The sequence below is a fragment of the Desmodus rotundus genome, chromosome 5, assembly GCF_022682495.2.
Source record: "Desmodus rotundus isolate HL8 chromosome 5, HLdesRot8A.1, whole genome shotgun sequence".
Taxonomy (NCBI): Eukaryota; Metazoa; Chordata; class Mammalia; order Chiroptera; family Phyllostomidae; genus Desmodus; species Desmodus rotundus.
Window position 1 is genome coordinate 122517454 of NC_071391.1, and position 576716 is coordinate 123094169.

A 576716-nucleotide genomic window follows, 5' to 3' on the forward strand; every position below is an offset into this window, starting at 1 on the left:
AGACGTGCAGAGCCTGTTGGGGCCGGGGGAGCCCCTGACTGGGACCAGGCCTCTGCAGATCCAGGGCCTGGGAGAAGGGGGGGTTGTGCAAGGGTCATGCACCTTCCAGCTGACAAACGTCAGCAGGCGGGGGTGGGGGGGGTGGGGGGGAGACTGCCCCGCAGGCCCTTGAACTGTCTCAGCTGCAGCCCAGCTTTCAACTTCCTCCAGGGCTCAGGGTGCACTCAGCTCCTCCTCTCTGCTGTTTAGGGTGAGGGCCATCCACTCTCAAGCTCTAGTCACTGTGTTTCCTGCTCAGCTCACTGAGAGAGGTGGGCACAAAGTTCATTCCAGCCCACCCTGGCCAACAAGTCTTCCTCCAGGCCTGCTGTGGGTCTGGATTCCTAGGCCCTGCTGGGAGCCCCAGAACCCAAGGGTGCTGGGTGCCAGCAGGGCCTGCCAGGTGCAGGGTGCACAAGGTAGCGAGAGCCAGCCTGGACTGGCGGCTGTGGCCACACACTCATGGATGCATTACCTCACTGGTTGTGAATCCATGATGTGGGAGTTTGATCCCCTTTCATTCTTGAGGAAACCAAGGCTCCAAGAAGTAGAAGTGGTGGGAGCTCAGGCAGCCAGGTTGACAGACATTCTTCCTGCAGGCGATGACCTCAGAAGAGCCTTGCAAGGCAGAGGGGACCTGGAGAGGTAGAAAGAAGAGGGAGGGTGCAGGTAGGTAGACCAGACTGAGGCTGGGAGGGTGTACCTGGCTGCAGGTGGCTGCAGGCCAAGGTGTGAGTTCCCCCTCCTGCCACCCACCTGCTGCCTTAGAGCCTTAGAATCCCCAGGGTGGCCTGGCTCTCTGAGACTCCAACAGGCTCCCAGGTGGTCTGAAAGCTGCAGCTTCAGCCTGGGAGGCCAGAGCTGGACTGCAAGCCCTGACGGAGACCATTTCTCAGGCCTCTCCTGGCTCCGAGGCAGGAAACAATACGAGGGACATTTATTGAGCATTTTTTATTATTGAAAACAGCTAAGTTGTTTATTGACAACTTCCCTGCACAGAAGCTGCTGTGCTAAGCACTTTGTATATAGGAACCTATTTAATCCCCACAAAACTGGGGCACAGAGAGGTTAAATGACTTGGTTAAGGTCATACGGAGCTGACATTCAACCCAAGATGCCTAGTCCCAGAAGCTACACTCATTTCCATCCCTAAAGTGGGGATTCCTGGTACAAGGTGCTGGGCCTGGGCTTTGGGCCGGACCTCTCAGGGGCAGAGGAGCTCCACCCTACTAAGGGCTGAATGCCAGACCCCTCCCTCCCATGGGGATGTGGTTTTGACAGGAGAAGGCAAAAGAGGGCAAGCTTCCCCCGAAGGAGGGAAGCAAGGCTGTGTGGCCGTGCTCTGGGGGTGAAGCAGTAAAGGTGTGAGCTCAGGTGCAGGGAAGGGAGCCTGCAGCCACTTCCTTGGCTCCTTCTCTCTGCCCGCAGCGCAGCCTGGTACGGGTGGGTGCACAGCTCTCACTCCTGAGGCCTCAGAACAGCCAGCCCGTTGCCCACCTGTCTGTGTGCACATGCACACATGCGCCTGCGCAGATAGAAGGTGAAGAGAAGGGACCTCTGCGTGTGTTTGTTTGCAGGGGGACTGTCCTCCACCCACCCCCTGCTGTAGCCGCAGAGAACAGGACGCCCTGGCTCTAATCTGCACCTTTGGGGCCTGGAAACCACAGCCACGTCAGCGGCGAGCGCACAAGGGCTGGGTGGGAGGTGGGGCCACGGAGGCAGGGTGTGCAGGTGTGCGCCAACATGCATATGCAGAGCCAGCACGAGGGTGTGGCTCCCGCCCCAGCCACCCCCAGGGAAAGAGGGAAGAGGGGGCAGAAGGGAGCTGGACTTCCCCCAGGGCAGAAGGGCACACTCCAGACCCTAGTTCCTCTCCATGCCTATGATGCTGGTTTCTCTGTATTCTGGGGGCAACATTCTTGGTTGTTAGTGACAGGAAGTTCACGGAGCTTCCCGGGCCGGCTGGAGAGCTGGGTTCAGGAATCAGAGTCCAGCCCCTCTGACCTGGATGTCCTGCTGCCTCCAGGTCCTGCAACTGCCCCCCACCCCTCAGAGAAGCAGCCAATCTTTTCTCAACAACAATCCCAAGGACAACCAAAACAAATGCCTGAGGAGCATCTAAATGGCCCCACACAGTTCCAGGCACTTGCGAAATCTCCATGAAAAAAAACACCCCAGCCCTCAGGTGGCCAGCGTTCTTAGGGGAGATGTAGTAGGCAGCATAAGTGCCGTCTGCAGTCTGTAAGTAGGAGAGGGGTGCCACGGGAAACCAGCGTACACAGAGCGGGCCAGGAGGGAGAGTGCTAGGTGGGCAAGAGTTTGTGGGAGCTGACATTCTCGGAGATAGATCTCCTCTGGGCCAGCCGGACCACCACCAAAGGATGGGGTCAAGCCCAGAGTGTGGTCCTGATAGACTGGCCGTGGGTGGTTAGGGAAGAGAGGAGGTGGCCTTGACAGGGGCTCCTTGGAATGGGAGCAGATCTGAATGGGTAGCGAGAAGAGGGACTCCTCTGTTTGCTCACACTTGCACGCTTACACTCATAGACATGGTTGGTTCCTCTGGGCCTGGGGGGAGATAGAGCTGTGTCTGCAAAGCACTAGGCAGGGGTGTCCAACCTGCGGCCCATAGGCTGCACATGGCCCAGGATGGCTGCAAACACGGCCCAACACAAAACCATAAATTTCCTTAAAACGGTATGAGTTTTTTTGTGATTATACGTCACAATGTATTTAATGTGTGACCCAAGACAACGCCTTCCAGTGTGGCACAGTGACGCCAAATGGTTGGACTCCCCTGCCTAGAGGATGGGAGGTGGCAGTGGGGACAGAGGAATATGGAGTGACAAATAAGGAGACCCAGAGAAAGACCCATTACAGACACCCAATGCAGGCCGCACACGCGTCCCTTGCTAGTCAGTCTCAGCTAGACCACTGGACCACAGCCTTCCTTCCTGATGAGGGACAGCACTTAGCAATCATATGACCTTGTGGGGACACCACTTAGCAACCCTATGACATTGTGCATGTCCCTCCGCCTCTCCAAGGTTGGACTTTCTCTCCATAAAATGAGAATTTGATAGCCCCTTCCTTTCATGACGAATTGATTCACTGTGAGTTGACAGATAAATCCTTTCTGCTCCACCTCCAAAAAACTGTTCAGAATCTGGTCACTTCTCCCACCTCCACCATGGCCATGCTGGCCTCCCTGCCCCTCTCCTGCTCCCCACTGCAGTCTCTGGGCCACCCCGCAGCCACTGCCCGCTCCTCCAAACCTGCAGTAAAAGGCAAAGTCCTGACCGCAGCCCATGGGGCACTGCCCTCCCCAGCTCCCTCTGCCCTCTTCTCGCTCTCAATTCCAGCTCCCTGGGCCCCTCACTGTTCCGCAAACACCCCAGATATCTCCTCTCAGAGCCTTTTCGCTGCCCTGGCTTTCCCTCTGCCTCGAATACCCTCCTGGCTTGGCCTTCGGGAACCGCACAAATGACATCCTCCATGACGCCTTCCTGGCTCCGCTAGCTAACACCGCAGCCCCACCTCGCACTGCCACCTCCCTCCCCTGCGTTTTTCTTCTTCCTAGCATCATCTTCCACCACCAACATACTACACATGATTTTTTATTTACCTCTTTTTTTCTGTCTCTCTTACCAACACGTAAACCCCATGCAGGTAGGCACGTTTGCCTGTTTTATCTTCTGCTATGATTCCCAGCTCCTAGAGCAGTGCCTGGGCCGGAGGACTCAATAAATATTAAATGAATAAATGATTGGAAAGAAAGGAATGATATGAGATAGCAAATAGCAAAATTAAAGAAGGGAAGGAACCAATCCTGAGTGAGCCATTGCGTTGGTTCATGAATCCACAATATTCTTATTCTCAAACAGCCTTGGGAAGTAAGTAGAATTAGTCCCATTTTACAGATAAAATGGGACTTAGAGAGGCCTAAGGAACAAAAAGGTTATGACCTATAGTTGCTGTATTTTGTCCCCAAAGATAGCACGGACAATTCCTTCCATCTCTGACTGAATGCTGCTCCCCTTTAAGACTTGGAGTCCTTCTCCCTCCTCCCACACCCTTGACTTTGGACTGGGCTTGTGACTTGTTTTGACCAATAGAATGCGGTTCTGGGTCCGTTTTGGCCTAGGCCTTAAGAGACCTGGCCCCTGGACCAGCTACATAATTTGCAGAGTCCAAAGACATGAAAAGGAGGGCAGGGTGGGGGGGAAGCTTGTTCAAAAAGCAAGAAAAAAATGTCATCAGAGGTACTAACATACAAAACTCTCCTTTCTTCCATAGCCTCTCTCACGTCATGGTGATATTTTTTTCTTTGCTACTTAACGTTCTAAGTAAAGAAAAAATTAAAAATTTTAAATAGGATGAATTTTACTGTTCAACTTTATATTATGCAATGCCAGTTTTAAATGCAAAAATAAGAGCATTTAACTCATATATGGAATCACCAAAATTATACAATTCATACTTTGTAGCTTATGTATGGATATATATTTCATTCTTACCAGGACAGTTGAAATACTGCACAAAATACTGCACAAAACTAACTCATTTTTAATTTTTCTGGGTTTTTTTTTTTGCTTTTATTTTTACTTGCATTTATTTTATACTGAACTTATTCCTGGCTATAAGTTTTTTGTTTTTTCTGGAATACCTTTTTCTTCTGTGAAAGCTCCCCTTCTGGCTTCTTCTCTTTTTCAGAAAGGGCATCTCAATGCAGCAGGGAGAGCTCATTGTGGGGGAATCCGCCCACAAGCTTTCTAAGCTGTGCGTTGCATCCTGGGAGCTTTGTTCACCTGGATGTGCTCGATGACCACAGAATCTACATGAAACCCTTCAGGTCAGCATCACTCTGCACTCTATAGCGTGTGTAGCAAAAATTCAGCTCTCTTTCTGGGCCACTGACCCCCTGTTTGGTCGGGGCACACCCAACCAGCGCCACCATTGTAACGATGGAATGGTGCGCATCGCTTCTGTAAAGTGACATCTGTCAACCCCTTGGTGGGTTTCAGAAATGCATACCCTCGATGGCCTGGGCCGTTTCTTGGATGTTCTTAAAGTAAACATGAAGATTTGGATCTCTTGATTTGCATGATTTTGTGGGGGTTCCTAGGTCAAGTGAATACTGAACCATTTTCAAAAATCATCTCAGGCCACTTGTGGGAAGAGCTTCTCTTGACACAGACACGCTCTACCAACACTCCTGCCTCCAGCTTGCTGATGAGTCAGGAAGGTCTGAAGGAAAAAAGAACTAGCTCTTTAGGGATAGGAAGCAAGGAGCAGGGTGGGCACACGCTGTGCATGTCTCCTCTGCTTCTGCACATACCCCGTGGCCCCACGGACTTCACTTACGAGGCCCAATGCCGTGGGGAGACAAATGAGCCACCCCGCCAAGCCCTGCTCAAGCTTTAGAACCGTCAGCAAATACAGAGTCACTGCTGAGCCCCCGAGTTGTGTCGGGGCTCGTCACACAGCAGTTGCTGACGGGTACGATGGTTGGGATCACGAGGCTAGCATGAGAGCAGGCTGTGGTTGAACCCACATCGGTCTGCTTCTCAAGTCCACAGCCCTCTCTGCCCCTCCCGGGCTTCCTCACCACCGTCTCGTAGGGCAACTCCTGTGCTTCTCTTTGGAGAGTTGGTGGGTTTAGAGTTGAGCTGGGGGGAAAAGGTGACTTCACCACCACAAATCAAAATTCTTATTAGGGCTTGGAAGAAGCCACATCTGGATTCAATGTGAGGAACAGGGGCTGGTGGGCAGGTCAGGGCTGAGAACAGGCCCAGCCTCTGTCCAGGGTGAGGCCGGGCCCAGCATGGTGCTTACACATCTGTTTTCCATCCTGATTCAGTAAATAAAGCTACTTTCCTCTGCTGACCCTACAGGAAATGAGTGTCAGAAGTTCGGCTGACCAGGAGCGGACCTCTGTTCTGATAGGAGCCCTCCCGCACGCCTGGACAAGATGCAGAGTGCGGGGCCTCTGGCTGCTGTGCTTCCCCCTCCGAACCAGCTGAGAAAGGAATTCTTAGGGCCTCCTTTGGTCAAGGCACCAGGTGTTCCTCATTTAACCAATGGCAGTTGTCCTTGCTGTCAGCTATTAGTGTATCGAACTACGTTATTCTTTTGATACCACGGCTCATACTTCAGTAAAAATGTTTGCAGTGGCCAGAAGCAGAACTTCTATTCAACTGGCTTAGACAATAAGCAAAATGTTTGATCTCACAGAATGAGAAGTCCGGATGAAGGGTAGCTTCAGCAAAGGTTAATCCTGCAACTCAACCTCATCCTCAGGGACCCAGATTATTTCTTCTTTTCCTTCCTCTCTGCCATTTTCTCAGTGTGTTGCCTTGTCCTTGGCTAGCTTGCTTCATGTTCTCAATAAGGCTGCTGGCCCTGGCCTGCATGGCTCAGTTGGTTGGGTGTCGTCCCACAAAGCGAAAGGTCACTGGTTCAGTTCCCGGTCGGAGCACATGCCTGGGTTGCGGGCCAGGTCCCCAGCTGGGGCGTGTGCAAGAGGTAACCGATCGATGTTCCTCTCTCACATCGATGTTTCTCTCCCTCTTTTTCCCTCCCTTCCCCTCTCTCTAAAAATAAATAAATAAGATCTTTAAAAAAACAATAAGACTGCCACCACCCCAGTGGCGGCACTGTCACACAACTGTGTCCATAGCAGCAGAATGAAAAACAAAACAAAACAAAAAACACAGGAACAACTCGTCCTCATGTCCAGTTTTAAGATCAAGGAAAATTTTTTACAGAAGTCCCCAGGAGACTGTCCCTTACTGTTCGGTGGCCAGCAGTGAGCCACATCCCAAGCCTGACTCTACCCCAAGCAAGGGCACTGCTGCCACAGCACTACCGGCGGCGGCAGAAGGAGAAGGACGAACACCTGGAACAAACCCGGGCTGGGCGGCTGCGGAGGGGAGGGCAGGGGAGGCAGGAGGGCCACTGGCTAGGCAGCCGGCCCTGTGTGCTGCGGTTCCTTCGTTTGGACTGGCTATTATACAGGTGGGGGCGGAGGAGGGGAGGCTTGGTGTTTTCAGAGGGAGCCAGGCCCCAGAATCCATTACTCAACTAAACCACCCCACGGAGGACTTGAGGGAGCACGCTTACTTAAAGTGCTCACAAGAAGTAGACGAAAACTCAGGGACTGAGGCAGCGATGTTGGGCCCTCACCTGAGCGTCCGTTTCGGTTCTTGAGAACATCGACGTTGGAGCGAGAACCAGGTTTACATTCTGGCCCGGGGCCTGTCTCCTCTTCTGATCTTGTGGAAGTTATACCACCTCTCCATATCATCCTTTCCTCACATGGGTAAGGAGGGTGACAGTGTCCATCGCCGACTCTTTTATTAACCAGTATACTACCTGACAGACAGAAAAGGGTCAAAAAATATTTTGGGCTGATGGAATGACGCCACCCAGCTTGGCTGCCTCCTCCTGCAAAGCCACCCCCATCCCAGTCCTTTTTTGGGGCTCCTGTCCCTCCTCCCTATCCTCAGGCTCCAGGCTCTCTCCTCTCACATCCCTCCTTCCCCCCCACCCCAGCACATCTTGTCTGGACTACTCCACCTAGCACTTAGACAGGGTGTCCCATCCACACTCCAGATGAGAACTCTAGATTCCTCTGTGGCTGCCCACCCCACAGAATCACCGCTCATCAGGTCCTGCTGTGCCCACACTCCAGCCCCAGGGTCCCCTTTTTTCCCATGACACTGGTTTCATTGTGTTAATGGGCAGGGCTCTTGGTTGCAAGCAACAGAAAGCTCATGGACTACTCAGCTGGCTGCAGAGCTGGGCTCAGGAACCAGAGAGGACCGAACGACAGCCAGAACCCCAGCCCAAATCACACCTCTGGGCTAGACCAGGGAGGACAAGGGTGCAACTGGCCCTGAGCCCCCTGAAAACCCTTCCTGCGGCTGCTCCTGCAGCAGTTCCGTCCAATGCATCCCAACTCTGCTTCTTTGTGTCACCTGCATAAGGTTCATGGCTCCTGGCCCATATCTGATTGACTAAGGCCTGTCACATGCCTGCACTGCAGCTGCAGAGGAGGCCAGGAAAGTGAGGTCTGGCTTCTAGGGTGGGAGGAGGGCTCTGCCTCCTCGCAAGACTCACGAGGTAGGGGATGCCCCAAACACTGGAGAGAGACGGGAAGGATAAAGGTGCACTCCGCTGGGGGACAAGCCGTTTGCTCCCAGAGGTAGGGCCTATGGCTACCTAGCCCATGCCCCATGCCCAGCATCAGGAGCAGCTGTGCTCTCAAACATGCTTCCCGAAAGTCTCTGGTGACCTGAGTCTCCTGGAATCAGAGAACATTGGTGCCAGGGGGACCACATCTGGGGATCCCTGCAAAGGACGTTTAAGGACTAACAATGGATCTCCCACCTTTTATTTTGCCATGTAACGAAATATCAAAACCAAATAACAAATAAACCACTTTCTAATCTCACCATCATTTCGTTAAAAGGAGGCATTTGAAACACTAGTAAAATAAAAACCACAGGGGGGAACATGATTTAGAATTAAGCACAATCCTTAAAGCTAAAGACATGTTGGCTTTAAGAAAAACTCTCCATTGTTTGTATTTTTCTACTTTTGCCGGAAACCTATGAAAATGTCACGACGCAACCGACTTTGAACATGGACTGTGGACTAGATAATAGTGTTGTGTCAACGCTAAGTTTCCTGATTTTGTCAACTGCGGGGTTATGTAAGTCCGACATTGTAAGAGAATGCCCCTGTTCTTAGGAAATCCACCCTGAAGCACTGAGAGGTAAAAGGGCATGTGTCTGCCACTTACCCTCAAAGAGTTAGGGGAGAGACTGCACACACACACACTCACACACTCACGACACAGAGAGAGAGAAGTGAAGCAAAAAATGGCAAAACGTAAACAACTGACAGATCTGAGTAAAATCTATACCAGAGTCTTTGTGGCACTCCTGTAACTTTTTAGTAAATTTGAAATTACATCAGAATTTAAAGGTATAAAAAAAATTAACAGTGAGTTAGCAGAGCTGGGTTTCACTTAATACATCAGCTATGTTGCTACTGTTTGCATTTCCATGAGAATATGTGATGTTTGTAATAAGAAAGAATAAGACAAAAATCATAGGAATCAAAGAGAAAGGAAAAGGCCATTGCAGACTCAGCCTAGGACTGGACACCGGCTGACCTGGCCCAAGCGCCCGCTCTTCAAAGGAGAGACCTGGGCCCGGGCAGGGGCCCTTGCTTGCTCCACAGCGCACAGCGGGTATCATCAGAGTCAGGACTCGCCAAGGGCTCCGGCTCCTGGCACAGGCTCCTTCCATTCCAGGTGCTGCCCCTCCTTTGAAGTGGGGGCCTGAGTGCACAGAAGGCCTGGCCAGACTGGGTGGGATGTGGGGATTTGTCCCTTCTGAGAATGCCGCATCCAGTCTGGATTCATTCCTTCAACCTTTGTCTCCATAAGGTCCCTTCAAGCCAAGGAGAATCATCAAGAATTGCTCTGTATACATTTACTTATGTCTTTGATGCAGACACTGAGACCCAGAGAGGTTCTGGGTCTTGCCAAGGTCATACTGCAAGTTCCAGACTCTGTGGTTGAGGGACAGAATAATTGGTCAGGTTTGGCTAAGCCACCTCAAGGCCAAGTTAGAAAGGAACAAAGGAAGGGTGGGGCCTTAGGAATTGGAGGGAAAAGCAGGGGAAACCTGCAATGTCCGGACTAGGAGATCCCTCCCCTTACCCCTCTCCCTCTCAGCGTGGCTCCAGCTCCCCTGAGCCTGAAAGAAGAGGAAATAGTGTTTTGCAGGTGCACCCTGTCCTACGACTTCAGGGGGCATCACTCACACGCAGTCTGGGAAAATGGCGCCCCCAGGGGTGGTGCAGTGGACTGCCTGCTCAGCTGCACATGCAGCCCTGGGAGTCATTTGTTGTTGTTGTTGGGTAGCGAGGCGATGTTTGGGGATGGGACAGGAGTGACGAACACTGTGGCCTGGCTTAACTAGTGACTGATTCCATCCATTCAGTCAACAACTATTTATTGCCACAGATTATATGCCAGGCATCACGCTAGGGGCTGGAACTTCCCGGGCCCGAAATAGATGTACCCTCTAGGGAAGGTCTGGAGGCAGCGGGAGGTGTGGAGAAGAAGGATGCAAACCCACAGTCTTTCCCCTACCTCTCCTTTCCCTCTGCCCAGCTTCCTCCATTCTTCAGGCCCTCCTGAAGGGGCTTCCAGCATCCTCCCCTCCCCTTCTCCCACGGTCAGCTAGGCTGACGGTGGTGGGGGCCACGGGGACTTCAGGCTGCAGTGCAATTTATTCCTCCATGTGGCACTTAGAATTCACTCACTCATTCATTCATTCATTCATTCATTCGTTTTACTGCTTTTATTCCAAGGGCATCTGTTTTAACTGATTTTTTAAAATTAAGTGCAGCAAAAGCAAAAAGTCATTCTGCCTCCATCTTCCCAGTTTCTTTTTCAGAGAGAACTATTCTTTCCAGTTTCTAGGTCTCCTTCCAACTGTTTCTAGGTATTTCCTGGTGTATATCATGTCTATTACTTTCCTTTTTCTCAGAAGATATAATGCAGTACACACTGTTCTACACCTTGATTTTTTTCACTTAACACGGCATCAAGGTATTTGGTCCATATCCACACTTGTTTCTCCCACGGCCACGTGCTGTTCCCATGCGGGGGCATCCCAGCGTGTTTATGCCACTCCTCTATCGGCCAACATCTAATCTGTTTCCAGTTTTTCATGGCCGTGGAGGTCTTTCTCCGTGCATCTCCGTGCGTTTCTGGGAGTCTAGATCCCTTGAGGTGTACTTGCTGGGGAAAAGGGAATGTGCCCTTTGCCTTGTGATGGATATCATCTAACAGCTCTCCAAGGCGTCACACCAAGTTACCCCCAAACCCCCTTTCGCGTCTGTCAGTCTGAAAGACGACAAGCTGTCTCGTTTTCATTGGCAGTCCTTGTCATGAGGTATGTTAGCAGCGTTTTCACGTTTCCAACCATTGTATTTCCCTCTCGCTCACCTGTCTCTTCAACAGTGTTTAGGAACCACTGCGCTCCAGGCTGTTCATGCTTCCAGTCACACAGGCAAAGGGTCTGGGGCCTAGGAAATGTTCAAGGTCCTGCAAAAAACGTTTGAGGCCCGGGGTGTTGAGGGGTGGGGGATGTACTAGCTTTAAAATACTTTTAAAAGACTAGAAAATTGAACCTAAAGCGATGTAACTTAATGTCAATCAAGCATAATCTTATGGCAAGTTCATTAACTGGAAAATCTGGAACTCGTGAACATTTCGTTACATGTGAAAGCAATTTGTTGGTTTAGATGTTCTCATTCTGCAGAAGTCCCAAATATGCATGCTGCTTTTAAAGAAATTAGAGTCAATTTTAAGTTAAATGCATTAATTGCACTTGGATAATCTCACAATCATAATTATTGAAAACTTTTTTAATTTACTAGAAAATGACATTACATTTAATGTGGGATCAGAGTGTGTTTTCATATGAGTACGTTTCATGTAATTTGGGGGAGGTGGTCTTCAAAAGTAAGCGGGTCACGGGCCAGTGGTGGTTTTTATTTCAAAAGCCTGCAAACCTCTGAATCAGAAAGACAAGGTCTCTGCCCTCACGGAGCTTTTGGTCCAAGAACAAGGTGAGCTTCTCAGCAAAAGGCAGAGACAGTGAAAGGGGTCGGATCTGAATCTGGGGCTAGCTGAGGACCCCTGGCTTCCTCCCAACCCCCTGACTCTCAGAGAGAAACCCTCTCGTGTGTCACCTCCACCTCGTGGCTCAGGGCTGGACACTGGGATTTTGGAAAGTCAGTGGGGTAATAGGTCCATGCAGGGAAGGATGGGGTGGAAGGGGTGTTATCTGTGGTCTCGGGAAACAGCCTGGGGTGGGGGTGGGGAGAGGGGGGCAGAGATAGGGAGGAAAGGGGACAAATTGTTCCCAAATGACATCGTGAGACAGCAGAACAAAATGTGTTTTTTTTCTTTCCTACTCTCCCCTCTTTTAAAGGGAAATAGAGATCATTCCTTGAAAGGGACCATCTGGGGGTCTGAGTCACAAGTGTGAAGGTTTAAGACTGGGAGGTGAGCAATTCAGCACCTCCCCCTCCTCCCTGTCTGCCTTCCCTCCCATCCAATATTGAGCAGGGAAACGGCAGAAGTGGTGTTAGGAGTATACACCCTGATGCACATCTTCCAACACATCTTCCACGGCCACTACCTAGTCCCTAAATGTGTCTGTCCTGCCGTCCTCCTTCTGCGCACCCTTTCCACAGCCCAGAGAGGGGTTCCTGGGCTGCAGCTCGGCTCCCGCCAAGACCACACCTGGGAGGATTGAGCCAAGGACAACGCACAGCTAAGGGCTTGCCTGAACGTGGGCTGAGCCCTTACTCTGGGCCCTCCTCCCTGGGCGATCTGGACCACTCCGCACCGCAGCTTTCCCCCTGCAGCGGCAGAGCAGCAGTGGCCCACAGGGTTGTTCCGGGTGTTAAATGAGATCACAGAGATAACGCACTCAGCAAGTGCCCACCGTGGGTTGGAGCTCAGGGCACATTGTCGTTAACCTTCTTTGGAAAGATGACGAAGGGGGAGAGAGAGGGAAGATGAGATCGACAGGACACAAAGGGGAGAGGATGAGGAGGATCAGGGGCAGGGTGGGCAGCACACTAGGCAGCCCCGCTTCTGCCTCTCTGGGGGCAGTCCACCTGCAGCCAGGAAGGAAGCCCCTTGGAAGGAGGAGCTGGCGGAGGGGTCCAGCCATTTGGTAAGAGAGGAGGTCGTTTCTGACCCACCTCTCCTCCCCTCTGCAGCCCCACCTGGCCCACCTGTCAGGGTGACCAGACCAGACATAGTGGGCCAGCAGCATCCTGGGCCTCCTGCAAAGGGAGGGGAGTGGGGCATTCCTGGGAGAGAGGAGTTAGGACCGCAGGTGTGAGTATGGGAGCTGGGATTCCCCGTCAATGGCTCGTGGGGGCCCCAGGCACAGCCCACCCTGCGTAACTGGAGGCCGGAGGCTGCTCTGTTCGAAGTGTGGGACTGTGTAACAGAGAGCGGGTGGCACTAGCTGAGACAGGTTCACTCCTCCCGCGGGCCGGCTGAGTCCGCCTCAGCACCTGAGCAGGTGTGTTGGGGGATCTACAGGCTGTCACTTCTAAAAATAGAGCCCCACAGCCTGGGAGTCTGCCAGGTGTGGCAGCCACACAGACTCCCACACTGGCTGATACGCACACACACATCAGTTCTGGGCCCGCACAGTCGCACTCCCACTGCCTAGTGCAGACCCCAGGGGACCCATGGACACCCAAGAAGACACACACTTACGTTTATGTGCACACATCTTTGTTTAGGCCCAACCCCGGTCTAGGCCCCCAACCCACACATTCCCTCTCATCACACGCACACCCCCCAGTCCACACTGGCACACACACAGCAGCTCCTGGGCCTCCTCACCTAGAACATCGGCCCCCCGAGGGCAGCGCCCCAGCTGGTTTTGTCTGCTGTTTGCTGTTCCCTCCATGCCTGTAGCGGTGTCTGGCGCAGAGCTGGTGCTCAGAAATGTTTGTTCTATAAGTGAATGCCTGAGCACACTCGCATGTGCACACAAACACACACCCATTCTGTTCTATAGGCCCTGGAAAGGGCTGAACCAGGAGGCTGGCTTCCTCGGGCCTGGCTGATCTCCTACACCAAGTCCAAGCCCGGAAGAGGGCCTGGGGCGGGGGGGTGGGGGGGTTCCAGAGGAGCAGCAGAGTGAAGCCACTATTTGAGAGGGAGGAGGAATCTCTCTTTCTTCCGGAACACCTTCCTGGGGGAGCCACAGGGCTGTGCTGGGGCTCCGAGTCGGGGAAGGTCTGGCTGGGCCATGTCCCAGGAAATCCCCTGATTTCGGGCCCTGCTCTGAGTTTTAGGCAAGCCTCCCTATCTAGGAGCACTGGGCTTTGCTTCCACGGGGCCTGGGGTGGGCCTCCCACAGCCTGCAGGCAGCTGCCCAAGTGAGCCTGAGGAGGCAGAAGCAGAGCAGGGCAGGCAGGCAGGTGGACAGGATCCTTGTGCAGTGAGAGCCGGGGGGACTTCTTGGCAAGAGGGCTGGAAAGGGCATCTGAGCCTCTTTGACTCCAGGACTGTGAGGGAGCGCCATGTCTGTGCTAGGACCTGCAGACACACAGTAAGGCCTAACCAGTGTTTGTAGACTGACTTAATCAACTGAGGAGCTGGATGGAGAGAAGTGGAGGCCAACTGGGCCTGACCACCAGTAATGAGGAAGGTGTACTCTGACCCAGGAAATACCGAGGGTCAAGGCCAGGCCCACAATCACAGCTCAAATCAGAGGACACAAGAATGAGGTGTCTGAGGGGGGCAGGCTGATGGAGGGTAGGACCAGGGACAGACAGGTAGCAAGTGGATGAACAAATGGGTAGACTAGAGGATGGACTGGAAGACACAGGAGAGTGCATGGGCAAGTAGGAAGACAGAAATAGGTAGGTGGCCCCTGAGCAGTTCCCCCTCAGTCATTCTCTGAAGCCCCACAAGGGCCTGAGGACCTAGCTACTCCCACACCTGGAGGTGGGGGATGCCAGCACCTGCTTGGTCGGATGCCCAGAGATGCACCTTCCACCCAGGTACAAGCCCAGATGTGGAATCACCCCCAGCTGTTCTCACTTGAGCAGGTGTGCATAGGATGGGGTGGGAGTAGGGGCCCTATCTATGGGCTAACACCTCTAAAAATAGCCCTCCCAAAGTGGCTGGGGGGAGCCTGAATTATGACAGACACACACCCCCTTCCATTGGCCGAATCACAGCGCTACACTCACTGACACACACACAGATGGTCACTCATATTTGACACCTGGACACCAGACCTCCAGATGCCACAGGGCCACCACGTTGCACAACTCTAGAATGAGCCAATTGTGTGGTCTGCAATGTTTGGGGCAACCTGGCCCCTCAGATATACTCCCACACTACACTGTCGCTAACCTGCAAATGTACGTTGAACAGCCATGGGCCCCAGCCTTACCGCTGTCAGGAACACCTCCCCACCCATGGGGTATTTGAAGTCACACCTTCAATGGCTCCTTCCAAAGAAAGCCGCAGCCTGAGTCATAGGACCCTTCCTGATGTCACCTTCCAACCCTGTCTCCTGCCCTGTGAGAAGTTTGCTCGTCCCTCCAGCCACATTTCACGCCTTAGGTAGGCTCTCCCTTTCCAGGACACCTTGGTCCACACTATTCCCACAGCCAGGACCCCCTTTCTTATCTCAATCCCAGACCTCACGTACTGGTTCTATCATTCAAGACAGAGGCCTCTGTGTACCTCAAGTTAAAGAGTGTGACATACAGGAAGGCCGGATACGTGTTTGTTGACTGATTTAACCAACTGAGTAGCTGGATGAAATCATTAGAAAAATAAGTCAGCTAAAAATCAGTGCCAGATGGGCTGGTGGGGACTAGTTGCTATGGGGTTCTGGTCAGAGGGGGCTACAGCCCCTGGACCAGAGGATGTAGAACCTCCGCAAGCACACACTCGTCACTATAGGCCCACGGCGTGCGTCCCGTACCCTCTGACCCTCCACTTTCCATGGAAAAGATGCACAACTGACTAGTCAGCCCAGCCCAGCCCTGCAACAGCAGGGGAGGCCAGCAGGCCATGGAAGGAACATACCACCAAGGCTAGGGTCTCCCAGTCCCCTGTTCCCTGGGAGACACCCATGGATACCTGGGAAAGCCCAAACACTTTTCTAGGGCTTTCTTCAGGACTGGGGAGTGCCAAGGCAGGCCTTCTGCCAACACAACAGGTCCAGGGACTTTGGATGTTCTGACGTTGGTGGCCTTGCCACACCCCATGTGGGTTCAGCATTGGCCTGGGCCTGAGCCTGGCATTGACGGATTGATTGCCCATGGAGTTCATTCTTTCAGGACCAATCACACCTGCGTAGTGTTCGCTCTGTGTAGGGCCCATTTCTAAGCACTTCATCTACTCCTGGCAGTGACCCTGTGAGGTCAGTTCTATTCTGATGCCCATTTTATGGTGAGGGGCACTGAGACATGGAGATGGAAGGAGCACTTTACCAGAGGTCACGGCATCTAGGAGCGGGTCGAGTAGTCTGGATTCAATCCCAGGCTGCCTGGCTCTAGAGCCCGCATTTTAAACCACTACATTATTTAAACGTATATTTTTAAACAAGAAAAAGCGAGACTTCTTGGTCCAAGCTGCATTAGGAGCACAGACAAGTGACACTTCAGGTCGTTCTCAGCCCCATGTCTGTCTGTCTGTCCGCACCCCCCCCCCCCAGCCTGTTTCGTCCTCATGCCACCAGGCACACTACACCCTCCTGGTTCCTGCACCGCCAGGCATCAGCCCCTGGGAACTCTGCACTCTTGTGTTTGGGTCCAAGTCCTCTGGAATGCACCATCCCCAAGCCCACCCCCTCCCCTGCCACCAGTGGGCTCTACCCAGGCCGGCATTCCTGGAGAGCTCAAAGGCGGCTTATTTCAGGGGACATTTTCCCCATGGGGCCCCACCCACAGTCTCACAGATGCTGCATCTCAGGGCCACAAAGCCAGAAGTGGCTCAGCGACATCAGGGCTGACTCTATTCTCGGTGACTAGGGCCTTGGCAGGCAGGACACCCACACAGTGCCCCTCCCCATCCTGGTGTGTCTATAGAGCTTCTTCTGGGTTCTCAGAGGGGTTCAATACTTTTTTCCCACCAGCTTCTCTCAGTCCCATCGCATCCCCAGAGACTGTGTCCTGGGGTGTCCAGCCCTGTGGGGGGCGCTGCAGGGCCTGCCCCCAATGGCTCACCCCGCCAGATGAGTGGCACAGCCTTCCCAGGAGCTGGCAGTGACACTGAGGCAGCAAATCCCCAAAGACCTTCTGGGCCTGTCTGTGCTCAGCCATCTCTCTGCCTTGAATATTCACCTCAGGTACACTTGCAGGCTGCTGAGGGGCCCAAGAGCATGTCCTAGCCTGCTGTCCCCAGGCCCCAGCTCTCAATAAGTTCGGACAGCCCCAGCAATGCCCGCCTGGGGTTAAGTGTGGGGCCCGCCGCTCCACAGAGACTGCATGGGCCCCTCCCTGGCCCCGGCACTTCTAGTTCCCCCTCCTGGCCCATCCTGAGTCAGAGGCCTGTCCGCTCCCACCGCCTTCAAGGCCCAGCGGTCTGGGTAGGAAGGAGCAGCCTGAGTGCCAGAGCCTGTGGAGGTAGGCCAGGCCCTTGCTCCTTGCTGACCTTTAGCAGGACCTGAGCATTCTCTGATCTAGAATTGCCACATGTACACACACACACACACACACTCCCATTCACACTCAGACACACACTGACCAGAGATGGAACTGTCCAGGTGTGGGTCTGAGGCAGGCCAGGGAGCCGTGCTGGGCTGAGCCAGTACGAGGTGTGGCCTCTTGGCCTCTCCTTGTGGAGGTTCCAGCACCTCCTGGTACTGGAGGGCAGAGCCGGCCCAGCCTGGGAAAGAGGCTCCCACTCAGAACTGCCACAAATTCTGGCTACTTGGAGGCCCTGCTACAATTCTCTCTCTCTCTCTCTCTCTCTCTCTCTCTCTTTACACACACACACACACACACACACACACTGTACTCACCCCAGGCTCCTCCTCTGCAACCCCTCTAGGTCTCCTCCCCACCCCCACTCTAGGCCTCATAGAAAGAGTATCAGAGACCCACAGAACCTTGGGCCCCTGGCTCAGCCCCTGGAAGATGAGATTAGCCCTGGTGGCCCAGTTTCAGGGACTTTCCCAATAGGGTCTTCTCTAATGGGCCCCACTGTCCCCCAGCTGCACTTGGTGATTGCTGAGTGGCCCCTGCACACCTGCCCTGCGCCTGCACCTGCCCCTGAACTCGTCGTGGCTCCTACTACTTCCCAGGATCTGCAGACTGCTCAGATCAGGGTCAAAGTATTTTGTTTTCTTTTCTTTTTTGTGTGTTTTGGGGGTTTTGCCCCCACGTACATGCAGTTGATGGCTCTGCCCGAAATGCCCTCCCTCCTTACGCTCCTGACCATAAAGCCAGCAGTCAACACATCGACACTTACGCATTACTGCTGGCCAAGCCCTGGACTAAGAGCTTTACATCCCCCACCCTTTAACCCTCACAGGAAGCCTATGAGAAAGTGCCAGTTAATTGTACCCATTGTTCAGATGAGGGAACTGAAGCTGAGAGAGGTTAAGGAATGATGCATTTCCGCCCACCATCCTGGGACTCCCCCTCCTCCTCCTCACTGCGAGCCTGCCCCCTGCTCCCCCCAGGAAAAACCACTCCAGCCTAGAGCCACTGCCCCTTGCAGTGACTTCAGTCCCCAAGCATTGACGTTAGCCCTTGTCCTCTGTCTGGAGCTCTGTGACAGCTGGTGGGCGGGCCTGGGTCTGAGTCACCACCTTGCAGCCCCACGAGTGGGCGGTGCAGGTAACTCCTTGCTGCCTGGAGAAGTGAGCCACAGCAAGGATGGTCACGGCCCTGCTTCTCTCTGGCTCACCCATTCCCCAGCCACTTTCCTCCCCTCTCCTCACCCTGGCACCCATCCCTGACCAACCCTTTTCTTGCCTTTCCTACCGTTCCCAGGAGAAGTGGCAGCTTCTGCCTGCTCTCGGCTGGGCACTGCTAATGGGAAGCAGAATCTGTGCTGGGCTGAACCTGGGAGAAGTGCGAGGCGCCCCCCGCAGCCACTCCCCCAGCCTAGACTTGAACCCTGGCCCAGGCACAGCACCCTGGTCACCTCTGACTGGCCACTTCAGTGTGTGTGAACACTTGGAGGGATGGAGGTGCAGGAGCCGGCGGGGAAATGAACCATCGAGCCAAGGCCACGTCTATTTAAGGGGCGCTGAGTTAAAAATAGACCCTGAGTGCCCTAGGGCAGGCAGCAAGCACAGTGACCTCTGGCTCAGACAGGGAGACGGATTCCAGGGGCCCTGAGGACTATCTGCGCCCTGGAGCCCTCCCCACAGCCTCCCTCCCTGGCAGGCACACATGACTCTGTCGAGTGCCACACACAGCCCAGCGTTGCTGGGTGGAACCAGCAATGTTTTGTGTGCTTTGCAGATTGCCGTGTTTTGTAGTGAAGAGCGTGAACTTTAGACCTAGCAGGACCCCAGCGGGGGGTTACTGTATAACTTCCCCATTTCCACCCCCCCATTTTGCAGAGCAGAGGACTGAGGTCCAAAAGAAATGACTGGTTCAAGGTCTTGCCCAGCGAGGCTAGAATCAGGCCTCCTGGCCCCCAGCTCAGGACCCTCCCACGGTTACATCCTGCTAACCCTGTCAGATTGCACAACGTCTGACTGTATTTTGTTCTTTGGTGTTCTGTTAGGTAATGTCATGTAGACAGGGGTATAGGCTGAACGTGGAGGTGGGGAAGTTATTGGAAGGAGAAGGTGACAAAAAGGCCATAAGGCTCAGGTACAAGCAATGAGCCCATATCCTCCCCCGCCCAGATTGAGCCCTACTCCCCCACCTGAGACTTCTCCCCAGGTCAGGTGTCATGGGTGTGGCTCAGCACCCAGTACCCTAATTAGTGAGTGCTGACAGTTTCTGGTTTATGTGTTATCGCCTTGGGTCCACTTATCTTTATCAGGGCCAAAGGTTGATGGTAACATTCTTGCCCCGTCTCAAAGCCACTCCATGAGGATTCCATGGAGCGTTTATGACCCCTGTGAATAACAGCCCAGTTTCCTCTACACAGCAGCCTGGCTTGTCTGAGAGCTGCCCCGTGGAGCCTTGGGTTCAGTCCCCACCCTGCCCACCAAGAAGACAGCACAGAGTTCTCCCCTCGGCCAGGCAAGGAAAGTGGTGTCCAGGCAAAGCCAGCTGGGCGTGGACCCAGGCCCCCTGCCCTCCAGCCTCAGGCACCCCACAGGGATGCCCTGGGTGCCTGAAGCTGCCAGGACCCCGACCAGGGGCCTCAGCCCCTGCTCCTCCAGCTGGACTAAGGGTCTTGGGCCTTATCAGCCCAAAAGATAAAATTATAATCTGGCCCTCTGTGCCCCAGCTCTGCCCCTCACAGCCAGCCTCCCTACTCCCCATTAGGACAGAGAGAGAGGGCCGTGAAGGGACCTGGGGGAGCTGGGCAAGGCCCTTTCTCTGGTCTGATGGCAACATTAGCCTCAGAACCGGGCCCTCGGGTCCTTCCTTGATCCCCTCACAGCCTCAGGAGAGATGGCTTCTCTGAGAAGTGATGTAAACCCTTCCTGATCCTGCCATTCCCACCTGGACACCCTTGGTCCAGCGACATCAGAGAGGACCTGGGTCCAACTCCTAGCTCAGCCGCTGTCCTCTTCCTCAGGACCCCGGGCAAGTCACTTCATACATCCAGACTTCAACGGTGTCACCTGTAAAATGGGACTGGACCTTTCTCTATCCCAGAATACCCTCCTTCCTGCTGAGACTGGTACCTGAGTTTAGGTGACTGCCCCTCCGCCTCCGCCCGGACCCACCTGGAGCAGGACCCCGGGGCCTGAGGGTAGCTCTTGTGTGTCTCACATCTACTGGGCCCCCTTTACTGCTGCCCAGACCCCCTTAGTTCCTGGGCCAAGGCTCTAGGAACCTCCTAGGGGAGTTAAAGACACCTGGCGAGGATGTTCTCAGAGACCTCAAGGGGCTACAGGCCCCTGCCCAGCAGGTGTGTGTGTGTCCACCCGCCCTCCGGGGCATTGTCTGGAGGGGGGATTGTCCGGGGGCCTGGCGGTTGCTTTTATGGCCAGGCATAAAAGGTAATCATTGACCACATCAATACCGACCTGTGCATCCGTGCCCGCCCAGGCTCGACCCTGCCAGGCCCTGGATTATTTTACAGTCACATAAAAAGAGCCTCCAGACTGGCCCCTGGGGACTTTGGCCCTCAAGGGGGGAGTGGGAGGGAGCCGTTCCCTAGAGACGCCCTTTGCTTATAGTAATATTTACTTGGCCAGAGAAGAGCCCCAGCCTTTTATCAAATACCGCTGGGATTGCCTCCGCCTAGCCTGCCAAGGCCACAGAGTCCCCGTGAGTAGGGGCCATCCCTTGGACCCCACCTCTGTGCCTCTTCTGTCAGGACCCCCTAGCAGCCCAGACCCACCCAGCAGAGCCCCTCCTCAGGCTGGGACTCAGGACACACCTTGGAGGTGTTCCCTTCGCAGGTTCTACCTCAGTGAGCCCTTGCTAATGCCATGGAATCGGAACCGAGATCACTCCCATTTACACACAGGAAGGCTCGGGCTCGGCGGGGCCGGGTAACCTGCTGAAGTCACCCAATCAGTGCATGGCAGACCTCAGCCATGTCCCTACAGGGCAGCAGCCTCCAGATTTGTTTGTCTGTGTGCTGCTATCAGTAGGAACAGCTCTGAGCACACACCTTTGATCTACTGATACAGATCCATAAATCATGCACATGTATGACTGAAAGCCTCTCTATTAAATATTAGCAGATGTCTGCACGTCCTGTCACTCAAGGCAGATTAAATCAAATGCTTGAGCAAAACCCAACAGGCAGAACGTGGTAGGAGGAAATGCTCACGCTCAGACACGAACCCCGGGAATGTGAGTGAGTGCAGCAGAGACAGTTCTGGAAAGGTCGGGAGGGACCCAGCGTAGCCAGCCAGACTGCCAGGTCTCATCCAGGACGCAGTGGGGCGCCACACCAGGTCCATGCACAGGGGCGGGACTCTATGAGAGCTGTGTTTTGGAAACTGCCCTCAGGCCACGCTGTGGAGCAGGGATGCATTCTCAGACTGATGTCTCGAGTGTGAGGCGGCCCTTCCAGAGGCACCAGGCCGAAGGCCAGTTAGGAGTTGCCACACCTGTGCATGTTCACACACCCTCTGCCATTTCTCAGCTGGCCAACCTTGGGAGAGTGCAGCAACCTCACCGTCCTTGCTTTCTCCCATCTGTGGAATGGGAGAACAGCAGGACACACGCCACAGATATTGTCGTTCTGGCAGGCGGGGAGAGCTGGCCAAAGGGTCCGATTCAGGGTCTGGTCAGAGCACACGCTGTGTGAACGGCAGCCGCTCTCGCTGCTAGAACGCACCTTCTCTTGCTCTGCCTGAAGAAATCAAACCGACTCCCCAGGAACCTAGTTCAGACTTCAGCTTCAAGGACCCCAGTGGACTCACTACTCCCTCCCCTGGCTGACCCTGCTCGGGACTCACCCAACTAATGGAGCACTTCGCACATCATGGGACAGTTACTTACATATGTATCTGTCACCCAGACCATCTCTGTGCTCCTCTACCGGGCACTTAATGGGCCTGGGTACATTTTTGTGACTTGGTTCAAGGTTGCCTACCAAGTGGAACAACGTTAGAGGAGGAGAGGGAGGAGGAAGGGAGCGGCACGGTGGGAGGCACTCTGTTCAGCTCTGCACGTGCATTATTTTACGAATCCTTTCATTCACCTTATAAGGTGGGTGTACCAGGCAGAATGTGCCATGGTAACAAACATCCCAACATGTCAGTGGTTCAAACCGTATTTACTTCTCTTGGTGCCAAACAAGGAGTGCAGGTCCCCCAGAGGACTCTGAACCATGTTGTCCTCACTCAGGGACCCAGGCTGAAGGAAGCGCCTATCGACGTGGTTGTTCACCGTCACCACGGCAGCAGAAAGAATATGACCGCTGACACATTAGCTAATCTCCGTTGCTACCTGGAAATGGCATGTGTCATTCTACTCAGATTTCATCGGCCAAAGCAAGTCACTCGACCACACTGACTTCAAGGGGGTAATGAAGTACAATCCTGCCAGGCCTGTGCTCCCAACTCTGTGTCACGAAGGCCACACAACGTGGGTCAGGTCCGTCCCCAGCTACGCTAACCACTCCTAACTGGGTCACCCAAAGCCCTCTTGTGGCAAAGAGTAGAGCCCCCACTTCCAAAGACTATTCATCTCCTCCCCTCCCCCGGAAACCATCCCTCCGTAACATCAAAACGCAAGAACCTCGGGCAGTCTTTATCTTCCAGGGAAACTGAACTCATCGAGGAATCAGCCTTCACTTTGGTTAGGCAGGAAAATCACTACCATATTTCACATCCAATGCCGAGACATTGCGGGTCTGGCAAGGAGCACAGGAAAGAGGGGGGAAAAGCCAGGGGCAGCTGGCTGGGGTTTGGAATGTGATTTATTACCAAATAATTACATGCTATCTGCAGGCTGGGATCACACACTTGAGTCTGTGCCACAGGAGAGTCTGCCCCGTGCACTTCCCAGCGCCCGCTGCTCTTTTTTCCATCACCATTTGCACCAGGAATTGTGTAGGCTGGGAGGGCAGGTCTGCCGTGTGTGTGTGTGTGTGTGTGTGTGTGTGTGTGTGTTGGTGTGCTTGTGCCCGACAAGGAGTCAGAATGAGAGTGACAAGCAGATGAGGAACACCTCTTGCATGTGCAGTCCCTGGTGGTGCTGCAGAGGGGAAAGGATGGGTCTCTGTCTAGCTTCTCATCCCAGATTTAAGAAAAGACTTCCACGTGCCAGAGTGTGGGCTAAACCTGGCTCCCTATGAGAAATAGAACCGTCCTCAACCCCAGACAAATTTCACTCTGCTCCAGGGGCAAGTTAGAGGGGAGGCAGTCAGACAGAGGGGTGGGGGCTTGAGGGAAGGACAGGGGCAAAAATAGGCAGAGTATCAGGCAGATAAAACAGAGCAAGTGTTCAAGGTCACAGACCAGCAAGATACAGAGGGCAAACTGGGGACAGAGGCAGGGACTGCTGAGGGACAAGGGCAGTGGGGGTAAGACAGGGTCATTCAGGGAGCTCAGGCTCCGGGGTGTGCTGCTCACCAGCTGGGTGACCTGGGCAGTTCACCAGCCTCTTGAAGCCTGAGTTTCCTCAACTGTAAACTGAGGCTGGGAGCCCCCACGTCCTAGGGCTATTGTGGGATAAGCAAGCTCACAGGCCTGGCTCCAAGATGTACAGTAGACAGGGCCCTGTCCTGCTCTCTGGGTCCTCATGGTGGGGGCAGGGGGGACCTAGTGAGAAATCCTCCCTCATTGACCCAGCCTGTATGAGCTGCAGAATGGGGAGGGCCCCCATCCGGGAGATTCTAGTCCAGAGGGAAACCAGTTACTTAGTGGGCAGACACCCAAGAAGAGCTCCCCTGGCCTTTTTCATTCTTTTAGTCCTTTGCCGGCCATCCCTCAAGACCTCGCTAGTTCCAGGGCCCTGCTGGCAGGGGTTGCAATGTGGGAGTTGGGAGTTCTGGAGGCATAAGAAGAAATTTCACAACCTGCCCCTTTAGGAACTCATAGTGCAACAGGGAGGCTCACCACCCAGAAACTAAGGAATGGAAACCATTGTGTGGGGCTTGAAGAGTTCAGGGCCAGGAGACAAGTGTCCGGGGAGAAGCTGGAACCTGGAAGATGGAGAGGACCAGTCCGGGGAAGTGGAGGGGCACTGCAGGCAGGGAGCACAGCTGGAGCTCACCTGGAGGGGCTTGCAGTGAGCTGTTGGTGGCAAATAGAGGACCCTAGAAACCCGAGTGATAGGCTGTGGGGATCAGTCCTCTGGGGATGTCAGACCTCAGGATTGTGGGCAGGATAAACAAGGGCTCCAGGGCTCTGTTTGGTCAGGAGTGAGGAGTGCAGCCAAGGGACCCAGAGATAGGTCCCCGAGGTCCGGATACAGGTGTTGGGAAGGTGGGGTGCTGAGTTCTCTCTCTCTCTCTCTCTCTCTCTCTCTCTCTCTCTCTCTCTCTCACACACACACACACACACACACACACACACACACACACACACACACACACGGTGCAGACGAGGGAAGGGCAACTGTGTCTGGAGGGAGTCCCCTCCTCCTGCTCTGATAGGCCTGGGGACAGGACCTCACTTACCATCCCACAGCCAGGTCCCAGCTGTGTTGACAAGCAGGCCTTTCCCCCTGGCTGGGGAGCTGCGATGTGGCATTGTTAAACTGGAAGTGAGTCACAGAGCTTTTCCTTCCTTCTCTTCCTCTCCACTTTGCTTGTCTGCATATTTTCAAGTTTCTCTCTCTAGCCCTCTCTCACACACACCCCTTTCAAAATCCATGAACTGTAAATAAGTGGTCTCTCAGCACACACACCTTGCTGCAGCACAGGGGAGAGGAGGGGCTTGGCTCAGGGTTCTGGTGCGAGTGTGGGACTGTGCGCCTGCGCACGCAGGTGTGGTGGAGTCTCTGACACTCTGGGTGTCTCTGAGTTTTTGAGCTCCTCAGTGTGGTTGAGTTCAGGAGGGTGTATCCGTGAAGCGAGCGGTCGCATATACAGGTCTGGGAGGTTGTGGTTGGAGAAAAGTTTCCATGGGGTGGCAGGTGCTCTGCATTCACCAGCTTTGGGGACAGGCATAGGTGTCCTCGACATCCGGGTGGCAGGATGGCAGGAGTGTGTTGTGCCGGAGATGTGTCCACATGGACATCCGCGTTGTGGAGGAGGGGGGCTGGGTGTGGAGGAAGTGTTTCTGCCTGTGTTTGTGAGGGCGCTGGTTGCGGGGGTTGCTATGCCTGGGCAGCCAGCCTGGCCCCTGACTGCAGATTGTGAAAGGGTTTGGGTTTGTGACTGAGGCCAGTGGCACACCCTCTGGTTACGTTTCCTTCAGCCTGGCTGTCAGCTGGGAGACGGCCCGAGTCACCATTGGTGGCTGTGGTCAGGAACAGTGTCACGTTCGCAGGGGCTCTCCAGGGGGTAGGGAAGCTCATCAGGCTGAGCACCCGTCCTAGAAAAGGAGTGAAGACAGGGCCTTGTCCCCTTCTGCCCCCCACCCCCACCCAGGCCCACCCAGCACCCAGAGCCCATCACAGTGAATGCGCACCAGGAGCATGGGGCCCACCAGCTACCACCAGGCCAGACTCGGCTCAGTCACCCCAGATGCCCCTCCACCAAGCAGGTGGGTCTGTTTCACACTTAGGAGCCTTCCCGGCTAGACTGCAAACCGCAGAAGGCAGGGCCTCTGTCTCCCCATCACCCATGTACAAAAGGAGGACAGGATGTCTACAGAAAGGGGTCACTGCACCCGGGGTGAGCCAGCAGTCTTGGCCATAGGGAATAGCGCTCAGCGTTCGTGCTCCCTTCCTTCTCCCCTCTCCCAGGAAAGAAACAATCCAGTCTGAGCCTCCCTTTGGGGGAGGGGGAGGGGATGCAGGTCCTTGGGCCATCTCTAGGGGGCGCCCACAGGCAGCCAGCATGTGCTTGTACCTGTCATGTGTTAAATGGGCAAAAGACAAGGTGGGCCAGGGGCAGGGGGAGAGGGGCTTGAGGATCTGCATGACGGGGGGACCTGCTGGGAGGGTTTGTCTGAGAGCTGTGTGACTTCTGTCACCCACTGGCCCTAGGAGGAGCACCAGGGACCCCTCTGAGAATTCAGTCCCAGGCTCACAGGGACTGGGCACCCTGGAGGGGATGGTTGGGATGGTCAGGCTGTCTGTCCCTGGATGTCTGAAGGCTCCACGCCTCCATCGATGGTGGAGGAAGGGCAATGCGGAATCATTGGAGTCTGGCTTTCTCTCTCCTCTGCAGTCCCCAAGGCGACTTCTCCCCACAGAGCCCCTGAAGGAGTTGAAAATCCCCTACTTCAGCCCCAGGAGGTGGCGGCAGACAAGGTGAGGGAACCATCCCCCAGCATGGGCCCTGGAGGGAAGGGTCACTTGAGGGACGCTTCCAAACCTGGCTGCCTTCTCCTGAGATGTACCCAATGAGTAGGGGCCCCTCCTCCCCATGTGACCAGGCTGCCTGTAAGCCTACATTGCCAGGAGGAAGGAGGCTCCAAGTTCAATTCTGAATTCAGGGGCGGCCTGGGTCCAAGGAGGAGCTGCCTTCCTCCAGCACTGCCCATTCATAAAGGGCATCTGTGCCCAGGCAACACCGCCCACCTGGGGCTGGGGGGCAGGGGCTGCTTCGAACACAGGGCCACAGTGAGAGCGGGACAATGCGTCTGTGTGCGCCCTGGCCGAGGTGCCGGAGGAAGCACGGTCGGCCGGAGTGTTAATGGGCCTCCTTCCTGCCCTGCCCACACCAGCTCCTCGGTGCTCATCCCCTCTCCCCGAAATGCCCTCTTCCGCTCAGGTCCCAGCACACACCCTCCATGGCCCTGGCCACAGATCTGTCCTGCTTTGACAAACATCCCTCTCAGCCTTCGGGTTTATGGCCTTTCCGTGTGCCTCCTTCATGTGGTTGGGAACCAACACATTGCTGCCCGGAGCAGAGGCGGGCCTGGGGTGGGGGAGGCCGGAGCTAGGCATGGGGGCGTGGCCTGGCCAAGCAGCCTGGAGTGGGGAGGAGGCCCAGGAGGGAACACAGAGAAGGGGCGAGCTCCGAGGGGTGAGCTCTGTCCTGAGGGAGGCCCAGGCAGCTGCTGCAGCCAGTAAGGGTCCCAGGAGAAGACAAGGAGACCATTCCTGAAGCAGAGGTCATTGCAGCCCATGTGATAGCAAGCAGCAACTCCAAGAATGCAAGCGGGGGAACTTGTGGGCTTGTTTATATTTTTTGGTTTTAAATGGAACATTTATTAAGCACCAGCAGTGACCTGTGCTAAGTGAAGTCCCATGAATTCATTATCTCGTTTAATTCTCACAACTCACCATTACCATCACCCCCATTTCACAGATTACCAAACAGGGGCCCAGAGAGGCTAAGTCACGTGTGCCCGAGTCCCAGAGCTGGTTAGTGGCGGAGCAAGGATCCAAGGCCAGGCAGGGCCCTTGTTGAAGGGAAGCCACTACACTATTTGCATTGTTGTCAGTCACCGTCCGGCTTTTATGTCCAGGCCCGGGACTGCCCAGTGGACAGGTTTCCCCCGCTGCACACAGCTGGGCCAAAGGGATAGACACAAGCACATCAGTGGAAGGAAGCAAAGGAAGGACATTTCTGGAACATATACTGTATGCCTGACACTGTGTTTTTACAGGTATTTTTTTGTTTTTAATCTCAACAATCCAATAAAGCAGACACTGCCCATTTTTTACAGGTGCACCTCAGCGAGGTTCGAAGTTATTAAGAGGCAGAGCCAGCACGTACACGTGACGCCAGACCACCAGCCTGATCTGCGTTCTGGGGGTCCAACCTGCGGGAAGGAAGGCGGAGAGGAAGAGGGAGGTGAGGCCCAGCCCCCACAGCCCCAGCCCCAGCGAACATCCTCTCTGCCTGCCTTTGTTCCTAAAACCGAAAAAGTGATGATGGTTTTCCTTCCTCTCTTTAAGAAAACAACAGAATCAAAACAAACAGAGAAGGGGAACTCCCCTCCTGTAGCTTTGCCAGAAATAAAAGGAAGATAGAGTCTCAGCCATGCCCTGGACCTCCCCACTGCTGGAACACGGGGTCCGAGAGGAAGGGAGAGCACCCCTCATGAAAACCCAAAGCTCCAGCACCCACCCACCCCTCGCCCCCTGCCCTGGTCCTGACTTGAGATTGGCCTGGCCCCTAGTCACCTCCCCTCCCACGATCCCAGACACCGATGCAGCCGAAAGTTTGCAGAGGGCTTTAGTAACTTCTAAGAAAGGGCCCAGAGGAAATAGAAACGTGGAGGTCCCAGAAATAAAAACAGCCCCCAACACGCACACCCTGACCCCCCACGGCAGCTCCCACTCAGGGCTCCCAGGCCCTGCTGCATTTCTCGCTCCTGAGCGCTCTGCACTGCAGCCCTCAGGAAGAGCTCCCCGAGTCCCTTCCTTCCTCCAGTCGGGCTGGTCTGTAGCTTAGTGGCTGCAGCGATCAGAGTCCAGAGTAGCCTCAGCCCCGTGGTATGTCATGCGGGACACCCACCCGAGGGCTGGTCAGGGCCCTCCCATTTATCACAGACATGAGCTTGTAGTTCCAAGATGTCTTGTGCAGATTGGTTCTTTTGGGATGACTGACAGCCGCAGAGATCTGCCCCCTGCATACAGGTTGGTGGCCTTAAAGGCTCAGCAGTGTCATCCTCATGGAGCCTGCCCTCACAGAACCCACCCATCAGTCAGCTTCACTCTTTGACAGGGACTCAAGGGCCAGCAGCACCTCTTGTAAACCGCCTGGGTAGGTTAAGGAATTTGCAGTCTGCACTCAAGTTCAGTCTGCAGAATAGTTTTCCCCCATTGAATTAGTCTCAGCAAATACTAAATGAGGACCTAGTTATGTATTCAGAACCGTACCTGGTTTGGGGGGACATGTGAGAAGACAGAGGGGTCTCCCAGGGACCTGGGAGAGATGACGGTGAGAGAGGGGGGTAGAGAAGGGTCTAAACTTCTCTCCTGTGGGAGCTGTGGGAAGTTGGAGGGGGAAAGTGTGCGGGTGCTGGCGCTAACAGTTTAAGGATGGCCACAGCACAGGACCCTGAGCTCCCAGAGGACAGGGGCTGTCTGTCTGTCTTGTATTCCAGGGCTGACAGGTCCTGCACTTACTAAGTGCTCAGTTGGTGTCTGCTGGACAAATGGCCACTGTTTGGGCTTCCCTGGCAGCTGAGAGTCACAGGTCAAAGAAAGACTAGTCTGAGGGCGGAGCTGAGGCCCTGTCTTCTACTCCTCCGAGCAGTCCCTTCGCCTCAGCACCCCTGTGCCTCGCTTCATCCTCTCTCCTCTCAAGTCATCCTCCATCCAAGTGACCTCTGGAGTTATGGTGCCAAACCACAGGTCACCACGCACTGCCCTCCCTCAAAAGCCTTTGCTGTCTCCCCATTGCCCACCAAAGAACGCCTAGGACAGCTGCCTCCTGCCCCACAGCTTAAGTAAGAACTGTGGTTGGGAGCCCAGGCTCCACACTCAGGCCCTGGATTGAGTTTCTGGATCTACCCCTTACCAGGTGGTGACCCAGGACAAGTCACCAATACTTCCCCGCCCTCTGTTTCCTGTCTGTAAAACGGGGGCGCTAAGAGTGTTCTTTCACAGAGGTTTGGTGTCGAATGAGGTACATCCTGCATAGGGATACACAGTGGGTTTTCTCAGGACCATAGTTTTGTCTCCCTGCGGTGCAGGAAGCTTCTTGAGGGCAGGCACCACGTGACAATTGCCCTGCGTTCTCTCCCAGGTCCCAGCTCCCTGTTGCACCGTGCTGGGAGCTCAGTAATGCCTGCGGACCAGGGGTCAGAGCCCAGAAAGGGGGCTCAGAGCTGGTGGATTGGATTCCTCCCCAGTCCAGGCACACTCCTCCTCAATTGTTAAGACCCTGCTCTGTCTGCTTCCTCCAGGAAGCCTTCCCTGATGCTCAGGTTGGCTCAGGCCCCTCGTGTCTCCACTGCACTCTTGGCAGATAAGTCTTGATCAATGCACTATTATAGAGCAGTTCTCAGTTTAGGCAGCTGACTTGAAGGGGCCTGTGCCCCCCTCTCATTCCTCTGAGGGGTCTGGCTCAGCCGCAGCCCAATGAGGTTTTGATGAACAAATTGATGAATTTGCTCTGTGACCTTGAGCAAGTTCCCTCTGTCCTGTTCTAACAAGGGGAAAGCACTATATTTCTCTGAGAGAGAGCGAGGAAGGGCCCTGAAGGTGGAGGGGATAAGGACAGGAAAGGAATGGAGAGCTCTGTGACACCTGCTATGGCCACAGTGACTCACCCAGGGAGAGCCAGGGTAGGGAATTGCTTTATCCCTGATGTGCCCCTGGTTGTGAGCTGTCCCACATGAGATGGAGGTGTCTGTTTCCAGGCTCTTCCAGCCAGTAACCTGGTCCCCAAGGCCTTCCCACTGGCCCTGCCCCACCTTCCTGGCCAGCAGCACCGGTGACCTTGACCCAGTCACCATTCGTTTCTGGATCTCCATGTTCTCCTCTCTACTGACCAGGGCTTAAGGTACCATCATGGGCTGCTGCCAGGGATGGAGTCCTGGCTGGCTGACCCTCCTCCCACCCGCTGGGATGTTGGTCCAGGCAGGCTGGTTTCAGGTTTCAGCTTTCGGAGTGTTTTCCTGTCTAGGGCACTTTCTATTTTTTAATACTTTTCCTATTGCAGCCAAACAACAAAAAAGGAAATTGGTGAGCCTTCTACTGGCCAGAAGGGCGGGGGTGGGGGGTGAGCAGAACCCACCCAGGGAAAAGCCAGAGGCAGGGCTGGAGGGGAAGAGGCCCCTCTAACCCTTCCCCAACCTCCCACTCCCCTCCCCACCAGGCTGACTCATTGTTTTGCAACAAACAGCAGGCAGCCAGGCAGCCTCTCCAAGTCCGACTCAAAGCAGGCTCGGTTCAGTCCTGGTCCTCCCAACAGCCCAGCCAGGCCCAGAACGATTGGGTTATCTCTGCATCCCCTTTGTTTGGGGCGGTCACTTGCTTCACCCATTGTAAATAAACTCTGGGCATGTGAGGAAAGAAGGAACCCCATTATCTGTTATCTTCAGGGTCCCCCTGTGGATGGATGGGGCAGGACATTCAGAAATCCCTCTCCCCCAAAGAGGCTTTGCCAGCGGAGAGGAGGGATTTCAGACCACAGCATCCAGAGATTGGTGCCTGAGTTCAAATCCCAGCTTTGCCACTTACTACTGGTGACTTTGGGCAAGTCACTGACCCTGTCTGCTCCCTACCTGCAAAATGCCTGGGTCATAGTACCAACCTCATAGAGTTGTTCTGAGCATTAATGAGTTCATATTGACAAAAAGCTATATAAATGATTTTTTTAAAAGAGCTATATATAAATGTTATTAAATGGGGGAGATAGGGGTGGCTATAAATAAAAAATAAAATAAAAGCACTGGCCAAGGCCAGGCTGGGAGGGGATTTTCTGGTCCTCGATCTCCCCACCCCCTCTCTTCACAGCAGGCAGGGTTTCCTCACTCACTCTGCATCCCTGAGCTAAGGCCATTGATGGGCCTCAGCAGGACAGGCCACTCAGGCCCCAAGCTCCTTTTCAAATGGAAGTGGTGCAGGGGAAATCCTCCGGGGAGGTAGGCGCCAGCCTGGGAGGGTCTGGCCACCTGACCAGTTGCCCGGAGAGGCTTTTTGGCTTCCTGCCAGAGCTTTTGGAATTTCAAAAAGATATCACCATGGACAGCCCGCAGGGGTGAAGTGGTGGAGGGAGAGGGTTAGTGCTGCAAACTTTCCCTGAAGTCCCATCATGGAACCTGTCCTGCTATTTCGTCCGGACTGATGTCCCCAAATAGCTGGTTTCTTCGTCTCAAGTTCCAGATTCAGATTCTGGTTATGTCACTGAACAGCCGCAAGCCTTTGGGCAGGTAGCGCTCTCTCTCTCTGAAGCTCCATTTCCTTGTCTGTAACAGGAGATCAAGAGCCCGCCTTGCACGGCCAGCAGGGGATTAAATGAGGCAACACAGGCACAGCTCTGGCAGCAGCTCCTGGGTGCCAACTCCTTACCCCCAGCTTGACTCCATTTGACAGTATACTGGTTCCCACGCCCTCCCCACCCCCCACTCCCTTGCTTCCTGCATCCTTTCTGATGAGTCTGAGCACCTGAGAGCAGCTTCTCAGTGTCTTCCTTCCTGGTTCCCCCCAAAGTGCCAACATTGCACAGAAGTTAACAGTGCACATCAGAGCCCCAGGGATGAGGGTTGATATCCAAGCTCTTCCATCACTAGCTGTGTGACCCTTGTGGTCCTGGGTCCTCTCCAAGCCTCTTTCCTCATTCATTCATTCAGCAAATATTGCTGAGTGCCCACTCTGTGCCTGACACTGCAGGGTGCTGTAGGTACGGTGATGAATGAAACATTGCCCTCAGAGAGTTACAGTCCAGCAAGGGAGGCAAATATTAAATGCACATCCAAACCCATAATTATTGAGTGCTACAGAGAGTGAAGGGTGCTGTGGGATAAGAATCTTTCCTGGAGGGCTTAAGAGAAGGTCTCCTGAGCTTCATGCCAGGACCTGAAGGATACCTACGACTGATAAGAGCTGAAGGAATGATAAGAAGCAGAGGCAGAAAACACTGCACAGGCCGCAGAAATACTGTGCACAAAGGCCCTGAGGTCAGAAGGGTTTGGAACTCAAACTGAGAGGGGTCCACAGAGAGTGAGCAAAAGAGGCTCAAGATGAGGGTGGAGAGTAGAAATGGCCAGATCTGGTGAGACCAGAAAGACCTTGGGGAAGACTTTGGACTAGAACCATTGAATAGCTTTAAGGGTTGGAGGCATGTGGTTAGAGCTCTTTCAAGAATGTCTCCAGAGCTGAATGGATAATGGCTTGGCATGGATTCCAGGAGATGTGGCTGGACTAGGAAGAGACCGTGGAGCCGGAGAGATGGGAGCAGAGCCAAGGCATGCTTAGGGAGTGAGTACAATAGGAACTGGTGACAGGGTAGTTATGCAGGTGAAGGAGAAGGTATCAAACACAACTCTTGGGTTTCTGATGTGGGAAACAGGGGTGGAGTGTAGGGCCGGTTATTGAAAGAGGAAGCCTCAGGGTAAAGGCAGCTTCACTGGGAAGAGGGATAGGAGGAGTTTAGTTTTAGAGATGTATGTTTAAAATATGTATATCAAGTAGGCAGCTGGATACATCGGCCTAGAGTTTACAAGGGAGGTCTAGATTGAAAATTGGAAATTGTAGAAATGGAATCAACATGGGAATGGCCAATATTGCCTGGGAGAGAATAATTAATGCTAATCAAAGAGGACCAGGCCCTGGGCCTGAGGAGCACCCCATTTAAGTGTCAGGCGAAAGTGGAGCCTCCGTTTTTATCATCTGTGAAATGGAGATGACAGTACGCTTAGCTCACAGCAGAAGTGAGGGTTATAGTATTAAGTAATGGGTGGGAGGAATGTACCCAGGGTCTAGCACACAGCAATTGCCAAGTAATGCGGTAGGATGGGTAGGAAAGCTGTGATGATGCATTTAGTCAGCAATGTTCTTCATTTGCAAGTGATAAGAACACAAACTAGCTTTAGAAAAAGAGGAGTTTACGTGAAGGCTTTGGGATATCTCCTACAATCAGAGGAAAAAACTGAATCACCAAACCAGGCACAAAGGGCAGGAACGTGGTCCTTCAAGAGACGCTCACTAAGCCTCTCATCTCTGCTTCCTGTTGGGATTGGCTGCTTTTTCTCACTACTTCTGACTCACCCTGCGTGACAGGGGCCACGGCTGCTGGCTGGGCCTGCATCTCACACCTCAGTGTTTGGTGGACCAGACTGCTCCGGTATTCATGCTCTTGCTGACACTAAGCTAACGAAGTCTCAGGGCAGGATTCTGAGTGGCTCAGCTCCGTGCAGAGCCCACCCTTGCACCACTCTGTGTGGGGAGCAAAGGGGCTGCTGCCTAAATAACACGGCAAGGCCATGTCAGGGGAGGGGGAGGGCTGCTAGGTTAGTAAAACTATTGGTGGCCCCTCAAATTATGAACCTGGAAATGTGCTTGCAATCAAGAAAGGGAACTAATTTGGTACCTACAGTTGACTAACAACAAAGCCCAACACCTGGCTCTGTTGCCATCTATGGATGCCTGACACTCCCTTAATAACCCTCCTGGCCCTCCCCCACCCCCCAGCGCGCCATCGCCTGGCCTCACCAATAACCTCACCTCGTCTCCTGGCCCCATGGCGTTACCACCCTCCCTCCAGCTCGTCCTTGCAGATGGACCTCCTTTTGGCCCCACTCTGAAAGGTCCCTTTTTCAGAGCATTAAATGGCTATCCTAGGATTGAGGCCATTTTCCTTGGACTGACCTCTCAAACTTTCCCCTTCCTCAGTCACCTCCCCTCTCATATCAGTCAGGCTCAGCTTACCCCACACCTCCTCCGGAGACAGCCCCCTCCCACTGGCCTCCTGCTAAACTGGCGAGGCGGGGGGCAGGGTGGGTACCCACCGCTGGCCATGCAGGGAAGCTAGGGGGCCCTTCTGTCCACGTCCTTCACCTCTCTCACCCACTCACTGAGTGGCTGAATGACACCGATACGCCCATCTGACAGAGAAGGAACAGACTCAGTAGCTGACCAGGACTTGAATCCAGACTGATGACCGCCCCCAAACCTTCCCTGTAAACCGGCGCAAGCACCGTGTGGCCCCACGGGCCAAAATTTGCCCGCAGTCAACTCCAGTGCAGCGCAAGAGCCAAGATGGTTCTTACACGGTGGGGAAAACGTCAAAAGAAGCATAAAGTTTTGGCACATGTGAACATCCCATAAAATTACAATCTCAGTGTGCTTAAATAAAGTTTTATTGGAACACAGTCACGGCCCTTTGTTTAGATGTTGTCTCTGGCGCTTTCGCCGCCCTACAACGGCAGAGCTGAGCAGCTGTGACGGGACCGATCGGGCTGAAATGTGAACAGTGGCCCTTCACAGAAGTTTGCCGGCCATTGCTGTCACAGGCTTGACCACTGGCCTGCTTTACCCAAGGCCCCAAGGAGTTTAAACACCCCGCCTACCCGTGGAGTGCTGAGCCTGCTGTGGAACCTTGGAGGGAAAGAGCTTTCTGAGAACTTCCAGAAAGTGCTTCTGAACCAACCCCTACTGGGGTCCCCCTGGCTGAACTAGGCTGTCCTTCCCGGGGTCAGCTGTGGGAGACCCTCACCCCAACAGGCCCTGACCCATCTGGAGTGCGTCTGGGACTTGTTTGGTTTTCCAGGAGCCAGTGGCAAGAAGAGAAGCAGAAGGAATGAATGGGTCCCCTCCAGAAGAAGGGGTCTGAGCTTTGTCCTGGAGACTAAGCGGGGTCAGGAAAGAAAGCACTAGGCTTGAAGGCTGGCATGTAGTAGGGGCCTGATGACCGGCAGCTTTGGGGAGAAGGAGGCGGGCAATGAGAAATCCTGGAAGCTCCTGCCTTTTGCTTGCCAGCAAGGGGCTCTGTGTGAACTAGAAAAAAGGCGCCTCCCCGGCCAGCACACACAGCCCTGCCCACACCGGGACGCCTGCGGAGAGTGGGGTGGGAGCCGAGCTGCAGCCCCCATGCCCAGCCTCAAACCAGGCACCTGAGTGCACTGAACACACACTTCACAGCTGGGCAGCCCTGCCGGACCCGAGAGAGAGGCCCTGGGTGGGGTGCCCTGATTTTCCCCCATCTTCGCTGCTAACTCCCGGCCAGTCCACAAACCCTCCTGGGCTTCCGTTTCTTCTTCTGTAAAATGGGGATGCTGGGCCTGTCTTCCTCCAGCAGTTCTGAGGATGAAATGAGGGAGCAGATGTGGAAATCAGGGGAGCAAGGTTTGGGTGTTAGTCCAATGACTGAATGGAAGCCTGCTGTTTGGGGTCCCCCACAAGCTGCTAGTTCACAGGAAGGGCTTTGTTGTTGAAGTTTTTCGACACTAGATGTTGCAGAGAGTTTGGAAAGCAGAAGGCTGTATTGCCTATAGTCTACCATAGCTAATATCACCCTACATTTTATCCTGCTTTTTGGGGCGGGGGGCAGGTAGAAGCTCCAGGGAGGGGAAGACCCTAGAGCAGTACTTCTCAGACTTCACTTTGGGGTCTTTTAGAAACCGGACGCTGACGCAGCAGGTGTGCTGTGTGGCCCGAGGGTCCACACTGCTAACAGGGTCCCAGATGATGGCCATCTAAGGGCCGCGCTCTGTCACAAGGACCCCGAAGACCCTAGAACAGCCTGAGGACCATGGGGCCAGGGTTTGTTTGCCCTAAGGGGGCAGTGGGAGCAGGGGAAGCTTCTGGCATCCCTGCAGTGGGGCTTCAAGAAGTAGGGGCAGGGGCAGGCTCCCCGACGCCTGGGAGTAGCCCTGCCACACCGCCAGATCTGGAAACCCTGGGAGGGAAAGCCTTCGAAAAGGCCCAGGACCCTGGGTAGGGGCGGGGAGGGGGCACCGAAGCTGGGGATGTGGGGAAGGGGTGGTTTCCCAGATCAAAGCGGGGTTCCCAGCCTTTGATTCAAAAACAAGCACCCTCTCTGGAGGCTGACCGGAGTTTGGGGCTGGCTGGCCTTGGGGCCTGGGGTGTGAGTGGTCAGAGACCCCGGCTGGTGGTCTTTTTGCATAACAGCTTGGCTGCCTAACAAAAGGGCGGTCCTTGAAAGACTGTATGGGGCTGTTAAAAGCTTCCGGCAATGGCTTAATTGGGGGCGATTACAGTGTCCTCCCCAGGAAGACCAGCCCTTCAAAGGCCAACCAGGCCTGGCTCCACTGCCCTCAGCACCTTTCCCCAGGGCCACGCCCCACATGGTGGCCCTGCCCCCAGCCTCTCCCCTCCCCCGACTTGACCCCCTTCCCTGCAGCTCCCTGCAGACCCAGGAAGTGGGCGATGGGACCCTTTGGCCAGCCTGTCTGGGGGGATTCCGTCCTGGCCCCTGGACCATCAGCACCATTTGTTCACACAGTTTGGTCTCGTGGCTGAGTCTGGGGTGCGAGGGCAGGGAGGCTGAGCTAGAGACACAAACAGCCCCAGAATCAGCGCACCTGGAACGGTGTTGCTGCCTGTCCCCCAGGACACCTAGACTGCCTCTGAGCACCCCCTTGAGGTCCCTTACCAGCCCCTCTCCCCAGGGTCCCTGCCTGTTGGGAACCTCACAGGTGGGTCACAGGTGGGTCCCATGGCCTACCACACATTCTTCTCCCAGACATCTGCTGAGCACACTACCTGGGAGGCAGTGCTGGTTCACAGGTGACCAGACAGGGACCATGGCTGGGAGGAGTGAATAGGCAGAATTATTAGGGCGTGATCCAAGGTGAAATGACGTGAGCTATATAAACAGACCCCCACCTTGGGTGGAACTAGGGGAACAGAGGGGCAGGGGAGAATTTCTGGAAGCAACAGAGCTCAGAGTTAGAACGCAGTCGGCTCAGTTTAGCCCATTTGCCAACCCTGATGTTAATAGCAAGACCGCAGCTGGCTTTGCTAACAGACCTTGCCCACCCAACCAACTGGGGGATCCTTTGGGAGGGGAAGTGGTAGAAATAGTTGCTCATGGGCCTTGGTTCAGATGCTTCCCCAGAGCCCAGTACAGTCTCCAAATACTTTCACTGGCTAAGCCAACCTATGGGGAGCCGCCTTAAAGGACACTTTGGGTGCTGTTCCCTCTCTTGTCCCTTTAGGCCTGTCCCCAAACAGAGGCCCTCTTTCCTCTTCCAGGCCTTCAGGTGGCTGTTTCCTCCCCTCTCTCTGCCCTCACCCCCACCATCGGGTTGGTTGACTCGCCAGTCCTGCTCTGAGGTCAGGAATGCTGGAGCCAAGGGCCTCTGGGATTTCCACATCCCAGGAAAGGAAAGTCCATCCTTTTTCCAAGGTGAAGCTGGAACGCAGGGAGGCTTAGGCCTGAACTGCAGGCTACAGAAAGCCTCCATTTGACATCCCCAGCCTGTTCTGAGTCCTCTCTAGGGGGGTGTCCTTGACTACCTGCTTTGTCCACCTGACAACTTCCCTGTCATGTCCCCAGAACCTTCTCTGGCCCTCAGAGGCCCCTCCAGGGGAGGGCCAAGTCAGCAGAGGCCCTGACGGAGGGCTGGGGACAGAGGCTCCGAGCAGAGCCTTCTGACTGTACCCCCAGCACCAGGCAGGTGCCCTGCCTTTGATTTTCAGCAATCGCTTATCTCAGGGACCTGGCTGCTGGTTCTATCTGTGGCATTGTATCTGAAGGCTCCTGGGGGCGGAGCTGCCCGCAGATATCGCCGTCAGGCAATTCTGCAGCCAGCCAGCCTCCGCCTGGCAAAGAAGCCATCCAGACTGCCAGATTTGTCCACTCAAGATAAAACCTGAGTGGCCCTGCACAGGGCGTGCAGTGAGGACGAGTAGACATGGCTAAGAAGCAGGGATATGCAGACTAGGAAAGGAGCTGTCTCTTACCCCCATCCTGCACCCCCAGACTCACTCCTTTACTCCTAGAGTGACCAACTGCCCAATTTGCCTAGGACTGAGTGGGTTCCCAGGATGGGACTTTTCCCAGGAAGTTTTAAATTGAAAACCTGGACATACCCGGGCCAACTACCCTGATTCACTCAGGATGGAGGGGTTTCCTAGGACGGGCTTTCAGTGTTAAAACTGGAACAAGTTGGTCAACCCCCTCTCCCTTGTAGCCTGGCCTCTGCCCCCACTAGTCCCCTGAGACAGTACACAAAGGCCCCTGCCAACCTTCCAGCACCAGTTCCTGCTGCCTCTTCTCCCTACTCCAGGCCCCTGGGTGGAGGGCCTGGTGGAAGGCCTGGTGCAGTGGGGGTGGGGCAAGAGGTTGGGGAAGTGAGGCCTTGCTCGTCGTCCCACCCTCTGTAAGCCAGTTTCTGGGCCTGTGCCCTTTATCACCCCCTCACACTATCTGACCGTTGAAGGAGTATCTCCTCACCCACCCCAGCCTTGCCCTGACTCAGATAAGCTGAGAGGCCACCCCAGGAAAACAGAGGTGAAGCTGCGGCCTGGGTCCTTCCCTGCCCTCAACCTCCCTGCCTGGCCCTTGGCCTGACCTTGGCCAGAGAAGCAGCAGGGCCTCCTCTAGGGGCTTACACAGCCCGGGTGGACAGGAATTCCTATGCTCACTGACAGATGACAAAACCAAGGCAGGAGAATCGATGTGGGATGTGGCCTGCCCGAGGTTGCTGGGCCCAACCCACAGAATGTGGGGGCTGGAAGGGGCCTCAGAGCACACCCACAGACCACTGTAAGGGTGTCTCCTGGAGGGTGTCTATTGGGTCCAGCCAGGGAGAAAGACCCACAGATGAAGATTCAGCACTTCTGGCTCCCAGCTGGTCTTGGGCCTGCCTCCCAGACCAACCCAGCCCAGGGCCCCCAGGTCCCCTGTAGGTTTCTCCCCGCAACAAGGCCTGTTCTTTGTGCCAAAGCTCTGCCACGCACAAGTCCCCCTGGGTTCCCATTGCTCTAGGACTGCTGGACATTCCCGACCTTCCCTAGACCCCACTCTAGACCCCAAACACCAGGGGCCTACTTCCATCCTCCGGGTGGTAGCTGTGGCCGCACAGAATTCCTCGTGGTCCTCTAACGTGCCAAGTCCTTTCTGCTTCTGCTCACCCTGTGTTCCCCCACCCCACAGGGAAGGGACATCCTTCCTTCCCCTGGATCTGTGGAAACCCTATTGGTCCTTTGAGGTCCTGCTCGCGTGTCTCCTCCGACAGGAAGCTTCCTCGAACATGTGAGGCAGCAACATGCTCTTCCCCAAATGGCTCGTCATGTGCCAGACACTGTGCTGAGCCCTGGGTCTCATTTAACCCTCACACGAGAAACTGAGGCCCAGAGAGGGGAAGTCACAGGCCCCAGGTCACAGGATCCAAACAGACAGAGGCAGGGTCAGGCTCTGGCAGTTTGGATCCAGAGCCTGAATATGCCTTCTGCTCCTCTGCTAGGGCCCCTCACACACCGCAGGGCATGTGAGCCTTTTACATCCTACCTTGGTCTAGAATCTCCTTAGGGCAGGGACCAGATACCTGGAGTGGTTTCCTAAGGAGCCTTAGCATTTGCTTAGAGAGCTCAGAGAAGGACCTTTAATTCAGGCCCCTACATGGCCCTAGAGGAAAGTACAGAATTATTATTACTGCTCACACCAATTTCTGAGGAGTCCCTGCCTGGCTTCTTTTTGGCTCTGGGGGCCTGGTCCCAGCTAGAGTGTGGGATGTGGGTGGGGCAGCCAGAGAGGGGCTGGGAACTTGGTGCCTGGGGGGCTCCAGGAGCCTCCCCCAACTGCCCTCTCTCTGCCCCTCTAATCCCTCCCTCCTGAAGGCCAGCTGCACACCCACCTCTTCTAAGCAGATGTGCCTGCTGTCCCAGGCCTGCCTTAGTCTGGTGCCCCCCACCCCTCCCCCTGCCTGTCCCATCTGAAGGATGTGTCTGGATCCCCATGCTGACTTTCAAGTTCTGCCTGCTGCACCTGCAAACTCACACGGGTCTCTGGCTGTCAGTCCTCTAAAGGAGTGGACAAAGGAAAAGGAGCTCTGCTTTGGGACAGACCCCATGGCTTCCTGACGCAGCCCGCAGACTTCAGTCCTCTGGTGGGTGGCGGCCAGGTCAGAAACGCTGGGCTGGGAGAGGAGGTGCATATGTGCCCAAGGGTGAGCCTGTGTGTGTTTGTGTGTGTCCGTGTGCCCATGTGTGACTGTGTGTGTTCATGTGTGAGTGTGTATGTGGGGGGGTAATTCACATCCACCCTGGTACTATCTGCCTACGTGCTGGAATGCCTGGGTGTGTGCCAGCACGCACGCAGCAGCCCTCCCTCCCCCTCCCCCACCAGTTCCTTACTCATCCCTCAGGATGCTCCCCTGCCGGCCTCACCCCGAGGCCTGCTCCGACCCTCCCCTCCCGCTCCCCCTGTTAACCCTGATCCCTGACCTGCTGACCTACGTCACAAACACTGGCCAAACACTACGTCTTCTTCTGGCTCCAGCCTGGAGTTTCATCACCCTTGCTTCCTGAGGGCAAGGCTGACTCCTTTTCAGATCACCCCCAAAGCCCAGTTTAGGGCTGGGGTCATGGCCTTGCCGATACACACTCAGTGGCCTGAATTAAAACCTACTGCATTGAAAGGTACTGCGTTCAAGTGAACAGCAGCAGAGCATACTAGCTTTCCTCTTTCATCTTTGAAATCTTTTCCTCTCTGTATCTTTCCATCTGTACTTTCTCTAACTTGTTGGCTGCCTCCGTCGCCAGCTTACAGAAGACTTCCGTGTGCACCGTATCTCACTCAGATCTCCTGACAATCCTTCCAGATAGCAATGCTTATCCTCATTGCACAGATGAGAAAACTGAGGCTCCGGGAGGCTGCGTGACTCACCCAAGGTCACGTGGCCAGGAAGCAGGGCCTGAAAGCAGGGCCTGGAATCCTCACTCCTGAATGGACACCACCTCCAGCCCTCCGTAAAGTGCCTCCTGGGTTAGAGGTGATCATGACCTCATCCCCTGTCTATGTCCTGAGGTCACCATGGGAAGGAGTTGAGCCGGGGTCCCCCAGGCCAGGGCTGACCCCACCCAGCCAACACTCCCAGCTACAGGAGAGGCAGTGAGATCTGTGGACATTGTTCCAGACCTATGGTTACTGATTTGACAACAGTTCCATTCCTCTTCAGACAGCCAGGGAGTTAATGATTAAGGAAGGGATTAAATATTAACCACCTGTCCGGCCATGGCCTCTAAGGTCTGTCTGCACCTGAGCCTACTTAAAAATACCTCCCACCTGCTGTGGGCCAGCTCCATAGGGCCTCAAAGCCCCTTGCTTTTGGCTACCACCTCCCTGTGCACCTACCCTGGCCTGCCTTAGCCCACCTTCTTCCTACCCATACCCACCCCATCCTGCTGGTGCGTACCCCAGCGGGGACCCAACAAGTTTCCCTCTAGCTTGGCGGCTGCAAGCCACACTGCTGGAAGCAGTCCTGGTGGGGTTTCTGGAGGAGGAGGGTTTTCCTGGAGCTAATTGCTATGTGTTCCTGGGGCCTAGAGGCAGCCCTGGTCAGTAGGTTACATTCCCGTGTGTGATCTAGTTCATCAGTATTCTTATCTGCTCTCTCAGGTCCTTCCTCCACCTAAAGACAGCTCCGACTCCACATGTACCAGGCCCCAACTCCCGGGACTACCTCGATTTGTTTCACTAAGGAATCACAGAGGAGTGGTACCCTTCCCAACCAGACCTTTCCTTTCTCTCTTCTACAGTGAGGACCTGGGGACCACCTCCAGGAAGCCTCACCCACTAACCTGAACCTAAGTGCTCCTGGGCCTTGCTCCGCCCGCCTCCCTCAGCCCGGGGTGATTCAGGCTGGCGTGGGCTGTTGCACAGCTGCAGGAAACTGGCTGCATCTGTTAGAACCGTCCTTTGAAGTTCAACCGTGCAGTGCATGGGACCTTCCGAAGGCTGGGGGTGGAGACAGTGCTATCACACCCAAGCCCCAGGCCTGCCCTCCAGTGAGCGAGTAAGCCATGGTCAGTCTGCCCGCTTCAGGAACCACAGACAGTATGACACAGGGCTCGCTCAGTCTTTCTCTAGAAAAAAATGAACTCTTCACTCAAGAAACAATGCTATGGAAGAGCCCTCAGTCTCTGCTCACGGAAGTCCTGGTTTTGCGGGCACGGCACCCGCATGGGCTGGTACTTCGCTCGCTATGCTTCCTGTGGAACTGCATGCCCACTGCAAGCCTGGTGATAGGCGTTATCGTCCCTACTTTACAGATGGGGAAACTGAGGCTGGGTGTGATAGAAGGACTTGGCCAGGTTCCAACAGCCAGAAAGTGGCAGAGGCTGGCTGGCCAGACCCAAAAGCCATACGAAATGTTGAAGAACCTAGGACTGTGCTTCCCATAGCTGACTCACCCCCAGCGCAGCTCTTCTCCAAACCAGTTACAGACGGACTGTCTTTCTTTTTCCCTCTTACCTTCTCGCATCTATGTTGATACTTGTACTCTGCCTCCTGTAGGGCACCCCTGCATGGGACTCTTCCAAGCAAAGGTGCTCCTTGTCTCCTAAGTACTAGGAGACACAACGTGGAGACTCAGGCACTCTGGACAGGGATTGCTAAGTCCCTCCTATAACAGGGCTCATCACTTCGAGATGTTGTGTTAAGCTTCCTACAGAGACTTCTAGAAGGGCCCACCGCCTTCTTTCCTCCTGCAGGTGGGCAATCTTCCCAGACTGGCCTGCCTAGAATCAGCATTGCACAGTGGTTTCCTCACACCGTCACCTGGCTGGCTGGATGGCTCCCATGTGAGTGTTTCAAGGAAGCAAATGCAGTGGCACCAATGGGGGCTTCCAGGCTAACACCTGGGAGGTTGCCTTGGGGGCTACGGCCTGTGTCTCAGATTCAGAGCAGGACACCCATGCCCCCAGCTCACCCTGACAGCCTCATCCTGCTCCCCTCTGCATGGCACCCCTCCCTAGGCCACAGCACCCCCAGGGCTGGCCTGTCCCCTTCTCTGACACTCCACCCCGCCTCCCCCGGGAGGGCACTTGGAAGCCCAGAAAAATTACTTCTTAGCCATAACCAATGTTTCCATCTCCCACCCCTAATACACTCATCCTTTGATTCAGGCCTTCCTGTGGGAAGAGGAGTGAAGCCCATATCTCCACCCATGGCCCCCAGCTGGCCCCTCACCCCCGTCCCTCCCTCTGCATTTCTGTTTCTGACTTTGACACACACATACCAGTTACCGACACACTCACAAATTAAGATGAATCTGGGCTGAGCAGGGAGAAGGCAAGCAGGACCCAATGCCCAGACTGGTTTTAAATGAAGGACTCTCAAATTTTTTATTTGCATTCTTTTGCATGTATTTGCATGGGCTGCTTGGGGAGAGCTCAATTTTCCCAAAGAACACAGAGAGGTAACGGATTTGTAGGCCCCAGGAGGCACTGAGGCCTCCCTGGTGAGATTTCCTAATGCCTTGGGTGGGTCTCAGGATCCAAGTCCCAAAGTGCAGGAGGGAATAGAGAGGGGGGCCTTTGCATCCCTCTGTTGGAACAGTGGCAGGAGGCCATGTGGGCTGCTTCTGGCCCTGGAGAAGCAGAAGCTGGATTCCCCCTCTGCCCCTACCCCCCATCCTGCAGAGCTCTTACTCCAAAAGGAGCTCTGTTCATTTCCAAAAAGAAGCCCCTCACATCCCCCCTCACACTCTCTGCACACTCCACTGAGGGAGCGGCTCAGGCAATGCCTTTCCTGTTTGCACACAGCCACACAGAGTGGGATGGCTATACCCCTCCTCCAGCTACAGCCCCGCAGCCTCTTTCCTGGCAGGGTCCTGGATGGGGGTTCGGGGGGAACCGTCCTCCCTGCTCCTCTGACCCCCCAGCTCTGAAGGTACATGGTCTGGCCTCCCCAGGGCCTTGTGAGTCAGGCCTCACCCCTGTCTTATGGTTCCAAGGTAGGGCAATGGCCTGAGCTTGGCTCACCTGGTGAGCCTAATTGTTACTTATTCAAGGGGCAGAGCCAGGCCTATAGGGAATGGGATCCCCAGGGCAATGGAGGGTTTGGGCCAATTCTAGGCCCAAAGGATTCGGGTGGTGGGGGCGGGGGTGGGCAGTGAGTGGGTCAGACAGTCCCAGTCACCTCCGCCTCCTCCCCACCACCGTCTTTAACCACCGTCCTGCCCACACACCCTACCTGCCGGGCTCTGAGCCTCTAATAATGGAACACCTTCCCTCTTCTGTTGCCCGGATAACCCCATTCATCCTTGGACGTCTGATGAGAGTTTGTCCGGGACGCCTTCCCTGAACCTCAGGTTGTTTAAGTGCCCCCCTGGCCTTTCGCAGTGCTGCTGCCTGACAACGTGCTTGCCTAGGTGCGCCCCTAGTCTGATCAGCCTGGGGCCCCCTGAGGGCAGGGCTGTGTCTTCCGCTCCCTGTGACCCCTGGCAGGTCTGCAGCCGGGGTCAAGCTTGAGCACGTGGCACGGCCGCCAGGCTGGGGCAGAAGGTGAGGAGGGGCAGGGGGCAGGGGGCATGAGGACGGTTTCTTCCCTTCCAGCACGTGTGAGGTGTGGGTCCCATCTGCCGTGAGGATAGTGCTGCCACTTGTGAGCCCACGCACCCACAGAGTGGCTGTTCTCAGGTGACAACACCAGCTCATCTGGGTACAGCAGCCTGCTCACACCACACAGGCCAGCGAGAAGGCCTGCCCGCACAGGCTGTGCTGGGCCTGAGTGACAATGTTCGAGACCTCGGCTGCCTGGCCCAGAATGGAGGCGGCAGGTTGGACTAACTGACCTCTCAGGGGCCTCCAGGTCAGGATTTGAGCATCCAGGTGACCACAGGTTGAGGCTCCAAACGACTTGAAGTCTCCCCCCACCCCACCCCCACCCCTCAGCTCCCCAGCAAGGCAAGTGTTCTCCCTCCCAGCAGCCCAACCAGTTCCTAGTTCAGCTGCAGAAACGGCCAAACGACTCTCTGGAAGCCAAACAGGAAGCCAGGGAGAGGGGGGCCAACTGCCAGCCCAGGATCGCTGAGGCTCCTCCAGGAGCTGTGGGGAGGTGGGAGGGGCCAGGAGCCCACCCCAGGCCCTGAGCCTGCCCACCCCACCTCCCTGCCGGCAGGGACCCCAGAGGGCCTGGGGAACCAGTGTCCTCTTACTGGAGACACTGTAGAGAGAGTCTCTGGAGCTCTGACACCTGAGTCACTTGTTTTGTTTTGTCTTGTCATAGACTTTATTTATTTATTTATTTATTGAGTAATTTTATGTTCGAAGCAAAACTGAGCAGAAAGTATAGATATTTCCCACTATGTCCTGGGCTGCCCATCACCGACAGCCTCCCTCCTCACCAACCCCCAGCACTGGGGCGGTGCTTTTGTCCCCGCTGGTGAACCTGCGCTGACACATCATCACCCCCCCCCCCCCCACCCGAGTCCATAGTTCACAGGAGGGCTCCCTCTGGGTGTCGTGCGCTCTGTGGGTTTGGGCAAATGGACCGGGACGTGGACCCACTGCTGTAGTATCCCACAGAGCAGTTTCACTGCGCCCCGGATTCTGTATCTCTGTGTACTCCCCCATTTCTCCTCCTTAACCCCAGCACCCACTATTTTTTTTACTGTCCATAGTTGTGCCTAATCCAGAAAGTCACGTAGTTGGAATCCTACAGCAGGCAGCCTTTTCAGATTGGCATCTTCACTTAGTGACATGCATTTAAGTTTCCTCCGTGTCTTTTCATGGCTCAACGGTTCGTTTCCTTTGAGTGCGGCGTCGTAGTCCAGTGTCTGGATGGGCCGCAGTCTGTTTATCCGTTGGCCTGCGGAAGGACATCTTGGCTGCATGCAAGTTGCGGCAATTAGGAGTAAAGCAGCGACAGACATCTGTGTGCGGGTTTTTGTGTGGGCATCAGTGTTCAACCAGCTTGGGTACGCACCAAGGAGCACACTGCTCGATCACAAATAGTACGTTTAGTTTTGTAAAAGCCTGCCAAATTGCCTTCCAAACGGGCTGTACCATTTTGCATCCCGCCAGCAGTGAATGAGAGCTACTGCTTCCCCACACCCTCTCTAGCATTTGGTGGTGTCCATATTTTGGATTTTTACCATTCTATCTATCTTTTTTTTTTTTTTTTAATTTTCACCATTCTAAAAGGTATGTGGTGGTATCTTGTTTTGATTTATAATTCCATAATGACAAATGAGGTTGAGCTGGCTCACTTTTAAGGAAGGTTTGTCTTTAAATAATTCTGAGGTCCTATAGTAACTTCATTTCTTAGCAGCCCGCCCGTAAGGTTGAACCCCCAGGATAGAGAAATGCCTGCACCTCAGGCTCTGGCCGTCACTGGCTCACTGTTCGGTGCGGGACTTCTGCAAGTCCCCCGCCGACCTGGACCTCAGAGTCCCAGCCTGTGAAATGGAGCTCACGCTGCTCATCTCACCGGAGGGCTGTGTGGCCGTGTCTCTGACCACTCGGGTGTGAGTCATGCTCAGCATGGAGGTCAACGGTGAGTAAAGCCAGGACCGCAGGCCGCCTCACCTGGGGCTGGGCTAGCAGGAGTGGCAGTGAGGGACCCCCACAGGCCAGGGCTAAGGCAAGTTGGAGCATCACCCTCCAACAACCCTACCCGCCCAGCAGACCCCAGGCCCTCCAGACTGGCCAGGGAGGTGTTCTATCTGTCTGCTCATCTGCCCCAGGGATGTAGGAGGTAAAAAGACAGGAGGGCAGGACTGGGCCACAGAGCACGTTCTGCCAGCTTCCCTGGGAAAACTGGGACCACGGGCTCAGAAAGCGGGACAGGCAGTAGTGGGACCTGCAAACTGCAGGCAGACAGACAGAGGTCCCGGTCCTTGTCCCTGCAGCACTGGAACCCGTGCTCTGGGAGGGGCCCGCTCAAACGGGAGGCAGGGCCCCAAAACTGCGGGGCTGGCCCCGGGCGACTCGAAGGCCTCCTGAGCCAGCTGGGGTTGGGGGGAGGAAGAATCAGCAGGTCAAGACCACCCCTCATCCCCTCTGTGGGGTCCAGGTGCCCTGCAGCCTCTCCTCCCAGCCGGGCTCTGCCATCCACAGCAAGACCCAGCAAAAAGCCAGCCCCCTCTCCCACCAACCATCGTCACATCCTTCTTTTTTTGACGTGTCAGAAAGAGCAGAGTGGCTCATAATCCCAAGTGCTCACGCAACATCTGCTGCCATTAAAAATAAAAAATAATAATATGTGCACGTGGCAGGAACGTCAAACAAAAGAGAGAGTTTTAAATAAAAGTAAAACTCCTCCTCTACCCCCTTCACCCTTTCCCAGCCTCTGTCTGTAACCAGTTAACAGTGTTCTGGGCGGCCCGCCAGGAAGACGCATCATGCCCACCGAACTCCTGGCTGCGTGCAGGCCCCTGCCAGAGAGGGCACAGGAAGGAGGGTGTGCTGCAGCGCACAGACTTCCCCTCGCTCTTTCACCTGCACCCCACACCGCAGACATCCCTCTGATCGGCACAGGCAGGCCCAGCCCCTCCTTGGGCTCCGGGGACTCTGCCATTTCACAGACCCGCTGAGGTGGGGCTGGTCCCCTGCAAACAGGCCTTTGCGTGGGGCCCAGTCTTCAGTTAGAGCCCTTAGAATGTTCACTCACCTCTTTTCTAATCGGCCCTGGTCACCGCTGGGCTGGAGTCTCTTTGGCCCTTCTCAAAGCCCAGAAACCAGAGTTGTAATTAACCCAGTGCAGGCAGAGAGAGGGCCTGAAGGCCGGGGGTGGGCGTGAGGGGGCTGGTGGCCTTGGTCAAGGCATGCACTTTCTCTGAACCTCAGCTTTCTGCCTCTGCAACATGGGTGACCCTCTCTTAAGGTGGAGGTAGAGATTTTTAGAAGGCAGTGTGTTCTAATAAATGGGCTTCCTCGACCCTTCTGGAAGTTGGAAGCCATTTGATAAAACAGAACCTCCACTTGGACCTTTAGGAGACAGAACATAATAGGTGAGGAAACGGAGGCACAGAGAGGTTGAGCAACTTACCCAAGGTCACACAGCTGGTAAGTGGGAAAACTGGGACAGAACCAGTCAGTCTGGTTCTGGGTCTGTGCTCTGGAATACCAGGTGGACAGCGACTGCTGTGGAAAGGCATGGCCACGTGGAGTGTCCAGGGGCTGGGGGCTAGAGGAAGCTGCGTGGAGAAGCAGGAGTGAAAAGGGGCCAAGGGAGGCAAAGGGACCTTCCAGGCTGCACAAGGGGTGTGAGCTCACCCACCCGCCACCCAGGACAGGATGAGTGGGTCTTAAGCTCCTCTGCACCCTTCTGCCTCTGTGGGGCCCAGTGCCAGAGTCCCCTGGGGACTCTGACTAGAAGGACGGCTTACAGGGACGGTGCCAGAATGGGGGAGAGAGGGAGGCCCTGACATTCTGTAGTGTCATCGTGTGTCAGATATGGCGTAATTTATATCACTTAATTCTTGTAGTGTCGATAATCTGGCTGCCGAGGGAAGCCAGCCATCGCAGTCCATGGGCCATCCCCATCCCTCCAGGGTGGGTGACAGTGTGGGCTCAGAGCTCCAAGGGCACAGAGGGAAGATGAGGGTGATACCCTGGGGACCTCACCGGCCAGGGTGAGCAGGCCGGCAGGCAGGACGCTTCCTCTGGGGGAGGGATGACCACAGAGCCAGCTGTGGGCCACCTCTCCCCCTCCCCTGGACTCACCCTTCCTCCCTCCTGCCCTGCCCTGTCTCTGACTTCAGCCAGGACCACAGCTGTCTCCTGAGTCATCTTTGCTTTCTAGCTTTCTGGGTTTTACTCACCTGTCTCCTGGTTTGGGTTTCTACCTTGGTAAAAGAATTTTCTCTCCCTCCCTTCCTCCTTCCCTCCTAAACACTCATACACACACGCACACAGGCTGCTTGGTGACAACATCTGCAAAGGACTCTCAGGAAAAACCCCAAGGTCAAGGGAACCTCCCTGGGCCTCCCAGCCCGCTGGAAGCCCCCAGGCGAGCCTCTGTTGCGGGGTCCCTGGCTTTCTGGGGGCTGAGCAGCCCACTCCCCCTGCTTCAGCAGTGTGCTTGTCTGCCACAGGTCTAGGTCAGCTGAACTTGGAGCAAAAGGCCCTGCTGGGCAAAAGAGGAAAAGATAGCTCTCATCTCTTGCTGCTGGGCAAACCAACAGGTATCAGGAGCCCCCATCTCTCAAGCCCTGGACCACCTTCCCCTGCTCCCTACATAGGCCCTGGTGGCTGGCCTGCTCCCCCACCTTCCTCCTCTGAAATCAACCTGCGCTAAGACAAGGGGAGAGCAACTTGGTTGGGCACCACCTTCAGCGTGATGAGGTTGGAGAGGGGAGGCTGTGCAGTGGGCAGGCCTATGTAGCCCTGGAAGCCTTTCTGTAAGAGGTGGCATGATACAGCCAGACAAAGGCATTGGGAGGGCACTGCTGGGAGGGACATAACTGTGCAGGAGTAAAGACACCTGGTGTGAATGTGCAGTTGGCAGCAGGGTAGAGATATGAATCATTTCTTCAAGTATTTGTTAAGCACCTACTCTAGCTTAGGCTCTGTTCTAACCACTGGGAACACAGTAAAAAAGACCAAAAAAAAAAAAAAAGAAGAAATCCTGGAACTGACATTTTAGTGGGAAGGTCATCCTGAGGTGGTAGCATTAGCATTACCTAATAGTCTAAAGCTCAAGTGAATGAGGATGGGAGGAAGGACTCATCCCCTGGTCCCGCCCCCTGTGAGAGCCAGGCCTATGGCCCATTTTTACCATCGGAGGGAAACTCGGCACAGATGGGGCGCGTGGAGGTCCAGGCGAACCCACCTCCAAGTAATTGCAGCTTGTGTCACGGTGTCTTCCTTCTACAAGGGTCGGGGTTGCCCTGATACCTGCCTCCTCCTGGAAGCCCTCCCTGATTAACTCCTCCTCTCACCGGCACGGGAAGATGTAGGTGCCCATCTGCCTTAGAGGAGACTATCCTCAATTTGATCAGAGACTTTGTTAAAGTTTAGAAAGGTATCTTCCCTCAGTTCCCCCACCAGCTCTGTGCACACTGTCCTGGATGAAAAGCGCTGGCCTGTCTTCGTAAGAGGCTGAGGAATCAGTCATCTGCAGCTGCAATGAAGACCCTGCAAGATCTCAGGAAAGGCGTTTCTCTGGGCCTCAGTTTCCTCACCTGTAAAACAGGGAAAGAGGCTTGTCCAGAAACACCCCTGCAGGGGCAGCAGGGGGAGGGGCAGCAGCAGTGTTTACTGACCACCAAATGCGCACCCGGCACTGCGCCGCGCCTATCACAAACAGTGCTATATATGATCCTCTCAGTAATCTGGTGAGGAGGACACGAGGGCCGGTCCCATCTTGCAGATGAGGAAACTGAGGCTCAGAGGGATTCATGAGTTGCCTGCGATGATCCGGTTGTGCGACCCCAATATCCTGCTCTTAGCATATCACTCACTCTTCTGAGTAAAAGATTCCATTCCATTCTGCTCAACCAGTTACCCAGTCAACTAGCAGTTACAAGGTACCAACTGTATGCCAGCTACTACCTTTATCTGAGCATCTAGCAGGCGCCCAGCTGGCTCCACGTCAGCGGAGGCGGGACATGGAAGAGGCTCCTGCCCTCACAAGAGCCTAGAGATGTGGGGAGACGGAGCTCAGCTAGGGGAGGTTATGAACACAGGTTCTGCCATCAGAGTCTTCTAGGGGTAGCTGTAACCATGGATCATTCACTCAGTCTCCCTCTGCTTGGGTTCTTGGCTATGTAATGGTGGTAGGAACGCTACCTTCTTGGGTTGGTGGGAGGATGGCATGTGCTAATGAGGGCACCTCGAGGGACCAGGTTTGGCCAAGAATGTACTGCATAAATTGTGGCCATTATCACCAAAGTGAACAACTGGAGAACAAGGGACGATTGTACATGACCAGATGTCAGGCTGTGTGTCCAGAGGTGCTGCAGGAGTTCAGCACAGAAAGGACTGGCCTGGAGCAGGCAGGGGAGGCTTCCTGGAAGAGAGAGCCTCAGGCTCAGTGCTGAAGGGCTGGGCAGCTGGGCACTGGCTGGAAGGCATTCGGCTGGCCTGGATGTGAGGTGTGGGGAGCAGGGAGGAGGTGCACCTTTGCACCCTGAGGCCACCCAAGGATGGGAGCAGGTAAGCAGCCGGTCCACGCTGGTTGCCTGCAGGGTGCTGGGCTCTGATGCCAGGCAGCTTCTGGGACAAAGGGAGCCCTGGAAGGCACTTAAGAGACTAGGACAGCTCTGGGGGTGAGAAAGCCAGCATGCCTCATTTGTGGGGGTGCACAGCCTATGGCAGACCCAGGAAAACCCAGAGGGACCTCGCTGGGCTCTTCTCTTGGTCTTGTCCCTTGGCCTCGGTCTCCATTATCACTCCCTTCCAGGCCAGCCCACAGGGCTTAAGGTGCTGGGAATGGAGAACCGGAATTGCTGCCCTGTGCAGGGCCTGCTTGTGGTGGGCCAGGGAAAGGCCCAGAATGTGTTTACATTTTCCCTCCTTTCCTTCTGGTGCCCCAGCCGGCCGGTGGTTACACCACTGCGGTTTGTTGGCCCCAGGGAGTGCCTCCGTTACATAACGCCCAACACAACCGCCCCTAAGACATGTGCGCACAGTAGCACACACTCACACTCCTGCACATGACACACTCACCCTCACGCTCTCACAGAGACACACCTACATCATCTACACCCTCCCCTGGAAACACTATTGTCTTGGGAGGATTCCCACTGCCCCCGACAATAGCCACAATTTTAGTGGCAGAATCTTCCCACTTCCTGGCCCTTAAGCCCCAGGTGCCCTGAGCCTGGTCGGACTGACCCACCTGCCTGGGGCTCCAGGGGACAGCCTCAGTCTTTGACACCAACCTGAACGGTAGATGGCCATGAGTTGCCCCCCAAGAGCCTGGAGGTGGGGGGAGATGGGATTTAGCCACCAGAGGACTGGGGAACAGGACAGGAGACAGAGGAAGGCCAGACCCCCAGGGCAGCCCCTGTTATGCGGACTCCAGAAGTTCAGAGCAGCCAAACAGGGAGTGAACTGGGGCAGCAGTGGTCTCTGAAGCAATGAGAAAGGGGGCGGGGAGAGGCATGTAGTGCACCATTTTTGGAGGGTTACTAGGACGGCAGGTTTCAAGGGTTTAAATACATGTTATCTCCACAGAAACACGGGAGCCGCCCCACATCTTAGCAATGCTGCCTCTGGGGATTCTCCTGATGGAAACGCACACCCAAGGGTCTGTGTGTAAGGACGTGCATGGAAGGGAAACAAGGCAGAGCCTCGGTGGCCATCCCTGGGCCTGATGCACGGACACCCGTGGCCGGTGGAAGCAGGTGCTGGCGCGCGGGCTGAGGACAGGAGGTACCGCACGGCCCCCTTCAGAGAACTGAAACCACATATGAATGTGTGTGTGTGTAAATATCTGTAGATAGAGCTGTGCAGTCGAATTGCTGGAACTCCTCACACAAGGCAGTTGCCAAGTGGCCGGCTCTACTGAGTGGGACTGAGGAGCAAGGTTAGGAGGGACTTTGCCATTTGTACGTAGCGGTGTCAAGGTGCAGGTCCCAGGCTGCTGGGTGGGGCTGTGAGGTGCCACCATGCGGTGGGTAGTCCCTTCATGTCCCCCCCACCGGCACACACAGTCTCCTGGACAGAGCTGTCATTTGGGGATATACTGCAGTCTCTGGGCTTGTGAGGGGAGGGGGAGTTCAAAGGCATCATGGTTGTGTCCTGGGACTTGCTTTGGGAAAGGACAACTTTTCAAGGGTCGGGTGACAGAGGCTTCCTTCCTTACAGTTGTGTTTTAACAGAACATCGTAGAGCAGCAGTGCTGTGCACCAGAACGTTCTGCGGTGATGGGTGTAGTCCCTGCTGTTCAGTGCGGTGGTCCCGCATTCGTGCGGCTACTGACCCCCTGAAATGTGGACAGCGAGGCTGAGGAAGTGAGTTTGACATTAAATAGCCCCATGTGGCTAGTGCCCACCCCATGGGACAGTGCAGCTCTACTAGACTTGCCGAAGGAAAGCAGTCTCCACTGTCATCTTACAGCCCAGGTGGCTGGGAGAGTTTGGTGGGGACAGAGAAGGGGACCTTGCTGATGCCCCTCGGATTGAGTGCCTATTGATTAGGGCTAAGCTTAGAGTCTAAGAAGGAAGGAATATGAATATATATGGTTTTTATATGTAAAAGCATTTAAAATATGTCATAGGAGCCCTGGTAGGCTAGCTCAGTTGGTTAGAGCTTCATCTCGATTTGCCAAGCTTGTGGGTTCAATTCCTGGTTAAGGCACATATAAGAAACAACCAATGAGTGCATAAATAAGTGGAACAACAAAGTAATGTTTCTCTCTCTCTCTGAAATCAATAAATAAAAAATTAAAAAATATGTCAGAGGATGACAAATGCTAGGGAAAATAAAGCAGGACGAGAGAGAAGAAATGCCAGGTGGGGCTGTTGTTTTAGAGAGGGTGGTCTGGGTGGCCCCTGAAAAGGTGACACTTCGCAGAAAACTGAAGGAAATAGGCCGTGTAGAAGAGCATGGCAGAGGGGACAGCAGGTGCAAAGGCCCCGAGACAGAGAGGAGGCCCAGCATGGTTCAGGACAGCAAGGGGGCCTGCGTGGTGGAGCAGGGTGATGGATGGGCAGTCGGGTCAGAGAGGAAAGGGCCATGGGCGCGGGTCACGCCGCACAGATCACGTAGGACTTTGTAGGCCTTGCTAAGATCGTACATTTTGTTCTCAGTGAGGATTTTGAGTGCAGGATGACTTGAACTAATTGTGTTTTCAAAGCATAGATGTGGAAATCTGCATTTATAGGTAGTGTGGGAGTAAGGCAGGGGGAGAGGAGTCAGAGAGGCAGCTTGGGGCCATTTGAAGGAGACACAGGTTAGATTCCTTTGCTTTCTGCTTCAGCCTTTTCCCAGCTGCCTGGCCTCAGGCATACAACTTCTCCAAGCTGTTTTCTTATCTTTGAAATAGGGGCAGTAACAGTCCCGCAGTCTTGGGTGGCTATACCGCCTGCTGTTAACACACAGGGAGCTTTAGCACATAATAGTCGTTCCATAAAGGGTCACTATCAGGGTCTTTAAGGCATCCCAACCAGGAGACCTGTGGCAAGAGCTTGGGGAGAAAGGGAAGAGGAAGATGATGAAGCTTAATGGTAATAACAATAGCCAGCTAATTCTTACTGAATACTTATCACCTCTAGGCACTGGGCAAAGCACTTGGCAAACATTATCTCACTTAATCTTCATAACAAAAGCAAGGACAACAGTAGGTTAACCCATTTTTTTTTTTCAAATGAAGAAACTGAGGCTCAAAGAGATGGTGAACTGTGCTCAAGGCCACATAGTGGGTAACTGGCAGCAACTGGGACCCATTCCCCACCTCTGACTCCAGAGTCCCAGTGCTTTCCACTGGTGATAATCCACTGAGCTCTGGGGTGAGAGGTCCCAGTGACTTCTCTGTAGACATCTTTACAATAAGGTGCTCTACTGCAGGAACTGGAGGGGCACAGAGGGCAGGCTAGTAGTCTCTTGAACCCTGAGCCCACTGCCCCAGCCCCATCCTGGGCTACTTTGCTCAGTTCTCCACCCCCAGGTGCCGTATGCATCTTTGCTTTCCTCTCTGGAACCGTGCTCCCTCTAACCACAGGGCCTTGGCACTAGCTACTCTGTTTCTAAAAGAAATTATAGTTGACATACAGTTTCATATTAGTTTCAGGTGTACAACATAGTGATTTGACATCTATATACCTTCCAAAGTGGTCACCACAACAATTCTTGCAAACTAAAAATATGGAACACTTCACAAATTTGTACGTCATCCTTGCGCAGGGGCCGCGCTAATCTCTATCGTCCCAGTGTTAGTCTATGGGCTGCTGAAGCGAGCGCCTCGCTGCTCCTTTTACTTGGGAAACTCTTTCACTGGCCCTTTGCCTTACTGTTGCTTGCCCTATGCCCTTCCTACTTCTTTGGAAGTTTCCCAGGCCCTAAGTGAGGCCAGTGTTCCTGACAGAGGCTCTCTCAGTCCCTGCCCTTCCCGTTCACACCCCAGATTTCAGTGTGCAAGTATATTTTTTAAAATGCTTAAACATTAAAAAAATTTTTACAAGATTTTATTTATTATTTTTTAGAGAGAGGGGAAGGAAGGGAGAAAGAGAAGGAGAGAAACCTTGATCGGTTGTCCCCCGTACGCGCCCCGACCAGGGACAGAACCCACAACCCAGCCATGTGCCCTCACTGGTAATTGTACTGGCGACCCTCTGCTTTGCAGGACGACGCCCAACCAACTGAGCCATACTGGTCAGGGTAGTACACTCAGAAAAAACATTAAGCTATAATTCACATACAATAAAATTCAGATTAAAGTACACAAATTACAGATTTTAATACATTCACAAGGTTGTGCAATCCTCACCACTATCCAATTCTGGAATGCTTTCATCAACCCAAACAGAAACACTGCTCTGCCCGCAGCCATTGCCCTCGTCCTCTAGCCCCAGCCAACCCCAATCTCCTTGTTGTCTCCATGAAGTTGCCTCTGCTGGACATTTCATGAAGTGGAATCATGTCATAGGTAGTTTTTTGTGTCTGGATTCTTTCAATATAACATTGTATTTGTACTGCGCATTCATGTTATATCTTGAATCGATACTTCCTTCCTTTTTATGACTAAATCCTATTCCACTGAATGGACGTACCCATTTTATCTATTTATCCATCTGTTGGCGGACATTTGGGTTGTTTCCACTTTTTGGCTATTGTGAACAAGTGTACACATTTTCTTTCTTTTTTTAAAAAAAGATTTTTATTTATTTATTTTTAGAGAAAGGGAAAGGGAGAGAGAAAGGGAAGGAGAGAAACATCAATGTGTGGTTGCCTCTTACACACCCACCCTGGGGACCTGGCCCGCAACCCAGGCATGTGCCCTGACTGGGAATTGAACCCTCAACCTTTTGGTTCACAGGCCGGCACTCAACCCACTGAGCCACACCAGCCAAAGCATACATGTTTTCTTATGTGGACATCATAGAACATGCATCAGGCTGAGTAGGGGAAACACTAATCAGTTACAAAAACCAATGTATCACTTTGGAAAACAGTATGGCAATCCTCAAAAAGTTAAACTGCGGAGTGACCTGGCAATTCCAGGGATGTAACCGAAAGAACTGAAAACATGCTCACACAAAAGCTACGTGTGTGGATGTTCGCAGCAGCAGCATCACTCAACAATAGCCAAAAGGTGAAAACAACTCCAATGTCTTTCAACTGAGGTGCAAATACACATGTGGTATACTTATACAATGGAGTGTGATGCAGCTGCGTGAAGGGATGAAGCCTGATTCAAGCCACATCACGCATGAACCTTGAACACATTGTGTACACTCCATGAAGGCAGGGATGGCATCTGCCAGCTCATCTGTTACCCCTGGGCGTCACTTACTGGACCATCAGAGCTATCTGTGGGATGAGTGAAGGGCCCAGCCAGCAGTCCCAGTATCCCGCATGTGGGATATCTGGACTGAATGCCAGCGCAGTGAGGGGGACCTGCCCGCAACTCAGACTCACACCACCTCTGGCCTCAGCAGTGCACGCCTCCTGCCGGCAGCATCTCTGATTTCCGCCTTCACCATGTGTTGCCTTGGGAGTCTGGGCATCCAGTGGGTGCTCAATAAAGCCCCGGCACATTGGCCGGACTGGACTTGAGTCTCCAACGGTAGCCAGGCCGGAGAGCGCAGCATCGCCACGTGCACCCCTTCTTTGCTCAGGGTTGCAGGGAAAGAAACAGCAGGTTGTCAGTGGCCCACAGCCCCTGGTCAGGTGGCGCAGGGCTCGGAGACTGCCCGGCCAGCAGCCTCTCACCGCGGCCACCACAGGAGCGGTGGGGTTTGGTAAGACAAGGCGTTGGCGTGCATTTCAAAGGCTTCCCTCCGTCTGGTAGAACCAGCACCGGCCGGGTGGAGGGGGTCACAGGCCACCCCACAGAGCCTGCCAGAAGTCCTGCAGTGGGGGTAGGGGGGTCACTCCCTCCCCCATTCTGTGTTTCATCAAATATTGCTGGGCCAAGGAGTTTTATTTGAAAATAATTTTAATTAGCCGGAAACTAGGAGTTTAATAAATGGAAAACAGAGAACTTTCCAAGGCCACAGCTGGGAAACACTTGCTTTTTAAAAAATTCCGCCTGGCTTCCCAGGCCAGCTAAGCACCCCAACACAAGGGCCCAATTGCCAGAGGAATCCACAAGGAAAACAAAGCTTATTTTTAGAGAAATATTTTAAACTTGGTTTCAGCGAGTTTAGGAGTTTTCTTGTCTGCCTAGTCTTTAATATCTTTCCTTCTATTTCAGAGTTGCCTCTCACCCAGAGGGCACAAGAACTCCTATCTGACAAGAGCTATTTCTGCACAGATGAAAATAAATGGGCCCCTTCCTCCTCCAACCAAGAATTAATTGTTTCTAAATATGTCCCTATAGTCAGGCCCGGAGGCCTGTCCTTGGCAGGCGTGCCCCGCAATAAGGTGGGTCTGGGGTCCCCGCGGGCCTCGAGGCCTGTGTGCGCAGCCCTCCCACTCAGCCCGGCTCTGCCCACCACCCTGCAGGAAGCGGATGACAGCCTGGCCATCATTTCCGGGTTTTGAAAGCAGTTTTTAACTTGAAAGAGGCCTGCTAAAAAGGGCTGCTTTTCCTCTGTAGGTGTTAACACCGCACCCCACACAGACACACTCCCACACATGCACACACACACACAGCCCCAAACATACAGCAGCACCGCCAGGTCCTCCCTCACACCCCACAGACCCACGCACCTACCCCCACGGCGTCGGCCTTGCAGACACAGCCACCCACGGCAACAGGCACACCCGAACCCACACCCCCTCCCGGGCCCACACACACACCTACACACAGAGAGCAAGAGACACCCTTAAACCCATACCCCCCAAACAGAGCAGCAGATACACCAAGCCCACATCCACACTCCCACAGGCACACACACAGCAACACACGCCCAAATCCACAGATTTCCACACACACCCAGACTCCCAACTGCACACACATACCAATAGCCACACAGATCCACATCAACAGACAGCCCCATATCCCAGGACTGTCGCCCGGGAGCACCACAGACGGCCCTCTGAGCACCTGCGCGCACACAGCGACACCCACAAACATGCGCACACTTGGCTAGACAGACAAGGACACAGGTACATACACATACACACCCTCCGTATGGACATACCCCGCAGACCCCCTCCACACACACACACCCTTCCCAGGTCTAGCACAAACTGTCAGGAGAGGGTGGAAGAACCCACCTAGGCAGGTGTGGGCCCTGGAGGTGATGTGGCTTCCTGCAGATCAGGCCCCTACCCGCCTCCTCTCGCAGGGCTCCTCCTGGGCAGGCCTGTCCAGCTGCCAGGCCTTGGCTCCTCCCTGGCCCTCCCTCTTTCCTCCCTCCCGCCTTGGCCTTGCCAGCAGCATGGAACTGGACCTGCCCTGGATGGCCACAGGTCTGCATGTCTCCTGGAGTGCCAACAAGAAAAAATAAACACCAATGAGGTAACAACAATGGAAAGTGCCTACAGGCCTCTGATGGAAGGTAAGCCTGGCCTTGGCTTAGCCTCTAGGGGCTGCATAGGCTCCCACTAACTCACAAGGCCAAGGAAGGCACAGAGACCCAACTTCCGCTTTCAAAACAGTCACATCTGCCCTCACTCTTGTCACCACAAGCAACACTGAAGAAGAGCGAGTGCCTGGGGACGGTTTCCTTCCAGGTTCAAAGGCTCTCTAGCGGGGTTCCTTGCTGCACACATTCAGCTTAGGGCGGGGGGGGTCTTCTGAGACACCCCCCAACCCGGAGGCAGAATTTAAAAACTGAGCATTCCTAGGGCTGGGCCAGACCTGCAGCCGGGAGCTATGCCTGTTAGCCCTAACTGCATTGGGCCCTCCCAGGCCTGGCCCTTTCATCCGGGTCCCTGAGCTGCTGCAGAGCTCACAATCCTCCATCTATTCCCATGGGCGGGTGCGGAGCTTTGGCCTTCTCAATAGTTTTTTTGTGTGTGTGTTTTTTTTCCTTTTATGCCCTCAGCAGTAGATTCAGACAGAATGAGTGGTGGAAAATATGTCCACGCATGCATCCCTTCTCTGAAATAATTTAGAAGGTGGTGCACACTAATTGGGTTGTTTAAAAAACACCTTAGTTTTTCAAACAGTCTGTGGAAATGCCGCACTGTTAGGACATCCTAAACCATCACATTCTGGGCGCATTTTCACAACTGACTACAGAATTTTATCTTGAGTGTAACCGAGTTTTAGAGCCAAGAGTCAGTTTTAGTTCCTCTCCCCAGCCTGTGATAGACCTGGCTTGTCTTTACTTGCCATGTGTTACTTCTCCTTCCTTTAACTTCTGTGAAAACTTTCCTGAGGGTGATCAAATAATAGCTGAGAGTTTTGTTCGCTGTGAATTCCAGCCGCTGTGGAGACGATGACCCACATACCCTCCACTGATCTGCGGCAAGAGGAAACTTCTGAATGACTCCCCCCAGCTTTCCACGCTCCACTGGGTCTAAAATACAAAAACATCAGATCGTAGCAGTTGGGCTTGCAAACAAACCAATTTGGACAAATAAGTGTGGCTTACCCCCAAAAGAAGTCTGACATTCCAGCTGATCAAAAGTGCTTGTTTAAGAAAAGTAAGTTTTGGAGTGAAGTGGAAACAAGGCCTTTGAAACGCAGCCTGGCCTACATAGCACCACATTTTTTAGACTCTTCCCCCTCATCGCACATTCTTCACGGTGAGGAGACCTGGGAGCCCGCAGGGTCCTCGCCAGCGAGCCCTCGCTGGCCTCGGGCTCCCTTCCCCCGCCGCTGAGGCCCTCCGCCAAGGGCCGGGCATCTGGGAGAACTTTGAAACTGTTCCCCATCCCCTTTGGCAGCGTGCGCCAAGCACCAAAATGCTCCAGCTAACACCAGCGCAATCATCGTTAACGTGAAACAGCTGCCTGAAGCCGGTGGGGCTGGCAGACTGCTCCCCACCCCTACCAGCTCAGCTGTGAGGAGCAGGGAGAGGGGCTGCGAGTATTGGTTGATAGAGCCCAGCTGCTGTAGATAAAACAAACTTGCTAAATCTCTTACCTACTTTGGAAAAAGTGTCTGAACTGTGAGTGGGTGGGTGGGTAGAGGGAGGATGAAGAAAAAACATGAATTGATTTATGAACCTGCTTTTTACATTTTTAAAGTGACTGTAGGAAAAAAACGTACTAAGGTTTTGTTCAACTATGTTGGGAATCAGCAAACTGCTAGTTTTTTTTTTCCCTTTTTTCTGGAGACCTGGGTTGCATTTGCTTTCTGGCCTCTGTCCTCACAGACGCTAGGTCTTTTGCATAAATAACATGTGCGCTCTCACTCCCAGAGGAAGCTGTCCGCATAAACAAACGTTACCCAGATGTAAGTTTAACCTGCTTAATCTTCTGTCCCTTTCCCCTCCTCTCTTGACAAGGACACAACCAGGCTTTCCAAAGTCCAGGCAAATCCCAGGCCTAACCAGTCCTTCTGCCCTCACCTCCAGTGTAGGGCTTTAAGGACCTGCAGCCCACAGCCAGGCAAGACCTCCTCCCTTCCCCACCCCAGCAGTTCTGTTCTCCAGGCGTCCCAGCAAAAAAAAAAAAAAATCAAAAAAAAAAAAAATCGGACCTTCAGCTGCCACTGCAGACACGTGATCCACTTGGTGACTCACAGGCGAGCCACACCCCTTCAGGCCTCTCAGCCAGGCCTTGCCACCAGCCAACACAGAGATGCATCTTATTACCAAGGGGAACAGCTAACTAATGCCCTTGACAGTCCAAATAATTACTTTTCAGCTGAAGAGCTTACTATAAAACATGGAGGGGCAGGCTCTGCCAGCTCTCTAAATCATAGCCCCCAACCCGAGACCTGGGCCAGGTCTGACAAAATGGGAAGCTCCATACTTCCTTAAAAATAAAAAACACTGTCTGACACATGCATCATTTTTTGCCCAAAATTTTTATTGGGGGAAACTACAAAACATTTACAGTACAATGTTTACAGTCACAATTTGTAGTGAACTGATTCCCCAAAATATATTACAACTCAAGTTGACTTATCCTGTTACATTCAAATACCTACTTCCGTTAAAGTAGTCCAGAGTACATACATAGTGCTCCAAGTGTACCCAGGTACATACGAACTACAGCTACTACTCATTCACCCGCCGTTCAGGGAAGCTTCCTGCCTTTCTACACGGGGGAAAAAAAATGTGTACAAGTTTTGGAATTTTTTGTAATTAAACAAGGCATATTCATGTAATACATACTATTATTTTAGCACTAAGAGGTGACCTCTTCACTTTTATCTATAAAAAAAAAAGTGGTAAAAATCTTCTCCTTTTGTGCAGTTGAACCCATCCTACATTCAAATTCTCTCAAGCACTAATAGACAAAATACTTATTTGGTTGAGGAAGTTTTAAGGCTAGTTCTGGCCCTTCCAAGGCACTGGTGAGACTACCCCCCATTATTGCTACATGTTTGTATAAGCAGAGTATGTCACAGTAGATCTGGTAGAATAAGCAAACAAAAACACTTTTTGCTAATTTATAAAGTTGGAATGAGAAAAGCATGCCACATTTAAGCCTGACTGCAAGGAATGTGGTCGCCTTTTCTTTAAAGTTGGATGGGCTGCAACCATTATACATTCTAAGAAAACTCGAGATATTCCCTTAAACTACTTCCACAGCATGAAGATAGATTTCTGTAAAGAAATCAGGCAATCTTTCAAAATTTACGTAAACAAGGAAAGAAATTAATGAAATAAATATTACAATCTCTTAAATTAAGATTTTTTTACTCATTTACAATAAAATAACCATGTGAAGTTACAAAAGGCATATATTACTGTGAAAAGAACATACACTCCACATTTTGCCGATTAATAATGGCAATCATAATTTAACATAATAAAAGAATATATATCTATTGCTTTTCATCATACTTGATAAATACAGTATGAACAAAATTTTCAATGTATACTTTTCACAAGATAATAAATAAGTTAAATAGTTTTCATATTGAGTTGTGGTGCAGTGGTGCGAATCAACTCAAAACAGCTAAAAATTCAGCAGTTTTCACCAACAATTACAAACTAAGGTCTGCCCAAGGCTTCCAGAGAGAGCAGACATGGTTCTAAATTAAACACCCACTAAGTGGGGGCAACGAAACCAGTAACCCGGTAGGAAACTTTGGAATGCAAGGTTTTTCCAGACACATGGAACTCAGGGGAAAAAAAACCCCAAAACAACAAACCTATAGAACCTACTATCAAGGCATATTCTTGGCAGAATACTTAATTTTAAAAGCTGCTAGGGTTCAGCAAGGTGGTGGTTTGGCTGGTGTGTTTACACTGGTTTGAGACAAATGACAATAAGGAACTTCTTCCAAGACAAGAGTTCCCACATCTGGACTGTAACTAATGCTTTTCAAGTGAATATATGGAATGGTGGTCGGTAGCTGCTGGTGCTGGGCTGATTTTTCCTAAAGTCCCAAACTCAGGAGACCTAAAGAAGTTTAGAAAGTTTGTGTTGTTTTTTTTTTTGTTCCATTCGCATCACAACTGCCCAGTTGTGAATATTTTGTTCATCAATACAAAAAGTTCGTTGGCTTTTTTTGCTCAACAAGAATCAAACTTCGTAATAATAATAAAAATAATAAAAAACAAAACAAGAGGAAACCGAAAAGGGAGGGGCGGGACCCCTCCTGGCACACAAGTTCGAGTCCAAGTGCTCGGTCCAGCCTGCAGTCTGCTTGCGGCCTTTATCACCTCCCCAACTCCCTAGTAGCACGGGCGAGATGGCAGGGGCACCCTCCAACACCCCCCAGAATCGGTCTTCCCTTCCTCCTCCTCACTGGCGCCCTCTTGCCTCAGTCGTCGGAGATGGAGAGGCGGCTGAAGATAGGTAGACGGCGGCTGGGGTCGAGGCTGGGGGACTCCGAGCCGCTGAGGCTGCCCGAGCTCAGGGAGCCGCTCAAGTAGCTGTCACGGTCAGAGAGCGAGTCAGGAGGGCTAGGGGGCGCATCAAACACGGGTGACTCGGACAAGCGGCATGGCAGCTGGTAGTTGAAGGGTGGTGAGGGTGGCCCAGCGGCACTGGCAGGGAGGGGCGCGCTGGGTGGCGCCGTGGGCTGTGCGGGGGGCACCAGGCCCTGCTGCTGCTGGTTGCGGTAGTAGGCAGCAGCAGCCACCGCAGTGAAGTTGTGGGTCTGGATGGCAAGTGGCGTGATGAGGCTGCTCAGCTCTGGACCGAAGGCGAAGGCGTTGTTGGCACACGAGGCGGACGAGCAGGTACTGCATGGAGCACCAGGTGCCAGCAGGTCTTCTGTGCCCCCTGTGCCATACAGGATGGCGGCCGCTGCTGCTGCTGCAGCCGCAGCCGAGGCACAACACGTCGGGGCGCCAGAGGGCGTGGAGGCCGCTGAGGCAGATGAGCAGGATGAAGCTGATGAGGAGCAGGACGAGGCCGAGGAGCAGGAGGGTGGTGGTGGCGTTCGCGATGTGGGGCTGTCGAGGAGGAGCGGCGACTCCAGGCCCCCAGGAGGCTGGTGGTGGCCCGACGGGAAGCCTGAGAAGCTGAGGCTATGGTGCAGCTTGGGCCGTGGCTCCCGAGGGAAGCCCAGGTGCAGCGCATCACGTGCACTAAAAGTGCGCAGGTCCCCGGAGGCGCCCCCCGACGGGGAGGGCCTGCGCTCATCCGCGTTGTGGATGAAGTGGCAGCGGGGCCCATAGGGGCAGAAGCCGATGGTGTGGAAGGTGCGGCACAGCTCTGTCTTGTACTTGGGGTGGCGGGTCAGACTGCGCAGCTCGTGGAAGCCGTGTGCGAACTGGCACTTCTCGCCGTACTTGCACGTGCCACTCTCCTCGAAGGGCCGGCACAGCTCAGTTTTGTAGCGAGTCGAGTTGATCTGAGAGCCGCCGCCCCCCTTCTGCTGCTGCTGCTGCTGCAGGTGCAGGAGGTGCTGGCTGCGCTCGCTGTTCTCGCTGAAAGAGCGGTCCCGGAATTTGTTCTCCTTGTTCAGCAGGGCCGTACCGCCGCCCCCCGACGGCTCCTTGAGGGTGCCGTAGGAGGCCGGGCTACCGGCCGCTCCGTTGCCGCAGCTGCTGCCGTTAGGCACGCCCGGGAACTTGGGCGAGCAGCTGCCAGGGCTAGGCGCAGGGTGGGCGAGCGCATGCAAGTTGCTGGACGAGTGCCGTCGGAGGAAGCCCGGGGTAAAGCCCGAGCTTGGGGCGGCGGCCACGGGCGTCCCCACTGCCTTCTTGTCCAGCATGTTGTTCAGATTGAGATTGGCCAGGGATTTCTCCGTCTGCTAAAAGGAGAGGGGCGGGGAAAGGATGAAAAAGAGTAAAGGAGGGAAAAATTGGGGCGAATTGCAGAGTAACAGCCAGTCTTCTGATTCGTTTTCCTTTTTTGCGGATTTCGACTCGCTCCCCCCACCTCGCCCATACACGCGAAAAAAGAAAATCAAGTTCGCGTTGGTAGGAGCCGGACTCCCACTCCGGGCCGCGCTGAGTTTCGACACGTGATCCTTAGCCCGTGGGCCGCCGGCTTGGGCGGCGCAAACTCGGTCCGGGAAGCCCCAGGTAGCGTGGCCGCGGTCCGCCGGTTAGAAACTAAACAGCTACAGCCGCTCCCTCCAGCCCTTCCTCCCTCCCTGCTTCTCCCCGCCCACAAGGCACCAGCAACAACCTCTACAAACTCGGGGATTTTTTCCCCACCCCGAAAGTCAAGGTGGAGAAGGGTCTCCTAAAAGTTGAGGGCAGAAAGCAAAGTCTGAAAACTCCACGGGCTTCCTGCTTGCCCGCCTTCTCTCTCCTTGCTCCCCCGCGTACCTTGCACAAGAAGTCGATATCGTAGAAGGCGGACAGAAGTGTGGTCGACATGTTTCTGGATTCTGTAATGCTCGCAGTTGCAGGCAGGGAGGTCCGAAGGAACCCTCGGGGTGGCGCGGCCGAGCTCGAGCCACGACGAATAACGGGAGAGGGGCGGGGGAAGGACCAAAAGTTGGCTGGGGACGAGAAAAGCGGGAGAGGGAAGCAGAGCGGACTGGTTTGAGGGGTGCCCAAGAGTACGGCGTGGGGAAAAGGAAAGAGAAGCAAAGAGCGCTTCTCCGCGCCTCGGGGTGCCCGGCCCGCCCCCCCGCGCGGAGCCGAAGGCAGATCACAAACTGCTGGAACTCGCTGGCCCGCGAGCTCGCGCACTATATAGAGCCCCGCAGCTCGGCAGCGGCTGGGGCGTGCCGGGGGAGGGGACAGAGCTCTTACCCCGCCGAGGTCTCCAGGCAACGCCGCCCGCCAGCTCGCGGCTAGCGGACGTCAGACACCTCCCTGGCTTCCTATTGGCCGCCGCCAATTTTTTCCTCTGCGGGAGGGGGCGAAGAGGCCTCTGGGCGGGGCAGGCTACCGCAGTGCCCCGGGCGTCTCGGAGAGCTTGGCCTAGATGGGTGCTGCTGGGTGGCGGCGGGAAGATAAAGCTCCCGTTCTCTCGGGCTAGCTAAACTGTTGGAAATCCCCAGCACGTTTAACGTGGCCGGGGTTTTGCAGCCCTGGACGTGTCTTTCCCCGCACGATCCTGCTAGGCGAAATTGCGGACCTTTTATCTCCCACCCTGGGTTTTATACTGGGCGCGGGAATTGCAAAATGCAACCGTCCGCGCGGCCTCACTGGTTTGCAAAGGGTTCTTAGGCTGTAGGGCGGGTTGGGGTAGGGGCTCTGGGCTTGAGTATCGTGGGTGGAGGCTCCATCCCGACTGCACGTGGAGACACGGTGGGGGTGGGGGCGGCGATGCGCGCGGCTGCCGCGGCACTCGTCGGGAGGAGCTCGGGCTGGTTTCTCCGCCCCGCTCCCCGCCCAGGCTGCAGTAAACAGGGTCTGAACTCCCGGGCCTGCGGGTAAGGGCTGAGAGTCTGAGGACAAGGCGCTGGCTTGGCTAATCACGTCACAAGACCTTGAGCCAGGGCCAAAGGCGCGGAGCGGCGCGGGGCGGCCTGCTGGGAGGACGGGAGGAAAGGACGGCAGCGCCGCACAGGCATGGAGGCGACTTCCCGCCACACCGTCCGTCTGCTGGTCAGTCTGGCCTTCCCCAGCCCTCGCGGGGGTTGGGGTGCAGCTGCCAGCCAGATTCCCCGCCCGCCTCAGCTTTGGCCTGGTGTGCCTTCCAAGCCCTTTCCCTCCCCGCCTTTGCTCACTGTGGGCCGCAGGCTCTGGCTGAAGCTGACCCGCAGCCAGGCAGGGCTGGGCACTGAGGACTCGGATGATGAGCTCGCCACCACCCTCCATCCCGTCCCCGTTTCCTTTTGCCAGCCCCAAACCCCAGAATCTTGTGCTGGGAAATGATCTGCCACCGGCACCCTTCGGTTATGGGGCAGACACACCCCCTAGCGCCCAGTGAAGCTAAAGCTGTTGACAGTCCCACTCGGGCAGATAAAAAGTCTGGTGCAGGACACTTGTCACCCCCATCTGTAAGTACGCTGTCAAAAAGCTGGAGCCCTGCCCATGATTTTGCACATCTGGCAGCCTAGGCTGTAGCTGGGCCTAAGTTGGAAGATCCTGTAGTGTCGGTCAGGGAAGGAAGCTGCAGGACCCACGCCCCCTTCCCAAATTGACCTGATTTTTTATGTTGCATTGCCCTCATTTCCAGTAGGAGCTCATTTCCTCTGTTAACCTGGAAGGGAATGCGCTAGGCCTGGCAATCAAGGAACTGGACCCCTTAGAGTTCAGCTTGAATGCAGTACCCACTGCTGTACTCCCTCCACACCTGCCCAGGGAGCTGGAGTCAGGGAAGGGCTACAAGGACTTTAGGGCCAGAAATTTAGGGCTTGGAGTTGAGACTCTGCTCTTGTAAGCCATGTGATTTTAGGCAAATCACCTAATTTTTGTGTACCAAGTATGGTACACAATAATGGTTTTCTGGTAAAACTAAGACAATTCCTGATTTACTCCTCACCTTTGTCAAGGTGCAAATGGGTTCTTAAAGGTGTTTAAAAGATAAACAAGGGTCATCCATCTTATCTATTAAAACAGATTTACAAAGCATAAAAAACTGAGGAAGCCAGGCCTCTGGACTATGGCCAGATGGGTAGGGGTCTGCAGAATCATGAGTGCAGAGCTAGGGGCACCAAATCTTGGACTCCTGGGAAGTGACCTCTTAGGACTGACCCAGCCTACTCTGGGCCCTAGACAGGGCTGGACTTCGGTGGCTGACACTCCCAGAATCCTGACTGTTCTGTTTGTTCTTTGTTGAAATACCTCCAAACAACAATTTGAGGGTGGCCTTGACAGGAGGTGTTCCACAACTTCTCTGGGAATCAGGAAAAGTGTGAGAGCCATTTCCCTAGCCACTGCTACTGGAGGTCAGCAACAAAAGTTCAGATACAGAGCCATGGTACATCTGTCCCTGCTGCCCTCCCAGAGAAGTTGTGGAGTACGGGTGAAAACCTGGGGTAATTCCTCCTATGAGATGAGCTATGAGAGCACTCACTTTGCAGGCTTGGTGGGATTCTGGAGGTGGCATATAAACATGCTTTGGTGCAGAGCACCTGCTGGTGTAAAATATTTTTTATTATGTAACTGCTTTTAGTTCACTTTAAATGGAGAAAAAAGGGAATGCTGGGCTTTGCTGGGGTCAGTGTCATGATATTCTACCGTGGCGCTCAGCACATTATGCCAACAATTCCCTGACTTCTCACCAGCCAAGTCTTCGCAGAGCAAAAGAAATGTTAGGCTGACAACTTTCTATCAAATGTGCACGGGCTACACAGATGCCTAACCAGGAAGTTAATTCAGGATCACAAACCACCACCACCACCACCACCCAAAAGCAAAACACATTTTGACCTGAATGGTGCAAAACCACCCAGGGAATTTCCTGTTCTTTTTACGACAAAACTTTGGACACAAAGTTAACTTTTCTCCAGGCCTCTTCCTATAGAGTCCTTCGTTTATACTTCCAATATGGCTATGTATTTAGTGCTAGGTGATTTTCTTTCAAAGAGAGACATTATATCTGAAATATAACCCTTTCTGCGTAGGAAATGATCATACCAAACTCTCTTTCCTGTAAACTGCCCCTTCAGACCCTCAAACATCAATAATATAATTATAAGTGACTGCTTACCTGAGTATATAACAATATTTACAGATCCTAAAAGCTGGACCAAGTTTATATAGTATTGCTGAAATGGCTTATTCAGATGACCAGGAAGAAAAATTAATGTGGCCCTGACTGGTGTGGCTCAGTGGGTTGGACGTCATCCCGCAAACCGAAAGGTGGCCGTTTGGATTCCCAGTAGGCATGTGCCTGGGTTGCCAGCCAGGTCCCAGGTCAGGGGGTTGTGTGAGAGGCAACCCTCCGACGCTTCTCTTGTGCATCAATGTTTTTCCCCCTCTCTTTCTCCCTCCCTTTCCCTCCCTAAAAATAAGAAAATATAATCTTTTAAAAAATGAATGTGGATAAGGCTATGACCCATCCAAGCTATGAATTTCAAGATAACTGCGTATGGGTTACACTTACTCTGAAATTACAATTTAAAAATGGCAAGTCAATGGAAAAAACAGGACCAGCAGCAAAATGTGTGCAAGAGTGACACCTGCTGGGTGTCTGAGGAAGAGGGCTAGGCTCGAAAAGGCAGAAAGCCCTGCAGTTTCTAGATTCAGTTACTGAAATGTGTAAGTGTGTTTCCTGGCATCTTAAGTGAGAAACGTCTTGTTATTGCCACTAAGAAAATGATAGTGAACAGTGTAGGCATCAAAAAATACATCATTCATTCTGGCTCTCCTTTCCCCAGGCTCCTTCTTACAGCCAAGGCTCTATGCTTTCACTGGGCGGCAAAATTAGGTCTAGCATTAGCACAAACATTTTCTTGGGGGTAGGAGCTCTCAATAGCTCTTTTAATAATTAGGATGGCATGTGTAGGTCACTCAGGACTCACGTGCGGGCAATAAAAACAAAACTATTTGTACGAAGTTTATCCTTAACACTCTCAGGATCCCACATTTGGAACGTATTTCTGCTTTAGCTAAAATGGAATAAAATTTGGAATTCTGACCAAATGGGCTGTTTGCCAACAAATCCAGCTCCTACATCGAGCCAAAAAAAAAAAAAAAAAGTTGGGGAGGTTGGAAATCGGGTGTCAAAACCCAATTCTGTGCAGTCAATTCATAGAAAATGCAGGCTGGCTGCGGCTGGACGGTGGAGGTCCTGGGGGACCGATGAGAAAGGCTAATTCAGACCCACAGGTGGCCCGCACCTGGAAACAGAGTGAATATTCAGCGTGGTAGCCTCACTTCCTACAGTAGCTGCAGTAAACCAGCCTACCTAGACTCAGTGAACTGAAGAAAAACCCCTCTGTAAGAAAACTAGCCTCACAGAAGTCAGGGAGGTATGAAGGGAAAAAAATATCTGAATTTATGTTCAACACATTTCCTGCAGGTTTATGGAGACTAATCCACCCTCACCCCCATCCCCCACACGTCTTTTTTATTCAACAAGCCGTTTCTGTTCCTGGAAGAGTTAACTGATTTGCTTCTGCTGGAGAGTCCAAAGCACTGAGAACTAGGGTGTCTTCCCCTTCTTTTCCGTCCAGAAAGGCCAGCAGCCTCAGGCAAGCCAAAGTCCTTTCCTCCTGAATTCGCAATCTCGTGAACTCCACTGTCTTCAAAAACTCAGCAGTTGGTGGCAGCCCTTCCAAGAGCTGGGAAAGGAGGTGGCACTGCTCTGCCGCTGCCCTTTGAAGATGATGGAGCCCGTCAGGGCTGAGGGCATGCGAGCTAGACTTGGAAAGGAGACGATAGAGGTGCTTGTAGAGGTATTTTACAAAGATCAGGGTCTCGGCCCAAAAGTTGACTTCTACTTTTTCAAACAAGTAGTCGTCTTCCACCTAAATCAAATGAAAAGGCCGAAAGTCAACCTTGCAGAGCATGTTCGCAAGCCCCAGTCCAGATCAGAGTCCTGCCAGACGCAGAAGAGGTGTGCCCCTCCCCCACCAGAGAGAGGGCCCACTCTTGCCTGTCAACACTAGCAGATGCAAAGCACTTGCGGCCTTGAAGGTCACCTTCTATTTTCACTTGTTGTACTTCTCTACTGGAGAGGAATTTTTTTTCTCTAGACTTAACATGACCTTTGATAAAGATGTATTTGTGGTTCCAAGTCAAGATATTTTGGGGGTCTGGTGCAGAAAAGGGGACCTCAACATGGGAGTGGGCCCTAGACCTAAAAGGTACATCTAGAAATCAGCAAGGAGGGAGGAAGGGAACTCTTAGCAGCAGAGCAGAACAAACGGCAAATTACCAAACTCGAGACACTAACTAGTCTCTGAGTATGAAATCAAAATTCTATAACGTTGGATATTTGGAAGGTCATTTTATCACAGACACTTCATCTTGTTTCTGAATTTCCCATAAACAAGCTGCTTTTTGAACTCTCAGCCTGCTGGTGATGCCAAGAAGGCCATCTGAGTCAGACACTGGTGGATATGAATTTAAGTTCTCGAGATGCCTTTGCTGCTTGTCTTAGTCCTCGGTTTTCTTCAAGCAGCAAATACCCTGGAAGGGCCCTGATTCTCTGGAAATGTTTCACTTTCAGACATAACCATGGGGAGCCCCTGGCTCCTCCAATGTTGACTAGGAAGGGTTCTCCGTAATTCACCTCTCAACTTCCAAGGAGCCTCTTTCAAAGTCCTCTCTCCACATAGCCCAGAACCCCAAAAGCCAGCATGAGAGCTGTCCCAGCAGCACCCAGCAGGCTGCCATGGCCATTTGGACAGTTCCCTAACCGGCTATTGCTCTGAGCATCCAGAAGCACTGTTTCTGCAGGCACATCAGGCCCGAGGAAGCCTGTCTCTGCATCCAGTGTGTTTAGGACACTCCAACCTCGCCTCCACTGCCCTGAGACCCTAGGACTACCTGATGCTCGCTCTCCACACAGACTGGGAGGTCATCACCCTCTTCCAACAGCCACCCCAGCAGGACTGGGAGCCCAGGGGCCAGCTGGTCCCACTGCTGGAGCAGGTCACACAGCACAACGAGGGCCAGATCCAGGGCGATGGAGGCATCCACCTGGCAGAAGGCAAATTCTGTGGAAATGAGAGAGAGATGAGAGATGAACGTGCTGCTCAGGGCCAACCCAGGGAGGCTCTGCAGGACTCTAGGAAGATGCAGGGCCTCCGGTAAAACCACTGCCACCAGCCTGGCAGGGAAGCTGGTGGGACGGGTACACTAAAAGTTATTAATCCACTTCTAATCCACTTGAGTCCTGCTGTCTACACAGCAAGAGTCATAGGCCGGAAGCCACCATTGCCATGCTGCCTGTCACAGTGGACAGAAGCAGCCCCACCCGTCGGACTGGACATTTAGCCTGTCTAGTGTAGTTGGAAGGCTATCAGGAAAGCTTCCCACCCAGCGTCTCCTCTGTAGCCCTGCCACCATGCCCAAACTCCATTGGTTTGTCCCTTCCTCCAACTGCAGGTCCCGTTGGGCACATAACACATAGAATCTCTAACACCTTAGAGCAGGGCATCAGCAAACTTGTTCTTAAAGGGCCAGAGGATAAATAATTTAGACTGTCACAACTACTTGGCTCTGTTGCAATTAGCCATAGACAATAGGTAAACAAATGGTTGTGGCTGTGTTTCAATAAAACTTTATTTATGTCCCAATAAAATTAGAATTTCACATAATTTTCATATCACAAAATATCCTTCTTTCGATTTTTTCCCGTCTAAAAAGGTAAAAACCTTGTGCTGTAGTTCACATGCTGTGCGACAGGCGGTGGGCTGCAACTGGCTCCGATTTCGTTGCCCTCTGCTTAGAGTGAATTGGCCCTTCAGACCCTCATCTTCCTGACTGGCTGGGTGAAGGGTGCTGAGAGAGGAAGTGGGTGCCTTGGGGAAACCAGTACTTACTTCACTATTTTGCCTGAGACAGTCCTAAATATGGGTTTGATGGGAGGTGCAGGGTGTTGACACTTCCGCAAACCCCCCACCCCCGGCCCCTCCCACCCCAGCCTGGAGGAGGTCTGAAACAGGGGCCTGGAATCCCACCACCCAGACAACGAACCTTTGTCAATCCATCGTGCACCAGTGCTCGTCTTTCAATAACCCACCTTGTCTTTTCCAAATCTACATTTCCAACGCCAGCCCGCAGACCTGTCCCTGACCACTGGGCCCGAAAGAGGCATGCTCAGCACACAGGGACAAGGCTCAGCGTCTAGAACGGAAGGCCGCGTTCCCCATGGTGATGAACCAGGCTTAGGCTTATTATGAAGGCCTGTTATGAGCTAGGCCCCAACCAAGTACTTTCTCTCCAGTCCTTCAGCATCCTATGGGTTGGGTTCGACCATCCTTACTTCACAGATGAGGAATCTAGGGCTCACACAGGTTAACCCACTGTGCAGTCGCAGAGGGTTAAGTGCTATAAAGAAACTGAAATCAGCAGGCTTCAAGGTGCATGTAGAGCAGGATTTGGAGAATTAGCACAGCATCCCCGAGATCTCGCTGTCCTTATGAGGAGGTAAGCAGGGCTGGTGGCTTCTAGCAGAACCAGGATGACAGGGAGTCATCCCAAGAGGGCAGCGCCTGGACTTGGGAAGCAGCCAAAGGACCAATGTTACCACGTTCATAGCCCCACATTAACCCCCAGGACACATGCCCCTTAGTGCCCCTGTTCTCCATATTGCTGTCTCTGCAGTCTGGAGCCAAGATTTAACTGGGAAACCAAAAGGAGTGCTTCTTTTTCTTTCTTTCTTTAGAGAGAGAGAAGAAGGGAGGGTTAGGGAGAGGGAGAGAAACATCGACTGGTGGCCTCTTGTACACACCCTGACTGGGGACTGAACCCACAACCTGTCGTGACTGGGAATCGAACCCACAACCCTTTGGTTTACAGGACGACGCTCCAACTGAGTCATACCAGCCAGGGTTAAAGGTGCATTTTGGCTGTAGGTCTGAGCCAGGTGTTGGTCTAGCCTTTATCTGTAGTACAGTCCCTGTTTTTATTTCTATGTGACTTCTCTGTAATTCTCAACTGGTTTAGAATCTGTAATGGGGAGGAGGTAGAATTAACTGGCTTCTTTCAAACCTCGAAGAATTAAACATAAACATGAAGACCAGTATAGGATTAAACACATAGCAGATGCTCACATCATTCCAGTTTATGGCTCTGGAGATCAAGAAATCTTTCCTTTACCCCACTTAATTTAGTTTGAACACTAACATAGGGATTGCTACAAAGAAAGCATTCAATAAATGGTTAACTAGCATTACTGTTGATAATAAACACTTTCCTTCGATTGAGCCCTAATTGCTCCCACCACCGGGAGGGAAGTATCGCTATTAAACAAATGCGGAAGCTATGCTCATAGAGGTTGGGTAAACAGGTCCAAGTTCACACAGTCAGTAGTGGTGGCATTGGGCCAAGCTGACCTCAGTGCATAGGCTGTCCCTACCCTGCAGAGAGGCAATGGAGAAACACTCCCAGCACCCCATGGAGATGAAGAAGTCTGACTTGGTTTTATCACTTCTAGTCATTAAAAAAGCTCCCAGCTGAGGCCATATTTTGAAGAAAGGTAAAAGCTCTAAGTCCTTAGTATTGTGGCACCAGCAGCAGGTCTGCTTATCTTGAAACCTTTGTAAACGATCTGCCCTCTGATTCACCCCCTTCTCCCCACCCTTCAGTTTTATTGTCTCCTTAAAGCAAGGACTGAAAGCTCCACAGGGAAGAAAATAACTTTCCTGTGCCAGCAAATTCAGTGCCTGCAGCTCAGGTAACATTCCTACTGGGTCCATCAAAGGTACATGGTGCTGACCAGAGATGCCACTGGGAAGGCCAGACTGCCACATGCTTGGGAAGTGGAAGGAGAGTGTTGGGAACAACAGAGGCACAAGACAAGCAGTAGTGTGCTGGCCACAAGTGGATCCAGGTAGGTTTACAACCGCCCAAACACTGATCCCGTGAGATGAGGGGGAAAGAGGGAGGACGGCTGGGCTGGGGTGGGAGCACGTTGAATTGAATTTAGATCTCCTGCTTGAGGGGCCAGATGCACCCCCCACATTCCTTCTTTTACTGCCTTGTCCTGGGCTCAGACAGTGCAGCCAGAACAGTATGCGTCTCTACTGGCCAGGTGCCTTGTGAAGGGGAGGCTGATGCATAGGAAGAGGGAATTTTTACCTAATGACCAAGGCTGGCCAGACTTTCATAGGCTCGCTGGTCCATCAAGGAGTAAGACCGCAAGTGACCAAGCAATAAGTGTGTCTGAAGAACGTGGTGTGTGCCTGAACATCTAAACTATTTGGAAAAATGTAACAAAACTGGAGGACTCACACGTGCTGACTTCAAACCTTACAACAAAACTTAACAAGGTATCAATACAGTGTGGCAGGGGTGTAAGGACAGAGACACACAGACGGCGGAATGACCTGGGTGTCTGGGAACAAACCCTCACACTGAGAGCCAAGGAGCTCTTGACCAGGGTGCCAAAACCATTAATCGGGGGTGGGGCTGGTAAAGAACAGCCCTTCCAACCAGCGGGACTGGGACAACTGGGTGTCCACAGGTGAAATAATGAAATTGGACTCCTGCCTCACGACATATACAAAAATTAACTCAAAATGTATCAAAGACTGAAATTTAAGAGCTGAAACAATAAAGGTCGTAGAAGAAAACAGGAATAAAGCTTTGTGATTTTGTATTAGGCAATGGTTTCTTAAAATGACATCAAAAGTACACATAACAAAATTAGACTTCATCAAAATGGAAAACTTTTGTATTTCAAAGAATACCATTAAGAAAGTGAAAAGACAACTCACAGAATTGGAGGAAATATTTGCAAATCCTGTATTTGACAAGGGACTTGGATCTAGAGTACATAAAGAACTCTTAAAGTCCAGTAATAAAAAGGAAACCAAATTAAAACATGTGCAAGAGATCATGATAGCTGTTTCTCCAGAGAAGATATACAAATGAACACGAAAAGATGCTTAGTTAGCATCAGTAACCAACAGGAAAATGCAAATCAAAACCACGGTGAAATACTAAATCCACTGGTGACTATAATAAAAAAGACAGGTAATAAGTTTTGCTGAAGATGTGGAGAAACTGGAACTCTCACGCACTGCGGGCAGGAATGTAAAGTGGAAAACAGTCTCAAAGTTTCCCCCACTCAGGCATACGGCTAAGACATATGTCCACGCAAAAACTTGTACACGGGTGCTCGGGGCGGCATTGTTCATCACAGCCAGTAAGTGGAAACACCAAAAACGCCCATTAACCAATAAATGGATAATTAAGATGTGGTATAGCCATACAATGGAATATTATTCGGACATAAAGGAATGAAGTATTAGTACCTGCAACAGCACAAATGAGCCTTGAAAACATTCTGCTAAGTGAAAGAAAGAAGCCAGATTCCAGAGACCACATATCGTGTAATTCCACTTACATGAAGTGTCCAGAATAGGCAAATCAGAGACAAAAGGTAGCTTAATGGTTGCCGGGGGTGGGAGAATGGGGAAGAGGAGGAATGACTGCTGACAGACACCAGGTTTCATTGGAGGTTGATGAAAATGCTCTGGAATCATCAGATAGTGGTGATGGTTACACAACCTTACAAATATACTAAAATTTGCATGTCTGTGTACTCGAATGTGGTATATTTTATGGTATGTGAACTAGATCTGGGCTGGGCATGGGGTATATAGAAAGCTGAGGAAATGGCCTCCTAAAGATTCCATGTCAAGTCCCTGGAGCCTACAGAGGTCACCTTACTTGGGAAAAAGGCTCTTTGCAGGAGTGAATAAACCAAGTTTGTGGCGGATTGTTACAGCGGCTGCAGGAAACTAACAGAGGTGAAATGAAGGGTAAAGGGCGCGGGATTTCTTTTCAGAGTGATGGAAACATCCTAAAACTGTGTTGATGGTTGCATAACTCTATGAATATGCTAAAAACCACTGAATTGTACTCTTTAAATGGGTGACTTGCACAGTACGTACATGATGTATCTCAGTACAGCTATTAAAATTTTTAAAAACCCACTATGTGCCCAGGTTAGTTCCAGTCTCTGGGAGGAAGCCTGACCACAGTGCCTGCCTTGAAAGAGCTTGAAGTCTGCTTGAGGAGCCTGGGTGAACGCCTTAAGCCCTTAGGTTTGCTTATGGGGCCCAGGCCTCTGGTGTTGGAGGGCTCTGTGGGGCACACAGGCCGTCAGGAGGTGGAGAGAGGACCCAGAAAGCTTCCTGGAGGAGCTGCGACTGCCTGGCCTTGCCCCAGATAGTCGGGTAGTAGGTGCTGATGGCCTTCTGTGTGGCCAGCTCTGTGCTAAGGCTCGTGGGAACGAAAGATGAGTAGCTGACACATCCTGTTCTCAGCAAGCTGGTGGCCTAGGTGGGAAGGAAGGCGTACACTTGGGCAACAGCAAGGCCACCAAGTGCTCAATGGAATGGTACAGAGCCCAAGCTGCAGGAGCCAGTGGTGGAAAAGGTCAGTGCGGAGAAGTAAATCATCTTGGGGACTGTACCTCCTACTGGCTACCCAGCTAAAGCTAGAGTGGAAATGTGCTAGGCCCCTCTGGGGGCGCTTCAAATGGGTACGGTCTGTGGGTAGGTCTATGGTAGGCCTACATAGGGGCATTAACATTCAGTCATTTGGAAGCAAGTTGGAAAGCCAACAAATGAGCATTTAGAACTGATTAAGCCTGTGCCTTCCACCCTGGTGAATGGGTAAGTCACTCGGATTGGACAGGAGGGGAGCAGACAAAAGGCTTCAGTGCTGCTGCGGGGCAGACTTCCTCTTGCTGCTGCCCCGGCCACGCCAGGGCTCGCCTGTTAGGGCAGGTGCCGGGCCAGCAGATACTCTCCCTTGCTCCCCTGCACCTCTTCTTTCCTGCCTGCATGACACGGCCCACCGTGGGGCTGGGGGCTGAAGACCCAGGCTTCACTACAAGTCCCAGCCTCTGTCCCCCCACTAATAGAGATGGCCACTCATTTCTAAGCAAGTAGACAGGCAAGTCACAGGCTCTGAAGTCATTTTCAACTATACTGATGAAAATGTAAATGCTAACATTGATTTTTTTGTCCATGTTGCCAACTTTGAAAACCAATGCACAGAATGGATCAGCAGTCCACAGTCTGATTCTCAAGTATCACGGGGGAGATACCTTCTAGGCTAAGGCCATTGGTCAAGTCTCCTTCCTAGTCCCTCCCCAGAGAGTCAAGTCAGCAAGGTGAAAGCTGAGTAAGTGGCGGCTGGCCGACTTATCCTGCCCTGAGCTCAGGAGAATTAGGCACCTGTGGAAAGTCCCTCAAACCTGCCACCTGCCCAACTCTCCATCCACCTGCCCACCCATTGACCCAGCAAATCACGTTTTCTCTTCCCATTGGTATTTATCGGTCCACAGGAGGAAAATCCCAGCCCCTTTCTTCAGGGTGCAGATAGTTGCGGCAGAGGCAAGCTGACACACACAGAGAGTCAGGGATCAGTCCGAGATGGCATCTGCAGGGACTAACTATTGCACCACCGGCAGTAATGGAAGGACAGGAAAGGGGAAAAGATGTGGAGAGTGGGAGGAGGAAGCGCTTCATGGAGGGGAACTCGGGCCGTCAGGGAGAGTCGGAGGCCACACACAGCTGGGACCAAAGGGAGGTGACATTAGCCCCGACCGTTGAAGAGGGTGTTTGGAGGGGAACTAGAGGGGAGATGGAGGGGCAGATGGGCTGGAGCAGGCTTGGGGAGGCAAAGGCAGTATGTGATTGTGCTGCCTTCTTAGTAAGTGAAAATATTTACAGGTTTCACTATGCTTTCCAGAAAATGCCATCACTTCCAGTCTTCTCCACAGACTTCCTCGCTTCCGTCAGCTGGGCAAGAGCCTGTGTTTTAATTAGACACGAGAAACGGGTGTGGAACTGAAGCTTGGTTCAGCTGCTGACTTTGCCCTCAACTCCCCAGGAAGCTGCCAGAGCTTCTCTGCACCACCCCCAACCCCCGCCTCTCCTGACCCTCCACCTCCAGAGCCCAGGGCTCTCTGCTCTTCCGGGCCATCCGTCCTAGCCAGGGCCCAGAGGTGAAGTTCCAGGTGTGGCAATCCGGGAGAGCACTTCGAGGCTATACCATCAGAGCTCATCATCTCAGCCTTTACCACTCCATGGCGCTCCAGGTGACCTTTCCCTGTGACCAGTGACCCAGACAAAGGTCAGCGTCCCAGTGAATGGAAAGGGGTGGCACCTACAGCTTTGAAGAACCAGCAGGAAGTATGCGTGGGGGACCATGGTTATTTGTGGTATTAGTCTTTCTTCTTCATCTGAATATTCAAACGATTTTATCAAAGGAGAACCAAATGTGCCAGTCAGTGCTCCCAAGGGCACAGCAGCCGCAGCATGCACTGCGCTAAGTGCTGGCACTGTGCCCACTCACTGAGCCTGCTGCCCACCCACTCACTGCTCTAGGTCGCTGTCCTTGGACTTCAGCCAGCCCTTCCCCCGACTCCCATCCTGGCCATGCTATTAAGTCTGGAGGGGATTCAAACCTCACGTGGCCCAGGTGGATCTCTTTCCCCCTGCTTCTTTCTGTTCCAAAGACAGCACACGTGGAGGCAGCACCCTACCGACACACACAGCTCCGGGGCTCTAAGGCCCCCAGGGACCCACCAGAAGCAGCTGGACAGAGGTGCAAAACAACTGTTCAGTCTTCACTCAGGTTTGCAACAGCTCACATGGTTTTATGAAAAATCAGGAGATTTCTTGTAAAACTCCAAATCTCTAGTATCTTTTGAACATTCAGAAAATTAGAACCTGGTGTCTCTGGGTCTGCATTTTAATGTGCTACCAGGTGCCCTGCGAAGACCAGTGGTCACGCCCTACCAGAGGAGCCTGTGCACATCTCATTGGGGACTGCCCTTCTGCCTCCCACCTCACCCCTGCAGGCATGTGAGTCTGTGACCCCACACGAGGGTACTGAGGAAGACCCCTGTGCTAGCGCCCTAAGCCGGCCCCTTACCTTTACTAACCAGTCACTGAGGCTCTTGGCCAAAGCTCTCCTCCCATCAGTCTCCTCCACCGCTCTCGGGGCCTTCTCTTACAGCTTTGATTTACTCACCACTCCCCCTGACCTTCTTCCTCACCTAGACTTAGCCAGACCTACTTGTCCCTCAGGACCCGACCCAGGTCCTGTGGTTGGGATTTCTCCAGCCCACTGGGACCTTTCTCTGCTCACAGCTGCACGGCACTCGCTACTGTGTTTACAGATGGAGAGGGAGGGCATTCTGTGGCGTCCCAGCATCATCACACCATCGCACTGGGCACACAGTAGATACCACCCACCGGGCCCTTGCTTACTGCCTGATGCTAAGCAATTTACTCAGGACTCATGTTTCCCCAAAGGGAAAACTCCAAGATGACAAGAATCAAGTCACATAAGTATATAGAATGATTGTTGCCATTTTACATTCAAGGTTACTGAGGTATAGAGAAGCAACTCATTCATGAGCACTCACACAGGTTGTTAAGGGGTGGGGCCAGATACAAACCCATACCGGCCGCGAGGCTTCAGGTTCACGTGTTCCTTCATCCCAGCAACTGAGCTCCTTTTTCACTCAATTCTCCCCCCGCCTTAGTCCAGTACTTTCCAGTGGCCCCAAATCCTCTCGGCACCTATCCTTTCCCCATCCCCACCAAGACTGCCTTTCTTCTGACTACCAGCATCTCCTGGTTCCTCAGTTTTTATTCCCTTGGCTTCTTTCCAGATCTAGCAGAATGAGATCAACGTGTCTCGGAGAGTGGGGATGGGGTGGTATCTACCTACTATTCCTGGTCAGAGCAGACCCAGGAGAATGTCCAGCAAGGAAAGATCTTTAGTTCCTCAAAAAGTCAAACACAGAACTACCGTATGATGCAGCAACTCCACTCCTAGGTATATGAAGCCATGTCCTCAAAGAAAAGCTTGTACATGAGTGTTCACAGCAGCACTACCCGTAACAGCCAAGAGGCCGGTCAGTGGATGCCTGCGTGACAAAATGGGCTGTGTCTGCACAACAGAGATACTCGGGCAGAAAAAGAAACGAAGTGCCGAAGCGAGCTACAGGGAGGAACCATGTAAAATTATACCTAGTAAAAAGCCAGGCACGAATGTCATCTACTATGTGATTCACTTACATGAACTCTCCAGAACAGGAAAATTCATGGCGGCAGACAGCAGACCGGTGGCTGCCAGGGGCTGGGAGGGGACGGGAGGAGAGGGAGTTCACGGGGGCTGTGTGTGTGTGTGTGTGTGTGTGTGTGTGTGGTGCCAAAAATGCTCTGAAGCCAGATTGTAATGGTTGCATAATATTACAAATGTACCAAATGCTCCCAAATTGTATACTTTAAAATGGTAGGTGAATTTTACCTTGCTACAAATAAAAATACAGAAAAGAAAGGACCTCCTTGGGGTGGAGTCAGAGAGTGTGCCAAGAACAGAGGATGATGGGAAATTTAATTCTGTGGCTCTGAGGCTTTAAAGAAAAGGAGGTGGGTAAGAAAGTGACTCTTCAGAAAGTATGGCTCTCCAGGACACAACTCCCAAAGACTAACTTTGAGCAGGCGTGGAGAGAGGAAGGTGTGCATGGGGCTAGCCCTTTGTCCCCTCTGCTGGGACTGGGCTCACACAAGGACAAGAAGTTTAGGACTTGAAGGACTAGAAAGGCTACAAGCTTTAGGAGGGCGGTCTTAACCACCACTGAGGAGGGAACCCTTGCTTTCCTGTACCTCGTCACATTCAGTAATAAAACAAGACATTTTACATCTAAAAGCACCTGCATGGTAAGACTCATATGTAAGTGGATCCCGGGAAATAGAATTTTATGCAAAGAGTGGAGATCAGATCACAAAGCTGCAAGGAGAAATCTCTTTACCCAAATTACACAGACCCACTCGTCTGGTTTCTATTTCATTGCCTGAGTCTGTTTTATAGTTGTGCTTTTTCATGAAAGCTTTTAAGGGAGGCTATTCCCTGACGTCATGCAAAAAAAATGTCTGAACACAATTACATTACAGAGCAGTGCTTTGGGAAGAGAACGCAGCCAGGAAGCTTGCTGGTATCCTGTTTCCTTTCCTTTAAAGCCATTCATCTGCTCTCTAAAAGCAGAAGCCCCCAATCCTAGCTCTCCCGATCCCTCTATCTGGGAAATGCATGCAGAACTGGCCCCCTCCTGCAAGAGCAGAGAGGTAGGGGGGGCCGTCGGGGAGTGGCATCCAGCTGGGGCATGCCCAGCACTGGTGCACAGTCCTGAGCCAGCTTGTCTAACGCTGCACATCTTACAATCAAGGTGCGGAAACAGAGCGTCCTTCTACTGGCTTTCTCAGGAATCTGCTCTCAAATCCCCTCTCCACTTCCTCCCCTACCCTCATGCCTTATTCAGACTGCCCCCCCCCCCCCCCCCCGCAACCGCCGCCAGCTTCGGGGGGGGGGGGGGGGGATGTTTTTTCTTAAAAGCTATTATGAAGAACAGCTCTTTTCAGTCAAAATCCGTTCTATTGTGAGCAAATTCTCCAAATTTTCCCCATTTCTTTCTTCTCCTGGCAGAACCTGCCGTACTCCTAAATCTTCAGTAGAGGCGGTTCCTTCTTTCCTTCCTTCAGTCTCAGCCCCGCCCCCCCACTGCCATTTGTAGACAACCCTCTCCCCCTTCTCACTCCATAATGTCCCTTTTTTCGAAATCCATACTAACCACCTTACCATTTCCATGAACCTTAACTAGAGACCTGGCCTTTCTCACTGACACAGACTCACTGCCACCCCACTGGTGACTTCAACATCCATGAAGATGTCCCTTCCAGCATTTGCTTTCACCACTCTTCAACCTCCAATACTTTCCATTTCCAATTTCACTCTACCCACAATACCCATGATGGGATCTGAGAATCTGTCATTACTTAGAATTACTTCAAGTTCAAGATCTCAAATTCTAAGATTTTTCATCACTTTTAAATGAACATCATCATCGTCACCATTTATTAAGCACTTATGTGCAAGCACTGTTGTAAGTTCTTAATATGTACCAATTACATATGTATTATTAGAATGACTTTTTAAGGTTCTATGAGCCCCATGTTGTAACTGAGGTAAACAGAGACAGGTTAGGGTATGGGATTTAAACCACATAGTCTATACACTATGGCTCCTATACCATATGACCTCTCTACTATCCCTAATATAACATTTTCACTTTCTAGTTATTCCACTGAAACTATCCAGTCGTTCTAATCCTGATCACGTCCTTGACCCTGATCCTTACCACGGCCATCGCTTGCCTCTCTCTACATATCCTGGACTCCCTGGACCAGTGATATTCTTCCTAGCTCCCAACCCCCTGGTCAACTTGACCTGCTACCAGGCTCATCAGTGCTCCATGACCACCTCCCCCTAAACCTCATCTTCTGTCCACTGTCAGCTACAGGTTCCCACTGAAGAGAGGCAGTATGCTGATTAGGCCCTCTATAAATTCATGCTATTTAATCTTGGCTGGCTTCTCAATGCCCCTTGATGATTCTTTTGTTCATTTTTGTGGTGACTCCTAACTGAACCTCTGTATAAGCTGATCCAGCTTTCTCCATGTTCCTAGATCCCACTCCCTAACCACCCATTCTTACAGATAATCTTGTCTTCTACAAAGGACATTCAACATGAACTCAAACTTCTGTCCTCCCCACCTGCAGAATTTCTCTATTCGTTCTTCTAAAACATTAGCTTGAAGGCAGAGCAGGGTCTAGGAAATGGTTTTAGGGTAAAGGAGTAATGTCAATATTTACAAGAGACAGCTCTGGGATGGAGAATGAGACCCTAAAGACAGATGGGAGAAAAGGGCATGGTAGTGGATCAAGTTCATGGAGACGGCATAAGGTGCTGCGTGAAGAATGTGTAGAGGCGAAGGAGCACATTTTTGCTGCTTTTTAAGTGGGGGTGGGTGAGAAGACAGATGAGGTTACAAAGTGACCCACACTTGGGACCTTTATTTGCCTGTCTCCCCCTTACTTCTAAACTCTTTGAAGTTGGCTTCTCACTTCCCACTACTGAACTCTCTTATGACATTTTCTCAATCCTTATCCCCCTTGACCTGACCTTTAGACAAGGTATGGCATGGCTGACCAACCTCATCCACTCGATAGTTTTTCTTTATTTGAGTTTCATGACAAAGGAACCTCTTGGTTTTCTTGATGGGTCTTCATTACTTCCTTTGCTAGCTTCCCTCCCAAACTATCACAATGGCCTCCTAAGAATGCTCCCTACCTTTAATTTCATCCTCTCCCTAATCCATCCATTTATCTCTCTCATTCAATACATATTTATTAAGCCCTTCGCATGTGCCAAGCACATGGCAGCTATTAAACTGTGGCAGAATTAATCGTAATGTATAGCTCTGATCACATTACTTATTTGTTCAAAACCTTTACTGGTTCTCTGGTGCAAATGGTATCCAGATTCTTTGGCCTAGCACTCCAGAGTTTAGTGACATCTGTTGCTTTTGTGGCCTAGCTTCCATTCACATTTTTGGTTTTTTTTTTTTAGATTTTATTTACTTATTTTTAGAGAGAGGGGAAGGGAGGGAGTGAGGGAGAGGGAGAGAAAGATTGATGTACAAGAGAAACATCAATTGGTTGCCTCTCACACATCCCCAACTGGGGACCTGGCCCACAACCCAGGCATGTGCTCTGACTGGGAGTCAAACCAGTGATCTTTTGGTTTGTGGGTCAGTGCTCAATCGACTGAGCCACACCAGCCAGGGCCCATTCACCTTTTTTGGGTAGCACTATCTCCATATCCCCCTGGAGAGCCAGCCCCTCCATACCTTTTAGTCTATGTCGCTTGGGTGGGATTCACTCTGTCCCCTGCTCCAAGCATGGACACCTGCCCCAGGTGTAAGCCAATCAGGGATCATGTTCTCCACATCAGAGATTAGTTCTGGGATGGGCCTGGGACCAAACTAGAGCTGTTGAAAAAGCACTAAGACTTTAGTGACACATATAAAAGCTGGAACTGCTATAGCTGTCTTCCAACTCCAAAGGAAACGAGAGCCTATCAGAAAACAGAACCAAGCTAAGAGCCGGGGGTGGGACTGGGAAGAAATGGCAAGAAATTAGGTCCCTGGGACACTGTTTGAGCCCTGGAATTACACCACATCTGAAGCCAGCCTTCGCCCCAGAATTCTTACATGACCCAATACACCCCTCTCTGTGCTAAAGCGGGTTGGGTTGGCCTTCCCATCTTTTTCATGTTAGGGAGCCCTACTTGATCCAAAGGTCCTCCCCTGCATTCCAAGTTCATCTCACCCCACCCTCGAGGCTTGTACCATACTAATTCATTCCTTTCCTGAACAGGCCTCGCACTTGGCCACCCGTCTTTCTGGAATGCTCCCCATCTTTCCTCACTGAAATTATGCCCATTCTTTAAGGTTCAGTTCCAATGAACTTTCCTCCTGGCAGCCATTCTTCTCCAATTTCCCCTGGTGACAAATCTTTGTCCAATAAACGACTAAGTGAACAAACAATGACACAGAAATAGGGTCCATGTGGGGCGGTTTCCAAACCGATGTACAGACTTGGGTCCAGGGGATCATGCTCGCCACGGGCTTGTTTGAGGCTTGGGACTTGTTTTCTCTCTCTTCCCCCTGGTACAAATCCCTGATCCCTACCCCCTTTGGCCATCATTTCCTTGAGACACTGGCTTTTGAGAATGTTAGTAGATACTTAAAACAAAAACTCCAAACTCTAAAGCCAACCAAAAGGGTAAGAAAGATTTGGCTACTAAATAAGTTTGGAAAATTCTGGGTTAAACAAAGTTGTGTGTGTGTGTGTGTGTGTTTAAGTGGAAGGAGGTGGGGATGGGGGCAGGATATGCGGTCTTTCCCCAACTTACTCATAAAACAGGTACCAGTGCAGAGGGAAGTGCCACATTCTTCCCTGCAGACATGCTTCAGTTTAAGGTAGTGTGTGTTATTTTATACACACATATAAATACCCTACCCTTTGTTCAAGGTGCCCATTTGCTCTGCACGGTGACTATTATGAACACAGAAAACTGTTCATTGTTAAATATGGCATGCTAAGTGGTTTTGCTTTCTGGCAAGTCTCCAAACCATAATTACGAAGGGACAGGAGCTGCTGAGGAATTCTTGGGTTACAGGAGGCTTTGATCCTGCTGTTGCTTTCTTCCCCTGACATGAATTTCCATGGGTGTGGCTGACTTTCATTGTTTCTCTCTGCTGTGGGGTTGCTCGGAAGGGGAGGCCTGAACATAACTCAAGGTGACCATGGGCCTGGGCCCCTCAGTGACTGCTGAGACAAGGCTCTGGCTGAATCTCTGTGCCTTTTGGAGCCCCAAGTGGCTGTAACCAAGGGAATGCACAAGCTCCGTCCAAGTATCGGAGTCGGAATGCTGTGGCCTCTAATGCTCAGTTTCCCACACATTCTGGGAAGCTCAGATTCTTAAGCCTCACTCATTATGGGGTTTCCAGCTGGGGTAAAGCCTCTGCACTGAACGGCTGACATGACTTTGCTCAGCAAAAGGCAACAGACTCTGGGTGGGTGAGGCTTTGTTATTTTATTCCCATCAAAGTTGAGAGATCGGATCCAAAATTCTTTGGGTAGCTACAGTCATTTGGCAAGTGTTGAACTCCAACTCATGTGGCTGCCTCCTCTGCAGAGTAAAGAAGATACCTCGGTCACAAACTGCTAGGTCAAACTTTGGAAAGAGCCAAAGTCCTTTCTATTGAAACATGTGACAAAGTGTCAAGGGAGACGCACCTATTCCCTCAGCCTCTTTTAAATTTTCCCCTGCCTGAAAGAGAGACCGGAAAGAACACCTATGTGTTCATGAATCATAGAAACAATAAAAAGGTACCTTCACAATAAAGTGGTAAGTTTCTCTCTTTGGTAAATAAAAATGATTCTATAACAAATAGCAAATTTCTCAGTTTCCAGCACTAAAAACAGTATCATTTAGCATGTGGATTGAGGATGGGAACTTGTTCACTTTTTGACATTCATTTTTTATGCATATTTTCATATGGCTATTCTGTGAGATATGTGATTACCCCCATTTTAAAGATGTGGAAACTCAGGCCAAGAGAGTAGAACCAATTAGTTCAGAATAGAGGTGGCTCTGCTCCCCAGACCACTACTGTCTCTCCAATATGGCACTGCCCTTCGGAGGTCTTTCTTCCAGATGGGAAAGCACCTCCTTGGCTATGGGCAGAGGTCCCTCTGTTGGTGGGTGGAGAGTGGGGACAGAGAAACTAAGGCAGGGAGAGTCCCTCAGCGGCAAGAAACTGGAGTTTCTATTGTAGCAGCAGCTCAGAAAACTGCCCAGACCCCACTTGTCTGGGGGAGGGAGCCTGAATACAGAGGCTTTCAAGTGTCAGTTTCCACTGGGAAAGGCAAAGACTAGAAGTAGAAGGCCATTGGGGTCCCAGTCATTAGCCCTGAAGCGTGTTCTTCACTGTTTATTAGGTGCTGCCTTCTCAGTAGGAAGTAGTCAGGCGGTCAGTCACACAAGAACACAGAAGTATGCCCCACTTTGGGCAGCTGGGCCCAATTCCAAAAAGCTAGGCTTTGGGGCAGTACAGGGAGCTTCTGAGCCTCTTCCTCCCCTGAAGGGGTCAACTTAGTAGGATCCCCCATTGTCCTCCCACTCAATCTTTTCCACTCTTACCTTCCCCTTTGTCATCTGTCTTAGGAATGCATATGAGGTCATTCTGGAAATGTGGGACCCTTCTGCTCAAGGTGAAGGTCAATGATTCACATAGCTAAAAATGAACTTAAGGCCACTATCAATGAAAGGAAAATGAAACACATGTACAAAGTTAAATTCCCCTGCTGTTTAAATTACAGAAAGGAACACAAAACCTTATTTAGTAATTATAACTAACACTCAAAATATGTCAACTTTAATTACATGTTACGGACCAGTGACAGCAAAATGGGGAAAAAGAAGGAGAGGTGAGTGTAGGGGAAAGCCAGCAACTAAGAGAGAGAAAGCCCAGGGGCAAGCACCAGGCCCAGGCTCAGAAGCAGGGGAGCAAGTGAGAGGACAGAGGAGGCATGAAGGGGGGGCGTTCAGTGGGGCTGGGGTGAGGTGACCCTTAACAGCAAGGCTTGTTTGTGGGTAACTCTTACGTACAACTTCTACTAATCTTTACCCTTAAACTTTCAGATGGCCCCCCTCTTGGGATGGGGGAGCCACATGAGCCCACCAGAGAATTGCTGGATGAAACAGAGGATGCTAAACTAAATTTGAATTTTGGGTAAACAATGAATAACTTTTTAGTATAAGTATGTCCCAAATTTGCATAGGGCATATACTTGTACAAGGAAATTATTTGTGCTTTATAAATTCAAATTTAACTGGATGTCCTGTATTTTTATTTGCAAAATGTGGCAACCCTACACCAGAGGCCAAACCATTCTTTGGACTGGAGCCTCAATGACCAGGCCAATGTCTACACTGAGGGTCATGGGGGAGATCAAATTGAAGGTCACCTTTGGAAATGAGGAGTGAAGCAGCACAGAGACTTTGCTAAGCAGAATAGAAATCAGCAACTGGGGGATATCAATTCTCAAGTGTTCCCCTCCTTGAGCTGTTTGTTTCCTGCTGTCCTCCTCCAGGACAGCTGAGACTGTGTTGGCCCCTCTCCCTGCAGAGGGTTACAGAGACTGAAAAGAGTAACTCTATACAGGGCAATGCTGGGATTGAGGGTAACCTGGCCCGTGTGGGACTTCCTGAAAATACTGGAAGAGTCTGGAGGTTCTGAGTAGAGAGTGACCTTGCAGAACATGAAGGGACACGTAAAGCCAAAACAAAACACTGTCCATAAATTGCTGGATGCTAAAAAACACCTTACTCAATTTCAGTCACTATGACTTTTTGAGTGACTTGAATGAGCCCACACGCTCAGGGGAGAGGGACAATGAAACTGCCCTCAATGGGAAGCTCCAGGCTCACCTAGCACTTGTTGAAAAGGACCTGAAGCGATGCTGACAGGGGTCACTGCCCTTGCCAAGGGGCCAAGAAGCCATCTTGGGGCTGAAATAGAAAGAGTTGCTGCTCGCAGGACCCCAGGGGAGGGTCGTGGCAAAGTTACACATCGCAACACCTGGCTACGGCTGAGTTGGCAAGTCCCCCTCTATTCCTCTCTGCCCCCACTATTTCCTCGGATTGCACACCCAGCCAGTTCATGCATTTATGCTCCTGGCCCAGGTACCAGTAGGTACTGGCCTTCTGGACTTTAAAAAATTATGTATTTATATATAATAATAGGTACTATGATTATAGCCTAAAATGGGTTCATTGCATACATTCTGTTCCACTATTTGTTTTTCTTTTCAGGCAAGGGCACATGGACACCTTTGCAAGTCAGTTCTTAGAGGTTTACTCCGTTACTTATAACTGCCACATGGTATGTGGATGTTATCAAAGTTTGTTTAATCCTTTGATGGACATTTAGCTTGCTCCTTTTCCTGGTACGAGCAACGCTGAAAGGAATAACCTTGTATGTCCATCTTCACACATGTGCACATCCTTCTACAGGGTACATTCCTAGAAGTGGAACTACTGGATCAAATGGTGCATACAGTCAACATTCTGTGGATACCATCAAGTTCCCTCCAATAACGCACCAATTCACAGTCCCACCAGCTATGAACACTCCTGTTCCTGCACAGCCTTAGTGATTCTGGGTAAGAGCAAGTCTCTTGATTCATTGCCAGTAAGACAGGGGAAAAACAACAGGGCATTGTTCTAGTTGGCGTTTATGAGTCATTGAGTTGAGCATTTTTTTTCATATGTGTACTGTTCGTGGCTTTCTTCTACACAGTGCTTGGTTTTTATCTTTTGCCTCTTCTTCTTCATTTATTGATTTTTTAGAAAGTTTTTTTTTTTTCAAGAGATGGGGAGGGAGGAAGGAAGAGGGACATCGATTGGCTGCCTCTCACATGCCCCAGCTGGGGACCTGGCCCAAAACCCAGGCATGTACCCTGACCGGGGATTGAACCTGCAAACTTTCAGTTTACAGGATGATGCCCAACCCACTGAGCCACACTAGTCAGGTCTGAACATGGTCTCCTGATCAGCTGCATCAACATAACCCGGGAGTTTATAGGAAATGTACAATCCCGTGCCCCCTCTAGGTCTACCGAATCAGAAACTGCTGTTCACAGGAGCCTCAGGTGATCTGTACACGCACTGAAGTATGGAAAGCTCTGCTTTAGAGGTCACTACCGTCCCTCCCTCCCCTCTTCTAGGTAATGTGAAATGATCTCCTCAGCTTCCTACTTAGAACTTGGAAAGGTTCCCGTAGACAGCCAAGGGATCCGCAGGGCATTCTTGCCCTTTGAAGAATTGGCCCTCACCTCTCTACTGCTAGTTTTCTCCCTTCCCCTAGCCCACTCACATTGTCCACTCCTCATGTTGGACTAACACTTCCCTGCATGTGTTATGGCACTCCCTGGTACATGCTAAGTCCTCGCCTAGTAGCCCAACAGCCATCCCCCTTCCTTGCGAACAGATGTCCAGTCCTGCTCTGGGAGGTGATAGGTCCAGCAGCAGGTGCTGTGTCGGGTGCATCTCACCCCTCTTCGCATGGCTCCCCTCTCTCGGACTACCCTGGTAGCCACAACGGCCATGGACCCCGACTTGGCCAGAAATACAGAAATACATAGAGGAATATCTGCTGGGGGCTTTGGGGACATTTTTTTCTTCCTGGATAAAAAGAGCTTTGAGGTAAGATTATTGTAAGTTCTTGCTCTTTCCTTCCTACTTAGTATATTGGGGCGATACCTGAAGGTGCAAGAGCCATCTTGTAACCATGAGAATAAGGATGAAGTCAAAGCCAAAATGCTGGGGATGACAAAGCAGAAGGTCACAAAGAGCCAGACAGGGCCTTGACTGGGGATCTGTTTCTCTGCTCTAGCCCCACCCCTTCCCTCCTTTCTCTTCCCATCTGCTCCAAATTCACTTTCCCTCTATCTTTCCTCAAGCTGGTATCACATGGAATTGAAGTGCACTCTAGCCATTAGCTATATTATACTATATTCCTTGTTTTTAATTTATGTAACAGTAAGTTAAGCCTTTCATTATAAATATCATCCGTCTCCCCAGGTCTTCCTACCCACCAAATCCACCATTCTAAAATGAGAACAATGTTTAGTTCTCTGAGACTGAGATTATGTTCCCCTGGGCATTAGAGCCAGCCAGCTCCAATCTAGGCAAACACACCCTCACTCTCCCCTATTCTCCCCGACCCTCCTCCCCCCTTTCTCAGGTGGCTGGCTCTGGTTCTAGCAGGCTATGTCACAGGGCACTTCGCCTCTTGAGACTGATTTTTAAAAGTTTCTGTGGTTTCTGGGAGTGGATATTGTAAAATAGAGTGAAAAGAAATTGAAGTTTGAAATTTGGTGAACTTTTCCCTGCCCTTTACATGTGAGTAATGACTTGCTGATAGAAGTGGCTTTTTCAAAGATGAAAAACAATCTAAGATTTATGGACAAGTCTGTTCAAAAAGACCCAGCACTGCTTATAACCAAGGGGGAAACAACGTCAGAAGATTACTAGATCTACTCTGGTTGGAGGAAGAGAAGGGCAGGGAGGAGTCTGGGGAAAAAGGCAAGAGGGTGGGGGGTCGGTGGTTGGAATTGGCTGGAGAACAAGGGAAGGACAACACTTGGGAAGATTTCTTATGCCCATTTTCTGATTTATACAGTGACACAAACGTGACAAACAGCAAATGGTGGGGAATGAAAGAAACATTCATTGTTTTTACTTAAACACCATGCCGCACACACCTTCTGCTAGATGGTGAGGGAAGATGGGGGGCGGGGCGGCAGGAGAATTGTACATATGGAGATGAATGAACCTTTTATCCGAAACCTGGAATTCTGCTTCTAAGCGTTCTGACTCCTCACTGTATGCCTGGGAAGCCACCAGAAAAATATCCCTGCCAACTTCTCAGAGTCAAATCTAAAATATTTGGCCAAGATTCTGCTCTTAGTTCAACCAGTCCCTTCCAGCCACTGCTGTCCCTCTGTCCCTCCCGGCCCTCCTGGAAAGGCCAGGGGTGGGGACAGGAGCACAGCTGGGAGCAGCCCTGACGCTGCATCTGGACAGTCTCCTGGGTCTCGTGGGTGCACAGCCAACATTTCTGAGTGTATATTTTATAACCACGGCCTTGAGTACAAAAATAGAATATGAAAAAGAAAAACAGCACTCACAATCAGAGCCTCAATCTTCCTGCTGGTCAGAGGTCAGAGGAATAACAAAATGAGAGGAACCGGAGTGCGAACTGGAAGAGTGCTCGCTTGCCTTGGCACGGACAGTCCCAGAGCCAGGCCTGTGCACGGCCTTTCCCGAGTGCTTGAGGCGGCCCCGCTCCCACTTAAAATGTCTGTTATCACTCCTGGCTCCCCCAGGGAGTTGTTTATGAAGGAAGGTTTCTCGGTCAGCCTGCCAAGTGAGGCATCTTTAACAGGGATCGGCCCAGGCAGGAGGAGCTGAAGGAAAAGCCCACAAGGCTGTGGGTTGGGGTGCTGCTCACTTCTGCTTCTTTAAACACGCCTAAGCAGTAACTCAACCCCTGAAAACAACCCGAATCCTTTTCCAAACACAAACCGAACCCTTTATGTCAGGTTCCATATATTTTCCTAACTCCATTTCCCCGCCCCAGCCCCATGCCACAGCAGAAACCAATTTTCTTAACAGAGTAGGTTCTGGGGAGGTTTCCTCTGCAAAGCTCTCATTTGGAACGGATTAAGTGCGAGAGGGCAGAAAACTGATTTTTTTCTTTAACTTTTGAAAAAAATTAACACGCAACTCTGAAGCAGAACCACTCTGTTCTATGACTGGCTTTTAAAAGAAAAGGAGCATTTCATTTTCTGGTGTAAGGAAAATGGACTGCTTGGGGAGCCCCTGCTCACCCCAATCTAGCCTGACCCTGAAGACTTGGTGCTGGCTCACTGGGGACCCCTGGGCTCATTGTGAGGCTGGGCAGGGACCCCAACCCAAGTGGAGCTGCCCACCTTAAACCCCAAACCCACACTCACCATCAAAAAAGGCCCCACCATGCTTGAGGAGCAGTATGCCAGCTTGACGTGCCCTAGTCAAGAATTCAGACTGCCGGGTTGTGCTGTGAGGGCGGCTTCTGCCCTTAACAAGCTTACAGTGTGGGTGGGATCATAACCAAGAAACAATACAAAGGCTAACCAGGGTCTCACAGAAAGAAAGAGAATACAAAGGCCTGGAAGGTTATGTGGAAAGAGGTCTGGTGTGGGTGGGGACCGTGGGACCAGTACCACCAACGCCAGTGGATGGGGACAGCGCAGGCACAAGACCGGTGTGGGCAACAGCATGGAGGAGGGACAGGGCAGCTGTACATGAAGAGATGACCTCCGGACTCCTCTCATGTCCCCATTCTTGGGTCTCTTCAAAGTGTGGCCCCCCCACCCCCCAGCTTCCTGCTAAAGAGATACCTTTCTAGTAACTTCTAACTATGGGCAATGCAATCGTAAGCTTTGCAGTCTTATTTCCCGATAAAGTTGGGTTTTGCTTGTTTGTTTTTTGTTTGCATTTTGGGTGAGGCGTGTGGTCCTAAGAAATGCAATGGAGATAAGCAATTAAACAAGTTAGTGAAAAAATTTAGATAAAAATTCTTATTGTTGATTACCAATTACTTTTTCCTTATAAAATGCGAGTTGCTAAAAAAATAATTTGGATGCAAATAAAAGGAAACCTTTTATATGTACTTTCTCAGGCAGCAGCTATGTCGTGACAGTGCAGAGTTGACAATCATTTGAATGTTGGGGCCAGAGGAAGAATATTGTTGACCTTAGTTGGAATAACATCTGAGAGGGTAGATTCCCAACAGTTTAAGGCCAGAAGCTCTATCTTATTTATCTCTGTGCCTGCAGCTCTGAGCAGGCAGCTAGAACTTTCCAGGAACTCAGTAATTAGTACCTCTGTGAAAACTAGAAGATTGAAGATGGTGAGAAGCAAAGGTCCTATGTCCCCAAATCCATCTTTCCTCCTTACACGAGGTAGACTTTTTAGCTGTGCTTGTGAGCCTCATTTACTGAGCTCTGCGGCGCATGACTGGTCCTGCCTGATGAGAGACACCGCCGGAAGTGACTGTGTACCGTGGAGGTGGGCCCTTCCCTGCCCGCCTTCCTGCCCACTGGATTGCGGGTGTGGCAGTGGGAGCTGGAACTGCCCCCTTGCGCCAAGAGAGGGACGGTGCTACTGAAATGGCAGAGCACCAGGAAAGGAGGTGTGGGGCCCTGATGATTGCGAGCCTTTCACATGGGGAGGCAGAAGTAAGTTGCTGCCTTGTTTAAGCTCCTTTGAACTTGTGTCTCTCTGTGACAGGTACCAAATCTGTACTCTGACCAAACACCAGCTGTCTCATGCTTGAATCCTCAGGAAAGTACTTTGAAAGTCCATTTCAAGATATGTCCCAAACCAAGATCCTTGGTTGTCCTCCAGTAACTTGAGTACTTCAGCTGGAGGTGGGGCAGAGATCAACAGGAAGAAAGAGACAGAGAGAGAGAGAAGGGGAGAGAGAGAGAGAAAGAGACAGAGAGACAGGCCGATCTTCGTCTCTGATTCTCACCTGATGCCCCCTGCTTTTCCTCCTGCAGACCAGCCTCACAAGAAATCACTTTTGAAAGCTGAATGACTGAAGCACAGTGAGGATTTCCTGCTCATTTAGGTAGGAGGAGGGGGGGTATTTCTCTTGCTAATCATGGTGCAGCACTGAGATGGCCAGAGCGTGTCTCCTAAAACCCCACTCTCCTCGTGATGCCCATGTATGTGTTCCCATCCAGACTGCTTCCATGAACTCCTTATGAAGGCCATCCTGAGAGGCACACACTTGTCAGACACCAACCTCCACGTCGATCCAAATGCACGCGCGTACGCACACGTGTGCGCGCGCACACACACACGCCACCTCCCCTTCTGTCCCTCTGCCTGTGAGGGTTCCTGCAGTGTGGATCCTTGTCGTTCAAAAAGAGAGGCAGGACAAGGAAGCTCAGGCTGTTACTATGAGACTTGAGTGCTGGGAGGGTTTTGTGGGCATGATGGGGGCTCCTAACGTTTTTGACTTCACCTTTTGCACCTCTTGGGGTAACAGCAGCATGCTGAAGAATGAGGGGCGACGAGAGTGGCCATATGTACTTTCTCAGGCAGCAGCTATGTCGTGACACTGCAGAGTTGACAATCATTTGAATGTTGGGGCCAGAGGAAGAAGATTGGTCCTTTGAACAACGTGGATGGGGAAAGGTCAGGGGTCAGGGCTAATGCAAGATGGGGACAGCGTGCTTGGGAAGGGCCAGCAGGACTCCTTAGTCATTCTAACCAGCCCAGGTCCATCTGGTCACCCCTGACTGAGAGGTGACCCTGCCCCTTGACACTGGCTTAGGTTCACAAAGGGAGACTGCTGCAATGGTGAAAAGAGGGACCCTGCCTCCTGAGGGAGCCTTCCTGAAAGGGGAGGCTCCTGAGGTCAGACAAGGGAAGCGCACGAGAGGAGAGTTGTGCCCACGAGCAGGAGACTGAGGATCACTGGGTACTGGGTTTGCCCTGACTAAGAGGGAGAAAAACTCTGCCAGCAACATCAGAACCAGAAGGCCTCAGCCCCAGACTGTGGGCTCAGTGTCGCCCACAGGGGTCAGTCACCTTGGGCCCAGAGAGCTTGGCTTTCAGGAACAAGAGTGGAGGCAAAGTGATACAAAAATGACCCTCATTTCCTCGAGAGGAGCCTGTTGTTGTCTCTCTTGGGCTTAGTCACTGGGAGGCCGTGGAAAAAATGCCATCACCCTAGCAACCAGGCCCAGCCAGGTACTCAGTGGCAGTGGCAACCTGCTCCCAGATTTAAGGCAAGAGCATTAGTTTGCATCTGTTTTCGCACTTCAGGGAGCCAGTTGCCAGTGATGCATCCACTGAGACACAGGTGAATGTCAGGGGCCCGGGCTTTCTGGGGCAGCAACTGATGGGAAAGACAATGTAGTACCTAGTTAATGGGCTCTGCAGAGAGGGCCACTGAAGCTAGAGGAGGGGGGGAGGTGGAGCACTGGCTCCTGCCTGGATCAAGCACCTTCATTTTAAAGGAATAAATGGGAAAAGAGAGAATTAGTTTCTGTGTAGCTATCTTCCTTCAATAGCCATCCCTTCTCAGTTCGTCTGGGCAATGCCAGAGGTTGGCTGTCTCAAGGGAGTTTAGGTCAGGCCTGGAGACAGGTGTGAGGGTGCTCCCTAGTGTAGCTGTCACTCTCCTCCAGGAAAACATACTTGGCACACACAGAAAAAGACTATACTTGCTGGGCATAAAGGCCATGCTCTCGTACCACTGAACAGAAAAGACACTTTGGAGACAGTGTGTCTGAGTAGATTAGAAAAAAGACTCTTGGAGACCACATTCAGAGAGCCCCTTTTTTCTAGGACCTGACCCTGTGAACTTGCATGAATTGGAAAAAAGCATAGGGCCTCCCACTGCGCAGGAGGCTGGGTGGGCAGCTCAAGAGGTTCCAGGGGTGGAACCGTCTGTGACTCAGCACAAAGCCCCACGGTCCCCGGGCTTTGCTGACTAGGTCACCGTGGGGCCAGTGTAATGTCACAGTGACCTGGCCTCCCTGGCTGCTTGCTTAAGGGTCAGAGCACGTGAGGTGTGTACGTGCCCTCATGCTGGCTCTGTAGTCTGTGTGGGTGATGGCGGTGCACGTGCGTACGCATGTGTGCGAGGGGAAAGGGTGTGGAGGAGGAATGCATTTGGGGGGAATCTGAGCAGAGTTGGGTCTTTTTTCCTCCACCTTGCCCTGGGCTATATGGCTGTTTCAATTTGGCCCCACAATGCCACTTGCCTTCTGCCCCGTTCTCCAACCTCTAAATCTCAATTTTTCTACATCCTGCTCTTATTTCTGCCCTCCCACCTTCCTGCCAAGCTCCATTGTTATTCTAGAGCCTCTCTGGGTCCCCATGCCAAGCACAGAGGCTGCGGTGGTGTCTCTCAGTAAACCCTGGGCCATGGCCCCTGCAGCCCCTGGCTGGCTCTCTGGCCCTGCAGCCTGAAACTCAGACGTGACAGGTAAGAGTAAGGAATGTACAAATACCACAGGGCTGTCAGCTCTTAGCCTACAAGACACAGAGAGTGAGTCCCTCAGAATTTGCAGGCAGTGATGAAAACCACTGTGCCTTGAGCTGGTTCTAGCAGGGTCAGTGTGCCTGTTCTGGAGCCCGCCCTCCCTCCCTTTCTTCCTTCCAAGATTTTATTTTTAGAGATAGGGGAAGGGAGGGAGAGAGAGAAGGAGAGAAACATAAATGTGCAAAAGAAACATCAATTGGTGGCCTCTTGCATGTGCCCCAACTGGGCCTGCCATTCAGGCATGTGCCCCAAGCAGGAATCCAACCAGCAACCTTTAGCTTGGTGGAACAGCACCCAACCAGCTGAGCCACACAGGCCGGGGCCAGAGCTCTTTCTTGTTCCACAGGGCACCCTGATCTCCTTAGAGAACTAGCGACTGACCAAGACAATTCCTGTTTGGCAGCCTACTGTGGTGAAAGGTCAGTTCATCAACACAAACTGACTGCCCATGTGTACCTCATAGAAGGCAGAGTCTCAGCCCATGGGCAAGTTGGGAAGACAATACTAAATAAAACACATGAAAGAGAAAATAATAAACACGTAGAGAATTGAGGGCTATTTGGGCTGATACAACCACCAACTGCCGCGGGGTCCAGAGGACAGGGAGATCCTGGAGGGCTGGGTGTTGGTGAGAAGGTGGGACTTAATGTTTCACCACTAAACGTTTCTATCTGGCAGAATCAGCAGAAGTTTTACATGATATTTTGTGGGTAAGGGGCCTGGTGGGAGAGAGGGATAGGAACTTCTCAGAGCCAGAACTCCGAGGAAGAGAACCACCAGCCACGCACACGCGTGTGGGATGAGGGCTTGCTTCTCCTTCCCTCCCACCCTCCCTTGTACATTTTAAACAATTTTTATTTTTAGTTTGTACATTTTTTATAAGAAAGTTTGTATCTCATATGTCAATTATATCTCAATTAAAAAGTTACTACCAAGAAGTTCTCTTTCTGGAACCTAAACTGACAATGGGTTTGAGGTTTGGAGCCCCTTGAAATACTTGTTAACATTCTTATCTTTCATCAACTAAAGTGAGGGTTGTTTATCAGGAGCCTTTCCCTGAAACTCACAAAGGGCCAGGAAAGGGAGGCTGCATCTGAATTAGGCAGTGGAAGGAGACCCCATGCTGGGGAGGGCAGGGAGTCTCAGGAGGGGGCTCAGAGAGCCACACCCTGCCTGCCCTGCCCTGGGTCCTCTAGCCCACATAACTGCCCACCTCTGCACGGGGCCTCCAGAGCTAGCCATCCTGTGGGACACCTCAGGTCTGTGCCACCTGTCTTCCGGTCCAGGAGTGTGCACATCTGACTCTGCAGCACAGCACATTAAACCCACCAAAAACCTGCGTTGGAGACCAGGGGCTCTCTAAAAGTGAAGGCTCAAACACCCCTGCTGGCGGGGAAGGCAAGGGAATAAACCCCAAATTGCTGGATTCTGGCCATTTTCTAGCTCTCTAGAGATTTTTTTAAGTGTTTGTTTAAATCCTCTCTTCGTCTAAAAGCAGCGTGCTGCTTTGCCCCAGAACTCGGTCTGCCTAACTTGAGAATCATTCAAATTTGGTGATTAAAATTTAAACGTTGTCCAGGTTGTTTTCCCTCACATGGAAGTCCTGTTCAAACGAAACCTGACGTGAAACCCTGAGGGTAAGACAGGCATGAGTGAGCTACTTTCAGTGGAAGGTGGGGGGAGCCCTGGGAAGTGGGGCCCACAGAGCCAATGGCCTCAACCGTCTCCTGTTCTTGAAACTAGAGCTCTTTCCAGAGTACTTCCAGGCTTGAAGTGAAGTCAGAGCAGGGGAAGGAGAAAGATGGGGCCTCTCCTGGAATGCTGCCCAAACACTTGGTTACCTAGCTGCAAATTTCAATGCCCTACTCTTGAGTCCCAGAAATGCCATTTCTTCTGTTCCTCTTAGTGGTGCGGGCACAGGGGAGGGAGCAGGGAAGGAGTGCAGAGGGTTCCTCTGCCGCAGCTTCCTTAAGTTCTCCTTCCAAAGTGAAGGGAGCCTCAGGTGGTGCTCTGAATGTTACTAATAGGCTGTGAGTTTCACCTTCCAGGTGACCATGTGGACAGCAGGAGAAAACAGCAGGCAAAAAGAGTGAACCACAAGCCCTGACTGGTGTGGCTTGGTAGGTTGGGCGTTGTCCCACATACCAGAAGGTCTCCAGTTTGATTCCCTACTGGGCACATGCCTGAGTTGCAGGCCAGGTCCCCAACTGGGGATGTGCAGGAGGCAACTGATCAATGTTTCTCTAGCACATTGATGTTTCTCTCCCTCCCTTCCCCTCTCTCTAGAAATAAAATTTTTAAAAAGTGAACAACAGCCAGGATGTGGCTTAGTGGACTGAGCACTGGCTGCGAACCAAAGGGTCGCCAGTTCAATTCCCAGTCAGGGCACATGCCTGGGTTGTGGGGCCAGTTATGGGGTATGCGAGAGGCAACCACACATTGTTTCTCTCCTTCTCTTTCTCCTTCCCTTCCCCTCTCTCTAAAAAGAAATAAATAAATCTTAAAAAAAAAAGTGAACAACTAATCCAGCCTCCCAAAGGCTATGTAAACATGGAGTTATTTCCTCTGGGCCTTCCAGAATCATTGACCAATTCACTCCACAAATCTATCCCTAAAGCCAACTGTGTTCAAGGTGCCATGCTAGAGTGATGAACACTGGGTTGAGATTTGCCTCTTCTTCAATAGTTTCTTCCCAGTGCCCCAGGGACCAGTAACTGCACTGGGCCCCCAGGATAACTGTGCTGTGTGCTGGGAGGGCAGGACAAGGCCAGACAGTTTATTCTGTTCCTACAGCAGACAAAGGTGCCCCTGTGCTCTCTCAGTTTCCACAGCTGATCTCTCTGAGGCCTGAGGAATAGTCTGTCCCAGATCACAGTGACTTGCGGCCTCTAAGTGCCTCTCTCGATTCCAGCTAGTTTCACTTCCTGGAGTGCCACAGCCCAACTGCTCCATCAGTGCAGAGGCACGGCTTGGTATTTTCCCATGGTTATCTTGCAGGTGCGCAACCTTGAAGGCATCTTTGCTTCCTCTTGTTGCCAACCTCCCACAAGCGCCAGCCCCCAAATCCTATTGAGTCCACCCCTCATCACCACAGATGGCAGCTCATGCCTTGAAATTTCCCTCACTCACCAGCCCTGATCCATCTCAAACACACGTTTCTGGCAATATTACTCCCATTTAAAACCCTCTCCAGCCTTGCTTCACCCAGAGGAGATCCTTGGCTTGGCACCAAAAATCATCCCAGGTGTGGGTGCCCCTGCCTTTCTGGCCTTATTTCCTTCTCTACTCCCCTGGCCTCAGCCGTGTTCTGGCCACACCAGTGCACAGGCTGCTGTCCCATCAGCTCCCAAGTTCCCCCCAACTCCAAGTTTTGGCTCCGGCTTTTCCTTCTGTGCCGAATGCTCTCATCTGTGTCCCATTTATCCCTTCCTTGGGCCAGCTCTACTCTCAGGAGCCTCCGAGAGCCCACATGCGCCTGGCACTTCCCTATACCCGCACAGAGCTCCTCCTGTCCTCACCCAGCTCTCGTTCACGGGATGAGATCTTAGAGGAAAGGAATCCTCATGTTTTATTTTCTTCTTCCCAGGAAAAGTAAGCATTAATTTAATTTATTTCAAACAATACTTAGCCTTCTCAAAGAAGACATTAAATATTAACATAACTTAATATTATCTTACTGTGACATTTATTAAACCACTGATTTGGGGACAAAATTAATGACATGTATTTCCAAGGAATTCAAGATTTAATAGTGGTGACTAACTTGGAACCCAAAGAGCAAACCATCAGTACTGTGTCCTACAAAGTCCCTGAAGGAATGTGAAAAGTTGCTATCCCTGCTGAGGCCCTTGAGAGATGTCAAAATACAACAATACTGTTCTGATAAATCAGCTGGCTAAACTTCTGACTAAGGTGAAAAATGGGGCGTGACCCTCAGTCCTCGGCTACTTCTCGGTCTAAGCAAACACGTCTATTTTGGAGGTTCTAAGCGCTGCTGACAGGCAGCACGGAACACACCAGGGGAGCACTGGGTGTGCCCCCAAAGGGATGTTCTGTTGCTGAGATCTCTGAATTGGAAGAATCTGGCTTGAGTTTGATTTTTTTGGATGGAAAGATTCATTCAAAATGTGTTTTAAAAAAGAGAGGGGGACAATGTTTTTATACAGTTTAGGGGGCAATTACGGAAGTCACACTGGGGACTGCACTGCTGATACAGTCAGATGATCGACCAACATGTAACGTGTTGGTTGTTTCTAGTTGTGGACTTAAAAATTTTGTTGTGGAATTACTTCATGCATACAGAAAAGATACAAGTATGGAAATCCCATGTCTGTGTTTACTGCTTATATGCACACATAGTTTTATTTCTTCTGAACCATTTGAGAGTAAGTCCTGCTGTAGCGCCTGTTTACCCCCCACCATTTCAGTTGTGGATTTCCTAAGAACAGTAACATTCTCTTACAAAACCACAGTACAGTCCTCAAATTCAGAAAATGTGACACTGATTTTAATCTGCAGATAATATTTCAATGTCATCAGTTATTCCTGTAACTTCCTATACGGCTTTTTACCCCTCCAGCACAGGGTCTGGCCCGGGTAACGCACAATACCATGTTTAGTTGTTACAGATTTCTGGTCTTTTCACACCTCAAATCCCTCCTTGCAGACCAACATAAAGAACAGAAAAATAGACAACTAGCCTTTTACATTTATTATTCCTTTGGAGATTTTCACATATGGAATTTCACATGCAAAAGGCACTGAATTTATAATTACTGATTTCTATTTCTTGAGAAAAAAATCAAATTAGGAGGGAGAACATAATATAGTTTTACTATAAATAAGTTTGGAAAAAATTCTGAAAGAAGTAATAGTAGCAGGGTGAAGACTATAAAGATCAGGAGGGAAGATGTCCACCTAAGAATTCTACCATGAGATGATCTTTCCCAGCTTTGGTGGAAAGGGTCCTAGATAAACCTAGTATTATACTCCACTGACTATTTACTGAGTACTCGCTGGGTGCTCTGTGTCTCCTGCTAAGGAAAACGCATAATTTGGAAAAGGACTGAATCAACAATGGAAGAACTCGAGATCTCTAGGAGCTTGGACAGGCTGGGACCGGGGAGGGGAGAAGGTGCATGCATATCACTAGCAGCACAAATCTGAAGGTTTTCCCACAGAGAGACAAAGCTGATTCTGGCTGAACCTGCTCTAGAGTAGTATCACTGAGATTATTAAAAAAACTAGCTTTTGACACATATGCAGAGAAAAGTACCCAGACCATTACTACGGTACCGGGAACTCATACATTCCAAGGGAAGCTTCCAGGAACCGCAGCCCTAACCATGGAGACGAGGGGCCCTGAACTGCTTACAAATGCTGTCTGGCTATTTCCCCTCCCATTCTGCTGTCCACTGAGGCAAACTTCTTTGCTCAGCCTGTGACCCCCTTGCCTCAAACTGGTGTGCTTGCTTCTCTTTGGGATGGCAGACCCAGCGATGTTTCCTGACACCCAGTCCCAAGTGCAGGGAACCCCAGTTCACCAGAGAGGTCACCCTCCCACATGGCCATTTGTCCAGAGGCGTGATCTTCTACTCCACCTGCCTCCTGTCCCTTCTATCCAGCAGCCCCCTTTCCACCCACAGCCAACAGTTCCCTTTGGCTTCCACAGCATTTGCCATCGCAAACAGATGACCAGGCCCTCTTAGTACGAGCTGAGTGCCTATGAACGCGGAACTATCCTCCTAGGCTGCTCCCCTCTTATGTCCTGGGTTAACCTCACCACCAAACGAGGAGCCAAGGCACGAAAGGACACTCTAGACTCACACTCATCTGTTTCTGTAGTGTGTAAAAACTCACGCAGGAACACAATGACGGATCTGTGATTCCCAGGTTATGTAACCACACAGATAATCAGGACTTGACCTTATTTAGAAAGGATGATAATGTAACTAACAAAAGGCACTGTTTATTAGATTTCTTTGAAAATAATTTTTCTCTATGGTGTTCTAGAGCGGGGGTCAGCAAACTATGGCTAGAAGATCAACTCTCAGCAGCCACCTGTTTTTGTAAATAAAGTTTTACTGGAACAGTCATGCCCACTTTTTTACCTATTGCTTAAGGCTGCTTTCCCACTACATCAGCAGAGTTGTGACAGAGACTGAATGGCCAACAAAGCCTAAAATATTCATTCTCTGGCCCTTTACTGAAAAAGTGTGTCAACCCCTGTGTAAGAGGAATAAAGCATTGCAGAAGCAGCAGAAAGAGGTACCTGTCAACTGGCAGGTGTTTTCTTGGGACAGGGCGGTCGTCACCGCTTCCGTGGCCGCGTCTCTGACAGCTTGCTCTTCGCTCTGCAGGAGGGTGAGCACGCACCTCCAGAGGGCAAGCGTATCTTGCAGTCCTAAGAAGACAGAAAGGAACTGGAATTACCTAGGATGCGGTTTACAAGCAGGTACAGATACCACTTCAAATCCATGGTGGAGAACGGTATTTAATGAGCAACAGGCATTCTTTTTTTCTGGGTATTACAAGAAAGGAAGATCTGAGAGTCAGATAAACACCGGGAAAGACAGGGCCTTAAGGGGGAAGGTTTGGAAGTGTCTTTTTTCTCTCTTTTTTTGGATGGGTGAAGGTTTCTGGAGGCAACTAGCCCCAGGCAAGGCCCCCCAGAAGGTGTGGCCTGGCTGACTAAGGCACCGGGCCTGGCTGTCCACAGTGACTCACAGTTCTCAGGAACGACACACTATGCATCAAGACTGTTTTGGGGAAACTAGCCCGTTGTTGATATCAGTGACTGTTTGAGCTTGTAAATTCTGAAAGCAAAGTTTCAGTCAAGATTATGCTTTGGGGCAAGAATTGAAAAAGGGCAAGGAACCAGGACAAAGGCGCTAGCCTATACTATGTCTGTGTGGGGCCTACTCCCTGACCGCCATTACCCCTGGGCAGGGACTCTGTCTAGTCCCTGCCCTAGGAGCTGCTGTGGATGGGGAACAGGAAAAGACAGTATCTACTTCTGAGCTACTCAAAGGAACATTAAGCCACAGAACACATGGCAATGAGAAGTCAGGTATGGCAATGTGTGGCTGTGATTCACTAAAGGGAACCATCACATTGGACTGGTGTAACCAAGGCAGACTTCATGAGGGAGGTGATGGGTGGGCAGGGCCTCATAGAAAGAATACATGTTGCACAGGAGGGGTGGGCCCAGGCTTGTGGAGCACACCACGGAGGGCCATGGAAGCCCACCACTCATTGTCCCTGGTCTTCAGTGGAGCACCAACCCTGTCCTAAGAGGTCTCCTTAGCCTATCCTTTCCCTGACGTGTCCGTGGAGAACGTGATATCAGAGTCACCGACGCATCTTCATTCACACCTAGAACCGCGTGGCTCCCTCTGTGGTTCTGACCTTCCCTTTCTGCTATAAATCTGGCTTTACGTTTTACTCAGTCTTTCAGAATCTGTCCATTCTAATGTTCGCCAGGGTTTAATATTTTCCTCTTTAACATGGTCAGTTATGCCTCAAAAACCTTAATCTTCCCTCTTTAGTCCATTGCAATTTTTCTTTTTCCTTAAATGACTTGGTTCTGTCCTTGACTTTCCATATAATTTTATGTCCCTTGTTTCTTGGTTCTGTACCTATTTTCCAAGTTCTTACATACCACCAGCCCCTACTGACCTCCTTCCTCATGGCCTACAGTGCTATAACCAGTGCTGGTAATTATGAACCAATGGCTTTTGCCCAGTTTCATTCAGGAATTCCACACACATTTTTGCATGATAGGAGCTAGGGTTAGAGTGGCCAAAGTCACCCAGAAAATGTGCTGCAAAATACTACTCTCACTGTAGAAACTCCACCGAAGTTTATAAACCTTTGTTCTTATTCCTCTGGGTCTAATGATTAAATCACAGTCATAGAAGGTCCTCTTTCAGTCCCTGTTTGGATGTAAGAAAAATGCCTCAGAGTCACTTAGAAGAAAGAATTAAGAGGACATCAAAGACAACTTTGTTTCCCAGAGAGTTCCAGGGATGTGAGATACTTCACTGGTCTGAACTCCAATAATACTTCAAATCTGAACCTCACCATCTAAAAAAGGAATTCTCTCCTGTCTCTGCAACTACACTGGAAGCTCCTTGCGCCCAGGGACCTTGGTTTATTCTCCAGGGCTGGGCATGGAAGAGGTGAACAGAAACAGAGTTTCGGTAACGGATGGGAGAGGATCACGGCATGGTAAAGCGGGGCAAGACAGCCGGAGAGGACAGGGTCGGCGGGATTGTGGCATGGCTTTGGGTTCTGGGTTATTCTTTTATTAAACCCTAGTCTCAAAAACAGATAAAACAGAATACCACAATTTACAAAAATTAAAAAAAATCAGAACAAAACAACCCCCCCCCCATGCTTTTGAATTCCTTTGGGTTTCCTAAAGCTTGGTTTTCTCAAATACCAATGAAATGATGTTCTTTCCTAATTATTGCTCTTGAAGGATGGGGGGTGGCAGTGAGAAAAGGGACGTGAGAGGTGGAGAATGTGGCCAGAAACCAGCTAAGCTCTGTCCACTCATGTAATTTCAGAATTTCTCCATGTTTATGCCTTCATAAGGCTGCTTACTTTTGACTTAAAACTAAGTTCAGTGAAAGACACCAGCAGTCCTTCCAGTCACTTAAGCCAGAAGCCTGGATGTCATCCTTGAATTTCCTTTTACATGAACCTCAACACCAAGTCATGATTCAACTTCCTAAGACCTTTCCAGCTTGTCCTTTCTTTTTCCTCAATGCCACAGCTGCACACTGACACATTCATTTCTCACCAAGATCACTGCCACAGGCTTCCTGGAAGAGGTGACGGTTAGGCCTAGTCTTGAAAGACAAATAGAAGTCAGTCAAGCAGCAATTTGTTTATAGAACTGTTCCCTACTGATGACTCATAGTGCCCATGTTGGCCAATGAGTGGGGAGGGGTGGGTAGGTAGGCAGGGCACAGAACAGGAAGAGCCTTATAACCCATGTTAAAAGGTATATAGATTTTATCCTGAAGGCAAAGGGAACCCACTTACAGGCTTTAAGCAGCAGAGTGAAATCAGATTTGTATTTTAGAAAGACCACAAAAGCTTCTGGAAGCATAAGGAGAAAGGCTTGGGGGACGAGACAGAAAGAAAAGAGGCCACTTAAGAGGCCGTTGGTGAAGAATGAGTAGAGTGGAACTGCGAGGGTGGGGACGCACTGGGAAGACGTAAGGGAATAGCGCACACTGCTGCTCTTCACCGTCCCTGCTCTTTTAGCCCAGAGTATCGGTGCGTACTTCGAGCACACTGGGTGCGATGGACACGCCCTGCACACTGCACTTACCAAGAAGGGGCCGGGGGTTGGTGAGGAACAAAGGTGTGGTGCTGGTGAGGACTTCAGCAGCTGCCAGCCTGGACTCTGGGGGAAGATGGTCTCCACAAGATGAGACGACCAACTGAACCCACTGCTTCAGTTTGGGGGCCACAGAGTCCCTGGTCTGAAAGCACAAAATGTATAGCAGCTCAGAAGATGTAATCATGAATTAGGGATGAGCTACATACCCCAAACTGCATCTGCAAATTACCTCTTGTCACAGTGGGAAGAAAGGTTTTTCCGTTGTTTCTCCATCCCAACTAGGGAGAAATAAGCAAGCCCAGGGAAGAAAATCTGACTTGTGCTTCAGTAATACAGAGTCACTATAACTGGCGAGCAAGTTCCTTGAGTCTTTTCTGATGCAAATCAGGTTCTCAGAAAACTGGTGTATTTGATAGTGTCATTAAGACAAAACTTGGGGAAAGACTGTGGCAACAAATAATACATATCTCCAATAACCAGATACTTCTTCTGTCTTTAATAACAGAACAACAGATTTTTGGCTGGGCATATGGACACCCAGCTAAAGGCTGCATTTCCTAGACTCCCTTGAATTTGGGAGTAACGTGATCAAGTTCTGACCAATGGGATGGTGGTATCCACGCACTTTCAGTCAAGCCTTAGGAAAGAGGTGTGACCTTCACTTCCTGGGTTTCTTCTTCCTGCTAGCTGAGTAGGACAAGATGATGGGAGCTGGAACACCATCTGGGACAACGTTGAGGACAGCAGGACATCAAGGCTAAGGGCCTGGGGAATCCAACACTATGAAGCCACCCTATCTGCTTTGGACTGCTTCTACCTGGTTTACACCACTGTATTTATGAGTTTCTGTTACAACATTTAAAGCAGTATCCTGACTAACATTATAATTTAAACAAAGTCCTATTTTTTAATAGTAATAGCTTTATTGAGATATAATTCACATACTGTGTAATTCATCCAAAGTACATAAACAATTCAATGGTTTTTAGTACATTTACACATATGTGTAACCATCACCACAATCAATTTTGGAATATTTTCATCATCAAAAAGAGAAACCTTTATATTCTTTGGTTACCATTCTCCACCCTGTCATCTGCCCCCTCCCCTAGCCCTAAACCAGTAATCTACTGTCTCCACGGATTTGCCATTTTGGGGCATTTCATATAAAATGAATCATACAATGTGTGGTCTTTTGTGACTGGCTTCTTTTACTCACCATGTTCTTTTAAGGTTCATCCACGCAGTAGGATGTATCAGGACTCCGTTACTTTTTAATGGCTGAATAATATTCCATTGCATAGATATGCCATATTTGTTTGCTCATTCAGCAGTTGATGGACATTTGAGTTGTAGCTACCTTTATTTTTTTAACTTTTCTTAAAAGGGAGTTATTGTTCCAAACGTACTTTACTTTCCCTATCAACTAAGCCTCTTCGAGTTTTCAACATCAGACTACCAGCTCTGATTGTCTGTGGAACTGAACTGACGGGCGACTCAGACCCCGAGGAAGACGCTGATTCCCAACCCAATGCACAAAGAAACCCAGGCTTTCCCAGGGACTTCTTTTACGTATTTCTCTGCAGTTCTGTTAATATTTCTCTCCCCGGAAAACTCCCAACTTTCGTCAAATACCAGTTTATTCAAGTACCACGCAGGGTTGTTCATATGCATGTGACAAATGGTTAAAAATGGCTTTAGATGAGAACCATAGGCAGACAATAGGCTGACCTATGACTACTTTCTTAGAACTTGTTTTTTTCCCCTCTGGGCTATGATTTTTAAGCAAATTTTCTCCCTTCCTACAAACATCCTCTCCCCCGCCCACCTTTTTTTGCTTTTTCTATCTCCCAGTGGCCACCTGGCTTTGGGCCCCTGGCCTGCCTTTGGATGGTAGGCTACAGGAAACTGTGTGTCTGCTTAATTCTCCCCTCTGGTTTTCTCCTCACCCCCAGGCTCTCTAAAGTCACAATCTCCTCCGTGAAGTCTCCCTCAGCTTCCAAACACGTCCTCCCTCCTCCGGATCCCCACAGCCCAGTCCCAACTAGAGTGTTTAATGTCACGTCCTTTCCTCTCTTACACGGTCCCTCCAGTCTCTCTTCATCTTCGTTATCTCCAGGAACCCTCTCGGTGCAGTGTTATTGTTAGGAATCAGAATTCGCAATGTTACGCCAACACCATCACAGTGTGCTGATGTGTAACCAAGATCCTCGGGTGATTTTACTGGAGTACTGACTGCCTTCTGCTTATAATCCTTCTGTGGTGGGGGCATTGTCCTCACATACCCCTCAGTACGCCTGTATTTGTCTTAAGGCTTCTTCCCAGGAAGGTCTTTTGATTACATAATTCCACCTCACCTCCAAAGGACATGTGAGACAGGTGGGGCACATCTGGGCCTCCCTGCAGAGCCAGCTGGACCATGTTCTGAGGGAACAGTCAAGCCAGAGTGATACATTTTCATACTTAGTGGCTAGGATGTAATCCTAGTGACTTGCCATCCTTGGAAATGACTTGTTCACTCCCTCTTTAAATAAAGAGTCAAGCTAGAAAAATAAGAAAACACAAGGGTCTGTGTGTGTGTGTGTGTGTGTGTTGGTAGGGAGGGGGTTGTGTTATTGTTATGGCCTCTAATCAAATGTGCCCAGAACAAGAGAAATATCAAAGGCGGTGCTCAAAAAATTCTCTACAACTTTTACCCAAAGTGAAACATCAATATGAACAATATTTTTGTAGAGGTTACACACACATGCCACGAATTCTGCCTACTGACACCTTCCGGTAAAAAAAGAGCACAGAAACCTAGACCCCAGAAACGGCAGAATCAGCCTTACCTCGTCACTCGTTCGCATATGGTGGACAATCACTTTGGAGGCGAGTCTCAGAGCTACACTTTGAATTTCAGACCTGGAAAAAGCAAGCCAGAAACACCCCCAAAATAAAATCAAACATATTTCGTATGGAGATGGTTTTACAGATAGTCTGTAATCCATGTGGATGTGAATACCGGAAATTTCCACCTCACGGCTATATAAACACGTCGAGAAGGGACAACCTTTTGGTTGTTAATGTGCTACTCGGCTATCATTCTATTGCTTGAGCTTAGAACATGCTCCTAAGTGGAGATCTGGAAAGAAATACAGGGCCTGATTCCTTAGGCCAGGACTGCACTCAAGTCCATTACCTAACTGACCGACAGGCCCACAGGAGGAACCGAGTTTGCAGAGCGAGCACTGGGGGCAAACCTTTCATTGGAAGCAATATCCATTGTCCAGGTCAAGAACTCCTCTGGGGTTAGATGGATACAGCATTCTGTCTGGGGAAGCCACTCCCTGGGGTCCATGCAGTGGAGAATTTTCAGTATCTGTGTGAGCCAGATCCATGAAAAAAAGAAAAAGAAAAAAAGAAAACCACCTGAAGAAAAAGTCTCCAGAAGCTAAATGATAATCACTTGTAATGATAAGGGGGGGTCTATGTTTCAAAAAGCTCCCACTGACTTCTTGTTTCTGTCTTAATATCTTTGGGACGCCAAGACAGGATGGAGCAGTGACACACCCGAGGGGCCCTCGTGATCTGGGATCAGTCTAGAGGACCCGATTCTGAAGTCAGCGTCCTTTCCTTTTGATTATGCTTTCTAGGAGCCTGTCTGCTCCCAAACAGCCACATCCACAAAGACTACCCTCTGACATGTTCTACAGCCAACTGTCAGTGCTGTTTCCCAGAGCATTCGGTGGCTTACTCTCAATCTGCCTTCGGCTAATTCCTGTCACCAACACCATCATCATCAAATACTTTTCTTAGTGCCCATCTGTACATGAAGCCACGCCAAGCCCCATGAAGATTCCTTGCCCTCCTGATGCTCAATCTCCCTCCTATTGCTCCTGGAGAAGCCAAATCCAATCCTGCCTTCATGAGCTGATCCTACCGGTGGGCTTACCGAAGAGTGGGGGGGGGGGGAAGGGGGCGGTAAGTACACCAGAGACTTTACCTTGCAGGAACATTCTGGGTGAGTTTCCTTCATAGACAACATTAAGAATGTCCCTCCCATATTCCACAGCAATGATGGCAGTTCCTTCTCCCCTAATCCAGAGGCTGCCGCTGAAAACCTTTCTAACAGGGCTTCCAGCGTCAGCAGGCGCACTTCAGGGAAGGAAGAGGCCAGCAGCTGAGAGAAGGAGATGGGAACATCCGTTGTCTGCTCTCCAGCCCGGACGGCCACTGCCCACACTGCAGCGATGGCCAGTTTGGTGAGGCTCTGGAGGTACTGGGGCAGGCCAGGCACCGTGAAGGTGTAGGGGAATCCCCTTATTAGCTCGGATCCTGAGATGATCTTCCCGACTTCCTCCCACAAGCCAAGACGCTCCAGAACTAAAAAGCAAAAAAAAACCCAAAGCTAATCACTTCATTCAAAGTTCCACAGAAGGACTTGGGAAAATGCAGGATGTGGTTACACTAGGTGGGACTGTCAGATATCTTTTCTGAGTACCTTTCATACATATAAGGAGTGACTGGCCCACTAGGATTCAGATTCCTGGTCCAGAAGCAATTTCTACCTAGGTAACTCATAATTTTACCCTAGGGGGACAAAAGGCATCCCTATCAGAATATGTTCTCCTTGTGTCTACCCCCAATATTCAATATCTATGAACTGTGACCTCTTAAATCACTATGTCTCAAAGGTGAGCAGGATGAAAGGACATCTAGTCCAAACTGCCTTCAGGGGCTCAGACCCCCTTACAGCACCTCTCCTCAGAGGCTCTTGGTTAAACCTACAGTGACCTGGAGCTCACATGACAGACTACTCCACTGTTAGTAGATCTACTGGCCTGATTCTGCACGCTGAGGATCCCAGGGACCCCTTTAGACATCTGAATGCAGTTATTATGCCCGCTCTATCTTCTCCAGATGAAACACCCCTACTTCCTTCAACTCTTCACCATCTGACGGGGCTCACCTTACTCACTATTCTAACTGCCTTTCTCTGGACATGCGTCACCTCCCCTTAAGGTATGGCCCCATAGAGTGGACCATGACCTTTCCAAGTGTCTGACCAGCGGACTATTACTTTCCCTGTTCTGACACTAGGCTGTGGAGTTGCATCACACTGTTGACTCATGAGGAGCACAAAGTCAACCGAAACCACAGCCTTTCTTTTCTTGCAGGATCTGCAGGTGCTGGTGAGTCACCTTTATCCCACCTTGTACTCAGTATTTAGACCTAGACTTATTTTCTTTCTTTCTTCGTTTTAAAACTAAGTATACTCTTGTTAAATTTTATCTCCCTGTTAAGTTTTATGGTCTGCCTTTTAGATTGCTAAGATCTTTTTGTATTCTCAGTTTCTTTAAAGTATATTTTATTGATTATGCTATTACAGTTCTTCCCATTTTTTTCTACCCTTTATTCCCCTTTGCCCTGCTCCCTCACCCCTACCAGCATTCCCTGCCCCACTGTAGTTCATGTCCAGGGGTCGTTCATATAAGTTCTTTGGCTTCTACATTTCCCTTACTATTCTTAACTCCCCCCTGTGTATTCTGTGTAGGAAGCATTTATGCTTCTTAATCCCTGTACCTTTTCCCTCATCCCCCCCACCCCATAACCCTCCCTGTGATCTCCATTTCCATGATTCTGTTCCAGTTCTAGTTGTTTGCTTAGTTTGTTTTTGTTTTTTTTTTTTAAGGTTTAGTTGCTGATAGTTGTGAATTTATTGTCACTTTACTGTTCATATTTTTTATCATCTTCTTTTTCTTAGGTAAGCCCTTTTAACATTTCATATAATAAGGGCTTGGTGATGATGAACTCCTTTAATTTGACCTTATCTGGGAAGCACTTTATCTGCCCTTCCATTCTAAATGATAGCTTTGCTGGATACAGTAATCTTGGATGTAGGTCCTTGCCTTTCATGACTTGGAGTACTTCTTTCCAGTCCCTTCTTGCCTGTGAAGTTTCTTTTGAGAAATTAGCTGACAGTCTTATGGGAACTCCTTTGTAGGTAACTGTCTCCTTTTCTCTGGCTGCTTTTAAGATTCTCTCCTTATCTTTAATCTTGGGTAATGTAATTATGATGTGCCTTGGTATGTGCTTCCTTGGATCCAACTTCTTTGGGACTCCCTGAGCTTCCTGGACTTCCTGGAAGTCTATTTCTTTTGCCAGATTGGGGAAGTTCTCCTTCATTATTTTTTCAAGTAAGTTTTCAATTTCCTGCTCTTCCTCTTCTCCTTCTGGCACCCCTATGATCCAGATGTTGGAAAGATTAAAGTTGTCCCAGAGGTTCCTAAGCCTCTCCTCATTTTTTTGACTTGTTTCTTCATTCTGTTCTGGTTGAATGTTTCTTTCTTCCTTCTGCTCCATATCATTAATTTGAGTCCTGGTTTCCTTCCCTCCACTGCTGGTTCCCTGTACATTTTTCTTTATTTCACTTTGTATAGCCTTCACTTCTTCCTCTATGTTGTGACCATACTCAGCCATTTCTGTGAGCATCCTGATTACCAGTGTTTTAAACTCTGCATCTGATAGGTTGGTTATCTCTTCATTGCTTAGTGGGTTGTTTTTTTTTTTCTTGAGTTTTGATCTGTTTTCATTTGGGCCATATTTTTTTTGTCTTGGCACACCTGTTATGTTGTAAGGGAAGAACCTTAGGTATTCGCCAGGGCGGGGTAACCATGTAGCTGTGTTGTGGCGCTATATGTGGGGGAGGGACCTGAGAGGAAACAATGCTGCTTGCTCGGCTCTCGGCTGGCTTTCAGTCACTTTCCCCACTACCCACAAGCAAATTGCGCCCTTCTGGTGCTGATTCCTGGGTGGATGGGTTTGTGTACATTCTAGGACCCTGTGAGTCTCTCTAACGAACTCTCCCGTGAGGCTGGGAGTTTCCCCTGCTGCTGCAACCCCCATAGGTTTTTACAACCAGAGTTTTTGAGGCCTTATTTTGCCCACGCTGGTACCTTCGATTGCATGGTCTGTCTCCTCTCCAGGTGTTCCTCCCAGTTTATCCACATGACCACCTAGTTCACCAGCCACTGCCTCACCTGCCTGGTCCTCCAGCCTCCACCTTGCTGTGAGTCCTCTCTGCCCTGGCCACCTGCCTCCGCCCCTCCTACCAGTCTGGATGAATTTTTCTTCGTTAACTCCTTGGTTTTCAGACTTCCATACAGTTCAATTTCCTGGCAGTTCTGGTTGTTTTTTCTCTTTAAATTTGTTGTTGTCCTTCTTTTGGTTGTGAGAGGAGGCAAAGTGTATCTGCCTATGCCTCCATCTTGGCCGGATATCTGTATTTTCAGTTCTGATCAAAAATATATGGAGCCTGCTTACTATATGCTGGGTGTTAAATTAAAAAAAGAACACTACCCTTGAGGAGTTTATAGTCTTGTTTGAGACAGAGAACTGAATGACCAGGTAATTTTAATATAGTGGTGTAAATGGTAATCTGAGTCTTAAAGGAGAAAAATGGGTTGGACTACCAAAGGCAGAGCAATGGTTCAAAGGCATGAGACAGAATGGACCACGTGGGGAACTATAGTCAGTCTGATGTCACTATAGCAAGAAATTCAAGGTGGAGAAGGGCAGGAGATGAGGCCAGAGAAACACTGTGGCCAGGACACAGAGAATCTTCTAGTCCATGTGAAGGAGCTAAGACATTCTTCTGTTGGCTAGGGAATGTCACTGAGGGGTTATTTTGAGCAATGAGGTCAGGTGAACATGTTCACTGAAGTGTTCTTACTGTTGAGAGGTACAGAGGTAGGGAGAAAGGATGAGAGCCTAGAGGAAGGAAGGGATAGGAAGAAGATGTGCTTGAGGAGCACTGAAGGAATAAAATGGGTAGCAGTGGGGGACAGGCTGGGGGAGGAGTCGTGGGTACCTCCTAGAACCTAGATTCTTTAGACAATACATTCATCATCCCATAAAAATAGGGTAATCTCAAAGTGACACACACACCACAAATGCCTACAATCAAATAATTATTAAGAGTGTGGACTGGGCCAGTGGGGAAGACAGAGGCCTTTGACAAGTGTTATAGTCAGCTCCCTGCCTGCCCCTGACCCCCACCCCACTCCAAGCTCTCACCACTTCATTAACTAGCTCTTTCTGGGTCTAGTCATTCCCCAGTTATGAATCCCCCTAACTTTACCTACCATTCTGTCCACAGACTTTTATCTACAAGGACATCAGGACAGACGTCACCAAATGCCCTGCTGAAATTCAGATATCTCATAACTCACTGAACACTACTGACATCTAGAAGTAATTTCTATTCAGGTAACTCATGATTCTTTTGTTATTGGAAAACTATCATAAATATAATAGAAGTGTAAAATACTAAAGTAACAGTTAAAAAATGTGAAATTTAAGAAATCACATTGGCTTGTAATAGTGTAGCAATTAAAATGATGGAATATTCATATTACACATCAAATCATTGAAAAAAAGTTTGTACCAGGAGGCAAAGTGAGGGCTCAGTCTCTGTATAACTGAGCCCCAGGGAGATCACCGACCACCACCTATGGTTACAGACCCACCCCTACTCTTAACTCAGACTCTGCAGAAGTCCAAGTTCAAGCAGGAGGGCAGCCATCTTTACAAAGCAACAGCAAATCCCAGGGAGTTGGGATCCTCCACTTTTGTGTCATCATCTCTACTTTCAATGCCTAAAATCCTAATCCCATTACAACTTACTTATGAGAAGACCACACTACCATGGTCTCAGGGCACCAGTTCCCTATCCTCCCACCCACTGCTGCCTGAGGACAACACTGCATTAAAAAGGAACTAATTTGCTTGGCAAGAAGTCAGAAGCATGGCTCAGAGATCTGCTCTTTAAAACGTAAGTAGCCCTGGCTGGTGCGGCTCAGTGGACTGAGTGCCAGCCTGTGAACTGAAACAGGCTGGTTCGATTCCCAGTCAGGGCACATGCCTGGGTTGTGGGCCGGGTCCCCGGTTGGGGGCATGTGAGAGGCAACTGATCGATGTATTTCTTGCACATCGATGTTTCTCTCCCTCTCTCTCTCCTCCTCCCTCCCCTTCCCCTCTCTCTAAAAATAAATATATAAAATCTTTTTAAAAATCCCAACATAATTAAAGACAGGAAGAAAGGTCTCTAGTCCATTCTGGATAATTTTCAGAGGGAACCTGTTATCCGAAAGAGAGATGTTCCAGGCAGAGTGTATAGTCTGCTGAATTCAAGAGCTGGGCTCCCAGACTTACTTGCTTCCTCTAGGACCTTGAGGAAGGATGACATGATCAAGAAGCCAGAGACTAAGGCACTGTCCGAAACAAGGGGGAATGGGGGGCATGCTCGGGAAAGGATCCTTTGGACTTCCTGGCCTATGTTGCCTGGGGAGTTCAGTACAATTCCATAAGCACTCACTGAGCACATATTAGGTACTTTAGGAAATCAAGACATTCAGAGCTGAGAAAGAAAAATTACCTACTGTCAAACAATTTCAAAACTAATGGGAGATAAAGACAACTACAAAAATTGCAAAATGCTTAGTGACCTAAAATTGTTAGTGAGAAAAGCTGACAAGTGTTGAGTATGTACTGTGCACTATGGAATATCATATACCCATTACTCAATGACATAAAAAATTATACTTGGCGAGTATTACTCTAAATATTTTGACATGTGTAAACTCATGTAATGACGTAGGTAGGCACTATTATTATCCCCATTTCACAGATGAGGAAACAGAGAAGTTAAGTTACTTGCCCAAGGTCACAAAGAAATGGTAGGTTATAAAAAAATTAAACCCAAAAGAATGACAAAAATGAAGACAATGGGCACTTCTACTGGAAGAAGTAAAAAAGGGTTTTCAGGAGGGAACAAAGTTTAAGAAGGGCCCTGACGGCTACCCGGAAGTGCCTGACTAGGAGAGGAAAGGGCAGGTGCTCCTGGGGGAGTCAGAAAGGAGGAAGAAACAGGTTCGATGAATTGATGTGGCAACAGAGGCACTTTCTCCAAACTGCTGCGTAGAAAAAGAATTCAGTTGTGCAGTAAGGCCCAGAGAAACGTCCTACAGCAGCATTTCCTAAACCTGAGTGCGCATCTGAATCAGCTGGAGGGCTTGTAAGCTCCAGACTGCTGCCCGAAGCTCACCCCCCCCCCCCCCGAGTTTGTGTGTAGGAGGTCTGCAAATGGGCAGGTCCAGCGAGCTCACAGGTGATGCTACTGCTGCCGAGCCAGGTACTTTGGAAACCACTGCCCTCAGGTGATGGTTCTTAGCCAGCCGTTATCAAAACTGCACATGCCTGGCCCCCACTCACATAGATTCTGACTCAGTTGGTTGTGAGGTGGGTGCAGATATCTGTAGTTTTAAGCCAACAGGTAATGCTGTTATGTGCTCCAGCTTAGAACTACACTCTTAAGATCTGACTCTCACCATTTCTAGCGAAGAACTAGAGAGTTCACTACACCCCATTTTCTCTTACAAATAAAAACACCAAAGGAGGGAAAGTCACCAAGAATTCAAAATAATTTAGAAGCACCGTAAAGGCCCCTGGCTGGAAGGCCTTCACCGTTGGCTCACTGTGTACAGGTTCTATTCTAGGTCTAGGGTGTAGCAGTGAATCAGAAAAACCCTGGGCTCTGCTCTTAGGGAGTGCCCAGTTAGGTGGGGACCACAGAACTCCCTCTCCCAAGTGCCTAGAGTGAGAGGGTCTCTAGGCGGGACTGGAGGATGGAATCGCAAATCCTCAATACTTTAACATAAACAGCTGCAGTGACTAAAAAAGATGCATTGCTTTCCTCTCTAGCACAGTGGTTTCTCAGCCTAGAAAGTACATGAAATTCACCTGGAGAGCTTTAGAAAAACACTGTGTCAGGGGACAATTGACCGCATCTCTGGGGCAAGCCTGGTTTTAAAGTGACCCCGGTGACTCTAGTATGCGGCGGGGGTGGACAGCTGCTGTTTCACTGTCTCTGCATCTCACAGCAGGTAGATTCTCCAAAGGCTTTCACCAATGGAATTTCACAACCTGGCGAAGCACCGTTTTTTTGTTTTTTGGTTTGTGTTATTTTGTTTATGGTATATTTTTATTATTTATGTTATTACAGTTGTCCCTGCTTTCCCCCTTTGCCCACCTCCACCCAGCCTACCCCTCCTCAAGCAATCCCCAAACAGTTGTCTGGGCCCATGGGTCAGGCACATATGTTCTATGGCTTATCTTTTAAACTTCTTTCATCCAGTTCCCCTCATCCCCCACTCCCTTTCTGACAGCTGTCTGTCCCATGTATCTATTCTTCTGTTTCTGTTTTGCTCATTATTTTGTTCATTAGATTCCACATGTAAATGAGATCATGTGGTGTTTGTCTTTCTCTGACTGGCTTATTTCACTTAGCGTAGTAGACTCCCGGTCCATCCACGCTGTTGCAAAAGGTAAGTGGTCCCTTTTTTTTTTTTTACCGCTGCACAGTATTCCATTGTGTACATTCCCCACAGCCCTTCATCCACTCATCACACTGTTCTGCATCCGGCCCTACCAACTGCTGTTCAAAGTTTAATTGCCCCAGGGAGCTCTCATTTTTATGAGAGCCTGTTATCTCCAGGACACAAAACCTGGTTAGTCTTTCATGGGGTTCCTTATTCTGAGGCTTAACAACCTTCTTCTCTAGAAGAGAACTTTTCTACTTGCAATTTCAATTTTATCACTTTGGGTTTCTTCCTATCTTTTCTGGAAAGTCAAGTGTTCCAATGAAAGAATCAAGTCTCTCCTTCGGTGAAGCCATCTTATTTTTCATAAATTAGATGATTTTTGCAAACTCTTATTAAGTGGCTTCTCCCAGCCCTCCTTATTTGGAAAGTGTTTAGATTTTCCCATCAGTGCAGTTGTTTTAGTCACCCAAGTATGTGTGACTGACTCTAAACATCCAATTAGATTCCATCTTTGAAATTAACTTCTTTTTCTTCTTTCCAGCAAGGCTGTTCCTAGCCTCCAAACAATGGGTTTACTGGCTGAATTCACTTGGAAGAACAATGCCTCCTGCCGTACTATGTCCTGGTTCAGTGGAGAAATAATTCCCAAGTCAGGCATTCAAGGACCAATAAAATGTCAAAAACGATGTGACAGACTGGAGCAAGTTGCCAACTTTTTATTTTGTAAAGCAAGGATGTTAAAATCCTACCGCCTATTATCATTTCATGAAAGAATGGCTGTCTTCACACCAAAAAACAGTAAATTCATAGTGTCCTCACAAAGAACAATTCTTTAAAGAAGTTTGGCTTTAAGAAAAATCTGCCGTAGTGTCATTTTGCTGGATTTTATTGTGGAAACATCACCGGGGACCAGCATTAGGGAACTGCAGCTTTGGAGAAGCTGTTAAGTTTACTGAGGTTGATCTGTTTGGACAGCGTGACTACCCAGAACAGAGATTTCCTGGGGAGAAAACGAAGGGACTTTACCTAGTGGCTCAGGACAAGGAGCAGGGTGTTTGTGTGAAGAAGCCCAGTGGCCAGTTCACACCATTTCCTCTGGTCAAGTTGCAGATTTCAGTGTTATGTCTGCAACCTGAATAGCGATTGCTAAATTCACTGGATTTCAAAGCTGCCACGCCCTAACCAACCAAGGTAGGGTACTGCTGAGAGAGGGTTTCAAAGGGGCACACACCTTGAACAGGGACAGCGTTGTGTTTCACAAATCCAGTAGTATCATTTGGGGAAGTCTGTCTTCTCCCCAGAGGAGGCTCCTGGCCCCAACGGGCAGATCTGTGGGTCATTCACCCTGGATTTTCTAAGCTACTCATATAGGCTTGTTAGAATTTCTTTTCAATATATCACCATAATCTTAAAAAAATACATGTTAATCTAACTAGCTTTAACAAGGGCATTCTGAAAAAAATGTGGATGATGTCATTACCACATAATTATGGATACAGCTGTGTTTCACCAGAAGAGTATTTAATTTAGGTTAATTTAACTCTAAGCACTCAGCAAAGAGAGAGATTGGAAAATAACAATTAAAAGAGAGGGGGCAGTTTCACCTGGGGTTCTAATCACTGAGCGTACTCCCAGAAGGGTGGTGGTGCTAGATCACCTGAGACTACTGGTCCTCACCTCCAGAGTTCCTCATTCAGGAGGCCTGGGGCACATTCCCCCAAATCACATTTCTAACAAACTCCCCAGGGGATGCTGATGTTGCTGATGAAGGGCCACACTTTGAGAACCATTACCTCAGACCATCTGAGATCATCTGTGTCTCTCACAGCGTAAACACCTTGCCACACTGAACGTGTGTAATTCTAGCGTTTGATGGTACATGTTTGCGTCAACCAGGGCCCCTAATCATAAGACAAGCCCTTCATCTAGTGCTCAACTAAAGAGCTCCTGAACATCGCACAGTTTCTGGCCTTCTGTTATGTCACGAGCCAGACAGCCTGGCTGTTTCTGCACTGAACTGGCTAAGATAAAAGGGGCAAGAGGGAAGAAGTGTACAGGCCCAAAGTGAGGGCACCGTTTGGGCTCCGGCAGAGATGGTGATGAGGGAAGCGAAAGCCTGGTGATCACAGCAAACTTGTTTTATTTATCAGCAGCAACCAGTATCCACGAAGGAGGGAGGATCCTCCTCAGGACTGAAAAGGCCAACCAAACAGAAAAAAATGTAAATGCTTTCACTGCTATGGAATAAGTCACTTACTGGGGATGTTGAGTGAATGGCAATACCCACAGTACCGCTGTGGTGGTCACTTGCCATTGAGGCACCGAAGAAGGCTCTTTATTCTACCTGACCTTGCACCTGCTGTTCTCTTTGTCTCAAATGAATGGATGAATGAGTTTCTCTTTCATATACCGTAAAGGCTTTGAATTCTTGATCAGTAGGTCAAGAAAAGTTTGCATCTGTAATTGTTCTGAAGTTTCTTCTATCCCCTCACTCCCCCTCCCAGAATCTCTACCCTTCTTTAGAAAGTAAGGGGTGAGAAAAAACAAAGCAGATTTCACTTTTAATGCATACTGAGATGGCCAACTCTTTCTATTTCAAAGAACTGTAGCTCTGGTTGGAGAGATCTGTAATCAGATCCAACAAAAGTTCTTATCTGAAACAGTTGACAAACTGGTTCTAAAAATAATCAGATGATAATTTGTACACGCTGTGAACGTTAATGCCCTGTTATGCAATTTCTCAGTAAAAAAAAAATTATATTTGGAGTGAAAAGGAAACCATAGGAACTACAACAACAACAGCAAAAACCCACTGATTTACTAAATCTTGGCTTCTCCTTATCAAAGGGAAATTCCATTCTTCTATCTAATCCTCTGCCCCTCCCAGTAAACTGTAATCCTGACAGTAGGGGCCCTTCCAGTTACAAACACGAAGAATGACCTGCTGGAAGGAACTGGATTCTAACTTTGTCTTGAGAAGCACCCTGAACCGGTCGGTACTGGTTGTTTATTCCTTGCCTACTTTGGTTTCTAGGTTTCTGAACCCCTTCATGCCCTGCTTACATGGGTGTGACCCCAATAGAAACCCTTTTGAAAACATTCCCTTCTTTCCTTGCCCCTGACCGGCCCCATATATGCTCAAAGGCATGTATTTTTAAGTTCAAAATTCCTTATCTGCTTCTGCAAATACGATTTGAAGGCTATCTTGTCAACCCATAAAATAAAAACACAGTCCCTTCAGAGAACTCACCAGGCACTGTGTGGTTCCCACAGCTTTTACTTCTTGCTTCCACCCACTATCCCTTCCTGCCTCTGCCCAACACAGGGAGGAAGTCAGGAAATACTTGTAGATAAACACATGACAACCCAAAGACATGACTGTTTCTGTTTCTTTGTCCGTGAACTGCTCCTAAGGACATGACTGGGAAGTCAGAAATTTCCCTATCATCACACCTTTGACGTCCCTGTTTAATTCACCTTTTCTCCACAAAGGACCAGGGGCTTCTCTTCTACCACAGGCAACTGATAAAGTGTGAAATCAACTTGAGAGGAGACAGATGGCTGGGAAGACTCCTTTAGAGAACCTCTGTCATCTCACCTGTAGTAAGAGAGAAGCTAGGACTACCTATTCCAGGGGTGTCAGTCTCATTTTCACCAGGGGCCACATCAGGCTCGTGGTTGCATTCAAAGGGTTGAATGTAATTTAGGACTGTATAAATGTAACTACTCCTTAACAGTTAAGTGAGAGCTTGGTGCTGCTGCCAGGTGGAAACACGGTGCCGGGTCGGATAAAACAAGGTGGAGGGCCGGTTTCTGCCCTCGGGCCTTGTGTTTGCTACCTGTGACCTATCTCAGTCCCTTGCCAGTGCTATAGTTTACAGTTCTGGGAGAAGGACTCTACTGAGGTTACTGGCACCACTGGACTGCAGACCGACACCTGCAGGAACCATGCTGCAAGGTGCAGTTTACAGCTGGCAAATCCTACAGACTCTGGTTGGACTGGGAATGCTCTTTCATGTGAAGTCTGGACCCAACACAGAGGCAGGAGTTGCCGTAAGTAAATGCTGCCAGGTGAGCAATGACGGTGAACCTGAGAGTGAGTGTACCCGACATGGAACCAGCAGCTTTGTCTCCTCCAGGAGTGTCATCCCGGACGTGATGAACATTCATTGCTTTGTTCGTGCTATCAATTTTACCTCCTAATAGCTACGTTTCTTCCAATGTTGGATTTTTCCTTTCTGGTAATATGACTTTTCAAGGAGTTTTCACAGTTTTTTTCATGTGACTTCTACCCCAATCCTCTGATGGTATTATCTCCAATTTATAGTTGAGAAAACCAAGAGGTTTCGAAACAAAGTGATGGAAATGATTTTTGGTTCAGCTTATGAAGGTCTAACTCTTTCAGGAACTGCCCTTCTGCCATAACCAATAGAAAGCTGGGCAAAATGTGTGAAATTGTTTTTGAACACCAGATGTGGGCAGTGCAAGACAGTGATCCCTGACAGGAGGAGACCAACCAGGCAAGCCTTTCAATTGCCACAGACTACTAGTACCTACAGCAGAGAAACCTTGTAATACGTAGGGCATCAGGTAGAGACCTCAAAAGGGTATCATTTTGTTATGGGGGCTAAATTTGCACTTACTAAAGGCTCCCTTTTTAGATTGGATCCACCAAAATAAAGCTTAAAAATAAGTCTTAGAAGAATTCTGATCTAAATATCTTATCTGAATGTGAAGACATAATATTTTGATGACAGTATTCCTCAAATTAACCCACAGTTTTAACACAATACCCGTCAAAATCCTAGCTGGTATTCCTTCCTTCCTTCCCTTTCCTTCCATTCTTGCTTTCTTTTGCAGAGACTGATAAGCTGAACCTAAAATCTGTATGACAATGCAAAAGACCCAGCAATAACAATTTTGAAAAAGAAGAACGAAGTTGTAGAGCTCACACATCCTAATTTCAAAAGTTACTACAAAATAATAATTATTAAACCAGTGTGGTCTTGGCATAAGGAAAGATATATAGATCAATGGAACAGAATGGAGAGTTAAGAATTAAGTCCATGTATTTATGGTCAGCTGATTTTTTGACTGGGGTACAAAGCCAATTCAACTGGGAAAGGATGTGTTTTCAACACATGGTGCTGGGACAAATGAATAGCCACATGGAAAAGGAGTGTGATTGGACCTGTACCTCACACCAATGCAAAAATTAAAAAATAAATCAAAGCCTAAATATTAAGAAAATTATAAAACTCTTAGGAAGAAAACATGAGTACAAATCTTTATGACCTTGAATTAGGCAATGGTTTCTTAGGCATAATATCAAAAGGATAAGCAGCAAAAGAAAAAAAATAGTTAATTTGGGTTTCATCCAAGTTAAAAACATTTTTACACCAAAGGACATTATTAAGAAGGTAAGAAGACAACCTACAGAATGGAAGAAAATATTGGCAAACTGTATACCTGACAAGGGATTAATATCCAGAATAAATAAGGAACTCTTACAACTTAAGAAGAAAAAGACAAATAACCCAATTTAAAAATGGGTAAAACATCTAAGTATACATTTCTCTAAAGAAGATATAGGCTTCCTTACATCTTCTTGAGCCACAAAAGCCGGTGGGGAAATGCAATTCAAAAGCACAGTGAAATACCACTTCACACCCACACGGATGACTATAATATAAAAGATGGACAATATAATAAGAGCTGTGGAGAATGTGGAGAAATTGGAAACCTCACATGCAGCAGGTGGGCATGTAAAATGGTGCAGTCTCTTTGGAAACAGATTGGCAACTCCTCAAAAAGTTAAACTTAGATATGGCATACAGCCCAGCAATTCTACTCCCAGGTAAATAAATACCCAAGAGAATTGAAAACATATATCCCCACAAAAACATGTGTATGATTATTCAAGCAGCATCATTTATAACAGCCAAAAAGTGGAAACAACCCAAAAGTTCATCAACTGATGAATGGATAAATAAAATGTGGTATATCCCCCAAAGTTCATAGCAGCACAATTCACAATAGCCAAGTGCTGGAAACAACCTTGGTGCCCATCAGTAAATGAGTGGATCAAAAAACTATGGTACATTTACACAATGGAACGCAGCAGAGAGAAAGAAGGAGCTCCTACCCTTTGCGACAGCATGGATAGAACTGGAGAGCATTATGCTATGTGAAAGAAGCCAGGTGGTGAGGGACAAATACTATATGATTTCACCTTTAACTGGAACATAATCAACAAAAGTAAAAAGCAAACAAAATATAACCAGAGACATTGAAATTAAGAACAATCTAACAATAGCCAGAGGGGACAGGAGAAGGGACAGTGGGGAGAAGGGTTTTCAGGAACTACTATAAAGGACACATGGACAAAACCAAGGGGGAGGGTGGAAGTGGGGGAGGGAGGTGGGTTTGGCTGGGGTGGGGTGGGGTGGTGGGAGGAAAATGCAGACAACTGGAATTGAACAACAATAAAGTAATTTAAAAAGAGAGAAAAAAATGTGGTATATCTATACAATGGAATGTTTTTCAGCCATAATAAAAAATAGACTGTTGGTTCATTCTATAACATGGATGAACCTTGAAAACATTATAAGTGAAAGAATCCAGACACAAAAGGCCACATGTTGTATGACTCCATTTATATGAAATGTCTAGAATAAGCTCTCAGAAGTAACTTGCTTAACTAATTTAAATGACATGGCAACTACTGTCAGATTGTGATGAGTGTGGCTGCAGTGGGACAGACAGGAACACAGAGCAAACCTGAAATCACAGATGTTCTGAGACCCCAGCTGCTCGTTCGAATAGTATTTTACGCCTGGGGTGGAAAGGTGGTGGGCAAGGGGGTTTTGTGACGTCATTTTGTTACAGATCCCGACACTCAGCCCAACTCACACTTTTATGAGGTACTTAATTTTGGTCATAGAAATGGGAAGTCGCTGAGGAGCCAGAAAAGCTTGGCTAGTTCACTAACCAGCTGTGTGACCTTGGGCAAGTCATTTCATTGCTATAGTTTCCACTCTACCTCCAGATTAAATGGTCGCTAAACTCCAAAGTTCTAAGGATTGTGGGTCTAAATACTCAGCACCAGGCTTGGAATTAATGAGGGATAAACACCACATGAACCTAGCAATCTCATGATTCTGACTTCAGAAAGGCAGGTAGGAATCATCCACTTATTTTAGGAGCTCACTGTTCCCTGGGAAAGATACTTTTGGCAAAAGCAACAGTTTAGATGATAGTCCCAGTGTTTTGGAGAAAAGCAAATAGTTTATTGACAACAAAGCCTGTTTTTTTTCCTTGAAATTTCATAGCTGCAGGCCCAGAAATACAAAGTCCCCAGAAGACTGTAAAAATATGTTCTCAATTCCCTTTTATCTCCCACCCAGAGCTGAGAGAACAGCACCAACTGTGTCATATTAAACACATCTGCATCCAACACCGATAAAAGTGCTTGACCGAGGGAACAGATAAGAATTGTTTTCAATTTGTTCAGATGGGATTGGTTAAATTTAACCTAATTAGACCAAGTAATCAAAGCAGGTGTTTGTAAGTTGCCAATGTTTTCATTCTCTGTGATTGTTTGGCTGTATTTCCCAGGAACTTAGGTAAAGGAAGTTAATATGTCATAAAAATCATTGACCTTATACTTATTCATGTCACACATATTATTCATGTTCTAGGCAGTACAAATACAAGGCATTGTTGAGTACTTCTCACAGACTTTACCACTTAACCATCATCAGCATCACAGCTGGCCTTTGGGAGGGCTTACGTTACCTAACTTCCATTATGTAAATATGGGCAGTAATAAATGAGAGTCTGTCTTCTAACCTTACACTGATTTACAAAGCACACTGACTTGGCATTTAGACTATTTAGGAATTCTGACTTCACGTTCATAAGCTGGTCACTTTTAAGGTATTTAGAAGAAAAATAATAATAATAAAAGTTACATTCCAGTTAAAACAAAATGTTTATTGCACTTGGCAAAACGATAATGCCTAACTCTAAATCCTAACTAACAAAGAAACCACAAAACACAGTCACCAGCAGCCTAGTGTTGGGAAGTGCTTTGTGCAGTGGCCGTAGGTCCACTTTGAAAAGGAAAAAGGGCAGGTGGCTGCCCAGGAGCGGTCGGGCTTTCTTTCTAGTAACTGCTCCAATCTTGGGTATGCCGCATATTATTCCACATGCCTTGGGGATGGGAGGCAGAAACGCAGGCAAGAAAGTCACCATCAAATCATGTGTTTTGGAAGCCCTCGTAAAGGAGATCCCCTCCCTGAGGCCTGGGGGTTTTGCAGGAGGGGCAGAAGTCTGAGAAGCTGAATCAACAAGGAGGGTTCTAGGGCACCCCTCCCCAAGACAATGAGCAGTTCTCCTGATGGCCCTGGTGGTGCTGCCGGGCAACAGTGTGATGGCTGGCGAGCTTGGGCTCTGCTGTCTTACCACACACGGGACGCTGGGCAGTTCTCTCTGTGCCCCAGTTTCTTCAAGGCTAAGAAGGACCACTAGCACCTTCTTCGTGAATGCATGTAAAATGCTTGGCACAGCGCTTGGCATACAGTTCAGTGCTCAATAAATGTTGGTCATTATTATTATGATCTCTAAGGAAGATGACATTGAAAATGTTTCCTGAAAATGAGTACGATGGGCATCCAATACACATTTCAGGGAAGCGGCCTTGTGAGGTCACTTATATTATGTACGGTGGGATGGACAAGTACTCTCCACCTAAAACATTTCTATGAAATTATGTCATTTCTTTACTACTTTGGGATTAACTAATCCTCTTTAAGATCTGTGTTTCATTACATGCTATATCTATCTATATCTATGAAAGAACCAGATCGCATAAAATTAGCAAAATAGAGACTAGGAAAGGAAAACCCCTCATAAACCCACCAAGAGAACTTTAACAGAAAGTCAAAAAGTGCAAATACATAAGAGTTTTGTTTAAATATTTGGTAAAAGAAAATGTCAATTCAATAGATGAGGAAAAAAACAAATTTAAGGGGTGTGGCCATAAAAGAGAAATAGAAAGTCCATCTCTCAGAGTAAGAGGGTAAATATTTAGTCAAGACTCAGATAGAATTTCAGTAAACAGATTATTTCAATGGAAAATTTCCAACCTGAGAGCAAATATTTTAAGATGGTTTAAGGTGAGCATGAAAGCTCTCCATTCCAGGGCTGGCCCAGCCTGGAACAGCCTCTGAGTCCTGGGGGCTGTTCGGCCTTTTCTTCCTCAATCCTTCCTCTGAACTGGAGACTGTAACTTTCTTTCCAGCAGGAAACTGACATATACTAATGACAGCTGGATTCGGAGGAAGAAAAAGAATACAGGGGACAGAGAGTCCTTGTGGGTTTAAATCGCTTTACAACTCAAAACAAAACCTCCAGATTTGGAATTTTTAAAACCTGGTTAATGGCTGAGAAAAACCTCAAATGATTGGGAAGTACTAAGATAAAAGTTTGAATTACACAAAACACATCATTATCTTAAGCTTTTCTAATCATCTTCCCTGCCTTTCCCCTTCACTGTTTTCCTCATTGTTTATGCCCCCAGCTCTTCAATGTGGTTCTGAGATATTTTAGAGGTAGGAATAGCCTTCCGAGGTCACTCACAAAATAGTATTTGTGAGGAGATGGGCAGATCTTCCTCCATCCAAAAAAATTTCCCTGAAATTGATATTGCTTCATTTCGTTGGGAATAATTAATCTTCATATTTAGATATATTTATTGTTGAAATGCACGTACATGAATACATATGCATAAAACAGAATTATATTGTGTAAAATTAGATTAGTAAGAGGGAAAATAAGAAGGAAACTCCCCCCCACTCCCCCAGCCTTAATCCCACCACTGTAAAACCACCGCTTTTGGCATTGTGTTGCCTTTTCACTCTAGTCTGGTCCTCCACTCCTCACACCCCACCTCCTAAACCTGCGATACTGCTGATCATAATGCCTGCATATATCTCCTTGAAATTCTGTGAATGAATTTTCACTTATATTCTTTTCAGTGACAATAAGAACTTAGCTTCATAAGGGTCTTCATAAGCACTTTTTCTGGCGATGCAAAGCGCATTTTTTACTTAGGGCTTTACGTGTACTAGCTGACAACCACTCTGAGATATAGATCCTATTATCATCCCCTTTTACAATGGACAACAACTGTCTCAAAGAGGTTAAATGACTTGTTGAGGGTCACAAAGCTAGTAAATGGCAGACCCGGGAAGCAAACCCAGGGATCTGGCTTCAGAGCCTGTATGGTATACTCCCTACTCCGAGTTTCGTGAGCTAATAATGGTGGTAGATATATACATATTTACAAATATATGCCCATGATATAAACATCTGATTTGAATTCAGAAAATGAATTTAAATCTGATACATGAATTTAAATAAGACTTGTATCTTGATGACAACTGTTACTATTCTGAAAACTGAGGAAAACTCTCCATTTCAATCAGTTAATAAAAAACCCATTTAATGAGAGCCTGCTAAGTGCTTTGCTCGGGGACAAAGAATCTAAGGCATGATGCATGCATTCATAGAGACAGACATAGATACATACACATACGCAAATACCCTGTGGCTTATGAGGGCAATTCCCAAAGGACTAGACAAAATCAGGACTTGTCCAACAGGAATATAACATGAGCCATATATCTAATTTTGATTTCCTATTAGCCACATTTTTAAAAGCAAAGAGAAACAAGTGAAATTAATTTTAATAATACATTTTATTCAATATACCAAGAATATCATTCTGACATATAACCAATGTAAAAAATCACTGAGAAATTTTACATTACTTTTTTCACATGAAGGTGTGTATCCTATTCTTACAGAACATCTCAGTTGGGATCAGCCACATCTCAAGTGCTCGAGAGCCGCGCAGGGTGAGTGCGGCGCAGTGCTGGGCGAGGTGTCCAGAGCTCGGACAGCTGCTCTGGGATAAGGGTGAAAGTGCCCACCCCCTCCACATCTTACTTTGCAGTCGTGGCTCTAAAAGGAAGAATACACTGACACAAGTGAAATATTTTTGAGTAATAAATGATACCTTATGGTCACATTTGGGGTATAAACTCTAAATAATGTGAGTTTGGAGGAAAGAATGATTCAAAATGGCCAAAGTCACAGGCAAGTGGAGAAGAGAGAGGATATTCTACAACATTCAAGAGTTGACCCTTCCAGACAAGGGAAATGGTACTGTGTGAAGAAAAGCTTCGTTCCACTAAAATAATGATGAGAGTCAACCACACAACTCTGACAGGATCCCACTGATGAGACTTGTGAATAGTAAGCAACTCTTTCATGGCCAGGGCCCTTTAGACACTAAACAGAGAAGTATTATAAAGCTATATGGAATTTTGATTGAAATACAAAAATGGTGGAAACCCAAAACAACTTACCTCTGGCAACATCTGATTTATAATTTCTGGACTGCAGTTAGCTCACGTGTAAAACACAGCGGACACAACCTTGAGGTCTCTTACAGCTAGGGTGCCTGTAATTTATTGTACAAACCTGGACACTTTCAAGAGCGAAAGGGGGCACTATTAATAATTACACCGGGACAAGAGGAATAAACTAGGACTGTTTTACAGCCATAAAACTATATGGTCCTATTCTACCGAACGGATACAACCGCTGCCCTTATGGAGGGACATGGAGCCGAGGAAAATCCAGGCGTGTTCTTACTGCCTCTGCATGGCCACGGGGGCTTTGTGGGCTAATGCGCATTGATCCGGGTGAGGTGGTTTCGCACCTCCCCCTCAAAGCCTTTTAAATTGGTTTGAATTTGGGAACAGGGTTCCATCTGGACAGAGCTGGACTCTGACAGCCTGAATATATTTACTGAAGACAACAAATCACTGACAGACTAAATTTAACAGAGGAAAGGCCTGGCCTGCTTGTACTCAGAATCTGACTTTGTAATTGTAGCCTCCTTTAGACAGGCCTAATCAATTAGAAGAGGCTGATTTTAACCAGTTGCAGGCTCATTACCCTGCATTCCAGTTTGTGTTGACGAAAATCAGTTTCAGTCTGTGGCCTGGAACTCATGTACAGCACTTCCTGTGGCCTCTCATATAAACACATCAAAAAATTTTTTTATTTGGAGTTGCCCTTCTCCCTTTTAAGAGAACCACTTTGTGAATCATGACTAAAATAGAACAATTGTATGTGGATCTGGGGCCCATACCAGGAAACATACATGACCAGGGAACATGTATAAAGTCAGAGCTTAAAGAAGTAAGGGGTGGATCTGAGACAGTCTCAATACCTAGGCTCCTAGACCCAATGGGTCTCGCTCAGTTATCTCCACAGAGCAAAACAGAAAGAACTCTTAGTTATTGAAAATGACGACCTTTCAAAGAAAATGCTGAAATAAGAAAGAGCCAAGGTCTTAGAAACACAGAGGTTATCTGAGTCCACACTCTTCCCTGAAAGACCAAATAGAAAATAAACAGCAACCTTCCAACTAAACAAGGACACGTTTCCCTGAGAAGCTTCTGTGAGGAAACCGTATGACACTATGCTTAATTTTGATGTGTGGTTTAGTCTTAAAAGTAGAAGGTAGGGGAGAGTGTGTGGCAGAGGCACTCAAAACCCCACCTACATTTCAAAGACCTGTAACCATTCCAAAATATGATATAACTATGAATCATACCTGGCTGGTTGCCTTTTGTGGGTTTGTCAAGGCAGTGAGTCAACAGGAAGAGAATATCAATATACACAGCTCTGGTCACCAAACATGGATTTTGCCTAGAAGGGTAAAGAATAGAAAATAAATTGGCATTTTCTCTCCTTGAGGCCCGGGTCACAGAAAAGAGAAAATGGGTATTTTCTACCAGGCATGTCATGAAGCTTAGGGAGTTACAGCAAATACTGAAAAAGAACAGGTAATCACTCATGGTGAGGATACATCAGTAAGTCAAGCAGGAAAAAGGAACCCTAAAGCAATGGTGCAGGTCAGGCCTAAGCTTGTACAAAATGTAGAAAACTCTATGCTCTGGCTCCAAATAAAATAAACTGAAAACAAACAAAACCAATATCCTGTCCAAGTTATCTTAAAACAAGGAGATGGGGTAGGAGGGTGGGGGAGGGCCGTATTCTATTATTTTCTTCTTAAGCGGACACATTCAGGGGCAAAACCACTGGTTGTGAGTATCACCAATTTAGTATTTTGGAGAAGGGAAACTGCACTCCCGTGACAAACCATATCTATGGACTGAAAAGCTGACCAGCTGGAAAACACACGAAAGCATCAAGAACACTGCAACACGCATTCCCAGTAAGTGGAATATCTTCTTCTTGCAATAAATGGAGCAGTTAGTTCATTGTGCTCTTTGGCCCACAAACTGGAAAAAGGTAGTGGGCTCGGATTTAGGAGACCAGATAAAAAAGGAAGAATGAAGACTTTCTTTTGAGTACGGCACTAAGGTCCCCGGCTCCCAGTCTCAGTTCATCCTGACCGTGCATGAAAAGGGCCCAGACCTCCTTGGCATACTCACAATTCAGCACAAGTGGTGAAAACAGGAGGGGCAGATGTGGGTTTAAGTCCTGGCTTTGTCTCTGTGACCTGATCAGACTCCTGACCAGTGCAATGGGAACCCTATTCAGGGTGGCACAGCAAACTAGGATGCCTTCGAGTGTTCATTGCCTGCCCGCCTCTGCTTCCAACATGAGACTGGGGAATGGCACTGGTGTTCTGGCTGGTGGATTTCCATTTCCTGATCCCTAAACCCATCCTTCTCATTCCCTGTAAATTAAGTTTACCATTTCCCTGAAGTTTATTCCACTCCGTCCTGAACTGCCCATATCCTAGGGCTGCCATATGTTCTAGCACAGACAGCAAATCAGGTACTTTTGAATTAAAATAAAATTGTCTTGCTGTGTTTGAGGTCTCTCTGTTGCTGACCTGCCTCATTTCTGTCCCGCTGATTGACTCCCCCCACAGTCCTACCCTGCCATAACTTCTAGTTTATATGTATACCTCACGTTCGGCCTAATTTCATAACTATACTGGGTTATTTTTTCAAAATTAGTTTTAAAAAACAGGTAACACATGCACATGGTATAAAAATAATTCAAACAGTAAAAACGGGCACAGTGTGAAAATGAAGTTCCTTTCCATGCCCCCGCCCTCTCTACCCGTAATCTGCTCCCCGAGGCAACCATTACTACTACTTAGTATGTTGTCCCAGGTACATCCTGTTCATTTACAAGCACCTATCTAGAGCCACCCACTTGTTTATTTTTACACAAATAGGGACTGACTATATTTAGTCAGCCCTAACTTAACATTGTCAATTCGTTCTGTGACTTTCAGTGAAAGGTGAAACCAGTTTTACCGGAGGCTCATAGGCACAAACAGGAGTTAAGCTCCTACAGCATCCCGTCAACCTGGCAACATGACGGCAGTGAAGGAAGCGCGGTGTTGGAGGACCTGCTGTACTAACTCCTGAGCGTTACTGGTTTTCACTAGTATATTTTCGAGGTCATTCTATTAAAAATACAGAGATTTGCCCCATTATAAAAAGTGGTTGTAAACTGCTCCATTTCATGGGTGTGCCAACCCTCTATTGAAATTATTCAGACTGTTTAAGGTACTTTGCTAAAAGCAATGCTGTAATAAATATACCTATATATCAGATTTGTGCATATAAATGAGTACTCACAGAGGAAATTCCTAGAAGCTGAATTGCTGGATCAAAATATCTGCACATTTAAAATTTTGATTGATTTTGACAAGATGCTTTTCAAAGAGACTGTACCAATTTACATTTCACCAACAGTGTGTAAGAATTCCAGTTTCCCCACGACCTGGCCAACACAGTGCATTGTTAAGTTCTGACTTTTGCCAACATGAGAAAAGTATTATCTCATTATTTTAAATCACAATTATTTTATTATAAGTGAAATTGAACATGACTTCATATGCTTTTCAAAAAAGATACTTTAATTTCCTTTTCTGTGAACTGTATTCAAATTCCATGTACACTACATTGTTGGTCTTATTGATTTGTAGGAACTCTTTGTATATTAAGGAAATCTGCTTTGCCACATGTTATAAATACGTTTTTGTAGTTTATCATTTGTCTTTTAACTTTATAATTTTATTTTGCAGTTCAAAAATGTTTAGTTTTATTCAGTCAAATACATTAGTTTTTTACTTACATCTCCTGGGTTTTATGTCATGCTTACAAAGCCCAACCCTTCTCCAAAATTTTATTTATATATATATTTTTAAATTTTTCCTTGTATTTTCTTCTAGTATCTTGCAGTTCCATTTTTTGTTGTTGTTAAATACTTTTATCTATTCAGTTTTTTACCCCTAATCCTGCCCCTACCTTTTCTCTCTCTCTAGCTTCCCCCAGGTCTCTGAATCATAACTTCCTATCCTTACTCTTCTACCCACTATGAAAAGCTCATAGTCAATGAAAACTTATTTAATGACATTGTTCACAATTCTAGCATTTCCACTGTTTAACAGGCAGGAAAGACCTCCCCTGCCAAAGAAAGGGCTACTCAAGAAAGAAAGGAAGAAAACCCCAAGCAGGGGTAATGGGTCATCAGGTGTCTCGCACAGGGCTGAGTAAATGCCTGCAGAAAGCAGGTGGCATGCCTCCTGAGCATCCAGCTTTAAGTCAGGCGCTGGGAGGGGATACACGAGACCATTTCTGACCTCAGAGAATGTTACACAGAGACAAAAATAAAGTCAAGCTTTGGGAAAGGATATACAGTTAAGCACAAGAAGAAATCAGGGTGTACTGGAGAGATGAAAAGTGTTTATGAAGAAAAAATTCCAACTGGGCTCTGAAGGATGGGAAGAATTTAGACAAACAAAGTTGACAAGGAAGGTCATTTTGAGAGGGGGCAATAGATGTGGAAAGGAATTAGTCTGGCTTGTCTAGGGACCTGGGGAGACCAGACTGGGAAAATGAAAGAATGTGTTGAGGAGGGAACAAGGGCGAGGCAAGCCAGGCCTTCAGAAGATACTACGTGCTAATTGGATGCTTCTTGGAGTAAAAATGTAGTGCCTGCTCCCATGTGGCCTCACAGAGTCACAGCTTCTCACCCGGGATGTTTTTCTGTCTGTGAACCACAAAGGGAAGTGTTGGGGGAACTGGTTTGACTTGCAAGTCTGATGAGGACCTTAGTTTCCATGAAATTTTTAGCTAAGCTAATTTTTTTTTTTAATTTCTAAATGAATACAGGAAAGCTTGGCAATCTTTAAAATCCCCTGCCAGACTGAAGTGTTCTGCATCTACTCCTGACCTGGCCTAGGCTGGTGACCTGGGACACTTCAGGGACCATTCGGACTGTTCCCAGAACGGTGAGGCTCTGCGCCAAGTCTGAGGTAGTCCACGAGATCACGGGAGGCTCCCTCAAATACTGCTGCTTTTGATTCCATAAAACAGAGAGGATCTGGGCCACTGAGGAGTCCATCCGCGGCTTCTCCTCGGAGACTGACTCAGAAAGAAATTCTGGCGTGCAGCCCGCCATTCACGGCTCCACCCTTGAGCACAGCCGCAGCCGCAACCACAGCCACATAACATCCCTGTCTGGAGTCGAGCGGGGCTTCACTCTGGACTGGCTTCTAAGTCAGGAAAATAAGTTTTCTCTCTCTCTGTTTCTCACTATTACTTGCTGTTTGTTCTGACTTGGAAAAGGTACACTGTGAGTGCAGGGTGAGCCAGAGGTTTGTTCTCAGTCTGTCAAGCCACTTTGATGATGGGAATAAAATCCTGGGAAGAGCAAGCCAGCTGGACAGGAAACCAAGCCACAGGGTTTTGGTGGGCTTGGGGCTTTTTTCTACCCCCAAGTGGAAAAACCCTGGCATGGGGCATGGTATAGTGAAGATTTAGAGTATTTTAAAAAACCTGAAGTGGTCTGGGTCTAACAGATGGGCTGAAAAACAGCATTAACAGTGGCTTTAGAGGAGTAGCAGGAGTCAGGTACCACGAGGACTAAGTTTACATATATAAAATGAAACAAAGAGCTTGTTACAAGTCTTGCTTTCTTCCACTTTTTTATCATTTGTCTCTTGACAAATATCTGCCTGAGAACCTGATTAATATGTTTCTGCCTTGGGAAATCTCTGAACTTCATTAAACCTCCTGCCCTCTCTCCTGGAAGTTGGGGGGAGGCAGAACGCAGGGCAGAGAGAGCAGGGCTTCCCAGACACGTCCACAATGGCCCTAGTGTCTAGGACAGCAGGAGCTCTCGGGAAGTCTGTGATAAATTATTCACTTCTCCTGTCCCTTCCGGAATCCCAGTGGCTGCAGAGCTTTTTAACTGAGGACCATTCATTCAGAAAACATTTACTAAGGGACGACTAAGAGCCAGGAATAGTGCCAGTGTTTGGAAATATGAAGATGAAATGATTCAGGACATAGTCACTGCCCTCAAGGAACTTCGAGTCCTCGAGTCCTTAATAGTGTTTTTCAAACTGTAGGTTATGACCAATTTTGTTAGTTATGAAATCAACTAGTGTGTAGTGACCAGCATAGGAGAAAGAAAGGAAAGGAGGAAGGGAGGAAGGAGGGAAGGTGAGAGAGGAAGAAAGAGGAAGGAGAGAGCAAGCTAGGGAAGGGAGGAAGGAGAAAAATATAACCAGAGTGCACCAAAGTCATAAAGGTATCATTGTTTCCTTCACTGGTAAAGTCCTGGCCCAGAATGAATTTTTAACACATTTGAATGTAAAATATAAATGCAATAATTTTTCACACCTGCCCAGACTTACTATGGCAGCCCAGTAAAGCTGGAAGAATACGGGGATGCTGGCAGGTGTAGCTGACTGTAGGAGGAGTCGGAAATGGGGCTGCAAAGGAAGATGGGTGCTGGGATTTAAACCTAGGCACGGAAGCCATAGAAGGGGAGGACCACAAGGTTTTGGGGGAGAAGAGAGTAGACCATGCGGCTCTGAAGTAAATAGGAGACCACGAGGCTCTGAAGTAAAGAAGGAACCACGAGGTTCTGAGGGAAAAGGAAGAGGGCCATGTGGTTCTGAAGTAAAAAGAGAGAGAACCACGAAGTTCTGAAATGGGGAAAAGGACCACACAGTTCTGAAGGAGAGTAGAGAGGACCACGAGGTTTTGGAGTGCTTCTTTTTGCCACGCGGCTTAGGCAGCAGGAGAGACTTTGCCAGGAAGAAAAGGAGAAGAAAAGGGGAGAAAGGACTCTTGCTGGTGGGCCATGAGAAGGTGCCACATGGCTTTGGATTAACTGGAGATTGCAGCAGCCACACAGCTGGTGGTGCCGGGAGCCTGAATCACGGACTTCTACTTCCTTTCCTGAGACACGGTACCCCGGACTGGGCACAGGGAGAGGGAAGGACTGTGCATCTGTGGGTATTCTAGAGGACTTTAGTACCTTATTGAAGACTTTAAGCCATTACTCTAAGTCTGTGTAACTTTTAAATAAACAATTCCTTTCCTTTTCAAAAAAAAAAATAAATGCAATAATTTTAAGTGAAAATATTGATTGAGTTGTTCTAACTTGTTTCTTTTTCTTTTCCAGGTAATAAGCCACCACCCTGTATTATACTAAATGGTATCAGTAGGGTTATGCTTGGTATCCAAAATGATGATGGATGTGTTGAGAGAGAACATTCCTGAAATTAAATATGCTAAATCTTGAGTAAATTCCCTATTTCATTTTTAGACTGTTCATATCTTATATAGACATTACTTAAATTTCAAACTGTGCAAGATCTCACCAATGTGTGCATGCATGTACACACACACACAGCACACAGATACAGATTAGGTCACGTGTCCAATGGATTTTTTTGTTGTGGCAATCAAAAACACTTGAAAGTCACTAGTTCAATGGGAGAAACATATAACCAACCATACCAGAATATGATGGGTGCCCTGAAGGAGGGGTTGACAGAGTGAAAATCCAAGATGGTGGCAGAGGGAACTGTTTGGTGTCCCTAGGTAAGTCCAGAAGTGACGTGGCAGAGAGCTGGAAAACGAGGGAGAATCTGGGATACAGACCATGGGTGGAGGGACCACAGCAGAGGAAGTACAACATGTCCAAAGACTTGGGCACGTGACATGTTTGGAGAATAACAGTAAGTGCAAAGGGGAAGAACAGCAAGAAATGATAGAGGATGAGTGAAATGCCTCAAATAGGAGGGCTTAGCAGTGACCTCTAAAAGCTCCAGTCCTTACTGGTATGGCTCAGTGGGTTGGGCATTGTCTGTAGACTGAAATGTCGCTGGTACAATTCCTGGTCAGGGCACGTGCCTGGGTTGCAGGCTTGCGAGAGGCAACCGATCGATGTTTCTCTTTCACATTTATGTCTCTTTCCCTTTCTTTCCTCCTCCCTCCCCCTCTCTCAAAAAATAAGTAATTTTTTTAAAGTTATGTTTCTAACACTCATTTCATGTTTTAAAAAAAAACCCTCCAAAGAGTTGAAGTTCCCAGTGGGATCCCATCAGCCCAATCCACACTGTAGAGCTGGAACACCCACTCACTACTGTGAAGCCTTGGTGGCTCCCTGGAAGGGAAGAGAGGTTACTTTGGATATACTAAACTCTTCTACAAGAACACACTGCCATCTTCAGAGGCTGGAAACAGCTGTTCTGGCTTCAGGATGCTAGTGCCTGTGAAGGTCACTAAGAGATTGTACATGGACTTCAAAAGAGTCAGGGTCTGAGGTCACTCCAGTTCCTAGGGAACTGCTCCCCCAGAATCTTGATTAGACTCATGGCTTAATTTTATTAATCTAGAAACATGTACTGAGCACCATGGGGGATATCCTACGTAGGATAGAAAAGGAGAGAGAGGACAAAGTTCTGCCTTTCCAGAGCTTAGGATCTCATGAGCATGTGGGTGTGGGGAGGGTATATGTGGAGAAAAGCGAAATACACATACAACCATCAGAGGGAATGTCCTCAAGGAGGCAGGGATTTGGCTAGAGAAAGGAAAGAAGGAATTCCAGGCAGGAGAGTTAACTGGAACAGATACAAAGGTGGGAAAGTGCTTGCCATATGCAGGGAAGAATGCAGACCAGAAAATCAAATAGGTGCAGCTGATGAGCTTGATGGCTTAGGAAGACCCTGGGTCTTGAGTCCTAGCAGGGGCTCATCACAACTCACTGCAGGCTCTTCCTCTAATCTTGGCTCTGCATAGGCCCACTCCTACTCAGATCTCCTCTGTTCTCAACGACAATGAGCAAAAGGCACAGCAGCCTCTCACCACAGAGCCAGTGGGGGAGTTAATGAAGCTATGTCCTGGGGACCACCCTCAGGCCCAAAATAGGCTGGGAAGAAGAGAACCAGAAGAGAGAGAAAGTGGGTGGGCAATAAGGAGAGGGAAGGCAGATAAGAGGCGAGGAGGAAGGGAAAAGAAAAGAATAATGATGGAGAGAAAGTGGTGGTAGAGGGAGAGGGAAAACTAGTCTGTGACATATTCCCATATCCTGCCCTGAACCCCACCACTTGACAATGTCCAGCTATACTGCGTCCTTTATTTAAAACTCACTTCAAAGCCTGCCTCTAGGAAACCTTGTCTGACCAACCATCAGAAGACAGCCTCTGAGGACGATCTGAATGGCTGACTCAACACAGGGCATTTTGTTGATCTCTTTTTGGTCTCCCCGAGATCCTGCTGGCCTTCTCTGCAGTCCTAGTTCACGTCTCTGCAATGGCAGCCGTCTGCAGACCAGACGCTGTCTTTCCTTACGTTCAGTTACAAAAGGAAGGCTGCTGCACGGAGGAGCCAGGAGGCACTTCTTTGAGGCAGGCCACATTCCGTCACACAAATGTGGAAGTGTAAATGAAATAAAAAGGGCCGCTCGCTCCCTTCTGATTTCCTTCTTTACCACAGCCCCCAGCCAAGCAACCATCATATGGCATTCTTCGAGAAACAATAGGGCATTTGTTTAAACCAAGATGCCAAATTGTCATGAATTGCAGAATATATATTTTTAAACAAGTTATTTCCCCCCCACTGTAACATCCAGAATTTAGATGTGCACATGGGGCCAGCTGGCAGCAGCACGCAGGGCCTGGCTGGCTACCCAGGACTGCTCGTTTACCTTGCCCTCCCTGGGGTGGGGGGATGGCAAAGCTGCGTTTTTATGTTATGCTCCAGCTTCCATCCAGCCTTTCTTGGTCTGGAGCTTTTCAAGTGTTTATACTCACAACCCACACATATAAGCTGCTCCACAGCCCTCCTACTCGGATTTTCCTTTTAAAGTGAAGCCATCTTCATGCCCTGCTCTGGTGGTAGACCAGTTTATAGGGGATTCTTACTGAGCTGCCAGGCACAAAGCAAGAAGAATGTGAGCTGTGAGTTTGCCCAAGAAGGAACCGAGTGTCCCAGCCGTGTACTCAGAACATGAGGGGCTTCCCCTGGAAAGGCCGCTTTTGTTCCTGGGGGATGGAGTCTGGGAAAAGGCCTTCACCACTTTACCAGGGTCCTGGTAGGACTCAGCACAGCCCAGGCAGTCTGCAGAAGGCACTTCTTAGGTCAGGGTCGAAGCCACAGGTGTCCCTGCCTCCCTGGAAATGCCACTGCTCGAGAGGAGCCCACAACCTCCACGCTGAGGCTTTGCCTTTCCCTCCACTCAGGCTTACCTGCCTTTTCGAGGGCCCCCAGGGAGCCTCCCACACCCCAGAAGCCCTCATATTTTTCCATCTTTCTATGAGGCATCTTTTTCTCATTAATGTACTAACACTCAAGTTATGTGCAGAGAATGAGGAAAAAGAGACCTTGTGTGGGACTTGGGATTTGTTCAAAGCCTGGGGAAACCGTTTTAGAGGGTGTATGTTTTTTATTCCTTTTATGAGAGATGCATGTTTCCCCCCCTCTGTGACTTGTTTAAAAGTAAAGTTTAATATGCTGCCAGAGAAATTGCTGGTTAATAACTTAATAAGCTATGTGCTAGGAATTATGGGAGAAAAGTAGTATCCAAGAGCTTTTATTGTACAGTTTGGGGCTTGGAGGATATATAGCTTCAGTTATTATATAAAATGTGAACAGAAGTCTCCTTTCTTTTCAAATGTTACTTTCTCCCTAGGATTACAGAGAAAGACAAGTGAGGTGAATGAAAATTTCTAGAAGCTGCATTAGAAGTCTGCATGCAGATCACAAGGAAAGAATTTCAAACAGCATAGTCAACAGAACTGTGCTAATATGAACTGGGCAAAGCATACACTTGGGACATTAGCCCTGGCCATAATAGTAATAATGATAATAATCATATCAACTGTTCTTTATTAAAAGTTTAATCTTCAAAAAAGATTCCTGTTTTATCTTTATTAAATTCTTAAGAGTAATAATATTATTTTTAAAGGACATTATTATTCCCATTTTTACAAATCCCCAAAGTAGCTCCTATAGCTCAAGTGACCTACCCGAGATCAGGGCAAAAACCAAGAACAGAATCAAGGTTTTCCAGACAAACTGTATCTCTGTGTCCAAACACAATTGGATGAGAAGTGAGACACTGTGCCAAACAACGGGAGTATTTTGGTTTGCAGCCACATGCTCTGGTGTTGTGTCCTGGTAGCCAGTCTGGTGAAACTCAAGGCTCTGGGCACAGCTGTTTTTGTGGGAGCCAACATAAAGGCCTATTTGCAACAGGGCCAATTATGTTGATAAAGACTTACTTATTCAACAATAGATATCTCCTATATTTGCCTAGCTCTTTTATACTTTCCCACCCATTATTTACCATGTCCTTCCCTGTCCTCATCTATTTCCCACTGTTATTTTAGAGCATCCCACTTTACAGAGGGGCCTAAAAACTGAGCCCCACCTGCTACCCCCCAAAATTACAGGCCACACATCATTGGTTAAGTAGTTGAGTTGGGACCGGAACCCAGACCTGCCCACCTCAAGTGTACTCTGCCTGTCTGCACCTTTAGAAAATGTGTTCACAGGCTAGAGGCTTTTCCATTCACTAAGTCCCTCTCAAAGTGACCCACCCTGTAGTCACCCAGGAAGACAGGGCCCTGGGCTGGTGAGGGTCCCTTCTGGCTCAGGGAGGGAGCCCTGGGATAAACTGAAGTTGTGTGGGAAGGTGTTATTTCCAGAGGCCTGTAGGCCAGTCCCTTCGCCAAGGAAGCTTGGGCAACACTGGCAGCTGAGTGCAGGAAGGACAGTGAGGTTTTGGATGGTCTCTCTCAAAGCAGCTCCCTTGGCCCATTCACGTAAGACCAGCCCACATGCCCCACAAGGCCTCCTGGAGGCAGCCTGAAGCTTGGCCACACAGGGCGACGTACCAGGGTGAGTCAGCTCAGTATGCGGGGGGAGAAGTTGGAAGCTCAGTGAGGCCTCAAGGAGCCCTCCTGCTAGGTCTGCATGTTACCTGAAAGCCTACTCCCTGAGTTACTGACTTCAGTTAAAGGTACTGTCTCCAAAAGATCTCTACTAAAAACAATTGTATGGTCCAGGAGAAGGAACTTATTATTCACATGTTAGAACTTAGTAATGTGTTGGCATGATTTGTTGGCCAGATCAAGCAGCAGTCAGCCAGCTGAGAGTGGGTTTCTGAGGAAAGGGGATCTCGAGTAGCTCAGCTATGACTGCCAGAAGATCTAGAGCAGGGGTGTCAAACTCATTTTCACCAGGGGCCACATTGGCCTCGCAGTTACCTTCAAAGGACCGAATGTAACTTTAGGACTGTATAAGTGTAACTACTCCTTAACAGTTAAGTGAGAGCTTGGCGCTGCCACCAGGTAGAGACAAGGTGCTGGGCTGGATAAAACAAGGTAGATTTGGCCCTCGGGCCTTGTGTTTGCCACCTGTGATCTAGAGCATGGGACCCTGTCTAAGAGAGGCAGCTCTGGAGAGAGGGCCTTGGGCAGCCCAAGGCATGTGGTTGCAGTATTTTCTAAGAGCACGATGAGGCTGCATGGAGGAAGAAAGAGGATCAAGAAGCAACAAATAAATGTGCTACTTAATCTCTAACTTGGGCCTGTAGAGCCAGCCACATCTGTCAAGTAGGAAGAAATCACCTGCCCCCTTGTGTTTATTTCCTCGTCTACAAATACTGGTTTGGATTTTTGGAATAGGGAGTCGGAGGAGACTTTTAGTCTCCTCCACTGGGTGAGACTCCACTGGGTGAGAGGCTGTGTGGGTGAGCCTCCAGACCCCACCCTACCTTGCACCATATTTCCCATCTCTTCTATCTCCAACATCTTGAACTTCCACTTAAGCTTCTGTTTGAGGAGAGGATTCCACTAGATTAGATGATTTCTAAGTTCTCTTTCCCACTATAAATTCTGTGGTTCTATGGTCTTCTTAGCAGCATCTCTATTCCCATTCCTAGCTGCCTAGGTAGGCAACAGGGGCTTCCAGGTGACAGAGAACTGGTGGATTGCTACTAGGAAGGGCTGGAAATTTTGTTGATCATCAGGAGAGGCTGGAAAGATTTAATACATTGCTCAGTGTATCTCTCGTGCATGGAGAAGGCAGCCTATTTGCCAATGTAAGCCTGAGTTTATTGACTTCAACTCTTGGATCAAATCCAAATTCCTCTGGCTGACATTTAAGGCCTGCCACAACTGGTCTCTTATCAAATCTTATACTGCTCTCCAAAACACACCATGTCTTCTTCAGCTCTGTCCCCTCACTGGCCCACAGTACATCACATGCATTCTCTACAGTAGGACAGTGTGCATGCTGTCGACCATCATGAACTGCTACTTCCCAACACTTCTGGTGTTAAATCAGACCCTTGCTCTAAGATCCACCTCAAATACCTACCTACCCTAGAACGCCTTCCCCGACTATCCAAGTCCACATTGTTTTCTGAAGTCTTGTGTTTATTATAGGTATTACAGAATTGGAACTTCTATATGAACATCGGTGTTGGTTGTTTCACATAGATAAGCTTTCTTTTCAACTAGATTGGAACATGACTAAACTCTGATAACCGAGACTCCATCATATATGACCAAAGTGGTTCCCACAAGCTGAGCACCGTACTAAGATTCCTTCCTTTGTACTTGGGCGATGAAACCATCACAACTTCCTTAGCAACATGGGCTCTATACTGGTATAACCTCACTTATTTTCCAATCTAAGAAAATTAACCTTAACTAACAGCTGCATCTCACCCGGCCTTTCAAGACTTCTCCCTCCTCCTAGATGACTTCCTGACATTCTACCCCCCGGCCCCCACAAGCTGGCTCCTATAACACAGTCTGGCCTCAATACAACATTTACCAAGTTCTTATTTACAGTTAATTAAATCCACACCTGCCCTGACCGAGTAGCTCGGTTGCTTGGAGTGTGTCCCAATATGCCGAAGTTGTGGGTTTGATCCCCAATCAGGACACACACAAGAATCAACCAATGAATGCACCAATAAGTGGAATGACAAAATTAATGTTTCTATTCCTTCTCTCCCTTTCTCTGAAATCAATAAATAAAAATTAAAAAAAAATCCATACCTGTCTTATTTACTTGGTTTTTGAAGTAGGGACAATACCATTCATCTCTAAATTCCCCACTGTGCCTTGCTTTGTACTGTTTGTGAATCTGAATCGGCTTGAATTCACTGGGAATGGCTCAATGAAGGTAACCAAGGTGTTGATTTATTCCAAAGATGGGAACATGTTACATGCTTAAAGGAAAAAACCCACTATATTAGAGCTTTACATCATATTATGAGAATGTGTTGAGGACACTTAGAGCCTGCACTCCCTTGAAAGCGGGGCCATGACAACACGGCCCACTTCTTCCAACAGCAACACCCCAATAGGCCAAGAGCTACAAGTGGAGCAAGACAGGGTGTTTCTGAGCCCTTCATCGAACTAATTACCAAGTCCGGGTTAGGCCTGCAGGTTTCTGTATTCAAAAGTAGAAAGCATCGGCAGCTGGGGATTGGGTTCTTGATGGACAGTTGCATAAAAGGGCTGTTTCTATTTCTCACAGTGGTATGAAGAAACTTTGATCTTGGGCAACTTGCTCAAAGGCTCGGTTTAATATATTGACCACTTCTGACTGCTCTTACCCAACCAGTTTCCATAAGCTCAGCCTGTCAACAAGAAATACCTCATATATCCTCAAGCTTCACTTCTTCTCACACGGCTTATTCCTTCAGGACTTTGACATACTTTTAAAAGTACTATCTAGTGAAAATGTTTTGTACCTTGTCCATTGGTTTGGGTTAAAATATGCTAACTTAGTGTTTCTCTCTGTTTTTAAAAAATACAAACAGGATCTCATCCTAAGATATCATGACCTTAAACAATCCTGAGAAGTCTGGAAGGGAAATGAACAGATGTCAACAAGCTTGGGTCTAAAATACACCAACTTCGTTTCTCTCACCATTCAAATATGCATGAGGCTCAAGAAGACTTTGAATGGGCTGAGTTGGAGGATTAAAGAGGGGTCCTCTTCAATAAAATCTTGGGGTTGAAAGAAAGGCAATTTTAAAAAGGGGGAAGAGGATAGTACCGGGAGAACTTTTATTTTGATAAAGAAGAAAAATAAAGTGCAAAGAAGAAACAAACCAAAAGCAAAACCCAACCCCAGCAATGCCTGGAAACTTGCTATGTAACTAACCATCCCTGCTCAGACTTGCTTCCCCTAACGTTTTGGCAGGGACCACAAATGGTAGCCTTAAAATGCCACACGATCCTCTGAATACTTGAACAATCCTTGACCGGAGTCATTTCGACAGCATGGGAGTAACAGCAACCTGCAGCTGTGGCAAAAAACCGAGGGCTCTATTTCAAGTACAGTGGTTACGAAAGAAGGACCTCTTCCTTTGGGAGGGGACCAGTCCAAGACACATGAGGGATTTGGGGAAGGGCTAAGGGACAGTGGGAAAATGGAATCAGACCTAAGCCCCAGTATTCCTGCTTGGGAAGTGGAGTATCCTGTGTGAATAAATCTAGTGGTTAGAAAATAAATGCTTTCTTCAGCTGTAAAGCAAAACAGCATCCTACACCAGAACTTCTGCAGCTGGCCACAGCCTCCCCTGGGAAAGAACTGGGATTGCCACACACAACAAGGCAAGCCCTCGCTTTGTCTCTATAAGCATATTTTCCTTACACATTCAAGCCCACAGGCCCTCAAGGGACACACCACTCAGCTTAGTGGGGACCAGTAAGTGAGAGAGAACAGGGAGAACAGATGAGAGCATGGATAAGGGGTGGACAGGGAAGGAGGTGCCGAAGTGACTGGGAGTACACGTACTAGGGCAACGGAGGGGCAGACGAGGGGCTCATACAGGGAGAACAGGGAGTGTCAGGAGCACCTGGGGGAAGCTGTATAGGAAAGGAGATGGACCATAGCGCTAATAATTTTTGCAAATAACAATTAACCTGGGGTAACAAATTAGAGCTAGTACAAAGAGTAGGTCTTCAATGAAAATTAGCTCCCTCCACCATCTCTTCCTTGGCCTCACACCAGCACTGTGTTATTCAAAAATTTATTTCCCAAGGTTGCTTTCCTCATAACCTTGGGACCTGTTCTTGTATTTCTGAAAGCATGTTTTTCTCACCAGAATATCAGACTGTTATTTTTCAAAATGATAAATACTTACTGCATGCCAACAAAGCATTGGTCCTATCCCAGGCACTGAGGCCACTGGGACGGCTGCCCAGACAAGGGAGTGTGGACTCCCCAGCAGGGTGCTGGGGCCCTGCAGCCCCTCCGTGCAGGTCACCCCAGGTGGATGGGGAAAGGATTCTGGAATGAGCCCATCAACAGTCTCAGCCCTGTTCTGTGGCTCCAAGCTCCAGTCACAAGCCCTTGAGGATGAGGGGATAAAGTATTTAAAAGAGAGGACTGGCTGATCACAGTGCCTGGCACCCTGACCCTGGGCCCTCAGAATACATACTCTGCCCCCAAACCAGCAGCACGGGAATAACCTGGGACCTTGTCAGAAACGCAGGATCTCATGCCCCACCCCAGCCTGACTGAATGACAGTCTTCGTTTTATGAGACCTCCATGCCGTTCCTGTGCACATCTTGGTCTGAGAAGCACTGCTCTGAAGATGTGGAAGGTGGCACCACTTGCCGTGAAAACACTGGGCAGATGGAGGAGGTGTGGTTCCGCAGAAAGAGCCTGACAAGGCCCAGCGAGCTGAGTCCTCAACAAATGCTACCCGTTGTCAGGCAGAGTCTGACCCCTGGTCAGCTGCATGAAAACAGACAAATACCCTGTCTCTCTGGGCTGCACTTTCCCATATACACAGGAATGGGAGTGGATTGCAATCAACCTCAAGATTCTTTCAGTACTAAAGTTCTAGGTCTATGATTCTGTTTGAAAAGACTTGTTCTGTTACCTTTGCTACACTGAAGTAGTGGTTTTAATGAACAGATGCGGTATTTAATATAGCCTGGAACATAGTGGGGCTCAATAAGTATTTGCTGAATGGAGTGATAAAGTGTAGTCTATTCTATTTAAGCTTCACCTCAAAAAAGTGAAGCTGGGCCATGAACTTCCAGAAAAATCAGTCACACAAGAGTATCAGGTTAAAATGACACTTTGGGGAGCAAATGACATAACTGAAAATAACCTGCTAAGGTAACCAACCTCAGAAATTCACCCCATGTGAAACAATTGTATGGCCCCTCCGCTGGCATATCTATGCAATCCAAGTTTTAATGGCTACATCTCCCGGGTAGCAGGCTAGAGAAACAGTCCAACCATCTTTCTCAAATGAACCATTGGCCTTGGGAAAAAAATACAAGCGCCCTCTAGCATGACTTTTATTTTACCCAATACTCATCCTTGACCCTCTCCCTCAGAGCGATGGGAGACACAAGAATGCACAAGAAAACATCAGCAGTTCTCAATCTGACTGCATTTTAGAATCTCCTGGAGAGTTTTAAAAATACCAGTGCTTGGGCTACACCCTAAACCAAAAAGTCAGAAATTCTGGAGGTCGGGCCTGGCATCAGTAGGTTTGAAAACCTCTCCAGATGATGCTAATATGCAGCCATCAGCCAACCTGGTACTTGATAAATGCCCACAGCAAGGGTCAGAAACCCCTCATTCTGTGGGAGCTCAGCAGGTAACCTATGAAAGAAGTTAGCTCTGGCCCACTGCAGCCCTGTGGGAATTTGGCCTGGTGTTGCCGGATCTTCGTTTTTCAAAAGCAGCTAGGAATGTGATTTACTGTAAAATTTCCTGATTTTAAAATACCAGCAGCTAAAGTCAAACAAAACACACCTATGGTCAATGTGATCTAGATGCACTGCCAGTCTGACCCCTCCAGTGGAGGGCGCACAAGACACCTAGGCCCGAGCGATGCCCCATGGACAGCCAGGAGAAGACTCTTTGTACACTGATACAATAAAACGTTTACGTGTGGCAGCTTCTGTGCTGAAACGCCGTTAGTAAAAACTGAAAAAATGTCTAGAATGTTTTGACTTATCTGTTAACTCACGCCAAGCTGAAAGGCTGACTAAACTGGGTGTCTCACCCACAGGGTCTGTCTCCCCAGTTGTTTCACTGTAGAAAAGTAGATTTTCTTATACTAAGGGAGATTTGAGAATAGTTAATGAAATACTGACAAATCTTCTGAACAGAGCTTGGCACACAGAAAGCAACCAAAAATCAAAAATTTCCTTAATTTTATCTTGAAAATCTTAGTCAAATACTGATGGACGTCCCCCAACCACAGCTCGTGTATAGATAAACTGACATATCTCTTTTGCAGTTCAATATGGCAGTGCGTATGGAGACCCTCAAAAATTTTCACATCCTCGTGGTTAACTTATTTTATTGTTGGACATCAAACCTAGGGTAATAACCCACAATCACTTAAAATCTCTCTCTCTCTCTCTCTCTCTCTTTCTCACACACACACACACACACACAACCACATGGATTTTCACTAGAATGTTACTTATGATAAAGAATGGAAAACAAACCAAAGGATAATAGAGCAATGGTTAGGTAAACTTGATGCCTGACAAAAAATATGGTACCTTTAACAAATATATTCAAAGATATTTTCTAATTTAAAAACAGGCAAAAGTATTTTACTTTTAAGATGCATAGGTGGTAAAACTAGGAAGAAAAGCAAGGGAATAGTTATCATAAGCCAGGACAACAATAACCTCAGAAGAATGATAGGGTATAAAAAGTTTTTTAAATGTTTGTCACTAAAAATTTTTTTAACATGTGATAAACTATACATAACATAAAACTTACCACCTTAACCATTTTAAGTGTACAATTCAAGTGTTGATTACATCACACTGTTACTCACCCAATCTCCATAACTCTTTTCACCTTGTAACACTAAAACTCTGTAGCCATTTAACACTGACTCCTCATCCCTCCACATCCCCTGCTCCCCAGCCCCTGGAAACCACCACTCTACTTTCTTCTCTATGAATCTCACTACTCCAGGTTCCCCATATGAGTGGAATCATATAGTGTTTGCCCTTTTGTGACTGGCTTATTTCACTTAGCGTAGTATCTTCAAGGCTCACCCATGTGTAGCATGTGTCAGAATTTCCTTCCTTTTTAAGGACGAATAATGTTCCATTGTCCATATATATATATATATATATATATATATATATATATATATATATATATATATACACTATATTTTTTTATCCATTCATCCATCAATGGACACTTGGATTACTTCTACCTTTTAGCTATTGCAAATAATGCAGAATAATATCATGAATGTGCAGATATCTCTTTGAGACTCTGCTTTCAACTCATTAAATATATACCCAGGAGTGGAATTGCTAGGTCTCATGTTAACTGTATTTTTAATTTTTTGAGGAAATGCCCTAAGGTTTTCCACAGTGACTACACCATATAGAATTTTTAATACTAATAGTAAATGCTTTCAGGATACTGTTAAGTGGACAAAGTAAACTATAACTTATATATATAGTATAACCTCAACTACATTAAAAATGAATAGGAAAAAATATGAAGTTTAGTATGTATGAACTACATACATAAAACTGTTAACTAATATAATAGCAGTTTCTACTGGATGTTGGTAAGATTAGACTTATATTATCTTCCAAATTTTATACTTGACTAATATTCTATGATAAGCATGTACAACATTGACAATCGAGAAAAAACAGAAAAAATTTAGTAGGACATATTTTTCTTCCTGGTCATCACATCATCCACTGTATAGTCTGGTAGCCCATTCAGTTCACCACATTTACTGAAAGAAAAGCACACACACACACACACAATTTTTTTTTCTTTTTATAACCAAAGGAGACACTAGATAACCAAACTGATTTATAAAAAATTTTGAGCCTAACACAAGTGGCACACGGGAAAGGGGAGAAAGTGAAGTGACTGGCAACAGGGCGAATGCTGGGAGACAGCTTCCTCCCAGGCAACCTCAGAGGCCAGGCAGCGGTACTGTCCCCTCTCTGAGCCCTCCCCCACACAGAGCCACAAAGAGGTACGACAGGTTGCCCCACCCTAGCCACTACCTAAGGCTCTGCCCCACACAATTTACAGGTGCCTTTTCTACAACAGGCTACGCTGCTAAGACAGGGAGTTGAAGCAGCTCTACGTAATACACAGAAACAAACACAGGGAAGCTGCCAAATTGAGGAGACAAAGATGTATGACCCAAATGAAAGAACAGAACAAAACTCTAAAAGAACTAAATAAGATGAAGATAAGAAACCTATCAGGTGCAGAGTTCAAAACACTGGTGGTCAGGATGCTCAAAGAACTCACTGGGTGTTTCAACAGCATAAGAAAGACCCAGGCAGAAATGAAGGTTGCATTAAGTCAATAAAGAAAAACCCACAGGGAACCAATAGTGGAGGGGATGAAGCCAAGATTCAAATCAACGATTTGGAACATAAGGAAGAAAAAAGCATTCAATCAGAACAGCAAGAGGAAAAAAGAATTTAAAAAAACGAGAACAGAATAAGGAGCCTCTGAGACACCTCCAAACATACCAGCATCTGAATCATAGGGATGCCAGGAGAAGATAAAGAGCAAGAAATTGAAAACTTATTTAAAAAATAGTGAAAGAAAACTTCCCTAATTTGGCAAAGGAAATAGACCTACAAGTCTAGAAAGCACAGAAAGTCCCAAACAAATTGGACCCAAAGAGGACCACACCAAGACAAATCATAATTAAAATGCCAAAGGTTAAAGATAAAGAGAGAATCTTAAAAGCAGCAACAGAAAAGCAGACAGTTACCTACAAAGGAGTTCCCATAAGACTGTCAGCTGATTTCTCGAAAGATACTTTGTAGGATAGAAGGGACTGGCAAGAAGTATTCAAAGTGATGAAAAGCAAGGTCTTACAACCTAGATCGCTCTATCCAGCAAAGCTATATTTAGAATTGAAGGGCAGATACAGTGCTTCCCAGACAAGGTAAAGCTAAAGGAGCTCATTATCACCAAGCTATTATTATATGAAATGTTAAAGGGAACTATATAAGAAAAAGATAAAAACTATGAACATTAAAATGGCAACAAATTACACAACTATTAAAAACAAACTGCACAACTTTTAGAAAAACAAACTAAGCAAACAAGCAGAACAGAAACAGAATTACAGATATGGAGATCATTTGGAGGGTTATCAGCTGGGAAGGGGAAGGGGGTAGTGAGGGAAAATGTGCAGGGATTAAGAAGTACAAACTGGTAGGTACAGAATAGACAGGGGGAGGTTAAGAACAGTACAGGAAATGGAGAAGCCAAAGAACTTATATGCATGACCCATGGACATGAACTAAGGGAGGGGATGGCTAGAGGGAAGGGGGTATCGGGCAGAGGGGAGCAAAGAATGAAAAATTGAGACAACTGTAATAGCATAATCAATAAAATATATTAAAAAAAACAAAAAACAAACCCTTTTAAGCCCGATATAATAGTAATTTTCTTAAAGTAAATAAATCTCTTCTCCTCTTAGTCCTACTTGACAGGTTTTTTAAAAAGTCCTTCCTATTTAGGCAGAGACCGGGGTCCAGCTGGGACAGTGGCAGACAGCACCCAATCAGGGACTGTGCCGTTTGCTCCTCCACGGTGCCCACAGCCAGCCTCTCCAGGACAACAGCTGACTCCTATTCTCACTCAGTTTCTGGCCTGGGCAGCTCAGTTTTCCTTCAATAGTTGGTAAACTGCCTTCACACCAAGAAAGAGAGAGACAGTAAACTGGATTGAGGAGGGAGGAATGGAGAAAAAAGGGGAAGGAAGGGACTTGAAGGATTAATGAGCTGATTTCTATAAAGGCTTTGACATCTTGGAATGAAAAGCGGCCTGTAAGAGCAGAAGCCCAGTCCTCTACACAGGCCATGTTGCCAGCTGGCCATTCATCACCAGAAATTCCCCAATAACTCCATGGCTATTGCTTAATCACCTCATATAAATCCCTATTAATCTTGCAAAGTCAAAACACAAATATATGACAAAAGTCTTTATGTGCCCTAATTTCAGGGTCAAAATTTAAAAAACTGAATTGGTTATCCAATGGCTCCAATGAACTTAAAAAAAAAAAAAAAAAAAACCCTTCTTTGGGAATCAAAGGACAAATAAATGACACCCTCACTAATGTTTTTGTACTTATTGGACTGAATGAACTCAGGCTAATGATCAAATAAACTGTAGAGGAAAAAAGGTGCTGGTGCTAAGATTTAAACCAACATTTCTTTTTTGCAGTAACATTAATGTTTCATAGCTTATACTGAAAAGATACAGAAAGTCCTTAGTAGGCACAAAGGAACACTTATTCCTCTTTCATGTGTCAATTGTCAGAGACATGAAGGAGCCACTTCAGCAGTGGAATCCGGAACACTGCATTGCAGTGTCTTTCATGGGAAAGGCAGGTGAGAATGCGAAGACAGGGCTGGCTTTGAGAAGAGCCCACTAGGACCCAGAATGGGCTCACGTGAGCAAGGAGCTGTTATTGCAGACACCTCCTGTAGCAACACTCTCAGAGGACCTCAAGGACAGGGCAAGCATGTGACAGACCAAAGCTGCATCACTTACATCCGATTTATACTTTCTTATTCAGGAACCTCAAGGTGGTTGTGTCAATGATGTGAATAACACAGGCAAACAGATCCATGGCTTTGGAATGCACTGTGTTCTGGCAATATGGTTTCCTCCCAAACTTTACTTTAGGCTCTAAACACATCCTGATTAACATGGTAAAGTGCATTGGGCAGTAAGAGGAAGCCCGGTGTTCTGAACCCTCTACAGACCACCCACAAAGTGCAAAGTTCACACTTGCATAATAAAGTGTTGACTGTACTGCAAACATAAAAAGTGGCTTTCCTGGACTCTCAGCAAGCAAGGTGGAAACCCAGTGAATTGAAGTGATTCACGCCTTTGTTTTCTAGGGCTGGAAAACCATGGAGAAAAATCAGAGAAGTGGGTGGGGGTGAGGATGATGAAAAGCCTGATTAGAAAATTGCAACAGGAACCACAGGGAAGGTTAAAAGAGGCCAGGAGGACTTCTCCAGCTCAAGAGGAGGCTTATGGCAGCATTGTCACCCATCGTCAGGCACTGCACAACACGAAGGTCTGTTCAGACGGCTGGCCTGTTACTCCATCTCCTCCTTCCTATCCAAACACATGGAACAGGCTCCTGAAGCCAGTGGATGATGAATTTCTGTAAAACCCATGAAAGGCTAGCAAGCTACAGGGGCAGAAACTCCTTCCTTAGAGAACTTTAAGAACAGGAGATGTACTATTCCGTCTTGGGCCAGTCCAGGCTGGAAGCAGGGGGTTTCACCGGCAGGGTTTCTGGAGAGCCCTGACTTCCTGATTACGTGGAGATAATAGCTGAAGGATCTGGCCCACGAAGTGGTAAACACATAAGAGCATAAATGTGATCACAGTTCTCTGTTCTGAAAAGAGCATCTGGGGGAGGCTGTCTAAAAGCCACACAGAAGGCAAACGGATACTAGGGTCGTGGAATTGGTTTATGGTCATTTGATCCCTACTCTTTAAAGAAAAGAGAGAGAACAAAAACTGGACAGAAAATCATCATTCACTTTATTGGCATTTCAGACACTAAAGAACATCCCCCATCAATATCCCTGTCCAAAGCTATAGGTGCTTAGAAAAACTGAAGACTCAAATATCCACACACTGAGGCATCCTTCACCGGCTCCCTTTCATATAAAGGTTTCCTTTAGGATTTTTTTCACGATGTGGCCCAAGTGTTTCTTCAGCTTCATTTTCTGTCACGTGTACCTTACACTCACACCAGAAGAGCTCTTTATAGTTCTCCACACTCACCGTGCCATTTCATGCTGCCATGCCTTTGCCTGTGTCATTACTTGAGCCCAGAATGTTCCACCCTGCCCTGGCTACTTGGCAAAATTCTACTTGTCTCTTGAAGGGTGCAATGTTGGGCCCCCCTGCCCCTCCCTCTCCTCTGGGCTACTTCTGTACTTACTACATACATTTATTATCACACCATATTGGTGAAAATTATTTATTTACACATCTTTCTCAAGTCCTGGGTGTGAGCTCCTTGAAGCTAGGACTCGTTCTTCTATTATCTGCATCCCTGCTTCTCCTGACACAAAGGCCAGTGTGTGGCCTGCGCTCAGCAATGCTCTGCTGAGCCACCCTGAGTTGCAGGCCTTGCCATTTTGTGGGAAGCCCAACAAAAGTGAACAGAAGCATGTATTTTTAAAGAACAAAAAAAGAGGCTGTTATGTGAGACAACCAACACACTGATTCTTAATCAAACAGCACATCACAGTATGGAACGTGGGGGCCCGGGGCCCTGCCGCAGACCTGCTCTGCTGGAGCTCACGGAGGACGCACGCACGGGGGCCTTGCAGCAACACTGTCCTGCAGGTGTCAGAGCCCTGCGACCTGGATTTTGAACAGTGTTACAGAGAGGGTTTCCTACGCAGTCAACGAGAAATTCTTGTATTCCATCTTTCACAGGGAAAGTGTTCTAAGTTCTAGAATAAATGAACAATGGCAAGGCTGAAAAAAAATACGTATTTGCCCTTCTTTGCCTTGCTTGTTCAAACTAGTCTACCGAAAATGGCAATGTCCATGTTCTTATTCACACCTCACCTGTCCTTCGGCGCCTGCTCAAGCCTCACACCAATCTCTAATCTCTGAGTTGCCACAGAACCAAGAGTTTGTACCACACGATTTCATCAATTACTGCCTTTCATTGTTATAACATCTAACACGGGGTCGGGCACATAGCAGGTATTAATAAAAATAAGCTGATTGGTGGACAGATAAAAAGCCATATTACATGTCCCCCAGCCACACAGCAGTTTTAGAATAATTGTCAAAAAAAATATTTTTCTTTCTTTACCACAACCCAAAGTTCTAAAAAGATAAATACTCCAATAAATTTAGAAAACTCATGCCAATGACGTTTAAAACTCCCACAACTAGAAACGGCAACTCTCCAATATATTCCTAACCCCTGATAAGGCCTTGCTCCTGAGGGATTTTAACATACCTCTTGGCCAGCCAGAGTTTGGCTTTGGTACAAGCAGCAATGTCAGCCAGCTCCTGCTGAGAGTATGCATTCATTCTGTGTCTGGAGTCTGAGAAGGCTTTTAACAAATGAAAAACCTAAACCAAAAAAGAGAAAAAGCAATTTCTGTTGTGAAAATATATTTTTTTCTAAATGCAAGTTCCTCCCTTTTAGGTTTCCTCAAAATAACCCCCTCAAAGAAAACAGACACCTGCAGAATGTGGCTCTGGTCTCTTTGCAGAAAGCATGTTGGTACTGGAGGGTGCAGCAAGTGGCATGAAACCTACGTACCGGTGCTCAGCGTTCCCAAGGGAATTCCAAATAAAGACAGCTGCTCTGGGACCAGACAATCATTTGATACAAGAGCTTATCAGTTACAAACAACCTATAAATTGATTTCTGCAAAGAAATGTAAACATCTTACTCTTTGTTAGCAGTCTCTATTAAAAAATGTACCTTTTAAAATCTGAGAGTCTAAGCTGGTTTACATGTCTGGGTTCATCAGAGCGGTCTTGGCTAAGAAACAGGCAACAATGACGCTTGCCTTTGCAAATACTGGGCAGTGATGTCTGTAAACTATTAAGATTTTTTAGCAGTTTTTTGCTGAGATGTCAGGAGTGGATGCAGCAATGCAGACGCACCCCACTTTCTTACTCTTACATGACATTTTATGTTAGAATTAAGCAGGAAAAAGAAAAAATTAAGCAGAGGAAGACAAATCTGTTGTATCTCTAGCTGCCTGTATTTAGAATGCAGGCCACAGTTCCGTGGACACGTGATATTGGCCGGGTGCAAGTGTGCATGCCCACCTACACGTGTCTTGGCTTCACACTCAGATATGACATCAACAAGGCCTTTGCGTGGAGTACAAGCCTGCAGCTGAGAAAGAAAGTGGACAAGGGCATAGATGAGATCCTCTGAACTTAGCTATTGCCAAGGAGAAAGACACACGTCTGAGAAATCCTTCAGTCATCCTTATCTGAATCAAGAAGAGGAGGTGGGTGGAGCAAAGCAAGTGCAGGTAACACATTAAGAACTCTGAAAGGCTATTTTAATAAACACTTTGTTCTCTTTCCCTATTATATCCTTCACCAGAGCTGAAGGTGATTCTTTCTAAGCACCAAGATTCTACTTTTTGTTTTCTCTCTCTCCTGTCAGTGAGGGGCATAACTAATAGTTACATACGGAAGGGAGTAAAGACAAAAAGCAAGAGGCCAGGAAAAAAAGAGACCTACAGTCATCAGACCCTAAACGGTAGATGTTAGCAGGTTTTCTCGGAGCGGACATCTGCAATTACCACCACCAAGTACATGCGGACCACCTTTTGTTTACAGAAACAAAGTATTTTGTGATTCATTTCTTATATGTAACCACCATATATTTTTTCTAAACAGAAGTAACTGTACAGGAGAATGCACACATGCCCTGATGTGGAAACTGAAAATGCTTTCTCTAATAATGGATCTGTTATTTCAGAAGCAACAGATCAAATGTCACTACTTCAACCACACCCCCACAGGGACCCAAACCGCCCGTCGTGAAGTCTGGAGAAATGGGTCTGGCTGGGGCTTCTGTTCCTATGTGGTGACTGCCAGAGAGAAAAAAATGCCTCCCTCTGCCCGAATCCCCACCAGCCTGAAAGAGCTGGCAATGTCACTGGGCCTCACTTTACTTTTCTCCGCAGCTGCACAAAACCAACCACCAGGGCTTTTCATGGTGTCACAGGATCGCAATTAATCAGCAGACACCAGCAAAATACATGGCTGTGGAATTTACTTGTAAAGAAAGCTGTGAGATTTTCAAATGCCTCTCATTTAGAAGCAATCACTTCAAAAATAACTCCTGATGGATGTTTAAACTTAGTCCTATATTTGCTCACCTTATTTGGCAAAAACAAGCCTGTTTTGAAATGCTTGGTAGCTCTGGTTTATGAAAATCAGCCTACAGGTCCATCAATTCTGTCACTTTGGGTACAAGCCACACAACAATTGTATGGAGAACTAAGAGTGTGGTCAAGCCCAGGTCTGGGATAATTTGGAAACAGCCTATAATACACGGCTGCCCTGAACCAAACACAGGGAGCCCAGAGCTGCCAGAGCCAAGGATGATGACCAACTGAATGCACATGAGAACTGTGAGAAGTTCAGTGTCATTTTCGGGGTCCCAACTTTACAACAGGACTCAGGCATTTGGTTCACAAATATTTATTAAACAACCATTACTACCAGGGACTGTCCTAGGAGTTACAGCAGAGAACAGAGCCCCTGCTCTCCTGCAGCTTCTACACTAGTCATGGATAAACAGAAAGCTTCCCTGACTCTGCCTGGCTGGGAGACAGAACCTACACAGTAGCATCGCCATCACTTTCCTCTGATGCTTCCGGACCTCATCCTCCACCAAGTCCAGTGCACAGCAGCAACTCAACAACCATTTGCCGATTTGATGTCAATATTTGGTGCCTCTTCCCTTACTTGCATTAACTCTGCCTTTAGGACACAAGCCCATGGGTTTGGGGGACCTGCTGTATGTGCCAATCCCTTCCTGGGAGTGGACACACAGAGCTGAGCAACACTGCACTAATCTCGTGGGGGAAGCAGAAAGGCTAGATGAGTGGTTAGAATGCAGCCCTATGGCAAAGAGTGGGAGGAGCACACAATGTGGAGCCAGGTGGGCATGGGTGTAGACCCAGGTACTATTAGTGGGGCTTTGGGCAACTTACTTAACCTGTTTCCTGATGGTATAATAACAACTATGTTATAGGATTGTAGAGAGACTTAACAGCATATATGGTACTTGGAACACACTATTCACCTGAGAAAAATGTTAGTTCTCTTCCTTTTTTTGTCTGCACCCTCCCTGCTAGCCTCCCTTCCAGAAATAGACAGAAAGAGTGATACTTGTGTTTGGCCTTAAAAAAATCTTGCAATTGGGAGAACAATAAACAAATAGAGAAACCTAAGTAATAAAAAAAATGTAAGGGTATTAAAATAGTGCTATTCCCCAAAAAAGGAGTAAGCCTGAATGCAAACTATGAACTTTAGTTAATAATAATATAACGTGTCAACATTGGTGTATTAATTGTAACAAATATACTACTCTAATGCAAGATACTAATAATAGAAGAAAACTGAGGAGAAGGAGCTGGGAGGAGAGGAATATATGGGAAGTCTTTGTACTACCTGCTCAGTTTTTCTGTAAACCTAAAATTGTTCGCAAGAGAGCTATTAGTTAAAAGAAAATATTGGGACTGCGCAGGGGACAGCAAGTGGCTGCGTGTGATGAGAACACAGCCAGGGGATGTGTGCAGGGCGGGTAGGAGGCACAGCTGGAGGGGTGATCGGGTCAGACTGAGAAGGCTCTTGATGTAACATCAAGGAACGTGTATTCTATTCTGAGGGTGGCAAAGACCTCTTCAGAGAGAGCTCGTCAGTGATCAGATCTGTAAAAAAACGCCAGGGCAGTGTAAAGGCTGGACTGGGTGAAGGGGGCATCTGCAGTAGTCTAGATGAGAGGTGGTGAGGGTGGAAACCAGAGGCTGGAAACTAAGAGCCACAAGTGGCTACAGATGTTTTATTTGGACTACATGGTATTTCAAAATAGTCCTTTATGAATTAGGAGATTTCACATCAAAATCATCCAGAGTCCCAACTTCTTTTGAAAAATCAGAACACCTGGCTATCCTGGAGACACACCCCTGGAACAGCAGTCACCTGGCGGGGCCGAGTAGCTGCAGTGGGCCCTTTAGACAAGAAATGCATGTTCACCACTGTCCCCACTATTGCCTAGTACTCATGGTCCCCCAAGGGGAGTGTCAATGTCCTTTATCACTGCTCTCATGCTCCCCTCCAAAACTTATGGAGAATCAAGAGGTAAACGAAATATTTACTGAACCCAAATCTCTACAAAAACAAAGTTTGAAAACAATGGATGGATCAAGAAGGCCGCAGGTTTATACCCATCCCCCTTACATTCATTTACTTTCCTGAAACAGACAGGACTGAATTTGTGACACCCCTCCCCACCCCACCCTGATCTAAATGATAACAGCAGTGGAATGATGAGGGAAGGATATATTTGAGAGACATTTTGGAGGCTGAAAAGGCAGCACTTGTCAACTACTGCTCTAGACATGGAATGGAGGGTCAGGAAGGAGACTCAACTCAGGCAGCTGGGGATGGAGGGCCATCCTTCAAGAGAGGGATCACAAGAGAACACATAGCAGTTCTGGGAATGAGGGAGGGTGATTTAATGAGTTTGGTTAGGAATATCCAGCGATGACTGCTCCAGTTAGGGAAATACATTGTATGAACCAGGAATTCTTTTAAGAGTGAAAAGGAGCTCCATTAACAATCACATTGGGACAAACCAGGACAGCTGGTTACCTCCAGCTATGGCGGGCCCATTAGAAAAGCTTACAGTGGGTTTAGAGATGTCGTTAGCAAAAGAAACGGGAGAAAGCTTTGTTGACTTAAGATACCTGTGATCCAGTCAGAAAGAGACCCAAAACACACAGGAAGCAACCAAGTGCAAACCAACAGCATTGCCCTGGACTATCATGGGCTGGGGATGCCCGGGGATGAGGTGGTTCATGCCTGCCCAGAGAAGGGGTGGTCAGGAAGCAGCTGGGAGTGGACCAGGTTTCTTGCCCCTGAGATGCATACCTTAATGAAACTCTGGGAGGGTCTGTGAAAAGTCTGGAGAACCTGGAAGCAGTTACCCTCTGCCCACCCCCACCCCCACTCCCACCCTAAATACAAAGAGACTCAGGGAAGCTTCCAACCGTCTGTGCAAGCATGGAGTCCATTTAGGCAGCTTTGGATCTTAAAAGGGACTCCACAGAGCAAATGTAATGCTCTCTGAATAAATGCTACAGGCCTAAAATAAGTCATGAGGCAGGTCCTGAAAAAACTTGCATTGCACCAGTAAAATATGTCTGGTTTATGCTGCTGGCCTGAAATAGTGACTTGTGTTAGACAAGATCGAGATGATAGATGGCTGTTTGGGAGTGCAACGCTGAGATGGGTTTTCCTCTTCACCAAGCATGGCTTCCAGGCAATTTTCCCCTTTATAAAGTCAACAGCAGCTGAGCTCCAGAAACCAGCAGGATCCAGCAATAACAGGACCAGATTAGGCAGGTCATGAAAAAGGACAACTCCAAAGAGAAAAAAGGTGTTCATTTCAGAGGTCAGATATAAGTGGATGAATGTATCATAATCGTTAACAATCCCACCCTCTGAAGATCAACAAATCTACCCACTTTTGTGACTGTATCTTCTTAAAAAATTCTATTCTTCGGCGGCATGCAGACTGGGGGTAAACGATCACTTCTGTCCCTATCACATTCGGCCAAGTATAAAATTTCCGCATCTGCCATTTTGCCTAGCTTTCTCCCTGCATGCTCCAACCCCCACAGCTAAGTCCGAGCCACATTTTTCCAAGCTCAGTGTTTACACAGGATTTTATTTCGGCTGGTAAAACATCTGTATTTTTTCAGGGACTTAAATAAATGATCTATGCTGGGAATGTACAGTATAGGGTGATGTCAGGCCCCCTTTTTTTCTCGACTCACTGGGCAGAACAGGCAAACATTGTTTCAGCCTGTCGCTGGGAATGTGAATATTTATCCTGTCGACTTAATTCATACAAACAGAACTAAAGGCAGGCAGGCAGAAGTTTTTTATGGCTTTAAGTCAGACTGAAATGGGGGGCGGGTGGTGAGTAGGGGGGTGGCTGACAGAGGAATCTAAACTTTCTAATTCACAGGAACATGCCTAATCATATAACTCTCGGGAAATGGGAGTGGATTATTCCACAACAAAAATTACTTAAAAGGCAGACTGTGTGTGTGTGTGTGTAGATGGGAAAGTAAGAGAGAGACGTTCTCTAACTTATTTGTCACTCCTAATTATTAAAACATGGTTTAGGACTTAGTTGTTTTCGGCTTCAGGAATATTCATTGTATCTCCAACATTACCACAGGCTTGTCAGAAGCACCCCTCTTGCCTCTGACTTCCACAGTGTAGGGCACAGTGCTTGTTGGGTATATGTACCTACCCAGGTCACCTGTACAGAGAGCTCAACATAATCTTTTTTTATTGTCAGCCCCGCTGTTACCAGCCTTGGAAGGTCGGCGTGTACTGCAGACACAACCCTGGGATGCTTAGGCCACTCAGCCTGGTCACCCCTGCCAAAAAGGGCTTCCTGGGCCTGTGCCAGCCACAGTTCCCCACCAGTCTGACCTCCTGGCTAGAGGGTAGGCCAGGAAGCATTTCAAGTGGTCACTCCCCAAACTTCAACCTGTTTATCAGATGAGAACACATCCATAGAAAGGTCTTGGTGAGCTCCAAACGGTGACAGCTCACTGTGCTGGGAAAAGGTCACTCACTGCAAAGTGTAATGACTTCCTAGCTGACTCTGGGTTGGGGAAAAGCAGGATAGGAAATAGGCCATGAATATCTTTAAGAACTAAAATGACAAAAAGAAAGAAGTCTGTAGGGGCCTGGAAATTTACTTTATGTCTCAAATGCATTCCCTCCTTTCTAATAACACTCCCACTGTTCTAGCTCAGGAACCAAAGGACCCTACATCTAGATGATGAAAACAACTTAGCGGTAACTGGTCTTTGTCTCCAAAACTTATTTTACACGTGGCTGCAGAGAAATCTTCTTAAAGCCAAGCCCTGATCACGTTACCCCCCAAATTGAAAATCCTCCAATGATTTCCAGCCTCCAATACAGTATACTGGGCACTGATGGCTCCCCCTATTCTGTGGCCACACGGGACAGAAGCGTTCTCATTCCTGACAACTTACACATGCTTTTCTGTCCAGGGTGTCCCTTCCATCTCTCCCCCATCCTCTCCAACTCTGCTTGTTGACATTCCATTCCTACTGTAAGGCCCACCTCCTCTATAAAACCTTCCTCAGCTTTCTTTAGCTGTCCCCCCACCCCGATCCTAAGATTTATTTTCTTTTTTCCTACTCATTTCAGCTCATTTCATTTGACACACACATACACATATATTTTTAACTTTTTAATGATGTCATCATGGTTATCGATCTACATTTTCCCTTTCCTGGAGCACAGCTCTTTCAAGAAAGGGACTGTGGCCTGTTCTTCATAGTTCCTAGGCCCCAAGGATATATAGCTTTGTCTGTGAGACAGAGGGGCCCAATAAAGAGAGGATTTGTTGATTTGTAATTCTACCATGCCTCCTTGCCAGGAGTGGCAGAAGCGGAACCTGTATTCGCAGCTGCAGCTGGGGTACTAAACCTCTCTAAACGTTCCCTCCACACAAAGGTGTTGGGGAACATATGTAGTATTAAAAAGGACAGTGAATATACACTGTCCTGGATCATCCCTAGCCCAGTGCTCCAAATTTTACAGTGCAATTAGGAGTCCTGGCACCCAGAAAAAGCATCATGGACCCCAAGCTGTTAGATAAGGACAAGTTTTAGGAAGTGATATCAAACATAGTCAGTCTTAACATACAAAGACTTGCATGTAAAGAGTCAACAATTTACAAAACACTGATATAATATCTGTTCTAACTAAAGAGTTCCTAACTTTAGAACATAAGTACATGAGGTCTGTCCAGGAAGTATCCAGCCATGTACTATGAAAAACAGAGACAGTTATTGAAGAAGATACAAGAAACATTGTATATAAGACAATGATGTTTCAGTCCCCTTCAAAATAGGTACCTTGGGATCTCACACAGTTCTCCCAGCATATCTTCTTCCACTGTTCAAAACACTCTACGAAATCCTCTGTTGTGATTGCCATCAGCTTCCCTATCGTATTTTCCAGAATCTCATTGACAGTCTGAAATCTCTTCCCTTTCAAAAGTGATTTTAGTTTTGGGAAAAGCTGTAAGTCGCAGGGCACCAAATCTGTGCTGTAGGGGTCTGAGTCACTTGGGTGATTTGGTGTTTTGCCAAAAAACTCTGCACAAGACGTGATACATGAGCAGGTGAGCAGGTACGTTGTTGTGATGAAGCTGCCAGTCACCAGTTACCTATAGCTACAGCCTTCTGAATCATCTGAATAGTTTCTGTGGAGGAATGTTCAAGCTAAATGCAAAATTTGACACAGATTCATTGTTCTACTCACTCAGTCATTTGGAATGCAATGGCCACACAGTACACATGCTCACTGAACACTGTCTATCATGCCACTGACTAGTACAGTGAAGTTGTCACTGTTAATACATGCGCATTCCAGTCCACTTTCCTTGGCTGCCAGGTTACATCGATGTCACACAAACTGTTGTTGTTATATTAACAATGGCTCAACTTTTTCCAGACAGACCTCTTATTTCCGAAAAGCTACGTATAAAATTTTTGAAATTTCAAACTATTTATTTGTAAAATAAGTCCCAGTTTAAATTCTTTAGGAGAAGCTTTATTATACTTGATAATTTATCTTTTCTATCTATGTGGAGCTTTACCCATTGAGTTTCCTTAAAGACAACACTGAGATCAGTAAGGAATTCTTAGATGCAGTAAAACTTATTAATGAAAAACAGTACAGATAATTTGTTCAGTCAAGATAGTTAACTTGAAAGCAATACAGAAGGAGGGAAGTTGGTGGTATGAATAAAACAAAATTAGTCATGAATCAATAATTGTTGAAGCTGAGTATGGATATGTAGGACTCATCATATTATTCTCTCTACTTTTGTGTATATTTGAATTTTTCTATAATAGAAAGAGGAAAGAAAGCAGATATAGCACATAGAGATGAAATTAATATTAAAACGTTTATGACCTAGTGCATATGTGTTCATAAATAATTAAAATTCAAGTTAGAAAACAGTGAAGAGGTAAAGAATAGAGGGGACAGAAATAAACTTGCTAGGGATACAGTAGATGATAGAAGATGATATTTAAACAGTAATAAAAAGACTGATTTATTCAGTAAATGGTATTTAGACAACTAACTAGTTTTTTGGGGAATAATATGGTTGGATCCCCACCCAAAGTCTTACACTGAAATAAATTCCAGATGAAGAAAACAATCAAGTGTAAAAAAAGCAACTATAAAAATACTAGATGAAAATAGGAAAATGTTTTATAATCTTCAGGTAAAAATGGGCTTTCTATAAGTCTGTCAACAAAAAAGGAAAACTATTGTATAGTAAAAACTACTAGCAATATTCAAAAGTAAAGGCAAGACCCAGTAATTCCGCTGCTGGGATTATACCCTAAAAACCCTGAAACACCAATCCAAAAGAACCTGTTCATAGCAGCACAATTTACAATAGCCAAGTACTGGAAGCAACCTAAGTGCCCATCAGCAAACGAGTGGATCCAAAAACTATGGTATATTTACACAATGGAATTCTATGCAGCAGAGAGAAAGAAGGAGCTTATACCCTTTGCAACAGCATGGATGGAACTGGAGAGCATTATGCTATGTGAAATAAGCCAGATGGTGAGGGAAAAATACCATATGATCTCACCTTTAACTGGAACATAATCAAAAGAAAAAAGCAAACAAAATATAACCAGAGACATTGAAGTTAAGAACAATCTAACAATAGTCAGGGGGGAGAGGGGAGGGGACAGTGAGGAGGGGACAGTGAGGAGAGGGGATTACAAGAACTACTATAAAGGACACATGGACAAAATCAAGGGTGAGGGTGGAGGTGGGGGAGGGAAGTGGGTTCAGCTGGGGTGGGGTGGAGGGATGGAGAGAAAAGGCATACAACTGTAATTGAATAACAATAAAAATTTAAAAAAAAAGTAAAGGCAAAAGGGGTAAAATATTTGCCAATCTCCAGAAGGAACAAAGCTCTTGCAAATTAATAACAAAAATGACAGTAATTGAATGATATGTGGCAGGAAGTCACAAATGTTCTCCATTTATGTCACCTCAGTACTCTTGTCGTGGTGCCTCTAGGCCAAAAGAAATACCTAATAGTTCCATTTATTAGGTAGTTAGGTCCAAACAACCTAATAAGTATTTATGCCCTAACAATTTAGGAAGTATTTGAAAAAATAATACACATAAGTTAAAAGAAAAAATATTTTGATTTCATTATGAACCACAAATACGCACTAATGGGATGTGTGTGCCTACTGGATACTTCACAACTTTCCAAGCGTTGGAATTTTTGGGCTCCACCACCCTCATTCCTGTTCCATATTGATTTTCTCATGGTACTTGCTTTTTATTGCAGCAACAATCAAATACTCAACTTTGCAAAGATATATAGCGTCTTTGAGAGGAACGCGGTGTTGATAACTGTAAATCACTTCAAGCTAGTAGTTTTCATAATATCTCACAGATGGTAGACATCCTTGCGTTTCTCTCCCATATTTAAAATTTCCCACAGAGCTCTGGCACACACTTTGGGCACTGTAAATATTTAGCAAAGAATATAAACAAACAACACACAGATGAAATGTAAATAGTCAATAAATATATGAAGACATGTTTAATTTCATTAATGTTTAAGGAATGGTAATTAAAACAATACATTTTTAAAAAAACATTTTTTCTTACAAATTAGTAGGTAAGAAAACAATACTCTCATTCATCATCAGTGGGAAGACAGAACGTCACAACCTTTCGTGAGGGGTAACCAGCAGGGCCATCTTGTTGCACACACAATTTTTTTTCTATACAGTGGCCTGCCCTGGAGCTGGACAAAGCAGCAACTTGGATGTCTGGCAGTTGCTGTCCACAGGGAAAATATGCAGTTTCTTCAGTCTTGCAATACCCACTTCTAGGACTTCATCTCACAGACACAGAGGTATGGGCCAAGGTAATAGATGCCCGAGGATGATCTTTAGTAGCACCGACTCTACCAGCAAAATTTAGAAACAACCAATACAGGTCCAACTGAAAACAATTATGGGATGTTCCTACAAGTATCCCATCATATAAAGCCAAGCTGTACAGCTATTAAAAAGAATGTTGTAGATTTATATAAGACACACTAAGTGAAAAGCAAGCTACAAAAATAATATGATACATTTTTACTGATACCAAATTATTAACAGTGGATGGAGGTGGTATTTTTTTTAATTTGATGATTTTTTTTGAATGGGCTCCCATTAGCCAAGTTTGGGACAATTTTATTTTTTAATTTATTTTTACTTTTTGATTAATTATATTTTATTTTATTTTAGGAATAAAATTTTGTTGAATTTTCTATAATTCAGTAAGTTTCACAGTAAAAATGTATTACTTTTTAAAAAACTTTTTCTGGGGAAATAATTATATCCTCATAACAAGCTGTAAAAATAGTGGGGTTGTACTCTCATAGAACTGCAGTACTGTATCAAAACCAGAAAATTGACACAGGCGCATTCCTGTTAACTAGGCTACATAACCTATTCAGTTTTGCCCTTTTTTACACATATTCATTTGTATGTGTGTTTGTGTGTATATGTGAGCAATTGAACATTTTTTTAAAATTGATTTTAGAGAGAGGGAGGAAGGGAGGGAAAGAGAAAGAGAGAGAAAAAGAGAACATCAATTTGTTGTTCCACTTACTGATGCATTCACTGGTTGCTTCTTGTATGTGTCCTGACTAGAGACTGAACCCGCAACCCTGGCATATTGGGACAACACTCTAACCAACCCTGCCAGAGCACGTGTGAACTTTCTCCCATGCATGGGTTTGTGTAACCACCATCACAATCAAGAATACACACCACCCTATACCACAAAGAAAGAATGCATTATTTTTGGAATCAGAAACAATAAAAACTAAATAATATTCTTTCTATCATGTATTCCCTAACTCCATACTCAATGTTAAAATTCACAGACTAATTATTGGTACAGGTGGCTGTGTGCTATTTTTCCCTAGGAGACAGAAATCAAAGAAAAGGAACTTCTCAATGCATCCAGGAGAATGCTAGGCCTTTCCAGGGCTCCTCCAGGTCTCTCCCTTTGACTTCCCAGACCTGTGCCTGGTGTGCTGCAATCGGAGGGGAGGCCCACTGAGGGTAGGGAGGGCTGGCAGCAGGGCAGGTGGGGATGGCATTCTTGAGAGGCGAATTAACATCACCAGTGTTGTCTCTTCAGCAAGCAAAACCAAAGAATATGCAAAGTGAAGGTATTGATTTGCATTTTCTAGATTTTAGTGCTGCATACAATCTGCCTTGGAAGAGACTTTGACGGGCGGAAAACTGGCTTTCAGCATCAGGCCTTCGGGCTGGTAACATACTTACTCCAAGCTGCCCAGTCAGGGGGGTTTGGGAAAAAGGCCCTGAAAACCTGGGCCTGGGCTGGAGCCAGCCTCGGGAGTCTGCTGGCTGACAGCATATTGCAATAATAGCGTCCTCCTTCTGAAAAATGAACGTGGAAACTTATTTTTTGACTCTTCAGGTTGCAGCTTATTTCAAAGGTCATCAAAGTAAACAAAGGAAAAGACTGTGAATCTTTATAAGTCAAAAAGTGACAAGTGTTTATAAAGCAGCAGTTTATATTTTCACATGATGGAAGGAAAAAAATGATTCCTCTAAGCCTCTAGGAATGGAGATTTGGGTGGCTCCCCCTCCCGCGCTCCCCAGTTTGTTTGTCCCTTCGCCGTTCAACACCTCCAGCAGTGAGGGCTGGGAACAGCCGGTGCACCCACTTCATGTGTAACAGTCTGCTGGACGGCTGGGGTTTGTGGAATAAACCAGGCAGTGTCTTAAGAAGCAAACGCCTCTGCAGCCCTTACTGATAACTGCCTCCACAATTGGGCTGAGTGCGTGTGACGTCCACAGTCACGCAGGCAGGCTGCACACAGTAAGGCCTCTCCAAATCTTGAGCCCAGCTTCTTACTAGGGCACCTTGTTCAGAGGGAGGCGATTTCATGCAGTCTACCTGAAACAAAAGGCCAGCGGAACCAGTCCTATGCACTTCCCTCGGGTCCCTGAGAGGGACCGAAAACCTCTTTTCACTTAAGGGTTTTCTTGGTTGAGCTGACAATAAAGTCTGGACAATCTTCTGACTGGATTTTATATCTATTATTAGACATATTTCAAAATAATGAAACCAGATGACATTAAAATAATAATCTAAAAGGTACTTTTTACATAGGATGCCATGTTAATTAATCATGTGCTTCCAAGTCTATTCTAAAGATGGCACATTATTTCCACTTACCCATTAAGGCCCAGCTCATCAGCTCCCTCTGTGAAGTTCTCCCTGGCAATTCTAGGTTGTGGCAATCTCTCCATCTTCTCATCCCATAGTATTTATTATCTGAACCACTCATTTGGCACCTAAGATATGTTGCCTTGATTGCTATTTATCTTTTTATGTAAACCATGTTGTTTTATCTCCTACAGAGCCTTACTGGAATGCAAACGTTTGTTGATTTGATTTTAAATTTAAGTCAATTACCATGTGGGCTGAGATAAACAGTACTTTCAAGGCAATAGTTAACTCCATAGTGAAAGTAAACACCAAGACTGCTTGCAAATGGGCTCGCTTACAAAGATGACCAACGAATACGAGTCCTTGAGACTGGAATAGGTTTGTGGTGTGGGCCATCAGCCTGCTTTCCCTAGCCTACTAACATGTTGTGTTATCTATGTGAATTCATCATCTTCCAAGCCCATCTTGAAGAAACTCATAATCTTCCCTCTAAACCTACTTCAGTTCAAACACTGGCGCCTCTGTGCAACCGCTTCTCCCAAGAACTGTTAAGTTCATTTGTTGAATAAATGGCCGAACAAAACGATTCTAAGTAACTATCTATAATCTTTTGGCCTTCTCCTTTCTATATATATATATATATATACATATATATATATATAAATTAAAGATTTTAGTTATTTATTTTTAGAGAGAGGGAAAGGGAGGGAGGAAGAGAGGGAGAGAAATACCAATATGTGAGGGAATCATCGATAGGTCACCTTTTGTATGTCCCCAGTTGGGGACCTGGCCCACAATCCAGGCATGTGCCCTGACCAGGAATCAAACCTGTGACCCTTCAGTTTGCAGGATGACGCCCAACCCACTGAGCCACACCAGTCAGGGCCCCTTTCTCTATACTGCCGGAAGGCTATGAGGATCAGATTTAGGAAAGTTCTAAGAGAAGTTGTTATGGATTTTCCCCTCCATAAACAAGTCCTCCCAGCCAAATAGCAGGGCTGACTGCAATGGGACAACAGGACATTCCTCTTGGTACCCTTGACTCATGCTGAGAAATATTAGTCTTTAGATCAGCGGCTCTAAAACCAGGGTGATTTTACCCCCTGGGGACATTTGGCATTGCCAAGAAAAATTTTTGGTTGAAAGGGGATGCTACAGGCATCTATGGGTAGTGGGCAGAGAGGCTGCTAAACAACCTACAGTGCAAGGGGGAACCCCGCTCAACAAAGAATCACCTAGCTCAAAATGTCAACAGTGCTGAGGTAGAGAGACCCTGGCTTACTGTATGTAGGAGCTCAGGCTTTGTAGTCAAGACTGAGCTGGCGACTTTGGGAACATTATGTAACCTCTCTGAACCTTAATTTCCGCACCTATAAAATGGAGCTGATAACATCACCTCATGAGGTATTGTTATGTCTAAAAGATAATTAGTGTGAAAGGTACTTTGGAATTACTCTTTCACAATTAGTCATCTTTATTAATTAATGGATGCCCCATGTGTGATTTTAATTTTCAGTGCATTTCAGGCACCTCTCTGTGTTGGTGTAGAAAGGAGATTCACCTCACCCCTCTCCATTTATCTGGGGTATCTATGTTCTCCTGGTTCTGAGTTATTAAGTAGCTTTCTTACTCCTCCGTGGTATTTGCTTATGTCCTTTCTTTGGCTGTTGTTTTTGCTTGGCCACTGGACTCCTCTGCCTGTTGCAGTAATGGTCTTTAGCAATATTTTTTTAGTGGTCTCTGATGATTTTTCCAGAAACTGTGCTTTCTAACTAATCATCTTACTACAGCTCATAACAATAATCAAGTGTGTGGCAAGGTTAAGTTAAGGATTATGCCTGGTGTTTTGAGAAGTATAAGTATAGTATTTGTTATCAAGTTTGCCCTTTTTGTCACAAGCTAAATTTTCTCCCTTTGTGATTTACATCTAGAGTAAGTGGTGCCATTCAGTGTTTCAGAAGAATAATTTGGTAACCCTTGAAGACATTAGTTCTGTTAGCTATGCCCTCAAGAGGTTTATCCTCAATACTTTTTCCAACAGAGCACACTCCATAAATTCACATATCCAGAGGTCGAATTTCCAGCTCCGTCATAAGGGCAACTTGTAAATAGTTTTTCTTTTATTTCCTAACTTGCACAGATTTAGCAAGTTAAACAGGTTCTTTGCAATTCTACCAAATAAAAAATAAGATAAATTTCACTTAGAAAAGTGAAATATTGTGCTTGCTGGGATAGCTCATAGACTAAAACTGGACGATATAGAGACGATAAGCACGGCCCCTGTGCAAGGGTAACACGCAGCCTCGGGAAGTGTTCCACACTTTTTATGGTCCAGGAGCAAATTCAGCATCAAATAAATGCTAATGTATAAATGTTAAAAAAAAAAAGGTGAAATACCAACAAATGAAAATTAGTGTCTAGTAAACTATATACAAATGCAGTTAATAAACAATTTAAGAAAGGTGGGGTAAAGGAAAGGCTCACTTTCTGAAGAATGTGAAATTTTACTTCAGAAAAAGTCACAGATAAAGAGAGCAGGGTGGATTTGAAATTGCATGCATGCAATTGGTAGTTAACCCTCCATGACCGCCTGGGTCTTCGTGTGTCTCACATCTTCAACAAGTACAGTGAAAAATGTAGGATATTCAGTTGTTTCAATAAGATTAGAGTATGAAGGTGGGTGAAGATGGCAGGTATCCACAGCACAGTGGAAGACTACAAGGAGAAATCATTAAGTTTATGCAGAACATCTCTTTAATATTAGAAGATGAGGCCGAGAAACAAGCCATCAGTGTTCCCAATGAAGTTACTAACTAAAATAAGAAATTAAGGGTCCCTGTATTTCTATGAAAAAAATATTATAGTTCCTCAAAAAAATTAAAAATAGAATTACCATATGATCCCACTTCTGGGTATATATGCAGAGGAACTGAAAGGAGGGTCTCAAAAAGATATTTGTACATCTAGTTCATAGCAACATTATTCACGGTAGCCAAAAGATGGAAGCAACTCAAGTGCCCACTGACAGGTAAATGAATAGACAAATGTGGTATGTACACATAAAATGGAATATTATTCAGCTATAAAAAGGAAAGATGTTTTGACACAGGCTACAACAAGATGACCCTTAAGGACATTATGCAAAGAGAAATAAGCCAGTCACAAAACCCCAAATATTGTATGATTTCACTTATATGAGGTGTCACGGATAGTGAAACAAACAGCAAGTAGAATGGGGGTTGCCAGGGGCTGGGGGCAAGGAGAAACAGGGAGTCACTGTTTAATGGGTCTGTCAGCTTCAGTTCTGTGAGGTAAGAAAGTTCTGCAGAGTGGCTGCACAATGACGGAGTATACGGGGAGGGCAAAAGTGGGTTTACAGCTGTAAGTAAAACGGAGTTTATTCTTGTAGTGTTCATTAATTCTTGTATCATTCATTTGTGTTACAACTATAAACCTACTTTTGTCTACCATTGTATTTAATGCTACTGAACTGAACACTTAAAAATGGTTAAAATGGTAAATTTTATGTGGTACTTATCACAGTTAAAATTTTAAAAAATTTTAAAAAGATGTCCTACATTCAAGTCACCAATATTAAATACTGTAATATTGTATTTAGTATCATTTTTGGAAATGTTTAAAATTCTCTGGTTACAGAGGTCCTCCATCTATTCCAAAGCCTTGTGATATAAATGTCTAATTATGGGGTTGTACCCCTGAAACTAATATAATGTTGTATGTCAGCTGTACTTTAAAAATTTAAAAAACAAAGCGTTGTGGGCGAACTACACATCTACTTTAGAGTACCAACTGTATTGTGAGACTGTATTAATTAGATGCCCTTAGAATCCCATTTTGACTTCTTTTAATCCTTAAAAAAATTAGCATCCGGTGCTAATTAAAAATAGCCAAGTCGATCATTAGGGGCAAGCTGCAAGGTTGTGCGAACTGGAGAGAAAGGGAGAATTCTGAGTGACACTGAGATGCTGAAATGTAGGAGCAGATTGTAATAACCTGTTTTATTGCTTTTTCTAGTGTCCACTGCTTTTCCCATCTCTCTACTACTGTGGGGGACAGGGGACACAACCACCGAGACTAAATTCTTTGACAAAGTTTAACTTTTTAAACTTTCTCCATAGTAGACTATTTTATTTTTATTTTTAAAATTTATTTGTTTATTTTTATTCAGTTACAATTGTCTGCATTTTCTCCCCTTCCCTCCACCCGACCCCAGCCAGTCCCATCTCCCTCCCCCACCTCTACCCTCCCCCTTGATTTTGTCCTTGTGTCCTTTATAGTAGCTCCTATAGACCCCTTTCCCCACTATCCACTCCCCACTCCCCTGTGGCTATTGTTACAATGTTCTTAATTTCAATGTCTCTGGTTCTATTTTAAAAAGTATTATGCTCACCAGAGAAGACACAGTTGAGACTATTATTATGATCTGTATGCCTCTATGAGTCATCTTGAGGAGGCACGAAAGCTTGTTTATATCACACATTTGTGCTGAACCCTAAACTCTCCCTCCCATGCAATATCTGCTCTCTCTTCGCTCACACCTAAAAACCCTCTCAACATTTTGGCCTCTTTCATTATCCCCACTCCATACCACTTTTTAAAACACTGTTGATAACTTTTTCGTCCATTTACTTATGCTGAAATCTGTTCAAAATTTCCGAAACTTACCAATTCAACTTAACATCAAGATGGTCCTTTTCTGCTCTTCTCCATCCTCCCAGTCCTTATCCAACCTAATATTATATATAGGTCAGAAACCCTATTGGCTCTAATTCACGTACTTCCTTCTCTAGTTCACTATAGCAAACACACCTCTCCCAGTACCTCTGGGGATCCAGCTGTGAAGCTGAAATAATATAACCAACTTCCCCTCTATAGCTCTGGATGAGCATGTCATAAAGACGGCTGACCTCCCTGATCCTTATAAGATGTGTCGTGGGCAGTTATTACTGCTATCTCTGTCCTGGTTTCCCACGACTCTTACTTCATGCCCCTTGATCTTGACCACGAAACACTGTTACTAAACAGCTCACTCAGTCTCCTGATTCCTCCACTCCTGCCTTTGGTCAGTCTTGCCAGCTGCCCTTTAAACTTGGAGAGTCTCCACATACATCTGCCAAGATGCTATTTGAAATGCTTCCTCCTTACTCATGTCTGCCTGACTGCTCTCCACATGAACGACCATGGGAACCCTTCCTAGAGCAGAAGAAAATAAGTGATGAAATGAAATCCAGAACACACTTTGCCCATTAAATAGCTGTGCTTAGAAACGTCAAGATCTTCTTATTGCCCTTTATGGTCCTTTACATTCAATGGCAAATTACCTAGACATATAATGTTCACCACTTGGGGGATAAATCTCTGTTATCTCCTGGACCTGATGCAAGAATCACTTGTACCTTATAGTAACTCAATTTTATACATTGAATACCCCCCTTCAGAATAATTAAAAAGGCAGATTCTGGGGTCCTACATCAGATCCACACAGTCAAAATCTTCAGGACAAGAGCTTGGGAATCTGTATTTTAAACAGTACCGCAGGTAACTCTTGTGTCAGTTAAGGTTGGGAAACATTTGACAGCCTATCAAATCATCCTGTTTTTGTCAGTCTCAACAACCAGAGGTCTGAAGATGGATAGCCAGATGGCCTGAATTAGTTAGGATTTAGTCATGAAGACTCCACCTATTCCAGCCATGCTGATAATTTGACTTAAAATTAATACTATGTGATTTTGTATTCTAATTTTTCTGTTTTCGATTTGTTGGTTATTTTCCCCCAGTTATATTACACAAGATTCTGGTGATGAATTTATACTGCTTTATATCCACCCAGTGCTTAATTAGTACAGTATTAAGCATTTAATTGGAACTCAATTAAAACCTTACTGATTGGTGGGTACAGGCACCACCCAACTTAAAAAGAAAAAAAAAGCTTAAAAACTCCCCATCCTGAAGCCAACCTGAGTAGCACAGCATACTTCCCTGGCCATTAGGTTAATGAAAATGAATGCAAATTTAGGGTTTGTCCCTTGCCTTGAAAGAGCAAGGCAATTATTTAGCGATTTGGCCAGATTTCTAGAAACTATTGTTATGCCTTGTCTGACTGCCTAGATTTCTCATAATAGAGTCCATTTCCTTTCATCCCCCAAGGATTACTGCTTTGACCCAGTGTTCTTTCCACCATCACGCTGGGGAGATCTCAGCGTTAGTGATTTGCATGTGATAGTGCATCATAAAAACTCAAGTAGCAAGCCTGCTTTCAGGCAAGGACACACAGGAACACTCCTCAGAAAGAGAGGTTTCATGTTGAACACTGCAAATGTTCAAGGATGCTTATTTTAAAACATACTTATTCAAAACCTGAAGACCACTCTAGATTAAAATATACATGAATTATATCAAAAGAAAGAAATGTGGGACCCTTTCTAAACAGTGAAAGACGACCAGTTTTATAATATCCAGGAAAATAAAGTTGAGCAAACAATAGTGTACCAATTTACTCAAGAAGTTAACACTGAAATAGGTTTCAGTTTGGGGTGGGGGGGTGTACCAAAGCTATGTTCAGTATTACATTTTGTAGGATGGATCCACTCTCTGTTAAATAAAAAGCTTCAAAGTCAAACAATGAATGCTCTGTCTGATGAGATTCATCCCTGAAACTGAGCAGATTTCTAAATCAATGCATAGACCAGGCTATTTATAAACTACTTCCCATCAACCTCAGCACAATGTCAACTAACAATAACAAGTTAATGTTTTCCAGTAATCTTCACTGTGCTATTTAATTGCCAGCACCGAGGCCAAGGTAAACTGGCCTCGGTGCTGGCTAACAAAAGAGCTAACATCACAATCAAAGAACAAGATTAATGAATTTACATTTCTGCTTTGAAGTAAATGCTGAAAATCATGCCCATAACCTACTCTTTTTCAGTCATTGGACTTTAATTGTGCCAAATAGTTTATAGAGTGTAGGTAAAGTTTTAAAATATTTCTGTTTTTAATTAACCACAAACTTCAATCCTTGGGGAATTATTTTCTAGATCAAGAACATCCTCTTTGTAGTATTATAAGGTGTATAACTCCCATATTGTCAAAGACAATTTCTAAACCCTGACCACCACTCTTAAAGTTTTTTTAAAAATTAAAATACCACCTAACATGCCAAAAATGGAAGTGCACCGCTTGATTTTTATATATGCCTAACTATACAGTTTTTAGTTGTATTAGTATAACTCAACAAATGATTCCATTACATAAAATTATTATAAACCATCATGTTTGCTCTAACAGGTACATTATAGCATTCTTTTGTTTTGGGATTAAAAGGAAGCATTCTTGTCTCTTACATGGACTTAAATGGTGACAGTGGATACTGAGTATTCATAATATAAGAAACAGAAGCACTCGCTTTTTGTGGGAAGAGGGATGCACCTCCAAAATACACCGTAAGAAAATGCTCTTATAAAAATGAAGACAAAAGAAAAACCAAAATGTGTATCTTTTGCTACAAAGGGTAAAGGTTCGTTAACTGATTTTCAAACCCTGATTTGTTTGTAAACTCACCCCTGAATATGTCAAATCTTCAAAAAACCAAATGAATTAAACCTCCATAGTTTTTCCAACTAAAACAGTTTTACTGCCTATGGATCAAATCATTTGGTCTCTGCCCCCAACCTCTACATACAATTTGGTTATTTCATTGCTAAGAAAGTCCACCAGCACTTCCCTTTTCTGGTACACTGAGAAATCGCTGTCATTTCAGCAGCGATGTATATGTGCTAACTTTTCCCACTGTTAAAACGGCTACTCCCCTAGCTGGTGATGGATTACAAAACCCAGACCCAGGATACACAACTCATCCTGGATTTCTGATGGTTAAGATAGCTCATCCCTAGGTGTTGGGTTTTTGTCACTGCTCATTCAAACACATTCTCCAGTCTTTAAACTGCCTGTTGTCTTAGTAGGCTGTGATAATGATGTGCTCAGCTAAACACATGTACACATAACAGGGGCAAATATCTAAGAAACACCAACACTTCTAGATACAAAATAAGGAGGGAAGGCCAACCTCAATCCACAAGAAATCTTTTTGAACAAAAATAATTTTTAAAGAGCTGTTGATCCATTAATTAAATATGATCAGTAACATGAACTACCCTAAAACAAATGACTGTCAAGTAGTTTTTCTGTCAAACTAAACCTAAGTAAATGTGGACTGTTCATTTGTAATGATCATTCCTGAAGGAAGGTAAATTTGTGTGCAGTCTTAATGTCAGAATTATAAAACAGAACTCTAAAATAGTGAAGTTCAAATTAATGTGATTTCCTGTTTATTCAAGAAAAACCTCACTCTTTTTAATAAATGAAGTTAGAGTTGACATGGCCATTAAACCTGGAGTCCTAATGCCAGGAGGTCCTAACCCCTCTGAGAACTTTGCACTGCAGGAGGCGGAAGTACTCAAATCCCCACCAAATCCATACAGAGGATACAGGGCAGTTTTCGACAACACGAGCTTTCCTGTTCTGTTGTGCAGCATTCCTGTGCTTCATGTCACCAAAAGGAAATGGGTCACCCAAACTGTGCCTCACCTCCATTGTGACAAAAGAAGAGCACTGGTCCAAAAAGTTTTTAAAATTTCCACTAGAGTATTGCAGAAACACTTATTTCTAACGCTACCAATAAAAAAACATACAGAAAAAGAAGAAAACACTATCACAACCTTCAGATTATTAAAAAACAGCATTGTTCTAGTTTGTTCATCCAGTAAACCTTTATTCAGGGCTTAAAGTCAAATGCTATGAAAGTGTACAAAATAACCATGTCCATTCTCACCGCTCTTATTCAGCATTATATTGGAGGCCTGAGCCAGTGCAATAAGACAAGGAAATAAAAAGCATGCCAACTGGAAAGAAGGAAATAAAACTGTCTTACTCATAGATGACATGATTATGTATCTTTGCAGTAACACACTACAGAATCTATTTTAAGATATACAATAAATAAGGTTAGCAAGGGCTCAGAATATGAGATCAATATGTGAAAATTAACTATATTCTCTAAAGGCTAGCAATGAATACTTGAAATTTGAAATTTAAAGAACATTATCATTTCTAGCAGTATCAAAAACAAGAAATATCTTGGGATAAATCTAACAAAATAGATTTAAGGTTCATCATCCAAGGATCGTGTAGGCCTGTATTCAGAAAAATTTTTCTGTAATGAGTCAGAGAGTAAATATAACAGGCTTTCTGGGTCATATGGTCTCTGTTGTAACTACTCAACTTGGCATTATATTATAAAAGCAGCCATAGAAAATATGTAAACAAATGGGCATGAATGTGTTCCAATAAAACTTTATTTACAAAACAAGAAGCAGATGGATTTAGCCTATAAATCACAGCTTGCCAACCCCTGATCTAGAGGAATAAACTTAGTGCATCTCCTTCCTTACTACTGATTAAGGTTCCAGACTTAGAGAAGTTACTTGTGAACTTGTAGGCTTTTGTGGAGTAGACACGTAGATAACTTCTGCCCAGCGGAACAGATAACCCTAAAGATTTATAATCTGTTGGACATTAGAATGTCTTATATCTAATTCAGCCATCTTATTCTAACATTCTGTTAAATTGCCTATAAATGCCATAGTTTTTCAGATACTCTTTGAACCAATCACAACATCTTACTGATTCCCTTATTAATTAATGTGTTCAATGAGTAATGTCTTTTACACATGTTCATTTTATATTTGCCAGAAAGTGATGATTTTATCTGTATGAAAATTACACTTTAACAATGTCAATTCTTCCCCTATTGCTCTAAAGATCTGACGCAATCCCAATTGAAAAACATCAACATTTTTATTGGAAATGCATTAAACCCATGTTTAAATTTGGAGAAAACTGGTATCTCTACAATATTCAGGACTATCAAAGACATGCATTATCTGTTGGTAAAGTCAAAATAATAAACAGAAGATACATTACGAAGTATCTTTACAAATGATATTATTACAAACGAGAGTGAGGTGACTGAGTACAGCATAGTGGAGAACTAAGGAGGGCAGGCTCTGAAATCCTGGATTGGCCGCTTTCAAGCAGTATGACCTTGAGCAGGTCAGCTAACCTCTCAGAGGTTTAGCTTCCTCACTGTAAAACAGTACTTACTTTCTAGGATTGTTGTGAGGATTTAATGAATAAGTATATGTAAGGACATAAAACAGGGTTGTTGTTTGTTTGTTTGTTTTTGCCAATTTAAATAGTTTATTTAAGACATTGCATTTTCCACTTTACAATACAGTGCTTATAAATTGCATCATTTCCCTGTGCATGTAGTTCATGTTCAAGTATCAAGAATGCTGTTTTATTTCAAAGCAGCTCAACTTTTAATACTGCCATGGAATTTGCTACAAATTTGGGTCTTTCAATATTTTATGTGGAACAATGCTAAACCTATGCAAGAGGTTGGCTTAATCAACCTCTTCAATGGTGGGCCCAGAGGAGACACCCCCAGATGGAGGGGCTCCACCCCCAGGGAAGCCCCCAGGCATGCCTCCTGCATTCTGGTACATCTTAGGGATGACTGGGTTGCAGAGTTTTTCCTGCTCTTTCTGCTGATGTTCAAATTCTTCCTTTTCTGCAGTCTGATTCTCATCAAGCCAGTTGATGATTTCATTGCACTTTTCAAGAATCTTCTGTTTGTCCTCATCATTGATCTTGCCTTGAAGTTTTCATCTTCAACAGCTGCTTTCATGTTGAATGCATAGGACTCAAGTGAGTTCTTGGAAGACACCTTGTCCCGCTGTTTCTCATCTTCAGCTCTGTACTTCTCAGCTTCCTGGACCATGCACTCAATGTCCTCCTTGCTTAGGCAACCCTTGTCTTTAAAGATGCTAATCTTGTTCTCTTTTCCCGTACTCTTGTCCACAGCAGAGACATTAAGGATGCCATTGGCATCAATGTCAAAAGTGACTTCAATCTGAGGAACACCACGAGGTGCAGGAGGTATGCCTGTGAGTTCAAACTTGCCAAGCAGGTTGCTATCCTTGGTCATGGCATGCTCACCTTCATAAACCTGGATGAGCACCCCGGGCTGGTTGTCCGAGTAGGTGCTGAAGGTCTGCGTCTGCTTGGTGGGAATGGTGGTATTGTGCTTGATGAGGACCGTCATAACTCCACCAGCAGTCTCAATGCCGAGGGAAAGAGGAGTGGCATACAACAGCAGCAAATCTTGAACATTTTCAGATTCGTCTCCAGAGAGGATGGCTGCCTGGACAGCTGCACCGTAAGCAACAGCGTCATCAGGGTTGATGCTTTTATTCAGCTCTTTTCCACTGAGGAAGTCCTGTAGGAGTTTCTGAATCTTGGGGATATGGGTAGAACCCCCCACCAGGACAATATCACAGATCTGGGACTTGTCAAGCTTGGCATCCCGAAGAGCTTTCTCTACGGGGTCCAGGGTGCCACGGAAAAGGTCAGCATTCATTCCTCAGATTGGGCACGGGTGTTTGAGGTATAGAAGTCGATTCCTTCATAGAGTGAATCAATCTCAATACTGGCCTGGGTGCTGGAAGAGAGAGTGCGCTGAGCTTGTTCACAAGCAGTACGAAGATGACGAACAGCTCTCTTATTCTCACTGATGTCCTTCTTGTGCTTGTGCTTGAACTCTGCAATGAAATGGTGGACCATTCGGTTGTCAAAGTCTTCTCCATCTAAGTGAGTGTCACCAGGTGTAGATTTGACCTCAAAGACTCCATCTTCAATTGTGAGAATTGACACATCAAAAGTGCCACCTCCCGAGTCAAAGATCAGCACATTTCTTTCAGCTCCAACCTTTTCGTCTAAACCATTAGCAATAGCGGCGGCAGTTGGCTCATTGATGATTCTAAGCACATTGAGACCAGCAATAGTTCCAGCATCTTTGGCAGCCTGATGCTGAGAATCAGTGAAATAAGCAGGTACTGTGACGACAGCATTGGTAACAGTCTTTCCAAGGTAGGCTTCTGCAATTTCCTTCATCTTTGTCAAAACCATAGATGACACCTCTTCTGGATAGAAGCTTTTTGTCTCTCCCTTGTATTCTACTTGGACCTTGGGCCTGCCAGCATCATTCACCACCATGAAAGGCCAATGCTTCATATCAGATTGGACAACAGCATCATCAAATCTGCATCCAATCAAGCATTTGGCATCAAACACCGTGTTGATGGGATTCATTGCAACCTGATTCTTTGCAGCATCACTGATCAATCGTTCGGTATTGGTAAATGCGACATAACTTGGGGTGGTTCCGTTTCCCTGATCGTTGGCAATTATTTCCACTTTTCCATGCTGGAAGACACCCACACAAGAGTAGGTGGTGCCGAGATCAATGCCAACTGAAGGTCCCTTTGACATGGTTGCTTGATATGCGCACAGCTCACAAAGAACCGAATCAGCAGAGCTGCCCCATGTTCAGTGAGCATAAAACAGGGTTTGACACAGAGTAAGTGTGATGACTAATAGTATCATTACAAAGGGAATATATAGAAATCAACCATTTTCAAAAGTGAAAACAGCACAAGTCGGAAGAGAAAACATAAGAAAAGTACCTAGGAAAACAGTAATTAGAAATATAAGAAAGAAATACATAATGTACATGAAAAAGCTTTAAAATATAATGCTACTGAGGAACAAAAAGACAAATGGATGAAAAAGCATACTATGTTCTTGAATAGGACAAAATGATAATAAAGATGCTATGTACAGTTGATGATGTATAAATTTAATGTGCTCCCAATAAAAATAAATATATCAATACAATAAAGGATGGGGGAACTAGGCAAGTTGAGTTAAAGTTCTTAGGGCACTGAAAAAAGAAATGAAGGGATCAGTCTCTACCAAATTGTATTAACATATTATAAAGCTACTGTGAGGAGCTGGTATATAAACAGACAAACTGTTCAATGAAACAGACTAAAATGACAGAAAATAGGAGCAAGTGCATTTGGAAATTTGGTATATGGCAAAGACAGCCTTTCTATCATGAGAAATAAGATGTACTTCTCAATAAATGAATTTGGGACCAAAAAAAAATACCCCATGCAATAAATAGCTCTCCATTACTTTATTTTTTATTCCCCTTGGTAATGTTAAGTAATTTTCATAATAATATTTTTAAACTTATAATAATAATTATAACAGATAGTTACATTTATCAAGAAACTATACCATGACAGCCACTATACTGGGAATTTGTACATGTAATACATCTATCCCTTATATCAACCTTGCGAATTACATACTATCATTTTTTTAAGATTTTATTTATTTATTTATTTATTTATTTATTTATTTATAGACATAGAGGAAGGGAGGGAGAAAGAGAGGGAGAGAAACATCAATGTGTGTTGCCCCTTGTGCGCCCTCCATTGGGGACCTGGCCTGCTACCCAGGCATGTGCCCTGACTGGGAATTGAACCGGTGAACCTTTGCTTCACAGTCCAGCGCTCAGTCCATTGAGCCGCACCAGCCAGGGCTCTATCATTATTTTATAGATGATTAAGCTTCAGGTTTGAATTTTAGTTATTTGCCCTAGGTCAAACATCTAGAAAGTGGGAAAAGAGTATGTTAAACCCAGGTCTGCCTACATCTAAAACCTCTATCCGCAAGATAATCCAGTTTGTCATGAAACTCTAAGAATGGAGCAATAAAAACAGTTCTAGATTACAAATTGTGCATACCAAGTAGGAATGAGGTAACTATAATAAAACACAGTATCTTCTCTCTGCTTTTTAGTTTCCAAACGGTAAGTACACTGGGGTCTGTGTCTTATTTACACTCTATCATGGTAGCCTGGCATTTCAGTCATTGGATGACACCCAAGGTGATCTACCTTATACCAAGTTCTTTCCAATATGGTAGAGAGTTAAAATGAAGCTAGAGAAAGCTTGAACATAATTTTACACTGAAGAAAATTTTGTAACTTTTTATTTTCTACGTATAAGGTCCCAATGTGGGAAACAAAATTTGTACGCTGAAAAAATATAACACTGCTTATTTTGACTTCCCTCTTCTGGGCAGTAAACCTCTTGAACTTCTGTCTATTTTTGGAAATTGAGGTATCCCTTTAATCCTGTTACAGAACTGCTGACGGTGGTCAGACAGCAAAGGAAAGTCGGCACAGGGCCTGTACCAGCCAAGCCTCCAAGAACAGGAATAAAGCACAGCACAAGCAAGCAAAAGCATTTTGGAAGAGAATGTTGTGAAACTGGTGTCAATGTTCACAACCCAACACAAGAAACACCACTCAACTGCAAGCCATTTCAGACTAACGGGGCCCCTGAAGCAGGAACAGTGTTGTAAGAACCCCGGAACCAATATTTACAGCATGGATAAAGCTGTACTTGCAGAAAACAGAACAGCCCTTCTCTGTGTCTGTCCTCTCTGAGCATTCTGCACACACCCAGCAATGCCCTCCTCTACTGCGGTGTGCGGGAAGACAGGATGCAGAACGTGCGGGCACTTCCTCTGCTGAGACTGCCAGGCACAAAGACTCGGCTGCATACACTCCTGCAGAACCTTCTTCTTTTTTTTATTTAAGACTCTTGTGATGATGATTTGTTTTCTACAAGCAGCCAAGATAATTAATTCAAAAAAAAAGTTTAACTGTTTCATTTGCAGCTGACATGCAATATTACATTAATTTCAGGTGTACAACACAGTGATTACACATTTATATAACTAATGAAGAAATCACCCCAATATGTCTAGTACTCATCTGATACCATATGTAGTTATTACAGAGTTTTTTAAAATGAAAATCACTTCCTCTTCAAAAATAATCTCTATTTTGCTAAATGCATTTTCTAAGTTCTCGATTCTAAAGCTGCAAACACACGTAACTAATGGTCCCTCGCCAAACTGAATCTGGTGTTAGGGCTTCACGAGGGTGCCCCCAGACAACGGTAAAGATACAGATTCTGAACATTCAGTCACAAGTACTGAAGTCCACATGTTAAATTAATGGAAGTCTATTTCTATCCCATTTAGAAGCAAAACAACCAATAGCTACTTGGGGTCAATAATGAGGACTCTGTTGTTACTTTCCAGACGGGGGCCCAAAAGCCACACTCAGAGGGAGTCAGGTGTCCGTCATGCCTGACCTGGCAATCTAGGTTCCCACAGCTTCCCTCCGCCCATCACTGCATTATGAGAAAGCAAATCCAGCGAGAGAACTAGAAGGCAGGGTGTGCTAGGGTAAGTCTGATATACCAAATTAGTTGCAAAGACGGCACGGAAAGTTTCTATACATCCCTCGGTCAGTTCCCTTGGTGTTGCCACTGTATATTACTACGGTACGTTTACCACACTAAGGAAGTAACTGGTACATTATTGTTAACTGACCTGCACATACTTTATTTGAATTTCACTAGTTTTCACCTCCTGTCCTTTTTCTGTTCCAAGGTTCCATCCAGGTCACCATGTTACATTTAGTTGTTACGTCTCCTTAGGCTCCTCTGGTCTGCGACAGTTTCCTATACCTTTTTCTTGCTTTTGATGACCTTCACAGTTTGGAGTAGTACTAGTCAGAAATTTAGTGAGAAGTTCCTCAATTTAAGTTTGTCTGATTTTTTAAATTAGACTAGGATTATGGATCAGTGGAAGGGCGATCACACAGGGGACACACCTTTCCCGTGTCATAACCAGAACACCTGCTGTCAGCACGACTCTGTCACTGTTGATGTTAGCCTCCGCACGGCTTAGAGGCAGTGTTTGCCAGATTTCTCCCCTGCTGCGTTGTTCTCCTCCCCCCTCCTTCCGTACCCTCTGGAAACAAGTCATTCCCTGGAGAGATTAGGGAAGGCAGGTTACACTCCACCTTGTGGAGGAGGAGGAGAGGGAGTATCTACATAAATTATTTGGAATTCTTCCACATGGAGAATTTGTCTCTTTCCCCCCATTTATTTGTGCCATCGTTTATTTATTTACATGATTATGGATATTTATTTTATACTTCGGGTTATAAATCCACTACAACGTCCTGCAAAAGGCTTATTTGGACAAGCACTTCTTAAACTTTAATGAGCACATGAGTTTAACGGGATCTGGGGAACATGCAGATTCTGAGCAGGCCTGGGGAGGCCCAGGTTTCTGCATGCTGCGGCTGCTGGTCTGGCACCACTCTGTGAGTGGCAGGGCTCTCTGGGCTGTGCCCGGTCTCCTCTGGGAGTGAGTGTTCACCACATTCCACGGCAACCTATTCCACCTCTGAAGGGTCGGTTGGGAAGGAAAAAAGTGTTTTCAACCCTCAAATCTATACCAAATACAGAAAAAATTCACTTGAATACAAACTCTGAGGCAGACTTCTTGGTGTTTTTGATCTGTTTTAAACTAAACTGTAGATGTTTTTAGGCCCCCACTCCTGGCTCAACCTCTAATACACACACAGGCCACCTCTGTTTTCTCTAAATGAATTTAAAAATTAAACTCATCATGATCGATGCAGTGGTATCTAAAATATACCTTTGAAACGCACAGACAGTGGGGAACTGTGCATCTCTGCTCGTTCTGTGCCCTCCTCCACGAGGGAGAAAGAGTAGAAATTAGAGCAACAACAAAGAAGGGAAAGCTAGGACAAAGGAAGATTAACAAAGTAAATCATACATTTACCCAGAATAAAGGAAGTGACAATCTTAAAGACATATATTTTATTATTTTTAAAAAGTTTTATTTATTAATTGATTTTAGAGAGAGTGAGAGACATCGATTTGTTGCTCCACTTACTTATGCATTCATTGGTTGATTCTTGTATGTGCCCTGACAGGGGATCGAACCCACGACCTTGGTGTATCCAGATGATGCTCTAATCAACTAAGCTACCCAGCCAGAGCCTTGAAAACACGTATTTTAAACAATATGGTCCACTTCCTTTCATGAGGCCGAGGAGATCTTAGGGCAGAGTCGGGTGCAAGAGCCTCACCACTGTTCACAGACTGTAGGCTGACGGGCACTGGCGCTCCTGTTCTTCAGAAATCTTCCACCTTGTACATTTTGATCTGGTGGGCACGGATCACAGCACATTTCTAGTTCACTATCAGGGTTTCCTTTGAAGAACATGCACCCAAATTTCCAGCACCTTAATTGTAAATGCTTGCACACACATATACATACACACAATGAGTATATGTGTTCAACTTTACACTTTCATATAAATTATTGCCCTGTATCTGTTCTCTAAATAAACATCTGACAACTCACACCTGATGATTAAATTTTCTTTCACATGGACTCATCAACGAGTACTGCTTTTCTCAGTACAAAAAGAACAGATTGTTAATGGGACTAGTGAAAGTCTCACATACTTGAAAAAATCGATTATAAAACAGGAAACTGAAACTTCATTTTAGGAACATGTTAGATATAAAAGTTACTCTATACCCTCTAATCTGAGAAGAAAGGAAAGGCATAAAGTCTATTTGCTATAAACTGACTTAAATTTACAAGTAAAACCTGTCTTACCATCTCCATGAAAAAAAATCTTTTTAAAAGGCTTAAGTAGTGAATAAGGGAAAAAATGTCAAACAGCACATTTAAAATGTTAATTATATTGCTCTCTTTGAAGATTAACAAAGGTGATGGAATTTTTGGCACTTATAAACTCTTCAAAGTCACAATTTAGGAAAAGAAAATGTGAAACCCATTTGATATAAAAATAACTCTGAACATCTTTGGTCCCCTTTGTGGAAATATGATTCTTAGGAAGTTAATGAAATTGTCCTCCTCCCACCAAGTTTACTTTAGTAAGATTAAAAAGGAATCCAAACAGAAGAATGACCAAGGTCCCAGTGAAAATAGAGGATCACCTCTTCAGTACAAACGCGGGTCCAATATTAAAGCATCTGACACCTGCGTATACCTAACACTGTTTCAGAGTGCCATTAATCCAAGTACCTAACACACATGGTTCATTAATAAGAAAAGTAAGTGGAGGATGAGGCAGGGAGGCAACAGTCTACTTTGATTTGGCAAAAGTGAATGGACATGTGGAGATTTAGACTTGTAAGGAATCCCCAACAGCATGAGACACTCAAGAGTGATAATAGAACTCACCTGCACACAGAGAAGGTCACAACCAATGAGGCTTTAGAACAGTGTCAAAAGACCCCCTTCCTGCCCTAAATAACAGTACCCCCTCCACCCCTACCTTCAGTCTCTTCTGAAACAGAAGATCTGGCAATTACAGTCATTCTGTTTTATCTCATTTATTTTTCACAACTATCCCCAGAACACTATTTGTTTCTCATTTTTACAGAGTAGGGAATGAAGGCTAAGAAATCTCAGTGGGCAGTAGAGCTGGCAGCTAAACCCAGATAGTCTTACTCTAAAGCCCTTCTTCTCAAACACTATTACATTACAACAGAGCTATTGATTGAGAAAGCAACACAGATATGATACACAAGAGCAAAGATGAAATCTAATAATCTAAAAGCAAAGAGTATGGGGCCGTGGGTGGCAGGAGGGGGCCCTGGGTAGCCAGGGAGTCAGAATGGTGGGTACTACTCTAGGAGGTAGATGCATGCATCATTTTGTTGAAATGCATTATTATCTGAGGGTCTAGTGGAGCACAGGAATAAACAAGGGAAAGAAGAATAAGAAAGGCATTTATATGAATAACTGTATGCCAACAAATTGGACAACCTAAAAGGAATGGATAAATTCCTAGATACATGTCTAGAAATCTACCAAGACCAAATCAGGAAGAAACAGAAAATCTAAACAGGCCGATAATGAATAAGAAAGCTGGGAAAGTAATCAAAATCTACCCAAAAGAAAAGCCTAGGGCAGATGAATTCACTGGTAAATTTCTACCAAACATTTAAAGAATTACTGCCCTGACTGGTGTGGCTCAGTGGATTGGGCATTGTCCTGTAAACTGAAAGGCGGCTGGTTTGATTCCCAGTTAGGGCACATGCCAGGGTTGCAGGCCAGGTACCCAGTTGGGGGTGTGTGAGAGGCAACCGATAATGTTTCTCTCCCTCTCTTTCTTCATCCTTTCCCCTCTCTCTAAAAGTAAATAAATACAATCTTAAAAAAATAGAATGGTCATTAAAAAAATAAAAAGAATTACTGCCTATCCTTCTCAAACTCTTCCAAAAAAATTAAAAAGGAGGGAACACTCCCACACTCATTTTATGAGGCCAGCATTACCCTGACACCAAAACCAGATAAGAACCGTAAAGGAAAGAAAACTTTCCAATACAAGCCAGGGATACAAGCCAGTATCCCTGATGAATATTGATGCAAAAATATTCAACCAAACACTGGCAAAACAAATTCAACAGAACATTAAAAAGATCACATACAATGATCAAACGGAATTTATACCTGGGATGCAAGAATGGCTCAACATATGCAAAGTAATAAATGTGATATGTCACATTAATAGAATGGAAGATAAAAATCATATGATCATCTCAATAGATAAGTATAACATGATCACATTTTGAGAGGGGAGTGGAGGGAAAAGGGGGAAGAAAAGGAGGTGAAGGAGGAGGAGAAAAAGGATAAAGAAGAAGAAGAGAAGAAGAATGCTTCTTTTGAGATTTCCAGATTGAGTGATGTATTCCCCTCCTATTCTCTTATTCCTATGCATGTCTGTAGAATTACAATTTGTTCATGGGCCAGGATTGGTTTCTTTCATGACCAACAGTATTTAAAAGAAAAGCATCACACCTTGTCTACACAGGATTATGGAGCAAATCCATAGGTACTATGAAACAAAGGTTCTCCACCAGATGTGACTCTGTCCCCTCCACCCAGGGAACATGTGGAATTACCTGAAAACACTTTTGTTGTCATTAGCTGGGAAGGTGGATACTATAGACATCTGTTGGTGAGATGCTACCAAACATATTACAATGCACAGTACAGTCCCCACAACACAGAATTACCAAGCCCCTGCTGTCAACGGTGCTGAGGCTGAGAAAGACTGTCATGGGAGGACAGGATGGAGGGGACAGGGATGCACAGCACAGAGAAATATAAAAATGGCATGCACAATAATATGGATTAAAATAGAAAGGGTTTTATTACTTATTTAAACTTTCCTTTAGGTCCAAAGACTGATTTTACTTCAGGCCTCTGGGGTAGCTGCCAAATAGTCTGCTATACTCAACCACAGTGCTTTTGAACAGCCAACTGGGTCCTCAGCCACTAAAATATGCGGGGTGCTCTAAGTAAATCCAAGGGCTACACTACAAGAGCAAATGCTCTGCAATCCTAGAAATGCTCCCTCAATAAAAACAATGAAGTATTACTTTTTTCCTATTAGATTGGCAGATCTAAAAACAAACAATAAATAGTGCTGTTTTCACGGGCTGGAGACCCACCAAACAAAGCGCCTCATGTAATGGGACCACATACCATCAGATATGTTATAGGAATTCTGGGAAACAACAGGAGCTTGCCAGTGTGCCCACAGTGTGATGTTTTGTTTTGCTGTGTTTTTAAAGTACACTCAGAATTATCATCAGTCATAGAAAGTATCAAACAATAAGGATAGCAGGGAATGGAAAGCAGGTCTTCCAAGATGAAAAATGAACTTGGTAAAGTGCTAGATTAATCTCTCTAGGAGGATCCTGTATCTCCCTTTCAGTTTATGAACTTCGGATTCCCCCTTTTGAATAGTAAAAGACTCCTTTGTCTGGGACAGTGTGACAGTGTTCCTTTCCTGATTCATCAAGTTTCTGATGGGGTCTGAGGGGGGGATGTAATTCAAAACAAAACAGGTGCAAGAATAACAACCTGATAGTCAGGAACTGAACCCTTAAAAATCAGAACTAATCTCAGCTCTTACAATCTTTAATAAGATCTCCAGGAAGGTAGAGAACACTGCTGAGAGGAATCTTTTGTGGAGCACGCTAACACAAAGTCAAAATTGCTGAGAATCAACTTATTTCCTTTATGCCCACACACTTCCATTGGAATCCTCACATTTTTTACAGTGTTATTTCAATGCAAATTAATGTTTCTAAAACATGGCTTTCTTTAGCTCAAAATCCTTCATTCACCATCCACGTCAGTGGACTTCACAGTTTGGATCATATGGCGACAGCAGCTGCAGCACCAAGTAGTAATAACAGCAACTAACATTTACTGAGCACTTACTAATGACAGAGACCTTGCTGAGCATTACCCATGTATTAATTCATTTAATCCTCATAAGCAACCTACGAGGTAGTTTTATCTTCCCATTCACAGAGGAAGAAGCAGAGACACAGAAATCAACTGGCCCCAACTGCACCCCTAGCAGGTAGCAGAGCCAGGATCTGCAGGGCAACAGGCTGGCTCCAGTCTGAGCTCTCACTCACTACAGAATGACCTCTTTGGGCGAATGCTCCCGGCTTCTATACACGTATTTATTAAGAAATTACATACTACTCTATTAACATGTCATGCACCTTGTATATCAGACACAAAACAATAGTTAAGGGGATGAGAGAAAAGAAGTACTGTGCCAGCATACCCTTCCACACGCATTACTGTCTCTACACTGCATTTCGAAGGCCACAGGCCTGCAGAGTCCAAACGGCCTGGCCTGGCATTTGTGGTCTCACATGCTCACCTGTGCCCACCCTGCCAGTCACATATCCCATCTGTCCCTGACACAATCCTGGACCCAGCAGGCTGGTTTGCTCATTGTCCCCTGCAAACACCTTCTGCGTGCCCCCTCTGTGCCTTGGTTCACACCAAGTCCCTTGTTTCAAAAGCAGAAAACTAGTTCAAAGGTCCATCTCAAGATCCACTGTCCCCATGAAGCCTTCGCCAGCTCTCCTCTCAGGTATGTTCTCGGCCACTTGCCTGGCACACACCACAGCCAGGCATTTCTGTGTAATTGTCTATGATGCTGTAGGCTTGTTTTCCACAGCAGCTCATAAGCCTCTTGAGGGCAGGGAACATGTTATATATTAACTTTTCTTGGTATTCTCTGTGGTACCTGGCATAGTATTATGCACTTAACAGTCACTCAGTGACTAATTGCTAAGTAAGAGAATACACAGGCATTCTCCACATTTACTCCACATCTGTAAGGCCCAGGTACAGAGAGTTAAGGCAAAGATCATCTGGGAAAGTAGAGGATGCGATGTGAGGAATACTTTCCTCTCCGCCTAAGCTCATGGGAACCACGACAGGCTACTTGACTCACTGTGATTTTGTAGGGAAAGAACTCCACAGTCCCCAGTAATCTCCAGTCTATCATGGGCACAACATGGAGCACACAAGTTTCCAAAGGAATGGCACCCTTCCTGGCCTTGCTTACCCACCACTGCCGACTCTGCTGGCACTTCTCCATGACTAAAGCTAGTATCAAACATACAGACATGTGTAACCTACTCAATTTCAGGAGAAAAGATGTTTACTCTTTATTTTAAAAAAATGTTTTCCCTTGTCTCATGGTGGGATTTGTTCAAGTGCTATCTTTTCAACAATTACAACTCTGACACCATATTTAATTCTGCCATCTGCCCCCTCTCTTCTGAATTCCTGATTCGCCTTATCCTGCTCTACTTGTTCTTTCTGTCTGCAGCAATTATTACCTTCTAATAAATATAACTTATTTATTATTATGTTCATTGTAATCAAGTAGAATAAGTTTCATTATAATATCATTAATTATTGCCCGTTTCCCTGCCTCTAGAATGTAAGTGTGTGACAGCTGTCATCTTTGAGACCAAGGGTCAGTCTCTTTTGTTCTCTGATATATTGTAAGCACCCAAGACAGTACCTGGCATGTTGGTGCTCAATCAACAGCTGTCAAGTGGACAAATGAAGAGACCACTTCAACTTCCATTTTTACTCCACACTTTGAAGGCCCCAGAGAGAGTCACTCTTGCCTAAGAATTTTCTTTCCCTCGTCCAGAGAACTAATGTGAAAGCTTTGAATCCCAGCTCCACTTCAGACCATCTCTCCTTGCGTAATGCTAGTCAAAGCTCGACCCCTCTCGTTCTCAGTTTCCTCACCAGGGTAATGGGAGTAATCCCAGAAGAGCCTCCATAGGGACTCAACACACACACACACACACACACACACACACACACACACACACACACACACACACACACACACAATAATTGGTATGTGTATACAGGAATTATGTATGTGTACATATGTGTATAACACATATACATACACACTTTTCCCCACCATTACTTCCTCTACTTTAATTCTGAACAATAACAAAAGCCTGGGGACACACCAACTGACAAATCTCCAAATCTATGCCCCTGCCTGATGCTCCGAGTTCAGAGAATTACAGACAGCAGTAGCATACTGGCTGGTGACAGTGACGGTGACAGTGCGTTTCAGTCGATGCTCTGCCCCTGGCAGCTAAAAGCTGTCTTCCGCACGCCTAGTGAAAGTTCCCTAAGTAACATACACCAATAAAGGCCTTTCGATATTTATAAGGAAGGGACTAATTCATCTTCAAAAGTAGCATTTTAATTAAAAATGACTTTTCTGGGCTTATATCCAGAAAGGAAAAAATTGCCAAAAGGTAAGGTTTAACAAGGTTTAGTCTGTGCTTTCCAATTCTTTTCATGTCAAAGCACACACATGAAATAATCTTTCTTTGGCACCCTGGGATAAACGGATGCTGCTGCTCCCAGCTGCAGGTGACTGCCCGGAGCCCCCAGCCCCGCTAAGCCCTGGGAGCTGAAGGACCCACGAGTACTTGGCACATCTGTGGCCGTGTCACTGAAGAAGCTCTGCTTCAGCTCTTTTTGGGCCGGGACCTTCCTAACAATCAGATTTCCCCCTTTCACAGGGACACACGTCCTTGGAAGGAAGGAGTGAATCCAGCCACCAGTTACAAGAGTGAGCGTTTTCTTTAGGGTTCATCTCAAAAAAGAGCACACTGGCCACTTATAACTTACAACATCGGCTTAAGTCCGTGCTTTTGTTTTTGATTGTCCATTCTGAAATTATATTTTCTGAGTATGAAATAAATAACAATGAAGATAGGCAAACCTAAGTCACCGAATGGAATCTGGCAAGTAATGTTCCATTTCTAGACACTTGAGCATTCTACTTTATGTTTCACAATTTTGTACTTTTAAGAAATGTAGATTGAGATTTTTAAGCACAAGGTGCTGTCTTAAATGGTCGCATTTTTAAAAGATGAAATTAATCATTCTTTTCAATTATACTTAATTATAAGTTTGGGTACAACAATATTAGTAAAAAATATACTTTTTCTAAGAACATTCATTTCTTATTTAGAAAACTTCAGTAGAATTTATACCTAAGGCTACCTTGATCAGTGATTTCTACTTGCTTTCACTGCTTCTCTCTGTAGGAGAGGGTGAAGGATGGTTGGTCTTACCCCTGTTCTGTTTTGTATTTTTAAGATTTTATTTATTTAATTTTAGAGAGGGGGAGGGAGAAATAGAGGGGGAGAAACATCACTGTGTGGTTACCTCTCACACGCCCCCGACTAGGGACCTGGCCCACAACCCAGGCATGTGCTGTGACTGGGAATTGAACTGATGACCCTTTGGTTTGCAGGCCGGCACTCAATCCACTGAACCACATCAGCCGGGGCTTATACCTCTTTCTTGACTAGTATTCCTTTAGATGACTAGCTGGCCGAATTGGACTGCCTATTTTTTTTTAAATTTTATTTACTTTTTTTAAGAGAGAGAGGAGGGAAGGGAGAATGAGAGGAAGAGAAACATGATGTGAGAGAAACATCAGTTGATCAGTTGCCTCTCATATACACCCCCTACATACCTTCACTGGGGATCAAACCCACATCCCGGCCATGGCCCCTAACCAGGAATTGAACCAGCGATCTTTCACTTTGTGGGATGATGTCCAACCAACTGGGCCACAACGGTCAGGACTGGCCTAATTTTCTTTCCCGGTTTTCGCCTTTTCTTTTCCACAAAAGTAATGCCAACATCTGCCTCTGTTTTTGTTCTCATGCTATCCCTCCCAACTCAGCACCCCTGTTCCCACCCTCATGAACACCCTATCTAACTCTGGCCCTAACAGAGAGTGTAGCAGGTTGTTACAGACTAAGGCAGAAATGACTTCAGTTTCCATCTTCTTTTATGACTGATGCCCTGTGTGGTGGCTTTTGATTTTGTCTCATACACTCCCTGGTCCCTGAGGGTCTGGTTGGCTCACTTGGTTTCTAACCCTCAACTCCCCACACTGGCAGGGGAGAGCCTTAAAGGCAAACTCATGTTTTTACCCACGCCAGGGTAGACATATTACCCTGTCTGTTGAACTGAATTCAGACTTTACTACTTTTTCATGGCTACATCAGCTCCCAGACCTAGGATCCACAATTCCTGTGGTTGCCCGTGTTTGCGAGGTTTTGTGATATCCTTAAGGATGACAGAGGTATGGCAACTGTGAACTTGGCCCATAACCTAGGTCTCAAGGGAGGATTCTATATTTCTAGGTTAGTAGTATTAAATGGGGGCCCAAAGAGAAGCGATGAGAAAGAGACGAGCAGAGAGAGGGAAGGTATGGTGAGTACTTTTAAACGTCTTTTAGCAGTTGTAGTTTCTCTGGGTATCACTGACTTCCTCTGTCCCTCTTCGTAACACTGACAGACTTTGTTTCCAATGCTGCAGTATCATATCACATTAGATTTAAGGAGACCAACTGAGTGGCAAGGAAGTAAAAACAGACTGACGGTGGATTCTTGGTTTGGTTTCCTGAGGCATAAAAAGTTGTATTCACATCAACGATCAGAGGGGCAGCATGTTTTAAAGAGAAAAAGGGCACAGGCCTCACAGTTTAAATATCTTATCTCTACCTTGGCTACCTCTGTGACTTTGCACAAGTCAGTCTCTCAGGCTTATCTCAATTTTCTCATCAGAAACCAGGGTGGGAGGGCTGGGGGGAGGGGGCTGTGTGTGGCAGGAATAGCGCCTACCTTACTGGGGTGCTGAGAGCGTTAAGGAAATCACACGTGCAATTCACGTGGAATGCAAGAGGTGCTCAGAAGGTTCATTTCTCTTCTCTTACGGCAAACCCTCCGGTGCGTGGGCCTGGGCTGTCCGGAGTCCATCCCTGGCTAGTACTTCATGTCACCCAAGTATGCGGCACTGCTGCTCAGCCCTGCGCTGGGTGGGGGGTGTTCTCACTCCCAATTCTCCCAATGTGCAGAAGCCAAGGCTCCAAATTTGGGGGCGTAAAGGAATTGAAAAAGTGTTCAATGATTCCACTGGTAAAAACTGAGAATGTTTAATACCAACAACGGGATGTGGAGAACTGGGGTAACTAGTTTGATTAACTGAAGAACAAGGAATAGCTTTGCCTAGAATGTTCAGATAAAATGCAAAAGTGGTTTTCTGCTTTCACGGCAGCTAAGTTGCCTCAACCGCCCATCGCACTCGCCCATATGAAAGGGCTTAATTAAAGAGCGAGTGGAGATCACCTTTTTGTTATACTGTTGAAAAAATAACCAAAATAGACAGGAAATGAAAAAAACTCAAAATCCCAACTTTTACTTCAAATGGTTTATATTTTCTTATGAAAAACACCAAAAGGTATGTTAAGTCCCCAAGAATCAGAATAAATCTTTCCTCTTGATTGATGGCCAAACTCTTCCTCAATAAAAAAGAATGTTTTTGGATTCCAATGTGATTTCTCGGGACTGGTAAGTCACCTAGTAATAATCTTAAGTCCCCAACATGCAGAATTTTGGCAACAAAAACAGACGGTTAATTCTATTTAAAAGACAGGGTAGCCCTGCCAGTGTTGTTCCCAAATGAGGTAATGTCCATGGCTCTTATCTAGCCTTTATTGAGGTTTAATGTCATTTACCACTGGCTCTTGCAAACCTGCTGCCTAATCTTACCTCCTCTGATGTGCGTTACTTCCAGTCCACTTCAACATGGCAATTATGAACCTCTGGTTTTTAAAATGATTAAGAAATGAATCCCATGTGTTTTGATTTTTTTGCATGTCCTATAATTTGAGTCTTTCTTCCGTAGTACCAGAACATTTCAGAGATCAGCATATTTCTCATTTTTAAGGTATACTTATAAAAATACTTCTGAGGTTTGATATATTTATGTAAACATTTTTCAAAGAAGTCAAAATGTATAATTCAAGAAAATGTTCTGTGAAAGAATTTGTTTTCTGATTACAAAATGATTTCCTGCTTTTGAAAAAACAACAATTTTATATTTACTTAGCTGGCTCTGAAAGTCCCATGGAGATTATCATTCCTTCAATCCCTAACATCTCTTTTCCAGGTGCAGGCCTTTCACTGATTTCAAAGGTAGCTTTATGCAGAGAAGGAATCTATAAGCTGTAGACAGGAAAGAGAAGAAGAGCTCTCTCCACCTTAACCCCTTATGCTTTCCCCATGAAGAAGAACAGTCTATTACAACACAGGGGAGGCACCCAAATGGACACGACCCCCCCCCCAAAGAAAAGCAATGTCATATGCCTTTGACTTTCTTTTCTCAACCAGAGTATAAGCCACTCTTGGTAAAGACAGGAATCTGTTGGACAAACATGACTACAATACCCAACACTCCGTGTTATTTTTTTTCCAACAAGCCCTTCATGTCTCCAATACTCAAGAACAAGAGCAACAGCCACAAGCACCCAGAGTCATAGGGTTTTTACCTTCTCATGCTGTTTCACAGTTTATGGGGCAGAAACAAGTAAATTTGAGGGTATCGAAGGCAGCCCAGACACAGAGCAAATGACTGTGTTTCGATGCTGGGCAGACTGGCGAAACACAAGCCAGACCTGCTAGTGGTGCGCGTGGGAAACTCGGCTGGGCAGCCCCTTCGTGTAACTGGTGAAAAAGCCAAAGAAGCAATTCCAACCTCACCACTTCTGACAAAGCGCAGCCAAGAGTGGATCCTCAATAAAGAAAATATGAAGGCGGATTTCCCCCTTAACAATCTGAGCCTTCCTTCTAAGTCGGCTGTATAATCTTATAAATCTTTGAAAAGCCTGTTCTGCATTACTCATTATTGCCAGCCCCTTCCCTTCAAAGCAGCAGCAGCCTAATAGAATCAAGAAACCTAACTTGTATGGGTCTCAGGGTCCCATCTTTATCACAGGGATAGAGTGAAAAAACCAAGGGTGAGGAGTGCCTAAGAGTGTGCACTGAAGAAAGCACCAAAGGTTCATAATGTATATAACGTAGACCAGAGGGTCTGGTCTGGGAGCCTCGGGTGTCGTACAATCTTTTTAGGAGGTCTGCAAGACTAGACATTTTTCAAAATGGTACTAAGACATTACTTTCCCCTGTTATTCTCGTTCTCTCACAAGCGTACAGTGGAGTTTGCAGAGGCTACAGGTATGTGTGATGACATCACTCTAATGACTAATGGAATGTGTGCTTGTGAGATCTTGTGCTTTAAGATTCTCTGTTTTAGTTTCTAATTAAATATTGATAGACAAAAGCTCTTTGGGATCCTGAATACCCTCTAACAGGGTAAGGAGGTCCTGAGACGAATTTGAGATCTGCCAACCTAGAACTTCAGTCCCTACACAAACTGGCAGTTCTCAGATGGGCTGACTTCTCACCCACTCAGAGCCTTTCTATGCACTGTTCTGTCTGCCTGGGAGACTCTTTTCCTCCCTTCACTTGACTAACTTCTTCTGCTTTTTGCTTAGATGTCACTTTTCCAGGGAAGCTTCCCCTGACTTCCCCAAGACCAGTCAGGTGGCCCCAATATGTGCTCCCCTAGCATTGAGCACACTATTCAATATCAATACATGGTGATTACCCATTTCTTGGTCCTTTCTTGTCCTTGACTCCTTCAATACAAGAACTGACTTGCCACTATTTTGACTGTGATACAGTAGTATGCAAGAGGCATTCAGCCCTGGCTGGTGTGGCTCAGTGGATTGAGTGCCGGCCTGTGAACCAAAGGGTCGCTGGTTCAATTCCCAGTCAGGGCACAAGCCTGGATTGTGGGCTAGGTTCCCAGTAGGGGGCGTGCAACAGGCAACCACACAGTAATGTTTCTCACCCTCTCTTTCTCCCTCCCTTCCCCTCTCTCTAAAAATAAATAAATAAAATCTTTAAAAAAAAAAGAAGCATTTAGTAAATAATTGTTGAATACATAAAACAACTAAGGTAGAAAGGCAAGAAAGAACATAGGTCTTACATTCTCACCTAGAGGGAATCAGTTACTAAAAATATTAGTTTTCATTATAGTACAGGCTCATTAAAACTATGATAACAATAACACCTATCTATATCTCTTTATCTACTATGTACCAGCTACTATACTAAGAATTCTAAGCACTTTATATGCATTAATTCATTCAGTCTTCACCAAATCTCTATGAGGTATACAAGGCCTGTCTGGAAAAAGTCAAACCACTGTTAGTATGAAGAGAATGGTTTGCATAACATTGACATAACCTGGCAGCCAAGGAGAGTGGACTGGAACAAGCATGTGTGAACAATGATGACTTCACTGTATTAGGCAGTGGGGACAGTAGACGCCATTGAGTGGGCATGTGTACCGTGTGGCCATCACATTCAAAATGACTGAGTAGAGCAACGAATCTGCATCAGATTTTGTGTTAAGCTTGAACATTCCTCCACAGAAACTGTTCAGATGATTCAGAAGGCCACAGCTATGGGTAACTGGTGATTGGCAGCTTCATCATGACAATGTACCTGTTCATGCATCACGTCTCGTGCAGAGTTTTTGGGCAAAACATCAAATCACCCAGGTGACTCAGCCCCCCTACAGCCCAGATTTGGTGCCCTGCAACTTCTGGCTTTCCCCAAAACTAAAATCACCTTTGAAAGGGAAGAGATTTCAGACTGTCAATGAGATTTGGGAAAATATGATGGGGCAGCTGATGGTGACTGGGAGAACTGTGTGAGGTCCCGAGGTGCCTACTTTGAAGGGTACTGAGGCATCACTGTCCTATGTACAATGTTTCTTGTATCTTATATCTTCTTCAATAAACATCTCTATTTTTCATAGCACATGGCTGGATAGTTTCTGGACAGACCTTATACACCACTATTATCTCAAAAATGAAGACCCAGATGTACAGGTAGTGTGTGGTGGATACCCTCAAATGTCAGCAGTATAGACCTCAAGCTTATAGCATATATTGGACTCTCAAGGCCATCTCTCGATTCTGCTGACAAATCAGAAACACGACCTAGTATTGAAATCTCACCCCCAGCCCTGGCCCGCAGTGAGTGATCACAGCAGACCCCATGAACATCAGATATTCTCACCCATACCACCTATCCCCAAGGTTATAGTTAGGGTTTAAAAAGACGTTTCAATAAGAAGTCTATTTTACTCAAAATAAAAAGTCTCCTTTGTAGCTCAGAGAAAGTAGGGAAGCAGGGTTTGGTATTTCCATGCACTATGGCGCTATGCTACAGGACAAGCTCTCCTTGATGTGTATAACCTCCTTGTGCTTCTTGGTCTAATCTTTCAAGGAATGCTCACAACTTCACCCTGAATAAGGAATGGCTTAGATTGTTCTGTAGGCATACTTGATGGAAAAGACAATTTTACCTGGTTCAGAGAGGTAAGTCCAAATGGGAAAGCCTGATGTAGAAAACAGGAGTTAATGCAACACATAATCTGGCAGAATCAGAGTGTGACATTGTATTCACAACTGTAATGAAAAAAAATGCATCTAGGAAGTATCTGTTTTTTCAGCAACAGAAAAAAGTTCTGTGGATAAAGTTAAAAGCCTGTACAACAAATCTCCACCTGCTAACACGACATGAGAAACCAAGGTTCATTCTGTGGTGTTTGACAAGTCACACAAAGGAACTTTACTTACCTGGAGAAGTGTCCCATGAATATGGTTTTGCCGGAAACACTGGTCAGTGCAGTTGGGGAGTTTGGCCAACAGAGTTCGGATGGTATCAGGGATTTCGTCCATCATAACAAATGGGACCAAGGCACGGGCTGCCATTTCACGGGAGCGGTAGACAGGTGAGTTACCACATCTGAGAAGAAAAAGAAACACAAGACCATTCCACATCTGTGCCTGTGGATATGCTGTGATCTACCTAGCTCTGGCTGGGACATCGAGGCCGAGAGAATAGGAGAGTTACTTTTTATTCCAAATGATATGTGAGTGTGTTAATTCTACAGGTCGCTTTGCTTTTCTTACAAATATCATTATCAGCTATGATTCTATCACAGGGATAAACGAAGAGAGGCTTTGGGAATAAGATAATAGGCAAAATGGCTTACTCCTCAACAAGCAAATGACCATTTATAGGACACTCAGCGAATAAAGGCACCACGATGAGTGACACGAGAAGGTGCACAGTCACTGCTGTCTTTGAGAAGCCTATGCTCTGGCTGGCAAGATGGGAAGTACGTTTGCAGAGTGACCAAAAACACAAGACAGTACTGGAATCTTGACCTTATGGTTACAGGAGGACAAAGCTGTGGGCTGCAGCCCCCAAAGGATGAACTCTGGAAAGCCAGCACAACCTAAGCGCGCTAAAAGAAACGAGGCAGTTGTGCCAACGAGGGGCCACCGTACAACGCAAGGGCAGATGCTCAAGGTACAGGCAGGTGTGTCTGGGTGAAGTAGAGGCTCTTGAGCCACAGTGGAACTTAAGGCTGAGAAGTGGGTCATACCAGACTAGGGAGTACAGAGTGGCAGACTACAGGATCTGAACTTGTCAAGAGAACAAAAGACGGACCCTCAACACACCAAGTCCCCGACTCTGGACTAACTCACACCCAAAGAGCTTGAACAGAAGCCGCCAGTTCCTGAGTGAGTAAGATTCGTGGACAAGTGGTGTTCTGATATTCTACAAAGATCACCCAGGGGCCTCTGAGTAAACACTCAGAACCCGAGAGCCCGCAGCAGTGTTGTGGAAGCTGTGCACCTGCGAGCCTTCACAGACAGTATTATTTGAGAGGAAAGCCAATATGCTGAGTCCCGGCTTAAATAAGTTCTTGACTAGAACGCTCAAGACTTCATGATCTTTCATCAAATGAAAAAAGTAACCTACAGAAATGTCCTGGATGCCAAGACGAGGACGGCAGAAGTTAGCAGACTCTTCAGGACAAAGAGATGGGCTCTTGTTTTGCTTGTTTGCTTTTGTTTCTCTCAAAAGTAATCAGTAGTCCAAGAAGGAATTACTGGTAAAACCTGAGCCATTAGGCCCACGCAGTCACGTAGGCTCTGTGTGCAGAGGAACAGTCTTACGACAGAAGCATTTCAAACCGCCCCCCCTCCCCCAAGGTACTGGGGACGTGGATCTTAACATGACAATGAAAGTACACATACAATCTTTGTACAAATGGAGGGATCCACGCTGAGTTTCACCACGGGGAGCAGGGTAGAAGAATGTAGGGGAAGAGGGGAAAGAGATACCAGATAATTCAAACTACTGTGTCATCTTACCCCCTGAAAGTGTAGGTTCATGAGGTAGGTCCATCAGCATGCACTTTCAGGCTGGGGAAGAGCTCCCCTTACGTTATGTTTTGGGAAGACACTGAGACCTAAGGGTACAGTAGGTAGCTAAAGATTTCCCAACAGTCTTTGACTAGGTTCTGCCAACTCACCCACTTTCTCACTTTAAAATGATTAAATGTTTAATCTGTAACTGGCAAATGCAGTAAAATGTTTGCTTTGGCCCATGGGAAGCTAGAGGGGGTGGGAGAGAAAACTTCATTTGACAGAGAAAAGAAAATACTCTGAAAATGCTTTGAGATTTAATTAGCAAATGACCTCACTCAGCACAGTCATTTGTCGAAAGCTTTCCCTTCTGTCTGTCCCCCACTCCTCCAATACACACATTTTGTGTTGGAGTGTTTTATGTTACCGAAAGGGCTCTTGTGTATAAATGTTTCTTTTCAAATACAAATAACTCTGACATGGTTACAGATGTTTAGTTTCTAATTAGTAGTAACTGTACACTAAAGAATGCCCCTCCTTTTACTCCTGACCTTTTACAAATGATGATTTCCCAAAGGAATCTGGCATCCGTACAGAAAACAGAATGGAAAGCAGGAAAAGAGCCAGAATTTTCTGCTTTTGGATACCCTGGACTAGGGTACTTTCCAAATGCACACAATCAGGTTAAAGAGGGAAACAAAACCTCCCCACAAAAAAGTAATGCAATTACAGAAAAAGAGAGGAAGCCTATTTTTAAAGTAATATTTAATTAAGTAATATTCATTATAAAGCAATGATTAAATGTAATTTCAAACTCCCCTCTATTGCAAATTGTTTAAATGGAAGGATAGATTATAGTACACACACACACAGAGAAAAAAACATTTCCAGGTTACTGTTTTGTCAGCTATTGCAGGCAGGGAGGGGTCTGATGAGATTTCGCTTCTCTCCAGATATTTGTGGCCTGCACTGAGAGGATATAAACACAATCTTTTTAGCCCTAAGTGGAATATATTTGAAACAAACTCTATTTTTCTGCCAGATAGAGTCTTCAAATTTGATTCAATAAATGCGCCAAGATCAAGCAGAGATGCCCTTCAAGAACACAGAAGCCAGTGGCTATAACGACAGAAAATCGGAGCACCTGGATTTACCCTGCTTTGGGCACTGAGCTCTGTGGCTCAGACAAGCCAGAGTAATTTCTCTGGGCCTCGGCTGAGCTGGGCATGGTGGCATCCACCTACACACCGTGCTCTGCTGTGCTATCTAACCAGGAAGTCTCTCGAGGGGACTGTGCCTGTGTCTAGTGTCTAGCATAGGATCGGCAGAGTCTAGAAGCTGCAGGCCTCCAAAGTGGCCCCAATGGGGGGAACTAGACTGTGGTGTGAATGCTGTACCGTTTTTTTTAAAATTATTTTTCAATTATAGTTGACATACAGAATTACATTAGTTTCAGGTGTACAACATAGTGACTAGACATTTATATACCTGATGAAGTGATCACCCTGCTAAGTCTAAGAGAGGACAACAAATTCATGATTCGAAGACAAGGAGATTTTTATTTTCCCTCCACTGAAGGCGATGAGGAGAATCTCAAGCCCTTCTGAAAAGAAGTGGAACAGCCTCTACGCCTTGAAGTTTCAGTGTCTTCTGGGAAATAAAGCAAATGGACTTGGAATCTTGAAGGTCGCTTCTACTTTGACCATTATCTGAAGACCATTTCCGCAGAAGCCCCAGCTGTGTGCTAGGCCTGAACGCCAGGTCCTCCCCGGCACTGCAGGGCATGTGGACACTCGGTCGTTACACCTCTAGCTCTGTCAGTCCGGCAAACCCTTCTATGTCATGTTAATCACACATTTCCCAACCGTCTACTGTGTCCTTGGCACCGCAGAACACGAGAAGTGATGTCTGTAATAGTAGAACTTGCATCTACAGTTGCACAGCCCTTGGCAGCTTATAAAATGCCTGCATACCCATTCGCTCTTTACTATGCAACGTTCCTGTAGGGCGCGAGGACACTAAAAACCTAAAGTAGCAGACAAAAAGTAAAACGAAGCTCAAGAAGGTTAAGCGGGCCCTCCAGGATGTGCCTGCAGCAGCGTCCATGCAGAACCCCCATTGCCAGGATGAAGCTCGTGGGCTATTCCAAGCTGCAGCTCACACCTGGAAACCCAGGGAGCATAAAAATATCTCCCGGCTAATAAAAATACAAGCCTTAATTTACAAGAATGTGGAAAATCTCTAAATGAGTCCGTTGGATTTTTAAAAAACATTTGCAGGATCATGAAAACATTTCAGAACCTAATAATGTAAACTGTGGAACTCACTCACAAGAGCAATGGCTTTATGAACACACCCTATTTCCCATACAGTATTAGGAGGTTCCTGACGCACATCCCAAACCCCTGGGGCAGCATTTCCAGGCCCAGGTCAGGAATCCAGTTGCTCCTTTGCACACAGTGTAACTGGTGGTTACGGCCTCTGCCTCCGAGAAAGGGAGGTGGAGAACGGGCCGCTGCTCACAGGCAACCACCCACTGGGAGTGGGAGCCGCACAGATCACCTCATGACCACGGATCAGTAGTGCCCGTGGGAGGCATGTGGGTATGGAGTGGCACAGGGGGAAAGAGCAGGAGGGACAGCTGGAAGGGCTTTCTGGAGAAGAGAAAGGAATTTCAAGTGAGGGTGACACATACCTTTGGATTTGGGGAACCTGAAGATCGCAGAGTTTAGAATACAGTATTCTGAGCTGGGAAAGACCTCTCTTCTGAGATCAACCCCTGCTCCAGCCAGTTTCACAGAGTGGTGGCTAAGCTTTTTTCTAGGTGCTTCCCTCTTATATTTACCCTCAAAATCTGTTCCAGTTTTCCTGAAAGGTTTCACAGCTAAGTGGCTAGATACCACCAAGACCAGCTCTGCTCACCCATTCCTGCAGGTCAGGCATGAAGGGCCCAGCATAAGCACGCACGGGGTTAGACACGTGAGAATCACTGCCCAGGCCACGGGGAGCCTACAGCCCAGGGGGAAAGACGAGTCAGTGCTTTGCAGGGCCATGAGACATAGACACAGGCTGCTGCAGAGGAGCTGAGGTAGGACACCAGGGGAGGAGGGCGGGCAGTCTGCGAGGTCATGGCGCAACGGTGACTAAGTGGGGTCACACAGAAAGAACATCGGGTTTGGCAAGAAAGAGGGTCCTCCCCAGGCCTGAACGTTCCTATGTGAACCCAAACTGCTCCTCAGCGCATCCAGTCAGAAGGAAGGGAACTGAGGTTTATTAAATGTGTTCCAGGACCAGCTACCTACTTTAGACACTATTTTACTTACTTCCCTAAATCTTCATGACAAGGTCATTATCATCATCCTATTTTAAGATGAGGAAAGTGAAGTTTCCCAAGATAAACTAGCAAGTGGCAGAGCCAGTATTATAATTAGGGTGTGTCCACCTGCAAAGTCCAGTGTTTCTAAGACTGTACAATACAGTTGCCTCAAAATCCTCAGAGCCTTAGAAAAACAAAATGTTTCCAAAATATCCTGTTCAACCTAATCACACGAACGACTTCCAGAACTGACCCATCTCTAATTGGTAGAATGTGACGCATAGCAATAAAGACGCTGCTGCTAATAAGTAACATTTACTGAGTAACATCTAGACAGGGCCAGACTTAGGTATTAAAAGCTTTGCATGTACTGGTGCACTTAATCCTCACAACAAGGCACAAAGGCTGAGAGATCATTTCTAGGCAGGGATGTATTTTTGAACTGAGGGCTCTGTCAGGCCTGGTGGCCTTGAGTGAGTCATTCATTTCACAAGAACTGGGGTGACAGCCTTCAAAAAAGTCTCAGAATGGCTTTAGGATCCAACCAAGAACTCCCTCCACTCTCCCTCGGTGACATAATTCATGCTCCCCCTCTTCCTGTCCATTCCCAAACCCAGCACCAGCCCTGATCCTCATTCTGAGAGGCCAAACTGAACCTTACACAGAACAGAAGCCCCCAAACTTCTTCTGCCAATGAAAACGATGATTCACTTTCCTAGACGCCCCTACTTGACCAAGGGGTTAGCATCTTGGGAGTTGGCCGGAGTCTGCAGAAGCTGTCTGACCTCCACCGAAGCCCCTCACTGAATTCACTCAGCAATGCCCTGCCACTGGGGTCTGCTTCTCATAGGGGACAGCTGTCTGCTCTTGGGAGATGACCATCTTAAAAGCTGAGACAACCTTACCTTGCAGGGAATCCCTGAAGGCCAGGTCAGAAGGAGTAGGCTAGGGCTTCACGTTGTACTACTGAAATTAAAAATCTTTCCGTGTATGTTTTCTCACACCAACTATTATTTCACCCTTAGTGCCCTGCACGTTGCAGTTCACCCGCGCTGCAATGAATGCCCTTTCACCCTTGTACGTGTGGGGGACTCCTCTTCATCCTCTGAACTCTGCTTGGGTATCACTCCTTTGGCAATATCTTACTGCACCTCCTCTGGTCAGAGTCGATTACTTTCCTTCCCAAACCCAGCCACTGTGATTGCACATTTCGATCTGGCAGAGTGGGGGGCACATCTCATTCGCCTTCCCTCGGGTATCATGCTGGCTTGACCAAATCTCAAGAGCAGAAACAGGGTCTCTGTACTTCCGAATAATGTAGCACATGGGACAGGAGTTAAGAATGTGTTCTGGAATTCAGCAGACCTAACTTGAAATCCAAGTCCTGTCACTTACTAGTGTGTGACCCTGCACAGGTCAGTGAAACACCTACGTTTTTATCTGCTATAAAACAGGGAAGAGTAAGGACCTCCCAGGGCTGTTACAACACTTAAAAGAGACAATGCATATAAAACACAATGCCTATGAGTTAGTGATCAAATCACAGCTAGTACTGAATCTAGTAGGTGGAATAACTTTTAGACTTAAAAGCTTTAACTACATGTACAAACTCTCTAGTGCTCTCTATCTCAATAACTGGCCGAGGAGACAGAGCCTTGCTTCAAGTGCTCACAAAGACCTACCTTTCTCCCTTCCCCCCAAAGAGCTGGAAAGGAGAGAAGGAAGATTGAGTTTCTTTGGGGCCAACTGAGAGTGAGACTGGCTGCCTTTATTCTTCAGGTCCAGGGCACAAATTCTATTTTCTGTCAATTCTGTTTCACTAAAGACTTCTTTTTTCTTTTCATTGTACAATATGTTGTTCCTAGTTTCAAACCTTGCCTTCAATAAACATTTACATGTGCATGCACGAAAGAGAGAAATGGCTAAAAAATAACTTTGTACCAGTGAATTTGAAAAAGCAAATGTTTTGGCATATCCTGTGACTATTAAATATGTTTTTGTTATAAATGTGACATTCCCGAAGTCCTTCCACATTCTCACGTGAGCTCAGCACCCATCAAAGCTGCCAGATTCTCTACTTGTCCTTCTGATACCAATTTTCAGTTCATCAAAGGACCTACCACCACCTTAACTACTTGCTCCTTGTCCTCCAACTCAAACCACTAACACTTAAAAGTTGCATTTACTGTAATCTTGCCCTCTGCATAGCTCATGGATTTCTTTATTCAAATATATTTCTTGGAATGGCAATGGGTTCAGGACTTTTGAAGTTTGGTTTTTTAAAATCCTTGGTTTGGGCAGTGAGGGGAAAATAAGAACAGTAGACAGTGAGTAAGCTAAAAACTACACATTTCCAGCTTTCATGGACAAAATACACACACACACACACACACGCACACGGATCTGCAAGTAGAATGTTTAGTTTAAATGTCTACGTACTGGGAAGCTCAACGCAGTAACTGCTTTTTGCAATTTAACTTCAGTCAACAGGTTAAAATAAAACCTTTTTACAAAATATTTTCACGCAGAAATGCCAACACCTGAAAACTGAAGTGTGTAACTACCTGGGACAGCCCAGCCAGAGTCTAGTCCATGGAAGGTGCATCGTCCGTGTGAGGTCACCTCCATCCTGCCTCCAAGTCACCACAGCTTTACCCAGGCTGACTAGCCACACATGGCAGCTGCCACGAGCTGGGAATCAGCCTCCATCACTTTGACAAACCTCTACTTGTCCCTGTAAGAACTGAACACAGCCCTCGGCCACATATGTGGCAAGGACACGGGGTCATGGATGCAATGCCCACTTGCATTCATACCATTTCTTTTAGTGTTAGGAAAAAATGTGAAGGAATTTTCCAACAGGGACAGAGAAGGGTATCAAAAAAGGTCTCTGAATAAGATTTACAACTATTCTTTAGTTATTTAGAATTATGAACATGTCAAATAAATGAAAGGATACATGATTTCTAGAGGTTAATCCCTGATTACTTGCTATCAAAATACACAGATGAAGAAAATTACAGTTCACCTGAAATTTCATTTCATTCTTTCATTATTTTTGCCTAGACAGCAACAAATGCAATTTGAAACTGATTTTTTCAGATGCCAACCAAATTGTCTAGACAGTTGGAAAGAACATTTCCCCCCTTCTGGAGCACTGAAATACGGTTTAACAATGATTCTTTTCTGACTTGGAAAACCATAGAAAAGTCTTTATAGCAACATAACTACAAGGACTTTGGAAATGATAGCGATTAAGAGGAAATTATTAATTTCCATTTCAATCTTCAATCTTCACCCCAAATAGAGTATTATAAAGTGAAAGAATACAAATATCTAGCATAAACAGTATAAAACTTCCTAAGTAATAAAAATAACCACTAGATTTAGTTTGAAATTTTGGCACGAGTTCCCCTCCCAGTCTATCTGTGGGTTTTCTCTCTGACCCTGGATCAACAAACCACATACTGGCCTACTGGTCTCCTGGCCGGCAGCTGGAAAAGCATTCTGGATCTACCCTCAGGGCTCTTGGGCTGCAGCCTGTGCAGACTGAGTGGAAGGGCTGCACATTCCTCTCAGTAGCAAAAGCCCTCACATTGTTTCGCCTCTGGCTCCACAAAAGACCAGGAGACGAACACATGCAGGCAGCCACTGATACTTTAGAGGGGCCGAATGTAATACCTGGCCTCAGCACGTCTTCTTTCCTTGCAGAAAAAACAAAACAAAAAACCCAGTCCTGAACATGTTGGGCCTCCTTGTGGTGATGGCTCACAGGCCAAGTCCCCAAAGTGATTTCCTTCTCAGTGGAAGTTTGCCCACCCCATCAACCTTTAGAGAGTGGGGTTCCCCATTTCTAGTGAGTTTTCAGTTTGCGAACACAGGACTGGGTGGTAGTTTAAGAAACTACCCAAAGGTATACAAAAAGTATAACCTCATATATATATTTAGGGAGAAGGTCTGGAAAGAAACTTTTTGGGGGGGTCCCATTTTAAAAAGTTTTTTGTGTTTGTTTATTTTTAGCTTTCAAATGTTTGAGAACTTAGGATAGCTCTCTATAGCCACATTAAATACAAATTTCTCATTCCGGCATTCAAAGCACCCTAAATCTAGCCCAAGATGGGCCAAAAAAATCATTATGTGCTGAGTAAATCTCTCTTAGACCAGCAGAACTTGACTTTTCAGATGACTATTTCCGGAAGGGTAGTAAAATCCTGTGAGGCGAGTGAGCCCTCAACATACAGCGATGATCATTTTAAAGCAAACACTTTCAAATGTGAACAATTTTATTCACTTCCTTTTGACAAAAATATGTTACATTTCTGAAAGATGCCATACTCATGTTAAAACCCAAGGAAGGAAAAAGGAAGTGAAAGTAAGAACATTTACCAAGTGTCTGCTAGATGTCTGGCAATCTGCTAGGTGCTTTCAAATATTTCACCTCGTTTTTAGTGCTCACATAAACCCTTTAAAATAAGTATATAAACATATGCATGTTTTTGCTCTAGATGATCTAGTGGGAACATGTACAGAATGATTAGTTATCAAATAAAATACAACCATGAAGTGCTTTGTGCAACTTCTTTCTGTTGTAATAATGATTGTGCAATCCTTTATAAGCAATGTATCCCACTAATACCAATGGTCAGAACTCATACTTGTAGATTCTAAACAATGATTTGGTGGCTTAAATATGTTTCCTACTACTCTAACTAGTGTTTCATAAAACAAAACCTAGCATAATGCTCTCCAGGTCCATCCATGCTGTCGTAAAGCGTAAGATTTCCTTCTTCTTCTTCTTCTTCTTCTTTTTTTTATGGCTGAGTAGTATTCTATTGTATAAATGTACCACAGCTTTTTTGTCCACTCATCTATTAATGGATACTTGGGCTACTAAGCCAGTCAGAGAAAGACAAGTACCACATGATTCACTCATATGTGGAATCTAATGAATGAACTGAACTAACAAGCAGAATAGAGACAGACTTATAAATAGAGAGCAGGCTGACAGCTGTCGGGAAGAGGGGGTAGGGTGGTGGGGGTGGAAGGATAGAGCAAAAAAAGAAAAAAAGAGAAAAAAACTTCTTGGACACAGACAACAGTGTGGTGATTGCTGGAGGGAGAAGGAGTAGGGGAAGGGGGAGGAGGGTACAGGGGGATAAATGGCAATGGACAGAGACCTGACTCGGGGTGGTGAGCACACAGTGCAGTGACAGATGATGTGTTGTAGAACTGTGCACCTGAAACCTGTATAATCTTCTTAACCAGTGTCACCTCAATAAATTCAATAAAAAGAAAAAACCTAAAAGCTATAATTTTATAATACGTTACCTTTAAGGAAGGCAAATTAGTCACCAGGCTATAATAACTGACCCAAAGCCACCCCCCAAACTGTAGTTTTGTAGCACAGCCATCCACCAAAGGTTTATGAAGCACCCTTACTAGACTGGAACAGGCTCCCCAAAGGCTGTGGTAGTGTCCTCTGCTGTCCTCTACCAATGTTGATCACCTTGGGTCAATTCGTCTACAGTGTTTCAGAGTACAGTATGTATTTAGAGACGAGTTCAAAATGTCCAAGAATCTTTAACATTTTTAATGACAAGAAGAGACACAGACAGGTCAGTATATTGGTGGAATCTTTATGGGCTTAGGAAAAAATGATACACGTAATCATCAGTTTTAAGTGGCTATTTTGGTAGAGTGAAATCTGAAGCAGAAACTCTTACATGGTCCCTTTGGTGTGTCGTAAGCGAGGCTACTTTTAAAACATCCTGAAATTAAAGTATTAGTATCTAGCAATGTGGCCACAGACAAACTACATAATGTCTTTTCATATCCTCTTCTGTAAAAGGTGATCAGAATAAATGATCTCTAAGGTTCCCTTTAATAACAAAATCCTATAATTCAATGGACATTTAAACATTCCAGGCAGATGGCTATCTTTTTTATTTTAAACATCTTTATGACCTCTCTTGACTTGTTCCATCACCTAATCTCATAACATTGATGCCGATAATAAAAGTTTTATGTCTAACAGCAACCACACTCAATCCTTCTATGGCTGAAGCCAATTTTCCCTAGTTCGAGCCTCTCTGGAGGTGGAGAACAATGACCAGTGTTTTCTACACACAGGAAAACCCTTCATTAAGGATGCTGGAATCCTGTCATTGAGTTACCCCTTACTCTTCTCTTCCGTGGGCTAAAACAACCTGACACCTTTAATCATGTAGAACCTCTTCTCTAGAATCTAATTATTTTGCTTCTACAGAGAGTAAATGAACCTTCCCATACTATCGCTAAAACGCTGATTTGTGCTACCACGGGATGAGAGAAATTTGAGCATTTCTTTTAATTTGATTACTTTCCAGAGATTGCAATTTGCTTTTGCTAAAGCTAATTAATGCCCCAAGTCACCCTTCTTAGGTTTCATAGGAACACTTCAAGCTAAAATCAGAAAGAATGAATTTTAAAAAACAAAGTACATGGAAAGTTTTGGAAAATTCCAAGAAAATGAACTTTTATTGGTGTGAAAAAATAGCACAAAAGAGCAAAGAATATTGAGATGTGAGCAACAGACTGCCACAGGGAAGATTCTTTTCACAAATGAAGACTGCAATTAGGTAAATTGAGTCACACATCGGCCTGCCTACAGCATCCAAACAGGCCATTTCCAGCCCTATTTTTAAAAATCTTCAGGAAAAATTTTATATCCTCCTTTAGTTGCCCCAATGTCCACATTAGTGTCATAGTCAAAAAAGTACTTCCTTATATTTATATTTAATTAAGAGTATATTTATACTCTTTCTTGCTGCAACTTAAATTTGTTTTTCTGGTTCTACATGCCAGGGAAATAAATGATTCTATGCCTAAAAGCGTAAACTTTTGACTTGTGTTCACAGTATGTTCTGAATGATAAGAAAACAACCCAATGAAAAAACTGGGTCAAACTTTGAGTCAACACCTCAGTAAAAAAGATAAGTGAATGGCAAACAAACACATGTAAAGATACACAACGTTATTCATAGGGAAGTTTAAAACACAATGAGATACCACTACGTACTCACTAGAAAGACTAAAATTGAAAAGACTGAGCATATCAAGTGCTGGCTAGCGTATGGAAACACCGAATGTTCATCCTCTGCAGGTGGGACTATATGAGGTCTGTCTGTAAAAAGTCCAACCATTGTTAATATAACGAGAACGGTGTGCATGACATCGATGTAACCTGGTAGCCAAGGAGAGTGGACTGGAATGAGCATGCTTGAACAGTGACGACTTCCCTCGACTCGTCAGTGGGGGCAGTAAAGGCTGCTGAGTGAGCATGTGTACTGTGTGGCCATTGCATTCAAAATAACTGAGCAAGTAGAGAAACAAATCTGCGTTAGATTTTGTGTTAAGCTGGAACATTCCTCCATGGAAACTATTTGGATGATTCAGAAGTCTGCAGCTATGGGCAACTGCTGATTGGCAGCTTCATCACAACACGCCTGCCACGCATCCCATCTCATGCAGAGTTTTTTGTCGAAACATCAAATCATGAAAGTGACTCAGCCCTATACAGTCCAGATTTGGCACCCTGCAACTTCTGGCTTTTCCCAAAACTAAAATCACCTTTGAAAGGGAAGAGATTTCAGACTGTCGATGAGATTCAGGAAAATACGACAGAGCAGATGATGGCGACTGGGAGAACTGGGTGAGGCCCTAAGGTGCCTACTTTGAAGGGGACTGAGGCATCATTGTCCTATGTACAGTGTTTGTTGTACCTTCTATCTTTTTAAATAAATGTCTCTATTTTTCATATCATATGGCTGGATACCTTCCAGACAGACCTCATAGAAGAGTACTATCACTTTGGAAAATAATTTGGCAGTTTCTTAAAAAGTTCAATGTACATCTTCCATATAATCCACTCATTTCACTCCTAGGTGTTTACCCCAGACAAATGAAAGCATGCATGCATGCATACAAAGACCTCTACGTGAATATTCCTAGCACCTTTATTTGTAATAGCCAAAACCAGACACAGCACAAATGTCCTTCGACAGGTGAATACATAAATTGTGGTATATCTGTACAATGGAATACTAATTGGCAGAGGAAAGGAACAAACTACTGATAGAGTAATAACATGGATGAATCTCCAAAGTATCATGTTGAGTAAAAAGCCACACAAAATAGAATGCATAATGTATGCTTCCATTTACAGCCGACCCTTAAACGACACAGGTTTGAACTACATGCATCCACTAACATGTGGATTTTTTCAATATACAGTCAGCCCTCTACATCCCTAGGTTTCACATACACAGATCCAATCCACCACAGATCAAAAACAGTATTTTAAATTCAAAATGATAGTTTTCGGTCTGTGGTGAGGAATCATGGATATGGAGGGCTGACTATATGCATTGTTCTATGCCATTTTATATACGGGACTTGAGTGTCCTTGGATTTTGGTATCTGAGAGGGTCCTAGATCCAATCCCGCATGGATACTGAGGGATCATAGTTAAGTTTTAGGGAGTCAAAAGTTATATGCAGATTTTCAACTATGGAGGGGGTCAGCTTCCCTGACCTTGCGTTGTTCAAGGGTCAACTATATATGAAGTTGCAATCACTCTAGAAAATGCAAATTAACCTACAGTGACAGAATGTATAATGGGCGTTGCCTGTTGATGGGGGTGGGATTGTTGGAGAAGGTTATGAAAGGACTGAAGGAAACTTTTGTGAGTGATAAATTGATACGTTCCCTATCTTGACAATGGTGATGGTTGTATGGGTATATAAACTTACTAAATTGTATACTTTATACATGAATAGTTGATTTTATATCAAGTATACCTCAACGCTAGTATTTTTAAAAATAATCTGTTACGTGAATTAGAAAGTTATTAAATTACACATCCTGTCTTGTCTTCCCTCCTCAGCCTCCAATGCCATGGCCGAAATATGCCAAATCTTCTCTTCCTCACATTAACGAGTGTAGCCATTTCCTTTGAACTTTTATGACCAGAATTAGCTTGTCTTTGGGCTTTCTTAAAGAGTCAAATCAATAAATATTTAAATCTTAACAATTAACCATATGAGAATTAAAAAAACAAACAAACCACTTTTTTTCCCTCCAGGACAATGTCCATGTTTTCCACATGTTCTTCTCGGACAGGCTCAGAAACAGTAAGTGACTCGGCCAAGCTCACAGAGGGAGTGAGCGGAGATGCTGGGATTCAAAGTCAGGTCTGACCGGCTCCAGTGCCTTTGCAAAAACCGGTGTGCCCCAACTAACAGGTATTTTGAATAACAATAACACATATTAAAAGAAATTCATAAGATTGAACAATAACAACACATTAAAAGAAATTCAATTTTATTACTCTCTGTACACATGACAACTCAAACCATTCAAACCAAGGCGCTGCCAAATTCGTCAGGCCAGCCTGAGTAAACCCATCTGCGTTTAGCAGTAGGATTTTCCATTTGAGTATCAAAGGAAAACATACTAATTCCTCCATCTTCAGCAGATTAAACCTGCTTCATAATATTTTTTATTTTTGCTTATTTTGATAACTTGCTTATTCCACAGTGAAAAAGTAATTTTCAACTCATCCCAGTTTGAACCATAGTGAATCCTGAAAAAGCAGAAACCAAATTGTGCACTCTCATTTAGTATGTCCAAATGAATGCACAATGGAGACTGCTGTGCAAAGTTTGAAGATGAAACAAAACTGATAACACACACATACCCTACCACTAATTAAAAATATACTAGTGTTACAAGTATACAATTTCAGTGGCGGTATTATCTTTGCTCAGAAACAAGGTACATTACCATATGGCTGAAGCCCTCCAGCATTTAATTAGGTTACTGATTATAAGAAGAGTCACATTACGTGGATTGTGACTAAGGCTTAATACATTAATTTTATGGTGACTGTATTTTAAGATGGGGAACAAGTCAATAAAAAATTCTAGTTGCATCCTCCAACATGTCCATATGACATTTACTAGGAGAAAATCACTGCTAATTCCCACTGCTACTTTTAGTGGCAAAGAGATATGTTGTGCTGTATTTTAAGCCTAAATAGCACTAAAGAGAAGCTTCACCGAAGGTATACACATGAATATATAAAAAGAAATGAAAAAATCTCTAAGTCACACTCATTACTTCCAATTGAATTCAATGAACAAATTTAGTCTTGATTCACTATCACTTTACTCTCTAGCTTCCTTCTTTGCCCATCAATTAAAAAAAAAGGGTCAGTGCAAATTGCATGAGTCATTCTTCAATCATGCCAAGGACATAACCCTTCAACCCAAGATTAAAAATAAAGTGCTATATGTGAAATTCAATACTGTCTACCTTCTGGGTGCTAAGATCTAATAAATGTAACATTTCAAAAGAAAATTAAACAATCTAGATCATTTCCGGTCATTTTCATGATTCCAGCAGAGTTCAATGGCTTTGGCACCATTTGCCAGTATTTGGGTCCTGGGTAAATCGGTGGAATTTGGCATCATTTAGTTTATAATCAGTTTCACCAGTTCGTACAAGGCACAGAAAAGTTCTCCACTCCCCTATATACTTCAAAGCATTTTATTTATTATTCAAATGATTATTCTGACAAAACCATTAGTCAAGAAGAAAGCAAAGAAATCTTATTTTTCAAAGTGGAGATTTTTAAGACACGCCTTTCACACTAGACCGTTTTAACCACCCATGCTATTTCTGGCAAACTATTTTCTACAAGAATACATTTTTTTTTAATTTCAATTTTTCTTACCTAGGGTCAGGGATTGTTTTTACTGGTTTCACTCAAAGAGAGCTTTTATATTTTACATTTACCTTAACTTCTTCCTAAGTGCCTATATTTTCTTGCCTTTTCTAAGGAGAATACAAAATTCAAAGGTGAGAAGGGTACTGCTGAAACCATGGCAGACGTGTCACAACTACCTTCAGCTGACAGCAGGAATAAGCATGCAAGGGCATGCATGCACACACACAGTCTTCCGGGGGAAAGAGAAGCATCTTTTAGTCAGAGGTCTAAGTTCAGAGCTTTTGCAGTTAACATGAAAAAAGTTTCCTTCTTTGGAATAAGGCCGGTTTGACACTTTCTTTTTTTCTACCCTACAATTCGCATTACAACTATTCACAAGGTAACTTGTTTGCAGGGTTTGCGGAGTTTCTTAGCTTCGGGAAAAGTGCATGGTCTAGTCCTCAGAAAGAGCCCCCATCCACCAGTGAAGCAGGAAGAGCTATTTGAGTCACTAGTCAAGAGTCTTATAGCAAAAATGGGTTAGGCTGAGGACAGAAGCTGACAGGAAAACATAAGGTCAGACTTGAGTTTAATTTGGTAAAGAAAGATGTGTTTGGCCACTTAATGGCTGCCAGATACCAAAGATTAGGTTAATTTACTTAATACTGCTTCTAGTCATGGAGCGCTTCAATGCTACTATTTGAGAATCAATAGTAGGCAGTAACAGACGCTGCTACTCCAGCCATGGAGACACCCTATTCCCTCTCTTTTGTTACATTTGTGGAATAGGGTTTATAGTTGTTTAGAATCAACCATTTTTAAGACAGGTCGCTTTTCTGATCCCAAATTTCCCAATATGCCCATATGATGGCAGCAAAACAGCCTCTGCATCTTGTATTCTAAGGTTCTCTGTACTTCCAGTCCTACGGGTCCTAAAAGGATGCACAATGCCGTACGTGCAACAGCAATCTCATTCAAAATAAAGCAGACCACAGAGCCCAATGCTACGGTATTTCCAGCTGTGACCAAAGTACTGGTGCTGCCAAGAAGCAGGTATTTATTTATTTACATTGTGATAAAATATACATTACATAACTTACATATTCTTTAGTGTACAGTTCAGTGGCATTAAGTACATTTACCGAGCAGTTTTAGGCATTTTAGAGTCTGGCCTCAGTGTCTGGATACCCAGTCATTCACTGGTTGGTAGTCATGGCTTCACAGAGATAAATGTCATTCTATTTCCAGGTAATCTCTTAGCTGAGTATTCAAAGTCAGAGTTCATTCAACACACTATAGAGTTTGTATGCTTTAAGGCGAAGAATGAAATGCCCAAACCAAGGATTTGTCCGTTTACCTCCAGATGGAAGACAGGAACTCTGATATTCTCTTCCTTGCTGCTAAACCTTTCAGAATAAGAAGCCTACTATTCCCTGCCCTTTGGGATTTTCACAAACATCAGACTATAGAAACTGTCCAAGGAAAACAATCCCCCAAATTAACAGGATATAAACAAAGCTGCAACTAGGTAATTGATGGTAGGGACCGGACTCCCCTAACTTCACTTCTCTGATAACAGTCTGGCATTTTATCAGGAGGGCCTTTTACCCGGAAGGATTCACTGTATTCTGCTGCCTGGAACTATTCTGGGCGAAAACAGAAACTTACACCTTGGAAAGGAAATGGAACCGCATCTTGAAGTGGTGAGGAGTCAAAGCTGTAAAAAGACCTCCACGTCGTCGTTCTCAGACAGAAGGGAGAGGTCAACGAAAAGTAAGATGTCCCCGCTCACTGAAAGCACATGAGCAAATTCTGGTGGGGGAAGTCACTGCAGGCCTCACCCAGGCCACATATGTGAAAGTGACAACTTGCTTTCTGCCTTTGTTCCAAGTTCTGCACCTTGTCCCCAAGGCCTGGCCTTATCCAGTCTCCCAACCAATGTCTTCCATTTCTCTTCTGTCAAAACCAAAGAAACCTACACTAATTAATATGGTAGTATAAATTAGTAATAGTAACTGAAAGTGATAAATCTCCCAGTGGGATTTTCATTTTAGAAGATATCAAAACCGTATAACTTAAAGAATGAAAGTCTGCCTATGAAACTTCAGCTCAAAATGGAGGCAGCATCTGAGAAAACTGGGTGGGTAGGGGCACTGCTTAAGACCTCTCGAATCATTTCCTACAGCTTCTCACTATCCTACAGGTAAGCTGGCCTGGGTGAATGGCTACAGTGGGGTTAGAACCTGGCCCTCTCAGTGGCTTCATTCCTAAGGGAAAAAGAGACTGCTATGGGAAGTGCATATTAATTAGTAGTAGAAAGCATTCCCTTATTCCCCCTTCAAACATGACCACTCCACTCAGACCTCATAACAACATGTCATGCATGGGTTATGGAAGGACTCAGGGAAAACAGGACTTTGAATTCCCCACCTTACTTAGAACCCAGGAATATTTATCTAAGGTTGAGCCAGAGAGTGGCTGGCCAATTCCAAAACCCACACCCTAGGGCTTATAATTCAAGTACAGGTTGCTAGTGTCCTCCTGGCCAGCTGTGTAGCAATCCTGTGGAGCCTCCTAGATTCCTATCAAGGGCCCCCATGACAGTTACAGGGGTGCAGACAAGGGGGAGGGCCATAGATAGCCCCTCTTCTGGCCAGAGTTCAATGGGGAATTCTATCAGCATTTTAAGCTGCTACTTTAGGGACATGTTCAACCATGCAGCAGAAGGCAAATCCCTTGCTAGTCTTTTCAAGTTTCTCCTAAGTCCGGTTTTCATTCTGACTGTGAATTAAATTCTGATGTCTTAAATCATGCAGAAAAAAAATGGGTAAGAAGCGATTGAATTATATTAATTATATGACATTGAAGCTCGGTTAGAAAACAAGAATTAAATTTCTTAAGGTTCTCTTCACTAAACATATGCAGGTTATAATTAGAATTAAATAAATTTTACTTTCTATTCTATCCAAGCTGAAAAGAAGCTGTGCCTGCCTTAAACTCTGGCTTTACGAGTAAAAAAGTAATTCTTCTGGAAAAGAAAACTGAATAAACAGTCAATCAAAAAAACAAACCAACACTACTCATTCATTACCCAAAATGGCGGCTTACAGAACACATTGAAAATATTTTCTACCCACTGCTTTGGAAATGATTTTCTTGTCTGTGTGACATGTCCTTTAGTAACAATTCAGCTTACCTTGGCAACCTAGATATATTTCCATAGTTTCTACCAAAACAGATGGCCCTTTTCTGTGTAACTATAATAATCAAAAAAGAGCAAGCTCATTTACACAGTAGCACTCTTCATATAAATATCTATTTTGTTCATCTCTGGATGTTGTAGAGACCCAACAGAAAAATCTCATTTATGTGGGCCCATCTTATTTTGACTTTGTGAATATTCAGATTAAGGCTGAGCTAACCTTTGGGGCTGAGAAGTTTCATTTAAAGTTAGGAGACCTCTGGCCTTCTCTCAGGAGCTGGTGGCCAAGGACAGGAATGTCCCGGAGCAGGAATTCTCCCTGGGGCACTCAGTGACTTACGGTCAGTGAAGGAGGCAGGTGGGGCTTTGTACATGAAAAGTATAAAACTGAGAAACAAGGGGGTTTTTAACCCACCTCAGGGGCCTTGTGGTTGAACTATCAACTAATATGTTTAACCAGATGCTATTGTTATCCACCCATTAGAACAGTTCCCTAAAGTTACTATAAAGTTGATTACTCCAAATGGTATATTTCATAATATTCAGTAATTTGAATACTTCACTGATTCAGACTTGCCTTTTTTCTAAATAAATTGGGATTACCATATAAGAAAATGTTGACAATTTTTTAAATTTTCAACATGTACTTATATTTTTGTGATTCTGTTTTCTTTCTAAGAGTAGAAAGAGGATGATCAAGTAAGCTGTATGTGAAAGTACTTTGTAAACTTCAAAACCTTACATGAATGTTATGTCACTATTATTTTTTCTTCTTTCTTTCAACATCACTGAAAATTTTCAGAATTATGTGAAGTTCCCAGAGTGGAAAATTAAGATGGTAAAGCAGATAGAAAGTATATTTTCTAGTAGTTTTTAAATTATGCAGAAATAGTAGCCCACAAATAATCTCATTAAGATTCTGTGCTTCTTAGCCTCAAGATATATTTTCACTGTGCGATGACATGATTTCCTATTATAAGAAAAATTTCCTTTGTAAGAAATTTTCAATATCTCTCAAGAATCTCAGAACTTCAGTTGAGCCGGTTTTATTTAGCAGCCTGTCACAACCACTTGGGCTTAACTGCAGGTTTTTCCTCCTCCTTTACTGATTTCAGATTAGAAAATGAGACCACTGCCAAAGCAATGCCCATGGGGCGCGGGGTGGCAACGGGGATGGGGGTATCTCAAGAAAGCAAAAGTAAGACCAAATCTTTGTTATTTAAAAGTGTAGGTTAATTTTGGCACATTGAGAACCAGCTAGTCCTATTCCACAGCTATAGCATCACAAACGGACGAGTTAGAAAGGCATATTGTAGTGTTAAGCTTTCGTAGCTAAGGGAGTGGCCAGAAACACAGGTTCTGGAGTTAGATTGCCTGGTTTGAACTGGCCTTATCACTTACTAGCAGTATGACCTAGGGTGCATTTCTAAACTTCCTAATGCCCAACTTTCCCTCTCTGTAGAATGGGAATAACAACGTTTCAGAACTCAAAGTGTTGTCACAATAATCAAATGAATTATTATGTATTAAGTCCTAAAACAGTGCCGAGCTCATTATAAATATTTGCTAATTTTATCATTTATCAGAGCAAAGAAGATGGAAACCAAGCAGTAGTATAGCATAAAAGATGCATGAATATACAGAGAATAAGTAGCATAGATGACAGGTGGAAAATAGACAGGGGGAGGGTAAGAATAGTGTAGGAAATGTAGAAGCCAAAGAACTTATAAGTATGACCCATGGACATGACTATAGGGGGGGAAGGTTGGAGGGAGGGGGTGGGCAGGATGGAGTGGAGTGGGGGGGGAATGGGACAACTGTAATAGCATAATCAATAAATACATTTTTTTAAAAAGATGCGTGAATAAATGAATCAATACCTGACTCCTTAATAAATTACTTTTTAACTGGGGAAATATTATGCTTACTCCTTCCCGGCTTTTCCATCTCCAAAGAAATGTACTTGCTACTTGCTATCTCAAAGTGATAGTAGTCCATATAAGAAAAAAAGCAAATCATTTCAAACTTACTAGCTTTTCAAACCAAAAGTCAATGGCTCTTTAAACCCATTCTCTTTTGTTATTGAGTACACATGAATGACACAGGGAGGGGGGCCACTATGGTACTCTGAGTTCTGATTCTAATATGTTTCCTTTCAAGAAGTCTTCTGACTACAGCAGTGCCAGTGGAATGTGATGTTAGACACTGTGCTCAGCCTTAACTCTCAGTGTGCAGAGGAATTACCTGGAGGCTTACTGTGAAACTGATGACTTTTAGGCATCTGTGGGTCATGCAGAAGGGGTTGTCCAATAATAGAGAGTTGACTCAATGATTGTGTACAAGTTCTAGATCTAGAACTGACTCTAGAACTGTGTGCGTAACAACTCTGGAGAGTACATGCAAAGTGAACAAGAAGAGTAGAGGACAAAACAAAGAGGTGCACTAACGTTTGGAAGGCTGCAGGAGGAAGGGACTGTTCAGAGAGGAGAAAGAAGCAATGGCCAAAGAGGTGACAAAGGAGAGTGTCATAAAGAAGGGAGTGTGTTGGAGTGTCAAATTCCAGTGAAAGATCTAAAAAGATAAGGACTGAATAGCATCTGGTGGCTTTTGTAACTAGAGGTCACTCCTATTTCACCTTTGTAGGTGCAGCTTCAGTGAAGTGGCAGAAGCAGCAAATGAGAGGGGAGAAACTGGAGACTGTACCATGAACAAGCTTTTTCAAGAGTCTAGCTAAAAACAGAGGAGAGACCTAGGACAGGTAGAGTGGGTGCCTGCACGGAGAGAGTCCATGCCTGATGGCCTGTATGTAAGACGGGATGAAAGTAGGGCCAATGGGTTGGGGCAATGATGCAAAGTAGGCCCTTGGCAAATATACTTAATAGATAGAAGAATTAGTGATGAAGAGCACTCAAAAAATAAAGTGACAGACAAGAATACATGCTAAAGAAGAGCAAATCTGTAATTGGTGCAGAGGGGAGGCAGGGCGAGCAGTCAAGAGTCTCAGTGTTCATGCAGAGTGGGAAGAGTAAGATACAGAGGAAGAGTAAAAGGGCGGATGTGTCTTGTGCAGTTGATGTGACTGATGAAGCTTGTTTTAATTAGAAGATTATAAATAGACTGGTAGGGTCAAGGCCCCGAGAAGGAGGAGGAAAAAACTGCCAGTCTGGGAAAGATAACCAAAACATGCTGTCATTACTTTTCCTTGTCCTCACTTTAAGCCTATTATAATTCATCTTTACCTTCTTATCTATTCCCTAACTGATATTTTCTGCCTAAAGAGAAAAAAATACATTTTTGATCTTAAAGTGTTCCCTAGCATGTAAGGTGACAGCAGGTTAGCTGGCATCTGGGGCTTGGAACTTTCAGATCCTTCAATTCTGAATTATTCAGCTACAATGTTTAAAAAAATATTTAAGACTAAGGAAATAAAAGCCCCTTAGGGAAAATATAATTAAAATATTTCAAAGTTTAAATATTACTAAATTTGTAAGAATTTTCCCATCACTATTCATTATTTCCAAAACAGTTAAATGTGACACAGAGAGAATACTGTTCTTTATTAAAATTACCAAAGATGCACCATTGATGGTTTCTCTTGTTAAGCAGTAACCCATTTATTTTGTTAATTTCCTGGTTGCCCTTGATTCAAATGGAAGCAAAGCTCTTTAGGATGACTTCCAAGTTATGAATTATAAAACGGCCCCTCACAATCTTCCCCTTGTTGGATCCCACTGTCTACAGAGTGGACAGCATGACCTCTTCCTCTTCTGGCATGGGCAGCTAATCACCACGGGGGGTTTCCCCATGTCCTTGACCCGGCAGACTGAATGCCCGTATTCTTTTCCTGCCTTGACACTTGGGAAGTCCTCCTGAACTTCTCCAACCCACTTGTGCTCCTCCCCTTGTTTACAAGCCCTTGGTCCTTCATGTATCTGTCACATATATGTGGTTACTACAGAGTACGTCAGGTTTACAAGCCTGGGTTTTACTAACCAGTAACTTTCTTGGAAGATGAAGACCTTTTTTCTTTACTTTGCACCACACCCAAGACCAAATGCTACTTGGTTGATCTATTAACTGACTGGATTCTAACTTTTACAGTGAATGGCATCAATAGGACATGTATTATTATCATTGTTAGAAGTTTCACCTAAGAATGAAGCTGTTTGCAGATCAAATCACTTGTTCTAACATGACCTGAATTGGCCCACCGAAGTAACAGATAACATTGAAGAAAAGCTGGTTCCTACAAGTTTTATTTTTCTAGCTTGCTTTGTCAATGCATTCCATATGAGGTGAACTCCTCATTCCTTTAACTAAAAAATGTATTTTAAAAATGGTCTTAAAGAGATCTGACACCACAGATGAAGTTGGCCAGGCCCCTCTCTAGGTACTGAGAGATAAAAATTGGTGACAGATGACAGAGTATCTTTTCAGCCAGAACTCTTTGCAAAAAAGTCACTCAATGCAGAAAACATGATCTCATCCCACAGGGTGAACCTCAGCTCTCCAGGTGGAATTTGAAACTTCCAGGCTATGAGCACAGCCCCCAAATAAAGCCCTGGCTCAGCAGGCTCACAGTAAAAAGGAGATCAAGTAGGTCGCTGCCCCAACTGAGATTTCACCAACATTAGGAAACAAACTTCCTATTTCTGCTTTTACATCTTCCCTTATGTAAGGCCTAAAATTCTACCACCAGAATTTCATTGCTTTATTTCAAAAGGTATGTCTGTAATACAACAAATACCCCCAAGGAAAGTAATGACTAGGGTCTTTTATATACCTGTATGAAAGCAGGGAGCAGGCACAGGTTTGGCTTGCAGAAAAAGAAGAAAATTTAGCAGCTCAACAACTGCCCCCCCGCCAAACTCCAGGCAGAACTAAACATCTTCACCTTGACAATCCTCACCTGGTATCAGAGTCCACTAGTAACCAAAGGTCAGGGGTTCCACACTTTTATGGAATGGCAGATCCCTTCTTTCAGGATGCTACAGGAAGATCTAACCTTTAATCCCATTCCCTAAGCCTCATGGAATTTAGTAGTAACCACAGGAAGAGTTGAGTTCAGCACCTCTAGGCTGGCTAGGTGGGAGGAAGTTCTACATTAATAGCACCAGCAAAGCCCTATTCTCAGCTGTTTCTACTTGTCATGGGCTAGGCTTGGGGACTCCTGTACTCTCCCTACAGGCATCTCTGTTCAAGAAGATCCTTCTGGAAGTTTGGACAACAAAGAGTTATCTATTTTAATCACTTTCAGAAAAGCATCTCTGACTTTTCTCAAAGACTCAGATGTTCCTTGTACTTGTCAGAAAACAAATGTGGCTTAAGCCAACATCTGGAATGGAGAAAAATATAGCAACAACCACCAAAAAAGATAATTAAATTAATAAGGAATGCTTTTCAGACATAACATCCCACAGGCAAAAAAAAAAAAGTTTTCAGAACTATTCCAGAACAAAGTTATAGAAGTTACTTAGAAGCTTGATTTAAGCAGATTAAACTGCTGGAGGGCACCATGTAGGAGCAGACCGCTGCTACTTCGTGGGCCATGCCCAGAACGGCACCCCAACTGCTTTTCTTTGAGATAGAGGAACCCATGGTGTACAAATGTCTGTTGCAGGTTTTGCACATGTAGAATCCACAGCCGAGTTTTTCAGCTGTTCTAAAATAAGACATTTCAAAAACAGTGCCTCGATGGCCATCTAGCCCAGCCTCAGCTGCATTTCCCAACATGGCATCAGTTTTCCTTGAACACTTTCAATGACTGGCAGCTCAGTATTAAGGAAATCTGTTTATTTTTCTGATAGAGAATGCTAACTTTCACAAAATTCTTCTTTATATTGAAATCTGAAATCTATCTCATACTTTCCCATTGGGAACAGAAGAGAGAAATTATGTGCCTTCTGCCAAATGGCAGCCTCTCAAGTATGTAAAGACCATTACCATGTGGCCTCGAAGTTTTTTCCAGTTTAACTATTTCCAGATGTTTTGCTTCCTCCTCATCTTGGTCACCTCCTCTGTTTAAATACTAGTTTATCCGTGACCCTCTGAAAATGGGAAGCCCAGAGCCGAACATAATAAACAAAAAGATGTGGGTTTAGTCAGGCCAGCAGAGTTGAGGGGGGACTAAAACCTTCACGATCAGGAAGCAGCAACTGCGTCACGCTACTTCCTTAGGGCTCACCAAAAAACCCCATTCCCTAAGCGTTTCCAAAACATAAAAACTGCTTTGAAGCCAGACAGCCTGGTCATTCTGCACACAATTTTGACTTTTCTTTAAAAATCAGAATATGCTATATATGAGGTATGTCCAGAAAATATCCATCCATGTGATATGAAAAATAGAGGCATTTATTGAAAAAGATACAAGAAACACTACTGTACATAGGACAATGATGCCTCAGTCCCCCTCCAAGTAGACACCTTGGGACCTCACACAGTCCTCTCAACTGTAGCACGATGTTCCTTCTGCTCTGGTAACAGAAGCCACGGAACAAACATGTTTTGCTACAACACATTTCATGCCAAGATCCTGCATCAAAATCTCGGACACAGTAATGTTTGGAATCCCCAGATCAGCTTCTAGTTCTCACACTGTCAGTCACTGATCTTTGTTGGTTGCAGCCTGTACACCTTCAACATTCTCAGGTGTTCTGCTAGTTGCAGGCCTTCCAGAACGTGGATCACTGTCAACAGATTTTTGACCGTCTGTGAAGCATTTGTGCCACAATTTTATTCGCGCTGCACTCATTGCCTCACCCCCAAAGCCTTCTGAATCATCTGAATAGTTTCCATGGAGGAATGTTCTAGTTTAATGCAAAATTTGATGCTCTACTTGTTCAGTCATTTTGAATGCAATGGCCACACAGTACACATGCTCACTCAATGGTGTCTACCGCCCCCACTGACTAGTACAGTGAAGTCATCATCGTTCATGCATGCGCATTTCAGTTCACTCTCCTTGGCTGCCAGGTTACATCAATGTCTCGCAAACTGTTCTCATTTTATTAACAATGGTTGGACTTTTTACAGACAGAAGTCCTATCTCTATTAAATGTTATTTTGATGGTCTATATCAATCTAGTCTTTCAAGGTTATTTTGAATCTTATTTTTAAATTATGGATTGTAGAAGACATATCAAATAAAAAAAGAGTATGGAGAATATGACGATCAATAATTCGCCCAGAACCCAGCTTAAGAACACATCACGAATAAAACTGAAGCTCCTAGCATATGCTTCTTCAATTTCATCCTCCCCAGCCACACAGAGGTAATGGCTGCTAACCAAAATTGGTGTTTGTCACTCTCATGCTTAAAGACTATTTTGAATTTTTATTTCATGACCTATTACGTTTATATTATATACAAACCTGATAAGCCAGCTAGACTGTCTTCATTTAACTAAGTAATTTAAATGTTGAATAAAACATTGTCTTCATGTATCAGATTAGTAATCCCACCAAAACAATGAGATGACTCAGGCATGACTTATTCTTAGGGAATTCTTATTGGCTCTCAGCAAACAAAGTGTGAAGCACTTGCAAGTAATACACTGACTGACCCAGTCTAAAACAGTTAACATCAACACAGATTTGGTCATTGATAAAATATGCCTTTTCCTCTCTCTTTCAAAAACCCTTTTGCAAGCACCTAGCATAACATTCCCACCCCACATCTCCCTCAAATCCCTGACATGGTTCCACGCTCACTTGCATAGGACACTGTCAGTTATCTGGGTCCCAGGATTTGCCTTCATGCATAGGAGACAGTGCTTTCTTTCTATCATCTCATTTACATGTGCCTCCAGGGCCTTCCTCTCAGTTTACTGGCAGAGACAAGCCAAAGCAGGAGTTAAAATCTGCCCTTTTTCTATCACCATTATATACCAACCCCCTCCTATCTCTAGAATTTTTCTTAGCAAGCAAACCAAGGAGCTTTTACCTGCTATTCTGTAAGCAGGATTACCCCATTATGCAGATGGACAGCCAGAAGCACAGAGGGGCCCTGCTATTCATGCCACACCAATCTGGGAACCTGTCCCCTACATGTTTTGGCTTGTTTATAATTCTAAGACTTTCAACAGAAAGTCTTATCAGTCCAGACTCCTCTCAGTTGGTTCTAAATCCTACAGCAGGGTATAGCTATGAGATGGGCCTCCAGGGCAGTTCACTGGACAGCAGGCAGGAGAGAAGTCCAGGAAGGCCTCAGATCACAGGCCTATGATGCCAGAGACCACCCAAGTCAGAAAAGGAAATAGGGGGTCAGAGAGGTGAGGTCAAAATAAAAGTAAATGTCAGAGTGCATATTAGAACACAAGACTCCTCAAAGGCCAGGTAAAACACAAAACCCAGCCAAGCCTCCCTTCTACATAACCAGTGTAGATGCCAAATGCGGTTCCAATATGCAGGACTACAGTCCCTTAAGTTCTTCGAAGATAAACATATCTGCTAAGACACAAACTGTCTCAATTCACGATGTTTCATTTTGAGGTTAATAATTCAGCCTGTGCCCAAAACTGGGCTACTCAGAGAAAGGTACCAAAAACAAACAAACAAACAAACAAACAAACAAACAAACCCCATAGCTGCTTCTCCATGGAAAGAGATGAAAATTTATTTGGAGAGAATAACCATGGAGCATATAAGTATAAATCACAGTATGATGCAGTAACGAGGAATAGTAAGGTAAGAGGTTTAAGTAACAAATGCTACAGCCATTCACAGGGAGAGAGGGTTAGAGCTGAGGTGGCATGAAGGGCATGTCTTCCTTCCCAGCAGTGTTTCCAGGGCTCTCTGCCACACTTATCTCTTTTTAAAGCAATTCCTGCCTTCTACTTCTCTACAAGGATTCTGGGAAGACAGAGCCAATAGAAAGATAAGCCTTGAAATTACAATCACAAATGAAAGTAGAAGCCAATTACTGCCTCCTGCAACACCCCCAACTCTGCACTGCGGAAAACAAGTTCTCTCACCTTCATAACCTGGATAATGAGTAATGTTGATTCTTGAATTATGTAACTTTCCAGGAAAACAAAACAGGAGTCAATATTATTTCCCAATAGCATAGGCTTAAAAGGCCTAACTTACCTCTTAGTTTTTGTATCTTAGGAACTTTTAAAGACTGGTACAATCAAAAACTTCCATAAAATAGCTGTAAAAGATTTAACACACATGTTTTCCAATTTTTAAAAACTGTCCAATAGATTTTTCAATATCTCAAATAAAAAAATTTCCACTGCCTAGGTCCCTTTGGATGATTTCTACTGCCACATGTTGAATTAAGATTGTATTGTTACTTGTACACCTCAATATTTTTTAGAGAAAAGAAAAGCAGATTTCTCTGAAAATTTATCCAAAGTGGACAATGACTGAATGCTCTGGGGGAAAAATATCGTGAAGTTATCTGCAGTGAAAATAAGCAAAAAAAGAGGTGGTGGTGGAGGGACTGTTAAAAGCACCCAAAGAGTGAATAAAAGGCAGTGGAGGGACTGATTTCTCGCACAGATATTAATCTGATGCCAAGACTTCAGTTATCAGCACTAGGAAGTGCTTTCTGTCTCCACTGATACCTCACAAACACAGGCACCACACTGGTCCAGAAAGGGTCAACAGCCTCGTCCAAGTATCACAGCAAGGGAAGAAGTGGCAGGCCTGGACAGAACCACTCTCTTGAGTCCAGGGCCTTTGCTCTGTTCAGGACCTGATGCTGTCACTTAGGTTTAGGGCATATTTTGTTTCCCACAGCTCTTCAATTCAAACTTGAACTTTTTGGTGAAAGGGAATTCAAAGGTGAATGTCCATAGGTATTTTGGTCTCTATAAAAAGCCCGGAGAAGTGGACACTGGTAAGCTATACTCAGAGAGCCAGTCGGGGTCCCTTTTAAAGAATAACTGCTTTGTAGTATTTGAACTCAAGGGCAAACCGATAGTCTTAAATTGAAGGCATCCTGCTCACATGGTAAAGGGCTGTGTATCTGGGTCCAGGACACCCTCAGGGATATAAAATATACTGGATCAAAAACAAAAACTTACAAACAAAACATTGGGATTGGCATTAACAATCTGTTCCAAGATGATGCAATAATCGTAACTGCACACAAATAACTTTGGAAATTCCCAATCAGAAACTTCTAAGACTCAAGTCAACAAAGAAAATCAACAGTGATTTAAGTTTATACTCCCAAATATGGGCTAAGGAACAACAATACTCTAATACCTACACATATTATTAGGGAGGAAGGAAATGGCAAGTAAGTATACATAAATCAAAAGGAAATCAAAAGCTGTCATTGGGGCCTTTAATCTTCTCATTGTGCGATTCACTTTAGCATAGCAACCTTTGTGCTACTCCCACCAGCTGAAAAATCTCCTTAGCTAAACTCCGAGTATCCAAGAACCTGATCAGAGCTCCTCCAAGTACATAAATTCACAGCAGCCGTGCAACAAAAGGCAAACACCGCCCGTCCTGTTGTGCATACATCCATCTTTTCAGCTACTACCCCAAGTCAGAACAGCCCCATCTTTACCATGGCTAGAACCACAACTACTGCCTTGAATGATAGGTTTTATGATTAATTTTTCACTTTCTTCATGAATAATTTTCTCAAAAGTGATTTAAATAAAATGTATACAGTTTTATCAAACTCACTACTCCAAAAAAAATGTGTTTATAGATCATCTCTCCAGGGTGACTGTGAACATTTTGGGGTAGCACAGGGTTGTCCCTGTAGTAAGTTGACGAAACGCAAAGCTGGGTTTTCTAACTCTAGTTTAGGGTATTTCCACTGAACCACAGAAAATGGGCAAAAAAGAAAAGCTGCCTTCCTCTGTACCTGGCCACAGACCAATCCCATTACCCCAGGCAATGTCCCCATAGATGTGAACCTGAGAGAATGGTGGCATCCAGTGAAGCCACCTCACTACCGAAAAATCAAAGTAAGGAGCAGATCCCACTGCCAGTGGGGACGTGACTCTATATCCTGAAAATAGCCTGTGCTCAGATCCTATAACCTTGGATATAGGCTCCTTCTTGCTCCAAGCAAAGGGCCTACACAGTATAGCTAAAGCTCCTGCCTACATTAAAGGGAACTGGTTATTTTGGTGGATTCCTACTTCAGCTCTGTAAGAGACTTGTTTTCTGAACCTCAGTTTCCTCAACAGGAAAATGGGGGTGAAAACACCTTTCCCTAGAGTCACTGTTCACAGAATGTCCAGTTCAGTGCCTGGCAAATAGTCAAGGCTCAACAAGGGCTGGTCTACTTCCTACTGACCTTTCTACTCTGAACACTTTCCTGCTTGTGGGTCAAAATCTACTTATAAACCCTTGAAGAGCCTAACCAAGTACCAAGTATGACCCTTCTACCGCCTATCAAAATCATATTTGTGTGTGTGTGTTGGGGGGAGCAGTTCTGATAATGTTTACATTTAAGAATCCAGATTTAATCTTGCTACTCAAAGTATGATCTACAGACCGGAGGCATCAGCATTACCCAGAAGTTTGAAAGGCACACTCTCAGGCCACACTCCAGACTTGCTGAAACAGAATTCACAGATCCCCAAGTCATATGTTTGCATCTGTAAGTCTGAAAAACTCTATAATACACGTGCATATTCAATAAATCGGAGCCTACTGACCCTCTAAGGAATCAATCAACTGTGGCACCTTCTACTGGCAGTGGTGCTCTACGAATCTTTATTCAGGTAGAAAGCAACCACTGACCAAGGCATTTTCACTGGGAGGATGGGATAATTGTATACTTCTTACTGTGTCCCTTTTGTGTTAAAAAAAACAAATGCATTAAGCACACTGGCTTTAAGGCAATATTTAAATCTTTTGTATTAATGTAATCTATGTTCTAAGTGCTCTGAATATAATTAGTAATATGAGCATTCTGATTATACTGTAAACTAACAAATAACAGTTAGGAAGGATACTTTCAGTGTAGTAATTTCTGGTTTCTAGGAAGCAACACAAAGCAGATTGATTAGTAATAAGTTTCCACAAACTGAATGTTCTCAACACAGGTTGACAAAGTTCTAAAAGCCTACACTGTGATTCTGCGTCTGTGCCTTTCCCAGTTCTTTCCAGATATATGTGAAAGTACAAATTTTAAATGCTCCTGAAAGTAAAATTACAACCCAAATTCCTGAAATGAATCACCAAATGCTGGATAGGGAGACTGGTAACTTTGTGTCTCAGGAAACAAAACCCAATCTGAGTGAGTCATCTCCCGTGATCACAGATAACACAGCCACAGCCAGGGCTTGACGAAAACAAATGGCTACAGCAACCACATGTCAGAGTCTCGTGTTTAATGGTTTCTCACATTAAAATGCATCAGTCAGCTCTGTGAAACCAGGAAGTGGAGCCCAGGACACCACATAAATAACAAACACACTCTCTTGAGTTTGGTATGTTTTATCCTTCTGCTCTAAGTCCATTTCAGTGTTTGGAAGATAACATAAAAATGAAGGTGCTGTTTTGTCAAGAGGTAAGCAGAAAGGTATAAGCTAATTATTATGACAGGTCCTGAAATATTTCATAAGAAAATTTCAATACTTTCTGAAGGCTTAGTTACTGACGCCTTTGATCCAAAATGAAAAAGGTGATCAGAAGTTAGCAGATGCCTCATAAAATGTAACAGAGGAAGTGGTAATAGGCTCCCAAAGCAGAAAAGCCTGTTATCATTTGACTCCATGCATCATGTGCATGCACGGCTCTTTCTCAGGTACCCAAGCTTGAAAGCGGAGAGGAGTGGGAAGTGAACTCATGCTACCCGGCACTGCCATCTAGATGCACTCCTGGCACTCAGTAGCAAACTACCCCATAGTGCAGAGCCAGAGGTACTCCTGAAGCCCTGGACAGGGGATATACGCCAGAACCAAGCCTGCCGCACGCTGGCAAGGCTCAACACAGGGGTAATGCAACAGCCAGGCTCTGCTTTTGAAAGGGGGCGTGTCCTATCACACAGTACATCCACTGGCAGGCAGAACTCCAGGGAAACATTACTTAAACAGTAGACAGGAGCTTCTGCACCCACAACATAAGCACTTTTCTCTGAAATACTGGAGGCCAGTTGGGGACATTGGCAATATCCTCCGTTCCCTTCCTTCACTAGATACCTCCCAAAGTTAAAAATAATCTGTAATTTCTGAAATAAGAACAAGAGAAAATGCCCCCATAAGGCCCCCAACAGCCACCCCCGTTGTTTCCATGAGGCATACCCTACCTCATAATGAAGGGGATGAAAGGTGCCATGCTGAGGGCAGAATAGGTGCCATCCATCGGGGAAGGGTAGAGTCTCCCCAACACCAAAAGTAAGAGGAACATGCTTGGGTGGCGGTTTAGTTCTCCTGTATCACTGAAAGAAAAAATCATTGCACAAAAGATTTAAAATGTAAGAGGTAAGGCACTATCATCAACCATTTTTCTCACTAATTATGTATATAAAGTGAGACTCTGATTAAGGGGTAGTTTCCCTTTTTTCATTTCCCCCCCCATTCACTTCGTATGTTCCTGATGCATAAATGAGGAAGAACTACTGCTCTCTTCTCAAAACTTATCACGTAATAATTTGAGTCTGCTGTTTTTATTTGAGCTGTTCATACGACACAGGTGCCCAGTCCAGAGAATGAAATGTGAAACTTTCAACATCCAAATGTACTTAAGAAAGTGTGGACAGTCACTTAGGGCCAGAAAAGCCTGTCTGCACAAGTTCCTAATGAAGAAATGCATAATAAACAGAAGTAAAACTCATTGATGTTATTTTGTTTCTCCATTACAGACAACTAGTAAAAATTCATACCAATTTCCAGAAGAATAAAAAAGTGCCTCTGCTAAGAGGCCCATATGAAAAATCCCACCACCAGCTACAAAATGTGACCGGAAGGACAACGGCGAACTTCTCCATCTGCTTTGATTAGATGGGGACTTGGTTTCCAGGGCTCCTGGCTGTCTTTGCTCAGGCAGACCAGAACCATTTCTGATCACAGGTGGTCATTAGTCAGCTACCTGCGGTAGTTTCACAATAGCCAGCTGTAACAGGCCAGTACAAAACCAAAACAACAAACAAAAAAACCCAAGTGTGGATTAAAGGAAATTCAATATGTAAACACACACATTTTTAAATAAAATAGGAAGAAAATTATTCTTTTCTTCCTTTTCACTAAATTTTTTTGGGTGACACTGGTTAACAAGATCATACAGGTTTCAGGGGCATGATTCTCCACCACACCATCTACACACTTTACTGTGTGTTCACCACCCCAAGTCAGGTCTCTGTCCATCTCCATTTATCCTCCCTACACCTCAAAAAAGAAAAAAAAAAAAAAAAAGAGAAACTCATGGACACAAACAACAGTGTAGTGATTCTTAACAGAAGAAATCACCACATGCTTCTAAGAGAAGCCAGTTCCTATATAACACTGAAAAGAGGATTAAATTTGATAAAATTTAATATAAAATAGCATTTTAAAAATGTAATATAATAACAGGGTTTTATACAGCTTTTCAGGTATAAATTTACTAAAGAGACGCAGGCAATATGAGTAGTAAAGAAGCACTTAAAAAAATCCATCTACATTACAAGAAAGGAGTTGATAAAAACTATTGGGAAATATCTCAATGTAATAAAGCAATTCACATCCTTGATTTCACTCTGTCCTGCCATATTCTTTTCTTACCTGTCCACTGTATTGGCTACAGCTTCTAACTGTCTGAGAAGAAAAGGGTAGAGTTCTGGGAAACGAGAGAAAAATTCGCTCCCTGTCATTCTGTGAAGAGAAAACAAAAGAGACAGAGAGAAATTACTGTCATTTTATTTCCTCTAATTTGATAATAAAGCCTCTTTATTTTTACTTGGATATGTATTTATTTTTATTGAGTTTATTGGGGTTGCACTGGTTAATTAAATAGGCTTCAGGTATGCAATTCTATAGTACATTATCTGTATACTGTATTGTGTGATCACCACCCACAGCCTGGGCTCCTTCCATCACCATTTATCCCCCCTTTACCCTCTTACACCTGCTCCCACCCCAGTTCCCTCTGGCAATCACCTTACTCTATTTAGATATTTAATGAGATAATGTTTAGTACAAAACCTACATCTGAAGAATTTAATAATCAGCAGAAACAATGCATTTAATTTTGATTTCCAAAGTGCTCTTAATATGTGGAATTTAGATTATGTATATTTACAAATATTTGATATCAAATTCTGTCAGGAAAAAACATAATTTGTAGAAATGCCAAGTTTCCAATAATTACTTTGGACCACGAACATGGTCAACACCTGGTTGACCATGACTGACTCAGCTTCGTTAATAAGGGAGGGTCTAGGACACGGTTTCTCAAAGTTGGCACCAATGACCAAGTAATTCTGTGCTGTGGGGGCTGTCCCTGTGCACTGCAGAATGGCTAGCAGCCTCCACAACTTCTACCCATTAGCCGCCCGTAGTACAACAGTGGCCCACAGTCAAGACAGTCAGAAACGTCTCTGGACACTGCCAGACATCCTCCGAGGGGAAGAAGTCCCTAGTGGAGACCACCGGTCTGCAGTATGGTTAGCAGGTATATGAACTCGGTGTGTGAGGTTCTGGGACCCATTCCAGCTAGCATCTGTGAGGGTTACCTTTTCCATCTTTATGAAACTACTCTTCAACTCTGACAAGGCCCTGAAAGTAGTTCCTCAGACTGCACAACCGGCCAAAGAAGCTCAAACTAAATACAGCATTTAGTTAAGTACTAAGTACTCTGTCTTCATAACTATTAAAGAACTACTCTGAAGGGGTGGTATAAATATTCCCTACCTTGCTCCCTCTTATTAACTCTAGATATATGCTTCTATTAATGGAGACCCAAAATATCATATATGCTTTAAAACTGCAGTATATTTTACACACAGTGAAACGCTCAAGTCTTAAGTACACATTCAGTTTTCACAAATGCATACACTCATGCAATTCACACCTCTATGAAGACTCAGAAAATTTCCATCATCTCAGAAAGTTCCCTTGTGCCCCTTCCCAGTCAACTTCGAATCCTCAAAGCAATCATGATTTCATTTTTCACCACAGTTTGGTTTTGTCTAGCCTAGAATTTCTTATAAATGTAATAATACATTATATAATTTTTGTGTCTGTTTTTTTCACTTGGCATAAAGTTTATGAGATTCATCCATGTTATTTGATGTATCAAGAGCTTGATTCTGTGTTTGCTGAGTAGCATTCCATTGTATGAATATACAAGTTTGTTTATCCACTCCCCTCTCAACAGACATGGATTGCTTCCACTTCTTGGCTATGATGAATAAAGCTGCTAGGAACATTTCTCTATACTTTTTTTGTGGACATGTGTTTTCATTTCTCTTAGGTAAATATATAAAACTGTAGTATGTTTAATATTTTAGGAAACTGTAACAGTTTTCCAAAATAATTACTATAGCATTCTACACTCCCAAGAACAAGAAGAGTTCTAGTGGCTCTCCATTTTTTCCGACATCTGCTCTTGTCTTTCTCTTTTCCATTTTAGCCATCCTAGTGGGTATGCGGTGGTATCTCCCTGTGATTTTGATTTACAATTACGTGATGATTAATGATGTTAAACATATTTCATGTGCATTGGTCACTGGAAAGGACTTTTGCAAAGTATCTATTCAAGTTTTTTGCCTACTTTTAAATTAAGTTGCTTGTTTCTTCCACCATATATGCATTGCATGTACTTTCTCCTAGTTTGTGGTTTGCTTGTTTATTTTCTTAATGTATTCTGATGAACAGAAGTTTTCAATTTTTGATACAGTACAGTTATTGGATCAATTTATTTCTTTTATGATTCATGCTTTCTATGACCAAAGAAATATTTGCCTATCTGAACATCACAAAGATATTCTGTTTTCATCTACAAGTCTAATAGTTTCAGCTTTCACATTGAGTTCTAAGATCCATCTGAAATAAGGTATGAGGTAGAGGTCAAGGTTCTTTTTTTCTACATTGGTGTATCAGAATTTTAATAGGGAGATAAGAAAATACATCAGCCTTAAATAGGAGAGATTATATTATAAAGATGAAATTCTCCCCAAATTTAATGCAATTCCAATAAAAATAGTAATAGTGTGTGTGTATAACCAGACAATCAGATTCTAAAATATAGATAGACAAAGGGCCAAGCAAGAATAGCAAAGATAATATTGAAAAACCACTGAGTTGTGGGACTCATATTATCAAGTAGCTAGAAATATGAAACTTTAGTAATTTAATTAAGACGCTGTGGTGGCAAATAGGCCACTGAAATAAAATAGAGAGCATAGCAACACACACACATATCTGAAAACTTGATTTACGAAAGAGCTGGTATACAGATGACAGTACTATGAAAATTATACATGCTAAGATATCTAATTATCCACACAGACAAAATGCAAATTGGGTCCCAACCTCCCACTATATACAACATTAAATTCCAGTGAATTCAAGACTTAGAAGTAAAAATTAAAACTGCTAAACTTTTTTTAAAAAGACTGTGTGCCCCCTCCTGGGGACCTGGACAGCAACCCAGGCATGTGCCCTGACTGGGAATCGAACCAGTGACCTTTTGGTTCGAAGGCTGGCACTCAATCCACTGAGCAACACCAACCAGGGCTACTAAACTCTTTAAAAGATAGTTGAGAAAGACTAGAGAGTAGAAACCTGGTAACCCAATGGACATTCACCAAATGTGTACCTTTTAACCTCAACTGGAGAACAAATATCTATAGGTAAGAGATTGTACCTATACTTTCTTGCATCTCTTTATTTTTTTAAAAAAAGATTATTTATTTATTTTTTAGACACAGGGGAAGGGAGGGAGAAAGAGAGGGAGAGAAAGGCCAATGTGTGGTTGTCTCTTGTGCGCCCTCTACTGGGAACCTGGCCCACAATCCAGGCATGTGACCTGACTGGGATGCAAACCCGTAACCCTTTGGTTTGCAGGCTGGTGCTAACCCATTGAGCCACACCAGCCAGGGCACTTCCTTGAATCTCTCTTGATACACAGAATAATAATATGTAAATGTCAGCTGAGTGGTATGAATAAATAAATAACATTAGCCAAGGGGGAAAAAATTCTAATATAGTTAACTTCAAACTTATGCCTTATGCCTTTTTTCTTCTCTCAGTGACTGGTACCCACCCAATTGACACCTACCTACACATCCAACTTCCCAAGCCACCCAACTTCCCCCCATGCACACAGTCAGCAGTAAATCTTGCTGTTTCTACCTCTAGGGTATTGGTTGAATCGGCTTCTTTCCATCCTCACTGCTGCACCCCAAGTCTAACTGCTATTATCTCTTACCTAGATACTATCAGTCTCTCACCAATCTCTTTGCTTACATCTTCCCCTGCCCCTTAACTCTGTTGTGAAATACAACTCTAATCATATGATACTGCAAGATTAATGGCTCCCTACTGCTTTCTGAATAAAGTCAAAATTCCTGATTTACAAAGTTCTGCTTAATTTGACTCACTTGTCCAGCCATTTTTTGCCTCTCTACCTTTGCAACCTAACCATATAGAATTTTTTTGGGGGGGTGGGGCGGGGTTCCTATCAATACTTTCCTAGTCCCCAGAGCTTGGCAAATGTTTGTGTCTTCTGCTAGGACAAGCTTCTTCCTTTCCTTATCCCAGAGTAACTCCAAATAATCCTTCAATTTTGGGCTTTGGCCAACTTCTTCAGGGACACCTTCCCTGGTGTCTCAAATATGGGTTGGGTGGCTGTCATTGGTGTTACATTAAAATCTACACATTCCATCATGGCACTTGGAGCATGTCATACATGGAATTTCCTACTTGCTTTCTTATTCTTCCCATCAGATTATACATTCTGCATGGGCCAGGACTATATCTATCTTCTTTTTCTACATTACCTCAGGTACTGAGTATGATGCTCAGTTCACAGCTGGTGCCTAATAAATAGTGGCTGAATGAATGAAGCAAAACTCAAGGACAGAGTCCTTGACACAATCAAGGAGAAAAGGAATCATGATTTAAAATAGTCCTCACAAGAGGACATACTCATTGATTTTAGAGAGAGAGAGGAAGGAAGAGAGAGAGGGAGAGAAACATCAATGCAAGACAGAAACACTGATTGGCTGCCTCATATGCACCCTGACTGGGGACCTGACCCGCAACCCAGGCATGTGCCCTGAATGGGAATTGAACTCATGACCTTTCAGTTTACGGGACAACACTCCAACCAACTGAGCCACATCGGCCAGGTCACAAATTCATAATTTCTTAAAGTATCTCCTTAGCTATACCTAAGAACCTTCAGAATCACATTTGAATTAATAAACTGAATATCCTGTCAGGGCTTGAAATTTTCTTAAACACAACATATAAAGCTTGTCTCACTGGCTTGCAAACACTTCATCTAGCTTGCCCAAATAAGCAAACAGGCTTATTTGATATGTTACCTCCACAGATACAGTAAGCCTTGGGGGTAAATTCCCCAGTGACAAACATTTCAAACCTGTTTATCTATGTGACGAAAAAAACGAACCCAGCAACTTTATGAAAACAAGAGAAGTGGTAGCCAAAAGGAAAAAACTGAATCTCTTGTAATTTCAGGCTCCTAGGAAGACAAAGGGAGACCACCAAAAGTTGTGAATGGGATAAAAGAGACAGACAGGGTGAAAACAAACAAGCTGGGATGGAGGGTGAGAATAAAGAAGCTTTACCTTGGACTGTCAGACTATACAAAAGCTGAGTTATTCCCTACCCCATCAGGTAAGATTATGCAGGCACAATTGATGAGAGGCCCTTGGGGAAACACAGAAGCTCCTGGGAAAAAATCTACTTGTCCAGCACCAAGAGTAAGGCACCAGGAGCAGAGTGGCTGTGAGCTCCTCCAAAGTACTCTCCTGCCTGACAGGCTCAGTGGTGGACGCCCGCTGGGCCCAGCCAGGGCGCCGAGGAAAGTAGGCAGGCAAGAGTGGTTTAATGAATGAACAAAAACGCCTGCCCGGCACACCATTTTGTTTTATTTTAAAAGTTTTGTTTTTTTTTTAAGTTAGCACTACGTATTCATTGAGGAAAAAAATCAATAATAAAGAACATTTCAAAGAAAAATCTAAAAATCACCATAAACTCACCACCCAAAATAGCTGCCAGTGTTTGATGTCTGCCAATCTATACTGTTCTCAGTATATATTATTCTATAATTTGCTTTTTAAACTTAACAATGTGCCAAAAACACTGTTCCACACCAATCTGAACCCATTTTAATGTAGTCAGTGGGGCACATTCTCTCTGTGCTTCTCCTATGTCAGATCGTATGCCTGGGGCATTAACCCAGAGTGACTTGTCTCCATCTTGGCTAAGCCACCTGTGGATGGCAGTCCCCATCCCAGCCACGTTCAGAGCTTCCCTTTGTCTGCACATTCCACGTCTAATCTCGGTAATGCCAAGACTCTAGTGTTTGAGTGCTTCTGAGCTCTTGTCATTTGTTAGTCCTTTGAATCCAGCCCGCCACATAACACACTGGAATCTAACTTAGCCTAGAAAAATCTTCGCTTGAATCAAGCTTCTACTTCTCTTAGAGACCCTGCCCTAGGATCTGCCACACGCTAAAAACCTGAAATGCCAGCAGCACATGCTTCTGAGATCCGCATCATGGTGAAAACTATCATGCAATGAGAAGCAGCATTTGGTGGGACACGCTGAAAATAAAAGTAAGGTATCTCCATCCCCCAATTCCTACACACATCCCCTGTCATTCTTAACCATCTCAGAAATGGGCATCGACAGAATAATGCACAACGGTATAAGAAGAGAAAGCTAGCCAAGGCAAGCAAAAAACACACAGGAGTAAGGAGCTGCATAGTAGACAGTGAGGGACTGCAGAGTTTGTGCCTGGTTTAAAAAAAAAAAACACCAGAATTTCTTCACAGGCCATGAAGCAAACACCATAAACCTGGTCATTAGATGAAAACAAATGCTGAAGGCAAAAGCCTAGAAGTTTTCAAACTGTATTTCAAATGGGAACTCAATAAATTATGAAAACCTAGCTGCTCCCTGGATTCTGGCCTATAAAACCACCCCAGAGGAGACAAATCAGCTAAGAGCCTGTATCTCCTTGCTACAGTGGTTGCTGATAAAAAGGGCAAGCTCATCGTAAGAAAACAACAGTAACCCTAAAAGGAAACAAACCTGCAAGACAAAGAACACACACACAAGCACACATTTCAAAGGGTGATAAAGCAACTACTAAAATAGTCCTGGCTGGTGTGGCTCAGTGATTGAGTGCTGGCCTGCAAATCAAAGGGTTGCTGGTTCAATTCCCAGTCAGGGCACATGCCTGGGTTGCAGGCCAGGTCCCCAGTAGGGGGCACGTAAGATGCAACTACACATTGGTGTTTCTTTCCCTCATTTTCTCCCTCCCTCCCTATCTCTCTAAAAATAAATAAATAAAATCTTAAAAAATATACTAATAAAATAGACACAATGAATAAGTTTGGAACTACACCAGGAGGCCCAAAGTCAAAGTGTCATCAGGGCACCTCTTGGGGAGAATCTGACCCTCACTTATTCTAGCTTCTGGTGGCTGCTGGCATTCCTGGTAGCTGCCTTTCTCCAGTCTCTGCCTCTGTGGTTACACTGCTTTCTCCTCTTTTGTCTCTCAAACCTCCCTCCACCCCACTCTTATCGATGACTGCACCAAGGCCCACCCAAATAACCCAAGATAACTGCCTCGTCACAGGACCCTTAATTTAGTCATATCTGCAAGGACCCCTTTTCCTTCCAAGGTGACATTTACAGGTTCCAGGGATTAGGGCCTGACATCTTTGGAGGGAGTCATTTTTCTGCCTACCACACCTGCTAAGGTACTAGGGGTCAGGAATGAATGTAACTGGTTTATTTCAAGGCAGTTGGTTTCCAAACCTTTACAGCAACAAGCCACTTCTTCCCCCAGTGTAATCCCAATATTTAAAATATAAAAACAAAATAAAACCAGAACTGTTCTGGTTGAAACAGGGTTCATGTGAATGGTAATGAGTTTGGCCTCCCTCTTATTCTTAGTAAGCACAGGCCCTGAGGATTAAAGAAGCTCTTATTTGATAATTCTAAAGAGTATCATGTAATCACTAAAGCCCTAGTTAAGCCCATTCACTAAACACGCAAACAGCTCAAATAGTGCTGCACTTGCCTCCTCTAAAATGCTAGAAATCACCTAGAAATTTCTCTATTACTCATTAACAATTAGACTAATTTAGCATAAGGTCCAACATTTCAAAATAAGCTCTTTAGTTTCTATCCCTGTAACACTTTTGTTCAATTAATTCTTTTAAGATCCTACTTTAAACCTCATAGACATTTTCATTAAGGCTAATATTAATCTGCCAATTCTTATTATTAAAGCAAAGGGAAGGTGCCAACACAGTCCCAGATTTCAAGGAACATATTAGAACGAGGACTCTCAGAGAAGGTCTAGTAATCATTTAATGAGGAAACCAATATCCAGAGGAATCGAGTCTCCCGAGATCAAAGTACAGGTTGGGGAAAGGGGAGGGCTACAACCCAGCTCTCCTGTTTCCCAAGCTAGCCACTAAAGTCTTCAGGGCTTCTGCTGTAAGCTAACCTAACCATCCCTGCGCTAGACACCCACTCGACAAGCAGAAGACACTGTGGCCTCCTGACTGGGTCAGACAGCAATCCCTCCACTGCTGTCAGCCAGCCTGGTCAAATTCAATTAAGGTTCTCAACCAGGGATTCCACTTCCATACACTGAGCAGGGCCCATCCACTAACTTTAAAGGAAGTAGATGAGCAGGAAAACTAATCTTTAAAAGTCTATCCACCTGCTCTTACAAAGTATTTTTGGAGATCACCGGACCACAGACACTCCATTTGGCCTCGTAAGTATCAAGTTTCTCCTGTATTCAAATTAAGAGAATCTCACTAACACACCGCAATACCCCTAACCTCCCCTCAAAAACAGGAGAAAAAAAAATCCTCTAACTTCCATGAAAATCAAGAGAAAGGACAGGTTGTTTGGGTACTTGTTCTTATTCAAACTCAATGTATCCTTTTCCCCAGTGAACTCATGTATTTTCTGATTTTGTAAAAACTCAAGCGAAGGCTTATTTACAAGGACAAACAAACAAAAAACAAGCAGTCACCAGACAAACGTTATACTCCCAACTAATACGCAATGTTGTCCATAACTAGGTATGACGTGATGTCTGGTGTATGTGTTCCCAAATTCACAGCTAGAAGAATAGAAATAGGACTCAGAACACAAAGTGTGATTTTCTTCTGCTGCAGAAGTATGGAAAAGAGTCTATGTCAGGGATGTCGAACTCATTCTCCCCGGGGGCCACATCAGCCTCACGGTTGCCTTCAAAGGGCCGAAATAATTTTAGGACTGTATAAGTGTAGCTACATTTTAACTGTTAAGGAGTTGAAATTACATTCGGCCCTTTGAAGGCAACCGCGAGGCTGATGTGGCTCCCGGGGAGAATGAGTTCGACACCCCTGGTCCATGCAGTGGCTGTCCATCTCAGACTGAAGGATTTAGTCTTCTCCCTGAACAACTGCCTGGAAGTACTAAAAAAAAAAAGGGGGGGGGATAATTTTCAACAGATTGGCTGGATCTCCAGACAGAGAGGAAAAGCCAGCATTTGGCAGAGTTGTGAAAGGAACATTTTGGACATCTTGGCCATTTGTTTTTTTGGGAGCCAGAAAACTAATCTGGAATAAGTATAACTCATTATTGTCATTATTATTAAAAACCCTAACCCCTGGCTCCTGGGGCTGGCAGCAGGAAGCATGTTGGTTTCTGCAGCAATGCAAATGAAATTTATTAAACTAGACATTCCAAACTCAGGGTCCTGTGTGTTCTCATGAATGCTGACTTTTTAAAGTACTCTGAAGTCAGAAGGCTGCCACCTCTTTGTAGACCCTGGAAAGCCATCTGCTTGGCCCCCAGAGCAGCCAGTACATCGAGATCGCGCATAGGCAGACTTTCACCCTGGCTGGGAGCCATTCCCTTCCACACGTGTTTCCCCCTAACAGCCAGGCCCCGAATTCTTCAAAGGCTGAGGCTGTGTTTGCTACCTCAACTGTATCTCCTACACACCTAATACAGGTGGCAGACATAGCATGCACTTCCTACATTTTAAAAAATAAATAGAGGAATAAATCATGTCTCTCTTCTCCCCCTCTTTTTAGTTATATTCTACTAATTACAATTAATATATGCTCATTAAAAAAAACAGACAAAATATAAATGAATAAGTTGTAAAAGAAATCTCACCTTGCTCCATTCTAGAGATTTTCTATACACACTTTAAAAATGTCAAACTTATACATACAATGTATACAGTTGCTCTGGAGGAGTGGCAAACATAGCTGTGTTAAATAAATATTGTCCAGTAACCTGCTTTTAAAAAAATATTTAAGTGCTTCAGTCATTCATGTTCTGAAAGTAGAAAGAGAAAAATCTGGCACTCCTGGTACTGAATTTAAAAACAAATGTTTTGAAAAGAAGTACATTCTTATTATTTTATCTCCACATTTGATCAATAAAATCTATTTTACTAAATAGGAAGGCAATCAATAATCCATCAGAATTTTGAAGGAAATGCTCTATTAACTTCTATCTTCAAACTCTGTTGCTATTTTGATCCTTAATTCTCTAATTGTGAACTGTTAGGGAGGTTTTTTTTTCTCTACAAAATTTTAGAAATTTAATGATGTGGACAGTTTTTTACTCATGGTGCTGAAATCCATATTCTTTCAGTTCTAAGAAATTGTCCTGTGCCATTTCTTTGACAATTTTCTGCCCTCACTTTTCGCAGCTCTCCTTCTGGAAGTCCTATAAACTGGGTGTTGAACTGTCAGAAATAAGCTCCTAATTTTCTTTTTTTTCCTCTCCCAGGTTTTATCTCTCTTGTTCTCTTTAGTTTTACCTCTGAAAGAGTTCTCTTACTCTGTTTTCCATCCTATATATTGAAATGTTCATTTGGAGATCATATTTGTAATATCCTAGAGCTCTTATTCTCTGCTTGTTCTTTTAAAAATACCATTCCGTTCTTATTTCATGTAATTGGTTTCATCTCATTTCTCTTACTTTTTTCTCTCTCCCTATCATACAAACACACACACACACACACGCACTCCAATGGAAAAATAACTTGATCAGTTCAAAACAGAAACTTCAAGTTCTGTAATGTGTCAAACAAGGGTTAGAAAACAGGCCAACAGCAAGAAGGCCCAAATTAAGACCACCCTAATGAAGAAAAAGCATTATGGCAGAAAGACATTTTATTCAAAAGATAGCTTCTGGTTTATACTCATCCACAGAAGTTTTTCATCATGTAATGCTAAAGACCACCAACTCTAAATGCAAAATGTTAGACTTAAAGATCTTCCTCTTCTTTCCAGTTTGGCTATGACTCCAAAGCAATAGAGACACAATAGTTATTAAGAAGGCAGGAAATCCTTCCAGCTAACCAACTTTTACATATTGTTCCTTGTGGTCAAAATCTTGACCATACTGTGGGAAATAACTCTTTTTGACTTTATGACCTTCTTCCTAAGAGTGTCAATTAGGTTCACCGTTACGTGAGCAGAGTTGCTGCGGGAATGCCAAATGACTCGACTCTACAGTGCTGTTTAACCTCTCCCAAAAGATTCACTGAAATTGGGAGTTTGGTAAACTGTTTTACTTCACACCTTGCCAAGACACTTGGAGTACGTAAATACTTCCAAGTTAAGTCTTTAAAATGTATAAAACTCACAAATGTTAAGCCAAATGCCTGCCTTAGTTATATAATCACATTTAAAGTAAAATAATGCCATTAGTTCAGACAAACTAAGGCAGTTCAATACTAGTTAGTGGACTACATTAATCCTATTTCCAACGGCAAACTTTTTTATAATGAAGATAGCGTTTTATTTTTAAAAAGGCTGCTACTACATCATGGAGTAAAATTTGAAACTATAGATTATTTATTCTGTGGTGGAATGAGAAGGAGAAAATATAATGTAGAGAGAGAGCAAAGGTTTGGAATCAGTCAGGGGAGCACTAGTTATTGGCAGTGTAACCTTGGGCGAATTTTGTTTTCTATGAAATGGAAATAAGAGTGCCTACTTTGTGGAGTTGCTGTGAAAAATGAGGTAACTCCTGGACAAATCTAACACTGTGCCTGCTCAACAAATTACACACTTTGCTCTTTGCCCTTGGATCCTTTCCCCAACCTTCTTTGTTCCCCTCCCCACTTTTTAAAAATATTTTATTTATTTAGTTTTAGAGAAAAGGGAAAGGAGGGAGAAAGAGAGGAAGAAAAACATCAATGTGTGGTTGCCTCTCGCACGCCTCCTCTACTGGGGACCTGGCCTGCAACCCAGGTGTGTGCCCTGACTGGGAATCAAACCAGTGACCCTTTGGTTCGAAGGCCGGCACTCAAACCACTGAGCCACACCAGCCAGGGCTCCTCCCCACTTTAAAGAGAAGATGAAAGGAATAGAGGGGAGGTTAGTATAAATTACCATTAAGGTCAACATACTCTTGAGTTCTAAGACCCAAGAGTACCCAACAACATAAGTCACTTTCACTCTTGCTATACAAATAAACTTTTTAAAATACATGAAATGTAGGCACGAAACTATGGCTGAAATCCGGGTTTGGCATAAAAAAATTTTACCAAGTATCCTGAATATGTTAACACCTATACTCTACAGTAATCATACACTAAGTTACATATATAATAACCAAAGGCCAGGAAGAAGGTACAAAATGGAATAGATGGATTCATATTGGTAGAAAAAATATGGTTACAGTGTCTAAACACACACACACACACAATGTGTACAAAACGATAAAAATGATGGTACAGAATGCTTTTCTCCCACTCTCCCACTCAGACAACACAAGAAAACACTATTTGTTTTTGATGTGCCCATACTAGTACATCATAACTAAAAATTCACACAAATTTCCTTGGAATAGGAAACCATATTTCTCATAATTATTTGTGATTACAAAAGACTGGCTAGCAGTTGAGTCTGTATGGAAAAAGTTTAAAGTCACTATAATAGTCTTCTAAAATGTCTCCAAATTTTCCAGAAAACAAGGAGCCTACAAAAAAATGACTGATATAAACACTAAATAAAAAATAACAAATTAAAGGAACAGTCACTGATAGTTTTCGCATGTAAATCTTGGCATTCCACCTTATTTTTAATTAATTCCATTAAATTGGTGTTTCATAGGTCAGAGGGTTTTATGACTACACACCAAAGATGTTGTTTATAAAGCCATTTACAGGGAACTGCCCACAAGTTTTTCTAATACATTTTTTCCTTTTGTCCAATTCAAATTGTTATTGCTTCATTTTTTCTTCCTTTAAGTCCAATTTTGGTCTTTTTATTCACTTCCACTTCCTTTCCTTGCCCTTCACGAAGGACTAGTCCGTTATAAACTCTATTCCATTCTTTTTGGAATTTAAATAGCACCAAATTACTTTAATCTGCAAGTACACTAAGGAAGAAAAGGAAATATAAAAACAAACCAGGTGGTAGAAGATAAATGTCCCTTCATATACACAAAACCTCACTTCCCACACCCCCCGCAAAAACCCATAAATGGGGTGGCTAAGGCTTATTTATAGTAAGGACAAAGGGTAACACAGGATACAAATGAAAATTCAGCCAAAGAAGACTGTTAGCTTCCTCTGGACTAATTTAAGTGGGGTTACTCTAGTTCATAGATTGGTAATGGATGATGTTGCAAAACAATGATGAATCAAAAGAGTCATCACTAAAATATTGTTTTACTCAAGAATGGACATATCCTATGTTTTGTCCTAAAAGATATGAGTCACAGGGAGCCCATGATTCCCTTTCCTTTCTTCCTTGAAATCTGAGCAAAACCAAGAAAGGGGTGGGGTGGGGGAACCACATATCCAGGGTCCCACACCACTTCGATTCCACAATTAATCCAACATGTGACTTACATAAGTCACATAACTTCTGAGTTTCACTTTCCTCATCTATTAAATGGGGGTAAATTATATCCAACCTAACTACCTCACATGGTTACCCTTAGGATTAAATGAGATAAGAGATCTGAAAGTGTTTTGAAATCACCAGTTCTGTTGATTCTCCCTCCCATCTCTCAATTCTATTCACTTCTTTCAATCTCCATTGTCACTCTTCTAATTCAGATCACCAACGTGTTTTTCCTAGGCTAGATCACTGGTTCATGATATCAGACCACACAGGTGCCTGCCCATTCATGAATGTTTTCCATTTAAATATCTAAAATGTATTTGAGACTCTCCTGTGTGCGTGGTGTTGTGGGTATGTATGTATGTTGAACCATCCCTTATTTTATGAAATAATTTTGACAGGGGTATATTTTTTAATATTCTTACTTAACAAAATGAAAAGGTTAGTAACTCTATTATGTTGATCCTCAAAATTAAAAAAAAACCCTTTTTTTTTTTTTGCTGGTTCACAAAATCCAAAGGTCTGGGTACCATGTGTCTACATTATCCTACAAACATAACTACTCAAACAAACTGATCTCCCAGTCTTCAGCATTTATTCCCAATCCTGCTACAGTGTATTCTCTGCACAGAAGCCAAAATGATCAAACTAATATCTAGCCCTGTTATACCTGTGTTTAAAATACCTTCCTTGCTCCCACATCCTGAAGTTAGCTGACAAGGTCCCCACCTCCTCTCATGCCCTGCCCCCGCCCCTGCACTCTGCACATCAATCATGTTTGGTGATGGCTCACTGTCACCCTCAGACTTTTTTGCACATGGGCAATCATCCCCTATATCCCCTCCTCTTTCCTAGATAAATATTGCATCTCCTTGTGCTCGCTCTTTGTCCTTCCTGCTCTGGGGTGTCTTCTTGATTTCCCCAAGTCCAGGTCATGCATACCCCCTACGTGCTCTTACAGTGACTCTTCCCTTGTAGAACTTCATTCATACATTGATAAATATTTACTGGACTTCTGCTGTGTGTCAGACACTGTTCTAGGTGCTGGAGATACAGCAATGAATGACACAAAGTCTCACACCCCAAGCTATGGACACCCTAGTAAGAGGAAATGGACTAGAAATTAAAATTCAAAATAAGAGAAGTAAAGTATCTGGTGATTATTCATCATTGTATCCCATGAACCTACCACAATGCCCGCTCCTAGCTGGGGCTAAAAAATATTTGTTGAATGAATAAATACAACAGTGTCCAAAAGTGCTATACAAATGTGGAGGATTGACTTCAGTGTTCAGGGGTTCATAGCGGCTTATTAAAATCTCTTCTCAGAGTCTGGCCAGCGCTTTCATAAGCCTTAAAAGCATGCTGTGTCAGTAATACCAGGACATTCACTCCTCTAAGACTTGGTTTCATACTTGGCAGAAGTAGTAATTTTACCAGTAATTTTCAGATCAAATGAGTTAAGCACTGAAGTCTCGAACCCAACTTGGCATCGTATGCATCTTCCTCAAACTCCAAACACAAAATTAAAAGAGAGTCAGTCCCTTATAAGGCTCAGACACCAGGACACGAGCTTCAAGCTGCATCTGAGAGGTCAGCACTGGAAAAGTCAGTAACTGCCGGGAATATGGGCCCTGTCGGATCACTGTCAAGTCGTAATCCCACCAGCTGAAGTGCACTGAAGTCAAGAAAGTAAACATTTAATGAATATTCACTTGCCTTTGACTCAAGGACTGTCTTAGAAATAAGTTTTCCTTTAATTAAAAATAAAAGTAACCCAGAAAGCTGAAATGAGATCTGAGGAACACTCCACAGGGGTCAGCTAGTCAGCATAAGAAAGCGTTGGCAGTACCCAGGTGAAACTGCTCCAGGGTGTGACTGTAACACCGTTCTGTTCATGAAAAGGTTGGAAAATAGATTTTCTGGACAGAACTGAGCCTAAAATCTCCACTAGCAAGCTGACGAGCCAAAAATTAAACCTGGTGCAAAGGTACACAGCGGGTTTGAAAACAGCTTGCTGTCTTTATAGACTGCAAATATATCAAGCCCGGGGCCTGAGGCATGGACCCCGGACCAACACGCATTAAGCATTATGTTAAGTGCTCTGGAGGACACTAGCACACATAAGTTATTCATTCTCAGCCTCAAGGAAGTTAAAATCAAGTTTAAAAAACAAGACAGATATAAATGAAAAAACAAAAGTAAAACCACCACCATGACTGAAGGATTGACATGGTTTGAGAGTGGGAGCGTGGTATAAACTTGCTCAGGAGGCTGAAGGCCTCCCAAGGGATCCTCAGGGAAGGCTCGTTTCACAGGAGGGGAGGCAACCAGGAGGCTGACAGATCTGGGAAAGCAGAGGAAGAGAGGTCTAAACTAGTTTAGGTAAAGCTGGCCCCGAAGGACAGCTAGGACTCACCCTTCCCAGGGCGTGCAGAGGTTACAGGAGGGGGAAGAACGTGTGTGGAGGAGACGGGGATGGTGTGAGGACACTGTGGCACAGATGTGCAGGGCCTGCTGGGGACCACGGAGAAGGCTCGAGGGAAAAGCTCCTCCAGCAGACAGGAGGCTGGGTTGTGGAAGGCCTTGAATGCTAAGCTAATGAATTAAAACTTATTTCTCAAATATGGAAAACTACTTGAAGTTTACATGATGAAAAACTACTTGAAGTTTACATGATGAATTGTATTTAGGTCTGTCCTGCACACTTTCACCTAAGTCTATTCTGCCTCCCACACAAAAGAATTAAAAAGACAATTTTTATAAACAATGTTCCAAAAAGTTGAAGCAGAATATTTTTATAGATATTTAAATAAAATCATATCGCTGTGACTAAGTTTTACATCATTCAGTAACTTACATATGCTTGAGTAAATGTAGCAGCCAGGAAAGGCCCATTTTTAAGCTGCACTGAAAAATGGCAATTGAAAGGCAAACCCAGTCCTAACTACACCTACTCCCTTACTTTACCCTCCCCCAAACCTGACTAGGGTCTTTATTTTGCTTTAAGCATTACAGATTTCCTTAGGTACCTGGAAGGAAGAGCTGTTAGTCATCAATATGGATGGTGTGTGTTAATAGGGTCTTTGTTCAGAAAATTTAATTATAGGTTTCGGCCTTGGATGAATGTAAACTAAAAACATTGGAGAGGACTTTCTTCTGTTAATCTGCCAGCTACATAGTACATGGACTTCCCTTTCAAAAGGGTCTTTATGGGCATATCTTCCCTGGTGTCTGGGGCACGGCTGACCTGAGCTTACTCCCACTTGCTTCTCTGGACTGACCTTGGGCCACCTCGTACCACTCAACCTCCAACAGAGGTTCTGCAATCAAAGCCTCAAGACGCTCAAATGTTATTTTAGCAGTTTCATAGCTTTTAGAGGCTTCTGCCTCCACAAAGGCAACATGACTGCACCCGTTCGTGCTGGCTCCAAGCAACCCCAGGGCTTTGCCACCTTTGACCCCCAGAAGCTGTGTAGAAGGAATACAGTGTATAAAGCCAAGCTTTAATCTACCTTAAAGTTTATAAAATAATTTTACTCTGGCAGGTGGTTATCTGTGGAAGACTGCTGAACCAAAAGTATTTGGGGCTGCATTTTATACTTTGTTGATTAGCACATAGATGCGGATACTTATAAGCTATAAACAAGGAACTAAATTAATAGCAATAATACCAGTTAAAGACACTGGATTTTGAAAGTATTCTGAGCAACAACAAAGCAACAACTAAGCTTTCTAAACTTTGGGACATGTCCAGGCACTCTTCCACAGAAAATCGAAGATTTACATCGGCGTCACAGAAGGGAAAGTTGCTGACCAAAAAAAATCAGTAAAATCAATAGGAAAAGTGTAAAGAGAGAATTTCCCCAACTAGTAGGGGGAACAACTCCAAGGGCCGGAAAACCTCTAAATTAGTTCCTCCAAAAGCACTACAGAGCGATAGCAAAATTTCTAGTTTAAAAAAAAAAGTAGAGGAAGTTTTTAAATTTCAAAGTAAAACAGAAGTTAACAACTTCTCCACTATATTCAAACATTCAAATTCCTAGAGAAAGCAATATGTAAATACAATACACAGGAATTATTAGGGCAGCAGTTAACCGAAAGATGAAAGAAACAAAACTCAGTAGATCATTTTGGAAACAAGACCAAAGACTTTGGTTTCTCGTAATTTCTGCCATTCTTTCAATCACTGAGCCCGTATACCATTAGAGGTTCTATGTTTGGCATTGTGGAGGAGACAGAAAGGAATTTGGCTTTCAGTTCCCTTTCGTAATGGGGCGAAAATCCGAGTCAAAACCCTAAAACACACAACAACAAAAAGCCATCCTTTTTCAAACCTGCCTTAAACATTGAAAAGCCAAAATGCAAAGGTAACTATTCCCACACAGAGACGATTATTTGGATAGAGACATGTGGAAAACATTTCCTAAGGAAGGAGCAAAGGAAAAAAGGTCAAAGGTAAAAGTCAACTGAGAAGAGCTGCAACATCTCAGCAATTTACAAACTTAAAAGGATAGCAACAGTCTGAAGGGTGGAGATACACACACCACCTCCATTCATTATAAACTGAGATGGAAGAGAATCTTTTCCTTCTCTGGGGTGAACACCACAACATCTGTTCTCTTGTCATAACAGCAACCAAGTTAATTTAAGAAAATATTCTCTCTCTTTTTAATGCTCTCGGTGCATAATTACATTTCTCCTGAGCCTTGGTTTCCTTAAGACGTGTTTATTCTGCACATCTGCTCTCCCCATACCTGATTACACAAAGGTATCATAAATAGCAAACCAACAGGTATAAAGAGACCAGCCCTCAAAACAGATCAAAGCAAACAGCCCATGGAGTCCTTTGGAAATCTTGGCTGGCAGCTCTTGTAAATAAAAGTGCTTCTAAAGCAGAAAGCATTCAACTACCGTATTTATATAGGGCGTGATTGACAGGTCAGTTATTAACTTCATAAAAACACAGGCAATGTTAACTAGCAAGAATGTTTGTTCTAGCTGTTCTATCTGAAGGAAAATGAAATCCAAGATAGAATGGCTTGCTCTCTGTTTCTTTTAAGTATTTATTTTAGAACCGTGCAGTATAAAAGAATGTTTTTTCAAGTCAGTGAACTTAAGCTATTTTGCTTACTGTTCTGGAATTTAAGTATGTTGTTATAATTCTTTAGAAAACAAATGTTACATTTACTAAAGGCAAATTCCAATGGTGGACCGTGATCTTTTCAACCCCTTGAAAATTTTTTATTCTTTTGAATTATTAAAATTAAAAAAATTGTATGAATTAATGTTTCTTCCAGTAACTAAAGCATATCAAATCAGAGAATCCAAGAACAGCAAGGCTCCTTTCCACTGCTCTGGAAGAAGGCATGTGTTCCTTGAACTGCTTGTGTATAGCAGCCAGTCTAAAATTTGCCAAAAGGAGATAAGAATAAAATGGTTCTGCATTTTATTAATATTATTTTGAGGGCTTTTCTTCACTAGTAATGCATTCTATTATGTATGATCATTCATTTCAATAGTACAATGTAGTATATTTTATTTTAAAAACTGTATCAGAGAGTATTTGAGATCTGTCTTCCTGGCATGTCGCCAATTTGGCTCAAATAATTTCTTATAGAAAGTAAAAAAATAAAAATAAAAATTGTAAAAAAAAAAAGTCAGTTGCATGCAGATTATAGTCAGGAGATCCTGAAAATCCACTCTTGCATGCAATGGTTTTCATCCTTGAGGCTTAACATGGCTAGTTAGCCCCCACCACCACCCCAGTGGAAAGTAACAAAAATGCCAGCCTGTTTCTCCAACTCCAAGAGCAACTCTGTAACAGTAGCATTAAGCAACAATATGGCAAACAAATCTAAAATTCGTGCATTCAGCCAATGTATAATCTTATTCTTCTTTAAAGTGATTTTTAAAAAAGTAACAGGGAAGAAGTAGAAAAAGTTAGGAGGAAAAAATTCTTTTTGCTCTTTTGAATCAATCAGCCAATACTTTACGACTGAAATTATATTAAGTCACATTTCCCAGCCAAATAAATGCTTATGAAGGGGACTGTATGTCTATGTGCATGTTTGTTTATATGTATTTAATACCCTCAGGCCTGAGAGAGTTTTCCCTGTAAACATAAGTTTTGTTAAATGCCTCTTGAATTAAATTTAAAAAGGCTATTTGTTAATCAAAATGTTTTACTCTTAGCAAAGGCTGTCATCATTTGAGCTGAATACCAAACACAAGGAGCAACCCAAAATTCCCCAGAAAATGCATCCTTGCTCACCAGTACATTTAATGCACCACAATCCCGCTTCCTCCAGCATTCCTACAAGAAACAGCCTTTCAGAACACAGAATTCTTATGAAATAAATACTCAGCCTTAGAACATGCCCTGGCCTCCTCCACTATCCACCCTTCATCCCTCCCCCGCAGGACTATATTTTCAAACTAGAATATTTGTTTTGACAGATTTCTGCTTGCTTAATTCTCTGGCAAAGAATTCCTTGCACACCCCAAGCCAGTAATGAACATTTTGCCAGAAATATGCAACTTTTGGCACAACAAGAATAGGGAAGGAAAAAAAAACCCCTGCCATCAGAGACTTCCAGAACTGAAGATAAAAGCAGGCACACTGAATGAACAGAATCCTTTCCCTTAATGTATTATAATTTCCTCTCGTTTTCCCTGCTCCTCAGTGCCATGAGGAGAACCTTCATTTGGCAGTTTCACACACCTTCTCTATCCACACTATATCAAGCAATGGGAAACTATTCCCTAAACCTTGGTTTCTAATTAAAGAACTACTTATCCAAATGAAAAATGTAGGTTAGCTAATCCTACTCAGAGAGTAAATCTCCAAAACAATTTCTTAATAATAGTTTATCAAGAAAATTAAAATCCATTGAACTCATTTAATCCAGTGGAATACTTCTCTTTCATTATTTCTCTGGTTACATTTAAGGACCGAACACTCAAAAACTTAACAATGCAGGATGGTTCCACCTTCTCCCACTGAGCTTCTCCTCCGAGAGCTCAGGGTGTGGGTGAGGTGCCTCTTTCTACAACTACCCAGATTCTTGGGAGAAGGAGTAGACCACAGAGTAGATTTTCTGCATGGGTGGAGTCAGGCACTTTCCAACAAAACAAAACACTCATGGATCCTGAAAAGGGACCACAGGGGAACAGATAAGCATCTGCCAAAGGATATCAGATCACTGAAATATTCCATTTCTGCTAAGAGATCCTGTTCCTCCACACGTCACTTAAACAGTGATGCCCTCAGGAGTCTTTCCTCACCACTCTGGGTTCTAGCGTTCACTCTCTTGGCATAAAATATCATCTCTACACAGAAGACTCCTTCACCCAGCCCAGAACTTACTCCTATGCTCCAGACCTGCTGTACTGAACTGCTGAATGATGTAACTCCACTGGATGTCCCTCAGGCATCTCAAAACACAGACACAAAACTGAACATAGAATCCCCACCCCCCACCAATCTCTTTCTCCTCCTAAATCTTTGCCTCTATAAATGGCACCTTCAGCCCCAGACACCGTCGTAAGCCTAAAATCTGCCATCGTCTCACTATTGCATGGTATGTTTCCTCTTCCTTGGTCCCCTCATTCTTCATCAAGTCCTGTCAAGCCTGTTGTCTTAATATCTCTAATTACCCCCCATCCTCCTTGCCCACCCCAATTCTCACCTGAACTCCCTTCTCACCACCCTGTGCATCCATCCAGAGTTTCCCAAAGTGTGTTCTTTTTTTGTTTTCCTTTTTTAAATATATTTATTGATCATGCTATTACAGTTGCCCCATTTCCCCCCCCCCCACTCCACTCCATCCTGCCCACCCCCTCCCTCCCACACTCCTCCCCTATAGTTCATGTCCATGGGTCATACTTATAAGTTCTTTGGCTTCTACATTTCCTACAGTATTCTTACCCTCCCCCTGTCTATTTTCCACCTATCATCTATGCTACTTATTCTCTGTACCTTTCCCCCCCTCTCCCCCTCCCACTCCCCTATTGACAATCCTCCATGGGATCTCCATCTCTATGGTTCTGTTCCTGTTCTAGTTGTTTGCCTAGTTTGCTCTTGTTTTTGTTTTAGGTGTGGTCGTTAATAACTGTGAGTTTGCTGTCATTTTTACTGTTCCTATTTTTGATCTTCTTTTTCTTAGGTAACTCCCTTTAACATTTCATATAATAAGGGCTTGGTGATGATGAACTTCTTTAACTTGACCTTATCTGAGAAGCACTTTATCTTCCCTTCCATTCTAAATGATAGCTTTGCTGGATACAGTAATCTTGGATGTAGGTCCTTGCCTTTCATGACTTGGAATACTTCTTACCAGTCCCTTCTTGCCTGTAAGGTCTCTTTGGAGAAATCAGCTGACAGTCTTATGGGAAGTCCTTTGTAGGTAACTGTCTCCTTTTCTCTTGCTGCTTCTAAGATTCTCTCCTTCTATTTAATCTTAGGTAATGTAATTATGATGTGCCTTAGTGTGTTCCTCCTTGGGTCCAGCTTCTTTGGGACTCTCTGAGCTTCCTGGACTTCCTGGAAGTCTATTTCCTTTGCCAGATGAGGGAAGTTCTCCTTCAATATTTGTTCAAATAAGTTTTCAATTTTTTGTTCTTCTTCTCCTCCTTCTGGCACCCCTATAAGTTGGATGTTGGAACGTTTCGAGATATCCTGGAGGCTCCTAAGCCTCTCCTCATTTTTCCGAATTCTTGTTTCTTCATTCTTTTCTGGTTGGATGTTTCTTTCTTCCTTCTGGTCCACACGGTTGATTTGAGTGCCTGTTTCCTTTGCATCACTATTGGTTCCCTGTACATTTTCCTTTGTTTCTCTTAGCATAGGCTTCATTTTTTCATCTGGTTTTCGAACAAATTCAACCAATTCTGTGAGCGTCTTGATAACCAGTGTTTTGAACTGTGCATCCGATAGGTTGGCTATCTCTTCCTCGCTTAGTTGTATTTTTTCTGGAGCTTTGAAGTGTTCTGTCATTTGGGCCATTTTTTTTTTTTTTTTGGTCTTGGCGCGTCTGTTACTTAAAGGGGGTGGAGCCCAAAGTGTGTTCTTTAAAACACCTACACTGTGATTAGAGTCACCGTGCTTGTCGGCATATTAAATTCTCAAGCTAGCCTGGCTTGAAGAAACAGGTTCACACCAATGTTTCACCACCATCATCTGGCCTCCTGGCTTGCTTTCCCCTACTGTTTTCCTTCACTTGGCTAACTTGTACGCATCCTTTGAGCTCAGGCCAGGACTCTTACAGGAAGTCTCCTCTGACAGCTGGTCCTCAGCCTACTCCATGCTTCCAGATCTCCCTGTGTGTGCCTCTACACAGAACATGCACTACAAATGGTGTGTAGTTTGAAGTATGTCTACACGGCTTGATTGTAAGCCCCACGAAGGCAAAGACTTGACCTTATTTATCTCCCAAAGCCCAGCACATTAACTGGCACGTGGCAGTGGGTTTACAAACACTGCTGAGTACATGAATGCTAACAATAACTAAAGGTATTGTATTTACTCTGTGCCAGGCACACTTCTAATTTCCTTGCATGCATTAACTCAATCTGCCTCAAAATCCTTTGAGGAAAATGCTAGTATTTTTCCCATTTGATATGGGGCTACTGAGGCAGAAAGAATCAATGTTTCACTATTCTTCCAATATGGTCTTATCTTCTTATGTCCAGCAAGGTAAACATGGGTAATTTTACTCTACTTCTTAGGAAAGAAGATGTGACTGAAAATGTACTTGGCAGAACTTGTTACTTTTGGGAACACTGTATATCATAGAACAAAAAGCTTTAATGTTCTATAAATGGGAAAATAACTGGATTAGGAGTCATATCTGAACTTGCACACCAGGTCTGCTTCATATTAGATATAAAACATGTAGCCAATTAATAATCTATATTCCAAGTGTGTTACTTAGGATGAGGACAGTAACACTTATCGTACTGAGTATTCCTATCAGGACTACATGAGGCAAGGATATGATGCGAAAAGTCCTTGGCAGCCTCTGTGTTACAAAGTTGGGTATGCTGATGCTAGTGCTATCATGAACAATATAACGGAATGATGTCTGACTTCCCACGTAGCAAATATTTATAACTGACCACAATGTATCTCTATTTTTATTTCCCTTGTGGATAAGCTGGTCCAAATAATTGATAAAGTTTTCAAAATCTACATAGAGATTTCTACAGAAAGTTAAAAAAAACTTTCCACTAAATTGAACCAGTTAAATTCCATCTGTTTTGAGGCTCACAGTATAAACTAGGAAATTAGAAAAATCACTAGTATTAATTAAAATGCTTGACAAAAGTCTTAAAAATTTCAACAAAGCCATGACCACCAGTACATGACTAAATTATCTACACCGTGGTGACCATCTAGCCTCTCCGGTCACTAATGGAATCTTACATAATACAGCCAGCGCTCTCAGCCCTGCAAACTGTGAACAGCTCAGTAGATAAATCTCAATAAGCCTCCACATCAAACAGACTGGAAGAAATCAAAAGACTGCTGAGCTAAGCCAGACCAGGCTGATATTTGGGTTTATTGGTTAACTGTTGTGCTTGGAAAGGCATAAAGCTTAATTGCGAGGCTTGAGGTGTACGTCAAAAATGCCTGACTTAAGTAGAAATTCTGATCATAGCAGCTGTCACTAGTTAAAACACATGGAGATCTTTATCCAGGATATTTTTTTGTTGTTTATATTTTCAATAAATGAAAATAACCCAGTCCCATGGTAACTAAATATGAATCATTGTTTCAGCTTTTTTGAGACAATTTGGAAATCCCAGGTGTAAATTAGGGAGTAACACTGTTGTTAATCCAAGTCATGTGAAAGTTTAAAAAGGGGAAATCTGGTTTAGTTTATGACTTCTTGTGGTATTAACCAAAGGTTTCTCACAAATACTAATGAATACAACATTTTGAAACACTATATGGAAAAGTGAAATCCGGTGGTGTTATTTGGATATTTTTACCATTTTCTCCTGAATAACTAACTCCATTTGGCTGAACAAGCAACAAAACTAAACATTTCGTAAAGGCCCTAGGATAAAGCAATTTCTCTGGGTAAAATCCAGTAAAGATTTTAGTAAAACACGAAAAGTAAGGTCCTCATCACGGCTTTACCCTCATTCTCACTGCCACCAAAGCTGCGCAACTACACTCATCCAATCAGTACGCACCAGTATGTTCTTCATGGCGTGAAACAAACGGAAGCCACACTCCTTCCCTGTAAGAACTTGGGACTCACCTGAGTTCACACAGCTAATTCACAAGACTACCGACACACGAAAGAGACAGTACGCACTATCTGGGGCACACCTGGAAGAGTCCTCGGGAAGGGGAGAAGGAGTGCTGGAGGACCAGTTTACCCAATCAATTAATCTAAAACCAATTCTCACTAAATGAGAGCACCAGGCCCTTTACAAGCATTACCACATTCACTCCTCACAACTCAGATCCAATCCCCAATTCCTGATGATGCTGAGATAAAGAAACTGAGGCTCAAGGGACTAAAAAACTGGCCCAAAGTCAGAGCCAAAGTAAAACCCAGATCTGACAGAACGTATTCGATACTTTTTCTTAGCAACATCGACATGTTGCTTCTTTGTCTCCTATGCTAGACAGAAACTTTACTAGGCTCTGAGATAAAAAAAAAAAAAAGTAGGGAGTGGGGAGAGCATCAGACATAGGCTCCGCTCTCAAGGAAGGCCCAAGCCAGGTCAGCGAGGGCTTCCCAGAGGAGAAAAGACTCAGCTTGAACCTCAAAGGATTGGGAAAAGCAGCATACTCTAAGTAGAAGAGAAGGCACAGGCATTGTAGAAGCAGAAAATCATGAACGAAAGCAAAAAGAAAAATCATAACATTCAAAAGAACAGGAGGGAAATTAGTTTGATTAGAGTATATGTATTTGTTGGTAGATGGTAGGAGTTTAATAAATATTTGTGGGTTTGAATAACAGGAGATAAGGTTGAAAAGGGCGGGTCCAGATTATATAGGGCCTTGAAAGCTAAACTGAAGAAAATACAATTAACCAGCAAATAATGTGGGCAAAGGTTCAACCTCACTAGTCATAAAAGCAATATAAATCGAAACAACATGGCAATGTTCCCTCTCACATTCTTTTAAACTTACATTAAAAATAATACCAATTACCAGGAAGATTATATATGCTGGTAAATTTGTAAATTGATATCTTCTTATTTAAAAGACGTATGGCTATCATTTTCATGGAATGTTTATATTCTTTAAACCAGTATTTCCATTTCTGATCATTTACCCCAAAGAAATAATCCAAAAAACATGGGCAAAGCTATAAAATACATGAGGATATTCCCTGATCCCCTTTTTATAACGTGGAAAATTTAGATGGAATTTAAATGCTCACTGGTAGGCAGGTGGTTAAAACAAAAAGAAAAAGTTTTAACAAAAAAGGAAGAGGCCAGTTAAATGGGTATGGACTTTAGACCACAAGCAACAGAGAGCCAATGAAAATTCCTGAGCAGGAAGGCGACATAGAGAAACTTTTTCAAGATGATCAATTATCAAGAAATGTGACAATACATAAACAAAATCTGAAGACTAGTTATTCCCTGTTACCAAGAAATTCCATGTGGAAAATCTATCTGCAAGCAATAACCCCACATATTAAAATACTTCGTAAATAAAGTTACACATCACATCATTATTAATAATTTTTAAAAATCTAGAAGGAAAACTAAATATTTAATAGTAAGAGAAATTACTAAGTAAATTTGATAGGTCCTTTATAAGGAATGTAATTTTTAAAATGCTACAGTGATATTACACACAAAACTTTGAAGAATCATTAAATTTCAATTTAATGGTTGGGGGGCAAGGGCAGGAAGGGATTTCTAGAGAAAGAAACCTCCAGAGAAAATGCCATGAATCCCATGGAATTCAATTTTCACGGCTGAGCCAACCAGTTTGGCAGTGCACAGCAGCACAGTTCTGAAGGCAGTCAGAGCTGGAAACAGGAAAGATAGACAAGCAAGTATTTAAGAATGCTGTGTCCATCTGTGGAAAGGCCACAACTTATAAATGATCATATGGCAGCTGAAATATGTTTTTCCAAAGACATAACTATTGTAAACAGTGGAACTGCCGGTAGTTCACAGAAATCTCACTTCCCCATTGAAACATCATACACTTACACTGATAAAAAATCGAAACCTATGCTATTGCAATATTAGTAACTAATCAAAGCAAGAGAACATCAAGGAAAGAGAAATTCTCTTTTATTTACCTAAAATGTTGAAGCTTCAGGAAAAGCTGGCTTAACAAAAGCATAAAGTAGATGGAGATATTGACTTGTGTGTTTCTGGGGAAAATTGGGCATTCATCACTTTTAGAAGCCAGTGATACTTTTAGTACACAGAATTTTACTTCCAAATACAGGTGGGGAGAGGGGGTAGTGCTCTAATGTCTATTGGTCAGGATCTGAATCATCTATTGCCACACAGATAGAACAAAGAAGGCAGCAAGGTACAGAAGAAACGGGCAGGTGAGATGTTCCTCTCTAAATGGCAGAAGCACTGGGATGGGGAGGAGGAAGGGGTTTAAAGAGGATGTGTGTCTGAAGAGTGTGACAAAGAGCTTCCAAGAGGAGCAATTATGCAGCGGCATGCAGGGAGGAAATGGGAGCGGCCCGCAGACTTTCCCCAGAGGAGAGGAAAGGAGCAAGCAGAGTACTCATGGAATTCCACCTTGCATTACAGTTAAGTTCAAGTCTTAACTCCCCTCCTTTGCTGTTTTTCAAATATTTAGACCATGTTTTATAAATGTCTGTACTCCCCTCAGTGTGTTTGTTGAATGGTGAAGGAAAAAAAATGCTGGATCACCTAAAGGAGGCCACCAATTGACGAAAATGGAACTAGTGGCCTAGGAGGGCATTGCCTGAAGGGGGTCAAGTGAATGAGGGGGAGAAAGTCTGTAATTGACCATTTCTATGTATCTGAATCAGTTGTTCATAAGTTGAGTGATCACGGAGATAAATGCAAGGAGGAAAAGGAGGCACTAAGGGCAGTGGATGGCTTACCATCTTGTGTTCCATCAGACATGGCTTGGGGGATTCTGATTAAGGCATGTGAAAGGCATGTTTCTGATCATTAGCAACAGTACCATCGATGAGAAGGGAAAATATTCATTTCAGAACTGTGCTTATAGAGTAGAAAATTCTAGACCTCGAAGACTTTAGCAACTGGATCAGACTTACTGATCTTGTCAAACCGATAGCCGGTCTGACCCCATCGTCTGTCCAGAGCAGCTGGTTTGCCCTGACCCAGACAGCCCCATGTTCCTCTTCTCTAGAGGCAGTTTACGCAGAACAGAACGGTAACAGTTTGGGGGAGAGAAAAGACAGGAACTTGGCAGATTAAGAAAGAGATCAATTTGAGTTCAGAGGCTAAAAAGTCACATCAAAAATCTACGCTCAATATAAACAGAATAGGGACTTTTGGTTCATAAATCAAAATAATTAAGTACCAATTCCAATAAACTGAGAAAGATCATTTGACTTCAAACCATGTGGCCTTACAACAACAAAAATCCATGTTATAGTATGTGTGCACATCAGAGTTGATAATAAAAAACAACGTGGACATTCTGTTAGCTTGTCAGACGAGATTAGCTATGAACCAGGGAGACATTTTGTACTGCGTAGTAGCAGTTTTTGATTAGAAATTGATTATATCTAGCCCTGGCTGGTGTGGCTCAGTAGATTAAGTGCCAGCCTACAATGGAAAGGTTGCCGGTTCAATTCCCAGTCAGGGCGCGTGCCTGGGTTGCGGGACAGATCCCCATCGAGGGGCGTGCCAGAGGCAACTGATGGATTGTGGTATCTCTTATACGTTGCTATTTCTCTTCCTCTCTTTCTCCTTCCCTTCCCCTCTCTCTAAAAATAAGTAAATAAAATCTTTAAAATAAAATAAAATATTCACTGATTCATATTTATTGACTACTATATGTTGGATACTACTGTAAATTTTTCTCTGACAACTTGCAAAAATTTATGTTACACTTAAATGCAAGTAGAACTAAGCCTTTTGCTGTTGCCAAGATATATCTGAAATGAATATTTTCCCTTCTCATCGATGGTACTGTTCCTAACGATCGGAAACATGCCCCTCACATGCCTTAATCAGAATCCCCCAAGCTATGTCTGATGGAACACAAGATGGTAATAGACGTTCTTTAAAAAAGTTTTCCATGGTCAAATAATCTGGGGAGAATACCGAATGTTATGAGTACATGTCACACTCTTGAAGATTCACATAACACAAACAGCATTTTAAATGTTTTCAGAAGTCTTGCCCTAAGGAATTTTTTAATCCAGTATTCCAGAAACTTACTTGACTCTAGAATCTATTTTTCATTAATATCATTTAATATTAAGGAAACTAGTAACCCTTAAAATGTAAGTCATATCCCCCTCTAACACAGCCACTAATCAAGTTAGAAGTTAACAAAAAAGAATAAATGCTGAAATAATCGCACCAAGCTGGCGCCGTGCCACAACAACCTACAGAGCACAAGGGGTCCACAAGTGAGCCACTTCGGGGGTCCTGCATCACATTCTCCAGTCTCACCAGCCAGGGACACGGAATGCAGTCACCTGTCAAATGATTCCTAGAACAATACTTTTCTTGTGGAATGCTCCACTACAAAAACTTCCAAACTACTCCTAATGTCATATAAAAATCCAAACTAGCCTCCTTGGTATGTCTGTTTTACACAATGAGATAGTCTCAGAACCTATTTTAGTGCTTTGCTTATCCAGAGTAGGTACTCAGTGAATCCTTGTTCTAAGGGAAAAAAAAAATGAATGTGAATACATGTTTTCATAATGTCCCCTCTGTCCTCGTCTAGTTTATCTTCTAACTCTCTCAGACAGACATACAATGTGGGTTCTGATCTCCGTATCTTTGTTCATGCTGTATAACCTCATATGCAACACCCTCCTCTCTATCCACTCAAATCCTGCCCATCCTTCATGTCCAGATTAAGCCCTAACTCCTACATGGAACCTGCACTCATCCTCCTCTGCCCCCCATTGCCTAACAGTACTAGAGAGTTTGACACTCATTTTTTCCCTAAGCTAGTTCATATGTTGGTCTTAACTTTCAGTAGGTGATAAACTCATTTAAATCCAACACCATGTAATAACTACTTTTGTACATATTAGAGTGCCAAGGTACATAGTATTCAATGAAAAAATCTTATTGATTGTATTTTATAAAAAAGTTTGGTGTGTAACAATAGTTGGAAATTCTATAATTTCTAAATTATACATTACTAAAATCAACAGTTATAAGGACCAAGTTCTGAATAAAGAAGAAACACGACCCAGGATCCAAAGAAACTGTCTTCTCCGGATTTAACCTCTTTGACTCCACTTTCTCATTTGGAAAGTGGTTCTGCAGTATTTCTCGACAGGTACTAAACGAGCAACAAACACTGCTTGTAATCTCACAGTCCTGGAAGCAATCCTGATGTCTCAAATTATGTAATCCTGGTGTTACATTATATTAGTCTGGTTCATTTAAAATGTAAGCTACAAAAATACCAAAGCTGAGAAAAAATATTTACTCATGCTTTTACTAATATGCAGAAAGAGGATACACGCACTGCCAAAATTCCATAGGACATGCCCAAACTACAGCAACCATGCCTTAGTTATGAAAGAAGGCACTGGCCTGAAGCAGTACTTAGGACCAAAGAATACTTGGTCCATGCAAGAGTCAATATTTAAGGACACAATGACTAATTCCCACTTCAAGTTCATGGACATGTCTTTTAAGAGCTTCTTTTTTCATTAAAATTTTTATTTGTAGTTTTCCTACCTGCAATCCATGAAACTAAGAATGAACAAAAACTTGAAACATGAAACTTTTCAGTAGGCCCAAGTGTCAGTATAAACTTAATTCATATATTGAACTTCTTAACAAGGGTTATACGAGACTTTACTTCTCAGTCTGCAAAAATTCTCCATTATCTACTCTGCCTAAAGAGTCAGATGGAAGGTTCTATCAACAACTATGGAAAATGTGTGAATGGCTCCCCCAGACTGTATCAGGGCCCTGGGGATCTTAACTTAATTTCACATTATTTGAATCCAAACTAGAATTTTTCAAGTTTGCTAACAGAAACTGCATTTATAAACAATCAACTAATTTTTAAAAATGTTCTAGTTGAACTTCCTGTGAGCTAATAGTAACATTACACTTATTTCCAGCACTAGCTGTGTGGCCTTGAACAATCACTCAGCATTCCTGTACCTCAATTTTCACATCTGCAAAATGAGAATGGGGCTAGATGGCTTCTTAGGTCCTCTCAAACATAAAACTAATAATACTGATAGTTATTATATTTTTATTAAAGATGTGAGTGAAAAGGCATAGATTCAGAAAAACACTAGGTTAACCCTAGAAGGCATCATACCATAGGCAAAGATTATCACAAAACTCCAAAACCCTCTCCCCCCTGCACGAAACGATCGTCAAACACAAGATTTTTCCTGAGGCAAATGTCTTACTGGCCACACCAACGTCCTACTGGAGTAATTTAATTAATCCCTTACATGCCAACCAAAACAACAGATTTCTACCTTCTCGACCTTACCCTATGACATTAGGAGCCTGGTGACCCGTTCCTGCTGTACCTTCTCTTTGTCTGCATGAAAACAGAGTGTGGCACTCGTGGAGGAATGGAACGTTCTTAAGGCAAAAGGCACTATCCACAGAAAGGGTCTTAAAGTCCTTCAAAACAAACTTCTCCACTGGCCCCTTCCATCTTTCCTCCTAAAATCAACCTGCCATATGGGAGAAGGGAGCTTCTCAATCCACACTGAGACTTTGGGTGAAGTGACTCATTTCTCACAGAGTCTGACAATGTAAACTCTAAAGCCTGACTGAGAAACGGTGACACACTGCTCACGGGGGCTGTGCGTGCCGTGTGCAAATCGAAGGGTGCTGCGGACGGACCTGGGTGTGTGCTCTGCTACGCAGGCAGTACGGCCTTGGGCAAATAATGAAATCTCACTGGCCTTAGTTTTACCCCTCTGTAAAACTAGGATGACTGCCACTCCACAGGGCCGTGATAAAGGCGAAGCGAGACGCCTGTAAGTGGTCTGGCACGTGCCAAGCACACGAGCAGGCACTAAACATACGCTCCCACCCCATGATGTCTCCCCTTCTCTGTTCAGGTGGAACAGAGGCTCCCACACAGCAGACGACTGCCATATTCTTCTTCAGACTGCCAGTTTCCTTAGGGCCGAGGGCATGTCTGATTCATCTTTGGATCCCAGTGCCCGGCAGAGGGCTTGGCCCAGAGTAAAAATGTAGTAAGTGCTTGTTAAATGGAGAAAATGAGACTCCTTTGGGTCTGAGGATGTTAAGACTGTCCTGGCCACACAGTCAAAGAAAATTCTGACTTTCGGTTTGGCCAAATAGGCGCTTCCTACAAACTACAATGTGGTCCAAAGCAAAAAAGCTACTCTGAATTCTAATAATTGCGTTCTCTAAAATGTAAAAACCCAACTGCCTGATAGCTCTCAATTTTAGTTTGGAGAGTCCAATTCTTTCCTAAACAATGGAGTGGGTGACCACAGCAACTTGTGGAATCTCTCTCTTCCTAGAAAACAGGAAGAACAGAAGAGAAGCCAGTCTGTCTGGAAATTGCTTCAAAAATCTGTCTATAAGCAGTGGTGGGATTAGATTAGATGGCCCTCAGAGGACCCTTCCAGACCTAGACCACTCCGATATTAAAAGAAATAACTAAAATAACTCTCTGTCATCTATACCCAAGAAAATAAAATACAATTTAGCATCTTCTAAAATTGTCATTATAAATGATCTTACTTGTACCTAGCGATGCTTTTACAAACACCCTAAGCTATTAATTTGAATACAAGCTCTCTCTAATAAGACAGAATACAGATTGTACTTAACAACACAGAAAATTACTGTTCTTTTGTCCCTCTTTTAAAAATATTTATTGATTTGAGAAGGAGGGAGAGAGAGAAAGGGGACAGGAGGAAGAAACTGGGAAAGATAGAGAGAGAGAGAGAGAGAAGCATTCATATGTTGTTCAACTTACTGATGCATTCCTTGCTTGATTCTTGTATGTGCCCTGACTGGGAACTGAACCCGCAACCTTGGCGTGTTGTGACAATGCTCTAACCAACCGTGCTACCCATCCAGGGCCTTGTTCCTTTCTTGTAACCTGTGTGTTTCCATGCACCCCTATCCCCTCATTCCCAGGCTTTGTAAGAACACTGCTTTGTCCCAAATACTCCACTCAACTCTCCTGCTCACAAATTTCTAATACATCCATTACTCATACTGTACAACTATTACATCTTGTGTTCTATCTGTATCTGTTTCACAAACAACATTTGTTTCCCAAACTGAAATGTAAACGCCCTGAGCAAGTTCCAAGTTTTACATTTCTCATGTGCTCCTTTATCATGCCAATGGAATTCATGATGAATGCTTACAAATTCACACTGGCTGAATGACTGGTTCAAAATGGAGAGAAGGCAAAAGCTGTAGAACACTGTGCACTGAGCACCTGCATAGAGCTTCGGCAAAGTCTAACACAAAGCGTGCAGACTGCTGGATATTGGTATTTGTCATGAACCTAGGCCTAGAACAGACGAAGGTTGATAGATACACACGGGCGCCAGAGGGAAAGACCTGGAGGTAGAGATCACATTGCTTAGTCCCTGCCCTGTAAGGAGGAACGAGGGACTATCGGGGTGAGCCCACTCACACCGGAGATGGAGGCTACTGTGGAGAGCCCAGCACATCCCCCAGATCACGTAGCTGGGCGAGTTCTGATTCTACACAGAGTTAATTATTCACTACTCAAGCCAAGCCAGTCAGGTAATAATAAAGAGAAAGAAATGGGGCTTTAGAAAATTTAAACGTAGTAACATTATTTAAAAACTCAGGTTTTCTTACTCTTCATAATCCAAAGAACACATCTAGAACAAGACTAACGAGCCTGAGAGTTCAGTCATTTTGCATGCACACTACATACTCACAGATGGGGAAGCAGGACACCTGCTCCTTTCTTCACATACGACAGGGGAACTTCTTGTCCCTACACCGAGAAGCTACTGTTCTAGGCACTGGGAATACAGCAGTTCACGAAACTCACAAGTCTAGTGAGAATCACACAGAGCCCCAGCTGAGTATTTTACACAAGTGAGACATTGAGGATAGTACAAATCTCTTAGAGAAAAAAACCAAGGCCCAGAGAGGTTAACTAACTTGTCTCGGTTGATTATTGTGGGTATATGGCAACAAAGGCAGAAGTAACAACAAGAACTCTTATCTCTTTTCTAGTAATAAAATTTACTTATTCATTAAGCAAGAATTTCTGCATGCCTATTACATGCCAGGCAGTATACTAGGCACCAGATATACAGAAATGGGTAAGATGCTGACCTTGTCCTCAAAAAGCAGTGTAACACTGAAATGAGTACAATAAAAGTGGTAACAGAGGAAAAAAAGCAAATTATATCTCTAATTGCACAGGACTTCCACTATTTTAAAAGAAAATGAACTGCTAATCATTCGTTTTATCCTCACCATAGCCCTACAAGTACAGAGCACAGATCCCATTATTCCTGTTACACAGATGGAGGAGTTGAAGTACAAAGCCAATAAGGGGTCTATTAAGGCCATCTCCAGTGGCAGCAAAGTGCCTAGAAACCAAGTCTGTTTACTCCTAGACTTCTCTTTTTCACTAGGTAGGAAAAGCAGATGTTCTTTTTATGTCCAGGCCCCTTCTGAACCACAGCACACATTTTCAAGATTGTGTGCAGAACGGTCACTGGCTGTGACAGTAGACTTAACTGTCTGTGAGGTCTCTCAGGCTGAGTTTAGTCATTCAATGGTTGAGTAACCAACCAACAGGACTTCGTTATTACGAGCATTCCTAAAGTGCCCATTATGTATACACAGAAAAGATGGAAAAGGTTCTGCCCCTCAGGGAGTTAATACCATACGGCACAGGCATATAAACATTTCAACAAAAAGTGACATAATTAAACAAACTACAACTAGAGGAATCATTACAAATAATAGCAAATTTAAGACACTAAAGGTCTTGCAGAGCAAATCTAGCAGGTACTGCCAAACAATATGCTCTTTAAGGGTTAAATAGAGAACAGGGGCCTTGTATACATAATGTATATACCAATCGTTAGGTTTATTGAACTAAAGGCTCTTAGCAAAAATGTTCATCACAGTAAAAAAAAAAAAATCAACTTCTTAATTCCACTTTTGAACTTTACTCAAAACAATTATATGAATATTCCATTTCCCTCTTTCTAGGAAAGTTATCTATTTTGTAACCTTTCTTATTTAAGAGTAATGAATTTATAATAGACATTCCCATAAGCATGCTTTGGGCAAAAGATTAAAACAGTGTGGTTTCATTGTGCTATTCTTCCACCCTCCTTCAGATGAAACCTAAATGAAATGAATCTGATAAGTTCTCCTGTACATAGTCAAACTTAATTACACAACCAAGAATCATTCACTCCATAAAAGGTAAAAGAGAAAAAAAGCATTTCTTCATTTTCAAGTTCTATTTTAAACATTAATTTCACTTTAATAAAACACATATTATGTTTTATTTATACCATTTATCATGGCCTTATAATACAACCAAACTGTTTTAAACTTTTTATATAAATTTATGTATAAATTCTGTAAGAGTTTAAATTTTTAAACTTTTGTAAACTTTTTAAAGCATTTTGTAGAATTACTACCAAAAATCATCAAAGCTAAGTAGCAACAAGTATTAGTGATTTCAAACTACGGACAGGAAGAATTTCTTTAGGAACCAGCTACATAGTAAAAATTATAATCATCCTTCCAAAGGAATAACGTTACCATTATTTTATTATTTATTTATTCTCTTTTTAGAGAGACAGAAAAAGAGGAGAAGTGGGAGGAGGAAGAGAGAAACATCGACTTATTTTTCCACTTATTTATGCATTCACTGGTTGTGCCCTGCCCAGAGATCCAAACCGCAGCCTTGGCGTATCAGGACGATGCTCTAACCAGCTGAGCTATCTCGCCAAGACTTACCATTATTTTAAAAATACAACTTAGTTAAAAAAAAAATCTGTCTGGTATTTCCTAAATATGCTCAGGGGATTCATACTAATAGCCAGTTGCCTTCCTTTTAAATATTTATTGAATTTTATAGGGTGATAGGTAGCAATTTAAATGACAATTCAAAACTACCAGGTTTCATTAGAATTATCAACAGTGTATAATAAAATTATGTCATGATATTTTCTAATTCCATCACAAGAAAATATATTTTAATAAACAAAAGCTTAAAACCTAAATTAAAAGTGTGATAATCAACTTTTTTAGGTAGAAGAGGAATAGGGCCTGATTTATCTCTAGATCAAGAGAAAGATCACTGGGACAAACTGGAGCCTGTGAAGGAAGTATTTAAACATGCAGCAACAGTGACATCTAGTGTTCAGAACTGCAAGTCACTAGACTACCATTAAATCAATCTCCCTAAGAGAAAAACAAACTATTCAAAGCTTCTCTTTAAAAACCAACAGAATTTGTGCGCTGTATCTAAAAATTACCCACAATCAAAGTGTTTCAATAGATTTCCTCCAAGGCATTAAAAAACCTTAAGAGAAAAACATCTTAGAGAGTAAACGTAACACAATAGACCTAAAAGTGAAAAGCACTGTTTATTCTGTGCGATCATCATCTGTAACTGCTCCTCTTGGTTAGAGTTTAATGCACAAGTAATCGGAGACATGTTACTCATGACTGTATCATAAACATTTACACTTCCAGCTATAAAACAAAATAACTGTCTATCAGTAGATGAGCGGATAAAATAACTATGGCATATTTACACAATGGACTAATACTTGGCCATAAAAAAGAAAAATTTACCCTTTGCGACAGCATGGACAGACCTAGAGAATATTATGCTAAGTGAAATAAGCCAGTCAGAGAAAGACAAATACCATATGATCTCACTCATATGCGGAATCTAATGAACAAACTGAACTAACAAGGGAAATGGGGACAGACTCACGATGGAGAGCCGGATGACAGCTAGTGGGGGAGGGGAGGTTAGGGGTGGAGGGACTGAGCAAAAAGGGAAAGCCATGTCTCATGGACATGGACAACAGTGTGGTGACTGCTGGGGGGAGAGGGATATAAGGGGACTAAATGATAATGGGAAAAAATACAATAAAGATTACATTTAAAAAGGAAAAAAAAGCAAGAGATCACACAAGCCAGCACTTGATGACACAGGAGAAAAAGCAAGGCAGGACACTTCAGGAGCACCTGCAGATGACAGTAACGGAAACTGCGGCTGGTATTGAGAAACAAGCTCTGCCTTTCAGCCCTTGCTGCCCTGTGATGTTTTCAATGCCATGGAGGATCTACTTACTAAATAGTGGGCATTTCTGCCCAAGAATTTAGAATTTGTCAGCACAGGTTAATTCACTGTAGTATTTATGCAGTTTTATGCTCTAGATGAATCTATAAAAGTAATCAAAATACCAAAAATTATTTTTAGCTAGCACAATATTTTGTAAAAAGTAAAGTTAGCGTTAGATGGAGCTTACGTATTTTTTTTTAAAAGTTCATCCTTCCCCCTTTTAACTCCAAATATTCTGGTGATCAAGGTACTGAAGAGAAGTGTGGATGAATTTCTCACCTAAAGTAAAAATAAATACACAATAAGGGTTAAGAAATATTCATGGCATGAAACCAACACCTACAGTGTTCAAACTAGACATTCAAATCATTACCCAATTTGCTAGTGCAGGGCTAAAGAAAATATGGTTTGTGTTCATAAAAATAAGACAATTTTCAAAACCATTGTAGAAAGTGACTCAACGACGACTTCTTAAATTGAACCCTACCATCCAGCTACGTGCACACAGCACAGCTCTGTCTATACCTGTAATACTGCTGCCAATTGTTTCCATCATCTCCTTGCACTCATAGCACCGAGTAACACTTCTTTAAAAAACAGTAAATATCCTTTCTGATGATGAATATTCCAGTAAAAAGCTCAGCTCTTTCCCTTTATTTTCTGTAATCATTTACCTGAGAGAATATTTATAAAGCCTAACTAAAATAATCTACATTATTAATATGGCCAAGATAATATTAATATCCAAAATATATTAACAATACAATGCCAGTAACCCAATAGTAATTTTAACTCTAAAATTATGAGACAACTAGTTCTTTTATGTTAAAAATAAGAGAAAAGAATGATCATTAATAAACATGAATTTCTTCAAAATCACAGTAATAGAGCATATCTATTTCCAAGTCAATATATCAAGATACTTTATTCTACCATAAAAACACCCTGAATGATTTGGCTTCCTCCACGACCTTGCCAACTCGGAGCAGAGAGGTGCAAACACACGGACTTCACTACCGTGTGTGCACACCAGCACCACAGATGATGCACGGAAGGAAGGAGAAGATGCACAACTGTGGGCACAGGGCTTATCCCTTGGCAGACAGTTGTCACAGGCGCATGGCCTGTTTCAAGAGCATTGTAGTAAGAAAGGTAATTAAAAGTAAAGATGTAAGATTTAGAAAATAGCTTCTGAAGCCCCTGCAGTAAGGGTCACTAACTCGAAATGCTCACAAGGACCAGTCAGTGACAGGAGCAGTAGAGGACAGGCCCAGCGAAGTCACTGTTCGGCGTCAGCCGCGCTGTTGCCACGGGGGAGTGTAGGCCCAGTGTTGCCAGATTGTCTTCTTTTTCAAGGGAAGCCAGAAACCCCAATTCTTATGTGAAATCTCACTATTTTGAAATTTTGGCAATAAATTAAAGGGGAAAAGCCATCATTGAGGCCAAATAAAACACAGTTGCAGGCTGGATTTGACCTCTCAGCCACCAGTTTGCAACCTCTCCTCCAGAAGCCCGAGCCTGACTCAACCCATGCCTGGTAGGGTAACTCCAGAAGTGGGCTACACATACAGTGGCACAATTTGTACGAAAATTATACCGAAACCCTGAAACTGGATGAATTCACTGTGTCCATTCAACAATCAACAAACATTAGTAAAGCCCCCACTATGCGTCCTGCCTAATATCCCCAAACAACCTATTAATCTGTCCTGTCACTGTCAACGTTGCCTCTGCCCTGGCTCAGGTCTGACCTCTTACTTGGTCTACTGATTTAGTTCCCAAAGACTTCTAGGTTTAAGATGAACTGGTCATCGAGGACCCCGTCACCTCTCAAGAATCACCCGAAAACATACAAAGCAAAGTAGAAATAAAACTCCATCTTGCCCGAACCTGCACTTTCCGACGAAGGCTGCCAGAAGCAGTGGTGTTGACAGAGGAGTGCCTGGAGACAAGACGATGGCTGCAGAGGCGCATCTTAACCGAAACTGCAGAGGACCGTTTTCCAAAGTGAATGGGCTCCCCCAAAAGGAGAGCTCTCTCGTTTGAGTCATTAGGCTGGAGGCAGGAGCCATGCAATGTCATTTAGTGACATTAACATGGATCAGTGAGTCCCAGTATCATAAGTCTGATCCATTCATTACCAAGTTCCCTCATTAGCAACCAATGATCATCATTACTTATTCCAGTATGTATAGCATAATGGTTATATTCTACCATTAATTAGTTACAGTTTCCAGAAAAACTACTATTTAAAAAAAAGCTTTCCATCATCAGCTATTTGATTAGCCTGCTACTCAGTAGAGAATCATTTCCACAAATTTACCAGCTTGCAGAGTTCACACCATAGCAACCTCCAAAGGTTTCATTTTAAAAACTTACTCATCATTTAATGGACATTTGGGGTATTTCCACTTTTTGGCTATTATGGATAAAGATGCTGTAAACTTTCATGTACAAGTTTTTGTGTGAGCATGTTTTCATTTCTCTTGGGTACATACCTAGAAGTGGCCCTACTGGATCGTATGGTAACTCTGTTAACCTTCTGAGGAACTGCCAAAGTGGCATTGCCACTTGAAATGTATACGGGCTCCAAATCCTCCCCACCACCTGTCCTTGTCTGTCTTTTTTACTTCAGCTATCCTGGTGGGTGTGAAATGGTGTAACACTGTGGTTTTGATTTGCATTTCCCTAAAGAGTAATAATGTTAAGTATTTTTTTTCCTGTGCTTACTATTTGTATATCTTTTTTTGAGAAATATATTCAAATTCTTTGTCCATTTTTTTAAATTGGGTTGTCATTTTATCATTGAGTTCTAAGAGTTCTTTATATATTCTGGATACTAATCAAATATATGATTACCAGCTATGTGATGTGTAAATATTTTCTCCCATTCTGTCCACTGTCTTTTCATTTTCTTGATGATAGCCTTTAAAACACAGATGACTTAAATTCTGAGCAAGTCTTATTTATCTTTTTTCTTTTGTCACTTATGCTTTAGGTGTCACATGTAAGTAACTGTTACCTACCCCAAAGTCACAGAAACTTACACCTACTGTTTTCTGCTAAAGTTTGTATCATTTTAGCCCTTACGTTTAGGATTTTGATCCATATTGAGTCAATTTTTTAATATGCTGTAAGATGGGAAGCAAATTCATTCATTTGCATGTGGATATCCAAATGTTCCAGTACCAGGGGTTTAACAGACTATTCTTTTCCCCACTGAAGTAAATGCCTTGGCACCTTTTTAATGAAATGTTAGGTTTTATTTATGGACCCATAACTCTATACCTTTCATATATATATATATATGTGTGTGTGTGTATATATATATACACACACACACACACATACACACATATATATATATATCCTTATGCCACCACCATGCTAATTACTTCTGCTGTGTCATAAGTCTTAAAATTTTTGACATGTGAGTCCTCCAACTCTGTTCTTTTCCAAGACTGTTTTGGTTATTCTGAGTCCAAATAACTCTAGCAACAATCAATCCTTATCACATGGAAAAACACCAGAAAGCCTTCCTTTTCCACCAAGCGCCAATGATAGCTACAAATTGACAACTGCTACCAAAAATTCCCTCTTCTATTCACTGAGTACATACACTTTTTATCCTCCTTTCTAGCATGATAAAGGTTCCACATAGACTTTTAAGATCTAGAAGAGCTAGGTAAGTGAAAAAAAATTAGGTTTCACAAAACAATCTGTGTGTGTATGTATGCAGAAGCATATATGTATGTGTATGTGTGTACATATATACACATATGTACAGTATACACTGCCTTATATATGTATGGCTTCTCTTATATAACATAAATGCTCCCTTGACAAATATGTTAAAATGTGAATGGAGAGCCTCCCATGTGCAATCACTGTGGATGTGGTTATTCATACACTATACACTTTCACTAGCCCACACACCACCTATCCATGAATTAGGAGAACAGTTCTCTTCCTGTGAGTGAATGAAGTTTCATGCCAAGGTATATAGCCTAAAATGTAGAGCATGGCTGGGTTTCAGCACCACACAGCCCTCAGCCTGGCACCCTAGTGGCAACCTCACAACTACCACAGGGCCTGGAGACACTGGTGCCAACAGAGGCACGGAGTGCATGTAGCAGGGCTACCGGGAAGGTCTGAAAGGCCCTTTTTCCTCTGAAACCCACTGCAGACTGTGAAGCAGAATTGGCCTGAGGGAAGCAACCTAAAGATATACCAGATAGGAATAAAAACCCAGTGTGAGTCTTGGAAGGACACTGAAGTGGCATACTCAGTGCAGTTTCTGGGCAAGCTGGAAAGATGAGTTACCTATCCTACCCCGAGGATGCAGGGAAAGAAGCTGAGGTGTTTCACAGTCACTGAACACAAGAGAAGCAATGCCCAGAAATGTCTCAGTTTCCAGACACTGCCCAGAAAAACCTGTTTCCATACATACGCACCTATGAATTATCTTCTGTTACCTAAATTTTTAACTAAACTAGCTTCATCTCCAAAATATATGTCAGATTATTGGTTGTCACCACCCTTACTAATATTTCTCTATTCTGAGCCGCCATCATCTCTTGGCAGAACTATTACAATAGCTTCTTGATTGTTCTTCCTCCTTCTCTCTTCCCACCTTAGAAGTGAGTCTCTACTTTCACCCACATCAACCAGATCCTATTACTCCCCTACTATGTGTAGGGTTTTTCAACAGTAGTAGGAGCCACAGTTTCAAACTCCAGGGACAGCCCAACTACACCCACGCAGGCTGCGGCTCACCCAGCCACGTCCAGACTAAGATGTCATGCTACATCACAGGGAATGGGATCTGGCTTCTCTAGCAGCTGACCAAGAGTTGTGCCAACACCTGCCCGAGTTGGGTTAATGCTCCAAGGGGTACTTTGACCAATAAAAGACAGAAGATGGAACTGTTCTAAGAGGTGGCTAAGTTTCACATGGCCTGGCTAGAAGATATATCACGTGACTATACAACCAGCTCAGTTTCCCAGCAAGGTTCAGAACTGCTTGGTATCTTTCCTCTTTACTTGCCTCACTTCCTTTTTTCTTTATTCTTGCTGCTTTAGGTTTGTACCACTCAATAAAACCCTAGCAACTAGGCTCTATCTCCAGCTCTCTAAGGAACAGGTCCAAAAACCTACAAGATAAGTAAAAGGCACCTTCTCTGTATAACACCTAAAATTTTGCCCTATAACAGCACCCATTCGGGAGTCAGGCAGATTGACAGTTGTGTGCCCTTTGACAAAGTTATTTCACCTCTCTGAGCCTTGTCTTCCTTATCTGCAAAAAGAGAATTATAATAATAGAATCTTCCTCGAAGGGCTGTCTCAAGCATTAACTGAGATATCAATGTAAATGATGCCAGGTACATGGAAAATACTCAATGAGGTAGCCATTATTACGGTTATGTCTTATTTATCTCTCTCTTTCTAGTGCTAAATATATCATCTGTAACACCATAGTTGTGCTTGATGTCTGATATGTTTACAACAATACATTTCCCCTCTATTTTAAAAATGCCAAATAGGTGGTAAAGACCAAGAGATTTATATGGTCTCAATACGAAAGACTGAGGAATCTGTAAAAACAAATTAAATATATACATACGTGCTTCCTGGAAATGTTCCTTTATTGAAAAATTAAAATTAAGTTCATTTTACTTGTATTTTTTCCTAACTTATCAGAAAAAAATAATTGTTAGAAGCACAGATGTAGTCACCATTAAGCATAAGATATATTCTTGAGAAAATGTGTACAAATCAGATTTCTGTAAATCAAACCAGTATTTCACATGCATTCAGAAAAAAAAAATCACTCTTTAAATGACTTCAACAGAGAATTCTGTGGCAAATTGTTTTGTAAAATGAAGACTTCTCCACATTCATTGATTATGTTAATTTACAATTTTGTTAGGTTTTTTGAAGCAGGAAACTATTAAATAAATATATGGATCATTATATCTATGATGCTTATTTTCTCTAGTAAAGCAAACAAACTGAGTAGAAACAACAAGATTCCTTTATAATCAGTGTTAAAAAGGAAGATTCTCCCAAAATAAAACTATAAGTGAGCAGTTACATATATATTTATGCAGTCTTTTGTGGATACACATGTGTGTATGAGTACTACACACATGTAAAACCCACATATAAGAGAAAGAAAATGCATCAGAATGCTAATCGATTATAACTGTATGGTAGTTAAAAGGTGACTTTTACTTTTTTATGCTTTCTTTTATTTTCAAAATTTCTGTAGTACATGTGTTACATTTTACAAATTTAATATTTAGTTTTTCCATTACTTAGTCCTGTTATACCCGCCTCCCCCCAGCAATCACCACACTGCTGTCTATATTCATGAATCCTTTTCCCTTTTTGCTCAGTCCCTCCATCCCTAACCACCCACCCCACTAGCTGTCATCCTGCTTTCCATCTATGAGTCTGTAGCCATTTTCCATGTTAGTTCATCAGATTCCACACATGAGTGAAATCACGTAATATTTGTATTTCTCTGGCTTATTTTACTTAGCATAATATTCTCCAGGTCCATCAATACTGTTGCAAAGAGTAAAGTTTTCTTTTTTATGGCCAAGTAGTACTCCATTGTGTAAATGTTCCATAGTTGTTTTATCCACTCATCTACTGATGGACACTTGGGCTGCTTCCATATCTTGGCGATTGTAAATAACACTGCAATGAACATAGGGGTGGTTATGTTCTTTCAAATTAGTGTTTTGGGTTCCTTTGGATATATTCACAGAAATGGGATCACTGGGTGGAAAGGCAGAACCATTTTTAATTTTTTGAGGTATCTCCATACTGCTTTCCACAGGGGCTATATTTTCATTCCCACCAAGAGTGCAAAAGCGTTCCCTGTTCTCCACATCTTCGCCAGCACTTGTTTGTTGATTCATTGATGACAGCCATTCTGACAGGTGTGAGATGATATCTCATTGTAGTTTTAATTTGCGTTTCTCTGTTGATATTGTGATGTTGAGCATCTTTTCATATGTCTATTGGCCATCTGTAGGTCCTCTTTGGAGAAGTGTCTATTCATGTCATTTGCCCATTTTTTAATTGGGTTGCTTGTTTTTTAGGGGTTGAGTTTTTTAAGTACTATATAAATTTTGGATATTAACCCCTTATTATATATATCGGCAAATATGTTCTCTCATTCTGTGGGCTCTCTTTTTATTTTGTTGATGATTTCGTTTGCTATGCAAAAGCTTTTTAGTTTGATGCAGTCCTAGTTGTTTATTTTTCCTTTTGTTTCCCTTTCCTGGGGAGATATATCTGATAAAATATTCCTACAAACAATGTCCGAGATTTTGCTGCCTATATGTTTTCTTCTATGATTTTAATGGTTTCAGGTCTAACGTTTAAGTCTTTGATCCATTTTGAATTTATTCTTGCGTATGGTGTGAGAAAGTTGTCTAGTTTCATTTTTCTGCATGTATCTGTCCAAATTTCCCAATACCATTTATTGAATAAACTATCTTTAGCCCATTGTATGTGTTTGTTTCCTCAAATATTAATTGACTATAAAGGTGTGGGTTTATTTCTGGGCTCTCAATTCTGTCCATTGATCTATGTGTCTGCTTTTATAACAGTATGAGGTTGTTTTGATTATTATGGCCTTCTAGTATAGTTTGATGATGTTAGCATAATTTCTCCAACTTTGTTCTTCTTTCTCAGGATCACTATTGCTTTCTGGGGCCTTTTGTGGTTCCATGTTCATTTTTTAAATATTTGTTCTAGTTCTGTGAAATAGGTCATTGGAATCTTGATAGGAATTGCATTGAATCTATAGATTGCTTTGGGCAGTATGGACATTATAATGATGTTAATTCTTCCTATCCATGGACACAGTATGTGCTTCCACTTATTTGTATCTTCTATTTCTTTCTTCAGTGTCTTATAATTTTCTGAGTACAGGTCTTTTACATCTTTGGTTAGGTTTATTCCTAGGTATATTATTCTTTTTGTAGCAATTGTGAACGGGATTGTTTTCTTGATTTCCCTTTCTGTTATTTCGTTATTGGCATATAAAATGCAACTGACTTCTGGATATTAATTTTGTATACTGCTACATTGCTGAATTACCAGTTTTAGTAGTTTCTTGGTGGAATCTTTGGGGTTCTCCATGTACAATATCATGTCACCTGCAAATAATGGCAGTTTTACTTCTTCCTTTCCAATTTGAATGCCTTTTACTTCTTCTTCTTGTCTGACTGCTGTGGCTAGGACTTCCAGTACTATGTTGAATAAGAGGGGTCAAAGTGGACATCCCTGTCTTGTTCCTGATCTTGAAGGGAACACTTGTAGGTTTTGCCCATTGAGTATGATGCTGGCAGTGGATTTGTCACATATAGCCTTTATTATGTTTAGGTCTGTTCCATCTAATCCCACTTTGCTGAGTTTTTATCATAAATGGGTGCTGGATTTTATCAAATGCTTTTTCTGCATCTATTGATGATCATGTGGTTTTTATCTTTCATTTCATTTATGTGTTGAATCACATTTATTGATTTGTGAATGTTTTACCAACCTTGCATTCCCAGAACAAATCACACTTGATTAGATGTATGATCTTTCTGATGCATTGCTGTATTTGGTTTGCTAATATTTTGTTCAGGATTTTAATGTCTGCGTTCATCAGGGATATTGGGCTATAATTTTCTTTCTTTGTAGTGTCTTTTTCTGGTTTTGGAATTAGGATAATGCTAGCCTCATAAAATGAGTTTGGGAGCCTTCCTTCCTCTTGAATTTTATGAAACAGTTTGAGAAGGAGAGGTGTGTAACCTGTCTATTCAGATTCTCTGATTCTTCCTGACTTAGTTTTGGAAGATTGCATGTTTCTAGGAATTTATCCATTTCGTCTAGGTTGTCCAGCTTGTTGGCATATAGTTTGTTCATAACATTTTCTTACCATCTTTTGTATTCCTTTGGTGTCAGTTGTTATTTCTCCTCTTTCATTTCTGATTTTATGTATTTGGGTCCTTTCTCTTCTCTTCTTAATGAGTCTGGTTGAAGGGTTGCCAATCTTGTTTATCTTTTCAAAGAACCAGCTCTTGGATTCACTGATCTTTTGTATCATTTTTTTAGACTCTATTTCATTTATTTCTACTCTGGTCTTTATTATTTCCTTCCTTCTACTTACTTTGGACTTTGGTTATTGTTCTATTTCAAGTTCTTTTAAGTGTGAAGGTAGACTGTTTATTTGAGCTTTTTCTTGTTTGTTGAGACAGGTCTGTAATGCTATGAATTTCCCTCTTAGGGTTGCTTTCCCAGTGTCCCACAGATTTTGGATTGTTGTCTTCATTTTCATTTGTTTCAAGGTATCTTGTGATTTCTTCCTTGATCTCATTGTTGACCCATTTATTAATTAATAACATGTTATTTAGCTTCCATGTCTTTGTGTTTTTCAGTGTTCTCCTTGTGGTTGATTTCTATTTTCATAGCATTGTGGTCAGAGATGATGCTTGATGTGATTTCAGTCTTCTTAAATTCACTGAGACTTGTTTTGTGTCCTAACATGTGGTCTATCCTAGAAAACATTCCATGTGAAGTGCACATATGTTACTTTTTAAAAAGTCTCAAAAAAGACTTTGTAAATAAATGAAACATTCTTTTGATATTTTTAGTTTTGCTAAAAAGTTGGAAAAGTTACCAGGTTTCACTCACTAAAAACCCTTTCACAGAGAACATTTCTTTGTTCATCCAAAACTAATGGCTTGGAAAAAAAACAATATTTCTGGCAATTAGTTTCATGATCTCTATCTTTCCTGACGGTCAAGCCACATTCCTACTTCTGTGACTCAGCTGACAGACAGTACACAGGTATTGCTCCACTTCCTGTAAATGCATAAGGTAGACACTGTGTCCTCGGTCACAGTTGGGCAACGCTCCTAGACAGAATTTCAGGCGGCTGTCTTACAGGAAGATGCACGATTTTCCAGGCAAGAGGTGGCAGCTTTAAGGATTCCGCTTTACATGGGGTGTCTGTGCCTTTAGTTACACTGCAGTATACTGACTTTCAATTAGAGATTTATCATATAGTTATGAAACGATTTGTGTAGCTAATTGGAAAGTTTGCGTTTCTAGAAAATTCTTTGTTCTGAAAGTAATGTATTAAGGTCTAGCTTCTTTTCTTCTCTACCCTTGCCAGTCTTTTTTTTTTAAAGCTACATGTCAAACACCTACAAACCATAGGTTTGTCTCCTTTATTTTAGAAGGCATAATGATATAGGATAATAATAATATCATGGTGTTTCTCCCAAGAATCATGAAAAAATATGTATAAGTTTATTTTCTTAAATCCAATAAATATACTGGGTGTTGCTATCTTTGGAGTTCTGAATCAAAAAGTTTCTGGACAGTAATCATATTATAAAAGAAAAAAGTGACTCAGTATTTAACCTCACCCATTTTAATGCTTTGTTTGTTTCTTTACCTTTCAATGGAGTATATTTATAGCAATCATTCAACACATAGATACCCAGAGCCCACAGCATCCAAAAGAAAGACATATTAAGATACTAAGAGCCATTTTGCTTTCAGTTCAATACTACTAATCATCAGGGAAATGCATATCAAAACCAAAATAAGTTACTACTTCACACCCATTAGGATGATTATATCAACAAAACAGAAAATAACAAGTGTTGGCAAGAATGTAAAAAAAATGGAACGTCTGTGTATTGCTGATGGGAGTATAAAATGGTGCTGCACTGTGCAATACAGTTAAACATTCCTTAAGAAGTTCAGTGTAGAATTACCATATGATACACATACAAGAAGTGAAAGCAGGGACTCCAACAGATATTTGTAAATCAAAGTTCACTGAAGCATTATTTACAGTAGCCAAAAAGAAACAATCTAAATGTCCACCAACAGATGAATGAATAAACAAAATGTTATATATACATACAATGGAATATCAGGTAGCCTTAACAGGAAATGAAATTATAATACATATTACAATATGGCTGAACCTTAAAAATACATGCTAAGTGAAATAATCCAAACACAAAAGGACAAATATTGTATGATTTCATCTATATGAGCTACCTAGAATAGGCAAATTCACAGAGACAGAATAGAACACTGGTTACCAGGTGTTAGGAGAAAGGAGAGATAGGAAGTTACTGTTCAACGAGTACAAAGCTTTGATTTGGGATGATGAAAAAGTTCTCAAAATAGACAGTGGTGATGACTGCACAACACTGTGGGTGTGAATGCTTCATGCTGCTGAATTGCATACTTAAAAATAGTTAAAATGGTAAATTTCAAAAAAGAGATAATGACAGCTTAAACAAAAATAATAATAATATAATATGGATCTACAACATACATAAAAGCAAAATTTTTAACATCACAAAGACTAGGAGGAGAAAAATGGAAGTATCTATTGCTAGGTTTTTCCACTTTAAGTGAAACGGTACAGTATCACTTGAGGGGTAGACTGTGATGTTAAAGTTATAGACTATAACCTCTAAAGAAATCACTAAAATAAGAAAACAAAGAGTTACAGTTAATAAGCCAACAAACAGATAGAACGCAATCATAAAATACCAAGAGTGAAAATGTTGCTTGATCCGATAATTTATCCTTTAAAGAAACTCCTTGCTAAAATGCTGTATATATATTTTTATCATTCAGTGAAAGGTTAGTTTATTCAACACTATTCACAAGTAAAATTAAACCAAGGCAAGGAAATGGCAAAAGCACTTACCGCCCAGACTGGTGATGTAAAGCCCAGAATTGCAGCCTTAGCTCCATCAGCAACATAAGGAATAATATTTTCTCCCAGACGTGTATCTCTAAATAAGGCTCTAAGGATATTTAAAGCATGAACCTAGAATAAAAAGCTCAAAATCAGTTGTGGGTTAAAGATGGTGGTAACTCTAAATATGTACACACCTAATAGCATAGCCACGTTAACAAAACAAAAAAGATTATCAAATTACAAGAAGAAACAGACAAATGAAATACCGTATTTTGCCATGTATAATGTGCTCCTGTGTATAATGCACACCCATGCTTTTGGCCTGAACTTTCAGGACAAAAATTTTTTCACTTTAATTATTTAATTCAATTTTTTGTTTATTTGTATTTAGAAGCGAAACTGATTACCATATTCCAGGGTATTATTTTGCATATGGACATTGTTATGGCTTTCTAGAGCTATACTTTTAACACACAAGCAAAAATAAAATAATTAAAAATATTTATATACATACGGAATTAGTACTACCCAGGTATAATGTGTACCCTTGTTTTCCCCTCAAAAATGTGGGCAAAAAAGTGTGCATTACATATGGCAAAATACAGTAGATTTTAATAAAACACACCTAATAATTGACAAATCAGTTTTTAAAAAGTTAGTAAATTTGAACAATGTAATAAAAAAGTAGCTTGATCCAACAGATATGTAGAATCCTGCACCTGACAGAGACAACGCACTCTTTTCATGAAACATTCACTCTCAATTAATTAATTTTTAGAGAGAGGGGAGGGAAAGAGAGAGGGAGAGAGACATCAATGTTTGAGAGAAACATCAACCAGTTTCCTCTAGCATGTGCCCCAACCAGGGACCCACAAGCCAGGCATGTGCCCTGACGGGGAATCAAACTGGCGACTTTTTGCTTTGTGGGACACCTAAGCAACTACACCCATAAGGGCGAAACATTCATTTTTTTTAAATGACCTCAAACCTAGCCACAAATAAAGTATCAAATTATACCAAATAATTAGTATCTTACAGCTTATGCTCTAATCACAGTGGAAAAGAGTTGGAAATCAATTTTCTTAAAATACTTTCAAAACTGACTGTTTAAACACTTGTCAAAAAAATTTTAATACTTAGAACTGGACAAAAATGAAGATGCTACACCATCAACCCCTGTGGGGTACACGCTAAGTAAAACTTAAAAAATTTAATAAATGCTAGTATTAAAAAAGACTAAAAATGAATGTACTAAGTATCTGATTAATACAAAAGAAATGCTGATTCTTTCTAATACAAACAAACTTCTGACAAGACTAAGCAAGGAGAGAATAAAATAATATCATAAATACCAAAGAGGACATGATTATGGATACATCAGAGAATAAAGCAAAAGTAATACTATGAATAATACTGCCTTCATCAATGGGAAAAATTAAAGCAAAATGAACAATTTCCTAGAAAAAAAAATTTATCAAGACAAACTCAAGGAGAAACTGAAAAGCTAGATAGATCATTTCCATCATATAAAGAAAATCAATAGTTAAAAATACTACCCACAGACCAAAAAGGGGGAAAAAATCCCAACAAAATAACCACAATAATGAAAAAAAATATATACTCATGTTATTTTATGGATGAATTCTACCAAATACTCAAAGAATAGATAATCTCAATCACATATAAACTGTCAGAAAAGACTCCAAAATTTATTTTATCAGTCTAGGACAATGACTTCGGGAAAACAGTAGTAACTGTGAAAGCGGAATACACACATACCCAATAACCACTCCTAGACATCTACTCAAAAGAAATGCACGTGTATCGTTCACCATTAGGCAAGCGCAATAATGTTCTTAGAAGTACTATTCTTAGTAATCCAAAATAAAAAGAAACTACCCACATGTTTTTTAATAGAAGAATGGATAAATTGTATGATATTAAATAGTAATGAAAATAGTACAACATGGGTGGATATTATAAACACAATGTTGGTCAAAAGAAACCTTATCAAAAAAGTACACAATGTACAGTTCCACTGACATAAAATTCCAAAAAACTGGGAAAACCAACATTAAAGTGTTGAAGTTAGGCCAGTGGTTCCTTCCCCTCTGGGAAAAGGTGGTAACTGGGAAGGAGCACGAGGGGGCTCTTGGAGGCTCAAGTGTTCTGCTTCTTGCTGGTTACACCAGCGTGCTCACTTTATAAAACTTTACTGAGGTACCCCTATGAATTGTATGTCTTTGCATGTATATTTCAAAAAATTTTACATAAAAATAAGAAAAGGTATAGTATCGAAAAAAGAAAACCACATTCCAATCTCACTTATGGATACAGTGAAATATGCAAAAATATTTTTTAGAAAAATTTTAAGTGAACCTAGCAACATGTAAAAAAATTCATCATATTAAAATTGGAGGCTCATTCTCTGTATGCCAAGGTTGTATTATATTAAAGTCAATATAACTCATGATATTTTCAAATTCTAGAAGAAAAGATTTATCTCAAAAGGTGCTTGAAAGCATTCAATAAAATTCAGCTTATTTAATGAGATACAAGACAAATTAAAATCCAGCAAATATCAGGAACAACATAAAGATACCTGCTATTTCTACACAAAACTATGCTACAATTTCCAGGCAGAATAATGAGATAACAAAAATGGTTTAAAGATTAAAAATTAGGAAGGTAAAACAAACTACCTACAAAGAAAATTCAAGAGAATTTGCAGACAAGTCATTAGTTGTATTACAGCAGGTCACCGTAGCACACCAAGCAGAAAGGCAAGACTGTGTAAGAGGAAACACCGTTCAGAAATTAAAATAAACTTGGAAACAGGACTTGCAGACATGACAACTGTGTGGTGACTGCAGGAGGGAGTGGGGTGTAAGGGGGTTAAATAGTAATGGAAAAACTACAATAACAATTAAAAAATAAAAAAAAGTTGGCTTTTACCAATCTTAAAAAATGTTGATTTAAAAAACACAAACTATAAAAAAATGTGCAGATGATATCATTCATGTAAAAAAAAAGTCATAAAAATGAAAAAAATGCATAAGAAGGATTTTATCTAGTGATTATAGCTGAGGAAGAAGAACGGGGAATAGGATGGGAAGAAGCCACAATGTACACAATTGTATCTACAATGTTTTACTTCTTAAACTTGGAATTGGTTTCATGGATGTTCATTATTCACTGGACTTTATTTTTTTCCTAAAGATTCCATTTATTTATATTTTAGAGACATGGGAAGGGAGGGTAAAAGAGAGGGAGAGAAACACTGATGTGTGAGACAGACCTCGATCGGCTGCGTCTTGCTTGTGTCCCTACCAGGGACTAAACCTGCAACCCAGGCACATGCCCCGACAGGGAATACAACCAGGGACCTTCTCCTTCGCAGTGTGACGCCCAATCAACTGAGCCACTCCAGTCAGGGCTCACTGGACTTTTTTATATGCTGAAATACTTCACAGATACATAATAAAAATAATAAAGAATAAACCATGGTAGGGGAGAAGGAGAGCAAATCATCAACTAACACCTAGAGACTGGTCACAGACAAATTTAAATATTTTACTAATCTAATAAATGTGATCATGAAAATGCCAGTAATGATCTTGAAGGAGAGAGTAGGGCAATAATTATTCAGTACTCTTTAAAACCAAACTCTATTATTTTTAGAAGTTCATATACAAAAAACAGTACCTTTTAAAAGTGATAGTTTAGAAAAATAATAGTAGTTGTATTTTTCACATTTTATTGGAAAATATCTTAAAATGATCATTTTTGAAAGGTGATTAATAAAACCATATGTACTTATTGTACGTTTCAGCTTTCACTCTGCTCCCTGACATAGCACAGGCCTCCCACAGATGAGCAGGAATGTCCTACTATGAAGCATTTGCCCAGAAAGCCTAGATAAGAAGTATCTGATGGGCATTTACTATGGTGGGGTGGGGTGGGGTGGAGCAGAGTAGAGTGGAGCAGAGCTGTGAGGGGCACTTCACCCAACTTCACGCACTCATACACACACATACTTAACCCAACTTTAGCAGTGACTAAAAGGGACTAAGTATTAGCTAAAACTAAAATCTAAATATACCAAAAGTTAGACACTACATTTTAGGAAAAGATTCAACTGCTCAATTACAAAATGTAGATCACCTTGAAGAAGCCCACATGTAATTTTAAAGTGATACTGCATTCATTTTTAAATTTTGAAATGTATTGAATGTATTGAAAAGTATTACAAAATATCTACTAAGTTGGATGTTTTCACCAGAGTTTAAAAGTACGTAGTTCATTTTGGTCAATATATATCAATTAAAGCAACAGTTTCTGTTGTGGACAGGAAAGACCAAAATGAAACAAAACCAAAAAAAAAACCCAAAACCTGAATGAGTTTCAAATGTCTGTCCTATCGTCAAGAGTTCTAGATCTTTAGTGGGTACTTTTCTGTTTTCTTCTTTTTGTACAGCAAAGACTTAAAACCACTGCCTTCCTAGCAGTGTTTATGTAACGTCTGTTATTACCTGGGGGACTGTACTCAGTGAGTCATCAGCAGGCACAGCCAAAGAGATTAACTCTTTCATCGTTATTTTCAACAAATCCATTTTGCCTTTCTTAGGTTCGGATGCCAACAGCGCCTATGGAAAAACAAAGCAAAAATTAACATGGCTCTCATTTTGCTACTTCCAAGAATCAACGTCAAAACGCAAAATCCCTTTTATAAAAACACGTAGTATCATGCAAGTCCATTACGCCATGTGCCCTTGAGCATGTAGTTTAATCTCTTCATTCCCCAGAGTCTTCACCTGTAAAATTAGGTAAAGGTGGTATCATGGAATCTTTAAGGTCACTTCTAGTTTGCTTGTTAATTATGTAATTCTAAGAGGTTGAGAATGGCTCTTGTTGACAACTCTTCTATGATCACAACTAGGTGGCAGGTCTCAGATAAACTAAGCAAGTCAGTTTTAGAAACAAATTTACCCAACAAGAAAATATTCTTTACTTAAACAACAACAACAAAAACACCTCAGAATTAAATTTAAGAATTTGGAGACTCCCTATAGATCGATCAATTATTTAACTCTTCACAAAAGAGTTTCTACCTGGAGGACTATCAAATTGTAGCACTGGAAACTGTATGGGACAAAAGAAAATACTACAACCTTGAAAGCGGTCCTATATTTCAATTTTCAAGAGCTGCTTATTTACTTTGTGCCTAACATTTTGCCAATGTTCAATGAACATAAAAATAGGACATCAAACCATTTGAGGCAACAAAAAGGAATGAAGTACTGACACATGCCACAACGTGATTGTACCTTGAAAACATGCTAAGTGAGGCCCTGGCTGGGTAACTAAGTTGGTTAGAGAATCATCCTTGTATGCCAAGGTTGTGGGTTCAATCCTTGGTCAGGGCACATACAAGAATCCACCAAAGAACACAAAGCTAATTGGAACAACAAATCAATGTTTCTCTCTCTCTCTCCCCTTTCTTCTCTCTCTCTAAAAACATCAATAACTAAAAAAACTTTTTAAAGAAAGCATTACGCTAAGTGAAAGAAGACAGACACCAAAGGTCGCGTGTAATACAATTCCATTTACATGAAATGTGTAGAACAGGCATATCTGAGGAGACAGAATATAGATTAGTGGCTCTGTAGGGCTATGAGGAACAGCAGTATTTCTTTAAGTATGCTGCTACTGGCTCCCATGAGTGAAAAGTTTCGATGTGCTCAGTTTCTTTTGAAGCATTTATAATCCATAAAACACATGAAAGGAAAGATATACATGTAAAATAAGTTAGGTTTAAGAGAGAAATTTCTCACAGTATATTTATGCTTATAAAACATATCCACTGTTTTTTCATGACCATTTAAAAAAATTATGCTTGTCTAGACAAAAGGAAAGCTCCTGAACTAAGTAGGCAGTGTTTTCCCCACAGCTAACACTCAGCAGAGGTTCCCACCAGAAAAGGGATATAACTTTATCGGTAAGTTATGCTAAGGGAAATGGGGCCTCTCTGAGCAGATTTTTCTAATAATTTCGATTTTACTTAACTGAAATAAATAAGAAAGCTATATGCAATTAGTGAAATGTCTTCTGGGAACCACGGCTTTTCCCTCTAAGAGCTGAGTGCATGCAGTATGGCACTTTTCCCAAGGAAAGGCTAAAAAAGTGCACGTCCTGATCACTGAGACCAATAGTTAGTACTATGGGGGGACCAGAGGTGGAATGAGTCCATAGCACCAACATGCAACGCGACCTTGCCATTGCATTAACGTTTGTCCTCAGACAGATGAACGAGGAAAAAATACACTAGGTCAGAATGAATTACAGATAGGAAAACAAACCACAATGACCCAGAATGGGTCAGATCAGAGAGGGATTGATTTCTGAAAGTCACCAAAATCTATCCAGCAGAACTAATGGTCTCTGAATCAAATCAACAACCTCTGTTGCCCATTGTCACAAAAAAAAATCATAACTTTGGGAATTTGAGGGAAGAATAAGGAGGAGAAAGAAAAAATGTATGGGCACTAAAAACCAGAAACTTCATTTCACTTATTTTCATTGCTTTATTATACCACCCCTATTTCTGAATTCTATCTTACTATTAAACAAAGACCTTTTCAGGTCAGGGTCTCATTTAGTATTGTGAGGAATTTGTGAATTCTCTGGATTCACAAAGGTGATAGTCTCTTAATTTTAACAATGTGAAAATAAAATATGTTCCTATCCAATAGCAATATCTAGGAATGCTGATATGGAGCAATCTTTAAGGTATTGGGTTGGCCAAAAAGTTATTTTTTTCCCATAAGATGGCTCTAGTAGCATTAAGTTTCTCTAATTTCATTGGAAACAATTCTGTTAGACTGTATTGTGACAGCTGTCCTATCAGCATGCATTAAAAACAAAAAACAAAAACTGCCCTGGCTGGTGTGGCTCGGTGGATTGAGCGCTGGCCTGAGAACCAAAGGGTTGACAGTTTGATTCCCAGTCAGGGCACATGCCTGGGTGGCGGGCCAGTCCCCAGTTGGGGCGTGTGTGAGAGGCAACCAATCAATGTTTCTCTCACACATCAATTTCTCTCTCTCTCCTCTTCCCATCTCTAAAAACAAATAAATAAAAATTTCAAAAAAGAAATATAAAAAACCCATCAAAATTGGTGAGTTTTTGCACGGCCATTTTAATACTGAAGATGGAAGAAAATAGCATTTTCAGCATATTATGCTTTATTATTTCAAAAAAGGTAAAAGTGCAACTGAAACAAAAAAAAGATTTGTGCAGTGTATGAAGAAGGTACTGTAACTGACCAAATGTGTCAAAAGTGGTTTGTGAAATTTTGTGCTGGAGATTTTTTGCTGGACGATTCTCAACAGTTGGGTAAACAAGTGGAAGTTGATAGTGATCAAATCGAGACATTAATTGAGAACAGTCAACGTTATACCACACAGGAGGAGATAGCCAACATACTCAAAATATCCAAATCAATAAAGTTGTTGGTGAAAGTGAAAGTGAAATGTCATTTATTTTACAGAAAAAATAATCACACAAACTTTTTGGCCAACCCAATATAACGTTAAATGAAAAAAAGCAAGGGGCAAAGCAATATGTGTCGTATGCTTTTATCTGCGTTAAAATGGAAAACACACGCACAGACTCGTGTGCACACAGCGATCGGAGAGGGGTTTGGAAGTCAGGCTGCCTGGGCTCAAGCCTTAGTTCCACTCTCACTATCGGTGTGGCCTTTGGCAAGTCCCTTAACTTTTCTAAGTTCCAGTTTCTTCATTTATAATATACAGATGATAACAGGACCTATTTTACAGGGCTTGAGGAAGGATTAAATGAGATAATATACGTGAAATAAGTACTTATAAATGTTAGCTGCTATTGGCATTATTTTATACATGGACATTTTGTAGAAGGATTCAAAAGAAACTGCTAACCCTGGTTGTCTATAGAGTCTTAAGGGTCTTGAAATGGGAGGAAGACTATTTTTTTTAATAAAAAAAAAAGCAATGTGCACTTCCTGGAAGTGAGCAGGACTGTGCCACAGAGATGTCTGTCTACTTAATAAGCAGGCAGAAATCTATACCACCCTCTGTTTATTACAAGGTTGACCTCTGAGAGGGTTTGTTCCAAGAACAGATCTGTCACAGGAACATACCGTCCACACATTAAAACCAAGCTACAGATGCTATAGTACTGAAAAGGCAGAGGTGTCTCTTACGCAATGCTCCCCTATATGTCCAGGGGGGTAGAATACGCTAGTATCAAGACCACCAGCTCTGTGGTCCCGTGGACAAGTACCTGTATGTAGAAGGGAATTCCAGCACTGCGCCTCGTAGCACAGAGTTTAGATGAAGGATCACTGCATTTAATTTCCTCTAAAACATTCCGTAACCACTGTTCTGGCAGCTTTTGCAGACTCACATTAGGGCATCTAAAAGGCATATATAAAGCAAACATTTGGAATTATCAGGTACCAAAAGTTAAAAGTACAAACTATTTATCCATATTGACACTGTTAGAAAAGAATACATATCCTTACATTTGGAGGGAGGAAAAGTAAAAAATGTCTCACTTTCTACTTTTCACCTACTTTCCTCTTTATTATGCATCTTAGGATTTGAAGCTATTAAGGATTCTGTTCCTACAAAAGCATATAAAGACTGTATCTTGTCTGCAAAATAAGCTTTCATACCTAGGCTCGTACTCACACTCAAAAGGTTCTGCAGAGATGGTTAACCAAGCTCTTGCAGAGGTTCCATACCACGGCCACACTCCAGAGTGGCAGCAGGGAGAGCGCAACTATATACCTTACGGTGCTTCATGTCCTACATCTACAGACGTCACACATATTCAAAGAAAACACATTTTAAAGTACGTTTGAGTGATCACTTTGATCTCTCCCAAAATGTGGACTATCACAAATAAGCATTTCAACCAGACCCTGCAGAGAATTAATAAAGCACACTATCTAGGAAGAGGCACAAACACTTTGAGGTTACTTGGATATTACCTCAAAGTGAAATCCTGCTGTTATATTAGGTGTTATTCTAGGGTGATTAAGAACATTTAATTTTTTAAAAAACTTTTAAACTTAGGCCCTGCCAGATTGTATGATATTATCCTATAGTGAATTCAGTGGTAGACACAATTATTTTAGGAGGGTCATAATTGGATTTAACTAAAATTAACATATGAAAATAAAAAGATAAAGTCCAAAGGAAAAATATAGCAGTCCCCCTTTACCCAAGGGGACACATCCTAAGGCCCTGGGTGGACACCTGAAACCACGATGCTACTGAACCCCATGCTCACTGTGTATTTCGTATACATACACACCTATAACAAAGTTTAATTTACACATTAGGCACTGTCAGAGGCTAACGACAATAACTAATAATAAAATAGAACAATTGTTAACATGTACTGTAATAAAAGTTATGTGAGTGTGGTCTCGCTCTCCAAACATCTTACGGTATTGTAAACACAGCATGGATGTCCTGGACGGGATGGAATGGGAAGGCATGAAAGTTCATCATGCTACCAAGAATGGTGCACAATTTGAAACATGAATTGTTTATTTCTGGAACTGCCATTTAATATTTTCAAACAGAAGCTGACCATTGGTGACCAAAACCCAGAAAATGAGACTGCAGATAAGAGAGAACTAATGTACTCTGTTTTGTAAATTGAGGAAGACATTCTGCAGAAAGGTAACAGATTTCTATTATGTAGTGAGAATTAGATCTCTTGAAGACAACGTAGGATATTTTTTTCTTTATTCTACTTTAGTGTAAGATAGAGAAGTTCAGTTTCTGACTAACATTCCAAACAGCAACTCACATTTAGCTTGGGTCTTGCATAGCACAAAATACATATATATAAATGCTACTCCAACGGAGGCACTTTAAAAAGTTTGACATGGGCCTAACAAGTATTATTTCAGCCATAAATGCTACAATCAAATCTCCCTAGTTCCAGCAGACTCTCTAATGTTAAAGGTTGCGTTTTAGCACGGCTTAAAATCCATCACCTCATCCTGCTTCTTCCCACTAAACCCCCCTCAGCCACCCAAACTGGCCATCAACAATCTGAATCACAAAATTAAAAGAAATTCAGAGGCATAACAACCAAATGCAAAGTGTGAACCTTGTTTAGATTTCAACTTAAACAAAACATATGTAAAATGATATTTTCAAATAATTGGTAACTATGTACTACATATTATATGACACCAAGAAATTATTTATAGGATGAGCCAATGACACTGTGGACGTGGAAAAAGTATCTGCACTTTTTTACAGTTGCATACTGAAATATGTAGGAGTGAAAACAGCAAACCAAGAATGTACTTTATTCAGCAACCACAATGAAAAGGACAGATGAAGCGAATGTGACAAAATTTTGATAACTATTGAATCGGGATGATAGGTAAAGGCAGTTCATTATATTATTCTGTATATGTGTACATGTGTTTGAAGTCTTTGTTTTATATATGTTTGAATATTTATATAAGCATAAATATATAAATATACAAAATTTGTTTGAAAAGTCTCACCATAAAAATAATCCTCCCGCACTTTATTTATAGGGATTGAAGTTACTTCCCATCATCGGATTTACATCTTTTAAAATTTAAAATAAATGCTTGTGTTTCACGGAATAATGTCTCTAGTTCATTACTAACATCGCCAGCTTGGTATAATCCTCACACAGTCGCCCAATCAACAACTGAAATCCAGATTCCTGAGAGCAGTATAGTGCTAAAGATACAGTTACGGATTACTGCCTTCTTTTGCTCATTCTTCACTGTCTTTTAAATATATTAGGGCTAACTTACTCCACAATGGCTGAGCAAGGAAAAGAGGAGAAACAGAGAATTAAAGCAGAAGTCATTTTTTAAAATAATCTACTCATTCAAAAAAAGGAGGAGACACAGAGGTGAAGTAACTAAAAACTACCTGATCTTTCCCACCACAGGACCACCGGCAGTGGAGGACTGGCTTATAGATAATGCGGCAGACTAAGGTCAAGTCTCCTACAGGAATTCACTACGCAAGGGGGAAGAGCAACTGTAGGAGATGGGGGTTAGTTTCCCATTTCCTCACTCTCCTATCAAGTGCACTAAAATAGCAGTACGACAAATACTAGCTCAGTAATGCTCCTCAACACTGTCACCGAGCTGGCATACAGAGGTTCTAGCAAAACCAAACAATCTGCGAAGGCAGGTCTGGGATCAGAGTAAGCCACCTCACCATGAATCACCATTCCTTCCCTGAACTTACGATGGCTCTTGACTGGTAGCAAATCTTGATCTCATTTTCCATCTTGAAAGGTTGCCTATGACCTGGTCCCAACCCTCCTACTTGAACCTAACCTTCAAAGTTTTCCCAAATTTCTACACAGATCTTCTGTGCTGGTAAGATTGTTTACGTTGCTGGTCCCCATTTCTGCCCCGCCCTCTCTTCATGTTCCCAATTCGGCATTTGCTTATGGTTTCCGCACTTATCCCTATCACACAAATTGCTCAAACTTTCTCCAAATATTACATTTCACAAGGACATTTCCTTTCTTGAAGCTTCTAATGTACTTAGAGCAACTACTGGGCACAAAGCGCACAAGGGGGCAGGTCAGTATAGCGCCATGGAAGGGGCAGAATTTGTGCTGGACCTTGAAGGATTTGTAGGCAGAATGGTGGAAGGTCCTCATACGTGGGGTTAAGGAAGTAGGAGATGAGATGACCGAGGAAATAGCTTAAATAAATGCCTGTGAGGCAATTCCCTAATTTAGATTCTGAGTTATTTAACTATAAACAGTTAACCAGGCTTGTTTATTCCCTGGAGTGTTGCATACCAAGACTAAATGCTCCTCGTTAAATTGGGGAATTTGAAAACAAAGGCCAGAAGAATGTTCAGCAAGGTCAAAGCTGGCAAAGTGCCCTCAACAGAGGCCTCTCTGCCCACTGCCAAGGATCCAGGAACCGCAGGAACTCTGGGAAATGCTCAAAGCACCAACTCCTACCATCTAATCCAGGCCTTCCTGTTCTGCTCTGTAATTCCCCTGGATCATGTCAGCTTCTCTGCAGAATACCTAAATTGTCTGGTTTCCAATTTGGACTCGGCAGCAGACCTTATTTCTGAGTCCCTTGCTTCCTAACTCTCTCTCTCTCCCAGACCCGTTCTGCCCCACCCCCAGCTATACACGAGAATTGGTTTAGTAATAGAATTCCTACCCTTTTTACTAAAATGAAACATGCTATATTTTAGATAAAATCCACTTACCAGTTTTGTTTAAATTAGCATACTGAAAATATATTTGCCCGCCTCTAAGGATAGAAAAATAAACATTTATTAAATGCCTATTATATATAGATACAACACTAGGCTTTTCACACCTAATTTTACCTCACAAACAAATCAGTGAGAAGGTATTATTTTCCCCAACTGACAGATGAGACAATATATCACAGTGTAGGAGGACGGACTATGGAGCCAAGTTACTTAGTTTAGAATACTTGCTCTGCCACCAAATAGCTGTGTGATCCAGGACAAGTTACAAAACCTCTCCATGTCTCACTTTCCTCTTCCATAAAATGGAAACTGTTGGGAGGATTAAATGACTTTATTCTTCTAAAGTGTTTTGGTAAGTTCTTAATAGTTTTTTTAAGATTTTATTTTTTTTAGAGAGGGGAAGAGAGGAAGAAAGAGAGGGACAGAAACATTGATATGTGAGAGAAGCATCAATCGGTTGCCTCTCTCACACCCCCCACTGGGGACATGGCCTGAAATCCAGGAATATGCCCTGACCGGGAATCAAACCAGTGACTTTCAGTTCGCAGACAGGCACTCAATCCACTTAGACACACCAGCCAGGGCTTAGTAGTTGTTTTCTAAAATTATTATCTATTATTATGAGAAAAGCAAGTTTTAAAGAGTTTCAACTGAACTTCTGATAAAGATGGAAAAGTTGGTTTGTATTTTGACAGACCAACCCCCCAACACATATTAATGATAACCAAAATATACAAATAGAACCCCCAAACCAACTGAGCTCAAAAAAAGGAAAAAAAGAGACAATTATCTGGGTAAAACAGAACAGAAATACAAAGCAGCGGGTGTGCTGATCCTGGAGACCTGCAGGGTTACAGCTCTAGAAACGGCAGTGACAGCCAGGAAGTCGGTTCTTATGGGGTAACTTACCTTACTCCTAGGTACTGACAAGTTTCAGCAGCCTCCTCTCCCATGAAAGGATGTTGGAAAAAGGCCACTGCCAGAACTGCCTGGGCCTGCAGCAGGAGGAAAAGCCAAAGACCCAGGGAGACTCTGAACTAGTCTGACTACTGACTTGGGGACCAGACAGATCTGTGATATCCCTAGTATCACTGGAGATGGGAGACCCAAAACACCACTCTCTGATCTAGTTCTTGGATAGACGAATAAGCCTAGAGCAGTAAATGAACAAAAAGGCTTCTTTCTAATCATAGCCAGCAAACCAAAATTCAAAACATGTCAGTTTTATTTACAATCTAAAAAATCAACAATTAGAACACAAACTCACTCTATATGAAACTTATTTTTTTTCAAAATTTTTATTTATTTATTTTTGGAGACAGGAGAAGGAGGGAGAGAAACATCTATGCGCCATTGGTTGCTTTGAACGCCCCCAACCGGGGACCCAACCTGCAACCCAGGCATGTGCCCTGACTGGGAATTGAACCAGTGACCCGTAGTTTCGCAGGCTGGAGCTCAATTCTCAAAGCCACACGGGCCAAGGCAAAACTTAATTTTATGGTACAGCCTGACAAAGACCTTAAAATAACTTTAGAATACTCAAGAGATAAATGAAAGAATACCTTTTATTTAAAAAGAGCAAGAAATTATGAAAAACACGCAGTACTCAAGAACAGGCACATATTAAAATAAAGGTATTGGAAGTACTAGAAATGAATATGTACTTTCAAAAAAACCCACAAAAAGATTAATTCTACAGAATTAACAACTTAGAAGACAATTTTATGGGAAATACACCTAAAATAGTACACAGAAAGACAAAAATACAAAATATATGTATGTGTGAATAAGTCTGCCTCCCAGAGACCCACATGATGAAAAGAAATTCTAAAGGACATACTTCAGGAAAGTTAAGTAAATTCACAGCAGTCTCAATGGGGTGTCTACCAGACATCTCAAACTTAAAATGCCCCAAACTGAACTCCTGGTCTTTCTCTGAAAACCTACTCTGCCCACAGTCTTCACAATCCTGGTCTAGGAATAATACATCTTAGGTAAAAATTCTTGGAGTTATCCCTTCTCTCAAATACCAAATCTGTCAACATATCTTGTTGGTTACACCTTCAAATTACATCCAGATTCAGATCACTTTTTCCTATCTCCACCACTCTCCAAGTCATCACCATCTCTCTCTTGCACTACAGTGCTACTGGAACCTCCTAACTGTGGTCTTTCTGCTTTTACTCTTCTCAACACAGACGCCAAAATAATCTTTTCAAAAGGCCAGATCATGAGGCCTCTGTTCACAAACCCTCCAATGGCTCCCCATTTCACTCAGAGTGAAAGTCCAAGCCCTAAGTCTTACCCTATCTAGTCCTCACTGCCTCTCTGATCTCATCTTCCACAACTCTTTCCCTTACTTACTCTACTGCAGTCACAAATGCTTTACTTGCTGTTCCTTAAATACCCAGTCCGTGCCTCCTGACTTTTGCACCTAACCTTCTCTCTGACTGGAATGCTCTTCCTCCAGATACACAACTGTTGATTATAGTGCTCATTATACTTACGAGTATGTTCAAATCTTTCATGCTAATTTTTTTAAATTGAGTTAAAAAAGGGAGAGAGAGAGAACTTAAAATAATTTGCCCAAGATTATACAGCTAATAAGTGATGGAGGGAGAATTAAAACATAGATTGACAACAAAGTCCTTGCTTAACAAAAAGGCATTACTCTAAGGTGCCTGCCCCAAATGCTCAGTTACACATTTGGCTTGATCTGCCTCATGATACAGATATTATCAACCTTCTATTATTTCCATCAGTGGATTCCATCCATTCATTTGGAAAAAAAGATTTATTAAGTACCTAGTAGTTGCTCGGCACTATGCTATGCCCTAGGAAGGGAACAGTAAAAAAAATATTTCAAATTATACATAATTCAGAAGGCATGTTTTTACAGCTTTTGAATGTATTACTAAATATAGTGTTTTAAAGAAAAAACCTTCTTAATCATATTTTGTTAGTTATATTTCAGATTGATTTCAATCCCTGATATCTACCATCAGGATGGGGATTAGAGCAGTTTTTGTATGAACTGGGTGCCCTGGATGGAAAGCTAGCTGGAGAATTAAAATATCCTAAGAAAACCCACTCAGCCAGAAACCTACTTGTAACTGACTTGAGGTGAACTGTGTTTCATTCACTTTGGAGGTATTCCAGCTTCCTTGGACAACTGGGGACATTTATTACTGTCAATAAACTTTTTCCTTACATTAACCAAATGACTCACCACTGGCCTAAAGAAATTATTTCGCCTGAAAACAAAAAGCAACTAACATATTTTAAACATGAAGTACATTTAAAGCCAAAATATGAAACAAAATTCTCAGAAAATTATCAAGACTCACTTGCCAGGAAACTAGTTATGTGTAACCTCCACTTCATTTCCCAAATAATTAATTACCAAGCTGTTATCACTAAAGGCTTTTAGCACAAGAAGGAAGAAAATCTTTTCCTTTTCCCATAAACAGACTTTCATTTTATCAAGTTTAAGAGCAACTCCCAATGAAATCCATTGAAATAAGTAAGTTATTTGGTCAAGAAAAATAAATATCAATAAAAACAAAGCTCTTTATATACTGAATGATTGTTAATAAACTTTTACCTTATCATGATCCCTTTATTTCTCTTTCCTTGTTTTTCCTTGCTAATTGTTAAAATAATTCTAAATAACAAATTAAAAAATGAGTCTGCTTTGCGACAAAACCAGAATGTGTCCCTAACTTTGATATAAAGTAAATGATTTGTGTTTACTCAAGCTCAAGATCACCAGTTATCGCCATCGTCATCTCAACGAAAACAGCTATAAACAGTAATTTCACAAATACCAAACTCTTAGCCTGGCTATTCAGAATAACACACTTACAGTCCCAAACCACTGTATATCACACATCAGAGTACGCGACTCACAGGCAACCAAGGGGGGACAGTACTGCTCTGATACACAAGACAAACACGCGAGAGTTTTATTCCTTCATATCGATGAAAACAGAGGAAACTGAAACACATGTACATTTAAAAAAATTAAAAGGAGTGAGGATTTCAGGGAAAGTAGACAAAAGGTAATCTGACAATTTTAGAATCACCTCCAAACTGCTACCATATTAATGTTGTTATAAGGAGTTCCATTTTCCTTACTCACCCAAGCCCAATGTTTTTCAAAGCAAAGCTTTACCTGCTATAACATTAGAAAAGAAAAGTCAGACTACTGACTTTCAGCTGGAGTGGGGCGGGGGCAATCCCTTTTACTTGGAGCAGCATACCCTTTAGGTTTAAAGGAGAGAATTATCCACAATGTAAAAAGAGGTGTTTGCTTCACAAGTTACATGCTTTAAATACTCCACACAAGGCTGGTCTATAAGGTTCCAAGGACAGGCAGGAAAAGAGGATGGGGATAAAAACAGCATGGAGAGATACAGCACACCATCTGAGAACAGAAACTTTACCTCCATTTATTTTACACATCCCTACAGTTCCTCAATTGTCCTACCCAGCTCTTCTCCCCTCTTCTAGCGACTCTGTCACACACATATATGTACTTTATTTGTTGATAACCTGAAAGCTACTTACTGGAGTCCATACATATTAATGTTTATACAATTACCAAGGTATCTTTTCTTTTTATATCCGTCTGATTGGAGACTCTCAGAAAAAAACAAACAAAAAAAATTCTAGGGAGTAAAAAATCCAAATTCCTTATCCTGGTTCACCTACATATTTGGACACCCTTACTCAACTTCATCTTATACCATTCTGTTCTTTAAATACACCAAGGGCTTTGGCAATAGCTGAACGCACTGCTTGGAAAGCTCTTCCCTCAGAAGGCTGATGCTTCTTGTCATTCAAGCTTTGGCTTACTTCAGTGTAAGAGGAAAGTGAGACTTTTACTAACCACTAAACTTTATAACTCAAAACACATACTGCTGTCTGACAGTTTCCTATTATTTTCTAGATGTCCTTTAACATATAAACTCCATGATACACGGAACACACTATGTCATACCCACCTCCCTACTCCTAGTACCTAGAACAGGGCCTGGAGCCCAATGGGGAGCTCAACTATTATCTGTTGAATAAATGGACAACCGATATAACTTACCAACTCCGTTAAGTGTGCCATTCAAAACAAACAAACAAAAAATAACAGGTTGACAAAGAAAGAAGGTACAGTGACTAGAAAGCAAAGGATAAAAAAAAGTTTGTCCAGTGACAAAAAGTGCTACCATTAGAGCCCACAGGTGACTCAGCTCCTTAGCTTCCTTAAACAGATACATACACATTCAGAATCTCTACACACCACGGTAATTGCACTTATAAGAAGATGTTTTCTACTAAAATTCCCCAAGTAGCCTATCTAAGTAGCCTAAATGCTACCCCAAGATTCAAGAACAAAACCAAGTACAGGGTTCAAAACCCAGGATAGGGCTCAGGTTCCAGTGAAGTGTTACATAACTGAGGTGTGTACAGTTGTCAACATGGGGCAGAAACTGTTTGAAATGACCAATGTTTCTAAATGTTAACAAATACAACATTTAATCCAAGGTTATAATCTTTTCCCTTCTTTCTTAAGGATCTTTGGGAGACCTCCTCCAGGCTCATGGCTTCAAGTATTTCCTCTCAAATAAATGCCTCAAACCAACTGTCCCTGTCCACCTGGAACAGAGGGGTTTCCCACAATGCTGGGTTTTCAGTGTGAAAAAGCTGGGGGAATCCCAGGTTATCCTATGTCTAACACTAATCCCTCTCTCAGCCTCCTGACCTGCATTTCCAACTACCCGCTATCTCTCTGGGCAGCCTCCTCAACATGTCTAAAGTATTACCCTGCTTCCCATGAGGTCCTTCTACTCTTGCCTTGCTTGTTTTTGTTAATGGCATTAATTATTCTTCCCATGACCTGGGACAGACAGTTCAGTAATTAGAACTTTTTCTTGGTCTTTCATTCTGCCTTGTAAATTATCTAATTTATTTTTTAATCCCCCAAATTAAAACCCTAGACTGGAAGTTCCTCTAAGAGCCATGTTTTACCAATATTTTATCTTCTATAATGCCTACCTATCACAAATTCTTATATAAAAGTGGTGATAATAAACTTTTGTTGAACTGCTAATCTCTGAAGCAGTGTGAAGTACCAAAAAAATCTTTGGATGACAGTGCTGGGTCTGTCACCAACTAGTTATGTGGCTGTGGACAAACCACTTGACTTCTCAGTGCTTAATACTGAAAAGACTGTTAGTAAAATGCTTTGAAATTCAATGAGATATTGTTACCTGGGTTCCTAGCACAGATAAAGAAAGCAATGACCTAAATTCTGTAAGTACTCAAAGCTCCTGATGAGAATGTCCCCCAAACAGCTCACCATGGCCCCACACCTTTGTTCTAGCCTTAAGACTTTGTTCAGATCTTCCTTCAAATGACTTTCTTAGGTCCACAGAGTTAAGTTTCAAATACAGACCTTACTAATTATCTTTAGGTTCACAGCAACTCTGGCCTACCACACCATTCTCTCAGTGGCCAAATAGGGTGTTTCTTGTGCTGTACCTGGCACACAGTAGGTGTTGAAGAAATATTTTGTTGAGTTATTAAATAAGGACCAACTAGCAGGGTGCCAGTTGCTGCACACACATTTGCTGTGCCTTCACTTAGGCAAATAATTGCAAAACCAGGTGCAGAGAAGGAGGGCTGGAACTTTAAGGCTTTGCAATGGTGAAGTCACTGTACCTGTGAAAACACAATAGCCTACCTAGAGTTCTGACAGGTCAATGAACTTTCTGTTTATACCCCGGCACGGAAAGATTACTTTATAAGGAAGTGGTTTCCAAACTCCAGTTGCTGGTGTTTATGATAATGAAGGAATTCAGAGGCAGAAATGGAATCACACAAGGTTCCCAGGAACAATGCGGAAAACCTCTAGTTGTTTGTTTTGGTTCCTCATCACACAATCCAGGGGTCAGTGAGGAAAAGGGAAAGGTTCCTGAGTGAGGCAGTGCTTGGTTCTTTGTGCCAACTCCACGCAGTCACAACCACAGCCTTGGGGAGGTGCCACCCTGTTCCTGTTAGCCAGGGCCTCGCCACTAGAAGAGCAGATGTCCTTTTTGTCTGAAGGCTCTTTTGTTTTATTTCACTCCCTTGTCAAATTAACACAAAATACAAGTGTCTTTAGTCTCTGAGCACATGATAAAAACTAACTTTCTTACAAGGGATTCAATGTTCTTCCTAAACAACTCTCACTAAATGTTATTAATCCAGAAAAGACTACTCCTAAGAGATCAGTTCACCAATTCTAAGGAAAGCTTACTAAACAATGCAGCCAACTTCCCTCAATCTTTCATACGCCAAATCCCCAGACATTCCCAATCAAAAACTAGAATGCAGCCTTGTATAATGAGCAGAATGCGGAGCTTAAGTAGCCCTAAGAGGATGAACCCTTTATTTTATCAGAGGACACAGCAGCCCAGAGGGAATAAATGGCTCTCCCAGTGTCAAAAAAGTTGGTAGACGGAAAGTCAGCTCTAATGTATATCTCAACTCTCTTCTACAATCCGAGTGAGATGTGGTTCTGGGTGGGGTGTGGGAGGAATCAGATCACTCTGCTTTTCCTGTTCATCACAGTCTACAAATAGTAGAAACTAAAGAAAAAAAATTTTTAAAAAAGGTGGAGGGGCAGTGCTGACAAAAAAGAGGCAGGGGTTTTGATGAGCTTTTCTTCCTCCTGTGCTAAGTGCTATGGCCTGAGCCCCCAGTAAAAGTAACGGCAATGAACAGGCCAGGCCCTGGCCGGGGTTCAGGCCTTTGTGCTGTCTTGAGCAGATCGGTAGAACAAATTATTGTTCCATAATCAGATTAGTCCAATTTCTATCCACAGGCTACCTCACTTATAGTGGATAAGTGTTCTAAGATAAGCATAAAACCCACAGACTGAAATCAAATTACATATTCTGTATACCCAACTAATTGGTCATTAGACTATTTTATGCCAATAATCAGGTTTCCTGACTATAAAGTGGTTTTCCAATGGCTTCATCTATCCACCTAAATATGGCAACACAGACCTATTTTTTTGTTGAGTTCTGACTAGTTATATTACTATTGTTAATTGAGAAATGTTATCTTCATTTCCTAAATTCATTCAGTATGATTATTTTTCCTAACTTAAGAGATTTTTCCAATCTCCAATTATTTCATAAGCTAAATTCTCCACTCCATTCATTCTTTAGTCAAGTATTATGTTTATCATTTCAAAGTTCAAGTTCAATATTTCAATTAAAACAAACAGTGACAGAGGAGCTGAAAGGTGTGTGCATACATGTACATTTTAAAGAGAACCCTGAAGCATGGAGAAATTTTAAGCCTGAGAAATAATTTGCCCATTTGAGATATAGTGAGAAAGTTACATATCAACAGTAGTCATCTTAAGCTCCCTTACATCAAATTTTGTTGAGGTTTACTGCAGGCTAAAAGGTTAAACTGGTATCTTGAAGCCTCAGCTACAGGCATAGGCAATAACAACAATGGCCAAAAAACTACACTGAATTTACCTATCACAGAAGGCCATGGGAAAGAGCAAAATATGGTGAATTAAAAAAAGTGATTAGAAGAATGTACTTCTAATATTGTACATTCTGGTCCACTTAATATTTAATATAACCATGCCCTGAGATCAAGGAGAAAAAAAATATTAAAAACTTTGGGACTTACTAACAAAGCAGAGATAGAGGTTATTTACTAAAAACAAGATTCCTTTGTTATTGTGTCTGAATGACGCAGTATTCCTATGAGAACTTTAAAAGTGAGTATTCAAAGTTCCAGAAAGAGTGTAACACCTGACTCAATCAATTATGGAGTGGGCTTAAAGATACAAATTCAGGAGCCACAAGCCAAAGACACAAAACTAGAATGTAAACATTAAGACATCTAGTTCCCCCCAAATCCTTTTCATCCACTATAGAAATGGAAAATTTAAAGACTTTTCTCTATATAAAGAATTAATGTGGTTTCCCAGAGCGAATCACCATTTAGTTACTCTTTATTTAATTATTAATATTACAAATAAGGTTCACAGGACACTCAGAAATAAAAAGTATCTTACTTAAACATATTTACCAAAGGAGATGAAAATAAAGGTTTAGACAAGATGGTATATTCTTTCTTCCTTTTCTTTCCTTTCTCCCTCCTTTCTCTCCCTCTCTCTCTCTCTCATTTGGAGTTGAATGACTTTCCCCCAGATCTCATTCATTACCTTCTATAGCTATTTTGTGCTCAACTGCATATTCTTTAGAGATTTGGTCTTTCAGTCCCCAGTAAGGTAGGGGAAGTTATTTTTTCATTATCATATTTCAATTGTTAGTAAGAAATGAATTTGAATTGTAGTAGCTATAATTAACTGAGGAAAGTTTAAATACATATTTAAATTACTTTTGTCCACCATAATTGTTGACATCCATGAGTCAGCACTAGCATTTTATTTTATGACAAAAAGTGCTAAATGTCAGCTCATGTTTTCAAGCCAACAATTGAAAATGATTATAATTATTGCAATAAATATTTGTGGGTTAAACTACATTTCAATTAGCGCACAACTCAAATATATGAAGAATAAAACAATATCAAGTGTTCACAAACCTCCCTTCTAGATTTAGAACTGTAGTCAGTAATTTATTCCCCACCTAAGCTTTTACTTTATGTCAGTTAGACAAATGAACATTAGATTCCCTGGGTTATCACCTTGGTTTAAGATTCTGTTCATTTTCACTGGAAAAAAAAAAAACAACTGAAAATGCTAAGGTCATAGAGGGAATAAATAAGCAAATATGAATTTCATCAGAAACTTGAATTTAGAATTATGACTTCAATGCACTTAACTACTCCAATCAAATGCTTAGCAAGCAATTATGCATAGGCATAGGCAGGTAATTATGTTTTTTTAAAGAGAATGAATATTTCATCAAATTCTAAATAAAAAGCAACATAGGAGAAAATCAGATTCTAGAAAATTAACTCAGTATATATTATGTGTGTGTGACTGTTGCTTTCAAGAAAATTTCCAGAAAAAAAAGTAGTGTTTCCCATTCCTATTTATTCTTAGATGATTGTTTAATAGTGACTAGTTTAATTAGTTCAATAGTGAACTGTTGCATAAATTGTTTAGCAGTAAAGTCAGTTTACATTTGAAGACATTTTGAATAATCCTATTAAAAACCAATTCAAACAATGTGGCTCATGTTTAACTCTTGGTTATTTACCCATTAAATCTCTGTAAGTGCTTCCTTCCTTAACGCAGCTGTAGTTCAAGAGGTGGCCAGCAGTTGGCCTGCATTTCAGTGGGTTTTCATGAAAGTCCAGATTTCTTTTTGCAAATGTTTTATTGTAAATGTTGTATGCCTAAATAACTTTTCCATAAGGAGCTTATAAAATGCTTTTAAAAGGATTCAAAAGAAACACATTTTATTTTAAAAATAAAAGCCAAACAAAAGAAAGCCACACATACTGCAAAGATGTTCTCTGCAAAACATTGGGTTCAGCAGACCTGAAATGTCTCCAAAGGGATCAAGAACCACTTGGTTTGGAAGCAACAGTTGAGAACTCAAGACAGTTGGCTAAAATCCAGTATTGACAGCCAGGAGGAACGGCTGAGATACCACACACTGGGCCTTGCCTCGTCTCCCCATTCCATGAACTTGAAATGCCTTCATCTGTACCTTTCAACCATATAGTACACCCACCGAAAAGCCTCTGTCCTTGCTCCTCTGTTCTCTTTTCCTTTTACACTCTCCCCTAAAGACAGCAATCCTATTCATTGTGTTTATGGTGACAACTCATGAATCTATATCTCTGTTTCTGTTACACCACCCAAACTAACCCCCTAACTCCAAGTTTTGACTTAAATATTTCCACCAGGATATGCCATCATCTCACACTCATCCAATATAAATTTATTCATTTTTATTAAAGTAATTCCCTCTTTCAGTTTCCTTGTCTTTGCTAATATCAAACCTATCTTTCTGGTCACCAAGAATTAAAGCAAAGGAACAACTGTGGACTCCTTGGTGATTTCCATCATTCATATTCAGGTGGTCCATGTAGCAGACTGAATTTTTCAAAGATGGCTACTATCATATTTCCCATCCCGTATGCATTTCTACAGTATGAGCTTGCCACTTTGCCATCAAATGGCACAGTCTGTTTCTCTCCACTTGAATCTGGACTGGACTTAATACTCACTTATTACTAAAAGAATGTGGCTGAGGCAATGCCATGAGACTTCTGGGGTTAGATCAGAACAGACCATGCAACTTCTGCCCGGCTCTCTTGGAATACTCTCTCTGGGGGATGTAAGCTGCCCTGTGAGAATTTCAACTACCCTAGTAAGAATTTCAACTGCCACACTAAGAGGCCGCATGTAGTCCCAACGAGGCCCAGTCTTCTGGCTATCCCACTAAAGTGCGGTAAATGTGAATAAAGCTGTCTTGGACCCTCCTGACCAGTTTATTTGCCAACTGAATGCCACCAATTGAACTCAGTAAAATCTCTGAGGAGAACCACCCAGCTGAATATTCCTTAATTCCTGAGACATAAAATCATGAAGTATAAAATATGTCCACAGCTTTCCTTCTAAGCATTCAATACGCCACATATGGAGTTGTTACTATGTGGGGCTGAATGTTAACTGAGACGCCACTTCTTTACCTCCACCCCAGAGCCACCATCACAGAGGCAGCTGTCATCAGCTCAAATCTGGAAGTGATGCCAGGTTCTCCTCACTACAATCTGTATACAATGTGTATATACAATCTATATAACCTAAAACGTCTAACCAAAAACTACATTTATACACCAGCACCACAACCAACATCAATGTACTAATGTTTTACATTTGTAGAACGTTTAAGAATGCAAAAGGGTCTTCATAAATATCTATTTTACTTGATCCATACAACAAAAGTCAGGGAGATCTGTCAACAGAGCAAATATATTTTTCCTTATTATAGAGATGAAGAGATCAGAGGCTAAAAAGGTTAATTTTCACACAACCTCACTGACAATAATGGAATGGATATAAATAGAACTAAGAGCTTGTATCATATACTGCTGCTATTTCTCTATTCCACAATGCCTCCTATTATCTATGTCAGATAAAAACCATTCAGTGTCTCCATCCCTATTACAGCAAACCTACTTTATAGGTACCCATAATTTGGTCTCAATCTATCAGTTGTATGATATTGCTTAGTAAACTCCTTTGTCACCACCATTACAATAAGGCAGGCAGTAAACATTCACATAATAATATGCTGTGCTGATTCTAGCCTCTGAACACTTGCTCACAAAGTTTCCTCCTTTCTGCTCCTACCTAGTTAAACCTTACACATCCATCAGCACAAATTCCACCTCTTCCATTAAGCCCTACCAGCCTATCTCCGCTGCTTTCTCTATCTGATATTCCTATAGAACTTGTACATTTCACCTCAGTATTGATAATTATATTGGATTGTTTATCTTGTTCAAATGTGCTGGTCTCATTTTCCAAGTTGGTAATCAGCTAACACACATCTGTAAATACAGTGATATTGGATGCTTATAGCCAATGTCTGTTCTGGCCATGACACACCATCTGTTAAATATGTTGAATTTCATCCTGCTTATTTTCCAAACTAAACCATAAGCTCTTTGAGAACAGGGACCTTGTCGTATAAATAAGTATATACCCTCTAAACCAAACACAGTACTAAGCACCTAACTAGTGTTCAACATACATTTATTGATTTAAGAGACCAAATTGTGTTGATTTGGGAAAAGATACTATTAAGTCATGTCTACACTGGAAAGAAAAAGTTGAAAAGGTAATAAAATATTTTCTAGATTAGTAGTTTCATGTCAGGACCATTTTTTTTAGTGTGTCATTTAAAGATATTCTTTGCAGCCTGTAACTGCCAAAATGTTTTATAAATATTTTTACCAGGAGTGTGAAAAAAAATGTGTCAAAAAATATTCAAGGAGTATCTAATGGCCCAAAATAAAATGTTTACTAAGGCTACAAGGCTGGCAGAACTCTTCTTCATTTCAAAAAGTTTCCAGGCAATGGAAATGTTTTCCTGGAAAATACTACCTTTTATTTAGAGAACACTTGCCATGAACACTTAGTCATTAGTAATTTAAGGTTTCCTCAGAAGTTCTTTGGAGGAAATCTAGTACATGAATGAATGAAATTATCAGCACCTATAATGTAAAAACAAAATAAAACAAAAGACATTTGGCTAACTAGATGAAATCTACCTAAGTATTTTTCCAAGTAAGGGGGAAAAATATTTTATACTTTTTGGTCTATTTACTACTCTTTAAAATTTTCTGGAAGATAAAACTACAAAAAAACTTCACAAATTCCTTGTGTTTCTCTGCCTGTAATATACACAAATCAAAAAAAAAAACTAGAGGACTTATTTTATTCCACATGCCCAGTAATTTTCAATCAGACAAAATAGTCATTTCATTCAAGGAAAAAGAAATAGTAACTTCAAAGTTATTTTTAGCAAAATCTTTGAGTTTCCTTCAAATCACCTTTCAATGAGAGAGCAACTAGTTTGGACATTTCACTCAATCGTCTGCACTAAATCATACAATGAAACCTAAGAAAACAATTTCTTCCAAGAGTTTGAGCCAACTAAGTCTTGTTCTTTTAAACATCAAGAGCCACAACTAAATTCTACTTCCAAGCACATATTCGGTACATTCAGTCTTTGTAAAATGTACACAAAAGGATTATTTGTTTTGCTTTACCTGTTGAGTATTTCGGTGAGTTTCACAAAGCCAGTGTAAGCCAGTTCAAAAGCTCCTCTGTGCCTGGACTGTAAAAGGTGTTGTTTAAAGTGATCTCCTATTTCTTTTACCTTTAAAGCAAAATGAAACAATAAATGTTCAATTTATGCTTACATTTACAGGTGTTTTATGTCAGCAATATCATGTAGAACTCAGGGTTAGATAGTTGTCCATCCATAAACTTACTAAGTGACAGGTAGTATTTTAAGCATTTTTATATCATTGAATCCTCAATAATTCACAAAATAAGTACTATTACCTCTATTTTACAATGGGGAAAATGAGGCCCAGAAAGGCAAAGTAACTTATTCAAGGTCACACAGCACCGAAGTGATAGAACCAGTATATAAACCTAGGCAATGTGGCTCCAGAGTTGGCAGCCTTGAACTCCTACATTAGAAGTGCCTCCCTATGCCAGCTTCACAAACCTCGCTGTGTTCTTTGCTAGCACAAATCGTTCAACATCAACAGCCAATCACACAAGGTGACAATCCTCACACACCTATTGTGGTTAAAATAAGCATAAGGAGATTTACCATTTTAACCATCTTAAAGGGGACGGTTCAGTAGCATCCAGTATATCCACACTATTGTGCGACCGTCACGGCCATCAATCTACAGAACGTCTTCATCTTCCCAAAATGAAACTCCAACTCTTTAAACTACTCCCAGTAAATATCTTTTAGAAACACACAAACGTGAAGGGCAAGACTCAACGTGAAGGACCTTCTGAAAACTGACAGCATCACTTTGAGTCAGAACCATGGGTTTTTCCAAAATGCCCCCCAATAGCTATATATTGCCCTTCTGCATGCAAGGTTAGACAAATACCAAATATGGCTATTTTAAAGAATACATGGCTAACAATCAGTTATTGGTGAGTTTTTGTACACAGTTAACTATGAAATTGTTTGGGCTGACTGTATTTTTATACCATTAGGATTTGGTGGTTATCGGCTTCAGAAAATCCAGATTTTTAAATAAAACTCGGGACCAAAGCTATAACTGACTATTTCTTGATGCAGGTCTCCCCAGAAGTGACCTTATGGGGAAAAGGCAAGCTCACCCAAGATGGCTCATATACGCTTACCCAGAAATACCTTCTACCTAAGCACAGTGACTAAAGTGGTGTTCTGAACACATTAGAGATGGTAAAGCAATATAAAGCAGTTAAATATGTTACCATCAGCAAGTGTCTCAGTTTCCTAATCTTTAAACTGGGAAATAATAATACTTCATTCATAGGTTGTGTATTAAAATAAGTCAACAAATATAAAAGCTCAGAACACACCCATAATCTGTAATCCAATTCAGCTCAAATTAGTTATGTCTGGGTTTCCAAATAGAAGAAAAAGACATAATCCATACTCAAAATATATCTGATTAAGAGAGATAATGAGATATTTAGAAAAATAAGAATCAGATATAAAACCAACAAAGAACCAGAAAAGCAGCATATAATAGAATTGTTAAAATTCTAACACTTTAATAACCCAAAGAGTGCCATGTCATGTTCCTCAGTTCACATTTTCAAGTTTAGAGTTTCCATTATAGATCTAATGATACTCCTCATTTTAAATATGTTTTAAAGGCCACATACTATTAGTTGTCAAAAGCAACAGTCAGGGTAAGCCTTATCATTTTATCTTCAAAAGAGTAATTTCAGAGTATATTTTGAACAGAATTGTCAAGCCTTAAGTGTAAACTTAACTGCCAAGATACAGCCAAAGCTCAATAATCCTAAAAAACAGGCACCAGGAAAACACCAGTTAGCTAACTTGTTATAACCATTATTTCTATCAGAGAAATAAAAGAAGATTTCTAAGAAGGTGTTTCAAGCCACAGAAAATAAAAACATGAAATCATAGAGAAGGGGTTTCTCCAACTTCCTTACTTTTTTCTAAAATATTATAGATAATCAAAACATTCTTCAGGAAAACACAATGTTACTGGTAAAGCGCTTCTTTGTGGACTTAAGAACAGTCCACAATCTACTTCTTAAACAAAGATCATATTTTCATTGCTTCCTCTATTCTAACTCCCATCAAAGGGGCCTAAACCAAAAAGCATACAATAAAATCAAAGCACTCAGAAGTGTGACCAGTGGATGGTCTTTTCAAGGGTGGACCTGAACTCTAAGTAGTGCTGGCCTCAGAAAACAGAATGGTTCTAAGGACACAAGTGAGAGGCAGGTAGTTTCTCCTCACTGCATTTTTTACTTAATTTCCAAAAAAAAAAAAAAAAAAACCCACCTAGGAATACCCAGGCTTATTGTGAATTTTTCCCTTTGAAGAGAGTGTAAAATTTCTGTTAATCAAACAGGAAGTGTTCCTTTAGCACAGTGCCAAATGCTTCACAGATTAGCGTTAGTAGATAGAAAAGAGCAAAACAAGGTATCTGTCCTCAACGCGCTTTCATTTCAGAGAAAACCAATGTGCTGGATGGTACCCATGAGAAGCTCAACAGCTCCAAGAAATCCAAGATCCTTCTGTACTGACATAAACTATTAGAAGAAGATTCATGAGCAAATGTCAAACAGGATGTACCTGGGTGGACCAAAATGGAAGAGGATAACTAACTGGAAAGAAGCTGGGTGGCTAGAATGAATGAACAAACACTTTTTTTAAGCACCTGCTACCTGCCAGGCACTTTACTGGGTCTTTTCATATAAATGAATACAGAATATAAGGACAAGGTTAGCAAATCTGGCTGAAAGGCCTCACAGTTTTATGCTATAAAACAGTGGAAAGTAGGGAAGGTAGGGACTTGTACCCCATTACAAAGTGCAGGGGAAGCCAGCAGGGCAGAGTGGCCTGTGAGCAGCTGGACAGGGAAATGGGGCCGTGTTCACACCCTTCCACCACATATTCACACTACAGGGAACAGATCTGATGCAAACAACCCAGAAAATTAATGACAATAGTCAGAATCAGAAACGGAATCTTTACATTTAATTTTAAAAATGAAAAAGTCCTCTGAAAACTCCAACTCAAAATTGTCCAGGACTTTATTAGATGGCACCGAAGTCCTACATACAGTTCACAAAAAACTTTCGTTTGTAAAGACATAGCTGATGTCTTTAAAATAATTTCTTAATGAATGACATAGACCACAAAATTTTTGAAAGGGAATTAGGTAAGAATATAAGAAAAGGAACTGATTCCTGTTCTTAAAATTAAATTCTAGTCATTGTCTTTCTAAATTGAGCAGCTCCTGACTCTAACTTTTCATAAAACCTACTTCTGTAGGCAAATTAATATGCTTTCATAGATTTACAGGGCATGGCTCTGCACAGGGGACACTGCTACCTGCCATGTCTCTAGGGACCCATTCATAATCCCCCAGTGGACTACTTTAGGGAGCTAAACGCTCATCCAGAGCATAAAACCCACAAGGGACAAGTGTAAATATACTTTTTATTTTCCCTGTATCTATACTGTAGAGAGAAATACAGTAGAAACATCAAGGCTAATTCCACTCATTATAAGTTAGATAAGCCCAAGAGGAATTAAGTATAGGTGGGACATTTCTATAAAAACACTGTACAGTGGTTAAGATCCGAGAGGGCAGAGTTCGGGAACCCTGCTCGGCCTCCTTACTAATACTAGCTAATTAAGCAACACAGTTCCCTCGTCTGTGAGACGGGGTAAAACTAGAACCTACTTCACAGGATTGTTCTGGGGGGAAAAAATGAGATTATACATATAAGCACTTAGTAGAGTACATGGCACAAAAGAACAAATAATAAATGACCATTTTGTTTTTATTTTGTATTATCAAGTAATAACGCTTAATTCTAAACTTTAATTTAAAGTTTGACTTTAAGGCACAGACACTTCTTACAATCTTAGGAATGTCAATAGGAGTTTCTAATTCCACTTTGGTTAAATGGTATGGTTTATAAAAAGTTTACACTACAGTAGGATAATTAATGTTTTAAATAGTGCTTTCTCTACTATAATGATTTCTTACTAACATTTGGAATTTTGTCAAAGCCTAAACATTATTCTCTTATATAATAACAACAAAGATATCAGTTTTCTATTATTCAGACATCTTCTTCCTAGACTGTTTATTCTTTGATTTCTAGCAAATTCTTAACTGTGTGGCATTTTAACTATTGCCTGTCAGTCTGACCTTCTGTCTTGTGTCTCCTACTGTATTTCTAAGTCCGTTGAGGTCAGAGAACCACATATTGTATTTCTTTAAGTTGCCACAATACCCTTATAGTAAGGCCGTCAATAAATAGGTGATTAAATGATGTGCTTAACTTCACTTCACAGCTTAAAAATGGTAACCTGCTTTCAGTACAATTCAACGAATACTTGTTCCTAATTTCTTAAAAATAATCCTTAGCAAAGAAAACACAAAAGGCAATTTCTTTAAGACCTATGAATGCTCATAAACACATCTCCCATTTTGCAGTCCATTACAGAAAATCTAAAACAGTCACAAAATATTGGAGGAAATGTATAAACCCAGTTAGCCATGTAGATCATGAAAATTACAACAGAATCTGAAGTAGGAGTTTAAAAAATACCTAATTTCTGATAGTTGGTAATTATTTTTATTCATGTGATTGTGACAGTAATTACTACAAAGGGGAAAGCAGCCCGAAAATCTATCCAAGAGCTTCTTTTTAGAAATATTAGGGGAAATATATAAATATGCATACATTGATACTTCATGTGGAGGAAGTTGTTTAAAAAAATCAGTAGGCACTGGGTATCTGATGTCCCATGGCAAGGGGACCAACAAAATGTACCAGGCAAAAGCTGTACATCAGCAAAACACCCAGCTTGAAACCTAGACACGTACCAGTCAGGAAGCTGAGAGATAAGGTTGCCTGTACTGCTTACTCTTTAAGGGTCTCGACTACATCCCTCAAAGCTGGTTTGATCTCTGCCTCTCCCACTGGGACATTATGAAAGAACCTTTCAGTATGTGATTACCTCGCAGGAGGAAAGTCAGACATGCCTCTGAATGAACACATTTTCCTCTTGGTGAAGCTGCAGAGGATACACTGCTTCACTAGTGATTTAGGGAAATGAATCATTTGCTAAAAAGTTCAGGAGCAAGTTGCCTTACTGTCCTATTGCTTACAAAAATTTGGTTGGGTATGGGAAGTAGGGAAAATTAAATTTAAAGAAAAATTAAATGAGCAGTTCAGAACAAAGACAGCATTGTGCCGTGTCAGAACACAGGTTGGAAAGAAGAAGAATTGGGTTCCTGTCCCAGAGCTACCACAAACCAGCTTTGTGATCTTGGGCAAACCAGGTAACATCCAAGGGCTTCAGTTTCCCCTTGTACAAGAGAGCTGGAGAGTATCATCTCTGCGAGCCTTCCAGCTCTAATAGTTTGTGAATACAACACTGAATACTGAGAAGTACAAATGGGCACCAGTTTTGGTACAGCAACCAAAATCCCCAAATTGTAATCTCACTACCTGCTGGCCTATCATTAACTACAGTCACATACATGGTAATTAAGTGGTCACCCCTTTAACAAAGGGCCATAAGGACAGGCTTAAAGGAAGTGGGCTTTAAAAGAAATCCTCTCTTAACTACATTCGAGACATCTAATTACAATAGAATTACACTCGTTTTTTCGAGAGTGAAGGGTGAGTGGAGAGTAAGACAAGCGTAAGGCTCAACATTGGTATTTTCAGATGTACGGAACAGCCTCCTTCATCCATTCAGAGAAAAGCAGATCACAGTCATACTGGTTTTGGGAATAACAAATCCAGATTTTCTGCATTCTCCCACAAAGGGTAGCATTCTGCCTACAAGTCACTTCACTGCCTCTGCTCTGCAGGTTTGTTACAGTCGCCATCACCTGAGGTGTTGACTTTTAATTCTTAGTTTTGGCACCAGGTGCACAGAAAATCTAGTGTTGCCAGGGCAACAGCGCCCGTGGAAGGAAGGTGGACCTTGGGCATGGCCCAGGCACTCCTGTGTAAATTAGGAGTTTCTTCTCTGTCATTATATTTTTTAACTCTTAAATGTTTTAAGCACGTGGGAGTATTTTTTTAAATTTAAAGGAATTCCATGGAGCAAAATTTTATGTTTAAAAGAAGGACTCCTCTAGCAATATGAATAACACTAATTTCTTGATGACTTTGGGTTTTCCTTGACGACTCTGGGTTTTCCTTGACGAAATGTTCCCAAACTAAGGCATTTCTTTAAAGTCAGCATGATGAAGAATGACGTTTTCCACAGGAGGCAGGGCTTCCCTGTCAGAACAGTGCTGTCACAGACACTCGTGATCACTCATTCAGTGGCTAATTTCTTCTCAAACCTGTATGTATGAGGTCACCGCATGAACAGCAACATAGAAAAATGACTAAACCTCAGGAGACTAGTTAATATTTTTCAGAAAAACAGGATGCTATTTTGCATTCCAGAAAACAGTCATTAGGAGAGTTCTTTGGTTTGTAAGAGCCTCTCTGTTATTATTGCTGTTGTTCTTTCACGAACATCTCTTTCACTTTACATTAACTCCCAATGTTAATACGGCTATCTCACATGTATTAAATTCATAAGGTTTGGGCACTATATGAAAGCTGTCAAGGCAAAATAATTGTCATAGGAAGTTTTCAGGTCTTTCTAAGTTACAGTAAAAGCAAAATATGTTGCCCATACTTAAAAAAAAAAAAAAAAGAAAACACTATCCAACAAGCCCCAAAACTAGATGTTTTAACTCGTCCTTGAAAAGTTAAAACTTTTTCAGGGTCCCTTGAAAAGTCGAGGGACTCTGGCATGTGTACTGTTCAGGAAGACGGTGAACACCAGAGAAGTAACGATTAGTCACAGCTGGATTCCTCAGCTACGATGTCAGCATTGGCACCGCAGCCAGTCACCAGCAATGACTGCAAGTAACTCTAAGACACTAACGTCTGTTTGATTTGGAAGGGAATAAGGAACACAATGGTGCTGGCAGCGTACTGTTCCCTTTGCCATTCTCCACCTCGAGGCCTTGCAACATCACTATAAGCCCAGCTGTTAGCCAGATGTAATAAGCACATGAGCCTAAGAGAGTGTGAGAATAAAAATATTAGCATTACTTCCATGGAAATAGTCACACGGTTATTATAGAAATAATCAGCATTAACATACTACAATGTTTGTTTTGTTCTTAAATGTTGTAACACCCTAAGGGAAAAATTATCTTTATATGAAAAAGGTTAAAAAGGAAAGTATGTGTTATATATCTTTGCTGGAAAACGGATTTGTTGAAACCATATGGAGAGGAAGAGGGAATCAATTAGAAACAGAAATCTAATAAATCTGAAATATTTCCAAATGAAATTTCCAAATGAAATGCTTATGGTAAGCTAATTTCTTGTAAACAGCACACTCAAGTCACTTGAACAGTCCCAGATGCTGAATGAACTTTGTGGTCTCGAAATAAAAGCCAACAGACCAAAGTGGCTACAACTTCATTATCAACGTAGTGGGAAACAAGAGTCCATAATCAACCGATATGGTACTATTTTTTCCTTTGCAAAATTTAAGAAGTTCATGGAGTTTTACTAAATAGGCAATTTCATTTAAAATTGAAATTTAAATTTGTATGTGTTGATTAAAATATGATAATACTTTACCATATTTTAAAAGTGAGGTAAAATCTACAGTTATTTACACAACTTAGAAAAAATGTTTCTAAAAATGCACAGTTTTGAAATGAATTGCAAGGTTTAATTCTTAAACTACCATAAACTCACTGCAGTTGACAGGAGTATGATTTTATTCAAGAAATATTCACAACTTTTTTTTACAAATTTGACTTATAAATAAAAGGCTGCGACCTATGCTTTGACCAGAAATCACACCAGGTGAAATAAACATTCACTCTACCTGCTCCTCCGTCAACAGCGCACCAGCAGGTTCTGGCACAAGCTGCGCGGGTAGGAGTTGGCACAGGGCGCCTAGCAGCAGAGACACCTCCTTCATGCTTCTCCAACAGCATACGAGCACCATCTGAGCCGTTACATCACATGTTTTTCCTTCTTTACCTTGAAAAAAAAATCTATTGCAACATTTGATTGCTCACATCCCAAGTTTCTTAGAACCAGCTTATTTATCATTTCTCCAAGAATAATCTGCTTAAACAAACCAATTTGTCATAAATTATATTTGCTCAGGAGAAAATAACTAACATATGTTGAGCATGTCCTATGACCAGGAATCATGCTAAGTCTTTTTTAAATAAATTATTTTCAAAATAAATTTAATATTGTTTCAAAACTTACATCTAACCTTTGGAAATCAATGAAATAAACTCTGCCAGTCAGTAATCCATAAAATATGACTATAACAAATATACTTCATTACTTCAAATATACTTATGTGGGTGAGGGTGGCTTTTATATCAGAATAAGACTATTTAAATCAGAAGGAAATACAAATGTGCTTTCAAAATATATTTAAATTTCATGGCAAATAAGCTGTAATTATCCTTATTCTCTTTTTCAAGTTTTAGAAATATTTTAAACATTAAAAAAATCCAAGTTATTAAGTTTAAAAGGTAGGTAAACAAAACAATATTTACAATGTAATCCCACTTGTGTTTTTAAAAGCCCACTAAACTAAAAGGATAAATGTACGTACACATAAATATATAGAACAGGTATAAAAGAATACACACTCAAAGGGAAGAAGTGGGATTAGGAAGGAGATGAAAGATAACTTTAATTTGTTTGTAAATCATATTTACCTCTGAATTGTTTGAAACTAATATAATAAACATATATTCATGTTACTTTGTGCAATTAAGGAACAAACCAAATTTTTACAAGACAATATCCCCATCTAGTGGAGAATGTAGAATGTGTAATAAATCACTAAGATACTGCTTCTGATGACTTTTTGTATCATTATAGAAAATTGTAAAAAAATAACTAATGAGAAAATAAACAGTAAGAACTTGAATTTTGGAGGCTTGGTCCAATAGAACAGCTCACATCTGACTGTAATAAGGCTTGTTTCCTTTAAGAGGCTGCTTGACTATAAGGACATCTCGCAACAGACAACAACGAAGCATACTGCGAGAAGCTGATCACGGGTGGAACCCAAGCTCACCGTGCACCACTCTGCTTACATCGCCTGGATGTCAAGACAGGTTTTAGCATTCAAGTGCTTTTTTTGTAGCACCTTATATACTGCACTAGGGCATACCACTTTCTGGTAAGAGTTTTAAATTCATTCCCCAAATAAATCATTTTTAAGCTCAAAAAAGACTTCATTTTAAAAAAATCTTCCATATATATCTGCAGCCTCTGATTTACTATAAAAAGAGCATTTTGTACATTTTTTGATTTGTCACTGAAATGCCAATTACAATACTGATTTAATATATGCTACCTTTGATTTCCGCAGAAGTATCAGTATTTGGTATACTGGCACTCAAGTCCTCCAAATCAAAGCTATCACGTTCCTTTAATATTTTGGCTTGATTGAAGTAATCATTAGTATCTCGTGGCTGAATCTCACTCAGAATCATCTGTAAGCGGTTTGCTGACTCTGAGGGAGAGAGAGGACAATACATAAAACCCCAGTTTCATATCACATGCCGATTTTCCTTGTAGGTATTTGCCTTCAAAATTTTTGTAATTTAGAGCCCTGGCTGGTGTGGCTCAGTGGATTGAATGCCATCCTGTGAACCAAAGGGTCATCGGTTCAATTCCCAGTCAGGGCACATGTCTGGTTTGCAGGCCAGGTCCCCTATAGGGGGCATGTGAGAGGCAACCACATATTAATGTTTCTTCTCCCTCTCTTTCTCCCTCCCTTCCCCTCTCTAAAAATAAATAAATAAAATCTTTTAAAAAAAGAAATTTGTAATTTTCAATGTTTAATAATCAGCTCATCAGAAGGGACTCACTGGATACATAATGTGAAATTTATTTATGTAAGGTCTTAATGACACTGAGGGTACTTTTAAAATATGACAAATATATTAAATAGGTTGAAACAAGGACAACAAAACCACAACAGAAACTGTCCATAGGGCAAAGGTTGCCATTCCATTTAAATCACTTTTCTTAGTATTGTCTAAGAATCTCAAATATGGTGCTCAATCATAGGAAAGAAGAACAATAAATGTTTATCAATTTTGTTTTAAGACATTGTTTTCCTATGTACAACATAAGTTATCAAGGTTTAAAGAGAGAAAGCTTAAAAAAAACATAAAAGAAACCCCACCACAAACAAAAGCAACCTTTTATAGTCCAGCAGGAGTATCATAAAGACTCCATATTTGACTTTAAATGCATTAAGGAATATACTGCTTTCTAAGCATGATTTCCAGTCCTAGTATTATATTAAACTTCATTTTTATTCTCTGAGCACTCACTGGATCTGAAAGTGTACGCTCCATGAAAGTAAAACTTTTTTCTTTTAAAGATTTCATTTATTTTTAGACAGAAGAGAGGGAAGGAGAAAGAGAGAGAAACATCAATGTGCAGTTGCCTCTTGCATGCTCCCTGCTGGACAATGGAACGGCCACCTCTCTAATTTATAACTGCCTGCTCTCCCAGTCCCAGCAATTACCAGTAGCTGGTGGGTTGGGTTCTGAAACGACAGTGTTATAAAACCCAATTTACCCCAGGGGAGGAAGTGCCTGACTCATCACCTGGTTATTTATTTACTTCAGTTATTTTGTTACACTTAAAGATATTATTTAAAAGGCAGAAATATCACTAATAATAATTACTTTTCTCCCCTGTTTAGCATGTATAACTCTCCAAAGAAATGATAAGGGAAAAAATTTAAAAGGAAAGAAAAATGTATTAATTCAAGGTTATTCCTTTGCTGACCTGAGTCAGTGTCCATTGGGATGAGGCCTTCCGGGGAAGAGCTCTGAATGACTGGAGACACCACAGCAGAGAGCCTGTAGGACATCAAAAGGAGCTTCTCCACCACAGGTCTCCACTCACTCACCAACCGCAGGCTGCTGCAATAAGGATGCCGGGGAAATTTATACTAAGAGCAAAAATCAAGTTTTGTAAGCAGAAAACAATAGACAATATGAGTTTAAACAGTTTGAGGTTCAAAACTGTACAATTTATGAAACATTTAAGAAATAAAAATGTGTGTATATATGTATATTTTTAAATCTAATTTTTAGTTATCTGTAAGGTCACAGATTCCCTTCCCAGGACACATTCCAATAAGAGTTTAGAGCCCAGAAATAAGTGTTGAGAAAATTGTGGACACACTTACTTTAGAGTTAACTTCTGCAAAGCCTTTGTTATACAGTGAACTCGTCCATACATTGGAAATGATGCTGCTGCCTGAAGCAGAGAATTTTCAGCCTGAGTTATTTCTTCCTCAAGATTTTCTAACAAGCATTTGATAACTAGAAAAAGCAAACAAACAAAAAGTAATGCAAGTTTAAAACCACACTTATAAATTTGTGAACAGCAAAACAGTTCCCATGAAAACACCCAACTCAACTGATCTTTATACTAGAAATTTTGAATTAAAAAAAAACTCTTTCCAGGTTATTTGGCCTGTTATCCATTTCCAGTTATGGTAGAACTGAGTCCCTTTTCCTAATTTCCTGGATCCATTTATAGCATTCACTCCTACTCATTCCCCCTAGAATCCTCTATTTGGGGTATTGGACCCTGGGCCCATGTGCCATATGCTGTTTGGACACATATTTTTTAAAATAATAGGTTTATTGTGATATAAGTCATACAAGATATAATTTATACTTTTAAAGTTTACAAGTCAGTTGTCTTTAGTATATGCACATTCACAAACAAGTGCAACCATCACAATTAATTTTAGAACATTTTCATACTCCCTCATCAAAAAATCCTCACCCATTAACAGTCCCTACCCTCGCTGCACTTTTCATCTTCCCAAGCCATAGACAACCACAGATCTATTGTCTGTCTCTACAGATTTGCCTATTCTGGACATATCATATAACATAACGGTTTCAAAGTTCATCCATGTTGTAGCATGTATCAAGATTTCATTCTTGCTTACAGAGTAACAGTCCATTGTATGGATATACATTTTGTCTCTTAACCAATTCATAAACATGTGGGTTGTTTCCACTTTTTAACTATTATTAATAATGCTGCTATGAACATTCATGTATGTTTTTATTCTCTTCAGTATATACCCATTATGAGCTGAATGTCTGTATCCCCCCCCAATTCATGTTGAAGCCCTGCACCCCAATGTGGTGATATTAGGAGGTAGAGCCTTTAGGAAGTAGTTAGATTTCAATGAGGCCATGAGGGTGGGACACCCACCCCCATGGGGTCAGTGTCCTTATAGGAAGAGGAAGAGAGACCAGAGCTTTCTCTCTCTCCTCCATGTGGGCACAAAGTAAAAAGGTTCCTGTCTGTAAGCCAGGAAGGTCCCCACCAGGAAAGGAAGCTACCAGCACCTTAATATTGAACATCTCAGCCTCTATAACTGAAAAAAATAAATGTCTATTGTTTAAGTTATCCACCCTATAGTGTCTTGTTATAGCAGCCTGTGCTGTCTTGAGACAATGCCAGAGTAGAACTATGGAGTCATACAGTGACCCTCTATTTAATCTTTTGAGGAACTGCCAGACTGTTTTCCAAAGTGGCTGCACCATTTTACATTCCCACCAGAAGTCATGAAGGATCCACTTTCTCCACATCCTCATCAACACTTGCTACTATCTTTTTATTATTATTATTATGGTCATCCTACTGGATATGAAGTACTTCCTCACTGTGATTTTGACCTGCTTTTCCCTAATGGCTAACGATGTTGAGCATCTTTACATGTACTTATTGCTCACATTTAACTTTTTTGCCTATTCAGATTCTTTGTCCATTTTTAAATTTGGTTACATCCTTTTAATAGTGAAGTGTAAAAGCTCTTTATATATTCTGGATACAAATCTCTTACCAAATAAAGAATTTGCAAATATTTTTCCCATTCTGCCATTTTCTTTTCACCTTTTTGATGACATCCTTGATACAACAAAAGTTTAATGAAGTCCAATTTATCTAATTTTCCTTTGTTGCTTATGTTTTGGGTATTGTATCTAACAAACCACTACCTACCTCAAGATCACAAAAATTGACACCCATATTTTCTTCTAAGAGTTTTTTTTTCTATTTAGTGCTTACATTTAGGTCTATGATTCATTTTTAAGCTAATTTTTGTATATGGTATGAGGTAAGGTGTCCAATTTTCTTTCTTCACATGAGAATGTCTAGTTATCCCAGAAGAGCAGATGTCTTCCCTCACCACTCAGAGGAATTATATTTTACAGTTTAGAACTGTGTATAACCAGTAAATTATTATTAGGGACATATCAAGAACTCCTAAAAATCATCAGGAAAATAACAACTGCATAGAAAACTGAAAGAAGGACATGAAAAATCGTTTCACCAAAGGGGAAAAGTGAACAGCTTCTAAACACGTAAAAGGATGCTCAATTACATTAGCAATCAGAAAAAGTCAAGATTAAACCACGAGATACCATTTTATGTTCTACAAATTTTTAAAATCTGACAATAGCAAGTTATGGTGATTATGAGACGTACCACAACTCTCACTCATAGGCGGGAGTCTAATTTGAAGTTCTATCTAGCATCCTCTAGTAAAGTTGAAGATGTACATACTTTATAACTAAGCTATTCTACCTTTTTGTTTACTATAAATCCTTAGACATGTGCATTAGAAAAGCTATACAAGAATGTTCACATCAGCATTGTTTATTTAGGAAAAAAAGTATATCAACAGGAGAATGCATTAATAAACTTTAATAAATGCATATATGTATTACTGTTTACATAAAATTCAAAATCATGTGAAAATAAATTTACCATGTATAATGCACAATATTGTGCCCATGTTTTTAAAGGAAAAATAAGGATGTACATTATATATGGGTAGTACTAATTCCGTATGTTTTTAATTCTTTTATTTATGCTTATGCATTAAAAGTGTAACTCTAGCCCTGGCTGGTCTGTCTCAGTGGATTGAGTGCCAGCCTTTGAACCAAAGGGTCACTGGTTCGATTCCTAGTCAGGGGGAAAAAAAAAAGAAAAGAAAAAGGTGTAACTCTAGAAAGCAATAATGACATCCATATGCAAAACAATACCCTGGAATATGGTAATTGGTTTTGTTTCTAAATATAAATAAATAAATAATTGAGTTTAAAAAATTAAAATGAAAGATTTTTTCCCTAAAGTTTGGGCCAAAAACACGGGTGCACATTATGCACAGCAAAATGCAGTAATGTTATTTAACGACATATACACAGGTGGTAAAACTTTGGTAAAAACAAGATGAAAGGTTAATATAAAACACAGAAAAGTAATTACATGGCGGGGATAGGGAGCTATGACAAAGGAGAGCCTTCAAAGGTATGGCTACTGTTGTGTTTCTTAAGCTGGGCGTTATCACTTAGGTTGAGAACAAAACTTGTTAAATTTTTATATTATTACTATTTAAATCCTACGTATTTAAATATTTTTTAATGTTTGAAATATTTTATAAAGTTTTAAAACTTTGGAGAAAATAATTTTCGACTCTATATCTAACCTCTTTTTGTAAAAAAAATAAAAATCCCTATCTGCCCTTATTTCCAGTACAATTTCAAAATGAAGGTTTTAAAATTAAGTACCTAACTCTCCAACGAATATTTGTTGAAATCAGCCAACTGAGACCCTAGATTTTAGAACTGGCTGTAAGGAAAGAGTAAAAAGCAGGGGTATGTCAGCCAGGTGAAACATAAACTATGACAGACAGAGGAACTCTCTGCTCTACACAGAAATAACAAAGACGATGTGGCCACAGTCAGGGTAAAATTTCTGCAGAAGAAAAAGTACACTTTTAGTACAGAGAGAGTTCAATAGCAGCTTTATTAATGTAGATTTGCATGTCTACTTATTTAATATGAACATCTGTTTAAAAGCAAGTGTTAAGAGCTGAGAAAACTATTTGCATAAGAGAAACTCATGGTATTCTCATAAGCTGGTAAGCTACTATGCTGGTAAACTCTTAAACAAAAAACCACAAAGAAATGTTTAACCATTAGCTATTCCAACTAAATGAATAATGAATGAGTAAGATACTGGTTTTGATAAATAAGAGCAAAAGGTCATTTACTCAATACGAACCCATTAATGTGTTACTTTCCACCACAGCAGCAGACGTATCTCCACTTCCACACGAAACCGGCTGAGTTAAGTAGGTGGACAGAGATGACGGCAGAGCATTCTGACAGATCAAGAAGTTCAGCAAGTAGGAAGCTGTTACACAGTCATAGGGTTTGGTGCTGGTGCTCAGCACCAGTGCTGCCTGGAATAAGCCTTGCAGTTTCTCTGAACCCTAAAATAAAGCACAGACTCAGTAACTGTCACTAAAACATTTCTTTAACTTGAAGGAATAATACATACTTAAAAAGAGAGCCTGCTGCAAAACTGCAACTCAATAAGAACATTAATTCCCTTTCTCCCTGAATATAGGTCAGAGTTTTGATTATAGCAATTAATGATTATTATTAATCAGTTCTAGTGATGAGGGTCTTGAAAACAATATCAATTGGGATATTCAACACTGATAAAGCTTTTTTTAAAAGTACCTTTCTTCAGCAAAAGTGTACTTTTTCCTGCAGGAACTCTGCTACGGCAATAGCCAGATCATCTCCGTTATTTCTATATACATACACCTGAGTTCTTTTGTACATCCAGGTTGTTTTACCTGGTCGGCATAGTCCTACCCTCCTCCCTTACCTCTTCCCATAGAGCTAGTTCAAAGAAGGAAAATACAAACCCATACAAAACTACAGGGGTGGCGGGGAGTACTGGGGGGGGAAATGCAGACAACTTTAGTTGAACAACAATAAAATAATTTTAAAAAAAATACAAATCCACCAGGCTGCTCCTGGCAAAGCTCCATGCATACACATGGAAAATTATCAGAGAAGTCTCAGAAATTCTGCATCAGAGCTCCCACACCTGTATCTACTATATCTCATGTACAAATCCACTCACACAGCCCCATCCTAAAAAAGACAGAACCAAGGACAATTCACTGTAATACCCATGGAAAGGCAAGTGGGCTGAGGACAGGAGACGTGGGTCCTAGTCCCAACTCTACAACTGACAAGGGGCATGTTCACCATGCTGGAACCCAGTGTTCCACTGCTCAATAATACTGATTTGACTAGGAATATTCCATAGTTGTCTAATATAAGAAAAAAAATCATTATAAACTTAATTTTGAATTTCATTATAGGTAAACTCACAATTAATGATGTCAAATGTACTAATTCAAATATCAGTTAATTTCAATTTAAATTCTTTGCCTTTAGATATGTTTAATTTTTTATGACATAAAAAACTTAAAAAACAGTGTCCAAAAGCTCAACTCTAAATAGTATTTGAAAGAACCAATTAAGCATCTAAGCCATTTTTTGTAACTAACAGTTACATCTCTGAATTTCTTAACTAACCAGTTAGTAAGAAAAATAATATACAGACTTTGGATCTAAAATATCTTTGTTCTACCATCTGAGGTCAATCAAAATATAATATAAAGACCTTGGATATGTTATTCCACAAGAAATAAGGGCAGTAGATTTTATATATACATATCTGTGTGTATAGATGTGTGTGTGTGTGTGTATCCTTACAGAGCTTAGGTTAGCATTAAAAAATGTTTTAAGTTTAATTATATTAAAATACTAATTATATATTAATAATATATTGATATAAGGTATACCAAAAGAAAGATTTTGGACATATATAATTAATATTTAAAAATCTTGAATGCCTATTCCTAAGATCATTTTACTAATATGCAAGCCAGACCAGATATTAGAACCATGGGAAGTGCAAGGTGTTGGGAAGAGAGTGGAGGCTGGAGATGTAGTAGACCGACCAGGGAGAGAACTGTTGTTAACCTCAAGTACTCTGAGTTTCAGTCTCAGTTTAGCTACTGCTTGTAGGAAGATAAGAAACATGTTTTCTACCTCACTTAACACCCAGATTCCCAGTCTACTAAGCAGGGAGATTATCTCAAAAATTTTTGCTCAAGTTACTGTAAGTGATGTATTTTGATCACGTATTAACATGTCCAAGGAAACTGGGGAGACCACAGTTAACTGCAATGTACCAATTGTCTTGTAAACAATAAAACCTACTGCCTCCTACACCTCCCTTTTATCAAAACAATTAAAAAAACAAAGCTCACTGATTTGGACTTTGCTTTCTCTACAACATTACCTCCTTCTCCATCCCTACCTCCACCATCCTGCCACCCCACAATAGCAGAGGCACTAATGATAACTGAAACCGCCAGACGTGGAAGAAAGCAGATGAAAAGAGCCTGGACAACCCACTGATCATCTTCTGCTTTAAGCAGTAAGTTTGCGTATACACACATTTACCCAGGAAAAGTCCAAATACCTGCAACTGTACAACTGTTTTTGGTAACTTCATCAGAAGATCAAATGCTAAAATTTTCACTGTTTCAAAAGTGCTGGTTAAACATCCTATTAGTGTTTGGAAATGGCCAACATCGATATCATGACTCAGCTGATATACTGTTTGGGCTTGACCTAAAAAAAAAAAAAAGGATTTAAAAGTGAATAAAACGTAAAGGAAATCAACATTTTGAAGTTATTTGGCCAAATTTATAGAAAATTTGTATAAAAATTCATACTTCATACTTTACCCATAACATAAAAATAATTTTTCCATTAATTTTATTTCTTAAAGTGATAAAATAATAAGTACTACAGTTTTCCAAATAGGAAGTAAATATTTTTTAATTTGTTTAAATAAAAATTTGTTTAAAACCACTTCATTCTTTTTCAAAAGGGTATATATTATAATAGGTGCCTGTTATTTTTTGAATAAATGAAAACCAATAAATTAAGGAATACATCTTTAAAAAACCTTCATAAAACTTCTTGACCTAGACTCCAAAGTCCTACCATGTCTTAGTTAAGCTGACACAGCCTGACAGAATTCCTGGGCAGCGAAGATAAAGGAGGAAGCTTTTGGCCATTCAGGCGAAAAGCTCAATTCATCTACAAAGCATGTTAGTCTGACTTCACTCTTGGACACAGCAACGTGTCGTGCTAGAAGACAGCGAAGCAATGCTTACAAAATCCTCAGGGAAAGAAAGTCTGACAAAAAATTGTGCATCAAAATCCGATTCCAATGTCTAAAATAAAACAATATATTTTCGAATGTACAAGAAATAAAAAAAAAAAAATTTCCCCAACTCTTCTCAAAGAAAGATGAAGTTTAGCCAAACAAGAAATGAACAGAAAAGCTATCACAAAAGAATGATGTCACTGAATTCATTTAACTCCAAGACCCAGACTGAGCAACTGTGGCAAGCAATGGCTTCCATAGCAGAATGTGAAGAACACTTAATAGCATTTAACAAGTTAACCCCTGATAATAACTGAAAACAGTCCTATGCATACTTAATTTGACAAATGTTGTTCAATATAAATCAGTGAATTTTTTTTATTTAATCTTAACTCACAAGGTAGTATACCCCTGTGAAATTCCTAGAGCAAGGAAATGAAGTTTTTGTTACTTCATTCACACCTCTGCTCAAATTTGCTGCTTCTAGTCAAATTTGGATACCTTTTTTTTTCTTTCTCTCGCCTTATTGTTCCACTAAAACTTTCACTACAGCAGGGAATAGCAGTGGTGAAAGTGAGCATCTGTGTCTTAGGAGAAAAGCTATCTTTACCAGTGAGCATGATATAATGTTGGCTGTAGGTTTTTCATAAATGTTCTTTATCACACTGAGAAGTTCCCTTATATTCCTAGTTTGCCAAGTGTTAATCGAGATTATTGTGTGTTTTTTTCCTTCATTCTAATGTGGTATATATTGTATATTACATTGACTATTTTTTCCTTATGTTGAACCACCTATATATTCCTGGGATTAAATTCCACTTACTTAGCCATGATGTATAATACGTACTTTTAAAATGCTGTTAAGATTTGGTTAGTACTTTGTTAAGAATTTTTGCATCTATATTTATAAGGGAGACTAGCCTATTGTTTTCTTGTGGAGTTTATCTGGCTTTGGTAGCAGGGTGATGCTAGCCTCATAGAATGAGTTAGGAAATGGCCCCTCCTCTCCAATTTTTTGGAAGAGTTTGAGAAGGATTGGTGTTAATTCTTCCTTCCGTGTTTGGTAGAATTCACTGGTGAAGCCACTCCTGAACTCTGCTTAGAAGCTTTTGATTACCGACTCTCTCTCTTTACTTGCTAATGGTCTGTTCAAATTTTCTATTTTTCTTAAGTAATTTTATGTTTCTGGGAATCTGTCCATGTCATCCAGGTTATTAATTTACTGGAAATACATTGCTCATAACATTGTCTTACAATCTTTTTTATTTCTGTAAGTTCAGCAGAAACATGCTTACTTTCATTTTTCATCTTAGTTATTTATGCCTTCTTTTTTCCTTAGTCAGCATAGCCAAAACTTCATCAATTTTGTTGATCTTAAAAAAAAACCCAAAAACCCAACTTTTGGTTTCATTGATTCTCTGTATTGTTTTTCTGTACTCCATTTCATTTATCTCCATCCCAATCTTCATTATTTCCTCGCTTCTGCTAGCTTTAGGTAAGGTTTGCTCTTCTTTTTCTAATTCCTTGAGGTATAAAGTTAGATTATTGATTTCAGATCTCTTTTCTCTTTCAATGTAGGCATATACAGCTAAAAATCTCCCTATGAGCTCTGCTTTTGCTTCATCCCATAAATTTTAGTATGTTATATTTTTGTTTTCATTCCTCTCGAAGTTGTTTCTAATTTCCCTCGTGATTTCTTCTTTACCCACTGGCTGGTTAAGAGCTCTGCTCAAATAGGAAGCCTTCTCTGACCCTACTGTATGAAACAACTAGCCCTCCCCATCCTCCCAGGCCATCTGGGACATCTCCTTCCCCTTCTATTCTTGAAATATTTCTTCATAGTTCTTATCCTCACCTGAAATTCTATGTATTACTTGGTAATCTACTGTCTGACTACCTTCACTAAAATCTAAGCTTGGAAATGGGAAGTATTGCATATCCTTGGCCACATGACGTATACAGAATAAGTACTAAATAAATATTTGCTAAATGACCCTTTAATCCAATTGTGGAATCAAGTATTTCACCATGAACACTGTGATATTTTTTTCTGAGTAAGACAGATGCACGTGGCTTATTCTTCTTGAACTAGGATGTACTTGAGGAAAAGTAGAAACCATCTGACTAATCCCAAATCACAGACTTTCTGTAAAATAATATAAAGGCCCACATTAAAGTTCTTGAGAAAAAGATGAAGAATAAGTTTACATTTCCCATCCGGTATTTCACGGCCACGCCTCTTTAGCTTCCTTTAAAGTTAACAGATATAGTATGACTTGCATCATTTGCATTACTCCCAAGCTGTTTAATTAACATAAATACGGTAACAATACTATGATATCAGTCACTATTCAATTATGTGACTCATTCATTAGGAAGATGAAGCAGGTTTTCACTTTTAAAGTACATTTAAATATATTAAACTACTCTCTTAGTTGAAAAATTACCAGTATAATTCAGCCTAGTGTTATTTTCCCTATACCTAAGTACAACTATATCTACATTAAATGTACAGAAAACTTTGTGTTAATTGGACAAGCAATCACTTTTAGATAAAACTTTATTTTCTAAGTTCAGCTATGGTGCCACTGAAATTCTCTAAATTGATGGATGCCCCTATATACATTTTCTGTGGCGGTGGTAACAACTTACCACCAACTTGGTAGCTTAAAACTACAGAAATCTATTCTCTCACAGTCCTGGAAGCCTGATGTTCAACATCGAGGTGTTGTTAGGGCTGTGCTCACTGTAGACGCTCAAAAGGAGAACTCGTCCCTTGTCTCTGAGCTTCTGCCGGTGGCCAGGACTCCATGGCTTGTGGCCACATCACCCCAGTCTCTGGAGTCACATCGACCCCTCCTCTTCCACGTTTCACATCTCCCTTTGCCTCTCTCACACCAACACTTGTGATGGCACGTGGGCCCATGCAGATCATCTGAGATTATCTCATTTTAAGATCTTAACTTCATCCTATCTGCAGACAATCTTTTCCAGGTAAAGTCTGCATTCAGGGGTTCTAAGGAATTGATGTGGATACCTTCTTGAGGTCACCTTTCAGCCTCCCCCATCTACTTTCACGAGGTGATCAGATTTACCACACTGAGTGATGGCACAAGCCAACATCATGCACTTCCTGATATGATGCCCTGAGAAAAACATCACATCACCGAGGCAACATTCCTACCCAAAATGCATAACCTCAATGAAATCATGAGGAAACAATAAGCCTGGGATACATTTTTCCAAAATGTTAATGTCACAAAATAACACACTTTCCAGATTAAAGGAGGCAAAAAGAGATATAACAACAAAATGTAATGTATGATCTTGGACTGGTTCCTGAATTACAGGGAAAAAATTTTTTTCTAAAAAGGGCTACCTATTGGGACAACTGGAAAAATTTGAATATAGACTATATATATTAGATAACAGCACTACATCAACATTTAATTTCCTGAATTTGATATGTTATTGTTAAAAAATTAATGTTAGAGAGATAAAGCAAATATGGCAGGTTCTTGAATAACATCATTTCATTCAATATCCTTTTATTATAACATTGATGAGAGGAAAAAATGGGCTCCTGGCAGGGACCCCTGTCGGTGTGGAGTCTGCAAGTTCTCCCATGTCTGCATGGGTTTTCTACGGGTAGTCCAGTTTCCTCCCACATCCCAAAGACGTGCATGATCAGTTAACTGGTGTGTCTGAATGGTCCCATCTGAGTAAGTGTGGCGTGTGTGGGAGCTTGCTCCCTGCAAGGGAAGGGCGTCCTGCCCAAAGTGGGTTCCCACCTTGTGCCTTGAGCTGTCAGGATGGGCTCAGGACACCGAAGACCCTGACTAAAATAAATGGGTTAGAAAAGAATTATCTTACTTGCATTTATTAATCTTTCTTAAATGTATGTTATCTCACATTTATTTCAATGTTTAATATTAGAAGTGTTTTAAGTCTTTATTTAGAAGTTTGGTGATGTTTTTGTGGCTAAAAGTATGCTATAGAAACTCAACTCCTGTTTATACCCATTAGCCTTTGGTAAAATTGGTTTTGCTACACGCTATTTCACTTAAAATTACAGCTTCTGAGAACCCGTTACTGCCATTAATTGTGGACTTTCTGTATGGCAAAACATAAACAAGCAGTAAATCTGGGTAGAGGGTACATGGCTGTGCACTGAACTATTCTTGAAACCTTGCTGTTGGTTTAAAATTTTTTCAAATAAAAACTTGAAAAAAAATGGTTTTCAAGCCTGGAAGCAAACCTGTGTTAATATCAAATTACTCTCCTCCCAGCTAAAAAATTATACTTTGCTAAAAACTTAAACTAAAAAAAAAAATTCTACCTATAATGTAAAGTCCCCTGATCCTCTGGCCATTCCTTCGGAAAAAGCAGCTGAGCAGGGTATTTTTCTGTTTGAGCACAATCAAGAACGGCTGAGCACAAACAAGAAATCCATGTGAAAACATACATAAACTCATGCACATGGATAAAAAGGATCGTATCTTGTCAACAAGGAAAAAGACTCGGAGGGCAGTTAAATGTTCAGCCTCTCCGAGTGCCCCACGGAAGAAGAAACAGAGGGCATCATCGAATTAGAATACCTGGAAGTGACGCCCTCCTCGTCTTTCTGAAACTAGACTGAGACCTATGAAACGCATAACGTGTAAAGGGAAACCACATTTTAACCACAAAGACTCACTGAGGAATGTTATACATAAAACTATTTTTTGTACTTTTAAAACTTAACTGATTGGGCACTATATTAGAACATCGACACATAAATTTGGGCATGAGGAGAATAGCGACCCTTCTCGTAATAATCACAGTTCCATGAAAACTGTAGTTTTGAGTTGGCAAATAACTACAGACAGTTTCTCGCCCTCATGTCCTTTATTGACAAATTTAATTATATACACATAAGAATTATATAGGGAGAATAAAACCTTCCGTAAGAGCCTAAAAAGGCAACAAAACTCAAATTCAAGTAAAACAAAATGTTGAAAAAGCATGTGTTTAGGAAAGTGTTTCAAAATAAAAACACTTTCCTTCCTAAACATTATTGAAAACTTACCTTCTGGGACAGGAAAAACTTCAGCTATTGAGCCTAAAATGGTTAAAGCTGAAAATCTAGTTGGGTAGGAAGAGCCAGGAAACAATGCTTCAAAAAGACTGTTGCAAATGGATGACATGAAACTCTACAAATAAAGTACAATAAGTATAATTGAGTTAACTCACAATAGGTTATCTTCAAAGTATCACCTTTAAGAACGGGGCTTTTTCTTTCGATTAAGGGAGAAAAGGTTTTTTTAAAACAATACTAGCTGTTCAGTTCTCTTGACAATTCTGATGGACACCCTTGAGGATAAGCTACGTCATGCCTTCAGTGAACTCTGTACTTGTGGAGTCAGCAAGTACAATTCCGATTGTACTCCTCTCAAGAAAACAACATTTTTAGTAAAAACTCCATTCTGGCCTGACTTACGCTAAAGCTGTATGACTACTGACTTTCTTCACCAGAGGCATTCAGGCATCGAAGGGTTGTATACATTTTAAGTTTTTAAATGACCAAAGAAATATCCAGTATATACTACCCAATAAATTGCATAAATGTAAGGCTTCATACATTTGGCTTTAATGACATAATTCCTTTAAAAAGTCCAACTACTCCATTGTCTTCTGTCTGCCCCTTTGAGACTCCTGCTCAACTATTCTGTTTATACAAGTGGTGGAAAATTAAAACTTTCAGTAAAATGCAATTTTTCAACAAAAAGCAACATGGAAAATACTTTATCCAGGATAAAATCTGCTTCCTCCAATTAAAATAATAATAGTTATTTTTTTTGGTGTAAGATCAAAGAGAAAAATTATAAGGCAAAGTTGTGATTCTCAAGCATCTCATCACTACTATGCCCTGATGACATATATTGTAACTGAGCAGGTAAAAGCAACTCTAGTCTCAACGGACTCTAGTAGGATCCCTGCATTCATTTCTTTGGTCAAGGACATACAACTTCAGGGATTTATCCTGCAGGCCCTTACAGGCCCTAAGTAAGAGTTTATTAGTTTATTATTTCTATTGGGTTTCAAAGGAATAGGGTAGTTATCTAAAATAACCTAATTAAACTAGTTTTAATTATAAAGGAGTAGCATAATATTCACATTAAAGGCCAACAAGTTCATACTTTAAGAATCATCTTATACTAATTAGTGTCATTTATATTTTTAGATGGAGGTCTTTCTCTCAACCAGACTGCAAGCACAAGGAAGGCATGGACCATGGTTTATAGTACATTTATATCCCTAGTCCTGAGCATACTGTCTTACACACACATACAAGAGGCTAAATATATGCTTTAGTTACTTTTTAAAAAAGAGTATTTATTTATTTATTTATTTTTAGGGAGAGAGGAAGGGAGGGAGAAAGAGAGGGGAGAGAAACATTAATGTGTGATTGCGTCTCGCACGCCCCCTGCTGGGGACATGGTCCGCAACCCAGGCATATGCCCTGATTGGGAATCGAACCAGCGACCCTTTGGTTTGCAGGCCAGAGCTCAATCCACTGAGCCACACCAACCAGGGCTGTTCTAGTCATTTTTAATGGCTCCTAGTGAGGTTTCCAATTACCTTGACCTAGCATTCAAAACTCTACTTGACTTACTAATTTCTGACTTGCTTTTCTAACTCACTTGCCATTACTCACCTCCCCCATTCCTCCAAGTATCTTATGTCATTCACACCAGTGGGTTCACCATTCCCCAAATTCTCTGTCCTTTCTTACCTCCAAACAAACCATCACTGAAGCTAGTACTGAGGGAAAACACTACTCAGATTTTAGAGTTAAGAGCAAATCTGGATCACTTCTTACTAGCTGAGAGACCTTGAACAGGTTACTCAACTTTTCCAAGCTTCAGTTTTGTCACTTTTATGTGAGGATAATGTCTATCTCACAGCATATAAAGCATTTTATAAACTTAAAAGTACTCTAGCTATTAATATCAGTTACTCAGTTACAAAATAACCTCCTTCACTGGACTAGAACATCCTTTCCAGATAACAGCCTCTCCTCTTCCCCAGCACTTGGTCTGTTGACTGGCTCTGAGCCTACCACGCACTGTGCATGACACCCACTGTTTCGCTGGTGTTCGTGACATAAAGCCAAAGTCGCCACCTCCAAAGCCACAGGTGACTACAGTTAGGAGAAAATATAAGAACGGTGAGACTGACTCAGATTAAGACTCTAAAGACTAGCTGTCAAAAAATACATATCCATAAGCACAAGTACGAAAACACGCATACACGGAAATCCAGAACGTCAATCCACAAAACTGGTTTTGTGTTTCTAAGTACCTAATTCAGAGAAAATATCACGTTACCCCTTGCAAAAACAAGCAAAACAGATGTGTTTTCTTAGACCTCAGAAAGGATAAAACATAACTGTTCCACACAGTAAGTGCTCAAAATATACTCTGATCACCTTTAATGACTCCTGGCAAGGCTTTCTGGAGTGATTTAGAGGTTAAAAGAGCTTTCTCATTTTATCCTCAAAACCAACCTTTCCACAGAGGTTACTAGTCCCACTTATAGTTGAATAGATTCATAAAGTAAGCCAACTAGTCAATAGCAGAATTAGGACTAAACCAATGTGCTTAAAGTTTAGGTTGTACTTTTCTAGTCTTCATTGTTGGGATTCTACAAAAATGAAGCTGATTTCAGACTTTGGATAAGATTATTCTTCTTCAGATGATTTTTTTTTACCTTTTAATACAAAATTGAAACCTACGGCCCATCCATAAAGTTTAGGGTAGGTAGTATATTATGGCTCTAATGTATCAATTTATTACACTTGTTTCCCTAAATGAAATAAAATAGATGAACTCTGTCCTCTACCTGCGTCTTAGAAGAAAAATTAGAGTCTGCTTCTCAGAGACTAGATTTGGAGTAAGAAACCAGTGGTGAAAACCTCATTCTGTCCAGATGGACAGAAATTAAAGTTGTCAAGCTGAGCCCTGGCCCATACTGGGGCTTCTGTATCTGAGGTTCCACCCATCCCATTAACACAGTACCCTAAAAATCATCTCTACCCTACTCTTCAAGCTCTCTCCAAAATGGGATAAACAGGAACCTCCATAGCTGGACCAGGGCCCAGGAGCCCATCAACCACTGAATATCATAGCATAACGGAAGCAGGCCCAGACGTACCAGTCCTCCACCCTAGGGAGGTGTGGAGGAGTTCAGGGCCAGCAATTACCTTTTGGTTAAAGGACTAAATTCATCTGGCCCACAGAAGCCGTAAATGATTGAGGCCAACTCATTAATATCATTTTCCAACAGATCTGAAGTCCAGCACTGGTTGCACAACTCAGTCTGCCTCAAGAGAAGTGCAAAAGCAGCCGTAGGAACATGTGAAACCCAGCCTGAAGAACACAATACAGAAACCCTACTTACCAAGAGACTTCCATTTATTTCCCTTTAATGCATGTTCATAATAATGCTCGTAATTGTTTTGGGTTTCTTACGAATCCGCATGTCTAGAAATATATCACCTACCTTATATTGCTGTAAGGAAACAGAAGGGTGTTGTTTGATTAACTCATTCTCTGGTTCGTGCTTGGATTTATTTTGTTCCAGTTTATAAAGTACCTGAGAACTCTCCTGTATCCTACAAAACAACTTTTGAGAAAAAGAAAAATGATGCGTATGTGAGCCATGTTAACCTTAAATGTCAGCCTACAAGACAAAGGAAAAATTTTCTAAATTCTAAAAGAAATTCTTTCTTTACACTAAAACTTGAGGCAAGGAAAGTACTGGTTTTTAAACTCTTAATGTTTACACAGTGTTTCTGACAGAAAATCAGTGCTTACATTTTTAAAACCAAAACCAATATATTACCGCAAACCAGAACACAAGTCATTAAATCACAGTTCTATTTCCTTTAGGTCAGCCTGAACCTAACTAAAGAGAATATATTCACTTCTGCACTCTAGCAATTCTTCACTCCACATGTCACGTGATTATTTCAAGTTGAATTATTCAATAATGACTGTTTCATGAGGTGCTTCAAAACACTATAATACAAGGGCATCCTTCGTTCTCCTAGAATAGTTTCTTAAGATAACTTACACCATGAAAACTCATCACTAGATTTTTTTTCCTTTAAAAAAACAGAGCTCCACTCTGATTTATTACACCAAAATGACAAGACTTTTCACTCTGGACTCTACTCCCAAATGTAAACTCTTCCTTGGGGCCACAGCACGGCTCACAGAAGGGCCATGAGGAGCTGCGGCACTCCCAGCCCATGGCCATTGTTCTCACACACTCCCCAAATCGGGGCTCTTTTGATAAAACCTTTCAAGAGCAAAGTTCACACTTTCCTATGCTTTCTGATGAAAAATTCTACCTTTTTAAGAAGGGAACAAATCTGCTGCCGCACTCCTGGAGACTGACTGTTAAGATTGTATGTGATAAAGAACTGAATCCACTGCATTTCTTCTGTGGAAACGATTTCTGTGCTTCGATTGCTTTCACAAAGCAAGCCTAGGGTATCTATCCGTACCTAAAACAAATCAAGCAATAAAATGTTAATTTTTCTTTCTTTCTTTCTTTTAAAAAAAGAGTTTATTTATTTTTAGAGAGAGGGGAAGGGACGGAGAAAGAGAGGGAGAGAAACATCTATGTGTGGTTGCCTCTTGTGCACCCCCTACTGGAGACCTGGCCCGAAACCCCAGCACATGCCCTGACTGGACACTTGGGTTTGCAGGCCCGCATTCAATCTACTGAGCTACACCAGCCAGGTAAAATGTTAGTTTTTCAGTGAAATAACCGAAGCCTGAACCACATGACATGGTTAATTATTTCCACAGGCTACCAAAGGGAAAAAACATCAGGAAGCCTTTGTTTACCCATGTGCACTTCAGAAAGTTGCCCTAATCTCACAGATCCTGAGGTTATTTTCTATAAAATTACTTTATTAAATGTGTAAATTGGATATTTATTAAATAGTTGTAAAGATTCTTATCCCGCAGGAGTGGTCAACTTCATTCGTTTCCTCAGTGACCACTCTACCCCGGGACCTCGTCACTTCACTCTCAGATCACCGTCGTGCACGTCTATCCAGCCTCCTGCTTTCTGTTTGCCCCCATCCTGCACACTCATCTCTGTTTGCATTAACTCCACCTCACGGCTGAAAGCCGTTCCCAGTTACCAAGTGAATGAAAGCTGACACCTTCAGCCTAGGATGGAGGCTTCCATAACCCTGACAGAACACTCCACTCCTGCCAAACAATGCTTCTAAATATTCTCCAGTCCTGCCTGTCATTCTGTGGGGCTCCTGGGCTTCCTCTCCTCTAACCACAGTTAGCACTTTCCTAGTCAGCCACCAGTGCTCGGTCAGTTTCTTCTCCTGAGCTTCCCGAGTCCTTACATAGGAAGGGCGCTTCTGTCTGTATTTTCTTGTAAGAGTCTCTAGTTGTTTTATGCAGGTTTTCTTATTCCTTCAATTAAACTCCAAGTAGCCAAAGTACGTGATCTTCACTTTTCATTCTCCATTAATCACCCTTATGGACCCCTTAAAATAGCGATGGGCATAACAGGGGCCTCTGCACTGGACTGCGAAATGAAAAATAAATCAGGGGTCTACTGCATGCATGAATTCCTAGGTATTCTGTTGACTTACTTGGCAGTGCTGATGAATTAAGCCTTGCTTTATTTTTGCACTGGACACAAGATTCCCCCAGGCATCAGTTGCAGACTGAAGATGTCCATGAGCTCTAGCTGTTCGCAGACATGCCATCAGAGCTCCCAGAGCCCCTCTACTATGATGAGACCCTAAGGATAGAAAAGATTGCTTGTTTCAAAAGTGCAGTAACAAAGACCAGTATTGTGCTATGTAATAATAAGCACAATTTTCATGTTTATAATAAGCATTATCTTTCAAAAAATAAAAATCATATTTTACACTGAATTCTAGAATAAGTTAAAGTTCTTATTATAAAATAATTATTGAAAAGATTTAATGATTCTTGTGTCAATAATTTCAAATAAGCATAATCCTCTTAATGTTAACTTTTAAAAAATCATAATTTTTTGCTAGTATTTTTACTTTTTCCTTGACTATTCGAGAACAAATTAGGAAGTGAATCAGCAAAGAATCAGGTGGAGAAATGTTTGAAACAATAACTAAACTTTCAGCCAAAAATAGGAAAAACACCTTAGTGTTTCATTTCTCTAAAAACTAACACTGAACCTCCCTGCATACTTCCTCCTAGTAAAGAAGATAAAAGGAGAATCACAAAGAAAATGAAGCTTTCACAGGCTAGGACATCAGCCATTACTAAGGGGACAAGGAGCTCTGGCTCACAGAATACCTTGACATAAAAACAAATCCTGCCCTGGCTGGTGTAGCTCAGTGGATTGAGTGCAAGCCTGAGAACCAAAGAGTCGCCAGTTCGATTCCCAGTCAGGGGACATGCCTGGGTTGCGGGCCAGGTCCCCAGGAGGGGGTACACAAAAGGCAACCACACACTGATGTTTCTCTCCCTCTCTCCTTCCCTCCTCTTCCCCTCTCTCTAAAACTAAATAAATAAAATCTTAAAAACAAACAAACAAATCCTGCCTTACTTCAGAACAGTTTCATGAATCCTGACCTTCAAATGGCTTCTCAAAAAGGCAGGGTTATTAAAAATTATAAACAATGATTTATTTTGTGTATAGGAATCAGACTTTTCAGCTATCTCTTAAGCTACTTTTTAAAATACTGAAAATTTTAAAATTATTTTGGTTGCAACTATTCTTAAGATGTGATGTAGGATACCATATTCCTGCTTTGTTAAACAGAATATAATAATGTTAAGATCTGCATGATGAGTCAGGATCATGATTTTCTATATTAATTACTAAACTTCGCTTTAATGCAGTGACTCCTTCGGGGTTACTGAGTTTCCATGGAAGGTTTACCCCTATTCTAAATTATCACAGACAGCTGTTTCTTGAGGTCGTGTCTCTAAACGTTCTGTCTCTTTCCCAGAGGCAAAAACTTGTCACTGACGATTTACCTGTTTAACCTTGCCAAAACAGCTTTTGATTACTGTTTTGATCACTTCAATAAGCAAATTATGTAAAACACACAAACTTTTACGCCAGTCTGACCACCAAATAACAAATGAGAACTTGGTAAAATAAATTAAAAGCCAATACAGTAGTCACCCCTTATCCACAGTTCATTTTCTACAGTTTAAGTTACCCATGGTCAACTGTGACCCAAAAATATTAAATGAAGAATTCCAGAAATAAACAAGTCACAAGTTTTAAATTGCACACTGTTCTGAGTAGCGTGATGATGTCTCCCATGGTCCCACTCTGTCCATCCGAGACCTCAATCATCCCTTTGTCCATCGTATCCACACTGTATATGCTACTGGCCCGTAACTTCGTGGCCAACTCACTCAGTTACGACTGTCACAGCATCCCAGTGCTGGTGCTCACGTAATCCTTATTTTACTTAATAATGGCCCCAAAGCAAAGAGTACTAATGCTGGCAACTCGGGTACACCAAAGGGAAGCTGTACAGTGTTTTCTTTAAGCAAAAAAGTGAAACTTCCCAACTTGATAAGAAAAAAATAATTGTATGCTGGGGTTGCTAAAATCTATAGTAAAAACGACTCTTCATCTGTGTAATTGACTAAATTAAACTTTATCATAAATACGTATGCAAGGAAAAAACGTAGTATATATAGGGTTTGGTACTATCCATAGTTTTAGGCATCCATACATTTAAAGACCAGGGGGTCTTTAAATGTACCCCCTGCACACAAGGAGGGACTACTATAATAAAACAAACATCATAATCCTAACTGGAATCAATCCTTAGCCTCAGAGATGACTTCAGCAAAAACACTCTATTTAGCTATGTGCAGTAACATTGGTTTCAGTGTGAAATCCCTATTGTTAATATCCTACTTTACTATTTGTAGAAGTGATGACATTTAAATTTGAATACAGTCAACATCTGCCTGATAACTACACTTAAAAATCCTAACTAGAAATTACTAAAACAAAAATTCACCTTCTTACCAGTTTTAGCATCAGCAGAAGTCTGAAGAATCTTTACCATGTAGCTTAAGCTTTCAGGGTTGCAATTCAATAATTTTGGCAAGTAATAATCAATCACATAAGATTTTTGATCCAGATTTCCTTCACACAGTATGTAAAGGAGAGGAGAAACCCAAGTCTCATGCCACTTATCAATCCAAGCACTGTCGACAGCCTGAGATTTCAAATGACTCTTATGATTTTTAAACATGGTTTCTAAGAGGTCACTTGCATAAGGTACGAGTGACTGGTCCCCCATCACCTCTAAGATTTGCGATGGAATAGTTTTAGCTAATGCCAAAATATGTTCAACTCCTACGCAATCTACTAAACAACCAAGGCACATGTACTTTCCCTTAATATGCCATTCCAATCGCAGAAGACTCTGAGTCAGTTCAAAAATGAAATGATCAGCAGCCAAATCTGACTTGTCCAACTCTGCCTCTTTGAGAGTGAGGTGGTGCATTTGGAGAATGTTTCTGAATATGATTTTGGTTTGGTGTCTCAAAGCATCCAACGGATGTTCCCAGTGGGTATAGACATATTCCAAAAGTCTCTTAGTTATGCTTGAATTCCCATTCAGGCTGTCCTTTAGGCTCGGGGAACTTGATTCAAGAACATATATGGCTGAGTTAGTCCACGATGCCAAAATTCTAGAGAGAAACATTTCCAGAGCTGATTCCTTGATCCTGAAGAAAAATGAGCCATGTTATTATAAAGTGACTAGTAAAAGAAATTTAATTTTATAAACATTTAAACTTTAAAAATACAAAACACAAAGAATGATCAGAACATTCAATCACTACTAAATTTACAACAACAAAAAATTAGAAACAAGGCCAAAACAGATCTTAGACTTTTATATAAAATCTATTCATCTTGTAAAAGATAGTCCAAAAAAAGACACAGGAAACCTTTGGGGGTGATAGAAATGTTCATTATTTTGATTGTGATGATTGTTTCACAGGTATTTTAAAATATACTGAGTGGCTAGGGTTGGGAAAAGTTAGTTCGAATAGGGTTTCTTTTGAGGGTAATGAAAATATATCTCAATCTGTTACAAAATAACACAATGAAGAATAAATTTTAAAATACACACAATTTTAAAATATGTACAATTTTAAAATTCATATAAACTTAAAAACATGTAAAGTTTATTTTAGAACATTGCAGTTTTCCCCCTTATCCACGTGTTCACAACTATCACAGTGGATCCATGGTCTGACACGTTAAGCACATGAACACTTTCAGGCATTATGGCAAAAACACCAAAAGGCACAAACTACAACCCAGTGAAGTCAAGAGACCTGGCTATAGTTCTGGCTCAGGTGCTTAGTAGCGATACACTCTTAGGTTAAAGCATTTACTCTCCTAAAGCATTCACTTGCAACAAATTAGACAAATTCAACAAATTAGATTTTCTATCCTGTTTATCAGACATGTGAAGGTCACAATGAATTACCTATAATGAAGTTGTTCATAAACTATAAAGCACTATATATATAGAATTTTTATAGTTTAAAAAAATGCTAGCATCAGAAACTGAATATTAAAATTAATTTTAGAAATGTTCACTACAGCCCTGACTAGTGCGGCTCAGTGGTTTGGGAGTCATCCTGCAAGCCAAAAGTTCACCGGTTCGATTCCCAGTAGGGCACAGGCCCAGGTTGCTGGCCAGGTCCCCAGTTAGGGTCATGCAGGAGGCAACTGATTGATGTTTCTCTCCCTCTCTCTCTCTAAAAATAAATAAATAAAATTTAAAAAAAAAATAAAGAAAGAAATATTCACTACAGGTTAACCTGCACCAATAATTTCTATATTTTCTGCCATCATCCTATTTTTTCTTGTTCTACTTTTACACCTACTTCATTTCCTTTTAATTTAGGATTATCCTGGCCACTTTTCACTGAATTACTAAGTATGCTGGCTCATTTGCCACCTTTTAAATGTCTGATAAGGAAAAAAAAATATGAGACAGTAGCATCAAACTCACTGTGAACTCAAGGTGAATAAAACTTGCACAGTATCCAAGAGCAGGGCCTCCCCGCTCGGGCCCATCCTCCCATTCTGCCAGTCCAACATAGTGAGTGTCCCCTGACACAGGAATAAGAGAGCTGACTCGGACACATCGGCACAGCAAAGGCTCCTGCAGGAGTTCAAAAACCACTCGGGGATGCTTGTGCAGTCCACTGAACGGAGAAGCAAGCTACTAATCTGAAAAAACACAACAGAGTAATACATATAAAGCCTCTAAAACTTTTCAGAGATCTTTCAAAGTATAAATCCAAAATTATTTTTTCACCAAAATATCCCAAGAAAAATAAATGAACCTAAAGGTAAAAAAGCCACAAGTGTTAAAACTATTGTAATAGGAAAAAAAAATCTAACTCCGTGAACCATTTTGCTGGCAAGAGCATAACACATTGCCACCTGCAGGTGGATAAACTTAATTAATGTTTTTAAGAAATGATTTAGAAAATTTTTAATTTTATCCAATAATTACTTTGTGTGATCTCAGAGAATGGTACATATCTATTTTGCATAAAGTCAGGCAAAGAGCTAAAATAAGTTTCTAGATAACACTAGAAGAAAACCGCTAGCCCTGGCTGGTTTGGCTCAGTGGATTGAGTACTAGCCTGTGAACCCAGGGGTTACTGGTTCAATTCCTGGTCAGAGCACATGCCTGGGTTGGGGGCAGGTCCCCAGTAGGGGGTGTAAGAGAGGTAACCACACATTGATGTTTCTCTCCCTCTCTTTCTCCCTCCCTTCCTCTCTCTAAAAATAAATAAATCAATAATTTTCAAATTAAAAAAAAGAAAAGAAGAAACTACTAGTAGAAATATAAGGATTGTGACCCAAATAATCAAATTATACTTCCCATATGATTGAAAAATTGACCAATTCACTGAAAAATTGATTCTAGCATGCTTCCTTTCTAAAACACAATATTTAAGTTATTCTTCATAGAAAACATTTATCAAAACAGCACTAGAGAAAACTAGAATATATATCAAAGAATGTTGATAATGATTATTTTTGTGAGATAGATTTACAGATAACTGTTGTATTCTATTTTACATAAATTTTTGGAATTGCCTTACATATAAGAGAAAAGGTCATCAGAAAAGATTCTGACTATGCAAAAAAATTTTAATTCACTTCTTTAAAAATATTTTTAAGACATGTGTCAAACTATCAATAAAGTACAATTCTAAACAGGAGATGCACTCACCAAATCAGGAATCTTTTCAGGTGGATGAAACATAGCCTTAATAAAAAGAATAACAGCTAATCCAGACGTACTCTGAATTGTCCGTAAGAGGTCATCTATTTAGCAAAGAAATAGACAGCATGTATTAAAAAATGACGGATAGTCTGGTACAGTGGAAAGAGCAGATGCTGCAGGGAAAGACAGTCCTGGGTGCAGTTTCTAGCTTGACTACTTGCTTGGGCAAGTTACTTTACCTCCCAAGCACTCAGCTTTCTCTTCTGTAAAATGGGAAAATATAACTCCTATCTGACACAGTTCTTGTAAGGTTTAAATGAATAATGAACATAAAGGCTTTCATGCTCAACACATAAATACTGAATAAATTCAATTCCTTCCCATCCCTGCTAACATCCACTCTTCCTTCCTCTCCACCTACAGCCTCCCAATACATCTAGCAGTAACATAGCCTGTACCCTCTCTCCACTAATGCCTCTGCATCCCAACCCCCCACATTACATTAATTTTTCTTAGTGATTTCAGGGCTGGTAGAAAGAGCCTGCATCAGTGCTAATTACAAACTCTGCTACAGTTGGCACTGTACCCAAACAATCTTGACTTACTATCTTCTTTTTGTTTTCTTTTAGTCTCTGGTTTGTCAGAAAGTATACTAAGTAACATGATGAATTATTTAGCCTGCTGAAAAAATTTAAAATACCTATTGTAAGCTACCTACTAATTATCCATTCTATCCTTTATCCATGTTAATAGAAATATAACTTTGATTGAGGCATCCGTGTGTCCAGCCAAAGGCAAGATAATTATTTCTGTAATTTTCAATGCAATTAAAGGTAGCAGTATGAGGGTTCAGGCCAAGAGGTACAAGCACAAATCTCCTGGGTACTTTTGATTTTCCTGGTAAAAAGTAACGAGGTCCTCCTTCCTGACTTAGAGACATGATGTCTGGAGCTACAGCAGTCATATGGCAACCATGAGGCAACAAAACATGTGGGTGAAAGCCAACATGGTTAAGATGGCAGAGCCAAAAGACAAAAATGTGTGGGTCCTAGTCTGCCTACTGTAGTTCCAGAACACCTTTTTCTGGACTTCTTGTTATGTGGGGAAGAAGGGAGGCACATTTGCTTAAGTCCCTGAGGTTCAGTTTCATGTTCCTTATAGCTAAATACTTACTGATATACAAAGCTTTAAAATCCTGGGGAAGATAACACTGATTCGGTGCCATCAACTTTCCAGAAAAGAGGCTGCCTGATATTAAAATCACGTCTTCTCTGCATTTCACCAATTAGTCATTTTTTTTAGAGTTAACAAATTTTTCTTTTAAAAGCAAATATCCTCAGAAAAGATGTCTGTGAATTAGGTTAGTAAGAGTAACTTTATTTTCCTTTTAATACCTATCTGAGATCCTACGTAAGAGGGAGGGAGGGAGGGAAGGAAGGAACAAAGGAACGAAGGGAAGGAGGAAGGCAGGCAGGTAGGCAGGCAGGCGAACTGGACAGTTTAGCTAGGACTTCCAGTCGTTACCAAGGTTAAAAACATGTAAAGAAATGAGATTACTATTCGTCTCCCATCAGCCTAGCAAAACCAGAGTCAGTTACTGTTCTTTACAAATAAGAGCTCTTGAACAGATCCCATTAGTGTTTTTTTAAAATTAAGATAATATTCATATATATATATATTAACTTATATATAAAATGGAAGGTAAAGGATAACAAAGTAATATAACTTTTTATGTGATACTAATGTGTTAAGTATCACTTTTTTGTTAATCTTATTGTTACATAAAACACAGATAACATAAAACAGAGATACAGAAAACCACCCAAAACAAATGTACAGCTTAGTGAATTATGAGAAGGCAAATACCTTTGTACCCACCATCCACAGCAAGAAGTGGAACCTGGCTACCCAGCCCCGAAGTCTCATCCATGTGCCTCATCCCAACCACAAGTGCCTTCCTCTCACCCAAGTAAGCATTATCCTTTCAGAGTGACGACATCCTTAGTTTTTTCAAAAACAGCTTTATTGATCAGGTGAGCAGTCCTGAACACTATGGTTTAGTCTGGTCCATTATTTAAAACTTTGATATGTGTCTAGTGACTTTTAATCTACTTGCGCCATCTCTGCCCCTTTCCTTTCGTTAACAACTTTTCTGTTGAAGAACTCTGGCCTTCAGACCTGTTAAATTTCCCACAATCTGGATATTGCCCTTGTTTATTCCTGGTGCAGTTCTACGTACTCCTCTGTCCTCTGTAATTCGTGTAAATCGGCAGACGACCTAGACACAGGGCCAGTGTCAAGTACAATCCCTTTGCGAAGACTATGGGCGGTGAAAGCAGAACTGTAAGGAGCACACGTTGTCTGGCTGGCTGTTTCTGTAACGCCAGCAGCCATCGATGCTGAATGCCCACATCGTTCCACTGGGGGTTACACAATGGTGATATTCTAAATCGACCATTTCGATGTAATTTATTAGTAGACATACTCTCATAAAAAGACACGTCTTCTCATTAACTATTTGTTTTCCCAGCGGTACAGTTCATGTGGACAGAAGCACCGCATGAGCTATGAAGAGCATAATGCCCCGCCCCGCAATGAACATAGTCATCTGAAGCTGCCACCTGCCACCTAGGAGAAACACACGGACGACACCAACCTTTCGCATCCCCCTTCCATATTCAGAAATTTCTTCTCAGGAATGTTCTTTTGCTACTTAAAGCCTGTAGCCTTTCAACACTAAGATTGTTAGGTTTTCTTCTTTGTATACGATACACACACACACACACACACTTAGAAAAATCCTTCATCCTTATCCCTTGCTGAACTTGTGTATTTAAAAGAAAAAGTATTAAAACCTTGTAATCCCAGGCCTTTCTCTGCTTTGAAGGGCAGAGAGAGGAAAGTTCTATATCTCTGTTAAGTATCATATATGTCATACCATTATTAGCAGAAACTGAGTGACAGTTACCATTATTTGTACGTTTTTATACTTACCATCATTTAAAAACTTGGTAAAAATACTCAGCAATTCACACATACTCTGCCATGTGGGAGAACTGGAGATCATCAGGTGAGTTCTCTGGAGGCCTTGGGTTTTCTGTACTAACATTACCGAAACCCTAATGCCTACCAACAAGTCACTCATCAACTGCGTTTGAACAATATGATTTCCAGCAAATTTTCTACAATGAAGAAAAGACATTATTACGACAAAAAGTCAAATAAAAATGTCACCATTTTTATCCCTCTTCAAAAATAATACATTCCTCAATCAAAGGGCCAAAAGCAATTTTAGATTATAGCACACATGTATGCCTTTCTCTTCTAGTCTCATAAACATTCCAATTATGTAGACATTTATTGGAAACTTTAAACACTCTTAACTTACCTCAACATATTCCTCTTTCTCAGCCAATAACTAGCCTCACTTCTCTTTCTTAAGTAAAAATAGCAAATGAAAATGAGTAACAGTTTATACATTTGAATGCTCCCTCAAACTTGATACACTTCCTTCGCATGGCTTCTAAGAGGCCAGACTCTCCCAGACTTTCTCCTGCTTCACCACCATTCTTCTCAGACACCTTGGCTAGGTCTTCCTGTCCCCTGAGCTATTTATGGTAGAGCTCTCCAAGACTCGGACCGCGGTCCTCCTCTCTTGTCCATCTAATTCACTTCCTTGACGCTGATCTCATCTAGCTCATGAGCTTGAAAATATAATCTATATGCTGACCATTCCCAAATTTTATCTCCAGCCCAGAACTCTCTTTCTAATTCCAGATTGTATATGAAGCTTCCTACTCAGTAACTTCACTTGGATGTCCAACAGGCACCTCAAACTATGTGAACTTATCTTCAACTCCAACCTATCCCACCTGCTGGGATCTCTATCCCACAAAAACTTTGTAATCATCCTTGACTTCTCTCTTCCTCATTCCATCCAGTTGAGTCTACTTTCCTTCAAAATACACCCAGAGTCAGAACCCTCCACAGCTACTCCTGGCCTGAGCCACTCTCACCTCTTCTTGGTTTACTACAATAGCCTCCAAACTGGCTTCTCAGCTTCTATCTGTGCTCCTCTCAGTCTATTCTCAACATAGCAGAACACAGAGTGATAACATGAAATCATAAATCAGGGAAAATAGTCTGGCGGTTCCTCAAAAAGTTAAACATAGAATTACTGTATGATCCAGCACTCTACTCCTAGGTATATGACCAAAAGAATTGAAAATAGGGATTCAAACGGATCCTTGTTTACCTACCAATGTTCATAGCAGCATTATTCACATTAGTCAAAGGTAGAAATAGCCCAAATGTCCATCAACAGATAAATGGATAAACAAATTGTGTTATATATTTACAATGGAATGTAATTCAGCCATAAAAAGGAATGAAATTCTGATATGTTACATGGATTAACCTTTAAAATACTATAATTGAATAAGCCAGACAAAAAGGGACAAATATTATATTCCACTTTTTTGAGGCATCTAGAATACGCAAATTCAAAGAGACAGAAAGAATGAATACAGGTTACCATGGGTTGTGAAAAGGGATAAAGACAGTGAATTTTCTTTTGGACACACTGAATTTGAGGCACATGTAAAATATCCAAGTTAAGATGTCTGGGAGACAACTGATGATATAAATCTATTACTCAGGGCAGAGAGCTAGGCTGGAGTGATGAATCTGTATATTCTGAGTACTGAGCTGATAGCTGACACCGAAGAAGTAGATGATATTAATTAGTTAGAAGAAGGAGAACAGAAAGGACAGAACCCACATTTAAGAGATTAAAAAGAGGACGAAGAGCCTAAAAGGTGACAGAGAAGGAGCTCCTTCCTGCTAAGGCAAAGGAGACCTTGAGTTAAAGAGGGTGATATCACTTCTACTCTTCCCCAGAACCTCCCTAAACCAACACGCAAGGGATTTAAAACATAAAAGGACATAAATACAAAAGAACAACAAATAGACAATGAGACAATAATAAAATTGTATAAGCTGCAAAGCAGATGGATAAGGGATAACTGACTTAGCAAAATCAAGAAAGGTGACTACTAAGCCAGAGAACAAACCCAGCAGCAACCTGATTTGCAGGCCCAAAGGGCTAAGAAATTGTGGGCACCAGGTACTCTTTGACAAGTAGGTAAGTGAATGTAGGGCTGAAAACGGGAAGACAGGCAACAAGTCAGTTGAAAAAGTAAAAAAATAACACTCTGGATCATACCCTCAAGCCAGCAAACAACTGGTCTACCTCTAGAGACAGTAAAACATCAGGTGCCTAGACGGGAGGACAGCACACACAGAAAAGGCAGCAATACCATATTGCACACAGTAGTATTAGGTAAAAATATGCAAAATGAATGCTAAATTCAACAGCTTTCAGACCCCAAAATCAGACTATTAAACCAATGATTTAGAAGACTCTTCCATGGTGAATCCACTACCCATGCAAAAAGACCTAAAGATATTAATATCAGGCAGGGGTTCCCCAAAGAAAGAGTCCAGCTAAACTAACCCACAATCAAATGTGAAAACAAGCCCCGGCCAGGTAGCTCAGTTGGTTAGACCATCATCCCAATACACCAAGGTTGTGGGTTCAATCCCCTATAGGGGTACATATAGGAATCAACAAGTGAATGCATAAATAAGTGGAACAACAAAAATTGATGTCTCTCTCAATCTCTCTAAAAATCAGTAAATAAAAATTAAATTCATTTAAAAAGCCCTGCAATCAACCACACCTACATGCACAGAGGTTCGAATCAACTCTCAGTGTCCCGTTCTTAAATGTAAGTACTCAGTCTAGGATCACCAGACTTCTAAGGAAAGCTTCTAGCACAAATATGGTAACCAACAGCAGCAAACAGAAAAAAAAAGCAACTTGGAAGAAATAGAGGCTATGTAAAAATTAAAAAAAAAAAAAAAAACTTAAACAAACTGTCATTATTCTCTTCAGAGAGGTAACAGAGAGTACTTCGTCCACAAAGTAAGAACAGGATGCTATGAAACAGGAACATTCAGGTAGATGAAAGAGTTCTTCCCGTTCTCATTTATTCTCATAATAATTTATGTGATTTAAAAAAATTAAATATCGAACCTCAAAAAAATGAATTTATATAATTAGGTCTAACATTAACGGAGAGGCATAGAAAGAAGCACATTGTAGAACTTTAAAAAATCCCTGTACAAAGACATGTGCAGTGACATGCATGCACAAGCATGCCAACACGTAAGTAACACTTGCCTGTTTTCTTCCGAGATTTCAGTTAAACTCTTCTGTAGAAAATGAAGCACTGAAACAAAAAGAATGACAAACCAGAACTTAAAAACTGTGAACTTTAACTTCAGCGCAAGAGAATATTTTAAATCACTGTTACCTAAAATGATATCATAGTAGAGAAGTAGAAATTTAAAAGGAACACGATGTACCTTAGTTATCTGCAGTACCCTACCTACTGCCAAGAAACTTAAAAGGACCAGTTCCAAAAGACTCACACAAGCAGTTACCTCTCAGAATAAAACAAAATAGGACTTACCATTTTCAAGAAGATTATTAACACCTGTTATACCTGTGGGAGAAAAAATTAAGAACACTGGTAAGAAGTTTCAGGACCAAAATTAGCACCATTTAGAAAAAATGATGTAATGACAGGTGTCAGCCAGAAAAAGTACTAGACAAGAGCTGGCTTACCCAAGTTAAAGTTCTCCATACATGAAGATATATTGTCAATTACTTTCCTATAAGAGTATAGATCAGTAGTGTTCAATTCTTCCTGAAGACGAGAAGTAAAGCTTTGTATGGCCTCCGTTAGAAAAAATTCATGTAGGCAATTTAGTGAGCTAGAAAAAAAAGCAGATATTAAAATTCCTGATAATTCTGTAGTACAAGGATATGTGAGGAGGGAGGGGACTCATTACAAATGAAGGAATATTGTACTGGACCTTCAAAATACTGCCAGAAAATAACTTAGATTATCCTCAACAGAAAAGCCAAAGTGATAAGACCAAAATACCACATTTTTCCTCCACCTAAAATCATCCAGTAATGTCCCTCCCAGTCAAAGTAACAGCCAAAGTGTGTGCACTGACTTACGAGACACTGTTGATCTGGCCCCACCATTACCTCTCATCTTGCTCTTTGTTCCTAACTCTAGCTACTTGGCCTGCCTTTGTTCCAACAACATGCCAACGCCTTTGCTCCTGCTGTTTCCTCCACCTGGAACACTTTTCCCTCAAATATACCCAATAATCATTCCCTCACCCCTCGGGGGTCAGTTTCAAATATCACCCTATCAATAACAATTGAACAAAGACATCTAATGTGACCATTATGTTTTAAACTGTAGCCCTTACCCCATCCTGGGGTCACCCTCTCCCCCTGCTTTATTTTTCTCTACAGCACTCATGCCATCTAATCCTATACATTTTGCTTCTTTATTTTGTGTTATTTTCTGTCTTCCTCTCAGAATGTAACCTCTATTCTAGATTGTTTGATTCACTGAATTCCCAGTACCTAAGAGAATATTTGACACATAGTAGGTAGTCAGTAAAAATTTATTGAGTGGATAAATTAATTTTACATCAATTAATCTAAATCAAAACCAGTAGGCATTTTTTAAAAATATGATTAAACTGTTCTAAAGATTTTCTAGAAGAAAAAGAAATCAAAAATGGAAATATTCTGAAAAAGAAAAGCCACAGAAGAGATGACTTGCTGTAACATATAATGAAACCACATTATCAAAATATAGTGAATAAAGGTGTGATATTGGTGTATAAACAAAGAGTCCCAAGTCTAAAACCAAACCGGGGAAAGAGTTTTTAATATTGGTTACTTTTAATCAAATTGAACATTTACAATGATCACTTCCCTTTCTTTTTCTCCTTACCTTGCCAAGACTTTCTTCAAGGGGTTCTTTAGACTCAAAGAAAGGTAAATGCCTGCTAAAATATCCAAGCAACTTCTAACAGTGGGGTCGCACAGGCCGTTTTTATCTGCCTCCTCCAGTAAAGGCACAATCTATAACCCAAGAAACTTAGTCATAGTAATTTCTTCTAACATCAAGCATAACAAAGTAACATGGATTCAAATACTTTTTAATTCTCCAGTATAATGTGAAATGTTTTCCACACTGTACTGTTAAGGATACTGATTTAAATACCTACTTCAGTATTTATTAACCTTTTTAACACATGTCCCCAACTTCCACTTTACCCTCCAAACCCACCTTCACTGAGAATTAAAGACCCGTCAATGGTTTAAGGTACAGGAATCCTGTAGCACTACTGAAAAACCAATAATGCATTTATTTAATTGCTTTCCAAAAAAATATTATGCAAGTTCAAATAGTAAATCCTAATACTGAAATACTAGTAAGGACAATCTTTACATTTTAAATTAACTCCTTAATGTGCTTGTTAAAAAGTTTTGAACGCTCAGATTAATAGAAATAATCTAAAAGGTAGGTGCGGTTATCTTATTATTGCAACTACAGCTCCAAATGTGGTAGAAGCCTGAATATGGCTTCTATTGCTACTTCAAATAAAAAGATATTATACCATAAACAGAAAGAAAAACCTATTCTTTAATGATACATTGATATTAAATAACCGGAGCCAAACATTATCAATTAATTTTTAAAGTTTGTAACAGCATAATACTCCTCAAGATGCATCCCTCGATATCAATTCAGCCTTACCTGTTTAACATAACGGATCTGTGACACCCCGTCGGTGAGTCGTACACAACGTAACAGCAAAGAAGCTAGATTTTTCCCTTCTGCATCAGCCAAAGCTACATAACACACACACACAAATTTTCTTCAGTGATTTAACAATATATGGATATGAGTTTGCCTTTGTTATGCATTCTATGAAATTTAAATATTATAAGCCTCCCAAAACAGGCTGAACTTAGTTTGAAGTAGAATTTCAAGAAAACCACTTTCCATCCAAACTGAATATAAAGAACACCGAAAAAAAAAATGGCAAAAGTTTGAACACTAGGTAATATGAAGTCCCAGAAATAAAAGTAATCTATTTGTAATCTAGAAAAGAAATAAAGTCAGAAATCACTTACATCTCAAAGTTTCAAGGTCCTGATGACAAATGGTTAATGCAGTCACTTGTATTTCTTTCTTCTTTTTCACAACCATTTTAAATTGTAGTCACTGCAAGAAAGAAGAGTTTAAGGCATCGTCCAATGTAGGGTTCCTGAGCCTCAGCACTACTGACATTTTGGACCAGGTATTTCTTTGCTGTTGGGTTGCTGTGCTGTACACGGTAGGATGATTAACACATCCCTGGCCTCTACCCACTAGATGCCAGTAGCATCTTCCTCCTACCAAGTTGTGACAACTAAAAAATACCTACAGACATTGCCTAATGTCCCCTGGGGAGCAAAGTTGCTATAGGTTGAGAACCACTGGTCTAAGGATTTCTGCTTTGAAAAACGTTTTAATCCCAAGAAGAGTTTATTATTGTCTAAACTCTAAAGTTACTTTTACCTACTATAAGCCAGTCTTTGTATTTTAAAATACAGCAAACCTTCATTTTAATAATAAAAAAAGAAACCAACATGGTTTTTCCAAAAATAAAGTGTATCTAACTAACCTCAGTAACTTCTTAGACTGACAGATCAGCAGGTGTCATAATACATTGCACCCTGATTTCTGCAAAGCAGTTGACAAACTTTTGCACACAACCCTTGTGGGTTTGCTTTTCGTTTAAAAACAGTTTGTTTTAGTTAAGAGGGTTCATAATGGACTGAACAAATGTACTCGAAAAATACACACTAACAGTACCAGGCCATCTGGAGGGAAGTCACTACAGGGAAATGCCACACAGGGCTCTTTTACTGGTGCAGTCAGCATTTTTAGCAGTGTACATCATGCAAACATTAGAGGATATAACACAGTGAAAATAGAAAAGAATTTTTATGATAATTTATAAAAGACATAGTGCTGGGGGGACATGTTGGATGATGGGATCAGGATTTAAAAAACAGTCCAATGACTAGAATAAACTTACCAAGATGAAATAGAAATAAATGTAAAGTGCTGCATTTAGATTAAGAAAACATAATATACAGGATGGGGGCAGGGCAAGGTGAAATGCAATTTAAAACAGCTCAACATGTGGTTTGAAACAGCTCAGGGTGAGCCAACAGCACAGCATGATTGCTAAAAAGCACATTGGAAGTCAAGTAGATTAAGGGAGTGCATGGTCCCTTGGTCATCCCACAGGTCAGGTGACACGTGGAGCATTAGGGGCAGCGATGATGGCCATATCTTAGGGATCCATAATAAATGAGAGAGCTTCTAAGGACCAACCAGATTTCTGAAGGGCCTAGAAAGCACCTCCTTCAGAAAACAGCTTAGTTAACCAAAGGTGGCCTAGAGAAAAGAGGTTAGGACAAATGCCTTAAATGGCTGCTGGAATGACTAGGAGAAAAGGGGAATGGATGTCTTTTGTCTTGTTACAAGATTAGGAAAAAGTACAAGCTTCAGGGAGGCAGATTCCAGCTCAATGCACAGGAAGAATTGCATGTTCCAACTCCAGAACGGGCTGCCTTTTAATCAGAGAACTCCTAACACCAGAAATATGCAACAAGAAGCTGAATGAACCCTTCTATTTGGACTCCTGCAACAGCCTCCTAACTGGTCTCTTCACGTCCACCCTTGCTTCTGAAGAGTCCATTCTCTTCCCAATCACCCAAACAATCTTTTAAAAACTCTAATGAAATCTAACTACTCTCTTGGGCTTCCCAAGGGCTTCCAATTACTCTTAGAATAAAATCCAAACTTGAGACTTCGGCCTTCAAGGCCCTAAATAATCTGGCCCTAGCTTTCCCTGCACTTGATCTCAAATTAATCTTCTCTTCACCATCTCAGGAGCTCAGCTCTCCCTGATGCTCTTATTCCCACCTAAGGGATTTTGCACATCCTGATAATGCTCATTCCATCAGATCCTTACAAGGTGACTCCTTTGGGTCTCTCCTAGGAAAACCCCTCCTGAAAGAGCCTTCTGTGACCACCCTATCTAAAATGCCACCATTCCTATACATACACACTGTTTCCATTACTTTTTCTTCATAGCACTCACTACTACCTGAAATTACACTGACTTATTTGTATATTGTCTGTGTTCCCCAGTAGTAAACGCCATGAAGGTAGCAACTTTGATCTAGTTTGTCCACTGTTTTAATTCTCAATTCCTAAAACAGTACCTGTACATATTAGGTACTTAGTAAATATTAGGTGAATAAACACATGAATGAATTAACAAACATTTGTCAGAGATGTTCTAGAAGAGATGTGTGCCTTTAATGGCAGAAGGGTGGCCTACCTAGTATCTAAAATTTATTCTATATATAAGTAACAAGCTAGTCCAGACACTGATGAACTATGGTCCATTTGCCAAATCAAATATCAATATAGTGATGGTATGTGAAAAACCACTTAGCAGACAATAGTAACAAAAATGGACACAGCTAGAAAGGCTTAGACAAGGGAAAGAATTTGAAAAGTGACATGATTAGATCTAGGGAAATAACTGGGGATCACTTCCTGGGGAAACTCCCGTTGTACAAAGTTTAGAAGAGGTAGAGACAGATAATTCCCTGGTGAATGGTGAGCAAGATTCCAGCAGGATTTAATCTTGGAAACTGCGAGACTACACACTCATAGAAGGCGCAGTGCTTATGCGTGCTCAGTGGTGTCTAAACGTTTGTCCTGATGAACCAGGTAGGCCCCCCCAGTAGGGGAAAACCCCATGTCCACTGTAGAGCACAGCTTAAGTGGCCAGAAGATGCTCAGGAAATTATATTCCTCCTGGATTGCCCTGGCTGCTTCCCTTTTCAACAGTACCTCACGCCATCTACACCTTTCTGACTGACTCCCACAAACACTCTCTAGGCCGTTTTAGAACCAAGGAATCCACGGTATGACAGGTGGAAAAAAAAAATCGGTTAAAATGCTGTCTCCAAGGAGACCTCACCGACCGAAATCTGTTTTACAACACCAAAATCTCGCGAGGCTACGGGACGGGAATTGGTGAGAACCACCCGGCAGCCCACAACGCAGTGGCCGAGGCCAGCGACGGGGAGTCACGCGCAACCACGGGGGTGGCAGATGGGACGCCTGAGAGCCAAACCTAGTGCCCGTGGGCGTCCGAGAAGAGTCGCAGCCGTCTAGATGAATCCCAGAAGCTAGTATAGTTCCACGGTGTCTCGGCGGCTCTCAACGTGGTCTTCTATCGACTACCGGGTCGCGGCGACGGTAGCGTAGCGAGAGGACCTGTAGGAGGAGTCATCGCGAGACTTGCGCTAATGCGCTCCTCCATTCAGGAGTGCCGAAGGGTCGTGATGTCATCGTAGAACGGGAGTGAGAGGGTGGGTTTTCCTAGACACCGACCTGAAAGCGTGCGCGGGGCCTATCGACCCTGCCGGTTGGGACCGTGCCGCCTCTGACGCCTTAGGGCAGCTTAAATTGTGGCCTCCGCACACCTGCGTGCGTGGGAAACACGTTTTCCTCCCCTCCGGCACTTCGCCCTTCTCCCATTCGGCTTGCCCAGCGCGGAGACGGGGAGAGGACTGCACCCAGGTCTCCGGAGCGAAGAGCCGAACAATATCAAAGCCTGCAGCAGAGGGTAGGAGGTGGGGCATCTTTGAACCGAAGCCACAGTAAGAATTTTGACAAAATCGAGAAGGATGAATGCTAACGTACGCCGAAGTGCATTGATTCATTCAGCAACGAGATAATGAATGCTGTTGTCGGATCGTAGCTAAACGCTGGCTGTGAAAGTTGCCCACTAATTAGAATACATATGTTACACATATAATGCAGATTGTCAGATGATTCAGACCTTTAAAAATAAATAAATAAATAAATAAAGTAACTAGATGTCGAACACTACCGTAGGAGCTGGGACGGTGGAAAGATCAGGAAATAGAAGCGGATGCTTTGTTCAAGTGCAATTAATTTGGCAAATGAACTGAGATTTTCATTAAGATTACAGTTCCCCAAACCTTCAGTCACAATGATGACCTTAATTTATCATTACTTTTCTGAACTTCATCATCCCTTGTTTTTCTTTGTAGATTTGCCCCGTGTGTGTATCACTATAGAAGACCTTATTTTGTTTGATATTGAGCTTTATCCGTGGAATCGCTTTCTCTGGCACTTTGCTTCCGTCAGTATTGCTTTTAGCATTCATCCACATAAAAGCAAGTCTCTGTATTTCTTTTAATTCGGCTGTTACCTAGTATTCTATCGTTTAATATACCACATTCATGTATCCATTCTACTCCTTTGGAGATTTGGATCGTTTCCAGTGTTTGCCTTAAGAATGGTGCTGTGAACTTTCTTTGCATTTCAGCTAATAAGTGTACAGAACTTTCTCTACAGCTTTGTTTTTGTAATATTTTTGACCAAGTCTGATAGTAAGAAATACATTGTACCTTTCACCGAGTACACATAAATATTTGCATATACATCTAACTTTTGTTTTGGAAAAGGCAGCAAAATTATGCTCCAGAAACTGGTGCTGTCTTTGTCAGCAAATTATTTAGTACAGGTTCACTGTGGGAATTATAGTAATTTCACAAGCCAAGAGCATACAATATAATATCTCTTAGGCAACTAAAAAAAAAATAACATACTCCAAATACATGACAGATTAATCCCACTATTGATCCAGACAAGGGGAGATGAAAGGAAAAAACTCAATATGAGGTGTACCTTTTTATACAAGGTAGTACTCCAGGAAAGAAGGTAACCAACCGAGAAATGATCTCAAGTTGCCAGGGCAAAAGAAGTTCATGTGGTAAGCTAAATAAAGTCTCCCCAAAGATGTCCATGTAGTAATCCTAGGACCTGTGAATATGTTACCTTCTTTGGTAAAAGGGACTTCATAGGTGTGATTAAGGTAAGAGATGAGATTGTCCTGAAGTACGCAGGTGGACCCCAACACAAGGAGAGAATTTGGAATTTAGGCTGCAGTCCTTGGTTTGGGGGTGGATCACCGGGTGCTCATCACAGTCCAAGCTTTTAGCCAGATTTGAACAGGAGAAGAATGGCCAGTTGGCCAAAGTCAAAGTGGGTGAAGTGGTAGGTTTCGTGTGTCATGTGATCACCTAAGCTCCTAACCTTAGTACGTGCCAGCTCCTTCCCTAGTTGGGCCACAGTGCCCTCCTCTAAGTTGTATTTCTCTAGCACCTGAGTGAGTAGTGAGCTGTCTGCACAACCTCAACACATCCACATTTTCTATCATGGACTTTCAGTCACATGTGGTTCTGGTGGATCAGGGGCCAGCCGACAGCTACAGTCCCTTGGGGTGACGCTAGTGCAATTTAGGCCAGGTGGGAGCTGCCCCTGCTACTCTAGCCCAGGCCTGGACCAAACTGTCTTGGTCCTGTTCCTATGGTGGCACACTGGTGTAGGAATGGGTGAATTCAGGCAGTGAAGTGACCATCCCATAGCAGTGTGAAAAATTCATCCAAACTCGGCTACTTCTTCTGTTCTCACAGCACATACAAGCAAGAAGGGAAGGCGTTAAGGATTCTTGGAAGAAATAGACCATACTGTCTACACCTCAGAATGCAGGAAACTTGTGCTCTTCCAGGAGGAGGAACAAACCTCAGAGGGCCTTGGCCTGGAGTGCGCGTGTGCAGGATCTTCTCCCACAGACCATGCACACTGGTCCCTCCGGCAAAGTGTCTACACCTGCAGGACCCCATCCCTGCCCCACGCCCAGAGCGGGCCTGGACTAGGGAGGAACACATGTGGTCCCACTGGTTTTTTACTCCTCACAACAGACCTGTGAAGCATGCAGGACTGGGATTCTCATTTTACTGATAAAACATGTCCAAATGGAACAAATGGCTGGTGTGTGGTGGTTCTGATGCTTAACTCAGGGCTCTTTCCATTATATTCCAAACTCTCCTTTTTATATGCAAATGAGGACTAGTGTGCGTTGATGCTTCCCTACAAAATGAAACAATGCCATAATTATAAGAGCTTAGGAGTTAATGGTACTAAATGGGTTTAATGTTAAATGCTGAAGTAGGTGACCTAGGAGGGTCAGAGGGTGACTTTCCAAGTGTCACCTCTGCCATCTGGTGGTCAAGTAACTATAACTAAAACAACTGACAGTATCAGTACTGATACTGTCACCGTATAAAAGTTATGCAAGCCCCCGAGGCAAGGTGAATGATTTGAGTGTGAGCTCTGACTTGTAGGGCCTAATGTGACAAAATAAAATGTTAAATATACAAATAAAAGTCAGAGGTTTTACACAATGATTTCTCAGGGTGAGAAACCTCAGTTTATAAGAGAAGAGTTATTCAACAAATATTTATTAAACATTGTCTTAAGGTGGTTCCCCAGGAAACAGATTCTAGGTAGAGATTTGTGTGAGGGAGGGTTACTGGGGAGTACTCTTAGGAACAACCCTGTAAGGGCTAGAGGCAAACAACCGGTCAGATAGGGCAGAGCTAGGATGAATTTGCCACAGAGCCAGTCCTGGGAGCTCTGGAGTTGGCTTGGCAAGGGACAGAGCCTCTGTCCTGTATCACCCAGTTATAGGACGAGACAGTGAGTTGTAGCAGCTGACACTAACAACATCCGGGGGAATGAGTGCCTTGGTCCTAAAGGGGGAATCCGGACAACATGTCACAGCATCTATCACAGACCCCACCAATGTTCTGGGCCCTGTGCCGTGGTCTAAGGATACGATGTGGAGAAACACCGTCTGTCTTCAAAGTTACCCAGAGGTGCAGAGTGAAAGAATCAACACACCAAAATGTTTAAAAACCAGGAAATAGAAAATTATCTTACAGCTAGAAAGTGTATTTCATCAGCTGGAACAACAAAGAAAAATCCATGCCTTTTATGGATGGCAGTAAAAAAAGTTGAAAATATTTAGGGTGAAAAGTGAGTTTGCTCTCTGCTGGTGTAAAATTAAAGAAGGAAAATATCCACCCAGAAATAGTTCTAAAGAAACTTGCCTATGAAATGTAACCAAAGCGGTGGGAGATTACTCTGGTATCCATCTGTAATGGACTGTGGATCCATCCCTTCAACTGTCCCCAATACAGGTGACAGGGCTTTCCCTCTGTTTGGGAGCCTACAAGTGTTCTCAGCTATTGGAATGGAGGGATGCCTGTAGGCAGGGGCATGCTGGATGCTGGGCTTCGGTTGTTTTCCCCAGAAATAGCACCTTGGTGCAATCAGGAAGAGCAGATGCCTGGTTATATGGAGCAGGGTGGTCTTGGTGCTGATTCTGCTCCCATTGTCCCAGCCATCCCCTCCTCTACATCTGCTTGTCTCTCCTCTGTCTCCATCTGTGGAATCTTTATTTCACTTCAGAAAAATATACTTGGACTTGCCTGTTATCCCTGCCTGCTACTTAAAACATGATAATGAACTCTATACCTTGAGTCTTTAAGGCTTAAATACCTGAAATGTATAGAACTTTCTCTGCCACGAATTTCAGAAAAATCATGTGGGACTGAAGCCCAAAATTGCCTTCCTTATCCCTAGTTTAGCTGAGGCAGGAGAGACAGAACCATGCTAGCAGTCTGGGTGGGACAGAGGACCACCATAGAGGTACCTGCTGACAGTTCTAAAATCTCTTCAGAGCTTCAGATGCTGGCCCTCAAACGAACATCTCATCTGGATGCCCCCCTTCAAACTCCTCTCTCTTTTTGCCTCGCTGCTTCCTAACTAGAGTTTCCTCCTGATTTCTCTATACCAGTTTATGACCTGAGCAAGCAAAAACTCTGAGGGGCTTGCTTTCCCTCAAACTCCACTTCCTCCCAGCCGACTAAATCACCAAGTTCAAGATAGTTCCATATTTTCTGTCACTACCCCAATTCAAGACACTGCTAACTTCTGCTTACTTGTCCCTGTAGAGCACAGTATCTTCCCCCCAGCACCGCTGATTGGTAGGTAGGTCATTGCTGGTTGTGGGGGCTGCGCTGTGCCCGCAGGATGTTTAGCAGCGTCCCTGGCCAGCACCCACTAGATGTCAGCAGCACTCCTTCGTCGTGACAATCAAGACCGTCTCCAGACCAGAACTGTGTCGAGCCACAAGGGGACCTGAGGCAGAAGAAAAAAATGTGTGCCCTACACACGCTCACCAACATGGGCACTCGTGTTTTGAGCCGTGTGTGAAAGTTAATGAAAGATCTACAACAACGACAGAAAGATTGAATTCACTCTCTGCTGATGTAAAATTTGAAAGGATAAAAAAAAAAAAAAAAAGACACCCATAAACCGCTCCAGAGAAACTTTGCAGGGCATAGTACAAAATGAAAATATGGGGCCTCTTCTTCAAAAATGATGAAGAATTTCAAGAGAGTGACAGGAGGGCATTAAACCAAGTGTGGGGCCCTTCTAAGTGCAGGGTCCTTCCTGTCTGACTGCCTGGGCCTCACTCCCGGGAAGGAGCTCAGAAGCCCCCACTACTGATCTGCCTGATGGGCAACGTGACAGCCCTGTGGGCCCTGGGAACCTTAAGCGGGTTGGAAGCTTCTGCTCCCATTGCACAATAACACCGAGTCCTGAAACAAACAACATCAGGATTTGGGGCATTCATTTTTATTTTTAAAAAGCTTGCATTAAACATTATTTATCTTGTTTACTGAGGTTTTGGCACCCTCTGAAGTTTTGCCCCGAGGTGAGTTCCTCCCTGATCTGAGCCCCACTCCAGACTTTGTCAAATGTTTCCTGTGCCAGTTTAGAGAAGTGGCTGTCACACGTTGGCCTGTGTCACAGCCACCTGGAGGACTAGCTAAAACAGACTGGTGGGCCTCCCTCCCAGAATTTCTGATTCAGGAGATCTGGGGTGGGGCCTGAGAATTTGCATGTCTAGGTCCCTGGGAAATGCTGAATAAAACTGCTGATCCAGAGCACATGGAGAACCACTGCTTTAGAACCACGTTGTACCAGTGAGATTGACAGTTCCAAAATACAAGGCACTGCTCTGCTTCACTCTTCCCACGGAGTTACAGGAGATGCTCCTTGGCATGGCATGCATTACTCCCCTTGGCCCCTCCCTCTCGTGCCCCCCACAGGAGGCCCTAGTAACATGGGACTGGAAATCCTCTAGATTGAGCTAAGTGCCTTTACTGTGTCCTCCCATCGCACACTGAGTATATACCTCTGTTAGCATTTGACTTTGTGTTGAAATGATCTGTTTTATGAATGTCTCCTCCATCAGGTAGCAGGATCTTGGAGGGCTAGGATTACCTTAATTCCTCTAGTCTCTGTTACAGCTTGTGGCAAACAAGTGCTCCAGTAGCAGCCAGTAAACTGAGCTGAACTGACCTGAATGCCGCTCTGTTACACTGTAGTAAACACACAGAGAAAAAGATTACCACATCAGGTAACAGCTGGAGATGAAAGTGCACAGCTGGGTCTCAAGAGTCCAGGTGTAAGGGTCTGGCAGACACTTTTTAATTGTCTATAAGAATCTAATTTTTTTTACACAGAATTAGTCCTTAATGTGTTGTTGGTGACCTCTAGATCCTATTCATAACAGTAGTATGTAAGTTGTGAAAGAAAACAGCTAGAAAGGGAAAACGTGAAGCATTAGAAAGAGTCAGAAATGCAGCCAAAGAAAGAGCAACAGTAGAGTAGAATGGTCTAGAAAGACACAGGTAGGGAAAGAACACAAGAGAATAATTCTTAAGTTCAAAGGAAAAGTGTATTTTTCCACTGAAAGGTAATTTTTATATTAAAATTCTTCAATAATATCAGTTATATTGGAAACGTTCCAAGAAATAACTTGGCTTCATTGTTTTAAAATAGGTTTGAAGGATCATTTTATAATAGAAAAAAGCAACGCTAAACTTCAAAGTACAGAGCTACCATATGAATCTATTTAACTGAAATTTGTTTGGATAGTTGACTCCTGATGTCATGGAAAAGATGAAATTCACAATCCCTCAGAGGAGAGAGTGAGCCGCAATCTGCCGTGGAAAATGTGAGCTGTCCTTCAGGACAGCGTAAACCAAAATTCTAACCTAAAAGCACTGCGCAGGAAACCTAGAGAAAGGAAGCTACACGGCAGCGCTTCCAATGCCACTGTCTCTGAGAAGAAACGCGTTTTTGTAGTGAGTTCCTAAGATGTTGACTTTCACCATACATCTCTGGTGTTTTCCACAACTTTTTATTTTTTAATTGATTTTTAATTGACTTTAGAGAGAGGACAGTGGGGGGGAGAGAGAGAGAGAGAGAGAGAGAGAGGTGCATCAATTTGTTGTCCCACTTATTTGTGTACTCGTCGTCTGCTTCTTGCCTGTGCCCTGATGGAAGATGGAGCCCACAACCTCGGCCTGTCTGGGTAACACTCTAGCCAACTGTGCTCCCTGGGCAGAGACACACCTTTTTAAATACGCACATTCTTGTTAGGGAACTTGGAGTGTAACATACCTCACTTGAAATTGTGACCGTACATTTATGGAGACATCGGTAAATACAGAAGTCCTACTCAAGGAAAGATGTGCAGCCCAGGCTGCTTGAAATTTAGTGACCAAGCAGCCTCCAGCTGTTACTTCCATCAGGGTTTCCCTGAACTACTGCCACGTCCACGCACACACCCTTCCATCCAACTACTGGTAAACAGATGGCATTCCTGGTATATTTCCGGTCACTGTGGGACAACTCTGACTGGGGTTGCACGTGCTCCAGGGCACCCATGGCTTTTCCTAAGGCTTCAGAAAGCAAATATCACAGCTCTCTCTCCAACTTTATCCTGCCCTCACGCAGTCTGAAGTTGGCCCCTAATGTACATCATGCATGACAAGCCCCATCGCAGTTTCTGCTTTCACAGAACTGCCTGGAGATGAATACTAATGAGTTTATGAAATAAAACCCATTTGTGGTTCATCACGTCCTCTGCTAATCAATTAAGAGTTAGAATACAGAAGGATAGATAGGTAGATAAATAGATGAAATAGATATACCTACATATCTATAGTTATGATATTTTTTACTCCGTAATTACTCTTTTCTTGATGTAGGAGAGTTTCGGCTTTCTCCAAGTAATAGAATCGGGAAATTGCATTCAGAAGCAGAACTAATTATTCACTTATTCATTCAACAAATGTTTAGTGAATGCTTATTCTATGCCAGGCCCTTTGGGTGCCTAGTGCCAAAGGATTCAAAGTGTATGAGAGAGAGTTTCTGTTGTCTATGAATTCCATCCAGTGTTGGAGAAAAGCACCGCTAAGGGCTACCGTGGAGGAAACACTGATTATATGATGGAAAAGGAGGAAGTGATTACTTTGGCTTATGTGAGGCAAGATGAGCCACATAGCCAAAGGTTTTTCAGGACGTAGAGGTGATTAAGTGGTAAACAGGATGGCATTCCAGCCATTCCCAGCAGAGGAAACAACATATTCAAAGACTTGAACACATGAAACAAATCAGCACCTTTGGGAAAGGTAAGTCTTTAGGTCTGAAACAGCCTCTCTCGCGCTCAGCCTTTCCACAGGCCATTCTCTTTGGGTGAAACACTCTTCTAATTTTTCACCTAGATTAACTCCTTGTCCTTTATTTTTGTTAAGACATTACTTCCTCTGGGAAGTCTTCGTTGATTCCCTCAAGACTGGGCTAGATGAGTCTGCTGTACAGTCGCACAGTATCTAGTACTTGTGCCCATCACAGCATTTAATGCACCATGCTTTAATTGCCAATGTACCTGTCATTTTCCCTTCGCTAGACCATAAGCTCCTTGAAGGCAGAGGTTAGTCATTGTTCATTACCAGAGCTCAACACAGTGTCTGAAAGATAAACGGTACTGTTTGTTGAATGAATAAATAAATAAATGCTCCTAAGTTCAGTGGAGTTAGGAAGGTATATTTTATTTATTTAATAAACACTTATTTAGTACCCATCATGTGCTAGATACTCGTACACACTGTAAATAACAGGAATGAATAGAACAGAGACCTTCATGGGGCCTACATTCTAGTGGTAAAAGACAGGCCAGAGACAAACTGCTATAAAGAAATATAAAGCAGGATGGAAAAGGAGAAGTCCCTTATTTTATATAGGCTGGTCGGGAGCACCTAGCTCCTGAGGTTATATTTGAGCAAAGTACCAAAGGGAATGAGCTATAAATATATGGTAAATAGGACATACAATGGAAACATCATAAATAGTACTTCTTAATATTATCCCTCTAATGTTGATTCTATATCATGGCTAATTTCTCTCAGCAATGTGGTTAATGTCCAAAAGGATTTTTTTAAGCTCTCAGACTTTTATTGTGGCTATCTCTCTAAGTACTAAGAAAAATATCTCAAGGTTTTTTATTTCACAGACCATTTTATAAGGGTTCTTGTAGTGGTCAGGATATCTCTTTATTGCTAAGGCATTTTGAAATCATAGACTAACCCAAACAATACACAATATCAGGACAATTATTTTATCTTGTGTCGGCTGGCAGGTCTGGGCAGGAGCAATTAAGGTGGCCACCTGAACTTATTTAATTTCCATGAAAATCTTGCATTTCAAGGGTAAAGTCAAGTCTATGATAGCCTAGGCTGCTTGGCAATTTTGGGTTTTTCTTTTTATGTATGAAGGCTTATAAAATTAAATCAGGGATATTCAAGGGAGTCTCACAAGGGCTGTAAGGGAGGGACATGGAGTCGAGCCCTTCCCTGAAAGGGGTTGAGTAATCACAGGGTTCTCTTTTCCCAAGAAAACAGAGAAGAGTGGCTGTGTAGTGTTGCAGTGGAGTGGGAAGGGCAATACCACAACATTTCATAAAGATTAGGTGACTAGCTGAAAAGTGATGAGCACTTTCTGCCAAGAGAAGAGTTTATGTGACATGGGAGCCATGAAGTGTAGTGGAGACCTTAGAATGAAATCAATGACGGCTTTCCATGCTGTGCTATCGCTGTCACGCGGACAGGGCGGCTGTGTTTTGTCTACTCAGCGAAATGCTGAAATAAGCAATAGGCCTCTGAAGATTACTGTGTATTTAAACTAATGCCACTATCACTAGGGCTGGTGTTTATTCAGACTTCTCATGAATAAGAAGTGAAATTTGAATTGTGAATGTAGAACTCTGGAAAACACATTTTGATGGACAGTTATTGTACCAGGCTTTGTGATTATACATAAGCATGTTTCTTTTTTTTAAGCTTGAAAATCACAATCATAGAAAGATATTTGTATTTAAGAAAGATATTTTATTTAAGTATGATTGCCTGAGAAGATAAACTCCTTTTCTTATTGTCAGATTTTTTTAATCCTAAATTTTTTAAACAAAAGAACTCTCAGATAGGTTTTAAATTAATTAAAATTTGAAAAACTTTTGACAAACTTAATTATTCTCATTTTCCTTTCTTTTATAGGGTGATAAGGCAACTCTTTTTATTAGCTATTAGTCATTTTAGGAAACTGCAAGATAGTTCAGGTATAAAAGGCATCTTAACAGTTTTAGTATTCTGAATTTGAGGATGAATTTAAGAAAGGCAACATCAAAAAAAATTAAAGGACACAGATTCATAAATATCTAAAGACAAAACTTTCAGCACAGTTGTAAAAACACAGCAATAAGCAAGAATGGTTGTTAGAAATTTAACTTTTTCCAAAGTAAGTACTCAAAAATTATTTGAGACTATGTCAAAAAGCACTAAGAATTAACTGAATAATTTGTGACCTCTTCTGATCTGTACAGAAAATAACTAAATAATTTTATAGGGAAAAAACATCCAAATTTTGATTTTACTCCTTTTGTATATTATTCATGTAACAATTTGCAGTAAAGGACTTGATATACCTTTAAATGTATTCATTCCCACATACATATACAAGTACATAAACATACAAATAGGTATTAATGTGAAGTCTTTAACTATAGTTTTAAGAATATAATTAACTTAGTAATAAATAAAGCAATATATGTGTCCTAGGAAATTTACCATCTGAATAAACTATAATTTTCTTAATAGAATACAGAAAATTGGAGAACCAAGATGGCAGCGTAGGTAGACACACTGCGCCTCCTCGCACAACCATAACTGACAGAGAATCGAACGGCAAGGGGGTCCGACAGCAAGGAAATAAAAAAATGAACCTTCATCCAGACCGGTAGGAGAGGCGGAGACGGGCACCAGGGTGGAGAGGACTCTCGTGGCTGTGGCGGGACCAAGACTGGCGGAGTGTGGGACAAACGGCGCAGGCAGTCCGAGCACTAGCAGACCCTGCGGCCGCACATTGGCGCGCAGATAAACCGAGAGGGCCAGACTCAGAGTGGTGGAGAACGGGGCAGGCAGAGCAGTGGGTAGCACCATGCGGCCCCACATTCACGCACAGATAAACCGGACGAACCTGGATGAACGGTGGGGAGGGGAGCAGACCGTGCAACTCAGGGCTCCAGTGCGGGGAAATAAAGCCTCAAACCTCTGACTGAAAACGCCCCTGGGGGTTGGGGCAGCAGCAGGAGAGACTCCCAGCCTCACAGGAGAGGTTGTTGGAGACACCCACAGGGGCCTAGAGTGTGCACAGGCCCACCCACTCAGGAACCAGCACCAGAGGGGCCCAGTTTGATTGTGGGTATCCGAGTGAAAGATTGAAATCCGGTGGAGAGTGGAGCAGGCGCCATTGCTCCCTCTCAGTCCCTCCCCCACGTACAGCATCACAGCTCAGCGACCAGCGTTACCCCACCCCGCCCTGCCCCGGGGAACACCTAAGGCTCCGCCCCTTAAAGTAACAGACGCGCCAAGACAAAAAAAAAAAAAAAAAAAAAATGGCCCAAATGACAGAACACTTCAAAGCTCCAGAAAAAATACAACTAAGTGAGGAAGAGATAGCCAACCTATCGGATGCACAGTTCAAAACACTGGTTATCAAGATGCTCACAGAACTGGTTGAATCTGTTCGAAAACCAGATGAAAAAATGAAGCCTATGCTAAGAGAAACAAAGGAAAATGTACAGGGAACCAATAGTGCTGCGAAGGAAACTGGAAGTCAAATCAATGGTGTAGACCAGAAGGAAGAAAGAAACATCCAACCAGAAAAGAAAGAAGAGACAAGAACTCGGAAAAATGAGGAGAGGCTTAGGAACCACCAGGACATCTTGAAATGTTCCAACATCCGAATTATAGGGGTGCCAGAAGGAGAAGAGGAAGAACAAAAAATTGAAGACTTATTTGAACAAATAATGAAGGAGAACTTCCCTCATCTGGCAAAGGAAATAGACTTCCGGGAAGCTCAGAGAGTCCCAAAGAAGCTGGACCCAAGGAGGAACACACCAAGGCACATCATAATTACATTACCTAAGATTAAACAGGAGAGAATCTTAGAAGCAGCAAGAGAAAAGGAGACAGTTACCTACAAAGGACTTCCCATAAGACTGTCAGCTGATTTCTCCAAAGAGACCTTACAGGCAAGAAGGGACTGGCAAGAAGTATTCCAAGACATGAAAGGCAAGGACCTACATCCAAGATTACTGTATCCAGCAAAGCTATCATTTAGAATGGAAGGGAAGATAAAGTGCTTCTCAGATAAGGTCAAGTTAAAGAAGTTCATCATCACCAAGCCCTTATTATATGAAATGTTAAAGGGAGTTACCTAAGAAAAAGAAGATCGAAAATATGAACAGTAAAAATGACAGCAAACTCACAGTTATTAACAACCACACCTAAAACAAAAACAAGAGCAAACTAGGCAAACAACTAGAACAGGAACAGAACCATAGAGATGGAGATCACATGGAGGGTTGTCAATAGGGGAGTGGGAGGGGGAGGGGGGGAAGGTACAGAGAATAAGTAGCATAGATGATAGGTGGAAAATAGACAGGGGGAGGGTAAGAATAGTGTAGGAAATGTAGAAGCCAAAGAACTTATAAGTATGACCCATGGACATGAACTATAGGGGGGGAATGTGGGAGGGAGGGGGTGGGCAGGATGGAGTGGAGTGGGGGGGGAAATGGGACAACTGTAATAGCATAATCAATAAATATATTAAAAAATAAAAATAAAAATAAAATAAAAATTAAAAAAACAGAAAATTGTATGCATTACCATTGCATATATATTTACATTTTATAAATATTATTGTATCTAGTGTAATTAAACATTATATTAATTGACACATTTAACCAAAGTAACAAATTTTTCTTCTCTTTGGTCACAAAAGAGAACTAGAGAACTAAAAACCAAAATCTGTTTACTATTTTTTCTCCTTCAGCACTTATTTGACAATTTTAACAAATTTGAGAAAACAAAAATAACTAACTAAATTGTGTGTGTATGTGTGTATGATATCATCTAAATGTATTTGCAAGTTTTGTTCATCTATTGTCAATTTAAACAATAAAGGGTAACTTAAAATTATGTGTGGTGACCAAGGTGTTGTATTTGTTTCTTTTTTAGAGACTGTCTATGCATCCAAAGATTAATTATTAATTAACCTTATGCATCCAAAGATTAATTATTAATTAACCTAACCATTTGTCTAAACTTTTAAAGTTAGAGATCTGGGAATTACTGTGATTTAGTTGACACATCAAATCCTTGTGATTTGTAGCATTGTGAGAACTGCACAAAATTAAACTCTTTGAGCAGACGTTCATTATCACTCCATGTAGTTGAATATGGCTTCGTACATATAATTTTTTACTTAACGCAAGTTATGAAAACAGTAGTAATTTATTTAATTCCTAAAACCAATGAAGGGAATTTAAGAAGTTTGAACCACAAGAAATTTAACCTTGGTCTCGAACAAGCCAAACTATTGTGCTGACATTATTTTTATATGGTATACTAATTTTTAAAGATTCTCAATCATGATAAATCTTCTATCTTAAAATTAAAGACTTTTCTTCTTATCTAATAGCTATTATGCAGGCTGTTATATAAATATACTTTTTAGTGTCAACAAGAAAAAACACCGTTTGATAACTTTTTTCTTTCTTTTACATATTTTTGACTGCTTATCTGGACTATATTCCTTGTGTGCGCATATAACAACTGAATGCTTCTTTAAAATTAATTGGTCTCTAAAGTTTTTCAAGAGAAGGAAAAGAAACAAGAAAAATGTTGAAGAGCCAGCTTCAGACAAATATGAAATTGTTTTTGTAAAAAGCTGATTATGTTCTCTCATCAAGGAGGGAGAAGAAAATGTAAATACAGAAAAGTACACTTTACATTTATACAGACACGAGAGAGTGACATGCAGTTGGTTTTGACATAACTTGAATCCTTGACAATATTATCAAGCCATTAAAACCTTAGGTTTTATTAATCCCTAAAGCACCAAAACCAAGGACGGGATGTCAAACAAAACGTTCTCTCTTTTTGACAAACAAAACAACCTCCTTAAGAAGTCTTATATGTACGACTCATGGACATGAACTAAAGCGGGGACGGGGAATGCGGGTAGGAGAGGGGATGCAGGGTGGAGGGGAATAAAGGCAGGGGAAGTGGGACAACTGCAATAGCATAATCAATAAAATACATTTTAAAAAAGAAGCTTTTTTCTTTTTTCTTCTCCTTCCCCTTTTCCTTCTCCTCCTTTGTTCTGAGGCCCTTCTTGAATGAACAACCACAGTGGAAATGAACGGCCACTGCTTTCCAAATGGCCCTTGGTGAAACCACGCCAGTCGGAGCCCTAAGTGTACGCGTTAGCACATGAAGAGGAACACGTGAAGGCAGTGGGTGTCTAGCCTGGAAGAGGCGCAGCTGTATATTGAGAAAAACCTTGAGCACACAATGGTCTGTCAGAATGGCGCTTGGTTAACTTTTGTCTCCAGAGCTTGGCCAAAGGCCACTCATCGCTCATCTGGACCTGAACAGAATCTCCCGATTTGGTGCAGATGAAATTAAACAGAGCAGTTTTCAATAAACAACAATAAGACTGAGAGAGAAGTCTGTATAAGATTTATAAAAGTGACCCAAGGAAAATTCATTCAAATGTTTCAAGCTGGTCTGTGGAGACCTTTGAACTCCTTAGCTCCAGAGACTTGCTCAGAGACAAACTTACTAGACCTCTCCCTGCAAATATGAAATTTTTTTTCATACAAAGCCATTTATGTTCCCTCTGCAAGGAGAGGGAAGACAGTGTAGACCCTCTCCCTACAGTTTTCCTCTTATAGACAAACAACACTTAAAACACTTGCCAAGCAGAAGCAGTTGTTGGCTAGCAAATAATTTTGCCAAAGAACAATACAAAACTAGTTAGGTTTTAAAAAATGCCCAGGGAACTTGTTCCTATGAAAATAAAATAAACCTAATACAGAGGGCTTCAATGAATATCAGAGCTCAATTTAGCATGTGCAGGTAGAGTCACAGAGTTCTCGGAAGTGCACGGGATTCCCGAGTTGAGGGTCCTGTCCAAGGTGGTGAGGGCTTCCGCTGCTCCTAGTTGGAACATCCATTCTTGTCAATTCCTCCCAAAGACTACCGGTAACACACTAATAGTTGAACAAACAGGGTTTATTACTTACTGCAGCTAAGATGAACACACTCTATGGGGAACCACGAGGTCTTAGTAAGGGTGTATAAATGGGACTCACTATAGGATGTGGGCTTTAATAAAGCACATGAGGCAACATAGACAGGCAAAGTGAATATAGGCAAACTCTACATGAGTTTTCTATGTACCATTCTTATTCTTGCAACTTGTCTTTGTTTGGAATTATTTCTAAAAGAAAAACTGAAAGGAAATAATAAATCTAATTAGGTTTCATATAAGGTGGGGCAAAAGTAGTTTACAGTTGTGAGAATGTGAAAGTTTCTCCCTGTATTATTATTTAATTATTGTACTATTTTCCAGAATACTTTTGCCCCACCCTGTACATACACATACTAAAAGTTAAATTTAAACAGCTGTCAGCTGGGCTCTCTCAGTCCCGTGAGATCTAGATCAGTTTGGCACAATCTCTTCTTGTGGCTCAACTGAATCCCATAGCTGGGGAAGAATTAAAGCACGCCCCAGATTCCCATGATTTCTCCAGATGCTAATGTCCTGTGTTCGCCACTGCCCCTGGGCTCCTGTGATTCTGTTTGGTTTCTTCCCTAAGTGTCAACTCGGGTGTGAAACATGGTCCCATCTGCTTACTTACAAAAAGCATTTGAGTGTTGCAGACATTACAGAAGATGTGGGGATCCTAGGAAGGAGCCACATAGTGAGCCACAGAGCAAACAACCTAAAATCACACTTTGGACCCTCTGTTGTTAAAAAGCCTTCGGCCACATCACCCCTTGAGATCTCGCATTGCTGCTTCTCCCTGTGCCATGCCAGCTCTCTACCATCTTGCTGTCCTCCTCTGCCTTTCATCTTGGTCCCTCTCTTCTCTCTCTCTCAGAAATAAACCAAATTCTTTTCATTTTCTTCTGCTCAACAGCTTAATCATTCTTTTGTTCCATGGGTTCCTGCTAATACCAATAGCTCTCATAAGCAGCTCTTTAAATGACTCATCCTAAGATTGTAAGTATTTTACCACTACCCAGAATCTGCATTCCAGGAGATGGTGCCCAGCTGTGGAAAGATGGACAGGAGACAGTCTTCAGCTGTCAGTTCTTTCAGAGTCTGCCTCAGATGCAGAGAACCTTGCTCAAGGTCATGCCCAGCCCTCAATGGCAGCTGCTAGAATTGGATTGTCAGCCGATGCCAAACCTTTCCGGCTGGGCAAGATGGCTCAGTGTCCCTCAGGGACACCATCCTCACTCATTCATTCATTCATATGCAGGCTAGTGTCTCCTGCCCTGGGCTTGGCTCCAGCACTTTGTCCCACCCCCACATCAAAAATTAAGTAACAGTTCCTCCTGATTAACCAAAGCTTTCCCCAGCCCAAGCCCTGCCTCTTCACTGAGTACGTTGTGCTCGTTACCATCCTGTTGACCTCCACTTTCTCCAAAGTCTTTTGAAGATACCATTTCATTTTACAGTTATATAGCACATAATAATGTCCTGATAATGTGTCTTTTCTCTTATTATCAGAGTTGGGGGATGTGGTGGTCACTTTGGCTATATTTTTTGTTTCTTTACTTCTGGCTTAAGCTGTCCCTCTATGCAATATGAAAAGAAAGAGGGAAGATATTAAGTTATTAGCTGTAATAAGGATCTGTACCAGAATGGCTGCCTCTCCCTGGTAGGTACTTACTAACTGCAATAAATCACAATAAATCATCCATTCACATTGGATGCTTTTTAAATACTGTCTGGGTCCCTTATTTCCTGCATGACTTCCACGTGGGTGTTTTTTCTTTAACGTCATGGGTCCTGACCGAGCCATTACTGACTACAACTCAGTCTGCTTCAATGGTCCTTCTCCTCTTTTCATTTGTCTTAAAACGAGTGACCACAAACCTCTATGCCCCGACTTCTCTGTTTCCTCCACACACACTTGTTTTCTCTCTTTGGTCTTTACCGACATGCATCAAACTCTCACCTTCATCAGGCTTGGCCTTGGCCTGGCCCCACCTTCAAGCTGGTACCCACACCAGATAGTGAGGGCTCGGCTCACCTAGTAAGGTGAGGTTAAGTTGAAGAAATTTCTGCCTTTATTGCAGACCCAAAGGACTGAGCAGGACATTATACCCTGAGCCCTGGGGACACACCAGGCAGGTCACGTCCCTGGTCTACTTCCAACAGGCGGGCCAGGTTGCTTGTCTGTGCCCCGAGTTGCTGCCCTCCTGGGTTGTGGGTAAACATCCTGGTGTGCCCAGGCCTACACCCTTGGCTTGTGTCACCGTCAGCTGATGAGCGTTTGTTCCTGCCAGCCCTATTTCTTTTCCCAATCTTCTTGCCCTTGTCTTTGATTTATTTCCCCAGGTGCTGGGGCTTCTACTTTCTGAACTAGGTTTTTCAATCTCTGCTCCAGAAGCCACACGCTCATTCTAGTGGGGTCAGTGTTTCCTCCTTCCTTGTTTCTTTTTGGATTTTATGTGCAGTTGGATTTAAGAGCCAGACATGGCTTCCCTAGTGTTTACCCAGCTCCCTTATTCCTGATACCTCCAACCTCTCTGCCCTTGCTTCCGGCAAGGCAAGTGGCTTTGTGGCCGACAATCATTCTTTAGTTTATAAGAATCCCTCTACTATGCAGATTACCTTGAAATATATACCCAACCCCGGACCTTTCCCCCCATTCAGCCTGACTAATTTTTTTCCAGCTCTCACCTCCTGGATATGTCACTGGTATCTCAGGTTGAGCTTAGCACATCCAAGCCAGATGCCATTCTTCTTCCCATTAACTAATTCCTTTCAACTTCAGTTAATGGCATCATCATTTCCCAGTCACACAAAGCCTCCAAGACCTTCCTCTTCTCCCCTTCCAAATAGTTGTTAGATCTTGTAGATTGAATTTCTTGAAAGAGGTTGAGCTACAGCATAGAGTAGAGATTACTGTGAAGCTAGAATACCCAGTTCTACCACTAAATGTCTGTATAACCTTGGGACAGCTATGTAACGTCTCTGTGCCTCAGTTGCCCCCTCTGTCGGATAAGAACACTAATTGAACCTACAACACAGGGTTGTCATGAGATTATAAATGCTAAAGCACTCAGAACAGTGCCCAGTGCATTGTGCCACCAGCTGTTTCCTATTTGTATCTATTCCACCCAGAGTCTTTTCTCATCTTGAACGTCCTAGTTCAGATCTTCACTGAATCACCTCCTTAGCCTACAAACTATTCTTCCCTCTCCCAGCTAGTCTCTCCACCATGCTAGACAGAGCTTCCTTGAGCACAGCTTTGGCCACTCATTGCTTTTGCCCATCACCAGCAGTCCCCAGCTACCGCCATCTCTCACTAGGAAGACTGAAATGGTTCCCCAACTGCTCACACTGAATCCACTCTTGCTCTTTTCTAATCCACTCTCTGCCCTCCTGTCACACCTGATCTTGTTATGTCCCTATTTCAAACACTTCAATGGATTCCCAGTGCTCTTGGAATAATGTAGTCACAGGCTTCCTACTCAAAGTGGGTCCCTGGAACTTGTTAGAAATACACAATCTTGGTCCACATCACAAGCCTGTTGAGTCTGAGTTTGCATTTTAAGAAGATCCCCACTGAGGTTTAAGAAACTCTGTTCTTCAAGGTCCCCGAGGATCTAGCCCTCTTTCTTCTGCAGCTATGCCCTGTTATTCTCCTCTGCTGTTTCTTGTGTCTCTGCCTCACTGGCCTCCAGTCAGCCCCTCAATGTCTCAGGCTCCTCATCATTGCAGGGCCTGGCACCTGCTGTTTCCACGACCTGGATACTCTTGCCATGATCTCCTTGCTTTTTGCCTGGCCAGTTCCTTCGGACCTCAACTCAACTGTCTTTTTTCTCAAAGAAACCCTTCCTGACGCCTAGGACTGGGCCAAATCCTTTCATTTTTCAGTTGCACAGCACCTCGTGCTTTTCCTTCAGAACACCCAATGCAATTTGTAATTACATGCAGGGGTTGGGAAAAGTCGGTTTACAGAGGTTCATATGGAGAACGACATGCAGGTTATGCTTATTGCAATAGCTTTATTAACTCAAAAGGATGTCATAATGGCACAGTGCACTCAGGTACAATCTTATAATCGCTCAATTTGCCAGCCTTCATTATTTACGCATGTTGTAGTCTGTGAAAAGCAGTGAACAAACCTGAATTTCAGGGACCTGTTTGGGTTAACCCCCGTGTCTCCTGAGGTGGTGGAATTCAAACCTACTTCTGCCCATCCCTGTATTTATTTGTGTGGATAGTTAATGAATGTGCCTATTTCCCCCACGAAGCCAGAAATTATATCTGGATTGCTCATTTTGCATTCCTCAGAACCTAGTACAGTGCCTGGACTGTCTTATTTTATATATATATATATATATATATATATATATATATATATATCCCTTGACACCTTCATTTATTCACTTAACATACATTTATTGTGTACCTGGCACACAGCAGACACGGTGCTATATGCTGTATGTATAGTAAAGAGGGAAAACAGACCATTTGTACCCTCATTGCCGTCTAGCATGTGTGGGGGGTGAGGGGAGAGGAGGGACAGACAAGCAAATAATCAGAAATAAATATAGTATTACAACTGAGGTAAATACTATGAAACAAAGTACATAGTATTTACATTCACGAGGGCTGGTCAGAGATATTTTCCAACTGCTGCTACTAAACATGGAAAACCTAAAATGCAACATGTATTTTCCTTTTCAAAATGCCTTTATTAAGATAGTTCACATAGCATACAATTCACTCCTTTGCACTGGACCTGGCAGTGGCCTCTAGTATACTCATAGCATCCTGGGGTCATCACCACGAGTGTTGGAATGGTTTCATTTTCCCCAAGGAAACTCCTTTCCTAGGAGCCGGCGCTCCTCCCTTCCCCAGCTCCTCATAACCACTGATCTACTTTCTGTCTCTATAAATGTGCTGTTCTGGACATTTCGTTAAGTGGGAAGACACAAAATGTGATCATTTTTGAGTGGCTTCTTTCACTTGGCATAATATTGTTAAGGTTTATCCCTGTTGTAGCATTTATCAGCATGTCATTTCTTTTTATTGCTAAATAATATTCCCTTGTACCATGTATTTTTCTTAGCACAGCCAGAAACAGGGTGCCATTCCTCTGTATTCTCCACAGCCAAACAAATTCAATTTGTCATGTTTCTAGAAAAAGGTGACAGTAAGTAAACACTGCCTGAGCCTTGCATGGGTGGTAGCAGTGTTTAGAAAGCTGCTTTCATGACTGACTTTATTCACTCAGCTCTCTTAGTCTATTTAGTATTCTGACTCACAAACGGAACTGACTCTATTTTGGCATTCTTTCTCTTTCTCCTGCTCTTAGTTCTTTGGTCTCTACTGACTTGCTGTATTAAATTACGCAAGTTACTTAAACTCTGTTTACTTAACTCCTCTGTGCTCTGTAAAAGACGCCCCGTCCAGCCTGCTTGGTTGCCAAAGCTGTTCGGAGACGATTTTTCATATGATATGCATCATCAGCTCCCACAGAAGGCAAAAGGAATTTGATGTGTGGGGGTAGTCTGGGATCCAGTCCAAAATCAGTGCTCATCTGGAGGAAATATGGAAGCTTGATCCTCGCTTACTGGTGTTTTAATCACATTTACTTATTGCCTTCCCTGGAAGGAACTGTGTAAATCTTTATCTCTTTTGTGCCTTTTCTATATAAGGTTAGATGAGTTCTAGTAAAAAAAAAAAAATGTAGTGGGAAAAGCCTCTGAAATCCTCTATTGGCCAACTGTGAACCAAAGACCTAGTTTTGTGAACCTGGGGGAAAATTACCCCTAACATTCAGAATTCTCTCTCTCTCTTTGGACCCCACCTTGGAAAGTAAAATCTAATTACACTAAAATTATCACTCATCTGCTTGTGCAATTATCTGTGCTGGGTGCTCAGTAGGATACAAAAGAACGAAAAATTCTAATTTCAAAGGGTTCAAGGTCAAATGGAGAGATAGACAGCACTACAGGATGCAGAATGAGCTAAGTGTCAAGAGGAGTAAAAACTCAGGGAGCAGAAACAAGGGAAGAGGTGGGCCCGCCCGACAGCATGATTGCATGGGGAAGGTGATCTGAACTGTGTCTTAGAAGAGGTGAGAGCTTTTCAAGGTGAGCATAGGAAATAGATAAATGTTTCAAAAGGGCTTTCCTGGAGTAGGGAGGTACACAGCCACAATCTTCGGTGTGTGAAAAATACAGCCGTGAAAAATAAAGCTGAAAAAGTAGGATGGAGGCCTTGAATACTAGATTAGGGAATCTGTTCATGACAATTTAGGCAAAGGGACGTCAAGGAGAGTCTTTGGCGGGATGTACTTCAGAACTTCACTTCAGGACAGTAAACCTGGCAAGAAGGTGGCGCATGGATTGGCGATCAAACAGGTGGGTGCGGAGTCGAGGCAGGAGCAATGGAAAGAGTTGGCCTCTACAATAGGATCTGAGCTCCAGGTGCCGGGAAGGTTAGGGGTCGGTGCTCCTGGACAAAACTTGCTCCTGCTCTAGGGACTGGGAGGAGTCAAAGTTATAGCCACAACTCCAGGTGACGTTGGCTCTCAGATGCGACCTCCGATTGGCTACTCCTGCGGACAGTCCCAGCAGAAGGCGGTGTCCTGCCCCCGCCCGCCCCGGGCTTGGTGTGAGGCGGCCGCCGGCTGAGAGCCCGGAGAGCCCCAGGAGCCCCCGACGAGGCGCGGCTGGGACTTCGGGTGCGGCCGCAGGGACCCGTAGCAGAGGTAGGCTGATGGGAGGCTAAGGGGCGACTTCAGTGCCTCGGATGCCCGGGTATCCCCGCCCCCTTGAGCGCGCGGTCCCTGGAGCTCCGTGGGCGGAGGATGGGGGCGACGGCTGGAGCCGGCGGGCTGGGACCCCAAGGTTGGAAAGGGCCGGCGCAGGACACGCTTCCGCGCCTCCAGCCTCAGCCTTCCGACGTCGTCTCTCACCCGCCCCCAGGACGGGTGTCTCATCTGGGGGCGGTGGCCAGCGGCTCCTTCCCCTGGTCTCTCGTGACATTTTGTTTGAAAAAGCGGGGCCCGGGTTCGTGGCGTGGAGGGGGCGCTCACGGGGCGCACCCGGGAGCCTCGCGTTTCAGGCCGAGCGCCCCACGCCGTTAGGGATGCTGCGGCTTGGCCTCGGCTTCACGGTCCCATTGTGAACTAGGGGACGAAACTTTTCAAAACTTTAAGAACCGTTTTCTACACCTCGAGTTGCCGGATTATCAGAGTGCCCTTAGGTGACCTACCATGAAACCGCCCTGTCCTTGAAGTTACTACACCACTTATAAAAAAGACAGGGCATTTGAACCGTAGATTTTGATGCGCGAAACACAATGGAAAGAGAACTTAAACCATCTGCGCTGTAAAGTTCTGGTGCTGTCTTACCTGCAGGTCACTACTTTCTTTGTGACAATGCCCGTCGCAACCCTCGATCTGGCAGCGGTGTGGGTCCCCCAGGAGCGGTGGGGTGAGGAGCAGGGCTGTTCTGAGCAGTGCCACGGAAGGGCACCAGCCTTGCCCAAGTGGGGCTGGGTGGTGGTCCGAAGGGTCCTTAAACAAGGCACGTCTCCGTGTGGTCAAGAAAGACATCTTGGCTGGGGTGGGGTGGAGGGATGGGGAGAAAAGGCAGACAACTGTAATTGAATAACAATAATTTTTTTTTAAACTGGAAAAAAAAAAGAAAGACATCTTTTCTGCTTTAGGGGGAAAAAAACAAAAATACACAGTTACCTGGCCAAGCTGTTACCTAAGTGGAATGAAGTGGGGGGGGAATGGGACAACTGTAATAGCATAATCAATACATATATTTTTTTAAAAAAGGAATATGAGCGGCTACCCTGAACTTCATCAGGGTAAGCCTAAGTAGATGAATTCATTCTTTTCTTTTTCTTTCCATTTTGGGATTTGGAAGAGAAACAGGAAGTCAAAGAGTCAGAGAAAAGAGCTTTCACTCCACAATTGTAAACAGTTAATTTTATGTCAGTAAATATTTCCAAAAGTCACTGGGGGCATTTGGAAAACCAAGCCATTTTCATGCCCATTGCAGTGAAGAGAGATTACTTTCAAAATCAGAACCTAGTAATGACTTTTATTTAACAAGTGGGTATAGCTCCCAAAGGTATATAATTGGTTCTATGAAATCAGTGGTAATGGAAAAGGATAGTGGATATCATTCAAAATTAGAATCGTATTCAAGATAATGCATGAACACAGCAGTTACGTTATACTAACTGAAGTTACAGAATGAAATGAGGAAATCAGGTGTCTAGACCTCGAGGCAGATCATTAACCAACCAATGTAGTTTTAAATCTTTTTAAAGATTATGATCTTATTAATAGAGAATGTAGACATTAAATGCCAATAATATTTTAAGGTTCTGCTACTTCACTGTAAAATAGGTAATTAGCATAGCCAAAGAAATGAATAGGCATGTTTAACTTAGAATTCATATATTATGTCATTTTCATAGCAAAGTACTTACAAAGATATATGTCTGATTCTAGTCATATTTGAGGTTAAGAATGATCTCTAAATTATTTGAGTTAATGGTGGAATTCTCTTTTTTAGATTTTTTTTATTGACTGACTTTTTTAGAGGGAGAGAGATATGTTGATTTGTTGTTTCACTTATTTATGCATTCATTGGCTGCTTCTTATGCGTGCCCTGACTGGAGACTGAACCCGCAACCTTGGCGTATTCGGACGATGCTCTAGGGCCAATGATGTAGTTTTTGACAGGAATAACTACAAACAATGGATTGTTAAATTTGTAAATGTTGACCTAAAAAATATTCACTTAAATTCTCACTTTTTCTTTACTCATTTGTAAATACATACTTTTTAAAAATTGAGGTATAATTCACAAGCCATTAAATTTACCCTTTTAAAGTATACAATTCAGTGGGTTTTAGTATTTTGACAAGGTCGTGCAACCATTAGCACCATGTAATTCTAGAATATTTTTATCACTCCAAATAGAAACCCCAAATGGATCACCACTGTGCTCTCTTCACGGTCCTTAGCAACCACCAGCCAATTTTCTGTCTCTCTGGATCCACCTATTTCATATACATGGGATCACACAATATGTGGCCTTGTATGTCTGGTTTCTTTCACTTGGAACTTAGGGTGATGTTTTCAAGGTTCATCCATTGTAGCACAAGTGTATCTGATGATGGACATTTGGATTATTTCCACTTTTTGGCTGTTTGAAAAACACTGCTATAAACATTGTGTACAAGTTTTGGTGTAGATTTACATATAAAATTTTCACGGTTAAACGCTTGTATACTTAGCGTTAGAGTTGCTGTGTCATATGGTAACTTTATGTTAAAACTTTTAAGGAACCTTTAAAACTATTTTTCAAAGAGCTGTACCATTTTTACGTTTCCAGTAGCACCGTATGAGAGTTCCAAGTTCTCTACATCCTCACCAACACTGTTATTACATATATTTTTTATTGTTATTATAACCATCCTATTTGGTGTATTGTGGTATGTTATTGTGATTATGATTTGCATTTTCCCTTATAGCTAATAATGTTAATCATCTTTTCAAGTGTTTATGGGCCATTTGTATATATTCTTTAGAGAAATGTTTATTTAGATCCTTTGCCTACTTTTTGGTTGTTTTTGTTTTTGAGTTGTGAGACTCCTTCATGTATTCTGAATACAGGTCCCTTATCAGATGAATGATTTGCAAATACTTCTTCCAGTTCTTTGAGTTCTCTTTGACTTTCTCAAGGGTGTCCTTTGAAGCACAAAAGTTTAAAATTTGTATTAGGTCCAATTTATCTATTTTTCTTTGATTATTTGTGCTTTACACATCATATCTAAGAAATTGTTTTCTATCCAGGGTCACAAATACTTCTAGAAGTTTAGAGCTTAGGCTTTTATATTTAGGTTTTCGATCCATTCTGAGCGTGCTATTTTTCAAAAAGACTATTCTTTCCCCATTGAGTGGTCTTGGCACCTTTGTCAAAAATCAATTGAATGTGAATGTGAAGTTTTAATTCTGTATTGTTAATTTTATTCCAAATATCCAATGTCTACCTTTATGCCAGTGCCACATAATCTTGATTACTGTAGCTTTATAGTAATTTCAGAAATTTATAGAAATTGGAACATTTGAGTCTTATAGCTTTTCAAGATTGTTTTGGCTTTTCTGAGTCCCCTGAATTTCCACATGCATTTTAGGATCAGTTTGTTAATTTCTGCAAAAAATCCAGTTGGAATTTTGATAGGGATTGCATTGAATGTGTATATCCATTCACAAGTATTAATATCTTCACAATATTAAGTCTTCCAGTCTATGAATGTGTGATGTCTTCCATTTATTTAGGTCTCTTTAAATTTATTTCAATAATGTTTGGCAGTTTTCAAAGTATAAGACTTACACTTCTATTGTTAAATGTATTCCTAAGTATTGAATTCTTTGTGATGCTGTTATAAATGGAATATATTCTTGATTTCATGTTTGGATTTTTTCCTGGATTAATCTGGTATCCTGAAACTTTGCTGAACTCAAATAGTTCTAATAGTTTTTTGTGGATTCCTTAGAATTTTCTATGTACAAGATCATGACATCTGAAAATAGAGGTAGTTTTAGCTCCTCCTTTCCAATCTGGATGCTTTCTATTTCATTTTCTTGCCCTGGCTAGAACCTCAAGTACAACGCTGACTAAAAGTGGCCAGAGCGGACATCCTTGTCTTATTTCTGATCTTAGGTGGATCAGTCATTTACCATGTTAGCCGTGGGCTTTTCGTAGATGCTCTTTACCAGGTTGAGGAAGTTCCTTTCTATTAACTAGTTTGTTGAATGTTTTTATCATGAAAAGCTGTTGAATTTTGTTGAGTGTTTTTCTGCATCTATCAAAGTGATTATGTGGTTTTTGTCTTTTGTTCTATTCATATGGTGAATTATGATTGATTTTAATTTGTTAAAAACATACTGGTATTATTTTAAAAACTGTAATAATTTTACAGTAAAAGATAAACAAGTTACTTTAAATGTAGTGCAAAAATTAACCAACATGAAAAAGACTCTTCTTGTTGCTTTAGAAGAGTGTGCCTACATTTCTGTGCAGTGACATGAATGGTTCAAGACTTAAGGATATCCATTTCAGGACCGCTTTTTCTTTTTAGTATTGCATCCATAGTTTCTTTCCCTGTCCACTCTAAAGCTAATGAGGAGGGAAATGAAGTAGCGGTAGAATGGAGAAAAGTTTGTGACTTTCGGACTGCATTACTCACACCTACATGACTGATAGTAAATGTTAATGTGGGTAATGAAAAAGGTCACTAACGAGGCTAATATCGTTAGGAAAAAAACTCAGAAAACAATGGGGTGAGGCTTCTACAAAAACAAAAGAAATGAAAAGAGAATGATTTTTAGCTCTACAATTATAAGTTTCCCTTAAATTATGGCGAGAACTTAGGAGCAACTGGAGGCTTTGACATGGTTGTGGTGCTCTTAATAAAGACAATTTTGCTTACATTTATTTCTAAATTATTGAGCGACATAAGTATTTTTTTATTGATTGATTTTTAGAGAGAGAAGGGAGAGAGACACACACACATGGATTTGTTGTTTAACTTGTTTATGCATTCATTGGTTGTTTCGTGTACGTGCCCGGATCAGAAATTGAGCTCACAACCTTGGCATACCAGGACGATGCTCTAACCAACTGAGCTACCCGGCCAGGGCCTTGAGTGATATAAGTATTGAGTACAGAGGGAAAACTGATTGAAACATAAAACAATATTTATGCTAGGAAAATAATCTATTGTGGGTTTAAAAACTGGTATAGGTTTGGGGTTATATTATACTAAATATTGGGAAAATAAATTTTGTTAATATGTGAGGGAGACATATTTTTGTAAAACAAACGAACAGAATAGTACACCTTCAACTAGAATTCTAGCCTTGGGTTCGGAGAGTTTTGCTTTCATATATTGTCCATGACTGGGGCTTGGCTTCTCCAGGAGATCCATTTCTAATGAAAATTTTATCAGTTCATAGCAAGACCAATTCAGAAATACATTAATATGAAGACATTTATTAAATGGCCTGATGAAACATTAAAAAACATTTAAGAGTACTTTTATGAATCCCAGAACCAGAAACAATCATGCTTTCAAAATCAAGTAATAGTTTTTTGCACTTTAAGATTTCAGAACCACTTTCCCTGCCTCCTGGCTTCTGCTTTACAGTGCTTCTGTCTGGGATTAATCTCCTCCAAAAGGAAAGTTAATATGGAAAACACCAATTCCAGATTTATTTACTTACTATAGGTGATTCCAAATTTTACATTTATACATTTTCTTTCCTTGCACCAAATAAAAATTATGTAAGCTTGTCCAGGGTTATAATTCTTTGCCCAGTTAAATATTGGATTTTTGGCTTGAAAAACAACCTTGACTTGGACAAATTTAGGGTGGTGATAAGTAATAATTATATACGCAAGCCTTAATTATAGTAGTGGTATAAAGCTCCTTTAAGTTATTCTATCATGCTAACAATTGGTATATGATATATATAATAATTATAAATATACATGATCTGTATTATAATTCTGTAGATTTAAGGATGTGGTGAAATTATGAGCTGATAGATTTAAAAATTTTATCTGTTGGGCAGAGCTAAAATCATTATAGTACTCTGTTTATAGTGCTGTTACACTGTTCAAAGTGCTCTTAAAAACAGCAATATTTAATTTCTTCCTCAGAACATACTCATGGAGAACAATTGTGTGTTATTATCATGTCCCCATTTTTCTGGACTGGATACACTGTGATGTAGAAAGGTTAGGTTCATAGAAAGTTTAATGAGCACAGTGAGGCCTCCAGCCCTGGCTCACCGTCTCCCACTCAGTCCTCGTGGGGAGCTATCACTAGCTCTAGAATTTATCTTTGAATACAAAACTTGTATCTGGATATCCTTAGATGGCAACTAGAATGTGTACATTGGGCAATCTAATGAATTTCCTGAATGCTTATTGGTATTATGCCATTTAAATGCTTTCTTTTCTAGAAGAAATATGGCAGAGCTTTCTGAGACAGAAGGACCAGTAGATTGGAAAGAACGATGTGTAGCTCTGGAGTCCCAGCTCATGAAATTTAGAGTTCAAGCAAGCAAGATAAGAGAACTCCTGGCAGAGAAGGTAAGCTTTTCTTCCTAACCTTTATTATTAAACACCAGCTATTTAGGAGCCTCTTGCATTTATAATAAGTAATCTCAGTATTTTGAGGGTAAACATTTAAAATATAATGAATATAATTTAACTTTCTGTCAGGGCTTTGAAGCTCTATTTGGCATAATCTTTTGCCAGTTTTAGAGTAAATTGGACGTTAAGACAAAAGACATTTCTTTGCAAATACTAGTGGAATATGTAAGCATTGTGTGTATTTGATGAATGTGGAGGGCATTCATTCCAGAGAAAAAAGCTATAATTTATTTGGCTTTACTAGGGAAGTATGACAGAATTTTGATCTACTTAAATGTTTAGGGAAGTCATATTTAAAGTTATTATAGAAGAACATTCCCTATTGATAGTAAAATGTGTTTATACTATTAATATATTTGAAACTATGCCATTATTTAGGAATTTATATTGACTATATACTACTAAACTATCATCTTGGCTAGAATTGAATTTAATATAATTATATGCTTCTCTTAATAGTTCTAATAACTTAATTAAATTTTTATTTTTATTATTTTTTCATGTTTCTATGTATGCATTTGGATCTAAACCCAAGCATATTTATACATACACAAACATAAGTTATAATGTTAATATACTATGTCTGATTTCCAAAGATGTGAAAACATACCACCCATTACTTCATGCTTGTAAGGATCTCTGTGTATCTTATCCTTCACCCTTCATAGTCTATTTATTCATATATTAATTCATTTGACAAACACTTCTTGCATCTCATGGGCAAGACATGTATAGTATGTATGGTCTCATTCTCAAGAATTTTGGGGGGCATGTATATGTATTAAAGTCAATAGATAAATTCATTTATCATGTATTTGTTCATTTATTCATTCAACAACCATTCATTGAGGGGTGATTATGTGACAGACACTGTTCTTAATGCTATAGTTACAACTGTGAACAAGACAACCCATGTTCCTATTTCCAGGGAACTTGGGTTCTGGATCTGCACTGTCCAATATGGCAGCCACTAGCAACAGCTGGCTGTGGAGCATTTGAAATAAGGCTAGTTAAAATTAAGATGTGTTGCAAATGTAAAACACACACAAGATTTCAAAGATTTAGTATGAAAAAAAATGTAAAATATCTCAGCAATAACTTTCCTACTGGCTATATGTTGACATGATAATATTCATTTGGATATTGGGTTAAATGGATATATTAAAATTAATTTTATTTATCTCTTTACTTTTTTGAGTACTGGAAAATTTAAAATTATACATGTACTCACATTGTATATTTTAACTGGACAGTGCTGTCTGGGTGAATGGATAAATGGTATTGATGGTCATTCAAAACTGGTCAGAAGAACTTACAAGTGGTTTCTTAAACTCTAGTCTGCATAATCCTTGGTATCATATTTCTAAAAAAGATCCTGAAATCTTCCTTTCTTTGCTAACTAAAAATCTCTTGGTACAGAAGTATTCTAATGATAAAATTATATATCACTAGAATCCAGTATAACATCATTCAGTTTAAGCTTTCATATATATCATCTTAAACCTTTGTGCATCAACGTCTTTAAGTGAAAAGATTAAAGTTACCTCATTCACTTTGAGTCAGAGAGTGACCCAGTAATAGTCTTTGTGGAATAAATCCCCAATATCAATTTGCTTTGTTTATCACTATTAGAATTAAGATTAGAGCTTGAAAAAAATATCAGTGCGAGTTTCTCCAAATTGGGAAAGCTTATCCCAACTCAAAGTTAGTGACGCATGCTTTGTTTTTGCTCTTCTCTCTATAAAAGTCATTTCCCAGGTTGTACTGTGATTTATCTGGACGTTCCACAATCCTAACCACCCCATATAATGATTTTGTCAAGATCACCAATTATATCCTTGTTGCTAAACCTCCTGGATAACCTCCCAGATGTTGCCTCCGCCTCTCAAGCAGTGAGCACACTGTTGACCACAGCTTGCTCAACATTCTCTTGGTCTCCTTGACATCTATACTCTCCTGGTTTCTTTCTGGACTAAATATTAGTTATGCCTGTTTGGTTTCCAATTAATTTACCTTTAAATTCTGAATTTGATGGCAACATTTGTTCTTTAGAAGACTGGGTGCAACAAAATTTTTTGAGTGCCCATTTTTTAAACTTTGCATCATTTTTTTCTACAGGTAAAATTATAAATAGCTTTGCGATGATTTACTTATGTTATTAGATTTTTTCCTTTGTTAGTGAAACAATTTTGAGAGGAATAGTATTTCAAAATTTCTGTTGTACTTGTCGTTTCTTTTTCTTCCTCTTTTTTTTTTTTTCCTGCTTGGTCTTTTGTATTTTGTGTCTGTGATTTAAATCTTTTGCCAGATCTAAGAGATGGCATTACTCACATGTGCTTCATACAGTGGAAAGTGGATAAGTATGCCAAGTTACTCATGATTTTCCAGTAAATAGATTCAACACCAAAATGAGAATAACATTTTTCACAATATTTTCTGTTATATTCCATTATGAAATACTTTTCTCTGGATTGAAAATGACTTTTGGTACCCATGCACATTTTAATAAAAAATGCCAAGTATTTATTGATTTATTATGTGCTCAGCACTTTATGTAGATCTATTTTATTTAATTCTTCTAACAACCTGTGAAGTAATACATTTTATTGTTCCCATTTCACAGATTAGGAAACTTATGCTTACTCTGTGCCAGGCAATTTTCTAAGTGCTTTATGTAAATTAACTTTTTAATCCTTACAACAACCCCCTCAGTTAGGTACTAATATAATTCATATTTACATAGTGAGAAACTTTGGCACATAGCAGTTATTTAGCTTTCCTGAGTTTGTGCCAAAAAGTAAGTGGTGGAGCCAAGATTTAAAAGCAGGCATTCTGCTTTTAGAGCCTGAATGCTTAGCCATCACCCTATATGGCCTCTCTCATTTAGGTTTATTACCACATTCCTTGATTTCTCTGATATATTTGTCCACTCGTCTCTTCTGTCTTCTGCTATTCAGCCATGCAACGTATAAATCCATCTCTGCTTGGGGGCAGGTATGTGGTAGGATATATGTATGTATGTAGTAATAACAATTTATAACATCGCGTCTTTTTCAAAGCAAACCCTATTGCATTGCTTCTACATGCCAACTTGAGTCAACTATTGCATTCCACAGGCCAGTCTGTTCCCATTCACACCCATTGGACTTATGTTAGGACCCATCTGCCCCATAGCATTTTCCCTAATAGTTCTCCAAGACCTTCCCTCCAAATGGATGTCGGCCCAAGGCAGAAGGTTCTTGAAAGAATACTAATTTGACTCTTTAGCTCTTTGCCAAGAATTCTAGCCAGCTTTTCTTTTCTGCAGTAGTTTTGGTTCTCAGTTCTGTTCTATTGGCACTGGCTATAGGCAGCTAACACTAGGTGCTAACTATGGTTCCTGAGCAATTGGTACAACTGTTAACTAGTTTAAACCCCAGAATAACCTTATGAGTAACTATTATGATTCCCAATCTAAGTATAGTGACATTAAGACTGAGAGTATTTGAATAGTGTGCCTGATATCACACAGCTAAAAATTGCAGAGCTGACATTAAACCTTAAATCTTTCACACTTTTTTGCGAGACAGTTAATGGAGTGCCTAGCACATAGAAATAACTCATTGTTATTTTCCTGTATCTTTCTAAGTGAATATACTGGGTACGTGTGCAAGGAGATGACATAAACAAATGTAATTACCGATTAGTAAGAAATATCTTTCTGAATGTTTTAGGAGAGATGTGTGAGAGGATCTCAGGGTACTTTTATAATGAGAGGCAGATTTCAATTATATACACCCTGTGTTCTTTGGAGATGGAGTAGGAGAACACATGGAATTTTTTTTAAAAAGAACTATCTTGCATTTTTTTCATCATAATTTCCAAGTAACTTGGAATATTGAAGTTTTTGAAGAAAAAGGCCTTATTGAAGTCTTGGGCAAATACTGCTGTAAGTGGGAGAGGTCTTTAGAGGAATTTAAGGAATGGTGTTGGAAATATCTCTAGTATGCCAAATATAAACTCTTCAGGGAAGCTGAGATTTAAGTAGTTTTCCTACTTTACAATATTACCAGTTTTCTGAGTCAGGGAAGGAAAAAGGAAAGTTTCATTTTTAAGTTGAAGGGAATGTTATTCCCTATGGGTTAGATTTTCTGTGACAGGAAAAGGGTGAAAATACGCAGTTTTTCTATAGGCCCAAATCACCTAATGCTGCCTTTACCTGACACAGCATCGCTGCCTGAGGTTTCTGGCCGCTTGACCTTCCTTTTGTGAATGTGATTCCCTGGAGGTGGTCTGGAATTCTCTCCTAGACAGGAGGAGTCCTTGGTCAGCACGTATTGGACAGCTTTCCATATAACCACGATTACCCTGTTTAAATTCCACATTCCCTCAGTCTCTCTATTGCCTTACCTAGTATTTCACAGTGCCTAATGGAAATTATATGTATTCTAACAATAAGACTTTACAGACTAATTTAAATGTCATTTTGGGGGCTACTGATTGAAGATATTTATTATTACAAAATGGTGAGAGTCTTTTCTTTCATGGGTCCTATGGGAAAAAATCCGGAAGAGAGATACTTGGGGCATTGCTGTCTACTGCAGTATTTATAAAAGTTCTGCGTATTTCGTGTCATGTGGCCATTCTACAATACTTGGAACACTAAGCATTAAGCATGGCAGCGTTACAATCCAAGATCAATGGCGGATTTTCTTGTGCCATTTGCTGCTGTGTTCACTCTGGCTGCAGAGAACACTTCTGCAGTAATCAAAACAGTAGGTTTAGATTTGCTACTTCATTTTGTCATTGTATTAAGTGGCCAGTTCATGAAATACTTATTTTTGTCCAGTGCCTGATATGGGCAGCAGATCATTCAGGTTTCTTTTAGTGAGTTAGTATGGATTAGTTGTGGAATTGGCCCAAGCTTTACGTGATGGTTTACCTTGTGAAAGGAAAAACTTACAGGAATATTGCCTGCATTGCTGTATTTTAACTGTTTTGCAAAGTTATTTTCCAGCTTGAATGATTATACAAACAATCACTCAAATTTGAAATATTGCCTTTCATACTATGTTTATGTTTAAACTGATTTTAAAGTATTCTAAACTTCACTGGAGATATTTAAATGTGTATTTCCACTTATGTAATGTGACACGTTCAGTATTTACAATCAAGAATAAAGACTGTTAAAATGCAGTGAATTTCTTTTATCAAAGTTTATATTACGTTTACTGAATTTTTGTTATGTGGGATTCATTACTCTTGTCTTAACCATTGTTGTGTGACTAAATAAATACACTCAAAATCTGGGCAGAAATTGCTTAGCTTATTTCCTATTCAGTGGTAGAATTCTGTTAGCATCTCAAATTTCAAATTTAGTCTCTCGTGTTTATACCTCTCTCCCTGTGTTTCTTTCTGTAATAGGTTCCTTGAGAACAGACAGCTGCTATGATGAATGTTAATATGATTTTAAGTTACCAATAAAACATTCCTAGGCTGAAAGAATAGCATCCAAAGGACAGAAATAAAGACAAATGCTTTACATCTAAGAATTTTGTGGTTTACTATATTTAGGACTGATTTTCATATGGTTTTGTGTAAGTACACACTGGGTGTGGAGTTTATAAACACCAAAGCCGCTGTGGGTCAGCGGAAAGAGCCTTATGGAAGCAGAACATGATCACTCAGAATCCCAGCTAAGCCACCGGGTGGGAGCACGAGGCATACTCGTGCTGAACATCAATTTCCTAACATTTGAGAATAACAAATTCTGTTTATGGTGTGGCTGTTACAATCACGTAGCTGCAAGTCCCTGGTTCCTAAACATTAATTAGAACTTTTTAAAAGTTCTCTTCTGTTTCCCGATTTAGCTTTCTTTCCTCTGATTACTTTCCTATTTTTATTGTAGTTATTTTTTTCAAGTCGGAAGTTTTTCTCAAACGTCTGATGATCTTTGGTAGCCCACTGACATTTAAGAATGGGACATCTGAAAAGCTGACTGGTAATTGTGTATAAATACTTAGTGCTGCTGAACTGTTAATCTCGGTTTTAGGGTGAGAGGGTAGGAGACCACTTCCTACACTGTGAGCCCGTAAGTGCCACGGTTGTTGGACTAATGCCCTCCAAACAGTCTACTCAGTTTCACACAAGGCAAGAATGTTTCAATCTTTTAACAGAAAGCAAATGCTTAGCTGCTGGACATTCAGCACATGAGGATGACGGAGAAGGTTTCAGGGAATTAGTTGACTCATATTTTCCATTGATACCTGTTATTGTGGGGTCCACACCTTCCTCTTCCCTCTAGGTCTTTACAGGGTTCTGTGGGGCAGTTAGTCCCCAGGAGGAGAAGCTAGGGACTCTCAACTCCTTATTCTAGGGTGTGGTTTCTTTTACTCTACCAAAAACAAAGGGATTAAGTGAATAGATGCATATTTAGTGGTGAGTTTATGCACTCCCCGCCATTCCCAACCTCCTTCTCCCACGTGGCTCCTAAAATGCTGGTAACCAGACATCTATCTTACAGGAAGAGATTGAAAGTCTTTGGGGAATCTTTTTGGCCCAGGAGAAGAGAGGTAATCTCACATCAGTGGTTTCCCAACCAAAGTCTAGCCAGATTACCTAATGTTACATACAGGTCAGGGTCAACAAGCCCCTTATATGTGCTGAAGCTGTTTAGTCTCTTACCCTTGAACATAAGTAGTCATCTCATGAATCACCAGCCATGTAAAGAAAAGCTCTTATGTGAATGATAGAGAACAATCAGAAAAAAAATATTGCCTGTACAGGGAAAAAAAAACAAAACAAGCAAAATTCCATTTTTAGTATTCCCAGAGAGAAAAGATATTGCAGCCATGAAACAAATAATATTCAGAGAATAAAAACTCTTGAAAAAATTTTTTAAATGCTAGAAGAAGTAGCAAATTGAATAGAAAGTTTGGAATATAAACTTAAGGTAATTTTCTGGGAGGCAGAGAAAAATGTTAAAGAGATGGAAGACAAGAGAAAGAAGTAGAGAAATTTAGAGGACTAGTCCAGTATGTTCAAGATATGAATACTAGGAGACCTGGAGGGGAAAAAAAATCAATGAAATGATACACAAAGATTCCAGATTTAAAGGGTCTACCAACGACCTAGTATAGCATAAAAATAGTTTCCTCTCAAGGGTCTCGTCATGAAAAGTCAGAATATGTAAACCAAAGAAAAGATTCTCCAAGCTTTCAGAAGAAAATAAACAGGTCCATATAAAGGATTAAGACTTAGGATGAATTTTTAAGACTTGCAAGAACTCATGTAACCTTTCTGAGGACTCTTGAGAAGGATGTGCTCCATTAAAAAACAAGAAGTAAACCAAGAAAGCGGAAGGCACAGGATATAAGAAACAGGAGGTCTAATGTAGCAGAAAGTTGAAGGGCCTCCCCACGAAGACGGCTGTGCCAGGCACGGAGGGGAGCCAATCATACTGGTGCAGGTCAGAGGCTGTGGGGGATTGAAGAAGATGAAACTGGTAGAAAATCAAATGCGAATGGACATTCTCAGAGGTGATTTAGACAGTGGTGGGAATTTGGAGATGATTTATTGATAAGTTCATAGAGAGCTAAGTAAATGAAAGAACAAGACCTTTAACTTTAGGGAGAAAAGTTAAGTAGCAAAGGAAAAAGTCACCATAGTTTACTACATGAATGTCTTGCCTAGTCACAAGAACGTTAATCCAGAATAGTGATTAAACCGCAGGTAAGACATAAACACATTGGGAGAATGGGAGTGTATCTGCCTTGATGGCGAGTGGACCGAAGGCCTGAATCCTCGGGCTCCGTACAGGAAGCTGGAGATAACTCAACTAAACAAGTCAACAGAAGCATGTTCTGTTGCTTACATGAAAGTTTACTTTCATGTACTTCTGTTCAGTACATGAAAGTAAATATTAAAAAATTGGCTAAAAGAATGCAATTATTTTTATTAGTAAATCTTATGGAACTAATTGACACTTTATGTGTGTTCATGGTTTTGATAAACAAAACACAGAAAAGTTAAATCAAATTGTGAAGTAAATGGACTTATTCAGTCTTTTGAAGGGAAATCTTAATAGGATGTTACCATGGAAATCACTATCTAAACAAAATAACAATTTATTTTGACTTTTCAAAGTATATCAAAAACAAATCAAACCTGCTGGGTTACATACTTTGAAGTTAGGTGTGTTTGGGATCAGGATCGTTACATCTTCTGGAATTGCCTCATTTATAATTATTGACACTCTTTATTGTTAATAAAACTTTGGTGTTAAGGTCTTTTTTGTCTGATTTTGAAATTGCTTTTAGTTACTCTTGGTATATTTTTCTGTCCTTTTACTTTCAACCTTTTAATGACATTTTTCAAGTATGTTCTTTTAAATAATATTTAGCTAGATTTATTTATTTATTTAACTAATGTGATAATCTCTTTATGTCTGAAATCATAATAAATGTATTCTGTTTTTATATATCATGTTATTACAGCTTTCTTTATTTTTCCCCTCCCATGCAGCCCTCCACCCCTCTGATGCTTTAGAAACTAGACAGTTTCTATTAAGTGGTTATCCCTAGCTCTTTTTAAAAAGACAGGCAAGCATAAATTCTTTATGTTGGAATAATAGAAACTGGATGTGGCAACGAAACCTTTGGGAGGTGGTGATAATTACAAAAAAAGATCTCTTTGTATAGGGCCGCACTGTGGTAGGGGTTTGGTGAGGGAAAAGATGGGAAGCCAATAGCAGGGGATAGCTGAGCATCAACAGCAGGGACTGGACACTTTCTGGAACAAAGAATAGCACCTTTAATTTAAACTTTAAATCAAGCTCTCGAAATTTAGGTAATTATTCAGCTTTAATGGATAGTAGAAGGTGCTAAATGTTGTATAAATCCATTTTACACAACCAGAAAAATGTCAGGCAACCAGAAAGATTTCAATTGTCCCATCTGGTCCTGAAGGGAGAACTAGTGGTTTTTCCGACATTACCATAAAATGACCTAATTTGGAAGCCTGGGGGGGTGTCAGATGGGTTGGGATAGAGTTTGATAAACCCACATTTTGGGTAGGATGATTAGCACAACCAAAGGACTTCTTTTACTTGGAGAATAATTCCACCCTAAACAACTCCTCAGTCTGCCATGGCTTTGCTACAGTAGCAGACTTTTAATTCATCATACAGATGTGTTTTCATTAAAAGAAAAAATACAAATATACTGTAAATATAAATAAGTTTTAAAGGCAAGACTCAGAATGGCACTGCATCACTTCCACTGCATTCCGTGGGTCAAGGCAAGTCACAAAGGACAAGGGGCCTCACCTGTCAGTGGGAGAAGTGGCATGTGCACAGAGGGGGGAAGGAATTGATGGTGCCCAACTCTGGTGGCTCTCGAACCCCAACTAGTTACTTTAATTCACGTAGCCTGGCATTCCTGCATATGTCCTTGCTTCTCCACTCTCCGGCTGACCTCACAAAGGTCACTAATGGCCTCCTAATTAGTATATATATACATACATTATTTATCATACTACATATCATTTCTGTGTCTTTTAATGTTATTTACGTATTTTATATATATTTAAAGTTTTTTTATTAGAGAAGTTTTCAAACACACACATGTAAGCAGAATATCATAGTGGACCCTCATGTAGCCAGGTTTAATGATTATTAACTCAGGACAAATCCTATTTCATCTGTACCCTAATCCATTCTCCCTTCTTATGTTGTATTGAAGCAAATCTCAAACGCATTATTTCATCCATCTATGTATGTTTTTAATAAACAAAATAATACAAAGAAACATATGAAAGTAATTTTACATTATGTTCTATTTAATGCAACAAATCCAAAATATTATCATTTCAGTATGAGTCAATATAAAAAATTACTGAGATATTTTATACTTTGTATTAGGCTTTCAAATAACATATGTATCACTGATGTGTATTTTACACTTACACCATATCTCATTTTGGACTAGCCACATTGCAAGTGCTCTTGGAGAGCACTGTTCTATGTACTCCCCAGCCCTCATTTTCTGAACCATTTGGAGGCAAGGAAACCAGTGTGGTGTCGAAATAATGTTCAAATGCCCTTATCCGGTACATACCATACATTATTACTATCATCTTTTCGGAGTCAGTCCATTAAAAGTGCTAGCCATAACTGGACAGCGGCCTTCTACTACTTGGTGAGCATTATTTGATATTGTCTCTTGAACTAGCAATTGGTTGTGTGTTAAATATGACTCTTTCTTCAGAATCCTCTGCATTTCTGCAAGAATTCCTGAATATTTCAGGCTGACTGCCACCTGTATGTCTTCAGATAACTTCCAAATCACTTAGATCTGCACTAAGTGATTTTTTAGACTTCTTGAGAAAGCTGAGTCTTTTCATAGACTCTATACTGAACACAATTCCTCCTTCCATAGTTATGTAATGAAAGTCGCCATTTCGACAGATAAATTTGTGGTGCATCCCAGGAAAGAGAAGCTACTTTAAATTTTCAGTGACATCAAGTATAGTGTGCTGTGCAAGGAAGAACCAGTTGTAGCTGTTGCAGTACCTTTCAAAGATATAATTGTAATGTCCATGCTATATTTTTTAAATGTTAAACAAACTAATCACTCAGTACTGTAGGGCTCCTTTGTTTCATGTTTGGTCCAAGTCTCAAAGCAGCCCAATAATGCTCCTTTGTGTTTTCTCCCATGATGAGACAGTATAAATACAGCTTATGAGAATGCAGCACTTTCTGATATCATCGTGACTTTCTGGTCAACAAAAAAAGTATGACATTTGAGGTTTTACTATTCTCTTAAAATGATTGTTTTTACTACGAGTTGACCAGTAATTTGTAATTTATAATCCAATGAAGAAAATTGTATTGATACTCATGTGGTATATATTACATTAAAAGGATCAAATCTTTGGTATTTTCTTTGACCTGTTTTTAAATATGCACTGAAAGAGCCTTTAATGTGATAAATTGTACGTAATTTATATCCATTGAATTCCTTTAAATACTCTTAAAGAAATGGATGATATTATGAGATTTCTAAATCTCTTTCAAAAGGGAAATATGAGTTTTTATATGTTTTTCTGTTTTTCTTACTTTACAGATGCAACAGCTTGAGAGACAAGTCATTGATGCTGAACGTCAAGCAGAAAAAGCTTTTCAACAGGTATGATATAATTTTAGTTAAAAATGCATTTTTCTGCCTCTAGCAATATCAACATTGTTTTTCCCAAAACAGTCCTCAAAATAATCTTCTGCCATCACCTACATCTTATCATTCTGAGTGTTCACGAGCTGGATCCATAGAGAGAATGGAGAATCTAGCTTTGTTTTGCCACTTAACAGGCTTTCAAAAGGATAAACATACTTCTTTTAGGAAGTTTTATTTTACTTTTGAGAAAATCAAATATAGGGTTTTATGGCAATCCTAGCCATAATGAAGCTTTGTATATACAAAATGTTCATGCAGCTTTATTTATAGTAATAAGAGCTGGAAAAATATGAATGCCATATTCTAGAAGAATAAATAAATGAGCTGTATCTATTCCATGAAGTATTAAACAACGATTAAAAATAATTATTACAAAGAATATACATGTATACTACTCATATAGAACAATGCTTAGAATTATATTAGGAGAAATGTATACAAATTTCATACTTAATATGTCACTAGGTATGGGGAGACGAGTCAAGTGTTTGCTCAGTCACATGGCCCTTCTGGGTCATGCCATCAGCGAAGTGAGTGGTGGGGGTGACGCCACCAGCCTTAAGGTTTGTCCGGTGGCCTTAAACCTGTCACTTCACATTTTATGAAAAGATTCTGTCAGATTCAGTCAAGAATTTCAAGATCATTTTTCCTCCAAGAATTTTATGTTAATTTTTTATCCTCATTCTTGTCATCTTTCTTTGATTTGATTACAGTACTATCAAATCTTGTTTTCACCTAAAAGATTTAATTTTACACAGTAGCTTCTTTCAATGGCCTGAGAAATTACTAAAGAAACCCAAACTAACTCAATCCTTAATGTTCTTAAATGGATTATACTTGAAAAGAAAATCTTAAAACTATTGTGTCCAATTTCAACCACTGCAAGAGTAGAGAATATAGTGTAATGAACACTCAACACCACCCTCAACAGTTAGTTGCCTCTCGGGCAGCTCTTACCTCCTCACTCCCACACAGGTTGTTTGACACACACCCCGGACATCGTATCATTTCACTCATGAGTATTTCAGCAACTAATCCAAAAATAAAGACTTAGGAATCTTAACTACCTACTATTATCACATTAAAAAACTACCGACAATTCTTTAAAACTTCAAATTTAGGTATTGGTAGAAGTACTAGTAGTAATGGGAAGGATCTGCGCTGTGCTTGGTTTTTTAATATTCTTCAGCTGATTGAATCGAATAGTAGTATCTCCACTTCTATGTAATTATTGGCTACAAAGCCAATAATTAAGAGTAAAATTACAAAAGGTCACTTTCTTATTTGAAGTTGCCCTTTGAGGATACCAGGTGCAAAGTTGTTTAACTCTTTGTGTTACATTTGTAATCACTAAAATACCAGGATTGGTTATTTTAGACACACTGCCTTCGTTCAATCAACCCCATCCCCCAAAAGAGTGAGATTTGCAAATCTCCCTGTTTCTATGTAATTTATTAAAATCTGTAGATAATTTCTTTTTGTCACAACACTTTAAATTCCTTCAGTCCTTATTTTTTCTGCTTCCAAAGGAATTTTTTTCTTAAATACTTCATAATGAATCTGCAAGTTAACAGGAAATATAAACAGAGCAGATGAATTCTCATGCACCAATCATAGCAACTTTTCTTGGCCTTCACAAGATTAAGTAAATATTATTAAGTTAGAGTAACTGAATCCATTGCTCTCTTTAACAGTTTCCATGGGACTGTGGCCTATCTACTGTTTATGTTGCTTAAATTCAGCTTGTCCTTTGTCATTGAGCCATATCCTAAGACTTAAACTGTATTTATATTAACCAAAAAGGAATGTTTCACCGCTATAAGCAGTAATCAGCTGAAACCGGCTCAGCGCTACACTTCTTAGCTTGGAACATTTTTCTTCTGGTTTACTCATGAATGGCATCCCCTGCATAACCATTAAATGAGTTGGCTATGAAAAAAATCTCCCATTTTTCTAGAGAAATCTTAGCACTCTTTATACTTAATGCCATAGTATGTGCTCGTTGTTTGAAAGCAGTGTGTGCAAACCAAGCCGGCACTACTCATGAGTATTCCCATGAGACAAAAGCAGCCAATGGCACATTTGGGAGACACTGACACACAGGATTCATTCTCAAGTGCCTGATTTGTGTGTACTCAGATCTACCACACCGTTCCACGCTCAACAAAGAGCGGTAAATAATTTCCTCTGCAGAAGTTTGTGTTTTCCTTCTGTCCTTCTGGGTTTACGCCCTTGCCTGAGTTTGATTCAGACCTGGTAGGAGCTGGATTAACAATTCCCTTTGACTATTCTACTGTGCAGGCTAATCGGCCTTTCTGTAAAGTTGGTTCTTAGTATTCGTCATTTTTGGTTCTTAATAAATGGTTACTATTCAGTCATTCTAATCTCAAGGACCTTGTAATGATTTATTTCATTACATGGAAACTTACTTTATCCAGTGCTGTTCCTTCCTTTTCACCTTCAGTGAGAATGTTTCTGGCCCAACTGCACAAATTATAGAGCACTATGCCAAAATAATTGTATTTAGATGTGATGAGAATGATTAATTATTTTGCAATAAATTTTAAATACCTGCAAAATGGTCTGGGAGTCAACATACTCTTACAATTCCTCTCTTCATTCTACTTCGGGGTGCTCAGGCATCTTTGTCTTGTCATTGCAGTGTATGCAGAGAAACAGAAACTTTCAGCCCCCACTCAAAAATATAGTTGCGTCTTAATTACCTGTAGTGCGTGTGAGGGGATGAGGTTAGAAATGGAAAGAAGGAAATACCAATAAGGTAATTGCAATGGAAACAATATTTGCAGCCCCTGCTTTTTTCAGTGTGGGCATGAAAATGGAAAATACCATGTGGAGTTGTGTCGGGGTCCCTAAGACTACCCTCAGGTTTGATGATTCACCACAGAACACAGAAAAGCTGTTATACTCATGGTTATGGGTTATTACAGATAAAGGGTGCAGATTCAAATCAGCAAAGGAAAAATACACGTAAGGCAGAGTTCAGAGGAACCCAGGAATGAACTTCCAACTGCCCTGATGATCCCATCAATGATGTGTGAGAACACATATGAAGTATGGCCAACTAGTTCATCCCAGCCTTGGTGTCCAGAATTTCTATTGGGGAGGGGGGTCAGTCAGTCTTGACAGCATGGAACGCACATCTGATTGACCTTAGCTACCACGTCTCCAACCCCTCCAGCAGCCAAAATGTTACAGCATGGCCTAGGACCTCAGGTGAATGAACAAAAAAGGCACTCATCATAAATTGAATTAGCATAAACTACCTGGTGTGGCCCAGTATCTCAGGTATGTAAAGACAGTTTTATCATGATATTTTTAAGGGCTCAGAGGTTATTTCCCAGTAGCCAATCAAGGGTCAGTCCTTTCTGTGAAATGTGCAGGGTGTGAGCCCCCCATTGCACCCTTTACTGCACAATAGCTCAGGGACCTCAGAATCAGCAAATGCTTGGGGAGATGGTGAGGTGTGTGCTGAGCTAGAGGAGCTCTCCTGGAAGTAGAGGAGAAAGGTAGCTTAAAAGCAGAAAGGATTCCTCATTGGATGATATCCTCTTATAGGTAATTACAAGAGTCTCTTTAATAGCCAATTTGAATTCATATATGTTTGTTATTGAATCAAAAAGGAACCAGGCTGTTTGCTGTGGACTTGTGGTAAGACATTTTAAAAGGCCGCTTGGTTCTTCTGGGGGCCTCTTACCTTTCCCGTAGATCTCATTCATACTCATTACCAAGAGAGGCTGATGAATCCTGTGGAACTCGGTCCTAACAGGACGAGTTGGCAAGTGGGTTGCCTGCAACTACTTCGTGACCTCTCCCCCTAGGAGACTTTGCCATGTTTGCCAATATTCTCCTTGCCTCGGAAAGTTGTTTATTTAAAAGGTGATGATTGATTTAAACTCCCTGGGCGACTTCGATGGTAATGAATAATTGCGTGGCATGTGACAAAGATGCATCCCAGGAGCTCTGACTGTGGCATTCGTTCATAAAGCAAGAACACCTTTCAAACTGAACACGTTTTTCAAGAAGAGTATTCCCAAGCCACAGTTTCCCAGGACCGCAGACCTTTCCTGAGCAATAACAGGACAGTTTTGTGTGGCAGCCCAATGTCTGTAGGGTGGCTTGCTCTGACTTAATCAAAAGAGACTGTAGATGTAGGTCTGGTCATACTTATTTCTATTCTTATTCAGTTGTTTTTGGTTTTCTCGAGGCTAATAGGGGTAGAAATTTTTCTTCTTGGTTCTTTCATTGATCTAATAATTAAGATTCTATTTATTTATTTTTAGAGAGAGGGGAAGGGAAGGAGAAAGAGAGGGAAAGAAACATTGATGTTCGAGAGAAACATCAATTGGTTGCCTCTTGCATGCCCCCAATTGGGGACTGACCTGCATCCCAGGCATGTGCCCTGACCAGGAATCCAACCAGCGACCTTTCGCTTTGTGGGACGATGCTCAACCAACTGAGCCATAACCGCTCAGGGCAATCTAATAATTAAATTGACATAAGACAGATTAACAGGAAAAACAAATTTAATTATGTGTGGAGCCCCATAAAGATGAGAATCCTAGCAGTGAACAAAGCAGTCAGCTTTTATACCTTTTATTTTCCTTTGACAGGGAAACAATAAACATGTGAAGTATAGACAAGGCAAAGGGGCTTGGGCTTCACTAAATTAAGTGAAGAAGTAACAAGGTTTGTTTATCTAGCATTCTCGGCCCTAAATTCCTCATGTCTGGTGATAAGGATGCCTCCACCCTCCTGATACAGGGAGGGCACCTGTCACATGGGAGCTGTTTCCTGCCTTGAGGGGGACAAAGGAGGTCAGTGTCCTCTTGTACTGGCTGTTTCTCAAGTAACTTTAATTCAAATAATCAACATGCCAATGCGGCATATTTGGGAGAGATATATTCTGCTCCCCTATAGGTTTATCATCTACTACTGTATCCCTGCAACAGAAATACCATCTTGGACTTGGTCACTGCTCTTCTCTCTGCTCCCACAGCTACAAGTTGCCCTGTGCAGAACTGGCTGTACCATCCTAAGATTTCCCTTGGTATTTACTGTCCAGCTCTTTGTCCTGCTCCAGCTGTTTTTCATGGCAGCATCTCTAAGGCCGACCTTTGTCCTTGACTGTTGGTCTGCACTTTCTGCAGAAAGCCCACTATATAATGTTTACAAATCTAAACCTTATGATAGCTTAAAATTACCATTTGGGTAGTGAAATACACTTTTATTATTTTGTATTTTGCTTATTTATTTATTTATTGTGTATTTTTTCCATTACCATTTAGTCCCCTTATATTCCCCTCCCCCCTGCAGTCATCACACTGCTGTCCACGTCCATGAGTCCTTTTTCCTTTTTGCTCAATCCCTCCACCCCCTCACCACCCCCCACCAGCTGTCATCCTGTTCTTTCCAGCCGTGTGGGTGGTATTTAAACTGGACGCTGTTGGCAGCTGAGTTGAATTTACGTTTATACAGTGAACCCACAGATGAAACCTTGTATTCATGCTTAAAAAAACAAAACCAAATTAACCTTAACATCATCCTTCTAGATGTTAAGTATTTTTAAACATTAAGTAAGGACTCTTTGTGATTTTCAGAGGTGTTTTTAATAGTTTAAAGTTTTTCATCCTAACTATAATCTTTAATTTCACCAATACTTTTTCATATTTTCCCTCTTTCACCCTATAATCTGAAACCTTGCAAAAATTACATTCTTTCTTACCTGGAGTGCGTGATATCGTAAACAGTCCGCAGTACTTCTTTTCTTTCTCACCACCAACACTCACATGTCCCTTCTAAGATTCCATGTCCATATATGTTTTGCAGAAGGTCCAAGCAGAGCCAATATACCTTAGATACTAAATCTGAGGCACCACTTCACCCCCAGACACACCCTTTTATCTTTTTTAGTTTTTTTCCTGTTACCCTTATCATCTTGTATAAAGTACTATATAATGTTTTTTGAATTTTGTATCCATTTATTATTCAGTTAAAGTGCTATATAATTTTTACAGCTTTTTTATACTTGCGATCTCCCTTACCCAATGAATTTAATTTCACCGATACCTTCCCAGGACCCAGAACAGGCCTGACATGGCAGGTGTTCACTGAATATTTCTTAAATTAGTGAATCAGTAAACCCTCACTGGACGTACTCTCCTACTTATATCTTGACACTCATACTTCTAAAATTTTTTATGATTCCACCTGTGGGGTTTAGAGTTGTTTTGTTTTCTTTTTGCTTTCCATTGTATATGTGTTTCTTTTTCACCTAAGTTTAACTTTTTTCCCCCAAAATATGTTGTTATGCTAGGTCATCCAATTTGAGTCTTTCTCTCACCATTTACCTTCTTTACTTTATATGCCTACTTTGTTTAAAATTTGAAAAAGTTAGGGCTGGAAACATTCTGATGTTATACTCTTATGAAATGCTTTGCATATTATTATCGTTCTACTAAACATGTAATTACTTTATGTGATATAGTCGTTTTCTTCAAATCTCTTACGTACCCTTTTGTACTTCAAAGTTAACACCACTTGTCAAGGTAGTCTTCAGACTTTATAATTATTATATATATTAAGATGTGCTGTTCAATAGTTTTCTTTTATGATAACTTTTAGGAACCTATTTAATGTTAAAGTAAAATTCTAAATTTAATACTATGATAAATTAAGTATATGCCTAATTTTAATAGTTTATCTTCTGAATTTAGGTACAAGTTATGGAAGAGAAATTAAAAGCAGCTAATATTCAAACCAGTGAATCAGAGACAAGGTTATATAAAAAGTGTCAAGACCTGGAGACCTTATTACAGGAAAAAGATGACATCATCCAAAGCTTGGAACTGCAACTGGAAGAGCAGGTTAGGAAAAATTTGATCATCCAAGAGTTCTAAATATGTGCATTCATTTATGCATAATCACAAAGATGAAAGAGAGCCTAAACGTCTCAATTCTGGTCAGAAATCTCACTCAGTTGGCCAACCCACAGAACTGCATCACGTTTATTGGTGAAAGGTGAAAGTAAAATGGCATTCACCTCTAAGTCTGGGTAGTTCCAAGGCACTGACCCTCTCTGCCTGTGACAATGCTCCTAACTCTCAAGTTTGAGTGCAGTGTTTAAGCAGAAAACACTTGGCTATCAGCAGGCGTTTCTGTCTGTAAAGTGTTTCAAATAAATCTTTTCTTTAGATTGTTAGAGTGTTTGTAATGTTGATGGAACATTATATTTTAAATGTGTTTGTTGCTAATCCAACTGCTTAGAAATGCGTACACTTTTAAACCACTTTAGTGAAATTAAGTATTGTATTTAGTTTATTTTAGAATTTTATTTTGAAAAATTGCATTGCAGTTATTTAGCATCATTTAAATATGGCCACTATGAAATTGTTAAATATGTTCAATTGTTTATTTGTAGCATTGTTTTTGTTTTTGTAGGGATCAGTGTTTAATCGAGTCAGTGGTTGTCAGCCTTTCACCCGTCCTAGTCCCCACCCACTGCAATTTATATGATAATCATATTTGCAGTAGTTTTGTGACCATAACCAGACTTTAAGGTTGGTAAAAGTGAGCTAGTGTATTTTTGATCTTCACTTTTCCCTGGATCTTTAAAAACCATTAGTGTTGGAGGGGAAGACAAGCCATGCCCCGGAGGAGATTCTGACTCTTTCTCTGACCTGGTTGACCTCTATACTAACATCATCAGAAACCCTAGCCAGGGGTGTCCAACCTTTCGGTGTCTCTGGGCCACACTGGAAGAAGAGTTGTCTTGGGCCACACATTAAATACATTGCAACATGCAATCACAAAAAAAATCTCATAATGTTTTAAGTAAATTTACAATTTCATGTTGGACCACATTCATAGCCATCCCAGGCTGCCAGTGACCCATGGGCCACAGGTTGGACACCCCTGCTAGACCATTTCCAGAAATGGTTTATTTTATTGATAAGTTCAGTGGATTGATTTCAATACATTATCCTTTAGAGAAAGAGAATGGCAATTGTTAAAACTAGTAATATTTGCATATGCTTTTGTGGTTTGTTGCTGTATCTGCTGGACAATTGTCATTTTTTTTACTCTATTTGGTAATTTGAAGGTAGAGGCATTAATGTGGAAACAGGTTTTAAATGGATTTGCCTTTTCTATTTATGATACAACATTTTCAGACCAGTAAGCTTATGTTTGAACTAAACAAACTGCTAATGTTATTTCAGAAACAAATAAGGATACAAGAAGCTAAAATAATAGAAGAGAAAGCAGCTAAGATCAAAGAGTGGGTAACAGTTAAGTTAAATGAGGTATTTATTGCTATATTTTGCCTTTTCTGTACCTATTACTTCTTTTGAATGTATAAGTCATCAGAATATATGATCAGCGTGACTGAAGCAAAATTCTGATCAGTTGATTTCCATTACCATTTAGTCCCCTTACACCTCCCTCCCCCCAGCAATCACCACACTGCTGTCCATGTCCTGAGTCCATTTCCCTTTTGCTAGATCCCTCCCCGCCTTAACCCGCCCTGCCCCGCCCCGCCCCAGCTGTCATCCTGCTGGTTCCCGCCCTGTGCTGCTGTCTCTTGGTAAATGTGAGATAGGTAGCTTCCATTTTAATGGTTAATGTATTTCTAAAATGAAAAATATTGGCTCGTGGTAATCAGTGTAAGTAGCCTTATTCTAATTAGTAGATTTTAGTTCTAATTAATTTTAAATAAGTATAGAATATGTATACCATAAAATTAATATATTCAGTATCTGAGAAGTATATATTATTTAGCTTACATGGCAGATTAAATGCTGAAATAATTTGGTTTAAAGTAATTTTTCAGTGAAAAGGGACAGGGATGAAAACACTTAAATTTCTCACTTCTGGAAAAAATGAATACTGAATCCAAAATGATCTAGGTTGATAACTTATGCCAGTAAGTTTATCTAATATTTGCTTATCATTTCTTTTGTAGATTGCTTATGCGTAACTAGGTGTTACGGTCTTCTAAATATTATAATTTACTAGTATGTTTTAGAAATGTTATTCCTATATAAAAGAATACCATATGTCCTTTTAGCTGGAATTGGAGAATCAGAATCTCCGTTTGATCAACCAAAACCAAACGGAAGAGCTCAGAACGATGCAGTCAAAACTACAAGGTACGGCTGATAGTAGACCTTACTCGTTCTCACCGGCAGTGACTGAAATGTTGTTGTACGGTGCGCGACCTTATTGCAGCCTTATTTGCTAATTATGCTTCAATAAATCTGGGAAAACACGGCTAAAGAAAAAAATTAAAGGCATGTGTAAAAAACAAAGGTTATGAAGTAAAATAATAAAGGACCTACTATATTACCTTGCCCATAGATGTACCCAATAAAAGAGAATATCATAATGATTATTAAATTTCAAAAACTACAGGGTATGAGTACTTTGACTAAGATAGCTTCATTGGATTCATTTGGCTATGTAGAAATTTACTAGTGAGCACTTGAAATATGGCTAGCACAACTAAGGAACTGAATTTTACATTTTACTTGACTTGAATTGATTTATATTTAAATAACCACATGTCATACCGAGAACCAAGATGGCGGCGTAGGTAGACACACTGCGCCTCCTCGCACAACCAGAACTGACAGAGAATCGAACAGCAAGGGGGACCAACACCAAGGAAACAGAAAATAATCATTCATCCAGACTGGTAGGAGGGGCGGAGACGGCACTGGGGTGGAGAGGACTCGCGTGGCTGTGGCGGGACTGAGACTGGCGGAGTGTGGGACAAATGGCGCAGGCAGTCCGAGCACTAGCAGACCCTGCGGTCCCACATTTGCACAGATAAACCCAGAGGGCCGGACTCAGAGTGGCGGAGAGTGGGGCAGGCAGAGTGGCGGATAGCACATTGCGGCACCACATTCGCCCACAGATAAACCGGACGAACGGCGGGCAGAGAAGCAGACCGCTGCGCAACCCAGGGCTCCAGCTCGGGGAAATAAAGCCTCAAACCTCTGATTGAAAGCGCCCCTGGGGGTTGGGGCGGCAGGAGAGACTCCCAGCCTCACAGGAGAGGTTGTTGGAGACACCCACAGGGGCCTAGAGTGTGCACAGGCCCACTTACTTGGGAACCAGCACCAGAGGGGCCCAGTTTGATTGTGGGTAGCGGAGTGAAAGACTGAAATCCGGAGGAGAGTGAAGCGGGCGCCATTGCTCCCTCTCGGCCCCGCCCCCACGTACAGCATCACAGCGCAGCGACCAGCATTACCCCGCCCCGGTGAACACCTAAGGCTCCGCCCCTTAAAGTAACAGAAGCACCAAGACAAACAAACAAAAAAAATGGCCCAAATGACAGAACACTTCAAAGCTCCAGAAAAAATACAACTAAGCGACGAAGAGATAGCCAACCTATCGGATGCACAGTTCAAAGCACTGGTTATCAATATGCTCACAGACTTGGTTGAATCTATTCGAAAAACAGATGAAAAAATGAAGCCTATGCTAAGAGAAACAAAGGAAAATGTACAGGGAACCAATAGTGATGAGAAGGAAACTGGGACTCAAATCAATGGTATGGACCAGAAGGAAGAAACAAACATTCAACCAGAAAAGAATGAAGAAACAAGAACTTGGAAAAATGAGGAGAGGCTTAGGAACCTCCAGGACACCTTGAAACGTTCCAACATCCGAATTATAGGGGTGCCAGAAGGAGAAGAGGAAGAACAAAAAATTGAAAACTTATTTGAACAAATAATGGAGAACTTCCCCGATCTGGCAAAGGAAATAGACTTCCGGGAAGTCCAGGAAGCTCAGAGAGTCCCAAAGAAGCTGGACCCAAGGAGGAACACAACAAGGCACATCCTAATTACATTACCCAAGATTAAATGCAAGGACCTACGTCCAAGATTACTGTATCCAGCAAAGCTATCATTTAGAATGGAAGGGAGGATAAAGTGCTTCTCAGATAAGGTCAAGTTGAAGAGGCTCATCATCACCAAGCCCTTATTATATGAAATGTTAAAGGGAGTTACCTAAGAAAAAGATCAAAAATAGGAACAGTAAAAATGACAGCAAACTCACAGTTACTAACGACCACACATAAAACAAAAACGAGAGCAAACTAGGCAAACAACTAGAACATGAGGGTTGTCAATAAGGGAGTGGGAGGGGGAGAGGGGGGTAAAGGTACAGAGAATAAGTAGCATAGATGATAGGTGGAAAATAGACAGGGGGAGGGTAAAAATAGTGTAGGAAATGTAGAAGCCAAAGAACTTATAAGTATGACCCATGGACATGAACTATGGGGGGGGGAATGTGGGAGGGAGGGGGGTGGGCAGGATGGAGTGGAGTGGGGGGGGAAATGGGACAACTGTAATAGCATAATCAATAAATATATTTAAAAAATAAATAAATAAATACATACCATACTAAAAATAAAAAATAAAAAAAAATAAATAACCACATGTCCATGCTAGACAGCACAGGTAGACAGTGGCGAATAACACAAAGGAGGTGATATTAATTTCAACATTTCGTTTCAGATATGTTTGTTTCAAAAAAGTTAGTCGTGGTATCTTCTATTTTCACTTTACGTCATGGTTATCAACAGCGATTGAAATTCTGACAGACTGAATATTTAGAGCAGAATTTTATAATATGGATAAACCCTTTGCACTTTCCAGTGCTTAGGGTTACTTTCTTCTCTTCAACTTCAAAACCAGAGATTGGGTGGCAGAGTCAGAGATAAAAATTTACTTAATATGCTATTCTAGTGATGGCCACGCAGGTGCACGGAGATGAAGAGGAGGCGAATCAGCAGAGTTATTAGATCCATGACCTAGTACGGTGGTTTTCAAACTGATTTAGCAACAGAAGCCTATTTAAAACTTTTTTTTTTTTGTATAGAATGTTGAGAGATAAAACAGGTAAAAGCAGATTGGGTCCAGAGTCCAACAGACTTAGCTGCACCCAAGCCTCTTCCTCTTCTACCCTCTGGGACATTTCCGTAAGGCCCTGGGGGTTTGCAGAATGCGTCAGAAAACATTCTAGCATGGCAGAAAGAACATAGGCTTTGAAGTCAACTGTAATACTCTACAATTTAATAACTGTTATGTCTCCAGATTGTTTTACATTAGCAAATCGTGATTGTGATAGTGCTGTCTCAGTTTCATGGAGGGCGGGGGTGTTCATTATAGGACATGTGAAAGTGTTTTGTCTACTGAATGTTAACACTTATTGCTCCCATTTTGTAAAGGGAAAAGCTCCTCTTTTTGTCTCTCTTCTCTATACTTCTGACACCAGATATGGGAGTTTGCCCACACCAAGCAATTCTTTAATTCTCAGAGGACACCAACTAGGTGTTCCAGAAATTCAACCAATTCTGACATCATCATCCTGGAGTTAGCATCGGATCCTGAGGTTAAGAGTTCAGTCCCACAAAACTATCCCCACCCTCCACTCCAGACCCAACCCTAAGTACAGATTGTGGTCACTCCTGTTTCTGCCCGACTGGCTATGAGCTGGAGGTTTATGACCCCCTCCTCAAGTGCGATCATTTGCTAGAGCAGCACCCAAAACACAGGAAAACAGTTCACTCACTAGATTACTTGTTTATTACAAAGGATATAACTCAGGGACAGCTGGATGGACGGGGTATGTAAGGCAAGCTGTGGGAGAAGAGGCACAGAGCTTTTATGCTCTATCTAAACGCTTCACCCCGTCTATGGCCATACCACCCTGAATGCGCCTGATCTCGTCTAAATGCGCCATCCCCTCAGCATCTCCACATGTTCACCACCCTGGAAGCTCTCTGAACCCCATCCTTTTGGGGTTTTATGAGGGTTTCATTATGTAGGCATGATTGGTTGATTAAATAATTAAATCATTGTCCACTGGTGATTGATTCAACTGCCATCCCTTCTCCCTTCGCCTGAGGTCAGAGGTGGTGGGTGAAGGGTAAGGCTGAAATTTCCGACCCTCTAATCACTTGGTTGTTTTCCCTGGCAACCAGTCCTCATCCTGAGGCTATCTCCTTGTGTACATAAACCCGGATTTGTCTGAAAGGGCTTGTTATAAAAACAAAAGACACCTTTATCACTATTACTTAGGAAATTCCAAGGGTTTTAGAAGCTATGTGCCAGGAACCGCGGATGAAGACCAAAATATGTTTCTCTTATATCACAAATTTCCTCCACCTATATGATGAAAAGCATATAGTTGTTCTGATAGTTGATCTGGAATTCCATATTTAGAATTAAAGTTTCAAGTCCTTGTGATGGTTATCCTAATTGAAATAGATCAGATGTACTAATTCCACTATCAAAAGGCTATTTTCCCTGATATTCTTAGCTTTCTATTCTAGTCTTAATTGGCAGTCTCTTTGATCTGGACTGGATTAGAATAGATATGATATATGTAGCTGTAATATTGTACAGTTGACCCTTGAAAAACACACGGGTTAGGGGCACTGACCTCTGTGCAGTTAAAAGTCCAGGTACAGTTTTGACTTCCCCAAAACTTATATTGTCCTTCAGTATCAGTGGGGGATTGTTTCTAGGATTCCCTGCAGGTACCAAAACCTATGGATGCTCAACTTCCCTAAATAATATCACACAGATCAATGCGTATATCCAGCCCTCTGCATCCAAGGACTCTCAGCCACATGTGGAAAACAGTACAGGTATTTACTGAAAAAAATCTGTGTGTAAGTGAACCCACACAGTTCTAACTCATGTATTTCAAGGGTCATCTGTAGTTTAAAAATATATATGCATGTGTATGATTATTAAATTATTTTGAATTAGTTCTGTGAGAGATAATCAACATGAAAATAATAAAAGATACATCTGAACGTATACACTATATAAAGGTGTTTTTCTTCTATTGTACACAATTATCAGTTGTCACTTAACCTTTGGTGCTCTCCCAGAGTTAGGAATTTAATTTTCTTGAAAACTTTTATTACTATCATTGGATCTCCATTCTTTTGATGTAACAAGCAGCAATGTTACAAATCCTAAAAGATGAATTAAACCCATAATCCCTGAAAGATGAATTTAAACCCATAAACTCCACTAGCTATCTAAATTCTCCATCCAGAAACTTCACCCACCCCTTTTTTTCTCTAAAGAAGTGATCAGGGCTCTCAATATTGTGATCACCATAGACCAAGCCCCTCCACCTGTGTTCTCATGGCAAACATGCTAAAAACTACGATAAGCACAAATTATTACAGTGATCATGTGATATTTGCCCCGATGAAGATCTAAATTTCCTGTTTGTCTTAGCAACAAAGACCCTGGTCACTTTTTCTTCACCATTAGTAGTAGCATTACTGCATAATCAAATTTTACCAGTGTTTGACTGGTATTTACCAATACTTGATTTTGCAAGAAGCTATAGTACTCTAATTGTTTATAATCTTGTTTGTTTTTATTTAATAAGTAACTACTGTTAAAGGGATGGGATATTTTTCTCTTTGCATTTAATGTGTGTGTGTGTGTATTTCATCCTCACCCAAGAGCATTTTTTTTCATTGCTTTTAGAGAGAGAGGAAGGGAGAGAGAGAAACAACGATGCAAGAGACAAGCATTGATTTGTTGCCTTGTATGCACCCAGACAAGGCATCAAACCTGCAACCTTTTGGTTATAGGACAAAGCTGCAAAAAACTGAGCCACACCGGCCAGGGCAAAAAAATATTTTGACCATTAAACTATTTTAAAAGATTTAAAAAATTGTTTTTATCCTTACCTGAGAATATTTTTTCATTGCTTTCAGAGAGAAAGGAAGGGGAGAGAGAAAGGAAGGTGGAGAGAGAAGGAAAGGGAGAGACATCAATGTGAAAGAGAAACGTCAGTTGGTTGCCTCCCATCCATGCCCCAACCCCAGATTGAACCTGCAACCCAGACATGTGCCCTGACTGGGAATCAAACCCACAACCTTTCGGTGCACAGGATGACACTTCAACCAACCAAGCTACACTGGCCAGGGCTAAACAGACTTCAAATGTTGGCATGTGATGCTAGACATTGAGGGTTCCATGTTATTATATGTAAATAAATATGAAAATTAGTTATGTAAGTCCCTTCCTGTAGGTCTTGGCAATGATTTTTTAAAATCTGACACCAAAAACAAAAGCAACGAATGCAAAATTAAACAAGTGAGACTACATCAAACTAAAAAGCTTCTGTACAGCAAAGGGAACCATCAACAAAATGAAGGGGCAACCTAATGAATGGGAGAAAATATTTGCAAATCAGGTATCCAAAATATATAAAAATGCATGCAACTCAATAGAATAGCAAAAAGAAAACAAAGAAAGAAAAGAAAAGAAAGAAAAAGAAACAATCTGATTACAAAATGGGAAGAGGACCTTAATAGACATTTTCCAAGAACATACACATAGCCAACAGATACATGATAAGATGCCTAGCAGCATAATTATCAGGGAAATGCAAAACAACAATGAGGTATCATCTCACACCTGTCAGAATGACTATTATCAAAAAGACAAGAAATAACAAGTGGGAACAAGGATATGGAGAAGAGAGAACCCTCATACACTGTTAGTGGTAATGTAAATTGGTTCAGCCACCATGGAAAAGAGGATTGAGGTTTTTCAAAAGATTAAAAATAGAACTACCATGTAATTTAGCAGTTCTACTTCTGGGTATTTATCCAAAGAAAATGGAAACACTAACTCAAAAAGATATATGCACCCCGATGTTTAGTGTAGCATTATTTACAATAGCCATGATATGGAAACAACTTAAATATCTATCAGTGGAGGAATGGATAAAGGAGCTCTTTATATGGAATATTACCCAGCCATAAAAAGAATGAAATCTTGGCATTTGTAAGGACACGTTTGGACCGCAAGGGCATTACGCTAAGTGAAATAAGCCAGACAGAAAGACAAATACCTTATGATCCTTTATATGTGGAATCTAAAAATAAATAAATACAATTTAAAAACTAAACTCATAGACACAGAGAACATATTGGTGGTTGCAAGATGGGAAGTAGGAAAAAATGGGTGAATTTTTTTTTAGTTTAAATAAATTGAATAATAAAAAAAATGACCTTTAGGATTTTCAGGCTTTTATTTCTGGTATGAGGAGTAATTTGTCCAAGTTTTTTATATGCTTTGGTTCATTTTTATTTAACAAACTAAAAAAAATTCAGATCCTGATTTTGATTAACGATCTTGCAGAAGTTCAAGGGAAGAAGTCATCCAGTGTTTCCACACCAAAGCTTTTGGAAGGCCAGCGCCTAAGCAGTTTGACCTTCGGGTGCTTCTTATCCCGAGCACGGAGTCCTCCTCAAGTAGTAAAATCTGAGCAAATGAGCAAGATATCATCTAAAGAACCCGAGTTCACGGAAGGAAAAGACATAGAAGGTATTTATGGACTAGCAGAATTTGATTTGACATTTTTTAAAAGGGAAAAATCATTTGCTAAGATTAATCCTCATATAGCCTAATTTCCTTTTTTAATTTTTAATTTGTCCATCACTCAAAAGAGTAAATATACAAAATCTATCTGGATGATTCATTGTAGTTTCCTTGACAACTTGATATTTTATGGGAACATTTTTAAAGAGCAGTACAGCATTTAACTTTGTGTACCTAGTTTTCTTCAGGTTTTTTCTTTTTTTTTGAGAGGCTTTGCCAGTGATGCGGAGGAGAAGCTGATTTTCCCCTTTTGATACTTCTTCCTACAGTAGGAAGGAGTGATATTTAAAATTAAAAAGTTTACAGTTGTACCTACGTGGTACTTGTTTCAGCTCAGCATTTCAGATTAGAACTATGAAGTTTCTATTCATTATTTATTTAAAATATTTCTTTAAAATATATTTATTTTCTATTTATTTAAAATATTTAAAAATCATCTAATATTAAATATGACACTGCAATCTTATAAAGAAAAAGAGCACCAGGGTACAATTCCATAACTGCTTTGATCTTTCCCTCATTGCTTCAAAGGAGAAAATATTTGCCTAGATGTGAAAACCCTGGGCCTGTGTGCAGATTTCTATTCTTTGTTTAGTCTTAAAGTCCCTCTAAATTTGGCTTTGTGGTACAGCTGCTGACTTTGCCACCTAGGATGAATTTTCCCAGGTGTTTTAGGGAGCCTTAAATTTGCATCTTCTCTATTTTCAGTTCCTGTTTCCTTCCCTCAAAGGAGAAATATTATAGCCTTAAAAGTCTATGTTTGATTATTAAATTCTGAAAACAACATGTTTTTCCAATTAGAAGGCTCCTTTGCTATTCACTTTTATGCCATTACTTCCATTCTTTTATGAAATCATTTTAATTCCCTTCCCACTTTCTAATAGTCAGCTGAGTATAGCTCAGTACAGTTGAGGTTGCCTGTATTGAAGCACTTGTTTATTTGCAAATTTAACAAGTTGCCTGATAACCAAATTGTACAGTTTATGTGTCCAGCCTCTACTTCTGTAGTTATGAAGGTCATAGCTGTGTCTTTATGTTTTCAAAGGTTTTTTGTACTCTCCAATCTAAATTTTTAGTTCACCATTCCTGAAGCCAATGTTTTATTCCGTTAATTATGTTATAAACAAGATAAGTCATATCTAAAGACATTTTTAGAGGAGTGTTATTTTTATTATAAAAACACATTGTATAGTTATGATTAAACCGAAAGTAGGAGGAAAGTTTTTCTTGGTGTATGTTTTCTTCATGGCTTTTCATATATCATGTATTGAGGTTTGGGAACAAAGTTTGTTGTTTAAATTATATCTATTATTTTAAAATTTACTTACCATAATTTTGAAATATAGTTGAAAAAGGGTTGTCACTTTCTTTGTTGGTAAAATATATTTAGTGGTATTCATTTTTTTAGTGGCTGTTTTCACATTTTGCTTCTTTTATTATCTCTCTTTAGACTATTGCCAGTTTCTTCCCCCAACATGCTCATTTGTGAAAAGCAGTTTAATTTTGATACTATGCTACTTAGGTGTTAAGACTCCATGTTTTATATAAAATTTCTCATTTCCAAACTTGGGTTTAACAAAGACATATGACTTAAAAAGGAACTAGGGACCTGGCTGGTGTGGCTCAGTGGATTGAGTGCCAGCCTGCAAACTGAAAGGTCCCTGGTTCTTTTCCCAGTCAGGGCACGTGCTTGGGTTGCAGGCCAGGTCTCCAGTTGGGGGCATATGAGAAGCAAATACACATCAATGTTTCTCTCCCTCTCTTTCTCCCTCCCTTCCCCTCTCTCTAGGAATGAATAAATTAAATCTTTTAAAAATAAATAAATAAAAATTCTTAAAAAATAAAAGTAAAAAAGGATAATGTCAGTTAACTTTATTCTTATGAAAACACCAGTTTTTACAATGTAGTTACATAAATCTAAATGTATAGAAAGATTATATTATTAAAGACAACATGCTAATATGATGCATTCTTTTGTAGAAATGGAAATTCCAGAAAAGTCTGTCGATAACCAAATTCAAGAAAACAACCGAGGTCAGAGAACGTTGCGTCAAACCCCTGGTGTGTCAGAACAGAATCGCAAAACGAGACCAAGCTTTGTTACAGATGGCAGTTTATCCCAGACCTCTGGGGCTCCAGTGAGTGACTGGAGTTCCGATGAGGAAGACGGGAGCAAAGGAAGATCCAAGTCTAGGTACACGTCCACCCTTTCCAGCCACACGTCAGAGGAAGGGGCCCAGTGCAGCAGGATGGGCAGTGAGACGTATTTGACAGCATCTGATGACAGCAGTTCTATATTTGAAGAAGAGACTTTTGGCATAAAGATACCAGAACACAAGAAGCTGTATTCTTGGCAACAGGAAGCACAATGGAAAGCTCAGAATAGTCTTCATGGGAAGGGAAATTCTGAATCAAGTAAAAAGGAACATGATAGTTCCTCAGATGAACTGAATAAAAAATTTCAGTCTCAGAGACTGGATTATTCATCTTCATCAAGTGAGGCCAACACCCCGAGCCCTATTTTGACCCCAGCTTTGACCCCAAAGCATCCTAACCTACTGCCTGGAAAAGGAACACATTTAGTGCCTTCATCAAACCTGCCACCCACAAAGTTGAGGATTCCTAATGTTTTCAGTATAAGTGTAGCACTGGCCAAAAGGCACTTAAGCCAGCCACAGTTAAGCTCTGACAGGATGTTTGGTACGAACAGAAACGCTATAAGCATGATACGACCTCTGAGACCTCAGGAAACAGATCTTGATCTAGTTGATGGTGAGAGTACGGACATTTCAGAAAATATGGACACCAGTTGTGACGATGGGTTGTTTTCCTATGACTCACTGGAATCCCCGTGTTCAGATGACCAGGAAACCTGTAACTCAGCAAAGAAGGCGGCGTGCAGCAAACCTCCAACGCCTCCCCTGCACCGGTTTCCCTCCTGGGTAAATTGCATTGCTGCGTGCAGCACAGACACTACTTTTTCCTTAACACTCAGTTTCAGGTTTGACTTCTCTTCCTGCTTCTTTTCAAATCCAGCTTTATTCTGACAGTTCCCAGTTTTCAGAATAAAATTTCCTCTTCTCTTTCTCACTGAGTTCTGAATCAACTGAGAAATAAGATAAAGATAAGACAGATAGGAGATCAAAATATTACCTTTTTTACTGATAAAACTGCATTTAGAGTATTAGTGGGCAAATGGGCTTTCCAATACCGGACCTTAGAATTCGCAGATTTATTCACCTGGTAGTGCTGAACCGCTACGGCCTTCTGCCAGTGAGGCCCTGCCGCTCTGAAACGTACAACCTAGCGCAAGAACAATTGGTTGTTTCCTGTGCACAGCTACTTCTCAAGAGAAAGAGAGAGGAAGGTGCTGGGCTCTGCACGTTCAGTTTCTTCTTCTAAGTGTACCAATCACATCAAGCCACTCCTCTTCCTTAGGGAAGAGAGAGATCAGGAGTGTTCAATTACTGGAATTCCCTCCACATGGAAGAAAACAGCAGGGATAGAGAAGGAAGGTTCCTCTTCAACTGTGTACTACTTTTGTGTGAATTCTCAACCGAGATGCTTCACTCTTATTGGTCATCAGTTCTTGAACTTAATTAAGTAACTGATTGGCTTAAAGAGAAATTTAATTTTACTTTTCATGAGCTTATAAACCCATTGCTTTAACCAAAAGCATCTTCCTCTAATACAGAATAAACTGAAATTTTTTCCATTGAAACACTGACCATTAATACAATAATTAACACATCAATTATGTGATTCTTTCTAGGAATTGCCAGATTAAAAAAAATCTTCCTATATTTGAAACAAAGCGAAATGATCTGTAGTTTTGTTTTCCTTTCCATAGTGACATAATTTAACCTTTGACCTCGAGAGAAACATCTTGATTCCAGGAGTTTTTGCTATTATTTTTTATTTAGTGAACAATACAATTAAGCAAATTAAGATGACCATGTTTTCCTAGTACAAACTCAGACCTTGGGATGTAGCTGCTTTTATTTACTTTCAGAAGAAACTTTCATTGCAGTGTCCGTTTGAAACCATCTGCAGTTTATTACTAAATTCTGGACAGAAAAAAAAGTGGACGTTCTTGGCATGTGAATCTCTGGAATTCCAGTTATGCTACCCTTTAGGCATTGAGGAGTTGAAATTTTGCTTCTGTTATTATGTTGAGATTTCCAGAGATTTAGGTTAAGCTTTCAAGTTTGTTTTAGTTGGCAAACCATTTTACTACTTTTTTTTTTTCCTTTCTTGCTTTTCCTCATTTTCTGAAACTATTCAATCCTGAAAAAGTAGTATTGTTTTTCAGAAACTTTTTAGCAGACTGGCCAAGTTTGAGGTTTTATTTCTGTTTATTGGTATTTTTAGGTTTCAAGGAAAAGAAATAAATTCTAATTACCTCAATTTATGGAAGTTTATTTTAAGGATTTTTAAGAGTTTAAGACATAGCCCATCCTTATTGAACTTGCATATCATACAAAATACAATAGTCACTCTAGGGGGGCAACATGTGAGGATTCAACAGCACCTCTGAGAGTCAGCTCCTTAGAAACAGGTGACACCATTGCCCCTGGTCCAGGGGCTCAGCTTGTCCTCTCCCGTCCACAGCGACCCTCTTCTCTCACTACTACTAACTACTGTCCTCCACTCTCTCAGGGCTTCTAGCTGTCTCATATCTCCCGCTTATTGCCTTATTCTTGTTCTTCTGGTCTGCTGGCTCTGCCATTTGTCACTCTTCGATGTATCTCACAGTCGAACTCGAAGAAACTGCATCTGAGTCACTCAGTCAGCCACTCTCCAATCTAAAGTGACTCAGATAGTCAGAGATCTCACGCTTGTTACCTCACAGGCCACTGGCTAGCACAGTCTTGACAGGACTGCCTTAGTTGCCTACTCTGCCATGGCCCAGACCACTGTGTCCAGGTCAGGTGCCTTACAAAGCTCAGGACACGGTGATCTATGCATTAGGAACAACCTGGAGTTCCTGTTCTCCAAGGGAACAGGGCTAATAGCCTTTTCAGTATCCATTTCAGAGATCTCTCTCAGAGAAGAAGAGAAAGCAAAATTAGAACCTACTTTTGGAACAAGATAATATTAGAAATGCCATTGCAATTCTCAAATTCATTTATTATTTGACCTCAGGTGTTTCTTCTACTTCATCAAAATATGAAGGTGATAGCACTTTAATGCTTCTCCATCTGTGATTTCTGATTTCAAGTTTTTTCTTTCTTTTTACTTCCATCATATTCTAGAATGGTAGAATATGAGAGGTAATGTTTATGTGTAGTCAGTGATTATGAATGGTTTCTGGCTGCATGTTACAGCCACTCAAGGTCTCCCTTTTTACTAAGTAACCATATTCTAGAACGGTAGAAAGGTGGTGTCTGTGTACAGTCAATGATTGATTGTGAGTAAGCTTTCTCTTACTTTTTTCCTCTCTCTCCAAAAGAATGTAAAATACCAAGCAAAAACTTGGGGACAAAGACAAATAGTGGAGTGACTCACGGGTGGAAAACCCTCCGCAGTGCTGTTCAGAGTGACGTATTTCAGTTGGCAGTGACAGTTTTGTAGTAATGCTGTACTCTAGCGCGTAGTAAATGAAGAGCAAATGAAAAGCATGTGCGTTGACACTAATCACTTCTGTGCTTTACATATCCAGTTTAAATCTCTCTTTTGCATTAGGAAAGCAGAATTTATGCTGTAGCCAAATCAGGCATTCGAATGTCTGAGGCCTTCAATATGGAGAATGTTAACAAAAGTAAGTGATTTTGCACGCTACCACGTGGATGAAGCTTGAGGACACTGTGCTAGTGAAATAAGCAGTCACAAAAAGACACTCGTGAGGTATCTGAAGTAGTCACAGTCACCGAAACAGAAAGTAGAATGCTGCTTACTGGGGGGTGGGGGAGGGGGAAGGGAGAGGAGCTGCTTAATGGATATAGAGCCTCAGATTTGCAAGATACAATGTTCTCAGGACAGATTCACAACAACGTGAATAAATTTAACATGAACTGACCTGTACACTTAAAATGGTCAAGATGGCAAATTGTATCTTAGGTGTTTATTTTACTACAATAAAAAATGTTTTTTAAAAAAGTGATTTTTGTACTGCTGTTTCACTAGCCAAGAACTTTCTAAATAAAAGAATAATAGAATTATTTAAGCTTTTATAAAATTATTTCTAAGATTGCTGATTTATATTTTAAAATTCACGTTATTCAGTATAAGAACACATAAATGTTCAGCTCTCTCATGTTGAGAGCACCTCATTATGTTTTTACCTAAAAAAGACTAAATAAAGCAGAGAAATTGTGGAGTTTTAGCTGTTTAAAGTAAAAATATTTGTCGCTATGATTTTGGAGTTTAAAATACATTTCTCTCTTTTTTTGCCTTCCTTCCTCCCTTCCTTTCCTTTTCTTTCTTTCATCAAAAAATTGTTATAGAGGCAACACATGCCATTATAAAAGAATAAAACCAAATCACAAAGAACTGTCTTTAATAAAAAGAAAAAATTTCCTGTGGTTCCTTCTACTTATCCTACCACAATCCGTATCTCAGAGGTAACCACTGATATTCTATTTCTTTACAACTCTCTTATGTTCTTGCCATTTAGGAAATCATATTCTAACTTGTCCACATGAGATTCATCTGATAAGGCTTAAGAATGATGATGTTTTAACACCATTCACTAATGGGGCTGTGAATAATCAGAGAATGTCTTCACAGGGTAGTGAACCAGCCAGCAGGTACTTGTACTTATTTCTGCCCAGCCTGAGCTGGCTGGAGACGGCCATAGAAATAAAAGCTATGATCCTTGCTCTCAAAGAGCTTACAGTCTAGTTGGGGAACTAGTACACATAAGGAAATAAAGAACCATGTAAGGGAGTGTACAATTGAACCTGCAAATGCCATAGTTCTTAAAGTAGACTGTATAATGAATAGTCATGTGTGTTGATCCAGTTTCTCTTTTAATTGGAAATTTTGTTAATTCACATTCATAAGAAATAAGCCTAATGGCTGGTTAAAAGTTTTTTGTTTTTTTTTTTAATGATTTTGTTTTCTGTTTCAGATTCTGTTGCAATGCTTTCCTACACCACGTCAGGACTCTATACATCTCTGATATACAAGAATATGACAACCCCAGTGTATACAACTTTGAAGGGGGTAACTCATTATTGTTACTGTTAAATGCGTGGTCCTCTTCATCATGGATCAAGAAAACTGTTTACTCAAGCTCCAGATTCCATTCTTGTCATGTTACACAGACTCCTGTTGTAGGGAGGTTTAGAAGTTCACTCTACTATAGCATAAAAAGATAAAAAATGGAAAATCTGGAGAAGATATTTATTCTTATCAGCATTAGAGGTCTGAGTCCATATTTGTTATGTCCCGTGTGATACCCCACCCCCTCTATCCAGGGGGGTCCAAACCGCGGCCCAGGGTGGCTATGAATGTGCCCCAACACAAAATCATAAATTTACTTAAAACCTTTTTTTTTGCTCATCAGTTTTTGTTAGTGTTTGTGTATTTAATGTGTGGCCCAAGACAACTCCTCTTCTTCCAGTGTGGCCCAGAGACACCAAAAGGTTGGACACCCCAAAGGAAAGATATTATTAATGATGTAATGAAAACTCCTAACTTAGAAAGATCTTTCTGTCACTGCCAGGGTTCTCCTCCCTTGCTTGAACCTAATTAAAATAAATGCCATCAGATACTCATGGCCTTATGTTCTCAGGAACCTTTTATAATTGACAAGTGCCTTGCTAATTAAAGTGTGGGACTTAACGACATGACTTTGATAACGGCAAACATATTCTTGGATTCCTTAAAAAATGTAATCCCACGACTTCTTCTGGTAAAACATTCCATGTCTAAAGAGAGAGGTGACCTTAGAGATGCACACATGGAGGGTGCTCTGACTTTCTTTAGAAGGCGACCCAAATCAGCAGCAGCCCGTTCCTGGACGACTCCTCCGGGTCAGAGGAGGAGGGTAGCTCCAGGTCCAGCTCCCGGACTTCAGAGTCAGATGCGCGCAGTCGGAGCGGGCCGGGCAGCCCCAGAGCCATGAAACGAGGTGAGAGAAAGTCTGGGGCGTGCAAGACAGCTCCGAATAGTTCAGAACATTTAATGGGGTTTTATCTCCTAATAGGATTTTTTTTTAAGTCAAAGTACTTGTTTTAAACCACAGTGAAAAGAGAACTAGCGTAGGATTAAGACACATATTCTCAGTTGTCTGTGTGTTTCTAGACAAGCCACTTAGACTTTTTGTTTAACCGTATCTTTTGTGTAAAAGAGAGGCCACTTCATCATGGGAATAAAGTGAGATCCTAGGCCAACCTGAGATTTCTCTTTAATAGTTAGCATGCGGCATTTTGGATAATTGATGGGGTAGACGCATTTCAGCTAAATTTGCTACACTGCCAAATGGCAACAAAGACATTTAGAAATTTGGTGGTTAACGTGATATTAAATGGAAACCAACAAAAAATTTACTTTGGATATATTTATGATTTTTAGTGGATTTTGAAGAAATTTTTGTTCTAGGTAGAGGTTACAGAGAGATCCCATCACCCTAAATGGCGTCCATATTTACAAAAGCATTTAATTGCCTGATATGTTTGTTGGTTCTCAAACTGTGGAGCTATTAGGTACTCCCAAACCCCTCAGTTTCAACTGGAGTTTCTCAGCTTTCACAGGTTTAACATTTGGGGCTTCCATTGCTCTCTCTCTGCTCGTGCCTTGATCCCCGACAGCTAGTATCAGGTGACATCGCACGTTTGCCCCTGACACTGCAAGGACTCATAGTGGCTATAAAGTGTTACACGATTCTTTTCTGTCCTTCCTCATTTTTTCTGCTCCTTCACTTAGCTCTGGCCACACTGCTGTCCCTAGAACATTCCAGGCGTGCTTTTATTTCAAGCCCTTTGCCCTGGTTGTTAACTCTGCTTGGTATTCTTCACCCAGATGTCTGTAGGCTAACTCCCACACCACTTTCCGTGCTTGTGCAAACCCTGCCTTCTCAACGAGCTCTAGGCTGACCACACCATCAAATGCAGTCCTTTGCCCTTCTTCAACTGCTGGATTTTTAAAAATTCCCTTTAGTCTGTTCTACGTAATTTTTCCCACAGGGGTTACTGCCTGTTTGCTATGTCTCCCCCGACTAGAATCTATGTTCCGTGAGCACAGAAAAATGTTCTCTTTTGTTGTCTGTTCTGCCCCAGTCCCTAGGTTGGTGCCTCACATACTGGCCCTAGAGCTGCGAGCCTGATGTTCGCCCTCCAACATTGCCCCTGCCTAGTTATTTCACTTGGGCAGATCCTTTCATTTCTGGACCTTAGTGTCCTTAGCGAATGGAGGAATTAACTAAGATCTCTAAGGCCTTTTATAGATCTAAATTTCTGTTATTCCATGTAATATAAAGATATTACTGTTATCACAACAGTGACTTGTCTTACTTAAATAAATAATAGTAATGGTTTAGTGGCGACATTGTCCTAATGTCCCTTAAATGTTAATACTTTTAAAAATTGCTAGATACTGTAATTAATAATGACCTAAGTCCCTGATTTTATTTAGCTCATTCAAAATCTCCATTGTAGTGACCCTCCAAATGTATCTTGCAATTTGCATATCTTTTTCTAAAAGGGCAAGTGAATTATTTTGAAAATGTTCCCTTGAATTTTATTTTATAGCTGCTGGCATATGAAATAGTCTGTTTATATCTTTAAATCATATTTCTTCTGTTTTAAAAAAGTTTTTTTAAAGATTTTATTTATTTTTAGAGAGAGGGGAAGGGAGGGAGAGAAACATCAATGTATGGTTGCCTCTTGTGCGCCCCCTATTGGGGACCCGGCCCGTAACCCAGGCAGATGTATGCCCTGACTGGGAATTGAACTGGTGACCCTTTGGTTCGCAGGCTGATACTCAAACCACTAAGCCACACCAGCCAGGGCTAAAAAAGATTTTTAAAATCTATAAACTAGTAGTATTGGATTTACATAAAAAATACTGCTGAGACTGTAGGGTTTTTTATAAATGTGAATTACTTTAAAAGTAATTACCTTGAAATAATAGATATTTTTAAAATCTGGTCAAAAGAGGGACATTTTTTAACATGAAATGCAATATTTGTTTAAAAGAAAAGTAAGTAGTTTAAAGTGTAATTGTGAATCTCGATAAATTAAACGTTTGTTTGCCTATACATCAAAATGTAAATACACATATTTTAATCCTTAATGAAAAATACATTTGTAGACAATTGCATATATTTTATATATGTAAAAATAGCTTTGCTTGTAATCATTCCAAATATTATTTATGTCCCTTATGTTCCTTAAAGATTTCCATGTTAGTTCTTATCCTTTAGTTCTGTTTTCTGCTTAAAAGTTCTTCATGGCCAAAACATAAGAATAAATCTAGCATAGCAAGGTTTATGCTTTAGGAATAGTTGTGTCCTTAGGAGAACTCACAGCCGGCATTTGGACCAGCCAGTTATAAAATATTGACTTGTTTCATTTCTTCATTCATCTAGGTGTGTCTCTGTCCTCTGTGGCTTCTGAAGGTGACTACGCTATTCCCCCAGATGCTTACTCCACAGACACGGAGTATTCGCAGCCGGAGCAGAAGCTCCCGAAAACTTGCTCGTCCTCCAGTGATAATGGGAAAAATGTAAATAAACACTGCGCCAGGTTTTTGGTTGCTTTTTTTTGAATTAACGAATCTGTTAGTTGGAGCTTCCAAAAGAAACTTAAATATTTAAAAAAAAAATCTCTTTTAAATTAGGAGCCACTGGAAAAATCTGGCTATTTACTAAAAATGAGTGGTAAAGTCAAGACTTGGAAACGAAGATGGTTTGTTCTTAAAGGTGGTGAATTACTTTACTACAAATCTCCGGTGAGTCTAAAGTGCTTGCTCTTTGGGACTGAATTCCTCAAATTAGAATTCAAACTCCTGATTGGTTTTCTTCCCTGTGATGTTATTAATTATACAAAGCATTTCTTACTATTACTATGACAGGTAATCACTTTGTGTTTGGTTTTCTTCCCTTCATACAGAGTGATGTAATTAGAAAACCCCAGGGCCATATTGAACTTAGTGCATCCTGCAATATTTTAAGAGGAGATAACAAACAAACAGTCCAGGTACTTTTCAAAAACCTTTTTATTTCTTTTTTCTATCATGCAAAACTCAGTTCTCAATTATTCAAACTAATAGAGAAGAGACTAGATAATTCACTATTTTTTAAAAATTCACTTTGGGTTAAGGTTGATGACACAAATCTGTGAAACCCCAGGAGTTCTTAGTTAAAACTATAACATAAGTCAACCTTGTGTTAACGCCCCACTACACTTCATTTGCCCTTTATCACTCACACTGTTCTTTCCCTATACTTAATCTCCGGGCTGTTCTCAGCTCTCAGACTGTCCAGGTATTTTAGGGGAGGGTTATCTGATAGATGAATTCAAAAGAAGATGTTAGTAACTTAATGGATATTAAATTCAGGGGTGTTTGCATTCTAATACAGACCTGGAAAGTGGCAGTTCCTCTAGGAACTGCGGATGCTGTTAACACGTAAATGGGAAGGATGTCGAGGAGCTGTACTAGTTCCCACAGAGGTAGCTGCTGACCATCTCATTCACTGATAGGCCAGTCTTGACAGAACCCTGTTTAATTTAAAATGTAGGCTGTTGAGATGCTTTGGTATATGTGGTTTAAATTCAGACATTTTATTTCTGAAATGCCATTAATAATCATTATTTTCTTATCTTGCTCCTTGGGAGGGTGGACTTCAACATTTATCAGAAAGGCACATTATTAATGTTTCCAGTGGATGATACCTGAGAACTGCCCAAAATGTAGAAAGGAGAATCAGGGAATGCTTTGTCCTGGAGCATGGCAGATAAAAGTCATTTGTAAGCTTCTTAAGTCTCTGGAAAATTTGAAATATGGTTAATTTGAAACTGAAAAATTGCAAGTTTATAATGTCTGATCACGTTAGTTCCAAGAATTTCTCTTATACGCAAGATCTTATTTTATTTATAATTGATTTCTTTATTTCTATAACAAATAACTCCTGGATTTGTTAAAAATGTGTTATTTTAGCAAAGCCTTCAATCATTCTGCTCCTCACTTCAGCAACAGGAGCCTGTAGCACATTTAAGGGGAAAAAGAAAATGTTTTGAGTAAACATGATAAATTATGACCCAAAAGTTTAATACTATGAAAAGTTTAAAGTACACTGAAGTGAAAAAAAATTTTTTCAACCAAAAGTTAATTGGAATTCCCACCAAGTGGTTATAATATACTAAATTATTTATGAGTTCATTTATTTAGCACCTAGGATTCAAGGATTATCATGTTTGTTTCCATGTGCAGTAGCGATGTTTAAAGAATGGACGAGGAAATGCTAATAATCCTAAATCTTTAGAGGTCCCTTTCCTGTCTCTTTCTCATCCCGTTCTAGTTGACCACTGAAAAACACACATACTATCTGACCGCAGATTCTCCCAATATATTGGAGGAATGGATTAAAGTGTTACAGAATGTCCTTCGCGTACAAGCTGCCAACCCACTTTTCCTACAGCCAGAGGGCAAACCAACGGCGAAAGGCCTGCTCACCAAGGTAGGCACTTCTAGTGCATGGCACTATGGCAGGCAACGGAATTAGCTGCACTGATCACGGAAAGTGGGTGTCAGAGAATATACACTGAATACTTATCTTTTCTTGGGGGTGGGAAGTGTGTTTTAAGTAATACCAAAGACCAAAAACATAAAACGGGAAAATGACAAATTTGACTACCATGCATAAAAATTTAAATGTTCTTTCTAAAATTTTCTGGGGCAGAATTTTTGAAAAATGGATGAAAACCTTTGAAAAGGTATTTGAAATGGCTGAAAAACAAGCTTCTCTAATCAGTAAGCGAAGAATACCAATGCAGGGAAGGAACAAAGTGCATGCAGGGAAAGTAGAGCTGGCACAGGTAAAAGAAATACAGACGATCCGTAAGCATATGGAAAGATATTTTATTCTCACTACTAATGTTCTTTAAAAAGCACAACTTGAAATAATAGATATTTTTAAAATCTGGTAAAAGGAGGGACATTTTTTAACATTATGAAATGCACTATTGACATGAATTAAGAAATCTGCTAGTGAGAGAATTACTCTAAAAGGCAATTTGGCAATGTCTTGGCCAAACTGTTTACTCAATAAATATTTTTGAAAGAACAAATGGATGAATGAATGTTAATGTTTTAAAAACATATGTACATACCCTTTGATTCAGTAATCTCGATCCATTAGTTTATGCTCAGGAAATGGTCTTAATTTATACTTCAAAAGATTGAAGTATAAGGATGTTCATCACAGCATTTTTTTTCTATTAAAAATATTAGATATAATTAGCATAAACTAAAAATGTAAATTTTTAAAAAGATTTTTTAAATTGTTATTCTATTATAGTTGTCCCAATTTCCCCCCCTTGTCCCCCTCTGCCCATCCCGTTCCCTACTCCCCCAGTCAATTCCCACACTGTTGTCCATATCCGTGTGTCATTCATACATGTTCTTTAACTAGTCCCTTTCCCTTCTTTCTACAGTTATCCCCTCCTCCCTCCCCTCTGGTCACTGTCAGTCTGTTCCATGTTTCCATGCCTGTGGTTCTATTTTGTTCGTTAGTTTATTTTGTTCAGTGGATTTTTCTTATAGGTGAGATCATATGGTATTTGTCTTTAACTGACTGGCTTATTTCACTTAGAGTAATATTCTCCAGTTCCATCTGAGCTGTCGCAAAAAGTAGGACTTCCTTCTTTCTTTCTGCTGTGTAGTACTCCGTTGTGTAATTGTACCACAGTGTTTTAATCCACTCTTCCACTGATGAGCACTTAGACTGTTTCTAGCACTTGGCTATTGTAAACAGAGATGTTTTGAACATCGGGGTGCATAAGTTCTTTTAAAATGGTGATTCAGGATTCTTAGGATATATTCCCAGCAGCAGAATCACTGTGTCAAAAGGCAGTTCCATTTTTAGTTTTTTGAGGAAATTCCATGTTGTTTTCCATAGTGGCTGCACCATTCTGCATTCCCAGCAACAGTGCACTAGGGTTCCCTTTTCTCCACATCTTCGCCAGCACTTGTTTGTTGATTTGTTAATGATGGCCATTCTGACCCGTGTGAGGTGGTATCTCATTGTGGTTTTAATTTGCATCTCTCTAATGGCTAGTGATGCTGAGCATCTTTTCATATGTCTTTGGACCATCTGTATGCCCTCCTTGGAGAAGTGTCTATTTAGGTCCTTTGCCCAGTTTTTAATTGGATTGTTTGTTTTCCTGGTGTTGAGTCCTATGAGTTCTTTATATTTTTTGGAGATCAAACCCTTGTCCAATATGTCATTGGTAAACATGTTCTCCCATATGATCAGTTCCCTTTTCATTTTATTGCTGTTTTCTTTAGTCATACAGAAAATTTTTCATTTGATGTAGTCCCATTTGTTTATTTTTTCCTTTATTTTCATTGTCCTAGGAGATGTTGGCAAAAACATTGCTATGTGGGATATCTGAAATTTTCCTCCTATGTTCCCCTCTAGGATTTTTATGGTATCATGATTTACATTTAAGTCTTTTATCCATTTTGAATTTATTCTGGTGTATGGTATAAGTTGGTGGGCTAGTTCCTTTTTTTTTTTTTTTTTTGCATGTACCTGTCCAGTTCTCCCAACACCATTAATTGAAAAGGCCATTTTTACTCTATTATATATATGCTCATGCCTTCCTTGTCAAATACTAATTTACTGTAAAGACATGGATTTATTTTGGGGTTCTCTGTTCTGTCCCATTGATCTATGTGTTCTGTTCTTATGCCAGTACCAGACTGTTTTGATTACTGTGGCCTTATAGTATAGTGTGATATCAGATATTGTGATCCCTCCTGCTTACTTAGTTCCTCTTTCTCAAGATTGCTAAGGCTATTTGGGGTCTTTTTTGGTTCGGTATAAATTTTTGAAATATTTGTTCTAGATCTGTGAAATATGCATTGGTATTTTAATAGGAACTGTGTTGAATCTATAGATTGCTTTGGGTAGTATGGACATTTTAATGATGTAAATTCTTCCAATCCATGAACATGGTATATGCTTCCATTTATTTGTATCTTCTTCTATTTCTTTCTTCAGTGGTCTATAGTTTTCTGAGTACAGGTCTTTTACCTCCTTGGTTAATTTTATTCCTAGGTATTTCACTTTTATTTTTGCTGTAGCAAATGAGATTTTCCACCCCTAGTTTCTTTTTCTGATATTTCATTGTTGGTGTACAAAAATGCCATTAATTTCTGAATATTGACTTTGTATCCTGCTATTTTGCCAAATTCACTTATTAGGTCAAGTAGTTTTTTGATGGAGTCTATAGGGTTTTCTATGTACACTATTATGTCATCTACAAGTAATGACAGTTTTACTTCCTCCTTTCCAATTTGTTTGTCTTTTATTTCTTTTTCTTATCTAATCACTGTGTCTAGAACTTCCAGCACTGTGTTGAATAAGAGTGGTGAAAGCAGACACCCTTGCCTTGTTCCTCGTGTTAAGAGGAAAGCTTTTAGTTTTTGCCTATTGAGCATGATGTTGGCTGTAGGTTTCTCGTATATGGCCCTAATTATATTGAGTTTATGTTCCCTCTATTCCCATTTTGCTGAGTGCTTTTATCATAAATGGGTGCTGGATTTGATCGAATGCTTTTTCTGCATCTGTAGATATAACCATGTGATTTTTGTCTTTCATTTTGTTTTTGTGGTGTATTACATTGATTGATTTGCGAATATTGTACCATCCTTGCATCCTTGGGATGAATCCCCCTAGATCATGGTGTATGATATTTTCAATGTATTGCTGGATCCAGATTGCCAATATTTTGTTGAGGATTTTAGCATCTATGTTCATCAGAGATATTGGCCTGTAGTTTTCTTTCTTTGTTGTATCTTTACCTGGTCTTGGAATTAGGATGATATTGGTCTCATAAAAAGAGTTTGACAGTCTTCCCTCTTCTTGAATTTTTTGGAAGAGATTGAGAAAGATAGAAGTTAGTTCCTCTTTAAATGTTTGGTAAAATTTACCTGTGAAGCCATCTGGTCTGGGGCTTTTGGATGCTGGGAGTTTTTTGATTACTGCTTCAATTTCACTAGTTATTATCAGTCTGTTCAGGCTCTCTGTTTATTGATTCAGTTTTGGAAGATGGCATATTTCTCAAAATTTATCCATTTCTGCCATGTTGTCCAATTTCTTGGCATATAGTTGTTAATAGTAATTTCTTACAATCTTTTGTATTTCTGTGGTATCAGTTGTAACTTCTCTTTTGTTTCTGATTTTATTTATTTTGGTCGTCTCTCTTTTGATGAGTCTGGTTAAAGATTTGTCAATTTTGTTTATATTTTCAAAGAACCAGCTCCTGTTTTGATGATTTGAATTGTTCTTGTGGTCTCTTATGTTATTTAATTCTGCTCTGATCTTGATTATTTCCTTCCTTTTACTCTGTCTGGACTTTGTTTGTTGTTCCTCTAGTTGTTGTACATGTAAGATTAGGTTATTTGAGATTTTTCTTTCTTCTTTAGGTAGGTCTGTATTGCTATGAACTTCCCTCTCAGTACTACCTTCACCATGTCCCACAGGTTTTGGGTTGTTGTTTGTTCATTTTCATTTGTCTCCCCATACTTTTCTATTCTTCCTTGATCTCATTGTTGACCCATTCATTTTTTATTAACATGTTATTCAGTCTCCATGTATTTGAATGTTTTGAGTTTTTTCCTTGAGGTTGGTTTCCAGTTTCAAGCCATTGTAATCGAGCACATGCTTGGTATAATTTCAGTTTTCTTGAATTTGTTTTGTGTCCTACCATGTGGTCTATCTTTGAAAATGTTCCATGTGCATTTGAAAAGAATGTACATTTTGCTTCTTTTAGGTGAAAGGTTCTGTATATATCAATTAAATCCATTTGATGTAGAGTATCGTTCAGTGCCACAATATCCTTGTTGATTCTTTGAAAGATTTATTCATTTTTGACAGTGTGGTGGTAAACTCCCCTATCACGACTGTGTTGTCAATATCTTTCTTGAAGTCCTGTAAGATTTTCCTCATATATTTAGGTGCTCCTATGTTGGTTACATATATATTTAAAAGAGTTATATCTTCTTGATGTATTACTCCCTTAAGTATTATGTAGTGACCTTCTTTGTCTCTTTTTATAGCCTTTGTTTTAAAGTCTATTTTGTCTGATATAAATATTGCTATCCCAGCATTTTTTTTCATGTCTGTTTGCTTGGAATATGTTTTCCATCGCTTCATTTGCAACCTGTGTAGATCTTTTGTTCTGAAGTGGGCCTCTTGTAGAAAGCATATATGGGTTGTGTTTTCTTATCCATTCAGGTAACTTATGTCTTTTGAATAAATTAAATAATCCATTTATATTTAAGGTTATTATTGATAGGTACTTATTCATTGCCATTTATTCTGTACCTGTATTCCTCTCTCCCTCTCTCAATCTCTCCCTACTTCTTCTCCTTTTTACAGCAGGCCCTTTAGCACCTTTTGGTGCTTTTGCTGGCTTGGTGTTGATGTACGCTTTTAGCCTTCTTTTGTCTGGGAAGCTCTTTATTTCACCTTCTATTTTAAATGAGGGCCTTGCTGGATAGACTAGTCTTGGTTTCAGGTCCTTCCTTTTCATTACATGGAATATTTTGTGCCAATCCCTTCTGGCTTGTAGTGTTTCTTTTGAGAAATCAGTTGATAGCTTTGTCAGAGACCCTTTGTATGTTACTAGCTGTTTGTCCCTTCCTGCCTTTAAGATTCTCTCTTTGTCTTTAAATTTTGCCATTTTTATTATGATGTGTCTTGGAGTGGGCCTGTTTGGGTTCATCTTGAATGGGACCTTCTGTGCTTCTTGAACTTGCATGATTTTTTCCCTCACCAGGTTAGGGAAGTTTTCTGTCATTGTTTTTTCAAACAGGTTTTCTATCCCTTGTTCCTTTTCTTCTCCTTCTAATATTCCAGTGATGCAAATGTTATGTTTCATGTTGTCCTGAAGCTTCTTTAAACTACCTTCATTCTTTTTGAGTCTTTTTTAATTTTGTTGCTCTGACTGGGTACTTTTTCTCTACCTTGTCTTCCAGCTTGCTGATTTGGTCCTCTGCTTCATCTAGCCTGATTTTTATTCCTTCAGTGTATTCTTCATTTCAGATATTGTATTCTTCATTTCATCCTGGCTGTTATTCAGAGTTTCCATGTCCTTTTTCATGCTGCCGTTGTTCCCATTAAGTTCCTTATAGCTCTCATAAAGATCCTTGCTGTTCTCACTGAGTTCCTTGAGCATCCTTTTAAACATTATTTTGAATTCTATGTCTAATAGATTGCTTGCCTTAATTTCATTTAGCTATTCTTCTGGGGATTCCTCCTTTCTTTTCAACTGGGGGTTATTTCTTTGTCTCCCTATTTTAGGTGACTCTTTTTGTTTGTTTCTGTGTCTCAGACTGTTCTGCTTTGACTGCTTGTCTCTGCAGGGTTGCCTTTTTTGGAAGGAGTTCTGTGGGACTCAGTGGTGCAGTTTCTTTGATCTCCTCATCTGGATGCCCTAGGGATGCCATGCTTTTAAGTTTACGTGGGCTCTCTTGTTGTACTTGGGCTTTGATTATCGATGGCTCATTCTTGGTGGGTTCTCCCCTGCAGCTGGCTGACTGGCAGTCACAACCCCTACTACACCTTGTATGCTGTTGTACAAGTGTTGGTTAGCAAAACAATGCTACCCCCAAAACCAAACCCACACCAACGGAAATACACCCCTACCACATCAGCAGTATCAACAGCAAATGAACAAAGATTAATAAAGGTGGAAAGAGATTAAGAATATTATAAGATAAGAAAAAAGAATATTAAATGGCTAAAGGAGAGAAAAACGATTTTAAGAGGGAAGGAGAAGGAGAAATAATGAGAGTAAGGAAAAAAGGCAAAGAAAAGGAGAAAATAAAAATTTAAATGTAAGTAAAGGGAAGGACAATGGCAAACTGGAATAAGAAAACAGAAGAGTATAATATAAGGTTTGGAATAAAATTTAAAAAATAGTGAACCAATAAGAACGAAATTGAAGAAAAACCACAATAGTGTCAGTAACAATGACAGATTAGCAAAGATTAATAAACGTGGAAAGAGGATAAGAATATCATGAGAAAGAGAAAAGAGAATATGAAGTGTAAATAAAAGTGATTTAGAGAAGTAAAGTGATTTAGAAGTAAAGAAAAATGATTTTGAGAGGATAGAGGGAGAAGAAATAATAAAAGTAAGGAATAGAATCCATGTTAAGAAATGGAAAAAATAAAATTCCAAACTCAAATACATGAGAGCAGGAGGAAAGCAAAATGAAGTTAGACAGGGAGAGTAACCTATGAGATTTGAAACTAAAAAATAGTGAACAATTAGGAATACAATTGAAAAACATCAATAACTGCCATATCCACACCAAACAAGCCACAATTAATAAAGGTGGAAATAAAATGAAAATATTACAAGAAAGGGAAAAATACTGTGAGCTGACTAAAGGAAGGAAGAATGATTTTGTGATTATAGAGGGAGGAGAAATAGTAAGAGTAAGGGACAGGAACAAGGTGCAGAGAGGGGGGAAATAAAATTTACAATGAAAATAAGAAAGGGCAGGAAAAAGGCAAAATGTAGTAAGACAAGGGAAGGGTACTGTGTGAGATTGGAAATAATAAAATAAAAAATGTAAAAATCTAAATAAAAAGAATGAAAAATAAAAGATAAAAAGTAGTGAATTCATTGGAATACAATTGAAGAAAATGAAGAAATGTTAAAGTGCTATGCAAGAAAAAAAAGGATAATGCAAATTCTGAAGAAGAATGAGATGGAATTTGTCTCAGCAGAGTTTGGTGTTGACCTTCCATCTTCTCCTTCTGGATCTGCTTCTGGCTTTTTATCAGCTCAAGGTCCAGGGATGGGTCATCCAACTTCTAGCAGCACCCCATGTACCACCTTCGCTTGCCTCTAGAGGGAACTTCTATTGCAATTGGGAGGGTAGGACCCCTGGGTCTCCTCTGGGAAGCACTTTTCCCAGTCTTCTGGGAAAATTGTGGGCGTGTTCCTCTGTCTAAGCTTATATCCAATATTGTATAGTTTCTGATGGACTAGCTGTCCATTTCAAAGGAGGGACCAATCTGTGTAAGAGGGTCAGCTCTTTTCTGCTTGGTGCTGATGGCAATTCTGTGTGAGAGCCGAGGGTGAGCAGGGTCCTGATTACCCCTTGCTGTACCAATTTCTGATCTCCCAGCCTTGCTGGCCTCGGTGGAATAGGGCCCCAGAAACCACTGTATTTTGTCGCCCTGAGAGGAGTTCAAAATGAGTCCTTTCGGAGATTCTCTTCCTGCCTTTCTCCTGTGGATATGCACCCACTGAGGGTTCTTGAGCCTGTCCTGCCTGTTCTGCCAATCCTGCAGGAGGTGGGGACTACGTAGTCCTTCCCTTCCCAGAGGTTTGAATTCTTCTGGGGAAGGGGCTTCTGCCTGGCTGTAAATAATCTCAGGCTCTCAACTCTTGCCCATCTAATTCCCAGCCCACTGCCCTTGTAGTAGACACAGTCCCGAACTTTCCATTTTGTGTAGCCCCCGGCTTGCTAGCCACACTGGGGTAAGGCCAGAAGTCCTTTTGTTGTGCGATTTTCTGATCTCCCTGCCCAGCTGTATTCACTGGGAACAACCTGCACTTTCAATCTTGTCCCTTTGTTGTCAAGGCAGCTGCACACAGGGTCCCTGCCCAACAGGCTTTAGCTTCCCTTTGAAAAAGTCTTTCTGTGGCACACACACTGCAGCACCCAGTCACTGTCCAGATTTCTGCCCACACCGCCTCTCCACAAAGCCAGAGGTCTCTCATGGGCATGGTTAGCTGCAGCCCGCCTCTGCCCAACCCATGTGCAGATACAGTCCCCTGCCCCGCCCCTCTCTGGCACTCTCCTGGCTGGCATTTGTTGCTTCAGTTATGGATGACGTGCTGTTCGCTGAGTGCGTGTAGCCTGGATCTCCCCGACCTCAGACATCCTCCCAAGTCACTCCTGGTTGGGTCTGTGGACTCCCCTCAGGGCTGGGGTCCCTGCCCCGGGAGAGGAGGGGACCACAAAGCTGTGGTTTCTGACCAATCTCTCTGCATCTACAGGCGCCACATACGGGGTATTTACCCTTTAACTTATAAAATCTCCTTATTGCCCATTGTGAAGTGTCTCCTGTACTCCTTGGCTCAAAACTCCGTATCAGCTAAGATTCCATTGATTGTTTGGGTTATTTGTCGGAAGATCGGCTGAGAATCCAAGTTGGGGGCTAGAGCAAATGGACTCAGCTTCCACCTACTTGGCTGCCATCTTCCAGCTCGAAAATGTGGATTTTAAGTGTAGAGTTTGATGAGTTTTGACAGACACTTACTGTCACTGTATGAAGATATAGAACATTTCCCTTGCCCCAGAAAGATTGCTTGCCTGGCATAGTTTATAGTAAAGAAAAATTGGCATCAATTAGATGTAGAGCAGGGGATAGCTGAAATAAATATTTTGTAATCAGAGCTTTAATATGCAGTCATTTTAATTGTTAAGAATATTTAGTGCTACAGAAATGTTATCATTATTGGGTGATAACACAAGTACAGAGCAGATTATAGTCACGCAGAATGTACAGAGAGCTTTAAAGCACAACTTGGATGAAACATTATTCACAGGGAAAAGTCTGCGTGCAAGGCGGCTGTGCTCCCCACTCTACCACCAGTGCTGCAGGGGAAGTTTGCCCACGTGTATCGAATAGCTCTAGGAATTTTCTTTTATTTTTGTTTAGCCCTGTTGCCTAACTTTTTATGGAGTAAGTATTGCTTTATGCTAAGAAATATTATTTTTAAATTTTAAAATTCCAGTTGGTTTTGACAGATATTTACTGTCACTTCTAGAGAAATACAGTAAGATATTTACACACAAAACAGTACACACAAAAATAACCTCTGCAATCACTCGTTATTCATGGACCTTCTTTATGTAAGAGGTAAAAAACTTAGATGCTGATGAGCTATGCCACCACATAATCTCCACTTAATATTAACATGGGGGTGTAAGTGGGTGCTATTCAGTAATGTTTACAAAGACTGACCAGCTATTTCAAAAGTAGCAGAAAAAAACTCCAATACATGCAACAAAGAAATGAATGTTACTTGTGGTTTGTTTAGTTTTTTTTTTCAAAATGTTATATTACCATAATTTTTTTTTTCAGTTCCTGATGGGTTCGAGAACTCCCCAGTACTGTATAAATATATGTTTTCCAGTGAATTTAGTGCTACTTTAAATCACATTCTTATTATAATTCATAATGACTAGCTGTCCTCCTTTATCAAGGACCATGTATATCAAGCCCTTAGACTTTAATATGAGTGTAGGTTGATGTGATTATCAAATGACTAAACCATTAGGGTTTACAGACAGGATGCTTATTAGGTTTTCTTCCTACGGTTTATGTGGCCTTGTCCACCCCCATACTTTCACCCTGAGAGCCTTGTAAGAGAAAAATGTCCCTCGGTTATTCTTAGTGACTCATTCTGAGCTCACATTCAGGCTACAATTTGAGCTACTGTGGAACAACTTTGAGTACCTTAGAGGGGAGCAGGGTTTTTTTCCAAGTTGTCACAATTGTTCTTATTAAGTACAGAAATACGTAGGTAGATATTAAGAATGTGACTAATATGATTCTGGATATTCACTCATGCAACTTTTACTGCTTAGGAAGAATGTTTTTTATATAAGAATCCGTCTATTTAAAAAACAAAAATGTATCAGGCAGTTACCACTCTCCAGGCAGGGGCAGAAGGGCGTTGAGCAGTGGGAAGGCTCAGTGCGAGGGCTGGACTGCCAGGAAGATGAGGAAGGGCGAGTAGCTAAGTTCTTGGGGCACTGAGTGTGATGTCAGACAGCCTCAGTTGTCCTGATGAAGATTACCCCATAATACAGTTATTTACTGAGTTTGTGTGTGTGGAGGGGTGGTGGGGAGAAATCAGAGTAATTACAGGGAAGTAAGGCATCAAATTCAAGCAGAGAGAGAAGCATTGGTGCATGTTCCTGAGGGTCCCCCTGACTATAGTGATTTGAATTCATATATTTTTTAATGTCTTCAGATGCCCACAAATAGGAGCAGAGAATGTACATGGTAGTTCTGTGAGGACAGTGATTCTCTTCTTAACATTTTATTATGTAAATTTTCAAATATACATAAAAATTAGAAGACTTTTACAGTGAACACCCATATTCTCACCACCTGGATTCTACAGTTAACATTTTACTTGCTTGTACATGTCTATCAAGATGATGGTTTAAATATCAATGTTTTATGGCAGGCATTTTCAAACATATATGAAAGTAGAAAGTAGAAGGAATAATAGAACAAACCCTCACATAATCATCACACAGTTTCAACAATTATTAACTATGGCTAATGTTATTTCATATAACCCCTCATCACCATAACCTTCCTTCTCTTTCCTCACTCTCCCCTGGGTTATTTAAAAGCAAATGGAGAAGAAATTTTGTTGGGTGGATATGTCAGCAGCGTAGGAATACAACGTAATCACGGGTCTTGGAGCAAGAGCTGACTTATGATCAAACACAGGATCCAAGCTGGTGGAGAAGGAAGAGAGGCCAGGAGGGAACTGGTACACTGGAATAAAATGGGAGGGACGTGGACTCAAAGTTTTTAATGAAGTCAAGGAACCAGAGTGGTGTGAGTAAGAGGAGAGGGAGGCGAAGGGAGGTCCAGATCAGAGGGAGCAATGGAAATTTCAGAAGTGGAGCGGACTAGGTGTGGCCAGGGGATGGATGGTACAAGTGGAGGGACAGCAAATAAAGACAGCAAGGAACTGTGGATTAAGGATGGAGAGAGGCAGTGTAGCAAAGAGGCTAGGGCAGGAGCATGGGCGAAGGTCCTGGCTCTGACGCTGGCCACTGTGTGACCTTGAATAAGTTACCTGCAGGCTCTGGGCCTCCGCATCCTCACCTGTAAAGTGGGGATAATAACACTGTCAACCTCACAGGCAGTTGGGAGGATTAAATGAATTGTTTAAGCAGGTAAAGTTCTTTAGAACAGTGACTGGCGCATATAAACCCTTCAAAAATAATTATTATTATCACAAGAGTTTCACCTAGATACTAAAGTTGGCAAGGCTGGCGTCAGGGTTTGTGGTGGGCAAGGCTACAGGTGTAAGGACTGAGGAAAAGAGAGACCAGGGAGTTTATGTTTTGTGTGACGACAAAGGCCCATTGGTATGTGACATACTGTCTCCTTCGAAGTTTCAAACAGTGCTGATAGGAAGTATCTTTGTTATGGACACAAGGTAAAAAAAAGATTCTTTCAATTATTTAGTCCCCCAAAGCCTCGAGGTTTGAGGTTGCCTTTAAATTTCCTGAGGATTCTTCTAGTGTAATTTGCTTTATTATGAGTTTTTCGGAATAAGTTAGAGTTTAAAGAAATCCTAATATTGTTAGCTCTACATGTAAAGATAGATGGTGTGTTTAAACACAGCTTTTACTGTGAATTGGCAAAGGTCTTCATTAATTTGTAGTTCTTCAAAAGTATGCATTGTTCTATTTGAAAGACAAATCCTTTCAAAAGGATACTCTCTACAGCCTCATGGGTTATACTCGTTTTGATGTGTTTGTTTAAAAGAAGAAAAAAGGAAAACCCTGCATAACACCAACTATTTAAAACTTCCAGGATATTTGTCTGTAAACATATGTTTCTAAATTTAATTAGACTGAAATGTCTTGCCAAATGAAACATTTTTTTGTTTTTTCGCAAGCAGCATTCTAAATCCGTCCAACAGGGAGATGGTGGAGCTGTTTGCTTAAACCATAACTTTGCAAGCCCAAAGGCTGGCTGCGTTTGTGGGTTTAAGGGAAACATGTGTTTTACTTCTCCTTGTGCGTAGTGAGGAAGGAAGCATTTATTGAGTAACTACTATGACTCTGTGTACATTTTCTCCTTTGGTCATCGCACAGCCCGATGAGGTGCACAGCAATCTCCTGTTACCCACAGAGGCGAGAGGCTGTCAGTTGCCTGAGGGCATCCATCTGGTCTGCGGCAGAACTGGGGTTTAAGCCTTGGTCCAGTCGACCTCAAAATTCAGGCCTTTTCTGCTACAGTGACTTGCCTACTCTAAAAAATCTATTGTCAATAATTTTATATTTTTCTCAATGTATTACTAGTCCATTTAAATACAAGTGATGCACGGGTCCTGCAAAATATGTGTCCCCACCCCACCCTCACCCCTGCCTCCTGCCCCGGTGACCTCTGTCCTCACTCGCTCAGTCTCAGGCACAGGGGCCGGCACACACCACCGCAGGGCCTTGGAAAGTGCTGCTTCCTTGGCCCAGAGTGTTTTTTTTTAATTGAATTTATTGGGGTGACGTTGGTAGGCCGACAGTGACCAGAGGGGAGAGAGGAGGGAATTTCAGGGGAAAAGGGTGAAGGGTTTGTAGGAACAATTATAAAGGACACAGAGTGTTCTTCTCTTAGACGACTCAATAGCTCATCTCCTTCCTTCAGGGCTTGACTCGATGTCAGTGAGGCCTTCCAGAGCACCTTATTTTAAATTGTAAAGCAGTCTCCCCTTCCCCAAGCACCTCCTTCTCTTTTGCTGTTTTTTTTTTTTTTCTCCTTAATACTTGTAACCATGGGCAAGCACGATCGCAGAGTGTTGAGCTTCGGTTTTACTGGCCAGTGCCTTGGTGTCCAGGGGGCAGGCCTCTCCAGATTGCAGCCTACTCTAACTATTGCAGGAGAGCGCTGGTCTCACGGCAGAACTTGGCAGGGCTGGTAGGGCAGGGGGTCACAAGGCAAGCTCACCCAGGCACACCACATTCCAGTCTGGGGCAATAGGGCCTATCATCAAGCTACCTGCTTGCAGGAATGGGGTTCTTGGTGTTTGTCTAGGATTGAGGGTATAGCTGTGACTGGCTGGCAGAGATCTTCAATGCCTACTATACCTGGGCAGGACTGGGGCAGGGAGGAACCCACGGTAAGGAACTTCATAAAGAAACCAAATGATGAAAAACCTACAATATTCAGTAAAATCTTTGGTAAAATGTCTTCCACAAAAAATGCATATAAATGCAAGCTCTGTGTTCTTGATGAAGGTTTAATCTCCTTCCTCCTTGAGGAAGGAGACTGTGTTCTGTTCACAGCTGCATCCCCCGTACCTCGACCAGTCTCAGACTATTCAAAAATCAAGAGCTGGGTTCAGATTTTGTCCCAGTCACTTAACATTGTTCCTGACATAGAAAAAGTAACTAGCATTCAATATCATTTTATTATTTAGTATGAATGTTTCTGGAGAAGACACCAAATGTTCTGAAGTGAATGCATTTTTTACATTTGTAAATCACTGTAATTCTTTAGGATTTAATCTTCTCTCATTTCTAGCATAGGGTATTAACCTAGAGAGCTTTAGGGTTATCGGAAATCTATGAAGCATGGAAACTATGGAACATACTTACTTGTGAAACTGGCTTCTTGTTTTATCCATCTTTGAATCCTCAGTCCCGGGCATAGTACCTGACATATAGTAAACGTTGAATGGTCGGCACCAAAGCAAAACATGCCATGCCGTACTGTCACAGGTAAATCTTAAACCACGTTTGGACAGTCTAGTTGGAATATCCCTTGTACCTTGAGCAAACTGGTTACCTGTACAGCTCCAAGTAGAGTATATATGCTGTACTTTAAGATGTTAGAGTTCTGAGCCAGCTAGCTACATTTGTAATTCATTGAAATATAATTTCAGGTAAAACATGGCTATTCCAAGAGAGTCTGGTGTACACTTGTAGGAAAAACACTGTATTATTTTCGCAGTCAAGAAGATAAGGTATGTATGTATTTTTAATATGCTATTTAGAGGAATTTTTTGTTTGTTATATCTTAAACGTTTTTCCTATCACTCTTCTGTTGCTGCTATTGGGCAGACAATATTGCATTTTACGTAAGATATCCAGGTAAGACCTCACTGAAAAGGTGACACTTTAATCGGGTTCTGAAGTACGAGAGAAGCTGTGTGGGTGTTTCAGGCAAGAGCGTTCCAGGCAGCGGGAACAGCATGTGCAAAGACCCTGAGGCAGGAGCCTGGCTGCTTTGTTTGAGGCATAGTGAGAGTGTCAGTGCGAGTGGGCTGGAGTCTGTTAGGAAGAGAAAAAGAGCAGAAGATGAGTTCATAGACATAGCAGGGACCAAGTCACATGAGGCCTTATCATAGGGACTTTGGCTTTTACTCCAAGTAAGATGAGAAGCCATTGGGAGGTGTTTCATCAGAACAGGACACTGTCTAACTTAGGATTCAAAGGAACACTCCGACAGCTGTCTGAGAGAACAAGGAGGAGGCTAGTTGCGGGGCTATTACAGTAATGCAGGTGAATGACGGTTGTGCTTTAGTGGTAGTAATGGAGGTGTGGAAAGTGCCCAGATTCGGGCTATATTCTGAAAAGCTTGCTGACAGGAATAGTTGACTAAAAGGCATGGGATATAAGAGAAACTAAACAGAGTCAGTAATGATGGCAAGGTTTTTGGCATAAACAGCTGGAAAGACAAAGTTAGCAACAGCTGAGATGGGGGACACTGCAGAGTTGGGTGTGGGAGAGGAGTTAAGTCTGAGATGCTATTAGACATCTAAGTGGAGATGGTGGATCTGGAGTTATCAGTATAGAAATAGCTAATAAATGCTGGTAGAAAGCATGAGCTTGGATGTGATCCCCCATGTGAATATGGACGGAAAAAGGCCCAAGCACTGAGCCCTGGGCCTGAGCACGGAACCATACAACGGTAAATGTTCCCGGAGTTAGAACGAACATTTTCAGACTGCGATGGCAGACCTTGTCAGGTATTTTAGAAGCTATGAGCCAGAAGCAGATTGTGTATGTTCCTGGAAAAAAATATACTTCACTAAAGCAAACCTTTTAAAACAAATATGCTGAATATTCAACACAACAGATATGATTGGTTTTGTCATAAAAGAATTGGTAAAATTTAATGTGCATTAGTTTTAAGAAGTTTTTCTTACCCTTAAATAAAGGTGGAAGAAATTATGGCATTGTTTTGTGCTATATTATGTATGTTAATAATTACCCTCAGAGAACACTGCTCATTTTATTGGGGTTTAGGGTGACAATTAATCACAAGTCTTTGTACCAGCTCCCTAATCATGCCACTTTTTCTATGAATAGTATTGAGACTCTGTCTGCACTTGTCCTTTTGATCCAGTACCTTAATCAAATCAACTCTGCAGGCGAAAGAAGTCAAATGAATATTCTGACTGAGTTACATCATTGCTTGACTAAGTAGCTTCTTGCTGTTTCCGCAAAAATTAAATGTCTAGTATTCAAATTGTTCTTCTGTGTTACAATTGGGTACAGTATTTAGGTTATGAGTATTGTTTTTGCAACAATGTGGACAATCCAATTGCCTTTAGGCATTCATTTTTAAAAAGGTATGCTTTATGAAGGTAAGAATGAAAGGCATATGAAAAATTTTACTAGGAAAAGATTTAGAAAGTGCCTTCGTCACAGTCACTAATATTTACTTTAGTTTCCCTTAGGTCAGATCAAACTCTGGGAGGCTAAAGTTGAAGAGGTTGACAGATCCTGTGATTCAGATGAAGACTATGAAGCCAGTGGGCGAAGCTTGTTATCCACACACTATACTGTCGTGATCCACCCCAAAGACCAAGGTCCAACTTACCTTCTAATTGGATCCAAGCATGAAAAGGTACGTAAGGACTTAAGGGTTGGTTCAGAATGATGTAGAGGAATGTTAAAGTACTGGAAATAACTTTCAAATCATTTAAATGGAAACAAGAAAGAAAACTTTGCTAAAGACTTTTGGCTTTGTTTTCAGAGATTCTTTATATCCCTGGAAACGAGCCTTGTTTAATTGTGTCATTTTTCAATCCTATTGATAGAAGTGGTCTCAAGGCTGAAATTACTGCATGAAGGTGTAGAATAAAGGGGTCTTATGTTTCAAATGTGATGTCTCAGACTGGATTTTTTGGGGGTGAATCTAAGGCCTCCACCTTATATTTCTGACTTATTTTCAACAAAATTGTTATATGTGTTGTGTATATGTAGTCATATATAAAAATATAAACGTTAATATAATACAAGATAAAACTTAATTTATGACAAAAGAGGCATCACAGGTTAATATGGAAGTAATGGATTATTCAATACATAGTATTTTGTGTTCATTATACATTGAGGAAATTAGCTATTTACAAAAACATTAGTTTACTTTGTCATCTCATGTATATAGCAAAGTAATTTTCAGGTGAATTTAAAGAGTTAAATGAAATAATTTTTTAAAGGCCTGATCTTGGAATAAAAAGTACTTTCTTTAAAAAGGCAATGTAAGAAACACAGTAGAAATGGTGATAGATTTGACTATAAAAAATTGAAATACTTCTTTATATCAAATAAAATCATAACATAACTAAAAGGATAATGTAAAAATAAAATATTTCATGGTTGGCTACTATATCTTTAACATATAAACGACTTTTATAAAGTATTCCTTCTTTTTTAAGGCCGAATAAGATTCCATTGTGTGTATATACCGTATTTTCTGTATTCATTCATCTGTCAGTGGACATGGAGGTTGCTTCCATGTGTTGGATATTACAAATAATGTTGCCGTAAATATGATAGCTCTTTGAAATCCTGGTTTCAATTCCTTTGGCTGTATATACCAAGAAGTAGAATTGTTAGATCCTATGGTAGTTCTGTGTGCAGTTTTTTTAGGGCCCTCCACACTGTTTTCCACTGTGGCCGTACCAATCTACATTACCTCTAACAGCATACAAGGGTTCCCTCTTCTCCACATCCTTGCCAGCATTTATCTTTTGCTTTTTCTGATGAAAGCCATTCTAATGGGCATGAGATGGTACTTTATATGGTTTTGATTTGCATTTCCCTTATAATTGGTGATGTTGAGCGCCTTTTCGTATGTTTGTTAGCCATTTGTACATCTTCTTCAGAGAAATGTTTATTCAGTTCCTTCGCCCACTTTTTAAATTTGATTATTTGGGTTTTGTTGTTGCTGTTGTTTTACTTGAGTTGGAGTTCTTTATGCATTTTGGATATTAACCCTTTATTGGATAAATAGGTTGCAGATGTTTTCTCACATGTCATAAGTTGCCTATTCATTTGATTGTTTTCTTTGCAGTGCAAAACCTTTGTAGTGTGATGTAATCCCAATTGTCTATTTTTGTTTTATTGCCTATGCTTTTCATGTCATATCTAAGAAATCATTGCCAAGGTCAATGTCCAGAAGCTTTGTCCCTATGTTTTCCTCTAGAAGTTTTATGTTTGTAGATCTTTATTTCATTTTGAGTTGATTTATGTGTATGGTGTAAGATAAGGGTTTAGTTTTATTTTTTGCATGTGGATATCCAGTTTTTTAAACACCACTTATTGAAGAGACTCTCCTTTCCCCATTGTGTATGTATTCTTGGCACCCCTTGTCAAAGATCAGTACATGTGTGCGTTTGTTTCTGGGCTCTTTATTCTGTTCCATTGGCCTTTGTGTCTGTTTTTATGCCAGTACCATACAGTTTGATTACTGTAGCTTTGTAATATATTTTCAGTCAAGAAGCGTGATGCCTCCAGCTTTGTTTTTCTTGCTCAAGATGGCTTTGGCTATTCAGGGTCTTCTGTGGTTCCATATGAATTTTAGGATTTTTTTTCTGTAAAAATTACCATTGGGATTTTGATAGGGATTGCATTAAATCTGTAGATGCTTTGGGTAGTATGGACATTTTTAAAATATTAATTCTTCCAATCCATGAACACTGGATGTTTTTCTGTTTATTCGTGTCTGCTTTAATTTCTTTCATCAATGTCTTACAGTTTTTGGTGTACAAGTCTTTCACCTCCTTGGTTAAGTTTATTCCTAAGTATTTTACTCTTTTTGATGCTGTTATAAATGGGATTGTTTTCTTGATTTCCTGTTTGGATAACTTATTCTTAGTGTATAGAAATGCAACTGACTTTTGTACACTGATTTTCTTCCCTGAAACTTTGCTTCATTTATTAGTTCTAACACTGTGTTTGTGGAATCTTTAAGGGTTTCCTACATATAAGATTATGTCATCTGCAAACAGATGTAATTTTACTTCTTCCCTTCCAATTTGGATGCCTTTTATTTCTTTTTCTTGCCCTATTACTCTGGCTAGGACTTCCAGTGCTATGTTGAATAGAAGTGGCAAGAGTAGGCATCTTTGCCTTGTTCCACATCTTAGAGGAAATGCTTTCAGTTTTTCACCATTGAGTATGATATTATCTGTGGGCTTTTCTTATATGGCCCTTACTGTGTTGAGGTAAGTTTGTTCTCGGTATTATTCTTCTTTACGTTTTCTAGATTTCCTAAGTATTTTATATGTATTATTTGTATAGGAGTCAGATTTTAAATGTGATAAAATTTATTGTATTTCTTAAAGAAATATTAACTGGTTGTATTTGTTCTAGTCTCTTAACATCATATTACTTTCCTTAATTTTATCATGCTTTTCTAAAAAGCATCTATAGAAAATAATAAAAATGTGAACTGTGTGAAAATGTACTATGAGCACAATTCAAGTGAGCCTGCTTCAGAGCTGTGTGAATAAGTAGCTTTTATTTATTATTTAAAAATTTAAGGTTTTTTTTAATGTCAAAGTTTTCAACTATTTATATACGTTTTTTTCCATTAAGTCACCAAAAATTAGATATTGGTTAACATCTCTATTAATATATTTTATTTTTAAGGACACTTGGCTTTATCATCTGACGGTGGCAGCTGGAAGTAACAATATAAATGTTGGCACCGAATTTGAACAACTTGTGTGTAAATTGCTAAATATTGAAGGAGACCCTTGTAAGTTCATAACGTATAAGGCTTTATGGTTTATGAAGTGGACCCTAACCCCCTTAGCCTAATGGAGTTTTCACTTTGCGGGTTCATTTCCCTGCAATGCACCTACCGTTTCACTGGCTTTTCTTGCCATGGGCCAGGATTTCTCACTGTGGTTCCTAGGCTCCAGGAGTACCATCATTCCCCTAAATTCCATGTTCCGTGACACCTCTGCCTTCACTCACACCACCCCTCTGCCTGAAATGCCCCCCTTCTTTCGCAGTCCTCACCAACCTGAAAAAATCCTATCTCCCTTAGAAGCTCCCCCAGCCAGCCCACTCCAGCTCAGCTTCTGGCTCATAAAATATTCTTAATAAATGGTAAAATTATGCCCCAATGCACTTTGCCATTTAACTCTTTCATAGCATTTGTTGCTTTGCATTGGAATTATTTTTAGTGGCTAAGGTTTCCCAATTGAGACTCTAGATTCTGGATTATGCTTTATTTAATTACAGGGATCACATTTTAATTTCACTATCCAACATAAGAATTTAATAAATGTTGATTTTAGGAATGACTTCAAGTTCTTCTTTATTATTCTGTCTCCTCCTACTTTGCCTTCTCCTTTCTAAATCTTTCTGCAGCAACTTCTCATGTATAATCGTCTCCTTACCCGGGTCACCAATTTTTAGCACATTTAAGCAACATAATATTGCCCTGGTAAACTTGTTTCAGCCAAGACTATTAGGGCCAAACTCTTCTAGATGTAATTTCTCCAAAACAGGAACATAAGAGTCCCCAGTGGCCAGGAAAACGAAATGAAATAGTGTTGCCAAAGGTTTTTCATGTCCTTGGTGACTTAAGGTTGTGAGCCAGGCCTGAATGAACTAATTTCTAAAGGGCTAATAAACGGGAGGCCAAAATAAGCAATTCTTTCTGTTTTCTGCTCCTATTTTATTCTGCATTTAGCCTCTCAGATATGGAGACACCCTATGCTGTGTCACAGCAAGGAAGGAATTGTTTCCCCTCTGACCACACTGCCTTCTGAAGCTCTACAGACAGAGGCTATTAAATTATTTAAGGTACAATTTTATATGGAGTTATGTGTTACTAGAAATGTAATTGGAAAAATAACAAACAATTCAGGGTATAAAGTTTTACTTTTTTCAAGAAAATTTTAAATGCGATTATTGTTATTAAGAAAATAAACTGAAATAAAACTAGGTGTGAATTTAATGTGCTTTCTGAGTGAGGATTTGGGAGTTATTGAAATGAACTATGCATCATTTGAGCAATGTGAGACTCAATAGCAAAAGAATCGTTTCCCCATTAACCTCTCAGGTGGAGAGATTCCTTCTGTCTCACCTACCTCAGTGTTGGGAGAGGGGCCAGCGCCCTTCTTCTCCAGTGCTTCTCTCCAATTCTTATTGTTCAACTTCTGTTCGAAACCCCTGAGCTCTTGGAACCTGGCATTCAGCTATATCGGCATTCAGCTATTTCCTCTCTTGTCATCAGCGAGCTTCTGGCAACTCTTCTTCCCAAAATAGTGACAGATACTTCCTTAACATGATACGATGTAATGCTGGAAATATATTTTCATTGATTATTTCATGCTGTAATGCTTGGGCAGCAATGCTTTAGGGTAGAAACTAAATTTATTTCATTATATTCTGTCCTCAGAAGAGATAAAGACTACCTACTGTATAACGACACAATAATTAAAGTCAACAACTGGTGTTTATTAACACTTTAATGTTTCTTAATACATATTGTGTTTCATCAGATTTTAAATCCATTCATTCATTAAACATTTGCTCTGTCACTCGTGGCTGTGTAGAGAATAAAAAGATAAATAAGTCACAGTTTCTGTTCTTAGGAAGTTGATAGTCTGGTGAACGAGAGATTGTTAGTGTTCTGTGTACCCCTAAGGTGAATGCGAATTCTGCCCTGGGTGGAGTGCTCTGTGTCAGTTAGGTCAAGTGGCTTGAGAGTGTTGTTCACGTTTCCCAGATCCTTGCTGATTTTCTGTCTGCTTGTTCTCTCAGTTATTAAGAGAGGTGTATTGAAATCTCCAACTGTAATTGTGCATTTGTCTCTTTCCCCTTGCAGTTCTACCCATGTTTGCTTCGTATATTTTGTTAAGTACGTAATCTTTAGGGTTGTTATGTCCTCTAGTTGAACTGACCCCCTGTATTATTACAAAGTGACCCTCTTTATCTCTGGCAGAAATCCTTGTTCTCAAATCCACTTTGTCAGATATTAATAGAGCCACTCTGGTTTTCTTTTGATTAGTGTTACCATAATATATCTTTTTCATCCATTTAGGGGGGAAAAAAGCTATTACTAAGAATAGAATCAATATAATTCATGCAGAATAAATCTAATCATTCATCACCTTGAGTACGTAATTTTTTTTTCTTAATTCAGACCTGCCAGCTTTTCATAAATGCCGCAGTTGACTCCCCTGCAATTGACTACCACGTATCCCTAGCCCAGAGTGCTCTGCAGATCTGCCTGACACATCCTGAGCTGCAGAATGAAATTTTCTGTCAGCTCATCAAACAGACAAGACGGAGACAGCCCCAGAATCAACCAGGACCATTGCAGGTATATAGTGATACATATACATGCAATTTAAAATGATGCCGCTGTCTTCATTGTGAGAGTGATGCATATTCAGTAAAGACATTTGGGAAATACAAAAAGTGTAAGAAAGAAAAATAGCTATTAATATTTTGATGTATACTCTTTCAGTTTATATATTTATGTGTTTCTGTAGAAATGCATGTGTGTATATTTTTCACATTACTAGGGTTACAGTGGGCCTATTAATTTTTTAAAGTTATAGAACACAATCATTTCCCCTATGTTCTTCAACATTTTTCAAAACATTAATGATTGCATTCATATCAATGACTATCCATTTAGGTTTTCCCAGTTATTTTTCTTATAATAAATACCTCTGCAGTATACACCTTCGAACCCAAATCTTGAGTACAAGTCCAGTGAAGTTTTTGGAACCCATCTCTAGAATTTCCGTATATCTTCACCAATATTCAGTTTAATTCTTCTTTTAAATTTTCCCAGGTAAAAAGTGGTATTTCACTATTGATTTACAATGCACTTCTTTAATTATTAGTGCAAGTGAGTATATTTTTCAGGTAATTTTTAGTCATTTGTGTTTACTCTTCAATGAATGCCTGTTTTAGTCTTTGCTTACTGACTCCTGTCAACTACAGGATGAAGAGACTTCTTACCCTGTCATACAGGACTCGCAGGTGTGGATCCAGGGTTTGTGGGACTTGAAGCTTATACAATTAACATTTTGTACTCTTTTCCCACATTTTAAAAGAACATGTGATCATGTAAACACAGTTGATACGGCTTTTCCCAGAGCCTTGGATGGAGGGGCCTGTGCATGAGACGGATTTTGAAGCGAAGCCTTATTTGCATTAAGTGCCCTTCATTATCTGGCTCCAGTGGCCTCCTCTTCCTCCACTTAATTCTATGCACCCGGCCTCCAGCACACAGTGAAGGGGTAAAAGCTCCCCATTCTTGAAACACACCTGTCTTTACCGTATTTCCTACCTTGCATTGCTCCTGGCATTGGTCCTGTGACTTGGATCCCCCTGCTTTGTTCCCACCTGTGCACCCTACAGCCCGCCCAGCAACACCTCTCCTGTGAACTCTTCCCCAACTCCCACAGCAGTCAGTCATTCCTTCTGCTGGCTATACTTGAAAAAAATTTTTGATTGTAAGTAACTCAAAAGGAGAAAGGCCAGTGCTTTGTTCTGTCCTCCTCCTTCTTCATACAACATTTTAAAAAGTATTGGAGCTGTACTTGCTTAATGGAAAACAATTTAAAATAGGAAAGAATACAGAATAGAGCAAAGGAGAAGGAAAGGTCACATATAATCCCGTTACCTAATCTCTGTTAGTATTTATATACGTGCCCCTTATTTTTGTTTGTATATATGTACGTATGTGTAAGTAGACTGGTTTTGTTTGGGGGTATATGATTTTTTTTTACTATTTTTCTTGTTTTTAATTGTTGTTCAGTTACAGTTGTCCCCATTTTCCCCCCATTACTCTCCCCTGCCTTACCTCCCCCCCACCTCCCACTTCGATTCCCCCCCGCACCGCCTGTCTTCAATCTGCCCTTTCTCAAGGCTGTGACTTACAGTTCAGTGAATGAGCAAATACATAAATAACGACGACAAAAAGCAGTGTTCCTGCTCTCTGAGTGTGATGTCAATAGGATTACCATATCTACATGTCCTTTGGTATCTCAGTAGTAGACAACTGTATACCTAACTAGGTGGATTGTGGATTTGACCCAGTGTGGCTTTTCAGTGTTGTTATATATTATAAATGCCCTAAGAAGATAATGTATAGTTGGAAGAAGCAAACATATCTGAGGTCAAGAGAGGCTACCAACTACCAAAATCAACAAAACCTTGAAAACCACACACACACACACACACAAGGAAAGACGATCAACTTCGTCAGTCAAACTGGTTCTGATTTGGACGTCTGCCGTGTGGTGCCTAACCTATGCTGCTTCTCTTTGCCCAGGCCTGGCAGCTCTTGGCGCTCTGTGTGGGGCTGTTCCTGCCCCATCATCCTTTCCTGTGGCTCCTCAGGCTCCACTTGAAGAGGAGTGCAGATTCCAGGTGTGCAGAAAACTAGCCAGCTGAACCATTGCCATGGCCTCTGAAAATCTACGCTAAATCCTAAGTATTTAGAAACCTGCTAGGCACATTTATAGAGTGTGTGAAACACGTGTTGGTATAGGGAACCTTCGGTCACCACTAATGTGGAGCTCGGAGAATATTCTATTTGTTATGTTAAATCTCTTCCGGAAGATTGCCATGAAAGCTTGAGACCTGACAAAGTTTTTAAGTGAAAGGTCTATTTCAAGCATGAATGGCTTAGTGTTAGTTATTGTTATAATAGCAGCTATTTTGTTTCCTTAGATTTCTCTACTACTATTTTTCTCCATATTGAATTCTTTATGTGGAAAACTGCCCTAATGGTCTTCCCTCCTTTTATACTTCTGTGTATTTGAATTTCTTCAGAATTTTTATTTCCTTGTAAAAAGTCATTGAAAATCCAACTGTCTCAATGGCTCTCTACACTGGGACGCAGGGCACCCAACCAAGGGTTATCGGGGTCATTTTGTCTCAGAGGTTGATGTTGGGTTCCTTAACTAGACTCTGGGACTGAGATAAACAAACAAACAAACAAACACAAAGAAACAGAAAAACAACTTTGAAGCAGTAGAAAAATATTCTCCAGTTCTTAATATGTTTTGAGGACTCTGTGATCAAGGTCACGTGACTTCCATTGCAATCACTGACAAATCACCCAGACAAAGGGTGACATTTTGAAGTCTACCTAGAAGACACTTCAATACAAATATATTAAGAGGTATTATCAATCTGCTTTTATTAACAGAGTAAAAATTACATATAACAAATGAGGGCAAATAAGATCTCTATCCAGCTTTTACATTTATTTGCTCCAGTGGTTTTGTTTAATGCTTCACATCATTTAAGACATTCATGTTTTATAGGGTAAAGAGGAAATATATTTCTGTTTGAAAATATTTTCTTATCTTGTTTAGCAGTCAAACACTAACTTCCACGTTCTTCAAACAAGAACTCTGCTACATCATGTGTTAAGTTATCCTATGCTATTATTTATACAGTTATTTTCTTTACATTTATTAATATAATTACTATACAAGGGGGACAGAATTATCTTGTGGAGGGTGGGCATCTTAGTAGTAGAGGCTTCCCCCACTAGGTGAGTATTCTAGGAACTCATCTGTATCAGCATGCCAGCTGGTGTTGTTGTGAGAGGCTGCATTCGGCTTCAGTGAATTTTTTTTGAAGACTCTTCCAACATGTTTGCCCATTTCATGATGGGTGATTTATATCTGCCCACATTGCACTGAGTGTCCAGCAGTTTTTGACCAAAGTAGCATGACCCCTGTGCCGCACTCTTCCTATTCACCTAGTCTTGCCCGAGTGACCTCTTTCCCCCCCGGATGAAAAGTCATCAAAGGGACACATTGTGCCGATGTGGAAGAGGTGAAACAAAAAACAGCAGAAACACTAAATGGCATCAAAATCGATGAATTCAAAAACTGTTTTGAGCAGTGAAAAAAAGTCTCGATAGGTGTATGGCATCACATGGAGAGCACTCTGAAGGTGACTGAAGTTTAAACATGTAAGAATACAAGTTAAATACACAATTTTTTGTAAATAAATTCTGGGGTTTTGGGGGTCTCCCCCTTATATCGACTATATAATGACTGGTATTTTTAAATTCATCTTGTGACTATAATAATATGATAAAGACAAAGAACGCTTTGTGAGGAAGTTTCATTCAGTCAGTGGCAAAAGCAAAGGAAGTAGAACTAACAAGAACCAACATCACTGACTCAAGCCAATGAGGCAGCATCGTTGTGTCCTACATCCGAGGCACTGCCTGAAGAGGGACAAGAGGACGATAGAGTGTAGTTCCTGCCATCACCGCGGGTAGATCCTGTAAAGAGCCAATAATACAAGGCAAAAGCCTTGAAGTGTGGGTATCAAGAGTGCGTTGGGGGTGACGTGGTTATTTTTTTCAAGAGGCCTTATCTTTTGATTTCTTTTATTGGAATCTCCCCCGAAGCAGTCCCTGGGATAAGAATTTGAGTGAAAGTGTCTATTTGGGAGATGCAGTAAACAACAGCAGGGGGTCATATTATGGGCTGTGTTGTGTCCCTCCAGAAAAGGGGAGAAAAGAAGCTAGAATTTGAGAAAAGTTACAGAGATTTGATAGTATCATGAAAAGAGAAAAATCACTGTCAAAATTAGCATAGTGCACTGTAATAATGTGCACCAAGGAAAGCTTTCTTAATGGTTTTGCATATATAGTAGGTTGTCTTAATTAAATTTATTCTTAGGCTTTATCTTAAGTTTTGTGTTATAGGACAGAATTTGGAAAATATGCCATTTATTGCCAGCGATGTGTAGAAAGAACACAACAAAATGGAGATCGAGAAGCAAGACCCTCGAGAATGGAAATTCTTTCAACCCTTCTTCGAAATCCTTACCATCATTCTTTGCCCTTCAGCATCCCTGTGCATTTCATGAACGGGATATATCAGGTAGGTCAGACTTCCTACCCTGAAGGAAACATGCCCAGCCTAGGGTCCTATGTATAATATGAACTCCGGACAACTGAGAAATGAGACTGTTCGCCTACCTTTGTCAGCAGCTGGCAGTGGTAAACTTGCAAATTAATTCAGAACAGCTGAGTTTTGAAACAGCTTTGCTGAAAAGGATTCACACTAAAAACGGATCTACATTGAACCAAATAAGGGAGGAGTGTCCCTGCCATTACAGTTCGGATGGAGAAAACCAGAAATACTTCTGTTGAGGTCACCAGTGCACCTGCTAGATGAGGAAATAATTATTAACACTGGGTGTGTGCAAGTTCAGTCTCTTTAAAGCCTCCCGATCTCAGGAATTATCTAGGAAATTATGTGGGCCCTCCCAACTCTCAGATCTAGATACTCGCTTATCCAGGGAAGCAAGCGTGTTCCAAAGCTAGCAGTTAGTCTTTGTAGTCCTAAGCCTTTTATCACAGAATTCAGATACTTAACTGCCTATTAAAGAAACAAACATTAAATGCATACAAGTTCATTTGTTTTAAGTACATTTCCTGTTTGGTTTTTTTTCCATCTGCTTGAAGATTACATACAGTACTGTAGCTCTCGGTTTGCTTTGAATGGGTAAGCCTAGTATCTCTGCAAGATGTTTACAGCTGTCAAATGATCTGCCTATTTTGAATTCATGTTAGTTGGCTGAAGCCACAATTTCTGAATTCTTACAGCAAGCTAATGACTAAAGACAACATTAATTGTCTCCACTGGCTCCTTGGGGGGCGGGAGTTAAAGCACCCAGATAAATATAGGACACCATTAATCACGCATCAAGTATGTCCTGTTTCCCCCACCCCCTGAAATCTAAGTTTTAAACGCACATACTTTTTTTATTTAGAGAACGACCTTGTTATTTCTATTTAGGTAGTTGGATTTGACGCATCCACCACAGTGGAAGAATTTTTGAATACTTTGAACCAGGACACAGGAATGAGGAAGCCAGAGCAGTCTGGATTTGCATTGTTCACTGATGATCCTTCTGGCAGGGACTTAGCGCATTGTCTTCAAGGAAACATCAAGGTAAAACCAAGTCCTTTTAAGGAGGCACACCCAGCAAACAGCAAAGAAGCCACTATTTGCTATTTGCAACAAGTTTAGTTCAGGAGTTTTCAAAAACTTTAAACAATCTCATCTTCACCGTGAAAGAACTTGTAGGACTTTGCCGAAGCCATAGAATTCTTAACATAAAATCTGCACACACACATGCTTCCTGTTAGGGAGAGGGGAAGGATTAACAGTAGTACTAGTACCCTAAATATTAGGTGGAGGGTGGAAGCGCTCCTAAAATGGCTTTCCATTTAATTTATTCACTCAGTACTATTTATTGAACTATATATTGTGTCCCAGGAACTGTACTGGACCCTTTGGAAAATACAAAGAAGTATCAGAAATAGTCCCTGCCCACAGCATACTTAAAATTTGCTTAGGGAAGAGCAGCCGTATACACCGATAACTTTAAACTGGAAAGTGGTCAGTGTGTTAAGAGCGCTGTGAACATTCCACAGAGGAGAGATTAAGCCCAACAGTGGAAATTAGGGAAGGTCAGAACTGGGTTTTGAAGAATGAGTAGAAAATGGACCTGTGGAAATAAAGACATAAAGAAAATCGTGAGCAAGACAGAATTGGAAAATTTTTAAACAGTTCTCTAGGTCATAGGAAAATAACTAATAAAGTTTCTAGTGGTGGCGACAATTAGAAATGTAGAATTACAGAACCAGAAGGAACCTTAGAGAAACAAATATTTGCAAATGAGGAAACTGAGGGCTAGAGCAGGAGATGATTTACCCCAAGTCAAAAGCTAGAACTATATCTGGACCCTTTCCTTACTTGATGTGGTCCTTGATTGCTCTTGGAAATAAGTGCCTTGTTACAGGGTGAAGGTATTTCTGGGACTGGAGATGACAGAATTGGAGCAGAGTAGGGGAAGAACTAGATTTATAAGTAATAGCTTACAGGCTTAGGGCATACGCAACATCAGTAACTCCCAAAATCTAGCTCCACTCGCAAAACAACCTGTTCAGGCTCCGTGGGGTTCTACAGAGTACTGTTAAAGCTCACACCTAGCTCCTTACGCATGCTGGCGAATGGGTAACAGTTTCCCCCACACCTCTTTGCCTCTGTCTTCGACTGCATATTGAGAAATCTAGATAAATCAATGTCTTTTTCTCCTCAGCTCCAAGTATATCCCGTTCAGTTCAACAAATCCAAATGTAAATTTTTCAGACAGACATTCCTAAAATATTGTTATTAATGAATTGCTCAAGAAGATAAGCTGGCATTTTTGGCTGACTGGAGCTGAGTAAATATCAGGGGCTTTGGTGAATAACTGCTTACCACATATTTTTGAAAGCTTATTTCTATTTCTGTAAATGATCTGTTAAATAAACAAACATTTATTTCGTTCCTGAAGAATTTTTGTTCTTTCCCAATCAAAGACTTAAGATTGTATTCCAGATTTCTTTGGTATGACTTCAACCTTCATAAACTCAGAAGATAGAAAAGTTGCTTCTTCAGTGACTAAATCATGAAAAACCTCCAGGAATCCTCTTGTTTCCAGCCTCACACAGTCCTTCATTAAGATTCTTTTCTGAATAAAAAACATATTCTACCGTCCAAAGTTAATGTGTGTCCAAAGGCATGCGTGGACCAAAGAGCAATTTATAATTAAATCCTAAACTCCAGAGCTGCACTTAAGCTTGAAATAAAAAGCTTCAGTCCATTTGGTGTGATCATGTTAACTGGAAATTTTTTAGTGTAAGGCAGGCTTGTCTTCAAAATATACCAATTTGAAAAATATTATAAATCTCCATTTTTCACTTCCCTTCTAGATTTGTGACATTATTTCTAAGTGGGAACAGGCTTCCAAAGAACAGCAGCCTGGGAAATGGGAAGGTACGAGAACTGTTCGTCTAACTTATAAAAACAGGTGTGTAATACCATCGCCAGCTAACAAAGTAGGACTTTACGCCTCTCTTCAAATCACGGACCTACAGTTTAATTTCCTACCAAAGAGACTTAAAAGTTCAATTTATGTGCATCTTTTTTCTATAAATCATAACTATGCAGGAAGAAACCGTCACATAAAATTTTATTGCTAATTCTTGTCCCTTAATGTCATGAATAATTATATTTTATAAAAATATGCATTTGGACAAAGATTAGAAGAAAACTACAGGAAAAAACAGCTGCTGTCTTAGCATAGGGTGAATTTTTCACTTTCAGTTTTTCCTTTAACACTATTATGACATTTTTCATAAAGACTAAATACTACAGATCTGTTGTAAGAAGAAATATTTAAGTTACCCAAACCTTAAAAGTGATATATTCATATGCATTCATTCTCGTTCTTTCATATCCTCTCTCTCTCTCTCTTCCTCTCTCTCTCAGTATTTACTGAGCTTCAGCTATAAGCCAGGCACTTAGCTAGATGCTCTGGATAAAATATAATAAAAGCAGCCCAAACACAGTGCCTGAACTTTGGGAATGTATGAGCTAGTGAGGAAGGCAGTTGTAGAGCATACACCAGAAAGAGAAGAGTGAGGTCTAGAGAGCACAGAACTAGAAGCCGGACTTAGCTGGAGACAGCGGGAGCCTTGGGGAGATGGCGCTTAGGTCAAGGTCTAAGGAGGGCTGGGGCAGGAGCGTGAACGTGCGCAGAGAAGCTTGTCCAAAAGCCTGTAGAGGGAGGTCTCTCAGGGCTTCAGAAATGGTTAAAAAGCCAGTGCGCTACGGCATATACCTTCTCAACAGATACAGCCTTAATATACCTTGGCATATGGTCAGAAACCAGATTTTTTTCTCACCCTCTTTTTTAATACCTGATTTTCTCCCATGTATTAGCAGAAGGTAGTATTTAATAAATAGTGTTCACTGACCAGGTCATATTAACTATACAAAAAAAAAAAAGGCATTTTGCTGATTTTATGCAGCTCTTATACCCCATAAAATAAGGAATCTAAAATATCAGACCAAGCATCTGGTAGAATTACTGATGTAGGATTGACTTCTCTCAGAGGCCTATTTTTGGAATGCAAGAAATAAAGGCACTAATATAATATAATAATGTTCTAGCCTTTGATCCAGTTCGGGATTTCTCTTCTAATAACCTATCCCACAGAAACACCCACATAAGTAGGCAAGAGTATTCCAGTATTTTCCAGCATCTTCTTTGCCATGTTTTCTAGAAGTGTGTAGGGGGTAAGAGAGACTTACAGTACATTGACTATAGAGGAACGGATAAGTAAATACGTGGCACATTCATATTCTGGACTCCAGTCGTACAGCCAGCCACGGAAGGGCCACACGCTGTTTGATCTGGGTAACGGTGGTTGTGGGCCACCAGAACTTCTCTCTTCAGGGGGCTCGTGAGCGAGGGTTCTGAGGACACAGGAAGGCGACCGTTAAGCTTTGGTATGTAAAGTTTAAAAACCATGCTTTTCTAGAGATGAGCAAGGTTACTTAGATGATGGAATCGAATGGGCTCTGCTCCCAGAGGAACCCAGTTCCATGATGACAGCCTTTGTGTGTGGCCCTTCGGTGACTGGAAGAACAGCAGGCTGGAGGACTTGGAGCTCCCAGGTGCTTGTTTTAGTTCTGTGATCGCTGGAGCAGTGGTTCCCAGCGTGTGGGCCCTGGCCCTGCAGCTTCTGCACCACATGGGAACACATTAGCAATGCATAGATGAAGGCAGACTTCAGCCTTCATGAGTCAGGATCTCCGGAGTAAGACCCAGGAGGCTGTGTTGTGACCATTCTCCAGGGAACCCCTAGGCAAATGCTGAGTTTTGAGAAGCACTGGTCTAGAGGTCCTGCTTGCTGCCCTGTCCCTTCATCGTACCTGGTAGAAGGGAGCCAGCTCCCAGATGTGACCTGCTGTGCATCTTTATATACAAGAGGCTCGGGAATTCTCATTCGAGTTTGTTGGCACTAAATGGAATTACTTTCATGTCTAAGACTATTTCTAAAGTATAATGTCTAAAGTATAATGCATACTTTATGAATGCTTATTAAATAATACTAATTCTGCCCAGTTGATGGCTGTGGTTGGAACCAAAGTTAACTTTGGTTGAAATGGAGACAAGTGGTCTGAAAGACACAGTTAAGAACAATGCCTCAAGTCTACAAATGCCACTAGAAAGGCCAGGAGGGTCCTGAGTTGCTCCTCTTAATGATTACCTTGTTAAAACAAACAAACAAACAAACAGACTCTCATGACAGGAGCTTTGACATCAGGAAAAAGGCAACGCAGCCAAAAGGTTTAACTTTTAACAGAAGTCTGAAATGGCTGGATAGCCACAGCGATGAGAAAGTACTATTTCTAAATAAGGTCTTGCTTTGCACATGTGTATAAATAGCTTAGACAATGAGCCCTACTTTCCAGTGACACAGTTAGGAGGGGAACTGGCTGTGACCTGTCACGCAGCCATGGATGAGCAGCACTGGAATGAACACTGAAATCCCAGCTCTTGACCATGGAGTTTTAATTTAAGATTTAGTAAGTTATGGAATTTTAATTATTGGGATTCAGGAGTTAAAGATCTAATTAATAGGTTTAAGACGTGTTCTCATAGATGGACATTTGTGAAGTAATGTTTAAATTCTATTCATATTTAAGCTGCCTATTTAATTTGGTTTCTTACTGTGTATTTGACATTGCAAGGTCAAGGCATATTTTTAACAAAACAAAATTGGCAAGGGTCCTTCCCTGAAGAGGACAGCTCTTCCTTACCCTTCTTTGAAATAAAAGACCATTTTCAGTAGTCCTTGGTTGGTTTTATTTTCTGGAGCATAGCTTAACATTCCCTTCCTGCTACCTCTTAGCTGGTTGTAAGAGTACCTGTACCCGCGGGCTCCTAAGCCAAGAAGCATCTTGACAGGTCATGTGATTTATCCCATTTTTTCCAGCTATGATAACACACACACACACACACACAAAAAAAAAAAAATCCAGCGTGAACAAACCCTTGTAGTTCTAAATACCTCTAGAGAAGAATGATGATGAAGAAGATGATGAAGATGATAATAATGATCACGATTTATTGAGCACTGAGCACGCACCAGGCCCCATGCTGAGCTCTTTTCCTGTATCATCTCATACAATCCTAACAGCGGCCCTGTGCAGTAGATATTGTTACCATTCCCATCTTACAGATCAGGAAACTGAAGCTTAGAGATTAAGTCATTTGCCCGAGGCTACAGAAAGGGGATTCATTCCAGCTTTTTTTGGACAAATAACTCCTGTATTTAGCAATTCTGATGATCTATTTATCCATTCATGCAGTAAACGTCTGTTTAGCATCAGCCAGCACCAGCCCCTGTTGAAGCCTGAGGGACTCAAAGGTGAGGGACTCAAAGAATTTCCCTGGCCTTCAGAACCCTGCAGTTTGTAGGGAGAGACAGACACGGAATCTTAGCGATGTGATTAATGCTGTAACAGGAACAGCGTAGCAGAGCAGTGAACACGGGCTCAGGGGAGAAACCGTCTGGGTTAGACTCCTGGTCCCCCACTCACTGTGTGGCTTTGAGCAAGTCGTGTACCACCTACCTCTGTGCCTCAGATACGTTGACCTGAAATGGAGATAAACACAGCCCCTCCCCCTACAGCAGTCTGGAGGACTCAATGTCGGCCAAGGCAAAGCCTCTGGATCAGAGTCTGCCACACAGTTAATGCCCCACCCATGTCCGCTCTTACCTTGAATATAACACGTGTATGCACAAGCTGCCGTGGGAACATAGAGGAAGGTCTCAGAGCTCTGACTTCTGAGCAGATGACTTGAATGGTGGCCACTGAGGCAGGAAGAAGACAGGGAAGGGGGTGACTACTGCGGTTTTAGTAGAGTGTTACCAGCAGGTGATGGAAGACGGAGGGAAGGGAAGTGGCGAGTGAAGGCAGGCTCTGAGTAAGTTATTAAGATGAAGAGAAAAGAGGCAGTAGGAAATAAATGCCCTTAAGAATGAAATATGGAGCTGCTTGGAGGCAAGCAAAAGGGTTACCCAGCAGTGCGGCGGGCTCTGCTGAATTTGGAGCCGTGTATACACACGTAGTGGTACTGGTCCGCATAGCGATGTGACTCCGGTCCCACTGTATTCAGCTCCCTGGTCAAGCCAGGAGCTGTCCCTGTGGGGGTTCCCCTGCTAGCTCACCTGTGCCCTGCCTGCCTGCTGCGACAGAGGCCCCCTTTCTCTGCTTCTTTAGGACTCGGGGAACTGGTCATACTGGGAGAGGCTCAGCACCTTCTCCTGGCACCTTTCCTATTCAGGATCCATGGATTTCAGTTTCTTGACTTCTTGGTCATTTTTGTGACTCTTTAGTCTCTCTCCATGTTCTCTCCAAATTGCTGTATAATTGTTGGAGCCCAACCTGCTTCATTAGGGGATTGAGCCTCTGATTCCTGAATGTCGTTTTCCTATATGAGGGTCTGGGATTGTTTTTCCCTTCTTTGCTTATAGTGCTTCATTTCTCTTCCAAGGTTCAATCTCATTTGCATGCCAGGAATGTTCAAAAATGCACATTAGCTCTTTTGGCCTGTAGCCATCTGTCCATTTGGTTCTTTTCCCTCCTTCTAGCTGTATTACCAATTCAAACTTTTGTTGAGAACGTTCGGTGGTAACAGTTAGCTAAACCCTAGTGGCTGAAGTGATGAATAAGACAGAGTCCTTAACTTCAGGTGGAGACAATAAGCTTCGTACAAAAATGTTTGCGTGCCAAAAAGGGAGAGCTCCCCTCTCAACTTTATTCTCCGTCTTCTATCACTTTGCTAACAGCATTTTAGATTTAGAATCTATTTCTATTACCCAGCTATATTCTTTGACTAGTTAACAATTTGTTAGCATGTAGTTGCAGATAAAAATAGGGCCTAGGCTGTATGTTTTTAAGAAATCCCTCTGAATGACTGCCCAGGACAGCGATTCTTAAGGTAGGGTGGGTGTGAAGAATTTTCAGAGTCATACGGAAGAAGAGCTTTTCAAAGTACACCCCCCCAACCATGCTTCCTCTGAGATTCTGAACTGCCACCCTCTCGGTCCCTGCTATTTGAGATAATTCCTGCGAGCGATACTGTAACTCAGCAGTTCCCAACTTTTTTGGCACCAGGGACTGGTTTCCTGGAAGATGGTTTCCACGGACTGGGGGTGGGGGATGGTTTAGGGATGATTCGAGCGCTTTACATTCAAGCTCACCTCCTGCTGTGTGCCCGGTTCTAGACCAGTACTAGTCTGTGGCCCAGGGGTTGGGGACCCCTGCTGTAACTGATGGCAGTGTGGCCTCTCCCTCAAGTCTATAGGGAGAAAAAGGCTGAAAATTCAGAGCCAATTGGGCACACACCCAACAAACTGCTGGATCGGAATCTCTGTTCCTGCCACTGTGTTGTCATGACAACACTAAAGCATGTCCAAGTGTCGCTTCCCCACCCCACTGACACAGCACTCACCGCACCCCAGGCCTGGTCTGCGGCTGAAAGGCAGAGCCCCAGAAATCTCACGCACACGGAAACAGCACAGTGAGTGAACCAAGGGGGTCCCCGGACTGATGAAGAGCTAGGCAAGCAAAAGCTCCTAAAGCTGCAAAAACGTCAAAACATTTAAAAGTACAAATACCATCTCTTTTAGATTCCCAGAGTAAACTGCCCCCCTCTGATTTGATGTTGATTTTGAATTGAAACCTCCATTTCCTATTTGCTGGTGCGCCCAAGGTATTGAGGAAATAGCATGCGTGTTTTGAAAATTGGGTTTATTCAGCCCACTGACACGAAGGGTTACATCGGCATTCCCCACAAGAAAGGGCCTATTTCATTTCACTCAGTGTCTTCCTCCCTTCCTCAGCGACACTTCGGCATCTGGCATTTCAGGGCACGGAAAATAGCACAGAAGCATTCCTCAACCTCAGCCCCAGAGCAGTTTTTCCTCCGTTTTCTGGAAATGCTGCACAGAACAGAAACAGAAGTTACTAGCAGATGGTCAAGATCTCAGTTTGTGTCACATAGAAGCAACCCTTTCTTCCTTGTAAGAATTTCAGTTAATGACAAATTTCCTCTGTTTCTTACAGACTATATTTCTCCATGCAAGCTCGTGGAGAGACTGATAGAGAAAAGTTGCTGTTAATGTATCAGACAAATGACCAAATAATAAATGGACTTTTTCCTCTGAACAAGGACCTGGCGTTAGAAATGGCGGCTCTTTTAGCTCAGGTAACTTCTGTGCTATACGGAGAAATATTTTGTAAAGGTAAAATACCAATTTCAACACTGAGTTAAATATAACAAAACAATATATCTTTAGTGATTCTTTAAATTCGTTTTGCTATGATTAACACCTTAAAAATTACAGGCATTTTAATTACAGTGTGACTCCAATCACCGACAACTGCAGTGATGTGGAATGAGACAGTATTCCATAAAGGGAACCAACTAGATCTTAATTATCTTGAAATCGTGCCACTAGGCTTTGCATTTAATAAAGGAGTTTGCTGAGTGTAGAGCCATGGGGTAAGGACACCATGCCGAAACCGCCCTCTCAGCTGATAGGCATCAGTCTTTAACAAGCTAAAGCACTTTCTTTTATTTACCTGTTGTATCAATTTGGATTAAGTTCGGACTTCTATAAAAATGCACACATGCAAATTAATAGTGATAATCGAAATAGAAGTATATTTTTCTCTCACATAAAGGGACAGGCATGCCGGCTCCTCTCCGAGGTCTTTGTGGGCATGCGCCTCATCCTGCTCTTTGTTCTGCTGTCCCCCCCGTGTCATCTGCATGGTCCTGGATGTCTCTCCGAGCTTCAGATCAGTGTTCCAGGCATGAGAACAGGGAAGGGCCAGAGAAGGGTGTGTTCCCTGTCCTGGAGAAGTTTGCCTGCAGATAAACAGAACAGTTCCATTTATGTCTATCTGGCCAAAACTTAATCACATGGCCTTGTCAACCTGGAAGAGAGACTGGAGAATGTAGTCTTACATGGGCAGCAATGAGCCCAGATAAAGTCAGGGTTTCGTAACTTGGAAAGAAGGAGGGAATGCTCCTAAGAGGCAACCTCCAGTCTCCACCACACCTGAGTCTTTGCACACGCTAGTTAAGGCAACTCTGTGATGTGTCTCCTCACTCTACACAACGTCCCAGGGCATCTCATTCATTCTCTTTGTTTTTTTCTACCACCTATGCCATTGATTCCCAAATCTTTTCTCTCTGGTTCATATTTCCATGGGCTCCTTAAATTCGCCACATAAGGGACTAAACTAATCACCTTCCCTTCTCTTCCTTTGCATTCTGTATCTTCAAGGGATACAGCTTCGACCCCTCAAGCAAGCATCAAATCCTGGAATCGTCACTGACTGTGCCCTCTCCCCTTCGCCCTGTCCCCCTGGTCACCGTGCCCTGACTATTTTAACTCCCAGGCTTCGTGCACTGCAGCTTCATTTCTTGACGCTCCCTATCTCAGACTCCGTGCTGCTTACGCGGCATACACTGTGGCCCCACGCACAGTTCCCTGGTATGCCGGTGGTTCACGTTTTCACAGTTGCTGTCCCATCCTGACCGTCATCACAGCCTGCCTGCTGCCGGCATCAAGCTTCTGACCACTGGGGTTTTCTGTGCTCTGGGCCCCACAAATGTATCCTCCACCCAGATGCCAGAGAGATTGTTCTGTCATCTATGGCTTCCTAGCAAATGACTCCTACTGTTTGAAGACTCAGTCACTTCAAACAGTAGCAATTTGGGCAAGAGTGTATAAGGACACCTTGTCTCTGCAGCATGTGGTGAAGGCTGGTTGGCTCCACACCTGGGGGCTGGAGTCATCTTTAGGTCGTTCGCTCACACATCTGGTGGCTGACACTGTCAGGTAGAACTCCTGCTGGGCTTTCAGCTGGGACACCTCATGTGCTTCCTCACAGAATGGCGCTTGGGTAACAAGAGCAACATCCTGAAAGAGAGACAAGAAGTGGAAGCTACTATTTCCTTAAGGCCTAGGCCTGGAAACCCTGCCATGGTGGTTTGTTATGCAGCACTAGTAGCCGGGATGGAGATACAGCAACACGCAAACCTAGCCACGTTGTTCCCTTGTTTACACGGAAGGGCCTTCATGGTCTAAACTCTGCCTGCCTCTCCAGCCTCATCTCTTAACACCCCCTGCCTTGAACTTGGTGCTGCCGCAGAGCATAAACCGTGGCTCCCTGCACAGTTCCCTGGCTTGAACATGGCTCACTTTTTCTTACCTCTTAGACTTCGCTTGTGTGCCTCCTCTTCCTGAAACATCCCTATCCCCGTCCCTTTACTTGCTTACTTCAACTTATTCTTTAACTTTTATCTTAGGGCTCACTTATTCCAGGAATCCTTCCTGAATTCCGTGTGGGTGTGGTAAATGTTCCCCTTGGGGTTTCCGTAAGGTCTGGCACACGGCTGCTACTGTCCTGACCTCAGTGGTTTATTATTGTTTGTTTGTTCCTGGCTCGGACCTCTAACTGCGGCCTCTTTGAGGGCAAGGGCTGTCCCTATTTATCTCTGTTTCTCTCACAGCGCCTTACACATAGTCCATTATCCATAAATGTCTTGAATGAATGAAGAGGAGACAATTAGTTTACTTTTACCAAAATTTTATCTGAAGGTTAAAGCATTAGTGCTACACTGAGTGTTCTCTTTCTGCAAATAGTGAAAAGCCAAAGAAAGGAGACATAGGTCCCAGATTTCCTTAGTGATGGAATTAGGAATCATTTCCTATCACATGCAGTTCTAGGCTTTAGTCTGCCAAAGGCACAGGTCCTCTGTTAAAATCACTCTCATTTTTACTAAACTTTAAGTTAGTCTTCTTACATTAACTTTTAATTTTGTCAAGAAAGCTTCTCCAAGAAAAAATTATAATATATTTTGGAAATAGTACTTTTAATACTTTTAGGAGAGTGTGAGAAAGGGCTAGAAAGGTAAGACAATATAGCTAGAAAATTCTGAGCACATAACTAAAAAGTATAATTTCTCCATCTACAAAAGGAAAAATTCTTGAAGTCTGTTTGCTTTTCCTCACAGTAGTGTTTGTAAAGGTAAGTGAAATATATTAAAGAAATATGAACTCTGTAGAAGAAAGAAGTTAATCTGTTGTAGACTTGAATATACTCATGGACAGGTCCTTGTTGATGGTCTCTGTCTTAATTAGGAAATCTTGGGGATGACTGTTAATTGTTGCACGTAGTGTCTGCTAAGGCATCGTGTTGATGGGAGGCATGCTGGGAACTATCTGAGTTGATTTTCATTTGTTCTCCAAGCATTGTGCATGTTCCGTGCCACACAGTATAGACTTCAGAGCAGGGAGACAGTAAGCTTAGGGATGCACCACCACAGGGCTCCCTGGGAGACAAGGTTTCCTGGAATGCCTACCATTTGTGTAACTGTTGTTTGTCCAATTGCTGTATCCTTGGAGGTTAAAATCTGATATCAGGTTTCACAGGTGGCTGTGCTGAGTACTACCTGGTGATTGGTGGGGGACAATAAAAAGCTTGCTGGGGAAGGAAAGTTTACTTGGTGTGAAGAAATGAGGAAGGATACCTGATCAGAGAGGAGATGGGGATGACTGATGACCAGCAAAGCCAAGCTAAGAAAGCAACAGACAGACTGTGAGGAAGAAGTTCAACTGAGGAACTGAGACAGCAACTGGTCATATTAAGAGCCAGACAATGGAAGCCAAAGGGGTCCGAATCTCAAAGACTGGTTGTACTCACAGCTTACCTGGAGGCCAAGGGCCCTTTTGAAATGATGACCTGGGACTTTCTGCAAGCCCATCCCAGTCCTGATGGAGCCCTCCACCTACTTGTTGAGGAGTGTCACAGGAGAGATGCGAATGTTCCAGATGATCTGAATGTCCCCCACCCAGTTCACTCCTTGAGCCCTCCTTTGGTACCCTACACAAGGCACTTAGCTCAGTTTCTCACGAGCATGTTTATACTCAGTCTCCTACTAGACATTAGCTCTTTGAGGATAAAAGCTATGCTCAACTTTTCTCTTTCTCACATGACTTAGCACAGTGCCAGACGTATAAAGGGGACTGACTCAGTACGGGCTTGGCTGAATGAATGGGTGGGTGAAGGATGGCAAGATGGATGGGTGGGTAGTTGGATCGGTGGGCAGGGTGTGGCATCTGTGTCACCTGTTAAGATTGAACATTCTTGCATTCAGGGAGAAAGGGGCTTTTATTCCCAGGAATACCAGAATAATGAAATGAGGCGATAAACTCAGTAACATCTACGAAGAAAGGAATGAGAATATAGTTCTTGGTCCGATTATATTCAATAAAGACCCTTAAAAAGTTCAAGTAACACTTTTTTGAGGTTTCTCTTAACTTTATAACTTTTCTTGTCTTTCATTTTTAACTTCTATTTTTCCTTACTATTGTCAATTAAAATGGTACCTTAAAGATGAAAAGCCTTCCTGTGCTGTAACGGGCGATAGCAGAGTAGTGTGGCCATTAGCAAGAGCTACTAGACGGTGGGTGTCAGGCTGGGGCGTCCAATGCAGAGCTGGCGTGGGGACATTCAAGCTACAGATGCTTTCAAAATTAGCTTTCAAGTGGAATGCAGGTTTTAATAATACTTACATATTATTATAAATTCCCAAATCACAATCATGACAAGCAGAGTTATTGATATATACTATATGGTTACATATTATTATACAATTGTATGTAATTACATATTATAATATAATTGCATGTGATTACATATTATAAAGAGTGTTTAGAAATAATAAAACTGATTTTCTTTTTTAAAACTCTTTTCAATATCCTATATTTTTCTCTTTTTTGGATTTCCCATTAGGTGGAAATTGGAGATTTTGAAAGACCCTTTTCAACTCCAGCAGGGCATGTGACCAATCAGTGCAAAGCAAATCAAACTCTAAAACAAGTCATAGAGAAATTTTATCCGAAAAGATACAGAGATGACTCCTCTGAAGAACAGTTAAGGTAAGGAACTGCTTGTAACTCTTTAAAAAGGCAGAGTCACGCTTGTTTTTTGTTGATATTTTAAAGATGAAAGATATTGTATTGTACATGACCTTTTTAAAAGACTTTTTAACAGTGTTGAACCCCTAGGGATTGTAAGTCTTTTTAAAAATGTATTCGTTATTGTGTTTTTTCCATTATCATTAATCCTCCTTCTACCTCCTCCCCCTGCCAGCAGTCACCACACTTTTGTCCGTGTCCGTGAGCCCTGTTTCCTTTTTGCCTTAAGAGATGCCTAAAAACTTTAGAGTCTAGATTTAAAATGTTTCTAATGAAAAAATTTTTCCTTAATTTGGAGACCCACTTTTCCTTTGATTTTATTCATCCTCATCCAAATTAATCTGGTAATAAATAAAAGAAAAAATGGTCAATAATATGTTTAATTTTATGAAAGGTTTATAAAAAAATTTTATTTAATCTCTTAGGGTATTCCACACAAGATTTTTAATATAAAATCTTAAACTCAATTAATTTGGAGTTTCAATTTTGAGAGCATATAAAGAAAAGCTGTAGATTCACAACTAGAGGACCCAGTTCACCATGAGTTTTTCCAAATTAGGAACAGCTGAGATCAGTCTTTTGTCTCTGTGGAATCCGTGGTTTGTAAGAGGTTGTCCCTGCCTCCAGCAGCTCTCCAAGCCAGGAGCGGCAGCTCCTAAAATTCCACTGTCAGGGATTCATTCTTTGGTCTCACCTTCTTGTATTTTTCTTTAGAAATGAAAGCTATTCCCATGAAAAATTACCTTTCAAACTAATTAACACTGAGGTTTGATGTTAGCTAATCAGATTTTTAAAATGTACCTGAATGGGTGGGGAGCAGGAGACCTCAGGCACGCTGAGAGCACTGATACTGAGAATTCTGCGGAAAGGAATATTACTAAAAGTTAGGACAAGGGGTGGGCAGTGCGTAGATGGGAGCACAAAATACAGCTTTACCTAGGTTATGCCTAGGTATCCCACTAGTGCCTAGGATTGGTTTAGGGAGAGCTTTCTCTTGGGAGATAACCCACTCTTTGTGTTTTTGCTTTTGTTCCTTTTTTTTTCAGGCAACTTTGCCAGCGACTATCAACCAGATGGATGGCCCTCCGGGGACACAGTGCCGCTGACTGTGTGCGAATTTATTTGACAGTAGCCAGGAAGTGGCCATTTTTTGGTGCCAAGCTGTTTCTTGCAAAAGTAAGAAAGAATGGGGGATGATTCAGTTCAGTAAAATGAAACAGTGGTAACAGTAACCCCAGGTTTATATGTTTTTATATGTTCAGCCTTTGAAAAGAAAAGAAAACTCCCAAGAATTTAAAGAAAACAGTGAAAGGACATTAAGAAAAAGGCAGGAAAGCCATCAGCTTCCCTACCTTTTCCCCTCCGCTCCATGTTCCCATACCTCAAATTATTTCTTATACTCATTACGCGCACCATTAGACTAAAGACAGCAGCTGGACTTTGCTTTCTTCTTTTCATTCATTCTTCCATTCATTCATTTCCTCTTTCACTCATTTGCTCATTTATTTGGTATTTAATGAGTTCTGTTTGTCAAACACTAAGCTAAACTCTAGGGGATACATAAGCTTGTGGTTTCAGATGGGTTGTACTCAAACTTCCAGGAACTTACAATCCAGTGTTGCAATGGGCCTGGGAACAACTACTACATGGTGAACATGGCCAAGAGTGACACAAACAGAGTGCTGCAGAACAGGAGGACGGAGAGACCAGCTCTGCCAGGGGGTAGATTAAGTAGCCTGTCCAAGTACACACATTAATAAATGGCAATTTTGGATTTCAAACCCGGTCCCCTAATGTCAGATTCACTGCTCCTTCCATTATGCCACACTGCCTCCTCCCCCAAAGAGATTTTTAGTAAGTTGTTGTTGTTTCAAATGTTGCATTGCATTTAGGCTGAAAAATACTTCTGTAATGTTGCTTAGCATTTATTACATGGTGTATTTTCACCTCTTCATAGCCCATAACTCCATCATCACTTGGAAGTACTTTCCTGTGGCTGGCTGTACATGAGGATGGTTTAAGCATCTTAGAATACAACTCCATGGTAAGATTGAATTCTAAAGCTTTGCATTGTCAATTATTTCCATCGCTCAGTGTACTGTAAACAGTAGGTAATGATATCTTAATCTGATTTTCTTCCTAATACTGTAAAATGAATAGTCTTTTTGCAAATATACAACTATGATTACAATTTCATCTTTTAAAACGAGATTAGACAGGCTGTATACAGGCACACCTCGGAGATAGCAGTTTGCTTCCAGAGCATCGCAATAAAGCAAACATCACAATAAAGCAAGTCACAAATTTTTTGGTTTCCCAGTGCATATAAAAGTTATATTTATACTATATTGTAATCTGTTAAGTGTGCCAATAGCACTATGTCTAAAAAAAATAGTACATACCTTAATTAAAAAATACATTACTGCTGAAAAATGAGAACCATCACCAAAGCCTTTAGCGAGTCACGATCTTTTTGCTGGTGGAGGGTTTTACCTTCGACTTGTCAAAAACACGACATATGTCAAGTGCAATAATCTAAACCACAATAAAACAAGGCGTGCCTGTGCTGTGTACGACTAAATTTCAGTCATGGTTGTATTCATACAATGACTGTTCATTTATAATGTTAGGAAGATTGCTTCCTGTGTAAAATGAAAAAATAGCATTAAAATAAAACTTCAGTTAGCAAAATTGAAGTTCAGTTTCATTGTCTTCTACAATAATTTCTACCATATTTTGCCATGTATCATGCACACTTTTTTGCCTAAACTTTTGAAGGGAAATATAAGGATACACATTATACAGGGGTAGTACTAATTTCATATCTATATAAATGTTTTGAATTCTTTTATCTATGCTTGTGCATTAAAAGCATAACTCTAGAGAGCAATAACAATATCCGTATGCAAAATAATACCCTGAAATATGATCATTGGTTTTGTCTCTAAATATAAATAAATAAACAATTCAATTAAAAAATTAAAACACAGGGGTTTTTTCCTGAAAGTTTGGGCCAAAAATGTGGGTGCGCGTTATACATGGGAGTGCATTGTACACAGCAAAATATGGTATAGAAACCATTACAGAAGGCTTAGTGCAATTGAACTTCAACTTTGGTAACTAAAGTTTCTATTTTAATAACTTCCTGTAATATCACTTACCAGTTCAGTTTTACCTATATAGTGTCTTAGAACTTTTTATGTGAACTTTTTATGTGATTAAATATAAAAACTATGCTCTCTATATTTCATTTATTTATGTCATATGTATCATGTTATATAGTAAGAAATTTTTTTTTAACCTGATGGGCAGGACTTGCTAACTTTTACTGGTAAGTGTGGTTAGCTATCCTACCTGTGGATAGTCAGTGATCACAGAGAATTTTTAGAAACTGAACTGTCCTTTAGTATCATATAACTGTTTCTCCTTATAATTGCTAAAAAAATTTTTTTGGAAGGAGTTTATACTTTTGAATGCCTTTTAGTTCTTGAATGGATAACTTGAAGACAGATGATAAGATCAGTGACTTAAAGCCAACAGAAAGTGGTACGCCAGTGTTGAGTTACCTGAGCTAGGTAAACCCGTTCTCTAGGTCCTGGGGGAGGGACACACAGGCCCGGAAGTAGATCCGTGCAGGCTGCTGCTCTTGAGCCGTTTAGTGCTGCCGTGGTCTGCCCAGAGTCTTGCAAACTAATCATTAGATGTGCAGATTCCCTTCCTTTCAGGCTGTATATCTTTGAATTATATTTTTAAAATTGTTTCAGCAACCTATTAGGGAAAATATTTGCTGCATATATGATAAAGGGTCAGTATCCTTTATAAACATGGATATCTTAATAAAACAATAAGGAAATGATAAACACACCAATAGACAAATGGACCAAGGCAATTCACAGAAGAAATACAAATGTTCAATAGGTATATTTTTAAATGTTAATCTCCATAGTAATCAAGTAAATCCAATTTAAAACAGTGAGATTCTACTTTTCACCAGTCAGCTTGGCAGATTGAAAAGAATGATGATATCCAGTGTTAGCCAGACTGTGGTGCTGGGAATATGAATGGGTATATCCTTTCTGGAGGAGTTTGGGAATATTTTTAACACTGTCCTCACTTTCTTGAGGTAGCAATTCCAGCTGCTGAGGTTTAGAACCAAAAAAATAACTACATATGCCTATTATAGAATATGTTGAAAGGCATGCACTGGAGTATTGCTTAAGATAGTAACAAATAAAAATGATTGAAATATTCTGCAGTAGGAGTTGAGTTAAATAAAAAATTGTCTATAAAATAATTTTCAATGATGTTATACAAGTACATTTGTTGTCATGGAAAGATTTTCACAATATGCTAAGGTAAAAAAGAAGCAGTTCGCATGATACTCTTCCTGTTTGTATAAATCAAAATCTGTATATTGGGGTGAACCACATGGGTTTGCCAATATTCGACCATGTTTTACCTTAAAAAGTGTTAATTTCATATGCTTCAACGGAAGCATATAATGTAAATATATATATATCTTAAAGGAAATATACAAAAATATTAACAGTGATTTTTCCACTGGATACTAGAATATATCAATAATGCTTTGTATTTTCTCCTTGAATTTTCTCATTTTCCTTCAGTGAGTTATGTGTTTCATAATCAAAATGTATTTTAATTATAATGGTAAATGATGCCTAAATAAAATTAGTACACTACTATCTATTTTAGATCACAATAAGTTTGATCTCAGGAGGGTTTTTTGTATTACATCATACGTAATATCAGCATTTAATGGAGATATGTTACGAATCATTTTTCATCTTTCTTTGAAAATAAAGATTGTATAACATATTTCCTTCTCTTTGAAGAGGTTAATAGTCACCTATGTGTACAAGAGTCTAATGACCTTTGGAGGGTATCAAGATGACTTTATGGTAGTCATTAGCAACACACACTCAAAGGACAAACCAACGGAGAAATTACTTTTTGCCATGGCAAAACCCAAGGTGAGTAGAAGCCTTTCCGCCAACCTTTTACGTAGGTTTTTTCTTACTAAAACATTTATTGTGCAAAGACTAAGTTCCAGATGGGAAAACTGGCTTCTCTTATAATCACACAGCCCTCGATCCAAATTCTGGCTCACTTCATCTTTCCAAAGCCTTGGTTTCTTCATCTAAAACAATGGTCTGATGCCACCTTTGAGGGGAGGGGAGCTAGGAATTAAATGAAGGAATTGTGAAGTATTTAGCCCAATGCTTGTTATACAGAAGGTTCAGAATAAGTGGCCTTGGTGTAAGTTGTTGTTGTCAGGTACTTTATATGCATAATTTTATTTATTTGGAGTAATCCACTTATGGACCCATTAGTGGAAAGATTAAGGTTTTATGATTAAAACATACTTGTTTCTTTACTATTTTTAGCAAACTGTAGTTTTCATGTCTGCAACTAAAAGCAATAACTGTGCATTCTAATGTGTAATTCCAATTTTTGTAAAAAGAATGAGAAATTGATTTTTTTCTAAAACTTTTAACTTAAAATTGTCAACTAGAAGGGTTTACTTTTTTAGAATCTGAAGTTTTTCAGGAACTACTATAAAGGACACATGGACAAAACCAAGGGGGAGGGTGGAAGCTAGGGAGGGAGGTGGGTTTGGCTGGGGTGGGGTTGAGGGGTGGGGAGAAAATGCAGACAAATTTAATTGAACAATAATAAAATAATAAAAAAATAAAATAAAAGATGACAGATATCTTTCTTATTAAATCTATGCTCAAGTGAAGGCAGATGGTACAGAGGCCCAGAGCACACTCAGCACTCTAGTTTAAATAGCAATAAACTCCTTTTCCTTACATTATTAAAGTATAGTTGACATACCACATCCCATGAGTTTCGGGTGCACAACACCTATTCCCCTTATGAAGCGATCACCATGATAAGTCTAGCAACCATCTGCCACCATGTAAAATTATTACAATATTATTGACTGCGTTCCCTACGCTGTACATTACATCCCCATGACATATTTATTACTGGACATTTGTGCCTCTCAATCCCCTTCACCTTTTTCTCCCTCCCAGCCCCCACACTCCCATCTGGCAATCATCACTTTATTCTCTGTATCTGAGTCTGTTTCTGTTTTGTTTGTTTTGGTTTTTTAGATTCTGCACATAAGTAAAATCATATGGTATTTGTCTTTCTTGGACTTATTTCACTCAGCATAATATCCTCCAGGTCCCTCTTACTTCACATATTCACAAATGTGGCTTTAAGGCAGAGTTATACTACGGACACACTTTCTAATATTGCCACTAAATTTGACTGTTTTTAAGACTCACTCTTCCTACTGGTTGAAGTAACGGGAAATAGGTATTTACCTTCATGGTGGTGAGCGTGTAAGAACTCTACTGTCCGACCTGCGTAGAAGGGGAAGCTGGTAGCCCGGGCACTGGCAAATAGAGACCACCCATGGCTAACTCTGGCTTTCGTATGGAACTTCTCAGGGGCATAACATTCTGCTTTTCTTGTTTTAGATTCTTGAAATCACTCTTTTGATTGCCAGTTACATAAACAACTTCCATCAGCAAAAGGCTGCACTCCACCATCTCTCTGCTCCAGCATGGCTCTCAGCCCAGAACCAGGGACCCCAAAGCAGGACGATGGGAAGCCAGCCCCTTCTCTCCAGCAGCAGACCGACCAAAGGCCCCACTTTACTCTGAAAGCATTGGGGGCGTGCACATTCACTCCCTGTCCTCCGAGCAATGGCTGCATCAGCTCCAAATAAGTTTATTTTCATCCTGCCAACGTGGCTCCCACACACTAGAATTCCAGACTTTAAAAATAATGGGAGTTATTTGCTTTTGATTCATAAATATTCAAGAGAAAACTAATAAAACATTATACACAAAATTTGCATACACACTGATGTTCTCCTGGATTAATTAAATGGAATAGAATTTGTCATTTTTTTCTATGTCTTTTCTCCCTTATCATCAGACATATTGTACAATATGGATTTTTTAAATATTCTGGCAATCTTTAGAAAGGAAGATTCTAAATTCTGACTTGGCAAACCAATTGACTATTTGGAAATACCCACTGCCAAAAAAGTAAGTACTATAATTAAATGTATTTTAATTAATGTGTTGGGAAAGAGAGTACCCAGTATAAGAAACAGCTGTAGGTAGTGTTTACGTGCAAATTTTTAGAGTGCGCACAGTAAATCTTACGGCCCTCATAATCATTGTGTGAAAAGGTGTGCGTTAGGGACAAGGACCTCCTATGTGGTATCAGGAAGCATACCCTGTCGCCTTTTCAGGTCACTGGAGTGTAAAGTTGAAAATGGCACAGTGATTTCTGATATTCCTTGGTTGTCAACACAGCCTGAGTGTACTGGAATAGCGCCCCCATTTCACTGCATTTGGTGCTGGGTCCTCTTGACCTTGCTTTGTTAAATAACAATACCTTTGAAAACAAAGACAGTTCTTAAAGCTTTGCCTCATACAGCCCTTTTTCCTTGTCCTTTGAAAATAAATTCCCAGAAATATATTTAAAGGAAAAGAGAAACTAATATTTCTGTCAAAGGAGGTAAAATTTTAGTTGAAAGAGCCTAGAAATATACTACTTTACTAGGTTACATTAGTGGTCAGTATCTTCTAGTATGTGCCAGAACAAAGTAATTGACATTCATGATAAATATGAAACTGTGATAAGACATGAAAATTATAAAATGTTTAATTGCAATCGTAATCATTAGTATACTTAATTTTATTTATGTGTAGAATATGTGTATTTATTTTTTGGACCTGTATTTATCACTTGGTGTATGGTATTTTCTTAACCAATTCGGAAAGCAGATGTTAGCTGCTGAAGTGGTTTGTTGGCAGAGCCTTCGTGTCTTCTTCTTTTCTGCTTTTCCCGATGACAACACCCTGTTCCCACACCAAGCTGTTTACATATGAGCATCCCTGGGAAGGGCGGAGCCAAGAAATGTACTGCTCAAGATGTTGCTTTATTGGTAATGACAAAAAAAAAAAAAACCCATAGAAATACAATCTATTTCAATTTACTATTTTCCCTAAATTTCTTGACCCACAACCACTTACTGTGTAAGCAGAATAAACTGGTTGCCAGTTTGGGATGAGTCTCTGGAGGCTTTTTGGCTGGGTTACAATGGAGTTTCTAAATTCCCAGAAAACCATTTAAAAATCATTAGTTGGTGAGCCAGAGGCTTGGCAGGGCTGTTAAATATGTGTGAGAACTTTATTCTCAGGCAATAGTTGGTTCACCATTTGGTAAGCACCCCAAAATCTCATTTAAACAAGTTGTGAAGGCTTAGCTTAAACCGTAGTACCCTAGACTCAGCATTAATTTTTGATAGAGCAGAGATAAAATATTTTGATGGAAGTAAATCAATTTTCTGGAACTGATGATGTGAAAATTTTATTTTCTGGGAAATTACTTATAGAGACATTTAAAAAATTCAAAGTATGTTATTATGATTGGCTACAAGAGAATAATGTTACATGTTTAATTGTAATATTTGTCTCCTATCATTTTCTTCCCTTTCAATCATAATAAATGATTTACAAAACCCATCTTGAGCATTATCTTTTGAATAATCTTCAAGGAATACCTAATGTTTTCATTGTCAAAGCTGAGGTGACTACTAGTGAAAATGGTAGTTATTACCTCTTTCTCTTGCATTCACGCTTTGTCTTCAGTGTTGCTTTGTTTTATCCATGTAAAAGGAAGCTGTTGGGGCAAACTGTAATTTAATACATCGGTATGCATATTGACACATATACAATATGTATAAATCACGGGGTCCTCCCATGATTTCATAATAAGCCCTTAAGGGAGCTTATTTCATACAGATGAATTGAATGGAGTATGTTCTAAAAATGTATTTTAAATGGTTTTGGAGTGTGTGTGTGTGTGTGTGTGTGTGTGTGTCTTTGTGTCCTTAAAGTAATATACTGCCATAGCTTGGAAATGAATTTAACCCTCAATTACAAGAAAAGTTAGTCACAACTTATAAAGAGTCTTCGTTCTAAAATTGTGTTCACTAGTTGATTGTTTGGGAATTTTTTTGATAATAAAAAAGAAAACCACGGTGGTCAGTTTCCCGGAACAACACATTTAACCCAGAATGTACTGAAGTATAATCCTGAAGCATTAACCACCATGGATAACAATATTTCTCTAGAAAAAGCCTTCCAGTGTTCCTGGGATGCCAAGAATACATTTCACCCCAGCAACTTCCCTCCCCACCCCACCAGCTGCCATGGAATTTGGAATGCCTTAGTGCAGTCTCTGGGCTGATTTCTGGGCTTCAGGATTGTGGGGACTGGAGTGGAGAAAATGAGGGGCAGGAATAACAGAATAAAAATGGTTCTCTGCAAAACAGTTCCTGTTAAAATTGCTCTCCTCTCCCATTTTCCCCTATTCTCTTTTCTCTAAAAAAGAAAAGGATTTTACCGCTACATGAGTAATGTTCAACTCCAAAGTAATGGAGAGTTTACACAAAGATACTTTGGGTGAAGTAAGATTCATCGATATTTCTGTAGGACCGAGACTCAGGCTTTTCCTGGGCACTTAAAAGGGAAGGTCAGTCCTACAGTGCAGAGTCGGGTGGGCCTGGGCAGAGGCTGGGGCGAGGAGATGAGATACACACTTGCCCCATACTCTAATTTTACCTAAATTAAACTCAATCACAACAATTCTGAAGGCATATGTCTAGTCGACATCAATCCAAAAATCTTCATTGTATGCTCTAAGTATTTTGGGTTCCATTAATAGGCAAGAAACAAAAACTCTTACTAGGGCAATATCTTTTACCAAATAACTCCAAAACAAGACCCAAACGTGCACCACAGAGTGGGGAACTTTTCCAAGTGTGGGAAATGTGGCTCAGCCCCCACTCGGAAAAACCAGTGGGGAGCGAGGTTGGCGGGCAGGGCCCACGTCCTTGGATGGGTTCTCCAGTGGGAAATCAGGCCTGCATTGTACCCAGACTGCTATGAGACTTGCTCTTGCTAAAACTCCCTCACCCTGAGGCAGCAAATGTTTACTGAGTATCTTCATCTTCCTAAAATCTGTGCTAAACCACCCAAGAATGGAGTGTGAGCAGTTTCCCCCTTGAGCTGTAACATCCTTCTCTGTGAAGTAATTAGCAGTGTTCTGTCCTTTGTCATCCCTAAAAGGTAATCACCTGTGGTGAACCTGCGCATAGTAAATGAGGATCACCCTCGATGTAATGTGCCCAGAAAAACAATAAAAGCCTGTCCAGGCGAGGGTCAGGGGCCTTTTCTTTAACTTGGAGAGTGGCCACGCAGCCCCTTTTTCTCCACAGGATTTCTGTAGTCCGTGTGTATGTGTGTTTGAATATAGCAACCACAACGGATCCTGCTGGCCAGGATCCTTGTCACCACAGCACTTGAATACAGAGTGCCCTTCCTTCCAGCACTTGCTATATCATCTTCTAATCATTGTAGGGGGGAGTGGTGGAAGGGGGTGGCATTTCTTCCAGAAGGAGCTGTTGCTAGGTTATATTTGTGACTTTATTAAAATCAGATGACTCTTCTAAAGCACAAGCAATAAAATATAGACAATGGGACTATACCAAACTTAAAAACTTATGCACATAAAAAAAAAAACCAGTGAAAAGGCAACCTGCAGAATGAGAGAAAAGAATTGCAAGTCTTATATCTGATAAGGGGTTAATATCCAGAATAGTTATAATTCAACAACAAAAACCAAAATAACCTGATTTTAAAATGGACAAAGGACATGAATAGACCCTTCTCCAAAAAAGATATACACGTGGCCAATAAGCACAGGAAAAGATGCTCAGCACCATTAATCATTAGGGAACTGCAAATCAAAACGATGATGAGGTATCAATTTACACCCATCAGGATGGGCACTATCAAAACAGAAAAGAGTAAGTGTTGGTGAGGACGCAGAGAAGTTAGAACCCCTATGTACTTACTGTTGGTGGGAACATAAAATAGTGTATTCACAATAGCCAGGAGGTAGAACCCACACAAAAGTCCATCAACAGATTAATGGATAAAGAAAATATGGTATATACGTACAATGGAATATTATGCAGCCTTAAGGAAATTCTATTAATGCATGATTTATAAAAATTAAGAATTTCATCTTTAAAAAAGTTTTTAAAAAGGAAGTAGGAAATCCTGTCCTATGCTACAACATGGATGAACCCCCAAGGTCAGTATGCTAAGCAAAATAAGTTAGTCACAAAAGGCCAAATACTCTATGATTCCATTCATAGGAAATATCGGAAGTAGCCAAAATCATAGAAACAGAAAGTAGGAAGGTGGTTGCCAAGGGCTGGAGGAGGTGGGAGGGAGCATTAAGGACAGTTACGAACTTCTGGATAATGCATAGATTATAAGATTATTTTCCCCCTGGGATGTGATTTCATCAATGCTGATGGAACATCACACTGTCCTACTGAAACTTCTTTACATAGGTTACCATTGACCTCCTAACTGCCACGTGCAATGGACTCCAAATAGTCTATTGGATGGGGTCTGAAACTCACCATCTCCTCTAAACCTGGTTCTCCTACTCTGTGCCCCCAACAATTGGTTAACAAGGTCATCAACTCATCAGTCACCCAAGAGAGAAACATTGGCTTTTCTCCCTCTCCCTGAGCCCCACTTCCTGCTGTCTGGTACCTATTGTATAATAGACAGCACTCTTTTTTGTTGTAAATTCCCAAAATTCAACTCAAACTAACAGATAAACAAGAAAAAAATTCACCACACGAATACTAGGATGTCTCAGAGAGAGAGCAGGACAACCAGGTCATAAGAAAGATGGCGACGCAGGTGAGCCATCTTTTCATATTACTCTGCATCTGCTTCATGTTCTCACTACAAAATACCTTCCTCATTTAGGAGAAAATATGCCAGTCTCCTCCAGAGGGGGAATGACTTGATTTTCCCATTTCTAGTTTGAAAACTCCTAGAGAAGGGCCCTGATAAGCCCAACTCATGTTACGTATTTACTCTGAACCACCTCAAACTCTCAATATTAAGAGAATACTTAAGTCTATTATTTTTTTTAAATCTATGCAGCAGAGTATTATGCAGCTATAAAAGTTATACTTACCATGGGCTTTTTAAGTTGACATGAGGAAATACATGTTCAAATCAGAGTGTTAATTAACTTTCAAGTAAAATTTCAACTCTGTAAGAAAAAAAGATCAGAGTGAAATACACCAAAATATTTACCACTTATTACTTCTTAGATTTGCATATTTACCCTCTCCATTTCTTCTGTATATTATTTTTTCTATAATAAGCTTATACAACTTTGAAAACAAGAGGGAAAATGTAAAAAATCTGTCACTTTCTGGGCTATTGTTAATGGCCTCCATATGGACTTCCAGGCTCCAAAATATCCTTCACACAGCTGCAAAAAATTATCTCATTGAAATTCAGGTCTAATCATGGCACACCCCTATTTAAAATCTTTTTTGGTTTCTTACAATCAACACAGTAAAATCCAGACTGCAAGATCCTTCACTGTAGCCTAATCTACTTGTCCAGTTTGCTCTCCCACCTTAGCCCCACCAGAAAAAATCCCACCCCAAACTATTCCCAGTTCCCCAAATGCAGCCTGCACACTTCTTTATCATTCTGCACTGTTGCTCATTCCATCCAGCAAGCAGCATAAAATCGTCTCCCCCTCCATCACCACTGTTGAAGTCTTGAGCCTTCTTGGGGTTATCTAGCAGGGGAGTTCAAATTTTGTACATTCTTACCTTAATAACAATTTTCAACTACCAAGAAAGGTCACTTCGTCCAAGTATAAAACCTCAAGAGGCAAAGAGCAGAGAAGGGAAATCAATGCTCAATCAGATCAGCGGAATCAACTGAGTCGATGCTGGCGTGCAGGGCTCAGCCAGATAATCGTCACTTTCCTCCTTGCCAGTTACCCAAACAATTATACCTTTAGAATTCTAGTCCTGTGACTAGTACATAGCAAGCACTTGGCAAAATGTTAGCTGCAATTATTATCCATATCAACAGGGCTTCCTAACTAACATGCAAAGGGATTCCAAAGATCCACATTGGTTTGTGAGCTTATAGGCTGGCTAACCCCAGGATACATTAGTAGATGCTGATTCAATGACAGATGGATCAACCTCCTTTGCAATCATCCTTTTCCCGTTGAACTCCACTCGCTTTACACTCCTTCTCTGAGTCTTCTGTCTCTGGAATGCACCTAAAGTGTTAGGAGGATTTTGTCCTGGAAGATTTTATCTGAAGTGATTACCTTTTTTTTCTGTCTCCCAACCACCTGCTTCATTTCCAAGAATGTGATTCTTTTGTTTCCTGTTCAAAGTTGCTGACCAGCAGCTTATCACATGAAAATAACAAGCTTTATGCACTTATAATGTGTCAGGCATATGTTTTTATATTTTTATACATTTTTGTATATTTATATATTATATGTTTTTATGTTTTATATATCATATATTACATATATATATATAAATTATAAACTCATTGTTTCCCCCTGCTCTGCAAGATTGGAAATTAAAGCTCAGAGAAATTGGGTAATTTACCCCTTGTGGCAATGTGGCAACTTAGCCAGCGTGGCTGAATCAGGACTTGCATCCACATCTACCTCACTCTGAAGTCCATGTTCCTGGACATTACACCATGGAAACCAAGCCAGCTGGCAGAAGGGTGGAGGAAGAATATTTCCTTCAAATATCCAGGACATCATGAGCTGGAAAGCCTGGGCCCACTCAGCATTCAAGACAGATCAAATACCGTCACTGCTGTGAAGGTTTCACCATTGGGCATAATGGGCCACTTGTTCTTACGTAATATTTGATACCTCTCTGCAATAGTTTATATCACTGGCTTCCTTTGGGTTAGTATAATTAGTATTCCTGGTCTTTCTCAAGGGTAAGGACCTTATCTGACTCATTTCTTCATCTTACTCTGTGTAGCATAGCCTTGCACAATAGTAATAACTCAGTATTTGTTACTGATTTGGAGGTAAAGTAAGTGAAGTGTTGTGGAGATGCATTTTTTTTATTAACGTATTAATAAATGATGTTCTGTTGCATAAAACCTGAAATAACTAAACAAACGGAAAGTTGGGAAATACTAAAATCATAATATTCTTTGCCATTGGTAAGTCACTAGAAAGCTCAGGAGATTGCCTCACTCTCCATTTCCAAATTACTGCTGTTGGGGAGAGAAAAGTAAATAGGGAGGGAGAGGGAAAGAGAGGGAGACAGAGACAGAGACAGAGAACGAGCGAGACAGGAGAATCCTGGCATATATTCAGTACTCAGTAGATTTTTTTAAAATAAAAGAACCCTTGCACTCGAGCGATTTTCAGTGAAAGGGCCTATTACCGTGTCACCTCGTTCTCTCACATTCTGGGGGATGAGGCTGAGCTTGAGACCTGAAAAAACTCTGAGAACTACATTTCCCATAAAGCCCTTCTTCCACACGCAACCCAGCCTGTGACGTTGCTCCCATGGCAACCGAAGAGTCTGCATTTCCCCGGCCCAGGTCTGAGCTTGCGATATAATTCTAAACTGACCCCTACGCGGATCTCGGACCCGGAGGCTGCAGAGCCACGATGCCCAGGTATCCCCGCATCTTTGCTTGTCCAGGGCTTACGCTCCTCTCAATAGCCTCCGCTCTTTCCCACCCTAGCATGGAAAAGGGAGGGAGGGAGAGGCCGCTGGGGGTATATTTGCGGGACAAGAGACCACGCGAGACCAGTTGGTGAAAGAAAATTGTAGGTCTTTCCTGCTTGCAACCCCTGTCTAGGTGGTCAAAGACCCTCAGGAACTACCCTTCTTGCGCATGCGGATTCTGACGAAAGTGGGTGGAAAAGTTCCCGAAGTAAAAAAGATTTTGAAACAGCATTCAACTCCAACCATTCACTTATTCAATAAAAGTTTCTTGCAGGCCAGGGAAAGGAGCAGGGGCTCAGGCGGAGAACTAGACCACAAAGCCACTTCCTTAGGGACCTCCACTCCTGGTGCAGGGGTTCACAACAGTAGTAAACGAGGGGAAACTTGCGAGAGCACCGAAAAGTGTAAGATCACGTTTAAAAGAGGGGAGTGGCGGAGGAGGGGATATTGACCTCTAATACATTTTAGCTCTTTAAGTCTATGATGCCAATTTTAATTACCTGTTCCCAAGGCCATGCCTAAACCTTCTCTGAACAACTTACAGGAACAGAGGGGAGAGAGGGTTCCTGAAGTCCATCAGAGAGCAGGGGAAATCGGGTTTTCTCACCTGTGGATCGGCAGTGTGATCTCTAAGGAGCCTATGAATCTTAGTGCAAAACAATTGTCAGCTTCCCTTCACCGTAGAGTTGGTTACAATTATAAAGTTATGGCTGTAGGCATAAGTTTCTGCCAGTGGCATAACTGCTTGCAGTACCTCGTTCTCTCCTCTCTTTGAGAACTTGGACAGCAGATAACCACGTCTGTAAATAAAGAGCGCATAGGCCTGCACTGAGTTCCTGGGGGCTCGCCAACTACAGTGTGGGAATTTTAGTGCACCTATGTAGAGACACCAGTTTTAGTTTTCTATAGCCGCTTTCTTCATCCTTCGTTCTTGAATAATAATTATTATAAGAGCTCAATTATTTTAGGTAATTATATATAGGCCAACCCTAAACTAAATGATACATTTTAATAATCAATCATGACAATCTTGTAAGGTTAATATTCTTTTTTTATTGGCATTTTGAAGATGAAGAAACAGGGGTGAGCCTGGGGACTAGTACAGAAGCTTGCATTTATTAGGTGCCCAATAAATATTTGATGAAGGAATGAAGGACCCAGAGAAGTTAGGAATTTGCCCAAGTTGGCATACATAGAAAGTAGCAGATTCAGGCTTACAACACATCAGATCTTGCTCAGTTTTTTAGTTCAATGCTCCATTTTTCATGTAGGCTTTAATTTAAAAGGGGTATAATCTTTTTTTTGATATATTTGTTGATTATGCTATTACAGTTGTCCCATTTCCGCCCCTTCACTCAACTCCATCCTGCCCACCCCCTCCCTCCCACATTGCCCCCCTATAGTTCATGTCCATGGGTCATACTTATAAGTTCTTTGGCTTCTACATTTCCTACACTATTCTTACCCTCCCCCTGTCTATTTTCCACCTATCATTTATGCTATTTATTCTCTGTAAAAGGGGTATAATCTTATTTGTGTAAAATTATATATGCGCGCAGAGATAGGAATGAAGGAATGATTTTCAAAATGTGATTTTGGGTGACTTTTTCCTTTATATGTTCTCCATTAAAAATAGGGGAATCTTGATCCAAAAATATAATTTTTAAAAAATAGAAATAGCCGAGGGAGCAGAAATTATTTGGTACACTGGTTTTCCACATCCCCCCATTTTCCTAGATGTTAGTTTTCAAGTTGTACATATCCCAAAGTTGTACATTCGCATGTGTCTCAGAATCTAACATGTCCAGCTTTCAAACTTGCCTGGAAGCCCCAGAATAAGAAACCCTCAAATCCAGGCGATGAAGGTTCTACATATTATTTTCAGCTTTCTTTGATGAAACAACACAAAGCAAATGAGTGATCCTCAGAAGCTGTACCAGTTCATTGCCCCAGAAAATAATGTTGATTCGTTTTAAAATTTTGACTGAAATAACATTTCTCTGAGCTGGAAATATTGGAAAGGATTCTCTTGCTTCTCTGAATTTTGTTTTTCTGCCTCTTATTTAGTGAAACTCTCTGGGAAATTGCAAAAGCTGAAGTGGAAAAACGGGGAAGTAATGGAAGTGAAGGTGATGGCATGGAAATTGGAGAAAAATCAGTTTTCTTCATTGGCAGTAAAAATGGGGTAATATGTTTTTTCCAACTTTTTTTTTCAAGTATTGTGATAAGTTAACAACCACTGGTAAAAGTTATATTAATACTTTGATAAAAATGTGGATACTACCACTCTCACCCTATAATGAATCTCCAGCCTGCTGGTTACATTGGAGCCCGTTGTTCCCTGCATGGAGGTGTCCTGCTCCTGGGTGAGGGAGCAGTTACATCAGCCTGAACACCTTTTGTGCGGTGTGCCGGGACACAGCAGCTTGGAGGAAGGGGCTCTTGTTTCTAATTAGACTGCCCAGAGAAGTCTTCTCTTCCCCACTTGCACAGAGGTACCATAAATGCTAATGTGATGGTCACATTCATCGGTCACTTGTACAACTGAAACACACATATAGATAATAAAAACATGAACTGTATAGGCTGTGATACATTTAACCTCCACGTATCTTAACTAGGGTCACAGAAACTGGAGGAAACTTGGAGCTATTCTAGTCTTCTACAATAGGAATTCTTGCCCTGGGGACCGTGGAGGTACTTCTTGGGGCCAGCAAAGTCCCTAGAAATACATGCAAAATTGTGTGTGATTGTGCATCAGTACGTTTTTCTGGAGAATTAGATTTTTCCCAGGAGACAAGCACCTCCCAAAAAGGTTAAGGGCCACTGCAAACAGTGGTTGTATAGTTTAGGTTTGAATATCTCTTCCACAACTGCAGCCTGTTTCAATATTTGTTAGTTCCTAGTTAGTAGAAAACTTCCTTTGTTTCATTGTTAACTTCCGCCCCTTGGTCCTAATTCTTACCTGTAAAACTATAGGAGTAAATCTAGTTCCTCTTCTACTTATTAAATCTTCACATATTGTAAAGTTGCCCTTCAAATAGTTACTGGCAACCACCGTATCTCCCTGAGTATCTGTGACGGCTTTATCTTCATTTCTTTCCTCCGTGTCTTCTGTGTCGGGGACTTCCTAGCAGTCATGGATTCTCTGCCATGATCGTAGTCACGCTCAACTAAAATTACTCTAACATGCAATTCTCAGGATGGAACAGATTTTTGGGGGTTTCGTTTAACTACAATAGACTGGAGCAGGTCTGCCAGCTTCTCTTTTTCCAGATGCTGAGCTTTTGTTATTGTACAGAATTACACGTAACCCTGTTCACTAAGGTTGAGCTTGAGATCAGTCTTTCATTCATGCTGTTGTTTGGGTTCTTAATTTGATTAGATTGGGCCCTTTTTTACAGTCTGTTTATATTTTTAATTACTTTTATTAAAATAATTTATGTGTCCTAAAAATAATTAGAATAAGTATATCCTCTAGAATTAAAACAAACAAAAAAATACTCTAACCCAGCATCTGGATTGCTCACTTTGAACATATTTGCAACGTGTCCTTTATTTGTATGTTATCCTTGGTCTTTATTTCTGCTGCAACAATTGGAATTCAAATGCTTTAGAAGACACTAATCATCCGCTTAACCAGTAATTAGCCTTGATGAGTAGAGAGAAAATGTAAGACAGCTGCCAAGTTGACCACTAAAGTGAGGTGTGATTTGCTAGTATTTGTCATCTGAGGGGCTTTATAATTATTATAATAGCAGTGTCGTTACACCGTGATGGGAAGTTGACAGTTAACTTTTTCTACTTATCAAACTTAGGAACAGTTCTGAAAGTTTCTAGTTTCCAGGTAATTTATCATTCAAGTGATTAAAAAGCTATTTTGGGCCACAACTATGAACAATTGTAAAGTTTTACATATGGATGACATTAACACAATATTGCTTTTTTGAATTTCCAGGGGAAGACTACTATTATTCTAAGGTGTCTTGACAGGTAAGTGTTATGTTACACTTTAGACTAGATTTTTTGCTTACTCTGGGTGCATAGGGCACGTGAGATCCTAAAAGACATATCGAAGGAGAACAATTCTGAGGCCCAAACAAAATAATTTAATTTTTAGTGAATCCTTAGTATGGCCTTTAAGAGCTTCTTTAAAGATAAAACCAATCCCTGGCTGGTGTGGCTCAGTGGCTTGAGCACCGGACTGTGAAGCAAAGGGTCATCTGTTCGATTCCCAGTCAGGGCACATGCCTGAGTTGCAGGCCAGGTCCCCAGTAGGGGGCAAGTGAGAGGCAACCACACATGGATGTTTCTCTCCCTCTCTTTCTCCTTCCCTTCCCCTCTCTCTAAAAAAATAAAATATTTTTTTTAAAAAGATAAAACCAAGAACAAACAAACAAAAATGATATAAAATCAATACTGGATTCCCTATTGATGGAGAAATTAATGTAACTACACAGCCTTTGCTAGTACTTACTTTCTTTTTGGCTGTGCTTCTGTGATAGTTAAATTATTTTTATTCTATCTAGTGATTGTTTGAATGTTAGTCATAATCTTTAAATTACTCATGGATACAATTTTGAAGCACAGCGCTGGTCCTCAAAGTGTACATTTTACCATTTCTCATATATACTTCTTAACCTTCTATGCTGTAGCAGCATGACATCAGATTAGGATGTGGGATTATAATTGGTAGGTGTTGCAGGAAGTTGATAAGAAAAGCCTCCAACCAATTTTGGAAGATATTTCTCTGTTCCCTTTATTCCAATGCCTTTCTTACAACTTTTCCCAAAACATCAAGAGGTGGAATTTGATCTTAAGATCACATGAAAGAAACATCATTCATTTGAAAAATATTAATAAGGAATACAAATAAAAGAATCCCAGTTTGCATAATTTCTTTTATCAGCAAAATTGTTTTTTAGAAGAAACACCCACCGTGACACCTGCATCGTCCTCCCACCCAGGAATCATGGCGCTTCGCAGGCCGAGTGTGCTTCCCATCACAGACGGGTCATCCAGCACAGCCTCAGCCTGGGAGGAAATACTAAATTGAACTGAAAATTAGGAATTTTGGTTCCTTGATAGTCTACTTAAAAAAAGGACATTTTTAAAGGAAATTTCTTCAAATCATAGGTTAAATATCAGAGTTTATAAATTTTGTCTTAAAAGCAGCATTTTTTCATAAAGGAAAAATTTTTTAAAGATTTTATTTATTTATTTTTAGAGAGAAGGGAAGGGAGGAAGAAAGAAAGGGAGAGAAATATTGGGTGTAGTTGCCTCTCACATGCCCCCAACCGGGGGACCCAGCCCACTACCCAGGCATGTGCCCTGACTGGAATTGAACCAGCGACCCTTTGGTTCACAGGCTGGTGCTCAGTCTGCTGAGCCACACCAGCCAGGGCTCATAAAGGAAATTTATTTTTCAGGAAATAAAACCAAACATCATTCTATATATATGTATGAAAGATACATGCAGGGATAATATACAAAATATTCAATAAACATAAATATATAAATCACAAATTTAAAATTATTTTTTGTTCTGCAAATTAAAAATAGATAAATACAAATATTATTCAGCCTTAAAAAGGAGCAGAATCCTGTCACATCTACAGCGTGAACGAAACTTGAGGACAGACACTAAATGAAATATGCTAGTCACAGAAAAACAAATATGGTTTAGTGCCCTACATGAGGTTTCTAGAGGGGGCAGGTTTATAGAAAATAGAATGGTGCCTACCAGGGGCTGGAGGGGAGGGAGAGTGGAGAGCTCTTTAATGGTTTGGGGTTTTGGTTTTATAAGGTGAAAAGGTCCGAAGTTTGGTTGCACACAGTGTGAATATACTTAACATCACTGAACTGTGCACCTAAAAATGGTTAAGATTATCCATTTCTGTCATGTGTTTCTACTACAATAAAAAACTAAATAAACATATAATGCAGTACCATAAAACTGCTTACCAAACAACGTAAGCTGTAATGTAAATAATTCATCAAATCAGTGTAATATTTTTCAAATTATTTGTTGATGGTTAGGGCTTACTAATGTCATTTGTTTGTAGCTCTCACTAGATAAGTGATGCTCATGTTTGAGCTGTGATTTAAGAGAGAGAACTGTATTTAAGTCTCCACTGATGTCTTCATTAAATTGATGGCCACTAGATTCCCCGCTCCCTTGTCAAGGCTGAGCAGAAACCTCATGTCACGTGGCCTGGATGCAGAAGGCCCTGCCCTGACACAGCCATCAGCACGGCCAGCCCCGCTGCCGTCTCCCCTGGCCCCAACAGGGTCTCTCAGGGTCACGCAGGTGCCGTTATTCACCTCTGCAGCTGCCGTGGAAATCCATTAAGATGGTGTTTGGAAGGCTTGTTGATTTTTATATGGTTTTTAAACCAGTTTACGTCAATGTTACTATGCAAGGTAACTTCTGCACTAATAGATTAAAGTTTTAACAAGAAGCAAAAATGAATCAGGTAAGAAGATAGCTTAAGAAAATAGTGACAATGCTATCTGTATTGTGCAGGGATGAGCCACCGAAACCAACCTTGGCTCTGGAATATACGTACGGAAGAAGAGCAAAAGGCCACAACACAGTGAGTGTCTTTCTCAGTGATGGTGCTATATCTGCCGCTGGAGAAGCAATGATGCTGACTTCGCTTTACATTTTCCATCTTATCTGCAATCAGTAAATGTATCCAGCTGCACACTGCATAGCTATGTCCTTTTAAACTTCAAGTGCAGCTCAGCATATGTGAAGCTAACAGGAACTGAAAATATGTTAGCCTTCTCATTTGTCGTGTCTCCAAATGCTAGAATAAGATTACTTTGTGACTTCATTTTATGGATTCTGGCATATTTTAAGAATTGTATTGGTGTGACTTTTTCTTCTTTCAAATGCGAATAATATATGTTACTTCCTGTCTCCCCAAAAAAAATCTTCTAAAAATATGTTTGACCTGCAGAATATTTATGAAAATATACTGCTCAAAATGCAAATTACTAGCAAATATATCCTGAAATTGGTAAAAATATTTCAGAATACAGGTTCCAATTGATTATAATCTTACTTTCAGTGACTCTTCAGAGGAAAATTAAAAATTATTCAGGGTAGAGGGAGAGTTTATAGTGTCTGTTAGGAAGCTTTTTAAAAACCTAAATTGAGTTCTCTTTTGGAGTTCTCATATGAAAAGAGGCCATTTCTCTCTTTATTTTTTTAATGTTTATTGATGGCAGGGGAGAGAGAGAGATGCATTGATGTCAAAGAGAAACAGCAGTCATGTTGCCTTCCATATGCACCCCAACCTGGGATCAAACCTGCAACCTAGGTATGTGCCCTGACTGGGAATCGAACCCCTAACCTTTTTATGTATGGGATGATGCTCCAACCCACTGAGCCATACCAGCCAGGGCAGGCCATCTCTTAAGTAAAGTTAGCTGTATAGAAGAATAGAACAGATGGTCCCACTTCTCCCATAGCACAAGCAAATTTTTATAGGTTGATCTAGTCCAAATGATCTTTAGACAATGTGTCAAGAGTTAAAATTGCCTGATGCTTCTTCCTGGACTCAGCAATGAAAGGTGGTTATTAAAACTGTGAAATTGAAAAGAAAAAATGTAATATTTTGAGATGCAGGAAAACTTCATTTTTGTTGCTTATGTGAATTTTGACATGACTGATAAACTTAGAAATGGAAACTCTGACACAATTTTCATAAGCGTAAGAGCTGTAAGAACTTCCTTTCATCAAATTGTAAATCGATTGAGATTTTCCAATGAATCATCATTTTCCCTTATAAACATTAATGATTCAGATATCAATAGCAAAACAATTTTAGTGATTGTGAGATAATTTATATGTATTTGTAGATATAAAATACATATTCTTGACATACATGTGTATATTCATCTAAAACTTGCTTTAATGACCATCTGTTTTCTTCCAAGTTTATGGTTAACAGGTACATAAAAAATCACGAGATTCTTTTTCACCTATTTTTTTCCTCTAAACTTTGTGCTATCAAGTTCAGCTTATCCATATTCATTCTTGAAGATTAATGTCTTTCTGAAATTTAATATTCTCTAGGAGTTCTAAAGGGAAGCACCTTGTCAGCTCTTCACACAGTCTTGGTGTCCCAGAGGCGCCCCAGCCTCGGGGCAGAAGCTGCACTGCGGTTAGCTAGCAGTCTAAGGTTGCCACGGTCTTGAGGTCTTGATCGAGCGGCTTGGCTGCCTAACCTTTTCAATCCCCTAACACTTAAGAGTCCTATAGAAAGGGAAGCAGGTATTTAGTCTCTTCTCGTCCCTCCACCTACCACTAGTATTGCCAGTGGGAGCCTGCCCGTCAGCTTCCCCAGGGGCATCAGGCACGGATCTCTGCTTATACTTCGCTCAGGTAATCCTGACCGGCGGTTGGGACTGCCATCTGCTTGTCCCATTTCCTCATGCCTTACCTGTGTGTCTAATTTACTTTGCGAGCTTCTGCCCCCTCAATCAGGATGTTTTCCTGTTCAACTATTTTATTTCTATCTAGAATTATAACTGTTTGCAAGAAGAATGTGAAATGTTTTCAACTAGTTGTTTTTATATCACATTTGAGTGTCTGCTACATGTGATATTTACAGAATTGTTTAGGTCATCTATTAAGGCATTACTAGAATTAGGGCATTTATGTATACATATATATTCTTAATGTTTCATCTTTGTTCTTTGGAATAGATGTTTTGGTGCATTTTGAGGGATAGAGAAAGAGGAAAGTTTTGACTGCCAAGAAAGGGTTGATGGAGGACTACACTATTTTATATCCATAACTAGTACCAGTTGGTGCTAATGAAGTATAATAAGTATTTAAATTTTTTAAAAATCAAAAATTTTATTATGGAAAAAAACTTTTTTTTTCTCAGCCAAAAGATATTGCCCATTTTTGGGAACTAGGTGGAGGAACCTCTTTACTGGACTTAATCAGCATACCGATCACAAGTGACACCTTAAGGTGAGTGAGCCAGCTCCATAAACAGTTGTTGGTAAGTACCCGGTAGTGTCCACTGGCTGGCTCTGGGTAGGCTCTTGTGAATCAATTTGGGGCGACAGTTTTATGTTGTGGGAGGCTTGCGCTCACTTCCTTTCTACGTGCTTAAACTGTGATGCTTTCAAAGAGATTTTAAAAGAACTGAGGTTCTGGCCTGGGCTGAAGTGAGAGAGCTGGCATTCCAACAAGTACCATATTTTGCAAGCCTGCAAATAAACAAACAAAAATATGTCAAATAACACTTGCGCAATGAAGTCACTTGGCAAAGATAAATTTGAAAAGTTGAATTCTTTCCAATACTTGTCCTAATGTGAGCTAACTCAACCCTGAGGTTTTTCTTTAGCTGGATATTATAAGCCTGTCTTTGAGTTTACTGCTCATTTATACTCCTGAAGCTTCAGCAAAGGGGAGGACAAGTTAGAGGAAGGAGAAAGTCCTCTGTTTGCTGACTTTAAAGAAACGGAACTTTGGGGAAAACCTCACACTTTCTCTTTGATGATGTTTTCCTGCCAATATCTCCAACGTGTTAGCCAAGTCAGATGTGGAAAATTGTGACATTTCTCACTATGTTCCTGGGAACCCATCTGAGTCAAGGAAAACAAAAAAATTAAATTTGAAATATCTTACTTTTGTCAGGGTTTAACACAAACCATGGTTGCTGTCTGGGCCAAATACAAAGGGCCTGACAATTATTTATTCTGTATCAGCTATTAAGGTCTTTAGGGAATGGAATTATTTCTTATTAACAGGACGAGTGTTTTTCCATAGCCGATTATAGGTAATGTTAGCTTTATTTGTCCAGTGATACTTTTTCCTTTAAAGAAATATAATTTTAATGTATGCTGATATGGAAACCTCAGAAAAGTACTGAAAAGTACAAAGAAAGAGCACTCATGATAACATGGAAATAATCCCTGTAAGCGTGTCATTGTATTTCTTTCCGGGTTTTCAGTGTTTGTAGATACACTTTATACAGATTTAAGATGTTCTACACATACATTTAGATTTTACCTTTTCACTTTAACCACCATTTCTCCGTGACATTATTTTTCAGAAACATGGAATTTTACTGCTGCCTAGTTTTTCGCTTCTCCTCCTGTAACAGAGAAAGTGAGCAAAGCTGCTGGGTGTTAGGGTCGCTCAGGGCGATGCAGTTAAGAAGTACAGGCCAGGATGAGGAGGAGCCTGAGGAACCTGGGCTGCCAGTTAGCGCCTGGGCCCTTTGCGCTTGCCTCTAATTTCTGTAGGGAGCCAAATTTTTCTACCAGCTTCTTTAATACCAGACTTCGTGAGTTCCCGCTCTTCCTTTTCCTTGAGCTCCATGGCAGCTGGAGCCTGCTTTGGGGAAAGCAGAGGTCGAGGTTATGCACAGAGGGAAGGGGAGCCATGGGCCTGGGTCCAAAGTAGGTTGCTGAGTGGTTAAAGAATTCATGGAAAACATTTCACTCCTCATGAATTTGCAAATCTCAGAGTGTTTTGTGACTGGAATTAATTTGACACATAATTTCCTTGTGTTGGACGAAGCCCAGCAAGTTGAGAAAATAATATTGCCAAATGCTATTAGACTTGTTTATCTTTAAAATGACTGCTCATAAAATAATTATAGCTACATTGAACATTTCCACAGACTTTAGATAAATTGTAATAGAGTATCTCCTATGTCTGATCATCGTTTTTTTTGTTTGTTTTATTTTAATGTATTTTATTGATTACGCTATTACAGTTGTCCTATTTTGCCCCCTTCACTCCCCTCCGCCCTGCACACCCCCTCCTGCCCACATTCTCCCCCTTTAGTTCATGTCCATGGGTTATACATACAAGTTCTTTGGCTTCTACATTTCCTATACTATTCTTACCCTCCCCCTATCTATTTTCTACGTACCATTTATGCTACTTATTCTCTGTACCTTTACCCTCTGTCTTCCTCTCCCTCTCCCCACTGATAACTCTCCATGTGATCTCCATTTCTGTGATTCTGTTCCTGTTCTAGTTGTTTGCTTAGTTTGCTTTTGTTATTGTTTTAGGTGTGGTTGTTATTAACTGTGAGTTTGCTGTCATTTTACTGTTTATATTTTTTATCTTCTTTTTCTTAGATAAGTCCCTTTAAAATTTCATATAATAAGGGTTTGGTAATGATCACTGGTTTTACGAAGTTGGGGTTTTTTATTGTGTTTCAACTTTTTATGAGCTGTCATCTGCTATGAAGGTAAAAGTAACAGAAGTATTTCCAGTACAATAGAATCACAAATTTTAATCTTGGAAAACAATTGAATAATTCATTTCTCTTTTCCTTAAAACAAACAAAGTTATTTTTCATTTGGAAAAATAACAAATTTTATATATATTTCACCACAATAAAAAGATGTTAAACCTTAGCTATCTCTTTTTAAACATTAGTTATACTAAATCCCTGAAAATAAAATTCGTTTCCTTACTATTAAAATATATATATCATATTGTTATAGCTAAGTAAAACTATTTATGAGCTTATTAAAATGGCATAAATACGATTGGCTAGACAATTTTGTGTCACAGTAATTTAATAGAAAATCTTGATATTGTCTAAAACATTACTTTCTAAATTTATAGAACTAAGTTACTGCTTTGCTCGAATTACACAAAATAGCTTGTTTGCTCAAGTTAAGCAAAATAACTGATTGTACTATAAAGTAAGTAACATACTGGTCTGGGCAAATGTAGGCTTACAATTATGAATATACAAAACACAGTATATTCTTGTATTATTATGTATTTGTTAATCATTGTATTATTTATTATTATGAGTCCACTTTTGCACACCCCTGTATTATAATTCCTTGCTATATCTGCTAGCAGAGTGTTCGCCCTATTGATCAAGGATATACTGGCCCACGATTATGGATATACGTATTTATTATGACTATTTTCTGAAATACTTGTAGAGATATTTTTGTTTGTTTTTTGTTGTGGTAAAAATATCATAACGTGAGACTTCCCATTCTGGCCATTTTAAGCGCGCAGTCTGGGAGCATTAAGTACATTCACATAATTGTGCAGTCGTCACAGCGCCGATCGCCGGAGCTTTCTCCTCCTCCCAACTGACTCTGTCCCCTTAAACAAGAGCTCCCTACTTCCCCGTCCCCCAACCCTGGCAACCACCCTTCTACGCTCTTTATCTATGAATTGGACTACTTTAGGTATCTCCATAAGTGAAATCATACAATACTTGTCCTTTTGAGTCTGGCATATTTCACTTAACATAATGTCTTCAAGATTCATTCATATGGTAGTATGTCAGAATTTCCCTTCCTTTATAAGGCTGAATAATATTGTCATTGTTTGTATATATCACATTTTGTTATCCTTTCATCCATTGGTGGACATTGGGTGGTTTTCACCTGTTGGCTATTGCGTATGAGGCCGATTTGAGCATTGGTGTACGTCTATATCTGCTTGAGTCTCTGATTTCAGTACACCCAGACGTGGAATTGCTGGGTCATATGGTAGGTAATTCTATGTTTAATTTTTTGAGGAACAACCATACTGTTTTCCACAGCAGCTGCCGTACCATTTTATGTTCCCACCAGAAATGCACAAGGGTTCCAATTTCTCTTTATCCTCACCAACACTTGCAATTTTCTCGTGTTTTTGTTTTTGTTTTTTAATTATAGCTGGCTATCTTAATGGGTGCCAAGTGGTATCTCATTGTGGTTTGATTTGCATTTCCCTAATGATTAATGTTAGTCATCTTTTCATACATTTTTTGGAATCTATATCTCTTCTTTGGGGAACTGTCCATTTGAGTCCTTGCCCAGTTTTCATTTGGGCCCTCTGTTTTGCGGTTGCTGAGTTTAGGTTTGCGTCTGGTGTGGAACATGAGCACACCTGCATGCGGCAGCGTGTGGTGGTCAGGGGTGTGCTCTCTCAGAGGCAGCGTGCCATAGCAGAGACATGTGGCTTTGATTCTAAAAACCAGCTCTCCTGTCTCCTAGTGTATGAATCTGCACCTCACGCTTCTAATCCATCAGAGGGATATCCTGGCATCTTTTTGGAAGAGTTGTTGTGAAGGTTGAATAAGCTCAGCAGTCTCCTAGCAAGGTCCACCAGCAAATCTGCTTGCTTTTCCTTTACCTGATTGTGCTGCTGTTATTAGTTCAGTTTCCCTTCTTTGGACCACATAGTAAAATTGGATCTAAACATGGTATCGTTGGGCCCAATGGCTTACAGATTATTGAACTCAATTATTATTGCTTCAGACAGAAACCTCAGTGCCACTAACACTTGGTGGGAACACTTAAATGTCACTAGAAAAAAAAGTACTCAAATAAGTAAGGCTCTAGCTTTGGTGTTATGTTTTTGTTTTCTGTGGGGGTTTTCTTCTTTTGTGTAGAAAATCTCTCTGTCTTTTTCTTTCATAAGCCATAGTGTTCTTCTTAGATAGTAACTTTCAGTATAGTAGGGTTTTAAAAGGGTAATTATTTAGAGGTTTTTTTAAAGATTCTTTTTTTTATTTCTCTAGGACATTCTCCATTGTTCTTGTTTTGGACCTTTCAAAACCTAATGACCTTTGGCCCACCATGGAAAATCTGATGCGAGCCACAAAAAGCCATGTCGATAAAGCGATAACGAAGCTGGGAAAGACAGATTCTAAAGCAGCTTCTGAAATGAGACAGAGGACATGGAGTAACTTGGAGAAGGACCATCCGGTGAGTTGCTACTGAGATTACTCTTGGAGTCCTTAGCCCGTACATGGTTAAAGACAGCGTCACAAAAACTTCCTTAATTTTTATGCATGACTTGAGATTCATTTCAAGTAGACGAACCTGCTCACTGGAAAATTACAGCAATTTAATAAAGCCTCAGTAAGAGCAAAACAAGGGAAAGATTTCTTCTGTCTTCTTAGACATCTTCTGTGATTGTTACGGCATATTGCACCAATCAAAAGAAATTGTTTTAAAGTAGCAGTTTGATACTGATTTTATAAAATGAAGATTTAAAAAACCAGACTGTACAAATGTCACCTGGCAAAAAACTAAAGGAAGCTAAAAATTTGAGCAAAGGTTAGAGTTTAAACAGCCTTCATCATTGTTCTATATTTTATATTCATTTATTGTCACATAGTCAGTACTTTTATCATCTGACAAGTAACTAAATTATGAAGTCGCACTGGTGACGAGGCAAATCTCTAAATACAGCCATGAATGCCGTCTTCTAGAAGGCGAAGAGCGGTATTTGGTATTGCCCAGAGTTTATGTGAATGTGTTTTACACAGGAAATAGGAGGACAGACTAATCTCTTATGGTTCCCACAAACACAGTATAAAATGGTATTTCAACAACTAACACAAAATAGTTAAAAAAAATAAAGAGGAAGATGACATGTTATAAAGAAAAGGGCAGCACACACACACAAAAAATATGTTAGTAATTTAGGGAATTGCTGTTTCTAGTTTTATACTTGAGAAATACAGTTTATTAAGCAAAAGTTAATTATTGGAAAAACCCCCATGTCAAGCAAGCACAGTCATGTCTATGAAGAGACTTAAAATGATATATTTTTGGAAGAAATTCTAATCAATGAAATATATTTATTAACAGGATCGTGAATTAATCGACCCATTTCCAATACCTCTGGTCATAATTGGAAGTAAATATGATATTTTTCAGGTAAGCTCTTCCACTTCTAGTTGAGTTTGTTACACATGTCTGTGCTTTGGGAGAGGAACAGAAGTAATAATGAAATAAGAAAGTATCTCTCAGAGGGAGAGGTGAAAGAGTCACACATCTTAAAGATTTTAGAAAAGAGGATATAGCTGAGAAAGAAAATAGGTAAAGAACAATAGATGCAGGGGAACGGGGATAAGGTAGAAGATTTAGAATTGAATCTTGAACCCAGTCACTGAGGGATAGGACTGACTTCCCAACTTTTAAATTGAAGAAAGTCGAAAATTGGTTTTTCCTTATCTTTGCTTGTCAGAGAATCCTTAGGGAATTCCACTCTAGGAAACGTGTGCTTATTGAGCTAAGTATTTAAACATGGGGAGATCTGGCAGCTGTGGCTCTAGAAGGCTGCCACTATTTTTCAACTCGCTATAGAAACAAATACCAAGGCAATGGAACCCTCCTTCTGCAGGTGTGTTCACAAAATAAAAACAACTACGAAATAAGCTATTTCTACATTTAATAACTTACATCTTAATGCTACAGATATTTAGTTCTCTCAACTTGTTTTTCATTTTAATAACATATTTCTTCAGGATTTTGACTCTGAGAAGAGAAAGGTAATATGCAAGACGCTTCGATTTGTCGCACATTATTATGGAGCATCATTGATGGTTCGTACATTTTCTGTCCTTCGGGCTTGAATGCACAGTACCGAATTCGGAAGATTAATAGCTTCATGCACGGTTCTAAAAACTAATGCTTTCATTACTGCATCTCATTTCCTCCTTTTTCCCCCCATTGCCAAAAAACCCTCGTTACCGAGTGTTTTATAATGTGTCTACAGAACACACTGCCAAACGGCCTGCCAATTCTCTGGTGCAAAAGCTCTGAAATGCTTATATCTCTGAACCCCCGTCTTACACAGATAAAGTGGTTTTATTTGTTTGTTTGTTTTCGCTTCCCCTTAGGAATTAAAATCTGTATTCTCTTAAAAGAAAAGGTGGGGAGAACCTTTAACAATATGTTCTTTTTTAAACTTAAACATTTGCTCTCTGCTGTGAAGGTTAAAAACACGGACGAGGCAGCCTGTTGCCCGGGTGTAAATCTCAGGGCCGCTGTGTGCTAGATAAGTGATCTCGGACAAGTCCCTTAATCTCACTGGTGCCCCAGCCACCTCCACAGTCAGATGGACAGAACCAGTACTTCCTTCTTAGGGTCGTGAGGATTAAAAGAGGGAGTAATGTGAGATGCTTAGCACAGGGCCGGAAACAAAGTGTTGCTCAATAAATACTGGTTATTACCATTGTTGTTACCGTCATCTTCCACAGCAGAACCAAATTTGCTGGATAGCCTTTAATGCAGTAAGACATAAAAGCATTTTTTTTATTTTAAAAAATACTTTTTTCCCCCCTGACTTGGATGGTCTTTTTCTTTCTCAATCAAAGTGTTCATGGGAACCTGGAGACAACATGGCCTCACCCCTGGCCTTCCTGACTAGTATATTATGACTAAAAGTAATAAATACAACCTATATTTTAAATTTTATCCTTTTCAGAATACTGCAAATAATTTTCACTATGTATTTTCTTTAGAATCATCACCTTTTATGCTTGTATTGTATTTGTTTAGATGTTAGGTTGACAGAGTACTTTGGAAATAATTCTTCTTTACTATTTTGAAAAGATATAGATAATTTATGGTGAATAACTGTAGGGTACAGAGGCAAAGGCCATGTATCTTGTAGTTTCTTCTTTTTGCCTCAGGTAAGGACCCATATTTAGTTGGTGAGCCCAGGGAAGTCCCTGTGATTCTCTGGGAACAGACCCCACCTGATGATCACTCAGGACCCAGTCTGCTCTCAGGGGTACAAATCCAGATGGAGTCAGGTCTCTCGGGCCACAGCAGGCCTGGGACTGAGCATGGCCCAGGAAACCCTGGAAGATCGGGGACGAGGGAAAGCATTTGAGAAGGGCTTCATCTCAGCTTTCTGAGGTTGGGTTTAGAGGACTGTTCTGGACCACAAAGGGAACCAGAAGCTTCCCTAGCTTGCCCAGACGAGACGGGAGTGGCCAGCGTTTTCAGCCCCATCTTTGAATTTCACTCTCACTCTTACCCTACGCCCCGCGCAAGGGAGAGAGTGGGTGCTGCTTCACCACCTTCTGTGATACTCCGTTTTCTTCAACACTATAGTTGACACTTTATAATTCAGTCAAGAATACTAATTCAAGTAGTATGAGCAATCCAATAAGTTAATAAAAACAAAAGTAGAAAAGCATCCGCTAAGCAGGGCCAGATTCAGCGGAGAGCCCCCAGGACGGTGAGGGCTTGCAGTCACTGCGTGTGAAGAGCGGTATGAACTTACCCTCTGCCGTCTGGAGCGCGATGACGCTCTTGCAACATCGCAAGGACTGCTCCGTGGACAACGGGTTAAACGCATGTGTTGCTCTCCTGGAGCCAAGAACAAGGAATTAGTATAAACGGTTTAGCTCAAAGTAAGACATAATTTACTAATACTCCCATTATCTGAAAACGGAACGGGTGCATTGGGAGACCAGTCCCTAGGCATTTAGTTTACCCGCGCAGGGGCTCTGCGGCTGTGCGCGGAGGGTGTTTCCAAGGCAGATGGAGGGAGGGTGAATTAGGAAACTTCTGACGTCCTCCCAGCCCTGTAGTCCAATGAAATACATTTGTAATGAGGTTTTTTCCTCTCTACATAGGGAACAATAATTATTATACAATAATTATTATTGTAATAACAATAATGAATAGAAATTGTATTTTTAAAATTCAATTAAAATTTTATATATTTTTTAAATGTCTCAATAGAAGCATTAAAATTGTTTCAACTTTTTAAAAAATAAGCGTATTGAATCTTACATATTCACATGAGTATTCTCCATTGAATTCTTTTGCTGGGACCCTGTTAATCCAGAATGAATCTTACCTTAAAAATTGATCCCTTTGCCTTACAAGTACATTTTATTCTGGATCAAGATTCTCTTTTCCACTTTCATACATATTAGTCATTATGATTTGGCTTAGTAACTTTTCGTATTTCCAAAAATCAAAGTTAGTCTTAGCAGATTTCTAGGGTAACCATATGTCCCAGTTGTCACCTGATATCTCAGCTTAATTACTAATAGTACCCACTCCCTTTCCTTCTCTCAACTGTTCTGGTCATGTCGCCCTAGTCCCACGCCGCCACCGAGAATACTCAGTAGCTTACTTTGCAAGCTCCAAAGGCAACTCAGAAGAGGAGTTACAGAATTGTTTCCGAGTATCAGAATTGTTAGGCTAGTCTGCAGCTCCCGTGTTAAGTACTTGAAGGCAGTAATACGTCTCTGGATGGAAAAGTCCTTTGTGAGGTGCACCTCCTATGTTTAGCCACCAGGTTGCATTTGGCAATGGTTGCGACCCCTATGTGGGAGTAGCTGAAGTGATTAGCGCATAAACACAGGTTCCTTCAACATCATGCACTCATGAAGTTTGAAGAGTGCGCTAAAACAAACTTATCCAGAATTCTTTCTTTTCCTTTATTCAGGGTTGTTGTTTTTTTGTCTCCTCAAACATATGTATTTGTTGGGCAAATACATAGTAGTTCTCTCTGCAGTCTGTACTTATTCAAAGCCATATTTATGTTACCTGTTTCTGTGATTATGAAAGCAGAGTATATAATTTATTCCCCTGTTGTTTGCTTTTCTGCTTCAGTTTACCAGTAAATCAGAAGCTCTATTACTAAAAATACGCGGAGTTATCAACCAGTTGGCATTTGGCATTGGCAAAAGGTACTATTAAAATATATTTTAATATCTTTTTATTGTATTATTTTTTGGTCAGTATTGTTTCATCTATTGTTCTTACTAGTCTTTTGTCTCTTGACCAGGGAAGTGCCCCAGATATCTGCTCTTCAGAGATAATTTTATATTCTCTTCTGCTTCTTACACTCTTTAAGTATTTTTCAGATTGACAGCTAAAATGTTATAGAATAGTTTGACACCTAAATAAAATGATACTATTATACTTCTTTCCCTAACTTTGTTTACTTCCTTTTCCTCATTTTAGTAGCCTTCCTTCTTCCTTTCTTAATTGATTACAAATGGAATCAATAATTTTAGTATGTAATTTTATTAACCTTGATACTCCTCTTGGTTTTGACTTAAGGTCATTTGAGTCTGTCACTTTTTTTCTCCTGAAAAACCTTTATTAGTGCTACACTTTTAAGTTTTGAAGTTGCTTACGTGAGTATTCTCTCCTTCATTTGGGGGCAGGCTTTCGCCAGCAGCTACATACAACACTTGGCTCTTGCGTTTACAGTGGAGCGTGGCAGGATACTTGATTGCCATACTAAACTAGGTTCTTTTTTCTTCTTATCCATGCAGCAAATCAATATGTGTGGATCAGAATAAACCACTGTTTATCACAGCAGGATTGGATTCTTTAAGTCATATAGGTTGGTGAACTTATTAAGTTTGTTCAATCTTTTTTTAATTGCTTATTGATTTTATCCTACTCCATGTTCACTTCATCTCCAACATACCACAATTCCTGGTTTCTTTATTGCTGCTGTTATTTCTTATGTGTTTACTTGTATACATAGTATCGTTACAATACATCACATTGACATATTTGTGATGGAAGGGATGTTGCCACACGAGAGACTGATTTCTGATTTCTATTCCACTAAAAAATTTGAATGTATTTCCCTTGCCTCACTGATTTCCAGGTACTTTTAAATTTTAGCTCCTTGGGCTTAAAAGAAAACCAAGTGTATGGAATGGTCAGGAAGTTCAAAGCTATACATATATTAAGGGCAATGAAGAAAAACAGCGATTCAAATGATAGAATAAACCAAAAGGAACACACTTATACTAATTAGGTATCCCTTACTTTTTCATTATGAAAACCATCTCATGGAATGTATTTCCTAGACTTGTAGATGCCCTAGGGTCCTGAAGCAACGGAATTTTACACTTTCGTTTGGTCGAGCACCTCATCTTCCTACAGAAGCTGTTTTCCTTTTAAAGATCCTTGGGCCTCGCAACTCTCTATACTCTAAGGTTGTCAGAGTGTGGTTTTCAACGCCCCTGCACAGTACTTTTCTTTTCACTTCCCATTCCCCATTGTGCTCACAAGCTGAAGTGGACTTGACTTCAAACGCAGAGAGATCTTTGTAATGAGATTATAGACTGAATTGGAATGAAAGGAAAAGAGATGGTTAAGGAATGGTCACAGAGACTGATTTTTAATTTTTATAATTATTAGTACCAACTTAATTTCCGTAATAGTAAGAAACGTTTTCCAACCACATACCCAGCAAATGACTACTATCTAGAATATATAAAGAAATCAACAGCAAAAACAAACAAATAGTCCAATTAAAAGATAGGCAAAAGACAAGAGCAGACATTTCACTGAAGAGGATATACATACAAATGGCAGATAAGTACATGAAGACATGTTTAACATAATTATTAGGGAAATTCAAACTAAAACCACAAAGAGATATCATTTCGCACTCTCAGAACGGCTAAACTAAAAAACAGTGACAACCCCAAATGCTGACAAGGATGTGAAGAAACTGGGTCACGCACACATCGCTGGTGGGAACATAAAACGGCACAGCCTGTCTTGCAAACGGCGTGACAGCTTCTTACAAAGGAAGCACGCGGCTACCATGTGACCAGAAATTGCTCTGCAGTTTATCCCAGAGAAGTGAATTCTTACATTCACATAAAAATCTGTGTACAAATGTCCACAGCAACTTGATTTGTAACAGCCCCAAACTGGAAACAACCCAGATTTCATTCGACAGGTGAATCGATAAACGAACTGCGGTACATTTCTACCATAGAATACTACTCGGCAATAAAAAGGAACCAACTATTGATACACACCACTTGGATGAATCTCCAGGGAATTATGCTGAATGAAAAAAGCCAGCCAGAAAAGGCTACATACAATATGATCCTTCTTATATAAAACGTTTAGAAAGAGAAAACTTTAGAAATGGAGGACGGATCGGCAAACGGCAGAGGTTAGGGACAAGACTGTTGGGAAGGAGGTGGTGTGGCGGTAAAAGGGCATGCAGGGGTTGTCGTGACAATGGGGTTGTCCAGACTCTGACTGGTAGTGAATGTGTGAACCTATGGAGGTGATAAAACTGTATAGAAGTTAATACACACACACACAAATGACCAGTGAAAACCTTGGGAAAGCTGAGTAAGATCTATGGATTGTATCAATTTCTTTCCAACCAAAGTGTAAGGAGGCCCTGAAAGATCAACGGTGAAACAATTTTAGTGAACAACATAGATGCTAAAACACAATGAAAAAAATCTCAGATTACAGATTGAAAATTACGAAGAAGTAGCGCAAAATTTTTGAAAATTTCAAATGAAATTATACAAGCAGTATATAAAGACCTTCTCCTTATAAAATGTTAAAATAGAACATGTAAGGATCAAGTTTGGTATTTCCAGACCACTTGCTATGTATGTGTATGTGGTATAAAAAAATATTTGTTTTAACATAATTATATCATCCTATATCTATCATTCTGAAATTTGTGTCTTTTCCTCAGTGTGCCTTAGTGGTTTTTCCACATTAATGCTATATATGTGAGCAGGTCCCTGGTATTTTGACTGCTGGATAGTGTCACACAGTAATTCAGTTCACTACTCTTCTATCGATGGCCTTTTCAGCGGTGGCCCGTTTTTCACAACTGAAATGATGCTGCAGTGTGAAATCCTCAACACATACGCAGGTGTTTTAGGGTAAACTCCCAAAGCTGGAATTGCTCATTAACAGGGCATGACCTTTTTTAGTATTTTAATAAATAGTATATAATTGTGCCAAACTACCCTCCAAATCAGCTGTCCTAGTTTGCACATTTGCCAACAGCACGTAAGACTACCTGTTTTCTTACAAACTCACATGCACAGGAGAATACCAAGCTTGTATACTTTTGCTTGGGAGCAACTGAAGTGTGGGGAAAGAGAATTCCAGTTTCCTCATTACTGTCTCTTCGTCCGGTCGGGGACCTGCCTTGCTGTGCTGTGTTGGGGTGAACTTTGACTGTGATACGGAGAAGGGACATGAGTGATCTAGGATTGATACTTTTCCAAGTGTCATCAGTTTTACTGACAGAGTTTGAATGTTTTAATCGTTGAAGTAAACCTTCCAATTTTAGGGTCTCCTCCTGTTCCCGATAACGACATTGGAAAGTTTCATGCCCGTACACCCATGGAGTTGTGGAAAAAAGTGTATGAGAAGCTCTTTCCACCAAAGGTATATATTTCTACTTCCTTTAAAGCAAGAATTTTTAGCACTGTTCAACAGTTACTGGGAAATGTTCCAGTGGGCCTATTATGATAACTCTGTTTTCAACTCTTGTGCTCAAAAATTAAACAGTCACTTAAAATCTAGGCACTGCGGGCAGTTAAAGGGGGGGTTAAGACGCAGTTCCTGCTCCACTTTCCAACAGATCTCTCTGGCTGTTAGAGAGACACAATCGTCTGAAAGGAGAGGAAGGGAAGAGGACCTGGTGGAATCTGAAATGGCCCCCAGGGGAGGTGATAAACTACCATCGACAGCCTGCATGGTGGGCTGAGGAATGGGAGCTCAGTTTGTGAGACGGAGGGTAGGCACTGAAGGTTTGGGGTTATGGGCATGAAATGATTTGGAGAGTTGTCATTTCAGAGTACCAACACACTGAAAGATATCAAGGACCCCGCAAAAGACCCTCAGTATGCTGAAAGTGAAGTTGATGAAATGAGAATTCAGAAGGATCAGGTATTATCCTAAACGTTTGTTTAAATTGCATCTTGAATTATCACAAAAAATACCTCTAGAATTCCATACATTTTTCTCAATGTATTTACTTAATGGGGTTTTTTTACTATATACGTCTATATACCTATTTAAATAGTACATCTCACTGTAGAAAAAAAAAGTCTGATATGCATCAAGAAGGAATTAAAAATCACCTATCACTCCACCACCCAGAGATAACTCGATGTTCACATATCCTTTTGGATTTTTCAGCTTATGATGGGTAGTGATTCATACCTCACCGCCGGCGGGGCACTCTGATAATATTCTTTTGTGTGTGGGCTTATTTAAAAGGGCTTGTTTTTTATTAGGACATTCATTCATACCTATACTTTTCTGTACAAGAAAAATTAACTACTGCCGATCTGAGAGCACACAAACATAGTTGAAAACTGCAGGATCTCTCAGGAAAGCGGTTAAAAGTAGGAAACTCCGTACATGCCCAGGTAGCCCTGTTGGTGATACACCAGTCCGAGGTAAGAATGCAAAACCTAGTAAATTTATCACGACCCGACACTTAGATCTTCTTCCCAGATCTCCTCGTGGTTTGATACAATAAGACATTGTGTGGACTCTGACCTTGTGTATGTGAGCTTTTGTAGAGTGAACACTATAAACCGAATGCCCTGGCAGCCTCTCAGGAGGGCCTTGTGCAGCCACACGGTTGCAAGGATAACGTAAGCACAGCCGTCCACTGGGTATTTCTCTCAGCACTACCCTTTCACCCTCAGGGACCCTGGCATACGGAAGCAAAACATTTTATTTAGATCTAGTCCAGAGACTTTTGAAACGTATGCTGTGGATATTTAGAGGGGCTGTAGCTGCAGCAAAGTCACAGGCATGTTGCAATCCCTATCAAAAGCCCAATGGCCTATTTCAACAGAAATAGATAAAACCATCCTAAAATGTGTAGGAAACTACAAAGACCCCGAATAGCCAAAGCAACCTGGAAAAAGAACAAAGCTGGAGGCATCATGCTTCCTGATTGCAAACTATACCAAAAAGCTTTAGGAATTAAAAGCAGTATGGTGCTGGCATGAAAGCACACACATAGATTGATGGAGCAAAATAGAGCCGTGCATGCATGGTCAACTGATGGCAGGGGAGCCGACGATATGCAGTGGGAGACGGGACAGCCTGCACTTCAGTGAACGATTTTGGGAAAATCGGACAGCCACATGCAAAAAATGAGACTGGGCCACTGTCCTACACCATGCACAATAACTAGCTCAAAGTGGACTTATGACTTGGTATAAGACCTGAAACCACAAAACTCCTAGAAAAAATATAGACAGTAAGCTCCTTGACATTGGTCTTCTCAGTGTTTTTTTGTATTTGACAACAAAACCAAAGGCAACAAAAGCAAAAGTAAATGAGTGGGACTACATCAAGCTAAAATGCTTCTGAACAGCAAAGGAAACTGTCAACAGAATGAAAAGACAACCTACTGAATGGGAGAAATATTTGCAAAGCATAAACCTAACAAGGAGTTAATATCCAAAATATGTAAAGAATTTACGCAACTCAACACCAAACAATCCAATTAAAAATGGGCAAAGGAACTGAACAAACACTTTTGACAAAGAAGGCATACAGATGATCCACAGGTACATGAAAAGATGCTTCACATCACTAATCATCAGGGAAATGCAAAAGAAAACCACGGTGAGATAGTGCCTTACACCTGTCAGAATAGCTATTATCAAAAAGACAAGAAATAACAAGTGTTGGTGAGGGTGTGGAGAAAAGAGAACACATGTGTACTGTTTGCAAGAATGTAAAATGGTAGGGTCACTATGAAAAAGAGTTTAGAGGTTCCTCAAAAAATTAAAAGTAGAACTACCATATAATCTAGCAATTCCACTTCTGGGTATTTATCCTAAGAAAATGAAGACACTAATTCAAAAAGACATGCACCCTCATATTCACTGCAGCATTACTTACAATAGCCAAGACATGGAAACCTAAGTATCCGTTGACAGTTGAATGGATAAAGAATACACACACAAAACAGTGGAATGTTATCCAGCCATAAAGGATGATGAAATCTTGCCATTTGCCACAGCATGGGTGGACCTTGAAGCTGTATGTCAGATAGAGAAAGACAAGTACCATAGGATCTCATTTATATGTGGAATCTAAACAACAACAACAAAAACCAAGCTCATAGATACAAAGAACAGATTGGTGGGTGATAAACCAAATGAGGGAAGGGAGTCAAACAGCACAAACTTCCAGGTATAAAATAAGTCACGGAGATATGTGGCGCGACAAGTATACTTAATAATACTGTGTTGCGTATGTGAAAGTTGCTAAGAGAGGAGATCTTAGTTCTCATCATAAGAAGAAAATTCTGTAACTATTTGCTGACAGATGTTGACTTACGGTGGTGATCACTTCACAATATACACAAATATTGAGTCATTATGTTGTACATCTGAAACTTAGGTAACGTTGCATGCCTATTATACCTCAATTTCAAAAAAACAGTGGGAGGCATGTTGTAAGAACAGTAAAATGTCCTCAAGTAACCTTTATTATGTGTACATCTCAGCTATAGAGATTAGTTGGAAGTCATCCCTGAATTAATATTTACCTAGAAGTCAGTGACTAACCGCCACTGTTGATAAGAGTATCTGTTCATATTGCATAATGACCCCTTTTATTACATTTATGTCCATACATATTATTAAAGGGCTAGGGTATTTCTGAGTATCATGGGTTTTCACATTCAAATCCGCCTCCCTGACTGACGTAAAGCCGTAAGGAGTTTCGGTGGAACGGGAAAGCAGCAGACCCACAGCACTTACATTATCGTTCCTCACTCAGTTCTTGCGCCACACTGCACCCACTGCATTCTGTACTCTCTCGGCTGAGAGACATTTTAACCTGCCTGAAATGTTACAATATGCTAATTATGCCTCCAAGCCAGTTTCATTTGTGGTGTTTCAGTAGATAAATTGCACTGATTTCAGTGTGCACACATAGGGCCTTAACATAATTTTATGCTTCTGCTTTAAAGTTACCCTAATGATTTAACTGACATCCAAACTTGACTTTATAGTGTCCAATATTTTAATCTGTGTATTATTTCATGCTCTTCCATTGTTTACAATTGTGTTCTGATTCACACAGAAGCTGACTTAAGTATAAGAAAATTCTCCATAAATTGTGAAATATTCTTAATACTTTGTCTCTAAATATTTAAAAATACATTTTCTTTTTTTTATATGGACTGGATAGTTAATGCTAGTTTTACTAACACAGCCAATGAAAGAATTCATCTGTAAATAACCTAGCCATTTGTCTACCATTCTTTCTTCATGTTGCCTATCTTTTTACTTTTTTATTATGATTTATTCCCACTTAACATTTTTCAATGAAAATAGCAATATAATCTTGTGGTTTGATTTGATTTGCCACTTGGAACAACAGTACTCATTTAAAATGTCTTGCTCAGGGGTTTCCATAATTACAGAACAGTTGGTCCTTACTGTAAATGCTTAAAGAAGTCTCTGCTGTGCTCTGTGTCTGCATACTTCTAACCCAAATAGTTACTTTGGATTCTTGTGCTTCTTGGAAGGACAGATGACATCCTGTTTCATTAAAACATAGTGGAGGGCCTTGAGCCTGTCTGAGACCAGGTGTGATCCTCCTGCTCACTCTCTCCCCCCACAATCTCCATTATTAGTTGCTCATATAATCATCAGGAATAAAACAAAAAATAGAGGTCAGGCTTTGGCAGTGAAATTAGACCACATTACTTCTAAGATGGAGAGGACTCATGAGGTCCATTCAGTTTGCCTAACATTTGAGCCTTCAAAAAAGCCCCCAGTCATACAATTAGTCATGAAGCAAGAAAGATGTGTCCATCACTCTGCCCCTAAAAAAATCTGTATTTAAACCACACTGCTGTCTACTAATCCTGCCAGTGGAGGAGGCACAAGATGCAACATTCCATCGTACCTTGTGTGAGTCTTTGGTAGTGGGACATGTCATTTATAATAGGTCTCCAAAATTGCTCTTGCTCCCAGTCCCCACAGAGGCGTGGACATCCTCCCAGTCTGTGGAATCCATCTTCACAGGTCTGAGAATCAGTCTTAAGGCCCCTTGCACCTTTCCTGTAGATTATGTATATTTACTAATGAACTCTTTTCTCCAATTACTCAAAGTTCATTGTTTTTTAATTATATTTTATTAATTATGCTATTACAGTTCTGATTTTTCCCCCTTGGCCCCCTTCCATCCAGCACCCCACTCCCTCAGGCCATCCCCCCACCATTGTTCATGTCCATGGCTCATGCATATAAACTCATTGGCTGCTCCATTTCCTATACAGTACTTTACGGCCCCATGGCTGTTCTGTAACTACCTACTTGTATTTCTTAAGCCTCTTACTTTGTCACCCATTCTCCCACACTCTCCTCCCATCTGGCAACCACTGAAATGCTCTCTGTATCCATGATTCTGTCTCTGATCTTGTTTGCTTACTTTGTTTTTTAGGTTCAGTTGTTGATAGATATGTATTTCTTGCCATTGTATTGTTCATAGTTTTGATCTACTTTTTCTTAAATAAGTCCTTTTAATGTCATACAATAATGGTTTGGTGATGATGAACCCCTTTAGTGTTTTCTTGTCTGGGAAGCTCTTTATCTGCCCTTCGATCCTAGATGATATCTTTGCTGGGTTCATTACTTGAACATTTCTTGCCAACCCCTTCTAGCCAGCAAAGTTTCCTTCGAGAAATCATCTGGCAGTCTTATGGCAACTACCCTATAGGTAACTAACTGCTTTTCTCTTGCTGCTTTTAAGATTCTCTCTTTATTTTTAAACTTTGGCATTTTAATTAGGATGTGTCTTGGAGTGGGCCTCTTTGCATCCATCTTGTTTGGGACTCTCTGTGATTCCTGGGTTTGCATGTCTATTTCCTTCACCAAATTAGGGAAGTTTTCTTTCTTTTTTTTTTTTTTTTTCAAATAGATTTCCAATTTCTTGTTCTTTTGCTTCTCCTTCTGGCACCTCTATGATGTGAGTGTTGAAAAGCTTAAAGTTGTCCCAGAGACTGCTTACCCTATCCTAGTTTTTTTGGATTCTTCTTTCTTCTTGTTGTTCTGATTGGTTGTTTTTTGCTTCCTTATGTTCCAAATCATTGATTTGATTCTCACCTTCATCCACTCTACTGTTGATTCCCTATAAATTATTCTTTATTTCAATTAATGTATCCTTTGTTTCTGACTGGGTCTTTTTTATGCTGTTAATGTCCTCCCTAAGTTCCCTCAGCATCCTTCTAACCAGTGTTTTGAACTCTGCATCTGATAGATTGCTTATCTTCATTTTGTTTAGTCTTTTTCTGGAGTTTTGATCTGTTCTTTCATTTGAGCCGTGTTTCTTTGTGTCCTTGTTTTGGCAGCCTCCCTGTGTTTGTTTCTGTGTATTAGATAGAGCTGCTGTGACTCCCTCTCTTGGTAGCATGGCCTATTGTAGTAGATGTTCTTTACGGTTCCATGGCACAGGATCCCCCAACATCCAAGGTGGGTACTCGAGGTGCACCCTTTGTGTGGGCAGAGTACACCCTCCTCTTATGGTTGAGCCTTGGCTGCTCTTGGCAGGTCAATGGGAGGGACTTACCCAGGGCAGTGAGCTGCAAAGACTGGCTGTGACCACTGACCACCAACCTCCACCATCTGTGGAGGACCAGCTGTACAGGGCAAGGTGGTGGTGCTCTGACATGGTCTGTAGCTGGCCACTGGGTGCACAGGTTCTGGGGTTTCCCAGGGAGTGCAGGCCAAAATCAGCCCCCATCTGTGTCTCCCCAGGGCTACCATGCATGTGCTATATATAAAGCAACCTGAGATGGCTGTTACTTGTGCTGGGCTTGGAGATTCCCAGGCAAAGCCAAGCTGTGAATCTAGGGTGGCTACTGCCAGTGCCAGGTCTGGGGCCACTCAGCAAAAGGTACAGGGGGCTGAAGGCTTAATGAAGCTGGCTTTGCTAGTTTGATAGGATTTAGGAAGTTGTGAAGCATGAGCCAAGACCAGCCATTCATATGGAAAAGTCACTGTTAACAGTTCAGGTGGTTTCATAAGTTGGATGAGACAGAGTCTCAGAGGATCTCCGGGGTGTGGCAAAGAGTGTTGATGGTGTCTCTCAGATATGGCATCCACCTGCCAGCTCTGTGGCTCTCTGGGAAGAGGGCTCAGAAAAAGGACAAGGGCCTCTGCCTGCCTTTCTGTCTGGGAGAAAGCTGTCCCCCAGCTCCTGCCTTAATGCCACACACTTCGGTTCCTTTCACGCCAGTGGTGCCTTTCAAGCTGCTGGCATGGTGCTGGAGCTCAGAGGGAGTGAGTCTGAGTAAGTCCGTGTGGGTTCTTTAAGGGGAACTGCTTGGGACTCCAGTGGTTTCTTCCACCGACTCAATCCCTGCTGGTTTTTGCAGCCAGAAGTTATGGGACTTGTCTTCCTGGCCCTGGGATCCTGATCTGGGGGCTTGGTGTGTGGCTGGGACTCCTCAGTCCTGAGATACCCCTCCTGAATTTTTATCCACCACATGTTGGATGTGGACCAGCCTGTTCCATGTCTCCACCCCTCCTACCAGTCTGCATGGATGTGGTTTCTTTAATTCTGTAGTTGTTAGACTTCCACTCAACTCGATTTCTGGTGGTTCTGAGTGTTGGTTGTTCTATATCTTAGTTGTAATTTTGATGTGGTTGTGTGAGGAGGCGAGCCGTATTTACCTAGCAAAGTTCTCTCTTTTGCCAGACTTCACAGGGTCACCAGAAAATACTTCTTCAGTATTTATTATCTATTGTAGCCCTCTAGTTTTCTTTTAAATATCATTTATTTGTAGAGAGAGGGTAAGGGAGGTAGAAAGAGGAGGAGAGAAACATTGATTGGTTGCCTCTTGACTGTGCCCCTAATGGGATCCAAACCTGCAACCCAATGTGCCTTGACTGGAAATTGAACCGGTGACATTTTGGTTCACAGGGGCTGGCTTTCAATCCACTGAGCCACACCAGCCAGGGCAGCCCTCTAATTTTAAAGCATTCCTGATTTTAAGGGACTGTGAGTATAGAAAGTATTTGCTTAAAAAAAAAAGTACTTGCTGACCTCTTCTACCTCTTTTCTATTTTTATTGTCAAAGAAAAGAAAAAGTTTGGGTAAACAATTATTTTTAAGGTCTTCTTGGCCAAATCCACACATATCTATTTTGAATTTTTGTTTCCTAAAATTATTTACATTCAATATTATTCTGTATTAGTTTTAGATGTATAGCATAGTTAGACAGTTACGGACTTTACAGAGCTGTCCCCCCAGTGTCGAATCCCTGTTTTTAAAAATCAACTTGCTTATAATCTGTAGGCTTATAATTTAAACACACACACAGATTTACGTGTTTAGAGAAAAATGTTCTTACTATCCTTTACTAAAGATGCTGTTTAAGCATTATAATACTGTGATCCATTTATATTTGAAAACTTTAGAGATTTTTAAGAGGCAGGGAACCATTCTTGGTTTTGCTTTCACTTCTCAAATGGCTCTCTAAAGCAGCTGTAAAGAAATGCAGCATAAAGAAACCCCTCTTACTTGCTAGTCCTTTAAACCATTCTCATTATTTTGAGTTCCTGTGATAGCAGTACTGAGGAATCTAGTGGACACGGTGAGTTCTGTGTCATGCTAGTTAGTTATTCTTTACCCTCCTCCAGCATGGCCTGCGTGACCAGCCCCCTTCTTCTAAGTTTGCTGTCTGAGGAAGGGACGTACTACTAGCAAAGAATCCCAAAGCAATGCCCTCATTTTTTTTTTCTTAAGGTTTTATGTATTTATTTTTAGAGAGGGGAAGGGAGGGAGACAGAAAGGGGGAGAAACATCAATGTGTGGTTGCCTCTTGTGCACCCCCAACCTAGGGACCTGGCCTACAACCCAGGCATGTGCCCTGATCTGGGAATCCAACCAGTGACCCTTTGGTTCGCAGGCTGGTGCTCAATCTACTGAGCCGCACCAGCCAGGGCGATGCCCTCATCTTTATCACTGGTGAAAATTATTATTGGGCCTTATTTTATGACTTACTAATCTTTGAAACCATAAGTGGTAGATAACTGGTGAACTGAATTAACTTCATTAGAAAAAATAAACCATGCTATACAGACCTCACTGGAGTTACTAGTATAAAAATTCTTCCAAAGTCTATGTACAGTTTTGAAACTTTTAACATTTAAATTTTAATGACTTAGAGTATAGGTATGAATGAGGCAGGCTGCGATTTTTCTGAAAATGAGATTAGAATTTTCTTTTCATAGCAACTATGAACTTCAATTATGTTAGCCAAAGGGCAGTGACTGCCTTGTCGTGCAGGCGACCACTTTGGGATTATCTGGAATAACATTTTACTTGGTACAGTTCGGACACTGAACAACACATAAGAGGCTGGGAGGAGGCGGTCCCTTAGATGGTCCCTTTCGCATGTCGGTGGCGTCATGCAAGATTTCCACTCCCACTAAAATTTATCTCTATTTTATGAATTGTAATAGTTATAGTTATAAAATCGTCTCAGGGATGTAATGTACAGCATAGGGGATATAAGCAATAATATTGTAATAACTATGTACAGTGCCAGGTGGGTACCGGAAATATTGGGAGAATCACTTTGTAAAGGGTATGATTGTCTAACCGCCATGTGGTACACCTGAAACTAAAACAAAGTGATATTGAATGTAGACTGTAATTGAAAAGTAAAAAATTTTAAAAAGTAACATATGCTCATTGTGAAAATGTTCAAAAGATATAAAGTATCCAAGGACTGTCCAGAACGTATCCAGCCATGTAATATGAAAAATAGAGACATTTATTGAAGAAGATACAAGGTACAAGAAACATTGTACATAGGGCAATGATGCCTCAGTCCCCTTCAAAGTAGGCACCTTGGGACCTCACACAGTTCTCCCAGTCACCATTCAGCTGCCTGGTCATATTTTCCTGAATCTCGTCAACAGTCTGAAATCTCTTCCCTTTCAAAAGTGATTTTAGTTTGGGGAAAAGCCAGAAGTTGCAGAGTGCCAAATCTGGGCTGTAGGGGGGCTGGGTCACCTGGATGATTTGATGTTTCACCAAAAAACTCTGAACGAGACAGGATGAATTAGCAGGCATGTTTTTGTGATGAAGCTGCTAATCACCAGTTGCCCATAGCTGCAGACTTCTGAATCATCTGAATAGTTTGCACAGAAGAATGTTCAAGCTTAATGCATAATTTGATGCAGATTCTTTGCTCTACTCGCGCAGTCATTTTGAATGCAACAGCCACACAGTACACATGCTCACTCAACAGCATCTACCACCCCCACTGACTAGTACAATGAAATCATTGTTCACACATGCATGTTCCAGTCCACTCTCCTTGGCTGCCAGGTTACACTGATGTCGTACCCAACTGTTTTCATTATGTTAACAGGGTCTGGACAGACCTTGTCATATATAATGGGAAACGGAAGTGTCCTGCCCTGTCTCCAGCTATTTGCTTTTTTCACATACATATGACCGCCATTATTTTTGCTGGCTGGATGTGAAGCCACGAATGAATGCGGACTGATGTATTTAACCAGTCTTTACTGGGAGGTCATCTAAATTGCTCCCAATTGTGTGTCGATATACACAGTGCAGTGTCTTCGCTAACTTCAAGTGGGATTTGACAAGAGTTGAACAGCAAAACAATTTAAAAATAAGGTCAGTTTTCAATACTTAAAAGTATGGCAAATACTTTATTAGTTGAAGACAATTTGTATGTACTATATACTATATAATTTTGTCTGAAACTTCATTAAATTTATCTCTAAGCTACCCAGAAACTCCAAAGACTCTACATTCTAGAAAATAAATACTAAGTATAATCATTTACAAATAATTGTCAAGAAATTCTGAGAATGCTGTAAAAGATATACTGTTATATCTAAAACTGCCAAGGGAGGTTTGAGATGCCTAGTTTAACTTTTAAAATTGATTTTTTTAAAGTACTATGATACATATTTTTGTTTTAGGAACTGGAACAATACAAAAGAAGTTCTTCCAAGTCTTGGAAACAAATTGAGCTGGATTCTTAAACCTCATTCAACAATAGTTTACTTATTTCTTCTTCCCTAAATACAAGTAAGATTATTTTATTAATATTAGCTATTTGTTATTAGTAAATAATATTGAAAATAGCCAATTCATAAACTAACTGTTGTGGTAATAAGTGAAGAAAGTTAAGATGTATAATTTGTTAAAGTGAGTTTCTTGTATTAGTACCACCCCCAGGATATTTACAAGTGCTTTCAAAAGGAAAAAGTTGTATAACTATGTGTAATATATTTTTTTTAAATAAAAAGAGTCTTCTGCCCCCTACGTCCAGCACGGTTAAGCTCTCTATACTTGGCTCAGCAGTTATAAGCTTCTGCTCTGTGTTTTCAGGAACACGAAAGCACAGGCATCTAGCAGCAGGTACGAATGAGGGAAAGCGCTCGCGGTAGACACACTCCTTCTCGGAGGAGTTCTCCGCGGTGGCTGGCAGGAACCTGGAACTGGGGCCATGTTCACAGCACCCTAATTTCCTGAGTGGCGAGGCACTAAAAGCACCTGGAGGAAACACACATTCCCGAGGCCCCGCACACAGAAATCCAGACTCAGTGAGTCTGGGGTGGGGCTCCAGAAACTGCATGAAATCAGCACGTCTGATGATTGTGAGGGTGTCAGGATGGCCGAGTGGTCTAAGGCGCCAGACTCAAGCTCTGCGTCCCTGCTGGGGATTCTGATGATTGTGACAGTTTTTGAGTATAACTTTTGGAAGAACAGGCAGTTTTAAGGAGATACTCTGTCAATAAGCAGACTAAAACTCCATGAGTTGGTAATAACCAAGATTATTTCCAAGGTGGAATAGCTTTTAAGATGCCTTCTCAATCTCGTAGGTTTGTGTACCTGCTATCCAAGTTCAATTTGGAGTAAGTATAATTGCTATTATTAACCAGGAAAGTTATTTACTCTGTGTTCTTCCATTCCTACTGTAAAATACGTTGCCTCTAACATGTCATGCACCCAGCTTGAAAGAAGCACACCTCCTAACCCCAAGAACACCAGGATGGATGAGTGGTATGTGAGTGAATAGCCAGCTACCCGATCATTGCCATGAAATAAGACTTCCTGGACCAGCTTCAGTCCATGTGGTTCTGGCCCTGCTGAGAACAGGGTTGTCAGCTCGTGTCCAAGGAGCCTCAGTTTAAGGAGCTGACAGGCAGCATGCCCGAGTGCTGTGGAGAAAGGGCTCCCTTTAAATTAACAGTGAATGTGTTGGTGGGAATGCAGACTGGTGCAGCCACTGTGGAAAACAGTATGGAATTTCCTCAAAAAACTAAAAATGAAACTGCCTTTTGACCTGGCAATTCCACTGCTGGGATTATACCCTAAGAACCCTGAAACACAATCCAAAAGAACCCATGCACCCCAAAGTTCATAGCAGCACAATTTATGATAGCCAAGTGCTGGACGCAACCTAAGTGCCCATCAGTAAATGAGTGGATCAAAAAACTATGGTACATTTACATGATGGAATACTATGCAGCAGAGAGAAAGAAGGAGCTCCTACCCTTTGCAACAGCATGAATGGATCTGGAGAGCATTATGCTAAGTGAAATAAGCCAGGAGGTAAGGGACAAATACCATATGATCTCACCTATAAGTGCAACCTAATCAACAAAACAAACAAGCAAGCAAAATATAACCAGAGACATTAAAATTGAGAATAATCTGACAGTGACCAGAGGGCAGGGGGGAGGGGGAGAAGTGTTTTCAGGAACTACTGTAAAGGACACATAGACAAAACCAAGGTGGGGGGGGGGGGTGGAAGCAGGGGAGGGAGGGAGGGATGGCTGGGGTGGGAGGGAGTGGTGAGGGATAAATGCAGACAACTGTACTTGAACAACAATAAAATAATTTTTAAATAACTAACAGGGAATGTTATCTCAGAAACATTGTTGACTTGGTGGGAAGAAACAGCCTATTTCACAATAATAATAGAATTTGTATGATATAATTTGATTTTCTTAAACATCACTGTCCATTTTTGACTTAAGACACAAACTGTCACATATTGAAAGTCATTGTGTTTCTCTAAGATGGTATCACTAACATTTAATAGCTTGCAGTCACGTGCTATGTCAATTTTCCAAATGTTCCTGAGCTAGAATGAAATTCATCTGCATATGAATAGTAGAAAATGTTTCCACTTACATTGTACACCCATATCTTTAGTAAGTTGAAATCAGTGATTTCAAAAGAGGTTCCTGTGGGACTCTCTTTGAACTACTTTAATAGATTATCATCTCCAGAATTGTCTATAACTGATGTGACATATATAATCTGTACGGCATTATGTAACTATTATACCGTAATCATCAGTGTCAAAGACCTTTTATAAAAATTGACAATACTATTCTGGTAATTTACCAATGTCTCCAGATCCTTAAATACTGTTCTAAGAAATAGAATTTTACAATGAAATGATCCTTCATACTATAATGTGAGACATTTCAAATGCTATAATTTATCATTCTTGTAAAGTTAGGTCATAGTAACTGAACAAAGTTCTTGTACTCTCTAAGATATTCTCACTCAGAGTTACCATGGTTACATTGAGACAGCTTTATATATATGAATTACTTTAAGATCAATCAAAAAGATAATCAGTCATTTAGTACGTAAACCATTTATATACAATCTATATACAACATTTGACCCCTAAAAATATATAATATAGGTGTTTGTACTTACCAGCTTTCTTTCCCTTTACAATTCAAGAACATGAACTCCTAGTGTGTAACCCTGTTCTTCTGAGTGTAGATGTGTCAGCTGAGCCCCTTTTTATTTGGGCTTTAAGCAACAGCCGCAATCCAACCTCAAAGATGTCATTTCTCAGTACATTCCATTTATCTACTAACACTCACTTTTAATTGTATCAGTGAACTAAGTGGAAAGTGAAGAATAGTCAACTAATCTTTAACAGCAAGCCCAGAGGTTTGCCCGGCGCGCTGTGTTCCCAGTGCAGCCCGTTCGCGCGGCCTTTCATTTTAGCTCTCCCCCAAATCACTGAGCGCTCTGGCCAGCGGACTTCACCGTCCCACATCTGTTCACCCTCCCCTCGATGTGATCGGGTATCGGGACCCTCACGTGGACACGCGCACAGAATTAAGGGTGTTTAGATGGGAACGAAAGCATTCTCACCCAGTTCTGCACAATGCTTTGCTTTAATCACACACACAGCTCCCTTTTCTATTACTTACAGGCTGTAACTATTCAAATGTTTTCTTTTCACTGAATCCTTTGTCAAACGTCAGCATAATTTTTTTCATCAACCTATTTTCCTGTCTAAAGCAAAGAAAACATATTATAGTCTCCATAACCTTGTGAATTACTGTTATCTACATTTTTGGACTGGCTTAGTCACCATTTCCAAATACTGCACGTCCCTGCAACTGGGAATAGCATTCAAGGCCTGCATGGATCCAAGGGCATAAAAGGAGTCTTAATGGTTTAAAACCCCTCAAATGTGCTGTCAAGAAAGAAACACCTGCATTCTGATTTCAGACGTTCACAGAGTCATGCACTTCCAGGAGCTGAAGTTCTGTTTTCACAACACTGTGCTTCACTACCTGCTAATGAAGTGATCCCTTACTTTAAAAACAACTATCCCCAGGATGACAAGAGCTGGGATAAAGGCGTACAGAATCAGGAAGTCCGCCGTGAATCTGGACGTTGCACCCGGGCAGATCCTCTCAATGAACTGAGTCCCTTCACTGAAGGCACATATTGGGTTGGCCGTCTCAGAACCATTGGAGCTGCCTGCGGGGGAAAGATCCACATTGTGAGGAGCGATTAGTTCTGAATCAGCAAGTATTTACCAAATGCCCACTTGGGAAGGTGCGAAGGACCCTTCTCCATGAAAGATTCAGGACATTTGCGACAGCCCTGAAGTCACTGTTAGATGAAGCCAGCGTGAGTGTTCTGGGCCTTGGCTCCATTTGAAGATGGAAATGGGTTTCCATTTTTGAGAGTGTACTCGTGTTCCTTCCCGTAGCGCTGACAAAAATCATAGTCACTTATGATCACTTAGCACCAAGTGTCCTAACATTACTGACGTTGCCGCCTAAAGCCGTTCAAGACGACTACTGGACTTCACCCTGCTCTGCAGTTGTCACCACAGCATGGCCTGGGATCTCCGGTGGCCAGAGGGACCTCGTGATGCTCCCGCTGCCCTCTCGTGGGATCGGGGAACGACCTTTTGCCACAGATGACTTCACTCGGCTCTATACTGTGTGCGTTTGGGGAACAAGAAGCCTCTGCACCCTGCTTCCACCTGCCCACAGAAAGTGCTTCCACCCAGGCTGCGCTAGAGTTTCCCGCAGTGTGCGTCACGGCTGTCATTTCCTAAAAACGTCAGAGTGGCCCTAAGCTACTGGGGCCTCGGACAGGCGTCTAACTTGACTACTGCTTATTTCTTTTTAAAAACCAGAGAAAATGGTAGACTTTTATTCCGAAACAAGGTTTTAAGTCTATTTGTTACAAGATACAGCTTTTATTTAAGAAGTGTATTTGCCTCAGGAAATTGCTTCCTCAGAGGGATACATAAAAATAATATTCCAAAGTAGAATACTTACCGCAAGTGAAATTCTGTCCATAGAACTCATTGACTACGAGAATCTCAGAGCAATATTTTTGGAATGTAAAATAAGTGAAGATTTTCAAAGGAATGGGCATTTCTTCTATGTTCCTTAAGGAAAAGAAAGAGAGAGGGAGATGAAATTCCCTAGGCCCTGGTAAGAGTCCTGCCAAATGGAGAGAACGGCCGCCCTTACTTGGCCCTCGCCCACACGGAGCCAGTTCTCCGTCTCACTGCACGCACGGCACTTACTACAAAACCGCGGGCGGCCCTGAGATGCCAGAGAAACGCCACCGCCCAGGCACGACCATTGCTAGCAGCTCAGTGACACGTGTGGATGCGTGCGTTTGTAAGAGTTTACACAGATGGGACTGAGCTCTTCATGCTCTTTCCTAACCTGCTTTTTCAACAAAACTTATGTCTCAGACGTCCTTCAAAGTCAGCGAGAGTCAGTGTGCATAGCACTCTATCACTTCTTTCTATCCTTACCTGAGGACATGTTTTTATCGATTTTAGAGGAGAGGGAGGGAGGGAGAGAGAGATGGGGGGAAGGAGAGAGAGAGAGAGAGAGAACCTTCAATCAGCCACCTCCCGTATGCACCCCAGCTGGGGAGCTTGGTGGTTGATTATAGTAGAAACTTAATTTAACAATCAATCCCCTAATGATGGATTGGTAAGCACCACTGATATAACTGTAAAAGAAAAAACATACCTAACGCACATCACATTAGAGGAAGCTATTTGTGACTGAACATATTGGACAGCGTCAGCACATGAAGTAAGAACTAAACCACCATGCAAGGGGAAAGGACAGACAAGCGAGCAGACACTTCTTGTGAAAATGAGCTATGTCTCTTCTTCAGCCTGTCTTGGGAGAGACCTCATAATGGCCCTGTGGACTTCTTGGTCCACCACATAGCTTCTACCAATCAATGAACATACATTAAATTCCTTCTGTTTGCAAAGTACTACTTCTAGGTGCTTGAGGAATTCCAAGGACGTATCCTACCCCTAAAGAACTCACAATGCAGCTGGGGACATAGACTTTATATCCTTTAGACTATAAAAGTACAGCGGTGAACAATTTGTGCCTAGAAAGTAATTAAAAAACAGTAATGCGTGTCAATAACATTCTTGTATTTAGTATTTATGGTTTCAGCTATTCCCAAGTGACCCCCCTCCAACTCTATGACTTTCAGTTCTTGGCAGTTTTCCGAGGCACAAAGTTGGATTAGCTGTACTGAGAGGGCTGCTAACTGGACAGGGATAGGCAGGAACCTGGGGAGGAAGTGGGGAAGAGGAAGGATGCTCTAGGAAGGCAGAATGGTTGTGAGCACAGACATGTCAAGGGCTGCCCTTAGGGGACTGAACGTACTGGAAAGGATGCAGCAGAGCCTGGGCAGTGGGGGCAGAGGGAGGTGAGCTTGGAATGGCAGCCAGGAGCCAGCTGCTTCGGGGTCTTGAAGGGGGTTGACACTGAAAGACCATGAGAAAGAGGATGTTGAAATCCGTGTTTTCAGAAAATGTGGCATCAGCAACTAGGGTGGACCAGAATAAGGGCAGACTGGGGACAGCAAAAAAGGGAGCAGCCTACAGCAGAAGTTCAAGTGTGAGATGATAATGGCCTGGAATAGGATGACGGGCTGTAGAAGACAGAGGAAGAGAACCAGGTGATCATAGAAGCCGTTGCAGTTCGAGAGAGAGAGACAGAGAGAGAGAGAGAGAGAGAGAGAGAGAGAGAGAGGAACCCTGGTGTAAATGTATTGATATGGGACTTCCCACATTATCTTGTTACATGGGGAAAAAAGCATGCATACTTTATCCCCTCCCAATAGTATGATCTCATTTTTATTTTTAAAAATGATGTAAATGTCTAGGAAGATACACAATGAAATTTCACTGAGTTGTGATACTTTAGGTAACTTTGACTTTCCTCCTCATACATTCCTGTATGGTGTGCACCCCTGCCCCCCACCCCAAGAACTTGCATGATTTTGTAAGTAGAAAAAGCAGTGAAGGTATTTCCAATTGGGTTTAAAGGAAGAGGCAGCGAAGAGCTCAGATACTGCAGGCAGTCAGCCAGGGAAATTGATGACTTCAGGGAAAAATAGAAACTTGATGACTAAGAGGTGGATGTGGGTTTCAAGAGCAGAGTTTCAAGGTGGGAGTGGAACCCAGGTGAAGCCTTGGGATGTTGAGATTTTGCGAAGAAACTAAAAGCAGCTGTTCACATAGGCCACTGCTTCTCTTCTAAGACAATTAATCCCCTCTTCCTACAAACCAAACACATGAAATGTTGCCAGACTGTCTGGCACCTGTACTGACTGAAACACAATGAAAGAGGAGCCGCTGACCGAGGTCTGTACCCTGCTGGCTTGAGGCCATGCCTGTGGGGTGATTGGTCTGGTGCATTTTTCACAGACGCTAATGACCCACTTAGGCACCACAGATGAATACAATGTAATGGTGTCATTATAAAAAAAGTCCTCCACGACTGATCAAACCCCAGCTCACTTTGCTTTATAACATCTCACCTTTATATAACACACTACAGCTAATGAAGTGTTTTCAGACGGATTATGTCATTTGCTTCTCACGATCCCTCGAGGCAGGTGGGGCCAAGATCATTATCTCTACTTTATAAATGAGGAAACTAATGTAGATAGAAAAGCGACCTGCCCACAGTCCTTTGGCTTCGAAGTGTCAGAGGAAGCCTGCGACTCCAGGCTCAGCCCTCTCTCCAGGCAGCTGTGTGGCTGGAGCTACGTCAAGTCTGAGGTTTGTTTTCTTCCTGAACATGGACTGCTCTGAGAGTTAAGTAATTAAACATAAAAATCTTTAGATGCTCAATAACTTTTTTGTTTATTTGATTTTTAAGTCAAAAAAACAGTGTCTTTTTCACATTCCCTGGGGGTCCCATAGTTTTCTTACTAGCTCCCACTCCACCTGCCTGGGATCACTTTTATCCTAAAATTTTCCATCCTTCCTGCTACTACTTTTTAAAATGTATTTATAGCACTTTCATATTATTTTATTTATGTCCTTTTTAATGTAAAAATATTTCCTTTATATTACATATGCTATTTTTTATTTATTTATACGCTACTTCTTTTTACCTTTTTCTCGGTTACAAAATGATACCTGTCCATTATAGAAAATTCACAAAATATGGGAAAATATGAAGAAAGAAATAAAAATATATCACCCAGAGCTAATTACTGCTCACATTTGTTGTGTATCTCTAGTTCTGATACCTTCCTGTAGAAGTCTTTTATCCCGAGGGCGCTTTTCTTACCTGACTGATCTGACCTCCTAAACGTAAGTGAGGGTGGAGAACCAGAATAGAGCGTCGCCAGTGCGGGGCAGAAATGAACTACCTGCGTGCTCTTCACCTTGTAATACAGGCTGCGGTTTTTTCTGGGTTGGTTTTCCTCCTATTGTAATGGCTTATTTCTTGTGAATCATATTAATAACACGCCTAAACTGTCACTTCCCGGTTCTCAACATGAAGACATTTTATTGAATAAATGGTGAACGGTCTAAGATCTAAGTAATAACGATTAGCAAGCACCCAGATTATAAGGTGCTTTTAACTAGTATCACATAGCTCTCCTCTGGAATTCCTTAATAACAGTCATCATCAGGTGACCTTAATAAATCATACCAATGTAAACCCTTGGGCTCGCCGTAACCTACCTCACGAATCCGGATCCCACAAGCACCCCAGCGATGCAGAGCAGAGCCACTATGCTGTTGACCACATTTGGATCTTGGACCATTCCAAGGAGCACAAGAGTTAGGAATTCACCAATTATGTGGGGGGCCAGGAGAGCAGCAGAGAAGTATCCAAATCTGGCCACCTCGGGGTATAAGCCCAGAGTCCTGAAAACACATAAGGTCTTTAGTTTCTGTCCAAGGTTACCATTTAAGAAAAATACCACACTTGCCTTCTAAGAATGAGTCCGTGTCGAGGAAGAGTTTGCAGGGCAAGTCAATCTCCCCTTTGAAAGGCCTTTTGGGCACGGAGCCAGCATTTGAAACCATTTATTCCCACCCATTGTTTCTGTTGGCTCCAGCTCAATGTGAGCCACCTTTTCCCTCTTACAGCTCCTTCAGCTCTCATAGGAAAATACCAGTATTCAAACAACAGTACAACTAACTGCAAGGCATAGGGTTCTTGAACTCACCAGGCTTCTCCATCAATAACACGTTCTGCCTACCTGAGCTAGCCTACTACCCTCCAAGGCTAGGGGGGCTCACCCCACTAGCCCCTCCCTGAACCTCACCCACGTTATGTGGGGTTATGGATAGTGTGGAAACACTTCACTGCTTCCATCCTCCATCGGATTAGCCCTCCCAGGCCTACTCCATTCCATTCTTGCCTTTTGTTCTCCAACCCTTTCCATCAATTGGACCTTCATTTTCTTGTAAATGGACTACCCTGTATCCATGCCCCTTAACTCTTATATTACTTCAGCCAAATAGCATTTCCCCGGTGATAGCATCCGCAACAACCATTAGACACGGCTGCTCTTTCTTCCATTTGTAGAGCTAGAAGAAGGAGTTGGCGTGTCTTGTATCCACCTCACCCCACCATTCTTCAAGGCCGTCCTCTTTCACGAGTCATGACATTTGCTGAGACTGTTAATTCTCTTATCCAATGCAATAGTCTGCAACTTTTAAGACATTCTCTCACCTTTGATGATTTTATAGCATCTGGACCAGGGTCATTCTGTCCATTCCCATCCACTATCATTAACCCGAAGGTCTTTGACCTTCTTGATGAAATATCAACTTCAATGACTCCTAATTAGGTAGGCTGATCAATTCCAGGGGTCTTATCCACCTAATCTTTGTCACTCACCATGTCTTGGACTTAAATGTTACTAAAAACCGTTCCACTTCCAAGATTTCAGATTCTGAAAATGCCCTAATCATAGCCTCTCCCCTGTCTCCCATTTTTCCAGGCCCTCACTGCTTCGGACCCTTGTCCCCTTCTGCTGATCTTTGCCTTACCAGTCTCCACACCTGGGGACCCTTGCTGTCTCAATTAAGCAACTCAAGGTGTGTTAAATAAGGCATGATGCTATACTAATTGGGCTCCCTCTGTCACTTTGTCTCAGCTGACTCCAGACCACCCCTAATTTTTCCTCATTGCCTATTGGGCAGGTCCCATTGTGGCTAATACAAACATTTACTTTAAGTTACCCCCTCTCCCCACTTTCAAACTCCCTCCCCAGTGCTCAGCAGTTGGATTCACCTGCCATGCTCTACTTCTCTCTCCTACTGCCCCCACATCTTTGCCAACCTTGAGCCCATGTTTTCCTGATTCCCCTGTCCTTACCTTGGTCTCCTCTGTAAAATTCAGTTGTGAATGATCCAATTTTTCTATAATTTCACCTAGTCTCCATTGAATGCCTTCATTCCACTGGTCTTATTTGCCATATCCTGAAGCAAGCATTCCTGAGCCTGACAACCTTCTAAGCCACTGTCCCCCTTCATCCTGCCCTCTACTCCAAGCTTCTCCAACAGCATCTGCTTCCTCCATCGTACTCCATCCCCATGTAAGCCTGACTTGCACCCCACCACCCTACTGACACCCTTTTATCTTTTTATTTTTTGAAGTGTACCAATGGCCTCCTAATCTTATGCCTCACCTCCTTGAACCTCCACAACACTGAATGAGAGCCCTATGCCTCCCTGGAACTTTCGCCTCCCTTGGCTTCTCCGATGCTGCTCAGTCCTGCTTCACCTTCCACCTGCCTGACCACCCCTTGCCTCTGTCATCGGATCACTTTCCTCTTCCCGCCCTCTGCATGTGCCTTTTAAGGCATCACATTCAGACTGCTTTACTTCCTCCCTTTCCGACACTCTTCCTACAGGATCCATTCCCAGCTCTTTACTCTTACTGCTCTTACTTTGTCTTTCCTCCAGGCTACCACCCAAACCGCAGATTGACATCTCCACATGGGGGTCCTGTGGCCTCCCAGGTGTAATGTGTTCAGAGCCAAATCCATTCCCTTTACCAGCACACTTGATAAAGATGCTACCCCTACCCCATTCCCTCAAGCTGAAAACTCAAGCATCATCCATGACTTTCTTTACCCCCAACAAACATTCAACTTTACTTTCACAGCTTCTCAAAATGATCCCTCCTTTCTGTTGCCACTGCTACTCTCTTCTTTAGGGCCTCTGCCTTTATCCCAGACTGTGGCCAGGGAGCCTCACAGGGCTGTCTAGTGTCTCTGCCCTAACGTCAGTCAGCTGCCAGCCTCACCCTCCGGAGCCCCACACAGAGGGGTCCCAAACCCTCTCCCATTCCCATGACCAAATCCACTTCAGCCCCTCAGCCTGACATTCAGCACCTCCCCGGCTGGGCTCCAAGCCTGGCAGGCATGTTTTCCACTCTGCTCCCAGTGCTTCACTCCCCGCAGCACTGCTGAAACCGGTCTCTGGAAGGGTCTTCTGGATTTTTGCTTCTGTACCTATGCCCCTGCTGCTCCTTCCCCCGGGATGTCCTCGATCCCTTTTCCAACTGTTAAATGCTGCTGCCTCTCAGGTTCTCCTCCATAAGCCTCCAAGAGTCCCTCTCCCCACCAACCAAATAGACTCTTGGCCTCGTTTGTGATTAGCTTGGGGTAATGGATGTGAGATGGGGAAGGCCACTCATTCCATCTGTGCCTCAGTTTCCTTGCCAACAAACAAGGAAGTTATACTATCACCTGTATAGAATGGTTATAAGGATTATATGAATTAATATATTTAAAGCTCTTAGTGCCTGACATAAAGCAGGTACTCAACACGTGTTAGCTATTATGATTATTATTTTCCTTAGCAGACCCTCTGTGCTTCCTTACAATTCTAATCTTAAACTTTCTTGAATTAAAGTCATTTGGAGATTTGTTTATGACCATAACCCATTATTTGAAACATGTTAGGGCCAGACATGTTGGAATGTGGCAATTTACAGATTTTGGAAAGCTTTTCACTGGGCAGGCCATCCTTGTTGCAGTGGGATCCGCAGACCCAGCTGTGACCAAGCACGTGTCTGTTTCCACTGAACGCGAGCACTGACGCGGGAAAAGTACCAAGATCCTCGTGGTTCTCTGCCCTGGAGCTCTCCCCCTCCAGGTCCCCCCGGCCACATGGGACCACACGGGACCACATGGGACGCCTGGCCCGGAGGACCGAACACCTGCGAACACCCCCTTACCAGTAGGACACACTGCTGAAAACCACGGTGGCGATGACACTGAAGGGCAGGGCGTGCAGCACGTAGGCCAGCAGCATCTGCCACTTCTGGTACAGGCCGTCCTGGCTCTCCTGGTCGCTGACAGCTCGCAGCATGGGAACTGGGCATGGAAGGCAGGTGGCAGAACAGTGGCGTCACCACACGGCCGGGTGGGGGAGGGCTAGCCCCAGCTGAACTGGAGGTCTGTTACCAGAGCTGGGAGGTGAGGACCAGCTGGGGCTCTCAAATTATCGAAAGAGGGAACCTGCCATCTGTAGAGTTATGATTATCACCACCACCACCCCCGAAAGCTGCACTCTATCTGAATTACAATACGGTTGCAAACATTGTCATAATTTATTTCTTTCTCCCTAAAGTGGTGAGAAGGGTGTCACCAATTCAAGAATGCACATGCAAAAGGGGCACAAATGAGCACAAATGAGTGATATGAGTCACTTCATCCTCTTTTTGGCAGGGTCTTGATAAAGAACATCAGGCAACGAGGTATTGCTTCTGGACTCCCTCTGAGTTTGACAATTAGGTTCTGGCTGTACTAAAATAGGCTCCGAAAAGAATCTAACAGTGCTTCCCTGGCTGGTGTGGCTGAGTGGATTGAGTGCTAGCCTGCGAACCAAAGGGTCACTGGTTTGATTCCCAGTCAGGGCACATGCCCAGGGCCCAGTAGGGGGTGGGGGCGCATGAGAGGCAACCACATGCCTCTCCCTCTCTTCCTCCCTCCCTACCCCTCTCTCTAAAAATAAATAATAAAATCTAAGAAAAACAGTGCTAAGTTGCCCAGGTATCTGGGCCCCGGACTGTACATCCTAATGCCCAAGCTGGATCCCAGGGATAACCTTTGATAAACCTCTCCAAACCGTGCCCTTCGGCACCTCATAACTTCATGTTTCCCTGATAGAGACCCTCAGAGAGATCTGCTTGATGAGCTAATTCATCCTTGGGGTTAGTAGCTCAGGAGTTACCTTTCCCCAGAGAGAGAATCTGGGTTGAACTCAAAGACTGGTAAAGCTGGAGTCTTGCAAGGTGACGGCTGGAAAGGGGAGGTATTCAGGGAGAAAGGACCCCCGCACCCCTGCCCTCTAGGGTACACGTCCCAGCAGGGCTCTTACACAGATTCACCGCATTGAGCATGCCTGTGTAGGGCATGGAACCCACAAACTGGTACAGGAGACCCACACGGTCCTGGACAGCACCTTTTAGCACATCGTTCTGGACCCGTAGAAGGAAGAAAATGATGAACAAACCCATGATCAGATTCTGAATCAGCCGCATAATCACTGCCGGCTTATTTCTCATTAAGTTTCTCGTCACTCTCCTGAAAGACAACACGGTTTTAATTCCTTTTCTTTCATTGATGGATGTCTAAGCACCTAAAATGGGGTGAGTCTCTTACCTCAAGAGAACACACAGTTTAGGGAGAGCTCCAGGGGAGTCCTTGGTTTTGAAAGGAACCATTGGTAATGTTTTCAGGTGTTTTGTTCTTTCAATGTGCTCCAAGATCTTGTGATAAACTGCTGATTCTTTGTAGGCAGATTCAATCATCTGGACTCTCCTGTAGGTTTCCATTTCCCGTTCTTTGATTTGGGTATCCAGCGATGTCAGGTCCACTAAAATTTTTCCCCCAGAGAAGTAACCCATGTGTTTTTAAAGGCACATAAATGCACAATGGCTAATAATATACATTTATGTTTCATCATTGGTTTAGGATTACTAGCTGTGATACCTCATCCCACCAGAATAATACCTGTTCTTAATGTCCACCTATAAAATCAGAGTATTTTAAAGCTAACACCAGGGCCATGAGGGTCCCACCGGGGTTGTATGTGAGAATTCAGAAGTTCAGCTAATTTTTCTCTGACGAAGTAGGCATGCCCCAATTTAAAAGAGATCCCCCACCTCATCCTGACAGGTTATGGCAAGTTATTGACCCAGCCAAATTAATTTGAGGATTAAAAACACCAAAACAAAAGCAAAAATAAAACCCTGGCACCATCCAGGCAGACATCTGAAATAATAAAGTTCAAAAAAAATTAAGATGGTGGGAAATGTGAATGAAAACTTACTATAAAAATCAAAAGGGTTTGAATGTTCAGGACAAGGGTAGCCACAACCACTGAAGAACTCAAGCATTTCCACCGGTGTCCCGCAGAAAACCAGCTCTCCGAAGCTCAGGATGGCGATTTTGTCAAAGAGCTGATTGGGCAACAGATGGGATTAGTGTGTAATCAAGTCACCACATCCTAGGCCCTGGTGGGTAGCTCACTTAGTTAGAGCACCATCCTGATATATACCAAGGTCATGGGTTCGATCTCCAGTCAGGAAAAGCAATGAATGCCTAAGTAAGTGGAACAGATCAATGTCTGTCTCTCTCTCTGTCTCAAATCAAAGAATTTTTTTAAAAAGTCATCACATTCTCATAGAAAAAGGTTTCCAAGCAGTCAGTTCTTTCATTGCATTGGTATTCTTACTGCATCCTCTGGAGACACTCAAAATGCACCCTATTCTTTTTAGCATGGGCCGCTGCTGAGCGTCCAGACTGTGCCCGCATCACACCAGGGTAGAGGAGAACCGAGCCTGACCAGTGGGCCTGGGTGTGCGCACCCCTGCCATGCCACTGAGTGAGTAGGTCCCCTTGGACAATTTTTTATTTTAAATCTCAGATCGTTGTCTATAAAAGGCAAATAATAGCTCCCTAAAAGGTTCCTGGGAGGACAAAAAGAATTTTGGAGGAAAACTGTATGAGTTAGTGGGAAAACACCGTCTTTGAAGCCAACTGGACTTCCAATTCCAGCTTCTTACTGCGTGATTGTGGCTCAGTTTTGTATCACTTCTAAGTCTCACTCTTCTCTGTAAAGTGCAACTACTGATATGCCCCTCACAGGATGGTGTGGGTTAATGAGCTGGTGCATAGAAGATATTTGGTGAGTGGCTGGTGCCGGAGGAAGCCAGCTCGCATCCTTTGTTTGCCCTTCCCCTATCAGGAGCTGTTGGCTCTGAGCTCTCCGGTTGGCCAGTGCTAACTAATCTCTACCCATGATCCTCAGCTCAACACACACTTACCACCCTTGACGAACTGAGCAGGAACAGGAGACGCCCCCCTCACCTGGAAGAGCTCGGAGCGGGGCTGGTGGATGGTGAGGATCACAATGCGGTCCCTGCGGGCCAGCCCTGCCAGGAGGACGACGATCTGATTGGCGGTCATGCAGTCCAGGCCCGTCGTCGGCTCATCGAACAGCATGACCACTGCCGGCAAAGAAGTGGCAGCCTTCAGTCTCTCCCGAGCCTGACTCTGTGCTCTAAACTCAGAATTTTGAACAGTTCCTAACTTGAGCTGTTTTACCCCATCCAGACAGTGCATAGTGAGAAGTACCTGCCTGTAAACTGTCTTTCTGCCTGAGCCCAGGAGAAATAACCTGACCTGGGAGGACCCAACTCCCAGCTCTAGAGCACATTTCAGGCGTAATCCTTCAGGGAACAGGGCAGCAGCCAGATCCGGCCTCCCACGTGGTACAACCCTTTGGGCTCTGTCCGGGCAACCCTGAGAGAACAAGGGCTGGCACCGTGTTGTTTTTAAATGGCTGAAAGGTGCCCTGACTCGTGTGGCTCCGTGGGTTGAGCACCCTCCTGGAAGGCAAGGGGTCACCGGTTCAATTCCCGATCCGGCATGTGCCTGTTGGAGCATCATCCTGATATACCAACCAGTTTGTGGTTCGGTCCGCTCGGGGAGCACTGGAGGGGCAACCGATTGATGTTCCTCTCTCAAATCAACGTTGCTCTCCCTCACTTTCTCCCTCCCTTACCCTCTCTCTAAAAACAAACAAATAAAATCTCTAAAAAGCTGAGAGGAGGCTAGTTAAAAAGACATTACCACACTTCATGGCTAGCACTTTCAAACACTAATAAGGTCTTCGGCACTGGAAAAAACTAGAACCCATGAAATCAGGCTTTTTAGAGGATTTAACTATAGTTTCTTTTTACCCTAAAAGTGGCAAGTACTCTTAAGAGCATCTCTCTTACTTGCCTCCTAGCGACCAAGCACCATCTGGAGAGTGGGCAGTCTTGTTCTCCCCCAGTGTGAAAAAGTGTCCAGGGGCAATATGTCCTCTCCCAGGTGCATACAATGGTGAGGCTTCCCCAGGTGGCGGGGAGAATGGCCAAACTGGGCAGGAGAGTCAGGGGAGCCAGGGGACAGGCTGCCCATCTTGACAGCCCCTCCCCTCAACCTGATCGCTTTCCAGTAGGACTTTCCAAAGTCCTACTTTAATTCCTGCCATTTCATAAATACTTCTAGTCACACCAGAGCTCATAGCTCTCCACAGCAGACACAGTGGTCCTGCCCCTATGCGAGGTGAGGATGCCCAGGGCAGGGCCCCCCATTCATGGAAGACCCTAATTGAACATTAAAACACAAATGAGCACTTCTGAGTCCAACAGTCGTTTGGTACTTGGATGATGAAAGAGTATTCCGGAACTACATAATACTTTCACGAAAGTTGGGTCTGCAGTTTGAAAAACCTCAGTGAGAACCCCTTTCCAAATGGAGGCTGAAGAAGGCCTGCTGTATCCGCAGCCACCTGGAAGATGCCCAGGCGGCAGCCAGAGGCAGTTCTGGGTCCCACTTACTAGGATCCTGGAGGAGCTGGGCGGCGATAGAGACGCGGCGCCGCTCGCCACTGGAAATTCCCCCAGAGTTGTAATTGCCGATCAGTCGGTCTGCCACGTGGCTCAGACTCAGCTCTGCCATGACCGCCTCCACCTGTAGAAGTCAGAAAGCCCGGGAAGGCTGGTCACAGCGGGGCGGCCGTTCCAGGGCACAGCCTGAGGGTGGCGTAGGAGAGGCGACACACCTCCCGTGAGGGCTGGGGCCACCTTCAGAAGCACCACACCGTAGGGAAAGCACGCCTATTGCAACAAAATCCAACTTGGTTCCAATCACAACATAATACATGCAGTGACCAAAATAAGTAATATGAATTGTTTTTAAAAGTCCTCAGAGCAACAAAAACTGCTTACATTTGCTTCTGGAAAATTCTCCAGGAAACAGCAGAGACTTCACTGGACTCCTATTTTCAGTCCGACCCATACAGGAAAATGGTTACAAAATAGTTTGATTTTTTAAATGTTTGGTTTTTGAAACTTTTTTAGGATAAATGTTTTCTATGTTTAAAAAATCCAATTTGTTTTAAAATAAAACTGATTTCCCTTATGTAACTGAAATAAGTCCTGGAGTCCCCTATGGTCCAATTTCAGTGTGGTTTTGCATCAAAGAAATAGAATCTAACTATCAAAAGTAATTAAAAGTAATGCCAATCTTTACTTGAATCTCTTTAAGGACTTCAAAGGGGACCCGGGCTATAACCTGCAGACATACTTCTTAAAATTTCTTCTCCCCGATTCTCTTCACTCTGCTTATACCCTGCAGCTCCTGTAGCCCGCTCCTCACTCCTCCTTCTCAACTCCCCACAGCAGTAACTAAGAAGATTCCTTACTGACTCTCTAATCAAGGGGGCTGGTCTTTTCCTCTTCTCCTCCTCTCCTTCCTCAGCGTACCCCTCTCCAGATTACCCCTAGCTGCAGAAGGCCCAGGGCCAATCAGAGAGAGGAACTGAGAACAGTGAGATATATGCTAATGAGTTTTGCTCTCATACCTCTAAGGAGATTGTGTTACTTTTATAATGAAAAATAAAAGTGCTACATAAAAAAAAAAATAAGAGAAACTAGGTCGGAGTAAAAGGGGGCGATATGCGGAGCAGCGTCACACAGGACACGGAGCCGGGATCGACAGCCCAGATGGAGCTCTGATCAAAAGAAGAGACACACCTAAACTGATACAAAGCGATACTAACAAGGAGGCTGACCACGCATAAACAAACCAGTGTGACTTGCTGTGGGAAAAAAAAGGGTCTCCTCCTGTCATCTGAGTAGAAGGGTCCTGGTAATGAGGTCTCCTGCACCGCCGGGTTTCTCAATCCCCAGCCAGGGCAGATCCCTGAGGGTCCCTTTCATCTGCTCTGCAACAGCAAGAAAGGAGTAAAACTTGTCCCTCCTGGCTCCGGAGGAATGGGTGGACAGAGGAGACGCGTACTTCATCTGTTTCAGATGTCTCTTGCCCAGGAGGGAAGCCTGTCCCATGTTTTACAAACACTACTTGGAATGGAACTCTGAGTGTTAGAAGGGGCCACTGGGACAATGGGGGTCCACAGTCATCTACCTTCTCTATGCTATGTGTCCTCAGAGACCGATTCAATCCTCACACATCCAGGAGAGATGCACCACTATTCTATGTGGTAGAGAGGAGAAAACAGATCCTCAGAGAGTCCATAACTTGCCCAAGGTCACGCCATTTGCAAACAGCAGACCTGGGATCAAGAGCGGGACGGTCCACAGTTCTCTCAAGTGGTCCATGAAGCACGCGGTTTGGCCAAGAGCCCAGAAATCACAGCCTGCCCATGTCGCCCACAGCTTATGTTCGGGTCCTCAGGGGACTGAGTAGGTCTGCTGTGCTCCATCCTCGATTGTCACCAGCACTGCCTTCTCACCAAATTACACTGCAGGATCTTACACTCTGTGGACTGGATTTGCTCAGAAGGTACTCTCAAGCAGGGAAGACCTCTGTAGGACCTTTGGGGTCTGCCAGGGGGAGGGACCATTCATCAGGAAGCAAATTTGCTATCAATGGATTTTCAGGTACCCATGAATTTCCTGAATATATATGCAAATGTGCATTTTCTGGGGAAAGAGCTCAGTGACTTTCTCAGGTTCTCTTGATGAAGTAAGTGACATAAATGGATCACTAACTCAGAAAAATCCGTTTATGACTGCCTTTCTCCCACCCAAACAGCAATGGAGTCTTCTCCTAAACACGTTAGAGAGATAAATACTAAAGCAAGCAAAGCAGAGAGAGAGCCTACAGAGGGGCTCAGCTGTCACTCACTGTCAGGGCCACTAAACCATGCACATGAACAAGCCTGTGCCACTGTGGGCTGCAGACTCTGACCTGTCTCCTCAGACCACAGTGGGGCTCAGGAGACCCTGGGGGCTCAGGGCGACAGGACGGAGCTGCAGGGCCTGGGGGCAAGTCCCAGCTCTGCCAGTCCCAGCTGTCTGATCTGAATCTCCCTGAGTGTCAGGAGATAACGCCTCCCTCACAGGGTGGATGCCAGAGAGAAAGGAGATATTGTGGGTGAACAAGGCCGACTGACACCAGCCCATTGTGAGACCCAGAATGCCTGCAGTGCCTTGTGAGCAATGCCTTGTGAGTACTCTTCGGTAACCTTCAGGGAGGAGCCGGGCTTAGGCATCGCTCTGTGAGGATGGCGGCCCTTTGAGGGGTGGGGCCCTTGCCTACGTGTGTCTGGAGTGAAAGCTGCACTGCAGAACCATCTAGGACTCCCAGACAGACCTAGTTCCACCCTCCAAGCCCTGCCCAAGAGCCCAGCGCAGGGACAAGATGAACAAGTCCCTGCGGACAGGCTCGGCAATGCCTAATAAAAACGGAGTAACTTGCTGCACTCTCGGCTGAAATGGAGGGTTCCCTCGGAGCCTCAATGGCACTAAGAAAGGCCGGCCTTGGAGCCTGACCTGCAGATGTAACTTGTGTGCCCAGCAGGAGCTTGGCTGAGGCCTCAGGGTGGTAAAGCCTCTGGGGCAGATGTCGCTGGCCCCCTCTGGTAGCTCTGGGGCCCCGTCTCCCAGGGAACTGTGCCTGCTTTGCATGGCACATCTGTCTGTCCTCCGTTCCCTGAGCGCTCCTGTCCAGGCCTTCAGAAATGAGGTGGCGTTTCCAGGTGAGCTCCCTGAGGCTATTTCCAAACTGGGTGCATTAAAGAACAGATAAAGATGTGGAAAGAGGTGACAATTCAATAGTTCCTTCCTCCATGACCTGAATCCAGTTGGAGGAGGCACGTTCAAGACGCCTCAAAGACAGGTGAGAAAAGTCTCAACAGGATAGACCTCAGGGCAAAAAGCACAGTGGGGAACTGAACCACATCTGTTCAAACACAGAGCTCCCAGGACAGCACCATTGGTGAGAAGTACAAGGCAAGCCACGTGCAGAATTTCAATTATCTTACCCGCCACATTTTAGCAAATAAAAGGAAGCAGGTGAAATTAATTTTCACAATATACTCTAACCCAGTACAGCCAAAAATTGTTTCAAACTCTAATCACTGTTTTTAAATTATTGAGCTATTTCACATTCTGTTTCTCACAGGTTTTAAACTCCGGTGTGCATTGTACACTCACAGCACATCGCAGTTAGGACTAGCCACATTTCAAGTGCTCAATGCCACACGTGACTAGTGGCTGCAGCCCGGACGGTGCAGGTCTAGACTCAAAAGGGGTGAAGAGTGAAGGGAAGAAATGGGCCAAGAGAGGGAAGAGTGGGTGCGAAGCCACCAGGATTGCACCCTTGGATGCCCCTGCTCGGGAGCCTGGAAACCCTGGTCCCAAGCCCAGGCTGCCGTGAGGACAGGCAGCACGCACCTTCTTCTCGATGAAGGCCCTGGAGACACCACGGATGGCCAGCTGCGCCGTGTAGCCCAGCGTCTCGCGCACAGTGAGGCTGCTCAGCAGAGTGTCGCTCTGTGGGAGAGGGAGGCGTCAGCGTTACCCCAGCCCCAGGCTGGAGCAGGCTGGAGCCGGGGATGTGCCCACCTGCAGGACGTAGGAGAAGCAGTCCTGGAACTGGTCCCTGCGCAGCACCTGGCCGTTCACGCACACCTCCCCAAGCAAGGTTCCCTTGCGCTGCAGCCTCCCAGACACGGCATCCAGCAGCGTGGTTTTCCCCGAGCCTGGTGGGCGAGGAGAGAAGGCCCTGGAAGAAGTCCCTTCCTCGCAGGAACTTCCCAAGACCTTCGGTGGACCAGTCTGGGGTCCATCCCTGACTCGTTCTCTCTTTAGCCTGGTGGGTCAAACTCTCGTAGCACGAATGAGTCTTTCCTGCTTTCCCATTAAGAGGAGACACAAGCCATTTCTCTCATTCTGTCGGTACCAGAGGGACTTTGTCTGTCTCTTTAGTTGCTTTAAAGCTGTTTCCCTTTGATAAAGACGATATATGCTCAAAATAAAAGGAAAACCGAGGCTTTTGGCACCATCTGCTCCTAGACATCTGAATTTCTTTCTGTGGCTCCCTGGGATGGTCTGGTGGTTCCTGAAAGTAGTGCCTAGAACCCTGCTAATCAAGTGTGGTCTGGGGACCCGCGGCATCAGCATCCCCAGACAGCTTGTTAGAGGTGCAGAGTCTCAGGCCCCCACCCACAGCCACGGAATGAAAGTCTGCTTTTTCACAAGATCCCCAAGTAATTCCCGTGCATGTCAGAATTTGAAAAGCTCTAGCTTGGTGAGCCCTTTGGGAAAACCACATTGGCTTCAGCTGGCACTGACAGTGGTGGGCACAGCCCAGGAGTTGTTGCTGGGGCCTTTCCCACCAGGGAGCCGTATGGAACCGCTGCCTGAATGTGATGGCCTGTGCAAAACCAAGAGAAAATGTTTTGTTCCAAAATTGTAAAGAAATTGCTTGTTGTTGCAAGGGGTGCAAAGATGAAGAAGCCAGACGCACTCTCTTAACAGTTATCTTCAACCCCAGGACTGACAAAGCTCAGAATTCGCCCCAGCGTGCTCGGGTAGAGGTCAGTGTGGGGAAGGGAGCAGAGCACTGTAAAGGAATGAGACCTGACTTCATTGGGGTTGCCTTTCAAAATGTGCCCTGAGATTTCCCCGTCACCGTATCAGGCCTTGCATGTGGCTGTCTGACTAGAAGCCTCCCTGACCTTACGTTTCTGGCATCCGACCTCAGCTTTGGCAGAAATGCCCAGCGTCCTGGATGCCAGTCCCATTGCTACATCAGAAGCGGGCTCCCTATGGTCAGCGAGGTACTTCCTTGCCACCAAATACAGTGGGCATCTTCCTGCGTGTCGTCACACCTCCCAGCAACTTCCAACAGTGTTATTTGCCCTTTTCTGTAAATTTCTCTCTTGGTTTTGATGCCACTTCCTCCTCTTGGTTAAATCCTGCTGGTGTGGATGCTCTTTCACAGCCCCTGTGAGCAACTCTCAGGGGCCTGTCCTGGGCCTCCTGCTTTCCCCAAGTCACACATTCTCACTGAGCCTCAGCCAGCACCAACCTGCCTGCCAGCTTGGGACTCCCCAGCCCTGCTCCAGCAGCCTCGACTGGTTTCTGACTGTAGCCGCATCAGGGATCCCAGACAGAACTATCGGACTATTTCCAAATTTCTAACTCAGAAATCCCTGTGAGATAATAAATGACTTTTATTGTTTTAAGCCACTTAGATTAGTGATACTTTTTTTTACATGGAAATAGATCATTAATACTGTCTTTTTTGGTGTGTGTCAAATATTTATTAACTCATTAATGAAGGTACCAGCAGGATGAGAAAGCTCATTTTATACACTATGTATAGTCAGTGGAGAATAAAAGGTTAGAATAAGTTGCAAAGCTAGGCACAGAAATGGTTAATGCCCTAGACACGACGCCAAAGACAAATTGGACTTCATAAAAATTCAACAATTTTTGTGTATCGAAAGACACTATCCTCAGTGTAAAAAGGCAACCCACAGAATGGGAGAGAATATTTGCAAACCATATACCTGGTAAAGGATTAATTCCAGAACATATAGAGAACTTCTACACCTGAACAACAAAAAACAAACAACCTGATTCAAGATTAGGCAAAGGACTTGAGTAGATTTTTTTGTAATGATATATAAATGGCCAATAGGTACATGAAAAGATGTTCGACATCGCTAATCATTGGGGAGCTGCAAAGCAAAACTATGATGAGATACCAGCTCATGCTCGTAAGGATGGTTGGTTACTATTAAAAAAAAAACACCGGGAGATAACAAGTGTTGGTGAGGATGGAGAGAACTGCCCCGTTGGTGAGAATGTAACACTGTGCAGCTGCTGTGGAACAGTTACGGCAGGTCCTCAGAAAAGTAAAAATAGAATCACCGTATGATCCAGCAATTCCACTTCTGCGTATTGCCCAATGAATTGAACGCACTGGTTCAAAGAGATAGTTGTACACTCCTGTACATGGTAGTATTGTTCACAACAGTGAGAACCCAAATATCCACTAATGGATGAATGGATAAGCAAAATAGGAGATACATAACATAATGGCTTAGTATTCAGCCTTAAAGAGGAAGGAAATTCTGCAACATGCTACCACATGGATGAACCTTAAGGACAGTATGCTAAGTGAAATAAGCCAGTCACGAAAATACAAATATTGTATAATTTCACTTATATGAGGGAATGAGAGTAGTCAAAATTATAAAGGCAGAAAGAGTAATGGTTGCCAGGGGCCGAGGGGAGGGGAGAAGTAGTTAGTGTTCAATGGGTACAGAGCTCCAGTTCTGCAAGATGAACAGAGTTCTGGGGATGCACGGGGGTGACGGTTGTACAACACTGAATATATTTGATACCACTCAACTGTGCACTTAAAAATGGTTAAAATGGCCGCGGCTGGTGTAGCTCAGTGGATCGAGCACGGGCTGCAAACCAAAGGCTGGCTGGTTTGATTCCCAGTCAGGGCACATGCCTGGGTTGGAGGCCAGGTCCCCAGTTGTTGGGCGTGTAAGAGGCAACCACGCATTGATATTTCTCTCCCTCTCTTTCTCCTTCCCTTCCCCTCTCTCTAAAAATACATTTAAAAATCTTTTTAAAAATGATTAAAATAGTAAACTTGATGTTATATGTATTTTACTACATTAAAAATGGGGGAAAAGAAACAAATATGGTTAATGTCATACAGGGCAACAAAACCATGACCTTTTTTGGTTATCTTGCCTAAAGGGACAGAAATCGTTCGTAACTAGTCTTCTGCAAGGGAGCGCGCAGCACAGAGTATAGGTCCTAATCGATAGCAAATAACCAGCCAGATAAAGTTACCTTTCCCTAGACTATTGGATGATGCTAGGCAAGCCTGTACTGGACCATTCTTTAGTGAGATTTTGAACACCTAAGTCATCTTTTGCCTCACTAATAAAGGTTGATAAGCAATGCTGCTTTAGATAAGACACTGATGAAATCATGTCATTTTATAAAACACTCAGAGTAACTTATAAAATTGATTCATTGGCTTACTTATTGATTCAACAAGTGTTTATTAAGCACTTACTACGTGGCCAGCCCTGTTCTGGCTGTGGAAGATAAAGCAGGGAGGGCCAGGGCTCCCACTCCTGCAGCACTTGCAGTCTGCTGTGAATTCCTGTTCAGTGTGGAAGGGTGGGCATTGCCATAAAGCCATGATGAGGTGTCCTCTGAAACAAGCCCATGAGCCCAGACCCCAGACCGAGACCCCCCCAGCACTGTCCCCCTGAGATGTGCAGGAAGCGTGACACCGGCCAGTGGGACGCACTTCTGAGAAGGTGGGTTCAATCCTCGCAGTGTGCTACAAGCCACCATTTTTACCCTACACCGCAAAGGCAGCAAGTGACAAGTTATTACAGCAATAACTCTGCTTTTGTTCTTTTCAAAGTACGGTGTAATGATTAAAATGAAAGTCAGGATGACCCTGGCTGTTATGGTACATGAATATAGTGAGAAATGGTTAAAAAATTGGAAATAGGAACAGACAGGAAATCTGAGGAAATTGGAAGTCTTAGGCAGTGAATTCCTTTTCATTTAATCTTGACACTGCCATCACCATCAGGCTGTTGCTCCTCCACCCCCCACTCGCCCACCCCCGCCCCCGCAGCAGGGGAGTGGCCACGGATTTAACCCCTCGGGCTGAAAGAGGCTGACTGTGCCTGTCGTAACCACAGACGTCCGCTACCATCTCCGTTAAAGGGAGTAATGCCAGTGGAGAGTCAGGCCACATCAACCACCTGAAAACAAGAACTAAGTCAAGCGGCTCCTCCGTGAAGCCCATGTGTCAGCACCTTTCATCATTGAAATGTGCAGGATGACACAGTGTCGTGGACACTGTGGTGTGTCACACAGATCTCCTCTCAGGGCCGATGCGCCTATCCCGCAGTGGTGACCCTCGCGGGGCATCGTGTTCAGCCACAGGGCGCTGCCTCTCTGGAGGCCTCATCCTCCCGGGACAATGACTGGCTGATGCAGGGAACCAGCACAGGCCCTGAATCCCACCTCCAGTGTAGTTACCGTGAAAGAGAAGGATGCGCTGGGAAATGGGCACATAGCCTCACTGGAATCTGTAGTATTTAATTCCTTTTAGAAAAGGATCTGAAGTAAATATGGTATGTTAAGATTTATCAAGTCCTGCCCTGGCTGATGTGGCTCAGAGGACTGAGCACCAGACTATGAACCACAGTGTTGCTGGTTTGATTCCCCCATTGGGGCACATGGCTTGGGTTGCAGGATAAATAAATAAAATCTTTAAAAAAGATTTATAAAGTCAGGTATTAACACATGAACGTTCTTTCATTTTCTATTCTTGCCTGTATGATTGAAATATATCATGATTTAAAAAGACCAGTGAATACAGGGAATAAATGGGCATCTCTGTGCTTATTATATTCCTTTTCCTATCTCCAAGCAGGGTACAGACTAGCGAAGTTGTGTCTGAGGAGCACCCCTACATGCCAGGCACTGTGCTAGGTGCTTTGCATACTTGGAAATATGAATTAACTTACATGTCAGGCACGACTTTATTGTTTTGCAAGAATCTTTCTAAAGATTTCACATCAAGTTCCTTCCATTCACAGACCTGCCACTGGATTTCATTCTAATATCACACTTGTTGCAACTTAAACTTCTTACGGACTTCTTGTAACAACTTAAACCCATCTCCTCAGAGTGGTGTCCAAATCAAGGCACAGCCTTTCAGAACCCTCCCCAGAAGGTCGAGCACTCCTCCTCAGCTTACCTGAGCTCCCCAGGATGCACATGATCTGCCCACTCTCCACGAACAAGGAGACGTCTTTCAGGATCTGCCTGTTCCACCGCTGCCGCCGGCAAGATGTGACGTCCCACCAGGGCCCGGCTCGTTGGCTGTAAAGAAAACCCCAAGAGGGGAGAAGCAGAGTGGGCTCTTGGGAGGGGCCACACCTTCGTCCCCCAGCACTGAGGCCAGCTCTGCCCCACCCCAGTTGTCTCCGGACAAGTTTCTAAGGGTGTTTTAGCCTCAGCGTCCTCCTCAGCGTCGTCCCGAAGTAGATCCAGGCCAGCAGTGACCGAAGATCACCTGTGTACGGCGCCGGCCCGGCAGCAGCTCTGAGCGCCAGCTCTCTGGCTGCTGGGAGATGGCACTATTCCCTCGGTTAACCCTGCATGTTTGCACCAGGCTTCATTACACCTGGTGCTGCAAGCACCCCTGTTCCCCACGGCCTCTCCACCCACATCAAACAGTGCGTACACAAGGGGGACACACGGGAAGGAGCAAGGGGCACAGGGGCACGAGGCAGAGCCCAGCTGCTGTAGTTGGCAGAGCTTCCAGGTCCCGCCGTGTGCCATGCGGTGGGGAGGTGGCGTTCACCCTTGTTCCTCATTTATCACTGGCGGCCCTTCCCTCTCCTCTCTCCACCAGGATCCACTCCACAGGGGGTCAAAGCGGCCATTACCAGCCCCCATTACTGAGAGGCCGGGAGAGGGGTGAGCACAGCGGGGGTCCTGGGCCTTGCCCGCCTTACCTGACACTGTAGGAGACGTGGAGAACCCCCAGGCTGTGTTGCGGCTTTGACGCAGCTGTAGGAACCTCCTCTGAGGAGCCCTGGAAGCCTATGTTTATTTGGAGTCCTGAGGACCCCAGCGGGGTCAAAGGTGGGAGTTCATTCATGGTCAACAGGCAGCAAAGACTGGAGGATTTTCTGGTGCCCGACCCTCCCTGGAGTGGCCTCCCCTGAGGAGACAGCAGCAGACTGCCCCGCCTGCTCCTCACCTGGCCCCAGCGTCCCTCCTGAGGCCTCCCCAGCGGCAGGACAGGGTTTGGCCACAGATGCCATTATCTGATGTACCTTTAGCCAGAACACACGGCAGTGGGCAGAGCACACATTCCGTGTTTGTGGGAGCATTTGCCAGAGAGGAGTGCTGGAAGACAGACGGCGGCTCGCCAGACGCGGGCCAGAGGTTGCTCAGCTCTGGGACAGAGAGAAACCCTGGCACTGGCAGGTGACAGCTAAGGTCCAAAGGAACCGGCAGCAAGGGGCGCAGGTGCTGCTGGGCCCCATGGCTGAGATGGCCCTGGAGGACACAGGGCTTGGGGTCAGGGCTGCTCCCCAAGATGCCTCGGTGAGTGCTGGGGAGTCACCTCAGTCCCGGTGGGTGGGTGAATCGGACATTACTTCCCTCCCTCTGTCCTAGCTGAGCACCAGGACCACAGGCAGAGCAGGACGAGGCAGCAGGACTCCAGTTCCTGGGCATCAAAGGACTGGCGGTTGCAGGGGGTGCTGATTCAGGGGTCCCTGAGACTCCTGGTGGGGGCCTCCGAGGTCAGTTCCTGCCCTGAGGTGTGTACCTACAGGGGAATGATGTTCTTGTTGGCAACTTGGGCTGCCCCAGCTTTTACAAATGAGACTCCACCCAGAACTGTGCTCACGCACACCAAGACTCTGAGGGGTCTCCTTTGTCTGTGTGGCTGTCCAGCTCAGAAACTCAGTGACAGTAAACTGGTCAGATAGGAGGGCAGGTGGCATTTATATGAATGTCGAAATTTCTGTTCAAAATATCGCTACAGCAGGCAGAAATCCCAGAGAGCGCTGAAGGAATAGGTGCCAGTCAGGGACCAAGAGGTTGGGGTCCAAGGTTTCTGCCTCATTTTGTGTGAGAAATGTTTGCTGGAGAAATGGCCTTGGACTAAAGTTGGGTTGCTGGTGGGGTTTGAAGCAGGAGGCTAAATGGGAAATTTGTAAAACAACAGATCCCCACCCTCCACCTTTGCCTCACCCCACCCTACCCTTCTGTCTTTGCCTGCTTTGGGGAAGAGGGAGTGAAAGGCGGGGATCACACGATGGGGACCACACATGGGGGAGGCCCTCTGGGCCTCTGGGCTGGCCTTGAGTTGCTGACTTCGGCCAGGCCCAAGCAACCCACCATTCCCAGTGGCCCAAGCAACCCCCCATTCCCTCTGCAGCCACAGCAAGAGACCAGCTCTGGTCTGGGAACACCGCGTGGGGCCAGGCCCCACCAGAAAGTGACTCCCTGGAGCCAGGACCGCAGTGCTCACAGTCTGAATGGGATATAAGCTCAGGGGTGGCTAACTTTCTACCTGGAAGGTCTGGAGCTCAACTCAGGAGGCAGGGAACTGCCTGAAGCCGACGCTCAGGAATGCTGTTATTTCCAAATCTCTTTTCTCCAATTCTGTTACTTAAGGTGCCAAGAGAATGAGACAATGAGGGCTATGTATCACATGTCTAGATATTTTACAGTTACTCATCAAGCTAAGAACTGTTAATTAAAAATGGTTTCTATCCTCTTGCCTTCATTTACCTTTCCCCCAATCTGGAATGCCAAGTGCAAATTTAAAAATTCTGGGACTTCAGCCCTGGCTGGGTAGCTCAGTTGGTTAAACACCAAGATTGCAGGTTTGACCCCTAGTCAGGGCACATACAAGAATCAACCAGTGAATGCATCAATGAGTGGAACAACAAATCATCTCTCTCTCTCTCCTGAAATCAATAAATAAAATAAAATTTAAATTCTAAGACTTCTTGGAGGATTAACTAGCATGTGCTGTATGGGGAAACCAGCTTTCAGCCTCTACCACAGCCTGTCCCCCATCTCTGCACAGCCCCTGCTCACACTCGACCTCACACACTCCTCCTGCTCACCCACATCCCATGCACCCTCTCCACAGACAAATGCCCCTCTGGCCTGGGGTGCCCTGGGGGGCACAAGCCTGGGACAAGGCTCACACCGGCCCTGAGAGAGGGGTGGGGTCATTTGCACAGGGAATGTTGGGGTCCTGGGTTTCTGGAGTGGCAGTGCCCTTAGCCCGCAGACTCCTCCGTCCATGGGCAGGGTCATGACCAGAGGAGGATGAGGGGGCCCAGGCCTCGGGGCAGAGCTGTGCGAGATCCCATCTGGATGTTTTAGAAAAGGCCCAGCTCCGCCCCTCAGCCAAGGGCCAGCCCTGTGAGCTTCCCCAGGTGTGGGCCCTCAGCACGTTGCTACGGGCCCAAGGCACGGGCTCCTCGACTTAGAACAAGGGCCTGTGCCCTGTGCTCCCCAGTTCCTTCCCCTCTGTGCTTCTGACTCAGGAACTTGATCAGAAGTTAATAGAAGGAGAAATTACAGTGTAGCCCCCCAGGAGCCAAGCTGGTTACCTACAAATAAACCCGCTTTTGCTTTTTTGGGTGTCACCTGTCAGAAATTCAAGTGATGTTCTGACAGTCATACTGATTAAGATGTCAGCCGAATAGATATTTAAGTATTTGAGAAATACAGAGAGTTTGTCAAAACCTCGGGAAGAGTCTAACAAATCCTTCCTGGGAGCCAACGAAAATATTTCAAAATGGAACAGAGGCCATAAATTCTCTTCTTTTCTGAAGGTTGAGCTGCCTGCCTTGCTCCCAAAGGCACGGTCCCTCGATGGTGGCCAGGTCTGGGCTGCCCCCATCCGTCCTGGTGATGGGGCAGGGCGCCCACACCACTCGGCTGCCTTTTATCGGTCTTTCCATCTCGCTGCCCCTTTCTTCTGGGCCCCAGTACCCTCCACATCCTCAGAGCACCTACCTGCCTGGAAAGGGGAACCCCCCACCCTGGGCTTGAGATCCCCTCCACACATTGCTCCGGATCCCAAAATGTCCAACCTGCCTTTCTCAGCAGCCGGGAAGTCTAAGCCGGGAGGGCCAGGCGTTTGTTCGCAGACACAGCTTCTGAGCTAACTCACGTCTTATACCTGTTGACTGAGATCCTTCCTGCAGATATTTGCTGTTTAAAAACAAACAGACAAACAGGATACATATTAGCAACTAATAGAATTTCTGATAATGTAACAAAATGAAGAGGTCAGACTAGGCAGTGTGAAAGCTGGTGGTGGAGGTGGTGAGTGAGCGTCAGGGCCGCACTCAGGCAGCCCTGCTGGAATCCAGCAGCTTTCTGATCTGCTCTTCATCTTCTCAGGAGCTTCATTGCCTACCAGACCCCCTCAGCTCCCCCACTCCCTGCTCTGGCTCCTGCCTTGGAAGCATTAGCAGCTGCGGGTTGAGGTAGGAGTAGAAATCTGGAGTTCTACTCACCGGCCAGCTCTCCCAGTTTGAAAACATATTTTGAAATATTTCAGACAGCTCAGTTTAAGGAATAGTGAAACCCCATGTACTCGCTACTAATTACCAAAGGCTCTGAAGCCCGGCCCCTACCCCTGTACCCCCAATCCCTATGTATTGCTCTCTGTTGCCCAAAGATAGTGCTGCTTCTGCCGAATCAGCTGTTCATCTCTCCCATGTTCTTCTAATCCTTTAAGACCTTTATGGTAATAGTTCTAACTTTAAACAAGGCAAGTAGCTATGGCCTGCTGATCCCATACTCCCCCAGAAATCTGGGGACTCCCCACAGCGGGCCTGCCACTGTCACCTGTATTCATGTCCTTCCACTTCCATGGCTCTGCAGGGTCCTTTCCGAGGACCTCTCGCCTCCGCCACTGCAGGGGGGCTTTGACGAGGACTGTCGGGTGTTGCTTTCACATGAGTGACAAAGTTCTCACGTACAGCACATCGTATACACAGTGAAAATGCTCTCCAACTGGGTGCTGAGGTCAACCTGCGCCTACGCCTGGCCTGTGCCGCTCCATCCTTATCACCTGTCTCATCCACTAGCATCTAAGCTTCTCCAAGACTCTTTCTCACTGCCACATCCCACAGCCTGTGCCTGAAGCGTGACATGGGTCCCAATGAGTGTTTGCTGGCTGCTTGACTGATTGAAGGAGCGCATCTCTGAGGGAAGAAGACCGGAGTCAACAGGAGCTCGTTTGCAAACACATACTTTTTCCTGCACTACAGAAATGGAGGAAAATTTGAATGCATTAAGAAATGGAAACTTTACTAGACACAGCTTTGTGGGGGGTTTTCTGCCTTGATGATTAAATGATTGAATTGATAAAACAGAAGGAATTCAGAACTGCAGGTGGTTAATACCATGCAAAGGTATCAGCTGATACCACAAAACACTGATTTGTTTGAGGCCTATCCCCCCTCCAATGATAACAGCGACGGGATGTTTTCCTCTCACACTGCGCTGCGTGTGTGAAGTCTGTTTGGCATGAGGAGCTACTGAGTCAGATTTGGGGAAGAGCAATTAAATGGCAATTCCCAGCTCAGGTTTTCCCAGAGCGCGGAAGCTCACGAAGTTCCCTCCAGTCCCTCCAGACAAGACTGCGTCTTGTCCACCATGGGCTGCTTGGGTTCACGTTCCACAGGCTTGCAGTTGAGGTTCTCAGGGGCAGAGCTATACTTCGGGGGGCAAGTCCTAAAGCTCTCTCTGCAGGGAAGAGTAGATGAGCCCTCATTGAGGTTCCTATTTTCTTGGTCTCCACTTCCCCAAACCCATGTCTTGCCAATTCAGGATCTCAGCCACGCCAGCTTCTGCTCTCACGGGTCGGGTCTCCCCCTCTGCTTTATCCTGTGTCCTCAGCAGCTCCTAAAGGAGCTCCTGACCTTGTCATATCTCCCTGCAGGGCCTCCAGGACAGCTTGTTCTCCTCTGAAAGTGACAACAGCCTGTACTTCACCTACAGTGGCCAGTCCAACACCTTGGAAGTCCAAGGCCTCAGCTACCAGGTAGAGGCACACCTAAGAACGAGGTGGGAAGAGCAGGCAGGGAAGGCCAAACAGTCCCCTAAGCAGGAGGGGAGGGGGCATCTGCTCCCAAAGACAGAGCCCGGTCCAAGCTGCTGCCCCTCATGATGGGTCCAAGGACCGCGGAGACTTCCTCCAGCTGCACTTCCTAGAGTGGGAGGTTTTGATGCATAGAGAATGAGGCCTTGGCTAAAACATGAAGCAACTGTGTGACCCAATGGGGGGGAAATCTCTAAAACTCTTTTTTAATTTTATATTTTCAAATAATTTTAGATGTTTGAAAAAGTTGCAAAAATAGTACAGATTTCCCCAGATTTCCCCTTTGTCCCACTTCCCTGATGCAACACCCTGCTTCCTGGTAGCACAGTTATCAAAACAAAGATGTCCACAGCGGTGCGACGCTATGGACCAAGCCATGGACTTTATGTGGACTTTATTTTCATCTGTGTACTTTTTTTTGGTAAAATGTGCTGTCAGTGGAGCTTATAAAAACATTCAGAGTATAAGGGTCTTTCGGGGACTGTCAGGAACCAAAGACCCCCCTTTCCCACACCTCCCCAGGGGCAGACCCTGGGGCATACGGTGGGGCCTGGGATGGTGAACCTCGGAGGCCCAGTGCTGGCTCCCTGTGGAGGCGAGTGGGACAAGCCAACGAGCCAGGCCACAACCGTTCTCTGCGCTGCCACTCGCTGCCATGTGCCCCTGAGCAAGCTCCTTCGCTGCTCTGAGCTTTATCTGTAGAGCAGGGATTATAATCCTGCCTGTGTACCGGGTTTGCAATGAAGATCGAGATAATGCATAGAAATGGCTTACTACAATGCCCTGCAAATAGTAAACTTTCAGTACATTATTAGTGCGTTACAATTATTATTGAGTAAGGACATCATCGTTTTACTTCATGTTGTATTTTCTTTTCTGTTCTGCTATTACACGTGTTTTCCACATGTTATCTTCAGACTTGGAAATGGCAACTTCAGGTTCTCCGCGTGATGGGCTCCAGCTTCCGAGTCTGGGAGACCCTGGCGGGGAGCCCCTGGGGCCTGTGGTGTGTCAGCAGGGGGTGCCTGCTGTAGCGAGCTGCACAGAACCTGCTGAAGTTCCTGAGCCGTTCAGCTCTCTGAGGAGCCTTCTGGTGTCTCCCCACAGGTGGACTTGGCCTCCCAGATGCCTTGGTTTGAGCGGCTGGCTCGGTTCAAGATGCCTTGCACCTCTCACAAGGACTCGTGTGAGCTGGGCATCCAGAACCTGAGCTTCAAAGTGAGGAGTGGGCAGATGCTGGCCATCATAGGAAGCTCAGGTACCACTGAGGGCAGAGAGTGGGGCAATGAGATGCAGAATGGCCCCTTGGACAAATGGGGGCTTCTCACAGAACCCTTTACTGACCAGTGGAATACTCTGGCAGAGCAGTTGAGAGGCTCGGGTCAGACAGACCTAGTATCAACTCTCTGCTCCTCCACTGACCAGCTCACAGGTGGGTGCTGAGAGTTGCTGGAGTGGAAGGAGGGGCGTGCCCCTTGCAGCTGCAGCCAGAGGTTCTGTCTGTGACATCTGTGTGGAAACAAGGCAGAAACTTTCCCAAGATCATCAGGCAGCTTCAGAATGGAATGATCGTTTCAGGGGACTCCTCCGCCACCAGAGCATTCATGGTTCCCCACAGTCAGATTCCCAGACACGGTCAGACAGTGAGCAGACGCAGCCCGTCCAAGTCTGAGCACCGCCTTCCGCCGCGTGCGCAGATCCGGGTCCCTAGGGTGCCTCCAGCGGCCAATCGCGCAGGCCAGACTTAGAACTGCAGAACGCGGGGCTGCTGCGGGGCTTGGAGGGCAGTTCGTTCCTGTCACTGTCCTCTCCCTCTCCTCCTCCTTACTTGTTTGGAAGCAACTTCAGAGAAGGGTTTTTTAATTATCTAGCCCTCTGTATTTCTAGAGTGTCTTCCCCCGGCCCCTACACACATGTGCACGCACACGCACACACACCTGAAGACATCCATTTCATGCAGACCTGGAACTGGAACTTTGGTCTCCGGATTGTAATCTCAGAGTGAGGCGTTTCTGCCTCGCGTAGTGTAACAGACAGCACTTTAGCCCCTTTAATTAATCATTTCCAGATTAGTCAACTTTTTGGACGCCTGCTCCAGATTTTTACAGTCTTCAGATAGGGAAATTCCGTTTATTGTCTAACCAAAGATCAGCTGTGTGTGAACGCACTTTGTAACAGGCACAGCCCCACACGCCAAGTCCCACCTGCATGGCCCCATCCCTTCGATTCTGATCTAAACAAGAAAAAGTAGCTACTTCAGAAGCCAGGTTTATTTCTATTTCTAACCCCTTGTGGTTTTTCTTGTTTTATCTGCTTTGTCTTCATGAACTAAGAATCTAGGAGACACAGGGGGCCTTACCCGGTGCTTCCACAGAGCCTTAGCATCATCACGGTTAACCCTCGCTGCGCACAGCCCCGTGGCTGACAGCTCCCTGGTTTGTCGCTGAGGAAAAGCTGTGGGAAGGTGGCCCCATGCAGCTTCTGGGTCCTCTGACCCTCGGCTCAGTGTGTTTAGCTTCAGGTTTACTTGGCTGAAATTATTAAGATGATTTCCTAGAAAGGTTTTTTCCATAATACTTCCTGTGACTGTTACTCCATTCTCACACACAAAAATTTCTGGTTATAATGCTAAAAAAATAAAATAAAACAGCGTAGGCATTTTAGCTACAACCGTTGAATCCGCAGCTCACAGGTGTTCTCCAGTGAATGAATGTTCTGCTTTGGAGACCCCAGCCATTTCACGAGGGGCTCGAGTCCCATCTGTTTTCTCCTGGCTCACGAGGTGCTGGGAAGGCCACCCACCCCTCTCACAAAGTCTTATTTAGGAAACGTGGCCTTTCCCCTCCCTGACTGGAAGTCCCACAGTGCCTGCAGATGTTGCCCGAGGCCCCGCGCTCCCAGAGACTGGAGCTGACATCAAGGCTGGGCAGAGCACAGGGCCAGAGCCTGCATCCCTGGCTTCTCTCCTGGTATTTTGCTCCATTTAAGTTCCCAGATGACAGGTCAGAGGGCGCCTGCCAACCTGGCCACCGGGAGAAACTGCAGTAACCCCGGAGTGGGGTTACCAGGAGTCAAATGCCCATAACAGACCTGAGAAAAACTTTCTTTTTCTTTACTTTTTATTTTATGTTTATTTCTTGGTGGAGGCTCTTGCCTATAAGCCCTGGAGCAGGTGACCCTCACCATCTGGGGTGTGGGGCCTGGTGGTGCCCAGAGAATCTGGCTTTCTGAGCTCCAGCCTTGCACAAAGAGGGGACACATCACGAGACCCCTAGTTCTCAGGAATCTTGAAGGAGGTGCACTCAGGAGGCAGTGGGAAGGTCCCTTTCTATGCTGAAACCCCGTGTTCCCTCTGCAGACGGATCCCTGGGGAAGCTTCTCCATGTTTGTCGTTTGTACAGGGGCCGTGGGGTTGCCTGCAGGCGGCACTCGGCTTGTGGCACAGCGTTGCTACATGACGTACATGGGCACTTTCCTGATTTGGAAACAACTTGGCAAATTTGCTCTCTAAAAGGAATTTAGAGTAAGGAAACCAAAACCCCACCTGGGGGAAGTGGACAGAGCTCCTCCCAGCTTGTCTGCACGAGGCATTCTCGGACTGGGACCCGTTCTCTTTCACGGACACTTTCCAGAACCTGGCAAAGTGACACACCCTTCCCCAGATCGATAGCAATTGCTGTGTCATTCAGAAGAGGGTGCTGCTAATTTATGTGCCATGGACACCCCCCTTTTACAGAGAGAGCAAAAAGAGGTATTGATAAAATAAGGGCGTGTAAAAGGCGGGGAGGAACTCAGAACGCACGTGTGCAGGCTGCTCTTGTTTTTAAATCATTTCCACATCTGTTACTGCTCTATGTTTTCCTCCCTTATTTCTGAAAATAGATGCACTTTTGCATTTTTAAAAGACACCCTATTCATCCTCCAAATCAGTCCTTCCCACAAAGTCAGCTTGAATGGTGACACTGCTGGCACGTCTGTCAGCCCAAAACAGTGACGCTTCACAGTGCAATTAACACCAGCCTTGCTTCTGAGGGAGGGGATAGGCCCCACAGGCACAGGCAGGCCGTCATTCTCCTGCTGGCTGGTGGACCTGGCCTCCACCGCCAGCACCCGTGAGCCGCCAGCACCCCGACGGCGCTCCACTTGTCTGTGGGCAGAGGCCTGGAGCCCCAGCTGCTGGGGCCGCCCCACCCAGGGCTGAGTGCTGTGCCGCTTCCCTAGGACAGGTCTCTTCTGCGAGGACAGAGCAGCCCAGGGTAACCGGAGACTGTGCAGGCATCAGTAGCATCCAGGCTGGCCCCACAGAATCCCCAATCTGAGGACGTTTCTGGTGGCTTCTCAGGGCGCGGGACAGCCTCTTTGCTGGACGTGATCACTGGGCGAGGCCACGGCGGCAAAGTGAAGTCAGGCCAAATCTGGATCAACGGGCAGCCCAGCACGCCGCAGCTGGTGAGCAAGTGCATGGCCCACGTGCGTCAGCACGACCAGCTGCTCCCCAACCTGACTGTCCGCGAGACCTTGGCTTTCGTGGCCCAGCTGCGCCTGCCCAGAACCTTCTCCCAGGCCCAGCGCGACAAAAGGGTAACTAACCGACCCCGGTGACCCCAAAAGCCATGACATCCTTTCCCGCCCTCCCTGACTCAGGCACCAGCTCACCACCCATCCACCTGGAAAAGTCCACCATACTCACTGCCCTGCCCTTCAGTTGTCCTTTAAAGCCCCGTAGCCCTCAGGCCAGTTGGTTCCCTTCACAGCAGGTGACAAAATGTGTGATGAGTGTTTGTTGACCTGTTTCATGTCCTCCATGTGAGCAGGGAGCCCACCTGTCTTGTCCCACGGCAAGGCCACATTCCCGTCGTCCATGGCAACTGCTCAGGCTGTGTGGACAGATCAGGAACAAAGCGTGGACCAGGGAAATGAAGGCTGGAGCTTTAAAACCGTTCAGAGGAGCAGGTGTTTTTATACTTTAGGGCAAAATATGTCAGAGAAGCCCACGGAGGTGGCCTTGGAAGCTCTGGATTCCTCTCGTCCTCAGGTGGACGACGTGATCGCGGAGCTGCGGCTGCGGCAGTGTGCCAACACACGCGTGGGGAACACCTATGTGCGGGGGGTGTCGGGGGGCGAGCGGCGGAGAGTCAGCATTGGGGTGCAGCTTCTCTGGAACCCAGGTGAGGGTGGCCAGTGCCGGGCGGGCATGAGGGGGCCCGTGTCGCCCACCTGGCTTGGCCTGGTCCAGCCAGAGACCTGACAACTTACCAGGCTCCTCTCTCCATTGGGAAGGAATCCTCATTCTGGACGAACCCACCTCTGGGCTCGACAGCTTCACGGCCCACAACCTGGTGAAAACCCTGTCCAGGCTGGCCAAAGGCAACCGGCTGGTGCTCATCTCCCTCCACCAGCCTCGGTCGGACATCTTCAGGCTCTTTGACTTGGTCCTTCTGATGACATCTGGCATCACCATCTACTTGGGGGCAGCCCAGCACATGGTCCAGTATTTCACGGCAGTCGGCTACCCCTGTCCTCGCTACTGCAACCCTGCTGACTTCTACGGTGAGCCAGCCGGGCCTGTGACCTGGCACACAGGGCTCCCCAGGGCCTGGTGGGAAGATTCAGGAGAGCAGGACTGAGGATTGGGGTGGGTGGACTGGGTCAGCTTGCCAAGCATCAAATGCTAGAGATGAAAAAAGCGGCTTCTGACATAGCCCTGCTTGTGTGCACAATAGATAAGAAACTTGGGTGCTCCAAGCTGGAGGGGACGAAACAACCCAAGAGAGTTTGGATCAATTTCTAGAATTGGGCTTTTATTTCGACTCTATACAGAAACAGGGTATTTGAGATTGGGAAGCCTCCAGAAAACCTTAAAGCTGCAGCCACAGAGGCACGGAGCCCCCAGGCACAGGTGGCGAAGGGCCTTTGTGGTGATCTTGGCCAATGAACCTCTAGATAGGAAAATTGCTCCATCGGCACCAGAGATGCCTTTCAGCTTGGGGTCCTGAACCCTCAGCATTTGGCCCTCAAGGAAACGTGGACACTGTCCTCCTTCTTGTGGGCACAACTGCCTTTCCAGGCGCCTGCTCTGGAAGCAGGTGCCTGGACCCTGACGCTGAGGAGCACGGTGTCTGCGGGACAGGCCACACAGGTGCACGGGGATGGGGAGCAGCTGCCTTTCCCATAGGTAGCTGGAGCCCCAGCCTTCCTCCCAGGACAGACTGGTGCAGCCAGGGACTCACTGTAAACCTGGTGACAGGGACCATCTCCTTGAGGGAAGACACTGGACCCAAAGGCACCCTGTCACAAAAGGGTGTCCCTTTGACCCTCAAAGCCCTGCCAGGCCAGGTCATCTCCATCCGCACAGATGAGAAGGTGGGAACCCAAAGAGCTAAACCCCATGCACAGCCATAAGGTGCAGAATCGGGATTCCCAGCCAGTGCACCAATCCCCACCCTGACTCCTGGCCCTACTACCTGCTCCCTCCTCCCAGCACCCACCCTCCTGCCCTCCCTTAGGAGGACAGGCACACTCTCTACCGGCCAGCCCTCACCCCCTGTGAACTCACACAGAGCTCACCCTCCCTGCCGGTGAGCAGGTGCCAGCCTGGCTTCCTGCCAGTGTGTCACCTCAGGCCAGCCATTCCCAGATGAGGGGCAGAGGGCGCCTGCCAACCTGGCCACCAGGAGAAACTGCAGTAACCCCAGAGCGGGGTTACCAGGAGTCAAATGCCCATAACAGACCTGAGAAAAACTTCCTTTTTCTTTACTTTTTAATTTTATGTTTATTTCTTGGTGGAGGCTCTTGCCTATAAGCCCTGGAGCAGGTGACCCTCCCCATCTGGGGTGTGGGGCCTGGTGGTGCCCAGAGAATCTGGCTTTCTGAGCTCCAGCCTTGCACAAAGAGGGGACACATCACAATTTATAAGACCCCTCCCAGACATTATCCGTCCCTGAGGGGTGCCATGAAAATGGGAGGAGGAGCCCCGGCTGGTGTAGCTCAGTGGATTGAGCACTGGACTGCTAAGCAAAGGGTCGCTGGTTCAATTCCCAGTCAGGGCACATGCCTGGCTTTCAGGCCAGGTACCCAGTTGGGGGCACACAAGAGGCAACTACACACTGATGTTTCTTTCCCTCTCTTTCTCCCTCCCTTCCCCTCTCTCTAAAAATAAATAAATAAATGAAATCTTTAAGAAAAAGAAATGGGAGGAGGAAGAAGAAGAGAAATTGAGGGGTAACCCCTCCTATCTCCACGGGAGAAGTGGGGGGAGGCCTGCGAGGGGCTGGGCTAGGAAGGCCTTGGCAGTGACTGGGAGGGATGCCTTTCTAGCATTGTAAGAGCAGGCCTGTGGTTGGGGCCCAGGTATCCCTTACAGGGTAACTTACAGGGTAACGTGGAGGTGGGAGGCAGTCGGCCTGGCTCTCCAACTTGTCGTGCCGGCTCTCTTCCCTGGGGGCAGTGAGAATTTTATTTACAGTTGGTGGGACCCTGGCACCCCAACTAAAATGTTCTTCCCATTAGGGCAGGCTGCTTGAAAAGCCAAATTACTAGTTTACAGGGAGAACTAGAACTCCCAGGAGGCCAGACTGCTCAGCCTCACCCTGGCCAGCTCACCTAGCCACTCCTGAAAGACTGAGTCCTCGTCACAAGCTGCTTGGACAGCTGGAGCTGGAGCCATGGCATAACTGTGCCGCGGCCTTTGGACCTGAAGGTCCAATGCCTCCTTCTCTGTCCCAAGTCCCTGTCATGAGTCTGGGTGTGGGCCTGGGGGTCAGCACCCACAGGCCCTCCTCTGTGGCCCCTCTTCGATCCACCAGCCCTTGCCCTGAGGCAGACTTCCCAGAGATGCGGCCAGGTCCGGCCGGGTGGAGCCAGCCCTCTCTGCCCTCTCTGCTCTGACCTCCCCTGTGAGCTCATGCAGGGGCAGATCGCCCATGGCCCCACATCCTCTGCCTACAGTGGATCTGACCAGCATAGACAGGCAGAGCAGAGAGCAGGAAGTGGCCACCATGGAGAAGGCACAGTCACTTGCAGCCCTGTTTCGGGAAAAAGTACGTGACTTCGATGACTTCGTGTGGAGAGCGGAGGCCAGGGAGCCAGGCGCGGGCACTAGTTTGAAGAGGTGAGGCAGGCCGGGCGGCTCAGGGTGGAGAGAGCCCTCCCGAAGGTGGCCATGCCCACACCCTCATGACACACTCTCCGTCCTGACAGCCTGGTCACCGAGGGACCCGAGCACCTCCCGACTCCCTCCGAGCTGCCCGGCCCCGTGCAGCAGTTCAGCCTGCTGATCCGGTAACTGTCTGCCATTTCGTCCCCCGCCCCCCCCCCACTCCCCGGAAGTCTTGTATCAAATTAAGCCCTTTTCGTCTAAAGTGAATTCGAAGGAGGGACTGAAATTCAAAGTGAATTTAAAGAGGTAAATCAATCATTTGGAAAGAAACCAGCATCACCATGACAGCACCGGCCCTCCCTTGTGACACTGAGCGCCCCTGTAACTTTTATTCTTTAAACAAAATCAAAATATCCTTACTGGCCAGGTGATCATAGAAATCTCGTAGGACCATTATGAAAAATTCAGACAGTACCAGAGAACCTCCAGCGGAAGGGGAAGGTTCCCTGTTGCACCGGCCCTCAGAGGAAGCCAGTTTCCGTGTGAGCCTTTCTAAGGCGTTTCCATGCACATAAATGGGGTTATACTCTGCCTATTGTTCTTTGTTCTGGGATTATACTTTGCATATCATTCTTTGTTCTGTAATCGTTTGGGGGGATTTTGCGGGGGAAGGGTTACTTAGCATCTCTACCTCCCATCTGGCCAGGCATTCCAATCTGGCCATAATTCATTTACCTGCTGAGCCCATATTGATGGCTAGACTCTTTCAGGCTTCTGCTGTCACAACTAACTACAGCCAACATCTTTGTACATCCCTCCTTACATACCTGATGAGACATTTCCTTGAGACGGCCTCTTTAGGTAAAATTGCAGGGCAGATACTTGGATGAGAAAAGTAACACGATCGTTTACTGAGTATTTGATCGTGAGACAGACACTTTCACCAGGGAGCTCACCTGATATCCACAGAGGCTCTGTGAAGTGGTCACAGATGAGAACAACAAGCGTTACTGAGATTGAATGACATGGCCAAGGTCACGGGACGGGCTTATGTTGTGCCCTTGGCACCTCTTTCTTTTGTTTCTTAAGTCGTCAGATTTCCAACGACTTTCGAGACCTGCAGACCCTGCTCATCCACGGGGCGGAGGCCTGCCTCATGTCCCTGATCATCGGGCTCCTCTACTACGGCCACGGGGCCGTCAAGCTCTCCATCATGGACACGGTGGCCCTTTTGTTCATGATCGGAGCCCTCATCCCCTTCAACATCATCCTGCACGTCATTGCCAAATGTGAGTGTCCCCGGCTCCCGCTGAGCCACACCCACAGCGGCCAGAGCGCCAGCTGCCACCCTCTGACCTTGTCCAAAGCCCACCTGCGTGGCTCTGAGCTCCCAGGGAAAACACGTTTACTGAATAATGTCACCGTGATTGTGACTTAAAAGATCATTGTCTTCGAAGTTCACACATGAATATTAGTATGCAAATGAAGGCAATTACCAAGGAGTCGTAGGCATCCCTCCCCTTGCAGGATTTATACTTGACAGCAATGCGCAAGCCACAGTCACAAACATCTAAACCAGGGTGGTTATACTCTAGTTTTTTAAAAATAGAAGGCATTTAGGCACTGTAACTATTTTTAATTTGTACTGGGAGAGACTAGGAAACAAACACTGTACATGCACCTCACTTTTTCTCTCTCCCTTTTTAGGCCACTCGGAGAGGGCGATGCTCTACTATGAACTGGAAGACGGGCTGTACACCGCTGGGCCGTACTTCTTTGCCAAGGTGACTGGTCGGGGCTGAGAGCAAGTGACCGCCCCAAGTGGAGGGAGGGGGCAGAGCAAGTTGCGCCGCATTGTGCGGAAGTGACAGAGAAGCCTTTCTCTGAACCGGGGAGCCGTCACCACCTGCAGTTGTAGGTGCCACCTTCCCTAGAGCAGCTTCGGAGACTTGATATTTTGTCTAAACACTTCCCAGAAGGCCAGGACTCTGGACCGAGAATGACACTTTCTGGTCAGCAGAGACCTAAGGAAGAAAAAGTGAGAAACCTGTAGCATACCTCACCTCTGCAATCCCACCACATGCCCTGGAGGAGGTCAAGCAGGGGTTACTATTCTCACTGCAAGGAAGTGCAGGCTCAGAGAGGTTACATGGCTGTCTCAAGGCCACACAGCTGCAAGGGCTGGGCAGAGGGGATGGGAACTTGAAACCAGGTCCTAGGAGAGCAGATACCCGCTGGGGGAAACTGCGCTGACCTGCCTCCGAGGGAGCACATGGCATCTGCAGGGGAAAGCCAGCAGTGAGCCCAGGCTCAAGTGTCCCACACGCCCACTGCCACCTACTACAGCCTGAGCATCCCTGGGAGGGAAGGTTGGCATCGCTGGGGGTTGCTCTCTTTAGCTGTTCATAAAGAATAGCAGCAAACAAAGACATTGGCTCCACATCCTTGCAAGGGCTGCTCTTTGCAGATCCTCGGGGAGCTTCCGGAGCACTGTGCCTACATCTTCATCTATGGGATGCCCACCTACTGGATGGCCAACCTGCGCCCAAGCCCCGAGCCCTTCCTGCTGCACTTCCTGCTGGTGTGGCTGGTGGTCTTCTGCTGCAGGGTCATGGCCCTGTGTGCCGCCGCCCTGCTCCCCACCTGCCACATGTCCTCTTTATTCGGCAACGCTCTCTACAACTCCTTCTACCTGACCGGGGGCTTCATGATAAGCTTGAACAACCTGTGGACAGGTGAGGCTTTCTCCCCTCACCTGGTCAAGCTGTTTAAGGCCTTCTGTGGCTTAGGCCTGCTTTGGTCTGGAGATAGGAACTCCTCATTTAAGTCCAATTCAAGGAGCAGGTGCCCCAGCCAGCTGTCCTGTGTGCAAAGGGAATAACCCCACAAGGGGGTGTGGATGGCACTTTTTGATAAACCCCAGCTGACACCCAGAAGTCACCCTTGACTCTCCCTCACCCTCCACATCACCAGTGAACCAGGTCCATTCTGCCTCCCAACTCTTTCTGAAATGTCTCGTTGCCTTATCCCCTTGCCCTGGTCTTATCATCCGATCTTGAGCCAAGGCAATAACCTCACCTCCATACGCTGGTGCCTCCACGCCCCTCTCAATCCTCACCTGTGCAGAGTGAGCTTTCAAAGGGCGAATCCGTGGGGGAGGGGCTGGCTGCTCACTCCCTGCTGGCTCGCCCAGCTCTTCGGAAGCCCCCACACCACACATAACTCTACCAGGCCTTTCTTGACCCACCAGGCAGGACTCAGCTTCCTCCTCTGCCCCTCAGCATCACACCTGCACAGGTTCAGGACACAGATGCAAAAGTCTCTAGTTCAGGGCTGCTGAATCCCTACAGTGCATCAGCTCTGGGGGGCTGAGCATGTGCTGGGAGGGACACCTCATTACTTACTCTCTGCAGTTGTTAGGGACCAACATGGGGTGACCCTGCAGCCACTCCCCGGCTCCACCTCCCCCTCAGTCTCCCTCCCCAGTCCATGTCCCAAGCTGCCCCTCTGCCCTTTCACCTTTTATCTCCTCCCCACCCTGCTGCTTCAGGGGACTCGCTTCCCCATGGACAGAGACACCACCAGGTGGCTTCGCAGGGAGCAAGGGGTTAGCTTGAGTGAATGACATGCCTCTTGCTGTCCTCAGTGCCTGCCTGGGTTTCCAACGTGTCCTTCCTCCGGTGGTGTTTCCAAGGACTAATGCAGATTCAGTTTAAAGGGCAAACCTACCACCTGGTGGTCGGCAACCTCACCATCCCCGTCCCGGGAGACAAAGTAAGTAGCCCAGGCCTTGGACTCCCCGTACATGGCATCCATCTGAGGAACTTCTAAAGGAGCTCACTGATGTCTGTGTCTCCAGATCCTCAGCTCTATGCACCTGGACTCGTACCCGCTCTACGCCATCTACTTCATCCTCATTGGCATCAGTGGTGGCTTTGTGGCCCTGTACTTTGTGTTCTTAAAGTTCATCAAACAGAAACCAAGTCAAGACTGGTGATGCACGCCCAGCCTCCTGCCCGCTGCGGTGGACTAGTGTAGGCCCTTCCATTGCACTCTCCTCCCCACAAGGAGCCCCTTCCCAAGCAGAAGGAGGAGAGTGTGAAGTCAGCTGCTCAGCTACATCCGGCCCGCAGTGCTGCAGTGGCACAAGTTGGCCACAGGATGGCAGTAGAATAAAGACAGTTGAAAGGGATTTCTGATCACTGGTCAGAGCCTAAGATTACTGGGAATGTGAAAGCCTTACTTGGGGCACCTACAACGTTGCTAATTTATTTCCTTTTGATACACATTTATATAGGCAACTCAATACAGGATGGAAGCCAGTTAGGTAGGAATCAAGTAACTAGGACATGCAAGACTTTTTTTTATTGTGTGTTCACCTGCCCCCCCCCGCCCCGCCCCCAAGTCTCCTTCCAACACCATTTATCCCTGATTTACCCTCTTCTACCTCCCTCACCCCCTTTCCCTCTTGTAGTCACCATACTGGTGTCTGTGTCCAAGAGGATTTTTTTCTTTTTTGGCTTAAACCTTTCACCTTTTTTCACCCAGCTCCCCAGTCCTCTCCCCTCTGATAGCTATCAGTCTGTTCTCTGTATTTGTGAGTCTCTGTTTTGTTCATTAGTTAATTTTGTTCATTAGATTCCACATATAAGTGAGATCATATGGTATTTGTCTTTCTCTAACTGGCTTATTTCACTTAGCACAATGCTCTCCAGGTCCATCCATGCTGTCGTGAAAGGTAATATTTCCTTCTTTTGTATGGCTGAGTAGATTTCCACTGTGTAAATGTACCGCTGCTTTTTTATCCACTCATCTACTGATGGGCTCCTGAGCTTCCAAACCATGCAAGAACTGATAGGGCTCAGAGGAAGCGAGAACATAACAGCTAGTGGAATATTGGCCTCCTCCCCCAGAGTCCCCAAGCTCTGCAATGAGCCACTCTCAATACAGAAAAGGACCTAAAACCTACCAATAAGATGCTGCCTTCTCTTTGTGTGGGGTCATGGACTCCAAAAGCCAAATTAAAAATTTATTGAGCACCTACTCTGAGCCAGGTACAGTACAAAACATTTCATGTCAATGACATTTACTTTTCAAAATAAACTTTGTGATGGGGCGGGTGGTGCCTCATTTTTATAGATGAGGAAACTGAGGCACAGACAAGTTTAGTATGGTAATCAAGGTCACACAGCTGCTATGTGGTGGAGTCACGTGGGGGTCCAAAAAGCCTTTTAGAGGTTAGAAGCAAGGCCTGAGCCACGGAAAGGCTGGGAATCCCAGGAAGGTTCCCGAAGGTGCAGAGTTTCATAGAGGCTGTGTCAGCCCAGCCAGGTCTCTTACCGTTGCATCTCACTGGCCCTTTCTGGGTCTCAGGACCAGCCCTGGGCTCTCAGAGCCGTCAGGGTCTGGGACAGGGCAGGCCAGGTCACATGCTTCATGTCTCAGCATTGAGGACCATGTGACCCAAAACAGGAGCACAGAGAGCAGAGGGGGGATTGTTTCCAAAGGAAAACCAGGGTCTGCAACCAAGAGAGGGGGTGAGGTGGGTGTTTTAGAGACAAAACGGTGTACACCACAGGTCCCCTGGCGGGCAACAGCAGCCTCTTCTGCGAACTGGTTAGACAGGTGGAGTCTCAGGCCCCGCCCAGACCCACTGAATCTGAATCTGCATCTTAGGAAGATCCCGGGGTGATCTGTATGCGCATTTGAATGCGAGGAGCTGTGCTCTCACAGTCAAACTCCCGTTGTTCACATCGCCGCCATCCCGCGGGCAGGCCCGATTCAAGGTTCACGCGCTGCCTGGACAACGACCTTCGCAGCAAAGGGTCCAGCTCAGGACCAAGTGTTGAGCTCGTGGACAATTGATTCTCCGTGGTCTCCTTCAGTTTACCACAACCCTCAACTTTCCTTGACTTTCCTGACCTAGACACAAACAGATTTCATACACTAGCTCTCAATTGGATTTGCCTGGTATATTTTCACGATTTTCAGAGGCCACGCCCCTGTGGCGGTGTGCCACAGCAGCGATGTAGTCCTCCCACTGCCTCCTATTGGGTGATTTCGGTTTGTCCCTTTTCTAGGACGCTCACTTTGAGGACCCTTTCCCCACAGAAAAGTCAGTACTTTCCCTGACTTTATAATAAATAAGTAATTTGTAGGTAAGCACTCTGAAACCGTGTAAATTTTCCGTTCCTCATTAAACTTCTCAGTCATTCATTTAAAAATTTATCCATACAAACTCGTGGTTTCCTATTTTATTCATTGTGTTATATTCCTTTACTATCGTTATTAATTTTGATGCCCAAGTTGTCCCTGATTTGGCCACGAGAGCCCTTTGGAGCCGACTTCTGCATCCCTTGGACACGCCCCCATCACACTTTGAGCGCCTTCTTTCACAGCAAAGTGCTTCAGGCTCACCTAGTACATTCCCACCCCGTCCAGGGAGCAGACATTGCCCTAAAGAACATTGCTTCCTTTCCGTGGAAAAGGGCGTTTAAAGACCACGATCCGAGTGATAAGTATGCTCATTACTTTTGGGTTGTCACCGCTCCCGGGCCCCGTCCGCGGAAGGAACCAAGGAATATTAATGTCAAACTCCAACCCTGTACCCCACAGCTGATCCTAGTCCTCTCCCTTTTCGCAGCTGTAGCTCCCTCCTCTAACTGTGAGCGGCTTGGCTTCCTTTACCCTTCGTATTTCCTTCCATTCATCGGGTTCATCCCTGCGTAAAACCCACCTCCCACCTACGCTGCACCCCCCCGCCCCCCCGGGCGGGCTGTCCCTCCCACGGCAAGCTGTCCCTGCGTTTGCACTAATGCCTCCCTCACCCTCCTCGGGCCCACCCCCCGCCCCACCTGCACTGGTCACCTAGTGGCGTTAGGCCTGAATGGAGACGGGAGCAGGAGAAAGAGGACATTGGCTTTTCCCCTTAATTCCCCAGTGATTCCGATGGGCAGAGAGGGTTGACAGCCACTGAAGCACATCATCAGTCCGGATGGCAGTTCTAGCGGCTCAGACTGCGGAGGGCTTTGATAACTAACTGCATGGGCTCTGGTGTGCAGGGCCGCAGGGGCCAGGAGCAAGGGGCCCGGGCCGCCGAGATGGAGAAACTCCAACAGCCGCCATTTCTTGCGGGTATTTTTTTCCCCTAGAGCATCCCGGTTCTCCATCCCTCTTGTCTATTCTGGAGCTTTAACCGAATGCCAGTGTGGCCCTGCCCCCAGAAACTCTGGCTCCCACGGTCTGTTTTTCTAAAATGCTTCCTAGGGCAGGTGAGACCAGGGAGAGCCCCTCCCTGTTCTAGCTCACAAATGCAGCTCACTTGGCCCTCCCTGCACTGTGAGGGGTAGGGGTCTGCTCGTGTCATTAGCAGCAGCAGAGATTGCACACTTTGCCCGTTGAGGGTCAGAGAGCAAGTCTTTCAGGCTTTGCGGACCAGGAAGTCTCTGTCGCAACTACTCAATCAGGTCTGTGGTTGCAAAGCGACCACAGACGTTCTACAGTAAGGATGCTTGGATGTGTTCCAACGAAACACTGTTTGCAAAATCAGGCAGTGGGCTGGATTTGGCCCCAGGCTCTGGATTGGATCAAGAGATCCAAAGGTCACAGTTTTGGAATTTGCATTTTAAGCCCCCCTTATTTCAAAATGGGGAAATTTGAATTAAGCAGAAAATAATTACCTGTTACCGACTGAAATACTTCCTGATGTGATTTAACTGCTCTTGTTCCTATAAACATTAAGACATAATCCTGCCTTGGGTCAAACTAGTCTCCCGGGTCAGACTCGCAGAGGTAGGTGGTGCGTTTGCTTTTGTCTTTCTCCTGCTTTTCTTCTGGTTTTGATCTCAGATTAAACAGCTAGTAGCAGTGACATTTAAGTCTACACCAAATCCACGTGTTAACTACAGACCCAGGGCTCGGGGTTCTACTGAGACTCAAATCAGTCACTTCGAGAGAGGTTCAGCACAGCCTTCCTGAGTCACTCACGGCCCTTCGGGCCCAGGTCTGCGTCAGGAGCACCGGGCAGGCTCCGAGGAAGGAGCGAGGGGCTCGCATGGGAGAGTGAGGAAGCATCTTCCTGGCTAACCTGTGCGCATTTGGAAAATATATCAGTGTTCATGCCTGAAAGTAAAAATCTTTATTTGCAAATGGCCTAAAGTAGGTCATTCAAATCTCAAGTCATCTGTCACTTGTTTTGACCTGATCAATTCTTCCTTTAAAGGGGTCTGGGTATAGAGCAATCAGAGTCAGGCCTCATCACTGGTTGGTCTGTCGGAGGCAGCGTCTGCGGGGGAGCAGGTAGGCGGGCCCCAGCCCCTTTTTGGCTGCCAGGCCAGAATCGCAGAGCCTGTGGCCTTAGCAGCTAATAATTAAAACAATAGTATTTCAAGCTGTGGGTTGAGATTTTCAAATGCACATCAACTCCACAGCTGGTTAACACCAGCTTTCTCTGGAGTGGCGCTCACATTTATTCTTGGCATGATGGTCTTGCATTTCCACAAAATTGGAGGCATTCCCCAAACTGCTGAAAGCTCTCCTGCCCTGTGTTAAAAATAGGGTTTTGTTGTTGATGCCACTCTCGTCCTGTGATGGTGCTCAGCAGAGGCTATCACATGTCTGAGCGCCCTGCTCCGCACAGCAGACTGGACAGTGTTTGTTTACACGTGAGAACACAGGTTTTAAAGGACTTCATGGGTCTCCACCCCCAGCATCTAAGTTCTGAGCTACAAACTGGCACCTTTGATCTCTTGTGAAAACAAGTGTGTGAAAACCCTCCTATGCACACCTCAGAAAAAAACTGGCGTAGAAAGGGAAACAGGTGTGCCCACTGATTCCCTCAATGATGCTTCCCGGGCACCAGTGCCAGGCTCTGTTCTCCCTTGTGGGTCACGTTTCCAGGGAGGAAATGACTAGGAAGGGAATAATGAAGAGGATTTCAGCAAGTGCACAGCTGGGGCAGGGCTGGAGGACACAGTAGCACTTACAAGCATGGATCCCAGAGCAGACCAGTCCAGACGAACGTGCGGGGGCCTGAAGTCTGAAGCTGGTTCAGTGTTTTTGCTCTGCCTGTGCTCAGTGATGTTTCTTTTCTTCACGCAAAGAAAAAGGTGAGTGCCTATTTTGAATTTGCTAATGCAGCCATTTCTTTTATTTGTACCAAGGCTGCATAATACAGGTTTTGTGAAGTCCGCAGGATACACTTCCAATGGAAACACTCGCGTGCGCAACTGTACACCACCAAAGCCATAAATTACCGTGATTTTGTGCCCCCTGCAGGTATGAGTCCACCACACTTCAGGATCGCTGCTTTCACTTACAAAAACTATACAAATAGTTTTGACATAAAAACAAACATTAGATGAAAACTGTGTTCACAGACGTGAACAAAAGTGTGCAGTTCAGTCATTGCAGACTTCAGGAATGAATTGTACCGGGAAGAACAATTCGCACTCAAGAGCTCGCTTAATCATTTACTGGAATTCGCAGACTAGGCGATTATGCCAGGGCAAGGGTATTTGATTAAATGGAAGATAACCCCTCAGTGTAAGCTGTCCTGATTGAGAACGTCTTATGAAAAGGATTTTTCTTGGTTTTTTTGTTTTGTTTTTTAATAGAACACTCTTGAGAGTCCAGTCTTACTTTTAGCCGGAGTGCTTGTTTTATGTATTCTCATAGTTTCCATGACTACGCAGAGTACTGGCCATGAGACATACAGCTGTGATTCTGGGCGTATAGCTTCTGCATGTCCCCGTTTTCTCACCATGAGTATCAGGCAAGACGGGTGCCTGGCATAGGATAGCGCAGGCTCGGCATTAGCTATGCAACACGATTTACCGTGAACTCAAAGCCAGGACTGTGCTTGACAGAGGACAGACACAGACAGGAGACAAGAAGTGGCTGGTCCGCAGGGGGTTCACAACCTGTGCGACTCTTGCTCTGATTTCCAGCTGCTTCGAGAGCCTTGGGGAGAGAAAAATTAATACATTGCGTGGGAAGAGGGCCTGAGGAAGTGGCGGAAAGGTACCACTGAAGCCAGCCTAGGGCGCACTCAGGAGAAAGGAACTGGGAGGGCGAAGGCAGAGAGGAAAGGTGTGCTGAAGACGGCGCGTGGGGGTGGACCCGAGTCCTTTATGAGGCTGTGAAACGCTCTGACCTTTAGAGATAAAACCCCTGACATCGTAAGCACTGACTTACCACACATCCAACCCTACTAATTCTTGCCAACTTCGTGCCCCACGGATCTCAAATTAGCTGCCCACTGGTCCTGAAGCAGGTCAGCAGTGACCCCACCGGTGCCCTACACAAACTGCACACCCGAGTGCCTGGTCACGGCAGGGGCCACCGTGCAATTCTTAATTTAAAATTTCCAGAGCGACGTCCTTGAAGTGGCTAACAGTGGCTATGCGAAGTCTGACAAGATAAAAATGAAGCAGCCCACAGATTTTTGGAATAGTTTATTCACAGCGTTTCACATTAAAATTAGGTTCCAATACATGGATGTCCGGGTACATAGGAAAACACTAGTTTCCAAAGGTTTACAATGACACTTACTTTTCGGATTTAGCCATCTGCTTGTTAACTTGAGTCTGAGACGCATGACTACGTGTTTCTGTAACTGTGTTTACTCCGTACTTCTGTTTAATTTCACTGGTAGACATTTAGGACGCATTCATAAGCCCACCTAGAATATACAATTGTTAAATTTTAAATACCTACGTACAAAATGGAAAGCCGATCCGTGCTAAAGGTGTATGACAAGGTAGCTCTCCGTTGCTCCACGTCACGTGTCCAACGGCCCCGTGTTTAGAACACTAGACGAGGACTCGCGCGCATTTGCTCTGCACTACACCCACGTTTACCAGGGCCAACACGCAACGCTGGTCTGGAGCCACTTCACGTCACTGAAATTGTACTGTTTCCCCACACGTGACTGCGAAGCCGAGTACGCCCCAAGGTTGTGCCTCACTTTAGAGACCTACGTTAAAGAACATGAGTAAAACTTAGCTCAACTATGGGCAGAACTGCAAAAACCAAGGTCTGCTTCAGTGGATTCACTGATGGAGTGAGGCTCACAGCAGTCAGATGGCACCGTAACTCCAGCAGGAACAGGTCCTGCCCTCCGCGGTCCACAGAGGACAGCTTCAGGAAGTCCTCTGGGCTGGGCCGGGCACTGGCCAGGCCCGACTCCTTAGGTCTGAGAAAAAAGGTGAAGAGAAGCATGGCCAATGCTGTAACATTTATTTCTTGGCTTTCCTCCATCATCCCTCTCTCTCAAGCCATCCATGGGCTCCAGACGCAGGAAGGCTGGTCCCACAAGACACAGATTAGCAGCTCAAACAGCCAAGGCCAGGATCCTTCCCCAAGGCAAGGCCGCCCTCCGCGTGAACAGTGGGACCAGGTAAGTGGTCACCAAAACCACAACAGTAGGTAGTCACCAATTTCAAAGTGACAAGGAACACAACAAAATGGGGATAATTCTCAAACATTTTCAATTTCTTTAGTAATTAATCACGTATCCCCATTCCTTTGTAACGGCAAACTGTTTTGACTACCATCTTCAATGTTTTTAGTTACCACTTACAATGTGGGGACAGGTGTGGAGGCCCATTTGGAGATGACTTTGAAACAACGGAATGCACACCAAGATTTCACTCCTTTGTGTATTCAATCACGTATTTATAGAATATGAGTATAAAGGGACAAGCCCAGCAGTATGTATTTTGTGCTAAGATGTGAAACCAAAATGGGAGGAAACGCCTCGCTCTACTTCACGATCGAATCATGAGCGAGGCTCAGCTGCAGAGACTCCTGTGCACGGAGGCTCTCAGAAGCCACCACGGCAGAAGGTGAAGCCAGGTGAGGACCCTCCAGCGCTGGCCAACAAACCCTGACCAGGGCGAGCGACAGTTTCCTTGAGTCTCCGCTTCTCGCTGGACAGCGATGAGCACGAGCTTTGATGACTGGGAAGATCCTTCCGGCGCCGACACTTTACAAAACTGGAAAGTTACAGAGGGCTTCCCACATGTACAGAACTGATAGGTCATAGAAGAACATTAAGCATTAGAAAGCTCACTGAACATCATTTTGTCCAGCTCCAAAATCTTTTAGACAAACAATATTAACAAGTCTTAAATAAAGAAATAACCTTTTATGAAAATAATAAATGAAACTGAGTACAGGACTTACAGAGTCAATTGGGAGAAGGCTCTGAAAAATTATGGCTTCACACACGAGGAGCCCCAAAATGCCATGGAAATGCCACAGATTTATACGGTGGGCAAAACCCCGAAACTCTGGTGACCAAGTACACATGGTTATTGTCAGTAAGACGTTGAATGTATCCTATCCCCTATTACAAATAAATACAAGCAATAAACAGAGTAAATTTTCATTTATTTATTTTTGTCCTTTCAAATACATTTAAAAAATAACATTTTAGACACAGAATCACAAGTACACACAAAACAAAGTAGTGCCTGCTGGTTTCACAAAAGGTTTTCCCGTAATTCCTTTAGCTGCTTTGCGTAAAATTCAAAGCTTTCCTGTTTAGGAGACAAAAGGGGAGAGAAGGTAAGATAAAATTGATGGCACAAAACTTAGCAATCATGAAGTACTACAAACAGGCAGCAAAGACCGCGGGGCCCAGGGCAGCCGTGTACCCTTGGCTTCAGTTCCCTGTGATGTTTCCTGGAACCTCCAGTTCAAGGGCCCCGCGTTCAGAGTCAATGCTAGCACAGGAGTGTGTGTACGTGTGTGTACGTGTGTACGTGCGTGCACGCGCAGGTATTTACAACTGGTACGGAAGGCTGAAGTGTCTGAGATAAACATGGTGTGGTGCGGCACAGTTCGATGACACAGTGAAACGAAATTCTGCATGGGATTCCTCGTTAGACAAAACTTCCCAGGCACCCTGCTAAGTGAATGGTAGAAAACATCTGCAAATCACAGCTCTAAGAAGGGATTAGTATCGAAAACATAAAGGAACTCATACAAATCAACAGCCAAAAGAAATCCTAAAAAATGGTCAGAAGATCCAAACAGACATTTTTCCAACAAAGACACAGAGACGCTGACAGGTACAAGGAAAGGCGCACACTGTCACTCATCATCGGGAAAATGCACACCAAAGCCAAATGAGACGCCACCTCACACCTGTGAGAACAGCCGTTCTAAAAGACAAGAAATAACATGCGCTGGTGAGGTTGTGAAGAAACAGGAACCCTCACGCACTATTTCTAGGAGTGCAAATAGGTGTAACTGTTATGCAAAACAGCATATGGAGGTTCCTCAAAAAATTAAAAATAGAATACCATATGATCCAGAAGTTCCGTTTCTGGGTATTTATTTATCCAAAGAAAACTAAAACACGAATTCAGAAGATACATGCAACTTCGTGTTCACTGCAGCATTACCTACAATAGCCAAGACAGGGAAGCAACTTCGGTACCCATCAGTGGATGGATGGATGAAGAGGAATCACACACACACGAACAGGGGGAACGGTATTCAGCTATAAAAAAGGGACTACTATTGCCATCTGCAACACCACCAATGGACCTTGAGGGCATTATGCTAATAACTTAGAAAAAGATAAATACCATATAATCTCACTTACATGTGAAATCTAAAAACCAAAACACAAAACCGAGCTCACAGACATAGAGGACGGGTTGGTGGTTGCCTGAGGAGGATGGTGGGTGAAATGGGGCCAAAAGGAACAAATTTCCAGCTATAAAACCAGCAAGTCATGGGGATGTAATGCACAGCATGGTGCTTGTTAGGTAATAATACTGTATTGCACATTTGAAAGTAGCTCGCAGAGTGGTTGTTAAAAGTTTTTGTCACAAGAAAAAAAATTTGTTTCTAGGTAAGGTAATGAATATTACTGAACTTATGTTGGTATCATTTTGTAATATAGATAAATATCAAATCATTACATTGTGCACCTGAAAGTAATATAATGTCAATTATACTTCAATAAAAATTTTTCCTAGATGAAGAAATAAAAACAAACTTATTTAAAATGAATAAGCAATTAACCGTTGCATAATATACTTGGCTATTGAAATATAGGTTATTAAATCCTATTTCTCGTTGAAATGATGAGAAAACCACCCCAAGGACATCTGCTAAATCCTACCTATAGGTGAAGGTCGGAAACTGACCTTGTATCTCAAACCTCAGTCCCAGAGAGCTATGCCCTCCTCCGCCCACAGCCAAGGCCTGAGGGTTCAGTGCCTGGAACCCTCCCCTGAGGGTTCTTCACAGAGATCTAATCCTCATGTAATTAAGTACTCCACTTATTATTTTTTTTACATATTATTGTGAAGCACACATAAGCCCGTAGAGGTAATTTTTCCCCTTAATTAAGAAATACTCACAGGAGGTTCAGCAAAAGGAACAGACTCTCCAGCCTTCTTCAGCAAAACTGCGTAACGTTTTAGAAACAGATTGTCCAGTTTTATATTCTTTGCAGTCAAACTTTCATACAGTGCTTTAGCAGATGAGACATCACTGTCCAACACTGAGGAGAAAGATATTAATCACAGATAAAGACAACCTCTCCTCCTTCTCCCAAAACACTTAGCTCTTCCCGGACTCCTGGATCCCTTTATGCCCCAGGCAAATGAACACTTAACTGCCTTTAGCAAACAGCCACATTCAAAATCTACAAGCTCCCTCACTTCTTCCCCAAACCCCTCAGTCAGCATTCATCACGAGGAAGGAGAAAGAAAATGACAAATACGAATATTTTAGAAGATGCGTGATTATAAAAGTAACCACAAACTGAAGTCCTCAACCACAGACTAGGCACCCACCATTCAATTCTCTTCTACCTACAATCACACTTTGAAATCAAGCTAATTCACAACTGTTGTGGTGAGGGGCACGTGTATTATGCAGAAGTCTTTATCTACATCAATATCAAGATCATCAGCTAAACACCACCAAAAAGACTTTCAATACATTCTTCTATTATAAAATAAGCAGATGGGGTTGAACAGATCATGTGGGTTGGATGGGTGAATTCCATTTCCTGTCTCAGTCCTTCCCCCGACACTGTCAAGGGCTCAGCTCAGCCGCTCCCACCTTCCAGGATGCTGCTCAGGAAACTCCCCACCCCCCTTTCACCACTTCCGATTGCCCTGCTCCTCTCCCTCCCGATTCCCGAGTGGATTTATACAATTCAGTAGTTTTTTGCTGTCTGACCCCATTCCATACTACTATTTAATGTCTGTTAATTCTCCAAATGAAACTTTGAGGTTTATGATTATAGCTGTTTTGAAATACAACGAGGTCTGTCTGGAAAAAGTGCAGCCATTGTTACTACAATGAGATCAATTTGAGCAATAGCCCTGTAACCCGGCAGCCAAGGAGAGGGGACTGGAATGCAAGTGTGAACAATGACGACTTCACTGTACTAGTCAGTGGGGGCGGTAGAAACATTGGGTGGGAATGTGTACTGTGTGGCTGCTGCATTCAAAATGACTGAGCGTGTAGAGCAAGGAATCTGCACCAAATTTTGTGTTAAGCTTGAACATTCCTCCACAGAAACTATTCAGATGACTTAGAAGGCTGCAGCTATGGGCAACTGGTGTTTGAAAGCTTCATCACAACAAAGTGCTCACTCACACAGCATGTTTCATGCACAGTTTTTTTTCCGAGAAACATCAAATCACCCAGGTGACTCAGCCTCCCTACAGATTTGGTGCCCTGTGACTTTTGGCTTTTCCCCGAACTAAAATCACCTTTGAAAGGGAAGTGATTTCAGACCACTGATGGGATTCAGGAAAATATGACAGGGCAGCTAATGGTGATTAGGAAAACTGTGTGAGGTCCCAAGGTGCCTACTTTGAAGGGGACTGAGGTGTCATTGTCCTATGTAGAAAGTTTCTTGTGTATCGTATCTCCTTCAATAAGTGTCTCTTTTTCATATCACATGGCTGGACTGCCTCTGGGCAGACCTTGTGCATCACGTTCCCCAGACAAGGGCAGAAAACTAGAGAACCAACTTACTAATTCTGATTGCAATCTATTGTCCTGCCAACAATAAAATCAGAAAAGCAATTCTTTATTTACCCCTTGCCTGAAGCAACTAACTCAGTGGGTGGCCAATGGACAGGTGACCAAAACTTAGAAATGCTAACATTTACCCCGATTACTGAGGGCAGTTTAGACTGGTTCCCTTTCACATGTGATGGGCAGCAATCAGGGAACAAACTGCTTAAAGGATGGGAATTTCAAATGCGACTTAAGGTAAAACTTTGGAGCCCACTTTTTAGTGAAGGGCCTGTTATTTTGAAGGCCTAGGTAGCCAGGGAGGTACTGAAGGAGCAAGAAGACAAGTCAAGTGATAGGTCAAGTATGCACCTATCGCATGCAATGTTTCAGGTGGCAGGGCTCTGGGGAGACTGGACTGTTCCCAATATGTGCACTCAAGTGGACTTCCAACTTCTTCCAGGAGCCTGGGATGCTGCTCCGCACACCAGGGCCCCTCTGAAAATGCTCAGTGATACTGGTTTTATGTTAAAGTTATATGAATAATTCATAATTTCTTACAGTTTTTAAACATATCCTAAAGATAAATAATTTATATAATAATTATTTAATATTTAGGATTACTACCTTTGAGCTAAAGACTTGGTTGACTATACTACAAATATTTAAATCACTTAAATGATGTAATCAGATTAAATTTATTACCATAGCTTTTCATGATGGAAGTGTATGCTTCTTCCTTTTCAGTTAATTCAGGAATCAATTCTAACAAAGATCTGAATGTTTGTGCCTAAGGAATGAAAACACAGGTCAAAAGGCTGTGAAATGTAACACTGATATACAGATACTGTATCACAAAATCTTGACAATAATTATAATAAAACTGCCTATTCAATTGAATGGACTATCTCCCCTTCTGTGTACAGGCAAACCTCAGAGATACTACGGATTCAGTTCCAGACAACTTAGAGAAAGCAAGTATTGTAATAAAGCAAGTTGTCATTTTTTTTTACCGGTGAAGGGTCTTGCCTTCAATTTGTAAAAAAAAAAAAAAAAAAAAAAAAAAAAAAAAAAAAAAAAAAAAAAAAGCAACATCTGTGAAGCATCAAGTAAGCAAAATGCAATAAAATGAGGTATGCCTGGATCTCGGTATTTGATGTTAATTTAACAATTTACGGGCAAAAGAAGCAAGTATTTTTCAAGTTAATGAACTTCCGTTTCCATTTCTATTGAGTATTTCCTAAAATATTATGAAGACTGCTTCTTTTGTCAGTTGGTCAGCAAGAGGCTATGGGATTCCGAAGAGTAGAAGAGGTAATTACTATCTTTTGGTACCTAAATTTTTAGGTGAAATGTGATGAATTCAGCCACACGTTCTGAAGCTTTCCCTACTTGGTGTATAAAGAGAGCATTTGCGGGTCTCATGGGAATTTTTACCGACTGCTTTCCGTTTTTAGCTCCTGAGGGGAATACAGAAGTGCCACACCCAAGTGAGTAACCACCTAAAAACCAGTCTCTTTGAAAGGAATAAAAGGGCAACTAAATATTTTCAAAAAGTTTTTTGTTGTAAAAAATACATGAGCCAGAAATAAAATGTGCAGTTAGGTAAAAAAAGAAATAAATAAATTTTTAAATGTGTTTATGTGTGTGGGAAGTATATGGAAATTAAGGAAAACTTAAGACTTCCCAGACTGGAACAACCTCAATGTTTCACAATGAAACAAACATTAAAATTGGTGCTCAGTTTATTTGGGCACGTTATGAAGTTTCAAACTAAGAATGGGGTTCCTGGTGCTTAATTAACCAGTAAAACTAGATCTAAATACCTATTTCTGGAAATAGGCTTTTATTTTTTTTTAGCATCAAAAACAGGACACGGTTCTGTTTTACGCAGCACACACGCATCTTTTAGTGTACAGAAGTGTACGGACTGAGAATAATTCTGGCACGTACGGGTTTTGAGGCCAAATGGTTAACCTCCCTGATAGTTTACACTTGATAAATGGTCAAAAACAGCCACCTAATGGGAGGAGTGCTTCCTCACTGTTCCCTGCACCAAGTGACCTAAGCAACAGGATCTTTCATCGTCCAATTCTCTGGGCTCTTTCTCGGGGCTCCGAATGCATAACTATGTGCTCGGAGAATTCACCACGTGACCCTATTCTGCACCTCCAGTGCAACTAAGGAGCCCGACTGACTTTCTGTCAAGCACGGAAAAGCAAAGTTGAGTATAGACAAATCGAGTCTTCCATCTCCACAGTGTTTTCATACAGGCCCTGAACCAATAAGCTTTTAATGTGATCCTCGTATCTTTGGCTTATAGCATCAGTGATTCGTCAGCAAGTTAAGCACAGTACCTTTCCTGGTCTCCGACAATTCCTCACACAGAACACCAAGAAAATTGGGGTTTGTTCAGCAATTGCTCCACATCTCTAAAAATTAAATCATTATTCAGTAAGTGAAGGTTTCTGATAAACAAGCAGACCAAGGGGAGTATTTCCAATTAAGAAAGTTCACAATAATACAGTAATGTATTATTACTAATAGGAGGGCCTAAGAGTTGACCAATCTTTTTTTAAAGCAGAAGAAAAGAAAACAAGTGCAAGCTATGTCGAGCTTTTGTGAATATTGTCCTTGGCATTTCAAGTATAAAGTTTGTTTAAAAAGACAAGGGAAAAATTAAACTAATACTTCAACAACCACAGAATAAGGTTTAGGACTGCAAAGAAAGAGGAAAAAAAGAAACACTATTCCTCTCCAATTATACTGCCAAGCATTCACAAGTGAGCTAGGGATCATAAGGTTAATTATACATTTAATAAGGTGTCAGGGAGATAACTGCTCGTTTCTTTATAAAAATTAAAATGTACAAAGCACGTTCTCTTTAAAGTATAATTACCTACACTTATGCATACAAAAGGACTGATTTCAATCTCCCTATTTTATAAAAGGCTTTCATTGCAACAGACAGCCAGTGCTCGGAAAGAGACAAAAGTTAAACTAAAAAAAAAAAAAAAAAGTTTATATGACAGACCAGATAAATCAAGTGTCTATCCAATCTTAGATGCTACAGTAAAATCAAGTATGGCAAGACAGTATTTTAGTTTACATTCTTTGTGGATGTCATCCCTTAAGTTTCTAAAAAGCACAATCCTCTTTCAAAGCTTTAAAACATTGTCAATACTAAAATGAATACTATAAAAAGAACTTTTGGGGACACAGAACGTTTACATTATAAACTGATGTTTTCGACATCTGCGACTAAAGTGTTCTTCAGCACAGTGAGAATAACCTTTTACTGTTTGACAGGCAGGTAGAGGATGAGTAAAGGTTTATCATGTGAAACCTCAGTCTATTGAAGGCACGAAAATGAAAAGGCTGCTGCTGTTGTATCAACACTCAGCTGCTGTCAAGGGCCCCTGATGGGCCGATGTGGCTCAGTGCAGCCCGAGGGCAGCAGGCGACATCCCCGTGGGCTCCCGTCCCAGGCTGCTGTCAGCTGGGCTCCCTAGAGGAGCCTTGGAAGATCCCAGCTCAGAGCAAGCTGGGAGAGGAAATACCAAGTGCCACCCTTCTAAAGAACCATCAAAATAATGTGTCAAAATTGAATGAATACTACCATATGTATAATTAGATATACTTATACCCCTAGTAGGTACACTTAGATAGGTACACACAAAGATAAAGCACTGGAGTTTATTTCAAGACAGAACTTGAAACACCAAAGGCAGCAAGATAAAAAAAATCGCCAAAATCCTTAGCTATCATAAACTGCCTTTTCTGTTGTTTTTTTTTTTTAAGGTAAAGAAACAAAACAAAACAATAAAATTTCCAATTAATTGGAATTTTCTTGTCCAGAAACAAAAGTACAAAAGCCTTAGAGGCAATGCCAATTTATACTTAAAAAAACTCTGTTAACAGAGAGATATTTCTCAGGCATGCCTTTAAAAAACGGCTTGGATTCCACTGTCAAACTGGATGAACTTTAAGGATCAAAACTAGAGCTCGGGCAAATGGGTACAGTTTTATCATTCCTATCTACTGCGGACAATGTGTTGCAGCTCATAAAAATGTAAGTGCATATAACACTATTTACTCTCAGAAACTGGTCCCAGACCTCAATTTGACACGGGGAGTCTACACAAACACAGCCGCTGGCAGGCTCCTGGGGGCTGTTTGACTGCCACCTGCTGGGAAGGGGCTCCCCAGTGGCGCCTGTTTGTGTACATTGCCAGTGGCAGCTCCGATCACCCACCGGTTAGGCACTTGGAGTAGCTTTATGTTTAATGCTGTTAAAATAGCATGAATGCGGTTGTCTCCTTCCCTGAAGATTGCTAATTTAACTGAGAGCGGGCCACAGAGACCTGCATTTGTCATTTAATGTGTCTGTGACACGCAAGTGAATAGAAAGCAAATTCAACTCTTAATAAACCTTGAATAAGGCACTGAGAATGTTTGAGTATTCAAGTGAGAAGCTGTACTTGAAAAGCAAACATTTCCTACTTTTTGTTTGCAAACTGTGTTGCCATGGTGACGCACAGTATTTACAGCATTAAAGAAATTAAAGTAGGAAATCAAAGGAATTGTTTTGCGTTACCTATCTGCACAGAAACATTTGTTTTTAAATCATTTCGGCAAAACAAGTCTTCCCTCTCTCCCCTCCCCGGCCAAAACCTAAGGGCATTTCCAGTCTGATCTTGCATGTTTAAAACCAGCAACCTACAATTTACAACCCAGTCCTTATCACGCAACCCTGATTCGTATGAACTTAAATGTGCTAGCAGCACCACACTTCATTTCTAACGTTCTACCACACACCTAGTAATTTCTCAACTGACTGCTCGCGAGCCAACAGCCCTACTGCTCCTTGTGTGGTGGGTCATTACCTGTAGGAGAGCTCTGGCATCATCCCCCTTGCCTGAATCCAAAAGCTGAAGGAAAAGGTCCGTGACTGGTTTGTACACTGCAAAATGATTGGCCAACCTCTCTGCCATGATGCTTACTGAAAAAACATGAACGGTAAGAAAAATCTTTCGTTTAAACCATTCACCAAAGAAATTTGGTCCAGTCTCACCAGAGAGAAAATGTGCTTGTTTATTTTAGCAAGAACAGCTAACTTACTCTTTTCAAGCGCTGGTTCCAACTGCTCCTCTATTACTTTTCTGAATAAGTACGCCAGGCCAAAGTACTGGGCTTCCACAGCCTGATTCCCCGAAGTAAGCATATTTTCAATGTTTTCTATGGCAGCATCTATGTTATTGCTGTAAAAGTAAAATAAATTACAAAGAAATTTGCTCTTGTAGTAACAGTGCAGGCAGTTTTCGTATGAGAACTTACTTTGGGATTCACACATGCAAATGCTTTAGGGAAAAAGGGAGCCGCATCCACAATTAACCAGATAAAAACCACGTGCCAGCTGAACCGGGTCACAATGAGGTAGCAGCATTTCATGCTACAGTAAGTGAAGCAGCGGCTTGTTTGGAAACACTGCTCTACAGATAAGATCCAGCACCTACATACAGAAGCATTAATGACGGTAACTTAAAAAATACTGTGTCATAAATACTTAATTTGATTTTGCAGCTCTTTAGATGTAAAATAAAAACTTGTGTAAGTGCTACAACTTTGGCTTTATAATCTACAATGGTCACTACCACATAAGGTAAAGAGAATATACACCATCTAAGGATTCTTAAAGATGCTGAGGATGTCTTTAAAAGGTGTATTTTCAAGCCTCTCCACCGACAGACACAACAATTTCTCTGTCAGGTACTATAGAACATTGAGAAATATTCAATTTATATTAAACTTCTCAGAAAGAAGTATCTTCACATTTTGTGTTAAAAAGCCAATCACATAGCCTTCTTCAACAAGTTATAATAAAAATTATTGTTATGACTTTCTGATTAATGTACTCTGTAGTGTCTACTTTAGTTACGGCATTCTAAATCCGAATTACCAGTTTTATGTTGAAATTATTACTTAAAACATAAGAATTCTCTAACTACATATGAAGACTCAATACATTTTTCTTACGGGTTTTAGTTGGAAAAATTATTTACTAGTGAATACAAACATAGTCCCCACATCTTACAAAACTGTGTTTATATGGTGACATTTAAAACCCATCCAGCTCTTACGTGGATAATTTCCTTGTTCTTCCAACTCAACATAATCACATTTTCTCACTAAAGGGAAAGTGTGAAGTTCTATTTGGGGAAATAGTTTTAAAAGGAAAAACAAAACACTACGTCCTCTCTGCCCAAAGAAGTAGAAACAGACAAAAAACACAAACATTACATTTTAGTATCACAGCCCATTAAATGAATGTAAGATTAACTACTAACAAACATTTTTTTCTAAAGGCCTGAAGAGGGTCAATTCCATAATTATCCCCATGAATCTTTAACCTGAGCAAAATTAACAAAAATCAAGTTCTTATTTCCACCCGCAGTGGTGATGCTCAACAAGGTATCTAGAGATGGTGGTGAGAGAATCACCTCTGAGTGTCTCCCTTTTTGTGGGTGTGTGACGACAGGGGCAGAAGGGCAGGAGGGTGGGGGGACAGAACTTCCTGTTTCAGACAAGCTTGCCAGGCCTCTGTCACAATGTCCTAGTACTGGGTCATCCTCAGTGTTGCTGGCAACCAATGAATTCACTTTCCACTTCTGTAACAAGAGTGTTTCCACAACAAGGGACCGTATGAATGAGGACATTTACCAACTGTAGAACACATTTTACGAATTTGAAAAATCTGATAAATGTTCTTTATTCTAATATTTAATTTAAAGCTAACACACATTTTGTAGCATGTAGTAATAAATTATTCCCTAATGGTATGGTTTCTAATAGCTTTAGAAAGTTTTAACAGCTGGCATTAGAGATAATGCTCTTTCCAATATCCAATGGAGAAAAAGAAGAGATAATGCTCTTTCCAGTATCCAGTGGAGAAAAAGAAAGCTTAAAAATACTCACTTCTTTATTTGTGCCAAAGCAATGTTATTGATGAAAACCATATGTGAAAGTCCAATTGCCTCTTCAAGTCCATTCACCATCTTCTGAATTGCTTGTATGCCTTCTAAATCCCCCTTCAAAGCACACGCCTGGATCAGGCGGGTCACTGCCATCCGAGAAGGTGTCTGCTTCAGATCCAAGGCCGTTTTCAGTGTTGTGAGAGCCTCTGCAACAGAAGAGCAGGCAACGGAGTTTTTCTTCTATGAACCACACTGACTTTAATGCACTTTGAAAACCAGCTTTTAAATATGAGCACCAAGTGGCTATAAACAAAAAGCTATGAATAACTTATGCTAGATTACAGAATATATTAATATTTTATAAATAATTTATTTGACTACCTATAAGACATCAGAGACCAGAGAAATGTCTTCTTTAAGTCACAGACAAAATAACAAATGTTATTGAAAGAATGTGGGTACCATTCTGGGGTAACATTAAGTGACTACTTTCAAGGAAGTTGACAAGTTCAGAGGTATATAAATATGAATTTTAAAATGAAATAGTTTCCGAAATTATGGAATTTCTACCCAAATTCATAATTTTCCAGATTTTATTATACGGAAAGACTACATGATTATCAAACTCTTCTGATATCCCAAAGATTCTTTCTGGAAAGCAGTGTCGTTCTCCAGTCCACACGGGGCGGACCGCACAGGAGCAGCCGGACCGCAACAACTCAGCTGTCACACGGACTCAGTTCACACGATTAAACACCACCTAATAGACATTTTCTCGCACTCATTTTTCAAAGGAAACACAGCCCATCAGATTCCCGTGGATAAAGCTGCAGGAGGGTGTTTTTGTTTTTTTAAAGTATCATACTTACCAGCACCTGATTATGGATAAATTTGGAAAATCCTTCTGACTTACAGACTCACATGCAAGTGTGGTGAAATCATTATATTAAGTACAGGGGTAGGTGGAGGGAAAACGTAGCACTCAGCATAAAAGGAAGACTTCGCGCTTTACAGTGACTAAAGCCATGTGACCTAGACAAAGCGAGACTCTTCAAGCCGCTTCCCAAGTAAGGAAAGCCCATCTTTTCCGGAAGAACGGGGAAAAGGTAGTAACTAAACAGTCCACTAAAAGTGATGAAAGACATAATGAATTCAGTGTTTACTGCTCAGTAAACAAAGTGTAATGACTGCAAGTCTAAAACTAAACCAGTGATTCTCAAATGGGGAAGAGAGGAAATAGCTCGTTTAAAAAGGCACATTCAATAAAATTTTATAAATACATACACGCAGGAAACAAAAATGTTAGTAATATAATTTAGAGAAATAAGTTTGGTAAAATCTTAACTGATGGTCACACATGACAATCAGCTTCAGAATAGTCTTATTAACCAAGAATATTGTCGGCTAGGAAGGATTTTTCCATCAGTCAATCAAAATAATAACAAAAATAAGATAATGATGGTGATGGTGGTAACTAGCATTTATTGAGCTTTAATGACATTGTTAACATTTACTAAATGCCGGACACATTAATAACCAAGTATGACAACTATCCCAAGTACTAATTCACAGGTGAGAAACAGGCACAGAGTTTAAATAATTTGGACAAGATCATATCGTTACACATTAATGCAAGAATCTAACCCCCCACAGCCTGCGTCCATGGGTGCAGGTGAGCAGGACAGTGGAGGACCGAGAACGGATCACATCGAGTCTGTCCGAAAGGAGCATGGAACCTTAGAGCCTAAGTCAGAATCCCACGACCTGCCTGCTCTCCAGTTTATGACCTAAGTGACAGCAAAGATGGGTGCCTCCCCACAAGCCGCCCCCAGATCCATTTCTTACTCTCATCTGATTTAATAGTCCCACTGATCATATTGCAAAGGTGACACATATCAGCTATTAATATTCCAGAGCACCATTAATTTATAAAATTAGATTTAAAATTAAACTGGCCTTATTATTTTTTCCCCCTGCTTTAGATGGGACTGAGAAAAAGGAACCTGAAAAAGGGAAAGGGATTTTAAAAATTAGAGGCTCAGCCACGGAGCAAAATAAAGACACGGGGACAGTGCCAACACCATCCCACCCTCGCCAACGGTCGTTTTAATGACAGGTAAGTCTGTGGTGAAGCACAGGAGGCGGTGTATGGGGGTGGAAGTGGTAGTGGGGGCAGTGGGTTCAGCGCTCCTGCTCTCAGCCAACCTCCAGGTGAACTGAATAGCTGAGAAGATGTGAAAATTGCATCACGAAGTTTCTTGTAGTTTTCCCAGAGTACCTAACTTATAAGTAAAGGGTAGTAGTCAAGTTAAACAAATTAAGTTCATATTCAGCCCAAAAATTAGTCCCTTGAAATTAAAAAAATGTTTTATTCTTATCTTCTCATCTAAGTATGTGTGTGGGGGGGGTGAATATATATATACATACACACACTAAAATATTAATTTGACAGAAAGCCTTTTTTGAAAATAAAATGAAAGCATTAAAAAAATTAATAATAAGCCCTACATCACTCAATTATGACTTAAGGCTGACCAAAAAGACTCTCTACATACGCTGGCCCTGCCTGCAGAATGCTGAGGCAAAAATTCTGCAAAGGGAGAAATCGACACTTACATAGTCCGTACTAATAAACTAGGCAGACATCTAAAAACAAGCACATTTTGGTACTGCAGGCAACACTAAAGCTGAACAATCAGATAGCAACTTTCTCTGAGGGACGTGAAATTACTTAATAAGCATACAAGTGAGGAGTAACACCATTATTATAGACTGAGGAATAAACAGGTAACATATTGGACAGTTAAAGAGCTTTTTCAACCTTCTCTAAAGATCTCCTAAGTGGGACTTGTTCTGTTGGAGAAACTATGGTGTTACTGTACTGACTAAAATTCAAATGTAAACCTAAACGTGAAAAGATGCTTACTTGAATTTAAGATTTGTTATTTTCCCCCTTGGGAACTCATTCATAAGACCTCCAGATCCAAACCCACTCCTCTGCAAACCCGCAAAGAGCTTCTACCAAACAACCGACCCCCTCCCAATCCTCTCCAAAGTCCTCTTCTAGAATTATCTTAATATTAATTTAAAAGCTCTGAATTCCAAACTCCAAACAAATACCGTATTTTATTGCTGTTGGTATTATGAACTATTAAAAAAGTATTAGATTAAGTTTTAAAAATCAATATTATAATCATTTGGTGCACAATCCCACACATTTAACACTCAATTTAACTCATTTGCTATCTCACACACAACCAACACAATATGCAAGAAACAACTGCTGGGAATTGTTTCAGATGCTCTAAAGTATGTTAATTTCCAAAGCAAAGTGACTGGTGCTGTGAATTTTAACGCACTTGAAAGCCTGTACTTTCTCTCGTTCTGGAACACAAATTTTGCATGTCTGAAGAGCTGTGATTCATCTTAAGAAAACCCATCTTGTGTTAAATGGAATGGAAACTGGACTAAGTGGTCAAATGACAAGTACATTCATATTCAAGCTGTATTATAAATGCATGTACAGTAATTTACGTCTCTCAGCTACCACAAAAGGCTCTTGATAAGCAGGTAATTTGCTAAATGGACTCCTTTATCCAAGTATTCGAAGGGCGTTACAAGAAAAATCTGCAGAGGCATTAATGTGACGTAAAGGTCAAGCATTGTGACATACCTTTCAAATAATCCCGCCTAACTTGCGTTATGATGAGGAGGCTGTTGGCAGCATCGTTCAGTGTGAAGCCCTTGATGTGGGTCTCAGCGCTAAAAGAAGCAGACATTTAGAAAGGAATTACTGACATGCTTCTGATACGATAATAAATGGTTGAGCACCAAGGTGAAATTATAAAAACTACTGTTCGTATGTTAAAAATATTGCTGCAAAATATCGACCTGGAGACAGCTTTTGTGTTATCCTGTCAATGGTTATAGAAGGATAATTTTTTTCTACATTCTGACAGATGACAAAGTTGGAAATGAGCAACAAAAGAAACAAAGTACAAGATTTTTTTTAAACAATCGGTTCAGATTCTTGAATGCTGACATATGAGACGACTAAAATAACTGCATGCCCTGCATTGTTCTGCTGTACCCTAAGCTAGATCCTTTCCCTCTTTTTTCTATACTCACCGTAATTATAAAATGCAAAACTGTTCTTTCGGCAACAAAAATGAACACTTATTTTCAGCACTGTATATTTTAAGTATAAACTAAAGCATATTACTAACCCCGTATCATTTGTTGATTAATTTTCAAATTTCTGTATCTAGATACATGCAGTTTTTAAAGGTGAACATACTGCACACCTAAAACCGTTGTTACATTAAAATTTAAAATTTCACACAACAATCCTGTCCTGGCCTTTAATTTAAAATGAAACCCCCCACCTCCCAACTTTTTAAAACTCAAGAGCAAAATACTGCTTTACTCATAGCTAAAACCTACATGATTACAAAAAAAAAAAACCCTAGTCAGAGATAACTTCCATGTGCTACACTGTCTGCACATCTCCTGTGATGAAATTTCAGCATCCGTAATGCCCCCGGGGAAAAATCCGGAAATCTCCACAGGTCAAAAGGAGCAAAGACAATTGCTGCCATTTGCCTTATCAAGCTCAGTGATGAGCTCGCTGCCAACGACCTCAGCGGCCGCCGTGAACACCTAAGCTGGGCAGATTTCGAGAACAGCAGGGTCACTGCTAAATTATTCTCATCAATCCCAAGAAAATCCTCCAAAGACACTGTGACGTGCCCGTCCTCTGCCACTTCCAGCCTGAGGTTCACCCGGCAGTCCCTGGGCACAGGATTTTCTTATCCCCCAGCCGGTCCTCTAATCC

At 42.7% G+C, this 576716-nt stretch overlaps 7 protein-coding genes, 4 long non-coding RNA genes and 2 other non-coding genes across 17 annotated transcripts in view; 7 read left to right on the forward strand and 6 right to left on the reverse strand.

The window, feature by feature from the left end:
- The first annotated feature begins 25216 nt into the window (after window positions 1-25216).
- Window positions 25217-28263, forward strand: LOC139440963 (uncharacterized). Its single transcript, XR_011651294.1, has 4 exons — window positions 25217-25264; window positions 25766-25880; window positions 26510-26592; window positions 27957-28263. It is a non-coding gene; the product is annotated as an uncharacterized lncRNA (long non-coding RNA).
- A 17634-nt stretch (window positions 28264-45897) lies between these two features.
- Window positions 45898-59045, reverse strand: LOC123478954 (uncharacterized). 2 transcript variants are annotated; one of them, XR_006654389.3, is made up of 4 exons: window positions 58930-59013; window positions 50432-50783; window positions 48647-48794; window positions 45898-46465 (listed from the first exon to the last, which is right to left on the reverse strand). It is a non-coding gene; the product is annotated as an uncharacterized lncRNA (long non-coding RNA). The 2 variants fall into 2 exon arrangements; XR_006654390.3 differs by lacking the exon at window positions 50432-50783 and having other exon boundaries at window positions 58930-59045.
- On the reverse strand, window positions 55405-55506 carry LOC112298224 (U6 spliceosomal RNA). Its single transcript, XR_002974129.2, has one exon. It is a non-coding gene; the product is annotated as a U6 spliceosomal RNA (small nuclear RNA).
- Window positions 59046-61617: 2572 nt separating the features above from the next.
- ZFP36L2 (ZFP36 ring finger protein like 2) lies at window positions 61618-65869 on the reverse strand. 2 transcript variants are annotated; one of them, XM_024552879.4, is made up of 2 exons: window positions 65511-65869; window positions 61618-64984 (listed from the first exon to the last, which is right to left on the reverse strand). In XM_024552879.4, the coding sequence occupies exons 1-2, from the start codon at window positions 65559-65561 to the stop codon at window positions 63548-63550; spliced, it is 1488 nt and encodes a 495-aa protein (XP_024408647.1). In that variant the 5' UTR covers window positions 65562-65869; the 3' UTR covers window positions 61618-63547. The 2 variants fall into 2 exon arrangements, with proteins under 2 accessions (XP_024408647.1, XP_053780377.1); XM_053924402.2 differs by having other exon boundaries at window positions 61618-64987.
- A 4191-nt stretch (window positions 65870-70060) lies between these two features.
- THADA (THADA armadillo repeat containing) lies at window positions 70061-352795 on the reverse strand. The gene is made up of 38 exons (XM_053924401.2): window positions 352646-352795; window positions 349572-349662; window positions 349192-349286; window positions 348382-348512; window positions 347184-347332; window positions 347029-347061; window positions 346737-346785; window positions 343487-343674; window positions 340499-340593; window positions 339260-339480; window positions 337249-337955; window positions 334853-335004; window positions 333578-333733; window positions 332725-332847; window positions 329249-329372; window positions 323485-323636; window positions 321193-321403; window positions 317285-317420; window positions 316879-317015; window positions 315428-315586; window positions 313922-314079; window positions 306027-306136; window positions 288268-288400; window positions 284481-284594; window positions 279955-280077; window positions 268394-268485; window positions 231418-231507; window positions 229965-230096; window positions 197888-198056; window positions 153953-154068; window positions 130226-130320; window positions 110154-110533; window positions 109411-109529; window positions 109000-109072; window positions 106157-106310; window positions 103085-103216; window positions 71580-71749; window positions 70061-70555 (listed from the first exon to the last, which is right to left on the reverse strand). The coding sequence occupies exons 2-38, from the start codon at window positions 349645-349647 to the stop codon at window positions 70160-70162; spliced, it is 5850 nt and encodes a 1949-aa protein (XP_053780376.1). The 5' UTR covers window positions 349648-349662; window positions 352646-352795; the 3' UTR covers window positions 70061-70159.
- On the forward strand, window positions 87668-107529 carry LOC128780872 (uncharacterized). The gene is made up of 3 exons (XR_008426862.1): window positions 87668-89365; window positions 103173-103267; window positions 106674-107529. It is a non-coding gene; the product is annotated as an uncharacterized lncRNA (long non-coding RNA).
- LOC112297960 (uncharacterized) lies at window positions 111262-118231 on the forward strand. Its single transcript, XR_002974099.3, has 5 exons — window positions 111262-111342; window positions 113137-113219; window positions 114309-114418; window positions 114696-114983; window positions 118073-118231. It is a non-coding gene; the product is annotated as an uncharacterized lncRNA (long non-coding RNA).
- LOC112298223 (U6 spliceosomal RNA) lies at window positions 169293-169398 on the forward strand. Its single transcript, XR_002974128.1, has one exon. It is a non-coding gene; the product is annotated as a U6 spliceosomal RNA (small nuclear RNA).
- Window positions 352796-374572: 21777 nt separating the features above from the next.
- On the forward strand, window positions 374573-470598 carry PLEKHH2 (pleckstrin homology, MyTH4 and FERM domain containing H2). Of its 2 annotated transcripts, XM_053925418.1 has the most exons (30): window positions 374573-374680; window positions 380972-381101; window positions 392267-392329; window positions 399109-399258; window positions 400612-400695; window positions 401460-401541; window positions 408589-408774; window positions 410809-411770; window positions 414514-414589; window positions 415901-415995; window positions 416761-416905; window positions 419363-419499; window positions 419614-419724; window positions 419886-419972; window positions 421295-421453; window positions 435671-435751; window positions 437461-437640; window positions 440673-440781; window positions 441727-441839; window positions 443185-443364; window positions 445333-445430; window positions 447739-447916; window positions 448838-448993; window positions 450802-450899; window positions 457016-457157; window positions 461762-461907; window positions 462993-463122; window positions 463904-463990; window positions 466800-466937; window positions 468459-470598. In XM_053925418.1, the coding sequence occupies exons 2-30, from the start codon at window positions 380979-380981 to the stop codon at window positions 468642-468644; spliced, it is 4482 nt and encodes a 1493-aa protein (XP_053781393.1). In that variant the 5' UTR covers window positions 374573-374680; window positions 380972-380978; the 3' UTR covers window positions 468645-470598. The 2 variants fall into 2 exon arrangements, with proteins under 2 accessions (XP_053781393.1, XP_053781394.1); XM_053925419.1 differs by lacking the exons at window positions 440673-440781; window positions 441727-441839.
- Window positions 470599-476441: 5843 nt separating this feature from the next.
- On the forward strand, window positions 476442-510914 carry DYNC2LI1 (dynein cytoplasmic 2 light intermediate chain 1). Of its 2 annotated transcripts, XM_045189481.2 has the most exons (14): window positions 476442-476576; window positions 478697-478814; window positions 480588-480622; window positions 483156-483225; window positions 485533-485621; window positions 490156-490342; window positions 491234-491302; window positions 491893-491970; window positions 495008-495084; window positions 495679-495749; window positions 498489-498586; window positions 498998-499090; window positions 509158-509266; window positions 509570-510914. In XM_045189481.2, exons 1-13 carry the CDS (start codon window positions 476569-476571, stop codon window positions 509218-509220), a joined length of 1056 nt encoding a protein of 351 aa, XP_045045416.1. In that variant the 5' UTR covers window positions 476442-476568; the 3' UTR covers window positions 509221-509266; window positions 509570-510914. The 2 variants fall into 2 exon arrangements, with proteins under 2 accessions (XP_045045416.1, XP_024408644.1); XM_024552876.3 differs by lacking the exon at window positions 509570-510914 and having other exon boundaries at window positions 509158-509522.
- A 1881-nt stretch (window positions 510915-512795) lies between these two features.
- On the reverse strand, window positions 512796-535881 carry ABCG5 (ATP binding cassette subfamily G member 5). The gene is made up of 13 exons (XM_024553074.4): window positions 535674-535881; window positions 534911-535035; window positions 529711-529847; window positions 529540-529638; window positions 525679-525811; window positions 524159-524298; window positions 523119-523248; window positions 522449-522662; window positions 522165-522370; window positions 521020-521158; window positions 517503-517688; window positions 513805-513917; window positions 512796-512989 (listed from the first exon to the last, which is right to left on the reverse strand). Exons 1-13 carry the CDS (start codon window positions 535817-535819, stop codon window positions 512796-512798), a joined length of 1962 nt encoding a protein of 653 aa, XP_024408842.2. The 5' UTR covers window positions 535820-535881.
- On the forward strand, window positions 535734-555131 carry ABCG8 (ATP binding cassette subfamily G member 8). Its single transcript, XM_024553073.4, has 13 exons — window positions 535734-536271; window positions 540653-540754; window positions 541919-542069; window positions 545154-545392; window positions 545847-545979; window positions 546092-546361; window positions 548759-548921; window positions 549011-549091; window positions 549999-550198; window positions 550617-550693; window positions 551377-551644; window positions 552556-552683; window positions 552769-555131. The coding sequence occupies exons 1-13, from the start codon at window positions 536209-536211 to the stop codon at window positions 552904-552906; spliced, it is 2013 nt and encodes a 670-aa protein (XP_024408841.2). The 5' UTR covers window positions 535734-536208; the 3' UTR covers window positions 552907-555131.
- Window positions 555132-559346: 4215 nt separating this feature from the next.
- The window catches only part of LRPPRC (leucine rich pentatricopeptide repeat containing), a 99511-nt gene continuing 82141 nt past the window's right edge, over window positions 559347-576716 (reverse strand). The window contains exons 31-38 of the mRNA XM_053924151.2: window positions 575556-575644; window positions 571884-572088; window positions 570030-570169; window positions 569795-569910; window positions 567266-567340; window positions 565614-565698; window positions 563291-563433; window positions 559347-561451 (exon numbers count right to left, since the gene is read on the reverse strand). Of these exons, the coding sequence (XP_053780126.1) occupies window positions 561395-561451; window positions 563291-563433; window positions 565614-565698; window positions 567266-567340; window positions 569795-569910; window positions 570030-570169; window positions 571884-572088; window positions 575556-575644 (910 nt within the window). The 3' untranslated portion in view covers window positions 559347-561394. The remainder of the gene's footprint in view (window positions 561452-563290; window positions 563434-565613; window positions 565699-567265; window positions 567341-569794; window positions 569911-570029; window positions 570170-571883; window positions 572089-575555; window positions 575645-576716) is intronic.

Bases quoted from the DNA above. Each gene is read 5' to 3' on its own strand.
- ABCG8 (XM_024553073.4), top strand. From the start codon at position 536,209: ATGGCTGAGATGGCCCTGGAGGACACAGGGCTTGGGGTCAGGGCTGCT. The intron at 542,070-545,153 runs GTACCACTGAGG...GTGGCTTCTCAG, and splicing joins GGCCATCATAGGAAGCTCAG to GGCGCGGGACAGCCTCTTTG. The intron at 549,092-549,998 runs GTAACTGTCTGC...TTGTTTCTTAAG, and splicing joins CAGTTCAGCCTGCTGATCCG to TCGTCAGATTTCCAACGACT.
- ABCG5 (XM_024553074.4), bottom strand. From the start codon at position 535,819: ATGAATGAACTCCCACCTTTGACCCCGCTGGGGTCCTCAGGACTCCAA. The intron at 529,639-529,710 runs GTGGGCACATCC...CCTCTCCCACAG, and splicing joins GCTTCTCCTACGTCCTGCAG to AGCGACACTCTGCTGAGCAG. The intron at 522,663-523,118 runs GTAAGTTTTCAT...GAAAAATTTTAG, and splicing joins AAACCCTTTTGATTTTTATA to TGGACCTGACATCGCTGGAT.
- DYNC2LI1 (XM_045189481.2), top strand. The intron at 485,622-490,155 runs GTGAGTGAGCCA...TTATTTCTCTAG, and splicing joins ATCACAAGTGACACCTTAAG to GACATTCTCCATTGTTCTTG. The intron at 491,303-491,892 runs GTAAGCTCTTCC...ATATTTCTTCAG, and splicing joins GTAAATATGATATTTTTCAG to GATTTTGACTCTGAGAAGAG.
- ZFP36L2 (XM_053924402.2), bottom strand. From the start codon at position 65,561: ATGTCGACCACACTTCTGTCCGCCTTCTACGATATCGACTTCTTGTGC. The intron at 64,988-65,510 runs GTACGCGGGGGA...CTCTCCTTTTAG, and splicing joins ATATCGACTTCTTGTGCAAG to CAGACGGAGAAATCCCTGGC.
- THADA (XM_053924401.2), bottom strand. From the start codon at position 349,647: ATGGTTGTGAAAAAGAAGAAAGAAATACAAGTGACTGCATTAACCATT. The intron at 321,404-323,484 runs GTATTTGGACTT...GCTTTATTTTAG, and splicing joins AAACAGTTGTACAGTTGCAG to GGTTCAGAGAAACTGCAAGG. The intron at 103,217-106,156 runs GTAAGTGCAGTG...CTGTCTTCTTAG, and splicing joins CAACCCCCGGCCCCTTCTTG to GACTGCAAGATACGCTTGCC.
- PLEKHH2 (XM_053925418.1), top strand. From the start codon at position 380,979: ATGGCAGAGCTTTCTGAGACAGAAGGACCAGTAGATTGGAAAGAACGA. The intron at 411,771-414,513 runs GTAAATTGCATT...CTTTTGCATTAG, and splicing joins TGCACCGGTTTCCCTCCTGG to GAAAGCAGAATTTATGCTGT. The intron at 445,431-447,738 runs GTGTGCAGAAAA...TTTGTGTTATAG, and splicing joins AAGAGGAGTGCAGATTCCAG to GACAGAATTTGGAAAATATG.